Raw genomic sequence first — 465,755 nt, 5'->3', positions numbered from 1 at the left:
GAAAACTTAAACAGTGAGTAATACAAATAAATGATAATCAGGAAAAACTGAAAACAAAACAAGACAATCACTTAGTTTCTCAGTTTACATGAGCGAAGAGGAGCAGGAAGAAGTCTCAATTTATTTAATCCAACCCTGTTAATTATGACACTGTCTTTTGTTGTCTATTTTAAACATATACAGTGGATATACAATGTATCATTTATACAGAAAAATACACTCATAGCCATGTCTTCTTCACAGATGTATTTACCATACCCTGTAAAAATTTGTTACAACAACAAGCTAACACCTTGTGATATTTATCCACTAGCATACTTCTGGAGAATCATTTCTTTATGCCTCTTTTTAAACAAGCCTTTACTTGAAATTTGTTTTAGCTCTGCTCTCAGTCTGTACCACAGTTCAACTCCATGAACAGTGATACAGAAACTTTTTAATGTAGTACGCAGACTTTTCCCTTTTCACTTAAATTATCACCACCCTCTCTATCATGAAACATTTTCTGAATGTTTTTTGGCAGCAAATTCTTTCTCACTTTGGAGAGTAGTTAAGCTTTTTCATGCTCCACCAAGTCACAAAATTTTAGAGCTTTAGATTTAAAAAGAAGACATTTGAAAGTTGTCTGAAAATCAGCATTATGAATAAATCTGATTGCTCTTTTTGCAGAATGAAAATTGGTTGAAGGAAAGATTTACAGGTCTTCCCCCTTGCCTCCGAACAGTAATCTAAATATAAGGAAGAATTAGTGAACGCATGGGACCCATAATAGTTTATCTTCCACTTTATCCAGATCTTGTTTATTATTTGATTTTTTATGGCTGTCTTTAACTCACCATAATGTAGCTTTATTTAAGCTTTATGTTCATTTTTGAATAGTGGTTTATTTACATTATGTGCAACTGTTGCTCAGTCATAGTCTTCCTCTCTCAATCAGACAGTTGGTGGTCGGAAGTGTCCTTGAGCAAAACTGACCCTAAATCGCTCCTGCTGAGTTTGAAAAAGTAATATATTTAGTGTATTATTAAATATAATGTATAGAAGTAACACAATTGAAGCAAAGTAATTCACTAGTTTTTTTTTTTTTTAATCAATTAACTAATTAATTGGCATTAAGTTAAAAATATATATATATCAGACCAAATAAACCAGTTCAGAAATGCATTAAGAGTGAACAGGCCGTTTAAATGTATATATATATATATATATATATATATATATATATATATATATATATATATATATATATATATATATATATATATATATATATATATATATATATATATGTGTGTGTGTGTGTGTGTGTGTGTGTGTGTATTTAATATTGGTTTCTATGGTTACTATCAGTGGTGCACGGCGGTCCTCGAACTTCACTTTAACAAACTGACACCAGACACCTCAAACCCAAAGTCACGTGACTCTTTGAACTCTGTATAATAACGTCCGCACAGATAAGAGTTAATCCTGCAGATGGTTTGTTGTTCAGATTGAAGACACACCCTCAGAGGAAGGATTAAAGGTTGTTGCTGAACAGGTTTTTCTAAAAAGGGAAGTTATTTCCTCCGTGTTCAGTTTCTCAGGCACGACTTCCTCTTTAGCTGAAAAAAGGAGCCAACTTCCTGTATTGATTTCAGCAAACAGAGTGTGACTCTAATTAGAGCTCTAATACGTCAATATCTGAGCAGAGGAGCTTTTTGTATCAGTGAACTGTGTTTTAATAAACCTGTCAGGCAGATTTGAGGTGAAAAACAGTCTCAATGTGGCAAACTAATTACGGAGGAAGCCTGACTTCACTATGGCCACATGAGGGCGCTGTCTCCCCATGCTGCTTCTGACAGAGTCTCACATTAGGCTGCATTATATTTGTTTTTTCCAGCATCAAAATCTCAAATTTTATTCCTCTGGTATTTACGTAACACCGTGCTTGTCATCTGATTTGGCGAATAAGCTCCCGTTGATTTCTCTAAATCATAATTCAGAATGTTTAAAAACAAAACAAAACATAAGAAAAAAGCCTGTAAGAAAACTATTTCAATGGAGAAACGCACCCACAGATGGCAATGCAGTTCATGTAGTTATTAGAGTAAAGTTTTGTTTGTCACAAGTGAAACATTTAAATTAGCAATAAATAAGTATAAACTGTGTTTGTCCAAAAATGAGGAGCAGACATTTCCATTAATACTTCCTGACTCCTGGTGTTAGCTCAACATATCTGTCAGATTAAAGTAAAGAAAAAGAAAGAAAAAAAATGAACTTGGACAAAGAGAGCTTAAACAAGTATCCCTGCTTTTGGTTAAGACTTGTCTGACCCAGGCAAGAAAGGTTATAAATTTGGATTAATCCTCAACTAAAAGTAGTCCCCATTGAATGCTCACTTTCCTGTGGTTTTCATAGACATCTTAATCAAACCAATCATGACTGTTTTCTGTCATTCACTATGCACCGCACTGAAAGCTGGAAGCTAAAAATAAGCTTAAAGGTTGTTGTGAGCAGCTTTGTAGTTCTTCTCTTTCATCACAGCATGGTCAGATTGTGACTGTACCAGAACCCTGATGTATTTTCACATGTTTTAACAAATAAGAGGAAAAAAAACTCTTTATTTTCCCTAAATAACTGCTGATGGCCTTTCTCTAATAAAGGCTTAATTCATAGCCTGACGATAAGTGAGCCCAAAGATCAAAACAGTCTCCTTGTGTTTTATAGAGTCTCTCCTCGACCAAATATTTGATCAGGACTTTAATTTCCCTTTTGATGCCAGATGTTTGCATTAATCAATGATATTGTGTGTTTTAATGCGTGTGCGTACACAGCATCATGCTGCAGAAAACTGCTTCAGTGGTTCTCACACATTCACACCAGTTCACTTTTTTCAGACACAAAATGCAACACTCACCATGGAGACACACTGATACACTCACAGTGATGTCTTGGACTGAGTGTGACAGTGTAACTTCTCATTTACCCAGAGCTCAAAGCTCTGAGATGGTTCTCCTGTCTGTAATTTCTTTTCAGGCAGTAAAAAGGAGACAGAAAGAGAAAAAAACTCACAGAGTCTGAAGGTTAGAAACACACAAACAGGATCAGTCACACCTGAACCTGAACCTGCACCTGCACCAGGAGCCTCTTTATCCAATCTGTGGAGCTGTGCTGTGAGTAAATTAAAGTTTGGCCTCTGGGGGGCAGCAGAGAGGAACAAACTGTGACAAAAGTTATGTTATTTTACTTAAAGAGCACAAAGAACTTAACATTTGTTAGAAACAGGACCAGACTGCCTGAGCCAGATGGATGGAGACTGTACGATAGAGGCAGAGCAGACAGATAGAGGCGGAGAGAGACAACACAACACATAATATAGATTTCTGGAAGCTTTCCCAATCTAATAAGGAGGCTTTTAGTGTGAGCGGAGTTTGAATGAGAAACGTAAAATGTGCTCAAAGACGTGATGAGTCTGAGAGCGGGACAGGATACCCCTCCTTTCTCTGTATCAGTGGGGGTCAGGATCCCAAAGCCTTGCAAAATCAAGAAACTGTAAACAATTGCATATTGAAGAAATATTAACAAAATTGGGAGTTAAATTCATATAAAGTCATGCAAACAGAAAATGTTTGGATTTGAACAAACTTCTTAGCATCACCTGAGATATGATTCATATTACCATCAACAACCATGAGAGTGTGATGACCCCTCGTGACTCATACTTATGGCTAAAGGAGTTGGTGACAAACGTTTCCCTGGAAACAAGCAATCCACAACCATGATTCAAAGAAGCCTGTGAGGCATGAGAGAGCACAGGACAACGAAACACAAACAACACGCATGAACACTTTCCACTGTAGGCCTCCTGAGCTGGATCTGTTGGTTTGCAGGCTCAGACCAAACATTTGTCTCAGAGCGTTTCAGTATCTGTTTTATTCAGAGATCCTGAATCAGGATGAGGAGAAGTGTTTCAGGGGAAAGGTGAAGAGTGCTGATGAAGTAGGAAAACTTGTCTCTGTCTCTTTGGGTGTTTTATTATTCTTATTTTTCATGTCATTTGTCCTGACCTCTTTTATGCATTAGTGTCTATTAAAGTCATACCTGCTATAAAAAAAGGTGTGTGCTTACCTTTCCAAAGGCTGGTGCTAATTCTTTGACTTTTTTTGCTCATGCTGTAAGAGTTTAAGACTTTTTAAAAAAAGATGAAATGCCGTCCATCCTGCTAAATATATGTTTACTCCACGTTTTTGGTGCAGATAAATGTTAAAACTAATCAGAGGACCACCTGACCGTGGTGCCTTCAGGGCCCTGGTGGAGACTCAGCCTGAGGCATGGTTCTCTTCATCAATATCAAGTTTTCACTTAATTGAGACAATCAGGACTCAAAGTTCTTCCTGAACTTCTTCTCTCAGCCTGGATGAGGCTGAGGTCGTCCAGCTCGGCAGTATCATGTGGGTGTTACAACAGTTTTTAATACAAATGTGCTCTTTTTTTTTAAGGTTTGTATGAAACTGAGGAGGAAGGATCGTGAGACAAAGAGAGCATTTATGTAAGAAAAAAAAGGGAGGGTGACATAGACCCAAGAGGCCTCATATAAACTTGAGCTGAACTTTAAAAGAAGAAGACGGCGGTGGATTCAAGCTCTCACACATGAAGGGATGTCTTTTCAACCAATAACTGTGAGTATTTATTAAAGTGAGACTGATATTCTAATATGTAAATTGCTTTTATCTCTTCCCCATCAGACTGTGTGACTGTGTGTGAACATGTGTGTTTTTAACAGCTCAAATATTTTGAAAGGATTTGGCATGGGAACGACTATAAAAGCCATGTTGTCTATGAAGGTCACTGTGTTGGAAAATGATAATCTGCCAAATGGAATAAACGCTGAGGTTAAAGTTCGGACATATTTTTATCTGTGATAACCAGCTGTAAAACGTGGGAGCTATGAGCCTGGGAAACTTGGTTCATCCTCCTTTGGTCAGTAAATGTTTATTTATTTCTTGATTGTCTGATAAAGGACAGTGATAGTGAGTGTTTTGCATGTCGGGCGGATACCTTCCCTCCTCCTCCTCCTCAAAGCATGACTTGGCGTGAAAACACATGCTGCTCCACAGAGCCTGAGGCCAAAGATTATTTGCTGGAAAACGTGACTGTTTTTCAGTTGTGGGTTATAAAGATAAGCTGATGACCTGCGCTGGCTTACAGTAAACTATAAAAACCAGCCTCATAAGCCTGTAAATCAATACGGCTTGTGTTTACCTGCTTTGTTTTGAACCACACCTGTCAGACACAGATAGGGCAGCTATTGTCTACAGAGAGGTGACTGGACCAAAACCTGACACACAGTCTGATGTGTTTGAGCTAGGATTTATGCAGGTTGTGATTTATAACAGTCAGTGAGTTTAAAGTAGGTGAAGCTTTGAGCTTCAAAAGGGAAGATGGCGATAAATCTCTTTGACCCACTGTTATTTCTGACTACAAGCCGGGGGAATGTCTATTTGCTGAAAATAGTGAAACCATGGGCAGAGATTCTGTGACATCAGTGTTTTTTTCTGGAGATGCATTTTGAGGTCGAAGTATCCTGGTCTCCATATGCAAAACGCTGATTTATCCTAAAAGAACCAAGAACCAGGCTGAGGTGGATTAGGGTCAGGCTTTAGCCTCATTACATCGACTACATCTCAGCCATCCATCCGCAAAACAAATCATGCCCCAAAGTATGCAAATTTATGCAAACTCCTTGCTTTTAGATACTTTGACATAAAATATCACCCATGTAAAGCTGTTGAAAATATTTTTAAAAATTGCTGCAAAGACAAAAAATGTTTTTTGTTTTGTTTTTGCTTTTGTTTTGAGCTGCAAACAAATAGAATTTGACAGTGAAATGAGACGTGCTGCAGCTTTCTTTGCTTTTAGGGCTAGCCTTCAGTAGACACTTGACACTTTTACCACTCCTTACTGGCTTTATGTCCAACACCAGAGACTACAGCCTGAGGAGGAGTCCAGTTCTTCTTCTATCTGTCCTTTTGAGACAACATGTCCTCCTTGAATGTCAGCCATGGTTGCACATGTAGGGAGCTTAATTCCTCACAGACAGTCGGGAAACTCAGAGTCTTGTGAGAGCTGCTCATGAGGAAGCTTCATCTGTGGAGCCTAAAGAGCCAGTATACAGGTGTTTCTTTGACTCCACCTGTAGTACAACACTAAAAGGTGAATAAGAGAAGGAAAATGGCTCAAGGACTCAGAGTTTCTTGTTTCTGGTGTGTTTTGTTTTGATTTTGTCTCATGGTCAGGTCCTCCGCATCAGGAAACATGGTTCTAAATTTAGCTCTGGGAGATCAACAAACCCCTTGAAATGGCCCTGCATTTGGAACATACAAGGGGTCTAGGAACTTTGGGGGCGGGGCTTGAAAGCTGAAAGTTTATGATTGGCGGAGCACCCACAGTGTTTTTCTCCCCCCCTCCACGGTAAGATGACAGCCCACTGTGAGTGATTGGCTTGGTTTAATAACTCTTAAACAATGGTCTTCTTTGAGCCTGATGGACTGAATGTGTCTCTGTCAGCTCCTGGTGTTACAGTTTAAAGAGAGCCCTGTAAACTGGAGACCTTCAGCTGAACTTATCTATTTTTAACAACTGTTGAAAGACCAAAGAAGTCCTCGGGAAAAAGTATGGCTGGGCACCAAACTGGGTACTTTTATAGGTACTGACTGAATTCAGTCAAATGTACCATGTACCGCTTCACTTAAAATCGAAAGGTACCGTGTTTAGGTACTTGAATGCATCCTTGTTACTGTGAGGGAGAGGAAGAGTAGCTGATTTTCCATGCTGGACTTGAACACAGCATTGTTATATATTGAAGCATAGATATGTTAAATTGAAAAAAAAAATATTTTATTATTAGACAAATTTATATTTTTTGCCACATTAACACAGAAAGTACCAAAATGGATTGCCAGGTACTGTATCGCTTCAAAAGTGAAAGGTACCCATCCCTAGGAACAAACCTCAAAGTTTGGTTTTAGATACTAATATATGTGAAAAAATATGTATGGTAAAACTTTCTGAGAAAGATGCATCCCACCGAAAGCCATCCATCAGCTGACCTTTTTTGTTTTTTAAATAGCATTGCCATGTCTCTTACCTGTTTTTCTCTTTAAAAAAAAAAGCATCTAGGCCTCTAATAGGGACCTGCCTTAATTTTGTGAAAACATGAATCCACACCCTGCTGGTGAAAATATCTCAAAGGCCTTCATTCAGGACTATCCCATCTTAAATTAAATAACTAAAGATACTTTTTTTTTGCTTTCTTGTCTGTTTGGGTTTGTGTGAAGCCTTATAGATGACCTGTTGGTCAAAAAGCTCACCTTAAAACAGAAACATCCCCAGAGCTGGAGGCCTTTGCTGCATGTCACTCACCCCCTTCTCCTCGCAGATCTTTGTTCATTCAGTTTGTCAGAAAAGTTTGGCTTCTAAGGCTAAAAATCAAAGTTACTGCCGGAGAAAAAAAGTGGGACACCAGCTAAAATCTTAAGAGTGAGTTTCATGAACAGTCTTCTAAGGTTATCAGCTCATTATGTAGAAATAATTTACTTTTACCAGGCGAACGAAGAAGCTGGTACACTTTCTGAAAAGGACAGATCTCAGTCTGCGGGGAACATAGTGTTCTGATATTCTTATGTGCTCAGAAAAACTTTTTTTAAGTTATTTTTGGGAGCTGCAAGAGATATTTCATGTGCGATACTAGTTTGAAATTCTTCATCCAACTTTATGAAATTCATTTTTCACTTCCTGAGTAAACTGAGCACACCGTGAGCTACACACCCAGAGAATACACAGCAAAAAGTAAAATCTATTTCTCACCTGTTAGCATTTTCAGAACACAGTTAAGCATCAAAACTACATCTACAGCCATGTTTTTCTTTGTTTTTGTCCATGCAGAGAGAAATAAAGGTCACTTCACTGCAGACGTCTGATAACACAATGACACACATCTCATTTGCCTGAGAGGCTCAACTGATATCAACCATTTGAAAGAAATAACTGATAACGATCTCAGACACCAATCGGCACGTTTAGTAGACTCCGTGTTGACTTGTTTATTTAGGTCAGATATTTGTTTATCAGCAGCCGACTGACAATAAATCAATCAGGTCTCGTTTTTTTATTCCATGATCGTGACGCTTCAGATCACCTTAGAAAGAAATGGAGCACTGACCTTTCAGTGAAGTCTTGAGCTGATGATTGTCAAGAGTCCAGAGCAGCTACAAGAAGCTGAAGTGGTGCTAGCATAATGCTAACACACTCATAAGAAAGCATGGACTATAAAATGCTGAGCTTAAGTATAGCATATAGCATTTTGACATTCAGTGTTTGGTGACTATTTCACCTGTTTTGACAGAGAGAAAAAAGAAGATAAGTCTCCCAGGTTAACGTCACTCAGTTCCTTCCTCCACTCAGCAGTTTTCAGAGACAAAAATAAAACACAGAAACCCAACTTTACCATTCTGAGAAATGTTTATCTTTCCCTTTGTTTAAGAGATAAGATAAGAGAAGTTATACTTCACCTACATATATACATCCCAACAGGTCGTTTGCTCCGGACTCTGTCCTGAGAATCAGAGAGGAAAAGATTGAGACACTACATCAAGAAAACACACAATAACAGAAGACTCATTCATTCATCAGATCTATCTGACTTTAAGTCATTAATACTAAAGGGTAGTCAGCCGTGTGATATTATGAGTCAAACAATCTATTCATAAAGAACCAAATCTAAACAGTTAGCCTTGGAATAACATAAACAAGTCTAGACCTGTTTATGTTTTATTATTAACAGCAAAGCATGGAGACCAGATAAGGAGTCTGGCCTCATCTTAACCCACCATGGAACAGAGACCTGCAGCATTCAGTAAGTTACAGTGACAAGAACACACTTCCCTTAACAGACAGAAACCCACAACAGAAGCAGACTCATCTTATATCAGCTGAGACCGTGTCTGGGTTAGAGAGGAAGATGAAGAAAAAGACAGAGAGAGGAAAAAATGACAGAGTCTGTAGTTCAGCATTGCAGTGATGATGACTGTGAGACTGCCGCATCTGGAGTCCGGCAGGTCTGCAGCAAAAATCCAGAGGAAGCTACAAGACAAGAGAGCTCAGGGACTCCTATAAAGATCCTTGATCAGTAACAGTAACGAGGCTTCAAGATTTAAAGTTAGACAGACAGGCAGATAGAGGAGAGAGGGAGACAGGGGCTCAGTTTGTCAGTCTGAGCCTAAGGCCATGTCCATGCGTAGCTGGGTATGTTCAAAACGCAGCGGGCAAATCTGCTGGTGAGTGCAGCTTGAGGCATGCCAAACCCATATTTGTCAGTCTTTTCCAGACATAAAACCCATGCCAGCCAATCAGAGCCCTCATCATTCAGCTGTGACGTTTGAGAACCAAAAACTCTGTTTACCAGCGTCCACACAAAACCATGAAACCAGAGTTTTCCAAAATCTTCACCTTGGTCCGAGTTTTCAGAAAACATGGATTTATTGACATAAAGCTGCAGTTATGTGTGGACGACAGGCGTACACATATAAAAATATATGGGGTTTCCCAAATATACCACTACGAGTGGACATGGTCTAAAGCAGGGATCTCCAACTCCTACCCTGGAGGGCCGAGACGATGCAGGTTTTCTTTCCAACCAAAAACTCCATCAGCTGAGATCACTGATTAGTCCCTGCCCTCTGCTTAAAGGGGATGTAATCAGTGAAATCAGCTGTTGGAGTTTTTGCTTTGAAAGAAAACCTGCAGCCTCTTGGCCCTCCAGGGTAGGAGTTGGAGAATCCTGGTCTAAAGCAACATAGCCCCAAAGGGCTGGTCCATGCCTGAGCCAGGTCTAACTTTAAGCTTGAGACTGATTAGAGTTTCGGAAGCTTGTAAACTGGTCCAGGAGGCAGACAAAGAGCTTTGCTCAGCAATTGGAAAAAATATGATGGGGAAATTATGATTGATAATGAAAAAAGTTGATTTGATGGGAATATGAATGCTCATTAACCACTTACTGCCTGAATTAATTAACAAATTTAAAAATAGATTGTTTTTATGTGCTTTTGCATTCTAACAGATGTCAAATTAAGTGGAGATTTTAAATTTGATTATAGTACACACAATATTTATAACTATGTTATATTTAAGAAGTTCATCCCCTGACCAATGTATTGTGACATAGTGGATCTGATACCATCTTTGGTATTTGAAGAATATGAAGCAATAGGTAATAATTAGATACAAAGGTCATTTCAGCTGCATCAAGACCTGACAGGGTATGTCACAAATTTCCCACAACAGGCATCAAGGGGTTCAACTCATGAGGATGTGAAAAAATGAAAGGCCAAGAGCAATTAATATATTAAAATGGGAAATATTTACAGCGCCGGCATGGACCAGCAGTTCAGATCTTGCAACCAGTGAGGCTAGCCCTATGAGAGCAGTCTGAGGTCAAACTGGGCCTGTGGCTCCTCCCCAATGTCACCCTACTTCCTGTTTGTCCACTGCCCTGTCCTCCCTAAATGAAGACATTTAAAAAATGAAAAAAAATAAATAAATAAATAAAAAAAACTTCATTCAAAGAAATAAAAAAATTATGAATTGTGAAAAATTACACTCATAAAGAGTTAAGAAATGATTCTGAAGATGACATAAAATAAATCCAAAACATCAAACATCTCATCTGAGGAGGATTATATAAACCAAACTCTTCTGGATTTATGATATAGATATCTAAACAATAAACTGTTCTGCATGACTCTGAAAGTTTTAGTACGAATATAGACTGCTGTGCTCTGATCTTACCCTTCCTAGCTGACTGACTGGGTCCAGGGATTGAAAATCCTCCTCTCTTCTCTCTATTGTCGCAGTAAATGTGGGCCGAGTGCACAGACAGTAAACATTGTGTCATTATACAGCCTGCCTGCTCACACACAGACTCTCTGCTCACGTGTGTCCCTCTTCAGCCTCAGTAACAGCCTCACCCCAGCCTCCACCCTGCAGAATAACTTATCGTTGCTTTAACTTTCACCCTGCCACCCTCCAAACATCTGACATGTTTATCATGAAGCCGGGCTCATGGATTCCGGTTAGGGGAAAAAAAGCTTTTTGATCGTCAGCCTTCTCCTTCCTCAAAACACTCACAACTTGACGCCCAATAAATGACTCTGCTGATATGATACGGCAGTGTTTGTGTTTGGGTTACTGAGTAACTACCAGGCAGGCAGGCAGCTCCAAGTGCAGACACAGGCGGCTGATGGTCCCGTCATTACTGTGAAATAAAAGCAAATAAAGTCCCACACTTATCAATCAGATCATGTTAATGAGCAGAGCTAGTTTCCTGGAGCAAGTTTGTTATCTGAATATTTATATCCTGGATCAAATATTGATGGGATGTTTGTTAAGTCCTGAAAATGCAGAGTCAGAGGGAAAAGTTCTTTTCTCACCGGATACCAAAACATTAGGGAGTGGTGACCCACATGGAAACAATGACACCAAATTTTACTGCTGGTGGTTAGTGTAGTTCAAAGTTTTTTCCCCTCTCTTTTAGATTAACCAATTATATTAATGATTTTGCATTCGTACAAAAAAGGAAATAAATTTGTAATATTATAATAATAATAATATTTTAATAATAATACGTTTTTTCAAATGCAATCATTTTGGTGGTTCATGTGGCCACTTTATCCTAGGTCAAAGCTTTTAAGGAACTTTTGGCTTGTGTTGATTTTGGCGCCTCCTGTGGAGAGATCACACTTCACTATGCGTGTGTTTATATTCTCATGCTTATTTGAAATGTGTTTTGTGCCACTCCCATCCAAATGTGAGAACAATGTGAGACATCTAATTGAAGGCACCCTTACTCCTCATCATCGTTCTCACCTTATTCTGCTTCTTTCTCAACCTCTGAGGTTGGAGTTACTGAGCACCATGATGCCTCTGTACGTTACAGACTGCAGATGAGGAGTAAGAGAGTGTTAAGAGGTGTTGATATTCTGCCTTTGAATGTCAGGTTGTTAGAGTCATATGAAGTCTGCCCACCGCAGCAGCTTCAGACACCTTCAGTAACAGTCAAGAGTCAGTCTTGCTGCTGAGGACTTTGTTTGCTTTTGTCATGTACAGGAATTACTCTAACTGAAAAGGTTATTTTGTTCAGAACAGGAGTAAATTTTACCCCTTTTCTCAGGAATTAATTTCCTTTCATTTTTTGTCGTCACAGAGTTCACTGTTAGTCTCTTTTGGAGGTCACAATAAGAGGTTTGATAAATTCTTATAACATGCAAATTTTCAGATCTGAAAAAGAAAGAACATGTCATGTTGGTTAAATTTTCTTTAAACAGTATTCAGACATTTTTTTCTTTCAATTTCAAGAGATGACCTCTGAGCTGAAGAATTAATGCATCCTACAAAAGAAAAGTGTTAAAGGAAAAGGAAGGAAGTCGAGTAGCAGTTTGAAAAAAAAGATATTTAGTAACAGGATTTTTTATAAAAGCATCACTCCTTCTGTTATTTAACTTCCTTGACTGGATCATCTTTTGTTCCCTCTGCAGATCAAAGCCTGCATGTCATTACATAAACAGGACCATTGGTCATACACTGTATCGTTATGGTGCGGCCCATTTAGCTGTAGCATTAGCCACATACATGACTGTGAATAACTGCCCAATTAACTAATGACACCATGAAAGTGGGGCAGGTGCAGGGCCAGTGCTGCCAACTGAGCCACTTTGTCGCTATGTTGAGCAACTTTCAGACCTCTTAAGAGACTCTTTGTGAAATAAGGGGAAAGTTTGGAGACTTTGACGTAAAAGCGCCCGTTGATCTTACTCTTTTCAATGAGCAACAGATGCTGCCGTTGGCCCCTCCCCTTTCCAAACCACTCACAGGCAGACAAGTCCTCCTGTCCAGCTGTCTCTCCCAGCTGCAGCCAGAGCAGACGACTGCATGCAAATAAACTGCGTATGTGCATGTCTCTCTAAGGTTACTTTTGTCTGTCCCAAGCATGGATCAAGAAGGACGGTTGATATGTCGATATTAAAACAGATCAAGAATCAACAGAAGAAAGTTCATTTATAGATATAAACATACTAATGTTTTTTTGTTTTTGTTTTTTACACACTTTCTGTCTCTCCCATGAAGTTATTCCTCACTCCTGGAGCTTTAATGAAAATTACATGTTAATGGCTTATTATGCAAATTAATGGTAATTATGATGTCATTTAGCAACTTTTAGCAACTTTCTGGACAGCCAATAGCTATTTTCCTCACTGAGGAGTTGGGAACATGACCTGAGGACTTTCTGGAAAACCCCTATCCAACAAATCGTGTATGTTTACTCTTCATAAACAGGGATACAAATAAAAAATGTATCTACTTAGTCTAAATTTGCTGTTTTCTTCAGCATCATCATTCTTTTCCAAAAGATGTCTTCCATCCCTTTATATCCGTTCTCTTTCATATTTCATTTCAAACAATTATGCGTGAGCACAAAATCTGCCATCTTTAAAAAAACAGCCTCACAGGTGTGGTAAACCTGGGGTTAGTTTACGGGATGGTAGGGTCTACAGCCATTAAATTTAATCCTGTGTTTGGGTGTTAACCTGCGCTCATTCATACCACTAATCCAATTTCTTTCTTTTTACATCATTAGAACAAACGGCCTGTTTTCATCACCAATGGCTGGACATGGATACAGGCCCCGTTTACACGGAGACTCCCGCAACGATTCTTCCTTTGCGTTTTCAAAAGCCACCCGCGTTTACATGAGGACGGCGTGAAAACGATCCGCGTTCATACGACTCCAGGAGGAGAAGTCTCCTCTTCTGTTCTTTCTTTTTCTGACGTTTTGTTGTGTGAGACGGTCGGGAATCCAACCATAACGCGCATTACCGCCAACTACTGGCTCAACTGGAAATGTGGCTGAGCGCGGAGCCTTTACCTGAAACTGCGAGTGCGCATGCGGTGACGTCAGCGTTTCACCCTGAGACGCTCCGCTCTGTGTTTACACGAAGCTGGATGGAGGAGCGGATTCAGATCTTTCCACTCTGGGGAGCGTTTTCAAAAGTTTGCGTTTTCACTGAAAACGCAACGTGGTCTCGTCTAAACGGAAGGCCAAAACGCAACGAAATGTTTGCGGAATCGACCGTTTTCGGCGTCGTGTAAACGGGGCCACAGTCTCGGATCATTTTGTTAACACTAGAAGTCCCACAGCCCAGCCATTTGGCTTTTCTACCTTCCATGCCCAAGGGGCAGCCAAGTGGCTGGATTAGTCTGGAATCAACATCTCTACTTTAGGTGTGAACAGCCATCGGATCACCATTGTTTTGTAAATGAGGCAATTACTTTCTCCTGAACTACTGAAAAAGGAAAAGATGTTGCTATGCCTTTACCTGAATAAACCAATGTGTTGTAATGTTATGAGAGAGAGGTAGAGGTTTAGTATAAAATGTTAATGACTTCATTTTATGTTCAACAAGCTATAATTAGTCCACTTTTGTGATCACGACAGAAAGTTATTTTTCCCTCCCTTCTCAGTATGAGGTCAACACAGTTTATGAATTTTATTTCTTGCTGAGATTTATTGCTGATGCACAGGTTGAGTAAATAAACTATGATGGGCTGTGAGTGAGCTTTTTATCCACTTCAGGTCCCTAGTTTAGCCATCGGTCACAGCCACACCCACCCTTCCACCTTACATCCAGTTGGCCTGCTTTTACATTTTCCATCCATCTTTCTAACTATTTATTTTCTTATTCTATTGTTTTAACCAGGATTTTCTGTGTCTCTCAGGAGTAAATGTCAAATATGGGTAGATGAAGATAAAATTTATCCAGGCTACTCAAAGCACCCTTTGTCAACTTTGCATGCTTGAGACTCAGCACTCTATTATAGTGAAAAAAACACTGGATCTTTTTCTTTTAATATGCATGTCTTCAAAGTTAGATCTTTGGGTGGCACCAGTGGGTGTGTGTGTGTGTGTGTGTGTGTGTGTGTGTGTGTGTGTGTGTGTGTGTGTGTGTGTGTGTGTGTGTGTGTGTGTGTGTGTGTGTGTGTGTGTGTGTGTGTGTGCATTTGTGAAATGTGAACCAACAGTTATACAAGTAGATATATTGTCAAAAAAAAATAGCAGCCATTCAAACAGTGGACCTGACGGGAGCTTGTGACAGAGGCAGTCAGTTCAGTTTAGGTTTCTTTTATGTATCAGCTTACAATGTTCACAGTTGCACAAAAGACTGTACACATATAAACAAAGTTCTATCAAGAAGAATATAGAGATAGTATAGCTATAAAAAAAACTTAAAAATAAATATAGTAAACTTAAACTAAACAGTCAACAGCTGTTTTGGACAAGGGTACTCTAATACGGGTTATGGAAGAAATATTTTTTCTAATTATACCAGACATATTTACAGCTCCTCTTGCCTCACACTCTGGCAGCCCGATGCAAAAAGTTTCAGTAGATGTTGGAAGCTTCCAGGCTCTTTTCAGGCACACCCCTCCCCCCTGATCATGTATCACATCTGTGGCCTGCCAATCTGTCAGGTAAGGGCTGCATTTGCAAAACAATGGTGGCTAATTGAAGGCCGTTCAGTTGTACATTCTAACTGAGCAGCCTTTTGGCTGTCCTCTGGGCATTGCAGCAGGGGTAAGAAAACCCTGGGACTTCTAGTGTTAAAGAGCGCTTTGACTTTTTGTATATTTTTTTGTGTTGTGTTTAATCATTCACAGAACTGTGTTTCCTCCTTATGTATCTTTGCTTTAGTTCAGCTTTTTATGAGGTGATGTAATAACGTAGATTTACAAAGCATTTCTTCTTACTGTAACCTCTCCCTCACACACACTGCATGATGTCACTTATTCTTTTCACATTACAACACACACTTCTGGGTCAACAATGCTTTGTTCATACACTCATGCATCAAACATTAGCACCTTGTAATTCTCTGGAAACAGTCATAGCTTCAGTGTTAATGTGTCATGCTAACTAACAACACTGTGTAGCAGTGAGGAAGTGGATCAGCAGCTTTTTCTCACTGTGGGAACACACTTCAGTAGAACCACCTGTCAGTTTATCACTTCATGGAAATGATCCTCTGTGTCTGTGAGTATCTGTGTGTGTGAGTATCTGTGTGTGTGTGTTTGCTGTTTGTGCTTAATGTCCAGCACAGAGTATTACAGCACAGTGGTGACTCACTCTGTTAGTGTGTCTTCATTCTGGGTCAGAAAAAGGTTCAGCTCTGGGAGTTTTCTGAGAATTCTGACATAAGAAATTTATAAACAGGAGCAGTAACAGGGCTGTCTGCTGAAGGATTTATCACCGTCTGTATGTGTGTGTGTGTGTGTGTGTGTGTGTGTGTGTGTGTGTGTGTGTGTGTGTGTGTGTGTGTGTGTGTGTGTGTGTGTGTGTGTGTGTGTGTGTGTGTGTGTGTGTGTGTGTGTGTGTATTGGGCTGTGGCTGAGGAGAATTGTGGCTGCTTTTGTGCAAAAGAGCAGAGACAAGAAAAAGATATCAACATAGAAAGAGACAGGCAGGGTTGGTGAGAGGACAAGAATGTGTATTACTCACCTTGAAGTCTACCCCCCCTCCCCACTCTTCCTCCTCCTCCTCCTCCTCCCCCTCACCTCCAGACACCACCTCAAGGCCGAGACGCTCTCCAAACTTATTTGCATAAAGTGCTAAAAGGGGAGCTGGGAGAGCAGGACAGGTGATAACAGCCAACGGTCGCGCTGAGGAAGGAGGACCCAGAGCTGACACTGACAAAGCAAAGCCCTGCACACACCCACCTACAGACACACACCTGTGGCTGCGGCTCAGAGCAGCAGAGAGGAGGACTGCTGCTGGAGAGGAGGAGAGTTTAACTCAAGGTTCTGTCCTGCTGGGATCTCAGAAGAGTTTGACTCCAGAAAAATGTGTTTTTGAGAGCTGAAGGAGTGAACAGAGATAAAGAGAGGATCACCTGACATCTTCTGGTCAACAGGTACGTTTAATCTTTTATCTTAATGCTGCTTTGAGCTTTTGTGCTGTGTATGTATGCTTGTGCTGACACAGTTTCACTCTAAGTGATGCTTTCATGAAGGGTTCCCTTTTAAGGAGAGGATTCTCTCTGCTTCTTTTTCAAAGCTCCTGATAATCCTCAAACCAAGCACATAAAAGTTCATCACAAATAAGAATGCTGAAGTTTTGGCTACACCATGTTTTCTTTATTTCATTCAGTTAAAGCTAACTGTGAGTGGATACAGGGGGTTGAGGGAGCAGCTGCACAAGTCAGAAGTGGCTTTTCTCAACTGTCTGCAGACTGTTTCCTGCTCTGCCTGTTTGCACATCCACTATCTATCTGTACAAGCTCACGTTCGGTTAAACTGCCTCTCTCAGCCCCCCCTTCCCTCTTCAAACAGCAGGTAGATCCAGTTACATTTACTTTTCAGGCAGAGAACAGGTAGGGCAGCATCGGGGAGGACGGTTTTAACCCAACATACAGCTGAGGGCACACATGGCTTAGCACGAGACAAAGGACTTAAAAACAAAACGATGGTTGAAGGATGGCTTAATTTGACTAATAAACAAAGCAGCTCTCGTGAGCTCCATGGACTTATTTGTATATTAGTGGGTCAGTGGGACAAGTAAGAAAAACACAAGCTTTAGAGAAAGATAAGAGACCATAAAATGCTGCGGCTCAAAGTTAAAAAACCTGTAGACTGATAAATGAAGCGCCTCCTACATGTTTAGAGTCGGAGCTTTGAGTTCAGCAACGGCCCTGAGTTAATATTTGACTTTGCTGTACATTGTTCATTTATAACCCCTCAGGTTTGGCCTCCACGTGGACTCTGGGATGTATATTATTCTGTTTTTGAAGACAAGAGCTTTAACGTCCTGCTTTAGGCACACTGTGCAACTTTCAAGTACAAAGACAACTTGTTGAAGAAGTACAGAGAAGTGCAAAGCTCTATCACATGAGTAAACATGAGGCGCTGGATTAGACTGTAGAAGAAGACAGTGAGCTAACACAATGCAGGTGTTCTTTGATACTGCATTCTTCATAATAAACAACCTAAGAGGCAAGGAGAAACAAGCTTGCTTGAATCATTTTATCGTTTGAATCGCAGTTACATGTTTTTCCTGAGCTCCTTGTCTCAAAAGCGTTTCTCCAGTCTTCTCCGCTCCATCGTGACGCCCTTGAAACAATTATTTTAGATTGTTTGGTTTTAACTGGCAAAGAAGGATGGATGATAAAGCAGGGTATGCTTGGGTCCAGCCTTTTTTTCCTGAAGGCAGTGGCCGAACTTTGCAGCGCCTTAATCTTGGATGGCATGAGCCAATTAAAGTTGAGAAATTTGGGTGTGATTTTTAATTTATTAAATTGCTTTTTTTTTTTTTTTTTTTTTTTTTTTTTTGGGGGGGGGGGGGGGGGTCAGGGGTCATGCTAGCCCTGGTCAATCCAAAACAATAACCCACAAACCAATCAGTCGAGTTGCAAGGCGATGCTTTTGTTTTGATTTATACTGTTACATTTAATTTCCCTTTAATGAAGCTTTTATTTCAAAGGTAGAATTTTTACTAAACTTCTTGGAAACTTTTGGATGTCTTAGTGTCAAATCTTCAGACTTGAATAGCTTATTTTTGCTTGTATGACTGAGATGGATGGGAGTTATCTTAGGAATGTACTTGCACATTTCTCCCAACAAGCCAACTGATACAAACTGTGAGCCGCTCCATTCAGCATATGAGCCCAATCACAACAAGAGAGAAAGTAAGATTTAGACCTCCACATAAGAAGTGATCTGAAAGACAGAGCGGAGCAGGTACGGGGATTGTTTGACCTGAACCAACAAGTTCAAATTGAATTGATTTTATTAGCACAACAGAAAAAGGTCAAACACAGAGGTTGTAAAAGCTGCTCTGCTCAGTCTTACTGATGCTCTGATTAAAATGTAATATGACATGACGCCTCTTTGTGTCGTCTCTTTAAGGAATCATTGAGGGTGCAAAAAAGCAGAGCCTGAGGCTGAGGCCAAAACTGCTTTCAGCTGGTTGACTTCTAACAATGGGGGACTCTGTTGTTGTTCAGTTGCTATTTACTCAGCACTGGTTCTACAGGTAACACAGCCCAGGGCTTTGAAAACAGTTTCCCTCTTTTAAAGACATTGAGCTTGATCCCTCTGACCCATGAATGAAGGGAAGCAGATACTTTTTAACCTCATTTGAACCCCTGTAAGCTGTGAACAATTAGTTAAACTAAAACCACCGGCCTGCCAAAGGGCCCTGCCTTTCTAGAAAACCAAGACCAAACTTAAGCCGCCCCTTCAGCTGCCATGTGCTTCAGTTCTTCTTCTGTCAGGTCACTGAGAGGAGGAAACAGATTAAACCTGTATTGTAAGGTGACTTTAACTAACGGTGCAGGAAACTCCAGCAAATAGCCACACCTTATACCTGAATAACCACTGGAAATCAAGATCAGCGCTGAGGGAAGCTCAAACTGATAAGACAGGTGTAATTATACAGAAGAATCTGTCCTCATCCCACTAAAGCATGTAAGAATTCAGCAGAGACCCAGAGAGACCGAGAGTTGGCGGTGCAGGAATTTCAAGGGTAGATGGAGCGATTAGACGAAGAACAAGCGAGGACTTTGTGTAGATGGGAATTCTTGGACTGGGCCGATCCCGAGGGCACAGAGAGGAGAACACCTGTGCTCAGACAAGCCATCATCTCTGGAGCTCAGCTCCTCTCAATACCTCTTAAATACCTCACCCTTAACCCCGTCTGTCAGATATCTTGTCACGAGAGTTAACTTGAGAATTTGAGATGGTTCAACTTTTCCAAAAATGTCTGCTCATGAGCTAACCCTTTCCTTTGAATGAGTTCTTGTTGCAGCTGGGTGCTAAGAGGCTAAGCTAGCAGCAGCAGTGATGGTTGTTACCTTAAAAATCCAGCATGGTAGCTACACGCTACAAAAGGTTGCCTCATCACTTGCTAGATAACATACTTTATGAGTTTTAGAGGACAACACTGAGCTAAACATTAATAAGTACAGCGTATAAAACTCGACGATACACTGTGTCTGATATCATCAGATACGTTACGTACCCTGAGACTGCGAGGACATTAAGTTTGCTCTCTGTGCTCAGGTCATGAGCAAACAAAACATCAACTGTTAACTATGTTTCACATTTACAGTCTCCTGCTCAGTGGGAAACAGAGTTTCTTCTTGGCGTTTGTGATATCACACAGCTCAGGCAACACAAACCCAACACAGACTCTGATTTGGTCAGAAAGGGTTCAGCCTTAGCCGTTCAATTACAAATTAAGGGTTTTAAATACGGCTTATGTCGTCTTTCTCGTTTAATATGTTACATGAATGCCATAAATCTTTTGTTCACTGAGGAACAGATTGTCCTGGATAATAACACCTGTATGTACCTGAAATAAGCCACGTTCGCATTCCTCGCAGGAGAGGAGTGGAAAGGTGAACTCATTTAACTGACACATCGTGCTCCAGCGTCGGCTTTTTATAGAAGGAACCCCAGACCTGTTCGGCATCACGCCGGTGATTGTATTACTCATTGACGGACTAAAATCCTGTCAGCAGGGTAATATTATGTTTGCCCTGCTTGAGGGTAAAAATAGTTTAAAGTTGAACTTTGGTTAAAATGTGTCCAGATTGTAATCCCAAAACTCGCTGGGATTACAGGTGTTCTTGACAAAAATGCTTTGCTCTTGGTTTTCAGATAACGTCAGCAGAATGATTTTGGAAATGTGAAAACTAATCTCTACTTTTTATTCATTCTCTTTGAAGATAATCCAGAGGTCTTCCAGAGGTCAAAGGAGGGAGGGAAGGGTCACAGAGAGTCCAAAGAGGGCTCAGCACGGGAGAGGGAGGTCTCACATTTCTGAAGATGGAGTCTCCACAGATCTGGCACATGCCAGTGGACTCTGCTGGGGAGCTTCAAAAGAAGGTGTCAGTGGCGAGTCAGCCGGAGTGCTCCATCTGCTACAACACCTACGACAATGTCTTCAAAACCCCCAAGCTGCTGGAGTGCACCCACACCTTCTGCCTGGAGTGTCTCTCCCGCCTCATGGCGTTCTCTGCAGCCGAGCAGGACGACGCCAGCAGAGAGACTCGCCTCTCCTGTCCCTTCTGCCGTCACCCCACCACGCTGCCTGAGGAGGGGCCCCCCGCCCTGACCACCAGCCGAGAGGTCCTCTGCAGGCTGCCCACCCACCAGCAGCACGAGGAGCCCGTGTGGCTGGACGGGGAGAAGCTGTGCTATAAGAGCCCGATACACGACGCCCCCGACAGCCCCACAGCTTTCTGCGTCTGCATCGACATCGGGGCCAGCAAGCCCCCTGCTCCGGTCCAGTCCCCGCCCCGGACTTTGGGCGTGTTGGACCGGCTGGGAGACTGGAAGAGGATGATGCTCTTCGTCATCCTCATGGTGCTGTTGGTAGTTGTGGTGTTCTGGCCTCTGCAGTGTGTTGTCAGCACAGGGAGCATGCGCTGTGTACGGGATTCAGGTAATCCAAACCCAACTCCCGCTCAAACAACCACTACCTTCAGCCCGTTCATCCGCTCTAACCTGTCAGATTAAACTTCTGGACTTGCTGGACTTCACTTTATATGTAAATAATAATGTATTTGATACGATTTTTTGCTTATAATTGCACAAAAGTTGCTGCACACAACTGTCGAGACCTCTTTCTATTTTCTTTTTTACTTGTGATAAAACTGTAGATGTTGAAGCCTGGATGTTTTACATGTTGGACCAACGTAGATGGACACTGATGAACCGGAAAGGGTCCAACTATAAGAGGCCTAAACAAGAAGGGACTGCAATATTCATGCTGGATTAAGAGTTTGTGTTTCCTTTACCATCAGAATAACATGAAGTAGTTCAAATGAAAGATGCTAATCACACAAAAATCCACAAACAGCAGCTTTAACTCTAACACAGCACTACAGTACAAGAGGACACTGGCTGAAAAGACACAAAGAGAAGAACTCTGACACAAAGTTTCCTTAAATTAACTTCAGCGATGAAGACTTTTGCACTTAATCATCATCTGTAATCTGAAGTGAGAAATGACTCTGTAGTAGAAATGTTTGTTTTTGATATTCAGACTCTAGTTTCAGATCACTGGGAGCATGTGTGGGTTGATTGTTGACCATGACATAGATACCAAACACTGACGTTTAACATTCTGACTTCTGCTGATGGAGTCTGAACTCTGCTATGCAAACATGTTGGCTAAAGAACAAGACACAGTGAAGATTACAGGAACGAGAAACAGTTTTCTAGAAAAGAATGTAATCATGATGTGCCAACTGAGACTTTACATGTTGTACATTTGATTTGTGTTTTGATATGTCTTTGTTTACAGAACAATAATAAAAAGGAAGACATAAGCTGAGAGAATGAGTCTTGTGAATGAATGCCTTAAAATTTAAAGCTCCAGTGACTAACTTCCTGTTTTGGTAGATTTTGGCGCCCCCCACTGGACAAATTGATAAGCTTCATTTCATTCCATTTCCATAAAAGGGACAACTGAAACATCAGTAATTTTCTTTTCTCCAAAGACCCTGAGTGCAAAACCTGCAAAAAGTTCTCTTGAACAAAGAAATGTTGTCTTGAAAAATGACGCTTCAATTGCTTCAAAAATAAATTTTGCCTTGGAAAAAGTCACATTCTTAAGTCAGAGTGTTATAGACCTCATGGGAAATGAAGTCTTTATAATGGAAAAACACTACAGATTGTGTCCAAAGGTGTATCTGCAATTAATGCCAAAAAATTAGTCCTCACAGCACCCTCAAGTTAATTTTTTTTGAGTCTTTTTGCCTTTATTTGTTCAGACAGCTTGTTACGAAGAGAAAATGTGGAAACAGAAGAGCGAGTGACCTGCAACAAAACTATGATGGGATCGTGAAGTGAGCCCCATGCAGAGAGGACTGAGGCCTTTGCCCAGGAAGCGCCTGCCATCCCAGCTGCACAAAAGTCTCATTTTTCTTTTTTTTAAACACTCAGATCCATCACTCTCTGCAAGGTTCTCCAAAACAAAGTACATTTTCAGCTACCCAGTACATAGAAAATCCCTTTTCTCTTCATCTATTTTACTGGAGTCGTTATTTTTTTAAGCTGACTTTTTGCTTCCACTCTTTACATCTTTAGACAAATACCCGTACTTTCTACTCCCTATGTTTTAAAAATCACCTCATTACTCCCGTTTTATTTGGCTTGTTTTCATTCCAGCCTGTCATTTTAAAATAACAAAAATAAATAAATAAATAAATAAACACAAACACACACAAAATAAAAACCTATCCAGATAATTTGTGCCATTGGGATAGAGTGAATTGGATTGTGGTTGGATGAGAGGTATAAACATAACACTACCTAAGCATGAGCCAGAATAATAAGGCAGTGAAGCCAGGTGAACACACGGTGCCGAGCTCTGCTGGTACAAAACAGGAAACAGCACCTAATAAGTACGGTGGCTCTAATGGGAAAAGTGTAATAATAATTCAGAAAATTATCCACAGTAGCCTTAAAGATGCTATGAGGAGGATCTGTTTGAACTGGACTGCCTTGCCACCTTGTGGCCTGGAGTCTCATACGCACTGTTGTAAATTACTTTTAGTGAAAGTTATCTGTGTTTTTGAGTTAAATGGAGATTGGAACAACAAACTTTCTTTGTTCAAGACAACTTTTTACTGGCTACAACACGCCGAGGTAAGGTATTTATCAGCACAGTCACATAACAATACGGTTTAAAACGTGACAACAACAACGTTGAAGCAGCTGGCTATATGTTAGCCCAGTGCTCCGACTGGCTGTAGGCTAACGTGACAACAAGTAAACACTGTCAGTCTGTGAGTAGTTTAGTAGCCGTTTATATTTAACAGAGCTGGCAGCCCAGTGCTCTAAGACATGTCTGTAATGTGTAACGTTAGTGAATCTTGGTTATGTCCTGCCAGTCATCTACCAGTCAGAGCTAACATAACCTCACTCTTTATTTTATTGATAGACTCTCAAGTTTGAACAGACCACTGCAGAATAACTGCTGACCGTGGGTTGGAATGAACATCAGGACAAACAGTTTAGCCCCTGTGTTACAGAGTGATACAGCCTCTGTATCACTCTCCTGTTTAGCTTTCTTCTGCTCTTCTGTCCTTTTTCTGTCAGTTAGACTACAGTGTAACCTTGCAGAGCAGACAGACCTGCCTGATTCAGTTTCTGAACTCCTGCAGGTCCATCTTGCCAGGCTCCATTGACCAACGATTTCACTCGGCTAAATTCTGACCGGCCCAATCAGGGAAGAGAGGCGGGAGCTGTGGTAGCAGACGTGACGTCAGCAGACTTTCGTACTTGTCAGTGTTCCTTTGATTCTTAAGTTAAATTTATAAAAACGGAAGCTGTCGTTTAACGCTTTTTTCACAGCTGTTTCTCGTGATTCAGTAGTTGTTCATCTATTGTTACTTAGAAGCATCGGCTCACATAAGCTACGTCATACCGTGGCTTGATGTGGATTGGTCCGTGGCGAGTGTGTTAATCAGAACGGTCGTCCAATCACCTGCTGCGGATTTATTTTAAAGTCCCGCCTCCGAAAACAAATCGGAAGAGCTGCTACTCAGATGGATTTGTGAAATAATTCCGTGGCGGATAAATGAAACTGTCCGTCTGGCGTGTCAGATGAACTTCAGTGTGCACCATTAATACAAAATTATTCACAGAAATTGTTTTCAGCAGAGAAAAACACAGACCTCTCTTAAAACTTCTAAACTTCATCTGCAGGTGTGGTGTTGTCATAGAGACCTAGACGTGTCACACATCAATCTGGTCTTGCTCGACCTGATCGGGAAGCTAAGAAGTAGCAATTTAAAATTACCTGTAACCAGTAATATTAGCGCTGACAATATCATTTTAAAATGTGGAATATGATCAGGCATATATCTAGAAGGGAGACTTTTTCAAGATCACTATCAAACTCCTCACAGTCCCTTCAAATTACATATGCTTTAGTCCGGCACTAAGTGGGAAATAAAATAAATTTACTTACATGGGGGGGAAGCAATGCGGGTGTTGTGATAGTGTCTAAATAAAGTAGTCAAACATTAATTTGACTTTTATACTTTAAGTAGTTTTGAAAGCAGTACTTTTACACCTTCACTTAGTTAAATCAGTAGAGTTGGTATTTTAACTTCTACAAAAGTCTTTTTAAACCCTACTGTCCATACTTGTACTTGAGTAATGATGTTAATACTTTGGACACCTCTGGTCACCATTCACTGTCAATTAACTTGATGGTCTCTTGTTGCTTTCTGCCCTCTGGCCCTTAGTGCCTGACACCTGCAGGGCTGAGCAGGTGTCAGGCGCTGCAGGACATCAGAGAGTGATAGAGATAGAGGTCTGACAGCAAACATCCTTCCTATAGGTCTGGTGTTAAATATGAACCTTCCCACAGCAGCTGGTGGTTACTGTCTGTCTGCTGTGTCCTGGTTTTGGTTCACTGAGAAACCCCTCGTCATTTAAAAGTCTTGCTCACACCCTGTTCACCAGCTGTGACCAGGAAAGCGTGGGGGTAACTATAAATACTGAGCTGACAAATGATGATAAAGTTAGAGGTGTCCCAGTCCGATATTAATATCGGATATCGGTCCGATATCAGCAAAAAACAAATATCAGTATCGTATAGGAATGCATCTAAAACCTCCGATATAAGCAGTCCATTCCAGACTCCACTCCTGCTGTTTTTATTTGATTTATTTAGGTTATTTTCTGGGTCTTCTAATTTATTTTTTATTTTATTCAATTACTAGTATTTTTTATGTTTAATGTTAAAATTTCTGTTACCCATTGGTTAATAATAAATGGGTCAGTTTTTCCTCATACCTACTGTTGCTGACTACTGTTCTTTGTTTGAATAATATCACTTAAATCAAGCCTTTTCTAACATGACAGACATACTACAGAATAAGTAACAAAAGTATGTATGTTTAATGCTGATATCGTATCGGATTAATATCGGTATCGGCCAATACTCAATGCTGCAGTATCGGTATCGTATCAGAAGTGAAAATGTAAAATCAGGATATCCCTAGATAAAGTATTTTAAAATCTTCCTCCATTTTGCATCAATCAGTGGAAAACCTTGCTTTGTAAATTTTACAGTGTAAAATAACTTGGAATGGTTTAGAGAGCTTTATGAGATCCCAAAGAGGTGTGACTGTTGAGTCTGATGGAAGTCTATTTCTTAACAAGCTAAAAACTTCCTGGAGGAGCTGTTTTGGTATTGTTTGATTATGGTTTTAAGTGTTAATGCATAATCTCAACATTTCAGATACTAAACTTTCTCTAGCGTCAGCAATGAAATCAGCTGTTTACACAGCAGGAGCAGGAAACTCCACTTAAGCAACACATTTTGTTTCCTGCTTTCCCCTCAACCTTAAACTCATGACTGTAAATCCTCAGCCCTGCTTCGTCATGTCAGGAAGTGTCCTTTAATATTTATTCCCGGATCGGGTTGGTAACCTGATGAAAAGGTTTGGCTGTGGGATTTTCCGAGGAGCTCAATTCAGCCTGATAAGACGCTTACATGTATGTTAAAGTGTAACACTGTTTAGGAGCAGCAGCAATAAAAATCAGACTTCCTGGTGCAGCATGTTTAGCGCTGGAAAACATGGACAACCAAGTGACGTAGCTGGAAAAGGCTTCAAGAAGCTTATTTCCTGTTTCAGTAAAGATATAAGAGACAAAACCGGAGGGAGAAATAGTGTTTGTACTAGACAAACTATACTAAGACAATAGCTTCTTGTAACCTTATTCCTTTTTGCTCTGGAGCAGATGACTCCAGGTCTTCTTTGCTCTTCCTTCTCTCAAATGAAGCAGAATATAAAAATATGAGTCAAACTCAAAAATACACAGACACAAATATCTCTGGGTTCTAAGGTATTGTGTGTAGTGGCATCCTGGGCATTATAGGAAAAATACAAATCCCTCATACTCAATTAAAGAGAGGGTATTCTGCTTTTCCATATTTTAAACATGGATACCGTATAATGTGATGATGCTGGATGTCTCCAGTAGAAATGTGCAGAATTCAGACCTCTACACGATCATGAGTCGAAGAAATCCCTCTTCTAACTGGTTCATGTTGGAAAAGCAGGCCTCAAACACCAAGGTCTGCCCTGATAGGCCTCCGGGGGCTGGCCAATAAGAGGGAAAGGGGTCTGCGTAGTGGGAAGCCTTAAAGAGGCAGCAGAAAAAAGGTTTCCTAAAACACAAGCGTGATAAAAATTAGGAATTTGGACCGTAGGGACATTTTAAAGCCTGGTTTACCCCCCAGGTGATCTGGTTTAAATCAGCACATGTTGTAGAAGTCGGATTGATTAAACCTGATCCTGTTTGTGTTTCCATAGCCAACTGTGCCCTCTTGTGGTAGGGGCGTGTAAGCCAGATGCCGATAGCCACTTCGGTTATGTAATAGCGTGATGCCGTAGCAGCATGACATAGTGTGCCGTGCAAATAAATCCAACAAAGAAGAAAAACGCAACACAGTAAACAAAAAGCAACCAAAGCAGACATCCAGCAATTTGCCCTTTTTGTGATTGGCATGTGGCTCTTTGTTACAAAGCCCAATCAAGCTTTGTTTCAGTGAAGGCTATGTGCCACAAGGAAAGGTATAGCTGCTGTTGCATAGTAAGAGATGTTTCTTTCGACCAATCAACGGTCTGCACTGTTGTAGCTCCCCCTTCCGGGATCGGCCTGGCAGCCCAATACAAGGATCCAAAGTTGAACAGCTGTCTCAGGATTAGTCAGAAGAAACGCAACAAACGCATGCTGTACCAAGATGAACCAAACAATCGCTTGATAGAAATGGGGCGAATATAACAGACAACCATCTTTGGCTGCTTCAGATATGAAATAACTTTCCCTTAGTTTTAAAAGTAATGCTTTACTTTTTCAGCACTATCCAACTTGTTTTTATGGAACAGCTATTTCAGTAACTGTGCGACTCTTCCAGCAGAGACAAAATGGAGAGGAATAAATGAACGGACCCCAGTTTAAAAAAACTGTCCTTTGTTTGCTGCTGCTGCTTCTCCACGGTGAGGACCACACCTAGAGACATAGGAGCTTCTTTGTTACACTGATCTCTTTTGTCAGTTTTGGGCACAGTTTCCAAAAGTGTTCCAAAAATTGAGCGAAAAAAAAGTCTCTTTGTCCTTTCCCCAAAAAGAAAAACCTGCACAAAGTTTTGAAGCAATGAAAAGACAAATCCATGTGTAACTTTTCATTCTGCCATCATACATTTTTATTAAACTATATGATAACATAACCATTTTGCTGTCATTTCTTGCAGCTTATTACATCAGCGTTTGTAGCCTGTACAGCAAGAAGGCATCTGGGCAGAGCCAGAGCAAGAAGAGGAACAACACTCAGGATACCACGACACACTTCAGGCATACTGTGACCAACAAAGAGGAGGGATGAAAAATAACAAAAAGACATCAACATCATGTTCAAGTTCTTGCCAGAGGTACAGCAGAGAGAGAATATTGTGTTACTACTGCATTCCTCTGTGTACGCTGGTTCAACAGAGAGCCAGAATTAACTTAACCATGGTGAAATTACACCAATAATAATATTAAAATATTAATAATGATAATAATATTTCAGACATAGTATAAAATGCAAGAAAGAATGATTTTAAACACAATTTGAAACATTTCAGCAAAATAAAACAACATCAACAAAAAATAGAGAAAAGAATAAAACAACACTGATGGCTGAAAATCTAGTGCACTACCAAAAACACTTGCACAGTCAACGGACAACATCATCCACACACAGCCTGAGGCCAAAGATTCAGCAGTTTCACACTTTCAAGTATTGATGTTCCTCACCATTAAAAAAAACTCTGACCACTAGAGGCAAAGTACAACATAATAAAATTCAGGACCATCCCCAGCGCGGAGACGTGAAAAACACAGACAGGTGAAGAACAAAAGGAAACATCTTCATCGCTCTAATTCGACTTCATCAAATGGTGCAGCATATTTCTCACAAACAAAAGCCTTCAGGGACACAGGATGTCAAAACCACCTCGTTCATCAAATTCCTCAAAAATTAATCATAACTATACAGTGGAGACAAATTCATTTAACAAAGACTGTTCATACTCACAGTCCCAAAACTGACACTAAAATTACACCTGGAGACAGAGTAATAGAGCTAAACTGGGGTCCTGTTTACGCTCCTGTTGGAGCACGTTTTGGGTCTGGCAGCAGGATTTAAATTTACTGCAGCATGCAAAGGCTGTATTTGCTTAAAACTTCAGAGCTCCAACTTTTACAGCGGGTCTTGATGAACCTACTCTGCACTTTTCAGTCAGATCAAAGTGGTCAAACAGGATGATTTTGCTGCAGGTTGCACTCTGACTGTATTTCAATATCACCTGAAAGGTCGCTCGTATAGAATTACAGCAGAAAATCTCACTGCGGTGACTGAATGCTGATTTTTCAGAGGACTATGATTCACTGTGTGACAGAACTGCTGCTGCAGATCTCATCTGGCTGAAGACAACTCAGTGATAACAGCTTGTGATAGTCGCAGGCTTCTGTTGGTGGAGACTGAGGAATGGTTGGAGCACAAACACCACTGACAAGTGCAGGTCTTGTTTGTTTTATACCTCCTAGCAAAGGTCATATGGACATAAATACAGTGCCCTGCAGAACTGTTCACCTCTACTGAATATCAATCTTTTAAAGTCTTACAACCTGTACCTTGATTGAGAATAGAAACATATTTCTGGCTAAGATAACATCAAGTTGAGGAATTCTTCAACAAGAGACCACATTTCTTGTAACTTCATCATGAATTCAAATTCCAAAATTACTGTACTGGCTTGTCTGACAGTCAGAGAACACCCAGAAAAGAGCTTAACATCAAACATCAAAGCATCTATGAGTTAAATGATGCTGAACTGGTTTGCCAAGAGTGGCTAAAGCTAATAGAGCTATCTATTCCAGCCCTCGGTCCTCTTCCCAAGCTAGTGTCCACCTGCCTGGATAGGATAGGAGCCACAGCAGCAATTAAACCAGAACTGAGACCTGCTTTTTAGGTCTACAAAAATCAAATATCATCATTTAGAATAGATTAGAATAAAACAGAATGCCTTATGTCACAGTAAGCAAATGTTACAATGAAATTACAGATGCCACTCCATCAGTGGAAGAAAGAAACGCGCATCGTGGAGGGCAAAGTATGTGAGCACCAACATCTTGCCATGGCAGGATGACGATGATTGTGCATTCCTCGTTCATCAAATTTTATGGCAGATGATTCTGAAACGTTCCAAGACTCAGAACTTCTGGATCGTTTTTGGTCTATCCATCACAATCCCACCACTGTCTCTCCAGGCTGATCTGTGTAACAGAACATATAAATACTGAAGCAGGACACTGTATTATGTCATGAGACATCTTTTTCCTTTCCTTCATCTCACATTTTACACATTTGAGCTCAGAAATCATTTTACGTCCACTTGTATTAGAAAACCTATATTTTATCCTGGAGGTTAAAAATAGCACACAATCTGCCAGACAGCACAGAGGGCTCAGTGCTCCACGCCTCCACTGTCTTCCTTATCACGTCAATGACACCAGCTTACTCGCCCGCTACCATCAAGCCTGGATTACGGCCATCTTCTAAATTACTTTTTGGAGACAAATCTATTCTTCAATCTCAGGCAGATGGCCATCTGGCCCACGGTAATCGCTCCCACTCCCCTTGTCTCCTTATGACGATGTGGTTCGACAGATGTTGAACTGCTTCAGACCTGCTGATTACGAGGACAGTAAAACAACTTCCACTCCAACCATCTATTCAGGAATCCTCTCCTCCTGTTTCTTGTCAAACGTGGACTCAATGAATCATCACTAGTGGCTGGAGAAGCAGAGTTAGTGCCAGGCAAGCTGCTTGAACAATAGTGCTTTAACATGATGTCGATCACCAAAATGTTCATCAATAAATATATCTATAAATTTCAACAAAACATAGGTTACACAGCCATGATATCAAGAGTATCAACACAAACATCAAGAAACAGAATCAACCAATCTGATTTTAAAGAACAAAACACGTGAAAAGAATTAATTCCAACTTAAAGCAGGACTACTTTAAGCCACAAAATCAATATGTTCAAAGATTTAAAATGAAAACAAGACCTCGTTTGTGCTTCCTGTGCCCCAGTTACATAACTGCCTCTGCAATCAGTCAGCAACCATATTAATAACCACCACAGCTGGAGAGACGGAGTAGAAACAGTCTCAGGTTCAAGTTCAAATGACAGCCAGCCAAGACAGAGAGAGAAGATACAAAACAAAGATTTCTGTGGGCAAACAGCTTAGTCTTGACCTTCTTTGGGTCCCGTACAGGTCTGCTCAGTTCAGGCTGGGACACACTCCATGTTTAATCTCTGTCACTCAGAGTGAAAAGCTTCTCATGTCAACTTGGGTTTCCAGGAGATGGAAAGTAGCAGAGTTTGCAGCAGCAGGTTTTGGGAGGCTGTATTACAGACACATCCTGTGACAAGGCACTGGTGCTGGTTAAGAGAGAAGGGTGAGACAGACAGGGGACAGAAAGGGTCCTGAGTGAGAGCACGATGCTGTAGAGTCCTCCTCCCTATGGAGGGTAAGGCTTACTCCAGACAGAGAGGTCCAGCAAGACGGCAGCAGCAGGAGAGGGGTCAGCTCGCAGCCTTCAGTCCTGTTAGAGTCCTCAGATGGGGGGTACAGTCAGAGCAACACTCCCTCCTCCCCTGAAGGATTCTCAGGCGCTGACAAAGCGCCACTTCTGCTGAAACTGAAAAAAACAAGAGGAGTAAATAGCTGGTGTGACTTTGAATCATCCGCCCTATCTGATGTGATTCATCATACGAACTTAAAGCAGCATTACTTCAACAATCACTAAACACACAGCAGTGTGAAGAACTGAACGCCTAACAAAGGATTCTGTGGAGGATTTCTGATTTGAGAATCTGATTTTAAAAAATACCAATTTCATGGGAAATTTGTCATACCTCCTGGTTTTAAGTGAGGTCTCGGTTTGTCTTCCTTTCAAGGGCTGTGTAGCTCTTCCCCTGAATCTTACGGAGAACTGGGACACTCCTTCACTATGCGTGCATGCACAAAACCAAGGGCTAAGGAGTAGAATTGTGACTGGTCTGAAATCATCTAACCTGTTTTCAAAAACTCTTCGCTCTGGATATGCACAATACATTGGGTGTGTCATCTTTTTATTCTCGATGTATGAGAGAGAATTATTTCAGGCTATGTGTATTCATGCTTGGCCTCCAGTACGGAAAAGACTGTATTTAATTTGACTTTATACGATAGAAAGTTCTGATAGTAGAGGCCGGTCTGAGGTAACAGAGACAAATAGCAGAAAGAGTGAAAAACAACAGTTGGGTTTCTTGGTAATGGTCCAGCTGTAGCTGAGTTTGAGGAGCAAACATTGAAAAGTTTTTTCTTTGGGCCCGTTTGCTCATTTATTATGTCTTAAACTTTCAATAAAGCACCATAATTAACATGGTTGTGATGTTTTCCTGAAAATCAGTGCTCTGTACTTTTTCTTAATGTTACTTAAATATGTTTCTGCTGATCTCCTGACAATACTTACTGTTTTTTTCAGCAATAAAAAGTTATAAAAAAAATTGGACTGAAGTCTACAAAAATGAGTTCAAAGAGGATCAAATGAGTATTGCCTCTATGTCATTTAAGCGTGATGTAGCTCCTGGTCTTTGAGGGTCTACTGGATTTCTTAAGTAAAATAATTCAAGGATTTCCGGCTTCAGTCAGGCTCAAAAGAGATAAAATAGTCATTGATGTATTCAGGGGTTAGTCCTGTCCAGGCTTACATGTGATGATTTAAATATCAAAACAGACTCTTTAATGCACATACAGTCAGTGTAATTACACTCAAATTGGGGTTATGTTTACTCTTTTGTGTGAAATAACGAGGGGTCTGGTGGCTGCATTTGAATTAACCAAAGCACTGAAAAACAATATTTGTTTAAGGATGAGGAGAGTGACTTAGAATATAACTAATACGTCTGTTATATGCTACTCTTGTTAAGGATTATTTATGAAAGCTACTCAACATCAGAGATTGGGAAAGAGGTTCAAAACAGAAAATGCGCCAAGCTCAAGAAACATGTATGTGTCATGTCTGCAAATAATGCATAAAACAGATTTTCTAGAAGGCGAAGCACATTAAAATTTCTAAATAGAGCATACTGTTACTTTTTAAAACAAACACCTGAAGGATGGGAGTCACTGTGTGGGCACTGTGTGTGTCCAACCAAAAACTATAACAACACACCAACATTGTTTTTTACTCTTAATCAGTTAAAAAACATGGTAGAGCTGACCACGTCTACAGTGGTTGGTAGCTCAGCTTTTGTGTTTGTTTCTAAATCAGCCAGTTTAGGAATAAAGGGACCAAGCTGACCAGCACCTCTGGTTGTTAATACACTTTCTACCGACAAGAGCCTCTTTAAATCCCAATATTTCACAGGAAATCACTTTACATACACATACAAAAAAGGTGCACATGTGTAAAACACATTAGCTTAAATGCATTCATTTTTTTATACAAAATATCCCTGTGTTCTAAATGTTGACATCTTGTTTAACATCTTGTCCCTGGGTATAACGTTAAAAAAAGAGCCATACACCTTTCACTCAGGGGCCTTCACCCAGTTTTCCATACAGCAAAAGGCTGATTATTTCAAGATGCTATGAGGAGGATCTGTTTTAATTGGACTGCCTCGCCACCTTCTGGCCTGGAATCTCACGCACACTGTCGTAACGACATGACTTTTAACAACACGTGTGTTTGTTTTGGAAGAAGTTTTCTTTGTTCAAGACAACTTTTGACTAGATACAACGCAATGAGGTAAGGTATTTATCAGTACAGTTACGTAGCCCTGTTGTTTGAAACATGACATCAAGTAAACATCTGTTTGTACAGTAGTAAAGTAGCTGTCCACATGTAGCGCTGGCAGCCCAGTGCTGGGAGATGTGTGCGTAATGTGTAACATTAGTGAATCCTGGTTATGTCCTGCCAGTCATCTACCAAGCAGAGCTAATGTAACCTCATTCTTTTGATTTTATTGATAGACTCAAGTTTGAACAGACCACTGCAGAATAACTGCTGCATGTGGGTTGGAATGAACATTATCACAAACAGGTTAGCCCCTGTGTTAGCCTTTAGCTCAGGTTGTATCACTCTCCTGTTTATCTCTCTTCTGCTCTTCTGTCCTTTTTCTGTCTGACAGGCTCCAATGTGCAATATTTTCAGCAGAGAAAAAAACACATATCTATCCTCTCGCTACCAAGCTTCGTCAGCCAGTGTGGTGCTGTCATACAGACCTAGACCCGATTGGGAAGCTAAGAAATAACCTGTATTGGTGCTGATAATCTGATTTTTAAGTGTGGATTACGATCAGGCATATATCTAGAAGGGAGCCTTTTTCAAGATCACTGAGAAACTCCTCACAGCCCCTTTAAGAACCAACAAAAATAATAACTTGACCCAACCTACAACCACCTAACTGTTTCAAATGAAAGGCCCTGTTTTGCACCATGTACTTTTTACACTGCTGTAATTTAAACATTCAAAAAGGCTCAAAGAAGATATCCCAGGTCAGAGCCCCTCCTGAATTAGGCAGTGGTGGTTCAAATGAATAAATTAATAAGCAGAGATTTTACTTCAAAGTTCTCACATGAAAGGCATAAAGAGAAACTCTGATCTATATTTGTAAGAGCTATAATTTGATTTTCTCCCAAACCACAAAGAACGGCTCACAAAATGCCTTACTGCGTTCATTTACTGGGTTTTTATGTGAATTTCCTGGAGTCATGTGCTGGTGACCCCAAACCAAAGTTAAGTTTCGCTCTCTTTTACTCTGCAGGGTTCCCTGTCTGCTGTAATAATCACTGTGAAAGAGAAAAGACGGAGCCTGGGAGAATTGAGGTTGATTATAATTTGAACCTAAATTGAATCTTTTGTTGCTTTAAGGGGATCTCAGACGCTCCTGGTACCTCACAATTTAAGGTATAAAAAGAGAACAATACCCTTACAAAATTAATTTGACTCACTGGAAGACACTTCACTTATTTTTCAGTCCCTATAAAGTTTTAATAAGTTCTAAATTTAGAGGAAAAATGTGTCAGCTTAAGAGGGGTAAAACATGCCACCCAAGGTTTAGGATTCTTCTCTAGGAATACAAATCCTGTAACTTTAACTTCCCTGTTTTTCTAACAATCACTCACTCATAAGTAGCTGGTTCTCAGCTTTTATTAGCATGTTACATCTGTGTGTGTTTCAGCTACTTTCATCATATAACGGCAACAACAATGTACCTGTTTCTATCAGCCCACTGTTTTTCAAGCATGTTGGATGATGCTCTGAAGATTTCAGAACAAAACAAATATGTACTTACAGAGAGGCAGGCAGACAGATGTGGAGGTCTGCAGAGATGGTTTTACCTCCTGGTGTTGCTGCTAAAGGACGACTGTGGGCTTTTAAAGTTTATGTTCTCATAGACACTCGATGAATCATCATTTGTCACCCTGGATTAACACACAAATACACAAAGTTATCCACCACAATCCTCAATGTTTTTATCATCATAACTATGATGCTTTCCTTTCCTTGTTTAATATGAGATTACTTCTTCACAAGTATATGTTGAACCTACAGCTCAGTGTGTGTTTAAATGACGAAGGGAAATCTTTCTGCTTATCAAAGTGAATTTCCCTCAAAGAAGAAAATCTTGTCTTACTTTTGCTACTATAATCATTTTTATGTTTTAATCAATGTTACTTTCCTGTCATTTTCTGTTCCATACTTACATAGAAGAAGAGCGCGAGGACGTCATGTTGGATTTAGACCTAGAGTTGGTCATGTGGGGATATTTGATATTGGAATATTCTCTTTCCTTCAGCTTATTCCTCTGCAAAGTAACAACATGAAGAAAACTTGGCTTTATTGACATGGACCTCTTTAAAACCCTCAAAAACCTGTTTGTTAAACATAGACCTTAAATCAACTCAGAACATCCCAGGGCGACATCTATACTCAGTTTAAAGACAGCAGTTTGGATATTCATGGAGCAAACACATCAACAGCTGAGCTGCACTGTTATGGAGCCTGAAGTCAAGTCAAGACCGCTGTGCAAAAGATGCAAAGGCAAGAATTTCACTCTCATCTCAAAACACCAATTAGGAGACTTTTCACTCTTGTTTTCAAACACTTAATTTTCTTAGGCTCTATCAAGAAACTTTCTGTGAAGCTCTGCTGTGAAAGCCCTTCAGTTGAGGTTTTTCTGATTTCCTCAGGTTGCATCAGATACACCCAGACTCCATAAAAAACAAGCATTTTTAAGAGTCTTTTTTGTTTTTTCCCTTGGAACAAACACGACCATGTTCATACTCTTTCCTGAAAACTGTTTCAACCATTCATCGCAATTAAATCAAAGAAAATTAAGTTGATCTTGATTGATACAACTGCAGTTAGCAAGGATTTATCCAACGAGTGGCTGTAAAAAGACAGATATTTTCAGAATAGTATGGTTTTCATCTGAGAGGTCATTAACTACGTTGCCACACTGTTTGTCTCACTGCTCTTTCTTCAATAACACAAACAGCAAACTGCCTACAGGCTGTGAGTTTAAAGATTTCTTTTGTAAATATTTGAAACCCTCCACTTCTATGCCAACAGTGGTGTAACAGAGGTTTTTGTAATCCTCAGTAACTTTGACCTCGTGTTGAATCACGTACCTGCTCCTCCTCTAGTCTCTTCTGGGCCGTGTCTATGTACTGCTGCACAGCCATGTAGATGAATTTATACTGGGCCTCTGTCTGCACCATGCCTGACCTTTGCTGCCGCACTCTCTGGATGGTCTTAGGGATGTCAATGTCACAATCCAGACCTAGAAAACACATGCATGCATACAAATCCAGAAATAAGAGGGTATGCCAGGGTCAAGACTTAATTTTAGAGCAGGTTTGTTATTTTGGTGTCTCACCTTGGCGGTTAATTATGTCAATAAGGATGTCGATGACGATAATGGTGCCTGTCCTCCCAATGCCAGCACTGCAGACACAGCAGAGGGATGATGAAGTTGTGTCATTACAATTTAGTTTCTAATCAAGTACCATTACCAGTGAGGACATTTCAAGTTTTCTTAACACATGTGTGAGATGTAGTTGAGCTTAAGATGTTTACAGCTGACGTGCAAAGAGCAGTATAAGATCTAGAGATGTGGGATCTCGAATCCTGCAAAAACAGCTTTAATTCAACATTAACCAGCTGACCGATAACATGGATGAGTCAGATATTTGTGTCAACATGTCATCGTGTTGTTTGTAGAACATGAGTGGGTGGCTCTGCATGGTAAAACACACCACAGTACACTGAGTGACAATTTTACAACAGCACACCAACTTATTTTAAAAACACGATTAAGTCACAGGTTGATTATTCCAAGAATGGGCTGTAGTTGCTGTATGTCCCCTGTCTTATTCTAATGACATAACATTTTGTTTTTTTATCATATTTTGGTGATAAAATTTGGAAAATCAAAGTGTAGTTTGTGCCCTTTCATTGCTGGTCGTGTTGACTTCCTTTGTTATAGAAAATAAATAAATTTACAAAAAATGATCAGAGAAGGTGAAACTTGTTTAGTAAAGGGCCTTTGGCAAGCAGAACTATATATAACAGTAATAATTAATCAAGGCTGCAAGAGGCAGCACTGAATTACATGAGCATATGTGTTTGTACAACAACTGCAACAGTGAAAGAAACCACTGAGCCTGGGACACAGATTTTGTAGTAGTGCACCCTAGTGGCTTGTTTCATATCTAACTTTTTTTCTTGGTGTCTACAGGTGATGATCTGGAGAAGACCAAAAATCTTGAACAAAAATTAAACAGTTCATTGTTGCTGCTTTTAAAGTAAACCAAAGTTTAACAAGCTTTACTTATTTCTATTTTGCTCAGCCTTTCTGCAAATAACTAAAGAAACATCCAGAGCAGGTTTGAGTGGCAACAGTTGAGTTTCAAAACATCTCTCTATCTCTTTCTGTTTCTCTCTTGGCAAAATCCTGGACTGACCACCTCATTCCTCAGAACTCATTTCAAACTGCACAGGTTGTACAACAGCTGAAAATACCATTTAATTCAGAAGCAATCGGATACTTTTGACTGATTTCCTGTAGCTGCATCACTACTTTACGTGTGTTTTATTGTGAGTGAGATTACCCTTTCTTTCCAATAGCATCAGTTAATAGTGTGAGTAAACATGTTTCTGAATGTGAAACAAAAACATCAATCAAATTTCATCGAAGATCAAAGCACTGTAAGTGCATGCTGAAATTACCGTTTTCTTTTGTATTTACATCCTGCATCCTGCTTTCTCAATAGAGACTTAATTTCACCAAGGATTTAAACCAGAGCTCTTTAATATCTTTATGTTGCATACTACACTTTCCTCCCTCCTAAGAAACTTAATTTTGTGTAGACTTCATCTTGTTGAAAGATGTCTGTCTGTCAAAATGTTTTACCTGCAGTGGACAATAATGGGTCCAGTATCTGGAATGCTACTCTGAGTGCGGTTGACTTCCTCCAGAAACCACAAGACCCCGCCCGGTTCATTTGGCACACCGTGGTCTGGCCAGCTCAGGTACTGGTAATGCCAGATGTACCTCAGAGGCTCCCTCTGCAGGAAATAACGGCAAAATAAAGACAACAATCAAGTTTGGATTTTTTTAAAAAGAAATAATATTGGTGTCTCTTCTTTTGCATTCTAGCTCAAAATATGCTGACTACACACCAACCCCCTCCTCCAAAAAAACTGGGTCTAATTAATACGGTCATTTTTTGTCATAGCTTCATAAAAGTAAGGTTGAGTAATGTAAGCCTTATTTGTGTTGTTTTTTTGCATGACAGAAATAAATAGATCCAAAGTAACAACCAAACAACCGTCTACACAAATAAGATAAACAATTCCTAAACTCATCCTATAAAACACTTAAAACTGATTTCTGTCAGAGTTTAAAAAAAGCAAAATTAAAGTGGTCTGCAGTCAATGTGAAAACGTAAGCGAAAACATCAAAAGCAACAAAGATACAAAAGTTGTTCATTTGAACCTTATTTTCAGAACATTTGTTGAAAGAGCTCCTGATAAGTACTGTGTTCCTCTTTCTGTTTCTATTGCTCCTAAGAGCCACGAAGTCAATCCTCGAAAACACACACACACGCAGCTGGAATGTGTGTGTGCATATGTGTGAGGGGGGTTAGATAATCTGACCCCAGGTCAGTGGGTCAGCTCTGATTAAGAACACGGCTTTCCCTACCCGGTCCAGACGGGTCACCTCCAGCTTTCTCAGGATGTAGTCCTGAGCAGGCCGCTCATCCACGTTCCTCACCAGCACCATCCCAAACTCCCTGGTGCCGTGAAGGTCAGGCCAGTAACGGACACACTTGCTCTACATCAGAGGCAAAACAGAGACGGAGAGAGAGGGGGCGGGTGGTGCTTGGTATTAGACTACTGAAAGAACCAGCTCATCTCAAGCAGCTTTCCAATCAGCTTAACTGTCATACTATCCTCGTCAGCCGTCTCCCTCCCCAGCCCCCAACTTTACACACTCACACACCCACACACTCATCATCCCTATTACACACATTCTCGCCTCTCTCTTAGAAACAACTAATGCCTTCAGGAACTGTCTTTCAGCTTGAACTGTGGCATTAAAATGCTGACTCCCAGTCACAGCTTTGGGGATTTGTCATAAACCAGGACTTAACATTAAATATGGACATTTCCATGTCACATATTTACAGAGACTTTTCATTTCCTCTGATTTCTTCTTATCGGGGAGGAAAAGTTCATGAAAAAGCACATTTGATTGCAACTTCAAATGTGCCCAACGTACAAAGATAATTTAATTTAAACTAGGCTCGTCACAATACCTCATGTGATGGATGATGAGGTACCTGGGACAGTAAGTACACTTACACCCTGCAGGTTTTTAACTTTTTTTTTTTTAAGCTGTAGGGTGGTGTTATTATTCTTTTTGTTTTCAAATAACAGATTATTACTCCATTAATCAATCTCCGAAATTACTAGAAATTAAAAGCAGTCAACTCAAAGTAGTGTCACAACATGAGACACATGTTTAATGTGTGTCTTACTCGTCCTCGCTCCACCTCCTTTGTGGTCATGACAATCACGTGAGTGTTTTCCTGATAAACCATCTTCCAGAAGTCAACCACGGTGTTCTGTAGGCACCCTTGGGTGGCAATGAAGACTTTGCCCTCTTCAACGTGTCGTCCCTCTTCATGCATACTCTGTGCAGCAAAAAAATATACAAACTGAGACACGCAGACTTTGAAAATGTCATGATGTAAGGTGGCTGATGGGATTATTCAAGAAATTTATTTTAAATCTAGAAATGCAAAAACCTTTCAACCTCCTGTGATGTTTTTCATTTAATAAGAATTTATCTTCGTTATTAAAGAGAGAAGTGTAACTTGAAATAATCCTGACTGTGATTCTTATCCTGAAAGCTTTGCTCTATGCATTAAAGCCTGCCTCTGTGGAACCAAAAGCTTTACAATAATGCAGATTTTGCATGTGTGGAAAACACAGACATTACTGTGCATGGTATACTAGCTGTTTATAAGCCGTCCAAAGGAACAGCTCACAAAATTTTATCAGGTAACAGAATACTTATTAAATATAATAATATTATCAGAAATCCGTATTTATATAATCCACAATCCTTCTTCCTAAGGGTAATCAATCTTATGTGACAGCTGGCTGTTTTGTCTTCCTGTTTCATTTCTATTAAACAATTATTGTGGCATCTTATGACTCTGAACAGACTCACTCTGATGTAGTTTGCATTGATGTAGTCTGAACCAGGAACTTCTGGATCTGCTTCCCTGATTTCAACGCGAGTCGTGTCGACTGAAAGAAAAAAAAATAACAGTGATAAATTAAACAGTTTCCAGAGATCACGCACAATGCTTCTTTAATGTCAGCTGATAGACTGTGAGCTATCAGAGCAAAAATCTGCACGCTCTGCTGAGGCCGCTGCACTGTCTGCTGTCTATTTGTGTCATTCTTTCCACAGGAAGTTGGAGAGACAGGAAACAGCAGGTTGCTGCGAGACACTCACAGGGGAGGATATTCTTGTATCTGTTTTTACTCTTGTTTTCTGGCTTCTGGCCTTCTTTCCGGGGATACAGCAGTTTGCACTCCTGTTGCTGAAGTACCTGGTAGATGAGGACACAAGTAAATTAGAAAAAAATGAAATGTTAAAGTATGAAAGAGTTCCAGAAAGTTCAAACAAAGTAGTAGTAGCGTTACAGGGGATATTCTTATGAGAGGATTCGTTCACATCAGCAAGAATCCTAATCAGATCAAAATGTTTTTATTAAAGAAAATGAGAGTCAGCAGCATTATAGAGCTCTTCTCTGCTCTAAGTGCAACTATTACTGTCATTATTGTTGGACTGGTAGCTGTTAAACGTCATCTTATTCATTCAACTAGGGGCAGAAATTTAACCAAAATTGCTGAATTGCAAACACAAAGGTGGGAACATAGACTGTTCTGCTCACGACCTTAATATTCTCTGAACGGCCGAGTTAGAAAAAAATTCATCCACTGTTCAGTGTGTGCCGAAAGTAAAATTGACGACTCAGACAGGAGACGTTTTTTGAACCAGGCTGTAAATAGGTTAATTTCTGCTTGGAAAACGGCCTTTTTTAGCTAGGTGTGTATGTGACTTCCAGTACTTCCGGAGCCAGCCTCAAGCGGACACTCGAGAAACAGCAGATTTTAGCACTTCAGCATTGTCTCATTTTCTTAGACCTGAGGTTGCCGCTTGGGTGAGAAACATGTTAGATGCTGAAAAGCATGGGTGTCAATCAGTGGCGAACTGGGACTGAAAAACAGCCCGAGAGAACAACGGGACACGTCAGAAGACTGGCAGCACCCCCCCTCGGCAGCATCGGCCGTCCAGAATGTCAAGATGACCATTCCGCCCCTGACGTCATTAATTAAAATGACTGTAGGGTTTGAAATGTAAAGGATTGACATGTTAAGGTGTGCTTTTTAAAAGTTAAAGGAGTGAGTAAGCTTCTATCAATTTCAAGGACACATTCATTGTGCTGTGCTGAATAAAACTGGATGTAAATATCACAGTGCAATAGGCCTTTAATACAGCAGGGGTCACCCTGGGGTTCACTAACAGCAAAGCTGTATATTGCATATGCATTTCAGCATCAAGTATGCATAAAAAAAACATGGCTCAACTAGCTTTCTGTTTTTGTTGCAAAATGTATGAAGCAATGGGAACACTTATCTGCATTTTAATATCAGTATCAGATGGACCTGCTAATGACTTAAAAGCACAGTTTATCTGACTTTACTACCGAACAACTCACCATGTGTAACTCATCTGGACAGCATAAAGTACCTATTACATGAATTTTAAATAACTTGAAGACAGACCAACACAGAACTTGCATAAAGCAAGAACATTATGAAGACAAGCCCTGTGTAAATGCATGCTCAAACCAGCCAATCCAACATTTGTGCTTTACTGTGTTGTCCTGTGTTTACAGGATAAAACTTTAACAGCCTGATCTTGGGCGAATAAAAACACACTGGAGTTCAAGTGTAATATATATGGATATAGTAAAACTCATGTTGTTTATATGAACCTTTTAGCTGTATGAAAGTGACAGTAGCAAGGAATATTTGTAGATAAATGCCTACAAAGATCAGACACAAGGTTGAGGTCGACGTGTAATAAAAACAATTGAAGAACAAGATAACCAACATCTAAATGGAAACATGTAAGCTGAATATCAAAGGTTGTGGAACAAATGGCCAGCATTTCTTGTTACATTTTGTGTACCAGATGACTCCACTGGAAAATATTGTGGTCTCTTTGCTCAGTGGAAAATCAAGAAAGCCAACAAAGATAGAGGTCAAAGCTAGGTGTTTCAACATAAATCTAGTTTTCTAAAGGCCATGCTGTGCAAACGTGTTGAAACTTTGATCTCAACATTGTTTTCATAAAATAGAAAAGTAAAGAGTGAAAGTAAAAGTAAGTAAAAGAGAGGAGTGGAAAAAAGTAGTTGCAGGCCCTCCTGGCAGCTAGCAAAAAGTGCATCACTCGAAAATGGCTTAATCCTCTACCACCTACAGGGACAACTGTTTCAAAATAATCTTAGAAATCTTTAAAATAGAGAAGTTGACCTACAATCTAAGGATTCAAAAAGACAAATTTATCTCATCTGGAATAAGTGGATTAAATTTGTTACCCCGATAAGAGCAGACTTTGTCTGACTCCACTGTCCGTCACTCTTTAACCTCCTCAGAGACCCAATGTAAATTTAAACTCCCTTTGTTCATTTGTACATAGTTATTTAAAATATGAGTGATGTAAACATGTGTGAATGTTACAGAAAGATTTAAAATTTAAGCAGTAACAATGAATTTGGACAACGGTATATATTTAAAAAACAACAGAAATGGATGCACAAAATTTTAAATATGTGTAAATATAAAAACTGGAGAGGACTTTGTATAACAAATGTCTAATTGTCTATTAATGAAAATGTCTTTTCCAACAAAAATAAAGAATTATTTTTTAAAAATAAAGAAAGAAAAAAAAATGATCTCAAAAATACTTACATTAGCAGAATTTAAGCATTACTGGTGAAGATGGCAGTCATAAGGGCGTATCGAAAAAAGAACTTCTTTTTCTGATTGTTTCTTGTGCATGTGATGCAAGTCATCCAGTTCTTGGCTTGTGCTTTATTTCGATAATGACTAATAATGCAAAGACTAATAAGAACCCTATGAAAGCCCCCCCACCTTGTGTTTCAAACAAAATTAAGTTAGAATGAAAACATATCAGTATGCATACCTCAAACTCTTCCCAGAATCCTTGTTTAGGTTTCTCAGAGTTATCTGCCACTTTGTTTAGCTCTCGTACCCGGTTCTCTATGTTGGCTGCATTTATCCTGGTGGCATTGAAGGGCTGTAACAGTCATGTAAAGAAAGAGAAACAAAAAAGCTGAAGTTTAAAAATGTGTTTTTTAAGCTCGTATATATAAAACTTTAAAAGTAATGATTCACAGGACAGAATGCTTTTAATTAAGATTTCTTTGTTTATCATTATGCCATACCTGTTTCAGATGCACTACGATTCCACTTTTTTCTACCATGGGGTTTTTCTTGTAATGATCCACGAGGTCAGCCAGAGTGTCGAACCTCTCACCACCGCCCACATCGTATTTACCGTCCTGCTGGAGACAAACATAAACTGTTTAACTTGAGCAACATCTGGTGTAAGGAGTAATGCGGCAGAAAAGAATCGTAATCAAATAATTTGGCTTAAAGCTTAAGAGGTGTTCTTGAAATGAATTAAGGGAGATGAATAATCTGTTCCTGTTACACTTCATGAGCCCTGAGCTTGGGGAACTCACCTGGTATCGTATCATAACATGTGTGACTTTGGTCTTTCGATCCACGTTCTCGTGTTTCTCTTCATTTGTGAGGACAGAGAGCACAAAGTCACCTGGTTTACTTTGGCTCTCCCGTACCAGGAAGCTACCTGCTTTGCCTTTCTCTGTTAGCAGCTTCTCTGCATCTCGTCCTGACAGGTGCCCGTGGTACCACCTGAAAAAGAGAGAAAAATGTCACTAACACGTTGACTCAGACAAATGTTCAGGTCATTCAGGGTAGAATCTATTTACTGTGGGGCCCAGATTTAGACTAAAATAACATGAAACATGCTGCAGGTAAGACCTGTTCATATAAAGTGACATGAACACCTGTAAGAGCCCACACCCTAAGATTAAATCAATGTGTAGTAATTTTTCAGTCTGACAAATAATATTTCTTTCTGCCAGGAAATTCTAATATCAGAGAATTTCACTTTCCCTGAGCTTGCAACTTTTGGAGATAATCATTTGCTAGCCTTATTCTTCACCAGGTGCCGTTTAACTCCATTTAGCACACCATATTCAATGAATGATAAATCTAAACTTGAGCTCATCAAGTAAATTGCATTGCACTTATTTGATCCCCAGTATAAGACAATGTCAAAGCTTGTGTTGCATTGTTTTTTTATGGAACAAAAACTTTTTTGAAATTCAAAATAGTAGAATTGTAAACACTATTGAAATTCAGTGACTGATCAGGATAATAAAAATAAATCACCTTGACAGCCTGGTGTGTCACTGAGATTTTATTTCATGTTAACTTGAAAATAGGCACAACATAATTTAATGCTGTTGATCAACAATGACAGGAACAAAACTGCTTCAAATGGTCAGAATGTTTCGACTATATCATCTTCCACTTCTCTTCAAATTTGGAAAACTGATAAGGTCCAAAGCAAATTTAGAATTTTGCTAGAAAACCTTAAGCCACAGAAAAATCAACATTTTTCAGGAGACATAAAACACGAGAACAATTTTGTTACATCCTAAATCTTTTGAGGGTATGGTGTCATTTCAAGACCCCAGGGTGGTAAAGTGGAGCACATTTTGCTTCAACTTGATACATTTTTTCTTGAATCTTATTGTATCAAGACATTTTTTATTTTTCTACTAAATCTTACTGATCATTAGGCGTTTACATCAAACAGACATTTTTTTCCTTGGATAATATGCCAATCCTAAAATTTAAACACTACATGTTAATAAAACAGTATAAAATCTTGTTTTGTTACTCCAAAAATGTATGAGTTACACATCATGAACATAAATCCTTTCTTTTGGCAATGAAGCTGGCATTAGTTATTTGCAGCATTCTTTCCTCATACTTTGGAATAGATGATACTTTCTTTGTGAACTTAGGTTGAACATCAGTTAGGAGCTATCTGTGGGATCTTTTGCTCTAAGAGTGTTTTTGTCGTTAACTTTTTGTTTGACAGCCAATGAATCATTAGCATTAATGATATTAGCCTGTCTGAGTCAGCATTAATGATATTAGTCCGTCTGAGTCATTTTGTTTTTGATCTTTTATGAAGATGGAAAAGCTGAGACTCTTGCTCGATGCTGTTTCTTGGTAGATAAACTAATGAGATGAGTTACAAGAGTTGAGACAAAAACTTGACAAACTGAGGAGGAGGACTGTCGATATGCTTCATACCTCGAGGGAAAATGGCCCAGATTGTAAGTGTAGGGGTTTACATAATGTCTATCTATATGTACTGTACATTGTGAGCCAGGACTCCTACACGAGAAAGAAAAGTGTCTGCACTCAGTTGCTGATGTGAGGATAAAAAACCTGCATGTGTGTTTTTTTTTCCTGTGTGGTGAGGACGAGAGTGTGGGCGGCTTTAACAAGAGACGCATATGTAGAATGGAAAAACCACATGAGCTAAAACTAAAGATTACAAGTTTTACTTAGACCTAAACAAAAACAGAGATATACACACCAGGCGGAGAAGATGTGTAGCTTGAGAAGGTGTACATAACAAGCTCAGCACGACACGTTACAGACCGCAGCTGGAAAGAGGATATTTACGCACGTTTGAATAAATAAATGCATGTAGATTTCCTAAATGCCTCCCGTATATGTGTGAAAGCACACATGGGTTCCTGGCAGAGACTTTAGTCTCTGTTTCACTGAGGTGAGTAGGTGTAATAAAGCGTATGGCTGTTTAAACCTGTGTGTACTCCCTGGAGAGTGTTAGCCTGTAGATACTTTGTGCACATAAACAAGCAGCACCACCCACTTAGCTTGTTTGAAGTTGCATTTGGGATTATACTAATATTTATGCATGTGAATACAAAGTGAATCTGAATTTAATGGGAGAAAGACTTTTATGTTCAGCATGATGCTTTCTCCCTACAGTTAATATGAGTACACATGTACATTGTGAAATGTTTTTCCTAATGTCCTTTATTTGAAATACAGCATTTGCTGGTGTTGAAGAACTGGGCGGGGATTCAGTGTCTTTAACTATATTTTCACAAATTCTACTTAAGAGTAGGATCTGCAGGATTTTCCTAAAAACGTCAACTTTTACAGGAATAAACTTACTCAATCATTACTTCTGGGCCTCTATACATGTGCGTCAGTGTCTGTGTCTGCCTTGACCCCTCTCCTCTGCCTGAGTGTTGATGTTTTGGTTGTATCAGGACGTTTCTGGGCAGAGAGTAAGCGTGGTTACATCAGCCAATCACAGAGCGCCCGTGGGAGAGGCTATCCTGAGTGGCTACAATAGTGGACGTAGCACAGAGCAAGAAAAACACAACCAATGTGTAGAGGAAGCCTTTTCCTAAACGATGGAGAGGCTTTGCTCGACTTTCACTCACTTTCGGGCACTTAGAGAGCAACTCAGGATGTAGGACAACACAAGTTGGCTTTCTACTGAGCAGTTATGTAATAATAATAATAAATTTCATTTGTATTGCCCTTTACATCAAAAGATCTCAAAGGGCTACCAGTTAAAAAAGGGCAGTTAAAAAGATCTAAAACAGCGACAACCAAGAAGAACCAAAAGCCTTGTTAAAAAGGAAAGTCTTAAGGTTCCTTTTAAAACGGTATGTGGACTGTGGAGCCCTCAGGGTATCAGGGAGGGCTCCACAGACGGGGTGCAGCAACACTAAAGGCCCTGTCACCCATGGTCCTAAGTCTAGTCCTGGGTGTCTGGAGGAGGTGATTTGAGTCTGTGGAGCGGAGGGAGCGTGATGAGTGTTGTGGAGTGAGAAGCTCTTTGAGGTAGGGGGGGCATGTCCATGGATGCATTGGTGAGTGAGGAGGGAAACCTTGTATTTGATTCTGCTGGGGACCGGAAGCCAGTGTAGTGAACGGAGGATGGGGGTGATATGGTCATGTTTGTGCACTCTCATCAGGATCCTAGCTGCAGAGTTTTGGATGTATTGTAGCCTTTGCAGGCTCTTTCTAGGGATCCCGATGAGAAGTGCATTGCAGTAGTCCAGTCTGGAGGAGATGAAGGCATGGACCGGCTTTTCAGCATCTGGAAAGGAGAGAGTGGGGCGGAGTTTGGAGATGTTTCGTAGACGGTAGAAGAAAGTCTTGCAGAGATGGTTAATATGGGATTCGAAGGTGAGCTGGGGGTCCATTTTCACAACAAGATTTGTGACTGTAGATGAGAGGGGGATGTTTGTGCCAGAGAAAGTGATGCTGGTCATGGGTGATGATTTAGTTTGGTGAGGAGTGCCAACCAGGATGGCTTCAGTTTTGGAGCTGTTGAGTTGGAGGAAGTTGTGCTCCATCCATGCCTCTATCTCCTCCAGGCAGATGGTGAGTTGTGATGGGGATGATGATGAGGGAGGGATTGCAGCTTTGGCATTGCGTCAAATAACCCAATGATTAGCTTGTCCTAAAATGCCAAGTCAGGTGGCTTTCGAGTCAATCCAACGTAGAGACGTGATGCTGCAGGTGGTGAGGAGGCAGGTGGCTGTGGGTGTGCACTGCCGTTGGCACTGACCCAACGAGGAGGAGCACATCTTGAATCTGTGTTTACTAACAAGTAACAAAAATTCCTGCAGATCCTACCTTCCAAACTACCAGCGAATCATTTCCTTGTTGGGCTTTTTTTTAATCAACTTAGGTAAGCAAACCTGTCAATACTTTTATACTTTTAGATCTTGCTTTGGAAAAATATTTTAAAAATAAAAATGTATATAAAGTCTTCATGCTTATAAAATTGAACAGGCATACAAAAATTTCAACCTGAAAGAGCATGCTGTAAAGAAGACAGATACAGAGAGAAGCAACAAAATATTGTTAAATATTTTAAAATATTATCCTTTGCAAAAATAAATACTATTAATTCTAAAATACAAGTAGCATTGTTTTGGCGGGCTCCCAGAGGGATAAAGGTTTGTGTCCTTGCGCAGAGACATTACATTCAGCAATGTGCAGTTTCTGTGCGAATGTGCAGCTCTTTCAAAGATGATAAAGCCACAGTACAAACTACCCATACTGCAGCTGAAACTTCACTTGTAGTCTTGAAGAGGAGAGTCTTTTCAATCAAACAAACATTTTATGAGGTTTGTTACAACCTTTTCCTTAAACGCATGATTGCAACCTGAGGAGGTAAAATCCATAAAAGTTGGCAACCTGGTCAGCCTAACTGTGTATCTGGTAAGTTTTGTGCAATGAAGGAGTCCACCGCTTTTTCCAGCACCATCTTCTGAGTAGAAAATCCTAACACAATAGAATACCTCTCTCAGCTTTTTACACTGATGTAGTGGCTGCACCAGTGTATAAGATGCTGCTTACTTTTGAGATGATACAAAAGGTGCACTGAGTTTCACAGTAAGTATTTCCCACAGGAAGTATGATGCTCTTATACCGGTTCTTATCCATGCAGACTCACAGCACTGTTCCTTCAGTATAATATGCTGGAAAACCACTATGATGACACAAACCTCTAATGCTTATTGCCGAATACAATGTGATGCCTCAAAACACATTTCAGAAAGTACGAGGAGCCAACATTTTGCCCAGAATCCTGAAGGGTGAACTATGCTTCAGAAGCAGCATCTAGTCCACTACATGATACTGTAGCTGCAGAAAATCAGGATTAATAAAATTCTCAGGTGGTTTGGCTGCTTCTCACTGCAGGATGAGGCTTAACAGTCTGACAGCCCTGACGCTGGAAGAATAAAAATTACTGTCTGTGGTCAGAGAGGAACTTTTATGAATTCATAGATAATAAATAAATAAACTTTCAACCACATATGGAGCTAACCTTAGCTGAACCCCCTGCTTGGAGTTATCCATACAGGTTTTGACTGTTTGCTAATTTGACCTTATTTGTAGGTGTAGGTGTAGTGTATAACTTTGTCAGCACCTTTCAGAGGTGGGGTCCTTGCAGTTGAGTGGGTACTTGAGCTCAATGACATGGCCGTTCCTCTCGCGCAGGAGATCCTGTTGCTCGGTGTAATACTGCACCAGCTCGGCCAGTGTGGCAAACTTCTCGCCTCCATACAAGTCATAGTAGTCACCCGAGTTCTGGATCTTTATGTGGGTCACCTCATCGTACCGTCTGGGTGTGAAGAAACACAAAGAGGAGATAAGATCACCTGGTTATTAATCATGCATATAAGAAGATGTGATCAGAGCATTTCCCTTTTAGTATATTTCTCTAGAACACTCACACCCGGCAGATATTTAAGCTGTGAGCACAAACAGCCACCCACACACATGTTCATACACTATAAGCTCATACTTAATTTAAGACTGTACACACTTTGTCGCCCACACTCACTCACAAGGCACTGATGCATACAAACACTTTAAATTTCGAGCTTATCATGCCATCTGTTCTCATATTAAGATCTCTTATACACCCGTCGTTGTGGGGAAATTGTTTGTCTCTCTTCAGTGATTTTTCTACACAAGTGACACATTATTGCACATGGGTGTGAAATTAAAGAAAATTAGGAAAACTTTGACCTTTTCTTTTTGTCTGGGCTGAAAAAAAACAGTGAGCCACAATCATTAGAGCAAGAAGAAAATGGCAAGAGAAACTGAAAAGGTCCACAGTGATTTTATAACACTGAGGAATTCTGTCGAACAGTCCTTCTCACTCCAACATATGCAAACAAACAAACAACGAGGGATCATCCCTGCTTTAATACTCGGTAGTTTTCATATCTAATGTATTTGGGAGGAAGCTGCATTGTGATTGCAGAACGGTAGAACAGAGCGCACGCAGCTGCCCAGCTCAAAGACTGATAAGCCAGAAAACAATTGGTACCACTTTGCATATTCAAAGTCCTCTGACTGGTTTGTATATGGGCTCATGAGGATAAAAACACAGGCTTGTGCACAAGCATTAAAACACTGACAAACACACACTCCATAAACAAACAGTTCAAGAAGCTTAAGTGAAGGAGCAGCTGAATACTTAAGGTGCTCAATCTACTTGCTTTCCATTTTCCATCTCCATTCCATCTTTTTCCATCTGACATGTTTCGTGAGCAGAAATAAACAAAACATCCTGTAAATGTATTAAACATGATGCAAAAACATACAACTGAGTTTCAGGAACCACAGGGGAGTTTGCCAGGCAGGCAGGGGTCTGGTTTGCAGTTTGAGATTTTAAAAAAAAGTCACTCTTCTCTGTCTCTCCTAACCCCCTTCTCTCTCTGTCTCTCTGCAAACTGATCGTGAGCTAATGCTCATATCAAATGGCAACAAATCCTATTTCCTCCATCACTTTTCTTGCTGTGCTCACTAATTTCACATTCCTTTTTCTCCATTCTTCCCATCCTTGCACTCAACATACTGTAAATCCTCCCCTTCATTCTTGTCGGATAATCCATCTCTCCCTCTTTCTCCCCCCATCCCTCTCTCCTGTATATTCTGGTAATTGCTTTATGGGCCTATTAGAGGCTGTTGGCTGTTTGCCACAGGTCTTTGGCCCTGTTAAAGGGCCCTCCTCAGTTCTCGGGCCAAAGCCCCTTTTTCTCTCGGAGGTTAACGCCATTAGCTGTAGGGTGAGCCAAATGCACCCTCTTTGAAGCATTTGTTCAGACATGGCTGTCTTCTGAACAGAAAGAATACAAAGCGCCACCAGAAGAGAAATTATAGCTATATCCATGTCCTGAGGAGAAAGATCTTTTGAAAACCAGTTTTGTTTTGTTTTTTGTTTTTTTTTTAAACCCAGAGATAAAAATGTTTGAGCTTATCGATACCCCCATCAAGTCTCTTGCGGCCTGTAACATACCATTGTGCTTTAATAAACTAATGTCAATTATACCTAACTGGACACTATGATTTGTTCAATTAAGTTTTATTTGAAATAAATTTAAAAAGCTCATGCCACCAGGATGGCTGAACGAGCAAGAAGGTTGAGTGTTTGGCTGCATTTTACCAAATCAAAAGAAAGGAGGACGCAAAACGCATTTTGTATGGTTTAAATGGGGGGAAACACAACCTCAATGGCCAAACATATCAGTGTCAAATGTAACTGATAGAAAATGAAACTTTGATTTTGGATAACGAAAAAAATTAAATAAAAACAGTTGTTTGTATATTATTTTTTCTCAGAAATATGAAAAAGATTATTGTACATTACACCTTGTTAAACTTTCTAGCTCCAAGCTTCTTATCACATCTTTTCCAGGAGTTGTTTTAACCAAAACTAAAATTAAACAAGAAACAAATCAAACCATAGGCAACTTGACTAAAGGTGACAGATTGTTTATCAACACCTACGTGTGAAACTGAAGCACATAAAACACAAAAAACAACAGCAAAAAAAATACAAAGGATACTTTATTTCATAAAGAATATGTCATCTTTAGTTTGTATGCTTAAAAAACATTAAGAGGCGCCCAGTGATGTGTTAAATTACAGGCCAAGATGTAATATATACAAATGGATAATTTATATTATTTAATTTTACCATGATATAATATCAGAATATATATATATATATATATATATATATATATATATATATATATATATATATATATATATATATATATATATATATATATATAAAAGCAAAGCAAGTTGGAATCAATAAGAAGTATCAATAATCTTAGCACACCCAATTCTAGTCTTAGCTGAGAACGTTGACGTTGGTCACATTATGAGGGAAAAACAGGCATGTATTGCAAAAACATCTGCAAAGGGTTCAAAACGAAAGTTCAAAAACAAATATATTCCAGAAAAATTAAACATTCATACGTTGGCTTGTTATTCACTGTAATGGTTTTTCTTCAGTTTAAATAGCCTGGCTGCAGCAGAAACACATCTAAGTAAACCCAGGACTGCAAAGACCTTAAAAATCCATTGCTCTCAGTGGTAATTTGCCCTGCAAAATTCTCTCTAAAGATTACCCTTAAAACTCCTCCTCAGGGTCTTTAGAGTTTATAAAGAGCATGAAAAATGAGAACACTTGGCTGGACTGCTCTCCTTATGGGGCTGGACTATAAATTAGAATGAAACTTTTCTACTTCAAACTTCCTCTTTTTTCTTTATTGAGCTTTGTGAAACTCAGAGTTGATTACAGTTTTTCAAATCCTCAAAAAGCTCCCATTAGCAGCTCAGGCTTCAGAGCAGCTGATCAGTTCGACCGCTGCTTCTGCTGTTCACCTCATGGACCAGCGAGAGGAGAGGTGGTGGAGATAAGAGGAGGAGAGTCAGAGAGAGGAAGATAAGACAGAGGGAGAAGAGCAGCAGACTCCCTCAGCGTCCATTCCAATCTGAACATACCCTTTAACTTTCCTGCTGATAGAAGCCCGGGTAAGATGAAACCTGGCTAATGACTGGCTAATTAGCCTCTGCTCTGATAAGACACTTTGTGTGTGTGTGTGTGTGTGTGTGTGTGTGTGTGTGTGTGTGTGTGTGTGTGTGTGTGTGTGTGTGTAACCAGAAAAAAAGACTGTATTAGGTAGCATGATGTTAGCCAAGAATAGCCCCCGTAGATAAAGGATAATTAGTTACTTATCTCCACTGCTTTCAAACATTTTCTATATTTGACAGTTGTTACTGAGCTCTGTTTATCACAAAATGTGAGAAGCAATAGAAAAACTTCTGAGAAGTAACAACCTACACTTCTAAAGTGTTCTGATATTCTGTATTTGCCCTCATGGTGGTGAACTGGAGCTGTAAAAAGTGTGAGTTTATTTCAGTTGAAGTCACAAACAGGTACAGGATTTGGTTGACTCACTCTTTAAGGAAACAGGACATTGTTAAAGTGTTTACAGCTCAGCTGAGTCGCCCCCTTGTCTTGTTTGAATTTTCAGGTTGCTTTTTTGTTTTTTAGCCTTCATTGTAAAGTGGAACATACAGTTGGAGGTAACCAGAAGTACAAGCTAACATAAGTTTAATCATAGTTCCTTAATTTTCTTTGAATTCTAATATCAAGCATGTGTTATTTAAGTACAAGAGTGTGTGTTATAATATTTTTATCTCTTTGTTCAAAAGCTTCATAAAGTTTCTTAAAGAGGAGCTCTGTCCTCTCTTCCTGTCTCAATGCGACCTATGTTCTCTAGCAGGTGTTGAGCCCCTTCACACTGACCACTTGACCTGAGTGTGTGTGTGTGTGTGTGTGTGTGTGTGTGTGTGTGTGTGTGTGTGTGTGTGTGTGTGTGTGTGTGTGTGTGTGTGTGTGTGTGTATGTGTGTGTGTGTGTGTGTGTGTGTGTGTGTGTGTGTGTGTGTGTGTGTGTGTGTATGTGTGTGTGTGTGTGTGTGTGTGTGTGTGTGTGTGTTTAAATCTGTCAAGACCACAAACTGAGGCAACAACTCACCCCAACCAGTTTGTCTGTGACATGTGATTTATGACACTCAGTAACACGTGTGTACACATGTGTACACACACCCACCAAAGCAGGAGAAGGTCAAATCCTGAACAGATCTCTCACTCTTTAACTTCATTTAAAAGCTACTGCATGTCTGGCTTTACTGTTTCCTTTTCCTGCTCAGTTTTTTTCCTACAGTATCTCCCTCACACACACGGCCACTATCTCCCCATGCAAACATGCCAGCTTCAGCTGCAGTCACACAGTAACAAATGTGCTTAGGCCCTGTTCCAGGCGCTTGGCCGACTGATGTATCTCTTAAAAGCTTCCGTTGCCAAGGAAGAGCCACTCTCTAAACTCTCTCCTCTTCTCTCTCAGTTTGTTCTCTGCTCTCTGTGAGCAGCACAGCATGTCATGCTGAGTCCTACTTACTAGAAATATCATTAAAGAGATCAAGAGAACTTTGCTTTAGGGCATAACTGTTGTTTCTCAGGATGTTACAATCCACTGTGCTTATCTGACTCACCTCAGCTCTATCCACCCGCCCCAACTTGGGATTTTCAGGGCAGTTTGTGACATAATGTTATCTGATCCCACAAAATCCAAATGGGTTATCTAACGCTCTCCAAGAAACACTCACAACAAAACAACTTCTGTTTGAATGCCACTTATCCCAGAAAAGAGGAAAAGTACGTCACTAGTTTTTCATCTGAATATTCGTCACTTGTCTACCTTCGGGCTGAAGTTTGGACTCCCCTGACGGGTGAACTTTCCACTTAGTAAAATCAGCACAGTCACTGCTCATTCTCAGACTGAAGATGGACACCCTGGTCATCTAATAGTTTGCAGAGTGTTGACTGTGCCTGTGCAATGAAATTATCTTAAAAGGGTATTTCAGTGAAATTAAAGACAAAGTTTATGGATAAAATGTCTATTAGAAAACAGATCACATGTCAAAAAAGGCAAACAAAGAGTGAGGCTTCCCGCTGCAAGGCATTGTTCAGTGAATGTCAATGGAAAAGAGAAAAACGGAAAGTGACAGTAATATAGACTGTATGGCTCAACAACTTTTGTTATCAAAGCATGAGGAGTTTTTTTGTCCAGGTATTAACTTGTCTTGTGCTAATATCAGTTCATTGCAGATGCTGTAAAGCAGACTTCCCTAAGAGTGGGAACACAAGAGCCACAAGTCATGTGCGGAGTGAAAACTTTCCAGGTAGGACCACTTGTTCAGTCTCCCAAAGTGAAACAGCTACAGCTTTATTTGTTCTCAGAGCTGAACTTTGCGCCAGTGAAAATGAAGTTAAACAAAACGCTCATGGAGGAAATAAAACCAGCACAGAGTGAGAGTATAGGCAGGAACTCACCTCACAGAGAGGGTAAAATCCCCAGGGTTGCTCTTGCTGGGTCGAGCCAGAAAACTGCCGTGGACGCCCCGCGTCAACAGGAGCTGCTCTGCCTCGATGCCGGTGATGTTGGGGTGGAACCACCTGAAAACACAGGGAGACACAAGGATTTATCTTTAATTTAGAGTTTCCTCCTTACCCTTCAGGACGCTCGCTTCAGCTCTCTCCATGCATACGTGCGAGCAGCCCCATCACAAAAGATGCCAAAGATCACATTTTTGACAGAAGCTCACTCCGCTATAAATCTGCTAAATCTGCTATAGAACCTATGCACCCAGATGTTAGGAAAGATAGACGTAGTGAGCCATCTTCTCATTCAGCCTCTCTGGTCAAAAGAGAGGAGGAAAACAAACATGCATGCACGTGTCAGTTTATCGAGGCTGGCAAACTTACCGAGGACGTTTTTATTTATCGTTCGGTTAATCAATTTATTGATTATCGTGACAGGCCTAGGTCAAAAATTTCAAATGTCACTTATTCTGGACTGAAACGAGGAAGAATGCACAGGAAAAACAGAATCTGTGGAAATTAAAGCCTAAAATATAGAGTTGCCAATTCAGACAGGACTAATATTCTCAAGTTACCCCTCACCCCCGTGTCAGCAGGGCTTAAAAAGGTCTCAGCCTCCTGTGTAATCACAGCTGAGTCAGAGCAGCTCAGAGCTGCATGGACTTCATTAACAGGTCAAAGCTTAATATTTCAGACTCTGATCTGTTATTCACTGATTAATATGTGTTTGTCAGCTCTGCAAACTTTCAGTTTGTTATCAAAGCAGAGCTGACAGAAAGACAGACTCAGTTTAGTAATGAGAAGTCCTGCTCTGATAACAGTTCACTTGTTTCCTCTGATAAATTCATTCTGTCATGTTTTTCTTTCTCAGGGAGTGATGATAATGTCAAGCTCTGAGCCTCTTCCATTGTGCTATTCCATATTATGCTGCAGATTGAGGGCAAAATGAAGTAAGAGTTGAAGCCAAAGCGTATGGTCTATCCATGCTTTTATTCTTCAGGATTTATTCCCACAGACAGTCTGCAGCCACAGAGTTGATTTGTTTCTGGATTGATTAATAACACAAACAGAATGTCCTGTCCTCAGTTGAAAGGGAAGGACATATGGGTTTACAGTACTGAAAAGCCAAAGCTAATGATTACATGTTACTTCCTCTGTTGCAAAACACTGCAGGCAAATATTTATCCCATCAGCCTCTCAGGTAGGTTGACCAACTATTTGGGTCGAGCACTTTTACTTGAGTGTTTATCCCCGCCATTAATTCAAACCAAACCAGAATCATTATTCATAAACATTCACAAGACATAAACCCTGTACATCTGCAAGCTTGCACTAACATGCTGGAGGGAAAAGAAAACTCTTTAATACATGGAGGACTTTTTTAATCTCCAAGAAGCAGTGAGTAGGCTCTACAGCAGTGTTCAAGTGAATGGCTGAATGTCAGCCGTGTGGATTAAGAGCTCATGTTTAAGCAGGGATCATTGGGTTAAACCTCCCTGACTACTGTGTGCCACTGCTGGCTAATCCAACGCACCATTAGCTCCAGGGCCCCATTTATGTGTCAAGGAATGGGGGTTTGACTGAAGTGACATTATACAGTATTACAGTCAGGAGTGTGTAGTCAGTGACATGGAGTTGTGCATTTTGTTCAGGTGGGTTAAGATTCCCTTTTACACACAGGTTCTTCTAAATTTTCATGATCTGAACTCAATTTGTCTCTCACAGTGAAGCCTCATTAAAGAAGAAAATCAGGGCTGTCCACTAAAAGCACTTGAGCATTTTACTGGGCCAGATGTGCATTATTAACAAGGCCGGGCTGAAGCAACCCTGGAAACATCAGTTTATTAATATAAATTATGAACCAGACAAACATCAGTCAAATCAGTGAACTGCTTCATTAAAGGGAGTTCTGGGCTCTTTTCCTGACGTGCATCAGTGATTTGCAGTTAAATATACATCAGATTTTATCTCAGGGAGTTTTAAATTTCCAAAAGCTGAAATTATCCATCTATTTATTATTTTTCTCAGAAACTAAAAAAGAAAATAAGGGAAAAAAACACATGAGAAAAACAAGTTCCCTCACCCTAACCAAGTAAAAAAAAAATCAGTTTGAGCCCCTGATGAAAAGAATACTACTGCAACTTACATCTATTTTGGTAGTCCACTAATCATCCTGGAAACCAGGAATCAGCTACTGAAGAATGAATGATTTCATGATTCTATCTTATGTTTTCAAATTGACCACCTGTAAGTATGCAATTTAGAATCTAAATAATTGGAAAACAAATTCCTCAGGTTTACTGTGTTGTGTGGTTAGTAGAACGCAGTTTGCTCCACTGTTTAAAGGAAAAGTGTTGTAAGGTAAAGATTTTAAAAAAAGAACTGAAAATGAAAAATTTACAGGGCAGTACTGTTTCAAACTTATCACCAAATATCAAATCAGTCAGTGACTAATTTTACCTTCGACTTTTGTCGATGGCGTCGATGAATCACTCTATCCTAATGCTAAATGCCACAGATTCAACGAACACGAAAAAACAGGCTTTCTGATGTTGACATATGGACTGAGTGAGTCATGGAAATCTTACATTTCAGTTCTTAAATTGTAGCTTTTCAACGCCACCCTGGAATAGTACAAAGGCTTATTATTGATGAACATAACCCAGTGGAAAACAGGCAGGGGGTGACACAAGAGCGCCTTCATGAAGCTCATGCAGAGAAGATAATATCTGAAGGCTTCGACAGAGGCTGAGCATTTAGGCGTTTCTGTTTTTGAGCACCAATGACACAGACTCATGACAGTAAGATAAAAATAAGACTCATGTGTCAGCTCAGCAGATCTTGTGTCACCTCAGAGTGGTGAATACAAACTAGAATAGTGTTGTGGTCACTGCTGGTCTGGATCTCAATGTGTGGTTTGTGACATAGTCCTGCCAATTTCTTACTTCAGGAACTCATAAACCCCAAAAACAAATATAACCAAGCGTATCAATTCTTATTGTCTACTGTCAGAGTTACTGTTTCTGTTTATAGACATCAATGCATGTGTCAGCACACTAAATCTAGATCCTATTTTCAAAAGACAAATGAGTCAAAAAAAGGATCTCTTTTGAAATGGGGTTGTATGACTCACATGTCACTAGTAATTCTATGAACAGCATCAGCTGCAGGTCTGCTCGGCTCCTTCAATGAGAAACCGCAGAGAGAAACAGCGAGCTAGGATGTAGTTTTCTACAGACAGGCTGAGTGTGCCACGTGGGACGTGGTCATACTGACAATCTGTACCATGCTCAAGCACCTTCAACCCTAAGGTCTAGTTCACTTCATACATGAGCGGAACCATGACATGTTGGGATGTTGGAGGACTGTGTCAGACCAAAACAACTTGACATCAGCCAAAAAGTCTCTGAAGTTGTAGCAGTGCTCTCTGTGTCTCGTTGTGTTAACTCTGATTAGATCATGCTTTGTGTTAACAGATGCTTCATCATGACGTAGACAGGCCATGCTTGAGTATGACGAAGTTCAAATGGCCAGTGTGACCTTACGTCAGTTAATTTCTAGAGACTCTAGCCAAACACTCATCTAGGTTAATGTGTACTGCTTTTCAACATGCAGCACACCAATCAGCTCGTTGAGTCTGCAAGCTTCTAAGAAACAAGAATACAACCAAACTAAATGATTAATGATCCAGACAACATAAACACAGACTCCTTACTCAGCTGGATTTTTTAATAGAAGCGCCTGCTTTTACTGTGAAAAGCAGAGGAATGCTAATTACTTTATGCTAACTGGAGAGCAGGGGAGGAGATTCAAAGTTACCTGGTGGTGCAGGTGTGTAAAATAGCAGAGAATGCAAACCAACAGAGAAACTGACTGCTGTCACAAAGAGCACCTCAGATCTTTTAGAATCCAAATTTACCAGGAGGTCAAATGTAGCTGCAGTTTAGGGGTGGGTACCAGATTAGGTACTTTCATGGGTACCCACTGAATTTCATTTTCTAGTACTAAGTACTGATTGACATAAATCAAATGGTACCATGTTTAGGTACCTAATCATGTCCGTGTGACTGTGAGACAGTGGAGGAGTAGAGGATTTTCCATACTGGACATGAACACAGCATTGCAAATTTATTGAAGAATAAATAAGTTAAATTGAAAAACTTTTAGATTTTATTATTAAACAAACTTATATTTATTTCCACATAAACACACAAAAGGACCAAAAACTGGTACCGTTGAGTACCGATACCGATTGCCAGGTACTGGGCATTGGTACCATTTCAAATGTGAAAGATACCCATCCCTACTGAGCTTGTTGCTCAGACCATGATTGTACCAAATCTTTTAATCATTGCACCCCTAGACTGGATGGGATCCCACAAATAACAATCTTTATATGTGAGAGTACAAAATTTTTCAAAATGAAATTTTAGAGCCCGACCGATATAGGATTTTTGGGGCCGATGCCAATACCGATACTGGGGGCAAAAAAAAGCCGATATCCGATATGTCAACTGATATCCGATTTATCGGCTGATAAATTCATTGATACACACAGGATATATACTATATATAATCACAAATCATTATAATACCCACATGATTCAAGACAGAGACAGAACACTATTGAATTAAAACAAGAAACTTGAATTATGAAACTGTCAACATAAGAACTGTAGTCTAAACCAATGATAAATAAGAACAAGCTGTAAACACAATAATAAATAAATAAGTCAAACTTTAAAGATAACGGTGGACGGAGGGGGCAGGCACTCGGGCAGTGTGCAGCCCAACACACAGACACACAGGAACAGGAGCCACAGAATCTCTGTGGAGCAAAAATGTTTATAATCTGCTACATTTTGGCTGATGTCGATTAATCGGTGACAGGCATAATCGGTCGGGCTCTAGAAATTATATTTCTCTTCTCAAAGTCAACAGAGAGTTATTCTATCCACTACAACACAGGACCAACTGTTTCCTGAAATGATACGCAGTTTTGTGTGGTTTTTTATATATTACAATGGATCTAAACAAGAATGAAATACCTCAGCAACACAGTGATGTGGATAAAGTGAAAGAGCTGTAATAAACAGATCCTGTGTGTTCTGGGTGGTACATTTTCTCCGTTTATGGAGTGAAGAAACATGTAAAGCACAGTTGCCTCTGTATTAAAAAAGGATCCTATCATAACCACATGATCTATCTATGATGGATGTGAAGGAATGAGGAAACATCAGAACATACTATACTGTACCTTTAAGTCAACAAATAAGGCAGAAAAAATGACTTTAAGCTTGTGAAATGAGGAAGTGGAAATGGCCTTTAACTGTAAATCAAATGAACTTTGATGTTTCCTGACATTTACCTCAAACTGTGGTCAACAGAGTGGTACAGTTTGAAGGGGAGGACCTATATTGCAACAAGACTAGCACAGGGTACTCAAACACATGCTCCTGTCCTGTCCTGTCATGGATTGTTTTGTTGTTTCTGCTGTTGGAGCCAACCACAAGACTCATCCAGCATTAAATAAAATCCCCAAATCTGCTTGATCTTGATACATATATCAGTTCAGGTTGTTCGAACACAGAGTGTTGACTGATTAAAGTAACCCTGAAGCAGAGACCTGGACTAGAGCAGCTTGCTGTAGAGATATCACTACAGAACAGACCAGACATCTGACCCAGACTGCACCTGACCCTCTTATCCTCACTGAGGGGGAGGGGGCAAACCCGATCTGCTGCGCTTTCTCCCCTTCCATAGACTGAGGGAGCAGATTATAGGAGGAACTTTACAAATAACCGATTACAAGGGGATTAGTCATTAAAACATGTCAGAGACATCGCCCTCTCTGTGACATTAGAAACATATCTGAAAGTCTGGCACTGAGGTTTGTGGGTTGATCTTAGGACAGATTTGTAGACAGAGGAAATTACTTGAAGGATTGGAGGAAAGTTTTAAGTATTATCCCAAAATCTCACAGTATCTGTTCTCTAAAGCCTGCTTCACATAGCAGAATGGTCTTCACACAGGCTGTGTGTTGGCTGAAGATGGGGGCATGGGTGTCTGTTGTCTGACCTTCATTGCTTCATGAATTTCATCCAGCCAAGAGCTACATACTATCAGAATCAATTCAGGAAAGGGCAAACAGGACTGCGCTCAGCCTTCCATTGTGATAAATATGTGAACAAAACTACATGAAGCACTTTGTACTTAATGGATTGTTAGTCACCTACCTACAATGCACAAAACCAACCATACTCAGAGGGAGAGAAGAGGCAGATCAGGCAAGAAGAAATACTGTGTGTAATGATGTCACTGAATTATTAATGTAGCCCATCTACAGCCTTTGTGATTTATGAATACGTTTCTATCAGAAAGGGTTTACCAGGGACCCCATGAAAGAGCTTAAGGGCTTTGCAAGTGACTTCATTCACTAAATAGCTATCCTGGATCAAACTCAGATTAAAGCATTTTGTGAGAAGATGGGTAGACTCATCCCAGAAAGAGAGCATACTAAAGAGAGCATACCTTAACATGAACTACCAGGTAGTTCTGCCTCTGACAAGTCATAGAAATAAGCATTCGTACTGTTGATGAAAGGTCAACACAGTCTACTTTGGCTGAGAACTGTGAGTAAAAATAACCCTTCCGTCTTTTCTCTGAATATTTTCTTAATTTGGGGTCTTTGAAAATGCTCCAGACCCTTATGCTTTACAAGACCTGAGCAGTGGGTTTTGTCATTCAAAGCCATAATAATTCAATCATAAATTTAGTTGAAAAAGGAAAAGATATTAATCAAAAAACACATTTTATTTAAATACTTTTCTAAATCTGATTATCAACAATTTAATTTTCAGTTACGTGATATCTAATATGGTAAGAAAAAAAAGTCCAGGTTACCCAAAGTGGGAGAAATACTCTTTAACCTACATAAGTTAGAATTCTCAAGCCAACTATCTCTAATCTACTCGTTTAGAAAAAATGTTGTTGAATATTTTATAGATTTTGGATGACTTTAGATCACAACACAGCATGCTCTACACTTTGACTTGTACTGCTCTGCTAAACTGTCACATTACCCCTTAATTCTGTCCATTGTTTCTTCAAACTCCAGTAGGTGGTGTATGATGAGAGCTGGAGCATTCAAAGTGTCCCCAAAGAGCTGACATCAGCAGCCTGTTTGCACACTTTGCAGATGGAATACATGATGTCAAGCTCCTCTATACCCGAGAGGCTGAAGTGCATCCACACACAGGCCTTTTATGAAGACTGAGGACTAACTGAATTTTTCGTTGCTCCATAAATCTAAACTTGTGGCAACAAGAGCGAGCTCGCTAACGTTAGCAGCCAGCAGCTAGGCAAGCTGGGACTGAAACAGCCCTTGCTACAACTGGTTACTATGTAAACCAGCGGAGGCAAAACAATGCCAGTTACAGGTTTAATGTGCATAAGCAGGCTGCTGATGTCTTTTCTTTGGGTCCCTTAAAACTGCTGGGCACCGCTCTGTGGTATTTATTCTGGATCCAGTCTAACAGCATTTTGAGAACAATATCTCTGGAGATTACAATAAAAAATAAATGAATAAATAAATCGTTAAATAAATAAATAATAATTAAAAGGTGCAAATCTGCATTGATTTATTTACTTTTAAATTGTTACTAAGTTATTTTATTTACCCCAAGAAAAAATTTCAGCAACTAACCTTAAAGGATAAGTTCGGTTAATACAGCTTTTACATTGTTTATAGAATGAAGTAGAGCAAAAGACTCACCCAGAAGGCTTTCCTGATCCAAGCAGTGCTTCGGGAGATATTTAGATCCAAAATCGTGCTGCAGAGGTCCGTATAATGGGATCCATCGGGGCATAGACAGCGCCGCTCCTAAAACTGCATTAATTGTCCAAAAACTCGTGTTTTTCACCAATGTTCCATCATGGTCCGCTCCGGGTTAGTCCTCTGCTGCAGTCTGTGTCACTCCAGACAGCGCTGTGTGGCTGTAATGACCTCTGAACTGACGATGACTTTGTTTACGATTGCCCCTCCGCGCATGCGCAGTGCGGCTCATTGTTTCAGGGGAAGACGGCAGGCTACAAGACGACGCGCGGAGGGTCAATCGTAAACAAAGTCTTCGTCAGTTCAGAGGTCAGTACAGCCACACAGCTCTGTCTAGAGTGACACTACTGCAGCAGAGGACTAACCCGGAGCGGACCATGATGGAATATTGGTGAAAAACACGAGTTTTTGGACGATTAATGCAGTTTTAGGAGCGGCACTGCCTATGCCCCGATGGATCCCATTATACGGACGTCCGCTGCACGATTTTGGATCTAAATATCTCCCGAAGCACTGCTTGGATCAGGAAAGCCTTCTGGGTGAGTATTTTGTTCTATTTCATTCTATAAACAATGTAAAAGCTGTATAAACTGAACTGATCCTTTAATATTACTGGTATCATATTTGTGTGCAAATGAAGCTTAGTATCTCTGAGCTCTTAGATTTTCTGCCGCTGTCTCTTGGGTTAACTGCCTCATCACACAGAATAGAATAGAATAGAATAGAATAGAATAGAATAGAATAGAATAGAATAGAATAGAATAGAATAGAATGTACTTCATTAATCCCGGAAGGGAAATTCAGGATGATAATCAGATTCAGGAGTCACATGGTGCTGGGTCAACTCCCCCTACCCTTGTTTGACTCCCTTGGTCTAAAACTCCCCTGCTGCTCTACAGAGCCAACATTTTCAGTTTATAATTGAAGCATCTGTTGTCGTAGCCTACAAAAAAACTGATCCAGTAATGTAATCGTGGTCTAATTGTGTGTTTACCCAAACGCTGCAATACTGGTATCACTGACTACTGCTCCAGCTTTACAGACACCATCTGTACATTTTCTTTTTTTTCTGTTTTTTATTCATGACAGATTTTTTTCACCTGTCTTCAGAAATGAAGCCAAACTGACAGTGCATTAAGGTTACTGTACTGAGGAGCCAACCACAGGTCATGCGTGTCAGCTGCTGGACAGATTACTCATTGTACGGTCTTTTAATCCCATACAGATTCATACAGAAAAATAATAACAGTTGGGACAAAAAATGCCTTATGTCACTAATCCATGCTAATCCCTCATCACAGCACCGCTGCTACTCGAAATATTTCTAAACAATGGAAATGGGCTGGCAGGCGGAAATACTGGACAAACATCTCAATTACCAAAAACTTCTGCCAAACTGTTCACCTGTCGGCTTAACAGGCAGCTTCAGCCAGGCCGCCACCTTCTCCTGCACCTTCCCCTGAGCGCCTCGGCTCCACGCACGGTTTAAACCTTCTTAACAACTACAGCTCACTGCTAACCCTTCAGGAACCATACTTCTTTGAAAGCTCACTTTACCAGCCACACACACACACATCAATGCACTTGAGAGAACACACGTACACATCTTACATGCTCTCAGGTGTTCACTTGTTATCCTAACACTGCTCTGCACATTATATCCAGCAATAAAAGCAGAATTAAAGGGAATATTTACAGGAACAGGAGTTTTAAAAGTGTGAGGGTTGTGCAAAAGCAGAAAATAGACCAAAGTTGAACGTGAACATTTCTGCCCTACCTCACCATTCTGGTCGAAGCCTGCCACAGCCCCTTGCTTCAGCAGCCTCAGAGCTTAGTAATCCAGCACTGGGCACAGTTACACAAGAGGGCGGGAGGGAATGAGGGAGATATAGAGACGAAAGGGAGAGAGAAGGGGGGGATTGCTTGTAAAAGTGTTACTGGGTTAGACAGAGTGAGACAGAGACAGTGAGGGAACGACGGGGGGTGCTTTGTAAGAGTGTTAAAGAGAGAGAGAGCGCAGGAGGGAGAGCCAGTGAGCAAGCGAGGAGGCGGGGGCCTTTAATCTTGGATTTGGATGAGCGTGAGCAGGTCTGATACCAGCACCCGTCTGTGCTATCAGCCGCCCCCCTGCCTTTCCCACCTCAGATGAATGTGGCAGGCTCAGACAGAGCGGTCCAGCCGCCCTCTGCTCTCCTCCCTCAGCCTTACAGCTCTCTCTGCCTCCTCTCACCCTAAGAGGACAACGGCTGTCAGATGGCCCTGCTCCAACGCCCCCTCTGTGATCCCAGAGCTAACAGAGCTTTCTCTGGCTGTGACACAGACCAGGCCAGGGCCAGGGCCAGATAAGGGTGCCAGAATCTCCGAGAGCGACAAGGTCCCTGCTATCTGGTCAGAGGCTACATGCAACAGCTGTGTTGCTTGTGCCTGGAGATTACACCTAATCGTGCATGGCGTAGTTACACCGGATCATAGTTAGCCTTCGCAAGGCTAAACCCCTCGATCCAGCCAATTCAGCAGTATGCCATTAGAGCTATTAATTTTCCAGCCCAGGGTTAGGGAGCTTTGCAGATGAGCTGGAAAATAAATGCAGGGAACAAAAGCACGGCAGAATTAAACTGCAGAGAAACTTCTCATGGCCTGAAAATGACCTCTAAACTCTGCAGCTCTCTCAAAGCACAGGCACTGCTCGACCTGAGTCACTTTTCACATTAATCACGCAACACTGACAAACACTGGATATGATGTTTTATGACAGCTACTTAGTTTTAGTAACTACTCACCAAGAAAGAAAAATGACAAACCTCAGAGCTCTGTAACGATGCTGTCACACTCGGATGATGGTGCAGTAATCTAAATTCATTCTGAGAGGGACATGTCTGCTCATTTATAAGCTTTCTACAAATGTTAACACAGATGCATGATATCAAACTGGCTCTGCAGCTCCAGCAGTTCTCAGCTTCTGTCCTCATATTATAATATCCCACCACTCACCACTGAACATGTGGCATCTTGTTGCATGGTGCATTGTGCAAAGTGTCTTTTTGGTTTAGAAAATTATAAAGATGAAGTTGGTTGTATAAAGCCACCTGACCAGAGCTTTGCAAAACCAGCACAGGCAGATGTTCACAGTCAGAGAGCCAAAGGTGGTGAAGAGGTGCTAGCTCATCTTTTCCGTTGTTAGGCGCTGCCCAAGTTGCTGCCTGTTGCAGCAGCTCTCTCTTCTTTGTCCGTTTCTTGTAATTTTTTACGTCTCTTTTTCGTAATCTTTGTATTTGGAGTGGATCATTACTTTGTATGATTCATTGTTGGTCATGGACACCAAACTTTTTGTGGCTTCAGCGATATTTTTACTACTTTTCTCCTGTGTTTGTCTGGAGATCCTACATGTAACCATGGCTGCATTGTTTACATGTGAAAGTAGCTGTTAGCAGCCTTTAGCACATCAGTGCTAACTGGTGTAGGGCTTGATGATCTCCTTCAAGGTGAGAATAAGGTGAGGATGATGTGCTGGTTCTCGAGTGTGAGGAGGTGACGACGTGGACCTGTCCTTCCACCCATCGTTGTTGGGAACGTGGGATCTATCTCCGGTGGGATGGACAAGCTAGCCGTGCTAACCCAGCGGCAGAGGGGCTGCCGGAGGGCAGAGTGGCATCGTGCTGTTCACGGATGTGGCTGACGGAGCTGACATCAGACGCCAGTGCCACATTGGAGGAGCTTCACCTGCTGTGAGCAGACAGGATCCAGGAGACAGAGACTGAACAGACTGCTGAAGAAGCTCAGTCCTGGACCCTGTGGAGGTGGAGACTGGCTGGGCTGGAGAGTGATGAACGGGCTGTCGTAATCTATTTTCTTATGGACCTTTTTACACTTTCTATACACTTTCTTACTTTTGTTTTCTTGATTGCTGCTGTGAATCCTGAATTTCCCCTCGGGAATAAATAAAGTATTGTCTATTTCTATTTCTATTTCTATTGCATCTGATGTTAGTCAGATTCAAAGAACAAGTCTGACAACGTTCACATGCAGACTCTTGTCTCCTGCACCCATGCTTCACCCAAACTTTATTGAGTGTTTTCTTATCTTCAGACTAGTTCTTTTGATAAAACAAAAATTTCAGTCTACGCAGCAGTTTATAGTCACAAACAATAAACCTATCAGTTCTTTGGAACGCACTTATCAGTAAACAGATCAACTGACAAACACCTTTCCCCAAAGTGACACAAGTCACAGGGTTAAAAATAGAAAGCCCTTGTGATTTGAACATTAACTTTATTGTTGTTTAAACCTGCTAAATCAGTACGCCTCAACTGACAAACCAAGACCATGAACACCTCTCAGAACTCTGGTCAGAAAACAACATAGCCTTTGATGAATGTTGGAACGACAGCGTTTCATCCAGTTTTCTGTTTAACAGCTGAAGTAAGAAAATGTTTAACACTGGAAAATAAAAATAAAAAACTGCTGCAGGGCAGGCACCAGGAACAACAGATCACCGCTCACTCTTTGCCTTGTACTTCATTAAAATCAAAAAGGGAAGCTGAGAGATCAACAAATGAATGTCTTCACTTTGACAGATAACAGGCAGCAACTCTCCTGAAGCCAAATCAACCTACAACCAAACACCAGCATCTTAGCTTAAACCAGGAGCAAAAAACTATGACGAGCAACGTTTCCTGTGTTCTGCTGTTTTCAATAAAACTTAATCCCACTGTAAAGTTTTAGAATATTCCACGGCTGCAAAATCAAAAAAATCTGATTCAATCTTCGAAGTTCAAACTTTATGCCTTTAATAATATGTATTTGAAGAACTACTGACAATTATCTTAGTGCTTTTTACACACCTTGATAAAACACCTTTTCAGAGACAAGTGAAAACATTTCGATGCATGGACTGATTTTGTCTGTGATTTCAGCCCTGTCCTTTTGATAAAAGGCGGATCAAACAAGGCATTTTATTTTTAACTATTGGACTCGCTCTATGAAAATGTCACTTATGTAATCCTGCCCGCAGAAATCTTGGTAGGTTTTCTGGACAGCTTTTTTCAACAATTACTTTGTCATCTGGCTATCTGAGTCAAGGCTCAGTACAAACTGTATTTACCCTTTCTCTTTCACCGTTGTGCTGTGTGTAATGATTAACTCTAAGGCCGCCGCTCACAAAGGAAAGCTTGTGGAAACAGACCTGGTTATTGGGAACCAGTGAGATAAAAAGTAAAGTACTGCTTATTTGTTTGCCAATGTTCTGATGTTAAAGCAGTCGCTGAAAAACCTGCACTAATAATGAACAGTGAAATAAGTTGCAAAAGAAACATTTCTCCAAATCCAATTATCTTAAATATTTATCTTCGCATTTTGGGTAGTGCTAATCACCTGCTGTTCAAACACAAAATAATCTGCTGCAACATTGCAAAAGTACTCGACAAATCCATGTGACCCAAACTGTGGAGATTATTTTATTGCGACAATCCAATTTGGTGATCGGTGTCCCAAATATTACCGGCAGCCTGTGATTCGAAGTGGGGGTTAGCAAGAGTGGAGGGACTGGAAACTGTTTGAAAACACATGCAAACATGCAATGCTTTAAAAATGCTGCTTTTGAACAAGAGTTCGCGCACCAAAAACATGAACCCAGTCAGATAAAGCCCCAGTAAGCTGTCATCTATACTCTTTGGCTCAACACACTTTCCGTTAGTGACTCAGAGCATTTGATTCTTGGTTTCTGTCGCCCCACAGAAAAAATGATAAGTCCAGCAACAACCTGTGCAGCAGCCATTGTAGACTTCAGTGTGTATTAATTTGAGTCTTTGAAACAGACTGAACAGCATGGGCTTCATGTTCAACCCCGTCAGTGCACTCTCCCTCCCTCTCCTCCTCAGATCATGACTGCAGGAGCAGGAGTGACTCAGGGCTTTCCAAGAATAGGATTCCCTTTGACAACTAGCAGGCGCCCCGTTTTCTAGCATCTGGCCTTGGGCAGTGGGAGTGAAAGAGACGAGACAAAGAGAATAAGATTTCAAATAAGCAGGTTTTGTCTGAAGAGACGTTGACAGAGAAGAGATTTAACAGTGTGAAATGCAAGAAACAGGGGCAGCAGGGAGCTGCAGGTTAGGCCTTGAGCTGGTTGAGGGGAAACAGACCCGCTGTGCATCCAGCCACCACTCTATCCTCTTACATAATGTCTCAAGTTCAATACAGCCCTGGCTGGTTATTTAAAGCACGCCTGTCTAGGCCCTCTGACAAAAAGGTGATATTCTTAGTAGCCGTAGCGCAGCATGAAAGGCTCTGCTGGGGCTATATTGGTCACAGACAAGCCCGGGGTGTGGGTTTTGGTTATGTCGCGGCTATTTTTAGTCCTGCCAATGATCTGGGGTATTTACATGAGGTGCAAAACTGACACACCCCGTGTCGCTGGATGCTTCTCTTCTCTGTAGCATCAGCACAGCCAGCCTAGCAGAACTGGTCTCATGACTAACTACAGCTATCACTGACTGCATGCGTACACCTGCACTGCAAATAATAGTGATATGAGAAATGATTCAAAGCTTCTAAGGTAGCTAGACGGTCAATTAATCTTCCAGAAACAGCTAGTAGCACAGGATAACAATAGTTTGGTGAACTTGTACATGTAGGGGTAAACAGTGCTTGTCAGAAACATTACCAGTGGTTCTTAACATGACTAGTTAATAAATAACTATGGCAATGTTTCGGAGACAGATGTGACCTTTTTTAAAAGACAACGAGGAGTTAGGCGGGGCCATTTGTTGCAAGATAAAGGAAAACCCCTGTCTTCATTTTTTCCACTGCAAATATGAAAATGACAAACGTTAAACAAATGAAATAATAAATGATGCATCTAACGTTACAATGAAGCCAGATGAGATCTTTTCCATCAGACAACCCACTGAGCACACATAAAGGAAAAGATGTGCAGTAAAACAGAAAATTTGTTGTAGGAGCTTTATATTGAACATTTACTGTAAAGCAACATCAATAGGGTAATACTGGAGTCAGAGTTTGGTATTTAACGCTTCAAAAACAGGCCTATTCAAGTTTAAATGTAGTTCATCTCTAAGAACTACATGATGGACAGCATTATTAAAACAAACTTGCTCTGTCTTTATGACTTGACATTAAAAGAAAAGGTTTTGGATGTCGATTAAAAGTCACCAAGTTTAACTGTCATATCTTTAGATCAGCTCTTACCAAACATTCAGCTAGTTTTCTGTGACTGACAGACTTCAGGAGAAATGTCTGACTTAATGGCACTGTGAACCACTAAAGCTCATTAATCTTACGTACTTGGAGTGCTGCGAGAGTACAACCCCGTAGTGAGGAGAAATAGCATTCATTAATAGTGAAGTATGTGAAACAAACAAATTATGTTAATCTTTAAAAGACCTGATTTAACATATCTGCATGGAGCTGTTTATGTATCAGCTGGCAGGTCTTCATGTTGCTCCACTTCACCGTCCGGCTATTTTAAAGGTAGTGAGAGAATAGTACTTAACAGTTAAGTAAAATTGGCATGAGTTTTATTCAAAGGCAGACATCTGAAGAGCACCCACAGCTATGTATAACAGAATTCATCGCACCGCAGAAAGGTTAGGATTTAAAAAACAAAGCCATTACTGCAGATTTCAGTATTTTAACATCAAATATCTGACACACACCTGGAAAAGTGGGTCTCTTTTACTTTAATAAGCACTTGACCTTAAAGTAATTCACCTGAAAAACACTAATATTTTCAGATCCTTCATATGTGGAGTTTTTGTGCCCTCTTTGAGCACATTTTGTGGCTGAATAAAATGAAAGAATGCAAACCATTTATCTGGAAAAAAACAACAGTTGGTCGAGAGCACTCCTGGAAACGTTGGCAGTGCTATCTTATTCCTCCACATGGGCTGTTGTTTTCCTGTCGGCTTATCGACAAAACTGACTCACTGTTCTCAGCTGGTCCAATGAGCTCCACTGACAAATGAGATCTCCTCTTTAAACAAAAGGGAGGGGGTGAGGTGGTTTCCAATAGTGGAAAGTTTAGAACAGTACCCAGAATCAATTGGGGAAATAAAAAGAGGACATCAACAAATAGTGATCCCGTATCATTGCCAGCTACAGGTTCAAACAATGAGAGACTGAACGTTTGGTTCCTTTACGCCTGCTCTGTCACAAATCTGAACTGTTAGAACAATAAGGGTAAAACTTGTGGGAACTGCAGCTGCCTTCCCCAATAGTATTATCAAGTGAAATCCTTCCTGAAACAGAGAGGCTAAGTGATACCATCAACAGGAGGGCAGGTCTGTCACATCATGATGGCACGCATGCACTACAGTATTGCTCCCCTGAGGTATTTCAGATCAGGAAGTGCAGAACAAGCCGCAGCACAACAGTGGAGCCTGCTTCAGCCGACGACCCACCATGGAAACTGGCAGACATGAAAACAACTTTCAGCTCTATCTCTAAGCCTGCTGGTGGCTTCAGCCCCTGAGGACGTCGAATGTTTGGCACTCTGTCAACACAGAAATAACTCAGAGATGTTTAGTGTAAACCTCTGAGAAGAAGTCAAGAATATTTGTTGAGTCAGATAAACTTTCTAGAAATGGAATTCCAGCGATAAAGTCTGAAACTAAAAATTGAACAGTATCCTTCAGTCATGCACACAGCAAAACACTGAGTTTTGAATGTGTTCCCGACAGACAGAATCCAGGATCTTCCCATCCGACCAGCGTAATCAAACTCAATTGAAGATTAAAAACGTCCAGTGATCGACGGTCAGTGACTGTTCACCTCAAAGCCCCCAAGAGCCCAAACAAGGACCATCAACGAGACAACGATGTTTGTTGTGAAACTGTTTCAAACATTTTCGAATTGCCTGTTTCAACTGTGGATTCATTTAAGGCAGGAGTCTGCAACCTTTACCGTCATAGGAGCCATTTTTTTCTCAGCTCAACCAGATTAAAGTCATTCAGGAGCCACAATTCTACTCTATCTTCACAACATAGACAAAAAAGTGTATACATTTGAAACATATTAAAAATCAGTGAATAATTATCTAAACAAGAAGATATTGCGTGTATAAAATTGTACGTTATGTCTCAGGTTTTTCTTTTCAATAAATTTGCAAATATTAAAAAAATAGAAAACTATGTAATATCATAAACTTCATACATAAATAAATAATAAGATATTTCAGTAATTTTGTGGATTTTTTTTTCAAAAAAAACAAACAAAAAAAAATTCATAAATTTGCAAAAAAATAAAATAAAATTTAAAAAACTGCCTTTTTACAAATTTGCTCCGTTTTAAAGTAATTTAAAAATTGGGGGAAAAATGCAGAAATTAAAAAAAAAAATTGAAATCTAAAAATTTGCAAAATCTTAAAAAAAAAATTGAAATTTTTTATTTTTAAATTTGGAAAAAAAAAGTTTCCAAAAATGAATTTTAAAAAATTTGCAAAAAGTAAAAAAAATACAAGATAAATTAATAATAGGACATGTTTTAATTAATAATAAAATAATCAATTAAAAACCTTTATTTCATTTATATTTTTTCAAATCTACAGTGAGCCACTGAAAAGGAGTCAGAGAGCCGCATGAAGCTCCAGAGCCGCAGGTTGCAGACCCCTGTTTTAAGGTAATTCTAGCCTAAATTACTGAATATTTAGTATACAGTATATCACATTGTTGCTCCGGCATCACTCTGAACAACAGCTGACAAAATAAGAATTGGTTTGGGGTCTCTCAATGAATGAAGGGAACCGTGAACTTCAAGATGGGAAGCTGTAACAGTATTGATAGTTTCTTTACTATCATTTTAGATTACAAAGGATTCTTAGTTAGTTAAACAAATAATTTAGAGCTGGCTAGACACGCAAGTCACATATCCATAGCATAGCCACTCACTCAGTCAACTCCCAAAAATCAAGAATGTTTTAGGGTGTTGGTGGGCATTTATGGGTCCAATAATCTAAATCTTTCAAGCAGTGTGATTAATGGTGACTGCTGAAACACTACAATGCTCTACTACATGCTACTGGTTATTTAGCAGGGATGACAAGCCAACATACATATGTTTATGTATATATCTAAACTTGTTTATATGAGCTATTCATCAGCCATAGATGTTACCTGGGAGTTTATGCAAAGCAAAGCTGAGCTACAAACAGCATGGCTGTATATGAAACTTTGTATACTAAGTAGGTACATCCATACTGACGTCATACCAAGAAACAGCTCAGCATTACAATGGTGCATCAGAATGGAAATTTTAAACACTGCAAAAATTAATTTTCCTTAAAGGCAGTCAGCTCAGCAGCTTCACTCTTTCCAAACTGTCTTTGTGCAAAGGTCTTAGCCCCATGAGGCAAGTTCTTAGAGAAAAAACAATTTCCAAATAATGTCAGAAATGGATGTGTTGTGTAGGCAAACATATACATTTCTTCAGTGAAGTTTGATTACGTTCAAATCAGATGACTGGCCTGGTAACTTCAAAAGTCAGACAAAAGCAGACTGCTATATTTTCCACCCTTATACCTCCAGAATACTTGTTTTAACTGTAAACCCCCTGTTTGCCAGGCTTGCATTTTCTTATGTCCACAACATCCAAAATAGCCAAGAGACATGTTAATTGCAGGAGTCAACATTTCAGAGGTCACCTTGCAAAGATATCTACAACAGGACAAAAACTTTACACTCGTGCAGCCTACAAGTTATTATGAGGCTCAGAAAAATGCCAAACACCTAACTTCATCTTTTGTCTTTCTTGTACAGAAAACAGGTCGCTAACTGTGCACTGGAGAGGCCAAGCCAGTGAGTTCTGACTTAATATAAACCAATAACTCAGGACACATTCATGTTTGCAGCGTTGGGCACAGCCTCCTGTCGCTCTTAATTCCTCACACACTAAGCTGGTCAATGTTTCAGTGAGATTTACAAATGATTACTGGTCTACAGATGTGCATGGGGTTAATAATATGTGAGAGGAGGACACTGTTACTGGTGGAGGGAGCAGATAAGCTGTACACCAGTAACAACATTGAGCTAAGATGTGTTAAAACAGGAGGTCGCTCTGTCTGATTTTTGGGTGAATACCTCCACCTATATTTTTATTTTTATTGAGGACAGTCAGAGTATACAAGAACTGAATTTATATTTGTATTAAATATTTGAGTGATTTATTTTTTAAAGTATCTTATCACTTGCACACTCACTGTTTATTCTCATACTGAAGTTGTATACAGTTTATAGAGTGATTTCACTTTAACTTTGTGTCTATTTATAATTTGATGTAAATTTATAATGGTACTCTTTGTGTAAGTCAGGATTCACAGGTAGCTTTAAGAAGACTAAAAGAGGGGACAGACAGAAAAAGCTCATAGCTTCTGCAAGTAAATGATAAGATGTTGGGTTAGGTGTGGACATTATATTGATGACTTGACAGATGTCTCTATCTCAAAATTAAATTATTAACCAAAATTGGCACACACACTGCACATTACTGCCAAACATAAACGGAGAAACCTCACACAGACTTAAGTTGCATTTTTTTACTATTTAGCTGCAGCTCGGTCCATTTAAACGATTTTTTTTTTTACCAGCGCTTTTGGAAGTCTTCACTTCTGTCGCTACAAGAGGAGTCGAGCACTAACATAATTCAATTTGAAAAAAAAAAGACGTTTAAAAGTAGGTAATTTATTTTAATGTAGGTATAAAACGAGGCTGAAGAGTCTGTTAGAAGTAAAAGTTGAGAGCTCTCTCTTTCCCACTAGCAACCTCAGTTTCAATCTCGCCCGTTAACAAATCCTGAGCGCTCGTGCGCTGCAAAGAAACGGTTAATTTCCACGGTGGGGTTAATGGCAGTCTGGAAAAACTCAAAGAAAACAAACACAACAAGCTCAACTCTACCTGCGAGATGTCATAGCAGTCTCTGAAAGCTGTCAGGTATCCTCAAACCTTCACCTTTTACCTCCGATAAGTCGCTCCGAAGACTGAAGATCCGTTGAACCTGCGCGAGGAGCTACACATTTCTGTTGACACGGCTTCCGGTTGTGGTTTTCAAAACAAAGGCCGTATGTACGGGCGTGAGTCGAGAGCAGTACCACTATATTTCCAAACATTTGTTGAATAAATAACCTTGTAGCAAAACAAAATACCTTAACTAGACCTTTAATACAAATTTACGAAGAAAACAAACTGTTTGAAAGAAGTGCAATTCAACAAACAGCGTATGAGTTAAATAAATACATAAATGAGTTAATTATTTTGGCAACTAACCTTAGTACAAACCGAATATCACTAAACGCACCACCAAGTAAGAAAAACAGGCTATAATACCGGTTGTAAAAACAACCTGTTTAGTGTTTAATGTCATGTAGGCTAGAGACTGTCAAGTAAAAAGACTCTGCTTGTGACTGTTGTCATTGTAAAATTAATTCTCCTCAAAGGTATGCTTTTTCAGAACAAAAAACCTATCACAACAAAGTCCAGCTGCACTGTCCTCATTTGTGGCTATTATAGTTTATATTTACTGGTACAAATGCATCCTTTCCTGAGCTGTACTGACTAAATAGAGCCAACTTTATACATCTGTGAACCTGTCCCAGCTTTCCATCAAGGGGGGGTTAATATAAGAGGCTTTGAAACCTTTAAAGATCAAATGTGAATTAACGAATAATTTCCAAGCTCCTCTTATTTGACATAATGAAGATTCAGATTGCTTCTAAAGCACCTGTTACAGCAGCTGTGAGCTTAATGTAAAATATCTACTGTAAAGCTTATGAATACATTTACCATACTTGGCAGTGTCTAATGTTAAAATAAGGGGAAAATAGGGTACTTTGAGGCCTTCATATACTGATGGACAGTGTCACTGAACTGTAGCTGATAAATGTATTGATTGATCTTTTAAGAAAGCAGGGAATTCAAGCTAAATTTAAACATCTTAAACATTAGATAAAGTTCGGAAAAAACAGACACTGCATTGAAATGTACATGTAGTAAAATCAAAATTAGTTATAATAATAATAATAATAATAATAATAATAATAATAAATATTTTTCACTATTTTATATTTCTATTCAACTAAATACATTGTTTTTTTGTTTGTTTGTTTGTTTGTTTTTGCCAGTGATTAAATTAATAAGGACAATTTTTAAAGTCATGTTCTTAAAGTCTGTCATTGTCTTCTGAGAGATAGGTTTAGACTGTAATACCATCTTGATGGGACAGCCTCACACTTCAGAACATGGTGTTGGTGACTGAGAGGGAGGGGGCCAAAGGAGTAACAGAGGCAGAGCAGCATTGACGTCACCCGCCTGCGGTTATCAGTGGAGGTTAATCTACTGGGGGATGGATGGGCTTATGCAATTGTCTGTGAGCTCACAGGCTTCACACATATAGATCTGCTTTTCCACTGTTTGACCTACTGTTGTAGCTTACACACAAAGGCTGAGATGAGGTAGAGGGAGCCTCTTCTCTCTGAGGGATTTCTTGTTGAAGTAGTTTTTTTTCCCTCTGCCAAACACTCTGTGCTGCAGGCTGGATAGATGGGTTTGAACACAGGGTTTATTGTTGGGCCTGGCAGTTAAAATGATCCTGTCAACAAGGGGAGGACATCACTCTCTGATCGATACCCACTGGAAATAAATGAGGCGGGTGAGAAATGGCTGAATTGGAAGTGGATTGACACAAAGTGCACATTAAATGTTTCATACTGAATGTGATTTATACAATACTGAGGGACATGAAAAGGAAAGTCATAACAGTTTACTGGATGATTTTAGAGTTGATGGGACACTCTGGAATTCCTGTGCTCCACTTAGAGGCTTTTATTTTAGGAGATAACTGGGAGAGATTATTCTCCAAGTGAAGAAAGTAATTTGAAGGCAATTTGATTTGACTACACTGCATCTGAACAACAATCAAAAACTATTGACTGAGCACTGTAAAAAAGTGATATGCAAGACAGGAAAAAATAATTCAAACTCATAATCTATACATAAAAATAAGTAAACACAAAATATACTTATTTGGTCCATAATGAATGTAGTTCAATTATAAGTTGGTCCTTTGGAAAGCTTTGGCTATTTGTGCTACAAAGTGAATCCCATATTTTAAAGCTACAGGGGAAATTATGTCTGGCTTGTGCAAAAATAGTTAAAGTGCAAATTTAACCTGGAGAGACGTTGTTTTATCATATGAAGCCCTGTGCTGACAAATCCAAAAATGTTTCACACCAAAACAATCTAACATTCACATAAAAAGAAAAGAAATCTATGTTGATATTCATAAGTTTGATAAAGTATGAGAAATAGCTGAGCTGTAATAGATACTGGACTGAATCAAAGTGCACATTTTGTGCTAAGTACCCAATGTTATTGATACAAGAACTGAAAAACAAAGTCGTTAACATTTATTGGATGATCATAAGATCCTTGGAAGCCTCGGATGCCTGTGCACCTGAGGCACACAATTTAAGAGAGAACAGGGAGAAACTGAGTGGCGAAGCAATTTTGGTGGATAATAATTTGTAAGACTCCAAAACGAATACACTCGAATGTGCTATTTGCCTTCTTCTCATACAAACAAGTACAAAAAAGCATCTGAAAAACAATAAATGCATTTAAATACAATTGAGATGATGAAAAAAAAATTGGAATTTGAAAGAATAAGCTCAGTGCTTACAGATGTCACTCCCATATGACATCTTTTTCTGACCTACATAATATAATGTGGTCACCAACAAGAAAACTACTTAATTGAAATACTTGTATTATATCTTATTTAATGCCTCATGTAATGCATATAGAAAAAACAACCCCTCAGTATTTATGCCACACCAGTCATGTTAAGTTTAGTTAGCAAGCAGAGTCTTTTCAACCATTTCCTTTTACACAATGTTTTTTCTACTTGTTATTTGGAAATGTATTAGGACAAAGGAACACATGTCTTGACACCAGGGCTGTGACAGGTAACATCAATTGTACTTCTGTGCGCTAACTGTAACAAAACCAGAGTTTAGTAAACATAGTTTTAGGTCACAGTGATAAATCTGATGTGACTACAAACCACTGTTTAACCTCATCACTCTGCATCATGTACAGAGTTGTCTTGATCACAGAAAATAAATGGTGTTTAAAAAGAAGATCTGTATTCTTTTACTTGTACAACAAAAGCAAACTTGGGCTAGAGCGTATCTTTACCATAACTGGGTAATTGTGCTCATGGGAAATGTGGTTTTCATTCTGGAAAAACACAACTGATTTTGTTTCAGGGGATTGCCAGAATCAGCATATCATGAAAGTTCCCTACAGTGCCTTTAACACCAAAACTGACTTTTACAGGGTGACTTTGACCAGAAACCTTGGGGATTTTGTGCTGCACCTAAAAATGCATATATTAGAAGAAGAAGGAGGTGTATATTTTGAATAACGGAAAAAATCAATATAGTTGCATTTAAGAGGAAAAAATACTCAGTTTAAAATAATTATCAAACTGGAAAAAATGACTGTCTGCTTCATGTCAGCCCATTTGGAAAAGAAAAGAAATGAGAGTGAGGAAAGAGGAGATTGTGAAGTGTGTGAAACAAAACTAAGCCTGGTGTGTTACATGTTAAGAATGCAGGCTGGAGTCAGGGATGGAGAAGGTATGACGAGGCTGCAGCACTGAAACACTCACTCATACGACTCAGACTGCAGACTCATGTCCTGTTGAGTCTAGGAGGGACAAAAAGAGTCGTGAGCACAAAGCCCAGTTTCCCACCCAGGGGACTGCAAACCAGGATGTCCCATCTACCCTGAGGTGGCTGCTTCTATAGGCCTGTAACCTCTGACCCCTTTAGCCTCCAGACTTTTAAATCTGTCTGTCCAGAGACTGAAAAAAATCTGGAAAGGGAAACAAAGAAGACTTTTACTGCGAGATTCAGCTGGACAGCTGGGGCCTTGTCACAGAGAAAGAACTTTTTATGACCATGTGAACATAAAAAAAACTGTGAGAGAGGGACTTTATTCCACCAGAGGCATGTGCTGCAGCTTGGTTAGGGTGAGATCTTTTATTTTTAAGTGATGAAACTCACTGGTGTTTTTAGAAAACATTCCTAGAAATCACGCTGTGGTTTTCTAAGAACAGCTTCTTTCATAACAGATGATGTCTCAGACTGCTTTGGACCTTGGGGCTCATATTTGGCTCAGGTTTGAAGATCTGATGAAATTTCATCCAGAGGGTTTGTTGCATAATTCATAAATCCACTTTGACCTTTTCAACAAACCTCGGTCTCCAACATGTGATACAAAAACATGTCTTGAAATGTTCGAGGTGCCTCAGAGCTAGAGGTTTGGTTTCTTCAGACATGAATCAAGATAAGCCTTCTGTGTGAATGCTGTGTCCTCTTACAGGCATATTTCATCACAAACCATCTTTCTTTGGAGTCAGCCATGCACTGATCATCTGTTTCACACATTATTTGGTTCTTTACATTTTTTTTCTCATTCAAATTCCTGGAAAGCCCTTTAATCAAACTACTTACTCTTATTAACATGAAAATTATCCGGCCCCAGAAGGACTTCTCGCTGAGCAAAACTGTTTCATCAACACCATTTCATAGAGTTTTTAATTAACACAACACAACATGCAATGTCCTTCACTGTCATTAACAAGGAATAAATCCAACTCATTAAGCCTCAGACTTAATGAAGACCACTCAGCACTGATTCAGGAAGTGCTGAATGATGTATGAAGCTGTGCAAAGCTCCTGCCTCTTTTTTTTTTTTTTTGCTTGAATTCCAGGCTTTCAATTAGTGGAGAAGCAGCACAGACTGCTTTAGGTGATCTGAATCACAAGAAGTACATATCAATGAAGCTGTTTACTGATGTGTGCATAAGCGCTCTAACTTAATCTGCTTTTGATTTGTAAAAACACTCTTTATGTTGGACATTTCAATCAAAGAGGAGAGCAGGGACCACTCATTAAATACACAGCACAGACTGAAGCCTGAACTCCTTATTGCTCCTTATCTTGCAGGTGTCTGGAATCTCAGAATGATTGGAAGGCTCAAGCACCTATAACACATTAGATAATGCCGTTTCAGACATGCTTGCATTGTGTTGTACTTGTGTTGAAAACTGGTTGGTCTAACCAGTTTTCACGCTCTGCTTTCACCAGCTCTCTAGGCCCAAGAAAAGAGTTTAGGTTGCAGCTACTTGAGCAGATCAGACTAAAACTTGATTTGCAAAGGAGCAAAGGTTTCCTGTGTCTGAAATTGTCATTTGGTAGTCACATAGTTGTTTTTTTCAGTGTGTAATCTCTAGTTTGTGTTGTTCAAACCTTTAAGGACAGAGATGTATTGCTTTATTTGAGAGCACAAAACTTTAGCTCGGAGATTATTGGCAACAATTTAACTGCACATAACCACCCACTCATTATACATTGTTCCTAACATATCAGAATAAATAGGGTAATAAAAAGTTAAGTTTTTTTCTCCAAATAGAGCTGACCATTAGTCTCTATAACAGAATGCTCAGCTTTAGGGAAAAGTCACAATTTTTCAGTTTTGTGTAGATTTTGGCGCCCCCCCTTTGTGCATCATAATTTTACACTTTGTTAAATTAAGTTTGCAATGATCAAAATTTTCCAAGATTTACATTAGTGGGTATGGAATACCAGGTGTAAAAATGTGTCAGAAAATTTGCAATAACTCCAGACTTTGGGGATATGACTGTTACAGACACCTGATCGACAGTTTAAGACCAGTTGAAAAATTGCTAGAATTTACACTTTCTACTGTTGGATCTTAAGAAGGTTGTAAGTTAAGGTTCAAAATGCAATGGATAAATTAATAAATAAACAAATAAATAAACAAATGTAAGTAAGCCAAAAAAAAAAAGTTTTTGTTTTTTTTTTTACGACAAAACAATGGTTCAACTAAAATAGACTATCCATCAGCAGATCAAAAGTTTAGGTCCAATGCTTAAAAAAAAAAAAAACAGAATTAAAATTTTGGAAAAATGACTCAGTAATGAGGAGCTCCAATGTTCTTGTTGATTTCTTTAGCAGTTTCTGCATGCTTGAGGTGAGTGTTTCGAGGAAGTTAGTGGGAATGTTTGTCTGTGGTGAAGATGGCTTCATGGAGAGCATCCACTGTCTCTAACTAATGTCCATTTCTATAAACTTCCCCCTCCATCCAACCCCTAAAAATTCTCAGTGTGATTTAGATCAGGGGAACACATCTGAGCCCCCCTCCTACCAGGGGAACAGGTTACTCCCCTGTTAGAAGTCCTTTGTCAGGCAGACGTTGTGAACTGCAGTGTTTTCCCATTGAAAAACTCAGTCCAAGCAGACCAGGGCCCTCAATCATGGAGGAGGGCCCCCTGCAACATCTCCTCATAGCCAACCACCAAACCCTGCACAAACTGAACCTCTATTGTTCCATTGAAGGAGAAGGCGCCTCAGGTCACGATGGCAGCCCCTCCACTGAGCTGTGGAGAAAACATCTCCTGTGGGATCTCCTTGTCACACAAGTAATGCTGGAAGCCATTGGGACCATCAAGGTTCAATTTCTTCTTATTACAAATAAACTTTCCTCCATCTGTCAATGTCCCATGTTTGGTACGTACAATAAGTTCAGAACCTTATTAAGACCCAACAGTGCAAAATCTTCCTTTGTGCACTTTTTCAACTGGTCTCTAAATTTTGATTAGGTGTGCATATTTAATTTCTGTTCTTCTTATCGTGAACAAATTTCATCAGTTTGAAAGCAACAACTAATGAACCCACAGGCAGAGTTTTTTTCTGTGCCATAGAGCTCTCAATGTCTCAAACTACAGTCTGCAATAATGCATGGGGTGAACAGTTTAATAGTTTAAATGGACAATTTTTAAAAATCTTTTTGACTAAGGTCCACAAACTTTCTTCAAAACCACATGAAAAGGTCTGAAAAACACATCTATCCAAATCAAATGTATTGTCTCTGCAGCTGGTCAGAGGGTGTTGAAAAAGTCTAGCAAGTGGCCCTTGACAATAACTTTTCATTCTTTAGTTTTTAATGTCTGCACTTCACATCAAGCAGGTACCTCAAACCCTGTCCTTGAACTAGAAACCCTCCAATACCAACACAGCTGTTATTCAGGTGAGACTGTCTTCTGCTGAGGCACTGTTTATTCTGATTTGAGGTGTAGCTTTAAATTACCCAGCAGAGTATGTTTCAGACAGTGTTATAAGTCTGTGTGTGTGGAGACAGATTATTAACCCATAGTTTGATGGATCTGCTTCCAGAGTTTGTTGGCTGTCAGATCCTCAAAGAGTTGCTGAAACATAAATCAACACAGGACAAAAAAATCAAAGTCTGACAGGAACCTTCTCTGTTTGGTTGACATTTTTATTTCATGGTGGTAGGAACACAAGACAAAGATCATAAAGTTAGTAATGCTCAGGTCATGCCACTCTTACTTGGTGCACTGCCGCTTGAGGAGGTTTCCTGCAGTTAGACAGTAGTTTACAGAGGCCAGACATGGAGGGAAACCCACATGGAGACATAAATAAGGAACAGAAAATAGATTCAAAAACAGTAAATAGGTTTTTGTAAAAAGCCAGTGGAGACAGTTGCGGTGTCTCCCTGTGATTCTTTAATGTGTGTATGAGCATTATTACTAATATAATTGTCATTATTATTATGCAATACTCATTTACATCATGGGGATGAGGCTAATACACTGGCTAAAGTAAGGAGACAGTTACATGAATGACGTCGTTGTCACCTGCTTGGAGGCCAGGTAACCAGTTTTTAAGGCAATTCAAAGTTTCCACCCAAACCAAAGACTGCAACTGTCCTTATCGGTCATGAGTCCATACAAATACACAGAACTGTTCCTTTTAATGAGAGTTACCACTTGAGTGGATCAAATTCAAAGAGCAGAGTGATAAAATAAGATCAGTTTGAGGTTAACAGAGTAAGTAGTGGAATTTAAATGTGTACTGGGACACCAGGGAGGTGTTTCATGGTGTGGTGTGGACACTCAGAGCTTAAACCCACACAAATCCCTCCTCCACATACATGAGTATATCGCCGTGTGGGCAAACAGACACGTCAGACATGGTTCCAGTGTATATTACTAAAAACATAAACCTCCACAGATCACACATTTGCTAAATTTACACTTAAAAATTGCAGGGCTGTACAAAAACAGGTCGTTTGATGATTTAAGAAGGAAAACAAAATTAACAACTTAAGAAAAAAGGAAAAAGTACAAGACCGTTTGATACTCGATCACAAACAAGCATGATTTTGTCTTTAAGATATTGCCAAGGTTCTCATATCAAAACAAGAGTCTTTAGGTCAGTCGTCGCAGCTTATTGTGGTTCAGCAAAAACGACTCCACGTTGCATCTGTTCACTGAATGTTACAGAATTCGCACTAGTAATACAAACCCATGCGTTGCTATGTTAATTTGCAAGTACTGTAGGATTATGCATCTTTTTCCCATTTTTGCAGCTGTTATGGCTTCAGAAGGTCACAACAACATCGCAGTCTCTCTTTCTCTCAAAAACAGCCGAATACAGACTCCTCCAGGAATGCTCCGAGGTCAAATAGGAAAAGAAATTAAGTCTCAAGCAGAGTTTTTTTAAGCTTCTTTTGTGTTTGTGTTGATTGTTGTCTGACAGGACGTTCCCAAGAGCTGAGGCACTCCTCTTTGCATCCTTTCTGTCTGTCCTTTACTTCAGTCTTTGCCTTCAGCACCTCCTTAAGGTCAGATATGGTAACAACTCTTCCCCTGATGCACCATCAAAGTCCTGCAAAACTAACTGCTCCCAAAAAATAAAAACGGTCAAAAAAAATACAGGGAATGAACAAATATAAACATTATTCTGAGCTCTGTCGTTTCTGAAATCACATCAGTGGAAATAAGAGAAAATAGGAACACTTTAAAGTCATTGAGAAAACCAAACAAACCCCCAAACAGTGACATTTCCCGATAAGAAAGTGTTTGTGTGTGTGTGTTTTTTTTAACAAAAAGTGAATATAAAAACAAACAAACAAAAACCAGATTCAAACCAACACTGCAGAAGTGCATGCATTTATAGTGGTCATCATTAGTTCATCTGCTGATTGTAAAACAGAACGACAATAGTACATGAGAAGCACAATTCTCAAAAGAGAACCCATCTTACATATTCACAGTCTCAGGTATTATTTATATACTCTATATTTATAACATTTATTCATGTCTATGATTCATGTCTTGACTTATGACTAATGATATGCAAGTCATCGTGGAACGCAGCGCTCTCTCTGTCTCCATCATGTCAGCTTGGAGGGTTAGTGAGTCATATTTCAAAACTAAAGGCTCTGATGGGGTTCAAATCGACACGAGAGGTTTTTCTTTTTTGGGCGCTGTGAGATGGGGGTTGATTGAGTGGTAACGAGAGTGTACTTTTTCACTGTAGCAGCTTGACTGATATCAGAAAAGTCCCATTAGGAAAATACAGAGGGCTGAATACAGAGTTTGTTGACTGAAGCTGGCTGCAGCTTCAAAGAAGTGCTCACACCAGGCTGCGCTGCGTCCAGCTCTCTGAGGGGAATGTATGCCGGTATAATCATGGATATATAGGCCATGCTTGGGGAATGTGGACGATAGATATGGCACCAAGACAAGGCAGTTACCAGAGATCATCTGAGAGGTCCACCATTGTTCAAGTAATGAGCGAGAAAAACGGGAACAGGCTTTTTTTTTTTTGTTGGCGTTTGTTCTAAAACAACAAAACTGACAAGAATCAAATCTCTGATTTTCACAGAGATGCTTGCGTTTCGAAAAAGATGAAGGGCCAGAGCAGTACAGGTAAAGAAAAATGTGTTCTCTGAATGGAGGTGCAGAAGAAAAAAGAACAAAATATATCAAACAAAAATGACATATTAATTTTCTTTCCATATAAAAAGCGATGAAAAGTATACAAAAATAGAAAATAATTACAGCAGGAGACATGGGCGCTATGGAGGGAGCGGGTGGAGAGGTTTCTTTTTTTGTGATTTTCTTAATATCTTGTCTCTGCCAGGTTATTTGGCAGCAGAACATTGTAATATTTTGGGGCTGTTTAGGGCGTCCTCCACCAGGTGGAGCTCCACGCCGTCCACCACCACGTCCTTGATGCAGCCAACGAAGCCGGTGCTGTAGGCCTTGGGCAACCGGCGGGTCACCGCCAGCTCCTCCAGACCACCTGAGGGGAGACAGAGAGACACAAAGATGAGTCACATTATGAACACAAGTACGCTTACGTTAGGGAAACGGGTACAGAGGGACGACTTCTCTGAGGCAAGTTAAACCATTCTGCCTTCTGAGGAAACAAAAAATCGTGTGTTTACAGGTCTACACAAGTTGTCAGCAACTAAAAATTTACCTGTTAATTCTCATTTGATTCAGAAGAAGCAGTAGCTTTAATGGCTTCACGCAAAAAAGATTGAATTAAAAAAAGTCAAGATGAATAAACTTGCAGGGTAAAAAAAAGTTCATCTAAACACCATAAAGATTTAGAATTACTTTTGACTAGCACGAATGTTTTTCATCTGCAGCGAGGGATAATACTCTTCACTCCAGCAGGGGGCAGAAGTCTGTATTTGTCATGTGAAAAGGGAGACCAAAGAAGAATCTAAGTGGGGCCGAGTGAGATTTTTTTTTCTTCTTGCTTGAGTCTTATTTTTTCTTGTCTCTCCCTTCCGACATATAACACAACCCTCCCAAAAAATACTCAAGAACGGCAGCTGTCAATCATTGTTTAAATTAATGTAAAACCTCATTTTTAACGTCTTATAACCAATGAAAACAAAACTTCTCAGAGAAAAGAGGACCCGGATACAAGGCAGCCAAATAAATCTTCAAATCACCACCACTATCAGATGTGAGAAACATTTCTACGAGGTGTATTAATGTTTTAAAGTTTAACCACAGCTCATCTGGAATGATGGGGGAGATAGATTTTTTTTTTTTTTTACCTATACTGCAGCCAGCCACCAGGGGGAGCAGTTTTTGTGGTGATCTCACTTTGAGCCAAGCAAGATGACATTCATGTTTTTTTACAGTCTATAACTGGGACAAAAGGATATTTGCCATCTTATAAAACACCTATGGTGAGCTGAAGCACAGGATCCAACCAAACGGTCTCTTTTTAGACTTTTTAAGTCTTGATAACACAAACCATGAATGTGTTTATTCAGATATAGTGATGGCACTGCCAGTTTGCCAGTGGAAGAAGAATCTGAAGTTATTTTGTGGAAGACACAAATCTCTAACTGAGGTGGAAGACGCTGACACATAACCCAGTGGCCAACAGCTGACCTCACGTCAGGGCAACAGGACACTCATTTTGTCACACTGGCTTTCTGATAATATTTCCAAATCAAATCCGTGATATCCCTGATGACATCATCACCGGATATTTCCTCAGATCCCTCAAGATATTACAAGCCAGCAGCTTGTGCCCCTTCGCAGATCAAACACCAGGACAGAGCTTTGTATGTCATTACACATTACGACCCACTAATACCATCAAAAGGCTGTACGGGAAATATTTTGGGTTGAAATGTATTTCCGGCTCTAAATCGGATGCTGGTCTTTGTCAGGCTTCCTCTTTGATTTTTCGCCCGACGACACCAGCTGAGTGACATGACAGGTCGGCGCTCTGTTTGTCAAACGAGCACCATCAAAGGGATAAAGACAGAGAGGCTGCACGCCAGCCACAGTGAGTTATGATAGACGAAGAGAGGCGTCTTTAAATTTGACATGCTCTGACATAAAGGGCTCCAAAATGTGCTACAAATTATTGACAATGACAGAGTATTAAATCACGATTACCTAATATCCTCATTATCTTTAGATTTAAGCTCGTGGATGTGCTTTGAACTCCTAAAATATCATCTCTTCAGTAAAAAGTGTTTTTACTTCTCAGACTGCTCTGACAGCAGCCGCTCACTAATGAATGTTTTATTCTGAACTATCTACTACTTCTTTATTTATTTGTAAAAAATGAAGCATGTCCTTTGTGTCTGACAACACTCTGAGGAAGGGATGGGATGTCATTTCAATTCATTTTAATAAACATTAAGAGGAAATAAACCAATCTACAATCTACTTTTTTTGAAGCAGCAGTTAAAAACTGCATGTATTTAAACTATTAGAAGTCAAAACCTTTTGTTATTTCACAAAATGCCCATTAAAACACTGGTGCACTGCACAAAACTAAAGTCTTTTATCTATCACTCATAAAAACTTTAAAAACAGAAGTCTCTTTATGAAATTTTCATGGATTTCTACTTCAAAGTGAATGTTCCAGCCCCTTGTACTATCCATTTCGTTTTAACTTCGCTGCACTTTTTCTTCTATTTCAAATCCTCCAACCTTTTTTTCCTCAAACCAAGTCTCCTAATATCTTTTTGTGGAGACTTGATGACCTAATTGCTGGGTGTACTGCTGGCTCCTTTTCCTTTTGATGGTGTTTTGAGCGACTCTTTTGAGCCAGCACACCCAGCACTAGTCATTAGTGTCTTTCTCAATAAAATCAGTATGAAACGTCTTTATTCAGAGTTTCACGAGATGGTTTCTCACTGTGAGGGAGGCTGACCCTCCGTTTTTTTTATGTTTTACCTGCTTGCTCTCCCTGTTTTCTCACCCTCTCCTTTTCTTTTATCTGTCAGAATCTGTCTGCATCCAGGCTTTCTCTCTTTATGTGGCTGCAGCTCCTTTTTTTTCTCATCTTCTCTTCCCCGTTTCCTCTTCTGTAATCTGTTGGACTGAGGGTTCATATCCCCGTCGAGCTCTTTACATCCCCTGTCCCTGCCCCCTTTAATCGGATTGCGTGCCTCCGAATCAGGGATCGACAGGGCTAATTTCATGCGAGTTACAGATGAATTAATGATGAACAGTGAAAGGGGGATTTAAAAAGGAGAGGGGCTCTCAATGGGAGGGCTGTGTGAGGATTATGTATTCTTGCTGAAGGCCCTGCTCAGCACCTGTTCCAAAGCACTGCCTCCCTGTGTGCGTGTGTTTGTATACGTGTTCCCTGAGTACACCAAACGCACCTCTACATGCACCGCGTCTTGGAAATGTCACTCACTCTGTCTCTCCTCTCAGACCTTCCTCTTTGCTGCTCTGCACTCTGCATTTTTAAAAGCAAGTCCGACTTTATTCTGCTGCCACTCTTCGATGTTATTTCCCCAGAACGTTCGATCCTGTGTGTTCTTTAAAAAGCGATTCCTCAGAGCCGGGTTTCGGACCAAATTGAACTGGAGGTAGATAACGGGCAAACTTCAGTCATTTTCAATTCAGGTGAGCAGACAACTTTTGAATATGTCAGATAGCCTTTCATTTCTCAGCTCAATACCTGAATGGACTTGGACATTTTTTCCCCTGTAACTGCATTTTTTTTCTTTCTTGCTTATCCTCTGCAATGCCAACGAGTCCATTGCTCATTTTTTGGCAGCCTTCCTCCAGTGGATGAATGAAAAAGTACTACAGAATTACAAGTATTCCCCTGACATGATGTATGGCACTTATCACACTTTTCACACACTCTCAGGCTTGGCTCACAGACTGTGTGGATGGAGTGGACACAACTTCTGGTTTGAAAAGGGAAGCTGATGGAGAAGTGGCTTCAGCGTGTGTTCATTTTGATAGCCAGCAGGGGGCGAATTCACTGACCCAATGAGGAGTCCAGTTGTATAAAGGGGATGAGAAAATAACCCATCTTCCTGAAACCAATTTCTTTTCTCAATGAGCGAACGTTCCCTCTGACGAGCTTCAAGATTATTTTTATACAGTTTTCAAACAAGAAAAGTTTTACAGTTTAAACACATTCAGATAGTTTAAAGGGGCTGTGATTGACTGATGCTTGAGAGTTATTTCTGATGTCCGACCGCAGTAAAACTAACGTTTTGCTGCGGGTTGCCCAAGTGGCCTGTTGCACCAGCTCTCTCTTCTTTGTCCTTTTCTTGTAATTTTTTCATCTCTTTTTCATCATCTTTGTATTTGGAGTGGGTCATTACTTTGTATGGCTCATTTCATTGGTCGTGGACACCAAACTGGTTTTGTCTTCAGTGACATTTTTACTATTTGTACTCCTGTGTTTGTCTGGAGGTCCTACATGTAACCATGGCTGCATTGTTTACATGTGAACTCAGCTGTTAGCAGGCCTGTAGCATGTCAATGCTAACTGGTGCAAGGCCTGATGTTTCCCCACAAGGTGAGGAGAAGGAGGTGAGGACGACGTGCTGAGAGCTAAGAAGCAACAAAATCAACCTGTCCTTCCATCCATCGTTTTTGGGAACGTAAGATCTATCTCCAATAAGATGGACAAGCTAGTTGTGCTAACCCAGCAACAGAGGGAATACCAGAGGGCAGAGTAGCATCATGCTATTCACAGACAAACTGTCATCATCTATTTTCTTATGGAGCTTTTTGCACTTTCTATACACCTTCTTACTTTTTTATGTTACTGCTATGACACCTGAATTTCCCCTTTGGGATTAATAATGTATATTCTAATCTCTTCTATTTTCAACATTAAAGGATCTTGATGGGTGAAACATTTAAGTCGCAAAGTCTAAACATTTTTTTTTTGTTGCACATGTAATAAAATATAAGCAGAGTCAGAAGAAGTGCTGTTTTGTCCTTGGGGGGCCCCAAAACTGACACAAACTTGTCTCATCTGATTTTAAAAGTGGAGAAAAGGCCAAAAACTGGTGTTCGGTGGCACACCAGGCTTCATCCTCTCCTCTCATAAACTCTATAGTCTGAATGGTTTTCTTTTTGTGTGAATATGGAAGAACGTACCCAACCACAGCGCTCCGTCTGTGTCCAGCTGTGTTGCTGCCAAAGGTGATGACCCTGTTACTGCTGCCTCGTTGCCGACCTGTAGAGAGCCGTCTCTAAGTGCTCTGAGGAGGAGAGGAAGAAGAGAGAGATGCAGTCTGAGGTCAGTCTGATGCTTGTGAGTCATATGGAAACTAGAGACTGGGAATCAGCAGAGGGTTCATTACTTGATATTATCATGGTACTGCAGTCATAATACGGTGTAAACTACTCACACTACGCTCAATCAGACAGAAAAACAAACACTATTATAATGTAACACCCATCATTGTGTGACCATATTTAGCAGCTTGACTGAAGCCAAAGCATTATTACACATATTTAAAGCACTATAAGATGTATTCAAAAAAGTCAGTGGGACCAGGAGAAGAGCTGCAGCGTTTGTTTAACAAATTTTCAGTAAAATATCTTCAGACGGTTTTACTATATTTGCAAAATATCTTCAAAAATTATGGAGCGACAAGAAAATTCTTTTGTCTGTTTAATAATGCAGTGTTACAACATGGAATATCATTTCATGAATATTAACATTTTAATCTTAACCCAACCAGTTTTGGAAAGACATAGTTTCTACTTTAAATCTCTCTTTTCAAATAACTCCAGAGCCTTTGGTATGAATTTAATAGGATGTCTGTAACACACTGTAGGAGTTCAGGTAGGGACCACATAGCAACATGATCTGAGTCCAGCCTGTGGTTAATGAGACAAGGGCTAAATAATGCGTACATGTGGCGCCTGCTCCTGCATCTAGGCTTCCAAGAGCTCTCTCTTTAAGTTACTATTTTTATATTTCATATTCTTTATGTAAACATGGGACATCAAGAGAAAAGCAGAAATATGTTCGTGTTAGTGTTTGCATAAAAGTTCTGACAAAAAATTAAAAATGTCAAAAAGAAGAAAAAAATCTCCTTAACAGTAAGAAATCAATAAAGTGAAGTATGATGAATCTTAAAGACACAGAAATAAACCTAAAAACAAACTTTGCAGAGGAGTGGAGGTGTATAAGTGCAGACTCAGACTCAGTGTGCAGTGATGTGGGGATTCATCTCGAGCCAACATTTTCTAGTTGTTTCTGTACTTGCCACCGTAAATGTCTTCAGAAGCTATGCATCACTTTTACTGAGACCTTTGGGAATTTTTCCAGAGTACAAAAGGTTCGAAAAATTGAGTCTCACGTCCAGAATTTTTTGAGACTTTCTGTAAATAGCATCTCCCTTAATGTGAAGCATCACTCCTCTGCCAGCACACTAAGCATGCACATAACTGCCTTTGCCAAGCAGTGCTCTTAATGTGCCTGTCTATCAGCTAACAGATGCCTTCAGAGCCACATTCAATTTCACTGGTTCTGCTTTAGCACACACTTAAGAATTGTGACGACGGAGCTGATTCGAAGCGTCTACAGATGGTTTCCAACAGAGGGAGTGTCATTAGAGGGAACAGGAAACACAGATAGTTATGTAACCTCTGTGAGCTCGACTCCACATGCTGCATAAACCAGCAATGCATGCGGTCTCCCCCCTATAAGCCCCGGGATGAGATTTGGCCAAATCCCTGTTTGAAATGGATGCAGCAGCTTTTTCCCGGATCGATTATTCTTGCCTTACATGATGAAACAAATCTAATTATCCCCCCTTGCTTCCATTCGCAGCCATGATGAAAGCAATAAAGCAGAAACCACGTGGAAGGTGCTAAGTGGGTCATTTTCAAAGTTCAGGCAGTTAATTTGTTTCTAATGAAGGAATCCATTAAAGTGACATCACCGTGTGACAAAAAGGAATATAAGCCTTATTTTTTTCAGATTTCCAGGATGTATTATTTATGATTGAACTTAAACCTGTTTTTATGTGTTTATTTAACTGGTTATTTAAGTCTGAATATACTGAAGACAGATTCTTTATGTGTTCAAGTGCAGAGATGGACACTGAATTAAAAAGTGAGGAAAGCAAACATCCAGTTTGAAAGATATTTTCCATTGTGGTGGTGATTTTGGCCGTACAAAGTGATGAGATAATAGCCTAATTCTGTGCTTTATACTGCATATTTTTTATATTTATCTGTATTAAATAAAAAGTGTAAAAGACACAAGCAACAGAACACTGAAGCCCTCTAAAAACTGAGCTCTTTACTTTGTTTCTGATACTCTTGTGTTTTTTTTTTTTGCTTTCTGGGTTGCTTTTGAGACAATGTTCCTCATTTAAACCTATTTGATTTGGCTCAGTTTAAGGATTTTGCTTTATAATGAAGACACCTCGCCTGTACACACTTTACAGTTAGTGTGGAAACAGGTTAGCAGGTTAATCCGTGCATGTATGTTAATATATTTCCAGGATACATTCCAAACAGTGTGCCAAAATGCATTAAGATGTTGCAGCATGTTCTTCCTGTTGTAACATCTATCAATTTGTTTAAGCAATTTGTTGTGCTAGGCTTCACTCTCGTGCATCATGAGGCGTGAAAACAACCTTAATCTGGACTAAAGCAGAGTTATCCTGATGCAGGGGATCACCGTGTAGCAGAGGGTTCATGCGTGAGTTTCAGCAACACAAATACAGCATAGATTGAGTGTAATCCTGGCATGAAGTGTGAATGTTTTCAAGTGATCTCTTACCTGCTGGCCTTGATGCGTATCCAGCGGTTGGTGTCAACGCGCACCGAGGAGCGCAGCACCACGGGCTTTGAGCCCAGATCGTACGTCATCTGGACGTGTCCGTCCACGATGGCCAGGGCGATGTAGTCAGATCGCTCCACACCCTTCCCGCTCCAAAGAACCAGACCCTGCGTCGCCTCTGTGCGGATGCTCAGCTCGAACTTGTTCACCAGCAGAGCCTTCTCGCTACAAGGAGAGAAAAACATCAGTTACAGTTTGCTCCAATTCATCCAAACAGATCTATTCTTTAGCTCAAAACTAAAAGCTGAACAGTTGGTGTGTGTGTGTGTGTGACATTTGTACAAGGGAATATGAAGCAAGGGCCTCTGCTGATGTCTTTAGGGTACATTACCCATAATTCCAGAGTGACATATGGCTCTGTGTGCTAACGCATGTAGCCAGGAAGCATCAGAGTGGATTTTAAGGATGCAGACCGAGTTTAGGAATAGCAGGGGGCTGTTTTGCTATTAGCGTTTCAAATCCCTCTGAGCCTGAAATGCAATGTTACTAAGGGCTCCCTGTGTTTCTGTGTGTGTGTGTGTGTGTGTGTTAGTGTGTTGTTAAGGCAGCTGTTTGATCTTGAATCTCTTGGCTGCTACAGCTGCGGGGGTGATTTGGAAGCAGGGACTTGGCATCTTCCACCTTCCGTAAGAGGCCCTGTAAGTCACTGTCACACAGAGCTGCACATCTACTGTACTTACACACACACACACACACACACACACAGACACACACACACACATATGGACATACACACACAATCTCAATCTATTACTGCATACAAAAACACTCCTACAAATCTCCACTGTGGGTTGCATCCAGCAGAGATTCAGCAGACACCCAGAGACTCATCTCCCTGTGCATGTGTGTGTGTTTGTGTGACTGTGTGCACATCATCAGTCTGCTCCTGTGCGACTGTGTGCACACCTGCTACATGGATCTGTGTCTTCAGACGGTATTCCAACACAAAGACAAGGACAAGGTGAGGACACACACGACAGAGAACCAATGACAAGTGGTTTAAAGAAAAGGACTAAGAGCAGCACAGAGCTGGAGACAAAGATTAGACAAGACGAGACAACAAGACAAAGGACTCAGCACAGCAGGCAGAGAGGCTCATGGGAGTTTAAAAGGAGGACAGGAAATGGGAGGGGGTAAGAGAAACTGTGATAGAAACATCTCCTTACACTGTAAGAAGTATTTTCTCGTTTTCTCTGAGGGTTTTTTCTTATCAGTGAGTGAATAATAAGAGCTCCACATAAAGAAGCGATGGATGTGGTCGAACTTTGAAGTTCTTGAAATGTTTTTAAAGCTCAGCACAAGAATAGTCTGTTCACCTCAGCAGACAAGGGGGAAAACCGCATCACACTGAACTTATCCTTCAAAAACATGCTCAGGTTGGAAACTTTGACCCCCACATTGAGCTCGATCTGCTGAGGTCAACAGGGTGAAATATATTACTAAAGATCTTTTTCCTCCAGAGAGAGAAAGAGAGGGGAAAAAAAACACAAACACAGCTCAGTGAATCCTCTCCTGGCAAACCCTCTAAGAGCTTACAGGGCCCAATAAATCTCTAACCAAGAGGCTTGTCAGTGATAAGGTCAAGGTTATTAAAAGTACTGAATACATCATGAATAAAACAACACAAGCGTAGAGATGTCTGGGACTCATACACACCTCAGACTTCATAGATGTCTGAGGTGTCGCAGTTTTTTTGTGTGTGCAAATTTCAAGATTATATCTCCCCATCAGTGTTCAAATTCTCATAAGACTTCCCTAAGGTGCTGCTCTTCATTGAAACTCTAGGTGGCAGTAGTGGTTAGAATAAAAGAATCCATAAGGTAGGACTGCTGCTGCAAAGAGGCTGCAGCTGTGCTTGGTTTTGTAGCATCGTCAGAGCTCTGAAACTCAGGATTAATTAAAGCTTATGCAGAGAGGATGGTGTAGGTAATCTTAAACTGGGAACAATGTTGGATTGTTCATCCCTGTGAGAGGTCAGGGAAGGTTTGTCAGGAGAAAAAAAGGAGCATGGTGAGGTGAAAGGCGCCTGGATGGCACCAGAAAGTGTAAAAGCTTTTGAAGAGACTCACCTCTGGTCAGATGGGTTCTCCAGGGACTCAGGACTTAAGGGAGCAGGGGGGAGAGAGTCAACGGCATGCAGTGTAAGCGCAAGAGGCCAGAAGGAAAGAAGGAGGGGGGGAAAAGGGGGGAAAGGGAAGGAAGGAAGGAAGGGTGTTGTGAGCCCACTTGTGTGACTCAAAGAGGTCTAGTTCAGCTGGAGGTACAAAAAGCATAACTTGTCTCTGCTCTACTACGATATCGACCGCGTCAACGGTCGATAACAACTGTTGTGTGATCACAGGAAGAGTGCAGCTTGCTCTGATCACACCACAACCACAGACACGGGTTCTTGAGGCAGCTACATGGATGATTAATGCGCCAAAATGCCTTGTGATGAAGCATTTTGTAAGCATCAAGGTTAGGTCCATTCATGGTCAGTGTCCACACAAGGATAACAAACACTACTTTAAGTCAGCGTCCAATTATTGAACAACTCTTTCATATTTATGGTGCTGCACGCCACGACACAGCAGCAATTACCCCCTGTCCAGAGATGGAAGCGTTGAATGAGAAAAATTGGGTAATTGTCAAAAAATGGGGTCAAGCGACATATCAGCTGAGAGTCGGGGCCAGATGTGATTTGTCACTGAAATAATGGCGAATGAGCCAATCGACCCGTGCTCTCAGATACGTGTTAGGAGGTGAAGGAGGGGCCAACAGAGGGTGCTATAAATAGAAACAGAGCATTAAACCAAGGTGAGGGTTTGACTTTTTGGCCTCACGTAGCTCTAAATGTCCTCTTGAGGAATTTCTTTTGGAAATAAAATTATGCTGAATTGATCGGCACGCCTACGAAGAACTCTGGTTTGCTTAAATTCAGCCTCATGGAGGCTCTCAGTAAATGTGACATCCATTAAACTTCGACAGTCTGGCTCCAAGGACCACTGTCCCCCTCCTGCTAAGTGAGATTGATGCCCATGGCTGCACACAGCAGAGAGATCTCAATTGGAGGTCTAATCTACAAAGGGAGACAAATCTGTGATTAACATGTCGCTGCCTCTCTGTACCGCCGACTCTGTCATTATTCACAATTACAGTAAGAGATCTGGCAAAAAAAGGGAGATGACAGAAGCGCTGGCATGGATTGGAACTCTGGGCTGAATCCAGTCGGCTTAATTTGAGCTGAATTCTGCTCCGCCGCTTTGTGGGACTCTTTAGAAAGAGGTTACTTACCGAGTTAATGAGCAGGAGGAAAAAACCTTGATAACTAAGTCATGACCGAGGGCTTTCCCGAGCAGAAGGTCCACACGGGCACCAGAAACTAGGTTAAGGGGTGTTTAGTTCATCCTCCTCCTGTAGTTTCAACAGGGTCTTATTCATTTCCCACATGACAGATAATGCCATTCAGTGCAAAGTGCGTGGCAATTCATTTTGTTTATGAACGAGTTACAACCATGCATAAAATATTGCACATTCTTAGCACAGCAATTCATTTTCTCGTCTTCTGAGGGGTGAGCACAATGCTTATCATGCACACATTCATGCCTCTCTTTGCACGGGGGGGAAAAAAGGAGAACGGATTTAATGACGCTGCAAAATGTATTGAAAAGAGGAAAATCTGGCAAATTAAATAATGGAGATGGAGCTTAAATGTGAAATCACACGTAGAGTAAAGATGAATCCTGTGGGGTCTTTATGGATATGCTGTAATCTGTTCAGTCAGGTTAACTATTAAACAATGGCTTTCTTTGGTGTTAGTTTGGCTTGATTTGGAGCTGGGGAGAATTCCCAGCCGTACAGTCTACTTACTCTGGGATCTCATTGGTCAGTTGGCTTGGGTGAAAAGGAAAGACAGTCAAGGACATTGACATGAGACAAAGACATGTGGACAAAGACAACAAGGATGGTCAGACTGAAGGACAACACACAGTAAGCCAACGCCAAAATCATGGACAAAGCACGTAAACACATGAAACGCACACACACACTTATTGGACAGAGTTGGGCAGCCAGTTGTGTGTTAGTGAGTGTGAGTTCTGAGTCTCAATGGGAGTGTGATGAACTGGGACGCTTTTCACACCTCTGAGTGTTTGTGTGAAGAGCTGTGAGACGAAGATATAGAGCCGTATGCTTGATGTCTTCTCAGGTTCATCATATAAACATTTTAGTTTGTGCCAAGCCGGAAGGTGCGCTCTTCTCTTGCCAAGCCTCGCAGACAAATGGAAGAGCTAAAGAACGTCTGATCAGCTGCCTGAGAGGGGAAGATTTCTCTATTTCTTTCTCTTTTTTCTCAACCTGCTCCAGAGACCACTTTAAACCTGCGTCATCAGCTTATCTTTGGCCTTCACAGGCTGTTGAAAATTGCAGGTTGTGTCTCCTCTGACGCGGGTTTTACTGACAACGGTTGAACACTGAAAGTAGGGGAAAGTGAAATCATGCATGTGTGTGAACTGTCTGGTGCTTGCTGAGCAGAAGACCACAGAGCAAACGGAGCGCTCAGGGCAGCACAGGGATTGTTAACTGCCTCGCTAATTAGACAAATCCAGAGCGGGGCTGGATGTGTGACCAGTTCACCCAGAAGCCTTTGCACTGATGATTTCATCAACGCTGTTATCACAGCTAACCAAAGGACCAAAGGAGGAGATGGATGGACAGCAGGGTTATTTGGCTAAAAGCTATTATGGTGCTGATGGTGGATGAAGCTGGATAGATGAAGATGATCTCCTTGTCCTCTTGCTTACCTCTTTGTGACAGCGTTGTGGTACTCGATGAACGTCCGCCCGTCAAAGGCGATGGCTTCTGTGTCTCCCGCAGACTTCTCATAGATTGCTGTAAAGGGAGAGGGGAGGGAGCGAGGGATCGAAGAGAGGATTTTTCAGAGGATGACATCACACCAATCAATAAGACAGCAGGATCGGTTATCAGAGCCGACGGAGTGTGAGCAAATGGGCCAGTGTCGGTGCATTTGTAGTTTTTATTAAAGAGAAAGGGACAGCGTGCCACCGTACAAGGTTAATGGAGAAGGCAGTGGCTGAGTGTGTAAGACAGATAGGGCCTCAGTGAGTTTATCTCTGGCAGAGTGACATGATGATGATGAAAGGGATGTGCAACTCTTGAAAATAGCTTTTCATGAATATTCAATTGACAGCTTTCATCACTTTTATGACCGCCACTTCAGTTTGAACGAGTTATTTTGAAACCGATCCCAGCATCAGAAATGCCAATAATCCCCAAAACGCTGTATTACTTCGGTGAGTACACTAATCATAAACTTATCTGCTACCGCTATTTATTGGCTCCCTAAAAACTGACAGGTTGTTTTCTCCGCAAAACAAAAGGCCCGAAAGCAACAATAAAACCAAGGCTGTATGATGAGAGCAAAGGAAAGGGACCAGGGCTGCCAGAGAGTACATCAGTGTCAAAAGCTAAGAAAATATTATGAAACAGTGTGATCTATTCATTGATTTAAAAGCTGTGTTTGGTTTTAAAGATATCATAAAACTAATCAAAACAGGTTCCATCTTAAAAAATGTGATGTGTTAGAGGTCTCATTTTTAATGGGACTTTACACTGGACAAAATTCTCAAAAAAAATCTAATTTCTTCTCATTTTGCAAATCTGTAGGCAGAGCAATGTAAAACTCCAAAAAAGTAATTTGAAGGTAGAGCTTTGAGCTGAGCTGCTGCTGCAGTTAGCTTAGCTTTTCTTTGGTTGTTTAACCTATTTTGGGATTCCTCTTGTTTACAAAGTCAAACAAATCAACTGTTATCATGATTATCTAACAAAGCTGTACTTAACGGAGGCTATGAACTGAGCTGCTTCCTTATCTTGTTTCTAGGTTTTACAGTTCTACAGTTTCATTTAGCAGACACGTTTGTCAAAAGCAACATAAAACACAAGCAAGTATTTAAAGTAGTTAGTGACGAAGTGCTTCAAGTTTGTTTGGCCGCAGGTGCTGCCATCTAGAAGAAGTTTATAAATTCATTCATTCATTTATTTATTAATTTTATTTTACATCCGCCAAGGAGGTTATGTTTTTGGGGGAGTTTGTCTGTTTGTTTGTCTGTGAACAACATAACTCAAAAAGTAACAAACAGATCTTAATTAAATTTTCAGGAAATGTTCAAAATGGGATAAGGAAGAAGTGATTACATTTTTGAGGTGATCTGGATCACCGTCTGGATCCAGGATTTTTTCAAAGGATTCTTTATCATTGTGAGATAGGGCTGTTTTCACCATATGTGTATATAACTCCATGATAAATGGTCGGATTGCTTTGCAAAACAATACAAGACAAGGTCACCATAATTTCTGACAGATGTAAAAGTACGATCCAGATCCTGGCAATGTTCTGGATACTAAGATCCTGAATATGAAATATGAACTGAGTCATCATAATTTTCAACACTGTCAGGTAACAAATTATTGTACAAACCTGCAACTAACACCAAATTGTAGCAGACAGTCTGCTAAAGAGAGTATAACATTAAAGTAGGACTTAAGTGTTGCGTGGCAATCACAATATGCTTGGTGGGGGTCTGCGCTCTCTGAGTGCTTTTCTAGTTTATTGTTAATTTCATTACATCTAAAATAACGTAGCCACGACAAATAATTCAACACCAAAAACTGGTGATTAGAGCTGAGCCAGAGTTACTGATCTCAGCGTCAAGGAGAGAAAAAGTGCTATCTTGGTGACGCAAATGGAGATGGATTTGTGTCCTGGGAAAAACTGATCTGACCACAGATACTGAGAAAGATCCTTTTGAAATAACTGATGTTGGTGCTGATAATCTCATTTGAAATTGGGGTTATGAACAGGCATATATATCGAATCGAGTCTATTTCATATGTAAAGTTAACTTACAGAGTCCTCACAGGGCCTTTAAATGAGACAGTTGAAAACAAAGCACAAGTACTTTGACATACACAGTCACTGTCTCTACACAACACGACTCAAACTAAGCTCTTATGAGCTGAGGAAACAGTTTCCCTTCCAAGAACGAGCCATGTTACATAAAGACTAAATATGCTGCCATCATGTATCCAAAGTTTGATACCCAAAGGTAAAAAAAAGCAGCTCACACACCAAGTTGATTAATCTCAATTTCAGAAGTTAACTTTGTCAAGTAGATCTGTGTATCTGTGTGTGTGTGTGTGTGTGTGTGTGTGTGTGTGTGTGTGTGTGTGTGTGTGTGTGTGTGCGTGTGCTACGTTTCGCCTTTGGGTATTCAACGTTGGGATTTTATGACGCTGGTTTAGCAACACAAACAAAATTCTGGGAAGGCGGCATCCTTTCAAAGATCTAACTCCTGCTGCCATGTATCCCTCAAGAGTAGAACCAAATAATGTTGGATGAGGAAATGGAACAATCTGTACAGTCACAATGATTCATTGCAATTTCACGCAGCCATGATAAGGTGATCTGGAGCCAGCAAATACGCCCACACCAATCAAGCCCGTGCTTTTATATCAAGATGTAATGTGATGGATGATAACTTTGACTGTGGTCAGAGACACTCACTGTTCTGGCAGTTTACTCCTGAGAACCCACTCAGGCACACACACTCGTAGGTATCCAGCTGGGGGTTGCAGCGGCCGCCGTTGTGGCAGGGCTCCAGGGCACAGGGGTGCCCCTGGAACATGGCGATGTTATTGGAGCGCTGGGCGTTCTCCTCTCTGAGGATGGGGGTGCCCATCAGGATGATCTATGAGCAGGAAGCAGACGGTTAGAAAGACTTCACAATAGTTCCTCTGATAGTTTGGTTACACATGACAGGTCAGCTCATGAGCTCTTTATATCAGCCTGCCTTTTCAGTTGTTCTGTATCAGAGGAAATGATGTTTTCAAGGTGACTTCTTTCTCAGCTTTCAGTCACATTCACATCAGAGTGGTCCTGCTTTATATAACCGGGCAGAGCGTGGCGTTAGAAAGACTGGGGTGATCGCCTGACAGACAGGGACAAACATAAATGCTACAAAGGAATCTGTCTGCATGCAGATGATCCTGCATCTTGACTCTTAGCCTCTCTTGTCTTAATGGGCCCTTTGACTAAAAGCAATCCTTTTTCTAAAGATTATCTTTGGGTTGATTTTTCTTTTAAAGGTGATGTCAGTTAATGATAAAAGATGAAAGGCGAGGAGTGAGAGATGTGACGACCGTGGCAAAACGCCAGGGCTGAGATCAACATATGACAGCTGCAACACTAAAGCAACCTTGGATATTTACTAATGAATTAAATATTTATTGAATGAAGGATCAGGCCTGGATGAAAGAAAACGCTGGTTTTAATTAACAGGATGTGGAAACTTGAGCTGATCTGACTGAATGAGGAGTGTGTGGGGGCAGTTTGATCAGACCTGACTGACATCCACAGGTGTCTCCACACGGAGACTCAAACATGCTGGACTCTAATGGTTTATATTTGGAAACGTCTTACAGCCAAAGTTACATCGTGGAGTGATTTTTGATCATTTCAGATGTTAAATTGAAAAGTTTCAGGTCAAACTAAGTGCATTAAAAGTTCTCTACATACTCTGGGCTATCGTCTCTGGAGGCCTAATTTCAAAGCTGGGTTTTAAAATACAGGTATGATTATCAAACCTGCCCGCAAGCTTAGACATATAAATCAGCCTAATCTCATTTAATGCCTATTTAACCTTTTCACACAGACCTGTATTTATGTAAAAATGTAAATATTAATCATCCCTGACCTTCTTTGGGAGCTTTACCTTCTCAATTCTTGTTTTACGTTTAATCTCTTACCTCATTTTCAGCCCTTCTCTTGTCACATTTATCTGATTTAATTTTTCCCTCCTTAGCAAAACACTTGAAGATAATCATTTGTTAGTGCTCTTGGTTGTTGTCCAAGGGAAAGCGACGAGTTATGGTGCTTTGTGTTTTCTGCTGAATGATCATTAAAACCTCATTATCCCAACACACCCTGAGAGCTAAACAACTCTGTACAGTGATACTGTAGATTCATTTAGACCCCTTCTCCTCCTCCTCCTCCTCCTCCTCCTCCTCCTCCTCCTCCTCTGAGAATGAATTCCACTCTGTTCCCAAACAGGGAAATGTCTCCCAGATAAGGCGCTGTCACGATGCTCATGCAGAACAGGACATCAAACTGAGACAAACCGTCTTCCTCATAATTAACTACTCCCAAGGGGCCAAGTAAGACAAACACCACATTTAGCTTTTGATTTGCTCAGAAAACTGTCAGGGGAAGTTTGCAGAGGAGAACTAATGACAAGTTTGCACAAACAGTAACATCCTGCCTTTGTTCTACCAGGTTATTTTTGGCAGTCAGAGATGAGCTTTTTGCTGGAAAGTGGAGAAAAAAACTGGAAGGCTGTCAGAGAAAGATCTAAGAGGAGCGAAAGGGAGGGACTTCAAAATGGTTATTCTATTATTAGTGCGTGCTAATCCAAATGAGCGGAGTCACTGCCCATCAGAGTGGGCTTATAATGGAGAATAACTTACACCACGGTCTGTTGTATGACAGATAGATCGCAAGAAGCTCATCCTTAGATATGTGAAAGTATACATCTCAGGGTGCAGGAGTCATTAAAGTACAACATAAATCCATCAGCTGATGGGTCCATTATCCTGCAAGAGAAAGACGCTTGTGAACACTCACCTTCTGGATCGTTCCTCTGAATCCTTCTGTTAGCGCTGCGCTTCTTGCCAGTCGGCTGAAATCAGGAGCTCCACCAACAAACAGAGACTCTTTCAGGTTAAGATCTACGTGCAGGTTCTGATGAGACAGGACAAAGAGAGGTGTCAGTAATGGATGAGCTCAAGCTGAAGAATTTGCTCCTCACTCTTAAATGCCCCAGTTACAGTAGTCATCTGCACAAAGGAAATGTATTTTGGGTATTTTTTTGATAAGAGATATGTTTTCTACACTGGACTATATGACCCTAAGAAGGAAGAACAAAAAAACACAATGAAGCTTCATTAAAAGTTTGGTCCAAAAGGTTGAACTAAAGAGGTCTTTTCAGGTGAGATGCAAAATGTATTCAAGAACTTCAACAAAGTTCAGTTGCCATTTAGAGTGAGCTTTGCATTAAAACAACCTTTGCAAAAACCTTTACACACAGTATCAGGCTTACATGTAAAGAAAAGGTTACACCACATCATTAAAAACGTGACAATGCAAACCGGATGTGGTAAAAAGTTCCAAAAGAAGGGAATAGCTGCCATCATTTTTGACGTGTGAGATCCAAATTTGAATCACTTCTCTGGTAGTTTCAAGCCACTACTGTTTCAAAGACGTCACAGGAATGGGTAAATTAAGGCTTGAAAGTTGTTTCAACTGAGCTGACACAGCATTTCTTCTCATTTACTCTTTTTAATATTTACATCAAACACTGTCTATTCTTGAGCTATGGTCCAAAACATTTCAAACTTTAATGAGTTCATCTCTGAGTTCAGGTGGACTCTGTTGCCAAAACTGAGGCCATTTCCTCCAATTGATCCTCTGGTATAAGTTTCACCAGAGCTTGGTGCGTGACCTCCTGGGTGTTAGTGTAAAAGGAGGTTAAGAGAGCCTCACATATATCTTTTAAAGTGCCCAATTTAATCCTTTGTGTCTTCAACGACCTTCAGACTTCTTTTCCTCAGCATATAATGGTTTATAGCTTTTCTTTAGCGAGTTGTGTGTTTGTATTCAGGAAGCATGAAATAAGTTGTGTCGTCTTATTTTAGATCTATGATTGGAGTAAGATTAATAAAGCATATTTGCAGACATGTCACGGTCATAAAGATTGTCCCATTAAGAAAAGGAATTTTCCATATCGTAGCCGGCAGAGGTTTTAACTGCACTTGCTCGGCTCCTTTCTGCGTCAATACACTTGATACATTACAGCATAATTGATTTCTATGTCTCTCAGAGAGAGTGGTCAATTATCCTCTATCTGAGACATAAAAAGAGACTACAAAGAAAATCAGGAGTGGGCTGGACTAGAGGTACTGCAGCGTCTTCACAGACATCTCTAATGAATGGCTGATCATAAGAAGCGACCTTTCAAACAGTTGAGTGCGGAGACACATTAATTGCAATTTATTTGCACTGCGGCGGCTCTGAAATTCAATTCTTCCCACCAAACCTTTGGGCCGATTGCTTTGCATTAGCAAGGTGCCGCTTTTTATTTTTTTTGCACAGCAGAGCCGGCCCACTTCAGAGGGAAAGAATTAATGATCTTTATTTTATGTAGAGCAGTAATTGCCAGAGGGGTAAAGTGGAGTTAATTGCTGGAAAAATAATGGAAGGGGCCAAGTAAACAGGCTTTGTGCGAGGCGAGCTGGCACCGGCTCGGCTTTTATTTAGGATGGGATTTGGAGTGCAGGAGGCAGCGGTGCTTGGCTGAAGCCCGGAGGCTGTGTCACTGCACCTTGAGCCGCTTCCAGCAGCGCCAGGGTGAGGACCTCGGCCAAAGCTGCTGGACCAGCTGAGGCTGGAGCCCGGAGGCTGAGCTGAAAGTTGTCACAAACTGCAGGGCAGAGTCGTCCACCTCGGGCTCTTTATGTAGACCTGACTGCTCTGATACACTCACTTTCTCAGCAGATTAGGCCCACTGTTACACTGCGCATACAGGTACACACATTCACCAATGACCAGATGTTCTTCAGCATGCACATGAGAGGCACAGAGCTTATTTTGCAGATAAAAAGAAGCTAAATTCATGCTTTCTTATCTGTGTGACAACATTAGACAACAGAAATGCCATTAACTGAGAGTTTCCCTCAAAGCTGCTTGTGAAAGGTGGTAAGCAGGGAAGCTGCTGGCTGTGGAAACATGCATCATATTAAGACCACAAAACATCCCTATGCACTATAATTAAGCTAAAGTTAGGAGATCTTACTTGGATAACAGTCTTGTAGTTTGAAAACAGCTCCCAAACTTTCTCATTACAAACAAATATAAAATATGTTTTCAAGATTTAAAAAAAAGTTCAGAGCGAGAGGTAAAACAGCCCCTGGGCAATCACTGCCTGACAACAACAACAACCTTGTACCTGAAAAACTTTAATGCACTGCACTGGCCTCATGCAACTGTTGCTAAATTTCTCCAGGCTGCAGGAAAAACCTTGAGATGGTAGCAGCTAACTGATATACAGCCCATTAAAATGTATAATCCCTGATACTACAGGATTAGACAACAGTTTTCACTTTCATTCCCCTTTTTGGCTTTGTTTGCTGTTGTAGTGTCACAATATTCTATTTTGAAGTCCATTCATTTTTATCAGTAAGTCTTTATTAAAACTAGCTTTGTGCTAGTTAACAAACACCATCTTAGACTTGACGGTGCCTGTAACACAGTTAATGTTGTTTTATGTGACAAACATTCCAGTTTAAAAATGAACTTGTGAAAGACTTTTTGTCTCATGAATTATTTAAGACTGACTTAAAATCAATATTTACAGAAATGTTAGTTCTCTCTGCAGAACTCCAAAGCACCCCGAGGACTTTGCGTCCCCTGAACGTTGTGAACACAGCTGCAGAGAAAGAGTCATGAAGAATGAGGCTGCAGTGAGTGTTTTCTGGTGAGGAATAAAAAGTCAGAGCCCTGTTCATGTGTGCGCCCATAAGAAGCGAGATAGTAAGGAAAGAAGTTCCTGAACCTGTGATGCATGCTCAGCCTGTGCAGGACTAGTTTGGTATTTTTCACAGTTATAAATGTTTAGATCACAGAATCTCAGTTTTTATGACTGCATCATGAGACTTCATGCAATGGAGGATGTGTCACGTTCTGAACAGGTAACGATCTGAACCTGAGGAGCTGAGATAGCTCTTCTGAGGAGCCATCCTCACCCAGTGATGTTCAGTGAGTGCTGTTTGTGTTGTTATGGGAGAGTGAGTGGGTGACAGAGTGAGTGACTTTGTATTATAGAGAATTGTTCCTGTTTCCAAAAAAAAAGTGCGAGCAGATGACAAAAGAACAGCCCGGCTTGGCTTGGCACCTCACATCTCCTCCGGTAGATTTCCTTCTCCTTCACTCACCCCCTGTTCTTCGCTTTCTCTCTTCTTCGTCAGCCACGCGGCTCTGGCGTGATATCCCCACCTACGCCCGGCTAATGAAGACGTTTCTTTGTTGCTAAAAACAATGGCGGCCACAAAGATGACTGTGTCCTTTCCTTCTTCCCTCCCACCTTCCCACCCCCTCCCACCCTCACGGCAGATGGACCGAGGTGAAAGCCAAACCGCGTTCTTTAAGAGCATCTCCACTCCAATGTGTGTGTGTGTGTGTGTGTGTATGTGTGTGTGTGTGTGTGTGTGTGTGTGTGTGTGTGTGTGTGTACGTGTGTGTGTGTGTGTGTGTGTGTGCATGTGTGTGTGTGTGTGCGTGTGTGTGAGCTTATGAGATGGCAAAGTTTTTCTACAGAACTGGCACCTTTGAAGCCGCCCGCAGCTCTGCAGAAGTACCTTTATTTTAACTGTGCTGCTGTTGTATGAAGACATGGGGGTGAGAGGACGTAGTGAGCGACTTAAAATGAAATATGGGCGGAGGTGTGACGGGGACTCGTCTCATTACCTTGCGTGATTTCTTATTTCCAGACAGCACATCATAGAAAGAAAGAAAAATAGGGAGGAAGAGAGTTATTAGGGGAAGAGTTGTAAGTGTCTGTGCACAGAGAGACATGCAGAGCCAAGCAAGTGCAAAAGCTCCCAAAACACACATACACACACTCTTACACACACATCCACAGACTCTCATCTACACACACATATCCACAGGGGGGCGTCTGTAAGAGCATTAAACACAGCTGCAGGGAAGCACAGACAAGTAAGGTTTAAAATCAAATATGAGAAACGTGCACCTTGCATTCTAGACACTTTACACACACACACACACACACACACACACACACACATACACACACAAGCCAAAAGCAGAGCGAGTGTGTGTTTACACTTCCAAAGAGAGGGGATGCAAATGAGAGAGCAGGTCTAAGAGGCTCATGCATGAAGCAGATGGTGCCACTGAGAAAAGATATAAAGAGAAAACTTCATGGAGGAGAGGCAGTGAAAAGTGCCACTTAACACAACCTCATTTACAAACTGCTGCCATTCAATCAGAGGTGTGGAAGGTTTTTATTCCCTTTTATCTGAACCTGTGTGCCTTTTCACAGACTGCACTTCATCATGCTGGCAGCTCCAGCCATCTCTGCGATGAAGAACACTCCCAGCATGTGATGTGAACCCAAACGATGAAACTTTTCCGTGCCATGTGTCAATACGACCACCCTGAATGTTTATTTTTAAAAGTTTGAGATAAGAAACTCTGTGACTGATCTAAAAATGACACCCTGAACTGAAAGCTGCAGCAAGAAAACGACAGAAAGCAGCAGTTGTAGGGCAGTCCAGTGAACTACAGAGAAGTAGAATAGTCTTGGGATAGGCCATGATGCCTTCTGGTCACTCTGTTTACTTTTGTCTCCATCTACAGACTGTTAGATTGTAGCTAAGTAAGAAACTTTTGGTTTGCGCTGTTTTGGGCGCCTCCTGTGGATAAAGTGAACAGCCTCCTTCTCTGATATCCATCGATGAGTAGTTAAAAAAAACAAAAATCTCTGTTGTAAAAGTCAAATGTACCACTTAGTATAAATACTCATCTCATGGGAGCTCTGAGTATCAGACTAGACATTTTCAACATGCTGACTGGGGTTTACTGGCTGAACTTCTGCTTCAGTGTTCTGGCCAAAAAAAATTACTGTGACCCATTTACTGGAATCCAGTTTGCTAAATCTGTCACAAACTTGTTTTAACAACAAGGTGCCAATTGTTGTACACATTTTTCTTTGATCTCTAAATTTGTCAATATCACTTTTTTCTCTCTTTTTAACTTTCTTCTTAGTTTTTTTCTGCTCTACTTGAGAAAAAAAGATGACAGATACAGCAGAAAATCCAAAGTCAAAGATGTTTTTCCTTTATTAAGTTGAGTTTTAGGTTTTTATGCCTTTATTCTGATATCACGGGACAGAGGATAGAGAAGGTGACTGGAAGGAAAGAGCAAAGGCTGCTGGCTTCAATAATTGTGGCCCTGTTCATGGCAGTGCGTGATAAAACCACTAAACCAGACTGGCGCCTCTTTTGAAGCACTTTGTAAATTTGCAAGAGAAGATCTACATATTTTTACTTTGTAGTATGAGTTGAATTTAAGTTGAATTTTAGGTGACACTGACTCAAATGTGTTTTTTTACAGCAGCACTGTGTCATTAAACCATCTGCCGTCTGGCGACTTCTCCTTGTTAATGTATTAAAAAATGTATTGACTTGTGCTCAACTTTCAAATTGTGATATCATGGCAGCTCTAATCCATAACATGTTGTGTGTGTGATGCAGCGTCTCTCTCGGAGCAGTCAGCTCTCACTCCCTCCATGTTCTTAAAGCAGGAGTAGGAGAGAATTAGCTCTGAGCCGTCCCGGATTGGGTCTCTGCTTTGAGCTCTATAACTACTTCCAGCTCATCCCTCGAGGCACCCCCCTCCTCCATCTTTGCTTCCCCCCTTGCTCTCTTCTTTTAATATGATTTTCTGCCTCTGTTGCTGTAATAAAACACAATTATCATATGGGCAGCGGGGGAGGACCCAGCAGTAAGAGAGAGAAGAAATAAAAAGGAGTGTGTGTTGTGTCTTTGTGTAAGATCAGAGTGCATGTTCATAATTACACATTACACTTTGAATTTAATTAGACGACCTGCAGCTTATCAAGCTATGAGATCACCTTTCATTTGGATGTATGCACCTGTGTTATTGGTCTGGACGCAGAGCTGAAGGGTTTCATCACGCTCATCTCACTGCTGCTGCTGCTGCTATCTCCTTAATCTGCCTCCACCTCCTCCCCCGACGCCTCCTCTGAGGCCCCTTTTATAAAACCGACTCTATAGCAGCGTTATAAGCTGTTTTTGCTTTCTGTTTGCAGCACAAAGTTTTATCTCCAGCATGTCAGCAAGCTGAAAGGCTGAGTTTCAAAAAGAGAACAAGTGGAATCACAGGGTTTCCAAAATTAAGACAGCTTGTCAAACTGGCCCTCTACATCTGGAGCTCTCCCTCTCACCTTGATGGGTGTCAGGAGATAGCGGCAGATTTTCTACAAACCAGGCAGGCAGAACCGCATGTTGTGGGAAAAGTTTGCTGATACAGCCCTGTCTGAGGCGGTCGAACGAAACGCCCCTACGTGAGCCGAGAAAGTTCACTGAAGCTCGGGATTGTGGCGATGACATGGCAGGAGCACACAGATGATCAAACAGACACAGTAAATAATGCACAAGCAAGGCTAAGCACGGATCAGGTCCATCAGCTCGGCATGCTTAAAGCAAGGTAACTGTTCGCAGCGCGTTAGCTTGCTTCCTCTTACCGGTGCCTCTCCTCGAACAGGATCCTTTTTGTTCACCATGATCTCTCCTTTACGGTTGGAGCGCTCCAGGTTGATGGTGTTCCACACGTTCAGCTGAATCGGCTCTTTACTCCTGATCAAATGAATAAAACAGAATCTTATTAACACACGGCTGTCTTCATACAACCTGTTTTGCAGGCTTATCGTAGGACTTTTGCATCCTAGACACATTATTTTCCAGTTGACTCTACTGGATCATATTTTTACTAATTTTACTACATCTTAAGTAGTTGTCAGAGTTTCTTGTTGGATGTAGTTTTTTTTTCTAGCTGAGAGCTCAAACTGAAGACACCAAAGATGACAGATTCAGAGCTACGCTAATGACAACAGAAGGTATTAACTGTCTGTCTACTGAGAGGGCTTAGTCTTTTTATTTCCCTCCAAAAAGAGTAAAAACTAATGACAGAAATAATACTTATGAGTGAAAAGAGACTCCTTTTAATTCAACTTTAAATTCTGAAGTTCTGTTTCTCCGACTGGTAGACATTTGCAGCACTGGATTCCTTTTTGTTTTCAGATCCTTATGAAGTAAACTGGCTTCTAAAATTCATCCAATTATTACGGTCAAAATCATTTTCCTGCTGGCAGCGTAAAGACTGACAAGTTTCTGCTTGTTGTCTCAGGTCCCATCTTACACAGACACACAAAATGATTTTGTGGCTCCTATGGGGAGTTTGAACTCGTTATGTAACAGGTTGAATGTATCTGGTGTCTATCTGTGAGCTGCAAGAACAAACTAAGCTGTCTGCAGTAGGACTGATTATTTTTATGTAGTCATATTCGATGCCTGAAACCACAGCAGGGGGTGAGAATCAGTCAAAGTGATTGACTGCATGCTGCCGAAACAGCCGTCACTGACATTTTCCATGGCAAAGATTTAAAATGACACATAAATTGGAGACTTTAAAGAAGGATGATGAGATTGTCTGTTGTAACATATGATAAAGAGTTGCCATCAGGGTTATTATAGTTTGCATTTTTCTTGAGCTTTTGTTTTTATTTCAGTTTGACTTTTCAATTTCTTGTTATTTCAGTTCAGTTTTGATCAATTTTTAAAGTTTTTTTTTAAGTTTGGTTTAATTTTATTTTTTGCAAATGCCTTGTTTTTATTAGTTTTAGTCTTTTCGTAATACATGGTAGTTGTTAAGGGTAAAATTAAAAAATGTCAGGAAGAGCTTTGTCCAGTTAAAAACTCAAAATAAAGCCTGTTTTTATTTTTATTTCAGTTAACAGAAATGTTTTTTACCACCTGTTTTTCTGTTATTTCTTTAGCTCTCACTGACCATAATAACCTTGGTAACCACTTTGTCTGCAGGAGGCGCCAGAATCAAGACAAACTAAGAATTTCCCACAGGAGCTTTAAACCATCCTCTGACTCTTCAAACCTGTTCAGGTTATTCCCTGACAGTCTCTTTCATCTGGGCTGCTCCGACTGCTTTGTGTACCTTTCCTTCTTCTCTTCAACAGTCCCTGAGGTTTGGTGTGGTCATGGCAAAAAGAGTGATGTGAAGTGACAGGAAATCAGGTTTTCTTCTCTGCTTTGAAAAGCAGCTGAGTAACATGGTTTCTGCCTTTACCTAAGAGATATTTGGGGCTCACTATCAAACACTCACCCTGGGTTTCCAGAGACTGAGGCAGCTTTTCTTGAGTACACTGAGAAGAAACTCTTCAAACTGTAAACTGACTGTACTGTATTGAACTGTATGTGCTCTCAGTCTTATCACAGACTCTATTCCTGACCTTGAACGTATTTGTGGACTCTGTAATTGTTGTTTGGACTGACAGAAAACATGCTTCCTTTCTCTTTGTAGGTCGGCAGTTTCTGTGTATTATTCATTCTTGCGCTCTTTACCTGATGGTAGCTGGTCCCTTTCCAAGGTCGTAGCGGAACTCCAGGATCCGTTCATTGAGGGACAGAGAGATGAAGTCTCCTTTGCCGTCTGATTTTTGTCCGTTGTAGAAGACCAAACCGTTGGAGTCGTTGGCCATGAGGATCACGGTCATGCTGAGCTTTTGACTGAGAAAAAAAACAGAAAACAGACACGCATGAGTCAGAGAAACACTCCTGTACTCAGAAAGGATAAGACTTGTCTGTGGTTTTATTTGTAGGACTGAAAATAAGGGAGAAATATTCCACAAGTTAACCAAGATAAAGTGAAACCTGCAATGCTCATTGATATTCAGTTCAGGCTCCCAGACGGCAGATCTGCCTAAGGCCCAGAACAAGCTCAGCCAGTGAAAACTACATGATATCCTGTGTTTGGTAATACATGCATAAGTCTTGGCTGTTTGGGTTTCATGCAGAGACTTACCGCAGGTCATGCCCGTACAGATGGAGCCCCTTCAGCTCCAGGTAAGAGTCTCCATCGAATAACGGCATGTAAGCCCCTCTCCTCTCAGCCACTGTGGAAACAAAAGCTCTGTATTCATCCTCAGGTCTCGTTTTGTTGCTGACAGAATTATAATTCAGGGATAGTCAGTGCATCTGTGAGCGACCTGTCAGCAATATGGAAAGACGTGGATTTGTGTTTTTATAGCCTTTGGGATTAAGACTCTTTCTTGACAGACATTCAAACAAAAAAAATCAAAACCCCTTATGTCAGAGTGATTACACAGCCTGCCACAGAGTAACAAAGAACCTTTGGAGACACATGGAGTTTAACACCACGGCAGGGACCCATGAAATAATGCAGCCGCTCCACTTTGGCAGGCCGTTTTCACAAATTCCTGTCTCTGCGATGGGTCTACGTCTGGCGGTCTGGAGCGATTAGGACAGGCACCGTGCCATCCTCTAACAAGTGGTTTGACATTAAAAATCATTCAACTGTCACCCCAGGGTGCGTGTTTCTGGTGTTGTTTCCTCAAACTACCGTCATTCAGAGGCATTTGCGATGCTACACGTTCACGCACACACACACACAAACCTACGTAGCTGGCAAGAAAGCTTTTATTGGTAATTGGCTGGGATTAGCTGAGTTGAGTCAGGATGGGGAAAGGCAGACGGAGATGAGAAAGCTAATTAGCTATTGTGCAGGAGACTGCTAATGATGATGACACGCACCACGGAGGAGAGAGGAAAATAGTCTTCTGCACACAACAAGGATTGGTGCACTAATGTGAACTCTTAAGGAGCTGCTCCGAGTGGGGTTTCTTAGAAGTGTGCACTGAAGACTTTCCTCCATTCGCCCCATGTTCCAAATGAAAGCACTGTGATCAATACGCCTCCAGACGTCCAGACAGTGGGATGAGCTGAGTGACCGGGATAAACCTTCATGACGAGTCGAGCCTGACCAATGAGAAATGTTTTTTCAAGTTGAACTCTCAAAGTTATCCACGGCTAAAACTTCACAGACACAGACGGAGTGGTCCAAACTGAGGAGTCCTTCTATCCTTACCAGACCCCCATGTGACGAGCCCATCAGAAAAAGTCCTGTTCTTTTGATACAACTCCTATCTGATTGATAACAAGCATCATGATCAACTTCAGCCTGTTTCATCATGAGCTGTAAACTCTTTACAGAAGCATTGAGCTTAAAAAACCTAATGAGACACACTGCAAAAACCTGAAATCTTAGCAAGTGTTTTTGTCTTATTTAAAGTGAGGTTTTCTTGTTTTACTTGATATGGGCCACAGTCAACTGGTCAGTCTGGAAAAATGTCTTGTTTAAAGTTAATTAAAAACTAAAATGAGGTCTGAATTGCTTGTAACAAGTAAAAAAGAAAATCTGCCAATGGAAAAAGAAAAATTAGCTTAAAACTAGAATAATGCTTTAAAACAAGTAACTTTTCTCTTATTCCATTAGCAGATTTTTTTTTTTACTTTTACAAACAATTCAGACCTCATTTTTGTCTTTAAATAACCTGAAATGAGACATTTTTCTGGACTGATTTGGTGAATGTGGCTCATATTAAGTCCAAGAAGAAATTTTCTACTGAAAATTAGACAAAGACACTTGGTAAGATTTCAGTTTTTTGCAGTGCGATCACATTTTGATGTGAGATGTGAAGTTGCTGAATGCTAATCTTAGCTGATGGGCTTTTAAACACATTGCTTTAATCTAAAATATGTCCAGTCATCCCTCTTATATTCACTGTTCATGATCTCTTCAACTGAACAAGTGTAAAGTTACGAAACAAAAATAATTTGCCTCATAATCTGTGTCACTTTTCAAAGCTGAAAACAGTGACTTGGTGTTAAAATGGCATTTCTGCTTCCTATTGGATCCTGACATCAGAGGGAAAATAGCCGCTGTGTGGAAACGGTGAGTGATTCACACAGAAACTGTCTTCCTCTCCCACTCCCGCACATGTTGCTCAGGGACTGAATGTTGAACATTTTGAAGCTCCCCCTGCAGTTAGTTTTTCAAGGACTGTCTGAGTTCAAGAGATCCTGCTTTCATCACTAAATTGTAATGATTTACACGATCACAGAGCACAGAGGGAGACGGAGAGGTATGCCATTCAATACGACTGAAACACCCTTGAGGAAAGCCCTTGATGGCAGTAGTGAGCTGCATTGACAAACCTTGTTGTAGCTGAACTGAAACAGAGACCATACCTCAACCCAGTGCACACACACACAAAGGTTACACACTCTTAAAATTAGCACTAATTCGCCTTGGAGCCCTAATGAGTGAGGTACCTGTCTTTTTTAACCGTTCTCAGCGCAGCCCTCTGAGGGCGCGTCCGCCTGACTGCCGCCGTATCACCGAGCTCCTGTCTGGGGCTGACACTCGGGCTGACTGACGCTCCCATTAATCACAGCAGGCAGAGAGGACTGATGCGATTAGTCATCTCATTGATTCCTGAGAAAAAATAGCCTTTTGGAATGGGAGACGCTCTCGCTCACACGGCATTGATTTTGGTTCACCTCAATTTATTTCAGTCACCTGCTAACAGGGACTCAGGGCTCTGAAAGGAGGCTTTCCCCATCTGGGTTTTCTAAATTCCTCCGGATGTAAGGACGCTTGTTTCCTTTTGTTAGGAGTCTGCCTGATAGTATATGCTCTTTCATTCATGGTTCACAAGTTGACGTCAGTGAGCCAAACAATCTTGACAACATCCACAAAGCCAGGAAGGGAAAAACACGGGTAAACTTCACATTGTGACACCAGCAAAAGTGCTAATGATGAACTTCAAAAGCATGCGAGGCGTGCTCTGGTCTTTTCCCCAGCTGCAGCCCGGTTCTGCCATATCGAGCAACAACAATGTTTGAACACAACACCTGTGGGCGGACAGGCACAGAGGGAGGGGAGGAAGAGGAGGGGGGCTGCGGCTTCACTGCCGCTTACCCGCTAACAAGCGCAGCCGAGTCAATGTTGTGAATGGCCCGGCGGGGCCAATCATCTACCTCAGTTCAGAAACCCTCCCACCCTCTCCCACCCTGAAGGCTCAACCCCCCTCCCCGCCTCTGCCTCTGTTTGATCTCCTTTTCGATTCAGTCTGGGTGGAAACATCACCGTGTGGAGAGAACGAGGAGGAAAAGAGGCAAAAATTGAAAAGAACGCCACTTTACCGACTCCTGACCAGGCTGCTGCTCTTTGACATGAGCTGGAGGGGGTAACTGAGGCATGAGAGACGAGTTTAAACACAAAGGATAACAGAGGAAACACTCAGAGGGTGATGCAAGCTCTGCCTCACCTGTCTGCAGTAAAAGCTTCAACACTGCACATCATCATTATTATAAAAAGTTCATTTAAAAATTGATTTGGAAAGAATTTCATTGATTTAAAGAGATTTTATTTCCTCCCCTCAAAAAGCTGTCCTTGAGATGTTAGCTTGAACTGCTCCAGGAGTAACTGAGAGCCTGCTTACAATCAGTCTACTTATCTCTTCTTAGTCCCATTAAACCACACATATATCCACTGAGAGTCAAATGAGATGATGTGGAGGTGAATACAAGAATAAAGACCACTTTAAAGTTTCCACTTCAAAAATTCTGCAAAAGTTTGTTGACGCTTTCCTTTATAATGACCTCTTTCAAAGCTGCCACAGCTAAGATCCCTTTGGGTTTGATCTTTTATGCCTGCAAATATGCTGTTTGACTCTGTTTTGTTACAGGAATTAGACGTTGAATTCACTGGACTTCTTTCATCTCAGCTGCTTTGTTCAGAAAAGGAAACCTCACAGTGATCAGTTTCCTCCGAGTGTTGTAACTGACCTGTCAGAAGCCCCTTTTTAGCAGTTAGGTCATAAATAGTGTTATGTTACCTTTCTCGCAGTGCTTGCCTTCCCGTCCCATTGGACACTCGCATTTGTAGCCTCCTTCGGGCTGTGGCTGGCACTCAGAGGATGGATGGCACCTGTTGGGCTCGCATGGGTCGTGGACATCAGCACAGGTTGGACCTGAGCACAGACATAAATCCACCATCAGAAAACCATCTAACCACTTTTTCTTTGTCTATAATGGAGACAGTGAGGAGGGGGAGAGTGGAAAGAGGAGTCGGGATGAGGATTTCCTCTCTAATAGAGGTCATTTTCTAATAGGATTTGGAAATATTACACATTCAGATTAAACAGCGCAGAGCCTCCCCACCATGCGGACATGTTTCTGGGCCAGCGTTGACTGTGGGAAAGGCTCGGCAGCGCCGGCTGGATGATGGTTTTGCCCTCTGCCACAGCCCATCTGAATTCACCCGTCATTACTTCAGCAGTCAGAGCCTGTGGTGAGCCCAGCGCTTTAATGAACCTCGTCCCCGCTGAGCTCACAGGGCTGCCCCGTTTTTCCTCACTCGTGCTTTTTGGAAGCTCGCTTTTATCCCTCGCTCTGACTCCTTCCCTACCACAGCTCTTTTTATCACATGGCTCCCCTCTCCCGTCTCTTTGGCGTTAACACTCACTCTCTGCTCCCGTTCATCAGGCTGTCCTGACGTGTCTTCTCTCTGGCTACAAATCTCACCACCTATTTATCCTCTTCCCTTCTTTTTCCGTGACCCGTCCCTCCTATCGTGACCGGCAGTCTTGGCAACTTTTTATACTGACATGATGACAAAATTAACTCGAACGCAAGTCTGCAGGCAACGCTCCAATTCTCATTATCACCATTCATTTAGCGCCGTGTTGCCAACACGACTTTGATGGCAGCGATGTTTCCTTAGAGTAATGTTCTTTCTGCGTCTTCTCAGGCTGCTCAATAACAACAAACCATAAAAGCAACTCCTCTATAAAAGGCAATAATATTGTAATGCGATACTTTATTGATCCACATTTTGAATTCAAAGAAAAGAGCTTTTTAAAACTCAGCTCAAAGGTGTTTCCCTAACCGCTGAGCTGCCCTGATGTGAGAGTAAAACCCTTTACTATTCAAGCATAAAAGTTATCTCTGACAATTAATTTAGTTCTGGTGTGAAACTTTCTGCAGCAGCACAACCAGCGAGGGGCACGCTTGGCTGGGCCCTGATGGCGTCTGCTCTTAACTATATCTCTCCGACTTGCTTGTTAGTTGGTTTGAGCTGCAGGGAGAGAAACAGAGGAGGGAGGATGTGGAGGAAGGGATAGGCCGTTAACTGGAAGTTTTCATGTTTTCTTTGACGTGTCAACATTTAATCTCTCATTTCAGTGTCGGACACACAGATTTGATGCTGCTGGTGTTTACAGAATGACTTTCAGAGCTCCTGCTGGGGGCAGAAGTTACACAGTCAAATTAGGCTGTCAAGCTTACTTAGGATTTGTGAGAAAGTCATGACCGCAGAGAATCCCAAAAGAGAAGGCGAAGAAGAGATATAAACTTAGTTTTAATGGCTGCGCGTTAGGAAAGTCAGCAAAATTCAAATTTAAATATTTTCTCCTCACTGGAATAAACCTCTCTATGCAGGGATCCCAAAATGACAATTAGACACACTGCTGAGCTGCATCACTGAAGCATCTTACCCCAGAATCCTTTGCTGCACTTGCAGTGGAACATCTCAGCCTCCTTCACCTGGCACGCAGCGCCGTTCTTGCAAGGATTCGGCTGGCAGGGGTTGTTTCCGCATTCACCAACGCCGCTGCCGTACAGACTGTCGCCGCCGCTCTCCTGCAGGTTCAGCATCCGGTTGTTGACATCCAGCATGCGGATGCAGCCGACCAGGCCGGTGGACACCCCGGTTCTCTCCCGCACACTGAAGAAGGAAGTTAAAGAGAGGAGACGTTTGAGTTTGAAGCCTGTGATTTAATCTTCTAATGCTCATTTCTGCTTGAGATACTTTTCTTCAAGCGGAGGAAGTTTGGTGACCACGTCAGACTTCAGGTGGCTCCTTCATGCCACACATTAATTGGGTGAGTTAGTTTGTGCTGATTTGAACACCTGCACTTCTATTTTGGGACTCTGGCTTTTAAGCACAATATCAAATCCATGATGAGAGCCTGAAGGCGGATTTGGCTACCTGTCTTAAACACCTGTCTGCATGTTTGTTTCATCTGTTTGAAGAGCCTTGATTTTTTCCCAACAGAGTTCTGCCTAATCTGGCCCGATGTGCTGTTCAGTGACAGTACGTTGCCTCAAAGTTTGCCTTCTGGCAGAGATGCTCTGAAACTTTTTGACTGGTCTCTGCCTCTTTTTTTATGCTTGTTTTCAGGTCTCATTTTCCTAAAGCAAACTAATTCCTAATGATACCAAAACCAGAGACTGTTTCATCATCTGCTTCAACTTTCAACATGTACTATAAGTAAAAGAAAGGATTAAGTGTGAGGTCTGAATTTTGAGTCAAGTAATGTGGTTTCAGGTGAGCCACAAGCAGCCGTGTCCTCAGGTAGACGCTTTGGTTTTAACCATAGACTGTGTGAAACATGGACGTAGTCTGCCCAACGTCAACCCTCTGTTTGTGAAAGAGAAAATTAAGCACGCCAGCCATATTAGCAGTGGCAAGGGCTTTGTGTACAGCTATAGGGCACATGTTAGTCACATGACCTGAGCTGTGCCTCTGATTGGGCAAGCTCACAATCTTCACATCCTCTGAACTGCCAAGCTCGAAAAAATAGGTTAATTTCGGCTTTGAAAACATTTTTTTAGCTTGGTGTGGATGTGACTCCCGGTACTTCTGGAGCCAGCTTTAAGCTGACACGAGAGAAACAGCAGATTTTAGCGCTTCAGCATTGTCTCGTATTCTTACACCAGAAGTTTGCCGCTTGGTTTTAACCTTTTGGCTCTCCTGGTTTATCTCTCTCTTTTAAAATAACTACATCTGAAGTCAAATCTTTCATTTATAACTAGGGTGTGGAGGAAAGCGTTGTGTTGATATTTTGCTGGTTTCTTTAACACAGTTGACAAGCCAAGCATTCAGAGCGAATCAGACTTCAAAACAGACAAAAATGGGAAACTTGACACAAGTCCTGGATGTGAAGCAAGAAATAAAAGTATCATGAAGAGAATGTTACGCTGATTTTCTGTTTCTTACTCTGTCCTCATGTCTTCAAGCACTCCTCCAATGAACAGATTAGTGTCGAGGTTGAGGCCGTCTGTGCCGCGTGGACTCTCTCCCTCGATGTGCGGCTCGTTGTCCACGCTCAGCATGGCGTTGCGTCGGTTGCGCGTCACCACCAGCTGATGCCAGCGGCCCTGAGTGATCTCCACTTTGCTGACCACCGTGCCTGTTCCTGAACCTGTGTTGAACCTGAGAAGAGAAAATGTTGGATGTTACCAAACAGTCCTTCCACTGTATCTCACCTCTAATGAGTTTACACGACTCAGGGAGGTTATTTACTTCACATATTTAATTTAACACAGCCTAATGAGATAAAAAAACTGCTCACATTGCTCAACAAGACAGAGATGGATGAAAGAATGAAGGTACAGGACTTCCCATCTGGGACTCTGAACCACGTGCCTGGAACGAGGCAGTTCCTCCTTTAAAAAATGTCTTTCACACCCCCTTTTAATTAAAGCTTTTATCTAATGAGTTTTTGTTGCAAAAAGGCCACACCGTCACAGAAAGACGCTGCTGCGTATGTGCACCCACACATATGGTAGCATTAGCACAACCTGTGAGCAATTATCTGCCACAAATAATTAGTTCTTCTCCCCACGTCGAGGATTTGCAGAGCTGTGGGTGGTAATCTCACAGCTGTATTTCTGGAGCTGAGGCAGAGCCCCATTTGAAAGCCAAAGTGACTAATGATCTCCTTTAGTTTGCTATTGATTTCCCTCTGAATAGAGAAATATAACCTGGCCAGGTTTCTAGGAACTGAACAGGTTGCAAAAGGTTAGAGTAAAACGCAAGACTCTAGAGATTAGAATCGCCAGTGGTGCTTGAAATAATAGGTCCAAACCACAAAAAAGATGCTCTGCAGAATCTCTAATTAGTGTTTTCAAGTTTGTTCTGAAGATGCAGCCTTTCCCCAGATTATTTTTTATTCATACAATTCCACTGTGGGCGAGGAGATGAATACTAAGTGTTTCTTTAAGTTTCAGTCAGTAAAACAGTTAAAGTCCAACAGTTCTGATTCAACTTTTATTTACACTCACACATCCAAGTTAGAAAGTGGTATAAGCCTTAAAAACACTTTGTGTTTGAACTTGTCTCAGGGTCTGCAGACAAACCACACTAAATATATGCCCTAATAAACAAACTTTACTCTTTTCTCCTCTACGTACGTCACATCCTCCATCTGTTAATACCACATTTATACACATAAACCCAATTGTGTGACACTAGAACTGCTTCTGAAATGCTAAATTTGGACATGCTACACATATTTCCGTCCATATGTTCCCACCATCTGCAGACGTCATCGTGCTCACAGCCTCTTTACAAGTTTGAACACATTTCTGAGAGCTTCTCTTCATCGCTCCAACCTGCAAATCTGTCAGAAAGCTTCTGTGGTTTTATTTATTTCCTAGCCGTGGTGTTTGAAACATGTTTCCTTGCTGTAATTATTTGCCTCATTATCTTCACTGCTCCGTGTTTGTTTCATTCTTATCTACATCCTCTGCTGCAGTGACCGTGTTTCCCTGAAGGGCTCGTTTCAGTTTCTTCAAACGTAATCAGGCAAAAGCAGAAAATTCAGCAGCAGAAAAGGTCGCTGCGCTCCTTGAATCTGATCGCACTTACTTGAGCTCGACTTTGCCGTTGACCAGAGCCAGAGAGATGAAGTCCTTCTTGCCTTCTTGGCCGTTGTAGAGCAGGATGCCGGTCATCTCTGAGGCTCTGAACTCCATGGCGATGCGGACGGTGTGATAGGCGCTCATTGTTTGGAAGGCCAGGTATGACTGTCCGCCGAATGACGGGATGAAGTAATGTATCACTGTGGAGGAATTCAGACAACACCAACCCTGCCATTACGACATGACTTCCCTTTATTACAGCAGAATGGAGCTTTAATGTGCATGATTAAGTGTGAGCGGAGGTGGTGTGTCACTGGCTCCTGATGACAGAGAAATGAGCCTTTCTGTCAGTTTGTTTCAGGACTGATGTTTTTCTGATGAATTTATCAAAGGGAACAGACCCACCCTCATGTCACACACATTCATGCGCCCCTGCTCACAACACACACACACACACACACACACACACACACAGGAAAACCTTTGTTTTTCCGCCACAAGACAATTATGATTATTATCATCCATTTTCTCCCCCGGGCTCTCTTCCTCTCCGTCCATCTGTCTTTCCGTCCGTCTCTCGGAGGAGAATGGCAGCTGATGAGCTGCCTCTTGTCTAATGACTTGATTGATCTGGGGGAGGCTGGTGTGTAGCTTGTGTGTGTTTCATTTAGCCACTCTAACTGAAAGATACACACTGATTCTCAGCAGCTAATCCCCATCAAAGCAATTACTGTCAATTATCTTAAGATGCAGCTGCGTGAGGTTGCTCCTCATCCCCCCAAAATCCCAAAGTAGGGTAAGAGGGAGGAAACAAAGGCGTTGTACATTGCGAGAACTTCTCCCTGATTTTAGATTTTCTCCGTGGTGATAATTGGAGTTTTTGGTGAACTACTCAGCAGTTGCTTGCTTCTGAGGTGCTGAAACTGTCTGAGTCAGAGATGAGTTTGAAGATCAGTGGCAGAGGGTACATGCTGCGTCTGACTCAATCAACACCTCAGACTGATAGTTCTGAAGTTTAACACCCACTTCTGAAACCTGAACTCTCTTTGGAGCTGATGTAGTCTCAGTGAAGTCACCTGAGGAGTTCCTGAGCCCAAAGATGGTGCTCATGACTTTTCAAGCTGTGAATATTTGTTACTTCATCTAAAAAAATTGAATGTGTATTACAAACTGCATCTCACAAAAAATCACGATTTTTTTGTCAGGCTTCAGTCCTGTGTCACAGAAACACCGGCATACATGTGGAGGCAGACGCTCCTGCTGCTTGCTAGCCCAGCCAGTCACCAAATAGATGCTCGTGACTGTTGATTGCCTCATCCTAGTGGTGGCCATGTTAGAAAAAGCTGACTTCAAGTTACATTTGGCTAACTGAGGAACTATGCCACATGCTACAGCTACACACCCTCACTTACATCTATTTACGAGTAACTCTCTGTCTTTATTGATCTGTGGCCAAAATTGTTGGAATTGGATTGTTGTCTGAAAGTTTTGACCTTTTTGCCTCCAAGTCTTGATCATGAAACATGCAGATGGTTACTCTGAGCACGGCAAATATCAGATGAGGTGAGTCCTACTGTTTTTATCTGCTTGTACTTTTAATATTTGTTTTTTCTACCTTTTGCAGAAGTTACAGCAGTGTGTTTCTCTGGCATAGTGTCGATATATGTCTTTCCTTCTGCAAGTCAAACCAAAGGTTTTCTTCTTAATGTACAACAGATCTGTCCACTTTATTTCGCAACTCAACCAAATCTGCAAGGTCTCGACTTGAAGGGGCCAGCCCATCATTTTCAAAGTTCCTTTTTTATCAGAAAAATGATCTAATTCTCCATATGGTGGCTCTGTGTTATGGTAAATACAGTTCAATGATGATTTTATAATTTTATAAAGGTGAAGCTGCACCCCCCAATCTAAAGCTTATCTTTACTAGTTGCAGTGCTCTCTGTGTGTGGGTGTGTATCTTGCATGACTGTACGTGTCGAGCGCCATCATTGGCAGACGAGGAAACTGGAGTGGTGTACTAGCTCCACTGTAACAGCCAATCAGAAGAGGAGGTGCCGTGCAGAGCTTTTAAGGTTCCCTGTGAGCTGTTCACAACCGAGTCCACTGTGCATTACTTGTTGTCGGACTTTCACAAAAACTGCAAAACTAATTGTTCCTTTTTTTTTTTTACAGCACTCAGTAGCCCTCATAAGTGTTGTTCACAATCTTGCCTTTCTTTTGGAGTAAATTTATTTTAACTAGCTCATGTTGCCTCCTTTTTTCATGAGCTGGGTCTGAACAAAAATAATCAAACCGGGCTTCACAGAAAGTTGTCTCTAATATGCTGTAAACATACCTAACTGTGCTTTAAGAAATCATAATCTTTATGTGATCTCTGATGAGTATTCCTTTGTTTTTAGAGCCAGCCTTCAGAGGACACTGGAGGAGCAGCGGCTTATTGCACCTCCACACTGGCTTCGTTCTTTAACTGCAGAGGTTTCCGCTTGGTCCTCAGAGATCTGATCAAAATAGCATCCTGGTGTAAATCCGCCCCAGATGCTTTGAGAACACATTAAGATCCTATCTCTCAGGCCACCTTTAGAGGTGGTTTGTATGAGTCCTGGACCACACTGAGAGGCTGCATACTCACTCTGTATCTAGAGGAAAATCAGAATAGACGACTGCTCATGTCCCTTTTATTTTGGTCTGAATCTAGAAAAACTGCTGGCTTTATGATTATTCACCTCATGTGGATAATGTGTGAATCTTAAGGGGGGCCAAACTGTATCAAACTTCAGCTCTAAATGTTTTAGCTTATGGCGTCTATTTCAACAGTCTGCTACTTTATGAGTAACTCCGCAGCCTCTACAATTAGATGAAACCTCAGCTTAACGGCCTTTTAAGAAACATACATTGAATGCTTCATTTCTTTATTATATGGTGATTCTTTTTCTCTCTCTCATAAATATATTGGAGCACTTGAGGATGCAGTAAGCAGTGATTAAAGAGCACTTTAAAGCATGATTGACACAAAGAGTAGTAAAGTGCCTAAAGCCCTCTGAGATGCTGTAAAATCACTGTTAATTTCAGTCTGTGGTCGTTGCTTTGAAATTGCTAATTGTAATAATAACAATAATTACAGGGAAAGTCTGTTCTGGCTCATTTTCTGTTATGCGTTTTAAATAAGCTCTTATAATGAAACTTATAGAGTGATACAACAGGATACACAAAGAGGAGAGATTGATCCAGCTTACCCTTTTCACACACCGCCCCTCCTCGCCCTGCGGGACACTTGCAGCTGAAGTCGCCGCCATCGTCCTCACAGGTGCCCCCGTGGAGGCAGGGGTGGGAGCTGCATGGCTTCTGGCCCTTGTGGTGCAGCCTGCCCCTGATGTGGGAGGTGGTGGTGGCCGGAGGCGGCGGTGTTGTTTTCACGGCTTCAGGTTTTGCGGTGATAGGTCGGGGTGTAGTGGGCGGTGAGGCGGTGGTGGTTCGTCTGCCGTTGTAAGGCCGGCGGGTGAAGTAGGCGGTGGTTGGGGGAGGCCTGGTGGTGGTGGGAGCTTCTGTGGTGGGAGCTGCTGTGGTGACGGAGGCTGTGGTGGTCGTGGTTGTGGTGGTGAAGATGGGGTTTGAGGACAAGCCTGTCAAGAACAATGAGAATTAGAAGAAGAAAAGACATTTCCCATGAAGAGCTGTTAAACGTAGAAGCTCATGGTTGAATAAAACACAACCTCTTTCATCCCATTCCTCCTCCTCACTCCTGCTCCACCCACCCTATACTGTCTACATTGTATTACCATAATTGGTGAAGCGGATGTTCTCGTCCTCTGGCTTCTTCACGGCGATGCTGGTGTCTTTGGAGGCCTTCAGCTGTTTGAGCAGCGCTCCTTCCATGTCCTCCACTGTGTATTTTGTGTCTGCAATAAACAAGAGGTACGACCACTCAGAATGAGACCTCTAAAGAGCACTCGAGAGCAGAAACAGGATTCAAGCCTCTGTTTCAGCTCTGTGAATATATCAGAAAGGCCGGCGTGTGACATGTGGAGGGTCTCCATGGGGCACTTGTCCTCCAGCCGCTTGTCCGGCTTTTTTCCAGATGAACTGTTCTCATAACGCGTCGCGCAGATGTTCACCTTACTGGCCATGGAGGAGCAGCGCTTAACGGCATCCCTCGCCCCGTATGAAGAGTATAAAGGCGCTATACAATGCTCATAAAAACGTAAGAGGACAAAAGGAGTTTAAAGACCCAGTCGAGGTATGAGCTGCGTAATTCAGAGCTGTATTCCTACAATGAGACTTAACTAAGTGATGGAAAATGGATGAAAGTTATCATGATTGACAGAACAGACCTGTGAAAAGTACCGTTAGGGAACCGTAAATGGAGTTATGAAAAAAAGTTACCTCCTGTGGTGATTTATTTATTTTTTTACTGCAAACAATTAAAGCTGTCAGTCAACCTGAGAGCAGCAGCAGCAGCTTCATTACTTTATGTATTTCTTCTATTGTCACCAAACGTATAAATCGACGACCTCACCTCGACTCTCCTGTAGAAAACCTTTCCTGTCTCTTATGAATCACAGAAGCTCGTGCAAGTTGAGGTAAACAAAACTTTTTACGATGTTGTGTGTGTGTTTGTGCCAAACTGTTGCAGGCGAGTGATTAAACTGGCATTGAGAAGAAAATTAAAGACAACAAATAATGAGGAAAAACATTTAGTGCTTCCAAATATAATGGGCCAAACAGAAATAAATAGAAAGCACTCAAAGAGAACAAAGCTCTGCCAAGGCCGCACAGTTCTTCAGATTTAATTTATTATTCGAGATGTTTGGCAGTTTTTAACCTTAATCCGTCTCAGAACAGCAACAGGAACAATGATGGTCTTTGGCACGTGTGTGAAGCAGGTCACTTCTGGCTCAAGGAGAAGAATTAGTACTGAACCATGGCTATTCTGAAACAGCTCCAATACTCTACACGTTTGTAGGATCGCTCTGGATGGTTTCATTCTGGTATAATTAACGTATTGACCTGAATACAGGACAGATTTTCTTTCTGTAGAAATACAACTTAAAATCATTTAATGTTAACCTTTGTGAGAATGCACGGTTCCTCTTCTTGGTAAAATAAATGTTCCTCTCAAAGCTGAGTCCAGAGGTGACTCAGTGACAGATGGTTCCAGGAGGGTAGAAGATAAAGAACCTCTCGACCCTGGTACCTTACCCTGACCCCTGACATGGACAGAGGAGGACTTCCTGTCCTCACCCAGTAGGCATTATTCAAGGGGTCAACTATCCCAGATGTAAAGTTAGACCCTGGTTCCTTGCTGTTGAAATGAACAAAGTTCCTCAAAAAGATTCCTAGATCATGAGAAAGTTCCTGCAGTCAAAATACCACTGCTATTCACTGTAACTACCAGATCAAACCAAGAAAAAAATGTGTCTAAAAATTAAGAAAAGAAAAGTGAAAAAAAAGGGGATTAGGGTCACCAGGAAAAAACAAAACAAAAAAATGTCCAATTATTTTTTCTATTACTATTTTTTTCTGAGTAAAAAAAGTCACAATTCTAAGAAAAACAAGTCAGAAATCTAACTTTTTTAAAATGTATTTATCTATTTTTTATTTATTTATTTTTTTATGTGAGGAAAAAGATAGTTTAAAAAAGACATTAACATGTAAATGTAGTTGTCTTGAATCTCCTTTGGTTGTGTGGTATATTTTGATTTAAAATGTGTGGGTTAGCTCTGCCTGTCATCAGAAAAGCTTCCCTTCAGCACACCAATCTGAAAACTTCACAGGTATTCACTTTGCAGATCCAGGTATACACACATCTGACAAGTCAATAGCAGATATATCAGTCCCGGGGTCTTCTAACTTCACCAGTTTAAACTTTAATGTTGGGTGAGTTAAAAAAAGAAATCCATGCAGGCATCTACACGTACCTCGTTGATAAATAGCTTCACTCGTGCACAACCTACAGCAGGGGTTATGATAGGAACAGGTGGCAAAGTAGGACAAGGTGAACACCAACTGAGGTGAAATTATGATGCCTTTCAGAGTTTACCCAACAGACTGCAGGTGATTCTAAAACACTGATACATGCATGCTTCATTTACACCTGATCACATCTTATTTTATAGGAACTGTGTGCTGTTGCTATTGCTAATATCTGATCTGATGCACCAAACTGAGTGAAAGAAGCATAAATAATAAAGAGGGGAAAACTTGGGGAAACTTCACTGGAAGAGAGGGGGCTAGCAGTCAGACTTAAGAGAACCAATTTAGCTTCTTCTTCTTACATTCCAAGAGTTCTGATTTAAAATGTGAACAGCTTAAAAAATGCTGATATGAAAGCTTATTCTGCATGAAAACTAATTAGGTCTTCCCAATCCCAATTTCTTTTTAGTCTGGTAAGTCATTTTTGAGATTTCATTCTCGCCCAAAGACAAAGGAGAGCTAACCATGACCAATTCCCACCACATGTGCAGCATGTCTCTATTTCCAGTGATGCTTCATCCTCATCCACATCCGTTTTTTATTTCATCTTCTGCTCTCCTCAAAGATTTCTCACCTGGTTTGAAGTGGGCCTCCACAAAGGCGAGGATGGAATTGCTCGGTGCCAGGGTACGGACACGAACGCTCATAAAGTCTTTACGCACCTCCGACTTCCTGAACAACTCATTGAGCTGACAAAGAGAGAGTGGGAGGAGAGAACAGACAGAGAGAGATGATAAATGAGGCTGGTAATGAGCTCCAAGCTATCATAACAGAGAGTCCAGTTCCTGAAGACCATACTGTATCTGCAAGGAAGAAAGACTGCCTCTCAAATTGGGCTGCAGAGGAAGGAGACGTTTCTGGAGTGGGTGTACAAATTGACATTTAGCTGCAGCCGTGGCATTAATTATGGGGACAAGTTTTCGGGAGTAGCTCAGATAAATGCCGTGGTGTACCCTGACATGTGCTCCTGATCGCTGCGGACAAGTTGTAACTGCCAGAAGAGCTCCCTGAGGAAGTTGGACTTGAATATTTCTTAAGCTAACACAGAGAGAACAGCACTGAGACTTTTGTTGCCTTCAGCCAGATTTACCTCTAAATATTTTATCGTGAAACTCTGTGTTTCAGCTTGATTCTGTTCTTGTCAGCAAAGATTCATGCATTTTAAAGCCACAGGAAACACCGGGAAAATCCTTTGCTGCACTTCAACTGCTGTTTGAATTCACAGGAGCCACTGGGCCTGGTAACCCACTTCACTGAAGCATTGTCTGAGTGGCTTCTTAATGTTTCCACTCAGCGCTCCTCCACACGGACAGTCTGTATCCCACTAAAGCCAGTCATTGTACATGAAAATCCCACTTTTCAGATGTTAGTCACCAGAAACGCATGCTGTTTGTTGGACTCAAGCACAGCTTCCCATTTGGTCTTTGATACGGATGATTTTGTTTGCTCTGTTCGGCTGAAGGATGGAGATTTTCCCTTCAGGGAAAAGTCTCTAATTTAAGTGTTGAGGTGTAAAAGGTCACAAACAAAATCCTCCAAAGCTGTCTTATTGTAGTGGTTAAACACCCCTATGACCTTAACTCCTCCTGATGTTTCCTTCTCCTCTAACTCACTCATTGGGTGATTCTAACAGGTCGCTGCGTAGCAAAAGAAACGTCCTGTGTGTGTGTGAATCCTGAATATATCTGAAGCCTGCACACTGTGTGTTGGAAGATGAAGAGCAGGAGGTAGCTTCTGTCAAGAGGCACACCAGGCTTCAGAGACACACAGACTAAGAGTGTTAACGAGACACACACACACACACACACCGCAGCGAGGTAGCAGATTAGGTCCCAGTGGGGGCATGTGACACCGATTCAACAGCTGGTAGATGTGTACTGTGTATACAGACACACACAAACACACACGCGTCCCCATTTCATCAGAGGAGTGGGTCCCTGGCTTAACAACAGAGACGTCTGTTAAAAGGTCTGAGCTCCTCAGAGGAGAAATGTGACCTGAGCGAGTCCGCCAGGGGGGGTGGTGATTACTGCACGCGCTCAGTGCCTGCCTGGGCCTGCTCCTGTGAGCGTTCAAAAGAGCCGAGACTCATTCTTTAAATAGGGACTTGGTTTTACAAACATATGAAAAATCGTAATTAATGGCGCTGAGATGAAGCGTTTGGGTTCTGTGAGGAGCCGGGCAAACGAATCAAAAATGAGTTTCTGTTAAATTCTGCACAGAACTGTTAGACTTTGATGGTTTTTGTTCAATTTCACCAGCATCCATTATTGGGCATTAAAAAAGCAAAAATCTGAGTCATTCTCACAAAATAATGGAAAATGTGGAGGCTGTGAACATCTGATAATGGACAACCTGAATGACATTATCCTTTTTGAACCACTGACCAACAGTATACACAAAATAAGACATAATGACATTATCATGCATCCACAACTCTGAATCTCTGACCACACCTTAAGCTCAGGTAACCTCTGAAACTCTCATTTTTATTCCTCAAAAATGGGATGAAAACACTGTCCAGCACTCCAGTAAACATTGTTAATCGTAGTTTCAATTTGGGACTGCTGGTGCATTCATCCAGAGTAGTGGCTCCCAAAGTGGAGGTCTGGACATTCTGGGAGGGTTGCAAAAAATGCATAGGGGGGTTGTGAGATACCTTCCAAAATCCAAAAATGTTTAGAACTGCATGTTTCATCTATTGTCGTGAAAATAAGAACAAAAACACAGGTTAAATTTCATGTAACACCATGCAAAAAAAAAATGTTTTATCTGTTTTCACAATTTCTTTGTTGTCACAAGACCCCGGAGGCGACAAAACCAGGATACACTGCAAAAAGTTGAAACCTTTTCAAGTGTTTATCTCCCATGATCAGAAGAAAATGTCTTTTAAGACTTTATATGAGCCACATTCACCTGACCACTCCAGAAAAAAAGTTCTAAATTCAAGTTATTTAAAGACAGGAATTAGGTCGGAATCGATTGTAACAAGTACAAAAAAATCTGCCAATGGAACAAGAGAAAAGTTACTTGTATCAAGACATTATTCTAGTTTTCATATTTTTTTTAGAGAAGTTTTTCTTGTTCCATTGGCAGATTTCTTTGTTATTGCAAGCTATTTAGACCTCATTTTTGTCTTTAAATAACTTGAGTCAGAAAATCTTTGTAGACTGACCAGTTAAATGTGGCTCATATCAGGTGTAATAAGACACTTTTTTTGTATTTAAAATAAGACAAAAACACTTGATAAGATTTCAGTTTCTTTGCAGTGTAACAGCAGTATCAGTGGCATCAGATTAATTCAATTCAACTTTCTGTTTTTGGATTGGCCTGTCAGTGTTTTCCCACAGTAGGGGGTCAAAAGTTTTTCTAGTCTCAAACGAGCTGCTTGGTTCATGGTCAGGGAGTAATAAATATCCTATCAGTCAATCAGAACTGATTATTCAGCCATATAACCCATCCAGACATGTTTAGATTTCCTTTTCTTGATTTTGTTGAAAATAATCCTGACAGGAGCATGTCTGAATTTCCTCCCAGGATCAGAAACTTGACTCCCATCACTTCGCTCCCTCCTGAAGGTCTCCAATCAGATTTCTCCTCTGACCAAAATCCAACATCAGTTGTTTTATTCGGATGTTCTTTTCTGACAAGTGCATACATGTTTCAGCAATCTTATTTTCCATCAGACGTCGAAGCAGAAATATCACAGCAGTCCAGCGTGGAGGAATATTACTCAGCAGCTTCAGGGGGTGTTAAAGCCTGCAATGAAGCCTCGCTGAGCCCGCCTGAAGGAGCTGAAAGAATTAGATTAGTCTGGCTCTCGGTGAGAGTTTTAGTGTCTCAGGATGCTTTGAATCTTGTCTCAGAAGCTTTTCCACTCCTGACACGAAGATTCAAGTGGAAATGTAGAATTCAAAGTGAGAGCCTGTAACATTTGCAGAGTAGCAGTTGCTGCGTCCAAAGGTGGAGCCAGTCAGATGAGTCAGCTGCGTTTACGATGTATCATTAAAGCTTTGGGCCACTTCAGAAACCAGAATATGGCTTGTGATTACATGATAAACTAATTCAATCAGAATCATGAGACTGTAAAGTTACAAGAGCACATAAGAAAATCATCTGTGAGTAAAAAAAAAGGTTTAGCAGTAATGATTGTTGCTGAGACTCACAGCGCCCTCGATGCTGCGAGCCGTCTCTCCGAACAGCTCCGACTTGGGGTCCTCCATCTCAGGGGTGTAGAAAACCTCCTGTCCCTCCACCTGGTCCAGGTGCAGGTACCCGCTGAACTTCATGGTCGCTGTCAAGAGAGGAAAGAAGATGTTACAGTGGAAGGATGTGGCTCAAAAGTCTTCTTCTATCACTCACATCCCGCTGCCTTCACACAGTGCTCGATCGGGGCTGTGCCAGGTCTGTGTTAGTGATGGATCGTGTGTTTGTGTGTGTTGGATCAGGGGGAGGTTAGTGAGTTTTCTGCTGATTGTGTGTGGGTTTAAAAGGGCAGGAGTTTGGCCGTTAAGGAGGACGTGGTGGTGGAGGTGGTGGTGTGAAGGAGGTGGACTGTGAGGTATGACAGAAGGAGGAGAGGGACAAAGAGGGAGGGAAGGGAAGGTGGAAAAATGGGCCAATTTTACCAGACTCGTCCCAAAAGCTGGCCGAGGCATGGAGGGCTGGGTAGAAAGACAACAAGTTAGACACACACACAGAAAAAAGAAGAAACAACACACACATTTAAGAGGAAACATCCCACAGGCGCTCTTAAAAAGTGCCTCCTTCAGCAAAGAGAAAGCCTCCCTGTGCAACCTTGGGGGTTATGTTGTCCGACATTTATCAACTCTTGAATCGGTTTCTCCAGGAGAGGAGAGAGCTTGAAATAAAGCTGAGAGTGGTGTGTGTGTGTGTGTGTGTGAGTGTGTGTGTTTGTGTGAGGTGAAGAACAGAGGAGAATGTGAGGCGCTGATGCCAGACTTCCGTGCCGCTCGTAATCAGCAGAACAAATTGCCCAAATCAATCATGGCTGCCCCTGCCTGAGCAACGCCAGGGAGAATGGGAAGAGCACTTGTATGATTATCGTGAAAGATAGGCGTAATTGTCTCTTTAATGCCGCCGGACCGGTGACTGACACAGCCTGGTTAAAATTGCATGAAAAGGACAGCAGCCCCTGCCGTCACGCTCCCCGCCTCGCTCACGCTCTTCCTGTCTCCCCCTCTTTGTCTTTACAGTTCTTTCTCAGGGAAGCACACATCGATTCAGATGTGACGGCGGCCCATAAAACAGAAGCAAATGGGAGAGGTTTGGCCCGATAAGAGGAAAGGAGGAGATAAAGAAAGAGAGGGGACCGCGAGGGAGATCTGACTTTTCTTGAGATCATGTTGTGGATTGTGTGGCTGTGAACTCTGCTGGCTTATTAGAGGGCTTTGGGACCTTCAACATGGCAGAAATGCAACTCCGCACACTAATTTGTGGCCTCAGCTCTTTCATGTCATGACCTGGAGCTCCCACGGGAGCCGGAGAGAATCCCCCTTTCACAATCAGTCAGACTAACACCGCCGGGACAAAATAGAGAGCAGATTTCTACTGAGGGATGAAGGGAGAGGAGAGATAGGGAGGCAAAGGGGAGAAAGAAGCCCTTTATCTTTATGAACCAAGTCTGGCAGAAGGCACTGATTGGTACAATGCCGCTCGTCGGCCTCTGCTAGTCTCTCCACTCTCTTCCCCGTTCAACTCCAGAGAGAAATGAACTGATGCAAGACTGGATTGAGATTGACTGAGTTGAAGGAGAGAAAGGAGTGAAATATAGCTCCAGAGGGAGATACCAAACAGTGGCAGTGACTGATAACGAGAAAAATGAGTGTGCAAGGAGGGTAAATAAAGAGAGAAAAGAAAGATTAAATGAAGAAGAAAGTCAGGAACAAGAGGGGAGAACAGAGGTGTGGATGGTTGTTTACAAACTGACACACAGGGGTGCTAAATTTTGATGCTGACTGCTGCATCAAAGCAAACTTCATTTAAATTCTGGAGGAAAGAGAAACTTCACTTCAGATCAGGCAGGAAAGGACTTCTATCAGGGTCATTCTGTCCAGATGAGCAAATTTCATCGCCGTGGATTACCGAGGTCAGAGTTTAAGTTTGACTGTTTCTGATTTTTTATTTCCTGCCACCTGCCATTTTTATAATTTACATAAGAGGGTGGTGATTCATGCACGCACCGCTGTAGAAAAAAAAAATACCACCTGTTCATGTGGTTGTTTAAGACAGATGGCACAATATCACTATTCCCGGAGTAAACATTAAAGCGGAAAAAAGAGAGTGTTGGTTTTCAATGCATCAACAAATTATGGCAATAAATTGTGAACGGGGAAATCAGTGAGGAGAGAAAGAGGCATGCAATCTGCGCAGTGCCACCACATTCAAGACGTGTGTGCACTGATAAAATAATGATGGATTATTAACTGGTGATTCCAACTCTTCACTCTGACACATTATGAAACACAGTGAGGCTTCATAACACTGGAGGCTCTCACAGTCACGAGGAAAAAAGCTTTTTTTACCGCATTAATGCTTTTAAAATCACAAATAAATACAGATAACCTTCAGGAATAACTCAGCTAAGCAAAATAAAGTGTAGATCTAACTATGCTACACTTTTATAAGATGTTAAAGCTTTGACATGATTACTTGTGTTTAGCGTAAAGACGTGGAACAGAGGGAAAAAGCTGTAACAATAACTTCAGTAACTCAACAAGTTGTGTTTTTACTGTTTGTATCGTGTTAAAGGAAGAAAAGTTACGTGTTGATGAGTCTAACGAGGAACATACTGCAGGATAATCAAGCAAAGTTTGAGACTGTCACACAGAGTGGAACAATAATAGCCAACCAGGGAGCAAGCTAACTGATGCAGCCATGTCGACAGGAATAGACACGAAGCACTAAGCAAGATGGACGTCAGAAAGTGAAACTTGTGGAAAAATCTAATGAATATAATAAATACATCTTTCCATATATAGTTGAGTTTGAGTTACATGTTTTTCAGATCTACTCCAGAAAGAAAGAAAATAGGCATATTTTCTACATTGTTAAGACTTAGTTGTGAGTATCTGAGGCAAGTTTTCTCCTGCCATCAGAATTTTTTTAAATTTTCAAAATATATGAAGTTCAGTTTTGGCCATAAGCATCCTGCAGGCTAAGTGCTGTTGTGCATGCTAATGTACTATAGGCTAACTCAGATGCTAGATGTTGTCGGTGACCATATGTCCTCTTTTGCCCGGACGCGTCCTCCTTTTTGGCCGTCAATTTATGTCTGAGGGGGATTTTATAAACTTCCCTAAAATGTTCATCCTGTTCTACAGATTACAATTTATGATGGAGCGCTGCACTAGGACACTGGCATTATTGTGATGTACCTACCTGTCAAAATGCAAAAGACGCAGGCCACTCCTCCTCTCAGATCAAAACAGAAAACATGCTCTGACTACCAGCGCTTTGCTCTCAGATAAAAATTCTGAAGCGTAACAGCACGTTTACAGACAAACAGCAAAAGAGGCACGGTGCACTGTCTGAAAAGCTGGTACCTTTGTGTTAGCTGCAAATTAGGGTTCTGCCAGAAGCTTTATTTAAATGCCTCAAAATCTTATTTAAACTTTAACCAAGATTTTGAGGCATCATTTATATTTAAGTACACCAGAAATATATTGTTAAGCAATGGGCTACCTCTCTTTTTCTTTTTATTCCAGCATGCTGTGGAGCGTTCTTAATGTTAACTGTATAGAAAATTTATACTTCAAACAGAACAAGGAAAGTTTTGTGAAAATGTTTGGTCTATAAGCTACTTTGTCATCTTTGAGTATTTTTGGGTATTTTTGCAGTCTCTCATATGTCTCTCATATGTGGTGTCAGCTCACAGGAGGAAAAGTGGGAACAGGAGACTCTGAGGTGTTCACACGATGTGATATTGAGTTTATGAAGGGGTATTTAGACTTACAGGGACAGTTGGCGCCCTCTGGAGTGCTGGATGCTGTCTTCCCATCAGGGCAGCAGCCAAACTCCGAGTTGTCACATGATGACCGGTCTTCTGTGGGTACAGTGGTGCTTGCAACAGTGGGACCTAAGGGTGATACAGAGAGGCTTATATAATAATTCATTAAGCTTAAGAAAATCCATAAATTTAAGCCAGCTTATCTCACAGAACCAGAATGGAGCTGCTTTTTCAAGAAGCCTCTGAAGACGAGAGGTTCAGCAAAGAGCAGAATCTACAAAATGATGTTGTTTTTTCCCCCCATTCCGCCTCTGCAGCTGGTTGTGTGTTTCCAGCCTGCTGACCTGTGATTGGACGCTGATAGAGGCATCAGTCAGAAGTGATTATATGGCATTTTCATGGGAACTGATTCTACACCTGGAACTCATTTTTGCAGAGAACACATAATGGGCACTGTTGCCAGTCATGTCACACACAGAGCACTTTAAGTGATGAGGGAATGTGATAGCGGCTTAAATCTGATTGGCTGACAGCTACCTTTGAGCTTCCCAGAGAGGAGAAAGCATACAAAAGCGGGTGCATTACGGTCACTGTATATCTGGCCATCTTGGGACATAAAAGACATAAAAGTGGCCGGGCTTTCTCCGTCTGAAGAATGAGTGTGTTACAGCAGCGAGGCTCCGTCCCCTCTAATGATGGTGCAGGCAGAGGGGCGTCGTGGTCGAAGCAGGGCAGTTTATGGCCGCACAGAGATTAGAAATAATCGTGGAGGCAAACAGCTAGCGGCTAAACAAGTCGTAAAGACGTCAGAGGCGAGGGACGTCCTGCTCAAGGACTCTCGGTCAAAAGAGACGAGGGGAGGGAGGAGGTGGGAGGAGAGAAGGGGGAGGAAAAAGGGGAAGAGGCCTGGGTTTATGGGGCATCTGTTGGCGTGTGGTCTGCAGATTTACAGATGCTCGGCTGAAGAGGAAAGAGCTGGTGGGGGAAAGGGGGCAGAACACAACAGCATGGAGACGCTGTATGAGTCCAGTGGGAGCAATGAGGGCTGTCAAATAAATACACACACACACACACACACACACTCTTTCTCTCACACACACACACATTGATAAGAGTAATTTCAACAGAGTTTGGATACAAAAGCACACAAACACACACCTCTGACCTGCTAACATTTATACACTCAGACAGTGATATGTGCACTTGGAATTGGACAAACTCAGTGACATGAGCTGAGAGTGATACACACACACACAGAGACACACAACAAAGATAAGACTTCAACACACACATCTAAAGAGCACAAACACGCCTCATAGAGAAAGATTAGTGCAGATTTTAACAGCTCTGTTGAAATCCAAACTGCTCCATCTCTCACCTCCCTCACACACTGATACAAGCTGGTGTTCGCAGAGCACACACCATGTAAAAAACATCCAGGCACGCTTGGGTTCACATTAATTCACACACACACACACATACACACACATCAACATGCACAGACACTAGGCAGCAGGTCTCCTTGGCAGACATGCTCCTCGCGTCACCGAGCACTCTGGTCAGCCTCTGACAAGAGAATAAATCTGAGACTAGTGGAAAAAGAGCAAGAGGGGAAGGAGAGGAGGAGGAGGAGGAAGAGCTGAGGAAGAGCACATTGGGGGCTCGATGTTCCATCAATCCTGTCCTGTTACTGCAAGCTGTCAGGCGAGGTGAATGGATGGGGGGAAAGCAAAAACAGAAAAATAATTTTAAAAAAAGGTCTGACTGAACAGTCTCAGGCTTCCCTCGTTGTCCGAGCAGAGGCCCGGAAAGCGCAGCCGCCTGTTTCAGGGAGGAGGGCATGTCCACGAAGATCCAAGACCAGTCATGTGACCTCCAACATACGCTCAAACACATCAAACCTCCAAGTCACATCAGCCTGTCAAGTCAGGCTCCAGAGAGCCACAGATCCGAGCCAACAGTTTCATCCGGCCCGCAGAGTGTATTTTACGGGGCCTGGGTTTGTTTTGTGGGCTGCTGAGAGCGAGCGGGCCGGTGGAATGGGAGAAAAGAGCAATGGGTGATGTAGCAACAGTGAACTGTGCAGATACATCCCTTTCTGTCTGAAATTGAGATATACATCTTATGTAAGTGGAAATGACACTAACAGCATCTGTTTACAAAGATTTCTCTTCCCCGCCTGCCTGGCTCTGACATTTGTCTCCTCGGGAAACGATTTGCATACAAATACATAAACCTGGTGTTAGAGTAATTTTAAATTAACAGATGATGGCATGAATATGTTATGATGCCAGCCAAGAAAACAGAGCAACCCTGGCTCACAATTGGACCGTATAGAAGAAGGGGACGTGGCTCAGGTGAACTCAGCTGTGAAGAACTGTCTCAAGCCATCACTAGTTCACAGTTTGGAGCCAAAGGTGAAGCTCTTTCAATGTGTTTGACTTTAAGCTGTTCGTTCATAAAACAGAAATTAGTACTTTAACATAATCTTCTTCTGTAAAAGAGTAGACAAAAGTCATTTCTGTACTAGTTCGGAGTACCCTCTTGCTGGCTCTTGGAGAAAATGCAAGTTTAAGTCAGCACATCTTTCACTGTATTCACATTGAGGCCGTTTACTCTGACATCAGCTTGATCTTTGTGGTTTACAGGGCAGTCCAGTTACATATTCATGTGCCACAAGATACAAATCACAAAAAGTTGGGGATCTTTAAAAGGTTAACCTCCATTCCAGACCTTTCAGCTCCTTTGGAGTCCACTAGAGGCTCTATCAAAAACCTGAAGAAGTCCCTCTCTGCAAAGCAAATTTTCACATTTCAGATCCCATCATTTGAAAATTCCAGGATGGCTTTTAGAGCTGAATGCATATTGTTTCACCCATTTGTAATCCATTTTGATTCCATGAACAATTTAAGGAGTTATGCATAATAAGTTATTAATAAGGACACGGCTGATTTGACTGACAGGTTTGCATATCGTGGACAAGCTTTAGTATTAACTCCACCTCTGTTTAAATCAACCAGGGAAAGCTTGAGATAAGACTTTCAAGACTTTCAATCTGGTTATCACAACCATTCTGCTTCATGATACACCTCTCTGCATAAACCAAGAGGCAACGTCATTGTTTTACAAGCCATGTTTTCTGTGGTCTGTGGGGTCTTAACCCTTGAGCACTGACGTCAGCTGATTCTCACCCACGCAACTGTGGTCATGTAATTTTCATCGTCTTGCTGCTGCCTGGGTTGCGCGGGTTCTTGAGTAGCTTCAGGCTACGTCATCACACTAACGTCATCAGAGGTAAGGCGCATTTCACTGCTCCTGTCTCTGTTTTTTTTTTCCCCCAACAGGCAGGTAAGTGATTAAGGGGTGACATATTTTTTCATCATTATTTATCATTATTATAATTATTATAACAGCCTTCACTGGACGAGACTCAGATGTCCAAGAAATAGGTGGACTGAATCAAACATTCCCAGCTCAATTTTTTATATTTCCAAGGAATTTTTCATTGATGACTCCCTGATATTTTACTAATTGTAGAGCCTGACTGTAGGGTCTGCTCATGACACCTTTTTCTCATTTTATGAGATGTATAGAGAAAAGTAAAAGAAGAGTGCTTCACTTCACCATGTATTGTTGTACTTCAATATATTTGATGAGAAAAAGTTTTTTTGTTGTGTTTATTATATCTGATAAATTATACCCAACAGACGGTGTTACTGTTTGTTGCGTTAGTGTCCTATAGTTGAGGTCATTGGCTTGACACTGACTAAATCAGAAACTGAAAAGATGAAAAGATGATACAATACATTTAAAAGTGTACAGGAGCAACGCTTCCTGTAACAAAAGTAAGGTTCGTTTTTTTTTCTCCTCATTTTACACTATGATACTATTTAGTTTGTTTTAAGCTAGCTAGCAATTTTTATTTTCTTGTTTCTTTAACATTAAATAGGGTCACATATCTGCTAGGCTTTCCTCAACCAATGACTTGGGTTTTCCATGGCTGATCAAACTAGAAGAAGTGAACTGATGGTCAAACATCAGTGAAGTGTTTTGGGAGAGAAAAACGGCCTCAGTGTGAATAAAGTGAATTAGCTTCACCTTTGAGTTGAGAAAACCACGTTCTCTTCTTTCATCCAGCCGATTGTCAACCTTTGTACAAAACAACATACCCACCAAGTCAGCCCCCAAAGCATTATGGGTAATGAAGTGAAAGAGCAGGGATTTACCGACAGGCTCCTCTGCCCCACTGGCCTCTGTTGGGACACCGCTACCTGTTTCCTCTTCTGGCTCCTCCTCTTCCTCTGTCTGGTCGTCTCCGCTCGGCTCCCCGCTGCCCGAGCCCTCGAAGGAGGTTTCACCGGTGGTCGAGGGGGCGGGGCTGCTGCGATGAGGGGTGGTGGCGGCTGCGGTGGACTGCGGCGGCTTGGAATGGATGGGGTGTTGGTGGTTTGCTCGCGCACGGTTGTGGGTGATGGCTGAAAGTGGGGTGGTGGCTTGGGGTGGCTCTGTTGTCTCTGTCTCAGCCGTCCTCGGAGGCGGGATGGCCCACACCATGTTTGGGTGGAAGGGGGCGGGGGTGGTGATGGTGGCGGCAGCGGTGGTGGCGAGGGGGTTGGGGGTGGGTCTGTCGGCTGGCTCAGAGATGGTTTCTGGTGGAGGGAAGGGGAGGAAGCAAGGAATGGATGAATGACTGAGCAAAGATGAAAATGTTTGATTTTGCGTCACTTAAGTCCATTAAAACCTCAGAAATCTCACCAAGAAATAAAAAAATCATCATCCAACAGAGCACAAGAGAGCCCCTTAATGATTATTACAACATGCTGTTGACAATAACTTTTTACCTCCACATTTTCTGAGTCATTATGTCCTTTGTAATCCCCTAACTCTTCTCCCTGATGCTCCACTATGTCATTATAAAATTACATTAAAAAACACTCACAAAAGCAGCTCCCACTTGAGAAAAGAGACACCTCCGATTAAAAACTCTGCTCTAAGTGAGAAGTGAAAAATCAGAGGCGGAAAAAACCTTAAGTAATAAAATTTCACCCATATGCAGAGTGAATATGGAAAACACCAACCGTGTTCAGAGATACAGCAGTGCAGCGTGTTGTGCCTGCTGATGCAGCCCAGACAGGGTTAAACTCCAGTAGACGATGTTACCGCTCAGTGTGTGTTTGTGAGTGCATACACAATGCGCATGTTAGTGTGTTGCATGAATGCTGTACCAGTGCCTATAAATTATATATCCATATTCAAATGCTGCCCTCCAGTAGCAAAGCTTTAATCACCAACAGCCAGTGCCTGCGGTGATGAATGATTGATAGAAATGGGGCAAAAAAAGCCAGCTTTAACTCGGGCTTCAAAGGCGGCAGGCTGCTGCTCGCAGAGAGCGCAGGCATCCGTCAACGCCATCACAAACACACTGCTTTCACCACACAGACAGACTTACACACACTCCAAATGAGGAAGAGGAGAGAGAAGAGGCTCTCTGCAAAGAGGCCGTCATTACCAACGCGAATAAGCTCTGGTGCAAAAGGACAAACTGTCTGCGATAAAAAGAGCGATAAATAGGACACAAACTCCTGAGGGGGAGCAGCGAGCTGGCAGCGAGATGCTACGTAAGTGAGCACTTCAGATTAAGCTGAGGCAAGCGGGCGTGACAATACTGTCGTTCTTCCTTTACTTCTTTACGCCCCACGAGTATAGATGTAAGCGTGTGGGTGAAACGAGCAGAGGATAAAGAAAAAAACTTTACTGCAGATTTGCACCTCATTAGAATTTGCCTAACATTATGTGTAGGACTTAATTACACCACTATCATCACCTATTTGATTGGCAATTATTCACCCAGGTGTGAAATGTGATACCCAGTGAGACGGCGGTAACCCTGAGAGACACATGATGTCAGCTTAATGCTCAGCAGATATTTGTATAGAGGAGATTTGGAGTGCACAGAGCAGTGATGCTATCACTAAGAACGGCTGCCTGCGTCGACTTTCCTCTTGGCTACACCTGTCAGTCAGGTGCCAAGCTCAGCACCAGGCCGCTCGCTCCCTGGAAAGCGCCTAATGTGTGTCTGTGTGAGTGTATCTCCAGCTCCCTGACATGGGATAAAGAAAGAGAAGAGCACACGTCTGACAGAGGAAAGAGAGACTGGCAGCACATTCTGTGCAGCTGATGCCTCTCTTAATCAGCTTTAACACTCCGTTTGCCTGTTTTGTGCTTTTTTTTCCATCCTCAGTGGAGCAGTGGACGGTTATGTCACAGGATGGAGACAGAAAAAAAATCATTGTCATATCTGCTTGTCTCAGCCGTGTAGTTATTGTTGAAAGGTGGTTATTAAGATTGTTTGTGGTGTCGGCCGCGCTGGGTGAGGAGGAGGAGAAATCTGGATACAGGAGACTGGAGGGGAAAAACAACAGAAGCAAAGGGCTAAGAAGAATAAAAATTATATGGAACAAAAGTGTAAAGGAAAAGGATTAAATCAGGGGGATGGAGCTGGTTAACAAAGCTCGCAGTGGGAGAGTATGACAGGCTCACGCAGAATGAGGGTCTGAATAATGAGAGAGAATCAGAGGACAGGGAGGAGGGATGCTGACGAGAACAGAACCCTAACACTCAGGCGGAGGGCTGCTAGAGCCATATGCTGCCAATCCATGCCAATTTGCCCCAAACCTACAGGTGATAACACCATATGAGGGAGGCAGGTCGGTGCCAAGTTGGTGGCCATTTTCCCCTGGCGCCAGAATTTGCTTGACGGTCCAAACGCCCTCCCCCTGCTGCTCGGTTGAGCAGCTCTTGCATTTTTTAGTGAGGTTCCTCAGATGTCGCTTCATCTTCTGCTGAGACGCAGCAAAGAAGCGAGAGAATCTGCTCCCTGCGCTCTGTGGCTGCGCCGACGTTCAGCTCTGAGGCTTCAGAGGAAGCTGGAAAACATCAGAGTCAGCTGCAAGTTCCCTGTTTTATGCAGGAAGATTTTAAGGAGTTCTTCTGCAGGATTTCTTTCTTTGCCTGCCCATTAGCGGCACACTGCAGCAGCAGGCACACCCTGTGGTGTAATAAAAAGTTGCAGCGGATCAATGATGATAAAGAAGGATCAATATTCATTCATTTCTATAAGCCCTTGGCATTTCTCTGCTGTCACACCACAGAGCAGCTTGGTGAGCATTAGCATGCCACAGCGCCGAGGCTGGGTGTCTGGAAGCTCTGCATGTAAACAGCGAGAGGGAGGGCAGGCAGGACTGCGGCGTGGTGAGGGGCGGAGGCAGAGCAAATGCTAATTCGCACCCAGCCACACGTGAAATGAGCTCCAGATCTAACCCCCGAGCCGACAGCCACGGTGGAGCAGCTACCCGCGGTGCGACCGCATCCGGGAGAAGAAATTAAAAGATCCTCTGTGGCTGTCGGTGGGCCCGAGCGCTCGCCTGTCTCTTCCTCCCCTGAGGGCTCTGTAGAGAAAGCAAGAGTCCGCTGTGAGACGTGTTCCTGCCTTCTGTGTGCAGCAATGCTAGGTGAGGGATAACACACAACCCACATCTCTATTGCCAGGCAACAGAGCAATGTGAAACTAGAGTGGAATTTGGCTGCTTCTGCTGGTAACCCACGGCACTGAATTTGTAATCACCAGATGTTCGGGGACTTTTCAAAGCTTGTCAATCTCTCACTGAGCATATTTGGATTCTTATCCGTGTACCTGCAATTACAATTCAACCAGGACCATGTCAACAGCTCGGCGTCCTATGGATTCGGCCTAGTTAGGGTGTGATAAAGAGTCCTGGAGAGAAACGCGTGAGGAGGACTCTGCTTTTAATGAAACATTATTGGGTCACCTGCATCGTGCCCACTGAGCAAACAGGTCAATGAACATTTTTCCACCTTAAATTTGGTGACACCTGGCAGTGGCTCGTGGCCAGACCTGCACAGCTGGCACTCCTCCTCCCTACCGAGCTCGCTGACGCCGTCTCTTGAATCCCGCTGTGACGCAAGCTGGCGATCGGCGTGACAACTTCACCGTACATGAAAGCCGCGGCCTTGGCCTGTGTCCCGGCCTCCATTACAGCGATCTGAACAACGTCCATCAGCAGCTGGACCCTCAGCCGAGGGCTGCACCTTTAACTCGCTACACATGTACTCTGCAGACGCCGATCTGCATTATGTTTCTGGCAGAGCAATGCTGCAAAAGCATCGACGCATTTCCCACAGGAGGGTTTGAAGATGAAGCCAAATCCCAGCAGAGGAGCGAGGAAGCAGAAAGAAAGTGTGGTTGATATCTTGTGGGATGTCAAAGCTCAGACTCCAGTCAGACTGCAGAACCCCTGGTGTTAAAATCTCACTCTTTTATATCGTGTTTCTCATGATTTTACCACAAACTGGCAGCTCACAAGCAGGGTGAGGCCAGGAAATACTGAGCTGTACTGTAAATATTTGAAATCAAACACTTATCACCATGGAGCCTGGGAAGGGGCATTATTACAAGAAATTAAATGAAAAGGACGACTTGAATGCAGATAAAGCTGTACGTGGGACTTCCATCCAACGCATGAGTCATGGATTTGACTTTTAAAACAAGCGGTGCTTAATCTAGAGCAGGTACTTCTTACAGAAACAGTTTAGGATCCTTTAGGACACAGGCTGCTGCGACTTGACTTTCCCCGGCTGAGACAGAGAGACGGATGGGAGGAGAACAGCAGGAGGAAGATAATACGGGGCCCACCGCAGCGCTCATTACCTCCTGATTGGAGCTGTGGGGCGTGTGATGCATGGAGGCTTCGACAGGACTCACCTGTGCACTGTCCAAAGTGTTGCACCGTGATGTCCTTGTCCTGTCTACAGGCGATGGTCCTCAGCTGGCACTGGTCGGCGTAGGTCACCCCATCGGAGCCGCACACCTGCTCCACGGTGACAGAGACGGAGTGAGGGGAGATGGGAACACATGTTTACTCCCTGAGGGCTGCTGAAAATCATCTTACAGTTCCAACATGGATGCAAACTTCAGCATCGCACTTCTTATTTCTAACATTTGAGAGGACCCACCTTTGTTTTGTTTTTCTCGTCACAGTCCGGTGACGGACACTCGCAGTGAGCTTGGCCATTCACTTCGATGCAAGAGGCTCCGAAATTGCACTCCAACTCTTCACAGGACGTCGGGGCCTCAGGACCTGAGAGAAAAAGTGTTATATTACACTCTGTGCAGCTCCATAATCTCACAGCTTAAAGAAGGAGAGTCTACATGTTTTATGATTTCCACTTTGAATGCATTCTCAATCTTTTACAGCACTTTTGCTTCCATCGATTTCAGCCAGGCGAGAAAATTAATATTCCTAGCATTCTTGTTTTATTTGTTGAGTTTCTTTTCCAAAAGCATTGAAAAGTCAACTGCTCTGACACGCAGTTATAGGAAAGAAATACTGTATCCATCGCTCTCCCAAGGTATTTATAAACCCATTCACAATTTCCCTCGGGTTAAATAAGTGGAGTCATCCACTAGAAAGGCAGGGTAGTTTGACACGGTTGGTGATGACTCAATGCAGTACCATTTTTTTATTTATTTATTGCAAAACAGCTCCTGACACAGAATAATATGTGTAACTGCTGTTTGACTGATGTGAGAGGAAGATTTGGGGTTAATTACCACTTGATGGTAACAAAAACACATCAGTATAGTGACTTCTGAGAGGGTTAGATCATTCAAAGCCGGCTACATGTCGCTGATAAAAGCTTTCCTGCTGTTGTATTGAGACTGAACTTTTTGTATTTATCATAATTAAGATAATTTACCTCGTAAAAACACATCTCATGTTAAAAATCACTTCCAGTGTGTATATATTTATGCCTTTAGTCACAGTGGTGTCAGACAGAGCTCGAATCCCAGATCTACTCTCAGGAAGGGGAAATGTTAGGTAACACTTTACTTTAGAGGTTTGCCAATTTCATCACACTTAGGTAATAATTGGACAAAGTTTTTCTTATTTCTTTGAAATTAGCACATAACTTCCTTAAAATAATGTCCACATTTATTGTCCCAAGTCACTATTGGTAGGTTACTGGTTTTTTTTTCAGTTTCTTTGAAATTCACTCCAAATTGCACGGTAAGAAGGTGATGATTATCAAATAATTTATTTGAAATTAAATCACAACCCACCACAAAATGTTTTTAAAAGTATCCCAACGTTTCTGCTCCTTCCAGAGAAGCAGGTGATAAATAGCTGCTTAGTTCATGAAACAGAAGTTAGGTTCATTGTTTCCTCTGATAATTACCTTTGAAATGTTCAGTGAATAATTCAATTTCCCAATAAACAGTTGATAGTTAGCTATTTGTTATTTAATTTCACCAAGTTCTTTAGTACCCAGTTTGTTGATATGCATAATTGAGATCACATGTAAAATGATAAACCTTTATGATTAGGCCTATAATGTTTTACATGATACAACTGAAGGCTTTAGATGTGATATTCACCAAGAGTGGGGTTGTAAACTGGTTTTACCTGATTGTGATAGACACTGTGAGTACAGGCGCACTGCAAAACAGAATCTGGCCAGAAGCTATGTGCTAATTTTCACCAAATTCTCATGAAATGTTTGGGGGTAGTTTCAAAGAAATAAGAAAAAACTTTGTCTAATTATTACCTAAGTGCGATGAAATTTGTGGATCTCTAAAGTGAAGAGTTACCAAATGTTCTTAGTGAGAACGATCAATGCTATATCAGCGCACCAAGGGGTAGTGTTTGCACTAATGCGGGTTTACGAAGCCTCCTCTTACAGAGCTTCAAACCCAGACCCTTCCACCACCACCTTTGAAATCGACAGGCTAAAAGATGCTTTCTCCCTCCGAGTGATTGACCTGTTTTTAGCCTCTGTATCCGCAGTCCTTGAGTGGCAGTGTCATAAAATAGTGTAGTTACCTGTTCGTCACACAGTGTGAATTATTCATACTCCCATAGACCACAGCAGATCACCCCTGAAGCGCTCCAAAGGAGCCTTTGAAGCCTTGAAGCTTCCGCAGCAGGAGCTACAGCTGTGGAGCCCACCGAGCACCTGCCAGGCTGGGAGTGTGGGGGTCTTTGCATTGTCACTACATCATAGCGGCTCACAGTACCCCCCACCCTTTGGCTTGTGCTTTCATGTGCTTCCACCTTTTGGTACCTTGTCTCTCTATTCAGCGGGGTGTGTGGAGGAGCGCCTCCGCCACTGTGCTGGGACTGCTGGCTTCATTAAGTGTTTGACTTCCAGTCGATATCTGATGGTGCATCTTAATCAAGGAGCTGCAGGCCCCCACAGCAGGGACTAACCTTTCCTTCAACCCACTTTTTTTTTTTTATCTTGTGCTGTCTCAGTAACTGTTTCCTCTATTAATCGAAGTAATCAATCGTCCTTATGCAAATGTACAAACAAGCACTGAGCATATGATTTATAGAAAATTAAATATCAATGGGCGATGCGTCATGCAGATGTTATTCGTACACTCCACTATTTTCCTAATCGCTATCGATGAACTGCCTCAGAGCCACTTCCTTCCTGTGCCAATAAAGCAGATGGATGTGAAAAGCAGACAGAGAAAAAATTGGCTGCAAAGAGGCTGATCCGTGGATCAGACGAGTGACAGCAAAACACTTTAGAGTGATAGAGAGACGCCGAGACGGAAGAGAAAGATGCCTGTGTGTTTTTCAGTGCTGGATTAACACTCCACCAGTTGCTCTGCTGCTCTCTCTTATTACCTTTGTCGCAGCCATTCATGCCCATCTTGCTTCCATCTGGACACACGTTGCACTTCATGCCCTTCACTCCCGTCTTGCAGGAACACAGACCTGACATCTGCTCACAGTCGTCCCGGACTGAGCCTGTGGCGTCGCAGTTACACGCTGACATGGACAAGGAGAGGGACGGAGGAGGATTAATTAGATGGAGACGTATCAACAGGACACAACAACAAGAAAAGGACAATAGCTGGGTTCATGTAGAGAAGGAGAAGCTGTTTGGGGTCTCAGAACGCTGTTCAGGTACATCTTCCTATATCTTAGAGTTAGTAACAGTGCACACAGCCTCAGGAGCCACAGACGGAAGAGAAGTCACAGACACACCTCTCTAAAAAAAAAAAAAACAACCTCAGGGAAGGACATCAACCCCATCATGTTCCTGGAATCAATGATGTTATTTTTTCCTCCCCTCTCGTTGAACCTGGTGTTGGCGTGCAGCGCGCTGTCTGCGTGCTGAGGGTAAACCTTGTTAAGGTCAGGCCACAGGTGAGGCACCTGCAGACTTCCTGCTGTTGACTGAAAACGCTCTGTGGCTTTGGGAGCTTATGTCCTGTGATATGTTAGCGGCAGGAAACGAGCTGGTCGCCATATTGCATTACAGCCAGACAAACAAGGGGTCCTGACACTGTTGTTCCCTGAATACAAATGAAAGCAGCTCATTTCATACAGTCCTGACAGCACTGAAGGACGAGGGAGCGCATGTTTCCTCAAACGCTGTGGCTTATAGATTATCTTTACGTTAAACATTTGTTATTTCTGAGAGTCCACAAAGACTTTTACATCTTTCATTTATTCTATTTAATTTTTTATTTGATTAGTTTATTTGACAGGGACCATGCAAAACAAGAAAGCTTTCAAGCCAGAGTTAGCTACAGAGCTAATTTTCATCTGTGGTCCCTGGGCAGGAAGATGTAGAATACAAATAATAAAACAAGCATACTAACATTTAAACAATATATTCTCAACAACAGTCCATCACACATTTAAAATCATATTTTTGGAGTACATATTTTCCTTTGATGCAGTAGATGCTGAGGATTAAATCAGCGATCACATGATTGTTTTCCTTGAGTCATAATTTCAGTTTACATTTAAAAACTCTGAGGCTTGTACAGTCTCTAATGTAGGTAGGAACTCCATTCATTTTTCTGCTGCTCTGACTGAAAATGTAGTTTCTCTAAGTTTAACAGGGCAGTCTCCTCTTGCTGATGCCCTGGTCTCCCTTAGATTATTCTTGTAGAGTAAAACACGTTGTTGAAGTGGTGGTGGGGTCTGACCATGAAATAGTTTCTACATCAAACACATATCTGCATTAAAAAAACTGTCAAGGGTCATTAAATTATATTTTTAATGATGTTACAGTGGTGTTAGCTCCTTGGTTTGTCATCCAGAGTTTTCAGTGACTGTTTGTATAGCGTGTATGATGGTTTTAAAGTAGCTGCTCCAACCTGGGACCAGCTTGTGACACAGTAAGATAAATAAGAAAAAATCATTGAGTGCAGCCAAAGGTAACTGATGCCTGACATGTCTGAAGTTCATCAGGCTTCATCCCACAGTAACCCATGTTGTTGAGTTGATTAGAAATGTGATGTGATAATCTACATCTATATAAATGCATCTTGACATCTGTTTGGTAATTCATGCCCAAACTGGGGATCAAACTTACGACCAGTTTGAGGAGGACTGAAGCATCTGAACACAAAGCACTGGCTCTACTAACTGTGCATCACTAAGTGCTTGATTTTCTTTGAACTGTAAATGTTAAATCATTTTATTCTATTTTATTTTAACACTTCTCCTGTCTTTGCTACATACTGCATTAACCAACTCATACATTCGTTCACTGATAGCAGAGGCTGCTATGAGAAGTTCCCATCGGTATCAACTCATCCTATTTATACACAGCTTCGTGAACCACTTTGGAGCATTTCAGGTCTCGGTGTCTTGCCCTAGGACACTTTAGCATGTGGCCCGTGGGAGCGAGTATCAGACCTCCAGCCTCTGAGGTGAGTGTCTGACTCTACCGCTGAGCCACAGCCGCCTACTTCTAAATCCCTTTAAAACGCATGTTTGATTTCTGACTTTATTGGGCTGTTTGAAAAAAAAAAAAGGGAAGTGTTCTTGAGGTCAGAGCTGAAACCTCAGAAACAGATATCCAGAAACACAAATAAAAGCACAAATCTCTGTGTGGCTGTCCAGAGGATATCTTCTGATGTACTGCGAATGAGAAGGTGTAAAAAAGCTTCCAGCAATTTGTGGGAAATAATCAGAGGCAGGATGTTAACAGTTGCTAGCATCATCACTAATTGATGCTGGTATTGTTCATGTGATTATAAACCTCAGCACACTCAGGAGTGTTTCTCTACTTACGTGTGCAGCCGCTCATGTTCTCAGTCACGATGCCGCGGAAGTTCCAGAAACCAGGCTCACAGCGGTCACATTTCTGCCCCCCAACGCCGGGCTTACAGGAGCACTGACCGGTGGCTGGATCACATGAGCCTTTGTAGGAGCCGTAGGTGTTGCACTGACAGGTGCCTGAGCAGAAGAGAGTACGGTGGATGTCACTTCTACCTCTTTACATCACTGCTCCTTCTCAAAGCATTCCTCACAACAGCTGGACGCTGCTTACAATCCCTGTCACAGGTTGATGCTCGGCTCAAGAGTCAGCTAAGCTCTTTTCAAAACTTAAACGGTGGATAAAGCACGCTTAGGTGAATCTCTTTGACGAAATCTCTGTATATCCTGATTTCTTACTCTGCATTTTCTCCATTTACACTGTATCCTTTTGCTAACAGCTTAATGCAGCATTTTCTCCCCCATCGCTGTCATCAGATGGAGAGATTTTTCTGTTGATATGGTGCAACATTATCATAATTATTCCTGGATTAAGATGAAACGTTCTCCACTCTGCAACTTTGCAGCTGTAATTGCAGTCAAGGACAATAAGCCGTATAAGCTATATGCTGAAACAGCCTGATAGTATCTAAAACTACTTTTCGTGAGCACAAAACAAACTCACGACATATAGAAGGTTATCAGGGGTTAAAGCAGGACTAAGAGGAGGTCTTACTGGGACATCCGGCCAGACCGACTCCCAAGGCGGTCGTCACGTTGTCGAGGCAGCAGCCGTACACAGACAGACTGCAGTGCTGGGGTTCTGGCTCGGGGAATGATGTGGGTGAAATCGCTGATGAGGAGGAAAGAAAAAGGGAGGGGAGATTGGAGATGGCACAAGGAGAGAAAGGAGAACAGCAACATTTTGAATGATTATATTAGTGAGGGGAGAGAATTAGACAATGCAATCCCGAAGCAACATGTAACTTTTCCCGACAATGAGATTGGCTCGAGGGGCAGAGGTGGAGAGGCTGGCAGCGGGCTTCAAGATAACAATTCTATTTGCTCCTCCTTCCACAATGGCTCAAAATCAGGGGGAAAATGATGCTATTACCTCCAGTGAAAACAAACAATGGCGTTGCTTGTGAATGTGCAGAAGCTGACATTTACCACCTACTAGGAGGCATGTTCTCTTCATTTGTTCTTGTCTCATACTACTGGATTGCGCTGCTGCCCTACAACCTCCCCCTCCCAGAAAGAGAAAAGAAAGCCGGCTGCATAATGTGAAGGAATGTGCCAAGCAGTTTTTCTGCCTGTTGGAGAGCTCCTTTGTCTAAGGATGCTGCAGCCTTCAAACTAGTGTGACAGCTCGGAGAAAAGAAAAACATTCAGCAAAATGTGCTCCTAAAAGTTGGCGATTCTCCAGAAAATTGGAAAAGAACAACAATACATACAGCGAGTGGGAGAGGAGTTTCTTTTTTTTTTTTCTTGTAATGGCCGAGGCAGAAATATCATTGTTTAAATTCTCTCCAGGCTTTGCAGTGGAAAGTAAAGTTGTAGAGATAGAGAGCAGAATTCTCTCCCTCCCCTTTTTATTTCTCTCTGTCTCTCTCTATTCCCCTCTCGATCGCTTTCTCTTGTGTTGCTCATTTGGAGTTTGGAGGCTGGAGATACCGGGGCCATAAATCACACTGTTACTGGTGTGGATATGAGCCTCAGCCTAATGGTGATGACTCGGCTCGCTCTTTTTCCAGTGCTTTCCCACTCCAGAGATGGGCTTTGGACACAGTTCATTTAACTTGCCACTTTCCGGCGCTCCATACGGCTATCTGTACTGAGCCTATTAGGACAAGGAGAACTTTTAATTTCATATGTTCTTCCACCCTTCAAGGGTTTTTCCTCTTCAATGGGCATTGTCCGGTACAATGCAGCTCAGCTGTGACGTGCAGTATTACCCCTCACACAGACTCCAAGGTCTGCTGCTGTGCTTCCTCTCCTGTTGTGTTTGTAGCATGTCTTTATGATCCTGCAAGGGCACATCTGCACGTGGACGCTTCGGTTGTTAACCCACAAGTGTTTCATTCCATATTTACATCCCTGACCCAGAAGGGAGTTCAGAGGCAGAGATAAACGGTTAATTAAAATGCCACAAGGTAAACTTTATAATATGCATGCAGCAGATGACATTATCAACATGTCATGGATAAGATGGATTTTTTTCTTTTAATCCAAAACACAATCTGAACAGAGAAACCACTCTTGGTTTAGAAAGCATTTTAAAGCAATATGTTTTGCATTTTAACCAATGTTATCTTGTTATTTTGTTTTAGCCCTGTTTGGAGTCAGATGTCACCTTGTTTGGGATGAGGGTAAACACCAATTCTGTGTCATTTAGCTTTTAATATGGAATCATTTACTTTAAGTTCTGGGATGCATTTGTTTTTCATTCTTTTATCTTAAATTTTTTTTTAATTTTTATTCTATTATTTTACTGTATCTACCAGATTTTAACATATCGATTTCACTGCACTGATTTTATTTTCACTTTGAATTGTATATGCGTCTTCTCACCTGTTGCTGATTCTTGTTGTCGCTCTGTTCTTTGGTGAAGCACTAATTGGGCTGCATGCTAGAATGTATGAAAGGTGATTTTTTTTTTTGTGGAAATGGGGTTGCAAAAGGGTGGAAAAACTCCAAAAGATCTCAGAAAAGGTACCTAAAATTTTTCCTGGGTAAGTTCAGCCTTGGAATATTGGAAATTTTCAGGGTGTTGTCCTCTACTTAAATTATTTTTTCTAAAAATTGGATTACTGAAAAAAACATTTTTATCCATCCATGGTCCTGTGAAAGAAACCATTTTGTGACATTAAAGATGACGACCAGACATAACGGCCACTAAAGATGGTGAAGTCCAGATCCTTGATGAGTAAAGAGCACGGCCTCAAGAGAGGCTAAACTCAACGTTCTGACATTTTTTGACTGGAATGTTTCTGTGGCTCTAAGAGGACATACAGGATACTGAATATGTCTAGGCTATAGCAGATACCTGAATTTTATTCTATTTTTCACCATTCATGGTTTTTGTTGTTCTGTGACAGTAACTATTATAGTTGTATCGTTCTAAAAACTGAAAAGTGTCATTAATAAGTGTTGTATCAGGTATATCTGCATGTATGTTTGCTTGTGACATATATTTATGCCGATATTCATGAATAAGTTATGGAAACCCCAAAAAATCCCTGAAAATTCATTTATAATGTCATTAAAAACACTGCATTAAGCATGTGTTCATCCAGAGATTTCCTGACAAGTCTCATTCATTTCTGAAACTTCCAAGGAAAAGTTTCCAACTTTTCATGGTTCTGGAGTTACCAAATTAAAATTTGGAATCACTAATTCTTCAAACCAACACATTAAACTTCTGTAAAACTGCAAAAATTCAGCAAATTTGAACTCCCGTGAGGAGATTTTCCTGACTCCCAATTAGATAAAGTGGTTCCTGATTTTTTTTCCTCACATGCCAAAAACTTAAAAATCTCTTCCCACTCGTATTTGCTTTGAAGAAAGCAAAAAGACTGTATCCGGAGCGTTCTGTAACCCACTTAGTCTCACACCCACACCACTGTAAATCCAGGCATTGGAAATATCTCTGAAGAAACAGTTAACACTTGCGCTGAGAGCTTTGTTTGCTGCTGTAGCTCATAAAGAGGCAGTGATATTAATTAAAGCTTGTTTCATAACCAGCTAAACTCAAGCTAGATCTTTATAGAAAGTTTAAAAAGATGGAAACATGTTTTGGCTCCACTTCTCAGTTTTTATTTACTTTTAATCGGTTTATTTACTTCAAATGAGAGCAGCTTAAATACAAACTGTCTATCACACAGTTTGTCTTTATTTTCTGTTTTACAACAAATGAAGACAATGACGTTAGGTAACGTCGTGCAAAAGTTAAAACAAAAAATAAAGACCTTCTTTTTTAGAGACGTGCATAAATTGAACAACTTTTGCAGCCCTGGGATCTTGCCCCCTGCTGGGTGTTAATAAGAACACAGGTTTAAGGTGTTTCCCCATCCATCTGGCTGGAGGTACGACTTTTTCTCACATTCAGTCTTTGATCAAGACCTTCATTAATAAAAAGGTCCCTCTCTGTCTCTGTCTCTGCCGCACAGTGCAGACATGTGCCCATAAGTTTGTGGAGCTGAGGTCAAGTCAAGTTTCTCCTTTACATGTCTAATGTAGAGGGCAGTGAAATTCCCAAAGATCTGAGTTTTTCCATTTGCCAACAGGAGAAAGAGAGCCGGGAGCAGTGGCAGCCATAGAGGGCTTCTCAAAAAAAAAAGGATTGATTATCCACGGACGGTAGAGAAGCGTGACTGTCAGTGCCCAAGGAGGCCGGCTTAGGAAGGGAAGAAGAATCTGCAGGGATGTGTGAAAACACTGGCGGCTCCGTCTTTCACTCTCTTCCCTCCACTTCTTCCTTTCTCCCTTTTTTTATTTTTAACCCAGGGGGAATCAAACAGGCTGCAATTATCACACGAAATCCCTTAAGTGCCTTTTGCCCTGCTCCCCCTGGCCTGTTCTAGCATCAGAGCAAAAGCCCTTCACAGCCATGGAGAGGAAGAGGTCTAACCTTTGCTACTTAGCCGCTGATCCGACGTCTATTTGGGCTGATAAAGTGCCATTCATTTGCATGTGAAGAGAGAGGTTTTTTTATGTAAGTAAGAGGGGTAAAGTACTTTCCTGAGGGGTTAAGAAGCATGCTTGTGAGGACAAGTTTAATGGTTTGGGTTGTCAGGATGTCTGAGCAGGGAGGGTGAATCATTATTGCTGTCAGCTCAGTTCATGCATGAGCCAATGAGAGAGATTTTTAAACTCTGCACACCAGCTGGCCTCAGAGGACCGGTCAGTCTCACAATAAGAATGAGAGTATTTCTGAAAAGCTGCAAATGTGTCAAGTCAGTCAAACCATGCCTGAGCGAATTACACAAAGAGCAAATCATATTTAACCTTCATTTCATTCGCTCTTGGCTGCAGTCGTCACCGTGCAGAGAAACAACAGAATCATATTCCTACTACGGACTTTAAAACCCCATCAATGGATGAAATGAGAGGAGAAATGAGATGTCAATGACTATGAGTCTTGGTGAGGGTGCTTCTGCGTGCTTTAATGACAGTTTCTGTGAGTGGTGTAATGTACCGACCTGTACAGGGTCCCTGATTCTGAATCAACAAGTGCTCTTGTTTCTCACATCTGGCCTTCTTCAGCTCGCACTCGTTGCTGTAGGTTTTTCCATCTGAGCCGCAAACCTTTGAAAAAAATCACAGGAGATTAATATCACATAACCTTTGATTGGATCGTCTGCTCTTTTTCACTGTTTAACATTCCTTACCGTGCAGCTTCTGTCACTTAAAGTCAAAGCAAAGCAGACAGAGCTTATGCTAGATTTACAAAAAAAAAAAAATAGTTGTTTAAAAATGCCTCAACTTTAAGTCTGTTCACTCTGACCTTTCATCCACATCTCAAGGTCTTCCCCAACTTAGCTGCAGTTATGAATTATTCCAGCTTTTAACAAACGTTACAGCATAACTCAAGTTAACATGACGTCATTACAATGTTTTGTCAAAGATCCTCTGTCAGTTAAGAATAAGATACAACTAGAAAAGCACTCAGAGAACAATTGTCACGCAACACTTTAGTCCTGCTTTAATGGTATACTCCCTTTCAGCAGACTGTCTGCTACAATTTGGTGTTAGTTGCAGTTTTTTACGATAATTTGTTTCCTGACAGAGTTGAAAGTTATGATGACCCAGTTCATATTTCATATTCCAGATCTTAGTATCCAGAATATTGCCAGGATCTGGATCGTACTTTTACATCTGTCAAAAATTATGGTGACCTTGTCTTGTATTGTTTCACAAAGCAATCCAACCATTTATTGTGGAGTTATATACACATATGGTGAAAACGGTGCTATCTCACAATGATAAAGAATCCTTTAAAAAAATCCTGGATCCAAACGGTGATCTGGATCACCTCCAAATTTAATCGCTTACTCCTTATCTCATTTTGAACATTTTCTAAAAAATTCATCAAGATCTGTTTGTTACTTTTTGAGTTATGTTGTTCACAGACAAACAAACTGTCTCAAAACATAATCTCCTTGGTGGAGGTAAAAATCAGAAGCAGCATTGATTGTCATGAGGGTTGTAAAATACGTGTTCCACAACAGTGTTTATGAAAATGGAAAAAATGATGAACAAAAGTAATCTGGCCTCTCTTTGTCTGGTTGTCTTCAGGCTTTAAAAAATACAAGGTCTCCTTCTCAGATTTTAAATGAGATGCTGTTTTTAATAGGCCTGTTTTTATTTTATTGTGTTACAGTCTTAAACATGTTTTTATGTATTACAATCCATCTTAGCTCGATCCTGCGTGTTGATACACTCTGTCACTCTACCTGAGGTCATGGTTTGGTTTTAATTAATTTCAGTATTGTTGTATCTGTTTAGTTCCTACACATGTCCCTGACCTTTCGCTCCTGCTTCTTGTTTTCCACGCCCCACGTGTTGACCTCACCTCAACTCAAATCCACATGTGTCTCATTACCCACTGATTTTCTGTGTATATATTCCTCCTGAATCTCCCCTGTGGTTGCCTGTTAGTTGTGTTTTCCCTTGTTCCAGTCTTCTTCAGCTGGGCACATACAGTGTTATTCAATAAATGTCACAGTGAGAAGGGAACATTGCACTACCAAACTGTAAGGTCTGACTGTGAAGCTTGCCAGGGAGATGGTCAATAAAGTTTCCTTTGAACACTTCCACACATGGAAGTTAGGATCAAAGAATAACAAGTTTCACTTTTTTTTACATAAAAACAAAAGCTGAAGAAGCTTGGTAAAGAGGTGGTAGAGCCGTTGAGCTGGATTGCATTAGATTGCACAGGTGGTCATGATGTTATAGCTGATCATTGTGGGCTCTGGACCCCATGTGAAATGGCTTCCTGTTTAAGATTTTAAATTGCTGCTTTTTGTTTTTAGAGCTCTTAATGGCCTTGCTCCCCCTTATCTAGCTGAGTGTGTGTTAGACACTCTTTCCATTATAATTATATTGTATTTGGATTTTTGTGTTCTGATGTTGTTGATTTAAATGGAAAGCACTTGGGTCACCTTGTGTGTTGTAAATGGCTCTGTAAAATTCAAGTTGATTGATTGAAGTTGATGCTTTAAGATGCTGTCTTCCAGTGTTGCACAGACTTTTTGACAGGCAGGGGCGAAAAGAAAAAAAAAAAAAAAAAAAAGCTGCTGTCTTCCATTTGGTACAACCAGGAGAATAAAAGTTTGGGTAGCTGACGTATCAACTTCATAAGCTGTCTTTAAAATCAGCTTCAGTTTGTGAAGTGCATGCCTGGCCTTACTTGTTAGTTGTACGTGTGTTTTGACCAGTGCTTGTATTTGTGATTCTGTCTTTTTGTCTGCAACCTTTGGGCTGTTTGATCTACACCTGACCTGTGAACCCACTTTTTTTCAACATGAGACACTTTTTTACATACGTTTGTACTTGTGTGAGTTATGGTCCTACAATCAGTTCCCATTGATTGTCTCATTTATGCTAAGGGCGTTTTATGGAATTGAGAAACAAATTAAAAAATACAAAAAAACAAAAAAAAACCCCAGCTTGTTAGTCCAAGCATCCCCAAACAGCACATTTTAAAAGGGAATGATAATGGTAAAAAAAGAAGAATCTGTCTTTCACTTGTGTTCTGATTCTGGTTTGAGTTTTTGCCATCAGGAAGACATTTTTTGTTGATGCAAGGTTTGATCTTCAACCTTTGGTTCAGAAGTGTTTTATCTTATAAGAAACACTTTGACAAATTTACACCAGGAAAAGCTATTCTTGTTCATTTTGTCACTGTGGAAAAACACATGTGTATCACCTTGAATAACAAAAAGCCAGATGTGATGATTAAGAGGAGTGCTTTTTAATAAACTTCTAAACTGAATCATCCCTGAGCAATGTGAAGATAAACTCTGCTGCAAATAACAAATATCAACACAATTATGTTTAATGTTCATGTGCTTTGACTCCACGCAGAGAAAAGACATCAGCTGTGGCTGTTGTGTGTTTTCTGAGAGCAGCCGTACCGGGTTGTTGGGCACACTCTGGCAGGTGAAGTCACACACACATCGATCGTCCTCGGCATCCTCGTCCCACGAGCCTCCGAACGTACGACAGCGGTCCTGTTCGCAGCTCTCCACACCTGAGCCTGAGCCTCCTGAGCCACAGTCTGCATTTAAAACACAACACAAACACACAATATGATCAATAAAACACACAAACACACACAGGAGATGCCCCTTTACCTGTGACTCAGGTAAAAACAGTGTCCTACTTTCATTCCTCTTTGAAGCTGGGCTGGATTTATACATCAGGAGCGTCACAGAGTTAGCAGAATTTACATTCCCCTCATGCTGCTGAGAGGAAAAAGGGAGCTATAGGCGCTTCTGGTAGCAAGAGATAATGACCAACTGTAGTCAGGGCGAGAGATTGACTAAATAAATTAGAAGCAACATCTCTGAACAACCAGCGAGGCATCCTTTTCATTTCAATTAAATCAGAGACAAAAAAGGGAGGGAATTATTAACTCTGGCCTCCAAGTGTGCAGAGAGAATTGGTGGCAAGACATTGCTTTATGGGTGCCTGCCTCCCGATATGAGAATACGACTAATTGCAAAGTGTTCTGTAAAATCTAATTATCGCCTGAGACTTTAAACAAAGTTGTTCCAGCAACTCTGTGACCCTGGCAGACCTTTTGTTTGCACTTTAAGGGCTCTTCTCTGGAGCAAATGGTGACCACAAGTTCCTGGAAGAAAGAAAAGGCAAGGCAAAACTCAGCCTTACATCTCTGCGCACAGGAAAACTCTTTTCTATGAACTATGAACTATTCTACAGCTTCAGCCTATGAAGAACTCATGGAGGGTTATACTGTAACCCCTGCTTTAGCTTCTTGATGGTGGCTTCCAGTAAGAATAGATTTAAAGCATTTTACTGATTGCTTTTTGGATTGCATGACCTTCCTCCTCCTGCACCTCTGACTTCTTGGTTCTGTACCCACCAGTAAGTATTTTAAGATTCGGCGGCTAAGTTTTATTTTCCAGAGGAGAAGGAGCTTTTGCTTTCAGGGTCTCGAGGTGCTGAAACTATCTGTTGGCTGAGTATCAATCTTTTGTATTTGGTAATTCTGGTGTTGACTAGCAAGGATGGCATTGTTGATTAATTTAACAGACTTAACACACACATGTATCTCTGACTTAAATATGAAATGACAGTTGAAACAATGTGATAAATAAAATTAGGGTTTGAATGTCTCTAAGGTAAATACAGAAAAACAAACTTTAAAGAATAAAAAAAGACGATATAAGCAAAATATATGGAATATAAAGTGCTCTGTGAAGCTATTTTTAGAGAAATGAAAAAGCTGTTTTGATTTGTATACTCTATTTTCATTATTTTGTCATTGTTTAACTCCTGAGCAAACTTTAGTACAAAGACAGGTTTCTTAACTTTTAAAGCAGTAACCGAAGGGGACAAAAAAAACATTTTCAGCAGGGTGTTTTGCAGTTGCATTTATGAAAAACAAATAGGGGGCTGTTGCAGGGTGCAGGCACGGAAAGAGGGAGGATCCTGCTTTTGAAGTTGCAAATTTCACCTACAGTGGCAGTCCTGAGGGAGATTAGGTGAATGTTTGTGAAGGCAGGGAAGGAAAGCAGTCAGCATGTACGATGGAGAGAATGTCAGAGAGGGAAGGAGAGGGGGAGAGGCACCCCGGGGGCTGGCAGAAAGTTCATTTGAAACAAATTTGTTATTCAAAACTGGAATGCAGGCCAACTAAAAGCTCCCAGCACAGCCCAGAGACTCCAAAAACATCAGGTAATCAGGATGTTTCCTCCTCTCCCGTCTACTTTTAGGCCTCATTCAGCTCTCCGTATTGATGTTCCTTCCTCTAATGGTGAAATCAATGTCCTTGTGATGGAGGTGCCACTTAGCATAACCCATCTTCTAAAGTAGATTATGGAGCAGGTCACAGTGCAGGGGAGGGGCAGGGCAGATGGAGCCCTGGCTCTTCTTTGATATGGGTCATCAGCAATGGGCTGTGACAGCTTTGAGTGGTCGATACAGTGGAGCAGCCTTCACTTCATTAGCAGCGGAGCTGGAGCTTTGTGTAGAGTTTCAGAGGCCGCAACCCCTCCACCAAACATCAGCACTCGTTAGGCGTTTGCTCTGTCTTCATTTCACAAGAGCAGAACCTCAGAGCCTAATCCTTTTTTCCTGGATTAGCCAGTGCCGCTACGTATCGATCGCTAACCACAGTCCAAGTTAAACACAAGACTTAAGTGACGAGGGCCAATGCACAGGCAGATCACTTCCCGCTGAAACAACTGCAGGTATTTGGCTTCAGACATCACCTTAAATCTCAAGATTAAAGAATGCCAACACAGTTTTATCTTCTTTCTGATGCCACTTTGTTTTTCTTATTAAGTGACCACATCTGGCTGCACTGGTGAGTCTCTGTGATGGTCAACAGGATTGCAATGGAAGTGTCTTGTCGATCATAGGTTGCTTTAAAACCTTTCCTTTAGGGATGCACCAATCCAACTTTTCATGTCTGGATACTGATACTGATACTTGGGTTTTGGGTATCGACTGATACCGATACTGAATCGATACCAGTGTTAAATATTAACCTGCATGCTCTACTGTGGGAAAAGACTGGGCATGTTTTGAGTAAAAGAAAAAAAAAGTGTACATATGGAATTACTGAAGTTGATATTCATTTAAACTTTAAGTTTTTAATGATTAACAGCAGTTTGGTTAAAACAGTACTTCAGAACTTACAGTAATGACTGTTTAATTGTAAATTTTTATACCCTGTATCTCAAATCATAGTTTAGCCCTAATTTCAAGTTTGGACCGATCTTTTTCCACCGATACCTGCTCTAGCATGTAGGGGCTGTATCGGGGCAGATACCTGATACCAGGATCGGATCGGTGCATCTCTACTTTCCTTCTCATTGAATGGTACTTTAGTCTACAGAATGAACATAAATGCCACATTAAAAATTGCTGACACCAGCATTACAGATTGTAAACTCATTGTAAAATGTTCACAATGAGTCTTTTTTTCTTGCAAGCAGCTCACTCTATCACCTTTGGGCTGTTTTAAATAACACATACAGCGAGTTTAAAGCACCGTGGCACTGACTTCAACTTTTTAAACCAAGATGCTTCATCAACTTCTTCTTTACAGTCGAAGTCAGGAAAACAGATCACATCAGATCTCAAAGAGATTTAATAATCAGTGCTGCAGCGCTGGCTGTTGGCCACCTGTATCTGCGAACTGTACACCAGCTGAGAAAGACACATTAAACAGAATATGCAGAAGCAGCAAATTCATATTCAGCTCAGGGCCTATTATAGAGGGGAGATAAATAAATAAAAGAGGTAAGACATTAAGAATGGAATAAATAAAAGTGAAGGGTGGAGGGGGGTCCTAATTAGCTGTTGCTCTTTGATGCGCCCACCACATGCGCTGCCTATGAACCTTTCAATTAATACATCCCCAGCTAAGATGGCTGCATCAGCTATTCTCTCTGCGCTGCCCATCCGTTTGAGTTTTACTCAATCATGTCATAAGCTGGAGTCTATTTAGCCAAGGGAGCTCCATTAAGAAGACAGAATTCAGTGGCAGAGAGAAGAAAAGAGGGAATGAATAGCATGAGAAAAATGTCCAAGAAAGACAGAGAGGGAGGAAACATTTGACAGTGGAAATAATAACAGAAGTGATGGAGAGGATGCTGTTGTCAAAGCTGAAAGGAGGAAGAGAGGAGGAGGAGAGGGGGGCAGTGGATAAAAGGAGGAGCAGAAAGTGTGCCTGATGGACAGGGATGCAGATGTTTGGTCAAGCTGTCATGTCAACAGCAGCCAGAGAAGCTCCTGATCCTCACCTGCGTGGTTGTCAGCTTAGACAGCATCCTCTTTGATGTCACGTCAAGGATCGAGAATGAGGGTGGCCTTTGCCAAAGGTTGTGGTGAAGCATGATTTGCATTTGTTTTCACTCCATCTATCAGTGCAGTCTCATGACGTACGTGACAGCGTGTTAGTCCAAATAAAGTTGGGTTAGATAGAGAGGGATGGAGCGTCACGCCCGCTGGGGAGGAGGGATGAAGATGGAAGAAGGAGAAATGGAGTTTTGGTGCCTTAACAGAAGGTTACAGCACCGGTGATGGATGGAGCATGAAGGGAAAAAAATCTGCTGATCTCACTCGATGAGCTCTTTCCCTCACACAGCCTCTCTCTTTGCTCTTTTTGTTTGTCATGCCCTTTCATGTCTTTTGCAGCTTTTATGATCCGATCGATGTGAAGAGCAGGGTGTGGAGGGCACATCACGGTCTGATCCTGCGCTCATAATCTTGTTTATTAAATGTCTATTCAATTAAAAAAAGGGCCCGGGCACCCGTAGGTGATGCACTGCTCTCAGTCGCTACTTTGTCAGTGTCTGAAAAAGGAGCTGAGGCCAGGCCTACCCGAGTGTGAAATTAAACAGGTGATAAATTTCCTTGTATGGCCAACAGTGGGAACACTGTCATTTTTCATTACTGTTAAACAAAAGGCGGAAGAAAACAACTTCCATTTTTATGCTCTGCGCCCCCCTCCCCCCTGGAAGACTAATGAGGATGCTTTTCAAGTCAGGTCTACGTGAGCGAATAAATCACATGTTCACTTTCTTACCAGGCTTATCTGGATGTGACGTATGGAGAGGAGGGCTGATGTAGAGCTCTGCTGCTGTCTGACAAATACAGTCTTTGCTTCTTCTTTTCTGACAGAGCACGATGTGACACAATATATATAAACTCCTAATTTTACCAAAACCTACCATCCATACATCCAGGCCGCGGTACATACATCAACAACAGATGCTTCTTTCTATACGTCGCACAAGAGAAATACCCCGCAGTCAAACACGGATAGTCAAAAGAAAAAACAGCGACTTGGTTTTGATCGTTTTACAATCACCCCTGACTTCCTGTGGAGGGTCTGGGTCAGATTTGAAGGGCTTGAAAGGACCGAGGACAGAGCCTTCAGAAATAGACAGGACGAGTTGTCACCCCTAGGGTGAAATTTATCGATTGCAGACGATCCCATCTCCACCCCTATCTGCGAAAACATCGGTGCCCCTTTTGTCAAGAGGCACAATTTTGACAGAGAACAGTGCAAAATGGAGAGAGACGTGAGTGGGTGGGATGGCGAGCAGCGGCGGGGAGTGAAAAAAAAAAAGATTCTATTGTGTAAGCCTGATGGTTTCTCTGAATCGAAATGAGCAAGTGATGAAAAAAAAGGAGGATGTTCAGAGACAGTGTGAGGAGGAATAAAATAGAAAAACTAAGCCATCACACATCACAAGCAGAGCAGTGCCCTTGGGGGAGTAGAGGAGAGCATTTTCATCTATATCTACAGTATATACACACAGACAGGGGACGCAGCACGTCTGTCTGCTTCATGTGCATACAGTCGCACATTTCTTCATGCTCTACATACAAAAAAGGTCACCGTCTCAGTCAATGAAATGATGTTAAATCAAGCACAAGAAGCTTCGGTGGCACAATTCGCCCAGCAGGCTCCGGGCCAGTTCTGTAGACAATGGGGGGGAGAAACAGATAAGGAGAAAAAGGAAAAGAAAGGAAGACCGCTGGCTAGCAATCAAAATGGAAGAGGATTCCTCTCATATCTATCTGCCCTGTCCTCCATCTACCCCCTCTTTTCTTCTCTCCAGCCATCCCTCCTGCTGGCAGGTGTAATCTGCTCCCCTTCACACCTTGTCAGAGGATGACTACGTCCCCTGTGATGACCCAGCAGCCACAGGGGGGGAGAAAGGCATCACAGACATCTGGGTGCATGACAGCCAGGAGTCGGCATCTCGCTCCCTGAAGTCCTCCCCTAAGACGGGCCGAGTGAGGGACTATGATACTCTGACTCAGTCCGTCAGCGCTGATCAAGATATGATTTGCACGGTGAATTAGTTCTCATTTATTCATGATGTGGGAGAACCACAGAGCTACAGGCGTGGAAATCAGAGATACTCACATTAAGTGCCATCGGTCACACGCTTAAGAGAATAATTGGACAGAAAAGCTGGAAATGTTTACAGCTGGTTCTCAAATAAAACACAAAGAAGTGAACTCACGGAGCTCGTATACAGCATCAGATAAGAACACCAGGGTTTACTTATAAACCTCCTTTATGGTTCTGTTACTTAGTACTTTGTTTCTGTTATTACAGAAAATACATGTGGCTTCAGAGTCACATGTTGGCTATCAATTCAAAGCTTTGATTCTTAAGTCTATTTTTCATCTGAACTAAAATCTCTTCTGTCATGACTCTCCTGTTTTTACCATAATACACCTTTACCACAGTTTTCCAAATGAGATAACATCCTTACACATGAAACTGATCTTAAATAGATCAGTTGACAAAGGCTGGCTGTCAGAGGGTCTGTCAGCCAGCCTTTGTTACTTTTTGCTCTGAGACCTGAAACTCAGGACACTTAATTGGTTGTTTAAGTTAAAACATAAAGATTTTATTGTGTCACAGGTATTGTTCAATGATTTTTAATAAAACAAGATTTAAACACGGAAGGTATATGCAGTCAGTTGTAGAAAATGAAAAAATCTGTGTCAGCCAAAATCGGTATCAGCAGGTCGGGCTTTTTAAAGATCAGTGATCAGCCAGAAAATTGTGATTGGTGCGCCCCTAGTTTTGAGTTAAGCCATTGATATAATTGACTTTTGACTTCCTGGTAAAGGATTGAGTCAGATTTAAAGCTTTTATTTCTAAACTCTTGTTGAGCATATGGTGCATCTGGAAAGTATTCACAGCCCTGCACATGTGATATTTTGGTTTCATAGTTATGATACATTTGCAAAATTTCAAAAAAAAAAAAAAATATTATTGTCATTATGAGGTCTTGTGTGTAGAATTTTGTAACAAAGCTGTAACATGAATGTGGAAAAAATGAAGCACTGTGAAAACTTGCAAAATGAACTGGATAAACTGAGCTGTGGAATATCAACAAGCTTAAAACTGAAAGATTTCTGTGACTTTGATATAAAAGCGATCAGCCTGACCAAAGTTATTGACCCCCAGCGTCCTTCATATGAGGAGTTCAGGTGCTGCCATCAGGGAGAAGGTTCAGTCTTCCCAGGTGCAGCACAAACAGACACAGACTGTCTTTGATACCATCAGCTTTTGGTTTCCTGAATAATCTGTTACCACGGTGACCTGTGTGTGGACAATGCGTGGAACTTGGGGGTGTTGTGTCTGATGTATTTGTGTCTTAGTATTGTTTGTTAATGTGTTGACTACTGTCAGTAAGGTGAACTGCCTCTTGGGGAAAATAAAGTTATACTCTTCTTTACTCTATTCTATTTTTTTCTATTCTACTTTATTCTACTCTACTCTACTCTAGACGTATATAAAACCAAAAATGCAAAAGCATGACCTCTGAGTGCTATTTGGCTCATGTTCCTCACAACTGTTGATCTGAAATCTTGACTTTTAGAGGGTAGTTTTCACTGTTTCCGCAAGATAGACTCTAGAAGAGGGGACATTTTAAAGCCAACATGACTTTTTGTGTTTATTTGTTGAGATTGATAAAAACTGGGAGAAGTTTTGGAACTAAGATAACACTCACTGGTAAATTGGACAAAAAAAGCAAATCCAAAAACACAAAGGCTTTCAACTAAATTATGCTAAAACAAACCAAACTAGTGTAAATAAGTAAGAATTAAAGGGCATAGCTCTGAGTCCATTAAGAGTTGGGGTAAATAAAGAACCTGGAAAATGTGAGGAAATGGAGTGTAACAGGTGAACAAACAAGACAGCCAGAGCATGAACATTTTGCTTCTAAATGCTCCAGCTGACCTGAACTTAATGACCCAGAAGACATTTCTGTCCATGTGACGGGTCGTGTTGTATGACTTTGACTGCATGTCTTGCTACACTCCCCTGTTGGCATGCTGCTGGTGGCATATGCAACCATTCTGAAAGTCCACAGATGACTGAGTTTGGTAGCACAGGTCAGTTGATAAAGATAATTACACCATTTCAAAGGCCGATTGGTTAACATAATTACACCATTTCAAAGTCCATTTCCTACCTTCATCACAGCTGCCAGGCTTCGCCGCATCAATCCTCTTCTTCTGCATACAGGACGACAGACGGAGCTCGCATTCGTTGTTGTAGGTGGTGCCATCACTTCCGCACACCACAGAGAGAGCCTCGCCTATGCACTGCGGGCACTCACACTTATTCTGGACACACCGGGCTCCCCAGGCACAAACTGTGCTGCCGCATGTTTCTGAATTATACACACAGGACAGGGACTGGTCAGAGCAGGAGGGGTCAGTGCAGAAAATAAGACATTCATGGAGTTATTTTTCCTGAATCTATTCACACCAACCCTGAAAATGCATCTCTAGAATAATTTTCAAATAAAGTATCTCTGATCCTTTCCTAATTGTCATGCATGCCACTTCCCCTGTTAAATATCCCTCTCTAAAAACTGACACAGACTTGCTCCCTCAGTAATTCCACATCTGAGTATCTTGCAATTCAAAGAGTTTGTTTGAATATGAGCTGCCTGCCTGCAGCTGTGTGATGGTGAGCTCCACTTGTATTCTTTTTTATCCACATTTAATTTAAAGCCAGAGAAAGAGAACTTCACAGATCATGCATTTTCCTTTCTCCGTCTCTCTTTGATCACCGCGGGACTCATGCATATGCCAGGAATCATTTATATTCCGCGTTTGATGTTGGGAATATGACACGCTGTAGGTATAAGACAAATACTGTGGAAATGCATTACTGCAGAACTTACTGCACTCTCCCTGGCTGACCACCCGGATGTCCATCTGTTCGTTGCAGGAATGCACGTGCAGGTCACACTCGCTCGGGTAGGTAACACCATCGCTGCCACACACGGGCTGGTGGGAGTTCACACACTCGGATGGACACAGACACTGACCGCTCTGAGCATCACAGATTGCCCCGAAAGAGCAATTGGCACAAGCTTCATCTAGATGGAGATAGGAAGGAAGGCATATGAGTTAGAGAGTGTGTGTGTGTGCCATGCTATCCTGTATCTAAACACAATGTATCCTGTCCAACTTTGTATCGTGTCGTGCTGTGTCATATTGTGTCACATCCTATTGTGACCTGTCTAATCATATCTTTTCACTTCGTCTTACATTCTGTCCAGTGTGTGAAACACCCGGCTGCGATGGGGGGGATCAACCCTAACTAGTGCTCCAGTATGAGGCTGAATTCTTACATAGCATGCAGTATACAAGACCACAAGTAATTCATGTACGCACTTTAAACACACATCACCCAGGTTAGCATCATTATGAAGCTGCATGCAGCTACAGGACCACGGAACAACTCTGCCCGGCAACCAAACAGGACACTTGTGCTTCGGTATTGTGCTGGTGTGTGCTCCCACATACACAGGCATATGTGTTACGAGCTTTATCAGAGACAAGATTCTTCTGTGTTCTTAAATTAATTAATTCTTCACAATTTAAACAAACATGACATTAGCCAGTTAAAAAAATGATGTTACAAATGCTACTCAAGAGACATAATATTTTGCAGTTGAGGCTTCCAGAGGGCCTGAAACCGCCCTAGACCCTTGATCCTGTCCTATTTTATTACACTGTAGATTATCGTAAACTCCTTGAGTTTTGTGCCTCATCGAATCACACCATTATCATGTTCTCTCCTTTACTATCATATTGGACTGTACCCTATCCTGTCCTATCATTTCATTTCATATTGAACCGTACCATACTGTAACATGTTGTATCCTGCTGTGTTGTGTCTTGTTACGTCATCATATTTAACTGTATTGTGTATTGTATTGTTTCTGGAAAATATCCACGATTAAATTTATGACGCAAAGTGTTACGTTTTCCTTCCATCAGAAAATCAACATCTGCAACACTTCATCACAGCCTATAAAGAATAACATTGTATGCGTTTGTTAAATGGAAAAAAAAAGCTCACATCAGAGAGAAACTAAACTGCAATGTTAACCTTTAATTTAAAAATCAGTTTTTCTGCTTTTGCATTACAGTAAATGTGTTTTTTCTAACTTCAGTAACATTTTGCCTTTCACACTTCTGTGATAGTGGAGTATTGCATACTAAAACAGATTGAACTTGTGACATGCTAAATGTGTGTAAACACACTGCACTGTAAGTTTAAACTGACTCTCCCTATTTTTTTTCATCTTTCCTCTGATTTTTTTTAATCTTTGCATTAATTTAATTGATTTGTGATCAACATTTTAGTATCATCTTTAGATTTATTTATTCACTGTATACATAAATGGTACATAAGTCCATGGATGGATCTGAAATGTTTACACGATAACACTAAACAGATAGCAGTAAAATTCTCTGAATCAGTTTTTAGTTTTTCTTTCTTGCTGCTAAGTAACATTTTTGAAACAGATGTAAAAAGGGTAGTGATGCAGCTTTCTGTAGTGAGTTCAGAAGAGGCATGGGACAATATTTCAGAGTCCATCTGTTGCAGATTCAATCGATTTGAAACACTTCTGAAGCCACACACCTGTCTATTGAAATGGGTCACAGTCTACATTCATGATAGAGCTACAAACCAAGCCATGAAATTCAAAAAAACCTCTCCACTGATAGAACTCTTCTGAGGCAGATGTGAGGATGCAAAAAAAAAAACGGCCAAAGAGCTGAAAAAGTTCTGAGAGACCATTGGGCTCATCATGGCAGTCTGAACCAACCGAAACTCACTCTTTCTGAAGCAGAAACTAAATAAGTGAACACAAAGAGCCTCAGAAATTCTCTGCAGAGAAAGAAGAGTACCCCAGGAGGACAACCACCTCTGCAGAGGTCCATCAATAAATACTTACAAGAGTGGACAGAACTGAAGACACTTACTGTGAAAAAGACACATCACCAACAATGACCCTGGAAGCATAAAAGGAAGATTCTCTGCTCTGATGAGACGAGAACTAAACCCTTTGACTGGAACGCCAACTGCTTTATCTAGCAGAGGCCAGGTACTGCTCGTCACCAGCCCTGTGGGGAAGCCCCGGCACAAGTGTTTTATTTTTTGGGACTCGTCTCTGAGCAGTGACTTCAAAATAATTGGTGAGAAAAGTAACACCTTTGCAGCTGTAGTTATCACTTTAAGTAAGGTCGTTCATACCTGCTTATAAATATGCTTCTCTCCACCACACTTCAGGAGTGAAGGAGGCAGATGCTCTGTGTCATTTCTCTGAAAAAAAGACAGCTCAGAGATTCCCAAAAGGCTTAACAAGCTTTTAAGAATCCACCTTTTAGTTGGAGGATTCACTTGGATCTCCTCCAGAGAAATTGTCTGTTTCTAGAGGCAGAGTGTTTTCCCTGAAGACACGGTGCGGCAGGAGCAGACACGTTCAGAGTACTGATGTCATACATGTGCAGGAAACATTAAAAAGCTAAACAAAGGTCTTGTTTTAAGAACACTTGTCTGTTTACAAGGCTATCTGAAAATGAACCTGTTCCTCTGACACCACTTACACCTGGAGGATTACATTAGCACAGCTCGCTAACGTATTCAATTAGGGACAGGATAATAACTGCTGCTTATTTGGCACTAATTGAGAGAGGCAAGGCTAAAACCTTCCACATTATTAATCTGTTTATTACTCTTTCATTTCCTTCATCTCTCCATCTAATGATGACATCCACTCCCTGCGTGACTTAACGGCCTTGAAGGGCTCTGTAACGCGTAACGTGTAACATAAGGTAAACTGCATATAGGCGCAATCAACTGGATATTAATAGGTGGAAATGTCCTGTAATCGTGCATAAGGAATTACATGTGTGAAGCAGTTAGGAGAAATATTTCATCTGAATGTTCGATGTGTAATTCTGGCCTGGGGCTTAATTCTGATGATCTTTTGGACAAATTTATTCTTGTTCTTCCAGCATGAATTCTGCATTTCCAGGGAGCACAACATGTGCAGATGCAATGATGTGGCTTTTGGTACAATGTGCACTGGTGTGGAAGCAAATTAATAGTACACAGATCTTGATTTTTGTTTAAACCACCTTTACGCAGAATACAGAAAATAAAACAACAAAACTTTGCAAACTGAGTTATGTCTGATAGCTAGCTTACAAAAGATACTGATTAACTACCACAGTGCCATGATTCACGCCCCACTGTAAACTCTAGATTCCTTCTTTTCTCTGCCAATTCTGCTCCAGCATCAGCCATGAGGACAAAAAGTTATGAGCAAAGAAAACTATTGGAAGAAAATAAAAGGTCGTCCTGCTTGCTAACTCGCTTCTCAAACTTTACCAGCAGAGTTCTGAATTGAGACACTTCAGTGTGAGTGTTGGATATTGAAACAGTTTTATTTTCCTGGTAAAACTGAGCATAAAGATACAATCATACTCAAAACTGTAGGTCATAATGAGGCATCAGTAGCTGAGTTTCCATTACACCTTTTCGCAAAATAAAAGCGATATTTTAGAAGTTTAGATAAAGTACAATTGCAGCATACCGGTGTTTTCGTTACGACTAGAATTGAAACAACTTGAGTAAAATAATAACGCTGCACTGATAGGGATGATGCCGATTTGTCGGCTGTGATCACGCCAACTCAAAACAGGCAGAAACAAAAAACTGAATGTAAATCATCATCTCCAGCTCAATCAATATCAAAACTTCTGAAGAGCCACCTCATAAAGCGTCAAAACTTTTATCCAAATTTCAGAGGTTTTTCGTAATTTGGTGTTTCCATTACCCTTTTTTAATCGCAATGTTTATGTTTTGCACAATTCTAGGCGTAACAGCTAAAATACGCCGGATGTGTCTGCAGTGCGTCTCTGTTCCATTACGGCGAATGGATCAAACAGGTTTCATTCAAATCAATCTGTCAACTTACACAGGATCCATTCTGTTGCAGTACGTCTGTGTGACTGCTCCATTGTGTAGCAGGTAATTCGCAGCCATCCTATTTTTGATGGACGCAGAGCTGTGGCGCATAAATTCAGCACAGGGAAGATCAAGTGAGACAGGAAGTTGTGGCCAGAAACTAAGTAAAGACACCAAGTTACTTTCAAAATGAAATGGACCGTGTCAAATCAGTTTGTATTTAGCTTGACTATGACGATAAACTGACATAACGAGCGGAGCCAGACCAGGAGTCAACAGGTTTGAGGTTTTACAGCCCAACATGTATGAAGAGAGGCTTGTTAGCGGAGACTCCAGTCGTCTGGCTGTCATGCAGCTTGTCGGACTGAACACGCAGCCCTCGTGAGTTGACAAATGCGGTCAAAACGCAGCGCAAAGAAGTCGCACTGCAGACATATCTGGTGTATTTCAGGCGTAATGGAAACGCAGCTAGTATTAGTCAAAAACTCCTCACAGTGTCTTTAAAATATGGTTTACTAATTTAAAAGGCTCTTTATTCCTGTGCAAGGTTATTGGACAGAACTGAACCAAAAACCAGCAACCTTTGGAGAGACGCATTTTTTTGGGAGTTAAAGTTGTAGCTGTTGCAGCATGTCTGTGAAAGACTGCTGATTAAAATAGTGCTCTTACGCAGCACCAAAAAAGTTTTGTTTTGGATTTTTTATTAAGCCCTCAAAATTAGTTTGGAAAGTTTAAAAACTACCTGAAATCCACATTTGTGCTTCAGCATCCAAATTATATTAGACAATAATTTGTTTCCAGTTTTGCTGCAGCAGTGTCAGCTCAGCCGTTTCCTCTTTCAACGTGACAAAGCCACAGTGCAGACGGGCATGTCCATTAAAAGTGTTTTTCAGAGTTTGTCCTGGACAAACTGTTCCAATCCAAACAGAGCCATCCGACACTTTTGGGATTAATTGGAAACCAAATGTGAGCCAGGCCTCAGAACCAGAGTCAGACCTCAGAAAAGCTCCTGTTTGGAGGATGGAAGCAAATCCCTCCACCACGTTCCAAATCTTGTGGACTGAGTCCCAGAAGAGTAGAGGTTGCTTTGGCTACATATTAATGACCGTGGTTTTAGTGCGAGGTGTTGTTTATAGGAGTGTAAAACTGGAGAACTTTATAAACTTTTGGCTTTAAATTCTGATTGATGATTATAACTCAGGCTGAGTATTAATTTGCCGCCAGAGGTGAGACGTTTCATCCCAAAAAGACGCTGCCGGTTGCTTTGAAAGGTTTGGATGTACTGAGATAAACAGGAAGAGGAGGCCTTGTGGTTTTTTGAAGATAGATGAACAGAAAACACAAGTGTGTGTAAAATGAAGGCTGCTGTGGTTGAGCGGCATAACATCAGTTGACGGCAGTGGCGAGTGTTGCCCTTTATCAGGCCCTGTGTCCTGATAGCAGCCTCGCTTCTTTATCAGCACCTGCCCCTCGCACCTGGCTCTCCACAGTGCCTGATCCTCCAGACAACATGCATCACAAACAGACCGCAAAAGACAGTTCAAAGCCTGGAGGAGAGGCAGATTTGTCGCCATTACTGGTAATCTTAAGACGTCCACTTTCTGCCATCTGCAGCTCGGCCATTTGCAAGTCGTCAGCACTAATTTGAAGTTTTATAAGTATGAGAAGTTTAGACTTTGAGGTAAAAGTTCTGTCAGGCATTAACAAACATATTCAGGATGTTGAAATAGTTACATGTTGTTGGAAATATGGATCTTTCATCTTATTTATACACCTTTCATGTTCACCTGAAAAACCTTACTTAAGGAAAACACACCACAGCACACTGTCCATTAGCAAAAAGAGATGTTTTCTGATCTTTGTTTTGCCAGGACTCGTAAAATTTAGAGTTGATTTTATTTGGATAATTGGCCAGATCATTAGAATGAAATGTTTTAAATATTAAAGCAGGGTAACTGGTGTTAAAACCTGATTCAAGCAGACTGCAGCTCAAAGCTGGAACAAGATGTGACCTAATTTTGGCTCATTACTCTTTGCCAGGTTTGGATATGTATCATCCATGCACAAACCAACAGAGAATAAACTACACCAAGCAACACTTGGGCAAGTTTGAGCCAGCATTGGCACTATGATAAGTGGAGTTGGGATTTGTGCGCTATCTAACACAGATTTGGCACGATTTTGGTGACAAGATGTGCTAAATTTAGGCTTTTACTGGCAGAACCCTTTTGGCACCTGGGAAATTTGGAATTCTTAGCTATGAGAGACTCATGGTGCTCAAAAATATCATCCATGTGTAGATAACAGAGACATAAGGAGGTCTTAAATTTGCATTTCTCCTCTGACAATAATTCAGTCAAAGGTAGCAGAGCTAAGTGTTTCTGTGTAGCATTATTCTTTCACCTCAGTCACCTCAGTTGATAGATGGAGACTAAATTTAGGTTAAAGTCCCCTAAAAGTTCCCAAGACATAAATGTTGGTGAAGCTAGTGCTGGTTTATCACTGTGACGGCGCCCGTTACTGTGTTTCGTACCCTGGTTTGAGTTTTTAGAAGTGGGAGTGAGGAATGGGGCAGGATGGATGAAAAAGTGGCCTTGAAAGCATGAAGGATCGGGCCATTGAAGAGGAAAAATAAGAACACCCTCCAGTTTCACACTGTTGTGTTGATATCCTCAGCGGGGAGAAACCTGAATTGCTGAGGGGGTCTGGGCGGAGTATTACCTCAGGATTAAGCAGGAAGAAGGAGGTGGGTTTGTGTTTTGAAGGTTTGTGAACATGCCTGGGTGATAACAACTCCCCTGTCGATGCCTGCCTGCCTGGCACGCTATTAACTCTACTCCCAATTTCCTCTCCTCCTCCTCCTCCTCTTCATCTTTTTAACTCCATCTTCTTTCTTTTGCTGCATTTATTACTTTCCTCTTCCTCTGTCTGTCCACTATCATGATGCTGGTGTGACCTATATTTCTTACTCAAATGTGTGTATCATCTCAAACACCTGTGGGAACAAAAAAAAAGAGGAATTTGTTATTTTCTTTTCTGAAACGACTCGGGCTGCTCTGCTCTCATCTGTTTGGTTAAAGCCGAATGAATGGCCCCTTTTTCCAAGGCGGCTGATACCCAGCTGGGGGGTCTATTAACTGAGCGCACCTCTCCCTGCCTACCCTACAAGGTCGCCGCCACTCAAACGCAGGAGGTGGGAAACTCTCGGAATAATAACAAATGTCACTCACATTGCTATCAGGTTTGCACCTGAGCCGTATAGATAACCACCATTTTTCCAGCCTGCAGGGGAGGAAATGAAATTATAGCAGGGCCCATGAGATGCTGTAGTAATCCACACACACATACACACACACACACACACACACACACACACACACACACACACACACACACACACACACACACACACACACACACACACACACACACACACACACACACACACACACACACCACACACAGTTAAACACACACGTCGAGTTATTTTTTCTTATTGTGGCACCTCTCACCTTTTATGCTATTGCTGCCCTCACCTGCCTCCCTTAAGCTCCTTCTTTAGAGTCGGGAAGCAATAAATCTGACAGCTTACATATCATAGTGTATTTGGATGGAAATAACAAAACAGAACAAGGAAAGAAAACAACTACGGAAAACTCAAGCTCTACTAGGAGTCTCACATATTCTATCATATAAAAACTGCTTTAAATCGAATCCAGAGGGGAAAAAAAACAAGTAAGGAAAGCAATCTGGTTGTTAAATGCAAATCAGGAACAGAACAGTTAAAAAACATAAAACTACCTGACCTATAATCACCATCTTTTGGAGCATTGTTTCTATTTTTTGGTGACACTGAAGGTAATTTGCAAAACCTCCTGGAGGCTTTGTTCTAACAAAGATCCAGAGATTTCATAGTGTCTGTTTGACCTCAATCTGAATTCCAATTTGATTTCTTTGATTTGACTTTAATCATCTGTGTTATTAACCGCTGGTTGATTTGTTTAGACAAAGCCATCATTGGTTCACCGTTTCTGCTTTGCCTCTGTTTGGTTAACCCAAGCAATGCTGGATGATGGACGCCATGTGCGATTTACTCTGTAACACCAAAGCTCTGACAGCAGGGGCTGACCCATCATCTCTTAGAATACTCTGCAAAAGACACCAACGATTCAAACATGGCCTCAACAGAAAATCTAACTATTTCAATATAATAAGAAATTCTTCATTTAAAGCTTCTGTGACAATTTTTCTGTTGGTTGTGTAGTTTCTTGAAGACAAATAATCTCTTTACTAATCTTGGGTTAGATGCTGGTTTCACATTAAAAAAAAAAAAAAAAGGATTTTTAATGTCGTCTATTCTTTTCCCTTAAAAATAGTGCCAATGCTGCTCTTCTGATACTCTCTGTACTGGTGCATGGTGTTCTTCAGTAGTGTTACATTACAAAGTTATATCACCAACGACTGGCCTTGCATGCAAACTCGAACATTTTCAGTCCTGTGTGCATACAGCATTGTCACTTAAACACAGATTTTTAAAAAACACAAGAGAAAGACCCTTGTTTTTAATGCTGCTGTTTTTGTCTGAACAAGGCCTAAACCATATTTCAGTAAGAAACATTCTCATCATAGATTGAACCATTTGTTGCCAAATGGATACAGTTAGAGGTGGTGTCAGAGTTCTGCTTTTCAGAGTACTCCCTGGGTTAGCCGAGCAGCCTGATAGAGCTTTCCAGGGAGTGCATAACAAATCCCCACATACATACAGATTAAAAAGGATGCATAAAGATCAATAGGATACATACATGTAGCCCTGATAGGAGGAGGCTGGTGTGGAGGAGGAATTATCAAGACAGCAGTAGCTGGGTGGCAAAGAGGTAGCAGGGATAAGACAGAGTAATGATGGGGTTTAAATACGCCACCATGGCGTTCAACACAAGCTGTGATTGGTTGAGAGGGGCTAGTAAATGAACATAAGCCTGTCAGCTGATCACAGCTGGGCGTATGACTTCCTTGTCCTGCATGTACTAACACTAACTTCATTTTTTATCAAAAATATTAGGGACAACATCAGATTCAGAAAAATGAATTTTTGTTGTCCGTATACACCATACAGGGAAGGGGGAGGGTTTTTTTCTAACTCACCAGTTTAGAAGATATTAGGATCATATGATTGTCCAATCAGAGACACAGCTCAGCTCACATGACTGATGGGCACCCAATAGCTGTTAGAAAGGAAGATCAAAGCATGCGCCATATCCAATATGGCTGCATCCACGGATCGGCTTCACGGTTTCGGTAACAGGCGGCTGGCATCATCCATATTTTATACAGTGCAAAAAAATCTTTCTTTGTATTAACAGTGAGAAGGGTTTTTCGTCAAAGTGTTGTAGATCATCTTGTCCAACTCCCCACAGAGCAGTTTGTGTGTTTCCAAACCACTAATAAACTCCTCACAGGGTCTTTGACCACCACTTCCTTTCAACTTTTCCAATAGCACCTAAAGGCAGCATATGTTAATCTCCCCTCTTCTCTTCTGCACCATAAACATGTAATTCAATAGAATATTAGTGTTAGAACAGCCTGTGATAATGAGGTGAGATAATGGCTTAAGTCAGTCACTTGTTATGGTGCTGAATAAAGCCCAGTAAAGCTGTGCAAACAGCCCAGAAATAACCCACATTATCATGGCCATCATTCCTCAGCCGGCAAGCGCCTGGCAAGCAGTGCCTCAGCATTTTTATGGCACTGTAGCGCTGACGCAGGCCTGTTCCTCCGGGAGCCAAGAACCATCCATAGTGCTGGATTTCAGACAGGGCGCTCCACTCCGCCAGCGCGCTCTGCCTCTCGCTTTTTAAAATAAAGACTATTCATTACTGGTGAGGGACCTGGGACGGCAGACCTGCCTCTACCTGCGGTGCGGGGAACCAAATTGAGTCAGCCCGTCTGCCCACCAAACACTGCTCCTGCTCTATTTCCTGTTGGCGAACAACCTCCTGTATGTGTTGGGATTTCAATTTAGGAAAAAGCCGAGGAGGGACAGATGACTGATGATGTTCACCGAGAGAGAGGAGCGCTCCGACAACCTGCCTGGTCAACTAATGAAATTCAGGCCATTTTACGAAACAATAACACAAACAAACTGGGCCCATTAACTGATTGCATATCCTGGAAAAAAAAAAAAACACTGGAGTACAATTTCATAGAAGCAAAATGTGGCTAATTCAGTTGTATTGATCTTTCAGCTAAGTGCTCAGCTCATCCACTAATACAGCACTGCAGAGGCCAACTCATTTTCTTTGTTACGGTCTTTGAAATTTGCTGGAAAAAATCTATTGTTGTAAAAATTGGGGAATGAGGTTGTGCGGAGAGTCGGGCCAAAGGGGCTAATAACAGCTGTACTTGTGCCCAGTGTGCAAAGTGAAAGGCTTAATCATAGGAGAGGAGGAACACTCAATCATCAGTAAAAGTCCATGGAAAAATAAGCCTTCTTAGATGGCATCAAGCCAGGGAGAGTATTTACAAAGTGGGTTTTCCGAGCTTCAGAAATCAGACCGAGTGGCAGCGAGCCTACACCGTAGATCAGAAGATATTTTTACCACTTGGAGCTGCACAGTCTCTGGTGCACTAATGACTGCCTGATACTCCAACTCTGTGAGACAAAGCCAAGAAACTCATGGAGCCAATTAGATGTAAGTGCTTCACATTCTCTCTGATGCGGAGTAAAGAGCATCGTTACTTATAGGTCGATACTGGGATTCTGAAATCTTGGGGTTGATAAAAAGGAGCTGCTGAGGAGCACACCGGAAAAAGACGAGGAGGATGAGAAAAAACCTTCAGAGGCCTGAAAGTATACACACACCGCTTCCACTTTCTTTGGTTTGTAGAAAACCCCGGGGGGTCAACATGATTCTAACTCCATATGTGTTAATTGTTAACGGCTGTGGATAATAATCTTTCCTCGGGGTAAATGAAGCACAATTAATTAATTTTTAACTTAATTATATTCTACAGGGCGAGATCTTTCCCTACCTGTGAGCTGTGATTCACATCATGTCGTGCCTGCACTGTAAATGAGCGCTCAACACGGATGCATAATGAGAAGTGAATACATTAGTCTCACTGGTGATCCATGAATGAGGAGCGAGCTGTAGCATCCTCTGCTGCTCACAAATGTTTCTTTATATTTCAAAACATTTTATCTACGAGAGGCAATTTCTATGCAAGAGCACTGTTTGTTCATATGTAAAGGGAATGAGTGTGACGTGTTGGTGGGTGGAGTCACCGTGGTTACATTTATGGAGTGGTAGAAAACACACAGCACTGAGAGCAAAGAGTAGCAGCGTGCTAAACCAAAGGAAAAATGAAATAAGATACAGATCTGAGGATAAAATATCTTGAGAAAGAAGAGGATTTCCAAGCTTTTTTAAATGTATTATGTTGTCTTTTTCCTTTGTGTTTGTTCCCTACACTGCAAAAAACAGAAATCTTATCAAATGTCTTATTTTAAGTAAGAACGGTCTTTTTACACATGATATGAGACACATTCAACTTATTGACCAGCTTGTTTTAAGTTATTTAAAAACAAAAATGAGGTCTGAATAGTTTGTAACAATAAAAAAAAAATCTGCCAATGGTTCAAAAAAAATTTGCTTAAAACTAGAATAACGTCTGAATACAAGTAACTTTTCTCTCGTTCCTTTGGCAGATTTTTTTGACTTGTTACAAGCAATTCAGACTAGGCCTGGGATGAAAGTCACTAAATTAATCTATTGTACAATAATTGAAATGAACTCAATAATTTTTCTGGCCTCAATATATTGCCTTGTGCATGCTTGTTTGATTTCTTTGTGCCTCCCCTCCAAACAGGCTGGATATCAGGAAGGTTCACTCTGTGCATCACTCTCAGCCCCTGTAGCAGAATGAACAGAGTGAACCCTCTTGTCAGTTATCTGAAATCTTTGTCCTTTGGGGGAGGCGAGGCTGCTAGCATCAGGCTAGCGTAAATGCACACAGGGTATGCAAGTTAAAGTAGCAGAAATTAGAAGGAAAAAAAGATGGTTGTAAGTGAAATGCCACAGCCCCAGAGTAGACATATTTTAGCTTCAAACCAAATGAGCGAGGTGAGTCCATCAACATGGACGAGCCAGTGTGCAGCAACAAAAATAGGCAACACAACAAACTCCCATCTAAAACACAACTACCTGACTCAGTTTTCCCAGCTGGGGAAGAAACTGCACCAGCAGATGCAGAGCCTTCATCCCAACGGTCAACACTCATTAAGAAGTTTGAGCAACAAAGTAAATATAAACAGAGATGCGCGAAATGGTGTATGCCCAAAGAAAGTCTATTGTGAATGCTTAAAACTGAGACAACTGGACTGTTTAGAGTTTGGGATGAAGCTGATTAATTCATTGTCAAAAATAGCGTTGATCGTCAATTATTGTGGGACAATATTTAGTTCAGCAAAATTTATTATCAGCCCCGGCCGAATTCAGACCTCATTTTTGTCTTTAAATAGCTTGAAAGTAGACATTTTTCTGGACTAGTCGGGTGAATGTGGCTCATATTAAGACATTTACTACTGAAAATAAGAGAAAATCACTTCACAAGATTTCAGTTTTTTGCAGTGTATCAAATAGGTACTCACCACAGGGTCCTTTGTGCTGAATGTGAATGGCTCTCTGCAGGGCACAACCCATCGCCCTCATCTCACAGGGGCTGCCATAGCTGTGGCCGTCCGATCCGCACACCGGGTCAGACGTTTGCGGGCAGGCCTCAGGGCACTCGCACACCGGCTCATTGTTCTTGACCACGCACACCGCCCCGTGATCGCACTCCTTATCCAAACAGGGGCTCGGCTCGTCGAGATCTGAAGGCCACCAGCCCAAGAGACAGAGAGCAGAGTTAGAGACTGGATACTGAACAGAGCAGGCGTGAAGGAGGAATATAAAGTAGAGGTTGGAGAGAGGTCTGGGGCTGGACAGGGCACAGGAGACAGGGAGGAAGGTTAGAGGAGAGGGACATGGGGAACTGCTGGTTTAGTGTCAGAAAGGGTTCGGGAACAAAAAAAAAGACATGATGGAATATGCAATACATCCTTCTACTGTGACACCTCTGCTTCCTCAACTTCCTAAGCCATTTCCTGGCCTTTGTGTCCCTCCTGCATCTTTGAAGACTCCGCTGAATCCGGTGGCATGAGGACGGCGGATAAAAACATGGCCCTGTAGCACAATACAGATGAAACATTCCCCGAACAATGACTGCACAGCGCTTTTTTTCTTTTCAAGCCAGTAAACGCCTGGATTAATTGACGTTCCCAATGTGCCCCTTCAAAGGCTACCATTTGCATCTCAGCGAGAGCCACAGCTTTCGCCAGAGCCGGTTGAAGTGACACGGAGGAGTGAGAAAGGGAATGAGCAAGAGAAAGAAAGAATCAGCCGAATAGAAGAAAGAGCCTCTCTGCTTAATAATTCAGAAAAGGCAAGCTCCTGGGCAGAGGCAGATATGAAATGTGAACATCACAGAGAGGTGTCTGCCTCAGCCTCTCCTGCTCACGCAGCAGCTACAGCATGACTTCATTAAAACCAGGACGGGGTTTTGCAACCATGATTCCCGTCAGATGGGTGTAGGCTGGGATGATAAAACCTGACTTGATCGGCAGGAGGGAGAGGAAGCCTAAAAAACTGTATGAACAATCCTTTGATCACAGCCTCCCATGCTGACACAATCAATCTTTCTTATAGCTTTATATGTCAATGAAAATATAATATGGGACTGTGTACTCTGAGGCAGGGCACACTGAGTGTATTTTAGTGTTGAGCCTTGAGGAGAGAAGGCATTCACTCTCATATCGAGAGTAAACAAGAGCTGATAGTCCTGCTCTACTGTGATTTTTATTTGGAAAGCTTTTCACATGAGGAATAGATCATTCAGCTCGATGCTAAAAATGAAAACTGGAGGAAAACAGACTGAGGCATCAAATTATGCATGATCACAAAATTGAGCGAGGCTGCAAAGAGCTTTAGAGTGGACGTGGCCTCTTGGTTCTTTAAAAGCAAAGAGCTGGAGTCCTTACATTAGACTTTTACTGATACTGACATCACTTGAGGAGGAGAGATGGGTACAGGTAATCGAAGTAGTCCAATACTCAAATACTTACCATTAACCCCATATCTGAGTAACATTTTTTATTTGCCCAACTGTGTAAGTGCTGCTTTTGACGACATAACCTGAACTTATACAGCGTTACATGTGTGACCCAGCTTTTTGTCTTTGCCTAACTGAAGATACCAGGTGGGGAAAGTATTAATGGGATACAAACTTTTGACTTTTCCAGCCACGACTTCAGCTAAGGCTGAAACAATGTGATATTCTCGTGATTTGATTCTTTTACGATTTTTGGGGTGTGGATTTGATTTAAATCGGGATTCTTCAATAATTCAATTTTTGCGAGCTTTAGTTTGCTTTTTTAACAGCAGACAATCAGCAGATGATAATGTCTAGAGACTTTATCAGGAGCCATATTTTCCCATAAATGTACATCACGTGAGTCAGAAAGAAATATTTCACTCTCTGCTGGAGGAAAGTGGGAACTTTTTTTCCAATCCAGTTTATAAACAAAGACTGAAATGAAGGATTTGAAAAAAAATCAGCTTTTGACAAAAATCCCAATTTGATATTGTCAAACAAATAATCCCTATATCGATTTTTTTTTCTTCCACCCTTAGCTTCAGCACACTGAGCCAGATTTCAGCATAAACAACTGTTTTGCGGCAGCTATGGCAACTCTCTAGGAACATGTTATTAGACTGAAGGCAAAAGCAGAACAAATGCAGAACTGCTTCACTTGCGACATCAAGAAAAGTGATGTCTGGAAGTAGTTAAAGGGTTAAAGTTAAAGGGCAAGATGGCGTTAAAATTGCATGCCATACAATAACTAGTTTGATGCTTAACCACATGTGCTCAAAAACGGAGACAGACAGTCTCACATCACGTCAACTGCTAGCCCTGTTCGCACATATGGTTGTGACAAAACCAGAGCAGAGAAGATTAGCATGCTAATAAACAAAATGGGAACTAAAGATATGCTTCAATTAATTTTTGTGCAAGATGAAGGCTTCAGAGAGCTGATGGCGTTCGTCGAGCTGGAGTACAAGCCACTGGGATAGAGAAAAACATCTACTAGAGAGGAAAAGACGTATGAAAAGTCTTAAATTACAGTCTGGGGACTTTGTGTCCAACAGACCCTAGTTTCTTTTATGATCAAGATGGAAATAAAAATAATCTGCGAGTATCTAAGTATCTGATACTTAGAGTGTTTTCAAATACAGAGTTTACTGTGAATTCCCATCCCTACATAGGAGTGTATAAGGGGGGTGTAGGCAATGTCAAATCTGACTGGCTGACCTGAAATACTCATCTAGGACTGTCTGTTTGCCTTGTCAGTGCTGCTCTGTTACCATCGCACATCTACCTCCTTGTTCTAATTTTGGCCCCAAACCTGAAGAAACCATGATCACATCTTGAAGCTTGTAAATTTTGGTACACAAACAATCGCACGGCGTCACGGTTTCTTCATCCAACCCCTGCACACACTCAATGTTCTCTTCTCAACCTTTTCTTTTGGATTTTGTGGCAGGGGCGGCGGTGCTGTCATGGAAACTGTCCCTTGTAATGACACCACCCATGGCTCTGTCATTATTGTGACCATTATGGGATTAGATGGCATCACAGGGGGGCAACTTGGTGTGCTTGGAGAGCCATGATTCATTTATCAGCTCAGTAGCATTCAGCAGTGGCTCTAATCATAGCGCTAATGCTGGGGTAAATTATCAACTGCTGACACAGACGGAGGTAATTTGCTGATTTCTCTTGGATACAGGGCAATAAGAGAGGTATGAGGAGGACGGATCATGTCAATTAACCATCCTTGGACCAATCTTGTGGGCAGCTCATTATATAACAGGTACAAACTGAGGCTCAGGTTTTTAAAGTGTAAGCAGCGGATCGGGTTAAAGAGGTTTTTTACTCCTTCAACCGTTTCTCCTGATAAGTTGTGGCTTTAATAAAATGAATCTTAAGGATCTCTAGCCAGGACAGCGGCTGTCCTATTTAGAAAAGTGAATGTTTCAATTTAGGAAGAGGAACACAGCTATTGATTTCAGTGTGTTTTGATGCCAAAGTGCTGTTTCAAAGAGCTCGGAGGTGCCACATAAATATGTAAGCTGTTCACGGCTGCTTAATTTGCTACAGCTTCAAAAACAATTGATTCTGCTCGATTCCTTTTGTCAGCGCCTCTTGTGTGTGCCTGCGAGTCATTGTGTACACGTGTGTCAAAGTCGTAAGCTTGTGATCCGGGCTTAACTGCACAACCTTGGCCCCCATAAAAGTGCAGCAGCCCGTCTCCCAAGGACAGACTCCTGAAACACAACTGCAGCTTCTGATAACGCCTCAGTCTGCCGTTCTCTTTGTTTCACACGCACAAAAAAGATGAAAGAATTCTCCTCCAAAACTAATTTTTTATCATCCTCCACCTCTGGGGGCAAAATTTCTGCCTGATTTATTAACTAGGGAGGGTGTAAAAAAAAAAGAAGAAGAGAAGCTCTCAGGGTGTAGAAATGATGTGACACAGTTAAAAACTGAAGCTGTCTTCTTCTCCTCTCTTTTTCGATGCGTGGAAGATGCTTTGAAATGGCAGCCTGTCACTTCTACAGCTTGTGGGATGGTCTTCACAAGCTTGCTCCAGCTCTGTTTCTCTCCCTGGACTTAAATACATCTCCTTCATGCGTGTATCCGCGTGTCTGTCAGGCAGGTCCAGAATAAACCCGAGTCGCCGGGTCTTAACTGTACGTGAAAATTAGCTTGACAGTTGAATGGGAACATCTGTAGAGCCAAACACACACACGCGGTGGCTCAAGCAGGTGCAGAGAGTGGTCTGCTGTGGCAGCGTGGAAAGAAGAAACACACTCCCACACACACACACATAGAAAACATGAATAATTCTTTCTAATCAGGGATTCTGCTCTGGTAGTGTGCACTCAGCTCTGTTTCTGTAGCATGACGCTCGCTGAGAGGACTTTATATTCCTGGTGTTACCTCAGTGTGTTTCCTCGGTGTGTATCTTCGGTGTGTATCTACCTAGCTGCCAGCCGCTGTGTAACTTTTGGATTTTAATTAGTGTGGTATTTTAATGGCGCGGCCCCGCTTCAGGGCTTGGAGGGGATTACTTCAGGTGAAGCCACGTCGTGTCAGCTTGCCCCAGCCGAAGCGCTGGCCGGTCGCGTTCCTGTGATGTCCTGCTTTGAGCTCACCAGTCTGCATAAAGTATCATTACCGCCCTTTAGTGGCGCTATCTGACAAGCAAAGCGGCACCGGTGCCACAGAGCAAACTTCTTAAGCTTAACAACCCCTCGTTAGGTCGGTGCGATGGCACAGCGAGCTCTGGCAGGACTCCGTTGTGAATTTGCAGAGCCTGTTGTGAGCAGACCAACACAGTTAACCCCCCGTAACATGCCAGTGGAATGCTGGGAGATTATTTTGGCGGGAGCTTCCTCCCATCTCCGCTCAGCTCATACATATGTTAATTGGACTTTTCCCCCCTCGGGTGCCTGTGCATTTCCAAATGGTTGCTGCACTATGCAGGGTAGTGAATCAGTGTAATCCAGGTGATGTTTGCAGCCAACTGGCAAAAAGAATCACCTGCAACTGTAACCTCATTACAACACGGGGGTCCAACGAGGCTGATGCGCAGTAAACCCCGCCCTCTGCGTGTCTTCACCTGCAGGGCTTTGATGTAACTCCCTTTGCCTCGCTAGCAATAAAAACATTTGTGTATCATATTAGTTGAGCGAGAGGGAGGTGCAGAGAGAAGGCCAGATTAGCATACAGCAAAAGGCATACCCGCGGGCTGTGTCTGTCTACCACTGAATACTTATCACAGGCAGAAGGTGAATCCAAGCCGCTCTTTGTGCATTTACACCTGAAAACGTGCTGCTCTTCAAACTGGAGACAACTAAAAACAGCATGGGGGGAAGAAGAAAGGCATGCTGGGATCACTGATCCTCTGACATGTTTCTATCAGAGGTGAAAAGACATCAAGAGCTGTTTTTACTAATCCAAACAACAAGTTTTATCATCAGCGTGTGTGCATTATGGGGGGATTCAGTAACAATTTGGAGGATTCCTCACACTGATAGATGCAAAAGAGAACATAAATCAGTCAAAGCTCGGCATTTATTTCCTCTCTAATCGAGCCAGGAGCTCCGGCACGAGGAAGAGCTCAGGGGTAAGAGGATATGAAATGAAAAATGTAGAAATTAGAGGAGCTGCATGGTTGATCACAGCCCGGCGGTGTGCTGCACACATAACGCCTCCAGTCACTACTGACACCCTGTTGACCCACATTTTTCTGCAATTTCTGCACGATGACAGCCTGCGGGCCGCCGTAAGTGGACCAACGGTCCCTCGCTGCTGTCAATCTGACTCCCATGGCACTTCCTCTAATTAACTTGATTAGAAAAAAAACAGCACCAGTGATCTGCGGCTGACTTACACTCAGAGCTACACGAGTGTTTGTGAGTCCAATCACTGCAGCCAGAGGAGATCCTAATCAAATAAACATGCAAATGATAGAAATATTCGGCTCAGAGCGTTGACACCTGAGGTGACTGATTTCCCTTCCTGCTTTGCAGAGCTTTTTGTCAATGACAATGTGTCTGTCGCTGAGTGATTCTGTGTTAACCTCTGGAGGCGACAGGCAACACATTTCAAGCATCTCGCTCGCACTTGCAGGAGTTTTTCCTGCACTTGCAATCATGCACTCTCACCCACTCAGCTGTGTACCCACAAAATGACAAAAGAGCTGTGAATAAAGAAATTCTGTCCACAAAACCAGCTCCTCCATTTGTTCTCTGCCAGCGCCTTGCTCTCAGTCTGTTTTAGTCATTCTGAGGCATTGTCCTCCTCTACACTGCTCAAAGCCAGGCTGCTCGTGTTTCTGTTTTATGAACAGCTTAAGCCCCAATTTAGAAACTCGTCATTTTCTATCCTTCTAATGCCAGAAGTGAGGCCAGTACATCGGCAGCTCTTGGAAGGAGGGACAGATACCTCACTGCTGCTGCCTCTGATTCAAGGAACAAAGAATATTTACTAAAATCTTCCAAGGAAAAAAAATATACTGTGAGCCAAAACAAGAGAGGGCGCTGTAATTCAAGGTTTTTAAGGCTAACTAACACAAAATTAACTCTTTCTTAAAGTTTTTTCTATTAAGAAAGGAAACAGTGAGTAGAAACAGAAATACCCAACAAGTGGTCATATTTGGGATCGAAACACTCTTATGCTCAACCTTCCAGTGGGTAAGAGACGGTGGCCTACAAGGACAAGAAGCTTGTGACTGTGATAAGTTTGTTACTCAAGTTTGTTATTTTCAAACATCAAAAACTTTTAACAGCACATTTTCCTGTGTGCACAGCAACAACTCTCCCTCTCTGTCAGACAGATCCAAGGTCCAGGTCATTGGTTTGTTTTGTGCCACAGAAGAAACATACACAAGACATCCTCAGTGCATGGAGATATTTAAAATGTTTTTACTGCTTTAAACAATAATCATAAACCTGATGTTAAATAATTAGGGCCAAAGAAAATGGGAAAAAAAGGACAGGCCAAGAACTTTGAATGCCTCTTATTCACCCACAACTCAAATTTGTGTCAGGTGTTCAACTGGAACAACAGATAAAAAGCTATCAGACATACGTGATAAAATACTCCCTGCTTAAAGTTATTTTGAACTAACTTTAAATACTTCCCACTGCATCTTAAAACCTTTGCCTCACAGAAGAAGCGTCTACATTCTTCTTTTGTGTCATCATGACATTTAGTTGGATGTCTATCTCGATTAGAACAAAAAGCTCTTCTTCACACTTTGTTTCCTATTTTACCGTAAAGCTAACGGCAGCTTCATTTTCTTTGGAATAACACATTTTAGCGTGAACTTACTCATTCAGAGGGCAGAGACAACTCCAAACTGATACCGAATTACATCGTTTCAGCACTGCAAACCTCACTGCATAGCTTCAAATAACTGTCACAAAGAAGCAGCCACAGGATCAACAGCAATACATTTGTTTTGGGTTAAAACTTTGTCATTTCTGCATCTTTCCTGCAAAATTAAGATGAGAAGATCCTAGTTTTACTGCAGGAAAATAACAGAGTCCTCTTGGTTACTCATCATTTAAACATTGTGATAAAGGAACTGAATATTTTTAAGTATTCCTCTATAACAGACTTTCAGATATTTTCAAGGCTGGACTGGAGTGAGCAGTGAGAAGCCTGATGTTAACAGGACTCCTTTAACGTCAATATTTCATTGTCTTAAAAGCAAATTTGACTTCCTGGCCTAACCATGTGCAACACAGGTCACATTTTTTCTTCAATTTCATAAATTTTACAAACCATAAATCAGTGTGTCCTGAAAACTAGCAACACAAACTCCTGATGTTTCCCATTCCTTATCTATCTGTGGCCATGTTTACATGCAGTCAATTTCCGGGTTAAGGTCAATATTATAGTTTTTGAAACATTCAGAATAATCTGTTTACATGGTATCCCAATTGACACAGCGACGCATGGACAACATCACAGCGCAAGGAGAATGTCATGCGCACCATTCCTGCTTCTTCCTGTTTCCATAGCAATGGCAGCAATAACAACAACAGCAGCAGCACAGCCGACTTCCTGTACCCAAAAGACAAAGATTCCTTGCGGACAGAGCATGCGCAGAACACATATTACTGTCCCTTTTTGACGGGGATATCCCACTAGGGGTATACATGACCAAATATTCAGGTTAAAGAAGGTGTAACTCAGGGATGAAGTTTAGGGTTTTTAAAAATCAGGATATGAGCATATTCTGTTTTTTTTAAAGGGTTACTGGCGTGTGCAACCGGGTTATTACTTATATTCTGAATATGAAAGGATTAATGATTGCATGTTAACGTAGCCAGTGTCACAAGGTCTGACATGCTTACGTGTCTGCACTTTGGGACCAAAAGTTTTGACCTTTTCTGCTTTTTGCGTGAAACATTTTGTCTTCATGCATCAGCATATAAACTGCATCTGCTCCTCCATGTATATCAAAATCTTTATCAGCAGAAGAGGAGCAGAAATCTGTCAGCCCGGCCAAGAAAGTAAAGGAAGGAAGAGAGACAGAGACCCTTAATTACTGTATTCAGTGTTTTTATCAGTTTTAATTACCGAGTCCATTTGTTTTGAAGAGAAGGAGACCTCTGAGGATAATTAGGCTATCTGTGAAAACCTTGGGAATGACGAGCACTTAAGGAATCCTAATGCAAAACCTCTGCAAAGCTGTGAGTACAGTGGAGAAGCTAAGTGCAGAGATAAAACTCTAGTTGGGTCTTCCCGGCTGATAAATCAAACACTGACGGACTGTTAAGCACTTGCTCAATCGAAAACAATTACTTTAAAAACTGACCCGTTACTAGTTTCTGTCACTAAAGACAAACAGCCTCAGAAAGCATCAGGGTGCCAAACGCCCCTCCATTGTTTGTTCCTCCAAATATAGCTGAACAATTATCACAACATTTGTGCTACAAGTCCTCGCTGCGTGCTCACTTCCTAGTGTAGTTTCCTTTTATCTCACGCCTGCTGTGCGTCCTCATATGGGAGGAAGTCTGTCTAAATACACCTCCATCCAAAAATATCCTTAGGTGTTTCATGCTGTGAAATATTTAATCCGATCCATCTGTATGGATCTAAATATACCACAGTGATCATTCTTGCTTTTTTTTCCAGACTCTGGATGAAGATATGTTCTATTGCAGTGCGAGGGTGGACAACTGAGTGAAAAATACGTAGTGAGAGCTGTGTGGTAAGTTATTCTTCTCAAAAAATGATGAAAAAGTTTTGTGACAATGGATCTGCATCAGCCATGTCATCTCATCCGCTCCTCTCTTGATGACAAATATCTTTTTACCCGGCATCACCACTGAGATGTATTCCCCTCCATACTTCAAGAGCGCAGACCTATTCACCCTTTTCCCAGCAGCCTCCTCTGATTCACTTCCAGCTAATCCCTCGCAGACTCACGTGTTCTCAGACATCTTGAAGATTTGTGACTGTGCCTGGACCTTAAGTTAATCAGCTAAATGCCACGCGGTGTCTGCATCTTCTAAATTGAAGAGCTAAAGATATCAATCACACTGGTCTCCAGGGAGGACACCAGTCAGGACGTTATAGACATGTACGTTTTTTACATGTCCATTCTTTGTGAAAGGCGAGCACCGGCAGGGGTGGGGGTGACATTACAGGCGCTGTCACCCATATGAAAAGAGATTTATGACGGTGTCAGAAGTGACGAATTTCTGTGCGTTTGACAGCTGGCAGGACGATCGATCACTCCGCCCCGCGCACCACTCAGCCAATGAAACCAGCACAGAGATCATTATTTATCAAATAATGATAATTTAATACATCAGACTGGACTTTTTCAGACGCCTCAAACTTTATCCGAAGCTTACCCTCCGTTTGTGAGCGACTTTATTCAGCCTGCGCTGTGTGGCAGGATGACACAGTGGTCATTGTGCAGACGTCATCTGGTACTGCCAGTCACTGTCAGCGCACGAGCACAAGAGAGCACAGAGTGTGTGTGGAGTGTGTGTGAGTCTGAGTGTTCCTGCTGTGAGATCAGTGTGGTCCATTGATCCATCTCCTGCAAATCTAGACACACACACACTGCATCTACCCATGGGTGTCTGTCAGCGTAGTGAATATATCAGGTCTTCTGGGCCGAACGATTACTGAGAGGACTCTGCCTAATCTGAGCTGAGACGTACAACACACACAGAATCCTCAGAGGACAGACGAAGAGGAGGGGGAGGAGGAGGAAGGAGGAAGAAAAGAAAAGACTGTCGAAAGGTAGACATCAAATGAAACCCGGAAGGACAAGAGGAAAGATTGAAAGGTGGAAGATGGAATAAATAGGGGGCAAGGAAGAAACGATGAAGGAAGAATGGTAGGAAAAGAGAAAGCAAGGGCGAAAAAAGGAAATGAAGAAAGAGAGGGGGCAAGGGTGGAAAAAGGAAAGGAAGGAAGAGAGGAAGCAAATTTGGAAAAAGGAAAGGAAGGAAAAGAGGGAGTAGAAAAAAGAGGGTAGAAAAAGCAAGGAAAAGAAAAAGCAAGGAAAAAAGAAAGGAAGCTTAAGAGGAAACAAGGGTAGAAAAAAGGAAGATAGGAAGCAAGGGTGAAAAAATGAAGAAGGGAAGAAAGAGAAAACACTGATGGGGAAAAAAGAAAGGAAAAGAGGAAGAAAGGAAAGAAAGAAGAAACTAAGGAAAGGAAGGGGACGTTATATTAGAAAAAGGATAAAGTATGCCAAAGAGGAATGAAGGATGGACAGAAGAAAGGAAGGAAGCTGAAAAATAAGGAAGCTGAAGAGGAGGCTACAATAAAAAAAGAACACAATGGGAAGAAGAAAGAGATGGAGGAATAAAATGTTGGATGAACAAAGATAAAGGAGGACAAAAAAAGGAAAGACAAGAGCAAGAAAGGATGTAGGAAAGGTTGTAAAGAAGGGAAGGAGGAGAAGGAAGTAAGTGGAGGAGGTTTAAAAAAAAAAAGTAAGAAAGAAAAAGAAACTTCCAACATTTGCATGAACACACAAACACACAAGGACACACACATAGGCAATCATTGGACACACACATATGCACACACTCTCACACACACACTCCCTGCATGTGTATCATCTGTCTGACTAAACCGACTGTCTCTGTGGGCACCTACGCCTCTTTTGATGTTTAATTAAAACTGAATGGTGGGAGGGGGGCTGCGTTTGTGGCGCTCTGTTTTGAAAAATATGCAAATGTCAATAAAAATGCATTAAAGAAACATACTCGCAGTCGCTCACAGCTGCGATGAGCAGGGGAGGGAAGGTACGATGGAGGAGAAAACAGTAAAAACAAATAAGGGAGGGCTGTAGGACTGAGACACCGTTTGCCAGAAATAATGAAACACATGAAAGCTCGTACTGCCATTTTCACGTCTTAATTTATGCGCGACCGACTATTGCTAATGAGCGCCGCTGAGCCTCCTGATGCTGACAACTGGAGATAACTTTGGTTTCCTGCCTCAACCGAATGCTCGGAGGAGGGATGGATCTCTGTGCTTCTAACAACAATGACAGTGTGGACACAAACGCTGGACCAATTTACACTAAACATGAGCAAAGATGGAAAACAGGAGAAGCTCTGAAGGAGAATCACCAAAACCTACAATTTGAATCACTTTTAGGAAAAAACTTGGAGATATTTGGCTGAAATGAGTAAACAACATGAGTTGTAAGAAGTATGACTTGGAATGAGCCAGATTACAGTTTTCTTCATGTGTAAATGGGTTTGGAGGATCATCCATTAAAACTTGTATTGTTGACAGGGAAATAAATCAGATTTGAGTGTTATTTCTCAACATGAAACGTGTTGATAAAACACTATCAGCTGCAAAGTGAGAAAACACATTTTTCTTTTATTTTGATAATCTGCCTTTTAATTTTGGGGCCTTGATTAGATCATAGAGCATCATTTCCACAAAGATGGAGGAGGAATTTACAGTTACACGTGAAAGCTGCCTGTGTTTTTATTCTTTTGGTGAAACTGACACCCCTGTAACCCTATTTACTGCTCTTGAACTACCATAAAAGTTGCCTCTGGGCACTGTCACAGTTTAGTTTCAGTATAAAGATGTGTTTTACATGTAAAACATGTTCCAAAATCCATCATATGACTGAGGATTGAAGTGGAAATTGTAAATGGACTGTACTTGAACAGCACTTTTCTCCTCTTTTGAAGACACACAGCGCTTTGGCCCTACATGTTTCACCCTCCTTCACTCACATTCATGCACTGATGGCAGAGGTTGCAACATGGAGCGCCCAGCAGCCCATTACTATCAACCACTGACTGTATATACATGGAATGAACATCGTCACTTCATTTCCACCCATTGTGAGCTTTGAAGCCAAAAGACCACCTCCATCTCCGGATTTATGGCAGTCATGGTGTTGGAGCCAAAGCATGAGCAAAAGCAATGTGGGTGGATGCATCGTGAGACTGACGTCACACCTTCAAGGCTCACAAAACACTAAAGATCCTTCAGGTGGGTCATGTTAGAGGTTTTTATTTCCTTCTCTACTCTGCTAATAAAGTACAGAACGATGTACATGGTCAAACATGAAGTCATGTCTGCTATTTTTAAAATCAAATTAATAATAAAAAAAAAACTAGGAAAATGAGTCCCTGTAGCATAGATTAGCTTGACAAGAAGTAACCATAAACAAAAACTTAGAGTCTTTGAGTCTTTTGTTTGTATTTTAATTCTCTCTCTGGGATAATGGCGGAGGCAGATTTTACAACGAGCCAATCAGGGGAACTGTAAGATCTTTTGGCTTGAACCAAGGCCAAACTGACGTCAATTGTAGCATACAGTCTAACGGCCCAAATACACCAGATGTGTCTAGGTTTCCATTCAAGTCAATGTGTTAACTCACACTGGAGTGCTCCGTTAGGGTCCCGCTGTGTCCCTGCTCTGGCAGGTTGCAGCAGATACACAACAACCCAATTTTTGCCAAATGTTGTGACATAATTTAACCATAGGGTAGATCGAGCAGGACAGGAAGTTGGGCACAGGAATCAACTACATAGAGCCTGGACTTTCAAAATAAAACAAACTGTGTCAAGACCAGATTGTATTTAGCTTGACTACAACAACAACATGGCATAATGAGTGCCGTCAGACCAGGAGTAAGCAGGTTTAAGGTTTTATAGCCCAACATGAACAAAGAGAGGCTTATCAATGGCGTGGGAAGCACAGGAACTCTTCATTCTTGCGACTCCAGCTGTCTGGCAGTCCCACAGCGTGCTGGACTGAACAAGCAGGGGGTTACGAGTTGATGTTCACAACGCAACAGGGCGGAGCTAGACCAGAGACACATCCGGTGTACTTATGGGTGGTAAGCAGGGCTCCAGAACTTTTCACCTCACCACCCCCTGATGGAGGCAATGCTGGAGACCTGCACCTACACTAACAGACCAATCCAAAAACCCACAAAAATGAGCAACACTCCCCTGAAAACACTTAATTTAGCCTCTGGTTCAGTAATGATCCTGACCTCAGACCATGAGGGTCAAGGCACAACAAAAATGTGGAAAACAGACTATATAAAAGTTAACTGCATTTTGTGACCTTCGTATCACTAACCCACTGGTCTAAGGCGTCCACTTATTCTGTTTATATACAGCCATACACCTCTCACCTTGCCATGAGCAGCACCAGGGTTTAGCGTCTGTCCAATTACAAGTGTTTGAATAGAGCAGCTGTGTGACTTATTACTTATTTCAAACTGTGCATCAAATATCCGACAGAAAAAGTTGTGAAAACGTTTCTTTAAGTAAGCAGCCATTGCTTAGATTCCACTACACTGTGGTACATTTTTATCAGTTCTTATTTCTCACTCTTCCTTTATTTTGAAGTTGAAGCTACATGTTCTGAACACTTTTATGGCTACCTTCAAACTCTGTAGACCTTCTAACTAACCAGCCAACGAAACAGGTTTAAGATCTCAGCAGACTCTCAGAGTTATTTTTATATACGTCTGTTTTTCCAATATCTGAAAGGTAGGTCTAACAGGACTGGATATAAACGGTTCAACAAAATGCAGTCGAACTCTGACCTCAGTGCAGCTCTTATGCTCATAAGTGGTCAGAGCTGAGCTGTATGGATTCATCTGGCAGTTTGAAGCTTTTATGGGAGAGTCCTGATGATGGACAGAGGGATTGTTTGGTAAGCAGTGAGGTTAGGAGCTGACATGCTCTCCTGCATGCACAGAGACAGTAAGCAGTGGTTAGACAGGAGGGAACAGAAGCTTCTTTTAGTTGGACGGGAAATCAAACAGAGAGCAGGGAGAAAAGGTAGACTTCTCCAACCTCACGGTTCAAAACTTCACAGAAGGGTAAACAGACGGTTAATGGCACAAAGACACACACACACACACACACACACACACACACACACACACACACACACACACACACACACACACACACAACACACACACACACACACACACACACACACACACACACACACACACACACACACACACACACACACAGGAGGGGTGAGAGGAGAAAAGACAGCAGTACAAGACCCCTCCTGTTAGGCCCTTTCGGAGCAGGGGGAAAGGCTTCACCCCTCAGAGTCCGCCTGATGAGGTCGCCCACAGGGTGACCCCACTTTCCACCTGCAGCCAGACAGCCGGGGAGATGGCCACATGGACAAAGACAGACTGACAAACTGACTGACGCACTGAAACAAGAAAGAAAGAGCTTTTTATACAAGAAGAGGCAACAGACCAGACAGAGAGACAAAGACAGGAGGAGACAAATAAAGACAGAAGCCGTCAGAGTGGGAGACAGGGAGCAGATGAGCGACACATGGAGGATGTGTTTCATTTCAGGGTGCTGGAGGTGGAGCGATGCAGCATGATGGAGATGAGGAGATGGATGGAAGGTGAATAAGTGGATAGGTGAAGGCACATTTTTTAAGGGGAGTCACTAAGTCGTGTGAGTGTGAAGTGACACAGCGTCCCCTTTCAAAAAGCATCACTGAACTTTGACAGTTTTCTGTAAAGACACACAGTTAGCCTTGAAGACAGGGAAGGACAAAAACATGTTAAAATATCATTAAATAAGAAGAGACAGACATAGAGGAGGAAAAAAAGGAAACCTTATTTTCACATGGTGGACATTTTTCAATGAAAGGTCAGAAAACTAACCTGCTTTCATTGAAATATTATTTTGTTGGAGGAACTCAGAGGACATAAAGTCAGAGGGAAACGGCTGCGGTGTGTGTATACTTCACACTCTACTCACCACAGGGCCCTTGGTGCTTGATGGGGATGAGCGTCCTGCTCACACACTCCGCCTTACGCCTCATACAGTCGTTGGTGTAGGTGTGGCCGTCTTTGCCACACAGAGGCTTGTAGGTACCATCACACTCGATTGGATCGCAGGAGCAGCGGGCGCTCAGCTCTACCACACACACTGCGTTAAAGAGACACTCCTCTTTACAGGCATCTAGAGGAAAGAGAAAAGAAATCAATCAAGATTCAGAAGTACATATATGAAGCCATGGTCTCTGTTCAAAAGAATCTATTTCACCAATCATTTCTTCACCCCTCTGTACAGACACTGATAAGGTTTCTTCACACCCACAGTCATGTTTGTAGCACGGTGTCAGACTGATCACGACAGAGGGTAGGACAACAGAAGTACCCAGCGAGCGTAAAAAAAAAAACATTTCAAGCTAGCAAAGTGTCGAAGTGATTGTTCTTCCAGCATGTGACACTGCTGGGAAATAAATCAGTTTTCATCCAAGCAGTAATGACTTGTTAGGGTGGACTGGTCTCACTGCTGGTGCGTGTAAAAGCTTTTTTTTCTCTCAGCAGTGGTTGAGCTTTTTTACAATGACACGCAAAAAGAGGAATAAAAATGTGTCAGTTTACTGATTATTAAAACATTAGGCAGCCATTAACAATAACAAAACAAGAGCCTCTTAAACAGAAGTAATTAAATTACAGCTTATTTCCATTACAATTCATTAGAAGGAGATCAGGGAGCACATGTGATTAACAGATGGTGGGTGGTCAGGTACACAGAGTACTTGTACCTTTGGAGCAATTGTCACATGAAGCAGATTTCAATTTCTACGTGAATTTTCTTATTGTATTGTGTTATTATTCTTTTCAAATAATGGGTGACTGTTACTGACAAGTGGAGCACAGCATCATTTATCACAAACTGGAACATGAAAAATGTTCTTATGACTAGCATTTAGAGTAAAAGTGGATTTAGCATAATTTTAATATCCCTGACAGCTCAGAACAATGTTTTTCCTACACTTGCTTAACTTGCAGCAATTTGAATTAGTGTATTTATGAAAAAGAGACCTAGCAATATAATCCATTAGGGGGAATTGTAATAAATGTTCTCAGGTGGAAATCAGGTTTGTAAGAAAGAGAATTTGAGATGAAGCACAAAAAGCGAAGAGTTTTTACGAACAAGGTCACAAGTTTCCTGTGTTGATGCCATGAATCATAAAGAAAAAAAGAAAGTGTTGAGTTTGTCTAAATGACAAGCAAAAAAAGAACATCCTCCTCTCATTTCTTCCCTTTAATCACTCTGTCTCCTCGTTTTCTTCAGATTTCACATGCCTAAATGACTCAAACTTTGATCATAAAGTTACTCAATTATGAACAAAAGTTCGACTCAAAGGAAGAATTTAACATCAGAATAAAGTTAAAGTCTTAACGATCATATTCATTACATTTTGACTCAATAAGCAGAAATGTACTCTGGAAATTAAGAAAAAGAACGAAATGAAGCTAATGTGAAATGGCAAATTTGCCAGTGAAGTGAGAAAAATCTAATTTGCAGCAGGCCTCACTTCTGAAGGCGCTCACTGGGCTCCAGATCTATTTCATTCCTGATCACTGGATCAAATTTGTACAGCGATTCAATTCCTCCTTCTCTTTCTTTAAAAGCCTGTCATGCTACACTTAATTACATCGTCGCTATGTCTGAGTGAGAGGACTTGGTGGATGTGCAATGTCATGGCTACAAGTCGAAATGGCCATTTTCATTAGATACCAATTTGTAAATTGCTTTGGGATACGATTTCATGGATCTCTGTTTCAAATTGAATCATTGCTCTTTTGGAAAACGCAAAGAAGAAAGGAAATCCTCCTCAGCTCGCACACATGACGACACACACTGGACTGATATAAAAAAGGAGCCGACAGCAGAGCAGGATTGTGTCAAAGTAGTCCCTCATTGTTTGCTGTATCAAAGGGCATCCTGCAGCCATCTATTCCTGTCCCTGGTGTTGTCAGAGGTCTTAGTAAATGGGCCAGGGTCTCAGAACATCACTCCTGTAAACTAACACATCTGTGGTTGTGGCTGCGAGACCCCGCTGACAACACAGCGAGAAAATTGGATTTCCTGCGATAGCTATCAGACGTACAGTAAAGGCTGACAGCTCTTTGTTGACTTAGGCTTAAACCCCTGTTCTAATAGCACTGATAACAGCCCCACAGGCTCTTATCAGGCTGGTGGAGGCCACTACCAACATGGATACAGTGCAGACTCTCAGACTTCAGAGTCATTTATCCCCCGGCTTTGTCGTAGAACACAGACAGATCGTTTTTGACGCAAGATCACGTACTCCTCTGTAAGATTTGAAATGAAATCTGTATGATTTGATGATTTTAGCAGCATTTTTCTTCAGTTTTGAAGTTCCCAGCCCTTACCGAGCCTTCTGCATCTTCCTGCGTGGATCTTCTTAAGTTTGATGCCTTTCTGCAGACCAGTGGACTTCATGGCGCACTCGTTGGGGTAGGTCTGCCCGTCGCTGGCACACAGCGGGTCATTATCCGAGGGGCACGATTCTGGTGCGCTGAAGATTTGGGTGTGGCGGGTGATGGCCTCCACCCGGCACATGCTGTTCACGCTGTTCTCATTGTCCTTGCATGGGTCTGTGGGTATAAAAAAAATGGAAGACATTTGTCAAAATGAACAGTTTGTAACACAGTTTGTTGTGAATTAACATATAAAAATGTTAATTAGACCCAGGGGGATTGAAGATGAACGCTTTCATCAGAAACATCTCAGCCAGTCTCAGATCCTCAGTGGAAAAATGATCAAAACATGGAACAAATGGAGACTTAAAAAGGTGAATGTGATGTGGTGGCTGCATGGCTGGGGATTAAAAAAATAAATCACATAAATTGAAAGTTCAATAAGTTAAATTTTATTTGTTTTTTATTATTGTTTCAGTTGGAGAAGGAAAGTAGGAAACTAAGAAAGTTAAAGGGGAAAGAGAAGACATGATCCTCCATCGCCTCCCCTCCGCAGATACTATCAGAGGCTCAAAGTGGGACCTTGGATGTGAAGCAGAGACAAGGAAATGGATGAAGAGTCAGTCCGTTTGATTTGCTCCCTGGCACCTCCCTGCTTCTCGGGGAGCGTCGGTCTGGCACACTCGGCGGTATCAGTCCGTGATCATAATGAAATTGGTTTGTGGATGTGTGGGAAGAGGGGAGGGGAGGTGTTACTCCTTGAAACAGGAGCCTGGGCTTTATCCTGCTCGCCACGCTTTCAGCATGAAGGAAGACAAAGGATTTATGTTGCAGCGTGACATATCAAATCACTGCCAGGCTGCCGGCGAGTCATTCAGAACACACCAAGGATGAAACACACTATCATAAGGAAAAGGAAGAGGAAGGTGATGAAAAGAGGGAATACGAAAAGGTGGTTTCCAAAGACCTCTGGCGGATGCACAAAGAGCAACAATGCAGGGGCATAAAAAAGGTGCAGAGTGCTTTGGCTGCAGAGGGTTTGGAGGCAGAGTGACGGGGCCGGCTCTGGCCGGGCCTCAGGTTGTTCTCTATCAGCACAATGCAAAGGCCTTCAGATACCAGCAACCAAGCAAACAAACAAACAAACAAACAGGGGTTTTATCGTAATGCACGCTGCGCTTCACCCGCCAGCCAGCCATTATCTGAAAGAAAGACCATTACCTCCTATTAACTGAGAAGAACAGCTTCCAGGATCCATGCTCTCCTCCAGCTGAGCAAGTGGGGTAATTACAAAAAGAATGGCCTGTTTGCTGCAAAAACTAGCAGTGCGGATAAATCACTTGCATTTGTCTGGCTTGGGTTAGCGACTTGAAATAGCCAAGGCTCTAGATGAAATGGCTGCAGGAAGATTTAGAGGACCATCAGAGCCGACTGGTCCCCTGAGCATCGGCCCCTCCCCAAGGAGGAACTCGGGTCACTTTGGCCGGCTCAGGGCTGGATTTATACGCCCAACCTTCCGCCGGCGGACCTGCACATCCATCTCTCAGTGCTCACACCCCACTCCGTCTCCTGGAGGCTCCTGCTGCTTAGAGACAGAGTTTTTTGTGTCTGCTAGTCTTTCCCTCCATCTGGCTCAAAACACAAAAATAAAAACTGAGCCTTAAAGTTGAGCGCCTTGGGAGTAAACAACCATCGCCTTACGATAACAAGGATGAGCGAAAAAGAGGGGAGTGACGAGAAAAACGACAGCTCTGAAGACCTACTTTGGAGAAAACAACAATTCGCACCACAGGAGGAGCTGCGTGAAGCAAAGCAACCTGAATGAAAAATGGGAATTAGCAGAGGCGTGACGTACGTGAGGGCGGGAACACGAAGGAGAAACAACAAGAGCCAGAGGTAGCAATTAGAGCAAGACAGAGAACGCTTGGAGGAAACCAAGGACAACAAAAAGAAAATAGATTTCAAATGCTAACTCCAGTCCTTTATCAAGAAAATGCTACGTTTTTTTCTGATCTCAGCGCCTCAGACTGTTGAGATGTCCACAAAAGGCTGACAGACATGACAGCAGACAACAAAAGAGACCTTTGAGAGGAAAAACAAACATCATGGTCACTTTGCTTCTTGCTTACTCTCGCCTCTTTTGGTTTATTTAAACCAACACAAAAGTTTACTTTATAATAAAAGATACATTGGAGGTTAAAATGGATTGAACCTTGAAGCCAGGAGAGCAGGGCCAGAGGAGAGGAAAGCAGAGCTCTCTGCGCCCAAACACAAACCTGACCTCACACTTTTTCCCCTTTAGATATTAGAAGTTTCTTTTCTGTTTCTACTATAATATTTTTTTCTTTTGTTCTTGTTTGACTTTGTACAACGCAATCTTTTAGCATGCTTTGTTTGAAGCAGCATTCCTCACAGAGATCCATCTCTTACACTTTTGGTCAGTATTTCTTTAAATTTGGTACACTTAAAGGGGCTGTGATGAGTTTCTAAGTGATCTTGCAAAAATATATATTAATGCCTGATTTTAATCCACACTTTAAATGAGATTATCAGCACCAATATTGAAGGCTACAGGTTATTATGATATGCTACTTCTTAGCTTCCCAATCAGGTCCGCACATCTAGGTCTTTATGACAACACCACGCTGGCTGACAAAGTTTAGCAGTTAGAAGATAGATCTGTGTTTTTCTCTGCTGAAAACGATTTCTGTGATTAATTTTATAGTGATGGTGGACACTGGAGCCTAACTGTCCGACAGAAAAAGGACAGAGGAGCAGAAGAAAACTAAACAGTTGAGTGATACAGCCCGAGCTAAAGGCTAACACAGGGGCTAAACTGTTAGTAATAATGTTCATTCCAACCCACAGTCAGCAGTTATTCTGCAGTGGTCTGTTCAAACTTGAGAGTCTATCAATAAAATGAAGAGTGAGGTTACGTTAGCTCTGCTTGGTAGATGACTGGTAGGACATAACCAGGATTTACTAATGTTACACATTACTGACATGTCTCAGAGCACCAGGCTGCCAGTTGCGCTAAAGTTAGACGGCTACTAAAGAACTGTATGAACTGACAGTGTTTGATTGTTGTTACGTTAGCCTACAGATACAGAGCACCGGGCTGCCGATAGCACTACATGTAGCCAGCTACTACAACGTTTACAGGATGCCATGTTTCAAACTGTATCTCTACGTAACTGTACTGATAAATACCTTACCTCTGTGCACTGTATCCTGTGTGAAACACTGTAAAAAGATCTCAACTCGCTTCATGTCATTACAACAACATGTGTGAGACTCCGGGCTCGAATGTGGCGAGGCAGTCAAAATACAACTGATCCTCCTCACAGCATCTTTAATGATGCTATCAAATTATATCAGTCAAAATTGGGGAAAAAGGATTGAAAGGATTAACACTAACTTTTTTAGTACTACTAAAACATTTAAAAAAGTTGGATCCTCAGTTGTTGTTTAAAATCATTTTCTTTTAATCTTTTTTGTTCATTTCTCATATTGATCTGATCCTTTTAACTTTAACAGAGGTTTTAGTTAATTTAATCTTATTCAAGTTAATTTTAAACCATCTTTGTTGATTTGTGAAACACGTTGGGCTGAATGCTAATCTGTATGTTGAAACTCTAAGCCAATGCATAAGTGCCAAAAACTGCAGTTCTCCCAATGTCCACTTGAGGCTGCGTCCAACAGCAAAGAAATCCTCATCAGGTCATGTGTCAGACGTTAAATTTAACACATTACAGCCTGGTTTATAAAACAAAAACAAAAGGCTGGGGGTTAAATTTCTTAAGCTCATCTATTAGATTAAGATAAACAACAAGATTTTCAAAATTATTATCATGACAAGCAACATTCGGCTTCAAAAATCGCTATAATCGATAGTGCATCCATGTTCTGAAATGACTTTCAATGAGGAAGATGGATATATCAGTGAGCAAATAAATTTGATAGAACAGTGCCACAGTGTGAGTAAATCAGTATTTCTGGCACCAAATGAACTCAAACATTATGTTAAAGGGGGAAACGTGAAAGGAGGAACTCACCACAGAAGCCCTGGTATTGTACTCGAATGTTCCTCTGGCTCTTGCAGGCGTGTTGGTGGAGCTCACACTCGTTGCGGTAGTCCTTCCCGTCACTGCCACACACGGTCTGCTCAGGTTTGCCCTCACAGCCCAGGGGACACATGCATTTAGCCGAGAGGCCGTCTGAGGACTGGACGCAGGTGCTGCCATAGCTGCAGACCACGTCGCTGCAGGGGTCTTTGAGAGCTGCAGGAAGGAACACATGAAAACAGGAGTCAGTCAAAAGGTTTTGGAGTTCCTCCACAGCAAAAGTACACCTGTCAGCCGGCTGCACTCCAGGACATCCAGTGCTACTGTACACTGGAGTGCATCATGCATGACAGGCCACCATATTTAAGTGGCTGCTCGGGCACTTTGGGAAGTTCAGCGCAGTTATTTTGGGTTTGAAGAACTACTTGACACCTCTGGGAAAGGCCGCACAGCCGCAGCTGTCTACTCCAACAGGCGAGTTGCGTTTCATTTGGCGGTTCGGCACAAATTGATTTTCAAACTTTGCATTCACGACACATTCTCTTTGCTGTGCTCAAGCATGCTTTAATCGCCACGGCTGCAGAGAGACCCTCTGAATATTTACCTTTCCACAAATGAGAGTGAGCGGAGGGGACGCGAGGGGCACTTCTCACCCTAATTAAACAGCACGCCACTTGTTGCTGAGTGACATACTCCACCGACAGGAGAGGATGCAACTTTTAATTCAAGCTGAGTTCGCCCGTGGTGCGGGCTTTTCTTTGCTCTCGTGTGCTCTACAAAAGGCGTCCATTAGATTACAATCGCTGTCATCTCGCTGCATGATGCATATTTATGACTGTCGTGGACAAACATTCCCTCCCTCGAGAGCCGAGCCGAGCATCAGCAGCCCTCTCATTTCCTAAGCCTTCCACTTTTAGAAAAAATATCTGATATTATCCCCTCTTTGTCGCATCCAACATGAATAAATTTGATTTAAAGATGGCGTGTATATATTACATTTCAAATTCTTGCAGTGCATTTGTTTTTTCTCTCCTTCATCTGAAGCAAAGGCAACACTGGGGTGCTTGAGGTTCCTCTTCACTGAAAATTTGATACCCTCCACCAGGATGCCGTGTTGATGAGAGACCAGGATGTGAGCAGATATATATATTATGGATGTGTAAGGAGACATGAGGGCTGTGAGGAGTGCTCTTGATCAAAGGATATCCCCGCACTTCACTTTCCTCTTCTTCATGACACATTTCTTTCTCCCCTCTTTCTCTCTCCGCGCTCTCCTGTCAAGTTCTTTTGAGGTTCTGTGCTTTAGACTCGTTAACGAACACTTTTTTCTTATTCTATATTTGTGCTGTATTGCAGCAGCAACTTTGAAACTGACACCAGACCCAATTTACAACAAAGACAACTCAGAAGGAACTTCAAAATAAAGCACTGAGTTACAGCTCTGACTCTGAACGATGGGAATCAGAAATCGTTGTTGGCTGCGATGCGAGCTAACTCAGACTGGGTGACAACTGTGACACTTGGCCCATAATTTCCGTTTAATCATATGAACAATGAGCCGCTGATGACCCGTGGGAAACGGCTCTGCAGTAATGACCTCGTTGTATCTGCCAGAGCAGGTAAAAGGTCGTGTTAAATCACAGCAGATGCAATTACACAGCAGCTCAGCTCGCTCCACTAATGAAATAGTTTGGTCTCGCTCTTGTTCTGCAGCGTACAGCACCACCGAGCAGAAATAACCTTCAAACCGCTCTGCTTTTGATGCACCTTCTGTTGTTTCCTGACAAGAAGAAGCAGCCTGTCAGAGCGCGTGTTGTTTCTGTAAAATGGTGGTTGTTTAGGCGAAGGCGGCAGACACAGCCAAAGAGGAAGAGGAGGAAGATGAAGATAAGCCCAGTGCTTTCTCCTCACCTGCAGAGCGGGCGCCTCTGTTTGCTCTGTGACAGTAAACACACCCTTGCACTTCTTGATCTCATTAAATAATAGCCCCAGCTTTCTCCCTCTCCTTTTCTCTCTTTCGCTCCGAGCAGAGCTGGCGTGTTGACAGGCGGAGAGGGGTGGGGGTGACAGAAAGGGGCACGTGTGCTAGGTAGAATGGTGAGGAGGAAGGTGGGGGCTCTTGATTTGAATGCTAACACAGGCCCATTTGGATACCAAGCGCAGCCTGGATGGGGCGTTAGTGCAGATAAGCCTCTCCTCTCAGACTCAGACAAGCAGGCAAATTGCCTGGGTGAATGTGATCGGTGTAACAAGCCCACGTGAAAAAAAAAAGGGAAAAAAGGAAGAGGAAAAAAAACATACAACACGCTCAGCACAGAAAACTTGAGGGGGTTCTCGCTTATATTTCCTCATTATTATCTTTTGAAAGGTGGCAGAATAAGCAGAAAAAAATCAGCCTGCTCCACTAAATTACAACACTCCTCATTGCCAATTAGATCCATCTCCCCCCCTGTTGGAGTAAAGCTCAGGGAGGTTTAGTGGGTAAGGATAATGAGGAAAAAACAGAGATAAGGATACAGATAGACTGAGAGATAAAGACACAAAGTGACACTGAAGCAACAGCATTCAGCACAAACAGAAACAGATTACATCTCGAGTCTGCGGCGAAGAGAAAGAGGACGCCACACAGAACAGCTGGCAGTCTGAGGCTCATTTAAAGAAACATTTCTTTACAGAGTTACATGTTTGTGCAAAACAGTTTTTAAAAAGCGTTGATTCCTCATCTTTGTCTCTACAGCTGAACTCGTCCTGCTCGGTCTCGGCTTGGTTCGACCTTTTGGCTGAACAATCACTCCTGTTCCTGTAATCACAGGCGTTGCAGGAGTTTGAATGGACACACCTCCATGAAAATCTACACTCAGCAGGTTTGCTTCATTTGAATCAGAGAGCTGCCGTTGTCTGCCAGTCAGGGATGCATTGTGGAAGGACTACCTGTGTGCCTAATTGAGCATTCATGAGCTGTGGCGACTTCTGATTCACACTGCCACCCTGGGAGGAACACAGGGACTTTAAACACGTTTGACTTTGCCGTCAGAGGAATAATAAGAACCATATTAATGACTCTGTTTATAATCCACCTTTAAAACCTGTTACAAAATTCTGCACAGGCTGAAAAAAAGCATGAAAAAAGCAAGCGGTGTTCATTTGACTTATAATTTGTGTTTCGACCATAGGCTAAACTATGCAGACAAAAGAAAAAAGAGATATGTGAAAATTTGTTCTTGGTTGAAACTTTTCATCTGAAGTTCAAGAAAGTGAGAAAATGAAACAAGCGTTTTGAAAAACAATGAATTCAACTGTTGTTTCCAGAGATTTTCCATTTTAGTAAAAGGCTTTTCTGTCTCAAAAATTCAGGGAAGGTACAGTCCAAGAGCTTCCTCGACTCAGAATGACACAATTTTTCATAATTAAATTTTAAAGAGGGGGTATTTTTACTTCTTTTTTTCTTTATACTGTCCTTCTAGGACTATGTGGTAGCTTTCACCATTTAACACTGAAAAAATCCCAATTTTTCTCACACTGGTGTTTGAGAAAACTCTTCTTTTAGCCTCTGCCTGAAAAGCCTTATTTAAGCTGCTGTCTCTTTAAGGCTCCTCTCTCCACAAACCCTCTCCCCTATGATTGGCCAGCACTCTGGAGGCCTGTGGGGGGCGGAGCAGACCTTGGTGTTTGAGGCCTGCCCCTACAGTGCATCTTCAACCAGTCAGAAGATGATGAAATGACCTCATCGTTTAAGCAAGAATTAGTGAGAATGTGGAGGAAATCTTGTGAAATTTTTGTGGAAATCTTGAGATGATCTTGTGCAAGTATTTCTACAACATATAAATACATAGCAGTTTAAGAATCTGCTCACTTTCAATATGAACATCCAGCTTTGTTACTTTATAATGTTTAGATATTTGAAAGCAGAACACACCGACTTTAAGATAACATAACTTAATTTGGTTTTTCTCTGACCCTAAATTTTTAATCTAATCCTCGCTGATCCTGTATTTAAGGCAAAGATTTCCACGTATTAGTGCATTAGGATATTCCATAAATCTCTTGAAGAATAACTTATTTCCTCCATGCTGACGTGAAGCTGCTGCAGTGTTGGCTGTTGTGCTGTGCGGTTGTTAAATTATGCACAGTCCTATTTGTCAAGTATTAGTTTGACACCAGGCTTGTGAAAACTAAAAAGTAAAGAACCTTCAGCACAATACTGAAGAGCTAGTGATTTGGGGAGGATGATGAGTCCCTGAAAAGTGGGGCAGAGGGGTTTTGGAAGATGAGGGATTACAGTGATCCTCTCTCCCCTCTCATCTCTCCCCCCCTGGCAGCCAGCAGACAGCCGAGCCAGGCAGGTGGGAGCTCTGCTGCTCTCTGATCCACTGTTTTGTGCTGCAGTTTATTAATGCTTCATTAGGGACAGGGAGCTGTCAGCACCACGCTGGCTTTACCTGATGCCCTGCCGCCACCGAGCAGCGCGGCAGGAGCAGCCCAGATGTGTGTGTGTGAGTGAGTGTGTGGATTGTGTGTGCTCATATATGCTGGTGCACGTTGAGAGGCATCCATGGAGTTCAGATAAGTATGAAAGTGAGTTTTGTGATATGCATGCGAGTGTATCTGTGCATGTGTGTGTGTGTGTGTGTGTGTGTGTGTGTGTGTGTGTGTGTGTGTGTGTGTGTTTCCTGTTGTGCCGGTAGTGATAAGGGAGGGAACAGGGGGTTGGAGCTAATCAAATGCAATGATGCGATGTGGGGGGACTTGGCAGTGTGTGTTCTAATCAAGACACCCTCCACCCCTTATCACCAGCAGGAGAAGAAGAAGAGGAAGAAGAAGAAGAGGAGGAGGAAGAAGAAGAAGTAGAAATAGAAGAAAGGGAATGTGACCGAGGGAGAGGAAAAAGGAACCAGGGGATTGAGTTAAGACTTTGCTGAGAGAATTTTGCGAGAGCGAAGCAGAGCAGAGCTGCAGAGACGGAGAAGAGACTGATAAGTGGAGTAAACTCAAATTTTAACACGAGGCCTGAGCCCTGTGAGCCACTCCCTCCGTCTTAATGCTGAACTAACCTTACAAAGACTCCAGCTCCACACCTAAAGCTGCACTAATAAGCTGTTTTTATTAACAAAGGCTTGCATTACCATGTGTAATGTACAAGGAGTCGCTCTCAATTATCCACAAACTCTGCAGTTCCTCCGAGCTCCGCGGAGACTTTTAGCATCTCTCGTTTCATTTTTTGGTTTAAAGCTTTTGGTAAAATCAGCATTAATTCTCTGAACCTGACTCTGGTGTGTTGTATAATTGCAAACTCTGAAACAAAATCTTACTAACAAGCCCTGTGCAGGACTGTATCACTGTTTTATTTTAATTAAAAGCTCATGTGAAAAACTTTTTGATTGTGTTGATACTAGCATCTCCCTCCAAGCAGTTAACACTTACCCTGCCAGTGGTTTTAGACCTAAAGAAAGCTACACGGACACAGACGCTCTTCTTCTTGATGCTCATGTTTACTTTTGTAGGTCATGAAGAGGCATTAACATTTATTACCTTCGCCAAAAGGTTATGTTTTATAATGATATAATAATATTTATATTAATCTGATTCTAATCTTTTTTTTCTTTTTATTTTTTCTATCATGTTTACATTTTCAGACAGTTTTCTCTTATGTATGAACCAGCCTTGATTTTTAACTCTGCTGGGTTCACTCTCACAGCTCTCTTTAACTTGAACAGCTGCTGTTTCAGTGACAGCCGGCTCTAATAAACACAATAAACTGTAAAAACAAACTCAAACATTTGGAGACCAGCTATGAATCAGGTAAAGTTAGAGATTTCATAACTTCATTGCTAATGTTTAAGAGTTAGAGGCTCAAACTGACTTGAAGGGGCTGTGAAGACTATCTAGAAAAGCAAGTGTTTTTGTGAGACTCCCATTCGTTTCCCATGAACACTTGCTCCCACTTCCAAGAGGACGTGACTCTTATCAAGTCGTGCGTTTTTAACACTGTGTATCTTTGTTCAAGACAACTTTTTCCTGGATCTAAAGCAACTAGGTAATGTTTATTCATAGTTGGCTAGCCCTATTGTTTGAAAAGTGACTACAAGCTAACTTCATAAACTCATTTTATAGCATAGTTTTGTAGCCGTACATTAAGCGCAACTCGCAGCCTGGTGCTCTGAGACATGTCTGTAATGTGTAACGTTAGTGGTGGTTAGTCCTGGTTATGTCCAACTTCAACCTCACCAATCAGAGCTAACGTAACCTCACTCTTCATTTTATTGATAGACTCTCAAGTTTGAACAGACCACTGCAGAATAACTGCTGACTGTGGGTTGGAGTGAACATTAGCACAAACAGAACAAGCTTGTGTTTTAGCTCGGGCTGTATCACCCTCCTGTTAATCTTTCTTCTGCTCTTCTGTCCTTTTTCTGTCTGACAGTTCAGCTCCAGTGTCCCCCATCACTACAAAATTAATCAAATGCATCATTTTAGCAGAGAAAAACACTGATCTCTCTTTTTGTCTAAACTTTGTCAGCCGGCGTGGTGTTGTCATAGGAACTAGTGCTGTAAATCAATCTGGTCCTGTCTGACCTGACCGGGAAGCTCAGACATAGCATTTAGAAATGACCTACTTTGGCGCTGATAACCTGATTTTAAAATGTGGATTATGAACAGGTGTATAACTAGAAGTGAGAATTCTTCAAGACCACTCAGAAAGTCCTCACAACCCCTTTAAACTGAAAACTTTCATCAAAACAGTCTTTAATCGTTCCTGTTGTTTATCAATAACTTACTCGAGCAACACTCTCTGTTTCAACAGGAGGAGGTGAAATCTTGAAGTAAACTAACGTGTTTGACTGGTGGTGGATCTTAATGTGATGCCTGTGATCAGGCTGTTCATTGAGAATTAAAAACCACAGTTTTAAGTAGTACAGTAATTTAGTGCCTTTCTCACAGTAACAGAACAAAACCAGCATTTTACTCTGTCACGTATGAGAGAGCAAACCATGTGTCTGGCAGGTCTTTTCTGGGAAAAATCTACTCAAATGATGCATTTTGAAGGAAAAAAAGAGTAAACAAGATTTGATTGACACGTGAAACTGGGCAGAGGAAAAGCAGGGAAACCACAACAATGGGCACTTGAAAAAAAAATCAAAAAATAACTAAATGCGTGGGCGGTTCAGACAAAAGAGGCGACAAGCAAGTGAGGAAAGGCTTATAGTAAAGAGGCAGTGACGACACGGTGTGAGCAGAAGTGTGCAAACGTGAGATAAGGAAAAAAGGTCAGAATGGGAGCTGGGAAAAGCGGTATGGAATGGCTGGAAAATAAACAAGATGGACAGACAAGATCAATCAAAACCCACATCCAAGAACTAAATATGGATGAGATGTGAATCCAGACCTCAGAACCAAGTGATGAGGGGCAAGAGGAAGGCCAGTCCTACACACCTCTCCAACATGCTGTCAGAACACAAGCACGTGTGCACACAGAAAACACACACACACACACTATCGCTTCACTCGCTTTACTGGGAGGCCAGTGGCTGGAAGATGATTCTGTGTGTTTGATGTAGGTCTTCAAAGAGCTCCACTGAACTGCAGCTGTTGCTCTCTTTTACAGGCTTTGCTGTTTTACCCTTGAGAATGGAAAATGAAGCACAAAAAGCCCCTCATCATCCTCCAGTTTGCAGCAAAGTGCTGGAGTGTACAGAGTGTTGGTAAGCGTTTATCCAGACCAGAACCAAACGCATATTTGGAGAGTGAGGTTAAAATAAAGTGAACAAAGTCACAGAATTCAATCACTGCCTCTGGTGTTGGAAACACAACCAGCTGAAACCACAAACGTTCAAGAAAAAGCATAAATGACGGGAGACAAAATACTAAAACATCTCAATTCTGTGAGGTCTTCTGGTCTCAGGGTAGTCGATTTCGTGCTGCCGCTGTCAGTTTCAAGTGTCAGATGTGTCATGCCTGAAAGATGCAGTAAAGCACAGGTGGGGTCTGAGCGGCTACACAGGGCCCATTTACTCTGCTGAGTGACAGAAAGAAGCCGGGATGGGATTAAATCGTCTGGATGTGGCATTTATGACGAACACAGACAGAGATGTTTGGGTCCTTTGAAGGACAGCGAACAATTTCACAAAAACACTTAAAAACTTCTCTTGAATGAGTATGGCACATTTCAAGACATTTCTTCTGAAGGAACAACATCAAGCTTTAAGCAGTTTAATGAAAATATTTCTAACTTGGCGTTCCTGCAAAAAAAAAGGAAAAAAAATAGAAAAAAAAAGAGAATCATTAATGGTACTTTTCTGGCGGCGCAGGATTTGAAGTAGCTTTCCAACTGAGCAAGCTGCTGTGATTCCACTGATCTTCAAAGTGGCCTTCAAAGGATGAAACCTCTGAATTATGACACAGTTAGGCTGACACCTTGGTCCAAAGCAGTTACTGCACAAGCAGTTTGCACAATGCTAACATTTTTTCACCTTATATAAGTGTTAATTTTGACATTTGAGGCAAATAACTCCACCACTGTCTACGGGAGTTATTCATTGACTTTGTGAGTGTGTTTTTCTGCGCTGGGCAGGTGGCGTACAGTGCGTTAATCAGAGCTTGTTTCTGGCTAATAAGCTGCCTGCTGCTGCTGGAAATGAGCTTGATTAAAGGAGTGAGCGTGAATCATAGAGTAAAGTTGTAGGTCATAAAAAACAAGAGTTAGCTTAGACATTGTGTGGATCAATTTATTTCCAGGGTTTGGAGAGAAACAACAGTCCACCCTGTTAGAAAACTTGAGTTAATCCTGGATCAGGACAGCTGTATGAGTGTCCTCGGTGTCTCACAAAGAACAGGATGGTATTACATCAAGTGTAACGACTCACTTTATTTCAGTCCTGTAATCCATATGAGCTGAAAGAGATAGAGGATAAGACGAAAACCCGAGCTGATGGACAGTCTCTTTAACCTCGGGGCCTCCTTGACACCTTAATGGCCAAAGGGAAAAAAGTAAGCATTACCTATTGGAGAGATGTCAGAGCTTGTTCACAGAGAAGTGTCTCCAGGATTAAGTCTGAGGTCTTTTGAAGAAGTCTGTGAAAAAATGAATCTGGAGGGCAGTCAGAGGAGCTATTAACGGCTCGTTTGCGTACCTCTTTTAAGCTTGGATCACATTTAATCAATAATGCATTCATGTTGTTTTAAATTGTTGAGCTGCGTGCTCAGCATCATTGGATCAAATGCAGCGAGATGGAACTCGTTAGACCCAGTCAGGAGCTCTGACATTACAGTGAGCGCTCACACCGCAGCTACGGTTCACTGGTGATGTGTTTTTATCACTCAAACCTCGCTGAGAGCAACAGACGGGAGAATTACTTTAGTGTACATAATCGTTTAAAAGCTGGATAAATCCAATATACAAACCACCTTTATGCCCACAAACTGAATGAGCACAGAGTTAAACCATAAAGATGCTGGGTTTCAAAATCAATGCACCGCCATCAGGGAGGGAAGCATTCAGAGTCTCATCCCGGCTCTGGAAAGAGATTCAAGGATTCGTGTTGGCGAAGAAGCACATATGCCACAAGTTTCCTTTCATTAGCTCCTGATTAACAGGAGCCGGTGGGGGTGGAGAGCCAAAATCAGCACTGATGTGCTGCGGCGCATTGGCTAATCATGCCTGGCCTTTGGCATCAACGCTCGCTAATGAGCGATGGCCGCCGGGTACAATATGCTGTGCAGGGCTGCGAAAAGTCAGGTTCTCCTTCCACACACAAACTAAAGCTCATCTTAAGGAAGTCATAGGATTCACCTTGGATCAAGGTAAGCAGAGAAAAAGCATATGGGTATCCATTAAGAGTTATATCTGCCCTCTTCATTTCTGTTGATACATGTTAGCTACTACACGCTAACTGCTGTAGTGAGACTCCTGTCAGTGATTCTCATTCGAGGGGACAGGAGTACTAAACGTTTCTAATGGAGAAATAATTATTTTTTTTGTTGTTGTAGTTATGAAACAGAGGATATTCCTACCTGATTAATAAAAACTGCTAATTTATGCAGCATGAGAAGGAAGCACTATCTGATTAATCTGTAATCATCATCTAAGGACAAGAGGAAACATATGTCTCCTGGCATGAACGCTGATTTTCAGTGATTCCAGTGTAGCCAGCAGTTAGGAAAACAACCTCCAGCTAAGACTTCCTTTTCCATGCTGCTTTTATGTCTGCAACATAAATGCTGTCATTTCCTGCTCTATTACATCCCCCTGGGTGACACCTATTCATCTGTTTCAAGTAGCTGTAGGTCTCAGTTCAGCAGCTGACGCACACACACTCTAACTCTTTCTTTGGTGTCATGAACCTGAAAAATAAACTTGTACTTCTTGTGATTTACTCACGGCTCATTGGTCTAAAGTTTTTAAAATCAACACCATTACAATGCAGGTTAATAAAAAATAAAGGTGCAAATTTTATCTGGCCTGCCCTCCAGTGGTTAAGATAAAAAAAACTTTAATATTTTTGCTAAGGGAAGGTTTGATTGATCATGTCTGATGCCTTGTAAGTAGTCGGGAAATCTAATTGCTGACGGGATTTTGTCGCACAGTGTGGTGCAGTTGAAACTCTTGATCAAGAATGGTTCGTCAGCTGGCCTTTTTCGACGTCTTTTAATAGCTATTAATAACTTAGGGTCAGAATACTGCAGCAGTATGTGTCCTGCCTGCTTTTGCTCTCCACAGACTGGTCTTGTCATAGACCAAGCCTGCCGAAATGACGTCAGTCAGTATTACTTGGAAATGAAGAAATGTTATAAAAGGAAACAAGAAAAACATCCAGTAGATCTAAAAAGAGCAGCTAACCACTTGGTTGCAGACTTATCTGTGCTATGTACCCTCTGGTTAAAAGTGTCTAGACTAAACCTCTAATCTCCAACCCAGACACCAACTACCCCAAATGGTAATAAATTTTTCCATGGATGTCACTTCTCTGAAAAACTACTGGCAACAAAGACTGATTAATTGCTGTTAAATGATAGCTGTTGTTTAGAGTTTGCTAATTGGTTGCACAACCAGCAGGTAAAACAATAGCTCATAGTTTGGCTTCAAACTGTCAGAAAACAAAATGTTTAGAAACCATTGTGCTAATTCACCACTTTCCAATTATGTTCTTGGAAAAACTGAAACAGCTAGAGCAATAAAAACCTCATCAACAGGAAAAACAAGAATTATCTCTCGTTAGCAAAAGCAGAATTGCAATGTGCCTGCCACCAAAGATTGAAACTTAATTTAAAAACTAACAAAGATCCAGTGGATTATACCTCAAAACTTTTGTACAAAGACCAGTGGGACATTTATCAACTTCTAATTTTCTCTCTCACTCAGCACACACACACACACATTTCAATCAGATAAACTCCTCAAATCAGCCTTGCAATATAGGACCCTGTTTAACATGACAACAATTTAATTTAAGCTGTTTTGATAAGCCTCTCTGGGAGAGACAGAGTGAGGCTGCAGGAGAGGCACAGAGCACTGACATTTATTCAGAGCAAACAGATGAAAATAACTCAGATTGATTCTCTTCTTTTTCTGGAAAGCAATATAACTGCAGCCAGGCTGTAATACATTTATATTTAGATATATGTGTGTGTGTGTGTTTGGGTCTTTTTCTTCAGATATATGAAAATTACATCTTAGGTGCACAAAAACAAACAGGCAGTAAATGTGGGTTTATGGGCCTGTCGTTGTTAAAATGAGGTCAGAGTGATTTGAGGAAACGGTAAACAAGGTCACACGCTGATGCCAGAGAGAATACGTCATATTGTTAGCATCGCCAGCCAAGTGGTGCTGATTATCTAGTAAAATGGACCCATTCAATCCAGGGACAAACGGCGCTCTAATAACACCCTGCGAGTGTAGTTTCACTGTGAACACGATACTGTTTTGGAGCACAGCACGCAGGGGAAGCGTTTAGAAAAGGTCAGCATGCTGCGCCGTGAAGACGACTGCTGTGGCTCAGAGCAAACGTACTGTCACAGCAGTCGTTTTCTGCTGACATCATTCTCATCAGAAGCTGTCGCATGTATTCAGTGTGTGAATGTTTTCAAAGTTGGTTAACTCCTCATGGAGTTAATTTATAAATAATTTTCAGTGTGTCTGTGTTAAAGGTGTCCAAATCCTGATTTCTAGTATTGGATACGGGCCGATTTTGGCATTTTTTCATCATAGTGGTGATCAGGAACTTTAGCTGGTCATGATCTCTTGACTTTTTCCTTCTGTTTTCCTTTCTAATTTGTAGTTGTTATCCCCTTTGTTTCTAGTTTAGTTTTACTCACTGCCTTTATGTTTCCCTCCTTTTTTATCACTCATTTTTACTTGTATGTTGTTCCTGTTACCCTGTGTGCAAAGCCCCCAAATAGGTGGCCTGGGTTCAAATCCAGCCTGTGGCAACCTTCCCGCATTTCACTCTGTATTTGTCAAGTTAGAATACTATTTCTGAACTTCCTGTTTCATTTTGTTCACCCTTTTCTCTTGACTTTCTCAGTTCCTGTTAAGCTTCCTCCCTCACTGCTGATCACCAGGCCCCTTTCTGATGTGTTGCGCCCATAGACTGTAAAAAAGAAAAAAAAGAAAGATGACCTGTTGCTCAGCTCGCAATGAGGTTGTAGCAAAAACTGCTCCCCCTGGTGACTGGCAGCAGTATAGGTCAAAAAATCAATCTCCCCAGCCATTCTAGATGGGCTGCAGTCAAACTTCATAAAATTAATACACCTGGTAGAAATGTTTCTCATGTCCAATCTTAAGATATCATTTGGCTGCATTGTGTTCAGAGGTCCTCTTTTTCCTGAAAAGTTTCATTTTCATTAGTTATACAAGGTTAAAAACAAGGCTTTGCATCATGTTTAATGATGATTGATAGCTGCTGTTCTTATGTATTTTTTTCGGGGATTGTAAAATATGTCAGGAAGGAGAGCCAAGAAGAGATTAGACTCTTTAGAGAAAAAATAATGATATTTGTCACCAGGCTCCTGTCAGATTCTCTCCGAGTCCTTCATAGCCTCTACTGCGCAGACTGTGGCTGCACAACTGCTGCCAATGGCTGCGCCTGACGGGGGTATTTTGGCTTCAAAACTGTACGATGGTAAATAGCAGAGCCACACCATCCACTCCATAAACAGTTTATGGTTGTGCCTGTGTCTTGTGTGACCCACCCCCCTTTCCTTCTCATACCCTCACTGCTCTGCCAGATTATCACAGGTTAACAGTTGATACATCTAGCCTTTGTTACAGTTAGCTTCTCGTGTTTAGACCCTTTTCTGACCACACTCGTTCCCTGATCTTTGCCTGTCAGACTTGTACCTTTGCCTTCTCTGATTGACTTTGTGAACCGCTCCTGTTTCTGGATCACAGATTTTTTTGAAAACGCCCAGCCTGTCTCTGCATCTTATTCTTTTCCCTGTGCCTGATACACTCCCCACTCTTACCCCATTTCCTACTCTATCCATGGTCCTATCCTCTCTGATTAAAGGCATAAAAGCCTGGAAAGAAAAAACCTAAAAAAAAGTGTTTGGTTTTTTTTTGTCAGGGCTCTGACTTTAGGTCTTTGTTTGTATAATGTGTTTAATTGTTCTTCATATCCACATTCAAACCAGAACATAATGTCAAAGTGCACATTCAGTTAGTGTTTGTCTCTTATTTGTGAACCTTAGAGCAAATGAAAGCTGTATGATCCATATATGCCCATTAGAGCTCATAATGTACTCCTACACATCAAAAGCATTCAATCAGCACCAACAGGGAAGCTTTATAATATGGCAGCCAATAATTATGTAGCATGCTCTTAGAACGACCCACTGCACATGAAAAATACTGTGACAGAGTCTTAGCTTTTGTCAGAGGGAACAAACTGCAGTTAGCACAACAAAGCACAGTCAGTTTTTATTTTTCAGGACCAGCAGGTAACATGCTGCAGGCCTCCTTCGCTGTGTCACTGTCAATTAAGCAAACTGAGTTATAGAAGTCATTACAAAGGTAAAGTACTGTGCCTTTTTTCTATAATTGTACATTGTGGTTGCAGTTCAGTAGAAATTTGCAGTTCAAGCTCATTAAAAGTTTCCCTCTGCAGAAATCCTTGTATATACCACCTGGGGTAAAATAGAGTTAAAGCATGAATTACCCAGAGCTAAAATGGGCCCTAAGCCTTTTCCTTTATGTATGTAATGTACGGAGCTGAGTGAATAATAGTGATTTATTTTACATGGTTAGCAGTCGACTGTGACGTTAGTGCGAAACATAAGTAGGCTCTACGCATCACTTCTGCATTTCTCCTCCTTTCTACACAGATGACTAACCTGAGCTTCTCTCCACTTCCTCAGCAGTAACCTGGATGTACAAATTGGTGTCCAATAAAACCCCTAACTGTAAAACCATCAGGACCCTGAGTCTAGAAAACCCCGATCAATAACCACTGCAAGGTTTCCTTTCTTGCTTTAAGACAAGACAGCGTGAGTATTCTCTGACAGTCTGTCTGTCATCTCCTTGTGTCTGACTCTGTTAGTGCTGCAAATATCTTTTTGTTTGGCATGTGGACACCAGCTTGTCTCTTCAAGCCAAAAAAAAAAAAGTCCCTGACTGCAGCAGATTTCAGAGCGAGACAGTTTTAACATGAGGACATGCCTGCATCGTGTGACAGCTCCACACGTATACGAACCAAAGAAGCAACAGCGAACAGGTATTCCTCAGAAATCCAGCACCTGTCGCCATTCCAGTTCCACACAAATAAAATAAAACACCCACTATTGTCTGCTGAGCTTGTACTTCTTCTCATATTTTCAACAGCGCTCATACTTTTTTATTTTCTCCACTTTCCATCCCTCCAAATGTGTACGCAGAGAAAATGGCAAATAAACTATGCATTATTCAGGAGAAGGAAAAATGCATAAATACATTAAAAAGTGTCAAAACACAAGTCCTTGTCTGGCATTAAAACAGGTGTGTGTATGTGTGTCGATAGGGATGTGTGTGTGTGAGTGTGTGTGTGTTTAGATAATCGCTGCAGGTTTTTGAGAGGGTGAGCACTGGAGGGATGAAGAAGACGGGATTTGTCTAACAAGTATCAGTGGTCGCAGACGAGTAGAACAGCAAGTAAAGATGGATAGAGGATTCCAGCAAAGCCCATTATCATCTCTTTAGAAGTGTGTGTGTGTGTGTGTGTGTGTGTGTGTGTGTGTGTGTGTGTGTGTGTGTGTGTGTGTGTGTGTCTGTATTTGGTGCATGGTTAAGGGTGATAACAAGAATGTATATTCTCCCATCTGTCTGTTTGCAAAATGCCCAGGGTGTCTGCATATTTCACTTAGTATGTCTGCGTATGTGTGAACATGCATTGGGAACATAAATACAGTACAAGTACACACACAAACACACCAACAGAAAAAACACACACACACACACACACACAAACACACACACACACACACACACACACACACACACACACACACACACACACACACACACACACACACACACACACACACACACACACACAGTCAGTCTGTCAGGTTCTGCATGTTATGGTTATGAATACTAAGCAAGAGTCGCTGCCCGAGGGAAATGAAAGCACGAAAACCAAGTTATTTACAATGACCTCTCGCCCTCTGCGCAAGTGTGTGAGTGTGTCTCCCTGTGTGTGCGTGTGTGTGTGTGTGTGTGTGTGTGTGTGTGTGTGTGTGTGTGTGTGTGTGTGTGTGTGTGTGTGTGTGTGCTTGTGTGTGTGCTGCAATCAGCCTAGAGAAATTAGAATACTGTCTACGTTTGTGTCTGTCTCTGTGCATGATACTACCACTGAGAGTTGCAGAAAGAAGTGGGGTTTAGTTTTTAAAGAAGGGAATGAAAGAGTGAACGTGAAAAAATAAAAGGAAAGAAAGGCAGAGGGCTTATGACTGTTGCTTTTTGTCTGGTCTTACAGTGAGTACATGAGAAGGAGGTGAACTGAGGGAGTCATGGAGACATAAGGACATAAGGACAGGCATGGAAAGACGACTTAAAGTTTGGTCTGTTTGTTGGAAGGAAGTTGTGTGTCTAAAGTAAGTAGATTACAGAGACACAGAAGTTTGTCTATCACCTGCTGCAGAGAGGGTCAGCTCTAACTCATAAGTCAGCTTATTTCATGAAACTCCACAGAAAAAAAAAACTATTTAGTGGAAGCGTATCCAAAAAATGCACTTTACGCCAGTCAGAAGACTTTTTGCATGATTCACAGTCAAAACAAACATGTTCCTCCACCCACAGTGCACCTATCAGCTCCAGGCTTGAAAGACTAAAATATCACCAAGCTGAAAAGAGACTACAGGACACTCAATGGACTAAAGAAGAGAAGAGACAGAGCTCTGTTACCTGATGGCGCAGGTGTGTGAGACTGTAAGAAGTGCCATCAGTAAGACTTGGCAACAACAACAGTACTCTTTGAATAAGAGGATAACAGCATCTCACTTATCTCCACAACTATTACTGTGTCTGCAGGATAATGCCCAGCATTTGCTTCTTCAAATGACGTCAGACTAAGATGTGTATTTATTAAAATAAATCATAGTGTTTCAGAGCACTGGGAGAAAGTACATCATGGGCCCAGTTCTGTGTACGGCAGGTGGAAGAACATGTGTGTGTCTCTTTAAAGTATAACCTCCTGAGACCCAGAAAAAAGGGTTACAATTTTTGATTTTTCTACATTACATAGTTTTCTTATTTGAAAGTGTCATGCTAAAATAAAAAATAGATAAATAAACTGAATGTCCTTTGCAGGGGACAGCAAGACTTCCTTATACTGAATAATGTTCTTTCTTCTGTCTTCTTTTAAACAGTTTTACAAGGGGAACCAGGAATTTCATGTAATAAAACAAAACAAAAATCATTTACTATCTAAAAGTTAGCTTGTAAAAGTTGTAGCTTGTTTGACTTCCCTATCCAGGTATATAAATGTCATCAAATCTGGAAAAAAACATTGAAAACTTAACTTTGATTGGGCTATGCATGTGTGTATGTATGTATGTGTATTCATGTTTGTGTGTATTGTTGGGTTCTTGAAGGTCAATTTGTCAATCCTCTGTCACCTAGTGTACCTTGCATTTCACATTAAAAAAATAGATGTAGCAAGTCCCCATGTCCAATGTGGAGGACACTGGGAAAAATAGTTAATCTAAATAAAAAAAAAAAGTATGGCAACAAAACTTTTCAAAACACATCTTAAACAAGTTTGTTTTAAGAAACATCCAACACTCATCTCTAAAAGCACAGATTTTGTGTAAATCTGATATCTTTCTTTTCTTGCGCTAATAAAACAGGGGTTGGTTGAGTGGCCATTTGGGAAGGACAGATCACTGAAAAGCCCAGGATGTCCTCTTAAGAGCACAACAGGCTTTATACTTACAGACCATTTTGTTTTTTTAATAAAGTTTTGAAAGTGATGTCCTCTACATAGGGACATCACTTGGGTCTCAGGCTTCCTGTTGGTAAAGTAAAGAGCTGATATTGTTCTAAACAGAACGGAGAACTCATACCGTCTGAGTCTGGGATGGAGTTTTTAAAAAAGACTTTAATGACTTCGTCTCAAGGGTCTGTTCCAGTTCTCCAGATGGCCTCTCCAAAAACCAGCCAATGACCGGGCTCTCTGTCAAATAATACACTCACTCTCAACAAGTACGTCATACAAGGGCATTTAATGAAAATGAACAATGAAGAAAAATGAAGGCCGCAGAGGGAAAAAGGAAGAAAATAGCTGAAAGAGGGTGATTTAATTCATCTTGCGGTTTAAAAATGTTGTACCAAAACTCAAAGACTCTTGAAATGATGTCAAAAATCAACAAAGAAAAGAAAGACAGACTTCAAATTTAAAAATATAATTTATAGGAGTTCAAAGTTTTTGCTTCAATATGACTTTTGTTGCTTTTCTTAATCAAAATAGCTGCTGATAAGTTTTCTTTAGTGGAGCGTTTCAGTAGTTGTAACTTTTGTGCAGTTTCAAAGGAGACCAACAGAGCAGAAAAAGAGTGAAAGGAAAGATGGTACGATGGAAAATCTGAGAATAAAAGAAGAAGCCGAGTAAAAGGAGGAGAGAGGTGCTGAGGTGGATAAATAATCACCAGTAAGTCTGTGCAGAACACCGTTATCTGCTCCAGCCAAGCCAAAAGTCATCTCCAGCATCTCCAGCTATTACCACCAATCCTCGGTCACCAGGGGCAACCGGGCGTGTCACCGAGGTAACAAAGGAGGCCCTGAGAGCAGGAGAGAGTGTGGGAGGAGGAAGAGGAAGCCTGAGGAGCAGGCTGTATGTGGAGGGGAAAATAAAGCAGTTTGGCTGTGATTCCTGACTCTCCAACTCGCCTCCAGAATGAGGCTTTTGCTCAGAGGAGATTTCCTGAAAGCTTCCCGCTCAGCCAGCATTGGACGCCCTGCGAGGGGATAAATCAGGGCTTTACCCGGCCCGGCCCAGACACCTTAACTACCACAGACCAGCAGCAGACAAAAGACAGAAAATACAGCTCAGGCCAGGGACGGGTTTAGCTTCCCATGGGGAAAAAAAACCCTTTCTCTCAACAATAGTTCAGGGAAGAAAAGCCTTTGATAAACAACAGGTGAACAGGATCAAGTGTTATATTTGATAGGAATACATCTTCCCAAAAGGGTATTAGTAACAGAGTGAACTGAAGGACAAGGCGGACATGATGTTTCCACACTCATCTAAACAGTTCAGAGAGTAACCTGTATGTGAGCATCTCTTTTCACAATTCATCCATTTAAGTTCTCCTTTAATTTCTCACTAATGCAAACCTCTTTCACTCTGCAGACATGCAAATAAAGACTAATGTGCTCTGGCAAATACATTCAGTCAAAAGGAGGATTGCTGCCAGGATACATCTACTTTGACCCAGGAGACCATAGTGTGTGTCGGCCGTTTTGAATACTGAATGAATAAACTCCCACTAAAAAGTCAATTACCATTTTTAGCCCTGGCACCACCAGCAGCTTGGTGAGCGTCTGCGAGTCGGAGTGAACCTCTGTGTGAACATGGCAGGAAGTTTACCTCGCCTGTCGCACCAGAATTACAAGTCAATGGAATAAATTCACCACTTTTGTTGTTGACTGAAATACTGGTTTTGTGTTTTGTCTAAGCCATGGCACATCTATCAGCCTTAAATTGGGACAGTAACTCCAATAATCCTCTACAACCTGGATATAAACAAACACAGATAGCTTCTCATAGCGCAGCACAGCCTGGCAGGTTTAACCTGTTTGGAGGACCGAATGCTGGTAGTGCTGGTTCTGCGAATCTAAACCACACTCTGCAAATTGATCTGACATTCTGTTGGTGGATCCTGTGACTTTTTGTTTGGCTTTGTAAGATAAATTGTGTGAGTTTGTTTTGAGTGTTGTTTTTCTTGCCTTTAGACTCGTCCGTTATTCAGAATTTAAAATTGTGTTGAAACAATTAGAAAAGGAGTCGCTTCAGGGCATCCTTCATTTAACAACAGAGACACAAAACTGTCCATTCATCTCTTTTACTTTCACTTTTTATAAATTTCTCCCTTTTTCCAACATTTTACTCAGTCAAACGTTACATATTTTTTCTTTATGAACCATCAATAGATTGCTGTGATTGTATGCTTTTTCTCAAGCTGCTGTAAACCAGCTGCCTCCAGGGGTACAGACAAAGCTGAATGATGGGTTGATTAGAAACTATTAGCCTCTATCTGAGCCATAAATTTAGAGATAGAGGTAGATGATGAGGTTTGAATACTATATAATACATATATTATTGGGTTATTTCAGTGGTGTCATCATTATCAGCTAAAAAAATATGCATGCTAGAATATAAGCATAACATTTCCAAGAGAGAAAAGCCAGGGAGACATGTTGGAGCTTAAGTTTCCTAAGTGAGGGGACTTTCTCAAACTCCAACAAAACTTTTATAGCGGAACATTTTTCATTTCATATTCTCAGTTTCTTCCCAGTTTCAATCAGTCAGGGTTCACCCTGGGAAGCAGTAAACTTTCTGATTAGTCATCACACAAAAATACCAAAGATGTTTTTTTTCACTCCAGTATGTATTTTTGAAAATACTTCTAATGAACCACACGCCACTGCCAAGAGCGAAATCTTTTCAAACATTAACCGAGTGTTTTAGGTTTCCAAAAAAATAAATAAATGAAAATAAAATGCAAATCACGCTGGAGATGCCGGGAGGAGAAATAAATCCAAATACAAACATTTCACTGGAGGGAAAATATTAGAGGGCTCAAAAAGATCCAGATACACTGAACAGTTTGCAGATGGGCTCATTATACTCCCTACATAATCTAAACATGATATATATTAACTTGGATGGCTATTGTTACCAGGTAAGTGAAAATACATTGAGCAAAGTTTACAGAAAAAGGAACTAGTGTGTCAACTCTGAAGTGTTGAATATGGATTATAAGTTCAGAGTCCCAGGCGTGTTGTGTGTAAGATGGAGAGGTTTACATCCCCCTTGTATTTGGCCTGACTGCCTGCAGTATGTTAGAGCAGACAGAGCAGCAGGTGTGGAGTACTGATGCCTTTCTCCTTTCACAGTGAGGACACAGGAGTGTGTCGGTGCTGGAGAGATAAAAACCCTCTCTAAAGCACACAGAGGGAAAGAAAGAGAGAGGAGAGTGGGCTGATAGAGTAGCCGACAGTGCGGTCGTGCTTAAGGCCAGCTCTCAAGTACACACACGTTCCCATGCAGACAGACGCACAAAATCAATGGCAGCATTGATCACCCTCTCGAACTCCAGTAACACACAGATCCCCACACACTCCACCTCTTTTTGCATTACTTGTTGCAGTCCTTCAAGAAGAAAAAGTAAAGAATGAAAAGTTCATGTTCCACAAGAGTGACCACACGAGATGAGCTCTGCAGCACTCTCTGGGAGGGGGAGTGTATTTACCACTCTGCACCAAGTTCAATATTAGGAGAGCCAACATGGTGCACGTTCCCTAGCTGATTGTAGTGTGTGCACGCCGCACACACACTTTGCACACACACACACACAATGCCCAAATGTCTCTTGTCTCGCTGAACCAGAAAGTGCTGCTGCTGGCTGTTTCTCTCTCACTGCCTCTGATTTCCGACTTTTCTTAACTGACCACTTTCCTCCCTCTCTCCTTGTGTTGTTATCACACTCTCCTGCTGGGCCAATTTAAACGCAGCGTCTTCTTTTAATTTCAATAATATCAGAGGCCATTATCTGCCCGCCGCCAGCCCGCTCAACTGTCAGAAATATGACCCACCCGTTCTGAATTATCCATCGAGAACAAAAAGGGGAGATAATGAAGGAGCTGGTCGAGTTGGTGTGAACCATTAAGGATAAGGTTATGTTGATATTAGAGAGGAGCACTGGGAGCAACTAAGTGCCCACGCCTCAGCGACATGAGGGTCATTCTGTTTGGCCCTCAGGAGGAGAGACTGTTACCTCTGCGCTTAGCTGCTGTAATGGTCTGTCTTTCTTCTCTCTTTCAAACACATTAAGCTAACCTGGGCTATGATGGAAACCTGTGACTGTGACTACAGACTCTGTTAGAGTAGGGCCGCCATTCTGAAATCAAATGATTCACTAACTGATCCCTGTCAAAGTCAAATACCTGCACTCCTCTCAGCTGTCATATACTCTGTATCTCTGAAATTGTCTGATGAATGCACAGTATGTTAGACAATTCTGCAATAAGATCATCTGTGGTTTTTCTACTCTCCCTTTCAGTTTCCATAATTCAGGACATTTTTATCAGGAGATGAATTATTCGGAGACTTTGCTTCCCACAACAAACAGGCCCACTCATACAAACTAATTAAAACACTGAATAACGCATTTTTATGTTAAAAAGAAATTGCTTTTCAGTTTGTCTTTGCCAGCAAAAAGTCTGTCTGACCACCAAAGCCTCCCAGTTTTCAAAATAAAACAATAAACATGAGTATATCATAAGTAGATGTCACAAAGTAAGCTGCTTAATCATAGTAAAGACTGATTACTGTGTCAAATCATAACACTTACGCTTAGTGATTTGTAGTAGGTGAAAAATGAGAAAAAAGGTGCAACAAACTGTGATTGAGTCATTCAGCACCCCAGCTCAGGTCATGGGAAACTGAAATGTCTCATTAGGAGATTCAGGTGAATGCATCAGCTGTTGAATTTCCACACAACCACCATAAAAATGTGCCACATAACAGACAAAGAAAAATGACAGTACACAACAACAGAGAAGCTAATTACTGAAAAAGAGATTTCAACAACTCAGTGTGACTCTTGAAAAGGGAACTGTCACCCCTTTGGCTCTTCCTGAATATACATACCCTAAATTAGCCAAAGGGTCTCACCACTGTTATCCAAAAGTGCTGCTAGCAAAACATCATCCAACAAAGCTGATCAAGTCTTTTTTTTCCTTTCTTTTATTTCATTTTGTCTCTTTGTCAAGCTCTTCAACTTGTGCCTAGATCAGGTCTGGTCATTTTGCACATATGCTCTGTTGCTGACCTCCGATGTTGTTTTAGATAGGAATGGGTGACGAATCAGGTACTTTTATGGCTACCAGTCAAATTCCATCTATAGTACCAAGTATCAATGCAAGTAAACTCAAAAGGGACCATGTTTAGGTACCTAGACGTATCCTTGTGACTTTGAGGGAGCGGAAGAGTAGGCAAATTCCAATGCTGGACATGAACACAGCATTGGTAGGTTATACATTAAAGAATAAATATGTTAAATTGGAAAACTTTGAGATTTGATTATTACCTCCACCAAGGAGGTTATGTTTTTGGGAGAGTTTGTCTGTGTTCAACAAAACTCAAAAGTAATGAACAGATCTTGATGAAATTTTCAGGAAATGTTCAAAATGGGATAAAGAAGAAGCGATTAATTTTTGGAGGTGATCTGGATCACCGTCCGGATCCAGGACTTTTTTAAAGGATTCTTTATTATTGGGAGATAGGGCCATTTTCACCATATGTGTCTATAACTCCACAATACATGGTCAGATTACTTTTCAAAACAATACAAGACAAGGTCACCATAATTTCTGACAGATGTTAAAGTACAATCCAGATCCTGGCAATATTCTGGACACTAAGATCAGGAATATGAAATATGTACTGGGTCATCATAATTTTCAACACTGTCAGGTAACAAATTATTGTACAAACCTGCAACTAACACCAAATTGTAGCAGACAGTCTGCTGAAAGGGAGTATAACATTAAAGTAGGACTAAAGTGTTGGTGACAATCACAATATGCTTGGGCAGGAAGCACTGAAAAATGGTACTGTTGCATCTGTAGCACAGGAGAGGAGAGGCCATTAAGTTTTCAAGCATGTTGATCATTTCAAACACTTAAAGCTCCCATGAGGACATTTCTTTTCATGTTGATGACAAAAAGTCATGTGCCTTTTATACTTTAACAGTCTACCATGTTACCCACTGAATTCTTGCTGTAGAGACAATAAATAAAAAAATCTGTCAGTTGATTTGGCTGTCAGCAGAGTAAATGGGTAATAAATAATTACAAGAAAGGAATGGTCAGTCTTGTTGTTTATGGGATCATGTGCTTTTGTAGCTAAAACAGAAACATTACTGTTGATTTCAGCCTGTTTCATAACCAGCCCAAACGTCTCGCAGGAGCTTTAAATGCCTCGATTAGGAGGAGAGAAATGGTGCTATTAAAATTCAACCTCTCCGTTTGTAAGAGTCAGATTATTTATTTTCTTCTTCATCACTTACAACCTGAGCTCTGAAAATGTTCACATCCTGATATGTCAGAGACGCCTCCTCACCTGGTGATCATAAAAACACACCTTGAACCTCAGGTTTGTATATTGTGTCGACAGCATCCCCCAGAGAGCACCAGTCCCTGTAAAGAGGTGTAATCTGAGAGAAAAATCTGTTTTGTGTGGCTGCACTCCTCACAGTCAGATAAAACTCTAAGTTGATCTGTATTGGACATGAAGGCTCCTCAGAACGGTGGCCAATTCACTTACTCCAATGAAAACCACCATTCAAATCGAATGAGTCAAACGAGGCTCTGCACAAAAGCGCCGATTCAAACGCCCACACTATTCTTAAGTTAAAAGCTCTCCCATTCGCCGGGCTTTTCTCTCCTTTTTCACCGTCTTCTGCACTTCCTCTTTCCCGCCTTTGCCTCTCTCTACCTCCATTAGCCACGACAGCTCCATATTCTAAGCCACAGCGACCTGTCCAGACCCTCTGTACCACCTGGATTTATTGGAGGCACAGAGCGAATGAGAACCTGTCAGTTGGATTGCCCTGACCTCCTAACACTCCTCCTCACACGCACACACACACACACACACAGCAGAGAGCTGAGGCACCTATAGCATCCTGAACCTTGGCACCTGTACGTTAACCCACAGCACTCTTATTCAAGAAACAACTGCAGATGCTCCTCTATTCAGCCATAACACAAACACAAAAACAGCTTTGTACTATCTCAAACCCCAGCTTACAACTTGGCTGAACCTTTCATCCCCCTACTCTCTTTGATTCTTTGGTTGGCTGCCTCTCTTTCTGAATACTGTCTATTAACAAAAGTCATTTTGCTGTGTGTGTCTGCCATGTGTGGGAGCCGTCAACAAGGCTGCTGACATGAATGAGGGTAAATAAACCTACAAATGACAGAAGTCGCACTCGAATGTGACTGCCTGCACTGATTTCTTCAAAAAGCCGAAAAAGAAAATCAAAACAAACCGCACACTGGTCGAGAAATGATGAGCAGAGCAGAGACAGATTTAGGTTTCTTGGTCTGAGAATGCTCATTCGTCACCTTAAGGCAAAAACTAATGTCTGACTTCCATTTAAAAGCACTCATGACTTCAGTTTATGATATGAAGTTAGGATTAAGTGTTGGAGCTCTTAGCAGATCACAAAAGCTGCCATCAAGAGTGTCTGTAACCTTTGTGAGTGCAGCTCCAGAGCCAGCTAAAGGTGCTCCGCCACAGCCTGACAGTGAATACAAATTTTCACTCTTTAAAAGCAGTTTGAGCCCAAAGCTAATAGAATAAAATACTTTGAGCCTTGCCAGGAAAAAAAGTGCCCACATCACAATCAACCATGATATTACTCACTGGATTATGACCTGCTGTTTAAAGCCTCCAGTTAGGTTAAGCTGGTGCAAAAAGCTGTTTTTATGGTTCAACACATCAAAACAAGAGGCAGGTGAGCACTGCTGCATCCCCACCGTGATTCAGAGGCTGTTCGTTTTCAGGTATGCTGTGGACATGAGTGAAACGAGAGCTTTGCAGTTTTCCTTTAGACTTAGTGGTCGACAGATATACGACTAACACATTTTTGGCAAACAGTGAAGTCAACCCCTTATGGCTATCTAAAAACATGCATGTTTTAATCACTTGCACATCAGTTTCTTTTTAAAAATCAAGAAAATCCTCTAACTACTAATGAACATCTACAATCATGGTAGGTGGTTAACTCCTGTGAGGAAAAGTGAAGCCAATATGGAGGAAATAAGCACTTAATTTTTTCAGGATTCTAAAAGGCCATGTACACGACAACAGTTTTAGGATGAAACACAAGAGCACTGTTGCGTTTTGGTCGCTCGTTTGCACGGAAACTGTGTTTTAGCAGACTGAAAACACCAACTTTTGAAAATGGCCTCCTGAGTGGATTTTTTCTGAACACTGCTGCCACTGTTGGCGTGTTACAGTAAGCTGGAGTTTTCAGTGGAAACGCTGGGGTCATGCTCTGCTTTGTGCGAGCGCATACAACAGTAAAAGCGTAATGTTGTAGACGATCGCTGTGGACTTGTGCTGCTGAATCAGTTATAGCGCCAACTACAGGCCTGGCATGCTTGGCATGTTTTCAGTCCCTCAGTGTTTCTGTGTAAATGAAGAAGTTTTCACTTTGTTTTAGCATTTTTGTCGTGTAAATGAGGCTCAACGCCATGGAGACCCCCGTATGTTCCTGTCTTCACTGGTAGCAGCTAAAAATCCATGTTTCTAACTGTTCCAGCCATTTTATTGTCTCACTACGTTTTCATTAGAGTTAGAAGCAATGCTGAAGTTGTGTTCTTGCTCATATAAAAAAACTCTAGCTGTGAGGGTTTTGGTGTGATGACAGAAACTCACACCAGAATTCAAAACTAATGAGAGATTTTAATTGTATTGTCTGTGCAAGATATAAAAACTCTGGATATTTTGTTGAATTCCTGCTTGGGCACAAAAAAAAATAAAAGGTAAAAACTTTATGTTCATGGACATTGCATTCTCAAATGAATTTCTGATTTGTTTTAATGTTTGTCTCTCAAATTAGTACACAAAAAATCAGTAGAGCAATGGTGCATGTGCTCATGAGACCAAAATAACTGTAAGTGTCTTGGCTGTGTGAATATTATCAGCAGAATTCAACATGTTTACATCTTGGTACTAATAATAATTAAAAAAAAAAAACGCTTTGGACTCAATATTCTGATTTGTTATGTATGAAAACTGTTAAAGTGGGGATTTCTTTTCCTCATGTCATCTGTATTTATCACAGAAAGCAAAGAGCCATGCATAATGAGCATAATCAGGAGTGTAGCTGATTTGACCGTCAGGTGGATGACTTGTAGTTGTTTTGGCTACAACCTCATCTCTGCCTCTTACACTCTGTATCTGGAGGAGTGAGACATTTGATTTCCTGTCTCTCTCCGGCTGTCAAATAAAGGCAAAAATGCCCCAAAAATGCCCAGCAGTGGATGAAAGCAGTTAAATCTGAACTCAAATGGCGACTGGTGAACAGACTCTGATGAAGCCTTTTTAACTGCACCAACAGGAGGACCCAGCCTTGTATTCAATCTGTCATGCTAATCAGTGAAGCATCATTTTATCAGCCATATTGGCTTCGACTTTAACATTGTTCATTCTCTTATAATTTTTGCTTTTCATTTTGAACATCTGAGCACAGACTGTATTGGTGACAATACAAGAAAAGTCCATGAGATGCTACTTTGTCAAATTCAGCTTGAATGAGTTCAGCCTTTATTCAACTATGGATCAAAATGCTTCTCCACTGCGTTCTTTTAAAAGTTCACAAGATATCCAAACTGCTGCAACGAACACCAAACGCTTCCAGCAACGTTAATATTTCAACATAACTTCTTAAAGATACTGAGGCATTAGTGCATGAGCTCTGTGCTCTTTGTAAAGCAGTCCCATTCAGGGGTTGTGTGAAAAAAGCTGACAACTAAAAAACACATTAGAATTAGCCTCAATTAAAGCGGCTTATTTCAATCTGAGAGTCAGAGAAACAGAAGGCATCAGAGGTAACATGATAAGAGCGAAGTCTCTTTTCTGGTGTGGAACAAGTGGCTATTATCAGCAATACTATCATTAGCTTCATCATCATAATTATCATTTCTTACTTATTTTTAGGCGGTTGCCGTGGTAATTACGGTGCTTTCGATGGTCATCATTACTGCTCTTTGGATACTTCCTCTCCCTGTGCTAAGTCTGCTCCAGTTTTCTGTTCACCCGTTCGCTCACTCCATCACTCCCTCTGTCTCCTCCTCTTGCATCCCCCTCGTTCCTTAAATGTTTCACAGCTCATTCCTCTTTGAACGTTAATCCCTCCTTCCCTCTCCAGATGCTCCTCGGCTGTACTCTCTGTTCCTCCTGTCCTCTCTCTGTCCTTTATATCTCTTTCCTCTCTGCCAGTGGAGAGCAGTCACCAAGCTTGCTATTAGTGCCAGGTCCAAGCAGGCGCAGTAATCAGAGCCCTGGAATTAGCAGCGGGCCCACACTGGCAGGCGGGCACGGCGCTGACAAAAACACTATAGTTATTATTGAGGCTGCTGCAATGTTGCAGCTTTGGCCGGGATCCTGGGCTCGCCTTAGAGCCTGGGATCTTGACGGGCTTTTGCTTTGGGGAGAGGAGGTGAGGTGAAGCAGGAGCATGGGCACCCACCAGGGGCAGGGGGGTTAAACACACACTGGATGTCCACCAATGGGGGCAGAAAGTGGCACGTATTTTTTTTTGTTTGTGATGGTGCAGGTGGTGCTTAAGCGCTGGGAGTGAAGCCACATTGGACAGACAATAGTTTGAACAAAATGGGGACATGTTTTAGCATTTGGGGGATAAAGATAGGAAGGCAAAGCCTGTTGTATTAGAACTGGGTGTAATGGAAATCCATTTACCAACAATAACGAGCAATTTGGCGACACTCTGAGACGTGCAGCTCTGTGTGTATAATGTGCCCGTTTTTTGTCCCCAAGATCAAGCACGTCCCAAGTTAAAACCCTCCACATTCAGTGAGGTTTCCATCTGTTTATACAGCCCACACCTCAGTGTTTTAAAATTGAGATTTCACAGCGGTTTAATGGGAGGTGTCAGTCTTGGGTCAGACAGTTTCTGAGGTGCTGAAGCCTCTGTAGACTTTCTGGGATTGATCTTTCCAGGATCAAAGGCAGCAATTTGATCCCTTAAATGATAAAAAAAACTGTATCTACTAATGGTAATACTTCAAAAACACTTGCAGACATAAGAAATTCTGGTCATTTCAGGAGTCTCTGAAGATGGATGCTAGTTTGTGTGTTTGGAGTGAGGTGATCTTATAAATACACACAAACAGAAGAATTCTCATCTGCTCTTTTAAAAGTGGGACAACTTTTATTATATCCAGTCAGCATGAGTAAACTAAAATAACTTAAAAGCTAAACTTTTACTCCCTTCTCCTTGATCTATGAATATTGAACACATCCATCCATCTGTTATCTGTATCCCTGGAGCAAATCCCAACTGTCACTGGGTAAGAGGCAGGATACACCCTGGAGGTCACCGGCCAATCACCGGGCAAAATATCAACAACCACACTCTCACCTCAGGAACATGTCGGATAAGTTTCCCTTGACTTTGAGATGTTTTTAACTATTACTTCACAACGCCATACGAAGCTATTCTTCCTCACTGATTACTTTGCAGCTACACTAATGAGTGTCTAAGAAGGGAAGCTTTGTTTTTCAGTATCTCTTATTACTCTTGGTGTGAACTTTAATCTCTATTTCGAGGTACAAACTCATTCCTGTTTCGTATTTACAGTTTACCGATGGCCTGCAGCCATACTGCAGCTATTTTAAATTACTCCTAATGCAAATCTAACCCCCTGCTGCTGCAGCGTCACATTAAAAACTTTCCAGTGGCTAACCAGGAGGGTGCTTCTGAGGTGAAAGAGTTCTTAGAAATGTGTGTTTTTAACTATATGAGGAGAGAGCTGTGGTTGAGGTTCAGGAAATCAGGTCAAATAAGGCTGATATGGAGATTTCTGCACCATTTGATCTGCACATTAGATGGAGGTAAAGCCTTAGATAGAAGAATAGATAGATATATGCAGTCACATGAATCTAAAAGAGGCTGGCTGTCTTTGCCTTGAGAAAGCAGACAAGCCTCATTAGCTACTTTGCACTAAATGCACTTGGCATCAGCTCAGCTGTGTTTAAAAATAGACTCAAATGAGAGAGCATAAGTGTGTTTATGTGCAGCAGTATAGTTTGTTGATCAGTCGGTAGAGTTTTAATGTTACTTACAGCAGGGTCCCTTGCGCAGCACCTTGATGCGTCGCTGTGTGTGGCACTGAGCTTTCTCCAGCTCACACTCGTTGGTGTAGGTGGACGAATCCGAGCCGCAGACCGGAGCAACCAGGGAAGGACATTCCACTCTTTTGCAAACACACTCCCCCTTGGTGGGGTCTGTGGGGTCCCGCTCACACACAGCGCCAAAGCCACACAGCATCCCTCTGCAGCCTGCAGGACAAAGAGAGGAAAGGAGGAAAGGTTAGGATCCCTGTGGAAACATTTCAAAGGAGGCCGCTCAAACTGCTGCACGAGTTTGAATCAGCGATACCACACACAAACTTTTTATTCCTCAGGAGAAGTTTCCAAAGAATGAGTGCGAGGAAAATGTATATTTAAACACCTGACAGGCATGTCTGAACAGATTCGTCTCAATATGTGCCAGTCATCGGGGTCTTGGTGCAGAACTCCACACAGTTCAGAAACACAAATGCACCAGGGATTAAGTGTGATCCTGGCGTAAAGCAAACAGATGCTCTCCATTCATTCAGAGAGAATCTGTCTAGCCATGCAGAGCCTGCACAGTTTGTTGCTGAGCGCACTGAGCCTTTTGCAGAAAACCTTCAATGTTAAAATCCTTAAAAGCAGCAGCAACATTAAAATTAATGTACAGGCAGCAGGCAGCAGCTATGTGGACAAGTTTGTTTTCATGCTCTGAGGAGCCCGCAGTCTTTGAAACATCAATGATCCAACGTCTAAGAAGAAAAAACAGAAGCCATGGCTGCACGGACACAAACCAAGGTTAGCCAAACACTTCAAGGCTGCACAAGTGGAGCAACAACAACTTTTAAGACTTTGATCCTGAACTTCCCACCGAGTCCTCGGCTTTGATCAGGTGTGAAACAGCAAACTGTAAACTTTGCGAGAGGCTGCTGAATGCGCGCGGCCAACAAGGAGCGCCTGTGTGCGTATGTGCTCGTGTTGTGTGTACACAGCATCGACTTAGAGAGTAATTGACCCGTGTTGTGGCAGCTACAGCTGCTGTGGCTCTGCGCCCACTTTGAGGGCTGTTTGGCAGCCAGCTGGCGTGACGTCCTTGCCTCAGCACCAGGCGGCACGAGGGAGAGGGGGCGGGTTAAAAAGAGATGCCAGGCTCCCACAGGTAGCCAACCTGATCCTAAATCAATGCACGAAAGCACATTAAAGCCCACTATAAAGAAGTCCTCTTAGCTGAAGGTGCGAGCAAGAAGTGTCAGCGCTGAGGACATGAATATCACACACTCACATTTACACACACACACACACACACACACACACACACACACACACACACACACACACACACACACACACACACACACACACACACACACACACACACACACACACACACACACACACACACACCACAACACTGCTATTTCTTATCGCTTGCTTCCAGGCCAGGACTAAATGCAAGGCAGCATGACCACCATGACTCGCTGGCTTTTTTCTGTAGTGGATGGACGGACAGACACGACACACACACACACACACACACAGAGTCATTGTGTCCAGCTTAGACGACTGGTCCAGAATCTGCCCGAGGCATCTCATCCTGTCGCTCTCTTCACACTGATGCGCAGTGTGATTCTGAGAAAGAGAAAAAGAGTGTGAGTGTGTATGCGTATGTGTGTGTATGTGTATGTGTATGCGTGTGTGTAAGGGGGGGAGTGACAGGCGAGAAGGCTGTTTTTGACTTGCCCACTGTTCCCTGTGGGAGAGCGCCTGACAGCTACCTGAGCTCACTCTCCTTTGTACCAGGGGGAAAAGAAGTGTGTGTGCGTGTGTGTGTGCTGGTGTGTGTGTGTGTGTGTGTGTGTGTGTGTGTCCTATCCATGAATGCATCTGTATTCCTGACAGCCTGTGTGTGTGTGTCTGGGAGGTGTAGGCATTAGGTGTCTCTCACACACTCACACACATGCAGCCAGATGCGAGCGTGGAGGCCTTGTCATGACCGGCCCGCTGCTCTGCTATCACTTCACACCGCGTGCCTCGTCTGTACTGGTGTTCGTATGCGTGTGTATGCGTTCACATGTGAGTGTGTGTTTGTGTTTGTCAGTGGCTCAGATGCGCAGCGATACGAGAAGAGTGACAAGAGGTGAAATTCAATCGAACTGTGTCAGATGTGCAGAAGGGAGAGGAGGGTGTCTGATGGTGTGACAGGAGCAAAAACAACACAATGATCCTTTAATGTATCAGCCGTGGTTCAGAGAAGCATATGTATAACCTCTGCTTTATCCTGTAAGGGAAATAAGGAAATAAAAAGACTTTAAGTTTAAAAATATCTCATATGAATGGAACTGAAACCCAAAACATATAACCTCACTACTGGCAGGCTTTGTTTCCTCTTTATGCTTTTTCGTCGTCATGAGTAGATCAGAAAAAACTCTGCGCTCTGTTCTTATGACTGTGGCTACAATCACAAAAGTGTGGGATGACAGAAATCTGTAAGAAAGGTAAAAGTAAGCAGATTTATTGCTGGTAGCAGTGTAAATTTTGTGGAGGACATAAATAGACGCATACGTGTAAATGCGTGAGAAGAGTGTGGGGACTGTTGATGTCTGTATTCTCCTGAACATGAGGGTGTGAAACTTTTCCAAGGAGGGACTGATTGAAGCAGGTGGCAACCTCCGGTCTGAGAGTATGAGACAAAGCGGAAGTGCTAAAACCTGCTGTTTCCTGAGCGTCCACTTCAGTCTGGCTCAGGAAGTACCCACCAAGCCACAATAGCCGTTGTTAAAGCACAGCCTGGTTCAAAGAACGTCACTTGTCAAAATCGCCAATTTCTCAGCTGCTGATAATATTATTATATCCACTGGAAATTAGGGCTGCACGATTATCGCAATCGCAATCGCAATCGCAATGTCAGCACATGCAATTACGTAATCGCAAAAGAGGATATCGCAATCGCAATCGCAATGTCAGCACATGCAATTCAGATTCTTCTCCATGATAACCAAGCAAATCTGTAGACTCATCATGACACAACCTTTTTTATTAAATCGCAAGCACAATTGCAATCGCAATATTTTCCACCTAATCGCAAATCGCACCTTTTCCCCAAATCGTGCAGCTCTACTGGAAATGTGCATGACCCTGTCGGTGAAAACTTGTTTCTGTGTGAGATAATCTGACTGTGAAGTACATATCCCTCAATAAGTGCAATATTCTCTATATCCTCTTTCTACTCTGTTTACAGTGTTGTTTTTGTACTTAAGTGTTTTTTATTTTTGTATATTCTTTATTTAAACTGTTTCATGTTCTTTATTTAAAGTTTTTATATTCTCTATTTTAAAACTTTCTATATTCCCTATTTCGATCTTTTGTATGTATCTCTATATCCTTTATGTCTGTTATCTTTTGTCTTTTCCAATGTGTCTGGATTGTCTGTCCATTCACAAATGGCAAATAACAAACCTTGAGTCCTCTATCAGCACACACTGTACTGGGGTGATTTTTTCTAACTCTGCAGTTTAGAGGATATTAAGATTGCAAGTTCGCCCAATCAGAGGCACAGCTCAGCTCACATGACTGGCAGGCGCTTTATTGCTGTACTTAGAGCCCTGTAATTTCCAATATGGCCGCTAGAGCTGATTTGCTGCAAAAATCTGTTTCTGAAACAGACGGGTGACGTCAGGGAGACTACGTCTATCAATTATACAAAAGTTAGTTAGTTTTTAGTCAAAAGTATAATGTTTGTAAAGAGGTGTTTGACACAAGAGCTTACCAACAGTGATGCCAAAAATAAAAAGAACGCATCCAATGAGTAAGGGCTCAAACCTTGCAAAGTGCAATGCTGTCTGTGAGTCAAAGATAAATTTCCATCAATGGCATGAAAAGTTGTAAATCAACATATATATATATTTTTTGTTCCATTTAGCTCTAGTTTGTTATTTAATGCTAAAGAAGGGATTCAACTCTTCTTTGCCCACTGGATTAGTAGTGCAATGAGAGCAGAGCTCTACCAGCCGATTCAAGATTTTATCTCCAAAAACCTAACCTTATCATTACACCAGCACCTGTTGCACAAGGGTGTTTTGGCTTCACTTTTGCAGGAATGCATTGCGATAAAGATGTGTTGACTATCTTTAAGTACAGTCACACATTATGATAAATCAGGGGGATGCTTCGGGAGTGCACCCCATGTTCAGAGGCTTTAGTTCTTGCTGGTCCGGCCCCCAGCTTTGACCATTTGATCATGTTCCCCTCTATTCTCCCCTCACATTACCTCTCCTTCTTTCTAATAAAAGGCAAAAAAGCCCCAAGTAGCAGCTTTTAATGACTTCTTTCTGTGCACATCCACAAACATTTATATGAGACCAGAAGTAAATATGAAGTAAAAATATCTAAAGCTTTTTTACACCCTGTGTTATTGTGTTTTCTCACAGAAACAACATAATAAATACAGGTTGTAAACGCTGACAGTGAACACACCGCCTAGAGAGAACAGACATCATGAATGCCAGCCGTTGTTTGTAACCACATCTCTTCTGCGATGTTTCCCTATAAGAAAATCTCACTCTAGCCTGGAGGTTAGCTGACTGACAAAAGACTGACACCAGAGCTGAGCGCTCTGTCAAAGTGAAGGTATCAAGTGGAGGCTCTGGACCGAATGTACAAACTGCATACCCAATGTACTGGGAATTCTTTGCAGCGAGAAATCCGACCGATACTTGAGAAAAGATACAATTTGACACTCCAGATTTCTGAGGAGCAGAACGAAACCCTCGGTGGTTCATATAACAGCCTCGTGTGGTGAGGCTGGAAAGAAAGGTACACCACCCTGACAGATTTAGATTAAAGACACAACAAAACTTTGTTAACAATAAATTTCAGGCCCTGACCCACTTTGATTGAAAGGTAATCTCTGAGAGAGCAGACCTCAGGATGAAAACAACAAGGATCTGATAGACGTGTCCTGAAGACAGAGAGGATTACTTTACAAAGAAAACAAATGAGAGGAAATGTTACTTTCAGGAAGGTGATGTTAAACTTTCCCCACAGGTAGAGCCCACAAGAGCAGTGGAGTTTGTGTTTCTGATTTACTGTTTAGGGTTTTAAAATATTTACAGACGAGCTGGAGGCTACCTGGTGGAGCTATAGCAAGAGAATCCCTGACTTAATTACAAGCACAATAACAAATATCACTGTAATCAGCTGGGATTGCTAACATCTAAACTACATGAAGAAAAACAAAAATGAATAAAAAAACAGCACTTTTTTCCCTTCTGTTTCAATATAATTGTTTACCATGGCTGCAAACCATGATAAGACAAGCTAGGGAATGGTTAGCATATGGACAGTTCTATTCTGATAACTTTGCACTCGAGTATTAAGATGGTGAGAAAAAAGGGTGAAGTAAAATAAGATTTTGAGACGTCTTACCTGCCGACAAATTTGGAAAAATGCACACTAGAGCTTACTGTGAAGGACTTGGCCAGCAAGAGATAGATACTTTAAAGAATTACACCTAATAAGAGGGAGAGACCCATAAAAGGGGGTTAGCATCTTCATATTCTATCCAAAAGTTTAAAAACTCAGATGTTGCTGCTATATTTCTCATGGGAGAGGGGGTCCACAGAATAAATGATGTCCTTTTAGAAGAGGCTCACTTTCCAGCACTTTAAAAAGCCATATAAAACACACTGAGTTTTACTTAGATACTATTTAATGGCATTGGTGCCCTCTACCAAATAGATTATGTTTCTGGAAGAGTTTGTCTGTGAACAAAAAAAAACAACTAACGAACAGGTCTTGATGACATTTTCAGAAAATGTTTGAAGTGGAATGAGGAAGAAGTGATTCAATTTTGGAGATGATCCTGGATCATAGCTGGATCCAGGATGTTTTTAAAGGATTCTTTATCATTGTGGGATAGGGCTGTTTTCACCGTATGTGTTATCTCCAGGATAAATGGTCGGATTGCTTTACAAAACAATACAAGACAAGGTCACCATAATTTCTGACAGATGTAAAAGTATGATCCAGATCCTGCCAATATTCTGGATACTAAGATCCAGAACATGAAATATGTACTGGGTCATCATAATTTTCAACACTGTCAGGTTACAAATTATCATACAAACCTGCAGGTAACACCAAATTGTAGCAGACAGTCTGCTGAAAGGGTGATTTTAAGATGCTACAGACAGAGAATATGACCAAACTGTCAAGAAATGCTGTGAACAGAATTGAATGTTGTGCAGATTATTCCCTTGAAATCCTGAGCTTAGCTAGCCACAATCAATTCCATTATGCTGTGAGAGTGCCTCCAACATGGTTGATCTCGAGTTGATGACGTCACATAAAAGTGCTCTATATTATATGGGTGGTTTACTTGGTACAGACCACACTTCTCTGACTTTCTCCAGCAGTTTTCCAGCAGAAAGTGAGAAGGGTGGCTCTAAAATTCAGAGCATTTATTTCATCTGAGGCTTCTTTGTGCTGTTATTGTTATGACAGGTGTCTACATTTTGAAAGATTTCCTAAAGCACACCGAGTGTAAGCACTGTATATTAGTTATGTCTACCGCTCCAAATCAATACATTTCTTTGTCTAAAGTTTTTCTGAACCTAAAGCAAAAGAAGTATAAAGTTTCAGCAAAGCTTCTCCCTCATTTATTACCAGAGATACAAAAATCTTTACAGACATTCCCAGACAACAGATGTGCTCCTAATGAGAACAAGTGGGACTAAAGAGAATGACCTTTGGAGATTTTATCCTCTCATTTGACCAGTGGAGGTGTTGCAGCTATGGAAATTGTGTATCCTGTGTGGGCTAAGCAGTCTGCTCTGCTGGTGTGTCCCAGCAGGAAAGCAGCCTCTGGCCTGTCCTCATACCACACTCTTTATTGACACTGCAGTGCAATATCTCAGAGGATGAATTTTAAATTTAATACTTCTATTTCATTTTACTGTTTGGTTCCAGAAATGCAACAGAAAAAAGGAAGTCATAAAAGCAGCGCATTATCCATCATTCAGACCGGTTAGAAACACCTTTACAGGCACTTTGGAACCTTTCAGAAAAACAGATCTTAAGTGCAGGTAAAGGTGTGTGATTTTGTATCCTTACATCCAGCGAGCACACTGAAACTTCAGCCATTTCCAGGAAGAATATAAGCTTTGCAATTCTTTCTTTCTGAGTGCCATGAGCGTGTGTGTGTACAGGTGATGGTGTATGCTTGCCCGTACATGTTAGAGTGTAAGGTAATCTTTATCCCTGCAGCATTAAAAGCTTCACTGCCAAGCTATTTCTCCCTTTTTTTGGAGCAGAGGGAGAGAAAGAAAATCCCATTGGGGAGAAGAGACAGCATGTCCAGTTTGCGCTTGTCGAGGCGAACGTCTTGTCCAGGTAACACTTCATCCTGCGTTCCGACGGCTCATCCATTAAATAAGACACGGAGTGGGGGCCTTAAGACTGCTCTCAATGCGTCAGTGGGTTATGAAAGGAGAGGGATCACACTGTGTGATTAAAGCCACTGAGAGGAAATGTCATGGTTTAAGAGTTGAAAGAAAGTCTGGCATAGTTCTCTAAGCAATTCACCACGTTTCTATTGCCAGTTGTGATGCTTTAAAATTCAGTGTGAGACTAAGATGATTCAGTTCATTTCTTTGGAGGATCAAAGCACATGTTCCTCCCAGAGAAAAGATTCCTTTCTGACCATGTGGACTCAACACAGTTAGCATGGAGGATCCCTCTGCTCCCAAATCCAATCCCAGCTTTTAAATAGTGAATGATTCCCTCTACGGTGGAGGAAGAGGTACATGTTTAATGTTAATGTGGCAGAACTGGAAACCTTAGCCTGCATTCCCACACGTAGCACAGACTTCACTGTTTGATGGTTTTCTGTGATACAAGTGAGAGAACAATCATTCCTCCATAACACAGGTGCTCACTCTTGTAAGCTTCTTACTACGTTTCTTGAAAATAAATATCTCAAGTTTTGCCATTTTCAACTTTTATCTCATGAATTTATAAGTTTATTCAGGTTAATTTGCAATTATTTTTCTTAGGAATGTCCAACTTTCACTTTTATCTCACTCATCTAGAAAAACTACAACTTTTTACTCTTACATTAACACCACATTTTTCTCCTGGGACTGGATTAATGAGAAATCATGACTTTACTCTTGTGCTTTTTTAAGGCTTAATACTGTTCCTCGTGTATCTTCAAAAATTCCTATTTTCCTCTTATTGCTGTTTTAGAGAACTTGTATTTCTTTTAGACTCTCCTCTCCATAAATCTCTCCTCTCATTGGCCTTCACTCTGAAAACCTGTTGGGGGCAGAAACCTTGGTGTTTGAGGCCCATGCTTGCAATTTGTCATGAACCAGTCAGGGATCATCATGTGATGGCCTCAATGTTTCAGCAAGTCTCGTAGATCTCAAGAAAATCTCACATCATTTTATTTTTAAAACACAACATTTTGATCGGTTTACGGAGAGATTCAGGAATTTCTATATGAGTATGTAGGAGTCTGTAAATCTGCACGTTTCGTCTGAACATCCAGTTATGTTACTCTATATCCAAGTTCAAAACATGGTCGAGCAGAATACCCCCTCTTTAATGTGGCACTAATACACCGGCATACAGCGGTGCAAAAATGTCCTGTTGTCTTTTTTGTTGCTGATAAATAAAAATGAATGAAAAGAAAAAAAATTGTTTCCTTTTCCACCATTTTCAAACAGAGCCTGTCGTCAGAAGAAAACTGCCTTTGAGCACATCCACTGGATAAATCCTGATTTCTGGACCAACAAAGATTTACTACATATGTCCCAAAACAGTAGTTCCTATTAGTGTGAGAATGTTTCTTCTCCTGCAGAGAAAATGTCCCCATGAGCCTGTTTGTGTTGAAATGCTCTATCAGTTTCATTGTTTGGCCGCCTTGTTGCATTTACTTCAAACAAAGTGAAAAGGGGAGAAATGGACTGTTGTGGCAAGCATGAACGCGTCCAGACCCAATAAGGCTTGACAGAATCGCCTGGACAAACTCAAAATGGCCACTTCAGGAAAAGAACAGTGTTCTCCTCTCCTCTCTATACCTGTCAGCTTCGTAAACTGGTTCACAGCAGTTTGCTTTAGCTGCAGAGGAAAGGAGACAAGAGGAGGAAGGAAGAGAAGGAATGGTGTGCATGAATAATTAACAAACCTGAACTTTACACGGGTGACAAATACAGCGTCTGAATTATCCGGGACAGCCGGTGCAGTGAAGCACAAATGGCAAATGTGTTGAATAACGCGTTCAGGTGGAGCCAATTGTCCAACGATCAGATTAGATCGGCAAACCGTGGCTTCCACATTGATTAATGACCTACTGACTGTCAGGGAATCAGGAAGCGGAAGTTGATGGAGGGAGATACGGCGCGGTGGCATCGCAGCGACATCGCATTAATGTTGAATGAGTCTAAATTCATTACGCTGGAGCACTCCTTGGGGAGATCTTCCACTTACTCCCTAATAAAGGGAGCCTTTCTTTGCAGCTGACGCTAAGTAATACAGATGTGCTTCTTTAAACAGCCCTCTCCTCTCACCGTCTAGTTCCCTCTCCTCCTCTGTGTAAGAGGGCTTTAGCCTCTCTACCACTGTAGCTGAGCCAGAGGACCTTCGTAGTGAGGGGACCGGTTTCTATGGCAACAGCCATTGATGCAATCGGCTCAGAGAAGCTGAACTCATCGGGCTGAGAGCGGAAAGTTTGTGTCATGCACTCAGGTGGTTTATATATCTTTATATAAACACTCATATTTGGGTTTTATTTGCTGAGCTTGTTCCTGTGTTTTGATATTGTAAAAAACAGGAACTTAATGTTAAATATAAACACATTTTTAATATCTAATTAAAAGTAGTGCAAAAGATACATACCAAATATTACAAGTGATAATGTGCATAGTTGTATGTGACAAAACAGCTTGGACAGGAGTGTATCTATCACTGTGTCACACAAAAACTCTTCTTCTGCAGAAGTTTTGTGGGGAGCATCTCAGCTGCTCCAAAGTTCAGGGTCCTCTCTGCTGCATTTTTAATGCTTCACCAAATGTTCCCAAGCCAGGGCTGCAGACAGGCCAGCTCAGTTGTTGTACATACAGATGTGCTTCGGCATTGTCTTCCTAGAATATACAAGGCCATCGTCTGGACAGCAGCATATGTTGCTCCCAAACCTGTATATGCTGCTCAGAGTCGTGTCTGTTTTTAATGCAGAGCTGTCTGAGAGCCTACTGATCACATTTATCAAAGATTTCTCATGGCTTCATAATATCATCCCAAGCTTGATCAGATAAGGGCAAATGGAGAGGAAATAGAGTTCTTGAAGACGTTCAATCTCTCCTCTCTTCTCTGAAAGGCTTCATCAGTTCTTACAGACCAGTGGACAGAGCTAGAAGATAAACGCCTCTAAAGGTCATCAGTCTATCACTGAGTCACATGCGGACATCAGCAGAGAGGTGTTCCTGAAGATTTTATTGGGGTCACATGATCCTTGGTGAGTGTCTTGCTTTACCTGTACTGTGATGTAAATAAGAGATATGAAGTGTCTAGGGACCATCAGTTCTGTTCAAGTTAAGGTTGAACATAGATAGCTTCCTTTTCTTCTCTTAAAAAAACAGCTCAGTCCAAAATCTGAACCTGAGTGTCCTTTGTCCTGAAAACGTAGATGTAAAATAGCTATACTAAATCCAGCCCCTGATCAATCTTTGATTAACTATTACTTGGATGATTGGAAACCTTTAAAAACGTCATATTGACCTCCGCTAAGGAGGTTATGTTTTTGGGAGAGATTGAGTTATGTCTGTCTGTGAAAAACATGACTCAAAAAGTAACAGACAGATCTTGATGAAATTTTCAGGAAATGTTCAAAATGGGATAAGAAAGAAGTGATTAAATTTTGGAAGTGATCTGGATCACCGTCTGGATCCAGGACTTTTTTTTGAAGGATTCTTTAACATTGTGAGATAGGGCCGTTTTCACCTTATATGTATATAACTCCATGATAAATGGGCGGATTGCTTTGCAAAACAACTCAATAAAAGGTCACCATAATTTCTGACAGATGTAAAAAAATGATACAGATCCTGCCAATTTTCTAGATACTAAGATCCAGAATATGAAATATGTACTGGGTCACCATGATTTTCGACACTGTCAGGAAACAAATTATCGTACAAACCTGCAACTAAACCTGCAAATTGTAGCAGACAGTCTGCTGAAAGGGAGTACAACATTAAAGTAGGACTTAAGTGTTATATGATTGGTGGAGGTCTGCGGTCTTTGAGTGCTTTTTTAGTTTTTAGTTTGATCATGAAATGTTGAAATCGAGAGAGTCGTTGCCATTTTACTCTGCAGAATACTCAGAGCAGTCTCTCACAGAGCAATACATCTTCTTCACTCTTCACTTCTGAGAGACTCAGTCTATCTGGATTGTCCTTCTTACACCCAGTCATGATACATACTTGTCACTTTTTGACCTGGTAGGCGCTTTTAATGTTATGCAACTTTATGTTTTTGTCTCTGTCACAATGTTGCTTCCATCATATATGAAAGTTCTAATAGATTGGTCTTTGTTATCTTGAGTTAACTATATAGTTTAAATGTGGTTGTAAATGTGACGTGTAAATGTAAAGAACAGTGACTGATTGGAGCGGCATTGATCAGCAGTTGCAGGGAACTTCCTCTTTCACCCGTCGATGTGATTATTTACTCCATGAGTCCACAGTCCAGCAGTGATTTATACCAGCAAGCACAGCAACGGAGGGCAACAGTTATACCTGGTAAAATACGTGAAGGGAGAAAGCAACCCTACAAGGCTTTCATCGATCTCTGGTTAGTTGTCCTCGGGGGACCAATGCAGTCAATTATTGATCTCACTGCAATCATAGAAGGCCCAGCGTGAAATAAAGCAAACACCTGCTCACAAAGCAACGCCCCACCTTACCAGCTCGATATGAGAAAATCACTTCTTTAAAGCGGTTATATAAAAGAAAAAGAGGGTGGAGGAGGGGAAGAATGGGAACTCTTTCAAAAGGATTTTCAGCAGAAAACTACTTCGTTCTGCTTTTTTTCTTTTTGTTCTTATCAGGCCGACAGCAGAATGAACAAATTGACAAAAACAAACTGCAAAGAGCCATTAGTGTATTTTCTCTGTGGTTCTCTGCTTGAGGACGGAGGGTTTGGAGTGTGTGAGTATGTCTTTGTGTGTAGGCTGGTTCTGTATTTTCTCATTCCCTCGCATAAAGGGGGCAATCAATTCCTCTCTCTCCGTTCGTCGGCTGAATGTAAGCGTGCACGCTCTCGCAGCCGAGCGCCTGGGCCCTGACCTGGCTAACATGCTGGATGAACTTATTTACCAGACGGCAGCATCTCCTCGCTGCACACACTCCAGGGCCGCACAAGCCTGTGCTTTTTCAGAGAGATAAAGTTGGAAACAGAGAGAGGAGGGAGGGGAAGGAAACAAATGCAGGGAGAGTTTTCATTACAAGAAATACTGTCAGAGAGAGGGGGAGAAAGAAGAAAAGAAGGCGGTGCGAAATATGAGAGGTTGGAGAAAGTGCCTAGAATTCAATAGAGTAGGTATTAGAAATCCTCAATGCCTGCAAACAGTCTGACGGCAGTGGCATAATTGAGGCAGAATCAATTTCCTTCTCAGTACTGAAAGCAACAAATGTGAACCAATTTTGTGTTTCAAAAGCAGCATTGTTAGTGTGATCAGTGTCCTTATCGGGCTCTCTGAATTAAAATCAGCAGGTCATAGTTGAAATACATGACGTCACAGCTTATTAGCGAAGATCTGCTGTTGGTCCACACAGCTTTGTAATCCCCAGCTCTTACTGTTGCTTCTGAGACTGTGTCATTGCTATTTCCAGCCTCCTCCCTTGTCTATGGCTTCTTTTTTAATTTTAATGAAGTCCCTCTGGCTTTAGGTGTGAAAAAAAACACACAGGAACTACAGAGAGTACAAAGAAATATTTGTTGTCTGCAAGTTTATTTTTCAGCTTTGTTGTAAGTATGCCGGTGGTTTCACACCCACAGAAAATAAGTGAGGTGAAAGAGTTAAAGCTGTTACTCTGTGGTTAGAGACAGTCCTCCCAAGGAGAACAACTGCATCAGTTTTTTCAGCGAGTGGCCCAAAAGAACACTTTCTGTAAACACACACAGAAGTTGTTTTGGCAAGATTTCTTCTGGGCTATTTTTCTTTTACGACATTAAACATAAAAGCTTCAGCGTGAAGGATTCACTGTTTCTGTTTCAGTAGCACCTTTGGGATACTGTGACAGGAGGTGTGTTGTGAGATCCAAATAGTATCTTAGGAGAGAGTCTGACTGTTAGTATTGTCTTGGACTTCAAAATTAATTCACTTTTACACATTTGGACAATATTTCTAGATATTACTCTGCGTTACTGTTTTTGTATTGCTTAAGTTGTGCATTTTAAAGCGCCTGTAAGGACTGCTGTTTGTGTTGATTTTGGTGCACTCTAATGAATTTCTTGATCTTGTTCCTATTGTGTAGTCTTAAAATATATCATCCTTTGTTCTTTTAATAACCAGTTTTACCATTCATAATAAACACCTTCTCACACAGCATTTTCTTCTTTTTTTTCTTGCTACACTTCATGTTGTCAGGTGTAGCCCTCAACAAGACTCCAAATATAAAAACTGCAGTATGGATATTGTCAGTCTTGTTTGCCTGTTTTAGGTCTTGAAAAAACATTGTTTTTCAATTTCAATCTGTTTCACGAACTGCTAAAAAATAACTCCTCAAAGGATATCTAACCTTCTGTTAGTGAAGCTTTGTTTTCCAGTGTACCAATCTTTACTCATACACAGCAGCCTAGAGAAGTTTCTTTCTTCTCTTTCTCCAAGCCCAACCACGATTGGATGCCACTAAATTTCCTGAAACAGCAATTTTGTAGTACCAAAAGCAAGCTTAAAGATAATTACTTTTTATTTTTCTTCTCAAACTGTTTTTACAGCAATCACAGCAATAAAAGTCTACTTACGTGATCATTTCAACTTAAACCATGATTATTTTATATATCCAAAAACTGAAACTGAGCAAACACACTATCTTTTTTATTTGTCTTGAGAGGCAAAGGAAAGTGAAACTCTCCTTACAAGGCCTGTATCCAAAAAAGCTTTTATGTGTGCTCATTTCAAGGTTTACTTTGATAGCTTGTTGGCTTTAATGAAAATAAACTTGAGTTTCTTGGAAAAGTAAAAAAATAAAATAAAATAAAAACTAAAAACATCAACTGTTCTTGAATCCAGGCTCTTCAACAAAAAGTGCCTTCAGAAATTTGGTGATGCCGACAGTTTGGAGTAATCTGACTTAAGTTTGTTCGATCAGGTAAACTATCCTTAGCAAAGAAATGTCTTTGGATCTCTTTTTCTAATCTCTCACTAGATCCGTCTCTCATCTTTGCTTGATAACTATCACCTCTGTTTAATTATCTCTCTTGGCATTCAACAGAAAAACAAACATTTTTAGTTCATTATTTTATGTTTCACAGCTATGTGGGCATGAGAAGTTATTCCAAACCCTGGAGCAGTTTTCCCCCTTTTGTTCACTTTGTTTGGCCGTATGAGAACACAGTGATTGCCAAAGCAATTACACCGAGACCCTGTTGAGAGAGGTTTCAAAATATGTTTCAATACCAGGCCCAGAGCTGTGTATGGTGAGAAAGCGTGATCAGCCTGCAATCCAACCCTAATGCAGAGCGTACCATTACGGCTCAGCACTTTGTGATTTGTAATTTGCTGACCCTTGTTAATTTGGCCAGGAAGACAGTGTTCTCTGCGCCGGGTATTGGATCGATAAAGGTTACGGTTCACTTAAATTCTGCAGTGCAATGACCCAACACTTATTGCTTATCTCCTCAGTTAGTCAACAGCAAATACAACCTGAGTATTAAAATACCATGACATTCAGCACAACAGGAAGACAAAACTTCCTGATGATCTTCTTATATTCATGCTATCTTCAGATAAAAACAGGTGCTGTGTCTTCATAAATCAGACCTGAAGTATGACAGCTCATGACAGCTGGGAACATCTGCCTAATCACGCTTGTTATGGGAGAAAAAACATGACAGGTATACGAGGTAAAACTGTTGGTTATCATCTCAAGGAGGCAGAGATGAGAGCAGGGAGGGAACACAGTGAGGGAGAACATTGTTGGAAGGAAGATGTTAAGTGACATGAACACACAGGGCCTGACCTACTAAAGGTCTGCGTGTACAAAAACATGAGCAAACTTGATAACCCGTGCAAAGCTGGTGTACGAACCGAGTGCACCGAGGATTACGTCTTTGAAATGAGCTAAGTAGCATGCTCAATCCATTTAGCTTATCTGCTTTAATGACAAAGCAGAGTAACCACTGCAATTTATCAAACCTGAAACTGATTGTGGTCTGCATTTTTGCATCTATATGCAAGTTTGAAAGGCAGATGCAAACTGGCACAGTGTTGAGCACAAATGGCTGCAAGAGGGAGCATAGGTGCAATGACAGACAACAGAGAAAGAGGATCCTTCATATGCCCGTCAACACATCTGGACTGTCAAAAAAAATATTTGATAACATATCATCCTCTTTTTATTTCATCAGCAAATCTTCTGGTTTTTCTCACAGCATTCACCTTTTCACAGAGGGACTACCAAACCCAGTTCTTCCACTGGAGTTCACCAGTGTATTTTTTTTTGCCTCTTCCATCAAGACCTCCAACTCCATGGCTTCAAACTTCATTTTTTTGTACTCTGCCACATCCAAACTCTCCATGGTGACAGCTGGTAGCAAACACAAAATCCCACAAAGGGCGGTCTGCCCCACTTGTGCAACCGTTATCATTTGCACACGCAATCATAGGAGATCACCTGCAACATGCCCACTAAAGTGTTTCCCCTACCATTGTATGTGGCACCTGCCAGTAGGGATGTGTACCTTTCACATTTGAAATGATATGGTACTGATTCCCGGTACTTGGCAATCGGTACCGGTACTCAACGGTACCAATTTTCTGTACTTGTGTGTGTTTATGCAGTAAAAAATATAAATTTGTTTAAAAATAAAATGTGTTTTTTTTTTCAATTTAACATATTTATTCTTCAGTATATAACCTTGCAATGCTGTGTTCATGTCCGGCATGGAAGATCACCTACACTTCCACTCTCTCACAGTCATAAGGATACATTCAGGTACCTAAACATGGTACCTTTTGATTTTACATGAATCGGTACCCGGTACTTTTGACAGAATTCGGTCGGTACCTATAAAAGTACCTAATTCTGTTCCCATCCCTACTTGGAAGTCAAGTTATTTTTATTTTCCATATAGCGCCAGATCACAGCAGAAATGATTTAGTTGCCTCCCTCATAAATCAGGTCTATACCTTGTTTTTTTTTATTTAAAAAACAATAAAGTCTTATGGTCTTCACCTGATTTGCATGACGGGGTGTCATTTGTATATTGTCATGTTCACATTTCTCCTAGCGCTGTTTCCTGCACGGTGAAGTTTAGCCCCAACACATTCACAGACACACAGACACATGCGCGCATTTACACAGACAGACAAGCTCATTCCATATAGTGGAGAGAGAGCTGAGAAAACCACCACAAGAAACATCTCCCAACGCCTTCTCTGTGAAGATGCAACACTCCCCCCACTGCCAACAACGTCACCGCCCCCCAAGGCTGTAAACCTAAGGGAAACACTGCACTAACTGCATGTGCAGTTTTTTAGTTTGCAGATATCAAGCCCTCACTGATTAAAACCTGTGCTTGGTCCACACCACTGATGCAACACGTCGTAGATGGCAGAGTATAAAATCCAACACATCAAACTTTCTGTCAGGAGGTCGTGAGACAACCTAGAGAGGAAACAATGGAGGGGAAACCCTACATCTGCAGTACCAGGCTTTAGCTAGTTTATAACCTTAACTGATGGAGCTTCCCTGAGCCTCCTTTAGTCTCTGTTCCTTCTTTCCTAATGAGTGTCTAGACAAAAGGTGCAAACCATGTGTTTACCATCAGCAAACTTTTCAGCTGCACTGTGTTCCTCTTCTCTCTCCCTTCCCAAGCTTACCTCCACCCAATCTTATCAATAATGGAGGAATCGGTGACAGAGCCCTATTCTGTCACCTCACATCTCCTCCTCACACTCAGCCACAGACAGCCAGAGATGCTCCTCCAGAACAGATTACTGCTGGTCTGCAATATACATAAAGCCAGGCAGCATGGCTGCCAGTCTGCTCCTGGATTCAATTATTCAGCTGAGCCAGTATTATGAGGAGAGGAGTCCTCTTTTGTTCACCATGTCTGGTTCGTCGTCACCTGCCAGAGACCTGAGACAGACTTGTTATGCAAAGGCTGGTTTTTCATAATACATATGCACGCACGTACACACATACACACAAACACACTCACAGTGGGGTATTTTTGTGCCTGCTAATTGCAAGTAGGCACTGCGTAGGAGTGTGAGGGACGATTCACTTTCTTCCAAAGACGCGAGCATGCTGACGCAAACAACCATCCACACAAACACACACCGACATCTTAGCAAAGAGCCAAAAGCTAACGTCATCTCAGCTTCTCCACGCCTGTCTTCTTCTCTCTTGTTCACACACTCCTTTCCCTCTCACTCCACTCTTCATCATCAAGTGTTTCATCAGCGTTGCATTTCCTCCAACTTCATACATTATAAAAGAATGCTGTGAGTGTGTGTTTGTGTGTGTGTTTGTGCGTGAGGAGGGGGAGGACGAAGAGGAGGACGAGGGTGAAACTTTCTCTGTCACTGTTACCACAGCATGGGGTTTCAGACACATTCGCTCTGCTTCATTTCCACTACAAACCACTCCAGTGTGCAAACAAACTGAGCACACAAACAAACTTTGTTAAGAAAAGTTTGTCCGCTCATATCCATAAAAACACACTTTGAAGCCTGGTCCTGGCCTCGCGGCCGATGTCATCAGTATTTATTTTTACTGTTCATAAGATCAGCAAAAGTTTTTTTCTCCTCTGCGTCTCCTAAAAGATGTCAAAACTCTTTTTTAAACTTCACCAACTAAATGCTGTAAAAAGCCTCATAAGTGCTCGGCCTGGCTGTTTAAAGTGAAGCTGCCTCCAACAAACTCTGAGACCTCGACCTCACAGAGAGCACTTCATAAGAGGTCAGACAGAGCTGTAGGTGTTGGGTTTATTTAATATGTGTGTGTTTGTGTGTGTCTATCAAAAGAAGACCATTTCTAACTCTATATACATGCATCCCCAAGCTCTCATCAACTTTAACTTTTAGAGTAGATGTAAACGAACACATTTGGAAAGCTGCAAGCTGTAAGTCTACGGTCCAAGAATGACCTCCATGTTTTAATCAATACCATCGTATCTAAAATAGCACCAGGACATTTGATTTCAAATACAAATCAGTACTGCACTGCAGAGTACTGACAAGGATATTTACTCACCTAGGACAGATTAATTATCTGTTCCAGCACCTTTTTCAAATGGTAAGCTGAAAAAGTTAGGATGTTAATTTATATTTTTCTTAACTTCTCCCAAACACCCTGACAACATAATTTCTATTAAGACTGAAACCATTTTTCTATGTGGATTGAAAAGGTCTTTATTTTTCTGTCCGCAGGCCTGGATGAGCCGTCTGTACAGAGAGCAAAAGCAGGCAGACCACACACTGCTGTGATGCAATGTGTGCTATCATTGGTGGTAATCTGCAGGTGTTCATTTGTGTCTACAAACAGATAACTCTTCACATGAGCAGCAAACAAACATGAGAAACACTTCTGTTCGATGATGTATTGTAAAGGTCTGACTGCAGCTCGATTTCCCCGCTACCCAAGATGCATTAGAAGTAATAATCACAAAAGGTTTTAAGTTGTTTTTTTCCATCTTAAGTCTGTACTTTTAATGAATCTTTTTATGAAAATCTATCTCAGGGTTTTTGTTGGAACACTTGAGAACAATAAATCTCAAATAAATCATTAGTAAATTGTTTTGAGTGACGCCTCCATGCAGCTCTGTTGTTGAACCAAAGCCTATTTGGAAGAGATGAGCAGACACACCTCTGAGGGATTTAATTGATAAAAGTTGCTGCCTACGGTTGGAATAACTAAAAAGTTGGCATCCATAGACATGTTTTGGATAGCAACAGACAATGTTTTCAGATTGTTTTCAAAGTTGCTTAAAAGGTTCAAACACTAGGAATCAGTACTTATGCATGTACAGATTAGCTTAAGCAAAAACAGTCTCAAATTTTCATTTTGTTCACAGTGGTGTCAACACCTCAAAGAGGAACACTTCTTATCCCACAGAGGAACTATAATTATTCATCTCCTGAGTGTTGAGAGGAATGATGGTTTCAAAAGTGAAAATAAACAAATAATATAATATAATAATTACATTTATGTTCGCTTCAGCAGGCAAAGCAACCTGCAGGCCTGCAAATTTAATCTGCGGATAGTTATGAATCGAAAATTATAAATTTCAATTCTGATAACATTTCAAAAGCAAGCTGTCTTGTAGTCATGTTGTCAAAATGTGCAAACAGACTCAAAAGGAAAATAATTTCTTCTATTCTAGACTTTAAATTGTTCTTTTCACACTCATTTATGAGCTTCGTTTACTCAGTGAAAGTGGAGTGTTTGTCAACTGATGGTGTGTGCATGTGACCACTTCAAGTCACTTCTTTGAATCATCAAATCGTCTCTGCAAGCTATTCCCACAATGTCACTGGTTGCTCTTGCCACCAGCAGTTTCCTTTACAGCAAAGGGCTGGAGAGGAAACTGGGCCTCCATGCTGGCTCTCACTATGAAGAGAAGAGGGTGCTCTATTTTTTTTCTTTCTTTCCCGAGGATTTCTGGAGGAAGCCCAAGTCAGTGGCAGATGGCTGCGGGATGAGACTCAGAGACAACCTGGGGAGAGCTTGGAAGGCGAGCCAGGAAGCGGCAGTTCTCAAGTGCTGAGCTGGTCCACACTGGATAAAAGGGAGACGGCCTCCTCCATATGCTCCCCATCGCTGTGCCTAATCACGACGAGGTGCCCAAAGACTCATTGCCACTGTCACCAGAGGGAATTCAGGATAGTTTGAGAATAATTTAGCGGATTTGCCCGCCAAGGCAATGAAAAATGAGAGTAAAAGAAGGAGAAGGAGCCAAATGTGTGAATGCCAGTTGCTGTAAGTGCGGCCATATGGAAAAAATGAAAACAGGATGAGGGGACCCTTCTTGATGTCTCCATTTAGAGGTGAATTTGAGATCCAGGAGGTAAAACGCATTATCCCCCCTCCCCCCAAAAGCTTATAGATTAATATTGATGTGCCTGGCTGAAAAGCTCCTTCAGGAAATATTGAGCATACAGCTTCTTCTCATCAAGTAAAGTTGATGAAAGCAGCTCCTCCAGGGACATCAGGGCTGGCTGAGCTGTGGGTGCCCTAGTTTTGCACCCCATGGGGCTCCTCCTAGCTGCTCAGGAGGAGTGAGTGAGCACCCTTTATTTGCTCCACGGCCCAGACAGAGCACAACCCCCCCACCCCTCACCCCTTCTCCATTTCTTCCCCCTTTCTCCTCCTCCTCTCTGATCAATAACCCTGACCTCACGATCAATACAGCCACATATCACTTCATTTTCTGTTTCTCCCTCTTCACTCTTTCACCGGCTCTGCAAACCAACCAGCGGTGAAATAAAGAGCCGTGCTGTTGCAAAAAGTTACCTCCTCACCTCCTCTTCTAAGCAAACAACAGGCCAAGGAAAGATTTAAGATCTAAACAGAGCCGACTGGAAGACGTGTGTGCATAGATGAGCAGGGTTTAACTGTATTATACATTTCACTGCTCACCACAGTCGCCCCAGTTGTTATTTTAATGAGTGTTTGTATTACAGAAACTTCTATACTTGTAGCAGTAAAAATAACCCTAAAACCATCTCCACCACAGAAAGCAGTGACTCCTCCTGTGCTCAGTATCCAGCACTCAACACTATCCATCACCTTCTGTGAGGTACTGCTGTCTGTATATAAAGACAGATGACCCATCTTTACCTCCCCTTATCGTTCCAAAACAAGCGCTCCAAACCTTTTCTGCAGCATCCTATCAGGACACATAGACATGCATCTGAATAAGCTAAAAAACACACTCTAAAATGAATTTTGAATAAAACCCATTTGAATAAAAATGAATAAATTTTAAAACATATATCTTTGTATTTCATGTATCAAATCTTTAAATTCATTAGGATCATTGTCTCTGTTGATGGAAGCCAAATCATGGGTGAGGTATGACATCATTTCTCACTGCGCAAGAATGAGACCAGAACACCCCTTTAACATGTGCTGATAGCTTGTGCTGGTGGCATTTTTTAAAGCTACAAACTTCATGGTAGGAATATTTGCATTAAGTTGACTTAACAAATGTTCAACCCATTAAAGTTCATGCTAATCAGTTATAGGTTTATAATTGATGACGTGACCTGGTCATAGCTGTAGCGCAGTCACAAGCCAATATCTAGGACTGTTTACTGTAATTGCCTCACTGTGCTACTGCTTTACTACCTGGATGAAAACAAGCACAAGCAAGATGATGAATATATTTTTTAAGCTCCTTGTAGTTTGGAATTATTTTAACCAAAAAACATGGGATTGAGATTAATTAAGACTGTGTCTGTGTCTGAGCTTTTCAACATTCAAAACACTGCTGAATTGTTCACATAGGGAATCCATTTCAACTCCATGTCAAACTGGGAAGAGGACTGCAGGCTGTGGTAGCGCTGTTAACATTAGCCACACTTAGCAAACCAGTTTGGCATTGCGCACTCACTGATGTGGTGCTCCCACTGTTAGCTGAATTAATAAACCATGCTGTATTTTGACTGTTTTCTCAGTGGTTCTTTAGATGTGGACTGGTTGGGTGATTAGAACTGAGGTTTCAGCTAAACCACAAGAAGAAACTGGCTTTGTAACAACCCTCTTATTGATGTCCTGCTCTACTCTCCAGGAAGCACTTTTAATGTAGAGATATACTGCAGAGGAAGAGAACTGAGAGTCATACACTGCAACCAGTCAGTGGGGGTTTGTTCCGTGTGTTTAGGTTTTATTCACAGGGAGCTGTCATGTCGTCCATCTTTTTATACAGTCTCTAAGGTGTATGTGTTAAAGGCAGGTCCAGGAAGCTTTAGGACCTGAATGTCATGAAATTGTCTTGAAAATGTCAGAAGTTTATGAGTGAGGAACCTTCACACACACAGTCACACACACACACGCACACAACCTTTGTCATTTTTATTACAGCCTCTCTTTGCTAATAGTCCTAAAAGGTGAATGTAGCATATGATTGTGTTATTTTCAGAAAATCAAAGTGCCTATCCATCAGCCTGAACTTTCTCTCAGGTGTCTCACAGGCCATAAGCTCAAACACTGTTGGACTTACAGGCTGGGAGTGGATGAGTAAATGATATGGCGGGAAAAGTGCCTGACAAAGATTTAAACTCATAGGCAGCGTCCATGCACTGCAGGTTTTAGCGTTAGTATTATAGCACCACGGGCCTCCCGCCAGCTGCCGCTGTGGAATTAATTGCCAGTGACGCGAAAGTAGCACAAAAAGAGCCACGCTTTTGCGCTTTTCATTACCGTGTCGGGAGGCTTTCTGTGTGGCTTTGTAATATTTCTCAGAGAGAGGGAGGGAAAGGATAAAGGAGGAGGAGGAGGAGGAGGGGTGTGTGTGTGGAGGATAAGTAATACGGAGCTGACTGGAGGAGTGTTTAGCTCCTCTCTGTTCATTTGTCTTCATTTCCTCTCTTTGGAACGCTTAGCCCGTCCTGACCCACACCGCTGAGGCTCCACCACGTAACAGCTGTGAGTGCTAACACACATGGAGCTGCACCTGCACATACACACACTGACACAACACTTACAGTATGCAGTAATCACACATTTGCATGAACACTAACAATCAGTGTGTCTGGCTGTAACATCATACTGTGTGAATCACTGTGTGCATGCTATGCATACTATGTATGCCAGTGAGGAAAACACAAACACAGACAAACTAAGACAGGCACCAGAGACCAGCAGGAAATTCATTAAAAGGGTTGGCAGGGGAGCAGGCGGGCTATTGGTTCCCAAATTTGACGGAATGATCTCCATATTTTTTAAATTTGTTTATAACAGAATGATAACGGTTTCATGTAATTAAGCCCCATAAGAAATTAATGGCAAATCACCCCTGTGCGTGTGTGTGCTTGTGTGTGTTTCACACAACACTACTTTCAAGATACAAAAGTGTCAGTTGTACCAAACCCAGAAAGGGATGAAACACTGTAAGCCTCCTATATTTAGATGAAACACTTGAAATGTTTTATACTGAGAAACACAATCTGCTCAGTCCTAGTCCCTCACTTGTTTCACATAAGAGCAAATTCTTTAATATGCAGATGAAGCCAAGTTTAGAATAGGTCTCATTCAGACAACCTGAACAGGCTTTATTAGAAGCATAATTTACAACATGGTGAAACTAAACTTTGGTGGTTTCTGCAGCAAAAGTAATCAGGTTTTTATTCCTGCTTTAAAACGACTTAAACAAGCTACACAATACTCGGCTATCTGTGTCCTCATGAGATTGTGTGCATTTATTGAACTAAATGATTAATTGTCATCACCGGCACACATCAGCACCAGAACTACAGAAATACTTTAACCATACTCTGTGTGTGTGTGTGTGTGTGTGTGTGTGTGTGTGTGTGTGTGTGTGTGTGTGTGTGTGTGTGTGTGTGTGTGTGTGTGTGTGTGTGTGTGTGTGTGTGTGTGTGTGTGTGTGTTTTTGTGTGTTTCATTACTGTGTGCCTGAAATGCTGCTCTTATGCTATATGTAAGCTCTAAGTCTGATTTATAGCTACTGAAACCACATTTTGCCATATGCCACGATACTCAGCTACAGGGGTGTAAAATCTCACAGGTGACAGATGGCATCTCGAAGCAAGACTTGATTTGTTGGTGTTTTGATCTAAGAAATGGTGACACACTTGAACGTTTGTGTAGAATCTAGAAATAGTGTCAGATTTAGACCAGTCTTTGGGTGTTTTCTTACTATTATGTAAGTTACTGAATCGGGACTTACATTTCTCTTTTAACGATTAGAGAATTAGTTACTTTTGAACATACAGAGTCCTTATTTAATCTAAAAAGAGGGTTATCACGCTTCCCATGCTTTAAAGTTTTGTTAAAAAGACAAAAAAGTTGAAATTTTAACAGTGATTGAAGAAGAGAAGCTGTGGGGCATCTGTAGATGCTCTTTCTTCATCACCACAGCCTGAAGTAGACACAGTGAGGGTGAACCCTGTCAGCGCCTTTCCTGTTGTTCATGATCTGATCATTAGACTAAATTAAAGCAAAATACACCATGATCTTGGCTTTTGGAGATTACCCTAAAGACAGTTCTTAAATCTGGTTAAAGAGGACCTGGACTCTACTTCTTTTTGTTCCCCTCCTCTTTCTCCCTCAAAGTGGATCCAAAAGAGATATTTGTTTATCCGACAACAGGTTGGAAACATGACTCGCTTTCCCAGAAAAAACTGCTCTGAGGCATCAGACAAAGTTAAACCTGTAAATTTAGAGTCCTTTGGGTGCAACTATTGAACTACATCCTTCTGAAGCTTACTGGTAACTCCTGTTGTTTATTAACTATATTTTTTATTCACTCCACAAGAAGATTTCTACATTTCCGTGTTACATAGAAAATTGGTAATAAACAGAGCCAAACAGGCCAAACAGCGCAATTAGGTTGCCAGGGGCAACAGAGCAACTGTAACCGTGGAGCTCCTGCTCACATTGGTATCGTTCCTCTCCTGAGCTCCCTCACGTCTTTGAATGTGGCTCTGCATGCCTGTGGATGCGCTTATCAAATTACACCACATTCCACTCCCAATATGCTGCATATTTCCTCCATAATAAGACATGTGTTTACACCCCCCACCCCTACCTGAACACACACCCACTAACACAGAAACACACACACACACACACACACACACACCCACACACACACACACACACACACAGGCTCACAGACTGTGGACAACAAGGGAGGGTTGGATGCTGAAATAAATTGAGGCTGCTTCAAGAAGGTGTGTTTGTTTCTCTGGAGGAGATGGGGGTGTTTTTGCTATCACTGCCAATATGTGGCTTTAAATGATGTTTTAGAGTTAAAGTGGGGTTGGGACATCAATGTCGAAGAGGAAAAACAACAAAGATAAATATTTAAAAGCAAAGGTGAAGAAGAGTTTTGAATTTGAGTGTTGAAAACGGCCTCTGTGACATTAAATCTCCTGGTGTATCATCTCCCCAGGAGTTTAAAGAGGGGGTACTTACTGTGCTTTTCTTAAGGGTTATATAGTCCCTCTGGAGCCACTGTAGTAGCTTTACATAATTTACAGCTAAAAAAGTCCCTTTATTTCTCACACTGGTGTTTCAGAAAACACCTTGTTTCAGACTTTGTCTAAAACGCTTCATTTTAGCTGCTGTGTCTTTAAGGCCCCCCACTCCACAACCCCCTTTGATCTGATTGGCCAGCCCTCGAGAGTCCTGCCCGGGGCAACTATGGGCAGACTTGGTGTTTGAAGCTTGCTCCTCCAATGTGTCATGAACCAATTAGTAGATCCCTGTGAAGATCCTGTGCTATTTTTAACGGACCACTTTGAGCAGTTTAAAGACGGATTCAGGGACTCCAATGACTTACCATGCTGAATTTGTAGCTGTTTGGAAAACCTGAACACATTTAGTATGAACATCCACCATTGTTACTTTACATCCTTGTTTAAAAAATGACAAAGCAGAATACCCCCTCTTTAATTTTTTTTTGCTTCATGGTCTAGTAAAGGCTTCATTTCTTCACAAACGTATAAACAAGCAGAGCAAAACACATTATCATAAATAAAAATCCATTTCTGGACGCTTCATTATCTGCTCTCACATTTCTACTCACATAATGTTGAACAAGCGGGCAGAGAGAGCAGACACTGCTCTTGAATGAAGCTCTCTCTGAGGTGTCATAACATTGGGGAGTGGAGGAGATTTTGCTTAATGATATCATTAAAAAAATACTGCCACTGGACGAGCGTGCGCCTGTGTGCGCCTGTGTGTGTGCTTGCAGGCTGTCTCGTTGTAATGCAATAAGATCCAGTGTGTGGTCTTTAACAGCCTAGTGAGGTTCTGTATTGATTGATGCCTCTGGTCGTACCCAGCTCCTCCTCTGGGACGTCAGAGGGCGAGCTGGGTGAGTGGACAGCAGCCCTGCAGCCGGGAGAGATTCAGTGTCGACTCAAGGACGTTTTGGTGGAGCAGATGTTTGCTGAGACACGGGGACGGCTCGGGGTGCTCTGAGGGAGCCTCTTCCAGCCTCATAAAGCATTAGCACTTATACTTGTACAAACAGTCTTTAATGTAAGTGGATCTAACATGATCTGGGTGATAAATCTAAAAGGTCTGAGAGCTGACCTGCAGCTGTGCTATTAAATCTGCTCTGAACAAGGTTATATCTGAATCACAGACTCAGTAATGTGATAACTGCACTCATGGAGGCTTCAGCAGGGCAAAGTCACTGCACAGAGCAGCTCCCTCATATAGAAAAGACCTCTTAATTCCTGACACCCCACCACCATCACTCAGGTCCTAGCAGTCTCCTCTGGTTGTCCCTCAGGCTCAGGGTGGTGCCTGTGCTTCTTCAATTAAAGGCTGGTAATGAAAGAATTCAGGCACTTAAAGCAGAGCAGAGCACATCCTTCTTTTTGGGTTTAAAAGACCGATTTTGCATCTAATATCAGCTCTTATTAGCACTAATCTGCTTGTTTTGCCAATTTCAAGCACTTTGGTTGTCTCATAGTGTTTTAGATTCGCTAAAGAAATTCACTATGACTTTGTATGCAACCCTATGCATGTCTTAATATTTTGGCCAGTTCCTTGTGAAATCCATATGCTTTGGCACAGCCTCTACTTCAAGGTCTCAGCTTCGCTGTTAACCTTCTGTTTCATGGTATCTACAGATTATTGGAAACTTTTATGACATGTGACTTCCAGAAAATGGTCAGTTAGTGTATGACCACAAAGGAAGTGCTTGGCTACTTTTTTTTTTTAATCTGGCCAATCATAAACAAGCATTAACTTTTTCCCACTTTGTTCCAACCACAGCTTCATACAGCTGTACTTCTCCTTTTAAGGCTTGTGTTTGTTTACCTGAATAGTTCAGACAAGCATTCATCTTTATTTTTGTACATTTTGAATGTAATTGTAATCTGCGTTGCACTGCATATGAAACCCTTTTTTTCCCCCTGCATTGAATACTTAAAGCTGATTGTTGCCAATCCGTCTTTGGTCTTACAGCATGTGTTCTGTGTAGCCTGAGGGCAGCTTTGCAATCACTAACACCAGTAATTGGTGGTGTTCTGGGAAAATGAACAACTGTAAAAATGCTGATGTGTTGATGGATTGACTGGTACAATGCATTTACAGTAAGTGGTGTGGGTGGAATATGATTAGATCTGGAGAAGAATTGATGCACAGACATACTGTATGTATACATCAGTCTGCAAAGATCTACAGGTATCTGATTCTACTTTTCTATCTGGCTCAATCCTTATTGTTTTGTTCTCTCACACTCTTCCATTTCTCTCCTCTGTCTATTGTATTGAGGTGGCTGTCTGAGTGTGTTAATGTGGGAAGCCTCTTCATTATGCAGTAAACAGATGGAAACTGGCTGTCTGACTGACCAATAGCTGTTTGATTTGTGGGTAGTGTGTGTGTGTGTGTGTGTGTGTGTGTGTGTGTGTGTGTGTGTGTGTGTGTGTGTGTGTGTGTGTGTGTGTGTGTGTGAGAGAGAATTTAACAAAAGCCCATAGCAGGTAAATACAGGAGAGCACATGCGTGTACACACAAACATACACACCTGGCAGTTAGCAACCAACATAATTAATAGCTGCTACTGTTTCCACATTTCTAGAGACAGAGACAGAAACAGAGACATGCTGTGGCTTTCTGGTGCTGAACTAACGTTTTGGACCCCAGACATTAAGTCTGACGCAGGGTGAGTGTGTGCGTGAGTGTGTGTGTGTGTGTGTTTTCAGTCCAGTCAGTAATGCCTCTGCCGTCACACTGACCCTATTTCAGGCCGTATAGACTAACCAAACAGCAGCCATGCATTAAAGTACCATTTAATCAATTCAAGTGACCGCAGAAACCAAAGTACACAGCTTGATTTACATTTAACACATCCTTAGCGCTGCTACAGAGACTTTGATCCATTATCCAGGCAGTCAGCTGAGCATGACTTTCAGGCCAAATATGGATTAAATTATAACCCTGATACTTTCTGATATACTGTTTATTTCCCAGTATAGTGGCATTGGCTCATGATGGACTGATGTTGTTCAGTCTGCTTATTACTGCGCTATGATGATCCACTCTCCTAAACTCAGACCGGCTGGACTCATTCTTGGACACTTCGTTTGATGGAGGTACGACCGTCATTACCAACAGAAAACTTGTTCAGGCACATAATCTGTCAGATATATGAAACAAACATGATTACTTATGTCATTTAAGATTTGCAATACAATGTGGCACAAATGTTATCATAGGCTACAAGATACAACACCCCAAAGCAGGAAGAACTTGTTTAATGACATTGGGACCTTTTTCTCTGTTGCACACAAAGTTTTTTCTTCACCACTCAGCCTCCTGAGGAGAAATCTTTCCTTTGCTTTTTTTAAAAATGTATGTTTATATGACAGTGCTGTAATATTAGGCCTGCAAACTGATCCTCAAAAACGACTGAAAACAGCTAAATGCACATCAGAGGATATACATCTTGATCATTAAACACTGCAGAAGAACATAACCCCTGCTCATACAGCTGCTCTCTGATGGAGCAGTGAGAACTATGTTTCATCTTTTTGCAGCAGGGGTTGTCTACGGCTCAATTAAGAGTCTACTTCACTGAATTACCTCCCAGCTGGACAATCATCATAAGAATTAAAGTTTACTTTAAAAAAATTTAAGTTAAAAGTCACAACTGGCTCCAAGAAATGAGGATCCTCAGCTTTTCAATTTGTTATTCCTATAATTTAAGATTACTGCTTCAGCCTTTGTGTGATGTGTGATGGCCTTACCCTCAAAATTTATAAATGAGACAACTAATTGCTCAGTTATGCCCATCATAAGTTTAATCAACGCTGAAAGAATCATTAGTAGCCAGCCACTGAGTCCTTGCAGACTTCTCATTCACAGGTTGTCAAATCCCTTTGCTTAATCACACCTCCTGTGGTCTCACACTGACGTTTATAGAGTCACTCAGAGACTCAGGAGAGTGTGTGAAGGGAAGAGTTGGTCAGAGTTGTAGCGAGGGTCAAATAAGACAAAGTTTCAATAACCACTGTAGTATGTTAAAACATAACCCACAAACCTTAAACCTGGTGGCTCTGTGACTGAACCAAACTAAACTTTTACCGTCAAACAATTTAATGAACTACAACTATCAGGAAAAGCTTCTGGCAGCTTCTGGGCTGAACACACAATGGAGTGTGCTTTGAGAGTTTGAATAAGATGCCAAGACAAAGTGTTGGTATTCAACCATCTGGTATTGGCAACAGGTTGGTCCTTGAAACCACCACCAACAAACACGCTGTTCCTGAGATTTTCATCGGCTAAATGACTAAAACCAGGAATGCATGATGTACAATGAGTGCACAGGTTGTTGGCACAATAGACACTGAGATGTACTATTTAAAAGACTATCATCAATTTTACTGTGAATTATTCTGTTAATACAAGTTATCCAATAAAAACAAAGACAAATTTGCTTCAATTTACTTATTGACAAGTGCAGACATGCCTGTAGAGAGGGTGACAGAAGTGGATCTGTCAACTTAGAAAAATAAGAAGCACAACTGCATTAAGCCTATATGTCAAAACTTTAGTCAGCAGTGTTCACATGTTTCACAGTTTCAAAGGAGGAGTACATGATAGCAAGATGCAAAGTGTGATCAACAAGCCAAACAAAATCCCCAGAAGTCACCATCCTGACAAAAATGCTCTGAGGAAACACAAAACAGCAGCTAGAGCTGTAGCTAGCATTAGCATCAAGTGTCAGTTCAACAACTACAGATAGTTCACCAGAGAAGACCCAAAGCCAGTGTTATAAATGACAAAAACACTGGATTTACAGAACTTGACAACAAAAGAAACTCAGCAAAAAACACCATTAAGACGTACTTAAACCAAACTTTCTGTTTGAGTAATACTTGAGTTATTACTCTGAGATGTGAAATAATTACTAAAACTGACGACTCTGAAAACGTTTCCACAAGTATTCCCTTTATTATAACACCAGAATTGTTGAAATAGACCTCATAAATGCAGAGATTTACCCTTTTTCAATTTGGGAACATTTTTCCAGCAGGGTCAAAACAGTATCCCAAGTCACTGCTACACTGTATTGGTCAAGGCAGTACACTCTGCTAGATGAAGACTTAAGAATTAAAAACACAATTTTTGCATCCTGCTCATCTATGAAGTAGAAAATTAAAAGGAAGAACAGTTGAAGAGTCAGTTTTCATTACAGGCTAAAACAACAGGCTAACCGCAGCTAAAGTTAGCATCCTGAAGTTAACACAGAGACGGGGGGACACTGAGGAAAAGCTCTTACATCCGCTCCACAGCACACAGCATTTAAAATACTCACATTTCCAGGGTTCGAGGTTTGTTGGTGGATGGTTGGTAATGCGCCTGGATTCAGGACCAGTCTATTTGCTAGCCCTCTGTTGTACTGTCCAAAGCTGGAAAAGCAGTCGGCCGTGAAGTGACTGGCACACACATGCATGGTTTTACTGAGTGTAGCTGGCACATTTCCCTCATAAATGAACTCTAGCTACTTAGTCTTGTCTTCTTCCAAGATGGGAAGCTTGTGCATGGAACTATGTGGCTGTTTACAGCCAAAAACAGAGCAGTGATGGCTCTTCAGCTTTGGCATTCTTCTCCGCTGCTGGAAAGATTTCTCTCCAGTAGCGGGGAGGGGGTTTGGGAGTATCTGCTCCAGTGGACCAATCAGGTCAGACCTGCTCCTGATTGGTCAAAAAAGGGAATCGCTGACATCGTCAAATCCCCAAATTTCAAACAGCTCGTTTTAGGTCAGGATTTTATATTCACAAGCACTACTACATCCAGGTTTTGTCATTAAATATCACATTTTGTGGGCCAAAGACCCACAAATTTCACTTAAGACTTTATTTATTTTGATGTCTGTTTGTTAGGTTTTAAGTGGTAATGTTGTAAAATCTTTCATAAAGTGTTGAAATAAAAAAAAAAGAATCTACAGCATGCATATGAAACCAAACACACAAAGACTCAAAGTGCTTGTACAAAAAAACTGGTTAAAGTCTCTGCTGAGTATACAGCAATCACTGCTATTTCTAACTCATCTTAATTGGAGATGGATGAAAGGAGAACATGAGGCATGAATGGTTTGAAGCATCATATGTCTGTGCTGTCTGAGCAGTATGGAGAGGTAATTAAAGACGAAAGAAAAGTTTCATATTAAACATTAAACAGAACCATCAGAGGGGAGAAAAGCACATTGAAATCCTCGGTTATCAGCTGTTTCTTTAACAGTTGATCAACAGAGCGTCTTCGAGTCACATCGCTGACAATCTGTACGTTCATCTGTTGTAGCAGGAGGGTCGCCTCACTCCTCGGCTCAGCCTGTTTCTTCCTCGGCGTGGACACAAAAACTGCAGGCTGCTTGGAACTCACTCATTTATAGGAGTGATTTAAGAGAGCAATCTGACACTTCAGGAGAGGCAACTTTACTGCTTTTGCTGTAAAGTTTGATTTAGGCTAAAAGCAGAGCTGGACTAAATTAAGTCGGCAACAGTGGAGCGACTTTTACGGCCACTTTTTCATCCAGCCTCATGTACAATCCAATGAGCTGCTCCAACAGAACAGAGAGGCAGCGGAGTGGATCCAGACTGCGAGTGAACACAGAGCGCGCAGGCTAAACAAAGTGCTGGATTGAGTTTGCAATAGAGCTTTAGATGTCAGGTAAATTGAGGTCGCTCCAACTGGCGAGCTCACACTTTGCTGGAGATTTTGAGAGTCATTCAGGAACGCTTACCCTCTGGAATTAGCTGTCAGGGCCGACTGTAAGCTCCAGGCATTAAAAGGAAAAGTTGCTTGAATGAAACTGTGGGCAGAGATGGAAATCATTTTACCTGTTCTGACTTTTCTGCTTCGATTTATGCATTAAAGGTATTTTTCAAAATAAAAGCACAATCAGCAGAAAAAGGTTAACACTGGACTCATTTCTGAGCACTGGAGGTCTTCAAAGCAGCTCATGAAACACACACACACACTTATCGAATGCCAAGCGGACTTGTGTAACACCCTGCTGTTTTGCCCTGTGGCAAGATGGAAAGCAGGAAAGCGATGTTTGCCTCCGTGTCCAGTGGAGGTTTGTCTGCTGCGTGTGTTCCTCAGTGTGTGTGTCTGAGACAATGCATTACAAGGCCTGAGTGTGTATGTGTGTGTGTGTTTATGTGTGTGTTAATGGTCTGGGCAGTGAATGGAACGGAGTGAAAACCTACCACTGATCCATCCTCTCCAGGATACCCAAACACGTGTGTGTGTGCAACAACAAGTGAGCGCCTGCAGGTGCATGCTCCCTGTTCTCTGGGCAAGCTCAATGATGTGTATATTTCATCTGAGACCACTGAGTGTGTGCGTGTGTGAGTGTGTGTGTGAGAGTGTGAGAGCCATGATTCCAACAGACAGGCGTAACAAAGCAGATGGGATGAGCTATAAAAGGAGCAAAACAGCCGAAATAACCTCTTTTGTAAAACAGCTTTTAATTTTACTCCGCTGCTGTGTGACACGTCTTCCTTTTTATCAACAAGTGCGCAAAATATAAATGTAAATGTGTGAAAACAAACGCAACAATATGACAACAAAACATGGCATTCACAGACACCAGTCCCTCTCCCTCTCCCATTCTGTCTCTTTTCACTCTGGAGCTTATCTATCACGCAGTACACCAACCAATTTATATGGAAAACACTTTTAATGTGCGCCGACAAACACACTGCCTGCAAATGAGACAGGCTTTTAATACATATGGCACGCATGTTTGGTATATTAAAGGCTTTTTGGCCCAGTGATTCAGCATCTCCAAATGTTAACCACATATGGAAAAGCAGATAAATACTCGTCTTTGTCTCCGCAGACTCAGGCTCGTTCTTCAGACGATTTCTCTTTCTACCTTTTGGGGACAGAGTGGGAAGTGAGGAAGTGTGGATGGTATTCATTTCTGAATCATCATCGACTCCACTGCATGATTTGTTTCCCCCCGGAGGGCACGCTAATGATCCCGAGCTCGAGTGACATATGTCTGAGGCCGATTAGCCCGCCGCATCCCGACGTCGTATCAACAGGGATCATGTCAGGCAGAATTAGTTCAGCTCCAGTTCTGTGGGCCGTAGTCGGGTTTGGAGAGTGAGACACGTGGAATTAGGCGACACAGCTAGCATGACTCCAAGTGTGATGAAATTTAAAATGAAACCTGTAACAAACACAGTTTCTTGCTGCTGTTTGTTTCATTTCACAACTTTAAACCGTGCAGCTGGTGGGCTGCAGATGAATCTCGCTGAGCAATATCTCCTCTGAAAACCTTCATTTTGGGTTCGACGGGAGCCGTCCTTGGCTTAGGAAAACACTGCAGCATGTGTTCCTCCTTCCCTGCCAGCCTTTTGTTTTCCTTTCATATGGAGTGCTTCTCAGAAATCATTTGACTGCTGGTGCCTCACACTGCCTCCCAGCTCTCTTCATAAGCTCCTTTTTCCAAGTTCACACACTAGAAATATGACTTGTCACACGTTCAAGTTCTTTTGGATAAAGCAGCCAAACGGACACTGTGGCCGTGACTTAGTGGATGCTGTTTTATTTTGGGAAGCAGGCTGGATAAAGCTGTAGCAGGAAAAAAAGAAGTAATGTTCTCTTCATTAATTTTCCCCAGGTTTAGATGCCATGGGAGACTTATCGCAGCCTGTTCTTATTTTAAACTCAGAGATATGGCTGCTTGTACAGTGGCCCTATGCTTCAGATATGACTCAGTGCAGGTATCCCTCTGTGAAATTACTGCCCACAGTGAAGGCTGCTCTGAAGTCACTCAGGTGACTGGGTTTAAGGGCTGCAGGAGTCTGCTTGGGTTACACACAGACCAGTTTCCCTGATGCATATTTGGACACTTATACAGGGTGAATCATACTTCACTTTTGTATTAATGCTGACATAGACTCCTAGTTTGAAAGTTTAATGGAATAATGCTTACTGATTAAGCTAACTCGACTTAAAGAAGGGGTCTCAAACTCAAATTCACAAAGGGAGGCCACTCTACGTGTTCCATAAAAAAAAAAAAAAAATTAAAAATAACTGTACTTCTTAACATGAACTATTTTATTTTGGCTTTGCTGATTGCTTGCTATCAAACACCTGAGAGCACTCCTTCTTAGACAGCTGCTCTGAGGGAAGTAGCATTTTAAACCCTCAGTATGGCCTGAAGTTGGACATCACTAACTGCATGTGTTTTTTTATTTGCTTTCAGGAATAAAATTTGTTGCATTGACAGCTCTTTCTTTAGCTGTGCAGCTTCTTTTTGTCCAATCATTTCTGGTACTTAGCAAACTGCTCCATATGTTAAGTTGAATAATGACTCATGAGGTTAAATTCCTTGGGAAGGACTTTCTCTTTGCATATGAGACAGAGGTAACTCCCCCCAGACTCCACTTCCCCTAAAACACTCTGTGTCTGATATCAATCTTCCTTTTGGTCTTTGAAAGAGAAACCTTGATAAATTGTTTTGAGGACACGGCAGCGTGCCAAGAGTTTGTATTTTTCCACTTCAGCTCATGTGGTGATTATGTTGCACTCAGGGTCAACTTGGGCATTTCTTCCTGGCAGTGGATGTGACATGAACATGGCCGGCTGGATTTCACTGTGAATTGATAACAAGTGGCAGAGCCTTGGTTTTAAGACCTCTGACTCAAAGATAGTTTTGTTTGTGGTTTTATTTTTGTATAAATGAGGTTGTATGAGAGACTTGTCAACAGTAAGTGTATCAGCCACAAGGGGCGCTAGGAGGATATGCTGTTCTCATGATTCAATTCTTTTACGAATTTTGTGGTGCCAATTCAATTCAAATTGTGATTCTTTGATGTTTACGATTTTTGTGATTTTCTGTTTGCTTTTTAAACACCTGACCATGTGAAAAAGCTAAATGATGATGATAATGTCTACAGACGACATGTGGAGCCATATTTTCCCATTAAATGCACATCACTTGAGTCAAAGAGAAACAATTCTCCCTCTACTGGAGAAAAGTGGTATTTTTTTGACAAAGAATCACGATTTTAATATTTGCAAACAAAAAAAAATCCTGATATATCAATTTTTCGATTTTTCTCTCCCACCCCTACTGGTCAGCTTTGCCCCTTTGTGGAGAAACTGGTCAGTGAGCAAACACCAAAGCTGTGCTATGAACCAATGGAGACCCAGCCAATGCCACCACACAGTTTTAAGAAACTCCAAACTTCATAATGAAGTTGGTATAGGTGTACATTTCATTGTGGCTTTTTCCATGTGCTGTGGACACAAAGGGATAAATCCTCTTTTGGGCCTTGAATTCTAACAGCAGATCCAACTCAGATCCTATCGTTCTTTATCTGATAAAGATGAAGGTATCCTCTGTAAGTGACTGTTGATAAAGCCAGTTTTTGATGTGATAGTGCGCAATAACTTCCTGTCTGACTGATTTTTCATGTCTTCCCCATTGTTAGACTCTACAACAAACTGAGACACTTAAACCAAAAACAAAAGAGGTACCTCAACCATCATGTTTCAACTACACAGACAAAATCCAAGCTTCTGTAGAGGAAGTATTTGAGCTGTAAGTGAAAATGTGTTGCTTACAACTTGAACAGACCTGTGAAACTGCACTGTTTATACATCCAAAAAAAAGAGAATATTATAAAATGCATCTCTTTCACCTTGCTCTCATTCGTCATCAGTGAGCTCACACCTCAGCAACGGAAAGAGAGGAAACTCCGCTCTCATGACTCATCTGTCTGCTTGTAAATTGGTGCTAAATGTGTGATTATGATATCTCCAAAAGCACTCCAAGGCTGAACAAGGTGACATCAGTACGTGGGTTTGCTGCTGCTAAACTAAGCACATGTGTGGACGGTTTGTCACCGAAGAGGAAGTAGGAACATTTTCTGCGGGCAACCTTGAAATTTAGATTGCATCAGATTCTCTTTCCATTTAATAGAGTGCCAGACTGCATTAACTTGAATCACTTACACCAAATGTAGTGCTATTCATATGGTAAGTGGTGCTGGGTATGTGTTTTTCCACTGTGAATTTATGGAAATCTGTGTAGTAAAGATATGAAAAGTAACAACTGCTTTGGTTAGGTGAAATACCGTGGGAACAGACGGAGTGAGGGAGAGACCCGGGGGCCTTGTTGCACATTATGCATGCAGCGTTTCCATTTTTCATACACTGCAGCAGGAGATACAATGAAGTCAGCTGGAGTGTTGGTACGTGTTACCCCTGGTGTGAACATCTAACACACTGAAGGTTACAGCAGATTCTTAGTTTTACTGAACAATTACCAAGAAATGATCAAATTGTTAAGTGCATTACAGCATGACCACTTTTGGAGTATTTAATTCTCTGCACGTCTGCTGGCAATTGCTGTTGTAATAATATCCATGTTATTTCATGAAAAGAATTTCCCCAAAGATCAGAGCTTAAGCTGCAACACATGAATCATAGTTTCTAATAACCAGCACCAAAAGCAGATTCATGTTAATGCCTTTAATTCCTAAATATCCTCCTGGGCTTAAATGTGCTAATACAAATGATTTATTCCTGATAACAATAAGTTTGATTATGTAGCAAAACATTAGAAACAAGCCAAAGAAAAGTCAGGATGTGTCCAGATTTATGAGACAGCGTTTCAATTTGTCTGTTTCTTGTTTGTTCTCATCTCCTTTAAACCAGTTTTAACACTTCACAACAGAGATGTAATCAAAACTTGCTGTCATCCATCATCAGGCACTGTATTCAACTTAAGCCTGACCCAGCACATCAATACCTTAGTGTTCACTGCAAAAAAAAAAAACTGTTTCACTGTTTATTTCAGTGAAAAATGTCTTTTTAGACTTAACATGAGCCACATTCACTTGACCAGTCAAGATTAGAATAATGTGTTGTGTGAATAATAATTTTTCTTACCCTACTGACAGATTTTTTGTACTTGTTACAAGCACTTTAGACCTCTTTTTTTTTTTTTTAAATAACTTGAAATAAGACAGTTTCCTGGACTGGTCAAGTGAATGTTGCTCATATTAAGTCTAAAAAGCTTTTTTTTTTTTTTTTACTAAAAATATGACAAAACACTTGGTAAGATTTAATTGTTTTTGCAGTGTTTCATTTGCTTCCAAGTAGCGCTTCTAATCTGCCCTCTCTTGCAATTTGAGACACTTCTATGTTCCTTTGTAGTGAAAGCTCTGACCTAAACTGCTCTGTTTGCTCTGTATTTGCTCTAATCTGAGGGCATTTTAAAAAGGAAATGTAAACCTGTGTGTTAGAAATCCTGATGTAGAATTATCAGCAGATAAATTCTTAGAAATTTTGCTTCCAAACCACTTGGACAGCTGGCTCTTTCTTGACTTTGGTCAGTGATGGAGAAGCGGCACTGGAGAAACATTTCTAACTCAGAGCGCAGCAACTAGAGAAAAGCTGAAGCTCAGGGCGTTTTTGCCATTTGGACTAACACATTGACCTGCATTGATTTTTTTTCAAGAAACTAGATCCATTCCTCCTCCAAAGGGGCTCCTCTTACACTGAAAGTTACATACCAGCTAAATCTAAGGATCAGCTGCATTTGCATTTCAAATTAGGTTTTCTGTCATTAAACTCCTTGGATGACAAATGTTGAATGAGTGTTGCATGTGGCTGGCTTCAGGATACTAAAACTACAAAGTATCTTTAATAAAATCAAACATCCCTCATACAAGAAATGTCGCATTGAGACAAAAAAGAAAGTAACATCTCTGCAGTGTTCATGTTTCATTCTCAGTGAGTTCGGCTTAGTACCAACCCTTTATATCACCCAGACTAAACTCTCTCTCTATGTAAAGTATCACTTACTTTAGATTCACTTTAGTTTTTTTTCTTTCGCAGCCTTTATAGCGTATAAGGCCAAGTAATTTAAAGCTTTGTTGATCTCACGTAAGAGAATGATTCACTCCTGGGTTTGTAAATGACTCCTTCTGAAAGGAATTCTCATTACACTGGTGGTAGATAGCAGGGCTCCCTAATTCACGGCACAGTCATCTCATTGTCTCCCCCACTGAGATCAATAAACATGCGGTGGCCTGTGAGGCTGAAGGCATCATGGAGGTTAACAATGCATAGTGGGAAATAACAATGACCTGTGTACCTCCAGCACAGAGGTCTACTCACACAATAATCAAGTGTTGCTTTTCATTTTAATGAACTGAGTGTCGCTGTCATTATCTTCAATTACATATATCATATTTCTCCTCTACGCCACTGAATCACTGCCATCGAGTTGTTAGTTCATCTTTATACGTGTTAACAATCTCAACCTTTATGTGTTGACCTGTGCTCAGCAGTTTAATGCTCCTGGTGTTTATCTTTCCTGTGCAGAGCTTGTTGACCTGGTCTATGCTGATGTATTTATGTGTCACTACACTGAAAACAATAAAAACAACATTGAATTGATGAAACATGATTGTTTAGTCGCAGTGTCGTTTTGTGAAACAGTGTCATGAAGCCCAAAAGAGGGTGGCAGCCATATTGGAAATGCAGAGACCAACTAACTTATTCAAGTATGGCAAAGAGGAGGAGCTGTAACGATAGCCTGGACTCCTGGTACACAGCTTTATCAGGCCTACCTGTCAATCAGCCAGCCACGCTCCTCACTGAGCTGTGATCAATTTTTTTTTTTGATCATGAAAAGTGTTAATCCTGTAGTGCGTTTGGGCTGTAATGTGGGCTCTAACCAGATCTGAGTCCATTCCGTCTCAGCTCTGTTGTGTTTTGACTCTCATCCTCGAACTCACACCTGCTGTGTGTTCAGTCCAGCACGCAGCACGACCTCCAGACAGCTGGAGCTATGAGACTGAGGACTTCTTGCTCTTCCTACCCCAACATTGAGCCTCTCCTCATTCATGTTCGTCAGTCAGTTTGTTGTTGTAGTAAAGTAACCTAAGATCTGCCTTGGACACAGAATATTTTATTTTTGAAGTCTAAGGGATGTTTTGATGCTTTAGAGCCTGACTCCCTGTCCCGCAGAATCTTCACTGTTCATACTGATGTGTTGTTGCTCTGTGATCCAGAACATATGGTAGTCCTAAGTATCAGATCTGCAGAGGCCTATATCACGAAGCAGGATTAGTGTCATAGCGAGATAACTTCAGGGTTAACTCTTGATTACCGATAGCACGAAGCCAGTTCCTTTTTATCAGAGTAGATCACCATGGTGACCTACTCTGAACGGCTATCCTGCTCTGGAGCAGGATAAGTTGGAGGTTGAATCTGATCCTTTGAAAAGCCCCTCCCACTGGCCAATCGGCTTCTCAGAAACAATGGCCTGCCCTTTTCTCCCAAACCCTGTGGACAGAGGCACACAAGTTGTAAGAAGAGCTTTACGAAGAGAAACAGTGTTTAAAGATCGATCAGATCCACTCGATCAAAGCGACGATTCCCTGTATGAGAGTTATAGGTTCTCACGGCCCGGACTACTCTACCTCTGTGAAATATTATTCAGGAATATATATTGCGATTCTTTGCCATGGGCAGCAACATGTACTCTGTCGGGGATGTGGAGCGGCTGAGCAAGTTTACGGCATCCCGCGTTGGCTGCTGCCCTCACGCAACTTAGGGATGAATTCATAGCGTTCCCAGGATGAATAAGAAGGAGGTGGAGCCAGTTACCTGTGATAGGTAGCTGATTCTGAACAAAAGAAGAAGGAATTCTAGCTCATATATAGTCAATGAAATGTACACACAGCAGAACATGTCACCACTTTTTTGGGAACATTTTAGGGGGAGCTGAGCTTCCCTTGTAGTCTTAGAGCAATCACCACTGCTTGAAACAGACTTATCAGAAGTGATGATGTTCTTGTATTTGTTTTTTATCTGCTCCCATGTTCTTCTGACTCCAGAAGGATTACATCTGGGAGAATGACACGATAATTGGAATACATGCAAGCCATCTGCACAGTAGCATTTATTATTTTATGAGATTTAGAAGTGTGATTACTATCATACTGAGCCACTGATGAGTAACTTAGGCTTTCACACAGTCAGCTATGTGTTGCCATGCATTTTGCCTGCAGTTGGCCACTGCTGCCGTGTTCCCCCTTACCAAGTTATTGCTTCTCTCCTCCTCGTATTGCTGCATTATCAGCCGCTGCTCTTCAGCGGTGTCGTACAGAGCTTTCTTAGTCGCTCATGATTGTGATTGGTCAGCTGCCTCTGAGCCCTCCTCTTTTACGTGCGCGTTCACGGCTCTTGATGAGACAATCCTGGGTTGAGTTATCGTGTTGATAACTTGCGTCATGCTATCAATTATCCTGATTGCCATTGTTACGGTTACTCAATCCTGGATAGATGTGAGTTACCACGGATAAGTTGACCGCGCTCCGTGTTATAGGCCTCAGGTCACTGACTTGTCGGATGAGACACAGCTGGAACACGGGGCCAAGCCAAATGTCAGTGGACACTCACTTCAACTGAAACCCATCCGATCCAGGGCCGGGACAGAGCAGATATGGACTCATTGAGATTTTACAATAAGGGAACCTCCTTGGATTGGAAAAGCCCCAAGTGGATACTTAAAGAACTGGAGTTTTTCTTCCTTTTTTTCCTTCATTTTCTTGCACAATGGGTTTACAATCATACGTTCCCAGAGCCTAAAAACGCTGCTGATGCTTTGTTCAAGGGCACCTCTGCATTATAATAACTACTGAAATCAGTGTAAAGACATTCATGCTGACAGAGGATGTTGTTGTAATGGACCATCACGATGAACTTATCTCATACAAACCCTTTTACACACTGCTGACTACGTCACAGGGGGCAGTTTGGGACACTTTCCCATGTGACTGACTGGGATCAAATTCCCAGCCTTCCGAGTGAGAGGCAATGAATCCTATTATTGAGCCAGTTGCCCCGGTAGTTGCTAAAGTAACAGAAATCTATGCATTCATTTCTGCTTGTTTCATCCAGGGTCACAGGAGAAGGAAACAAAGTGCTCTTTAATCGGTTTTGTTCAAACCAGAAACACTCATTTGTTTTCACTTCATAGCTTAGTTTTCTGTTATGTTATCCCACATGCATACACCCACTGAAGCTTGTGCTAACACGTTGACAACGATCACATGAAATGCACCTGCTCAAGCTAAGCAGAGGTCATAGGTCACACCGTACCGTGATGGGTGAGGTGTTTGCATGTGTGTCTGGGTGATTGGGAGCATTGGAGAAGGAGAAAACGGAGGTTAATAGGTCATCATGAATAGTACATGAGGGTGAGTGGGTGGGATCAGGTTGTTCAATGTCCATCACCTCCCTGCAGATAATCTCCAGCTGTTTCAGGAGGGGGTTTAAGTCCAGCCAGACGCTGCCGAGTGTGTGAGTGTGCATGCTTAAGTGTGTGTAAATGGTAACAGGAGCTCTTCCATATTCATGAGCTCATCTTACCCATGTGCATTCAGCTCTACATGGGAACATTTACATCTCAGGAAATTGAGCAGGAAACAACGGGAGGTGATGTGGGGGTGGGAGTCTAACCTCTGACCTCTGCTTCGTACACGGAGGTGTTCAAATACAGACACTTGATTGGTGCAAATAATGTGAATTGACGCCACGGTTGCAAAAACATTTACAGAAACACAACCGAGATGGCTTCAATAAAGAAAGTAATTCTGGTTGCTGCCCTGTCGATCTCGTTCCAATCCAACCTCATAAGTCTAATACACAGACGGCATCTCTCTGAATAGAGAGACAGACATTTCTCACACGCTCTAGCCGCTCTGGGATATTTCTTAATATCCATCTTTCCTGGCCTGAATAGTATTTAATAACTGTCAAGGCGGTCAGGTACAAATCTCCAACCATCCACTCCTTCACTAAAATGAGTCCAATCATTCTCAGGCCAGGGCTGAGACCTGTGTCCGCACTGACAAACATGTTCAGGAAATTACATCAAAGAGTGAAATATGACTGAGTCACACACTAGTTTGAGTTTCTTTAAATATGTTTTCATCCGTATGCAGAGCACGAGCACTTTCCAGTGAGGTAAATCATTTTCTCTTATTGTTTTATGTTCTCCGTAATCACATGATAACCACAGAACAGCTGGCAAACTCCGGCACATTGCTCATATGGGTAAACACTAATTAGAAGTAAATGAAGGGAATGAAAATTTCATGTTTACTGTGTTTTGTTTTTTTGTTTTTAATTTAGTATGTGAGTTGTAACTTGCTTGCTCGGTCATGCTGGCTTCTAATATGGATAAGAAACACTGAAGCACTGCTGCTGCCACCTTTAAAGTCCTCAAACTGACAAATGCTAGAATTTCATCACGATGTGGATGAAATTTGTGGCCTTTAAGATCCACACCGACCTGGCAGGTTAATTGGTTTATTATAGGGAGCACCACAGCAATCAGTTTATGACAAGTGCTGTCTGTATATTCCTCTACATGTCTGGAGAGGTTTTGTCAAGTCCAGGAACACTGACGTGCACATTTATCAGGCAGGAACCAATTAAAGACTCTAATGATTTGCATTAGGGGAAGTGTAGCATCCAGTGTTTGAGTTTCTGCTTTATCGATCATGACTAACTTCTTTAAAGGCAGCTCTAGTTCTACAACTTTTGTTAAAATGCAACGGGAAGTCCTAAAGTTATCTGAAAACTAGCATGACTGTATAAGAAGATGGACCATGAGACAGCTCAAGGAAGTGTAGCATTAACATTTAGAGCTCAACCTGCTGGGTGGCAGAAGCTACATGTTAGAAATAGGGGTGTCCCGAACCAATATTGATGTTGGTTATCAATTCAATATCAGCATCTTAGACCTCAGGTATAAGGAATCTAATACAACTTGTTCATTTCAGACTCCTCTAAACAGAGTTTTTGGCTCTCAAGCATCACAGTTGAACGACGGAGGCTTATTCTGATTGGCTGGCACTAGTTTTACATCTGAAAAACACTGTCAATTATGGGTTTGGCATGCCTCGAGCCGTACTTATCAGCAGATTTGCCAGCTGTGTGTGGACGAAAGTATCTTTAAAAATAAACAAGAGGGGATATTTGTTTTAGAAGATGCCCGGCTACATGTGTACATGGCCTAACTTTGAGTGAAAACACTTGATCAAGCCTTTTCCAACATTCCATACTACAAAATAAGTAATGAAAGTATGTACACTTTGCATTAATATTGTATCGGCCAATAAAGAAGGCTGGGATACCAGAAGTAAAAATGTTGTATTGGAACACCCCTAGTTAGAAAGGTTTTACTTTATGCTGATGATACACTTCTTTGGAGTTACAACTTATTCCCATTGATTTATTTCATTCCTGAGACAAAATAAACTATTTATCAACAATTCATACTAAAATATGATACAAAGACTTTAGGCAGTACTTAAATTTGATAACATCAGTAGGTAAAGGTGAGAAGATGTATGTTACAAACATCCAGATCAGACCAGAGTAAGAGTTTGTTCAAAATGTAAAAGATGAAAATAATCAGTTTCATTCTACTGTACATCTAATTGAACAATAACCAATGACACAGAACTGCAAAATGACCATGATGGTGATACAATGGTGAAAATGATGTTCTCATTTAGAATTATTACACACAAGTAACAAAGAGATAAATCTGAAACATTTTGGAACGATCACAACTTTAACTCGAAATATCTCAAAACAGATTTCAGGGAAATCTGATTGACCTGATCAAAAGACCCCGTTTCTACAGTTTATTGAAGTCAAAATGAGTGCACAGGAAGGAAAAACAATAAAGAGAGAGAATACTGTTCTGTAGCCTGGCATGTTGGCGCTGTGAGAAAATAACTTTCCATCCTGAGCTTCATGGAAGAACTACATACATCCTGTGCAAGCTTCAGGCTTACAGAGGCACAAGAGAGGCTGCTGCTTTGAATCCTTTTGTGTGAACAGGCTGTAATTCACTTCCCTCTGCATCCAGGGAATCTGTCCACCCCTCTGTACATCATTTCTGCATAGTCCAACATTCTCCTTGTGCACATATCTGTGTATAAAGAATCTGTATACAGCAGTGGCATTTTTACAGCTGCACCAACAGCCACTCTGATGAAAAACACGGTGAGGAATTCAAGACCTCTCCAGAGTGTTGGGAACATCTTAGCACACTGTCTGAGAAAATGAACAGAAGAAAAAAAGAAAATGAACTCAGTTCAACACTCCAACTTAAAATACGGAGATAATGGCTTGGAGAGTATCACTGATCTGAAACCAAACAGACTCAAAGTGTTCATCCTCGAGAGGGCTTTGCTAATATTCCAGCCCAGTGAAGTGTCGGTGCAGGGAAACGTGTCAGGAAATGTGTTGGACTGAGTTATTATCACCCCAGGTACAAGAACAGGCAGTTCCAGCCCCCCGCCTGCTCCCCCTACTCACACATACTCCGCCAGGTGGAGTCCATCTGAATATCCTCATCCTGTCTCTCTGTCTCTTTTCCCTCTCTTCCTCTGACGCTTCAGTCCTTCATTATTAATATTTACACCAAATCTCTCTATCCCTCTACACACACACACACACACACACACACACACAGAGGCCTCAATAATTGATAGATTTCCCAGCACTCCGTCTAAAAATAACTGATCAGCACCGCCTTTTCACACTGCATTTTTTCCCACAAGTACTGGATCCAGAGTCAACTGCAGATTGAGGATTTCTGGCACAGTGAATAAGAAGAGAGACTCAAAGTGGACACACAAACACACACATTAATCCTCGACTCCATGGCGGTGAGAGGGATAAAAAAAGGAGGGCGTGAGGCGTACAATGTTGCACCTGAGGTATTAATAACTTCCTGCTCAGCGCTGATCCCCTGATGGGTCCAGGAGCAGCAGCATATGGCCACACTAACACCAAAAACACAAAAAGCCATGAGACAACATAATCCTTGAACACATCCGAGAGTCCTGATCCCCGTGTGGACGATCTGCAGGTTCAAAAATAAACAAAAAGCTCCACTGTGCCTTCCTGAGAAGAGACAAATCACCAAGAATCAGACGCCAAAATATCCGTCAGTCAGGTCCATCCGTGGTGTTGAAGGATTAACCCTCTGAACAAGACCTCTCATCAGCAGCTGTGGCTCATCCTGTTTGTCTAACATGTGAAAGCACGTCTGTATCCCAGCATCAAGAAAAAAGAAAAGAAAAAGAAAGAAACAATATGCAGAGAGTATGAATAATATGTGAAGCCACTTGGAAACATATCTTCTGTAAAAGATTCAAAGACCGAGCCAAAAGACTTTAAAGGAAGCGTTTACAGCCTCACATAAAGGATTCAGAAGGTTGGTAAACACACTTGAGCCAAAGTATAAATTCCCATCACGACTATGCTTTAGTCAAACACTATTACCAGCTCTCTTCAAAGAGACAAAGGCTAAAGTTACACTGAGCCTTGAGCAGGCTGAGTGCATCTCACCCACCATGGACGGGTGGACCTGAAAAGATACTCTGAGTTATTTAAACAGCTTTTCCTGAAACAAGTCTCTGGTTTTTAAAATTTCAAACAACACTAAAGAACCTACTGTGGTGTAGACTTGATACTTTAATATTCTAGCCAATATCTTGATTACCTCCACCAAGGTGGTGTTGTTTTTGGGACATTTTGTCCGTCTGTTTGTCTGTGAAACGAACGGATCTTGATGGAATTTTCAGGAAATGTTCAAAATGGGATAAGGAAGAAGTGATTAAATGTTGGGGGTGATCCGGATCACCATCTGGATCCAGGATTTTTTCAAAGGATTCTTTATCATTGTGAGATAGGGTTGTTGTCACCAAATGTGTATATAACTGCAGGATAAATGTTTGGATTGCTTTGCAAAACAATACAAGACAAGGTCACCATAAGTTCTGACAGATGTTAAAGTACGATCCAGATCCTGGCAATATTCTGGATACTAAGATCTGGAATATGAAATATGTACTGGATCATCATAATTTTCAACACTGTCAGGAAACAAATTATTATACAAACCTGCAACTAACACCAAATTATTGCAGACAGTCTGCTGAAAGGGAGTATAACATTAAAGTAGGTCTAAAGTGTTGGTGACAATCACAATATGCTTGGTGGAGGTCTGCGCTCTCTGAGTGCTTGTGACTTGTGGGCATTTCAGTCTGGGTTGTTGGGATTCTGTAGAAATGACTCATTCATAAATGCTCTAATAACAAAAACAACATACACTTCCAAAGGTTTAACAAACACTAGAAGGCATGAGGCAAAGGAGAAATGATTACAAGTGCGAGAGAAAGTTTTTAAAGCGCATGCTCAGATTGTAATCTCTGACACAGTTGGCTCTGTTTACTCCAGCTTTAAGTCTCCAGGTTCAGTTCAAAGTGAAGACAACAATCTGTTTTATAGCTGTTTATGCTGCATGCTTGTTTATGTTATGTGTTGCAGCAGGTTAAAGTTCCACCCAGGTGTTTAAGTTTCTCCATCTTGAGCCAAATACATTGAATATTAACAGTACCAGACATCCAGAGGTGTTAATGAGATGGTAAACAGCACCAGCAGAATTAATATTTTATCACAAAGACTGAAGGTGTAATTATGTTACAGTGAGCTCCAATTAAAGCTTTATCTTCCCCCAAAGGTTCAAAGTTCTGCTGAATGCAGTTCGAGGAGTTTCTCCTTCGATGGATTTCTGTGTCTCTGCAGCTTCGAGCTCATGTAAGACACTCAGGCTGTGAATGCTAATGGTGTGCAGACCTCTGTTTGTGTGCATGTTTATTACTCCAGGCAGGGAGCAGAGAAATCCTGATCCTCACTTTTGATTCTGCTCACTGATAAAGCCTCTGGATCTGCTATTCCTGCACAGTTCATGCAGTATGTATGCACCTTGGTACTGTAATACTGTATATCTCTATAATGTACTGCGGCTTCCTGAGAGTGAGGTGCATGTGGTCCCGCTGTTCAGGGAGATGACACAACCTGAGTTATGGCTTCACCTCCCACCTGGGCCTGCATATGTCTACTGTAAGAAAGGCTGGATAAAAGCCTCATTATGCCGCTCCCAACATAAATATAGACACACTGAGTGATACGATGGAAACAGGTATCTTTGAAGCTAAATTAGGATGCAAACACTCTTGAGAAATTTCCTTTGGAATAAACATCACTGAGAGCACAATGACTCATCTGAATACAGGGATACGTGTTCCATATGTTTCCTCCATCTGTGGTTTTTAACAACCTGATTCATTAAAGAGGCCTTTGCTCGGGTATTTCATTTATCTACTTTCATTAGACTGATTGTTATAAAACTAAAAACCCTATTTAAACTTTATTTATGCAACAAAGTTTTACCAAAGTCGTGTGGACAAAACAAAAAAGAAAGATGCTGACTAAACAAAGACTAAAAGACAGAGATCAGATCCAGAGAAAAAAATTAAAGCTCCTGTGAGAGGTTTTCAACAAATTATGAAACAGAATGAGTTTCAGTGATAGCTCAGGGAAGAAAAACCTTTGTAAACATGCAAAACAAATAGAAAACAAGGAGGATATATTACAAAGAAAGCAAGATGAGATCCCTATTTCTTGAAAATCCAAGTGACACATCTCCAGGAAAAGGAAAAGCAAAGAACTGTAAAGTGTAACAATGGAGTATGGGATGCACCGATCCGCATCCAGGTATAGGGTATTGGTCCGATCTAGTCCCTCAGAGTTGGATCATGTATTGGTGGGAAGGGGCCCATCCATGGTGCTGATCCAGGCAATTCGCTTTGTTTTTAACAAACTGCTGGTATAAATTTACTTTTTTTGTACTTTAAATAACTATTAACTTCACTAATTCCATGTATTCTTTTTGCCTTTTACCCAAAACATTGCCAGTCTTATCCCACAGCAGGGCGTGCAGGTTATTATCTAACACTGGTATTGGATTGGTATCAGTCAATACCCAAAGCTCAGGTATCGGTATCGGCAAAGCTGGATCAGTGCATCCTTAGTATATAAAAGGCTTTATGATAATCTGCATTGAGGAATTAGAAAGAAAATCGTTTATGCTGTAAAAGTAAAATTCAAGAAAGGGCATACAGCATGTAGAGTAACTTCACTAAGAAGGACTAAACGTATGTTTGTAGCTTCTGTAAGAAACTTCTGGTGTTTAAAGGGAACCCTGGCTACCAGAACGTCATTTTCCTAAATGATCAGTTTTTTTCAACCAGCTTCATAAGAACGATAATAAAATCTCTCAAAATATCTTAGTTTGTATAAAATTTGAAAAAATATTTCCACCCGTAGGTCGCCGTTGTTGTTTACGCCGCAATGATGTCTGGGTAGTGACGTCATGCACCGGTCTCATGCTCATATATAATTTAACCTCACAACCCAAAGTCATGTCGTCTGTTCAACCATTTCAGTTTGAACCTAGTGAAAATGATAATACTGAAAACAGACAATCAAAAGGACTTAAAAATGAAGACGAACGAGGACGCGAAGAGGCGAGAGCCGGCCAAAGTTGCTGGTGTGCTTGCGGAGAGGGAGAGCGTCTGCTGTAAGGAGGTTCACTTTCTGTCATCAGCCGTTCAAGGTAACAATATCTAACTGTCCTTTGATTAAATTAATGCTATCAAAATTAATTTCAGTCACTAGAATCCTTCGCTGTTGTGTTTTTTACATGAGGATGACCGACGACTTGATGTTGTCCAATGGAAGTTGTTTATGCCCACAAGCAATTTCCCACAACTTCCTTTTTTTCTTGTCTTTTGGGAAGCTGTGCAGACTAACATCAATCTCCTTGTTTCCTTTAGACTGAAAAGTACACCCAGCGCAATGTGGCATTATAATCGTTTTTTTCACTCCTGAAACCTAGTGACTTACGGCGACTAGTAGTGAGTAAACGGCGAAATCCAGACGTTTGGCACCAAGCAACCAATCTACGTCATCAACCAAGAATGAAACAATGGCTGCGCCCGTAGGATAGAAACAGTGTTTTAAACTGTTTTTTTTTTAAGAAAAAACAATTCTTTATGTCTTTTAACAACAAATTCTTGTTTGAGACAAGCATTTAAGCATTTTTATGCCTATTAGTCCTTACAGTAGGGGTTCCTTTAAATGAACTGGCGCCCCCAGTGGACAAACTGTTATTTCTTTTCTAAGGTGATTCTCTCCTGTGTTATTCCAAGTTGTGCTTTCCTTTAAAGAGCTGGGGTTTTAGAAACACTGATACAGTCACACCTGTACCAAAAGCAGCAGTCTTTAAACGAAAACATCAATCCATTATTTATAGTCACAAAACTTGTGAAAATTCTCTGAGCTGAAAAAGCTTTGGGCTACTTTGGGAATCAAGTCCCGGCCTGAGTTAGATGTGAACTGACATTTAAAAGGTTTGGGCTACTCTGATCATCATCTATCCTCACGTATTTCCCAAAGTAAAGTGATCACACGCTAAAGCCTCAAACTGTGCATCAAATAACACAGAGAGCTGGGTGTATTATGACATTCTCATGTGCTAATCTTTCAGAATCACTTTTAATCTTCAACAGTCTGTATTTGCTTTGGTTTTATCAGCGTCGCCTTTTTCTCTGCTGCAGCAGTGACCCAAATTCACCCGATCTGATCTCAAAGCTTTTTGATGCATTGTGATGCCCCCCCGTCCAAACCTGTCCCTGTCTATCATGTGTGTGTGTATGTGTGTGTCATTCAGGAGGAAATCAGAATCCACAAATATATAAAACCACCACAGACACCTTAGCCAAGGCCTGTAGATACAAACATCTGAAGCATACATCTGTTTAATGGAGTTAAACTGAGATGCTACATCTTCCAGGAGTCTAAAGAGAAGCACTTTATTTTAGTGATATAAGAGCAAACTTTGGAAGAGCTTCACATTCTCCTCCTTTATTTTCCAGAAGGCAGAAAGCATTACTGTGATAATCCTCCTTTTCATTATGTGCAATATTAGGCAGGGTTTAATCTAGATAGAAAGGCTCCTCTTAAATAGAAAGAGAGCTGCTGTAAATTCAAACACACTGTCAGACCCGGTGTACCTGCGTGCAGCTTGAAGCTCAGAGAATGTGTGCCGGGGGAAAGTGAAGTGTGCGATGTCTCTGCCGATTTCTCTCCTGGCTCATTAAAACTTGATGAACCTGAACACTCCCTCTAAAAGCAGCAGCGGCTCTTTGACAGAGCAGGCCTTGACTCTGCCCATTAGCATAATGTGTTGGGTGATAGAAATGGCCAGGAACATGAAGAAGAGGATTTTGAAGGATGTCAGGTTTCTAATAATTCCTTGGCCAAGAAAGTTTCAAAACACTCAAATGTTAGAAATTTCCCTCCATTTCTGTTCCTTTATTCCCTACGTGTTTAGACCACAAAAGCAGCACAAATCAGTAGTTTTGTAGGAACACTGTGCAAAATCATTCAGTGCAAATCAACAAAAATAACCTGCAATTCCTAAAGGTAACGCACGCAAAGTGTGACAAGAGGCTGTAAATGAAATAGGAGAAACCAACCATCGTCTTGGAATGCAATGTTGCTGATTGAATCTGCATCTACAGTTTATTACAGTTGGCTGTATGCAAAATGCCTCTTTTCATCTTCAAACTCCAAATCTCACACTGAGCAGGCCTGCACTGGAACAGAACTCAACATGCTCTACAGTTTGCTCAATATATGGTATTGTGCACATCAAAAAGCCACATCTGAGCCGCTCTGAATCTGCTGAGAACATATATTTGGTGAGAAAGCAGCATGGGCAGACCACATGTCATCTCCGTCTTAACTTGGCTTTATGGCATGTCCTCCGACAAACACCAGTCCCTGTTTGTTTACCTGCTTTGGACGGCGGGGTGTGCGTGTGCATAATAATGAAAGTGGAAGCGTGTGTGTGCATGTATGTGCTCATTTGTGGTCATGTGTGTAGTCAGTGCCTGAGGGTAGCTGCCTCTTATCTCTAACAACACAATCTAATGTTTTTGCAAAAGGACGACTGTGACCAATGGAGCTCTGATTCCCCAGGAGCAGAACATGTGTTTAAATTAGAGGGGGGGTTACAAGAAGCCTGGCTCTTTGATATCAACACACTGTGCTTTCCTTTTGTGCGTGCATCATAGATGATGAAAAAAAGAGCTGATATGACAGCCCCATGAAAGAGAAAAGTTGGTCATAAGACGTGGGGAATAGGTAAAAAAGACTGCTCTAAAACAAACATTCCACAAAACCTGGCAGCGGCAATACAGGGAGGAATACCCAAAGGTTTGGACAGAAGAGCAGACAAATACCTCTGTTTACTACAGCCTTAGAGTGTATAACCATCAAATGGTTGATACTAGAACTTCCCTTGTACAAAACATGGATTCAAATGTGTAGGATGTTTATCAAATGAAGCAAATTACATTCTCACTAAGGCTTCAGAAAGCCACTTTTATTAAAAAATGGGAACCTATGCTACCGTTATTAGTGCAATAATAATACTTATTAGTAGGGCTGCAGCTATCTTATATTTTAGTATTCAAGTATTCTACTGAATATCCCATCAATTAATCGAGTAATCGGGTAAAATACATTTTTGTTCAGTTAAAGAGCAGTTATTTTTCAAATGAATTTTTTGTCTTTAAGAAATAGAATTTTCTGATACAGCATGTCAATAACAGCACTTGCTTTGGTGGCTCCAAAATTTGTAAACACACTTTGACACATTTTTTGTGCCTTGTACATCTCATCAAATGTTGCGGACCCAAATGGCACCCGTTTCGTAGACTGACCCATTAGTCTCCAAACTCCAGAAAAGAAGCTAGATTTGTTGCTAGTTGCTATTTTGTATAAGAGGTAGCTTGAGGGGTCTGAAAACTCTCTTCATATGGCCTCAGCTCTATTTAAAAATTAAACGATTTCTCTAGGCAGAGAAAATTACTTGATTTTTTATTTGTAATCGAGTACCTCGAATCATTCGAGGAATCATTTCAGCTTATTAGCGATGAAAATTCCTCTGGTTTTATATCAAATTGCTGTCAGCTTGTTTCTGACTTGGATTTGTGCCTGAAACTTATCTTCTGGGGTGGCTATTATCTTAGCATCCACTGTCTGTTATTGTTTTCTTTAATTGTTGTCCTATATCACTTATGGACGTTTGCAAAAAATATACATCTGAAACGTATACATTATATTTTACGGTAAGAAGACATTTTAATAAAAACTAAGTTAAAAAACAAAACATTTTATATATATATATATATATATATATATGTCAATTTTTGCCTTTTTTGCCTTTTTTCAAAGACAGGACAGTGGAAAGAGCAGGAAACAGGGGTGGACGTGCAGAAACTGTTCCAAGGGTTGGATTCAAACATGGGCTGCCCACCCAGGGGCTTGCCTCGTGGGCGCACAACCTCAACCGCCAGGCTATACAGCTGCCCCCTGTTGTCCCTCTGTGTATATGCTGCCAACTGCCCCCTCAGCAGTGCCTGACCTGAGTGGATGTCCGGCAGCAGTACTAAACCATCTCAAACAACTCCAGTTCAGAGCCACTCCAGACAGGATGGACGTCTACTCACAGAAAAACACCAAAAATCCTCTCTTATCTGATTGAAAGACAGAAGTAAGAAGCTTCACATCATCACCCAAACCAATCCCTGTTCCTCTTAGCTATAATAGAAGTGGTGCAGGGGGTGTGGGGAGGGGGTGTGATTGAATCCTAGCTTGGCATCAGATGAACCCAGCATGGCGCTGAGGTAATTGCACATTCTTTTTTTCCTGTGGTGCCCCTCGTACTCGCACATAAAAGTCTCATTTGGAACAAGAGGGGATGTATTGCCTCTCAGGGGATTGATGAGTGTAACATGGCTTTGAGTCGGAGAATTGAACCCCCCCCCCAAAACTCCTTGAGGGTGTAAGTGAATAGACCACATGCTGCGTCCAATTCACACCTTACGACCCATATTCACTCGTTAATAAGGATTTCATCTCTGTGTAATTTTATTGGCTTGATTGAACTGATTTTGATCTTTTATTAAGAGCCGTGCATTGATGTTGGTCTTTAATATGACAGACAGAGAGACAGCTGAGCTGCTGGTGGAGCAATGCATTCTGGGACCACTCTAAAGTGTGCTGTGTGTGAGTGTGCACAGAGCGGTTTACGGAGGCTTGAATTGAAGCAACCTGTTTTAATTAAATTTCTGCTTCTGACAAATACACACATGCTCACTCTCACACACACACACACACGCTAAAGGTGGTAAGTCCTCCCCCAGGCTGACAAGCCCTCAGCGCCAGGGAAAGTGGAGGGGATTTCTGCAAGAGGGAAGAGGGGAGGAAAAAAAGGAAAAGGAGAATGAGATAAATCGACGGCCAATTTCAGCTCAGGTCAATTTCTGAACGATGATAGCTTCATATTCTGCGTTTGCAGGATGATGGAAGCGACTGTTTGAGTTGTTGCCCTCATCCTCCCAGTCTAATTTCTATTTTCTGCCTCCCCAAAGCTTCCTGATCTTTATTTCTTCCTGCAGGTTAAGACCTATTTTTCTTCATTTTCAACTCACTCCTTTCATTGATTTCTGACGTCTTGATAACTTTTGTTTTGCAGTTTTTTTTCTTCTGTTTCCTTTCAGAGGATCAAGCCATTATTTACTCCCACAGTAGGAGATATGAAATAGAGATGCACAAATTGAAACATTAAACATTATCATCCTTACTCGTCATCTCAAGAGCTAATGGACTGGATGTTTTTATTCCTGTAGGCTCGGGGATGCTGGTCATTTGTCCCTAGTGCAGCTAACTACCTCTTTTTATGGCTGTAGCTTGGATTCATAGCTACTAACCAGCGAGTATAATGTATATGCTATTGACTGAATGCTCTACTACCCTGATGTAAACAAGCACAGGTGACAGGTGGCATTTTGTAGCGTTGTGTGGTTTGTCAGAACTTTCATCTTTCAGAAAATAGAGATAAAGTTGTATGTATACTTGTTGCTGATTTCTGAGTTTTCATACTTTGAGACAAGAAGTACTCAGACTGTAGATTCCCAATTAAAAAACTTAGATATTTTCCGCTTTAGAACAGTCTTATTGGCAACAATCAGTTTGAGCAACTGCTCACTGTCAATCCAGCCCCTGAGACGCCCTCCCCCTCCTTGACATACTTCCAGAGAGCTTGTAAACGAGAGGTACAGTAACTCTGCCCCATTTCTGTCCTCAAACTACCATGAACGCCCTACATCCAAGACTAATGGGCTGAATTAGACACACACGCTCACAATGACAGCAACACACACACACACACACACACACACACAGACAAACACACATAAACACACTCATTATTTAATGGAACATTTCCTGCAGACATAAACACACCTGGTAGGATGTAGCCACATTTGGGGATTTGTGTGTGTGTGTGTGTGTGTGTGTATCACTGAGATTGTAGTTAAGTCTGTGTCTCTGTTTGTGTGAATGTGTCTGTGTGTAAGGTTTAGGGGGAGCGGAGTAAAGAGAAGATACAGAGAGCCAAAGATTAGGAAGAGGAATGTGCACCGAAAAAAAGAGGAGAAGGGGGAGGAAGTCTGTAAAACCATCCCCCCTCAAACCATTCCCCATTAATCTTGCCATTATCGCAACTGATTAAACACTGATCCAAGTTATCAGGCAATATCTTAAAAGAAAGAATCTCAAGTGCCGGTTATAATCTCAGCCCTGAACCAATCAAAAACATCCTGATGGAGTGGGGAGAGAGCAGCATGACATCGCTCTTATTCAAATGAGAAAATTTGTTGAAATAAGAGAGAAAGGTTATTAAAATTACAGGAAAACATGTCAACCTGCTGATTAATTTGTGAAATTTGAGTTTTGCGAGCCTGAGTCATCAGAAACCTGTTAGTGTCAGATGGAGTTTTTGAAGTGTACTGACAGGAGACAGCTGTGGGAGACGAGAGCTGTCCGACACCAGTGGGAAATGTCCAAGCTCATACACATCATTTTTGGAGGGGCTCACACTGCATGCCTTGTTTCCTACAAGATGTGTGTAATTGTGCTTGTGTGTTTGTGTGTGTGTGGGAGAGACATGAGCTCACTGGCAGTGAAATTCCACATGTGTGCAGCACATGTTGAGGACATGTGTTTGGGTCCACAATGGGAACTTGAGTGCTTTGGAGTAATTTGATACACGAACCATTTAATAAGAAGCCAGACAGAGTGCATAACATAATTCACTCTGGGCTGAGCAAGTGTGTTTGCATTTATATGTGTGTGTGTGTGTGCTTGAAAGAGGACTGATTGTGAAGAAAGTCTAGAGACACACTTGACTGCATTATTACTGAAAGCCTCTCAAGAGTTATGGCTCCTGGTATGGCTTAAAATATACATTAATGCAGTGATTTATGGGAGCAGCTTCCTCCAGCTGAGCAAGACAAAACAGATGGTTTAACTAAAAAATCAGTCAAAAACTAAAGCAGGAGTCTGTGAGGAGTGATGGAGATTGTAAAACTTTATTGATACTGATCGCATCACTTAACTTCCATCATGATCAAAGTCTTTATCACTTCCACTACTGATACTTTTCTATTATTTAGCGGAAAACAAAAGGTACAAAAACACATCTTTGAAGAACTCCTTTACCTGAACCTACAGTTATTTTTTAAAAAAGAAATAAAAAATGCGTAACCGTTCATCTTAAGTTAGCTATCATGATTTTGCTCAGTGCACACGGACCAACGTTTTTATATCCTAAAATACAGGGTTTGTGCGTTTTCATCTTGGCTACTTGAAGCTAAAAGTGACCATCGTTTGTTTTCAGTTACAGGTAACCAAGCCTCTCATCAGTGTCTTTGCTGTTTGTTTCTGTTTTCATTGGAACATAATGAATACAACTAACAGTAACATGAGATCAAAATTGAAACTCAGTACAGCAGGAAACATTAAAAATAAACTTTCTTCTTCTCTCACATCCTGCTTTCGTAAAAAGATGAGCACCCCCTGGAGGTCATCAGGTAAATTGCAAATTGTTGGCAAACTCAAATTGACATCAGTTTTGAAACACCGTAATTTCACCTTATCTTGTTATGATAAAATTTAGGGCTGTCATTTTAACGCGTTAATTAGATTAATTAATTACACCTCAAATTAACGCATTATAAAAATTAACGCAGATTAATCTGGATCCCAAACCCATGGGGGGTTCAAAGACGCACTCCTTTTCAAATATCTGGCATTTACAAACCATTTGTCCTATTCAAAAGCTGTAAAAAAAAAAGTGGTGTTGTTGTCAGATTCTCAAATTTCTGACAGTCCCTAAATGTATCACACATGACGTCAGCCACATGCTTTAAACCGCAGGGGAAACAAGAGTGATTTTTGTGAGACTGCTGTCCACATCTCGTTTATTCACGTCATTTTTGAAAATCGGCAGAAAACCAACCGTTTGCTCAATTCTGTAACAAACAGATAATTCTACACTCTTTACTGCATTAGACAAGCTCTGAATGATCGATATTTGTCCTGTATTTAAATCTTAAGAATTCTTTGAAAATTTCCTTCCATGTTACTTGTGTCATGTTTCAGCTTGGGGCTGCTCTGCACCAATGAGCAACAGCATGTGTGTTCAGAACATGTAAAACTGAAAATACTTCACTTTTCTTTGAGCTAAGACTTGAATAAAGTGTTTTGTACATAGTTCCTCACAGTTTTTAGCCTTTAGCCTTTTGGTTCTCCTGACCTCATAGAAGTATAGAAGTTCATATTGCAGTAAAAAATTGAGTCCACATTGAATAAAAATGTGACAGAAGCAAAAACCGTCCCAAAAATTAAATCAGCTTATCTTAGGTGCAGTAATGTGTAGATTTTGTAAAGATAGAACCATAGCACTTTTTTCATGTGTTCCTTATGCATCAGGGTACCTAAAAATGTGTTGTATATATTCCCACCTTATTTTTAAATGTTTTTTTTATGTCTTTTAATGTAATTTTAATGTCCTGGAATCCAAATTCTTTATTTTGGGACCTTAAGCAGATATGAGATTAAATTGCGATTAATTCGATTAATTAATTACAAATCCTGTGATTAATTAGATTATTTTCATAATCGCCTGACAGCACTACTAAAAACTTTTCAACAGTAATCTGACTTATCTTGTATTACCATAAGCTACATATTCTTAAATATTATGTCTGAGCAGCCAGGTTTTTTTGAAAAACTGTTGTTACTTCTCATATATCTCAGTCATTTTGCTGTAATGGGGAAAAGTTTTAAGACTTATCTGACTTGTTTCTCTTTACTTGTGGCGTCACCCTTAACCTTAACCCTAAGTACGGGTGAGTCATACCATCTCTTTACAGCATATTCAGCAGTTTCCTCAAATTACCAGAGTTCACATAAACACACACACAGCAGCACACACACACACACACACACACACACACACACACACACACACACACACACACACACACACACACACACACACACACACACACACACACACACACACACACACACACAGTGTTTGCCATTTCTGACACTAACCCCTCATTATGGAGTAACAGAGTGTGCCTGGGTGCCTGAGACTCCAGTGGAAAAACAAGCAAGAAACACACATACATACATACACACACACACACACACACACACACACACACACACACACACACACACACACACACACACACACACACACACACACACACACACACAGGTCTGTATGTCTACTGTGGAGAAACGTGACAATTTTCATGGGACCTACTGTTTTTATTCTCGTCACACTGTGAGAAAGTGAAAACTTACTATTCACACTTCATAAAACCTGCTCCAACAGCCAAATTACAGCGCTACACACACACACACACACACACACACACACACACACACACACACACACACACACACACACACATTCACTGTTTACACTCAAGAAATACAAACCTTTCTTTCTCTCTAAAAGTAAACATCTAAATTGTTTAAATTGTCGTCACTTTTTCATTCTGTTTCCGTGCCTCCTCTCCTCTTTCTTTCCCTCATTATGGAAATGAGCGGGCGGGCAGATGTGCGAGGTTGCTGGAATACTAAACGGTCTCTGTTTGTTCTCTCTCGTGCACACACTTCGAGGTGTATGGCTCAAAATACTGTGGGCGATGTAATGTAATGATGAGTTAAATGCATGCAAAGTGAACAAAACAATGCGAGCACAAAGCCAGCCTTGGGGAAAATGAATTCCCCTCATTGCACCCAGAGTGCACCACACGTCTTCATTGTTTCTCCCAAACAATTTCAGAAGGCAAACAGACAGATGCAGCCGACGGGCAGATACAGATAGATGGATCATAATCCTTCCCAATTTAGACGCTCACGACGGTTTCAGCACAGCTGGAGCAGTGTTTGACCTGAGCATAAAAGAAAAACAAGGAAGACTGTTCTCAACCTGAAGACCTCAGTTTTAGATGAAACAGCTGGTTATCTCTGCAGCTTGAGTACTGACCACTCAAGCCTAAATTATATTTTTCTATATCCCCACAGAAGGTTCTGCAACAAAAAACAAGCCTCTATCATTTCAGCTACTGCTCATTTGACACATTGCAGAGACAACCTTTGAATGTAATATGTGGAGAATCACACATGTGTTCTCTGTCGTTGTTAAGCATATGAGGCAAACCTTCCCTTGCTTTAATAACTCCCATGGGAGCATCATATAGCCCTCCCATTAAATTGTCTCATTAGCTTCATTCTTTATAAGGAGCTCATTCTGCCACACCAAGCGTGGAGACCTGGCTTTTTTAAATGCAAATGCATCGTCTGAAGGATTTCATTTCATTTTAAGACACCATGGTATCTCAAATGTGTGCAACCAGATTTTTCCTGCTCATGCTCTACATGTGAATAAATTAGCACTGACAGTATTAACGTGTGGATCTCACATTAACATGTTTATGTGTGTGTGTGTGTGCATGAGTTGTTTTGTCATTTTTCGTGCACTGTAGTTACGCTGCAGTAGTGTCTTCCTGATAATGACGCAATTAAGCTTTTGATTTGCACTTTGCGTCATGTAGCTGACACCTACCAGTGAAGCTGATAAGATTGATGTAAGTGAACTTCAGTGCTTGCTTTGCTGACTGCACGTCAGTGGACTGGGTGGAAGACTTGCATTGGTTCGATTTTCAAATCAAGACACTGGTAAAAATTGTTTATCTATTGTGATATCAGGTTTGGTCTGATACCGACTCTAACGCAAGCTCAGAAATTGGTGACATGGGTTGGATACATAGGACAGATCCATGTAGCCGAGTTCTGTGCTGGTCTCCATTCATGTGCGTTTACTCTGGTCTGTGTATTTGTGCTAAGCTGAGCTAAAACATCATGGAGGAAGATAACCAAAGCAGTTCAGGAGTTTAGAGGTATTCCACGCTTGTTTCGCCAACAACTCTGACAGTAACAACACCAAAACTGATCAGTTTTGGTTTTTACAAATACCAACGTAACACCAGGTATCAATATTTGTATGAGAAGTGGAGATTGGTGTATTCCAAATTCAAAGCAACTTAAATGTACGGTTAAAAATGCCATGGAAACCAAACCACTGACCTTTAGGGATCGGTGCAGATGTATGGATTGTGAAACACGCTAGCCAACATAGGTACCACTACTGATCTTTGCCTTTTTAAATCTAGGCTAAACATTTACTTTTTTTGGAATAGTTTTTTTTAACTCTGGCAAGGGCTACCATGTTTATGCACGCACTTTGTTTTATTCTGTTTTATCTTTTCTGAAAGGTTTTTTAACACCTGTAGCTGTGCAGCACCTTACTCTGTATTTTTATTTATGGTTTGCTTGTTTTCATACTGTTACTCCTGACACCACTGTTAAAGCACTTTAGGAACCTTTTTGTTTATGGTATAGAGTCAGAAAAATAAGTATGACTGAACAATTGATTGATTGATTAATTGATTATTGTAAAACACAAGCTAAGTTTCAAACTAAGGATGGGCAATGATTTCGAATTGTTTGAACAGTCATTACCATAAAAAAAAATTGAATAGTTCATGTGACGATCGTTTTGTCCTGTCTGCAGTAGATTGTAGTTGTATTCTACATAAAGCAGACCAAGTGGGACAGGAAGTGATGCACAGAAACCATCAAAAATGTCTGATAACTTTCAAAATAAAACAAACCGTGTCCAAACCAGATCATATTTAACTTGACCACGGCAGCAAAGTGACACAATGAACGGAGCCAGACCAGAAGTTAATAGGTTGGAGGATTGGAGGAGACGCTCAAAAATGGGTTGGGAAGTGTGGGAACTCCTTCCAAAAAGAATGTCACGTAACTCTTTTTGGTAGAAATGCCCATCCCTATTTCAAAGTCATCATTTTGATCTACACTTTGCATTTTTCTGCATAAAATGTTATCTTAAAAACTTCTTTATCAATGCATGTTGAAAAACATTTACACAACACAGGATAAAAGCAAAAGTAGTGACAAAATAGCATGTAGTTATCAGGTCTATAAATTCCTATACTGCTAATGATTGAGGTGGGGAAACATTTAAGTCATGTATGTAAGGAGGCGGTTTGTGGTGAACTTGATGTGAATTTTTGTGATAAAATGAATCGAATTAAAAATTGAGGCAGCCATTAAAAATGAAACACAGAGCAAAGTGTGTTTATGCAAAGTGTTTAATCTGTGTGTACCTGCTTCATGTCAAATAAAAATCAATGCCACTTGAGTCCTTTTCTCTGTCTCATTCCCCAGATCTCATTTTCTCATTTGTGCCTCACACCAGAGACGACTCTGCTCTGTGGCTGCTGTGTTTCTCACATGATTAAACTCCAGGTCCAAACCAGCCACCAAAACTCACCATGTCCCATCTTACACTCACAAACACACTCGTTTAATCTACATAAGCACCTGGGGCCTTTGAGTAAACACTATTTTAGCCTTTGACAGGTGGGTAAACAGTTTAATGTGTCTTTATCCTTCACTATGCCCCCGGCTGGCTCTGTGTCACACTGTAGCATTTAATAAACTCTGTCCCTTCACTCCCCCAGCTACAATATATACACACTGTGTATTATCTGTGTTTTATTACACTGAGGGGAAAAGCAGAAGCGAAGCATTCAAATAATGGTGGTGATTTGCAGTCTTTTTCTATTTGTTTCTCTCTTTGTCTCAATATCTTCTGCCCTCTGTCTGGCTCTCTGCAGTCATAAATCTTATTAAAGCTCAGAGAGAGGGCAGTGATCAGCCACGTCTATGTGTGTGTGTGTGTTTTTTATCACAGGCTTTAATGTAAAAGAAGCGAGCTGGGTGTGAATGGTGTCACTGGTGTGCTGCTGGGCCGTGTGTCACTGTGTTTGGACATAATGTGCGCTGTATATTCAGCACGACACACTCACAGATACTGGTTGACTTCAAGGCCTCCGGGTCCAGAAATCATATGACGACAACACATGTGGGAAAGTGCTACTCGAGTGTGTTTGTGTGAGACTCTGTGTGTGTGTGTGTGTGTGTTAACGGGGTGAGACTTCCTTCCCTCCACAGATGGAGCAACCATATTAGCAGTGAACTCACTCCCAGAATGGAGGCTCTACACTAAGCCTCCCTGTCTTAGGGTTTTCCAGGCTTAAATTTGAGAAAGGAGACGGTTTCATATTTTCTGTGAGTATCAGTGTGTGTCGGGGTGAGGCTGCAGGTAGGAGGTTCAGCTCAGATAGTTTCACCCTGAGTATGAGCCTCTGAGGAACCCACACACACGCTCAACAGGAACACATACTGTACACAAGAACAACAAACAAACACACACCATCATCCCCCTCAGCAGACACACATGCAGTGGAAGATAAAAGTAGATACAAAGTGTAACATCGGATGTTCGGGGTTCTGTAATGTGTGGGGAGAACCAGAGCGTGTGTGTGTTTGTGTGTTTGTGCGCACATACTGAAGTTCAACTGCAATCTGTAAACAATGTTTCTGGCTGAGTGAAGAAAAACAAAAAGCAAGGGGTGAAATGTTCAAGTCAGGGAGAGAGCGTGTGTGTGTGTGTGCCTGCATGTGTGTGTGTTTGACAGAGCAATAGAGAGCAAGAGAGCACTGAACTGTAGATGCCTGACTTTCCAGCAGCCTCTGCTTGTAGAGAACGCTCAGATATACAGTACATCTGTGCGTGAACAGTGTGGATGTTGTCAGCTCAGAGTAAAACGCTCCAATAACTTTCCTTAATAAGGGAAACGCTGACTGTGACTGTGATGCAGGACTCGGATAATGGCAGGATATCACAGCGTAATAATGTTCAGCAACACACTGACACGGCAAGCCACTTATTTTCCTCTAATTAACAACCTGACAATGGAATTTGTCGCACTGGTTACGCTTCCCAGTGTGGTTATTTTCCTGACATCGCCACCCAACAATTAAATTAGCGCCTGCCCATCACAACTCAAACTGGAGCGACAACAGAGCCCCAATTTAAAATAACTCACTGCTGTGTTAATAGGACACAGCTCCTCGCCGGTGCCCGATGGCTTCTGTCAACATTCAAAGAACACAAAGATCTTATTTAAAGCGATATCCCACATGCTAATTGGTTTCGATATTCTACAAAACGCAGAGAACGGTTGAGCTTTCAGCCCCCATCTGCATCGCCTGCTCCGCAGTTCGTTCTTTGATAGGCAGAGAGAAACTGTTAATTAGCCTGCACCGATTCATACTGTCAATGGGGTTTTGTTTATCCTGCTAACGCTTTTCTTTCCATTTCCTTTCAGAGACTTCACACGCTAGAAATTTGTTCTGATTTCTTTTTATTTCTAAATCTCTTATTCTGCCGCCATGAAAAGGAAATCACTCGTTCAGTCTGGATGAATCCGATGAGCAATTAACCGGGCAAGATAATAGCGAGCATTAAAGTAAACTTTCATCCGTGTGAAGGTATTTTCAGGAGAAAACATCGACAAAAGTCTTTTTCTGAAATGAAGAAAATAGATTTGCATGAAATGGAGCCTTTGCTTAATCCTTCCCCCCAACAGTGATTCTCCAATCACAGCTTTAGTCAGTTTAAAGTGATACTCCTTCACGCAGAGAAGCGGGGACTCCAGCAGAGACACTTTGCTTCCAAAGATTTTCTGTCATGGCTTTTACTGAAAAGTATTTATTAAGAAACACACGAGTAAATGGGAATGATCCTCAAACATGAGCTTTACACAAAGGTTACACAGAGAAGAGTAAAGGTAATTGTACTTCTAAAGTAGCCTTCTTATCCAATGAGTTTTTTTTTTAACCTTCTTTCTGATGGGCAAACTCGAAACGTTTTGTGTCAAGATGAAGCAAATGGCTGTAGTTAAACTGTAGTAATGGTTGAAACTTGGCTGATAAAGGGTTGTTCTTGTTCACAATTAAGGATGTCCTGATCTAATACACTGATCAGTATCAGTGCCCGATATGACTATTTTTGGAGAATCGAATAGTATCGGATTTCGTTACATCATCGGGACTGATCCACTTTTCATGTGATTTCAGCACTGTCACGCTTTATGGCTGCTGTGCATCAAACCACGGTGCAAACATGTACGCCGTGTGGGACCAATTCTCACCGGAAAGCAATGAAGTAAAACAGGGGTGTCAAACTCATGCCATGGAGGGCCGAGAGGCTGCAGGTTTTCCTTCCAACCCAAAACTCCACCAGCTGATTTCACTGATTACCTCACCTTCAAGCAGAGAGCAGGGGCTAATCAGTGAATTCAGCTGGTGGAGTTTTTGGTTGGAAAGAAAACCTGTAGCCTCTTGGCCCTCCATGGCACGAGTTTGACACCTGTGAAGTAAAACATCAACTTGCAACATTTGTAAAGTGTTCCTTGAGGAGGTATCAACTTTGATACAGCAAATGTGATTCGTCATTTACAACAGAGTCAACCAACAGAGTATGGGATTTATCAGAGAACCGTTTCGGTATCAGATCGGTATTGGATTGGTATCGGCAAAACATATGAAAAGTCGGATTGGATCAGAAGTCAAAAAATCTGCATCAGGGACATCCCTATTCACGATTCACACCAGATAGCTTCACAGGAAGGTTGAGTAAAGGAGCGTTGGATGTAAAAGAATATTCTTTTTTTATTTACATACTGTAGTTACAACTAATAATAAACTGTTAATTTCCATCAAATCATGTGACACCTGTTGGCAAAATTGACATTTGCTTTAGGGAATTAAGTTCTGCTCTAAAGCATCTCTGTAAGAGATAAGGTCCATTTCTTCCGCCTCAGAGAACAATCACACATTAAGTTTACCTGCTGAGCTCATCATAACATGTAAAAAGAAATGTAAGAGGAGAAAAAAAAGCTTTGTAAATGAAGCAGTGGGGCATGTTCACAAAGCAGAACCTTTCCTCGTGCTCTGGGTGGTAGAATCAAATGATTTTTGGTTAAAATGTTGGACCAACATCGTTTTTCATGACTAACTGAAAAGAAAACTAATTGTGAAACTCTGCAGGGCAACAGGTCATTTTTCAAAGGACACAGCATGTTTGATAACCCTCTGGCTACTGTTAGACAACAGCTGAAGCCAGCTCCCTTAGCTTTCATCAGGCATGAGCTGGTATCAGCATTTAACCACTCACTTGGTAATCTTACTGAGGAGCTTGTGCTAGATCTGCCTTTTGGTACAGTTCAGAAGAAATTCAACAGCTTCTAAGTGGGGTTGCAAAATTTCAGGACTTTTCAGATTTAGAAACTTCCATGGGAATTTATGGGGATAAACAGGAATTTATGCGAGTAAAGAGGGACTTTAATATAGCTCGGGTACCTTTGTGGTTGCATACTTTTGGCTAAAACAACCAGTTTTATGCAAGTTCACTTGAATATCTAATAGGGATGCACTATATATCAGTATCAATATCGGTATTGGCCGATGTTGGTCATTTTTTAAACATATTGGTATCGGCCAATGTGCAAAAGAAGGCAAATATTTACTCATTAGCTGCCGGCCATTTTCAGAGCATCTTGAACAATCTTTCTCCAGACCCAAAAAGTATTGTTTTCTATGACCATGTAAAAACAAAAACTACCTGTAAAGAGTGGACTCTCTTTTGTGTCTCTTTTTCTGTTTTTTTATCCATAAAACTGAGCCAAAACATACTTTTTTGATCACGTTCATCTTGAGCGCTCCATTCTTTGATCCTCTCCATTGTCGTCTTTTATTATGATGATGCCAATCTTTCTCTCTGAACTACCTCGACACGGTTTTCATTCATTCATTCCTTTTCTGAACTGCTTATCCTGTTCAGGGTCGCGGGAGGATTTTTTTTTTTTTTTTTTTCAACCAATATTGATATTGGGAAAATACAGGTTATCAGCCATAACAGCAATATTAATTTTGGATTTTTGGTATTATTTATTTATTTTTTGGGATATTGGTATTGGCCAAAATTTGGTGCATCCCTAATATCTCTGCCAATATCTCTACTTGACACAAAGCAGCACTTTGCTGACTGCAGGGCTGTTGAGGCCACACTCCCTTCATGCACTGTGTAAGATTTCCTCAGCACAAGATTATTAAAGGCATTCTAGAAATTTACGGGGAATTTTCTGCCCCTTTGCAACCCTACTTCAGAAGAAAACCACTTTTTAGGGTTTCTTTATTGCTGCTTTAGTTGAAATATGAGTAGAAACTTCTCAGAATTCTTGAATAATTTTCTTTTCAGTCGCTGAACGAATGATTCGCAGTGAAATTATAACTTTTAGGAGTTCCTGCAGTAAGTCTACGAGGCAGAACCTGGAACACAAAACAGCGAAATTGTGGCAGAATTAGATGTGATGCCAAAGAAAAATGTCTGAATACTGAGATTATCAAAAAAATGAGAAAAAGACTTAGTTTGGGATCCTTTTGTTGTTGGTTTTTGACATTCATTGGGCAGAAAAAGGCTGTTTAAACGTCAAACTGGGGCACTAGATTGGCTCTGTTGATAGAGTCTGTAGTTCTCCTCTCGCTGGTCTTGGGATCAAGTTTGATGCATGTCATCCCTCTCCCTCCCTGCATTTCTTGTCTCTCTTCAAGCTGTTCGTTAAATTAAGGCAAAAAAATCGTTAAAAAGTTGAACAGAGGCGATCAAACAGGGTTATTTCAGATCAGGGATCACTGCTCCTTAAGTCTCCTATAAAACTGAGGCGCCTAATACCAACGAATCAGACATGACTATCTGACTAGCCCGACTGACAGCTCCCAGATCACAGGCAGAGATAGCTCAGTGTGCTGTCCGTCCACATCAAAGACCTGCTGATCCTTACAAGGTCCCAGGTCCTGGAATAACCCGCAGCAACAATCGGCAGGGGTTGCACCACCACTGAGGGGAGATATCAAAGCAAACCCGCATTGCAAACTGTGTTAATAATTACTCCATGTCATTGAAAATAAAAAGCAAAAACTATGTAGCGCTTAGCCCTGGGGCAGACTCTGCTCTCACCTTCCGTATTGGTATTTGTGTTTTCTGGCTCTGGACTGCAGCTTCGAACCTGTCTTGTTGAATCAATACTGGATAAGCCGAGGTGAGGGGAGTCTGAGAAGGAACGCTGTCAAAGATGAACGCTTTGACGTGAGGGCTGATGGGAGTGCGTTGATTCTTTCTGCTTATGAAAAGACGCTACTTACCGCGCTTGTCAGACGCTCACCTACACAAGTGCTGAGTCCACAGACACAAAAGGAGCAGGTGACCCTGACTGAGGTGAGGATCCAGAGTTCATTTTAAACTCTGTGTACTTTCAAAGGGCAACAAACTTTTCTGTTGATAAAGTCAAGGCTGCTACTGTTTACACTCCTTCGCTCCCCCCCACCATCCTCCACAATACCCGGCTAACAAGCTGCTCTCTGTTAAAAGCCGGACATGACAACTCTGCTGTGAAATCGTAATCCTGGAGAGGCAATTTTACAGTGTACCTTTGATATCTTGATGCGAGGCTTTCTCAGCCGGCGCCCCTCGCCCCGGCTAAGAGATGAGGTAGATATTTTGCCTCTGTTGTGCAAAATCTATGATGTGAAATGATTTAATTAAGATAGGCCGAGGAGTCATAATTAATTCTGCCTCTCTCTGAGCCGAGCTTACAGTCAAGAACACAGGGAAAGGCAGCATTGGAATAAATTACAGGACAGTTTGTGTTTATATATATATATATATATATGTTGGAGTGTGAGTGTGTGTGAGTGTGTGTCCTCTATCTGAGGTTGTAATTGTTGTGGAGCCGTTAGTAACAGTATTCTCCCCGAGCTGACAGAGAGTTATGTCAGTTCTTTAGGAAGAGGAAGTGTTGTTGGAGTATAAGTGAGCCCGTCGGCACTTTTTTCAGGCGTCCCAGATCAAATCACATTTCAGCCCAGGAGTTTATTTTGTGTGTCGGTTAGGAGCATCCTCTGGGGAATGCTGTCAGTGACAAACACGAAATTGAAGGATTCACAGCGAATGAGCTCCTGCCAGGCAGGTTTTTGCCAGCAACAGTCGCAGAGGACCTCTGAACTCAGTGACGCTCTTTCTCCATTTCATCGCCGTTTCTCTTGGGTCTCTAGAGCCTGTTTGGGGCCTTTTGTGGCCAGTGTTTAGTCACCTCAGGTTGTAAAAGGAAGAAATGAAGACTTCCTCCTGGGAGCTTTTTACACCTGACTTTTCTTTTACACCTGAGGACCTTGAGACAGGATTCAAGCAATAAAATCTTTCATTTTTTTCCTTCACTTAACATGGTTTGACATTAATCATATGACACAAATTCCCCCTAAAGCAATAAATCTCTGATGAAAATGGCATGCGTCACATACAGATGAGATGTAATCTACGTTGCCACCGCGTCCTTCCTGTGTCCTTGAACAGAGGACAAACATGCCTCATTCTCTGGATGTGGATGCTCTGGGTGGACACAACTGGGGTCCAAGAGCCTCATCCATCAAGCATTTCTCAGAGTCAACCAAAGTCCAATCCTAATCCCTCAAGCTGCGAATTCTCTGAGCCTGCTAGCTTTAGCCAATGCGCAACAACTGTCTTATTATCAGGAGACGACAGGCAATAATGAGCGTGGCCTGAGCCAAACAACTGCTGCTTTGAGCTTTCTAAGAAAGAGGCTAATTAAAGGCTGCTTTGTGACTTTTGTCACTGTTTTTGACTGGTGATTATAGGCCGTTCATTGGGGAGCAGTCGTCAGCTATTTGCGGGTGGTGCTCACCATAAATATCATCTAAGAGCTTTGCTTGTGTTGTGCACAACCTGCATTTCCTCTCATCATGTCCCATGATTCCCCTGCTCTCATTTGCAGAACAAATTCCTTTACTTTCTGCAGATTCTCCTCACGCTAATAAGGATGTCTCATCAGCTGCAGCTCAGACACAAATTAGGCAGTTTAAATATGCAGACTCCTTGGTATCTTGTCTGTGATTTCCTGTAATGAAGTACCGCTGAGCAGATTGTCCTTGACAACTGAGGACAAGTTCAACAGAAGAAGCCCCCTTTGCTCTTTTCAGCAGATTTGACAAATGGCAGAGCTATATTAGCCCTCTGCTGGGTTAGAGAATCTTCTAAATCACCCCTCCACGACTAATACAACCATGTGTCTTAAAAAAAAGCAGCCTACTGTCTAATTTGGGCCAAGCCTAATTGTCCCACTAATCTCCCCAGCATTAAATGACCCGCAGAAACTGCGTCCCACAGGGCAGGCTTACCCCACTGATTGGGGCACTGCGCCTTTTGTTTTGTCGGGCACATTAAAACAGCAAAGACTGCTGATGGAAAGCCTACAGAACTATTGGAAATGTAATTAAAGGCTAGCAGCAGCTTTTAAACGGTTGACTAGTGCAGAAACAAACTGTGCCCTCAGACAGCAAAAACTTTAATACATGGGAAATGAGTGGCTCCATCGATAAGCAGGGCGTTATTTCTTTTGTAAGGGGAAATTCAATGGGAGACAGGAATGGTCTGCTTCACTGCCCGCATACTGTTTCTTATTTTCCCAGCAGAGAGCCACATTTTATGGCAATATTTGCTTCAAAAACAGACAAATAGAGACCTCTCTGTGAGATATAATCATTTGTCAAGCAATTCCATCTTTCATTAAAACTAAAATAAATATCTGTTGCAAGCTGTGCCGGCTGCAATTGAATCTCTTGTGTTGTGTGGATATGAGAAACGAAGGAGGAAAAATCAGAGCTGGAATATGCTCCTCAGGTGTTAGGGTGAGGGGAAGTTGAGAAATGCTCCAATCAAGCTCAATTATTTGTTGGAGCCATTTCACATTGACAGCGAACGGCCTATTGTAGTGTCTCTGCCTGACAATCGCATTCATCATAAACCACCTCTAATTTGATACATTTTTTAAGCTGACATCTTTCGCAAACCGCTTTTCCAAACAAGCCGGCCTATGGGGCGAGTGATTGAGCAATTATCAGAAACAGATTCGGCAAGCCCCCACGGCGGCCTTTTGTCCCTGGCATCAGCTGGCCGGCTGGGATCATTAGAAACATTTTCTCTGTGTGTCTCATCCTCCAAACCTCGGGCTTTGTAGCCTGCACACAAGCAGGAACATACAACACCTCCAGATCCAGTAGGAGTCCATCCCTGGCTGCCTGTCTGTGCAGTAAAAAGACACAACACCAAAGTCTATCAAACACCGTCGCACTGTGCTGCCTTCGATAAATATTCATGATAGCAGCTTGAAAAGCAGCTGTTTTCCTCCAATTAAAGCTCGCAGAGATGCACCGTTTTGGAAATAAATTGTTGCTTTTTTTAATTAACGGCTCATGCTACTGGGCTCAACAAACAGCTGAAACAACACCGCAGCCATAGCACGAGATTTATATGTGTGTAGGACAGGATGACAACATGTGAATAATAAGGCGAGGTACATCTCAGGTCCACACACTGCAGGGTTTCTGTCAGTGTACTGCAAACACTACTGCCTGCAGGGCAGAAGTTTACCCACCATCAGTCTGGAGCATCTGGGATATAAATAAATGTATTTTGAAAAGTTGAAGATGGAGTGAGGCAACATGTTTGGAAACATAGATATAAGATGGGGAAACTCACTGGCAACAACTTTGGACTAGAAATGAATGCTAACAAAAAAAGGAGTCAGTACTTTTACCTCATGTGCTGGACACTGGCACATATCCCACCTTCAAAGCTAACAGTGCCCATGTAACAGTGACTAGTTAGTATAGGTGAGTATTTGCATGTAGGGGGCTGCAGCTATTGAATATTTTAGTATTCGAGTATTCTCTCAAAAAATCCCATCGATTAATCGGATAAAATACATTTTTGTTCAGTTAAAGAGCAGTTATTTTTCAAATGATTTTTTTTCTCTTTAAGAAATTGAATTTTCTGATACAGCATGTCAATAAGAGCACTTGCTTTGGTAGCTCCAAAATTTGTTAACACACTTTGACACATTTTTTGTGCCTTGTACATCTCATCAAATGTTGTGGACCCAAATGGCACCCGTTTCATAGAATGACCCATTAGTCTCTAAACTCCAGAAAAGAAGCTAGATTTGTTGCTAGTTGCTACTTTGTATAAGAGGTAGCTTGTGGGGTCTGAAAACTCTCTTAATATGGCCTCAGCTGTATTTGAAATACAACTCTTTGATATTTTTTAAAATTAAACGATTCCTCGAGGCGGAGAAAATTACTCGAGTAATTGCTGTAATCGAGTACCTTGAATCATTCGAGGACTCGTTTCAGCTCTGTTTGCATGTATTACAATATTGTGATATATTGCAATATTCTTCATAGTAAACTATTTGATTGAAAACAACTTTTTTTTAGATTGTATTGTGTTTGAAATGAAGAGAGCCCGTTGCAGTGTTTCATACAAATACTTAACCTGAAAACATAAAGTGTGTCAAGTTTGTCACTTAAACTACTGTGCCATTAAACTCATGTTACAAAAAAAATATTGTTTGAAAGACAGAAAGACATGGTCAGTTGGTGAAACTGATAAACGTTGCATAGTGTAACCAACGTTTCTCATAAAAAATCTCATATTGCAGAAAACAAGACTTTCATAATTATTTTATCAGTCTACTTCACTGTAAAAATTCAAATTTAAATAATTTGAAACTAACTGACTCAAGAATAGAGAGAAAACATTTATGTTTACAGCATCAAAAGCCATATCATTAAGTTCAGGAATCAAATATTTTGTATATACTTTGACATTTTATTTATTTTTTCAGTTTATGGGCAACATACAGCAGAGTAGCTCTTTGGCGCCATCTACTTCAGTGGGGGTGTGGAAGATGTATTGTACTTCCAACTCACCTAAAATATGAATTTTTATCTTAACCAAAATATTTTTATTAAGAGTTGAAATATTGATATTTTAAGTATGAATATTTTTTCACACCTGTAGTAGTTAGGTGTGTATCTCCACAGATTTCAGGATCATGCTTTGAGCTAAAAGTGGAGGCAACAACACTCTAAGACTGAACATTAGCAGCTACTTCTGGGTTGACAGCTGGTGGTGTGTTCCACGCTGTATCAGTGCCAGGGAAGGCAGTGTGGTAAATGTCTGAGTTTATGCTATGTTTTCTGATCTATGTAATCCTTTTATCTTTAAGGAGGTTTCTTTGTCAGCTCCCGCCTCACCTCCTAGCATTTCCCTTTTCTGTATGTGTGAGATCATCTTCTGACATTCATCAGCAGCAAAGGATTTCAAAGACATGCCAATAACACAACTCAAGTTTTGAAACATTTTACTCTGTAACCACAATAGGTGATCTTATTGTGGGTGTGGCTTGTTATCCTTCCATAAAAATCACAACATTCACAACAAGCTAGAGGAGCTCTGAACATCTGCAGTGATCAGTTGCACATAACTCACAACAGCAGTATGAGAGGGCTCATATTCAACATGAGACGCTGCTCTACAATCAATGCGTCAGCAGGAGGGATACACTGAATGACCTCTCCCGCGCGCGCTTCTGCTCTCTCAGACCCCCTGCGGATCGTGTGTCAGGCGCTGCAGGGGATCACCAGGGGCACAGAGTAGTGAAAGATCGCACAGATCATTGATCCTGGATGGATCTCGAACAGATACAAAAGAGAAAAATGTAAAAATGATCGGTCAGAAATAAACTTGGGTGGCCCAATCAGGCACCAGCTTTGACTAGTGGAGTTAACCACACAGATTATTTACCTCATGAGAAATCATTAGGGATGTTCGATACCACTTCATGTCACACCAATACCAGTGCAAGCACTGCCTCTTGAGTACTCATTGATACCGAGTACTGATACTACTAGTATTTTTGATACATAAAATTTCAGGGAACAGTGACATCATTTTGAACAAAGACAGCACAACTCTCTCTGATTAATTCATATTGTCTGAACAGGACCTGAGGAGGACTTTCTCGATAAAAGACTGTTTTGCCTTGGGTATACGCTGCTACTATAGGCAGCCTCTGACAGTACTGAAACCTTGAAAAAAGACTCGGCCCGATATCTGATATCAGATATCAGCACTCACCCATCCCTACAAATCACTAACCCTGTTGGTTTCTGTCAAAATAGCCGAAGTGTAATATCTATACAGTTGTACACAGTGCTCTGACCTATCTGTAGGGATGGGTACTTTTCATATTTGAAACAATGCAATACTGGCGCCTGGTACCTAAAAATCAGTATAGGTACCAATTTTTGGTACTTTTGTGTGTGTTAATGTGGTAAAACAAATATTAATTTGTTTAATAATACAATCTCTACATTTTTTAATTTAACACATCTATTCTTTTCTTATTTGGGGAACCCAAACATGGAACCTTTTGATTTATATGAATATGTACTCTGTACTACAGATGGAATTCGGTTAAAGTACCTATTTCTGTTTCCATCCCTACCTTTCTGTGGTTTAATGCTTTGCTCACGTCTTTGTGGATCAAACTCTAACACTGTCTTACCACCGGTCAGAATAACTTTTCAATTCACATCAAACAGACAAGTTAACAGCATTACTTTTGTACACACACACACATAAAAAAATGATTTCACACAACACTAAAGTTAATTAAAAGTAAGACTTGTGCTGCCTGCCTCGATGTCTGAGAGTGAGTTTACTGAGTTTACTCTCTTTCTGCAAGCATCTGTTCCTCACAAACATTTCTCAGAGTTACCTGCAGTCTTGTAAACAACAATGCTGGACTAATGAAACCATTTTCAGCTCCTCTGTGTACATAACTTGTGCAGTAACTGTAAACTAACCTGCTGTCTTTGTTGCTGTCAGTCTGTCACCTCGTTTTGAGACGAGACTCTCAGGTAATGTAGCATACCCAGGAAAGGCAGGGTTATTATCCTATTAGACCCTATCAGACGGACGTGAATGCTGCTGTGGTTACAGATATTGAACATCAGCCCAACTAGCTATGTGGAGCAGATCAAATCAAGTCATCAAAAGATCCTTCTCACATCAAAGCCCTGAGCAGACCTGGGCCACGTGCCTGCAATACCAACAGCGTGGAAACAAAAAGCAGAGCAGCCAAACGTGGCCCGGCACACACAGACGGCTGCCCACTTCAAAGGCAGGAATCTGCTGTCCAAGGTCATTAAAAGCAGGTACATCCCCAGAACACCAGCGGTCAGCGAAGGCTAGCAGAGAGGAAACCACAGAGGACTTACCATCAAGAGGCTGCGCCGGTGTGAAGTGAGGAGGTTTGTCTGAAAGAGATAAAAGAGAGAGAAATAGGTTTTTAGTTTTGGGGGGATTCAGACCTCCCAGGGGTAAAAGGCCAAGTAATTGAGTTGCTGCAGAAAAAGGAGCGACATTCTGTCCACAGGCATTGCTTTTCAATCTAACACCTTTTGATGCAAAGACCGGGCCCTGCAGGAACCCCGCTGAGCTAATCGACATGAGAACATGTTAGCAAGGGCTGTAACATCATTGTTTCCTGGTCTCCTCATCCCAAACCACATCGCACGACTTCTAATACATGAGAATAGAAAACAGGGAGAAGACTCATTTTGTTTGGGGGCTAAAAGTGCAAGATAAGATTTAAAGTTTACTGTTAGTGCACTCCAGTGAGAGATCCACCCGATCCCTCCCCCCAACCTCCAGCAGCCACATGCAGAAGACATCAGTTCTTTTCCTCCTCATAATATATCAGATGACATCATGCTAGTCCCCAGGTCAACACCCAGCAGACCGTGATATAATGCCTGTTGGCCTGTGGGAACCATAAAACAAGACCTGTAGTGTCAGATGACTGAGTATGGATTAATACTCAGGGGGAAACTCTCATGCAACCTGAGTTCTCCACAGACCTGACACCTTGACGCTTGGAAATTAGGTCATTCTTCACAAAGCAATGTAAACAGATCAGTTGAGCTGGTGTAATGGAAGTGGATGAAGAACATGTTTATTAGGAAACAGGGATTATTGGAGAAATAAAGGATGGGGAGAGAGAAAAAAACGAAATCACAGCGCTGACAAACATTCATTTCCACTTTTGATTAATGGGATGATTGTTTTGAGGCCTACAAGTTGCCAAAAAATACTGAAAAAGCAATTTCACAGAGCCTTGGGGGATGTCTTAAGATTGCCTGCATTGTCCAACAAACAGTTGGAAACAAAAATATTTAATTTAAACTAGGCAGGAAGCAAAAGCAAACTCACAATTGACAAGCTGGAGCTGGAATATGTTGTTATTTATTTGCTTCTGCTGATCCCCTATTCATATTCCTCCAGATTAAGGTTCTGTTGGTTGACTGATTAATTAAACAACTAATCATTTCAGCACTCAACAGAAACATGGAGTGGGATATCTGCCTGTTGGTTAGCTTGGCAATTATGCAAATACCAGGCAGACACAATAGTGGTGGCACACAATGATGCAAAGCTTTAAACAAAGAGAGAAGATGGGCTTTTGCAAAGACAGTACCCACCCCAAATCTTGCAGAATTGTAATTACAGTGACAAAAGTAGTTAAGAAACAGTGCAGGGTCAACCTGCCCTTTATGCTTATGACTTTTTCTTCTGATTTATTACCTAGTTTCAAAATTATATTACAGATTTAGCGTTTGATTAAAGGTGGGATTCTGTTAGTCTATTCCGTTCAGTAGAAACATACTTTTATTTTGAAGGGGGTGGCTTGGCAATGAAGTTCACTTCTTAAAATGTAGATAAACCTTTGTTCACTGATGTAAAGGTGTGTTTGTAAGAGGAAAGTGATTGGCTTTAACATGCTCACTGGTTGTAAAGTGGTAAAACCTCCAGACAATGGTTGTATTAGAACTGGGAGGATATGCTATTCTCAAGATTCAATTCTTTTACAATTTTTGGGTTGCTGATAGATATTTACAATTTGAGTGATTTTTAGCTTGCTTTTTTAACACAAGACCATGTGGAAAAGTTAAATGATAATGTCTACAGACTATATCAGGAGCCATAGTTTCCCATGAAATACATTTCACCCTCTAGTGGAGAAAAGTTTTCTCCAATCCAGCTTATAAACAAAGGCTCAAATGAAGAATCTGAATTTGAATAAAAAAACAAAAACAATTTTTTTGTCAAAGAATCCCGATTTTGATATTGTCAAACAAAGAAATCCCAATATTTCGTACTTCAATTTTTTCTCCCACCCCTAGGTTGTATGACATCTGATACTTGGTTTTGTTTTTTTTCTATTAAATAACAAATAACTGACATAAAAACATAATAAGATTTGATATAGCATAAGAAAGCGTGTGTGTGCCAGATATCGGTAAAATAGGCACAATGAGCTTCCGTGCAAACTAAATCATATCCATACATACATCACATCCAGAGAGCATAACTACAACTTTGCACGTCTTTAAAGGTTGTTTTCTGCTCTTGTCTGCTATTCTAATACTTAGCCTAATGTTAGCTTTGACTTTCGAGTCAGGATTGTGCTTTAAATACACGTTCCTAACAAGATATTGGTCATATTGAGGTAGGACACATCCACCAAAAGGACAGTTACTACAGCAAACTTCACTTAAACAAGCTTTATTTTCTAAACTTGGTTATCTTTTTGAGGAAAAAAAAACACCTTTGGATGTTTGTTGATTTTTAGATTTTCATAATAAAAGCACTGGAACAGAATAGAAACTATGGAGAGAGCGTGGGGGATGGCGTGCAGTGAAGCGCTGCGTGTCAGGTCTGAAGTGACGGCACACAAAGCGTGCAATCTAAACACTGAGCTATACTGGCACCTCTGTTTTGACATCTCATGACTACAGGCTCCCACACCAAAAGGTTGGATATCTACACCAGTTAGATCTACATGGCTTTCAAGTTACAACTTGAATGCAACATGCTGTGGTAAAGCAGGGAGGTGCTCTTCCTCTGACATGCCTTCTGAGGTTGTAAAAGAGGGAAAATAAGGGGTCGATGGTGGCAATGTGATGGCTGAGTAGTAGAAAACTAAGTGTGTGTGTGTGTGTTTGCGTACAGTCCCTCTTGTGCTTCTGCATCTCCGTAACACAATGTGAAATCACACAGCAGAACTTTGTTGCAGCAGCTGCTGGTGGTTTGGGAAACAAAGTAATGAACAAGTCGAAGAGACAGAGTCAGACACACGACACTTGGCAAACCTGTGTCTTTAGAGATGAATGAAAACTTCACCATGAATCAAAAAACTGATCTGGAGAGATGATCTTAAAGTAGTCAAAGGATTCACTGCACCCTTTCACCAAATGGACATCTCCTCACACACGTGGCAGCTCTCCCAAACACCATGACGTTATCCTGGCCACGGAGCACCGGGGCACTGGAGGACCAAGCACGACCCAACCAAACCACCATCTGCGCTTTTGCAGTCAACTTGGCTGTCTGACTCACTAAGCAGAGCCCCAGTGAGTTGTCAGAGCTGCCTGTACTGAACAAACACACCAACACACACACACACTCAGAGCCGATGTGCAGCAGACCAGCCGTCTCTCCGATGTCTCTGAGCTGGGAGGGATAATGAGGAAGATAAAATACATCACATCAATTACCAAGCTAACTCTTTTTTTTTTTTTCCGAGGCCGCCGTCAACCACAGTGCTAAAGCCTTCCTCAGGACTCCTGCGATACCCGTCAGCGTCCCGAGACACAGCTGAGTTTTAAATTTAGGCTCACTTAAAATTGCTTGTCAACAGCCGGGGCTTCGGGGGAGAAGGAGAGAGGGAGAGGGAGTGTGAGAGAAAGAAAAATGAGGAGAGGGGAGAGGAGAGGCGAGGCTGGTGCTAGAGGTGAATAATGAAGTGTCTGGTGAAGCTGTTTCCCAGTCAGTCACAACGGTAACTGATTTCCATCTGAGGGGGGCTTCAAAGAGAAAAGCGTAAAAAAAGAGAGGAGCCAAAATTGGCATGGGGGGAATATCAGAGTTCTGTTGGCTGATTCCCCGTCCTCCATTCATAAGCATGTCTGAGCAAACACAAACACAGATACAGTCTGTTATCAAATCAAGGCGAGTCTGAGAGCGCCTGACAGAGTGGTGCCGCACAGAGTGAGCCGAGACGCCGGGAGGAGCTAAATGATTTCTTCACATTTCCATAACGATGGGACACGATAAGGTCTCTCCATAAACATATCAGCTCTTCCCATCTCGCTTTGCACCTGGCCAAAACCTGCACGGCTTCACACCACTGTGTGAATGTCACAACATGGCCATCGTTCACGCTGTATCTTCAGCAAATCAATACGCGTCTGACTGTGACATTTAGCCATGTGCAGAAAGAGCCTGAGAGTGTGTGTGTGTGTGTGTGTGCCACCTTCCCCTCTACGCTGTGGTTAATGCATCCTCGTGCTGAATGATAAAGCAAAGTGTGTGTGTGTCTGTGTGTGTGTGTCTGTGTGGGCTCTGCTGGCAGGCAGTGGGGGTTACAAACTGTGTGTATGCATGCATGTGTGTGTGGGCATGCTTCATCCCATATGGTGACAATAGAAATTGCGAATCCGAGGTTGCACAACTCCTCTTACACCCATCCTCCCACTGTGCAGAAGTACACACAAAGACACACACAAGCGCGTCACCACGAGCAGCACTATCACTATCCCATCCAGCTGTCCTTGTGGCCACACGGCGAGGGCTCTTGGCAGCATAATAGAGCCTCCTTCTCACATCATCAATTTCTCCAGCGCTCTTCTTTTCACTCGGCCATCTGAGAGGTGAAGATTGGCCCGTTTTAACCGAGTTTGTATTAAATCTAATAGAATCTGTCTGCCTGGAATTGATTGGGTAACAAGGTGAGGTTACAAATGAAGCGTCCTCCTTCGCCTAGTCGCCTACATCTCCCAATTAGCATGACAAGGAGTGACTGACAAATATGAGGGGGAGACGCAAACCTTGAGAAGAAGCAGAGACCTTTACTGACAGATGCAAAAAGGTTTGTCTTCTCCGTGTCAGAAATGTCAACAGCCTGATAACAACCACGAAGCCAACACACGACAAATGGAAAAAAAAACATGTCAGAGTCTTTCAAAGCCTCTGCTCAAATTCCATTTCCACCCCAATTTGGCAGCATAAAAATGACTGTTAGGACTGTTTATTCACTTAATTTCCCACTTATTACAACACCTCCCTGAGAGATTATGTGGCACAAATCTTGCAAAGCCCACTTAGCAGAATTAAGAGGAATGTCACCTTTAACACAGACTAAACTGGCAAGGCACTCAGAAATAGACTTTCCGGAGTCTCTGAGCGTGTGAGGAGAATAAATAAGTCAGCGCTGAAACAGACAGGCACATTCTAGAGGGCAACACCTGAAGGTGAGCTGCTGGTGATGTGGAAACAGGATGAAAATTGTCACGGTGACAGGTTTCATTCATGTTGTGGAAGCAAATAATTGTCCCCTTAGGGCCAAATGTGTCACGAACAGGGCTGAACATCACATCTCAATAAGTACCAGATGAAATTAAACTGTTTGGCACTGAAATGAACACGTTCAACAAAAAACCTTTCTCCCAATCAAAGGCTTTGATGGGAAACAAACCTCTCCTGTCACAACTACACTGAGGAAACGCTTTGTCTGAGGTTATGCTGTGATGCCCACCAGCAGAACTGTCATCAGTAACAAAAAGCTCACAAACATTTTGTTCTGCCTTCTAATGAACCACGTTCAATATAAAGTGGCACAAAAATAACGCTGTGGGAGCGGAGGACGGGAGGGGCTGGGGCTTTCAAGGCCAAAAGGCAAATTTTCATCCTCCAAAGACATTTAATCCCCATTTAATACTTCATCCCACAGTTCAAAGTAAATGCCAAGTCTCTGGATACGAGATATGATGCAATTTTGCAAAACTGCAGACACAGAGTCAAGGAAAGGGGGCTGGTGCTTCACTTGTTCTGATGTCCCTGCTTAAAGTGCAGACAGGCTGCCATGACAGGAGGGTTTGATAAGTTTGGAGACATTTTTTTCACAAGGTTATACCATGCAGCAAAGTTTGAGCCAGTTCTTCTAAAGGTTAAAGGTAAGATTTCTGGTTGGTTACTGATACATCAGAAAACATCAGAAAACATCAGAAACAGGTTTCATGAACTTGCACTGGAGTAAAGTTGTGTGACGTACAGTTGTTTAGGAACAGGAGCACTGCGAAACCCAGCGTGGACGTCGCCAGCAGGATCAGACAGATGTTGCAGGGGATCATGAAGTAGCGCACCACCAGAGACACCTTATGCTGGTACCTGCGGTCCTGCTCCGGCGGCGTCGGTGAGGGATAGTGGCACCCGCTCATGCTCCACTCCAGCGACCCCCTCCCCTCCACGGTGGAGGAGATGATGGGCCGCGGAGGGCGGCGAGCGCTGCCTAAAGACCCGTTGGAAAAAATGGTGGCGGTGGGGTGAGGACAGAGGATGAAGATGAAGATAAAACAAAAAGCGAAAAAGGATGCGTGATGAGACGCTGTTTCAGCTGCGGTTCCAGTCGTGAACCACGCCGGGAACCCGGTGACTTTTTCTTTCAGAAAATCGCAGCAGGACGCTTTCAACGGTTTCCAAGCAACACATTTTTTGAGATAATAACATCCATTTGGTGGAGGAGGACAGCCAGGGGGACAGGGATGTTGGACTCCTACAGCCCCCCACCTGTCCACACAACCTCCATTCTGCCGTGGCCGCCGGGGAAAAGACAAACTAATGGGCTTTCAATGTACAAGTATGTGTGTGCTGTGGAGCGGTTTATACTTACAGGGCCAGTATGTGTGTGGATTTAAGTGGGTGGTGCTAATGTGTTTGTTAATGGGTGCTGCTGCACTCTTTGCATGTATCTGTGTAAAATGTGCTTAAGCTAGAAATGAGTGCATTAGGACGTGGGTGTTTGGGACAGTCAGATATCCACACGGAAACTTCCAGGCAGAGTGACAGTAAATCCACAAGAAGAGTGATCTCCTTTGCTGCGAGTGACCCTGGCTGGTAATTAGATGGATGTGGAGGGGGTCCGAGATAGACCCCCCTCCTCTCCTTGTCAAAAGCCTCTATAAACCAAGCCGAGGTCTGGTGCTCACCAACAACACGTGTTACAAGTATTTCCCAAGAGGGTCGAGCCGTGCATCTTTTTTAGCCTCCCCGTGGCTTTTGCCTTTAAGTCAGCAGGGATTAGCCGCCTTCCTGAGCAATGATTTACCCGACGTACCACTAACTCAACACAACTGCTTCTTTGTATCCTCTGGACTGGCTCTTTTGGTTTATGGTTTGGGAGCTGCTGTCACAGCAAAGAGATATACGACCACAGCACGCAAGATCCCTCCAAACCTGACACCGTCACTGGAGCAACTTGTATCTGCTGTGGCGTGATTAGCCTGATGGCTGGGAGGCAGCTGGCTGTCCCTCGCTGAAGCATATGCTCCGGGGTACGGAGAGAAGGTTTGATTTTCCTCCCCTTCTCCCCTGCGTGCCTGCCACTCCTCCTCCTCGGTTCAATAACCTTTATTCCAAACCAGTGTCGTGGAGTGGGTTAGCATCTGCCCCCCACCCTGCTGCCGCGCCGGGGCTGAAAGCAGGTCAGGAGAAGTGTCTGAGAGGGGAAAAGTTGGAGACAGCAACGCTCGTGATCCCTGTCAGCTCACAAGCGTCTTCCCTTCCTGAGCAGCCTCAGATGAGCAGGAACACAGAGACAAAAAGAGGAAAGGAGAAAAGCCTGTGGGTGATCACAAATCAACTGAGAAGCTCCAGGCAGAGATTTGTTGGGCTTTCATCCCTCGTGTCAGCACCCTCACAGAGAACCCCAACCACGTAATGAGAGGAAGAGCTTCTCATCGCGTCCTGATCCTTCAGGTCGATTCAAACTCGTCTGTTTTTCTCTTTCAGGAAGAAACTTGTCCAGTTTTTTCTCCTTTTCCCTGAATTGTCTTCTTCACGCTTCTTCAAGCATCCAGTCCCTTCTCCTCCACGTTGCTATAGCCCAGGAGTGCTCCCGCTTTCCTGGTTTCAAGGATTAATGCACCAGCTCTTCCTCTGTGGGGATCCAATATTCACTGGCGGCCAAAACAACAAATTAGACTCCAAGTATTCATAGCGTGCTCAATCCCCAGGCAGTAGGTAGTGGTCCCAGTGTCAGCGCACTCAGTCAGCCAGCTGTAGCTGGAGCGTCAGTGAGAGAAGTCACCGGACAGACGGACGGGGTGTACAGAGAGACAGGGAGGGAGGGAGACAGCGGGGAAGTCAGTAGGAATGAGGACCAGTGCCGGCTGAAGGAAAAGCTGCTCCTGACACTTCGTTTTTGGTGAGAAAACAACAGCAGCGTGTCGCTGGTTTCCCAAACACTCTCCTCCTGAGCGCTCCTCTCTCAGCCCTCAGCCAGCGGAACGGATGAGCGCATAATGAGAGCGCGAGCGAGGAGAGGGAGAGCAGGGGGGAGTGGTTGAGGGGCCGTCTTTAACAAAGACAGAGGGGAGGAGGGGGCTGGAGTTGGGTGAGGGAGCAGAAAAAAGAAAACGAGCAGGAATAAAGGCTTTGGGGAATAGTACTCGAGTCCTGTCATAGCAGGGGGGGGGGGCAGCAACAGAGCAGCAACAAGACAAAAGAGGGCCACAGTCTTGGGAGATGTCAACCAACTCCTCCATTTGTTTATAGCCTAATCAAAAGAAAGTCTCCTCCAAAAGAGCTGGAGAATTTCCACAAAGATTTAATGAGGCAAACTGAGCGAGAACTGGCCCTGGGAGGGTGGGAGGAAGAAAAACTTAAATACATAAAAGTCAATCACGTATCGAGTCTCTCCAAACAGCCTAACCCACTTGTTTTGACCGATATGTGCAGTCAGAGCAGAAATAAGCCCTAGAAACTCTGCATTCGTTCCACACTAACAAGCCAATATGCAATTAATTAACAATCCCATTCGGATGATTTTTTCTCAGACTCACTTTCATGGCAACTACAACTAGGTTTCTCTCCCCCCTGTGTTAAATAACACAGCAAAATGGGATAACCAGCACATCTGGCTGAGGATCAGAGGCGGAAACGTTTGCGTCGACTCCATAACACGTCATTTGTTTCAAAGCGGTGTTATTACTCCTCTAATGTGATAACGAGGTCACAATCGAGGGGTGTGCCGCCGTGTTTTAGCAAGATCCTGCATCAATACCTACTCTGAACAAACTCAATGGCACCAGGCAGCAGATGCAAGGCAGTATCAATCATCAATTATTTATGTTTTCTTCACTCGCTCTATCTGTGTCTCCATCTCAGCCGTTCATCCCCCCACTTTGCTCTTCACACAAGAGTGTGCACGAGTGTACACACACTCAGTCGCTTAATGCATCCACAGAGGAGCTGCATGGATGCACACACAAACGCCTCTTCTCGAAACTAGCACATGCACACGGCAAAATGGCTTTCTTTCTTTGATTCTGTCTGTCTATTATTCAGCCTTCAGTCATACACAACTTGGATGTCTGCACACACACACACACATGTGCACCCAATCCCAGACAGACACACACAGGTAGGTGATCTTGCTGGCCTCAGAGTCATTTATTTCTTTGGACAGAGTGTTCATTCCCAGGCCTAAGCTGAGCTCCATGTGGGGGAAACTGGACTTCAAGGGGAGCCGGGTTTTCAGTCTGCCGGCTGAGGGTCAAGAGTTCACCCCACATCATCAGCAACTCAACCCACAGAGGTGTTACCCCTCCTTCTCCTGCTCTTTGGAGACACATTACCCCAGACATCAGCTCTCACATTGCATAACAAAACCCTGATTAATGGTCTGAGTGAAAAGAAAAAGGAAACAGCTGCTGTCTTATTCGCTGCCTCTCTTCAGCTTTTCTTTTTCAGGTTTAAACCATAACTGAGTCTTTCTCTGCACACTGATCGTCTCAACATGCGGAGAATTTGGGTGCAGCCAGAGGTTAAAGCAATCACAGGACAGAAGAGCATGACACAGTGACATCACATCTTGTGACCGTGGGTAAAATACTCCTCTCCTCCAGCAGAGGGAGGTAGGGAGTCAATCCAGCAGTTTGCTCCGCCACCATGCACAGCCCAAATAAGATCTTCCATCGGCATCAAAGCTGAGCAGCTTTGATCCATTTTTAATAGCACAAGTATCGCACAAGGTTAACATCTCTCTCTGAAGACTTTGAAATGGCAATTTCCATTAGGGAGCCAAAGGGTCTGCTCTCCTGTTTAATGGTCTGGGAGAGTGAAAGTTGATCTGTATGTGTGTGAGCGGTTCCTATGCAGAGGGGTGAGAAGTTTGCCTCATTCGATAACTGATTGACAGTGATGCTTCAATCAGACCGTATGTGTCTGTATATGTGTGTGTTTGTGTGTGCAACTCAGCGCACATCCCGGTCTTCTGCCTGGCTGGAAACAATCTCATTAAGCCGAGAAAAAACAAGTTGTATCTGCTGCTGAAGGACAATGGTGAGACCTCATCCATAAGTCTGAAGGACGTGACAGAGTGGGTGGCTTTTTGTCACTTCCAAAAAAAAAAAAAAAACAACATCGTCATGAAGGAGAGAAATGATGCCACTTTTCATCAGCCTTTTTATTTTTTTTTACATTTTTATCATCTCCACACATTTCAGATAAAAGCTTCGTTCCTGCAGCACCGCCAGAGGTTCAAGGGTCAGACCATTCAAGGCAATATATTTGCAAATTTGGAGTTACAGAAAGTGCACGATCAGCATTGTGTCATATCTACAGGATGAAGAGAGCAGAAAATTTTAGGTGTAAATTTAAAACTTAATCTGGTATTTTTAAACAGGGGCTCTATTGTTACACATTGTGGAGTCCTGATGACCGTCAAGTAAGGAGACAAAGTTTTGGAAATGTTGCCAAACAGGCTGCAACAGGTGCAGTGTTGTGTCAAAGAGTGAGATAACAAGTCGTCTTGCTTTTACTACTTTTAATCACAACTTTTATTGTAGTTTAACATCATTTTGATGCGAAGTTGCTGCCGTTTATCCTTAAAGTCTCACTTAAACTTCCAATATAAAATGCATACTGCTCCCCTAAGCAGTCCTTAATACACTGATCAGCCATGCTATTAAGACAACTGGCAGGCAGATGAATAACGCTGGTTATGTCATTTCAAAAGCACCTGTGAGACGATAAGGTATGCCGGGCAGAAAGTGTGCACTCTGTAGGGATGGGTACCGAATTAGGTACTTTTATAGGTACCGACCAAATTCAGTCAAAAGTACCAGGTACCGATTCACAGAAAACCAAAAGGTACCATGTTTAGGTACCTAAATGCATCTTTGTGACTGTGAGGTAGTGAAAGAGTAGGCGATTTTCCATGCTGGACATGAACACAGCATTGCAAGGTTATGTATTAAAGAATAAAAATGTTATATTGAAAAAATGTTATATTTTATTATTGAAAGAATCAATATTTTTTACCACATAAACACAAAAAAGTACCAAAAAGTGGTACTGTTGAGTACCGGTACTGATTGACAGGTATCGGGCATCGGTACCGTATTGTTTCAAATGTGAAAGGTAGCCATCCCTAGCACTCTGTCCTTAAAGTTCATAAGTAAGGAGCAGGAAAAATTGGCAAGATGCAGATATGAGTGACTCTGACAGGGATCAAACTGAGACAACTGGATGACCGGCTCAGAGCATCACTGAAACTACAAAAAAAATCTTTGAGCTGCCTTCAGTCTGCAGGGGTCAGCACCAAACAAAAGTAGTCCAAAGGACAAAAACTGAACTGGACATGGTGGCCAAAGCTCATCAAGGCACATGGAAAGATAAGGCTGTATGGTCATCGTTTGAATACAGGGATGCTTGGCCGCAAACTGCTCTGGGTGCCTGTGCTGACACTTGTCCACCACCAAAATCAGCAAGTAGGCATCACAACTTGATCCCAGAGAAAAGGAAATCTGAGGGATCTGAACGGACATGGCAAATTCATGTTGACTCCAGATCACCCAGATTTCAGTCCCATGGAGAATCTGTTGAATTTCTGGACCACCAAGTCTGATCCGTGGAGTTGACACCTTTTAATCTCTGATGCTGCTCACACACACTCAGGGGTCTGGTGGCGTCCTGTGATCTAAGAGGTGAACTTTTTTTCGAGATATAAAACAAGTTTCTTGCTTCATCTGCAGCAATCCTTTCTGTTATGTTGTCCGACACTTTTGAATCAATCCCGGTCCGTCAGTCATAAAAACATCAAAGAGTGATAACTTTGATCAGGTCTGTTCGCCCTAATAAATGATGCTGTTGCCGTCACTGCTGCAGACTGAACGGTCTACAGGAGGAATTTTGATGGCCAAAACTTATTTTGCCCATTTTAATCACTGAGTGATTAAATCATAAAAACAGTGTCCAGGTTTCTATTTATCAAATGCCTCTTTTCATTTTCCAAACCAAACAGTTCTTTTAGCACCTCTGGATGTCTCTCTGGCTTATTTTGTTTTTATTGAATACTAAAATTTGATGCACTTTTAATCCGTTCCAACCCACTTTTTGCATGTTTTGTCCTCATTTGACCATAATGATGAAGAATTTAATGATTTTGTGCAGTTAAAGTAAATAAACCCTGTGGAGTGCTGCTGGATAGAAAACAACTACCCAGTTTAAGATAACAAGTGGGCAGCACAACTGTTGATAAGTTGGTTGTTAGCAATCCTCCTCCCACTGTCAGCTACTGAAGGCTCTCAGCAGAGAAGGTTTTTACAAAGAGCTGAACATCTGCAACAGAAACGACACAGATGAGCACAAAGAAAACTGCTGAAGATCACGAAGACTGCTCTGAGACATCACAACAACAGGCTGCGTATGTACCAGGATAATATACAGGATATTATGGAAAACAGTCTGACAGAAACTGGTTGGAAAGGTCACATTTGTTTACTGTTGAAAAATCTATAACTGTGACATAAAGGAGTTGGTTCTGCTCTATCACTTGTTTTTCTTTGCGCACATCTTTGAACAAGGACAGAATTTTGAAAAGATGAACAGTTTTAACATTTTCAGCATGTGTCTCTTTCACTTAACTGAACCAGTAAAACTTGGTGTTTTCTTTCTGATATGGTATATTTTTCACAAGGATTAACCCCTGAGTAGCTTACAGATGACTTTTACATTGTGCATGTTTATAACTTCTTTTCCTGCAGAAAAAGACGGCGCTCTGGCGCATCACCACTCTAAATTCATTTTGTATTTTCTGATATTCTGGATGGAAAAGCATAATCCCACTATATTAAGAGATAAGCAAAACCCATTAAAATCCTGCAGAACTTTTCCCTTTGAGCAAAACACACAAGTAAATATCAACTTTGCTTAAAAACATTTTAAGTGTGATGCTGATTCACCAACATGGCAAAGGTGACAAAGCACCCAAGGGACGCCTCTCTTAAAACTCCTTTTTTTCTGTTCCAGAGCTGATCAAGTGAATAAATAAGTGAGTCATTAAACCTGTTTTTATTACATAACATGCTGGTTTTAATGGCTCTTTGTCTGTCTTTTGGGCATAATGCACTTTCAAGTTCACCTACACAGAACAATCGTTCATCATGAAAGAAGTCCTTTAGCTGAATCTTTCATCAAATCATCTGTTTTTGGATAAACCGTGTGTGTGTTAAGATCTGAGGCTAACTGGAACAACAGCAGCTTTTTACATTAGAGTGTATAAAAAAAAAACAAGCAGCAGATGAATACACCAACATCCCATTAGAGTGGGATTCTGTCCATTTTTCAAAAGCAGGAGCTATCAAAAGCGAAGCTGTTGCCTTCACTAATGGTGTTGGAGATCATCCTTTCCTGCTGTCCATTCTAAATGAGGGTTTTAATGATGTTGATGGAAAAAAAGTCTGTCAGAAAATTTAGAATGGATTTGGTAATTGCCTGCACTAAAGCATGTCTGCTGGCCCACTCCACAATTCATATGCACTTCTTTCCAACTTAATTCACAGAGTTATTTGTCATGCTGACTTTTATTCTGTTAGTGCGTGCATATAGTTAGATATTAAAGCTGCTGTTACTTCAGCTGATGACATCTCAACGCACAGCCAGGTGCTGTTTACAGTAATTTGCTGCTATGTACTTATTTGGCCCTGCTGCCCTGTGTTGCATTAGTGGAGTGACATGTCTTTACAGGTATCTAATTCCACAGTGAACTATGTACTCAAGGCCACAGATTGCCCTTTCAGACTCGTTAGGTGGACATCTGAAGGCCATGTTGAATTCTTCATGTGCATCGAGCCGTGCTGCCGGACCGGGGGAGGGAAGCCCAGACTCCTCACCTCACCCAGCAGGCTACAACAGCAGGAAACTAGCAGGTGGGCCAATTGTCTTGCTACGGTATTAACTCCAATCATCATAAGTCAGACTCCACTCCGGCGTCCAATAGATTCCCAGACCTCCTTGTCATCAGGTCTCCTCACAGAGCTGCGCTTTATCTCACAAAGACGAGACCAGGGCCTTGTGCAGCTGTGCGTTTCTAACAACATTAAGCAGCAGAGCAGCAGATACAAGGACAAATGATCAGGAGAGACATAAACAAGATGCTCCTCCAACTTGAGTTATCATGACAACCAAGCATCAATAATACAACAAGACTAACAAAAAAAAAGATTCAATGCTTGTTCAAAACTGGTTTCACTCTGTGCAAAATGCAGCTGCAGGCCAGAGCTACCAATAAGCCACAAATGAAAAGGAAAAGAGTCATCAAAAGCTTTAGGGGGCCAACACCAGCTATCCTGAGCTGAAATTGTGCTTGTCATAAACCCTTTGAGATTCTGCTGGGCCAACATCACAAAGCTCTGGCATGAAAACCTCTTTGTAGTTTAAAGTGAACCACACAATGGTGAAATATCACTGTCCAAATGTGTGATTTCACTGCGTTTTAGAAGCACAAGAGGCACAGAGTACAATCATATGCACACACAGACTAAGACATGCACTGAAACAGTGGCCCTGACGTCAGTGACGCTGTTTCACTTCTGTAACACAGGGATGACTTTGACCCACTTCAGATTAAAAATACAATCTGCACAGATAAAAAACCGACAGGGTTAAATATCTTCAGATGTTTGTCACATAAAAGATGATAGTTCATAAAAGCATCTGCAAGAAATTGTGTAAGCTAGCAGACATCGTGTCACATGTTTTGTTTGTTCATGGATGGAGAGTGAAGGTGTGCCTGTGTACAGAACTTAATGTACATCTCTGTTCACTGCACCAAAGGGAAAACAATATAGACTAGACTATAGTGGCTTATAAAGTCATAATGTTGCTGTGAGAATATTACTTCAGAGACTGAGATGATGTAACATTAATGAAATGTTTGTGACTGTACATTCATACTCTCCACGCTCTGTTCAGCGTTTATTTACAGACTCAAAGCCTCTGAAAAAATAATATCTTAGTTCTATCAAACATCAGACACAGTACATCAGGTTATCAGGATCAGTTATGGACACACTGGTAATGTGTCTTTTTTAGATTTCTACTGTTTGTACTTATTTACTTCAATATACTGGGAACTCTTGTTGAGTTTTGTATCAATCTGTACATTTTGTTTGCAACAGATCTGATTTATGTTGAAATAAATCGCAATCTCTCAGCAGATTTAAAGATGCTATGAGGAGGATCTGTTTTAACTGGACTGCCTCGCCACCTTGTGGCCAGGATCCTCCACACACTGTCTTAAATTACTTGTAGTGAAAGGTGTGTTTGTTTTGGAGTTAAATGGAGATTAGATCAAAACAAACTTTCTTTGTTCAAGACAACTTTTTACTGGATACAACGCACTGAGGTAAGGTATTTATCAGCACAGTTATGTAGGGATACAGTTTGAAACGTGACATCAAGCAAACATTGTAGTAGCCGGCTATATGTAGCGACATTGACGGCCGGTGTTCCGACGCATCTGTAGGCTAACGTGAGTAAACACTGTCAGTTCGTAAGTTGTTTAGTAGCCGTTTATCTTAAGCACAGCTGGCAGCCCAGTGCTCTAAGACATGTCTGTAATGTGTAAATTTTGGTAATGTCCTGCCAGTCATCTACCAAGCAGAGCTAATGTAACCTCACTCTTCATTTTATTGATACTCTCAAGTTTGAACAGACACACATTATTACAAACAGTTTAGCCCCTGTGTTAGCCTTTAGCTCAGGCTGTATCACTCTCCTGTTTATCTTTCTTCTGCTCTTCTGTCCTTTTTCTGTCTGACAGTTAAGCTCCTGTGTTCACCATCACTACAAAATTAATCACAGAAATCATTTTCAGCAGAGAAAAACACAGATCTCTCTTCTCACTTCTAAACTTCATCAACAGACGTGGTGTTGTCATAGAGACCTGGACGTGCCGTAAATCAATCTGGTCCTGTTCAACCAAATCAGAAAGCTAAGAAGTAGCAATTTAAAATAACCTGTAATCAGTAATACTGGCACTGATAATCTCATTTTGAAGTGTGGATTATGATCAGGGAAATATGTAGAAAGGAGACTTTTTCAACATCATTTTCCAACTCCTTACAGCCCCTTTAAACAAAACTGAGACCAAGAACGTGCAAAACAATTAACACAGGCAACACAAGTCTGGGTGTAAAAAAAATAGCTGGGTGAGCCTTTAACTGTCTGTTTGAATATCTGTCCACAGATGTATGAAAGCTGAGCTTAGCCTCAAGATCTGACAAGTTTACAGTTACAGTCTGTGGCTTGGTATCTCAGATTGAAAAAAAATCAGGGTGGGCAGATCTGGAATAACACCAACACGTTGGTCTAATTCAGGCCATCATTTGGTACCAGCCCAGGGGAAGAATTCTTGAGGTTGTTAAATGAACGATCATAAGAGGCTCCATTGTGTTCAGACCTTCAAAAACCCTGAGATCAAATGCCCTCAAATGCAGTTTCCAAGACAATGCAGGAGAGTTATTCAACCCTGGAAAGTTTAGAACAACAGAACTTCAGATAAACAGCAGACTTTCATTACTATCCCAGGATTGTGCACTTGTTCATCTTTGGCTCTCAAAGTCTCTTGTTACGTGACATTGGGCACAATTTCATGAAACAAATGAGGCTGTCAGTCTAATACTTCCAAACACATCATGTACTAGATATCTCTCCTAAGCACCCCGTAGGGTAAAGATCTGGTGACTGTAAAGTCCAAAAAATATTTTCAACCTCATCAAACAACTCAGAGAGCCCTGAGGATCCTGCATGAGCATCTGCTTGTATAATTTTCTCCATCTATTTCTTGCACTTTTCATTTTTAATTTGCTAGAAGTGTGTAAATGTAGATCATTGAAATGATAGACTTAAACACTTCTGGGTACAAAATTATTAAGTCAAAAAAACACTCAACTAAAATCTACCGCAACAGCAGTTATTTATGGTGAAAGATACAATCCTCTTTTAGTCTATACCACGTGTAGTATGGATTCCTTATTGTTTTCTCCCCTCATGTTTTAGCAGGTGTGGTGTTATTTTCCACTGTTAATATTCTTTTCATGACAACACCATTTGTGACTCAGTGGATGATGCTATGACAACAAAGTGTTGATGTAAGTGTGAAGAGAGAGTTCCCACTCTGGGTGGGCTCCACACATTCTGACTCACAAAGTGACACATTGGCTGGTATCTGATGTCAACCCAGGCACTCGATGACGCTGATGACAGAAGCTATCAGCAGAACATGAAGAGGCAGGACGGTATCCGGGTCCGGCTGAAATCTGGTGTTTTACAGAATAAGTGTGAGACTCATCTCCTCTTGTTGTTCTGCTGCTTCTTAATGAGCAAGCGAATGTTAGTGAAGGCGGTCTGTCAGGTTTGTTATGGGAAGTTGCCTCACATTGAAAAGATGCTGTTTTCACGGTGAACTACACGCTATGCCTGATTTTTTAAAGATAAAGTCATCACCAGGAAGTGGACAAATAAACATAACTTCAGATCCAGCTGTTGTGAAAGAGCAAGGTATTGTATCCCAAGCACTAAGTAAACATTTATATCCATTTTATGTTTTAACAATACCTCTAGATAATAAATCTTACGCTGTCAGACAGCCTGTATTACACGAAGCCAAATCTGTAAGAATAGGCAGCAGAGTTGAGTATGAAGGTTGCATCCACCAAAAATTTGCCAAATTGTCTCTGCCAATGCCAAACAGCTCATTCAGCCATCGACTCGTGATTGGTGATATATGATCTATTGCCAAGATGAATCATTACAACAAAAATATAATCAAACAAACACAAACTGTCTAACTTTTTGTGTCATGTTTAGTTAACCGGTAAGCTAGTTAGCTGCTACCATCCATGTGAGACCAACAAGTGCTGCCTAAATTAGCGAAATTTTACCAATTACTCTTATAAGGATCCAATTTAATAGGTGACTCAGCTTTGTGAATATCCTCTACTGACTTTCAATGAATTTGATTTAATGCTAATGAGGCATAACTTTAAAACTTCTTACAAGTATTTCCCATCAGTTTTTTCAACGGTTAGCCTGTAAACTTGTTAGCAGCTACAAACCAGGCTAAGCGCTGGAAGCAGAGTTCCCCCAGTTGCTGTTAAACTGGTTCAGTGTGATGTTTTCCACATCAAATATATGTTTAATATTTGTTTTTCCAGCTCATTTAAGAAAAAAACAAAACAAAAACCCAATAATGCTGGCGCTCAGAGGTTAATCCCTTTAGCTTGTTAGCTTTGTGTGAACATTTGAATGCATAATTTAAAGAGTTTTAATAAAGATTTCTTTCAGCCCTGGGGTTAAAAAATTCTGTTAGCCTCCAAATTATTTTCACAGAATGAGTTAAAGATGCATATTTAAGACATAAAACAACCTGTGGACTAATGTCTGAAGCTAAAAGCTAATGGTTGTTTGGAAAATCCTAAAATCAGAGGCAGTTTAGCATGCTGGCTCTGTAAAGCACACTGGCTTGCCCTCTAGCTGCATTTCAGAGGATCCTCCAGCCAATACGATCCACCTGTCCACACTCACTACTTCTGGCCACATTAGCCTCTTCCTCCCACTCCCTCCCACGCTGCCATGACCTGCTTTTTCCAGCCCACACAGAGCCAGCTTTTAGCTCGGAGACTCATCCAGGACTTGTCCACTCCTGGACCTTCAGTCTGCTTTCACATGGAGAGTCCGGGGTTCCTTGCCTCTGGGCTCATCTGGTGCCAGAAGACACAGATCTTAGCCTGAGGGCTGATGTTCTCGGGGCCTGCTGCCCACTAACCTTCCACTTTCCTCTTTCTACAGGTCCTCTAACCAAGATGAACTCATTCAGGAAGGAGTAACATGTTATTAGCCAGCTCTGAGTTTTCTTGCCAGCCCCTCCTGCACACCAACGCCCACAGCAATAATGACAACAGGATGTCATATCCTCCTCGGTCCACTGCTCTGCCCTGTTTATTCAGGTCTTACCTGATATGACCATGTAGGAAATTATTGGAGAAATGATGTCGGAGGGAGATTGAAATGGCAAAAAAAGGCGACAGAGATAGAAAAGGTTGGAGGGGGAGAGAGGCAGAGCAACCTGGGAGCTTGGCCGCTGTATGCTGGGTTTGTGGAGGGTGACACTTCTCCATGTGGCTGGCATATGGAGCCAATTGTGGCAGCAGAGCAGGAAGGCTGGGAGCAGGGACTCAGAGGAGGAGAGGCTGGCTCTGACACCCTTTATACAGGAAGGGCAAGGCTGATGGAGCTGAAGGATGATACAGATGTCAGTCTCTGGCCAAGTCAGCCATCTGTCACGGAGAACTGGCCAAGTTACAATGGCCCTGACATACTGAGAGAGAGCAGCAGGAGGCTTGTGATGACCAGTCATAGCTGGGAGCTGTCTTTTTAGCATGGCCAACAGCAGCTCACCTTGCACTGGTGTGGACAGAGGACAAGCAGATGCAGAATCCAGACAAAGTTTCAGAAACTATTAGCGCCTGATGAGAAATGCCCAGAATAACAAAGATATCAAACATAGAGAGATAAAATTGACCCATAGCTGTTCCACAAGTTCTTAGACTCTATCTGCATCAATAATACGACTGCATAGACTGCCAGCAGCTACATCCACATTTACTTTATACCTGTGCTGAGAAAGCTGAGGAGCAAAAAATGTATCAAAAACCCCAACAAACCCTGAAACTAAAATTAATTCTATGCAACTCTTAAGTTAACATCATGAAATGCTTGAAGTTATGAGTTTTTTCTGATAGCTTTGTTGCCTACACTTAGCCACAGTCATTGTTTCATAATAATAACAGGTTCCAGGTCTTTGTAAGATACAAATTGAACATTTCCACCTCTGATTTGCGGAACATCTTTGATAAAATGTCATCCAAACATCAGTTTGAGTCTAAAAACAATTTTCTGTCATATTTTCTTTAATAGCCTGGAATTTTCTTTGTTTTATTCGTGTTTTGTTTGTCTGCTGCCACCCCTCCTTCTCTGTGTCTGCTCTATTGTTGTTTGTACCACACCATCATAAATGAGGGCTCTCCACAATGTGTTTTTCTGAGGATTTAAATGAATAAATCATGATGATAATGATGAATAAATGATGCTGGATTTCGGCCACTGGAGTTATTCTGCAGTCTGTGTTTTTTAAACAAAAAAAAAAAAAATCCTGTGTAGAGGGTTATAAGGTAGCTCCGCTCAGCATGTGTCAGTGTTTGTGTGACAGTTCAGACTCTGGCTGACCTGTTACTGCTTTCATTTCCTCTTTAATGTGTTGAATCATTATGAGAGGCTCCCAGAATGCCTTTAAATATGCAAATCAAGCTCAAAACATTCCCAGTTATACCTATTAGGTCCAACTTATGACTTCTTGAGCAACTTCCTATAAAATGTTAAGTTGAAGTCAGCCTGAAAACACTGAACTACGCAGAGAAAACATTTTCTTTGGCATCAAGATATCAATTTAACAACTCAGCTGGCGCAGATTTAAGGAAATCAAGAGAAAGTGGTGGAGGAGAACTCTGTGGTATCATCATTCAGGTCTTTAACACTAATTTTTAAAAGTCAAAAATACAAGCAGGTTGTGATAAATCATGCTGAGACGTAAAGTGAAATATTTCTGTTACATCATAGTCTTTAAATGGTTTCTGCTATTTAAAGATCAGAACATCTGAAGCATCTATTTCAGGTTCTTCTTCCACTGATGTCCTGCTTTCTACTGTACAGCAAATCCCCTGTGTTATACATCAAAAATGCTGCTCCCCACAAACACATAATTACTGCTGCTTTTACCTTTGTCTAAGTACAGCGTGACGGATCAACATATATTGCTGTGACATATACACAGTGTACACAAGGAGATTTACTTGATGGGCTCTGTGACATCAAAGCTGACAGTGACAGGTCATTATACATCGAGGCCCTTTCATTTGCATTTACAGTAATGAAGTCGGTCTCCTCCTTTCCACTTCCTCTCTATCTTTTGTTCCTTTTCTCTCGGCTTGTCACCGGCTGGTGGCTGCACATCGAGCTGCATCTTCTCAGATAGAGGGCAGAGAGGGAATATTAATTGGCGAGCAATAGCCTCTTTTCTGAGACGCAGCCCATAAATGCAGCATCTATAAATTATTTATGTGCCTAATCAGACGGCATGTGCTCAAGTTATTCTCTCAAACATGACAGCCTCAGTGCTTTTCTTCTTTCCCCCTTCTCGTAAATAATTCTAGTTCCTTTTGGTAGGAGTGCAGTCGGATAAGTCTGTGTGCTGGGAGTGAAGGCCTAATCAAAATATGGTGACGAAATAGCTGTTTTCGGGCTGCAATCACAGTCAGGAAAAATGAATGATCTGCTAAGCACCGGGTATTAAAATGCAACACATGTGATGATGGTTTCACTCTGATAGACTAAAATGGATCAGGTTCAGGTGTAAACGCACACAAGGTGCACTGACTATCAGCAGCCAGGTGTGAATGAAATGAGACTGATCCAAGAAGAAAGCACGCAGGATTATATAACTGGCAGCAAAAACATTTGCAAATGGATTCAGTCAGAAGCTGCTGGTAAATCAAGCTTTAAACAGACTTAAAGAGACTGTCTTCATGCATTATACTCAATCATTAAGGTGATCTGTGAACCACTGGTGCATCACAAGTGTAAGTGTTCTAGCTGTGCTTGGGGTTGTGGCCAAAGGCCGTCAGTGCTCTGAAATTTACCCAATGTTTTTACATTATTGTAATGTCTGACCTTAGGCCTGTCACGATAATCAATCAATCAATTAACCTATAAATAAACGATAAATAAAAATGTCTTCAGTAAGTTTGCCAGCCTCAATAAACTGACACATACATGCGTGTTTGTTTTTCTCCTCTCTTTCCACCAAAGAGGCAAAGAGGCTATCTTTCCTAACATCGGGGTGCATAGGTTCTATAGCGGATTTAGCAGATTTATAGCGGAGTGAGCATCTGTCAAAAATGCGATCTTTGGGGTGAAGACAGGGCTGCTCAAGCGTACGGAGAGAGCTGAAGCGAGCGTCCTGAAAGGTAAGGAGGAAACACACGCTAATATGAGTGATGGAATGAAAGATACGGTTCTTAAGCTGCCTGCCACAGTCCCAGTGTGGGAATATTTTGTTTTTTTATCAGAATGAACAAAGTGTGAGCTCATGAACACCAACAAGCTGATATGTCGCATTTGTTTGAAAATAGTGGTGACGAAGAAGAAGAAGGGGAGGTGCAGCAGAGCCTTGTTCTTTGACAATCCGCTCTTACTGAGCCTTTGGGCGGCAAAGTAAATAGAAATACAAGCGCCAAATGGTGGGCGCTCAAAGACAGCTATATTGCCAAAGAAATGCAGCCTTTCAATACGGTTGAAAGCCAGAAATGTTCAAAATGTTTGACAGACAGTACAGATTGACTGGGAAAAAGGACATGTTACAAACAATTCAGGAACTGTATAAACTCCCTTTTATTTAGGCTATAGTTTTTAATTGGTTTTTTTTTTTGTTTTTTTTTTTGTTTCGTTTTTTCTTTAGAGACAGGGTCTATGTTTTCTTGTTTTTGATTAGTATAAATTATTTTCATTGACATGTATTTTTTTCTAAAAGAGTCCATTTCATTTTCATTGTATTTTTTTCTCTTTCTTGTTTGTTAAAGTTATCATATTTTTTGTTTAATTTATTTTATTTAAAAGACCCTACCTTTTAATTACAGTTAAATACTCTTAAGAAATTAAAGTTTCTTGCTTTTGATATGGTGTACTCACTTTATTTTCCCATTTATCATAATTACATCAATGAAAAAATGAAAAATGGAATGGAAAAAATTATAATATTGACAATAATATCGTTTATCGGCAATAATTTTTTTGAAAATTATTGTCTAGCAAAATTTGTTATCGTGACAGGCCTATCTGACCTACCTGTCCTACGCAACATTCTCATGCTGAACTGATGTACAGTGCTCCAGCTTTTCAGAAAGAAGAAGTGTTGTGTATCATCTGCCGAGGTTGATTTAACAGGAAAGAGATGCAGCAGATATGCAACAAAGCAGAGCCAAAAGAAGCTCAAACATTGACTGAAGAGGAACTTTTCAGCTGCGCTGCTGTGACCCAGTGGTAAAGAGGAACAAAACATGGAGAAAAAGTCCATCAAATAACTTTTAAGATTCACATTTTGGAAAATAATGTTACCATTTTTAAAGAAGAAAAAATTCAACTCAAGTCAGTCAGTATTCTTTTTTATGAATCAGATTCAAAAGTTAAGATACCGCCTTCAAAATCGACCAAACAATACCAGACCCACAGATAAACTGAACACACAACAAGAGTCAAAGTCCAAACACGACACAATCTGAACACAAGCTAGAAACCAGCCATTATAACCATCACCAGCAGCACCATTATCAGCATTCTGCTTGAAAACAGGTAAACTGGACCTTCCCGCTCTGTCTGGTTCTCAGGGGTTAGCAGGGTCAGCGCTGCCAAAGGTGGTTTGCAGTTAGAAGCAAACCAAAGCCTGGAAAGAGGACTATTATCATCTGAGGAGAGTACCTGGTAAAGAACCATCATCAGCCGCCTCAGGCTGCAGACAGACAACAATATACCCTCCAACAACCCTGAGACTGGCTGTCTGTCACCACAAGGCTGCTTTTCCAGTCACACAATGCTGTGGGACTTTAAAATACACACACACACATTTGTACAAGATAAGCAGAATGACTTGGCATTCTTACACATGGCTGAGGAAAATAAAGAGACAGACATACGCTGCTCTTCTTCCTCTTCAAATGCCATGAGGTGCTGCGGGGTTAAAATAAATGGTCTGCTAAAAAACTCTTAAAAAGAAGGACAAGAGAGAGGAAATGGGATGCTTCAATGCTTCTTTATAAATTCCTCCTTCAAACAGAGTTTATGACCAGAAAAAGGCCTCAGAAAGACGCAGAAAACGGAGCGAGAGACACTTTAAAGAACCACTGATGTTTCATGACCTCCTCTTTTACTGCTCACAGCCACAAAGTCATTTAACTCACTGGCCAAGAATGTGATTAGGCAGAAAACCCAGCTTCAAACTTGACAAACACGCTGCCTGCTCAAGTGTCCTTGAGCAAAATTTTTTATCGCATGGAGCTTGTGAGTGCTGTCCTGTCGCCCGACCTCTGACATCCATCTTTAAGGAGACAGGAGAGAAGAGATTTTCTACTCAGGGATCAATAAAGTCTCATTCTGGCTGATGTCAGGTCACAGCAGAAAAACCTCAATCTTCCCAGGTGATTGGCCTCAATTCAGGCTCTTTTACCGGTGCCGACAAAAGTAGAGTTTAAAGTGCATCCTCGAAAAGCAAAGCAGGTTTTTAAAAACATCCAATGAATTCAAGGAATGAGGAAAATGTGACTTCTGCTGGTTTACATCTCTTGAGTTTCAATCTTAGAGAGAGGAGCAGAGAGTGGTGGGTGTTTGTTGGGAATGTAACAGTCAAAGATTCTCTTTATGTCTTAACATCTTGGATCTTTAAATCTTTCTCTAGGGAGTTCTTTCTGATTTTTTTCCCTTAGTTTCCTACATGATACTGAAATAGCCAGAGGGGAAAACAGACATGAGAACAAGTTTGTTGGTGAATTAACCAGGATTTTGAAGCTCTCTGAAGTTTGCATTAAGTTTCAAATGATCAGTGTGTTCTAGGATTTTGCTTCTTTAACTCCTTTAACTTCTCCTTCTTAAATAATTAAACCTGCACAACTGTTTCACCTGCCTGAAAATTTACTATGATTTTCTTTCAACTAGCATTTCCATTTATTATTGGATAATCCTTGTGGTTTAAATCTGAATGTTGTTGAAGCAACCACCGCTCTGGATATTCTGATAGGATTTCAAAGGGCTCTGGAGAAACTACATACAGTATTAAAAGATGGTTATGGTTATACCCAAGTGTCCTGATATTTTCTCCTCAGCTCACTCTGAGCTCTGCTCTGCTGGAAACTCAGAGATGCCCTCAGGTATGAAATGTGTTTGAGAGGCCAGCCTTTCGCCCAGAGCAGCCTGGAACGGTTTGAAGTTAGCATGTACCCTGGAGAAGGAAAGAATGAGCACATACATGAAATATGGAAAGAGGGGGATAAACACATGGATTGATGGATGGATGGATGGATGGGTGTTCAATTTTCTGACTGTTAAAAAATATTACCTATACAATCCTGTCTTTTCTTTTCAAGTAAACTCCTATCGCAAGAATCCACTCCATGTCATAAAATCTTAAGTCTTACTTTGCGTACCCACAGAAAGCGTTGAGAGCGAATGCATTTGTGCGTCAAGGGAAATCGCGCTGCGCTAGACGCTCGAGTTTTGATGCTGGTACAAATATGCAAAAAACGCTCGCCGCTCGCCGCTCGCCGCGGCTTCGTTGCACGAAAAGTCCGCCATCATCATTTCATCGTCGAACATGGCTCCCATCACCACCATCACTGCTCTGTACCTGCTGTCGAGAAGTCAGCTGCGGGCTAGGCGCCGACGTGAGCTCGGTGAGTTCATCGTCTCTTGCAGGAGCTGCGTCTGGACGGCCGGTTCCAGCGGTACTTCAGGCTGACTGTTGCCCTGTTTGAAGACCTGCTATCCAGGGTTGGTGCCAGGATCTCCCGCCTGGATACCAACTACAGGCGCTCCATTCCAGCTGCGGAGCGCCTGTCCATTGGTGAAGATCTCCACGCTGATAGGCTGTCCTGGCGCGTCAAGACGCTCGCTAGCTCGAAAAGTTCAATTATTTCAACTCGAGCGTCGAGCTTCGAGCGTCGAGCGTCAAGCGTTGAGCAGCGAGCGTTTTTCGCTGGAAACGCTCGCCGCTCACCGCTTGACGCCACTCTATGCTCGCCCCGACGCAGCATCAATTCGCGGTTTTGAATTGACTTTGTATGTAATATCAACGTGCGAAAAATTTGCGACGCTTTCGGTGGGTACACTCTGTTAGACTTTCCTTTTATTGCACCTCTATAAACTTTATATGGATGGATGGATGCATGAGTGAATAGATGGATGACGAAACATTTGGAAGGAATAATTGCATATTGATTGAGGATGGATGCATGGGTTGGCAAGTGTTTGAAAGAATGCATGGATAGATGGATGGATGAATGAATGAATTAATGGATGAATGGATGGATGGATGGATGGATGGATGGATGGATGGATGGATGGATGGATGGATGGATGGATGGATAGATTGATGGATGGATGGATGGATGAACAGTTGGAAGGATGAACGGTTGGAAGGATGAACTGACCGTTTGATGGATGAGGTTATAGGTGCACAGGCCAAAGGATAGAAAGATTCATTGATGGATCTGTGGTGGATTGATGAATGAAAAGATGAATACATGGATGGATGGAAGAATGGTTTGATGGGTGGATGAACTGATGGATGGATCGTTCAGAATAAAGCATGGTTTGACTCGTGGATGAAGTGATATGAATCTATTCATACAAAAAAAGGGGTTTGAAACTAAAATCAATCTGCAGGAATCAATCAAAGGGAGCAACAATACACTTCTGTGGACCCCTGATGACACTGTGTGTGTGTGTGTGTGTGTGTGTGTGTGTGTGTGTGTGTGTGTGTGTGTGTGTGTGTGTGTGTGTGTGTGTGTGTGTGTGTATGGATTTCCACATGTCCTTCTCTCCTGTCCATCTGTCTTCATCATTATTATCTTTTGCACAACAGCCAAGACTCAATCAGGGTGCGAGCAGTGCGTGCCGACGTGTCAACTCATCTGTCATCTGGAAGAGGCAGGGGTGGAGTCTGAGTGGAGGGGTGGCGGTGGTGGAGGGTGGATAGTGGACCTGGTTTTCATGAGAAAACGCATGACAGTGATGAGCTTGGCATGTCGCCGAGGCAACAAGCGGCCTCATCCATTATTCATCTGGGTAACAAACTGATAAACGAGGTAAATGAAGAGGAACAACGGCAGGGAAATTCATGCCGACGGACTGAAAGAGACACTTAGAAGCCAGCGGCTCCAGCAGCATCCCGAGGTGCATATAAATTTGTAGGGGAAGCAGTCATGTCCGCACTCAGGGTCAAAGTGGTGCAGCTTTGAGGGGAGTCAAGTGGAAAAACTTTGTCTGGATTTTTCCTCCACAACACGGTTTGCTTGATCAGACTTTCAGAGAAACAAAGGTGTTAAAGGAAGAAATAACACCTAACATGCATATCACGGCTTCCTTTTCACATCATCAGTCACCTGACGTCCCTGTGCACCCACCAGCCTCCACATGTGACCCCCTCACCTTCTTCCAGCAGCAGCACACAACCCACAGACCTCTGCTGCCCAACTTAAAGTCCCAAACAGCTGCATGAGTCAGCCAGGTACAGAGAGCGGGAAGAAAAAAGCCAGCGTTCACGTCATGCCAAATTCATGCAACACGATCCACACGAGACAGCAGGAGGATGAATTATTGCCCTGTTGCTACGGTAACACCTCGGTTGTGGAAAAACACACCATGCCGTGGATTGAAAAAAAAAAATAGTAATTTGCGAGATTTTATTTCAAAAACCATTTCAGCTCAGAGGAGGGAAGGAGGGAGGGATGAAAGAGAGAGAAAGATTGACAGTGAAAGAGGGGAGAAAGCAAAGAGGCTGAGATACAGTGAAGAGAAAAGCGCGAGGAAGACGGAGAGAGGCGAGGCGAGGCTTCACTTGCAGCAATTTGGAGCAGTGCTTTAGACAATTTGGGTCACTTCTGTCACTGTATTTCTATACGGCGTGCAGAAACACCTCATCTGCCATTCATTTCATTTCCATTCCAACACCTGCAAGCCATTTGCATTCTGTCAGTTTTACCTCTCCCTTTCATTTCTCGCCATGCCACTACATTTCCTGAATGATAACATACCGGCAATTTCTACACTGGGGCCAGGACACAACACTGCCTGCATCCAAAGCAGGGGGAAAAATGCTGCCTTTTTCATCCAATCTTTACTTTATTTCTCTTTCTTCCACTCTGAGTCCCACTCCTCCACTCAAGTTTCCATCCACAACCTTTCCAACCTCTTGATCAAATCCAGATCCCTGACCCTCATGAGCTCTTGCAGGGGCCTGGTGACTCCCCAGGGACTTGGAGCCAGATCATATGTCTCGGCTCTCCGCAGCAACAAATGAAACAAGCTCTCAACGGCTCATCTGATTGGTTGTCATGAGATCTATGCCATGGCTCCTAATAGCAGGGCTCCACGCAGCCGCAGCGCCGTCTTCTACCACATTACTGACACATTATTGAAAAGCAAGATCCAGGCAAGTTTCATCAAGTTACATTTCACTTTTTTTTTCTTCCAGTTAGAATGAAATATTGGCCCAATTTTGCCACAAGCAGTGAATGTGAAAATGAAAAGCACTGTAGTCTGAAGGAGAGCAGCTCTGCCTGTCTGGACGGGTCCCTCATGAGAGCAGAACTCTGGAAGAAAAACAGAGTAAAAAAGGCCAAAGAACTTTAAATGTATTGAAATATTCAGGAACCATCCATATTGATGAGATATTTTAAGCAGAACTATGCAATTATTTCTCACTGCTATTCCCAAAATGTCAAAGATAAAACTGTTTCTAAACTTTGAGGGATTAAGAACCTGCATGCGGCGCTGCATGTTTACCCATCAGGCCGGTCTGTGAAGCTCCACACCAAAGGGAACCAAAGGGATAAGAGAGAAAACAAGGATCTAACACTGGCAAGTCCTGCTTTCTTAAGATCGGAGCACAAGCCCACTGCTGTTTCTGAGACAGGATTTCACTCCAGTGGTAATCCCTGAATTTCTTTTTTCTTTCTCTTATCTCTCCATTGTGAAGATAGCAGGTTTTTTTAAAAAGTGACAGCAGTAACACTCTTTCCATCCTGTGTGAGTGACGCATTCTCTGTCTCTTCAGCCATCCTGGATGTTACTATTCATGCTAACACATTTTCCCCAGTTCTCACCACACAGACCAGGAACATCAATCAGAGTCCCGTGTGTGTGTGACTCTTCTTCTGAAAGATTTAACACATTTAAATGTTTGAAAATGGAGGAGCCCTCAGGTAGAATCATTAGCAAGTCAAAACAGCAGGAAAACTTTCAATTATGTGACGGGAAACGTTTGTTTTCTATTGTTGTTGATGAGGATTTCACAGTCCCGCTTTTTTTTTCCACAATAAAATTAACTGAGGATTATTTCCCTCTGATCATTCAGTTGATTAGTTTGTCTTTGAAACGCCACTAAATATTGAAGCTCTACCATCACAGTTTGTGGAAGCCTCGGGCGAAGTCTTAAACTGGTTGTTAAACCACAATGGGAACCAGGAAGTCCACCAATCACCACACAGCAATGAAACATTGAGGGGATGATCTTTCTCCACTTGAGAGAGTTGGTGAGTGTTTTTTGACAATAACTTAATGTTGCTACTGTACCTATGAAGGTGTAGTGTTGTTGCCAGGCAACAGAGACTATCAGAGACTATAGGAATTCACTGCACCTAAGGATGAGTCCAAAACCTCAAGGTTCTTCATTGCTCCCTTCTCCACCTAGTGAGTTACATATTAGGTATGAGTGAAAAAAAAGAGGTAACAAAACACATTTGGGCAAAATTTGCCTTTGAGGGTGCATTCAAACAGCCACCCCAGTTTCAGATCCAACCTGCAGCCTCTGTCCTGCATGTCACTCTCAACTCCACCCCACACTTGTCTCATACTCAAGCAACTGTCCAGTCATCTTAAAATGAAGGCATAAATCCCTAAAAATATAGCATGTCATCTAGCAGACATTGAAAATGATTTAATTGCTGTCACACAGTTTAAACTGGACTGGGATGATTAGGGATGGGTATTGAAAACTGTCCTGTCCAGAATTCATAAGAAATGTTTTAACCCATCGATACGGTTAATCTCTATGCTTAACAATTCCCTTATTGGTTCTCCACACTGTGCCAAAGCTGCTAGACCATACAGGGACTAGTCTGCCACAGCAATCTTACCTTAGAAGATAGATCCCAGTTTCCAAAGGAAACTCTGATTCAGGATCTTCAGAAGGGATGTCCCGATTTTACATTTTCACTTCCAATACGATACCAATACTGCAGCATTGAGTATTGGCCGATACTGATATTAATCAGATACGATATCAGCATTAAACATGCATACTTTTATTACTTATTTTGTAGTATGTCTGTCATGTTAGAAAAGGCTTGATTAAGTGATATTATTCAAACAAAGAACAGTAGTCAGCAACAGTAGGTATTAGGAAAAACTGACCCATTTATTATTAAGCAATGGGTAAACAGAAACTGCTTACATCAGAGATTTTAGATGCATTCCGATACGATACCGATACATGTTTTTTTGCTGATATTGGACCGATATTAAATATCAATGTTGGACTGGGACACCTCAAATTTTCAGCTTGAAGTTTTACTGAAGAACTGAACACACCAAGAAAGGTACATGACTTTCACAAGAGACTACTATTCCACAGATTTAACATGGTATAAACCTTCTTATTTACCAAAAATATTATGAACAAAATTGCATTAGCTTGATGCTAACGTAAATGGGAAATTGCATTGATATGCAAGCGGTTTGCATACATTGGTATAACTTCAGCTTCAGAATAGAATTTCAACTTTCAACACAGAAACATGTCGCAGTTACTCTTGGTAAAAAATAATGTGAACTCAAAATTTCAAAATACCCACAGTCAAATGAAGTAAAAGTTACATGCAGGCTCATGGCATCATAACTACAGCAAAGTTCCAAACACCTTACACTATTGCCATAACCACTTCAAGACATTAGATGGCCCACTTCAGTCAATAACATATAACAAAACTGTGCATCAGAATCACATGATGTGCGATATTAACTTATTTCTATACATTTATGCATGTATTTACAGAGATATCCAGATGCAGTGACCAATTTTATATTTATTTACTCATGAACCAAATTAAATGTTATTGACCCAGAAAACCTGTAAAGCTACTTTTTACTCAGAGAAAATTCACAGGAGGAATTCAGAAAGGGCATCAATAAAGAATCTGGTTGATAACCAGAATTAATAAGGACATTGGGATAAATAAAATTTTATCAATACTCACCCCTAGGGATGAGTAAGAACACCCCAGAATAATGCAATAAAATACATCGATATAAGTAATAAAATAATATAACTATATTTTCACACCACAACTGTGTTTTGTGTATGTGTCTAACCCTTTACTCCTTTAAAAACAGTTTTATTTTGGTATAGACACCAAAAAATAATCTTGCTGGTTGTTTCTCACATGAAATGTATGCCTCCTTATCAAAGTGTATTATGGGATACTGCTAATGCACTGATTTGGGTGCAACAATTGTCATATCAGAATATGGGCAGCTCCACAAGCTGGAAAATGCTCTTCAAATTGTGCACCAAAAGAGAATAAGTGGGTGATTCTGGATTATTACATAGATAAAAAAGTGGCCTGGGTTAACCTGCAACTTTTTCCTTCTGCTAATCACAAAGTAAAAGATATATACAGGTCAGCTGGTACACGTCAGGGAGGCCAGTGGGTGGTTTTTTTAACCATTATTTTGTGGCACTCATTATTCGGAGTAAATCAACTGATGGCTGTAATTTTACAACAAAACCAGTGAGTGCATGGCTGTGTTATTTGGCTGAGGGCTTTTCAGCAGTCTGACAAAGTAATAATAACTTAGCGTCCATGTGACACGAGCTTTCAGCAGCCACTCTCAGTTTGTAGCAGCTGATGAGCTCATTTCATAATATGTCAACTTGCACAACTGGAAATACTAGTCAGCTGACCTTCACCACAATTTTCTTTAACTTTAACTTCTAAAATTGACAATATATAATTTGAGAAATAATCACCAGAATATCAGGAGTATATAACAAGACGTTAACATCTTTTTCTCATAAGGCTAGGTGCATCTCAAACAACTGTGTGACAGTTAAAGTAAAATGCAAAGAGAGAAAGGCCTGCTTAATCATGTAAAAAAAACATGTGGTAACAGGAAGCTACACAGCTGCACAGAAAGTGCACATTGCTGAAGTTTGCACATATGGACAGAACTTTATCAAAGCAAACTTCTCATTAACATCATTTCCCCCCCTACAGCTATCCTGAATGCTTTCTGCTGATTAGACGTATATTTCTGAGTTAAGTTTATGCCTTGAGCAGCTGTTGGATGTTTTTGACTTGAGAACACACACCGTGGCATTCCCGTGTGTGTGCTTTGGGGCTCCAGTCGTCCTGTGATTGAGAATCTGGGGCAAACCCCTTAAGTGGAGAGATGGGGAGCGGGAGAGAGATCATCAGAGCCATTACTGCGTGATAAATGATTTGCTGGCTGGTGAGTTGCCCTAGGGGAGACGGTGGGGTATAGTATATTTGTATGTGCATGTGTGTGTGTGTGCGTGGGTGGGTGGGTAGGGGCGGTTAAACCTGTGGCTGACTTTTATAAAGATCCCCTGACACCCACATCCCGCTAATGCAATCTGCTTCATTACAAGGAGAAAGAGGGGGGCTGAAGGTGCTCTAACTGTTGAATCAACTACGTGCACTTTCTATCACAGGCAGCCACACAAACTCAAACACGCTGCACACACTAGCAGCCTCACACATACACACACACACACACACACACACACTCTGCAGGCAATCACATCTCACGGGAAAAGGAGCTGGAGCTTGGGCCGAGCACAGAGGAGGAGGAGGCAAATTAGTGCAGAGTTGAAAGAGCAGAGTGGTAGACGGAGAGATGGGGGAGATTGGGGAGGGGTTAGAGAAGGCCAGGCTGATGGGGGAAGACTGACTGCTCTAACAGAGGGGAGTAGAAGTGTGAGTTATGAAGGGGGGAGAAGTGTAAAAAAGAAAAATACAGAGAGAGACTGGAATGCTTAAAAGATTCAGGTGCAACAGCAGAAAAGAGGGTGGATTTGTTATTAAGCTCCTGGAAAGGGTCAATGAACACAGAGAGAGGGAGGAAAACACGGGGGAGTTGGGATGACAGCATGGAGCTGAAAGGGTGAGAATAAGGGGGAGACAGCGAGAGGGTAATGGCTGGTGGGAGAGGTGCAAGCAGCTCCTGCCAAGATAGAGGGAGAACCTGAGAGGTAGGAGAGGGAAGAGAAATTGAGCAGCGTAACCCTCAAGACCCTGCTGTCTGCAGGAGGAGAGTGGTGTGTGCTGGATGTGCAGGAGTGTGTCGACATCGTCGTATGTTGCAGGGAACGCTGGCAGGTCTGAGAGGTGGTGTCGGGTCTTCAGCTACTCTGTTGTTGAAATTTGGAGGGAAGGATTCCTGCCATGATAGCCCCCAAGGGAGGATCTTCTTGCTGGGGTAAGACAGCCTGCCTGCCTGCCTGCCTGCCTGCCTGCCCTGCTGGCTCCAGACCTCAGGAAGAAGCCCGAGAAAGAGACACACATCTGGATGGGCTCTGGCTCAGAGTCCAAGTATCACCTCAGTGGCCAGCTTCCATCCTGAGGTGATGTGCTAACACAGGTGGAAAATGAAGAAAGCAAACACAAAGCAGTTCCTGTTTTCCCTGTAGTGTTCTCTGCAGCACTCTGGGCTCTTTCTCATTCTTACAGCATTTTTCACTATTTTCTGACATTTTGCGGTCAAATGATTAACAGATTAATCACCACTTCAAATGACAGATTAAATGTTGCTGAAAATGTTCATTAGCTGGAGCCCTTTGTGTTTAATGGAGGTCATGTCCTGGAGGTTGCATGCAAATGATCATTGATATTTAATACTAATTATTTTCTTCTGATGAACAATTACCTTACAACATAAAACAAACTTCAAACCTAAACTCTGGATACAAAAGCATTCCCCTCCATCCAGTCATGAGCTTTGTTTCCTGTTATTGTGCTGACTTTTTCCAGCATTACTTCAAACAACAATCTGTGGCTTTATTTGTCAAAGAAGCTCAAAGACCATGAACACAGGTTGCTTGTCAACAGAGGTTCCTGTGGTGGTTGTGAAAAGACCACTTCAAACTGAAAGTAGTATTAACTGATCAAATACTTCTGATTTCAACAAGATTTTTCACCCAGAAGCCAACATACAAATCAAACAGGGATCGAGGTACGAGCTGTATGGTTGTCAGTGCTGGTCTAATGTAAAGTGTAATAAGCTCAGTTACTCTCAATGTCGTTCTTATGAGAAATACCAATAGCCGCGCACCAGAAACACAGAAAAGCAGCTTCTTTGTGTTGACTATTTCCTTACATCCTAATGTCAACTTAGTATTTTTGAATGTCTTATAAATACAAGTTCTGTTGTATGAGTCAGCCATGAATCCATATTTAGAGACACAAATCATTTTGTACAAGAACAGCGCAGTAAAAGAGTCTCAAAACAATTTGCACATACAGTGTTTAAAAAGCATTAGCCCACCACCCATGCAGTAAGGTGATTTGCCACCCCTCACATGAATTTACAGTAAATAGTTGACTACCAAAAAACTTTTGTTTCTGAAATGGTTTATCCACCAAGATGTACAAGCTTTTTAATCACTATTATATCTTTAATGCTAAAATATGATTGCTGTTTGGTTTTACCAAAAAAAGAAAAAAAAGTAAAACACTTTATTTTCGATTGAGGAATTAGTTATTTACTTGTGTTCCTGAACAGAAAATGTGTTTTATTTTATTTTTTTCATTATTTTGATAAATTTCTGACCACTCAGAAAATTCTAGCTTCCTGACTCAAATTTGGTATAAAAATGTAAAATCTGTTTGAAATTAATTAGTCCTGTTCAAAATGGTGAAGAGAAGGAAAGTTTCTGAAAAACAAAGTCACAGTTCTAGCACTTTATGAGGCTGGGTAGTTTTTTTTTTTTTATGACAAGTGGTCAAATTAATTTTCACTGTTTATTTCCATTTAAAAATGCTAAGGTGCCATTAAAATGTGATTTATGTGTTGTAAATCAGAGGCACAGATTAAAATTATTTCTTATACAAGGCTAAACTTAACAAATACAAGTTTGTCATTAGCTATTGCAAAGTTGCTATCTTTTGTGTCTAGATTGCTGTGAAGGTTGGCTAAATGTAAGTCAGACAAAGACAGCTGAGTTTCTAGTTGGAGGGTGATAAGTGCCATGCTAGTCTAAAGCTAATTTACTGTAATGAACTGAAGTAAGCTATAACTTACAGTTTATCACTGAAAATACTGTTAACAGAAATGTAGCTGGCAGAGGTACAGGAACTTAGTCAGCAGTTTGCTGCATTAAAGTAATTTATATTTAACTCTGTAAGGCCTGGCCCATCAAAAAGTAGCCAGAGAATTGTAAGATTTTGGAACCAAGATATTCATTAACCTTTAAAGAAAAAAAAAATGTTGCTTTATCATTTTTTGATAATATATGTTTTTTTTTTTTTATCATATCAAAACATTTGCCAATTTTTGGAAACTTTGTTAGTTAGGTTTTTGGTAAATATGCATATGTATTCAAAAAAAGACTATTGTATTCTTATCGCAACTTCTCTGAAAACTGGAAATAATTTTACTGACAAAGAAGTGTGTGGATGATTTCATGAGAGCAGGCAATTTGAAAAGGGCCAACCTTTAGCTGCCTGTAGGGAAACTATTCATTATAATGATGAGTGATAGTGGTCCCTGAAACTCGTGTTTTCAATAAGATACATTCAGCAATACGAGATTAAGTAAGATATGGTATGAGGCACTTACACTTGAGATTCATATTAGTTTACCTTTTGTTTTGACATCAAACATACAGTTGACAATAGCTCCTTCTGTTGCTTCTTACCTCTATTAGTTTTCCCAAAGAGATGTCAAACCTGAGTGTCTCACCCTGCAGTACAGATGTTGAAGGCTGTAGCTTATGTATTGGTCAATGCTTCCACTTCATTGTCATACAAGTCACTTCAAGGACCAATCTGCAAAATGTGTTGTCCTGCTAATCCTTTGCAGTTCAATGTCATTCTGTAGCAGAAAGCTCAGCTATGCTTCACCTTCAGCAAAGAAAAATGACACTTGAATGGCTGCCAATGCATTATGTAACACAATAGCTGAGATGAAGCTACTTTACAAAAGAGCGACACTACAGCTTTGTTTTATAAGACATGATGTCAGACTTGACATGTTATGGACATGTAATTTAGTGTCAATAAAGACATAAAACACAGTCATGGTGTCAAAGCATTATATATTAAAAAAGTCTATGTATCATGTCTTTATTCTTGAATTATACACTGGAATTTGCTGGACTATGTTATTCCAATAAAACATGGCCAGAAAAGCCCAGATGTCTGACCTTGGCTCAAAGCAGGATTTGGCTCCAGGGCCAAAAAAGCTGATGATGCAAGACATAACTTAGAGGAAGCTTGATCATCCCTTTAGCTGAGTTTATCTTTGCTTAGAACCATATCCCACAGTCAATAATGTTGACTCATCGACCACACTTTCCCCTTTTGTCGATAAAGTACATCGAAGCCTTTTAGCTTCTGCTTTAAACAAACAGGACGACCTCCAAAGACTGATGGGAGAACAGAAAACAGGCCCTTAGTCTGATGTTTAAGTCTCATATACAGAGCTCAAGATATGGCCTATTTCCTTTAGGCTATTTTCCTTTGAAAACACAAAATTGTGTTGGCATTTACCCGGAGAGATAAGATTGGAAGGAGGATTAACAAGGCAGTGATTTGTAGGTGGACGAACCACTGACTGCTGGTGGGATAAAGAAAGAAATGATTCGGGGCTCTTGCCCTTTAAAGTTGTTCTTTTTCTCTGGTGATTCTAGGTTTGCTCTTTCCTAACATCGCTCTCCATCTTATCGATCAGCAAATCAGCCGCCTAATAGACAGGTAGTGCACAGCGCAGAGCGGGAAGGCTCAGGGTGAATGAGTCACAGGGACGGTCCAGCATATTGAAATGAACAATTAAAGTCGTCATTCTTGGAAGAAGAGCCAGCAAAGGGCAGCCTGAGAGTCACACAGGCCTCTCTGGGAGGAGGAAGAGGGGAGAGATCACTGTCTCTCCCTGAGTCGAACGGGCACACAAAATAATTCACCAGGAAATCAATTTCCATCACGTCTATTACAGACCACCGATGGACCGAGAAAGAAAGAGAACGGGAGAGACAGACCAAGAGAGACTCTCATTTCCCCTTTTTATCCCTGTTGTATTTTCTTCCCTCTTTCACTGCCCAAACCATTTCCACAGCAGAGCGCTCCGGCCACGAGGAGACATCTGCAGTCGATCATGATAAACAGTCTGCATCTCTCCCATTTGTTTCCCTAAGAACCACAGGTCTGCATGAGTAAGAGCTACAGCTGCTGCATCTTCACGGAGAGCTCTGTGCGCAAAGTCACGATGCAAAGACTTGTGGAGGTCAACATTAAAGGGGACATACCATGCTGATCCCTGATTTAATACTTACATATAATATAATAAATTTGAAAACAAGACCTTTCACCCCCGGAATTTTCAAAAAATGAGATATTGTATTTTTTCTGATATCCTTGAACGAGATTTGATGCCTCTGAAAATAGGTCATTGCCATTCGGCTTTGAGATTTCGACCTTCGTGACGACACGAGGATCCTCTCTTTTTATTGGAGTAATCTAATAAAGCAGCTCCTCCTCTGTGATGTCAGTTAGTCACACAACCACCACCGAGGGATACACCCACCAAGAGCCGAGTATAAACGTATAAACTATACATGTTACAGTACCGGTTTGACTCACCACACTGAAGCATCCTGAGATGATCTGCCATTTTATTAGTGCTATCAATGCCTTACGGTGAAGTTTTGGCAAACAGCAAACTCGCTCGGTCTGCTCCATTCAATGTGGCGATTTTGTAAATACTGCCATGCTGCAAAAACTGCCCCCTGGCTCTACCCCCTCCGCCCCTCTGATAGGACTGACCAATCAGAGCACAAAGGGCTGTGACGTTGCGAGGTTACTGGAGGTCATTCTCCAAACGGAGCGTTTCAACGAGATCTTCAGAATGGCCTAAAATGAGGATATTGAGAACGCTATTGTGGGGCAATGAAGGAACTAAATGACTTGTACTGAGGGCAGAAATGCTTTACAGGCATCCGAGTCTGGCATAGTGAAAAGGAGAAACAAGCATGATATGTCCCCTTTAACAGAGACAACTTTAGAGTTTAACAGCTGATGTGTTCATTCCAGTTTCATCAGAGGCAAACTGAGGTTATATTTAAAAATGCATCCCTTTCTGCTGCTGTGTCAGTGTCTATTTTTTAAAGAAGGGAATCCCCTCTTTATAATAACTTTGATTTTTCATAATGATCATTCTTGTGTGGAGGCAAAAACCTTGAATGGATAATAAAACAACCTTCATCCAACAATAAAATAAAAACTGCCCGAAACCCAAACTAATGAGACGACTTTTCAAAACTGCAGCTTTTGGAAAAAATGACACAGATTATATAACTTTAAAAAGATGGTGCTTTTTTTCTTTTTTTTAAAGTACACGCAGGTTATAAAAGCTACACCTTTTGTTTAAGAGAGACTGTAAAAGAATGAGGTCTACCACTTGTCTCAAAAACTAAAGAGATCTGTCTCTCATTTTCCGTCCAAATCTCCAGTTTCTCTCGTTTTCCCCTGCCGACTCCTCATTATCAGCCAAGGAAAACAGAGCTGATGTGCCCGGGTGTGAGTATGTGTGGCGAAAGGAACTGCTCAAATCTAGCACAGGATATGAAGAAGAGGGAGGAGCAGTGATGGCAGCGACTGTCAGCTTTTGTAGGTCAGTGTAAATGTTTAATGCTTTATGCTGATGAGCTGATGTTCTATCCGTCACACTTTGGGATAGATGCACTCTGAGCTCTGTCCATCCCAGCCGCTGCTTATACAAACAGCATTCCCACACATTTGCAGTCATAAGCCATCCGCTGCTGAGCCCCTGCTTATGCCCTCACCGACCCCTCGGCACGCCAATTAAGCAGGTATGTGACAAGACGGCCAAAAGTGCCAATTAGGCCAATCTACCTCTGCTGTATGCCCCCTTATGCCCAGCTCCCCGTGGTTTCCCCAACAGCAGCTTCCACCGCCATCTCCCCACTGGCCCCTAATGGATTTCCATGCCACTATCTCTCCTCCAGCAATCCCATTTAGCCCAGTCATATCATGAAAGTGAGTCCAAATAATGTAACTTTAATAGACCCACTTTAACATTCAGTCCGAAAGCTAGCGTTCCGGCTTTGAGCGCACGTAATTATTTAGCCTGGAGTACACATCATAATTGAAAGAGTCTGATAACTGTTTTGCCTTGTTATGTGCACTACATTAAAAAGCAGGCAGATGGATTAGTGTAACATGACAGGGAGGGGAAAAACTCCATTCAGTTTGCAAGGTTTACCAAAAATGGCCCCGTAAGGCCTGTTTATCTTATCAATTAGGGAACCATAATCTATTTTGAAGTGAGAAATGTGGCTAGCTGCAAGGCACAATCACCTCATAAATAAGGTACCTTCAAATCCCAAAACCAATTTATTCAATTAGCCATACAATGGATTATAGCTTAATTTGGGTGATAATGGGAGTAGACACCTGAGGAAATGAAGACGGAGAACTTGGAATTTCTTGAGTTGTTTCCAAATTACCCCAAAGGATGGTGGAGGATCAGGTGGAGGGATTTTTCCACACAACACACAGCTGTCTCTCAGAGAAATGTTGTTTGGAGTCTGTAAAACAGAGTGAAAGCCAAAGGCTACGCTTGCTTCTCTTTTTTTTTGTCTCCATTTGATCAACAATCATTTCAAACACTGGCGCAGTTCTGGACGCATTATTTCCAACACGTAGTCATTAAGGATTCAGTGGAAGCCTGGTTGTTAATGGCTTTTAGATGCTGCCTCCCACACCCTACTCGATGGGGCATGCTTTCCATTAAAGAGAAAGTATTTTGGATGCTTACAGTTTGATCATAAAGCCCCATATGTTGCGTTTGTTATTCCCCGGCTCTGTCGCAAACAAGCTTCCTTGCTGCTTCAGCATGGGGTGACGACTCGGCATGAAAGCCGACGTGTCAAAATCAAAATTCATCACTGTCACTGCTGCTAATTGGTGGTGAAGAGGGGAGGAGAAGCGAGTTTCGTGCTACTTGGATGATTAAAAACATCTCACACGCAGGCAGTCTGTTACTGGGGGGCAGCTTCTTTCATGCTCAGGTTTTTAAATGGAGCCATATCTTATTGTTCAGATGTCACAGAAGATCCATTACAGCGCCTGTTTACTCAGAACAGAGAGCGTGTTTTGCTGCTGAATGGTGTTTGTGGAGGTTTATCGGTTAGGGGAGGCCTCCGGCACTGCTTGGTGTAACAAACAACACAAAACTGGGTCCTCTAGACTGGGTGTGGCCTGGATTCACACAAAGCCCCCAGTGGGTCAGCGCCAAAGGAAGAGTCTGACTCTGTTTATGGATGGATGACTGGCTGGATGAATGGTGTATCAGGGACAGGAGAGTGTATTCAGGGTGAGACGAGGTCAGCAGGGGAGCTGAAGGAGTGACAGAGGTAAAGCAGATGGGTATATGTGTGTGAGTGTGTGTGTGTGTGTGTGTGTCTCGGGGGGAGGGAGCACTTACAGTAGATATGAAGGATATGGGTGAGTGATTTATGATGTATGTCAGAATCATTTTCAGATACTTCAGAAGCTAACAGAGAAAAAAAAAATATGTGAAACCCCCACCGTCACGAACATCTCAGTTAGACTTTTATTCCCTCAAGTTAAATAAATCCGCCTTCAAAATCCAGCACAGCCCCCCCTCTCCCCACAACACCCTCTCCAGTCAAAAATCCAAATGTACAGTGCATCAAAAGATTAAGACAGAAAGCTATTACCGCGTCGAAACAAATTTGACCCCATGTGGTCTGAGAGTAACCCAGTAACACTTTGAGCCCCCGCGTGGTCCAAATCCACAGCTGACGCTGTCGCTTTTAACGCCCATTTTTCTCCAGAACACGTCCATGAATGCAACACAACTGCCCCACGCATCAGGGGCTAATGGAGGCCTCACCCCGTGTGGTTCCCATGAGGCCGTCTGTCCAGAGGAGGAAATAGGGGTGACGGGGGGGTCGTTCAAGAAGGGTGTGGTGATGGGACCGGACGGGAATGGGTGGGGATTCTGGGTCAGGGGCTCAGCGCTGGCCTCTTAATCTTTAGATGGACAGGGTGGGGTATTTGGAAGGCACACACACACAGCAGCAGATGGGATACCCCCCATCCACATTTACCTACTTAGCAGGCCCCAGGGCACGTGCACACACACGCACACACACACATAAACGCACACACACCCTTATCCTTTGACTGCAGCTCTCTGCATATACAGTAGGTGCAATCATGAGTGAAAGAGATTATATTACCATAACCTAGATATTCTCGCCCCCCATGACCCACTGGGTTATGATGGAGGCACTGCCCTTGGCAACACAATAACCCCGGCAGCGCACCACGTCGCTGAGCAGACCCTGCGCTGGCTACTCAAGACAAGAGCTGATGCAACAGTGGCTCAAATGACAAATTAAATATGAATGTGCATGAACCACCGCCCTCCTTTCATAGCTCCCCTCCTCGTTTTCTTCCTTTTTAATGATCGGGGTGTACATGATGTGCTCGTAATATTTCTGCTTCTAATCCATCTCCCAGCCTCCCCCCTCTCATTCCTCATTCCTGTCACTCTCAGCTCTGTTTTTCTTTTTCTAAAGAGCAGATGCACCATAAAAAACATCATTAAACTAAAATACATCTGTGACAGCACAGTTTGTCTGAGTTACAGTCGTGTTTATTGTAAAAGTGTGTACTTGAATGATAATGGCTTCAGTCTGCTGTGATCCCCTGATGTGACGCCCTGATGAGTGTGTGGAGGAGGAGGAGGAGGAGGAGGGCTAAGCTCAGGTTTGGACTCTCCAGAACCATGGACTGAGGAGGAGGGGGAGGAGGAGGAGGAGGCGATCAGCTGGAGGAGCCTTCATACTCAGTGTTGGAGCAGTTGCTCCCCCTAGTGAACTTCCATGTCCTAGCAGCTTCAAACCTCAAGTGTTCAGACCCTGAAAGTATGCAAGTCCCTCTCCTTATCACAGATCTGTGGAAATATTTGAGAAGCTTAGAATAAAACACAAAAACATTGTTGTGTGATGTAAGTGTCAGCATGACTAGAGATCAGTCACACTGGAGGAAGGAAACATGGCCTGAAGTGATGATATCGCAAAACAGCAGCTGTTTGCAGATTTAAATGAGCAGGAAATGGAACAAGATGTGGGAATCAGAGAGGTGCTGCAGATGTGATGGACACACACAGATACTTCAGGGGCTGAAGGACAAAGAGCCTTCAGGGTTAACGTCAAAGAGAGGACAGAAAAGACCAGAACATGATCAGACGAAAGGCAGAAAGCTTCTTGACAGTCTGGTAGCGTGCTCAAAAATCTTCTCCAAGAGTTGTTTGTTTCTGTTGTCCTTGCTCTTCAGCATGCTGTGTTTTGTTTTATTTGCCGACAAACTGAAAACTGAAACAGACGTGTTCTGAATGTTAAAGACTCCAAACAAAAGATCAGTAATGACTCAAATACAAAGAGAGGAACGTGCGACTGAAAGCCTTACACATCAATCTCTGCACTGAAAGAATGAAGTGAAGACAATTTTACACCATCAGGGTCTGCACAGCTGTTCTGACCTCCAGCAAAGAGCAGGAAGGAGATTCTAAGTATCCTAAATGCACCAACATGCAGACACAGCAACATGAGATGTACAAGTGTGATGCATTTGTTTTCTTCATGCTTTCATTTCAGCTTCACACTCCTCATGTTACAGCCACAGTTTGCACTGGTAACTTGAAGGAGCAGAGATTTTCCTTGCACTGTGCAGCGTGCAGCCATGAGATGGCAGCAGATGCAAACACTCAGCCCCCTGTTTTGTTCATTCAAAGTGTGAGTGCCAGAAGGAACTATCAGGTGGAGTAAACCAACAAGGAAGTGATTCTGTGCCACTTTATAGACCTTCAATCCATCTCCTACGTCACCATGACCAATAAAGTTATAAATAGAAAGGTGGGGAGTAAAGGAAGTTCACTGAGTGCTTCAAGAAATGTAAACTTTCAGGTATTTTAACTACATGGACTGAAATTACAAGGCAAGAGTTTTGATATTGGAAAAATCATTTGATGGTGAAAAATTAAATAGTTCATGTAAATCTTTTCTCATTTAAAAAATGAGATTCAGCCCCTGATTATAATGTGATTTAACCAACAGACAGTGAATTTAGGGAATCTGATAGATATTTTCTGTAAGTCAATAAATATAATTCCATCATAACACAGAAACATCCTTTATCATATGAGAAAGCATCAGCCCCATGTGCCAGTAAAACAGTTCCGTTTTACGAGATTCAGAAGTGGAGGTAAACACGGAGACTCCTGCAGCACCAAAGAGCTCTGGGAGGAACTTTTATGAACAATAATCAAAAAAGTGAATTAAGTGCAAAGTTTGCAAGTATACTAGAATATATAGATCTCCTTATGTTACCACTCTTTAAACCACTTTTACTTCTCTATCTTCTGTTCTATCCTCCCAATAAAGGAATCAAAGCTACTTCATAAATCATAAAATCACATATCTCGAGATTAAGCATGTACCAGTACAGCAGAGGGCACATTATCAAGCTGGAAATCAAAGTGAAACCCTTAGAAAAGCAGTGGGGTGTTACACCATCTCAAGCCCATATGTTCTTGTTTCAGAAAGAACGGAGAATCTTTGTTGGCAGGGGGCCCTGAAGTCTGAAACACACCGTCTCATTTGCCTTTGAGCAGTTTAAAAACTAAGACTTGTGTGTATTGTACTCTATGGTGTGTTTACAGCCAGCTGAAACAGAAACCACACACAAGAGATAAAACACAATGCAGGAGTATTCCAAACTAATGAGCTTAGCTATGACACAAAGTTCACAGGTGCCTCGTAGATAAGATAACACGTTTATATCTGGGTCAGAAGAACTCGTGTCCGAGGAGAGAGGACAGAAAACACAGCTGAGGTGCCGCTGCATCCTGGTTTCACAGGAGGGGAGGCTGCAGTGGAGCAGAGGAGAGTGTTAAGGCCTGCAGGGGGTTAGAGCGGCTGGGATCACTGCACGGACCCTTGGTCATGTTCCAGCCGAGTCAATTAAGTCACAGCTCTGTGTGTGTGTGAGTGTGTGTGAGTGTGTGTGAGACAGAGAGAAAGGGAGAGAACTATTCCTTCCCAATAAGGAAGCAAAAAGCAAAACCCTGACAAGAGTTAACAGCCTAGCAGACTCCAGGGTTCTTGTTTTCAAGCTGCCAAAAAGGAAGAATTGTAACTCAATAAACATACCTCTGGGCAACAATAATCTTCAAGTCATAACAAATCACCGCTGCTAATCCAGAGACGCACTCTTCATATCCTCAAGTTCAAGACACACTTAAAAGTTCAGCAGTATTTACCTCTGAAGTGAGGATAAAACTAACAAAACTGATAGATACTCAGAGTTCTTCAGCTCATAAACATCACACTTTTCATCTGTTAGGCTACTGTCTGCTTCGCAAACAGTAACTACTGTGAGGTTTTATGAGGAGTATAATTATTTGGATTGATCACACAATAAAGACAAGATCCTCTAGATATTAAAATCTTAAAATACAGCAGACATTACATGCAGGCATCATTACATCTCATTAAAGTGTAACTGATGCAGCGCACAAAGGAACAGTCACAGCTGATTCACAGACCCTGACCCCCTGAGCAGTGTTACAGAAGACACAGGACAAACAATGTCAGTTATTTGTTTGCCCCATTAAATCTCTGCTTGGTGGATATTTAAAGCTGCTATAAAGGATTTTCTGCTTCTTACAGAACAGTTAGACATTAAAGGTACAGTGTGTAAAAATGGGACAATCCAGCGATATCTCGCACTGATCAAAACCAAGCAGCAACCTTCAACTGTTAGAGGTGAAGCGCTGAAAACTGCAACTGCAGCCAAAAATACCAGTTTTTACAGCATCAACAACCAGATTCAAAGTTGGTTGAAATATGACTCGGGTCTGACGACCTAATTTTTCTATGGGCCCAGGATAGGCAGGAGAGATTCCTTACTTAACTTGTCATTTTTTATGTTATTAAACTTACAGCTTGCCCACAAAAGGGCATGGCTGACTTGACTGACAGATGAACACCCAGTAGCCCACCTCTTTACCTCATCAAAACACAAACAAAGCTAGACTGGGTCCAGCATTTCCAATATGGTCGCTGTCAATGATAGGCTTCAAAACTCTGTATCACAAACAAATGGGTGACATCATCAAGACTACATCCATGTTTTACACAGTCTATGATTGAAACAAGGGATGGTGGTCCTAAAGGACAAGAAGTTCCTGTTATGTACTCGGTAAAATCACAGCAGATCAAGATAGAGGCCTCTATGGCAGGAACCCAGCTCCTGGGTAGCTAAAATATGCTCTTTTTTAGTTAAGAAAAAACAAAATATTTTTCATAATCAGCTGATTTTACATTCATTTAAACATATTTGCCAACTTTAGATTCAATTTCTATATTAAGTCTTTTTTTCACCTTTAACACAGTGACCTCTTTAAGTCATACAACTAGAGCTGAAACGATTCCTCGAATGATTCGAGGTACTCGATTACAAAAATACTCGAGTAATTTTCCCCGCCTCGAGGAATCGTTTAATTTTTAAAAATATCAAAGAGTGGTATTTCAATTAGAGCTGAGGCCATATCAAGAGAGTTTTCAGACCCCTCAAACTACCTCTTATACAAAATAGCAACTAGCAACAAATCTAGCTTCTTTTCTGGAGTTTGGAGACTAATGGGTCATTCTACGAAACGGGTGCCATTTGGGTCCACAACATTTGTTAAGATGTACAAGGCACAAAAAATGTGTCAAAGTGTGTTTACAAAGTTTGGAGCTACCAAAACAAGTTCTCTTACTGACATGCTGTGTCAGAAAATTATATTTCTTAAAGATAAAAAATTTCATTTGAAAAATAACTGCTCTTTAACAAAACAAAAATGTATTTTATCCGATTACTCGATTAATCGATCGGATTTTCAGTAGAATACTCGAATACTAAAATATTTGATAGCTGCAGCCCTACATACAACAGTAAAGAAAAACATCAGATAAAAAAAATCATTATTTCTACAAAACTATTTGGGTTGTCTAAATTCCCTGACAGGGTTATGTATAAAAAAAATCCCCTAGCACGTTCTTTAAAAAATCTCATTCCTATCAGTGAAGGCCCTTTGGATAACTTTCCTTTTGCTTTGCTGTTACAGCCACACAACGTAATGTAACTGTGAGGACTGTTTGACCTCATATAAAGTTAAATCTATCATTTATGTCCTGCAGTGTCAAAGTTTTGTTATGAAATACATTTTCAAACTTTACTGGCACACGAGAACCTTTTGGAGGATATCACCATGCTGTTTCTCGCTGTTAAAGTGCTGTGGGAATAGGAGCTGTCACTCCTGCCTTCTTTCACAGCACTAAGCACATGTTGCTGAGAGCAGTCGCTCTACAAACACAGCTTACTTTCTTCTTCACTCACACACACACACACATTTTGGAAATAAACACTCTTGTAAGCACGTTGGCCTTAAGAAATAAACAGTCACACGCTCTTTGGAAATAAATGCCTGCACATACCAGGATGCAAGAACTGACACGTAAACCTCAGAGGCCCGGACACCTTGAGATGAACACAAGACGTGTACAAGATGAAGTTGATATTAACTGACAGGGATGAATCCCAAAGCACAGGGAAGAAAACAGAAGCAAAGGCAAAGGAAAAGATGTTTTGCCCTGCAGATGCAGATTCATGTCTACAGCATCAGATAACCTCACAACCACGCATAACCTTGTGTTAAATAAATAGAAATCATACTATTTCAAAGACTTTTGGGGCTTTTTTGTCAGGCTGTGCTGCTTTTAGACTGCCTGTATCACAGCTTTCACATACTGTACTGTATGTTTGCTGTTTGTTGACTCGGTTTGATTTCTAGACTCTGTACTTCAAGAATGCAGGGCGTTTGTCAGCCAAATCAAAAATCTCGGATGTCTCTCCTTCGGTGTCTCGTAATGCGCCGCCAACGAAGAAGTTTCATAACAGTCACTACATGTCCAACAACAACATGCATCTGAGAAAAGTAAACCAGGCTCCAAGCACAGTGCTTGATCACCTCTCATAAGCAAGCCTCTGCAAGTACATTTCTGATACATGCTGACAAGAAAAAAATCCAACAGCTGCCTGAAACCTTTCCAACACTTTAAAGGGATAGTTCACTTTTTTGAAGTGGGGTTGTATGAGCTCTATGTGACCACTAAGGACATTAGATACAGTAGAAAGGTGTCTCCTCTCCCTCAGTAAGACACAAACTGTAATCGATGGTGACGAGGAAATAGACACTAACAGGGACAGATGGTACCAAATTCAAAGGCTATTTTCTCTGCCTACAAGAACTAAAATCAAAAAGTAATACCACAGTTTAAGAGTACGCTACATAAAATATTTTTTAAGTGCATTAAGTCTTCGGAAATAAAAAACATTTATCCGGATCTAACTAACTGGTCATGTGTCCTTCCGTGCAACGCTAGTGCGCTCCGTCCCCCCTCCTCCTTTCAGCTGTAGGGAATGTAAACAAGCTATGCTTTGGGCGACGGTTGTAGCCTCGTGTAAGTTTGATCAAGTATCATAATTCTTTTGTTTGTACTCTAAGGATTGTGCGGCAGCTTAGGAAATTCAAAATGAGTGACTATGACAGCGACGATGAAGTTCCATTCACTTTGGAACCAAAAGGATACCTGTATGAACCGGAGCACACAGAAGAGGAGCTGCTACAGATGGCGACTGAAAGGAATACAGAGGAAACATCCACGGACACTATCCCTTTCACATGCTGAGAGAGGAACAGTCTGCAATAAGGAGCCAGTCTGGTGCTTGAAACTTTGGCTCATTAGACTCTTATCTGAGCAGGACTGATGCAGAAGGTCAGCATGGCCCTGAGTGCAGGGAGTGATAGACGAGGACATCTCCCGTCCAAGGCTGGGCTCCTGTAGGGGGGCTGGGGCCTTGCTGTGACCTCAGGGAGAGACATGGGGAGGAAGCCAAACAGGAGAGGGAGTGAGACAGACATGACAAGAGGGGTGCCGGTGATGAATGGTCGACGATAATGTGGGGCTTCTGCTCTCTGGGCTCCAAATGGAGTGCTTCAAGTTGGGGATAAATATTAGTCTTAAAAAGTACAGGAGAACTTTAAGGGAAAACAGTCGATGAACTGTGCTTTCCAAATCGTCAACATAAATTTTTTTTTCTAATAGAAGTAAAAAAAAAAACAACACTTAGAGGAGTTTATGATGTGTTTCAAGGGACACAAACATTTACACAGCAAGCATCTTAAGCCCACAGCTGGGAGTTTAAGAAACTCAGTCTCTTAAACTCTTTCTGTCACTTGGTCATTTACTTTCAACCCCACAAGTCGATGCCTTTGAATTAAACAACAGCTTTAAAGGAGCCGAAGGGCAGGCGAGCTGACAGGGCTCGATTTACAGAGGACGAAGAAGAAAGCCTCTACCTCCCTCTACCTGTCTTTGACTTTGTGCTGCGAGGAGAGTTCCTCTACACACAGGCCCGTGGGAAAATATGTGCGAGGCGAAAGGTTTTATTTCTAATGGCCACAGATCCAGCACCAAGCCGGATAATACCGAGTGCACAGCTTCTCATTTAATATGAATGACACCTGCCCTCTCGGGAACAGAAAGCTAAGGAGCCAGGAGCCGCAGGTTGTAACCCTCCAATCCTGATTACTCCACAGAATGACCTCCCAAACCAGACAGCAGATAATTGCATCCTCCCTCATTTGAAAGTCACATTAAAGGGCTGATAATGGAGTTCTGGCTCACAGAGAAAAGGGATCACTGGAGCGGACAAGAGGAACAACGGATCCGTCTTTGGCCAAGGGAAGGAAATTGGTATCTGCTTGATTCATGGCTGCGCCTACAAAAGATGTCCTCTCCACTGGCGTGCATTGTTAATGGTGTGATGCATCTGAAAAGGGCCAAACTACCTGTTTCTTATTGAATGGAGTTTCTTGAAGAAATCGCCAGTGTGCGGACAATAGGGTCTTTTGATGATGAGAAAGACACAGCTCAAAGGAGAATGTGTTATTCATGAGATAAAAATGTCCTGTCTAAAAAAGCAGAAGTGACAAAGGTCCAGTAACGTGTGCATTCATGTGGATTTATGCAGACCTGTTATCATTTTAGTGGACTGGAGCAAGATCAAAAAACAGATGCAGCTGATGGAGAATTTCAGCAGTTCTAACAGCAAAGTTTAAACAAACCCACAACCCTTTATAACAGAGTTTACATTTAAAGGAACAGTGACACTGGAACAAAGAGTGAAGGATAATATGAGGATAGGAATCCCATGGGACAAACAGTTTTCTAATGTGTGCTGTGCAGTAGGAATCAGAGCAAGACAGGAACTCTAAAATCTCAGGAGTGGAGTTGTTTACATGTTACGCCCATTCGTCCAATTCCCATCTGTTTAAATAAAGCAGGTGTTTCAATATGGTACAGGGACCAGTATTAAACCCCAGTGAAAAGGTCACTTAGCTTCCAAACACCTCGAGCTAACTGAAGGTGATCTTTGAGACCGACCCCCATCAGTGTCTGACAGTGGGTTACTGCCTCTCTTTACCGTTTGTGCCCCAATGGTAGCAACACTTCTGCTTTGCAATTCATCCCCGTCTGTCTGGTTGGTGCTTGTTTTCCTTGCAATAAGAGTAAGCCTGTATTAGTTAATGAGATCCCCGAGGACACTAGAAGTGAGCGGGTCACAGACTGCTGCCAACACCAGAGCCTTCAAAACCCCAACATGCACGACCTCTGACCTCACCTCCACCCTGATCCTTGCCACATAATCTTATGTCTAAAGATTAAGTCGAAAGCCTCATTTGAGAGCTGATACCACACACAGTCAGCCACAGTGGTATGCATTTAAACCCCCAACCCACACACATATACACAAAAAACGCGTATAATTGGCCCATGGGGACTAATAAAGTTTTTTGAATTGTATCCACACATTAATGAAAAGTAAGGGAAGTAAAGAGAAACATACATGAGCTGAATCTTTCATTTTCTCTTTGAACAAATTGCATTGTTAAATGTAATACTGCTTTGAATGTGACTGTAAAGTATCATATCATGGTGGATTATATTAGATATATATTGCATCATTTCATATTGTATCATATCATTCCCTTTGTGTCGTGTTGTGTTTTATTGTGTTGTGTCATACCGTATTGTACTATAGCATATTAAATTGTGTTGTACCATATTGTATCATGACCAGTGTGTCATGTTGTATCCAAGGTTATAATAGTTACCTAAAAAGAAACTAAAAACGAAAACTAAAATTTAAAATACATTGCAGTTAACTCAAACTAATAAATACAAGAAAAGAAAACAAAAACGATAAGTAAACTAAACCTGTATCTCGTGTTCACTAAACTAACTGAAACTAACCAAAATTAAAGACAAAATGTCCTTAGTTATAGTTCTTGACAATATGAATAGCCTTTAGGATTTTAATTAATCCAACACATTTTCCCAACCAATTATACGTCAGTTTTCAGCAGTTGTCAGCGCCGTATGGCACCATCACAGTGATGTACTGGGACGTGCTTGTTTCCTGCACTGACTGTGTAGTAGAGGAGCAATGAATCAGAGCATCTGTAATAGTTTAATTTCATGCAAGTCTAACTTTATTGTTACAGAGTCCAAGTTTCTAATTATTAAAGCTCATATCATATTGTTTTATATAATTAATTAATGTTTTTATTATTTTAATTTAATTCATGTTAACATTATTTTATATAATTTATGTTTATATTTTTATATTAAGTTTATATTATTTTCTTGTGTTTAAGGCAGCAGCCAACAGTTCAGTATCAGCATTGACTGAGCAGCGAGCACTATGTTGGACTTGAAAATAAACAGTATGACAAAATATTTACTCTGACCTTTTTGAATCCTGCACCTGGTTAACAAGGTTTGAAAAAACTAAAACTAAACTAAAACTAAGCCTTGTTGCAAAAATTAAAACTAAATAAAAACTAGAATGCCCGCTCTAAAACTAATTAAAACTAATCTGTAATGGAAAATAAAATGTCAAAACTAACTAAAACTAAACTATAATAACAAATCCAAAACTAATTTAACCTCAGTTGTATCACAACATGACACACTGGTCATTTGGTATAGTACTGTATAATGCTGTATTGAACCATGTTGTTTTGTTTGATGTTTTACATATGTTGTTTTGCATTATGTGGCATCAAGTCATACCACACATATACCTTATTGTATCGTACAGTGTTGTGTAATTTCATATTGTGAACTTTCCCATATTATCATTTCTTTGTTGCTTAACCCCACTCAAGTGGCCGCTTATGTCTCACCTTTTGGCCATGGCCACTGAACTCATCTGCAGAAGTGTTTTTACATTTTTTTTTTGCCATCTGTATCTGGGGATCCAGCGTGTAACCATGGTTGCATTGTTAACACACAAGACAAGCTGTTAATAGCATTTTGCATGCTAACCTATGCTAGGCCCAATGTTCCCCATGAGCTGAGGAGAAGGAGGTAAGGACGATATTCTGGAGCTGCGGTGTGAGATACGAAGAGAAAATATCAACCTGTCTTCCTGTCTAGCGTCATGGGGAATGTAAGCTCTACCTCCAATAAGATGGACGAGCAACAGTGCGAACCCAGCACCAGAGGTAATACCAGAAAAAGCAATAAAACCAATACAAAAAAGAAAAAAAAGAAAAAACGTTTTTAGCAGTCATAGATTCCATACATAAAAAGTATGGTAAAACTTAAGTATTAGTAAGGTAACCAATTTTGAACTGCAAAACATATTCTCTTTAATGATATTATCACAGAGGCAGTGTTAATTATGCCACAGCCAATTACATGCCTGCAGTTTGTTCAACATGAAACTACACTTATTAATTATCTTAGCAAGTGTGAGTATTGAGTGTATTAGAAAGCAAAACAGCTCAGATCCAGCATTTAAAGGATAACAACAAGCATGCAACAGGTGAACACAGTCACAGCTTCCTGTGTCCTGAAGGATGTTTCCTCAAACAGCTTACACACTTAAACCCCTCCTATGCATTGTTAAATCACACACACTCACACACACACGCACACATGCACTGACCCAGACACACTCAGACACTTTTTTGTTTAGAAGCATGACCTCCTGGGGATGAGCTTCAATGGTCCGTCTGTGTGTGTATGTGTGTGTGTGTGTGTGTGTGTGTGTGTGTGTCTCTACTAATATGAGTCTGTGTGTTAAAGAATAGGAGAACGCTTCAGACATTAAGTCTTATTAATTTAATGGTCAAACCAACCGTTCAGCAGCAGAATTCAATTTCAAACTTTATGTTTACTCCTTCTGTCTGCATGGCCGACCAGGAAACAGCATTAGCAGACTCACAAAGCCATGAAGGACAGTTATGGCCACTTACCTGCGATTATATATTTGTGGGCTTCGGTAAGCAGAAAGAGAAGGGAAAAAAGAAAACAAACAGTTAGGAAAAATACAGCTCAAAGAAGCACACAAGGCACAAGAGACAACTGACAGGAATGAGATAAAGGAAGATGATGAGGGTTAATGTGAGTGAGGACCATGAAAAGAGAATTTTTCTTTTTTTTCCTTTTTTTTTCCAAAACAACCCATACAAGAGCTACAATAATCAATTTTATAAGAGACAAGAAGTTAGACACTCACACAAAGCATTTTAGTTTGAATTGAATGGCCTTTAGCCCTTTGCAAAAAAAGTATGACAGCCATGAGAAAGGTTTACCTGAACAAAACCCTCAACAGCAGACAACAAAACAATAAAGTCAGCCCTCCTCTCTCCAGCACACACAAACACAAACAGCCCAGTCAATCTGCTGTTTGCCCAGCTGATGCAGATTGATGGTGAGTGCTGTTGACAAGGCATATGAGAGGCTCATCCATAAAAGATGGGCTGGGCCCGACAGAAACTGGGAGCAGTTTATGGGGAATAACACAGAAACCACACTGCTCTCTGGATTGCTTATTAACCAAGAACACGTGGAGACATGTTGTGTTTGGAGCAGCACCAGATCATCTTTTACATAAGTACACAACAATACTATCAAGTTCAGTGATTTGTTAAATAAATGTCAGACTGTCACACACATAACACCTGAACTAGAACAATAGCAGAGTATCATTACTCTATCATCTCCTAAAAAACAGTGAATACTGTCATAGAAGACATCGCTGTTTTAGGGACTTTTCAATGATAGCCGAAAGATTATTTGAAGCCCAAAATGGCTGGAGTTTTTACAGAATAGCAAGTTGTTAAAACTACCTAGATACACAGGATGTTGGAGTCTCCAATCTGGAAGTAGGTAAAAAGTTCAAGCCTGTACAAGTAAAACAAACAGCTTTTCCCAGCAGCCATTGGGAGAAACTGATGTCAAGTAACAGCAAAGTTTTTTTTTTTTTAACTGACAATTGGTACATTTCTATCTTGTTTTTTTTTCATCTTGTTTCTACTGACAGTCCCTTAAAGTCGTTTTTATTAACTGGGTATTTAATGATGGCCTTTTTGTCTGACCTATTTGAAGGTTACCCTCTTAGCATTGGGCGCAGTCATCACTTTGTCATGTGTTGTTTTGTGCTTTTAACTGTGTATAAATTAAAGGAGAGTGTAAAATAAATATACTCATGGGTTCCAAAAAGTTTCCCAAACCAACTCAAGAGTTATGCCAATGACTATTTCATGGGCTGCCCAAATTGATATATAATAGCTAAGCTAACAAGCCAGGAGCTGTGAGAATAGGCACTGAATCTGGCTACTTGCTTTTGTTTTGATATAAGTATTTTAAACTATTATGGTTTTTTCTGAAAGAGCAACACTATAACTATAGAAACAAAATCGCTGCAGCGTGGTTTAAAGTAATATTGGCAAGCATGGCCGACTAGCACTGAGTAACTCAAGGAGACAAAAGCTAGAAGATGTACGAAGACACTTGTACAAAACTAACCTAATGACTATATTTGCTGTGCTGTTGTTGGCCCTGCCTTCCAGTCAAGCTAAATCAAAGCTAGTTAGCAAGTTAAGCTAGCTATCTTATGGTAAAGCTAACTAGGAGCTAACCAGTTAGTTGAGCCAATCTTGGATTTGAGCAAAAAGTGATCGTTGCATAAGTTTGTGCAGCAGTTCCACCTATCAAAACTTTGAGTGCTAACTTGAACAGCTTAGGTTGTTTTGTCCTTTATTAGTGAAAAGTTTGCCACTACAGAGCTAGCGTGCCTTAGATAGCATAAGATGGTAATGCTTATAGGGCCAAAACAAATCTAACAGCACATTTCTTTTCATAACCTATAAGTGCTTTTCATTCATGAAAAAATGCCCCCCATGTGTGTTAAGTATTGTGTCTCAGGAGGAAGTTTCACTTCATTATCTTAACAAAACTAATCTACTGTGAAAAACCCTTTCGCTTTTAGCTGATCAAAACGGCCACCATCAATGAAAGTTATTCAGCCACCAGCCAATAGCAGTCAGCTATAAAAACGCCTATTTGTTCTGTACAATAACCTCACACCCCGACAAAACAGCTGTTTTGACGGGTTTTGTCCCGAGGCGGGTATTAGCTGAGTGTCAGCTCTCCTCCTCTCTTAGACCCTTTAGCATTTTTCCCGTCCTGTTTTCTCTGTCCCAGTCTTGATCCTCATTATTCCACAGTGGAGTCTTTGGGAGAGCAAATGGTCTATTATCCAAAGATGGAGCTTAACACATCTTAGAGCTCCGGAGGAGTGGCTATTTATTTGGGATGAAAGACGGAGAGAGAAGGAGGGAGAGTGTGTCTGGTCTGCCGTTCCCATATCACTTAGGCTAATGTGATTAAGGCTGAGCAAGTGGGGGAGTTAATTTAGCTCAGGGTATGTTGGTTCTTAGTGATTCATGTCAGAGAGAGTTGAGGGAGGGTTTGGGCCGGTCACAGGACTTCCTAAAACACCCGCACTTGTATTCATGATCAAAAAAGAATGAATGTGTGAAAATCTAAGTTCATTTTTTTTGTGCCTGGTACTAGAATTAGTACAAATGAGTGCACACACACAAATGCTCACTGGTACCAACCGAGGTTAGAAAACTGATCCCTTTATCAGGCTCCATCTCACTCACATTTTTCTTCATTTAGCTGTCAAATGTTCACGCTTTGATGCTGCTCCAGCCTTCTAAACCCGGTTTGAGGTTTGGGGGGAGCTTATGACTGAGAAAGGCTTTGTTGTGTTGGTTCAGTGAGAAAAACGACCACATCTGAAAGTTTTCAAGATTTTAAAACAGAAGAGAAGATGAGAATGCGTAACTTTAACTCAGATTGTTATGTTCCTGCTTTATGATAACATGACGATAAAGGAGAAATAACCTTCATGCAACTATCTTTCAATCTACAGATCAGACTCTTTCTTCTACTTCAGAACTTTTTCTTGTGTATTCCTGAGCAAAAGCGTGTTAATCTAGTGCTGTAAGTTTCCCCCCAAAAATCATCTTGTTAGCAAAAATTAAAGAGTAGCTTATGATACATGTTGCACACCCCAGCTATGAATATGATATGAAACAGAATCATAGTTGTGTAAAAAGGCAAGTTACAACATAACAATGGCATTGTTGGCTGAGAATACACACTTCCAGCACTTTCAAACACCTCCAGAGGGGCTGAGAGCCGAGCTGCTACTAATGTGCTCAGCCCATGCCTCAGTGCTGAGCTTTTAGGATTTCACCCTCCCCAAAGCATGTGGTATTATTCTTACTCATAGATCCACTGAATGAAGCAGTTTAAGGTTGGTTTATAAAACTTAACTAGGATGCATTACTGAGGACTTCTTTCATGTTTCAACAGCTGGTCTTAACTGGCTGAACTACCCCCAGCTGAACTACACGTTCAGCTGGGGGTCTTCAGTTTATGGGGTCACTCTGTAAACTGTAACACCAGGAACTGACAGAGACACATTCACACTATCAGGCTCCAGTGATGCCGATAACACCTACTTAGCTACTATAATATGACCACTTTTTTTGTACAGAGTAATCTAACGCATTACTGTTTCCAAACCAGTGATCAGATTAAAGTTACTTATCCTGTGTACTACTATTTTTTCCATTTAAAAAGTTTGCTTTCTTCTTGCATTTTGGGATAAGAGTCACATTTGCCACAAGTCGCATTTTCAGCATAGGGACAACTCACAGGCTCAAAGAAGACCATTGTTGAGGGTAGAGCTGAAACGATTTCTCGAATGATTCGAGGTACTCGATTACAAAAAAAACTCGGGTAATTTTCTCCGCCTCGAGGAATCGTTTAATTTTAAAAAAGATCAAAGAGTGGTATTTCAAATAGAGCTGAGGCCATATTAAGAGAGTTTTCAGACCCCTCAAGCTACCTCTTATACAAAATAGCAACTAGCAACAAATCTAGCTTCTTTTCTGGAGTTTGGAGACTAATGGGTCATTCTACGAAACGGGTGCCATTTGGGTCCTTATTGTGAACGGAGGGCCAAATAAATACTGTGGATGCTCCATCAATCAGAAACTCCCTGCTTTCCACCATTTCTTCTCTTCTTCTCGACATCTGGGACGTACTTACCCCAGGCAAGACCATTTTAAGAGGTTAATTTATTAACTCAGAACTAAATGTAGATCCTACTTGTCCTGGTCCTGTGGTTCAACAAACTTAACTTCAGAATGAAAAGCCTGAGAATAGTCTTTAAAGAGAAACTAGAACTTAGAGAGTTTGGTCTCACATGACTTCAATTATTAGTACTTCAAGCTTTCTGTCGCCAACTATTCAAGGCAGCGTCCTTATTTTCTGGAAGTCTCATCTGGCAGAGTCTTAGGCTTGGTTTAGTGTGACTCTGACATTCGGGTGCAGTTTCAAAGGTTAAAGACATTGTGAATGAACTGGACCTCAGGTAATAGATGGAGCTCTTTGACGCTGAGCAGCTTTCATCCTTTTTTTTCGCTTTCCACCCACACGTTAGGACATTATAAGAACACACCAAGCATGAAAAAATCACTTGGACATGGTTAAAGCATAATCTCTGACGTTAGTTGAGTTTTTAATATTTGAATTAATAATATGAATAAAATAGCAAACAAAAGGCTGACCTCACTCTGTATTACATGTCACACTTGCTGATTTTACACTTAGTGCTGTTAACTGTAAAGATGAACAAGCATGAAGACCCCTGTTGAGGTTTAGAGTGTGTTTAATAGCAGAGGGGGGTCTTTGTTTGAGCTTCATCTGCAGTCTAAGAGCAGAAAGAGACCCCCTCCCTTTTTAAGAATACTGTCCTGTCTCAAAAGAAGCCCCCCTCTCTAAAAAACAGGATTTTGCAGACAGGATAGAAATTGTGTCATCCCTCCCTCCCCTTCTCTGCCACCATTGTACACTTATAAATACCTCCCTGTGTTTGAACGCTGGTCAAGAATTCAAGAAACTGTCTGAACAGGCTGCAATGAATAACCAGAGTATGATGTTCATACCTGAGTCAAACCTTCTCTCCAAGATACAGTCTTTACAAATTTGATCAGGTTACTCTCAGACTTCTACGATTCTCCACTACTGCTGGACATCATCAGAAGTTGTATAAGCAGCCTTTCAGATCCCAGATTCAATGGGATGTATGGAAGTCTTAAAGAACATGACTGAGTCTGCACTGAAGAGTCTTAGGGTCATCCACAGACGGGGCCAAGAACTGGGGAAGGGGTGAGAATTCTAACTGACTTGGACCAACACTGGCGTTTTCTCACAGGCAGGACGCTGTGGGTTGTAAAAAGTCCTATCAGTTTCCAGCTGTGAGGTGTATACAACCCTTTCACCATCCCCTCCTTTCTCCACCGCTTGAATAAATAGTAGCTGAGAAATGGGCCGGAGGGTGAGACAAGAAAAGGGAGGGAAGGATCCCTTTGGTACTTGTTTACCTCACGCAGCACATCCCTCATGTCGCCCCAATTTACTCGGCCTTGGCGGACTGTGCCAAACAACTTCTTGCTGGAGGAAAAAGCCCAGCTTGGATTGCTTATCTTCATTGTGCTGGGTTTGCCTCAGCTGAGGAGAAATGAGGCTTGAGTTGCTGAGGCCACGTGGAGTGAGTTTCAACACCTCGGCTTGTCCTCACACTGGCACCATTTGGCGTTTTTGTTTTTCTATTTTTCAGATCAAACAGTGGAGGTGAGTTGGATCAGCGTGTCAAGCACATAAGCGTGTTTCACTGCTAGAGACACAGATTAGTGTGCCTGTAAAGAATCTTAATCTCTGAGCACAGCGGCCACTTAAATTTTGTAATGAGTCATTTGCATATGCATCTCAATAGTACTATCACATATTGTAGAAGACAGAAATGCAAAGGAGTCTTCTTTTTACTCAGGCAGGATCTTTTCACAGTAGTGTAATTTCACGCCATGCAGATCTGCAGCTTCTCCATGGGCCTGAGTCCGTCTTGGTTAATTCAGTGAGGGACCCTCACACAGACACAGAAGGAGACAGAAGGCCACAGAGATGTCCAATTTAAATCATCGCTGCCATCTGAGGATTATCCTGCCGAAGTAGGTCTGGCACATTACAGATAAAAAATCTCCAGACATCTCAAAGGTTAGGTCTGAGTGAGAGTGACTCTTATTCTGACACGGTGGCTGTGAAAGCTTCCTCCCACTCCCTGCCGGACAGTCTGTCTCTGTCTCCACACAGACCCTGGAACAGTCTGACCCTGTTGAAAAGTCAAAGGTGGGAGCTGCTGTGATACGAGGTGTTGGCGCTCCTCCTCTGTGGTCCATTTACACCAAAGTCTGAAACTGATGACATTACGGGAGGCGTGAGGCTGACGGCCCCCACGTTTCTGACATTCCAAGTAACTGCAGCAAGAGACGACTGTTTCTGCTCAGACACCCACACTGGACGGCATCAAGGTGTGTGTGGAGCTCCAGGTCAAAATGTGACACCGAATCTAAGATCTCAAACGAAAAATCTACAAACCAATCTTTGAAATGCTGAATCAGATCAACTGATAGCTTATCAATATGGGAGTAAAATAAGAATTATGATTAGGTTGCCAGTTTTGCCCCAAAGAGTGTGAAACCACTGAATTATTGGCTGTCATAGTGTTGAAGATAGTGATACTTTTATTTTTCCTCAGAGCCCTGTAAGAGCCCGAAATGTAACAATGACCAAAAATGTAATAAAAACAAAAAAAAAATAAAGCCTGAAATGTAATAGCTAGTCCAAAATATAACAAAAGTGCTGAGCCCTAAATGTAATAAAAAATTTTAACAAAACCCAAAATGTAATATTTTGCCAAAAATGTAATAACTTGTTACTTTTCAGGCTCTACCAAGCCCTAAATAAAATGTGTTGCATTATGAGCAAACGAGACTGTTTTTTAAAAGTACTATCACTTTTTTTTCTGATGGCTCTTTGCTTTGTTTTGGTCAATGGTGACACAGACTTTAGGAAAACTAAAAAATCTTGTTGGTCAAAAAGCATTTCTATTTTGTGTCTAATCTTCATGAGTATAAAGGCTCACTAAGGATAAAAAAACCTCAGCAGTCGAGTTGTATAGAAATAACCCAGATGACACGAGCAGGAGCAACCAGTCAAAGCAGTGGCCCAGTTATGACACTAACCACTATTGCACTGTCCATCTGTGAACAATGACTTAATTAATGTTACACAACTTGACCTAATGTAGAATCAGCAAAGTGTAACATAAAGTAGATAAATGTAAATTAGCATAGTGCAAGGTGGCATAGGATAATGTTAAATATGGTACAGAAAAACAATGTAGCATTAAGAAGCATGATGTCAAGCAGCATGAAATAAAGAATTGTTATGTAAGGGTGCATGGCGTAAAGCAGTACAATATCAAGTAGCTTTACACCAAGTGGCCTAGCATAAAGTGCTGTAGGGTAAGTAAGTGTTTGTAGAGTAGCATGATGTAAAGAGTTGTGACGTAAAGAAGCAGGACTTACACCACCATGATATTAAGAAGCAGAATGTAAAGAAGTGTGATATAAAGTTGGATCATTTAAAGTAGATGACGTAACATAAAGTAGTGTAGTGTCATGTAGCATGACAAAAAAAAAGTGATCTAAAGAAGTCAGAGGAGAAGAACATGATAAAAGGTAGCATAACACAAAGTAGTGTTAGGTATAGTAGTGTTTCACAAAGTATTGACACAAAAAGTAGCGTTTCATAAAGTAGAGTAATACAAAGGAGCATTATGTACATAAGGTTGCGTTGCATTAAGTTGCGTTACGTTAAGTTGCGTTAAGTAAAGTTGCGTTAAGTAAAGTTGCATGAAGTAAAGTAGCATAATGCAAAGTAGCATAACTTAAAGTAGCATGATTAGAGGTAAAAGGACACAAACATGCGTGATATAAAGTAGCATATTGTTACGTTAAATAAAGTTTACATAACTTAACCGTTTCATAAAGTAGAGTAATACCAGGGAGCATTATGTACAGCTCTGTTAAGTAAATTTACGTTACGTAAATTTACATTGCGTAAATTTACGTTACGTAAATTTACATTACGTAAAGTTGCGTTACGTAAAGTTGCGTTACGTAAAGTTGCGTTACGTAAAGTTGCGTTACGTAAAGTTGCGTTACGTAAAGTTGCGTTACGTAAAGTTGCGTTACGTAAAGTTGCATTACGTAAAGTTGCGTTACGTAAAGTTGCGTTACGTAAAGTTGCGTTACGTATAGTTGCGTTAAGTAAAGTAGCGTAACGTAAAGTAGCATGATGAAAGGTAAAAGGACACAAAGTTGCGTGATATAAAGTAGCATTTTGTTACCTAAAATAAATTTCACGTAAATTTACCTAGCATGTCTTCACAACAACTAGCTGAGTGCAAGGTAACAAGAAGTACTGATGTTGATGTGTCTTGTCTGATCAACAGGGTGGCTTACACATGTTGCTAGTTATCCTTAAGAGAAAAAGAGACTTTGGCACATCCCTCCTGTTGATGACTTGATTAAGACGATACATATTAGAGATAGTTTAAATAAAATATAAACAAAACTTGTATTTTCATATATTCAACAGATTGCTAACTCCATCACAGGTACAGGTACAGCATTATTCTGTGCACACTGCCACATTGATTCCAATAAGGTTCTGACTATTAAAATCTATGTTAATGTTAAAAACCTCAAAATCTGACTGTGAGAACAAATCAGTTAAGGAATTGAGATTATGCAAACTTTTGTTTCTATTCCAAGAGGACAAAAATAAAACTATTTTAGGCTCGTAAATTCTCATTTGGTGTCAAAAACTTTGCAGAGCAGACAATTTTTAGGGGACTTGAAAAGAAAAAGTGGAACCAAACTTTCAAAGGACACTAGATCACTCTAAAAAGTGCTGTCTCACATTAAACTTGCCAAGTATCCCCAGTGGCAGCTCAGCAATGGAGCCTTTCTCTCAGACGCATTCATCAAACGGATCAGGATCATGAGTCCACTGCTAAATGCCAACTTGGCATGGCTGAGCTTTTCAATGGGTTCGCTGAGTAATTCAAGCCAGCAATTACTGTCTGCATGGTCAAAGTCAAAAAGACACAAGGAAATGAAAGTACAGGAGCCTTCTATAAAGCCAAGAGTCCAGTCATGCGTCCTGATGACATCACTGAATCCTATATCTGACCCTCATCCTTTAGTATACGGCGTCTCATCCTTCACTGCCTCTCCCTCTTAGATAACATCGCCCCGATCAGGAACACAGCCGTACTCCTTTTAGTGTAATTGCCCGATGCATTTATGGCTCCTAAAGCTCTCGCTATTAGAGGAAATGGCTTTTAATTTAACCAATTAACAAGCTCGTAAATTCATCAGCGGAGCGGGAGACCTGCAGAATCAGCCAGTGAGGGAGAGGAAAATGAGGGGAAGAAGGAGACCATCAGCTACGATACACTACAGGGGGGCAATTATCAAAAACACACACAAATAGAGGATCAGAGCAGTCAGTGTAAATCAAGCAGCCAAATGTAAGAGATGAGAAGCATGAATGATGATGAAGCAGATTGGCCGGCAGGCAGAGGACGTGCAGAGGACAGTAATTGAGAAGTCCTTGACTGCTGACGGTACAGGCACTCTACAGATGAGGGATATTATAATGTATTGATTCATGTGCGCCCACTAGCACAGAAAGCTGAGAGATCAGTGCTCGAGTTGATGAAGGTGCTGCCTGGTGGATTGAGAATTGAATATCTACTGACAGTTCAGTCAGGTTTTTCTTTTTTTAACAGCAGGAAAAGCAGTCACACCTGAAACTAACTGGATGTGTTGCTGAAAGGAAAATGAAGATTGGATGATGATAAAAGCATGCAGTTCTCTTCACATACCTAAACTTTATTTTATACTCTGAGAAAGCAATATTTTGTCTAAAAAGCATACTTTCTTAAAAACACAGAGCTATTCATTAAATAAAGAAATCCTGCCAGGGTGAGGGGATAATATGCCGAGAGTTATCTGCATTTTTCCTTCCACTATTTAATTTGTTCAGGTTTTTACAATTTGTCAGTCAATGTGACAATACTGGTTTGCTGTGAAGTGGGGGAGGAAAGACTTCTACTGATGTCGGTGGAACCAAAGGATCAGCAAGTTTATCAGAAGAACTAAGGGAGTTCTTGTCTCAAACCAGATAAGAATGTCTTTAAAAAAATAAGAAAAATCTTACAGCTAGAGATGTTCTTTACTACCTGATTAAAGCGGTACTTGTAATTTCAGGAAAGCTTCATTTTGTGACTGAATAAATTTTGTGGTTGAGGCAAGATATTTATTTTAATATATCACACTGTCACATAATCTATATTTAAATAACAAATAAATAATAAATCAAAGTCATTATTCAATATATTGGGCTGTCACTTAGTCTCTCATTACGTATATGACCTAACCTGTCTTAATCTGACAAAGTGTAACATGTCGTGAGGTAACGTAACATAGTGTAATGTTATATAAGGTAACGTTGTAGTGTAACATAACATGGGTCACATGACATAAGGTAACGTATCATAGTGTAACATAATACAAGGTAACATAACAAAGGGTTACATATCGTAAGGTAAAGTGACGTAGCGTAATGTTATGTGTCATGAAAAGTGGTATAAAGTAATGTAACGAAATCTAAGGTCACCTAAATTAAACTGATGACATAAAGTAACATGACATAATGTAACATAAAGTAACATAATGTGAATTAAGATAACATAATTTAAAATAATATAATAGGACAACCCATAGTTGGATGTAAAGTAAAGGTAACAACATCTGAGCTAAAGTGAAACTCCACATACTATGACACTAATGACACTTGCTCACACTTCTTATAATGTAAACTTAAAATGACACAACTGAACATAGCATGGCAAGACTAATTACTTTTTTACTGAAAAACCTGTGAAATTTAAAGTCTTGAGATTAAGTTTTAGGGCTCCAATTTCGTGCGGCGCACCATCGTGCGCTGCCAATTTGACAATTTGGTAGATCGTCTGCGCAGAGATGGGTGTGACTGCCCGCCAGGGGGAGTTGACGGCACACCAGGGGGAGGTGTCAATTTCCAACCTGGTCTATACTCAGCGCAAAGCGGAGCACACCCGGCTGTGTAACTGTCTCTTAATTTTGTACTCCTACTAATGACAAAGAAACAGATTACATCTGTCCTGGGAGCTGTTCCTCCAATGCGCCCCGATGTCCATTCTCCTACTGCAGGGACAGCGGCTCTGACCGCCTCCACAATCGAGTCTTTCCAGCACACTGTTTCCACGGTGCTGGGGATCAGTCAGACCAATCAGACGCTGCGCCTCGGTCGCAGGGCATTTAAAGGCGAGGAGAGGCGCTTATTTGATTGGTGAAAACAGCACTTGGCTGTGTTAAACCCACTCACGGCTTTTCTCCTCCCTCTCTGCCATTTGTGCAGAGGGAGGCGTGGACGCGCAGCTCTGCGCTCCACTGCACCTTGACTGTGCCTCTCTTGGCACTGCAGGAAACTTGCAAAGTGCACCAGTCATGCCCTGTCCGCATGGCGCAGGGCAGGTGCGCCTGCGCTTGTGCCTGGTCTACGAAATTAGAGCCCTTAATGTTAATAAACTGACAGCAGTGGTACTAAACATGGTACTGCAGAGTCAAGAGGTTATTCTTATTTTGTGTATTTCTGTAATGTTTTGTTGCCTAAAATGAGCTGAAGCGTAAGTTACAACCTACGTTATCTCTAACCAAAGAGGGGGACCCTGTATGTGAACTGTATGTGATCAAGGAAAACTTGTCCCATCGTGCTCAGGGTAAATAACAGGTGTTGTTTCTACTTTGAATGCTTGCCCCACAGCTCCATCTAAAACCTGACTGACGTGTCATTAATATCTATAAATGTCAGGCTCTGCAGTCATTAGACATTGTGTCTCTATTCTCCAATGGAAAAACAGAAAGGGACGTGAACAAAGCTGCTGTTTTTGTCTTGTGTGGGCCGAGATAAAGCAGCCAGTGGAAAGGTTGCCATCCATCTTCATCGGGCTGGCATGTGCTTTAGTTACTTCCGCCCTCAATGTAGCCTGTGTCTTTCCCTGCTCTCTTTCTGCATGTGTGTGTGTGTGTGTGTGTGTGTGTGTGTGTGTGTGTGTGTGTGTGTGTGTGTGTGTGTGTGTGTGTGTGTGTGTGTGTGTGTGTGAGTGTATTGTAAGTGGCATTAAGGTTAATGAAGTGCATCCACCTCCTTTCCTGCCCAAAATGAAACAGACTTCATTAAGCAGTCCCTGTCAGACTGTTTGGGTAATACATGCATGAACACAGAACACACAAGGACACCTGAGGGTGGCTTTCAAAGCTGAATACACCGGACTATGATAGAGATGTCTGCAGTAAAAAAAAGGTAGTGATGTTGGATGCTGGGCATTTCTATTTCTAAAACTTCCAGGACTTCTCCTGTCTGGATTTGATGACCATTCAGGTTCACTGCCTGCTCTTTAGAGATGATGTCATGTCTAACGTTGGATGTACTGAGAACTAGAGACCGTGAAATAAAAAATATCATTATCATGTCCTCTCGTCCCATGTCTTTCTTCCTCCTCTGTCCTTTTCCTCTCCCTCCACACCCCTACCTTTCTCCCTCATCATCCTTTCATCTCAACCTCCCACACATCCAGGTCACAGGGGAAGCAATCGTCTTAAGTGTTCTGGCTGACAAAGGGAGCTGATGAGAAACCTTCCTGCCAGAGTTGGCTGGTTAAAGTATGCTCCTGAGCCAGCCTGCACAGCATACAAATGCAGAAAGCTCATCTTTTTTTCTCTTTGGCATTTTTTTTTTCAAAAGTGTACCTAATTATAAAGCTCAGCACAAGACAAACTTACTTCATCACAATAAAACCCTGCTGCATTTGCAGTTTGAACTAAAAAGGGGGAATATGTCCATTCAAAATGAGAATGCAGATATTTAAAGTGGGGAAACAGCACAAACCCATCCTGGAGAACCCTGAATATTAAGTTTGTTCCCAGTTTAATCAAGAAAGGGCACAAAGATGAAGGTGAGCGTCTATGTCAACACAGGGAACAAACCTCCGTCTAATATCTCTCTCGTTCCTCTTTGAAGAGCAGCTTTATAGAAAGTATCAGCCCCAAAGGCAAGACATCGCTGACTCAGCACACCTTTCCCCATAATCCCCTGAGCCATTTCATCATATAAAGGGCAACAGAGGTTGCTGCAATGAGAAGAGTCAACCAAACCTAATCTGAGAAAGAGAAGAGGAGCTTTCCATCGGAGGCCGTGGAGCAGTTTGGCTCTCTGATGATTGATTTGTTTGATTTTACATCAACAGTCTTCATTCATCCGTTCAAACCAGCTGTCTGAATTCCAGACTACCACAAATCTGTAGCCTCCAAACACCTCTGAGCATGACTTCACTCAAAGACAAGTCCCTGCACGGCCCAGAGCCTCCACAACGAAGAAACCTGCAACCTGGGGCATGAATAATAACCATGCTGCACAGAGGAAGTGACACGCTTCCAACAGATGACACGTATGACAGATTGACGATACCTGATGACGGTAACTCGATGAACCTATAGATAGTTAATGCTGGAGGAGAGCATTAATCTGAGCGCAGCTTCCTCTGGCTCTGACATGTGTCATCAAACAAACATGAAGTACCAGCAGACACACTGATGACAGATGTGACTTATGAATGTGTCCATAAAATATGAGCGATAACAAACACAGACCTCTTTTTTATGCTATGAGACAGCCTTCCCCATGATTGAATGTCAGTATTTGTATTTGAATATTGTTTCTGTCTCATTCACGTGTTCACCACTATCTTCATCTCTGTTCTCACTCCTCATTATAATTATTTTTTAGCAGAGGAAACTCTGAACTAAGAGAAAATAAAACCATCTCCCCTTTTGGTTATAGACCAAAAACTCAAAGCACTTCATCAGCAAACAAGCCGGCCCCTCATGTTACGGACCAGGAGAGAAAAGAGGGGGTTTAATTATTCTAATGGGCACTGGGTGGATTTAATAACTTCACACAACAGTCATGTCACGAACCACTAATTAAATACCGTAATCAACACGCTGCCTCACACACCAACCCTCTGATGCTGTGTTCAACAGGCACGCCTGAGGGTTAGGAAGTGAAGGCTGTGTGTATGTGTGTGTGTGAGTACTCAAAGCCCAGTGAGTGCCTGAATCAGTGTGTGTAAGTGTCTGTGTGTGTGAGAGAGAACATCCCCTGACTCTGTTATCAAGGGCTGGAGCAGGTGTGAAGGCAGGCACGATCTGATCTTGCCGCAGAGAGAGGCTGGAAGCTCGAAGACGTTCATTTGTGAGAGGATGTGTCTGTCAGGTGTGTGTGTGTGTGTGTGTGTGTGTGTGTGTGTTAATAGCTATGATTAATGAGCTCCTGGTCATCTTACATTTATTGTGAGAGAACACTCAGGGATGCAACAATAACCATTTTCACTGCAGGCTAATTAATCCATTTTGTGTCTTCATTCAAGAATTAATTAAATTAAGAGAAAAAAAAGTCAGGTGCCAAGGGTCGAAAAAATAAATGACTGCTTTTGAGTTTTCTGTCAAATAAACAGACTTCATTCATTCTTCATTCAACACTCAATCAGTGCTTAAATTACATAACCTAGTGCCACACTTCTTCTTTTAACGTCTTCCTCACTATCCTCTTCACTAACAAGGTGCTGTAACAAAAAGGCTTGAGGAAAAACACCAATTCACATTATGAAACCATTTGACATCACTTCCCAGAATGCATTGCATTCTGGGAATTTCACAGGAATTTTCAGAAATTAACAGGAGACTTATATAAGCTGCATTTACTTTTCATAAACAGGAATAAATATTTTGGGTTTTTTTCTTATGAGCAGACATGCATGCAAACATGAATAATGCATTTTTTAATGACATTCATGAATTTTCAAGGAATTTTCTTGAACTGAGTCTGTCATAAAGAAGGTATAAATATTTTTCATTAGCAAAAAACATTTGGTGAAAAAAGGAGGAGATTAAGGTATTTACAATAGCCTAGATAAAATTCTGATTTCTTCACAGCACCTCTCAAAAAAGTCCCAGTCAAAATATTTACTTTATCTTCTCTTCAGAAAAATGTCCAACAACACCAAGCTAAAATTTCCCAAGAAATTTTCAGGAAACTTTTCTGTAATATACAAAAAATGTCCACCCCTTTGCAACTCTAATAATTGCAGCCCACAAGTGAATCTATTATTTAATTCATAGAGTTTAAATCTAGAGTTTGCTCTCACACCATACATTCAGAAGACACCATCTGTATTTTGATGAGATCAGCGTTCTCCTTTAAAGCCAGTGGTAAGAGGGAAAAGATGAGGAACCCTCAGCTGATCTTTGGCCAGAGTTTTTCACAGGCCTGCAGACAGACCACAGACTTATTTAACATCCATTAGCTTGACAGCACAGCAGCCGGCAACAGATGGTCCAGGAGAGGCAGCAGAAATTCTCTTTTCTCTGTTGGCCTCACTTCAAAAAGTTTAGAAAGTAAGAGAGGCAGAGAGAGAGGGAAAGTTGTGTCCCCTCTGAGAATGCTTCAATTCAATTTTCAATCTGACTCTGCTCTTCAGGTCATTTCTCCAACAGCAGACCTCGAAGAGAGAGTTCAGATTAAATGTGGTTATGACTGATGGAACAGTCCAAGGTGATGTGAGTTTATCAGATGACACCTGGAGCCTCTAAAATAACATCTACACTGTAATAAAGTACAGCTGAGTTCATTATAATAACATGAGAAGATTTGCTAAGCATCATTGTATCATGCTAAGGACAAGTTTGTGTCATTATCCAATTTCCAACCAGAGAAAACTGTGAGATGTGTGTGTGTTTGTGGGGGGGGTATCTGGTTTTTTTTAATTATTATTATTTATTTTTTTATCTATTTATTTATTTATTATTATTTATTTATTGGTCTTTTTAAAAAAGACTTATAACCAAAAAATAAGGGATGATGTATAGTGAGCAGGTTGTTATGGAAACAAAAGCTCAGAATCAAACAGAAAGCAAAGCAGAAGGGTCCAGCTTATCATGGAGCCTTCAGAGCTTCAGTTGATGCATCTTTGAACTTAACCATTGTTATTTTCCCCAGAAACTGTTTTTGTCAGTACTCAGAGGTAGGGATGGGTACCGATTAACGTAAAATCAAAAGGTACCATATTTAGGTACCCAAATGCATCCATGTGACTGTGAGGCAGAAGAAGAGTGGGTGATTTTCCATGCAGTGCATGAACACAGCAATGCAAGGTTATATAATGAAGAATAAATATGTTACATTGAAAAATGTACACTTTATTATAAAAGCAGAATGATATTGTTTACCACATAGACACAAAACAGTACCAAATATTGGTACCGTTGAGTACTGGTACAGATTGCCAGGTACCAGGCATTGGTACCGTATTGTCTGAAATGTGAAAGGTACCCACCTGTACTCAGAGGTGAAATATGATGCACCACTTTGGACAGATTGATATGTGTGACTGGGTCCTCTTCAAATGCTGTTTCAACTACATTTCCCATAATTCTCTGCCTAAATTGAGCCACTGGTCCAACTGGGACATAGGAATGAGGTCTTGGCTGCAGATCCTGCACAAGAATGATAATTTGATTCATAATGACAGGAGTTACAGGAAGTATGTGCAAAGATGGTGGCGCTGTTTGTGTGGGTGCACGTACTGGCTGAGGGCAGTAACCTCGAACAACTCCAAACACAAACAGGCCAGTGAGCTCTGTTGCCCCAGTATTTTTGGGCTTCCTTCCAGTTTCACTCCTAACAGCAAGCCCCCATATGCAGGGCGCTCTGAGCACCCAACAAAGGCACCTATGTTCCCACAGGGACAAGAAGGGGGATGCCACTGGCTCCCCGCACTTGCACAAATAACAGCATTGGCTGACATGACAAGATCCACATGGAAACCGTCTGCTTACATGTGTTTGTGCATGCACACAAGAAGTCCCCAGCCCTCAGTAAACTTCCCCCATCTGAAGTTACGAGAAAATGAAGCAGTGGATGAGGAAAACAGAGCAGGGTTACAGAAACACACACAGGCTAACACCTCCCTCCACCTCCCCTCTTTCACGAGGTGAGACCTGTTTTATTGACTAACCACAGACAACAACAGCATTGTAACCACCGCTGGTGGTTTGTGTGGAGTTGTGGCGAGCAGGCCGCTCAGGTTCTCCATGACGCTCACATCTCTGGACATAAAGCAAAGTGAAAGCAGAACTGTCAGAGTCTGAGAAGGAGGAGAGGAGGAATTCATGGCAGGATAGCTGCTGCAGCCATCTGGTTTAACCATTCTGTGAGTTAGGGGGTTAGGTTACATACTTAGTGTCCGCAGGGGGGACAATGGAGAAATTACAATCCATCTCTCCACTAAAACAAAAAGAGACAGGCTGACGTGAAGAGCAGAGCATGTTAGAGGACTAGGACCCGCCTTAGACATGTTTAACAGTACATAGACGAGGGATTTCATTCAGGAGCTGTCACATATCATCAAGAGGACACGTCTTCTTCAAGGACACCACAGCAGCTTCAAAGCTTGACGACAGGAAGATTTAAAGCTTGGACATCCGCCTAAAAGCTTTCGTCTCTGTCCAAGATGTCACGCCATTACAGCCACTAAGTGCTTAAGCACAACTGAGGAGTTTTCAACAACCTTGACTGGGCTGTATGCCGGCAGTGACGACAGGCACTGGGAGAGAATTGAGATGTAATGTACAGAAAGTTTGAGATATAAAACTTTTATGAACAGCCCTCCATAGCGTGACAGTCCACGTTTAACTGCTGCGCTTTCAAGCATCGACCTACTTTAGAAAATTGTGGGCACCAGTCAAGCCAACATAAATGACTAAGGTTTTACATTCAAGCTGGGACTCATTTGTAGTCTCCTTGCTTTACTGCAAATGTGAGGAAAGAGAGGTCTAAAGTAATTCAGTAATCAGAGTAGTTTCTAATAAAAGCGTGTTTTATATCCTGAGAGCTCTGCAGCCGACTTTCACATTAGAGGAGAGGAGGGTCAAGTCAACTGCTGGTAACAAGGGAAGTGATAAAACAGTATAGTAAGGAAAAGCTTGGGTTCAAACTTCTTAAAAATGATCTGAGGTAGAAACAGATGTGCTACATGACTCTGCCTTTTTGTAGTATGTGGCAAATGAAATCAGTTTTGCAAGGTGTTTGATACATCAGTGCAGGCTGTGAAACGGACACGATTTCACAGTTTGAAAGTTACTGCGCCAAGGCAAACTTTAGTGTCAGACATCTTCAGTGGGAAGAAAAGTGCATTAATCTAATTTAAACCAAAGTGTTACTTTTGATAATGAAGAGAAGTTTACTCTAACACTATGAACTGGATCTAAACTGACTGAACAGAAAGTCTACAGCTGGAGGAAAGTTTTAGCTAATCCACATCTGATGCATTTAATTTTACTGGTTTTGAAGGCTCAACCTGCCTTCAACCAAACAGACAAAATGAGTAATAAAAAAAACCTATGATACTTGATTAAGCAGATGGGTACAAAGTTAGACCACCTCTGAGCACATTTTGCTTTGTTTCCGAAATACATCTGCTGTCACTTACCTAGTTAGGTCACCTTGGGGGTCTTGTAGCTCCAAAGAACATTTTCTGTTCACGTAGTTTTAGATCAAATTTAATGTCAGCTTTGTTTAAATTTTACTATGAAGGATGAAATATGCAGTTGCACATAGTTTTTGGAGTTTGAAAGGAATTTCCTAACACCCTTTCAGTCTTTGGCGAGTCCATAGGCTGTAAAAAAAATGGAGGTCATCTTGCCAGGCTAGAAGTGAGGTCACCACAAAAACTGCTCCCCCTGGTGGCTGGCTGCAGTATAGGTCAAAAAATCCATCTCCCCAGTCATTCCAGATGGGCTGTGGTCATACTTAAAAAAATTAATACACCTTGTAGAAATGTTTCCCACATCCTGTTGTTGTGGTGATTTGAAGATATTGTTTGGCTGCCTTTTATTCAAGTCTTTTTTTATGAAAAGTTTCATTTTCATTAGATTTAAGAGGTTAAAAGCTAGGCTTTACGTCATGTTTAACAATGATTGACAACTGCCGTTCTTGTTGGGGCTTTTTAGGGATAGTAAAATATGTCGGAAGGGAAAGCCAAGAATAGGTTAGACTCTGGAAAGAAAAAAAATATTATTTATGTCACCCAGCTCCATCCAGATTCTCTCTGAGTCCTTCATAGCCTCTACAGCGCAGACTCTGGCTGCACAACTGCTACAATGGCTGGGCCTGTGACGGGGGTGTTTTGGCTTCAAAACCGTACAATGATAAATGGCAGAACCACGCTGTCCACTTTATATCCAGTCTATGGGCGAGCCGCATTTTGGGAACCACTGGTCTATAGCTATACTAGCAGCTCTGATAGCTATTAGCGTGCACTGGTTTAAATTAAAGCCGGTTTGCTAACTCTGTGGACTATCTTGTCTGTTAACACAGATGCCAGAAAAAAAGTAGCACAGAGTCACGGCTGCTTCATTACCTGTATAATCGTGTTGCGTTGGACCGATGCGTAGTGGTAGTTTACAAACACGTGCAATGGGTGATACAGAAATGCACAGTAAGCCCTGAATCTGTCGTAAAGATAACTGTTCCCCATTACCAATAATGACTCCTCCTCTCAAAGTGCTGATTACAGCTGCTGCTCTTATTGTCACATCCCCGTTTGTAAGAAGCAGAGGATGAAAAAAAGATGGGGAAGCGGCTCAAAGACTGAAATCTGCGTCCATGTCCAAGTGATTAGCCGCGAAGCTTCGCTCATTAGGCAAATGATGATTATTGGCTGCTCATTATCGGGTGATTACAGCGTCATTAAAATGACATTATGAGCTGATTTTGTGCCTAATGCGGTAACACAAAAACATCAGTGCCTCATGTGAGTAAAGTCTGTGCACCCTGGGTCCAAAGGAACAGGGTTTACACACACATGCCGAGAGAAACACACACATGCAGAGAGAAAGAGACAGAGGAATGCAGATGCAAGCTGACACAGGACCACTTCCTGACATGTACCAACTTGTCTCATCTCAAAGGTCTCTACCTCCAAGCACCATTCCAACCTGACATCTCCGCTCTTTGCTTAGGTGTGTCTTTCATTCCCTATTCTTTCCTGACACACACTGGCACACACACTTTGAAGCTTTGAAGTCTCTGCAGTACATCGTTTTCTCATTTGGCCCTGAACCGAGGAAGGGGCTCTGGGAAAACGCCAGAAAAGTCCCACGTCGGAAGTCACCCATACTGGGAGTGTGTGTGAGTGTGTGTGAGTGTTTGTGAGTGTGTCTCAGCAGGGTCAGTCACTATGAGCGAATGGGCAGGATGGGACTCGAGCTGTCACGTGGAGGGGCTCAGGTTCCTCACACACACACACACACACACAGAGTGCCCCACACACCGTGAGGTGGGTGTGTGGGTGTCCCGGTGCCTGTCACTGTGTGGGATCCCAAGCACTACGCTGGTACGGAGGCATGCAGCAATTTACACACATGCATGCACACAAACACACAGGCAGTCATGTCGATGGCATGATTGCATGCAGGGATTAACGCTAGAACACACACACACACACACACACACACACACACACACACACACACACACACACACACACACACACACACACACACACACACACACACTCTTCTCTCAGACTGCAGTACAATAAGAGTAATAACTTTGTAATGAATTCATGTGTTAGAAACTATCAGTTACACATAAAAGGGGATTCAGTGGGCTGTAGTTTAGTAGGCCAGAATAAGTTTAGTCATTTTGCCTAGGAAGACATTCTACTTCCTGGATTAAACTCAGAATTTCATGGAAAAGATAGAAGCTTGGGAGTAAACCAAGACATGAAGCAGTATGATGGGAATTAACAACTGAACCCCATCGTCTATTCATGGTTTTCTTTGGAAAAGTGCTTCCTTACTTAAGTAGAAAAAGTTTTTCACATTTCAAGTAGTCTGCATGGAGAAGATGCATTCATAAAATGAGAATTTCTAGGAATTTTATAAAGTATTGTTTGTAGAAGGAATTTTTTGTGACCAGTATGAAATGTCCATTTACAAAAATCATTCTTGCAGGAATTTATGACAGTCGGGAAAGTACTGTTCAGTTAGGACTACTTTACTGTACTATTTCTCTTTTTTTTGGTCCATTAGCATGAGTTTCATAAAATGCAATAGAACAAATATTTCTGGCCCATGACATAGAAGCATTAAAAAAAGAAACCCTGGGAAATTAGGTAAAGAAAAATAAGAAAAAAAAATGAAGAAAAAAAACATGTAAGTATAGCAACGTTTGTTGGGTTGGAGCAAAAATTTGATATGTTCTTGGAAAAGATACTCTGGGTAAACCTCTTAAAGGGACAGTTCAGTTTTTTTGAAGTGGGGTTGTATGAGCTCTATGTGACCACTAAGGACATTGGATACAGTAGAAAGTTGTCTCCTCTCCCTCAGTAAGACACAGACTGTATTCGCTGGTGACAAGGAAATAGGCGCTAACAGGGACAGACGGTACCAAATTCAAAGGCTATTTTCTCTGCCTACAAGAACTAAAATCATAAAAGTAATACCACAGTTTAAGAGTACGCTTCATAAAATATTTTTAAGTGCATTGAGTCTTCGAAAATATAAACATTTATCCGGACCTAACTAATAGGTCATGAATCCTTACACGCAGCGCTAGTGCGCTCCGTCCCCCCTCCTCCTTCCAGCTGTAGGGAATGTAAACAAGCTATGCTACGGGCACCGGTTGTAGCTTCGTGTAAGTTTGACCAAGTATCATAATTCTTTTGTTTGTACTCTAAGGATTGTGAGGCAGCGTAGGAAATTCAAAATGATTGACTATGACAGCGACGATGAAGTTTCATTCACTTTGGAACCAAAAGGATACCTGTATGAACCGGAGCACACAGAAGAGGAGCTGCTACCGATGGCAACTGAAAGGAATACAGAGGAAACATCCACGGAAACTGGACATCAAGACAGAGTCGGAAATACTCAGTAGTGTAAATGTCTGAGCTGTGACTCAATGCCCACGGATGCTGAGTGTTACTGCTGTCACAAGTGGAACTTGGTTACAGACACTCTTCAGGATTTGTCTGAGTTAGAGGACACTGCTGGCTCTCAAGCCGTCTGTATAACTCATCACACAGATTTCCCTACTCTTCTGAATTCTGGAGTGTCCTGTAACAGCAACAACAATAACAACAGTCGTGGCAGCAGTAACACTCATCATCTTGATGTCCAGTGTCCGTGGATGTTTCCTCTGTATTGCTTTCAGTCGCCATCTGTAGCAGCTCTTCTTCTGTGTACTCCGGTTCATACAGGTATCCTTTTGGTTCCAAAGTGAATGGAACTTCATCATAAAAATAATAGGGAACCCATAACACAAATAGCTAAACTTTTCGTAGAAAGACAAAGTTTAATTATTAAACTTATTAGGCCTTACTCATCCCAAACAGCAAGGAGAAATAAAAAAAATGCACACCAAACAAAAGCTCTGGTCTCATGAGGTTAAAGTTTTGGTTTAACAGATTGTTTTGTGAGTTAGAGCAAAAGCAGCAGTTTTATGGTGGAAGAATTTTCTAGCAGTTAGCCAAAAAGACTAACAAGAAAGGTTAGTGTTCCCATCATGCCATGTGGTAGTCCTGGTTTACAAAAATAGGCTTCATTGCTGCAGGAACAAACAAAGACTTGAAGTACATCACTTTAAAATGCACATCTCTTCAGATAAACTTGCACACTTCAGATTCCCAGGAAACTGCTGATATAAAATTGCTCCTCCAAATTAGTCTCTTTCTCAGAAATCATTAGAAGCCCGTGGAGAAATCAAATTGAAGATAGTGCTGCAAATTCATCTATATAATTTCACGGATGAGAAAGCAAAGCGATGATTCTGGATTGATTGAAAAGCAGCTAAACGAAGAGGACAGAACAAAGAAGCAGCAAAGATGCAAATCTGCCCGGCTCCAGCTCTCTGTGTCGGCAGAGCGGCAGAGGTCTGAAGCTGGAAGAGGAATATTTGGAATTCCTCCCTCAGATGGCACGTTCTTAATCTCATTATCTGTGAGGATATCAAATCTGCATTCCTCTACATGCACACGCACACACACACTCACATCAGAGAGTTCAAAGTGCCCTTTTCATGTCAGAGGAACCCTGCTGAGTGTGACAGAGACCGTCCTCCTCTGTGGTGGTGTTATGGCTTTACGCTAATGTCCACACCCTGACACAAAAACAGAGATCTAACCATCTATCTCACCTCAGAGAACAGTAACAAGAAGAAAAAGTAAACTTGATGCAGGGGGACTTGTGTGGACAGATGAAGAGGCCCTTGAGAGAGCTTCCTCTTTCAAAAACATGGTGTTAAAGGAAGGATAGGGGCTCTGCACTGAATGACAAGAAGACCTCCCACTTCAACAGGCACCGTGATGAGGCGTGACCACTCCTGACAGGTGTTTTGTCTCACTCAGAGCGGCGTGATGTGGCCATTGTGGCAGCCACTTCCCCTGAAAGGCCCAAAGAATCCCGCAGCAAACAGGGGAAGAGCCTGGCATGCTGCGGCAAACACGGACGGTTCTGAGAGGAGCTTACGTAAAACTGGACATCAATCAATACGGCAGAGCCACAATAAGGCAGTATGAACATCACTGATAGGAGGCCACGTCAGACATTCAAAGACACTTATTCTGCTGCTGCTCGGTTTAGGCATGTGTCTGTTCTTCTTACAGCTGCAGGTGTTTTTGGTCTTAAAACGTCTCAAAAGCTGAGTTAATTCACAGGACTGGTGTGGAATTTAATCATCAGATAATCTTCTCTGAGTCACAAAGAGAAAGAATTCAAAACCTGTTACGATGCACAAAGCCTGCACTGTTTTTCAGTAATGTGACAGAGGACTGTGCTAACTAGAAAATCTCCGCAACCAAAGGCTGAAAGCTTTGAAGTAAAATGCAGTGGAGAAGAAACATGCTCTCAGGAACTTCTGGAAGATCTGAAGTGAAGGATGAGGAAAGTGGAGGCAGGTCAGAGGGGAAGGTTAAACAATGTTAGCTTTAAATCAGTGTGGGAGAAGGTGTGTGGGTCGGAAAAAGGGGAAAGGTTGAAGAACTGAGGAACACGACTTTGCATGTTCACATCTGTTTAAAACAAAAACTTTTCCTGTTTCTTGTCAAAAGAGATGGATTGGGTCAACCCAGGCACCCAAAGTTAGGCCCAGGGGGGTACTGTGACCTGAAGTCCATTTTCATCAGCTCCTAAATTAACACACAAACAAAAGTGTAACCAGCAACATCTCACTAAACTTAGTTTGGACTGTGCATAGGCTCCTTGTTTAGGGCAAAACATTAAATAAAAATATCAGTTAATCAATGAGTCGCAGTATTTCCCTACCCAATTCAATATCGATTCAGAAAATCTTCTGAATCATCATATATCTGCTCTTACAGCTGACATCTTCAAATGAATGTATTTATCATGGTGTAAAAATGTGTTTCATCCACATCCAGAATTCAAAAAAACATATTACAGGACACAAGATGAAGTCATGAAGTCAAAGTTATGACATGGAGCAGAAAGGGCAGTCAAAAAAGCCAGCTCCTTCAGCTTTACAGTCTGACGTTTTGAAATCTAATCAAATAGTGAGGGTCTTAGCAATACCCTCACTATAAAAACAATCCAGGGGAAATCCAGATCCTGATCCTAACATAAGAACACAGGGACCCCTAAAATATTTTCACCTTATCACCCCATAAGGGAGAACATTATAGTTCAGATACGTTTGGGTTCACTCCTTGGGAGCAGTTAATCTGCATCACTCTTTTCAGATGCTGCCATTTTCTAGGTACCATCATAAAGAGGGAGCTCTATTTACTTTATATGGTCTGTAATTTTACTTCCTGAAAAAAATCTCTAAGTCTCTAGAGCAGCTTCAAAATAAAACAGTTGAGCGTGTAAGTAAACTCATGGCTGGGTCTGGATCTCTGACTCTTTAGTTCAGACACTTTAATGCTAACTTAAAGGTGAACATTTACTACATCCTGGCCGTACGCTTGCTTCAGTTGCTTCAAAAGCATAATGAGCTCATCAGTCCAGGCACCTCAGTTTTGTGAGCTACACTGGAGGAGTTGCTGGATCCAGAGGGAGAGCGGTGGGACTGAGATTGCGTTAACAGGAAGGGAAGGGCCCTGAGTAGGGAGCACATGAAAGGATGACTCCGTCATCTGGGAGCTGTAATGACAGACTGAGCAGCCTTGTTTTGACTGAACAGCTCTTTTAATATCCATGACAAAAGGAGTCCTTCCGAGACCTTCCCTGGCAACAACACCAAATCCCCTGACAAACTTCTGTTGTTTCGGCTGCTGCTCTCCACGGTGTCATCATCATCATCATCATCAGTGCTGGTTGAGGCTCCATGAAAGCATAAAGCTTCAGCAAAACCTTCCCTTTGGACGGCCGATCCGTGTGCTTGAGAAGAGCGCTCTTCTTACACAATGATTACAAAACAAGAGGGCAGACAGTTCAGCTGTTTGGCCCACTAAAGCAGAGCACTGGGCTTTTGCTCACTATTGACTACTCCACTCGAGCTGTATAGAGCTTTTCACTCCTCCTTCTCTGTCCTTGTCTGTTCTCTTAAACGACCCAAGAGTTCCTGACTAGACCCGTTTAGCTCAAAGTATCTGTGAGCGCTGATGTGGATTTTATCACACACACAAAAAACAGTCAGAACAAGGACAGTGCACTCTCAACGGCAACGTCTTAAAAAGCCAGAACACATCTGTCAAAACACAAACCAGCTTTGCCATAAATGATTTAACAAATTCCCACTCTGTGAACTAAAAAAACAGAAATGGACTTTCTGCAGGACCAAGTCAAATTCACAGAAGCTGATGACAATACAGAAGGTGCCTTGATTGTAGAAGGTATAGAAATGGAGCCAATCATGCTTGAGTCCAGCTACAATGTCCAGTTTGTGCGCCCCTTGTGAGTGCAAGTTATTTGAGAATTATCATCTGGTCAGAGTCTTTCAATGAGGGCATCATTTTCTTTTTACCCCCTCTGTTCATTTTCAGGTTACCACTGTGCAATGAGTGCATTAAGAATGAGCTTAATAATTCAACATTTTAGCTTTAAATATTTAGATTAAAAAATATTAAGATGAAAAAAAGAGCAACTCTGGGTGGGTTTGAACTTTGGGCTTTTTGTTGCCACTATCGTATCCTGGTGTTACCAAACCCTCCAGCCTGATATCAAAGTGTTCAACAAAACTGTGGCTTTAATGTGGTTTAAACAAACTGCAAACATGGTTCTGCAAAAATAAAGCAGGGGTGCAAAATAAATGCATTTCCCTAAGTGTCCACATGGGGCTGGCTCCAAAAGCCGAAGAATCCCCATCAGGCTCCATGTTCAAATCTGAAGCTCGGCTGAAAATGATTTTGGCATGGCACGAAAATGATTTTTGACTCAGTTTTATGTTTTCTACAATATTATTATGGGCCATTAGGGATGGGTACCTTTCACATTTGAAACGATACGGTACCGATGCCCAGTACCTGGCAATCGGTACCGGTACTCAACGGTACCAAGTTTCAGTACTTTGTTGTGTTTATGTGGTAAAAAATATCAATTTGTTTAATAATGAAATATAAAAAAATTCAATTTAACAAATTTAGTCTTCAATATATAACCTTGCAACGCTGTGTTCATGTCCAGCATGGAAAATCACCTACTCTTCCACTCCCTCACAGTCACAAGGATGCATTTAGGTACCTAAACATGGTACCTTTTGGTTTTACATGAATCGATACCCGGTACTTTTGACAGAATTCGGTCGGTACCTATAAAAGTATCTAATTCGGTACCCATCCCTCTGGGTCATATGTTTAAAAGTCACATTTTCTGATGATACTATGGTTAAGAGTTTTACATTAACTTGCGCAAACGTCGGCATGGTGGGCTGAAATCAAATGAGTGTCTGGCAACTGTTTGCCAGGAGACTTCCCCTATTTGTTCCTGGGTTGATCAAAATTTAGGTTGATTTCCTAACAGAGCAACTGCCATCATAGTGTTTTAAAACTCAACAGCTGATGTGACTTAGACTATTTAAAGCCTTGATATGGAAGTGTACTGTAAAATGTGTTTGCTTTATGTACCACTAAATAAAAATGTTTCAGGAACACTTTCACTTACGGCCACTGAAAAAACTTCATCACCATTCACATCAACTAATTCATCAAATGTTCAACCAATACTTCTGAGCTACGCTGTATAACCACAGATGAGGTGGTCCTTTGAGGTATGGTGGGGCTGTTGGGGGGGTTGGCAGATGTGGTATGGGAAAAGAGACCATGGCCATTATGACAGGAGATTAAAGTAAAGGGAGTGGTCTTACCTGTTGGGCGTTGGCGGAACAAAAGAGGAGACGGCACATGAAAGAGAGAGAAAAGGAAAGATTAGACACTGTTTACCGAGCTTTAAGCCGTATATCAGCACATTCATATACAATCACGCTGTGATAAAGTGCTGTCTAGACAGAGGTACCTATGGGTTTATGGGGGCACAAAACCAAACTAGTGCTATAATGGACAGTTTGTCTGAAAGCAGATGGTCTGCCTTGGCACAGCTTCTGCGAAGCACTTTGAGTACAGACACATAATGGCAGAAATCATCCATCATCCTCATATTTCAAGGTAAAGATTTCTTATGCATTCAGACCGGTAGGCGAGTGTCTGTCTTTCTGCAGCGCTACAAAATAACATCAGGCTGTCTGACTCAGGCCCTGTAACAGAGTAAGTATTGATTGGTTTTAGCAATAGGAAGTTGATTTTAGCTGATGTCGAACTTAAGTTATCAATTGCAAAATCAGAACAGGACAGAAAAGACAATTAACTCTGATTATGAAGTATTTTTTATATAACAAAGAGGTCTTTAAAATGCTTTACACAGAGAAAACACATTCAAATTACACTCTTTCCCTTTCTTTTCCCTGTTCAAGTGTGGCTATGATGAGCAGTGGAGGCTTGGTTGGCTCTGTTTTGACCAATCCCATTCACACACATTAACACACCACAGACTATGTCACCAGGGGCAGTTTGGGGTTTTGTGTCTTGCCCAAAGACTCTTTGGTATGTGACTGTGGGAGCTGGGATTGTGTCCCCAACCTTCCAACTGAGAGACGATCAACTCCACCACTGAGCCACAACCACGCTGTGAGTCGTGGACTCTAACCATCGTCATCTGTCTTCAAACCACTTCCAGGACTCCACAATAACCAGACCACAGATAAAAAGTGTTAATAAGTGTTAATATTTCTCTGACAGTAGGTTACAGACAAAGTGTCCTCTTTTGTTGCTGCCAGACGGGAAAAGTATGAACTCATGTACTTTCCTCTGTCTCAGTCCTTTCTACTCTTTTCTAGTGGCCATCCTTCAGCTCTGTGACAGGCGCTGAAATATTTACAGCCTGGGGATCATTGGACCAACAGCCCCTTGGCAAAGCACAGGAGATACAGTGGTCACCCTCTTTTGTCATCCATATTTCAGTAAAGGTACAGAGGGCACTGCAGAGGGAGCGTGCTGACCCAGAATATGAATGAGCCAAGAAAAGTCCTTTACAGCAAAGTCATCTGATAAGACTTCAAAAGTAGGTGAGGGTAAAGAATGTAGCTGGAGAGCCATGTTTGGAGAAATCATTGTCTTCTCAATGTTTGGTCTAAATCCACTCATCACCTTTACCTTATTTAGAGATACAGTATCAAAGTAAAGTTTGTCATGTAAGCTGAGCTTAACCTGGGACCCTGAGGTAACCAAGCATGATCTATCAGAGCTGATTAACAGTGAGTGTCAACTCTTTGTAGACAAGTTGTGAGTCCTGATCCAGAAGCTTGATGGCAACTCTCCAGGAGCTGTGAGGAAGATTTCCTCTGTCCCCTGTGGGAATACTTTCAGGAGTGAGTGAAGTCATGAGGGAAGATGGAGAATCGAGAGAAGCTCTTAGTTTATCACCACGCTCGGTGCCTTGATGAAGAGATACCCCGCAGAGGAGAAAGAGCTCCAGACAAAACAAGCCTGCTCTCCTTTCTGTGTTGCCACTTGCTCTTCTCGCAGGGAGTGATATCCATTCCTGTCCATCTAGTCTGGATCACGAGAGCAGCGGCTGAATGGAGAAAGTCTCTAAAGCTTCACTAGGACAAGTATCGTACTTAAGTTTTACTCACTGCTTGAGGAAGCACCAAAGAACAGAGCCACCATCACAGGTTTAGAGCGACTCATCGTTTTTTAAGGGTTTCCAGAAGTGAAGTCAATCATTTCTCTTTCCAGTGTCAGACAGTTTTTAAGCTCTGTGACAGACCACGGCATCAATAAATACACTAAGAACAACTCCATCTGCATTAAGTGCTTCAAGCTTTAACTTGTCTTTTTTATAAGGCTGAAAGATCAATAAAGACTACAGACCATGGTGTCTTTCCAAAGTTAATCAATATAGTTATGACTTTGTTTTTTTAACAACCTGAGTAAGCAGATTTTGAGCTTGGATCTAACTACTTTTCCTGTTCTTACCATCTTAGAAAGATTAGCCAAAGAGTGCAAATAATACCATATGCTTAAGTATGCTCAACCATGACAAAGCACTGATTTTAACACATGTAAAGCTGACAGATATGTTTCCACTGCAGGTACTTTCCCCACAGATTAAGGACTTCTGGAAAAACTCACTGCCTTTTCAAACTAAAGAGTCTGATTACAGTCCCAGGGTTTTATCTTTTTTGTACCACCCAAAGGTTCACCATCTAGGAGCAGTACTTTCCAAGAGTGCTAGGACTACTTTGTGGGCTTTGATCATTTCTGATGAGAGGTGTAAAGATGTAGATTTAGAGGCTGTTTACACGACAACGGTTTTAGGCTGAAACGCAAAAGTTTTGTTGCGTTTCAGCCTCGCGTTTATACAAAAACAGCATTTCAGCCAACCCAAAATGTAGAGGTGTCCCAGTCCGATATTAATATCGGATATTGGTCCGATATCAGCAAAAAAACAAATATCGGTATCGTATCGGAATGCATCTAAAATCTCCGATATAAGCAGACCATTCCAGACCCCGCTCCTGCTGTTTTTATTTGATTTATTTAGGTTATTTTCTGGGTCTTCTTATTTATTCTTTATTTTATTCAATTACTAGTATTTTTTATGTTTAATGTTAAAATTTCTGTTACCCATTGGTTAATAATAAATGGGTCAGTTTTTCCTCATACCTACGGTTCTTTGTTTGAATAATATCACTTAATCAAGCCTTTTCTAACATGACTGACATACTACAAAATAAGTAATAAAAGTATGCATGTTTAATGCTGATATTGTATCGGATTAATATCGGTATCTGCCAATACTCAATGCTGCAGTATCAGTATCGTATCGGAAGTGAAAATGTAATATCGGGACATCCCTACTAAAATGCAAACTTTTGAAAACGGCCTCCAGAGTGGGATTTTTCTGAAACGCTCCCAACACCGTTGCCATAAACAGTAAGCTGACGTTTTCAGTGGAAACTTCACACTCCGTCTCGCATGCGTGCATACAACAGTAACATTGTTACAATCGTCGCAAACTACCGAGTTGTGCTTGTGCTGCTCAATCTGCTCTATCTGCTGACTGTCTTTCAACAAAAAGTGCATCTGTTGTTCCACTTTTTAACTTAGTATTCCCCAATACGCCAGATGACCGGCTCAACTCTACTTCGGTGGAGATCTCCCAAAAGCAGCTTCTGGACAAGACAGTTATAGCATCACCTACAGGCCTGGCATGCTTACTACAGCATTTTCAGTCCCTCAGCGTTTCCATGTCAACGCAGAATTTTTTCACAGCGTTTTAGAGTTTTCAGATGAAACGTTGTCGTGTGAACGGGGCCTTACATACAATTCTTCCTCCTCAAGGCTTTTGTATCAACACCCAAGGAAAATGGACTGAATTGGGCCAAAAAGCCTGAAAAATCTGCTTGAGATTCATTTTATTTTGTTGAGTTGTGATCAGGCAAGCCTATTTTTTTAAACCTACAGAGGTGGACAACCATGCCAATAGTTGGACTTTAACCTGACCTGATGGAGCAGTTTTCTGAGAAGCAGACATTCTAAGAGATAGAACAATTCTTGTAAGCAGTGCCCGACAAGCTGCTAGTTGCAAACTGATACAGAGCTGAACAAGAAATACTTAAATCAGTCACAGTGACTCGTTCAAGGAGTCGGCCTCACATGGTGAAGACTCTACAGTTTAGTGCAATCAATCAATCCCCCCCACCACCCCCCCCACCACCACCACCCCCACCTTTCTGTTGCCAGGATGCAGTTTGACTCAGCGCAGACAGGCTGACATTATACAGCATCTCAGTTTGAACTGCATTCCCATATATCTAAAAAAAAAAGCTAAGTAATGACTGGTACAGTGCAGGGAAAATTGCCAAGAACATCCCTTTAAGTTCGATGGCACGGAGAGTAATCAAGTTCCCGGGCAATCTTCATTACAGGGGGAGCACTCAGCTTTATTGAGAATCAGGCAGAGGGAGGGTGCTGGTGTACAAAAAGGATTTATTGATTGCACTTAATGCAATAAGCATGCAGGATCCAACGCAGCAATTTCATTACATTTTTTCTTCACAGCCTATCTGTGGGCGCTCAGCTGATGGGGTAACCAGGCAACTTTTACAGGACAATATCTGAGTAAAGACGATAGGACAGGATCGACACACCTCCTTCTTAAAGGGCTACTGCATCAGTGTTATAGAAAGGTTTCACACTCTGCCTGTGAGGACACTTCTATGATGTATTCACAATGAAAAGAGCTGCACAACACAGTGACAGATGCACAGGACAGACATATAGGTCCCTGCACCCTGAACTGATCAAAGCTGTGAAACTTCCCCCAAAATATGCTCTCCAACATTTCACCAAACTGGGATAACACACATCTGGAAAAACAATCATCAGTGAAAATTCAAAAGATGCAGAGGCAGTGACAAAGTTGCACAAAGCAGAACTGAGTTTGTGCTTGGAGGATCTGGAACAGACCAAAAGTCAATGCAAAGAAGGATCATCATCCTTCATTAAAAACAGATGCATGTTTTTGTCCTTAGCGACCCACCAGATGAAGAGAAGACCCTGAGGCCTGTTCAGTTCAACACTGTGTTTTCACCAACTAAATAGCACGTAGACACACACTCTTTATCTCATCATACAAAGCTCTAGGCTTGACTTGCATTTGTCTTCTTTTTCTTATTCCAATCATCTCCATTCTCTTCAAGTCCAGCTCGCTCTCCACCCTCTGCAGACCCACAGAAAGAGGCAGAGGAGGAGCAGGACCAGGTCTTTGGACTGCTGACAGTCAACCATGTGCTTCAGCTGTTCTATCATCCTTCACAACCCCCCAAACGTGAACCACTTGCCAGACGACCCCCACTGACACTTCTGTCAACTCTTCTTCCAACCCTCCCAACTCAATCTACAACCCCCCTCCACCCGCCCAGCTAGCCTCCTCGCTGACCCTTTACTTATTGGGTCAGGGCAATAAATACTGTGTGCTGCTCTCCAGAGGCGTGTTGACTTCAATTCACCCCCTGACACCTGTGCAAAGACAGGGGAGGAGCCCCGTGCTGCTGTTGAAACAGTGGTTACTCAAATGAACAATGAAGTCACCGTGCCTGACAGAGAGGTACAGTACAGTGAATCACTCTGACTCATTTCTGAAAGGATTTCCTGAGCCCTTCTTGTCAGTGATTTCATGTTGGAGGGTCTAATTCTGTGTTGAGTCATGTCGGGTCTAGAGAAGTTAAGAGTGAGTGGTGTGATGTTTTCATGATGATTTTTTTTAAAGTGGGTTTAAGGTCCTGACTATGATATAAAAGATAAGGGAGGGTGGATGTCAAGTGTTACGACCTTAAGAGTCAGGAAGTAAAAACCCCAAACGATTGTTGGGGCTCAAACATGTTTCAAGCCTGGTTCAAAAACCTTCATTGGGACATTCTGCGTGAGGGTGGAAACTTTCAATAAGAAGTGAAGGTCATTTGGTCAGAGAGAGGTTTTTCCTCCATATACCAACGGGTGATGTCACAGAGTCCACCCAAAAGCATTCCTTGTTTTGTGTCTGCATTACTGTAAATGAAACCATGATAAACATCATGAACAACCTGCTGTGGAAGTGAAGACCCAAAACTAAAAAGTAGGACGATCAAACCAGAAAATGTTTACTAGTAGTAAAGTGCACACATGCAACTGGTGATGTTGCATCAAATGGCCATATAAAAGATCTCTAATATCAGATTTAATTTGGAGAACAAGAGGCTCTCACCCCTTATTGTCAGTCCATGGTCTAGTCTTGAACACTGGAACTCAACATAACAGCTGGGGGAAAACTGGGGGCTGGTTTGGGTCAGGTGGTGGTGGTGCAGAGGCTACAGTCCCTGTTGTTCATGAGATTTAACCCTTGTCCTGACTGTATTTGATGCTTTCATCTCCCACTTTCTCCCAAGCAGCAACCTACAATGTGAAAATATGAAATATGAGTGCATTAAGTCTTCGGAAATATACTTACACGAGACTACAACCGGCGCCCAAAGCATAGCTTGTTTACATTCCCTACAGCTGAAAGGAGGAGGGGGACGGAGCGCACTAGCGCTGCGCAGAAGGACACATGACCAGTTAGTTAGGTCTGGATAAATGTTTATATTTCCGAAGACTCAATGTACTTAAAAAATATTTTATGTAGCATACTCTTAAACTGTGGTATTACTTTTTGATTTTAGTTCTTGTAGGCAGAGAAAATAGCCTTTGAATCTGGTATGGTATTTCCCTGTTAGTGTCTATTTCCTCGTCACCATCGATTACAGTCTGTGTCTTACTGAGGGAGAGGAGACACCTTTCTACTGTATCTAATGTACTTAGTGGTCACATAGAGCTCATACAACCCCACTTCAAAAAAACTGAACTGTCCCTTTAAGAACGTGAGCTCGCCCAATCGGAGGCACAGCTCAGCTCACGTGACTGACGTTGTACTTGAAGCCCCTGTCACTTCCAATATGGCGACAAAAGCCAATTTGCTTCAAAAGTCTGTTTGAGAAACAGACGGGTGACATCGAGAAGACTTTGTCCATTATTTATACAGTCTATGGTTTCTCCCCATGTTTCCTGCCTCTGTAAAGCTGTCTCAGGAAAGTAAAGAAGCCAAACAAATGATCTCAAAAACTACCAGTAAAATACTCATTTAAACAGCCTGTGCGGATCACTCACAAAGGTTATAGTGAAGAAGCCAAACATAGCTGGTCTTCATCTACAGGTACATCTTACAGGCTTTAGATCAGCATTCTTTTGTGTTAAACACAAATATTACACATGTTAAAAGTCTTTTTCGTAGAGTTGATTTTAACAGTTTTAATGCAGAAGAAGGCCGTGTCACCTTCATCCTTGCTCTTATCATCTACACTGTTCTGCTGTGGTTTCACCATAGGAGCTCTGCACTTAGCTGTTCTAATATTCATCAGCCTTGATTGGGCTGCCAGGAGCGTATTGACCTGTACTTGACACCCACTCAAGATGTATGTGCTGAGTGAAATGAATGGCCGCATGTTGGGTGCGTATAACCGGGACTGATGGACTCGATTCATCTGGACACTGAGCGCACACAGTGAGAGCCTGTTCTCTCCTTCTCTCCCTCTGGCTGTGTTGTTGAAGTTAAAGTGGGGTTATGAACGATGCAACCAGCCCCTCATGTTGTCACAGTAGGCTGGTTTTATCCCGCAGCAGGTGGGGGCCTTTTAATATTTTTAGGGTCAGAGCTCTGATACGTTATCGTTTGAAAATCTCAGCAGTGTTTGTGTTGCAGAGCAGACGCCCTGGTTAAGGATCTCAATCAGGGTTTACAAGGTTTAAATGTTTGATCTGTGAGGAGAGATTGTGGTTTCTGTTCTAAGAAACTGTTTGTGTCTCTGATCAGACTGATAACTGGATTATAAATAAATTAAGAAACCTTCCAAGAACAGGGAACGAGGAACGCTCAGCTGAAAGTTTGCCTGCAGGAGCTGCACCCTGAGCAACTCTGACAAAAGAGGAATTAAACATAAAAATACAAACAGATGCCAAGATGCATGAAAGAAAAAAGGATACCCAGCCCTTCCTCTTTTTCCACAGTGCATCCTATTCAACCCATAACAATAAACCAAAGCACAGCTTAGCCTACATCACAGACGAGACAGAGTCCCAGAAACAGAGAGGATAGAACAATGCTCTTCATCTCCCATCTTCAGTCTGAGAGGAGAGAAAAAACACTGCAGCACTTTGTATCACAATTCAATCCAATTTAGCAATTTACTTTTAGAAAGCAGCTTAGCTTCCTTTATGTGTGAATTACTTCAGACTCTGGTGTTTGACACAAATGCTGGGCTTTAAACATAATCGCTCATTACGCCAGAAAGAGAGCGGTGATTAATAAGAAGAGCTTTATTCATTAAGCTATTTGGCTGTTCTTTGGAGGCTCTAATCCGTTTAAATACTCCAAAGAAGTCAATAGCAGCAGATTATAACTTGTTGAAACTGAATATGTACCATTTTTAGAATAAGTTGTTTGCAGAAGTCGAGTATCATTTCCTCCGCAGTGCTCAGGAAAGTGTATCAAACTTGCCGTAAACTTTATGTACTGTTCCTTCTGTCAAAGTCCAAACAGGTATCAGAGCATATTGAAAAGTAATCTTGTGTTTTCACTGTCTTGCGTTGTGAAGATGACAAGCTTTAACGAATGACTTTCTCCTCTTTCGCTCCGACGTCAAACGATGGGGAATAAAACAAATGTGAGGGAAAACTGCTGCCACATGTTGTTTGCATCTATGATACATTTTTATGTGCAGGATCTAAATCATTTCATTCTGCTGAGTGTGTGTGTGTGTGCGTGTGTGTGTGTGTGTGTGTGTGTGTGTGTGTGTGTGTGTGTGTGTGTGTGTGTGTGTGTGTGTGTGTGTGTGTGTGTGAGTTTCAGTGTGCATGTCCATAAATAGAGCTGACAGAAAGACCTGACAGAAATGGCAGGTCATAGAGCTTTGCAAAGCTGCAGTCTGACAGCTTTATGAGCGTCAGGAGTTTGACTGAATTAATTCTAAAAGTGTGGAAATGTCAGAATCTCACAGGTGACATTTCAGCTGAATTCACCTTTTCCATTTCATGCTTCTTTCTCTGGAGAAGTGTGACAGCTATGACTCAGAGAAACTCTGCTTGACACAGGTTGACCTGAGAGGTTTCTGTGCACCTGGAGAATAAAAACCGACAGGTTCAGGATCAGACCTCATATACACGGCAGAAAATACAAGTGGTCAGCTTTCTTAACTCATAAAATATGACAGGAGAAAAACTTAAAGCTCCTGTAAAGATTTCTACTGACTGGAAAATATTAAGAGTGATACCTACAAGAGTAAAAATGACAGTTTTTCTTGCTTGTGAACGCAGCAGGGGAGTAGTTGTTAGGTTAAGGAAGCTCCAGCAGAAGCAGCTTTGGTTTCAGATTCACAGTGAGTCAAGTGTTGGACTCTTAAAGTGACAGGATGAGATATCTAACCAGAAAAAATTTACACTGGCAGAACAAGACCAGAAAGAAAAAAGAGGGACCATTTTGTCCAGTAGGGGGACGCCAAAGTCAACATAAAGCTAAAGTTTCCCATAGCTTTAAACTGAATTAAACCCCTTTCTGCTTGCTGCATGTCATTCCTTAACTTCCTCTCCCAGTCTTCTACTCCTTGCTGTCTTCTTTATAAAGATATAAAAAAGCCCCTATGCTTCCCCATGTTTGGCTAACGCTAAGAACAAGCTAGTCCTAAGTTTTAACCAATAAAACCTAGGGGTTTATAAAGAAATTGAAAATCCCTATATCGTGATTTTTTATTAGGCAGCATCAAAACCGTGATTCTTCAAAAAAAATTTTTTTTTTTTCAAATTCAAATTCTTCATTTCAGTCTTTGTTTATAAACTGGATTTAAAAAAGTTACCACTTTTCTCCAGCAGAGGGTGAAATGTTTCTCTCTGACTCATGTGATATGCATGTTATGGGAAAACATGGCTGAAGATATAGTCTGTAGACATTATCACCATCATTAAACTTATTCTCATAATCTGGTGTTAAATAAGCAAACTAAAACTCGCACAAATTATCAATATCAAAGAACCACAATTTAAATCGAATAGGCACCTACAGAATAGTAATAGAATCAAATCGTGAGAATAGCATATTGTCCGTACCCTACTAAAACATACAGTTTGGTCCAGAACAGGCATTTATTTGCACAATCTCCCACTATATTGAGCCAGTTTGTGGACCACGACTTTGTAGCTTTGAGTTTCAGAGTTTAGTCATCACCTTTTTGTTGTATCAGAGCCAGAAGCATCTTGATTTGCAAGGGGAGGTAGAGTTGAATGGAGGGCGCAGTTAGCTACCACTGGCCCTACGCTGGTTAACAGATACATCCGTTATTAAGGTAAACTGTAATATCAAACACCAATTGGAACAAAAATCCATCAAAATGCATGATGTAGATAAAAAAAAGCTAACTGCATACTCCAAGTCGCCCTCTTCTGGCCACTGGAAAAACATGTTACAAGCAATTTAACATTAGCTCAGAATTTCAGATACTAGGGCTACATCTACCTCTTAGACACAGCAAATGAAGAAAAGCAGAAACTAGACAACATGCAACTGATGTTAATTAAGGCTACTTTTATTGGAATAGCGCCACCAGACCAAGAAACTGTACGAGGTTTAAACTTCTGAGGCTTAAAAGCATTACAGAAACATTTAAATGATAATAATTAACTCCAAGCCACGGGTCACGTCACACTGTTTCACATTTGTGAGAAAATCAATGAATGTTTTCTCTCCAACTTCTGCTTCCTGTGTTTGTAGCTGCAGCTCTACTCTGACAATAACTACTTATTAGCGCGTGTGTACATGTGTGTGCTTGTTGTGTGTCAGACCTGTGGTTCCCACAGACTCTCCGTCTCAGAGAGTACCTGACCCCAGGCCCCCACTCTCCCAACCCTCCCCGCCACTTCAAGGCTGTGACCTTTGACCCCCTGCAGTGAGAACTTGCACAGCTCTGTGATCTTGCTTCCCTATACCTTCCTCTCTTTGCACATACTTTCTCTGCCGCCCCTAAAGCACACAAAAGTGTGTACGGGACAAACATCTTTAAACCCTCAGACAAAGGTCCCAAATTGCTCAGACAGATTTATATCTGGACATGGTTTGTTGTGAACTTCAACCATCTCCAGTGGTCAAAGCTGCTTCTCTTCGAAACAGCTTTCTGTGAAACATTAATTCAGTCAACACACACAAGTCGCTGTAGTATATGAAGTAGGTTGACTCTGAAGTCACATGACCAACTAAAATTGGGTCAAGTTAGGATGGCAGAAACCTCCTTCACAGATCCCCCTCCCAAACACACACACACACACACACACACACACACACACACACACACACACACACCCTATGCATTATTCAGAATACATCTCCCTCCCCTATACACGGCACAGTGTCTCATCAGAGCAGCACCGAGCCTCTTGAAAACTCAATGAGATAGGAGAGTTCATCAAACAAAGACTCTCCCAGTCAAACAGAGCAGTAATTGAAAATGGGTTTGGATTCGGAGGCTTATGTGAAGTTAGGCTCTCACCTCAAACTTCACCTTCCAACTCACTAAAAGTTCATTTTTCCAAAGGAGATGAGCAGACGTTTGCTTTCATTCGAAGCTTCTCGGCTGCCACCACCATCCCTTATACATATTTATCATCCAAAAGCAGAATACCTAATGAGTCGACTTACATGTTGTATGAGCAGGATGGGTAATAACTAATTAGATTTAGTCGTGTTGCTGTGATTTATCAGCTGCTACTTCTATGAGGTTATTTCTAAATGAGAGACTTTACTCTTACTCAAGTATTTCCTGTGGGAAACACTGTGAAAAGGGTACAAGGGTACTTCTATCCAAACACGATAGGCTAGACAGAGCCACAACCTGATTTTCATCATTCTGCGATGAGGGATTCTGCAAGTAGGACAATTCAAAGTGAGCTTTCTGCTTTGAAGAGACCCAAATCAAGGTGGTTGTCTAAAAGGTACACTAAAAAAAAAAAAAAAAAAAAAAAACAGAGGCATCAAAAGTATTCATTAACCCTTTAAAAATTAAACAGACCTCATATCCCTTGCATCTAAAAAGTGCAGGTCAAGGGTCAAAAGCAGTCGAAGTTAAAGGGTTTACACCACCAGGACATAATTCTTTTACCTTCTGTAGAGCAATTTTTCAACTATTTTAATTTGCTTTGCATGAATATGACACTTCTAACCCAAGTTTCGATAATAAATGTATTGACTTATGTCTGATTTATTATAATAAATTACTCAAAAGTGCAATAAACTTAAGGAAAAAAAGAGAAAATCACCTCTGTTTTTTTTGTTCACATATATGTGAATAATACAGAGACTGCATTGCGGTATCCCTTCTAAGGGTAAAAAAGGTAAAACAGTTGTACAATATTCTTAGAAAGCACAGGAAATGTATTGGAGTAAATAACTTGTTTTTTGAGATCTAGTCCATTTTCAATAATCCAATAATAAAACAAAAAAAAGTGCAATAAAATTTCAAAGTGTGCCAGATACTTATGAACACACATATCTACTGTACAAAACCACGGTCATTCATAAAAAAAAGTATTCAAAATAAAATAATCGTTTTTTCTGAGTTTAAACTACAGAGTAAAAAAACACAGATGACTTTAAATTTCATATTTAGCACAACAGAGGAAGTGCTGCAATACCTGTGTTCTCGTTTATAAAGATTTGTCATGTGTGCTTTATTGTGAAAATTTTCACTGCACTGAAAAGCGCTCTGAGACATGCTGAATGTGTGAAATGTTGGTGTAACTCCCTAGATTTTATACCTGAAAAGAATGATCGATCCATGGATTTTATGTCTACCAATGATCAAAAATGAATGTGGGCCCTTCAACTTTAAACTCCGCCTGGAGAGGTGGAGCTTGTAAATAATCATTGGTTATAATACAACAGTAACCTGGAAAAAATATTCTTGTGCGTCATTTTGGTGTCATATCTCACTTTTCAAAGCTTGAAGTAAATAGAGCTTTACATCAAGTTCAAATACAGTACTTAACGTTTTTACTTAAGTAGCTTTAAAAACGGCTAGTTGTACTTGTGCTGAAGTAAAACTACTTCAAAAGTGTCATTTTTTTACCACACACTGTATATTTGGGCTGCTACTCAGGATTTTTGTCTAACCTACTGTTTTGCAAATCCTTATCTGAATTTTATGGTAAACAGAGTAACTGTTGATTTTCTATAATACCAGAGACATGCTCATCACAGTTACTGTTCAGAGGTTCAATCCCATGATTTGTGATTTGTTTGACACAAATCAGCAAATCGCTCCATGTAGAAAGGCCCAAACTTGTTTGACATTTGTTGACCTGAAAAACACCTGAAAGAGTCGTAGATTTAAGATATTCAGGGTTAACTTTGACTCAGCGTATTAATTGTTGCAGTTAAACTGAACTTTCTCTTCAGAATCACACAGCTGATGTGTTTCCTTGTTATTCCCCCCGATTTCAACACTGACCATTTTAACTTTCCCACACGAGCAGCACAATCTCACTTTAGAGTTATCAAAAATTAATCTACAGCTCTGTCACTCATGAGAAAACATGTTTGTCTTTACAGTGCAGCCGTGTGGAGAACAAGTCTGCATTAGTGTCTACTTACGAGCTTTAGCCTGCGGGAAAGAGATTCAGACTGTGAAAACACTCGGAGTTTATACAGAAACAACAAAAGACCAAAACAGAGGAAACGTGAGTGAACTCGCAGCGGCAGCGTTAAGCCTCACAGTCGACCTGCTGGAATATCTCATTGATGAATCAGGCTGATTTCAAGCGTCTTTGCATGTGTCAGAGCTGATTATGTGCATGTTTGTGGGTATGAAGCAGCGCCAGTGAGCGACCCAGTTCCCAGTCAGCATGAATCACTCACAGAGCTAAATATCAACATAACTCACATCTGAGCTGTAATTTCAAGGTAGCATTTCTTAATATGACATCTCATGAACTAATGGTGGCATTGGTTCTGCATTTGCACTTCAGAAGATGACACTGACCTTCGCCTGCAGTAATGAATCACGGCACAGCCGAGAGCTCTTACTGAATGTGTGGAGGACAGAAAAGGCTGCCCGCGGGCCCTCGGTGGGAAACAGGGTGAAGGAGGGCGGAGTGCAATGAGAAAGGCTCTCATTGTTTTGAAGGAACTCGGAGCCCAGCAGCACCCTGACACAGGTATTCTGCTAAAGAAGGCAAGCATTGTACAGAGAAAGCATGAACGCTGCAGAAAAATGACCAAGGGGGGTCAGACACCTGCTTGAGTTCTGACCTTGAGGAGGTTTTCAAATGACTTTTCATGTTTAACAATACTGGAGCATACTGTACATGCCCAAGTCATAGCTGGATGGTAAGGACAATGACTGAGGAGCCAAATAAGACTTTTAAAACTCTCATTCATCAAGCAATTACATTTTTATCATTCTGTCCCAAACCAAGAGCAACATATTAACCCATCTGCCAATACACTCCTGAAAAACATTTTTTAAGACCAAGGGAAAATCACAGGGATTCACATTTTGCACTGGTGGATTGTAAACTGGCTGTAAGCTGAGCTTCAAAAGACAGAAACCAGACAAAGAGACAAAAAATAGAGAGGATACAATTTATTGAAAATTGCATTTATACTGAAACAGGCTGTTCATCAAAAGTTTAAGACCAGAGCCTCTCAAAAAATACAAAACAGAAGTTACATCTCTTCTCACCAGAGAATAAAACTTTCTTTCACCTTTCAGTGTCTGCTACAAAGTCCAAATTTTTCTAGCGCAGAAGGAGGTTTTGCTTTCAAAGACATTTTTTTGTTTCTTGGTCTCGTCTTTTAGTTTCAGGGCTGCAGTCAGCAGCAGTTACAGATTTGGGATGGAGGATTGGCCTGTATCTTTTAGGACCAAGACCAATTATTGGCTGGGTCGATTATCAGCACCGATATTTAACATTTTGAAGAATATTGGCCAATAAGGAATTCAATTTAAGACTGTTATTTTTGGCTCCAATACAGTCGCACCTCTCTGTCTGCAGTCGCACCTCTGTCTCTAGACTTGTCCCACCCACAGTACCATCTGGTTGGTTACATACAAAGCCATATTTTGGAAAACTTTTTGTAGAAAACTTTCAGGAGCTATTTGGATTTTTTTTGTTTTGATTTAACTTTCTAAGACAGCTGCTGAGCCTTAGAGCTGTTGAAAAAACATGTGCCTAAAGGCATTTAAACAAAGTTCAGTAGAGTTCATGCTATTTCAAATTTTGATGCCAATATTTTCGCTTTTACTGTAAATGAATATCAGCCCCTAACATTGGTTATCAGCTTCTTTGAATACTAATAACGAGTATCGTTAGTGGCACTCACAAAAAACATAGTGGTCTATTTTTTACTGCCTGTACAGACAGCCCATCAGATCTTCCAGCTCAGGGAAGGTGAACTTTGTTTTTGGGTCTACCACTTCACTTTTCTTGTCCCATAACCCTCAGGATCTTTTAAAAAATTTAAAACAACTGTCTTACTTCTTCTAACCCCGGCGGTGTCAGAGGCCTTGCTTATGCAGCTCAACAATCCACCTCATTCTGCTTTTTTACTTACTCTCTATTTTTTGTCTCTTGCTCTTGTTTGTTTTTTATAAATTTAGGAACTCTACTCACAACCTTCTTTTAATCCACCAGTGAAAAATGCAAGTTCTTGTAAATTTTCTAATGATTTTGTCCAGGAGTGATCAGTTTTTTATCATCTGGCAGCACATGAAATATGTCCTTCCAGGAACAGATGCTAACCAGAGCCAGCAGTGAGCATCAAATGACTATCAGTCATGATCCCTCACTGAGTGGCTTTATGTAGCAGACGTTACGAATGACTTACAAAAAGACTTGTCACTCCTTTTTCTAACAGAGAAACAGCTCTCACTCTAGGCTGGCAGACAACATTTTGCATTTGGAGGCTTGAAAATAGGAGAAATGGTTGGTTGAAGAATGGAAAACAACAAAAATATGGACGGAGAGGTTAGAAAAAGAGCTCATACCTACAACAATCCCAACATGTTGCTGCTTTTTCATTCCTAGCCACATCTTAAAACTTTCTTTAGTGACACTGAGGCACATGTGGGTTAAACCCCTCTAAGATGACCACACTGGGTAGTGGGAGGTCTCTGGGTGAATTTTCCCACTCTCCCCAGGGGTCCTGCAGCACACTGAGCCTGCTTCCTGCATTTCCATGTCTATAAAGAAATTAAACAAAGTTAACATTTTCATTGCCTCCTTTACGACTTCAACAGGCACACAAGAAGTTCTGAAAAGACACGCTGACAGCAAAGGACTCCTAAAGGAAAAGTCTGAGGCTGCTCCCTGCCTCCACTGCCCAGGTCGTGACAGCATTTCCATTAAAGCATTCCTTTCTCCTGGTTGTCCCCCCACAGCCGGGCTCATGGAGATACAGTGGCATTGATTCATTTATTGTGGACCCAATTCTCTTTTCTCTGGCTCCACAGCAAGCGGTGGCTGTGATCTAATTACCACAGGAGAGATGAAGTCGTCTCCCCGAGCATGGCTGACGGGACTATTCTTCTTCTGAATAGAAAAGAGGTCTGATGCTCACATCAAGTCAGCTCCTCATCACTGAAGAGCTGAAACCAATGCTGGAGCACATTAGTTACAGAAAACCCAGGAACCATCGACTGAGAGGCTGAAACGATTGATTTCCATCAGAGAGAGTGTCCACATAAGAAGTCTTTTCTTGTCTAGAGATAAAAGTCACTCTCATGCAGTTGAAGGAAAACAAAGAGCCTTTATTGAAAGACCTTCCCATCAATTGAATCTGCCCAGAAAACTAACACTATTGAATTTTCACAAGATTGACTATTGACACCTTCCAGCTGAGTGAAGAGGAAAAGTCTCTGGTCAAGCCAGAGCCAAAGGTCAAACATGCCTCACACGTCAATGAGACAGTAACGAGGCTTACTAAACACAAACCTCAGCCAAGTCGATGTCACACTAAACACTTCACAGCCACTGCAGCTGCATTCCTCCGGCTTGTCCCTCAACAAACAAGTGCATTCACCTTAAGAAACGTCTTGACCTGCTGAAGCCAGAGTCTGGGCTCACTAAGTGCTTTGTCTTCCCTCTTTGACTGCAGGGACAGGACCACACACACGCTGCGGCCATGACCAGCACTGCTATTGTTCGAATGGTTGCCAAGGTGCTTTTGAAACAGTGGTAGGATGGACAGAGGATGACCACAGTGGCTTCAAGCTAAGCTAATGAATAGCCTCTGTTTAGCTTAGCCATGACTGAAGATAATGGCATCACACTGGCTGGGTGTTTACAGGGGACATAAGGATGTTTGAAGGTAAAGACAAAGTTAAGAGGAGACGATTCTGCTCTCAAACAAACCCCAACGCTCAGTCAGTATGAGTTATGGTGAACATTACTGTCTTAAAGTACAACAGCAGCTCGAACAGCCTACAACAGACATCATGCGTGAGAGCCGTTCCCATTAGCTATTCAAATGATGGGGATTATATTCCAAAGTGTCTGAAACAAGTCAAGCATGTGAAATGCTTCTAATCCTTTTGTCAGACATAACGCAACACTTTTGTCTTAACAATACGACTCCAAACCAATCTGTCAGCCTGTGTTATGACTGCTGAGTGAGGAATCACTCCTGTGAAGATCATTTTAACGAACTAAATGGCTGCATGAAGCTGTTGCCTGCATAAATCTGAGTCAGATTTGGATGAGAATGATTGTGCTTGAGTGATCATCCAAGTTGGAAAACATCAGCGACGATGTCTCTGAGTGCTTCTTTGGAGAACATGACTGTTGACTCAACTCAGCACTGCTACTAAAGACAAAGAACGGCATTTCTTAAATTTACACCCAAATAGCTTAATCTGTTTTTAGTTGGTCAACCTCGTGAGACCTTCTAGTTAAAGGGACGGTTCAGTTTTTTTTAAGTGGGGTTGTATGAGCTCTATGTGACCACTAAGGACATTAGATACAGTAGAAAGGTGTCTCCTCTCCCTCAGTAAGACACAGACTGTAATCGATGGTGACGAGGAAATAGACGCTAACAGGGACAGACGGTACCAAATTCAAAGGCTATTTTCTCTGCCTACAAGAACAAGACAGAGTCGGAAATACTCAGTGGTGTAAATGTCTGAGCTGTGACTCAATGCCCACGGATGCTGAGTGAGAGTATACAATTCTAAAATTTAACAATACTGTATAGCAGACGGTTTTGTCCAAAGCATTGTACAACACAAGCAAAAACTTAGACTCGCGGGAAAAACCTTGAGTGCAACAAAGAGCTTTAAGTTGGATTGATGGCCGCAGGTGCTGCCATCTAGTGCCAGAAGAAGTCTTGTTTTTGTTGTTTGTTTTTTTGTATGACTCATGTTATCTCATGGCACACTCAGTTGGGAAGTATCTTTATCTATTAAATGGAAATAAGCTTGTATGCAGCTTGTGCCTGATTGTAATGAGTAACAAGTGCAGGCATGTTAGTGTCAAACTGCAAGGTGGGACAAAAGCTGATAGCACTAGCTCTGCTAGAGTTAGCCACATAGCGCACACCAGTTTCACACTGTTCATCAGTAGATTCAGTGAACCCTTTAAACATTTCACCATGTTAAGTAGATAGTGTTAAATTTGACTGAATTTAAAGAGTTAAGCATCATCCATTCTTCAGGTTTGATTTCCCTTTACGTTATTAGCAATGAGTTGCTTTGGAAAATCTGCAATCATAGCCCCTGCACATGGGGCAAACACTTTCACAGCTCAGGTAAACTTTTCCCCCATCAGTTAAGTAGATCAAGTTGTTTAGTACCTGTCCTACAAGGACAATCTCCAGCTGTACGCCAAAAAGCAACCTCAAAAAACACCTGGATCTGGTTCTTCTAGGGGAGTCTCAAGTCCTTTTTCTTTTCTTGTCTGTATTTGTCAGGACAGCTGAAGGGAGAAAGGAAATTAGGAAAGAGAAAATGGAAGATGACACGCATCAAATAGTGACAGGATCGGGAGTGGAACTGAGAACCAGTGTGAGCACTGGCTGTCTGTCCAATAGGTGCATGCCCTACCAACTGAACTGAAGCCGCTTCCTTCAAGCTCGCCTCTGAAAACAGCTTTAGAATCTCAAGTTCTTCACATTTGACAACTAACAGGGCATTTTGTTCCTTTTGTGGGGGGATTTTTACACTGTTGCTTTCACAGCAGCTCATAGGAAGTCAGAGTCAAGGCCGTCTCCTTCAGAGCTGTGCTACCCTCCCTGCTACAATATGACCTGTGCTTAAGCAAAAATCTTTGCCTGGTAGGAGTCTAACCCAACTGAGAAATATATTTTTGTATTTGTACTTCTCTTTTTCCAAAAGACCTGCAGAGAAAAACTGAAGCAATGAGAGGGATAGAGAAATAAAAAGCAAACACAGCAGGGTAAGAACGTGTTCAGCAGGCTTCAGGCTAATCTCCTTCATTTACAGTCTGAAACAAAGCCTCCCTGATGCCTGAATTACTGCTAATTTCCAATATCATTACCATCATGTCTGCCAGTGTCATGTTAATGAGGACTTAACATGACAATGAAGTTTTCTAAATGAGCAGCTGAGGGAAAGCAGCGCTGAAATAATTATCACTACTTCACTGTGTTCTCCAGCAGTACGCCTGTCATGGATTTGTTTCCAGAGAGGGAAGGTGTTTTTAGGCTCCAAAAGATTTTCTACCAAGCAGAACAGGCGCAACATTTTGTTCTTTGCTGTATTTCTAATTAACAAACTGTTCCAGATGAGTCTAATTAGATTAGCATAAGAAAAGCGCAACAAGGGATATTAATAATGCAAATCAGGAGAATTGCACTGGTGTAAATGTTGGAATCACAGATACAAACACTATTCTATTCAGGCACACTTAAACCCCCGAGCAAGGAGAGTATTGCCAAAACAAAAACAGGCAGGGTTCACTGATAGGGTTGAATGTACACATTGACAGAGCACAGAGCGCTTTAGAGTTTATAAAAGACAGAGGAAACATTTGACCTACGAGGATGAGCTGCACAGATACCAGCTTCAGCAGCACCATGGTCACTGTCTCCTCTTATCTGCCTTTTTAACCTCAGAGCTGTCTGAGGGTTCAGCCCCGGCAAACAGGAGACGCCAAAAGCAGATAACAGATACAAACACGAGTCACATCCTGGCACTAACAGTCACGTCTAAAAAGTCTTACAACACACTTCAACACCATATATGGCGATTCAATCATAATACAAGTTTCCTCAAAACATCACGACAAAACCTGTGAGTCAGCAAAATCCTGTTATCTCATCAGAAATGCATCAAACAGTAAAATCTGTGAATGTTTCAGGTAAGCAAAACTTCAGATGCAAACAAAAGAAGAAAATCTGGCTTCTTCACCATGAGAAGAAATTTAACTCTCGGAAACATTAAAATATTCCTGAAATGAGGATGTTTTGGGTCTTTCTTCACCTTTTAGCTCACTGTTTCCCGAAAAACTACCAAAGTCAATCAAACCTAAGCTCAAAGAACAGGATTACATAGCCTCAGCTCATTCTTTGAATATGTATGCCATATTGAGTTTTTTTGTAACATATTGTTCAAATAAAAAGTTACCATGAAAGTAACTTTTGAGTACAGCGTGAAAGTGTCACATATTATTTTGCACCTCCAATGTTGAAAAGCAAAGGAAATGGCAAACACTGCAGTTCCTTCGGTGTCCACTTGAGGATGGCTGAAAGAGCTGGAAATCCTCATTAGGTCTAAGGCTAAAAGAAGAAGTGTCTTAGACTGTATGAAATATGGACGTAGTTAGTGCTGCACGATTATTGCAATCACAATCGCAATGTCAGCACATGCAATTACGTAATCGCAAAAGATTGTGCAATTATTTTAAAAAAGTGTAAAAAAATTGAATACAAACAAAACAGTACTGTTGTGCTGTACATTGTTGTTTGTATACAGTAAGTTTGGACATTTTGAGAATTATTACACAATTAAAATCCTCAGTAATCCATCTCTGCTTTTTTCTTAATTTTTCTCCATGATAACCAAGCAAGTCTGTAGACTCATGACACAACTTTTTTTATTAAATCGCAAGCACAATCGCAATATTGTCCACCTAATCGCCAATCGCACCTTTTCCCCAAATCGAGCAGCACTAGACGTAGTTTCCTCACCCGTCTGTTCCTGATACAATAAAATGAAGCCAATTCCCAAGCGCCAGCTTCGAGCTTCCTTTCTGACAGCTACAGGGCGCACATCAGTCATGTGAGATGAGCTGTGTCTCTGATTGGACAATCAGACAATCCGAACATCTTCTAAACCACAGAGTTAGAAAAAAAAACTCACTCCCTGTACAGTGTGTGCGGAAAGCAAAATTAGCATTTCATACCCAAGCTGTTGTTTGAACCAGGCTGTAAATCGGCTTTTTAATACCATTAAGACCTGGGGGTTTTTGCTGTTTCCAGTCTTTCTGCAGCCAGCCTCGATGATCAGCTACTTTTAGCACCTCCTTATACGCTTCATTTTGTAAACTGAATGTTGCCCCTTGGGAGGTATTTTATAACTTGTGTGTTTGAGATATTGGATCTTAGTTATGTATTGATCTGCATACATAGTGGTGTCACCAAGTTAACTTTCAGGTGGGTACAATGCAGCTGTTTTCCAGGAGGCTAGAAGCCCCCCTCAGCTTCATCTCTCAGTCTGTTTAAAGATTGTCTTAAAGTTGGGTTGAGTTAACATTTCCAAAGTAGTGACCGCTATCGTTGGCCTCTAAACTCGATTGTAGATAGCTGTGGCTCCCTCAATGTTTTCTAGTCTTTAAAAGCAACAGATGCAAAATGTTCACGGTGCTGCTGTCAAATCCACACTTTTGTCACAGCCTGTAAACAAACCACATCTAGCAGTTTGAGATGTGAGAAATGGGGATATTGATTGTGCTAATATTTCTAATCCATAAAAAGAGCTGACAGGTGGTGAGCAAGAAAGCTAAAGGAAAACATAAATGTTTCTCTAGATGTTCTTTCAACTTTCTCCCTCTGGTTTTTTGGAGTGAAATGAGGATGTTTTATACCAGTAGCTCCTTATATTAATTTGATGAATGAACTACTCTTTGTCTGTGCTAATGTGAGCAACAGGAAAGAATTAAAAGAACAGGGGGTAGGGATCAGCTAAGACTCATTAAACCAAAATCCAAACATCTTATCTATCTTCATTTGTTTGTTACACTTAATGTCAAACTTCAGTGTTTTAACAGGTGCTAACCAACATCATCAGGCCTGGTTCTGGCTGGCAGCCCTCTGCCTGAGAGCTTAGAGTGTTAAATGGTTTTGTTCATGTACATTGGCCTACCTCATGATGAGAAACACATGGCTTTAGGAAAAGCTATAGGGAGAGCAAATAGATTGAAACACAATCTAAACATCTGCCTGTTTCCACAGCGGCTCTACCTAATGTAATAAAAGCAGTTCAAATGAAAAACTAACAAAGTGACAGGTGCTTAGACCACTTTTATAAGCTCAAAATACAACATTTCCTCTCTGAGCTCTTGGGATTTCATCAAGTGGGAGCATATGTTGTAAGAATCTGCTTCTGATTAGGAATAATGACTGCCAGCCTATACTTGGCTCTGGTTTGAAAAGCTTCCAGCAGACTGAGGGAAGGGGCGGTGGAGACCTAAGGCTGTTTGAGTTGACTCAAGCTGAGGTAGTTACGCTTTTATTGACTGATGCTGGGTTTCTCTCCTCATTCACGTCAACTTTTTGGTTATCTTTCATTCTTGACTGAGCAGGTCACCAGTGAAGCTCTGCAGCGATGAGCGGAGGAGCTGGGTTGAAATTGGCTGGGAAGTCTGCTGGAGGAGAGCCAAGGTTCTCCAAACCTGCAGGCCACCTCCACAGGGACACGGGAGAACTTCCTGGGTCAATGGAGGGGTTGTGGTGGGAAGGAGCTGCTACGCGCCAGCTGTCAAAAACTGGATTCTGAGAGGCCAGGGGTTAATAAGGCTTGGCAGGGGTGTCCCCATGGTAATCACCGTGGTAACCAAGGCATTAGGCAAGAGACGGCTGCTGGGGAGGCAGGGAGCTGAATCATGGGAGATCAGTGAGTCAGGGCGACTTTGATAGACTCAGCAATGTCATAAACTTTACAGGCTCTTAATACCTGAGCCAGTGTGGAGAGCTTCAGCCGTCTTTATGATCTGAGACCCGCTGCTACTGGGCCATGGCGGCTGATTCTCATCCACAAAATAAAGTTTGTTTTTATGAGGAGCCACACTGATGGAGAACTGTAGTTAAATAAGTGAGAGCTGTATAAAGAGCTGCTTTTAGGAGAGGGCAGTTAATAAAGAGGCTGTGATATTTTACAGCTGCCTTTGAAGGGAAGCAATTCACTCAAATTCACTTAATGTGGATGTTGAACATAAAGCTGATGTGACTTTATGAAAGTTTAGAGCAAAAGAAAACTTAACAGATGCCAGCTCCTCTCCTCAGGAGACATGGAGTCAGTGACGTCGATGCACTGAAGAAACTGACCCAGACTAACTTACTGGAGCATGAAGGAAGGCCATAGAACTTTCTACCTTAAAGGGACGGTTCAGTTTTTTTAAAGTGGGGTTGTATGAGCTCTATGTGACCACTAAGGATATTAGATACAGTAGAAAGTTGTCTCCTCTCTCTCAGAAAGACACAGACTGTAATCGATGGTGACGAGGAAATAGGCGCTAACAGGGAAATACCGTACCAGATTCAAAGGCTATTTTCTCTGCCTACAAGAACTAAAATCAAAAAGTAATACCACAATTTAGAGTACGCTACATAGAATAATTTTTAAGTGCAGTAAGTCTTCGGGAATATGAACATTTATGTCTGTAACCGGCGCCCAAAGCATAGCTTGTTTACATTCCCTACAGCTGAAAGGAGGAGGGGGGACGGAGCGCACTAGCGCTGTGCGTAAGGACACATGAGTTAGTTAGGTCCAGATAAATGTTTATATTTCCGAAGACTAAATGCACTTAAAAAACATTATATGTAGCGTACTCTTAAACTGTGGTATTACTTTTTGATTTTAGTTCTCGTAGGCAGAGAAAATAGCCTTTGAATTTGACACCGTCTCTCCCTGTTAGCGCCTATTTCCTCGTCACCACTGATTACAGTCTGTATCTTACTGAGGGAGAGGAAACAACTTTCTACTGTATCTAATATCCTTAGTGGTCACACAGAGCTCATACAACCCCACTTCAAAAAAACTGAAGTGTCTCTTTAACACAGACATCCTTTTTGTTCCTCTTCATCATCTTCAGCATCTGTGTTCAAACCAAAAGTTTGACCGTTTTAACCAGTTTTCAAATCTGGTTGCGTCACACACCTAAAGCAAAACATCATGTGTTCTCTGCTCTAATCTCAGGATTAGGAGATAATAGCTCATCAGACACACCACGGGATGTAATTATGAAATCATCATTTGTGCCAAAGCAGCAATTCTGCACCTGACCTGATCTCATGTAATCTTTTCAGATAAAAACAAAAACCAAACTGTCGTGTTTGCACAACTAACTGTAGTTACGCTCTGCAATCAGAAAGGCTCCTGATCAGTAAAACTTGAAGCTAAACCAACATCTGTGGTGAGTTTTTGAAAGTGTTTGGTGTGGACAGGTGAATCTGGGATAAAAAAAAAACTCTCTGATAGTCTGCATCCTGCCTTCAGCTATTTATCTTCATTGAAACTTAAAAAGCTGCTGCCCCTGATTTAGTAACTAGAATTAATCTCTCCACAGCTGAATGCAGCAAATTCGAGCTGACTCTCCAGAGGATGCTGGAAGCAGTTTTTGTAAATGTGAGGAACACTTCATCACACCTGCACTTTTGGGATGCACTCATCATAAACTCATATCTAATACCGTCTGAGTTATGATATTTCCTGTGCGCTTTCATGAACCTCTGCAGTCTTTAGAAACAGGAAAGAAAAATCTCTCTTAAACTATGATTTTAATCCAAGAAGCCCTCAGAGGACACAGTTTGAGTTAGAAACTGATGTGTGCGTGCATTTCCTGACTTTCTTATGAAATAAGTTTTTCATAAAATGTGTCAGAAAAGAATTCTTCCTGGTTGCAAAAATGACCAGAGATAGATGGACTTTGGTCCACTGAAGAAATGATGAGGTATGATGTATATCTGGGATGGCTAATCCAACAGGAGATGAGATGCAGTCCTTTCACACAGAGATTAAACCCCGAGGAGGCTGAAAAGGCTTTCTAAGGTTTCATTTTGCGGCTTTGGTCTGTTGTTCTTCTGAACAGTTTGTGTTTGTAGCCCCCGGGCTCACTGGACAGCACTCAGCTCTACTGTCTGGGCTTTGGTCCAGGCTGGCGGTGGAGGAGGAGGATGCGTCGGCTTTGGGCTTTAACCTCTGCGGCTGAACCTGAGCCCTGCAGCTGCTCATTACTGTACGGTGGAAGTGCTTTGGATTGCTTTACGAGCCCTGGGAAACTCAGGAGGGATTCTCTGCCCACTACACGCTGAGCAGTCTGGTTACATCAACAGGGAGTCCAGAGACACATGGCTGGCCCAAACTAATCCCAATATCCAATTTATAAAAGTTGTGCAATGATAACCAGATGTTGAAAAGCTTATATTTCTGCCTCTGGAGGCCTGAAGGCTGCAACTTAAAGGAGGTTACGGAGGACATTAGACCTGAGAGGATCCCTCCAGATGAGATCTTACTCAGATAACCTGCGGGGAAGGACTCGCCTTAAGCTCTGAGAGAGTCATTCCAAAACCCATTTACCAATACACACACACTAACACACACACAGGGACAGGTATTTGAGACGATAATTGCTTTTTACTCTTAGAGACATCTTTATATGTTTACAAAGTGAATTAGTTTTTGTAACTCTGTTTTGTTATCACGCTACTGCTAAAGACCAGATTTCTAAAACTCCTTTGGTGCCTTTTTTAAATCCTCCCAATAACCAGCAGGAACTTGTTTCTTTGTAAAAGTTACATGATCATTCATAACCAGCCTTTAGTTTCTGTGGTTATAGTCTTTACAGTAATCTGCGTCTTCTGACATGTTTAAAGAAGCCTGAGCCACACCCTGAGTCTTCTAATCCAGCCTTTTCTTAAAGCATCTCTGAGGAGTTTTTAGGTTGTTATGAAACAGGATGAAATTAGTACAGATGTCTCTCTGTGGCCTACAAAAGCAAACCAGACATTGAGTGATAAGATTTTTAAAAGCGCTGCATGCTTTAATCGCAAATACACACGGCAAGAAGTGACAGTGAGAGGGAAGCTGGATGCAATTTTGGTTTTGTCTGGAAACTTATTGAAGCATATGACAAGGTGAGCAGAGACTGTACAGACCACTTTATCAGCAGGGGGCACCAAAATTATCAGAAACCAAAAGTCCCCCAAAGGAGCTTTAAGAGAACCGTTCACATATGAACTCCTGGAAATCTTAAGACAGCCAATGTGAAATGATGAAAAGTTTTTAACATACACCCCTCACATCTTGGAGGTCTCCCTGTTGGACGGGGGGGGGTCTTAGAGACCACACGTGACATGAAAAAAGATACTGTAGAAGTCACAGTGTAATGTCCACAAAACACCAAAATGATGATGGAGATGCAGAGTCCAACGCTTGTATAAAATGTATATCATGGTCCGCTCCAGGGTTAGTCCTCTGTTGCGGTCTGTGTCACTCTAGCCAGAGCTGTGTGGCTGTAATGACCTCTGAACTGACGAAGACTTTGTTTACGTTTGCCCCTCCGCGCATGCACAGTACTCTCTGGAGAGCTGACTCCACTTCCTCCTTTCTTTGAGGGGCAAACTTAAACAAAGTCTTTGTCAGTTCAGAGGCCACAGCCACACAGCGCTGTCTGGAGTGACACAGACTGCAGCAGAGGACTAACCCCGGAGCGGACCATGATGGAATATTGGTGAAAAACATGAGTTTTTGGACGATAAATGCAGTTTTGGGTGCCGTCTATGCCCCGATGGATCCCATTATACGGGCGTCCGCTGCACGATTTTGGATCTAAATATCTCCCAAGGCACTGCTTGCATCAGGAAAGCCTTCTGGGTGAGTATTTTGTTCTACTTCATTCTATAAACAATGTAAAAGCTGTATAAACCGAACTTATCCTTTAAGAAAACATAAATAAATACTGCAAAGGTTTCTTATTACGCCTTGTCTGAATTACTTGATTTAAACAGTAAATTCTAGTTTGGAAAAACTTTACTCGTGACTTTTATCTTCTCTACATGTTCCTCTGTGATGCTCTGAGCTTGCTGTGTAAGAAATGTGCTGCATGCTCGTATGTGATGTGGTAGACGAATAAATAAACCCACTTGAGCTGACTTATCAGAGTAATCCAGTGTGCATATGTTGATCGAGCGTGTCATGAATGTTGGGGTGTGTCTGATCAAGCTGCTCCCTGTGCTCAACATGTGTTATGGATACATTCTGATCTATTTCTGTTACTAATCTGATATTTCTCTGGAGTAGAACTGGCAACTAGGCTGGGCTCACGCTTTGTGGCTGTCACACACAGTGAGAAGCTTGGTGTTGCTTTTGGCACCCCCTGTTGGCAAAGCAGTACTTGTTATGTTTCAGCGTAATTTGGCCTGAACATGTCTGAGTCATATTTTCTGGGTGAATGTCGTCCTGCCTTTTTTTTTTTGTAAAGGAGGATGCAAAACAAACTTTAAATCTTTGCTCAAAGAAAGTTTTTAAAAAGTTTTTTCTAACAAGCTTTTGTTTTTTCACATCCAAACTGATACCAATTCATCTGAAGGTGACAGCCTGCAGTCAAAGGTTTGAAGACCATTTACTGTAATTAATTTAAACTTTTGAGATGTGTTTACTTCACTTTCTCATATAACCACAATATAATTACAGTTTACTGTGCGGTTCTTATCCGTTAAGACGCTGGTTGTAGCCAATGAAGTAGTGTCTGCTGTGTCTTTGCAGCAAATTAGACTCAAACTATCTTAAAACAGTCTCTTTAACTATGACTCATGTTTTCATACAGAAATTTAAAATGTCTCATTGTTTTTCAGCCTTCATTCGTCAGAGCTGAACGGCCTTAAGGAGCTTCTTTTAAGAAGCTGTTTCAGAAAACCTTCAGTGTTCTTCAGAGATCGACAGACGCGCAGATTTATGGCATATTTAAATAATCACAGCAGCTGATGTCTGCTCTCACATGGCATGTGTCACTGTCAGCTTTTCTAAATTAAAAGACTTTCCCAACTGACAGCAAGTCTGGAAAACTTTCTAGCTTGTGTTTAATATAAATTCAGTTAAAGAATGTTTTTTTAAATAATATAAAACTTCCTGTTTTAAACTCAGACGAAGCAGCTAAGAAAATATTTGATCGTGGCCCTAACACACTCAAACAGAAAAACAGCTGAGGCTTGATGGTGCCTGACACCGTCTACCTATGACTGTAAAACTTCTAAGAGTTTAACCTCGTCTCTTTGAGCATTTCCAAACCTGGCACGAAGAAGGCTGTGATTCACCCTCAGCTCCTCCTCTCAGCACTCTAACCGATGAGTGCGTTTGTCAGACTCTGTAGATTATTAGCAAGCTGCTCTAATGAACACATCCTTTACCCTCCTCGCTCTTCAGACCTCCGTCCTTCTTATCATCAATTGACAAAACCAAACGAGCAAACAGTGAGTCACTGCACCTGCGTTTCCGACCTTCTATCACAGCACCTTATCGCTACAGCTTCAGTTCAAACACAGCCTCCCGCTGCAGAGAGCTGGCAGGAGGAAACCCAGAGAGGACGGAGTCGAACTGAGAGCTCCTGATGGCACAGGCTAGTGTTTACCTTACAGTGACCACCTGAAACCAGCTGTTTGACTCGATGAAATCTGCTTCACACAGTGAGACCAGTTTAGATTTAGGATCAGAGCTGGCCTTTGACGAATTTACAGAAGTTCTGTCCCAAAATGTCCTTACTTCAAAAAAAAAAACATTTACCCAAAGGTTTTGAGTAAAAATCCACATTTACATATTAACATTTCAGCAGCACCACAAAGTGCTTCATATAAGACATCAATCCTCTGGTGCATTGTGGTTACTGCAGCCGACAGCTATTTCCAACTCATTTTCTCCTTTATGCAATGGTTCCTACAGAGGAACCGGAACTCAGTCTGTGGCAAGATTTCTTCTTTAAGTATTCTTTTAAGGGAACTAAAAAATGTTTCCTTTTATTCAAATATTTTTTTGTTTTTTTAAGAAACTCAGACATACATCAGAGGTTTAAAAGTCTACCAACTGTACAATATCAATTTTAAAAGGTCTAGAAAATATTTTAAAATGTTTTGCAAAGCAAAAGAAATATTTATTGATGGAACTACAAAATAATAAGAATAATTTTTTTATCCATTAAGTACTCACTGTGAAATGTTGAATTTCCAGGCTCATGGAGTCTATTGGAGTGAACATGGCTTTAACTTTCAGAAAAATCAAATGTCTAAAACAAATATTAAAACATTTATTCTCCTGTCCTAAGATGAATAATGGCACTCAAAGAAAAAGTCTTCACACAGGTTTTCAAATTTCATCTATCAGAGGGTTACAAGAATCATGACTAAGAGTACAAATAATTTAAAGAAGACAGGAGCGTTGACACGTGCAGCCTGTGCTGAAGAGTTCAGGACATTTTTCACGGGTTGTATGCATGTGTGACTAAGGGGCCGTTTACATGACAACGGTTTTAGAGTGAAACGCAAAAGTTTTGTTGCTCTCGCATTTGCAAAAAAACGCTCCCCATTTTGCGTGAGTGCATGCAACAGGACAACGGTACAATTGTTACCATCGTTGTGGTCTACCATGTCATGCATGCGCAGCCCAATCTGCTTAATCTGCTGACTGTCTTTCAACAAAATGTGCATCTGTTGCTCCACTTCTGCGCTTAGTATTCCCCAATACACCAGATGATCGGCTCAACTCTGCTTTGATGGAGATCTCCCAAAAGCTGCTTCTGGACAAGACAGTCATAGCGCCAACTTCAGGCCTGGCATGCTTACTACAGCATTTTCAGTCCCTCAGCATTTCCTTTTTTCACTGCGTTCAAGTGTTTTCAGATGAAACGTTGCTGTGTAAACGCCGGGCCTAAAGCTTTAGAAGCATGAAACATCAGTCTATTCTCACCTGAAATATTTAAAGTTTGGAGCTTAAAACACACATCGGCACAAATGGAGCAACCAGAAAGTTCCGGTGAACAAAAGAAGCAGCTATCAATCACATTTTAGTGTTGCACAGCTGTAGGTTAAGAATAACGGGAAAAACTTAAAGAAGAATTAAAGCAAAAACTGATCAATTAGTCGAAGAGTGATGAGACTGAACGCAACTCCCCCAAAACAAATGGCTCTTCTACACGGAATTAACAAATTTGGAATTTTATTTTTTGGGAAACCAAGGGTGACAGCGTGACAACACATGTTTTGTATCTGAGGGCGGTATCCACTGTATTGTTGTAAGTTACACCAGAATGGACCAGTGGTGCACCGACACGTATCCACACAGACACAAAACGTGAATGGAGGAAGGAATCTGAGATATGTCCAAAAGCCAACAGAGGCACAGATACCTGACAGGATCTCCCCCTCAGGTTTCATAGCTAACCTGAGCTGTTACTTATTGTAGGAACGCAATCAAAGATCGCAGGCATGACTGCTGTCCAGGCACCAGGTTGAGGTGAGGACAATGCTGGCAGAATCTGAGGACCAGGGTCAGTGGTGAGGGCAAAGGTCAGAGACTGAAATAAATGGAGGCAAAGTGGTGAGGAAGCTCTGAAGGTAATGAGCATGTGCTGCTTTTCTACATGAGGATGAGAAAGAGGGTGTGGCTGTCAAACCAGTGAAGAGCACAAGGTGTAGAAATAAAGTGTTAGAAAACCTCTATCATGTCCCTCCTCGTATTCTTCAGAGTGCAAACGAGTGGGAGAAAAACTTTTTCGGTCACTCATCCTCAGGCGATGGATGTGTGCCAGCAGAGCAGCAGAAGCCTCTCCACTTTTTCTCCTCCAGCTCTCTGCTAAGCGCTCACTGTTCACTTGGGCTCATAACCATCTCTCTGTGTCTCTGTCTCCTTCTCTTGTTCCCATTCCCCTCTCACTTGGCCCCACTCTCCAGTCTCAGCACAATCAAGTGCCCCCGTCAGCGATGGGCATTTCATTACCTAAGTGCCAATTCCTTAGCAACAGAGCAGGTACCAGAGCACTTAACTGCAAGCTAGCAACTGAATGCTAATGAGGATGCTCATGTCTGTAGTGCTTTAACCTTCACTCTGTGCATTTATCTGAACATTATGATTGAATTACTCTGAATTTGTAACAGTGGTGGTTTCATTGATGTGTTAATGTTGATTATTCCTCTATCAGTCTTTCTATTAATTCCAGTTTTCATGATGCATTCCAGTTCTGCTCAACAACCCAGGCACACATTAGCTCTTTCTCTAGTTGTGGCTCATCTTTGACAAATAATCTGAGGTGTCATCTGCAGGAATGTCGGTACCAATCCTAGCTGGTCTTATGTAGAAATACCTTGGCCAGGCTGTCAGTCTGACCTTGTAAGAGTCTGCAGAGAATTAAACCACTCTAAGAGGTCGGACTGAAAACATGCCGCAGTAATCTGAAAGACACATAAGTGATTCTGCTCCCATAATTACGTTACGTTGACTCCAATTCTGGCTTATGTAACCAGGCATTTACTGAAGAGTTCAAAGTTTGGTTAAAACCTCATTAAAATGTCTTCGTCCTCTTTCTACTCTTCTGACATCTCTCTGCTGGGTCAATGTCCACTCAGCAAGCTGAGTAACTTCAAAAAGGATCTGGAGCTATTTTAAGTGGATCGATATCTTGAAGTAGCGGGTTTTAATAGATTCAGTGTCTCTCTGGGCGGCTGCCAGGACTTTGAAAGCTCAATGTTTCTCCGCCCGTCCAATTGCTTTTCATAAATGTCCAGTAATTTGGTTTAACATGACAGAGAAGGGCACTCTAAGAGTCCCTGGCATAAGAAATTCCTTAAATGCATCAGTTAGACTGAAAAGAGCAAAACTTCAAAGTTTGACAAACAATTTCCCATCCTGTTAGACTTTAGAGCTCATAGAGTTATTAGTACTCCTGATCTGAAGGACCCACAAGCAGATGCGTCTCTGGGTATTCGGCAACACAGGCAACTCTTCTAAACTCTCCCACTGTAGCTAATAGTCCATAATGTTGATCTTGTGTCCAGCCTTATTGTCCAACACTGGAGGACTTCAACTGTGAGGAACATGTGTGAGAAAGCGACTTCAGGAAAATTCAGGTGCAGACCACCTGAAAACCTCCAGAGTTGTTTTCAAGCGCTTGTGTGAAAGAGGCTGAAACTGCTCTGCAGCACATAAACACTGACCTATGACCTCGGTATGAGGGAGGGGGCTGTGTGAAAAGAAAAGCCTTCAAAGGGATCAATAAAGTGTCACATTATCAAATTATCAGAGACAGGGGATGAGTTTTCTTTCACTGTGTTGTCTCAAAGCACTGATTCACCTAAAAGTAGTTGAAAATGTGTTTAACGCTTCCTTCTGAACGGCTGCATGGTTCCTCAGTGGAGAGGAACTGCTCCAACATCTCCCTCCCCCCCAGGCCAGTGTTTGGGGAAATGGTTGTCGTCAGGTAAAATGACCCCTAATGCCTCCTGAATGGAGCGGCTAACTTTACGCGGTCAGGTCATTAGGGAGACAAAAGGACAGGCCAAACAGCAGCAGAGAGCCCCCAGCTCCAGCTAACTCACACCCTCCCCCCAAAAAAGTCAGAGGACTCCAAATGTAGCCCCACTCTTCCCCTCACACTCTCACCTCCCCATGATTCCTCTCACGCCTCAGTCCTCTGCGAGCTACAGGGCAGAACAGGACTCTCCCAAGTTGGAAAGGAATGAAGCAAGTGGATAAATCTGGAGTGGAAAAATTAACCTGGATGTTTGCCTTTGGCCACAGTTCAGATGAAGTAATCTGAATTCTGAACGTGTACTGAAAACTAATGACGGTCCTGCACAAACATCATCCGCTGCCTTCTGGGGAAGGCTGACAGCCATCGCATCACAAAACAATGTTTGCAGATGACTTGGAGGCCAGGAGGGGACCTGAAGGACGACTGAGGACGTGAAGGACGACTGAGGACGTGAAGGAGAATGAAAGAGGACACGAGCAAACACAGTTCTGCACACAAAAGCTAAGACATAAAAATACAATACAGCCAAATGATGAATAAACCCAGAGTCTAGACTTCAAAGTAGTGTTTGTGCATGCAGCCGTTTACAGCACTACTCTGACCACACAAGTGCTTCCACAGGCCACTCACAGGCCCACAGGCAGGCAAACAGCCAGGCCTGGAAGAGCAAACACACAGAGCAGAGCAGCAGCAGCATCCAATCTCCTCCTGTGGGGACTCTCCGAAGAATCTGGAGAGTGGGTGCTAAGCTGTGCAAACTGGGAGATGTCGACCGCTGAGTTTCTGCTGTCGCACTTTCAACAAACCTCTGTGGGTCATTTAAGATAAATGAGCCCAATAAGAGGTCATGAATTTCATGACTTATCTTGATCACTTCCTCATGTATGCATTCTCCCAGATTTATAGAAGAGCACAGAATTTAACCTGCAAAGTTCATCCACAAAACTTTGAATTATCCATGAAGATGTTGGTTGTGTTTAAATTTGACTACAACCTGACAATTTCAGAAACAAAGCTGCGAGCCATCTGGGTTGTTTGGTTCAACTGCCCTGCTCTGAGTTAGCTCCAAATTACATAAAGAGGGTCCATGAGAAGAAAAGGAAGTTGAATGGAAGCCATGTTTTGGTTTGTTTCAGTCACACAGATAGCTTTCACCTATGATGTCACCAGGGTCAGCACATGGGTTTTTATTTAAAATTGAAAACAGATTTCGTTTTTAAGTCAAGATACTGTTTTTCATATCTATGCAGAATGACTGTGGGATTCACATCTGGCAGCAGCAGAGCATCATTTTATCTGTCTTTGCCTGTAGACTGCTGACTGTGACGTATCTTAACTTACTGTGGTGTTCAGACAGACTGTCACTTTGAAACTTTCTCTGAATGCTTCATTTTGCTGTCATATAGATTTCTGATTTACAGAAAGAAACTTCTGGAAAACAATCCAGTGAATTTGACCCGTCATGCAAAATGTATCAGACACACCAAGAGGCTACATATGAAACCAGCGCAGGAAAAGAAGTAAATAAATATCCAGGAGAAAAGATGTAAATTTGTGCTTCAAAACTCAGTTTTTCAAGTCCAAACTTTCCTCACTGGAAACACAGAATCCTCGCCCTGAAAGATCTCTATAACTAACTTTTTGCTGGCTTTTTGTTAAACAGAAAGAGCTTAGAGCATGGATATTGTTACACCTATAAATAGCTTTTAGGTCATACACCTGTGAGTTCAAATTCTGATATGGGCTGAGCCGCGCTCTGCTTTCTGTAGATTTTCCCGCTTTTTTGCCCTTTGCCAATCACACCCCTGATTTCTGACTGTTTTATAACTTGAGATTGACAGTCGACTCACTTCATCTCTAAAAACTTTAAGTTGTTTTCAAAATAAGAAAGTTTTGAAAGAAAGTGATTTGGTATTAATGTGAATATGGAGCATCCATGTGGAAGCTGCAGAGTAATAAGAGAGCTTTCCCCAGAAACTAGGTCTCTGATGAAGTTACGCAACCGAACACACACCTTCCCTTATTGAGCATTCCTTGAAACCAAAAGTCAGAGCTAAAAATGCCTTTTTCTTTGAGGTGAAAGCCTGTCAGGTCCGGGGTCATGTTACCCTGCGATACAGGCCAACAAAGGCAGGCGGAACAAAAAGGAGCAGCTCCAGCCCTGGCAGTGACTCCTGAAAGACCCGCTTCAGAGAGAGCAATAATTTCACCTCATTTAGAACGAAATCCCCGTGAATAATCTGCCGACATGAGAACCTGTCTCCCTCACCCGGAATGGGCAGGATGAAGTGTGCTTGGGTGAGTGCGTGTGGGTGGGTCTTTCTGACTCCCCCAGCACAAATCTGCCGGGACTAAGCTGTTTTAAGGATATGGGTGGTAGCGTGAGCAGAACTGCATGGCTGAAAAAAGGAGAAAATGTGACAAAATTAAAAATTAAAAAAGAAAAGTGGAGCTGAAATGACTGTTAAAGGAAACAGGACAGTTGTATATTCACGGTGATGTAGTCAAAGGGTTTCTCTTCTGCCTCAGTCAATGAACGACCCTTATGATTATGAAGTGTAAAGTTAAAACTGTTTTCCTGCGGATATAAAAACTTAAAAAAGAGGTATGTAAACCAAGACTGGAGATTAGAGCCATGTGTTTGTAGTTTAAACTGAAAGACTCATTGAGTGGGTTGATATGTGTACGATGTGCTTTCTAATACCTGCCTTCCCTCTGCTTTCTCAGATCTCTCTACGCTTTGATGTGAGCATGCCACAACAACGCCGCCATCCTTTAGAACCGCCATCTTTCCTAATCCTTTCTCCTCCCATCGGTTCCTGCTACCATGAACTTGGAGTTGCTGCTTCAATCAAAAGTGAGACTGGAAGCCAAACTTTTTAAAAACTGTTTTAACACTCAGAAGAGAAAAACGTATGTTGCAGATTCATCGTCAAAAGCCAGTTGGTGCACGCTCAGCTTGAGTTTGGAGCTTTGATAATCAGCCATGATGGAGGACAGGTGGTGAGGAGGGGAGGGTTCAAAAAGACAAGAAGTCAACAACAAAGGCTGCCCCCCCTCCCCTTTCACAGGCCTCCCCACCCCATCAGAGGGCGGCCTCTAGGCCTTTGTCATCGCTGATCTAAAGAGAGAAGCTTTGGCGGTGGCCTCAGGGTGATAATTTACAATCTGCTCCAATGTTGAGCTCATGCTCACTAGAATCAGTCCGTCCACCCACGAGTTGAACTACGTCCTCCCGTCATGCTGAGGATATAAGTGAGTTTGTGCAGTGGGGTCTCAAAGTTTGCAGTCAATGAAATTAAGTGTGATCAGAGGTGAAGGGTAGAGGAATTAGAAAAGCTGTTGGCTTTTAAACCAACACCCCCCAAAGCAGACTTTGATACAACAAACTGACTCACCAAAATTACAGAAATACCAATGAATTAAGATGGTTCAACCACAGCTGCAACTCTGCAGCATTTGAAAGGAGCTGAAAGGAAAGAGGAACACTCAGACAAACCTAACCACGGGGGAGTGATAAAGTGATGAAATAAGTCTGATTCATTTTAAACCAACCATGTGATCAGCATCATGTATCACAAGAGTTGATGGTCGTCCTAAAGTAAGCGAATCCAAAATACAGCATCCATGAGTGGCTGCTGTTAATCCACCAACTGTAAGCCTTGACTCAAACACCCTTCAGATGCTGAAGAGGTGGCCAGGCCTCTTTTTCCTATGATTTTTACCAGGGGATAATAAGTTTGAAACTTCAGGCATCAGGAAAACTGGATCCTTCTTTGCACTGACTTAGCTCTTCCAGATCAAGATTGTGGACATGCATGAGAAGATGTAATCACTTGTCAAAATAAGCAGGTTTTACCGTTTCATTTAGGTTTTGGAAACAGCTACAGTCAAAGTGAGATGACTTCACTCTTTGGCAGTTTCTGCATTTCTCAATTTAGGTACAATCAGCAAGACCCAAGAGCGAGAACTGATGATGGTTTTGTCAAAGAACAAGAAAACTCAAGATTTTCTGAGCAGCTGCAGAAAGTTTCCTGTAATGTCATAACTCACTTTACAGCCTGAAGAAAGACTAATCCAAACACTGCAGCCAAGGCTTGAAGAAAAATCATCTGCTATTACCCTGGTTCCTTCTTTTCTGCCGTCCTTCTTTTGTTTTGGACTTAGTTTAAACAAGCTCTCTGACTCCCGAGCATTATGGTAGTTTCAACATCAGCAGCTGGGTTACAGACCTCCACAAAGCCTTCAGCAAAGTGTAATCAAACACTCATTGGGTAATACTCCTTCAAAAAGTTGTCATGCAATAACTGAAACCAGATTAGTTTTAAGTCCTGATTCTGTTTTTTTTATGCCATGCTTTGTTTTTGAGCCCCCTTTACCACTTTAGCAAAAGTTCAGTCCTGGTTGTAAATGTGGTTCCTGGATTTTAAGCTTAAAGGATCAGTTCAGTTTATACAGCTTTTACATTGTTTATAGAATGAAGTAGAACAAAATACTCACCCAGAAGGTTTTCCTCATCCAAGCAGTGCTTCGGGAGATATTTAGATCCAAAATCGTGCAGCAGACATCCGATGTGACGTCTGTGTCACTCCAGACAGTGCTGTGTGGCTGCACTGACCTCTGAACTGATGAAGACTTTGTTCACGATTGCCCCTTCGCGCGTCATCATGTAGCCTGCCGGCCTCCCCTGAAACAATGAGCCGCACTGCGCATGCGCAGAGGGGCAATCGTAAACAAAGCCTTTGTCAGTTCAGAGGTCAGTACAGCCACACAGCCCTGTCTGGAGTGACACAGACTGCAGCAGAGGACTAACCCGGGGCGGACCATGATGGAATATTGGTGAAAAACATGATTTTTTGGACTATTAATGCGGTTTTAGGAGTGGCGCTGTCTATGCCCCGATGGATCCCATTACGGACGTCCGCTGCACGATTTTGGATCTAAATATCTCCCAAAGCACTGCTAGGATCAGAAAAACCTTCTGGGTGAGTATTTTGTTCTACTTCATTCTATAAACAATGTAAAAGCTGTATAAACTGAACTTATCCTTAAACATCATCTAGCTAGCCAGCTAGCCAACAATCAATCTTACAATTAAAAAAAGACTTCACCATCCTGTAGCAGAGTCCGGCTGACATCAAACTGCATCTAATTCCACTCCCAAAATAAAATGTCTGGGACCAACCTTCTTTACCACAGCTACAGTCACTACTCTAACCTGCTGTTGCAGGGCCCCTTTACATTTTAGTTTGAGGTTTGTAAGTTACTTTTAGTTTTCATCAGTCACTTGAAATAACAGCTGACACATAAGACTATGATATGGAGGTCTGTAGTCATTCTTTCTACCTCTGTTCTCAAAAGTTCATAAACTACTCAGAAAATTAGCATCCCATCTCTTTTCAAACACAGAAAAACATTATTCAAATACTCCTTTTTTAAATTTATTTGTTGGGGTTTTATGTACAAAGGAGAGGGATGTGAAATGCAGGGAGTAAAGCGTGTTGGTTAGCATGAAGCCAACGGTCCTGACGAGGATTCAAAACCAGTGATTTCTGCGACATACATGGGGCACAAGCCTGAGCCACTAAAGGCTGAACTGGTAAAACCTTTTTTCTACTGCATGATATTTACTTCTCCTTTAATGTCTTATCAACAATATGAACGTCTTGAGGTCTCTTGCCACTGCGCTTGCAACAGAGACGTTAACAGAAGCATGCAGAGACGGTAAAGGGGATCTGTGTGTGAGTGTGTGCAGCTCCAGCTGTGTACTCACCCCTCTTGCTCCTGCAACATCATAACAAAATGTGAAATCATCCAACACTGGGACAGCAATGTTACCTGTAGTGGCATCATTCTAAATCCACAACAGTGTGATGGAAGAAGAGCTTTGTTACAGCACTGCTGCAGACTTATGACAGAACAGGGTTAGTGTTCAAGTTGGAGAGCACTATGGAGCAACTGCGTTATATATTTCAATACCTTAAACATGCTTCTATGTGTAATGTTTGGTGCCTTTATACAACTTACTAAACTTTTCATCGGAAATTTTTCATGACATGTCGTTGAGAGCAGATTTCTTACAGTACATGTGCATCAGCGTGCCCCTCCACCTACCTGTCCTCCGGCATATAATCACCCCAACAGTAATTATAACGCCGAGACAGTTCTTTGTTTGCAGCACTTAGTCAAATTGCCGATGCTTTGTGCTTTACACAGAGCAGTCTGTTATTTGTGAGAGTGTGTTCTGTCTGGTCTCAAGGCTTTAGATTTAGTTGCCATCTGTATATGTAGTGAAGTGTGTGGAGTTCATTATCAGGAGAGCTCGGAAGCTCAGATTAAGTCCAGCAGCATTCAGTCCAGTCAACTGTAGATGAGGCTCCCACTCCGATCCTTTATTCCCCTGACTCTTAAGACACCCATCTCCCCAAAAACACAATGAAGGAGGAGGAGTGGGGGCTGCTGGCATGGACTCTGAGGCAGAAGGGATGACAAGAAAGAGGAATCAGGGGGTTCAAGGAGGGGAAATGAGGAAAAAGAGGAGAGAAATCGCCTCTCAACTCCGGCCATTGTCTCCATGTAAATAGGAGCTGATCAAGATTCCAGCAGCATCGTATCCAGCAAGTTCAATCTGTACGGACTGAACAGAGAGAGAGGAGAGCCATACTGAGGAGCAGAGCAAGAGACATAGATGAAGAACGGCAGCGTGTTTAAGAGTGACTCACATACAGACGGACATGAACAGACACACTGAGACAAAGGAAGAGATTTGGCTTGAGTGGGAGAAACAAATGAACCACTTAAGGACCAATAAAGCAGAGATGGAAAGGAAAGGGGGTGATCTTACTAAATGAAACACACACACACATATTCCCACACACCATGATTTGAATACGGTAAGCATGTCAAGCTTGGACATCCTTTGGAAAGGGATCAGCTGTTGGTGCAGAAAAGTTTGAAGTTTTGGAGTAAGTCAACAAACTTGGTGCTTTTAAATAACATCTTTTCTCACTCTATGTATAACTGAGTCTATACGTAAAGAATGTTGATTGGGATTTTTGCCTGTTTTAGAACCTGGGAATGTGTCACAGGTTTCATGTGGAGGTGTGAACACGCCTGACCCCCTTTTCACCCCAAGCCTCTAACCCATTCACACTCCCTTTGGCCTCAGGTAAAGGGTAACAGGAGGTTGACTTGTGCCCTTTCACTTTTCCCTTGTCTGGCTGAAACGAGATGTCTGCAGACTGGATAGTCTTGCACCAGCCTGAACTCCACTGGGGCCAGAGAGAGGCCCTGGAAGTCAATGGGAGAAAAAGCACCGGGGGGGAATTCCACTGGGAATTTAGCTTCCGAGGCCAGATTGAGATCAACAGAGTGTGAAAGACAGACAACGATATGTGTTATCTGTGTTTGCTAACACCCTTAAACCTGCACATTGATTTAAAGAGATGAATGATGAAGCTCATTACTAATGTTTGATTTGGACAGAATCAGGACACTTCCAAAGAAGTACGTCCACAAAAAAAACAAACGTGGTCTCAAATAACTTGAAACACGAGATGGAATGCATCATCTTTCTTTTGCTAAAATTTGTTTATATTCGTGCGCCGGTGTATCCAAGTTGGTCTGTCATTACACCAACAAGTTGCTAGTTAGAGAGCAGGGTCACGTATTGTTTTTTTCTTACTTACATCTGCTCTCTGTGATTGTTTACATACTGGTAGTAGAGCATTCTAATATTACAGTATTAGCCATTAACTGAAGATACAGTGGATAGTGTCTGGCAGCTTAGTCATGGAATTTACGAGACCAGCATTTTGGGCTTAAGGTGATAGAAAAGTAACTAGTTTGGCTTACCAGGTACACTGGTACCAGTTAGCAAGAATGCTAAAGTTTGATCATTTAGTTGACATAAGGCACATATCCTTTGAGGTCAAGTGTCCACTTATCAAGACGTAACATTTTTCAGGAAGTGAACGTTTGGCTGTTGTAAGGACTGTGTCAAACAGTCTGTCATGGTGGTGTCCCCACAGCAAACTCATCAAGTAGATTTTAAAACCAGAGTACAAATTTCAGGATGATTCTTTGAACTAAACTTCTGTCTTTCACATTCATCAGATCCTTTAGTTTGACTTCATAGCTTTGAAAGACTGTTGATAAGCCATTTAGCATAAACCTTGCAGAGCACATAGGAAAATGTAGAAGTTTGTCCTCCTCCTAAAAAGGAAGGCCTGTGTTATTTCTGACAGTCATTCTGACGATCTGTCTAAGCAGGCCACAGCCATCTGAAAAACTGAAACAGCCCCAATCCAAACACTCAACACTCACTCCATCTCAGCGCTCATATATTTCTGTGAGAGTCTTCTCAAACACATCTGATTCAAGTGCTCCTCCTGAACAGGCCTCTACCCACTCAGTGCCGAGGGGAAATCATCCCTGGAAGAGGTGGATGGAGAAACTTTCTGATGTTACCTGTACTCCCAGTGTTCACAGGAGGACTGGGGTATTTCTGAATGGCTGACAGTGCTGTATGGTAATAGGACCACAGTGTCTGAGCTAAGCTGCACAGAGGGCTTCAGAGTGACAATAAGGAGGAAATGTGAGGCTGATCTGGGCATACCTCTGGCAGCATCTCACAGTCTGTGATAGGACTTGTTCCCTCAGGCCGAGCCTCTCTGAGGCATCATGCTCCTGCTGGAAAACGCCATGAGCTGCCTCATGGCACATGCTACAGTCAGCTTTCCCTTTTAGACTTTAATGGTTACCTTATAGCACAAGAATGGAAGAGACAATGCTGATTATCAAAGCATTTTGTAGTTACTGTTGGATGGTGTAGGCGTCACACAGGTACGAGTGGGACCTTTTTAAAGGGATACTTTACAGAACTACAGTTTAACACAACTTTCTCTTTCCCAAACATGTCGGAAAAGTGCTTTCTCCTTTTAAAAGCTGCAGTGTCGAGATGTCTGTCACACTCCTCTGTCTCTAAAAAGCATATCTCATGTTTTCAGCTGAATTCCTATTTTCCTCTTCCTCTGCTTACACTTTTTCCCCCTCCATCCTTCCTTCTCCTTTCTGCTCAACCCTATTCCTTCTTCAAATAAAAAGACACATATTTGGAAGTTAAATACCTTCAAGGCACTGTGAAGAGTTTTTAAGTGACTTTGAAATAGTCTCACTCTCATACTGATGCCTCTGTGGTTTTTACGGTAAAATGAGACAATCTGCAACTAACTCATTGTCACAGTGAGGTGGGAAGTTGTTATGTAAAGCTGAACAAAACCACAAAACCACTCATGGATTTATCGTTTCCACTTTCTTTAGAGACGATTCATTATGTTTGCAAATAACAATGCAATGGTTTGTCAGATACAGCAACACACACTTTTTGTTTATGTGTCATTGTGATGGGAGATAGGAGCCTGTGTGTCTGTGCCCACGTCTGGGTTGTGTGTGTGTGTGTGTGTGTGTGTGTGTGTGTGTGTGTGTGTGTGTGTGCGTGCGTGCGTGTGTGTGTGTGTGCGTGCGTGCGTGTGTGCGTGCGTGCGTGCGTGCGTGCGTGCGTGCGTGCGTGCGTGTGTGTGTGTGTGTGTACTCAAACACACGCTCAAGTTAGTGAGACATCCTCTGTTAGATATCTGTGTTTGTCTCTGAAAGCCATCACGTCCTTGCTATTGTTGGCTAAAACAACAGGGGCAGGCTGAGAGCCTCCCTTCAGCCAGACAGATCCGTCAGCCTGGAGGGCCGGCTGAGAGAGGCAGAGGGAGTGGGGGAAAAATTCCTCCGAGGCTTCATCTCTCAGGAGAGTTGTCATCTTCGGGGTTTGTCAGAACACACATGCACCAGAAATTCCATAACTCCAACGACACAAAGGAAACTCAAACATGTTGGATGGCATTAAATTACTGAGCTCTCTTCTTTGGTTTTTCCCCGCAGGCGGGAGAAACTCATAAATGTTCGCTAAGCACCCAAATCTCCTGTCAAAATGTCTGGTGTCAACACAACCAAGACCCAATTTCTCACATAACCATTTTTTTTATCTGGAACATTCCTGTTAGGTTACAAATATCCTTTTTAGAATAGAGTCCTGAACAAGATGGCTTCCTAGAGAAAGAATAACAGTACTGTACGAACTAGTGCTGTCAGGCGATTTAAAAAATTAATCTAATTAATTACAGGATTTGTAATTGTAAGTATTTTCAGTTTAACATGCTCTGAACACACAAACTGTTAGTCATTGGTGCAGAGCAGCCCCAAGCTGAAACATGACACCAGGAAGATGGAAGCAAATTTTCAAAGAATTCTTTAGATTTAAATACAGGATATATATCGATCATTCAGGGCTTGTTTGATGCAGTAAAGAGTGTAGAATTATCTAATTTTTACAGAATTGAGCTAGAGCAAACGGTTGATTTTCTGCAGAATTTCAAAAAAACAAGTGTCAATTAACGGGATGTGGACGGCAGTCTCACAAAAATCATTCTCTTCCCCGGTTTAAAGCATGTTGCTGACGTCCCGTGTGATACATTCAGGGACCGTCTGGAATTTGAGAATCTGACGAGAACACCACTTTTTTACAGCTTTTGAATAGGACAAACAGTTTGTAAATTGCATTTAAAAGTAGGTGCGTTTTTGACCCCCCCCCCCCCCCCGGATTTGGGATCCAGATTAATCTGCGTTAATTTTGATAACGCGTTAATTTGCGGTGTAATAAATTAATCTAATTAACGCGTTAAAATGACAGCCCTAGTACAAACATAAACTCCAAAAATAAGGGATTCTTATTTCCAAGATGAAGGGCCAGAGTTATATGTCTTTTTTAAGGCATATATTAACTTTTGTTGGAAAATTCTGCAGCATTACAATGCAGCTCATTGGGAGATTCATAAAGTTACTAATGTAGCCTCAAACTGATCGCCTTAAGATGAAGAGCTTAATTTATTCCTATTACATGCCTTAACATCCATTTTAATTTCATGCTTTAAGGCAACGTCCACACAGCTACATTTTCAATTTAGCTCTAACTTCTGTGCAGATAACAGGCTTTCGTTGCATTCTCCCTCAAACCAACACAGCGTGCACCAACATTACCATAAATACAACTTGTAACACAGAACAACGACTCAAAGGATGGTCAAGTGAAGGCTGATAATTTAGCTGGACGTGTGAAGTCCTTTAATAAAACTGCAGGTATAGGCAGAATAAGGAAGAGGAGAAGCTCAGCGGCTCAAAGAAACAACACAGTCAGCAAATTTGTGAGACTGGAGCTTAAAAGGTTAATGTGAACGCCCCAACAGAGGCTATAGTCTTCCTCACAATGGTTACTTAACAGCCAACCATAACCTTTACCTGCCTGCTATACCCCTCGCTAACCACCACAGTTGTCTCTCTTTAGTGGTTCGTACTAACAACAGCAAACATGCCCCGAGTAACTTCATGAATATTTAATCAGTACAAGTCAAAGCTGATTTCTTTCAGTAAAGGATCACATGATCAGGGTGTTTCAAACAACAGCCAAAAATCTGTCATCAGTGTTTGAAAAGGTCTGTGTTAAGAGATGGGATGCAAGGGCAGAGATGTTATTTTCCGTACCCACAGTGCCTTGAGTGAAGGGATGAGAATCAAAAACTGGTTCCAGATGTGAACAGGCTCTAACTAGCCTGAGCCATCAACTTCATTTGCCTTTATGCAAAACTGTTCCTTTATGGATACTTTCCACTTTGTTTTGCAATCAATGATGAGATGAGCAATGTATCACGGCGGACAAAAGCGGTTGCTGCTAACAGTGTGATGTCTGGAGCTGCGTGATTTCAAGCAAGGTTGGAAAAATCAGCAACATGGTAAAACACTTGTTGAAGAAGAATAAAAGATCAGGAGCACAACTGTTTGACACTCTACACTTTTATGTTTGAGCAGAGCAGTGAAGGTATGCATGGGCTGGACAGGAAACCTGATGCCCCCACAAAAGCGAAACAGGAAATTAATCACAGAAAAAGAGCTAGATTGATAAAATCCGTCAAAAATAGCTTGGTGTGAGTAAAAAGTTAGCAGACGTATTGTCCAAGATATAAAAAAATGTGAAGGTCTGATTCACCTTCATCATCCTCTAAGTTTCTAAAGTAGCCTCTGTTAGTTTTTAAGAAGCTGAGTCTGAAAAACAGAGAGGTATTGGATTTAGGTCAGAAGCTGGTGTCAGGGCTGCTCACAGTGCACCTGGTTGTTAGGACTCTGACAGCTTTACTGGACACAAGATTCCTGAATAATTACAGGCAGAGCCGCGGTGAGAAGAGAACTTTGGGAAGAAAGATGACAAAGTGTGAGAAAAGAGAGGACGAGGGCCATGAGCAGGGAGACGGGTGGGGTTACAAAAGACTGGAGAAAAATGTAAGAGTGAAGACTTAAACCTCAAAAAGTGATGTGAAATCAAACTCTCACATATCATCCTTTCACGTCAGAAAAGTACTTGGGTGAAACATTTGAGAAATCCAACCCATAACGTAGACACACGTGATGACAGACATATGTGCAGCTCATCATCGCAACTTGAGAACATGATTGAAGATGACACCTGAGGGTTGGAAGAAAAATGGGCAGATAATGGAAAACACAGAAGGAAACATGGGGAAGAAGTCGCAGGGGAGAGAAGGCTGTTCATCCTGAGCTCACCATGACAACCCAACGACAGAGAGATGAGGGGGAGGAGAGGAAGTCATGGAGACTGGGCTGTTGTTGGAGGGGCAAAATAGCACGGGAAAAGCCTGAACATCCTTTGATTTGTTTGTGAATATCAGACCCCCAACAGTCAAGGCTCCCTTACTTCCTGTATGCATTAAAATTAAGATGGTGATAAATCAGGGAGTGCATGGGATGAGAGCCTATAGAGGGCCCAACACAAGAAACATGTAATGTATATGATTTGGCACAACAACATTTTGCAGTTTTGTGCATCAGATAGCATGAATCCAAAGCCTTCAAACTGACCCAAATCCTGCATAAAACCCCAAACTCAGCCCCAAAAAGCAGATCAGGAAACACGTCAAAATCAATCATGAATCCGGTTTAGTTGATTTAGCACTTGAGTGAGCTGATTATGTGTTAGCTTAGAAATAAAAACAAGCACCAGCAGCATTACAAATGTGATCACTACTATCAGGACCAGCCTGAGACTGTTTCTGCCACAGTGTCAACAAGCAGAAGTGAAATGTAACCAACTCCTTACATGGATTGATTTGATGCATGTTCAGGTTGCTTTTGGTGTGAACTGGATCATGTTTTTAACAGGGGAATCCACCAATTCTTCATCCAAATCAGAGTAAACACCAACTCAGATGTTGCACAGTGTGAGCAGAAATGAAACCTGCAACGTCCAAACTCATGAGGAAAGTCCCTCCAAAGAAGCCACAGTTTTATTTTAGCTCTATGTTAAAAATGCTTTGAAGAGAATCTGTTTTAACTGGACTGCCTGCCACCTTCTGGCCCCGAGTCTCCGCACACTGTCGTAAATTACCTCTTGCGCCTCTAGCGAGGTGTGTGTTTGTTTTGGAATTAAATGGAGATCAGATCAAAACAAATTTCCTTTGTTCAAGACAACTGGCTACAACACGCTGAGGTGAGGTATTTATCAGTACAGTTACATAGTGCTACGGTTTGAAACGTGACATCAAGCAAACGTTGTAGCAGCCTGCTATATGTGGCGCTACCATCAGCCCTGTATCTGTAGCTAACGTGACAATGAGCAAACTTTGTCAGTTTGTATGTAGTTTTGTAGCCGTTTATATTCAGCACAGCTGGCAGCCCGGTGCTGTGAGATGTATCGGTAATGTATAACGTTAGTAAATCCTTTGTTAGCTATGTCCTGCCAGTCATCTACCAAGCAGAGCTAACGTAACCTCACTCTTCATTTTATTGATAGACTCTCAAGTTTGAACAGACCACTGCAGAATAACTGCTGACTGTGGGTTGGAATGAACATTATCACAAACAGTTTAGCTCCTGTGTTAGCCTTTAGCTCGGCTGTATCACTCTCCTGTTTATCTTTCTTCTGCTCTTCTGTCCTTTTTCTGTCTGACAGTTAGGCTCCAGTGTCCACCATCACTATAAAATTAATCACAGAAATTATTTTCAGCAGAGAAAAACACAGATCTCTCTCCTCTCTGCTAAACTTCATCAGCCAGCGTGGTGTTGTCACAGCGACCCAGACGTGCCGCAAATCAATTCAGTCCAGATCAACCCTATCAAGAAGCTAAGAAGTAGCAATTTAAAATAACATGTAACCTGTCATATTGGCGCTAATAATCTCATTTTAAAGTGTGGATTACAATCAGGCATATAAAGGGAGACTTTTCCAACATCCCTTTCAAACTTCTTACAGCTCCTTTAATGTTAAGAGATGTGGTGATTCAGTAATACTGCTGGTTAATTTAACTTGACCTGACAGAAAAGGGTCCCCATTGGAACTTTTGTTAAACAAGTGACATTAATATCCAGCTTGAAGAGCTTGGAAACAATAGTAGCAGAATTACATAATGAACCTCATGGTCCTCATGCACATGGAGGGTTTTGTGTATCAGCAGACAACAGGAAACATGATCGGTCTTAATTTATCAGCTCTGGGTCAGTGCACCTCCAGCCCACATTTAGAAGGTGACAGAATGTGATTAACCTCTGAACCTGAGCTTTCCTGGTTTTATCCAACAACAGGTTCAAGTCCAAAGGATATCAACTGTCAGATTGTTTAAAGTCACAAACACTGCTGCTGACGTACTGCAAATCTAGAGAGATAGCTCACAGATGATGGGTTGTTTGCACGTCTAACATGCTTTAAATCATTTGAATTCTGTCAAAAAAGCAGAAAATTCAGTGTCCACCAAGCAAGTCAACTTACAGCCGCAGTTTGTTGAAGTATTTCTAAAGAAACTTTATCAAAGAAGTCCCTTATGAATTCAGCAAAGAGAGGTTACAGGGCAAAAGAAAACTTTTGTCATCAACTCTTTCTTTTGTTTCTCTTGATCTGAGCTGTCTGAAGTGACAGCTAGCTGACCCAAATACAAATCACATCAGAGCCTCTGCGATCCCCCCAGTCCTCCACCAAAACCCCTTTCTTTAAACCTGATGTTTTTGGCGTGTTGACAGTAAGTAGCCACACTCGCCACAGCAGCTGCCCCGCTTCAGAAATGCAGTCTCAGAGCAAGAATTTTGTCACGGATCCAGCTCCCCAGAGGGAGCCCAGAGCCCATGCAGACTGCAGCTCTGAGCTCTTTATGTCTGGGAGAGAGGAGGGACGTTTCCGGGTCACTGTACATCTAAGTCCCTGCTCGTAGCCTCCCAGGTCAGTCCCACTTTCCTTTTCCAAAACTAAAGAAGAGCTTAACTGGGACTTTGCTTCGAGCTAACTTAGCAGCTCTAAAACAACTGCGAGTCAAAGCCATCTGTTCTGTGATTCACTCAAACAACCTTTGAAGTATCATGTTATCAGGTATAAATTTTGACTGAGACATCCTTTGACAGCAGAGAAGGGGTGCCATGTTGGAGACCTTGGGCGAGTCAGTTTTCAGAAGTACTGCGGTTATGTTCGGCACAGTTCTTTTGTGAACTTACACAAAAGGGGCTTTGAAATTTAGTTTTCCCCTTAGGGTGGTAAGAGGAGGAGAACGTGATTCTGTTCTGCACAGGAGACATTACAATTCATTAAATCATATTATTTCATATCGCAGAGAGCAGGTTAGAGCTGATAAATCACTCAGGTGGTTCCCTTGAATAATTACAGTTTGATTCATCGAGTTGTGTTTTTAAAGTCAGTCTGTGAATTTTTGAATGAAATTGTAGACAGAGCTTTGCAACAAAATCATTTTTCTCAATATTTTTGCAATTCACAAGGTTTTAAGGCAAATTATCCCCAGAGATCTCATTTCCAAACAAACTGGCCTGATAACACAACACTAAGTCAGTAAAAAAACACTAAAAAATGTTTTGGGTTTTTTTTGAGGTTCAAAAAATAACACTGTCTAAACAGCTGCAGGCGCTAGTGGTGCTAGTGTTTTTATTTCTGTGGAGGCTTAGCTGAAATTGTATATTTGATAACTTCAATGCTCATCTTCACACCTTAATAAATTGATTCTTACGATCCACATTTCTTCTTCCTATAATGAACAGATTTCATCAGCTGAGGAACATTAAATATTATATTTTTTTATGGCAGGTGTACGGATGCTGAAAGCTAAGCTAATACCAAATTGAGCTAACAAGCTGCCATATCTGATTAAAAAATGTACCTAAAACTAGGGATGCACTGATCCAACTTTTCCGGTCCCGATACCAATATCTGGGCTTTGGGTATCAGCTGATACCACTACCAATCCAATACCGGTGTTAAATAATAGCCTGCATGCCCTAAGGAGAGTTATTCCACAGAAGAGTTACTATTTATTTCAACTATAAATTATTTAAATGTTTACCAGCAGTTTGGTAAAATCAAAGATTCAGTTAAGAAATTACTTTTTAATGTAAAATGTTTGTACCCTTTAGACTGGTAATGCAGCACTAAAACAAAAAAGTGCATCAAAGTTGAATTTCAAATCAAATAGCCAAGAGCAACTGTAAAATAAAATCATAGCGCTAGCTGCCTGGATCTGCCCCTTCCCACCAAAACCCAATCCAGCTTTGAGAGACAGCTTTGGACCAATACCTGATACCAGGATAGGGATCAGCGCATCCCTACCTAAAATAATTGTGACTGACTTGTCTCGTGAGAAGTCATCTCAAGTCGACCTTTCAGCAGCGATTCTGTCTCACGATAAGTTGAATCAAATAGTTTTATGTTAGACGAATAAGTGTGGATGGAAACGAAAAGCACAAGCTCGAGAATGATCAATGAAAAGAAAGAATGAATTTAGACAGCTTCATGCTACAGATATGTCTGTGTGTATGCTCACTGTCTGCATGTTAACATCTTGTGGAAATGACGGGCATGTTTCTCTATGTGGGTGTCTCTCTGTGCTATCAATATCATCTGATTCTTATCAGCATGGGAGTGATACACTCCTGGTTAGAGCTGGGACACAGGCCAAGGTGAGCAGACTGCAGCTAAGTGGTCTGTTCCTCCTTTGCTCTCTTCCATCTTTCAAGGCTTTTTCATTTCAGAGTCCTTTATCGCTTTGCCAAGCAGCTTCTCCACTCCCACATTTTTAATTAAAATCTAAAACGTGCAATAACTGGAGACTCTGGGCTCGCTGGCAAACAGGTCCACTGGTCTGATTCTCGCTTCAAGCCTTTTGTTTCTTTTTTCATCAAAGCCTTCCATCAAACCTTGAGACTGATTCTGTTCACCTCACTGCTCAGTGCTTTGACTGGAGCCACACAGTGCGCTCTGATTTACTAAAGGTACACCTTTGTGCAAAAGTTAAAACACTCTCACTCCTACACCGAAGACTAATCCATTCAAGGAGCCTGAGAAAAATCCAATCCTTGAAGTCAGTTTTCTTGACTTCCCATGACTCCCTGAAGACAAAAGGCTTCTTGTGCAGACATAGACTGGATAAAGACCCCAGTGCTTAAGTTCAGTCACTTGGGCGCGGCAGTGTAGTGTTCACACATACTTTCCAGAGTTACAATAAAATAAACTCCATCTGCCCTTTGGAATTACCCTCAGGCCATATGTTTTCATACCTGGGAAAGTCAAATATACAGCCGGTTGTCATGTTTCACGATGCAGCAGTGATGTTCTAATCTGTCTTTAGAAAGCAGGTGGCAGAGCAGCCTGATATTTAAATTATAGGGCAGAAAACCTGCTGCATGATTTCCCAAAGTGTTTTTTATAGTGGAGGCGGAGCAGCTCGTCTGTAATAAAGACTGCCTCCACAAAACTCAGAGGAAGTTATGACACTTACATGAAATGAAATTAAGCCTCCGGGGAAACAAGGAGAGGTGCTGCATCAGATTGGAAAAGCCATAGAGTCATACCGTATATTTAAAAGCGAGGCGTCTGTTCAGACTGTCATATAGAAGAATGAGGCAGCACGGATTTCTGGTTAGATTTGCAGAAACTACAGTTATTCCTATGACCTTCTCCACCATGATCCAAGAAAAGAATGGGCTCATAAAAAGCATGGATTCAGAAGCAGAGAGACAAAGAAGAACATTAATACAGTTTATTTACTTTAACAGTTTACTGCCTTTGCTATAAAGATCTGATGTGGTACTATAAGTTTTATGTTACCTAGCTTAGCAAGCTACACAGAGAGCATCCAGACTGAAAGGGGGTAAAATCTTAATATAAGTTTTTAACTATATTCACTTTTTAGAAAAAGGATCTTCAGCATTTTGCTAACATTTTGACTAGCAGAACACTAGGCTAGCTGTTTGCTTTTGTTACATGACTAAAAGCTGAACATCAGTCTATCTCTGCAGGAAATCTTTAAGCTTACACCCATGTTTGAATGTGCACAGTTCATTCTGAATAAATCCGAGGGAGTAAGCTTGATAAATATCAACAACCTCTAAACTGGGAATATGTGTGTTTGGTTGACTAACTGATCAATCATTGGCACCTACTGTGTGAAGCTGGTCCAAGCTAAGTCACCTGTCCAAAACATGAGCTGTAGCTCTGGCTAACTGCCACAGTGTTACAATACTCTACTACCCGGATGTAGATAAGAACAGACGACTTGCCACAGTGTTACAATACTCTACTACCAGGATGTAAATAAGAACAGACGACTCGCCACAATGTTACAATACTCTACTACCTGGATGTAAGTAAGAACAGACGACTTGCCACAGTGTTACAATACTCTACTACCTGGATGTAAGTAAGAACAGACGACTTGCCACAGTGTTACAATACTCTACTACCAGGATGTAAATAAGAACAGACGACTCACCACAATGTTACAATACTCTACTACCTGGATGTAAGTAAGAACAGACGACTTGCCACAGTGTTACAATACTCTACTACCCGGATGTAAATAAGAACAGATGGCTCTAGATATCTTGTGGTTTTGGAGCAGTTTGGTGATACTATGATTCCAAATTTGGAGATTAAGTTCAAGTAGGTTATGTCTGATTGAAGTGGTGTGAAACCACTCAGCCACTGCTATTCGGAAACAGCAACAGGTTTATGGATGCTATCTAAAAAAGAGAAACAAAGGTTGGTGATGCTAGCTCTGCTAACGCTAAATAAATTGTGCTTCAGAGTTACTGTCCTTTGATTGTTTTTTGTCTCTAATCTAGTCAGCAGGTCAGATCCTGAATTTATAAAATTGAGACTGCATCTGACATGTTGAACAAGTTGATTTTCAGGAGACAGTGCATTGTGGTTATAGACTGATATATAGCCAGGGATACTCTGAGTAAGCCTGGACTGATTTATTAACAAACTTCAACCTCAGCTGACTATCTTCATTCTTTGAGTCACTGATTAACTACGTTTGGTTGTAAAGAGACAGCTGCATGCTTTAGTTTAACTCTAATTGTTCTTTAAACAAGGAAGCACACTGCCCTGTGAATGATTAGCATCTATGTAATGAAAAATTAGAAATTTATGGTTAAAAAATGAAGCCTTTACTTCATACTGCTCTTATCACTCCATCTGTATCTCCTCACATATCAAGGAGGTGAGGAGGCAGGAGGCCGCCAGGTAGTAGCCTGTACAGGTAAGGAATTCCAGTCAACTCCAGGCCGCCTCCTTGCACAAACAGTGAGAGAAAAAAAGCTCAAAGTTTTCTGTGAAGCCAAGACTCATTCACTAAAGAAGCACTGAGGGAGGAGTAAGAGGAGGAGAGGGGGGCTGAAACAGTCAACCCACATCCCACCCACCCCGAGGAGCATTCCACAGGACTGTCTACGCTCCCATCATTAAGCAAGACCACCTGCCGGCAAATCAGGACCCCCATCATGTTCTCAGCAAGCCTGGCTAACCCCATTACCACTGAGCCTCTGCACTGCTGTACACACATATCATAAAGAGCCTGAGCCAGTGGTATGCTGAGCAGTAAAATGCTGCTCATTAACATCCCACAAGGACTTTTGATTGTCCGGCCAGTGAAGCACAACACTAGCTGCACTCAGTATGAAGCAGATGCAGCACAAAGGCACAAAGACGTGATCTTTGATGCAGCTGTTGCATGACTGTGCACTGACTTCTGACTGGCTCATCTCTCCTCGTCCGAAAAAGAGACAGATTTTAAAAAAAGGGAAAGAGAGGAAGAGATCAAGACAGAAGGGAATAAACAGCCCTTTGTTGCTGCTCCTCGTCAAGGCCTTGAGGGAAAGACTCTGGCATCAAGTCATCAGGAGCTGAAACAAAAGCAGCTGATAAATACAGCAGACAGATAAGATCTCCCTGTACACTCAACACTTCTCCATCAGGAGGGCTTCCTCTCCTCCAAACCCCAAACACCTCCGCCTTCTTTCTCCATGCTGTCACTGAAGCAGCATTGAAAAATGGAAATGATAACAAACACAGCACATACCCCCTGTCTCCTTACCTCTGTATAAAAAATTAGGAGGACAGAGCATTCTCTTGTGCTTCAGATTGGAGCGTTAATTTGCTCTTACAAAAGCAAGGCCACACATTTTCTTTCAAAAGACACTGAAAATGTTTTCTGTGAGAGTTTTCTGTGCAAACAACTGGTGAAATTCACTCCACAGTAGCTGAAGGACATTAAGAATAAAGATAAAAGAATAAAGAATTCTGGGCTTTTCAGCCCTCATGAGGTGCAAATTCAAAATGCAAATGTAGGATTAGTGGGTTACAAATTTTCAACAGAAGAAGAGGATAAAATTAATATAATACTGTGATAATGAAATTAATGTGAGTCTGGACTAGTGTTGCTTTAGTCAACGAAAATTATGACTAAATATCAATGTCAACGAACCTTTATCAAGTGACGGAAACGGGGGGAGACGGGACGTGAATGACGGTCATGTGACTAAAACTATGATTATATATATAATGTAATATTGTTGACTAAATGGACTAAATGTGGTTTACAAGATGAAAACTCTGCTAATATACGTCTTCATTTTCGTTAACCAAAACGAGATGGGACATAATGTCATTGCGTTATTTAGTATCACTTTTATCTCGCATTATTTCTATTTCCTGGGTCGCAGTTCAGCGGCTGCATCAGGTCGTACTGCGCAGACGCAGGCAACATCACTTTCTCTATCCCCCCAATTGCGTAGCATTATGTGGAAGACGGAGCTACGGATAGTCAAGTATAACGACAACTGAAGAAACAAAGTTAAGTCTGACACAACGAAAGGCGGGGTTCGTTTTTGGGAGAAGATATCCATGTTTGACTTGTGAAATGGATGACTTAGAGAAAATTTTGATTACATCTACTCCATACTGAGTAAATGTACTAAATTAAGTGGGTTAAGTAGAATTGCACTGTTCAGAAGAGATGAGATTAAAGTACAATCTTCATTGACTAAAACTATACAAAAATCATCATGGATAATTCTGACTACAATAAGACTAAAATGCTCAGACTTTTAGTCAACCGAAACTTGACTTGACTGAAAGGAGTATAAATGTGACTAAAACTAATAAAAACTAAAATAATAGTTTGACACAAAGACTAAAGACTAAAACTAAAATTAAAACAGGTCACCAAAAACAACAGTAGTCTGGACTTGAAATGGAACAACTGAACACCTAAGTTAACATGCAGTTTTTCACATGCACACTAAACATCTTAGCATTTTCAGCTAGTTCCAGTCTTACTGTGTAACTATGTCACTTTTTGGATCCTTACTAGGTTTTCACTGGGGAATTTTTTTGTCTTTACTGGATAGGACAGTCAGATACGGACATGAAGGGCGGGAGCTAAATGGCGACCATTGTGACGTAGACTATCAGTGCATTGGGACACACGCTTCAACGGCTAGGCCTAAAGTATAAAAACACAAATTCAAACTGGGCTTCTCCTGGGCACTGCACACACACAGCTTCCGACCATTACTACGTGAACACATTTACTAGCCAAACCACCTGCAGCATCGCGTTTCTATATGAAAGAGACTCCGTGCAGACTTAGCACGATAGCACAAGCTAATCGCGGGTAATTGACACATACCTGGTTAGCAGAACGCTAGCTGGCGTCACGCTCTCCGCCTCGTGCTGCTCTCCAGTTCCTGAACGCGGGGGAAAGTCGAGCCAAGCGTCACCCTCGTTTATCAAAAAGCTTTGCCAGTTTGGCGTTTCGTTGGACTTTGGTTGAGTTTTTCTTCCTCCGTGCTACTTCCATGGTCGTAGCCGCTCAGGACAGCTTCTTCCCCTCGATATTCAACAAGCAAAGTCACTCGAGCACCGGGCGTGCTGTGATTGGCTGATGTAAACAGGACGCGGTCCCTGGTTATCCAAACCGTGCCGTACTGAAGCACGACTGCCCCCCGCAGCACCGTTACCCAGCTGGAGAGTATTACAGCAGGATAACACTTCTCTAATATGACCCAGCGCAACGAGACACAGAGCACTGCCACAACTTCAGAGACTTCTTGACTTATGTTAAGTTGTTTCGGTGCGGTGGCAGCGATCATACGTCGCTGTCCGCGTGCGTGAGCTCGTGCAGGCTGAAGTCCTCCTCTCCGCGCGCGCCAAAGCAGAGAAGTGAATGTGCGTAAGAACAGTATACCTGTAGTTACACAGGCCAAATGAACTGGGCTTAAGGATTGAAGCATGCTTAAATAGGTACAGTTTGCCAGTGTGTCCGTGTCCCTAATGTCCAACAGGAAATACTCTTCAGATTAGTTAGATCAAGCTGTAATACAGTGCACTCCCTAATGAGGAGTGATATTCACCTTCATCATTTCTCTCTGTGACATAAATAACAGCTCACAAGGGGTTATTACGTTAAGTTCAAGGATGAACCGGCTTTCTCAAATGTATTGCTTACACTATTGAAAGAGCACTACAACTGTTTACTGAGATGTAGTAAACACTCCTCCAGAGAGGATAGCTCTGTGGCAGATGAAAGCCTGAAGTTAAGTGATAGCACACATGGACTGAGTGGCCCTGAAGTGCCACATCCCTGTGGGAAGATCCTAGAGTACAAATAGTGTGAAACATGATGTCTGAAGGCATCTATCTTCACATGGCCCTGATCCAAATTAACAAATATGCAGCAAACACAACATCCCTCATGTCTCGAGTCCTCACACGTACAACAAAATCCCTTTTTTTCCCGTCATTCTTCATCACTCATCTTATTTTCCTTCATATCTGCGTCCCTCTCGAAGTCTAGGTGGTAAGGAGCTCACACAAAGCCTTTTTTCTTCCACCTCAGACAATGTGCCTCCCCACCTCGCTCACTGCCAGGCATTCCTGAGTCTATCCTAGCTATCGAAAATGTCAAGAATGAGGAGAAAGCAGGGGAGGGTACGGGAGCACTGCGGCAGGTAGAGTCTTGTCCTGCTGCACTGACATCCCACAGTCTCAGGAGGTAGTGGTTGCACAGAGCGGATGGGATCTGACTTGACTCTCTTAATTAAATCTCTGCACTGGAACAGGCCTCAAAGCTCGCTCTCAACCGGATGGAGGCTTGCCAGCTAATTATCGGGGCCAATTTCACTACCCGAAAAACAAACGGATTACATGGTGGGGCTGAAACTGACAACGGTCCCAGGATATTATCTGATATATAACTATCAGCACGTGAGAAGTTCCAGAGCACTTTCTTGGATGGGGTTGTGTTCTTTATGGTGCCTTATGTAAGGCTGCAACAACAGGTTTTTTGACCATTTAGACCTAAAAAATGTCCAACGCAAGCCCATCAAAATACTTTATTTTTCATAAAAATAGTTGAAATACACAACTACTTATTTAAAATCTGTCAAAAAAACAAAACTTCTTATATTCAAGGAGCTAGATTCAGCAAATTTTTGACATTGCTGCTCAAAAAAACCCTAAAATGAATCCATTCATATTTTCTGCAAGTCTTTTCTGCACATCTTCTATGCAGCCTCTACCTGCTGACTTCTTAAACATTTTCCATCTGTATTCCTTCAAACTGTAAGATGATATGAGAAAATCAGGTTGTGTGAAGTAAACCCTCTTCAAATACAAAGCCAGGCTAACAAAAAGGGCACATTCTAGACAGTTTGTCAGAGCCAAGAAACTCCCCTCTCCACAAGAGGAGTCCTAAAGGGAGAAAAGGCAGCTGAATAAAAAGGTTAGCAGTGCAGTGTTTCGTGCCTGGACAGACAAACAGAAGAAGTTTTATGTGTGTGCCAAATGCAACTTAACACTGCAAACAAGCTCCATCCAATGGAACATCCTGCCACCCAGAACTGTTCAGGGGAAAGTACCCAGAATATAGACTCCGCGACTCTGAAACAGCAAGGTGATTCGTGCTCTGATTCATTCCCCGCGGCCGCTCTAAGTGTTAGATTGAAACTTTGAACAGCTGCCAACAACATAGTCAAGCACCAGTTAGAGTTAAACAGCAGCAAGCTCACTGTTCAGTGTTCATGGGGGCACAGGTTGCTACACTCTCACAGTCACGGTGGATGTGGAGATTTATTAGTCATGGCTGTATGGTTCGTCTCATAAGAGCCTGACAGATGACTTCGCAGCCAAAAAAGGACTCCGGGGAATAAAAGCATTTCATGGACGCTTTTCATGCTCAAGTTCTGGTATGCTAACCAAAAGAGTAAACAATAAGCAAAAAAGTTTTATTTTACTTCAAAACTTCCCTGAAAACTGCCTGCTGAAGCTTTTTGATCTTTCCTGTGACTGCCTGCAGTCACAGGTTTGTGAGGATAAATACTTATTTTGAGCATCTTGAGTGTGGGAACCTGCGTTGTTCTTTAAAGCTCTCAGGTTATGTTACGTGTGTGAGCGCTGAGCAGTCTCACCTCTGACTTAATAAAAACACATGGCTACAAGGTGCAAAGGTCGGGAATCATCCCTGAACCACTCAACCTGCCTCTTTACAGTGTTATTGGAAACACCCACTTCCACCTCCAGGCTATGTAGACTTGGAAAGACCTGAGGTTCACCATGGCAACAAAGCTCCTGAAATGACTCAGGTGTCCCTGTGTCATGTAGTTCTGGGAAACTTTGACACAGTGAGCCTGAGGCTGTGTAATTTTAAATTCCAGCAGCCAGCAGTGAATGAAATCCTCACTGCTTTAAGTGATTTACAAATACTAGGTCTTTAAACCACAGCATGATTCCTACAGCGACTTTTTCAGAAGTCACAGGGCATTCACTCACTGACAAGCATCTGTCCAGCTTTATCTCCCACTGCACACAGTATTTGCTTGATGTTCCCTTCACAGCAGCCTGGGTTTCTTACCTTCAACGCAGTGCTCCACGTCCTCCAGGTTGCGCAGGGTAATCCTCATCAGACTGGAGTTGAGCATGAGTTCGTTCTTGTGTTCTGGTCCCATAGACTTCGGTGCAGTGTTGAGAAAGAAAATGCGAGTGTCTCCTGTGGCCACCTGGTTGTCGCAGATTCCAGGGTTACCAAAGCCGCCAATCATCACCTTGTTCCCGCCGTCCAGGAGGATCTCTCGGTTGACACTGGTCTTTCCTTTCAGGTAGCGCCACACTCTGACCTTTAGAGAGGAACAGAATGATGAATGACAGCATGTTAGGGATTTTTGTGACAATATAAGAGATAATTTACTTTTTACCCCTTTTTGTTAGTTTAAACAGGGGTGCTGCATGAGGTCTGGGGTTGCTGTCCTACTTTGGGCTCTCTAAATCAATACCTCAGTCTGGGATCTTTCTTTCTTTCTTTCTTTGCAGAAGTGCAATTATACAGCTAAGTCACTTGTCAGGGCTGCTGGGCAGGCATTAATATAGTTGGGGGCAGACTTAAAAAATGTAGAAATCTTTTGTATTTCCATGTGCACTTTCAGGAGCAGGGACATAAAACAGCTTATCCGTCTACAAATAGAAATCCATGAATCTAATCTACACTCTGTGAAATGAAGTGATCATAAAAATAGAGTACACATTCAAGCCACATGAACCCTCTCTTTTTGTGTTACTCTTCAGCATCCCAGTATTTTGATGATTTCATGTCAAACATGCAGAAAAACTAAATCTAAGCCAGGTGAGCTTGTGTTTCTCTAACTTAATGAGCAACCTAAAGCTTATCTGAGATAAATCATTATCCTTAAGAGACAATGTGTGCTGAAACAAATGACATCAATATGATCCAAATTCAGTATAACACAGGTGATTCAGCCAGACTCTTGCATCTTATCCGAACCAATTCATGCACCCATGGAAAGTGCTCCACAGGAAGTCCCGTGAAGTCTAGTTTATGCACAGTCATGGTAAAGTTTCCCCACTACATGTCTGTCCTCCTCCTGTTTCATGTCAATACTCAGTGAAGTTTTCAGAATGAGAGCCGTGTGCCTCTAATCTACTCCTCTCATTCACCCTGGGCAGACGGGAAGCAAGTGGGCGCTGACGAAACGAGCAGCGAGAGAGCTGACCAAACACAACTTGTTTATTTTGACAGATTATAGAGCGGTGAACCACAAGTCCAGGATGGCGCAAAAGTTTGTTTCACAATGAATGGGCCTGGGATAAGGATGGAGGAGGGACGCTTCCTGAATGAAAATTTGCTTATTTGTGGGACCTAAATGTTGCTTTGACACAGTATGATATATCAGTCAGAGACACATACTCCACTGACATAAGGAAAGTGGAAACTTTCGAGTATTTATTATAAACTTTAGCAAATAACTACACACTTCTTTTGCTTAAAAAAGGCCTTTCAGCACTTTTTAATAACCTCATCCAAGAAAAAATGTTTCCTGACAGTCTAAAAACAAGGGCCATCAAATCCTTATACTATTTTGGGTGCTTTAACTGCTTCCGTGGTAAGTCACATTTATCTCATCACATGCTCAGCACTTTTTCTTATCCAAAGGGACATCATTGTTACAGCCACAAGCCATACTTCTCCAGTTAAGGATACATGTGGTGGCATTTGTCAGCAACACCACAGAATAAATCATGACTCAGAGTATCATCTTTGCAGCCACAGGCAAATTAGGCTGCATGTTTGCAACATTTATGACTTGGGATGAGTGAGAGCTGCAGCCAGGGGCCGGTGAGGGGCCAGGCTCCTAGTTGCAGCATGTTTGGGATGATTACATGGTCGATGAGGCCTCCCTTGTAGCTATGTAATTGGTAAGTGGAAATAAAAAGCACCATCTATTTCCTCCTGAAGGCAAAGCAGATTCTCAGTCAGTGTCCGTGTAAGTGCTGCCAAATGCTTCTGGATGAATGAGTTTGTAAAATGTTTTGCAGGCAAGCTGTTGGAAAACAAACTCAGTGATAATGGCCTCCATCTGCTACACGAGGGTAAAGGTTTTCAACGATGTGACTTCTTGTAGTCTAATGTAGTGTTCGTGCAAGAAGCAGGTGTCTCTTCCCTTAAACTAATGCATGCTCGTTTCAGAAACCACATGAGGACACTTACCTTGCAGGAGTAGGTATTATGCACCGGGTCCATGTTAATGATTTCGTCCACAGTACCGGTCAAAACTATGTTGGCCTCCTCTTCCCTGTCTTCCAAGTCTTTCTCCGGACAACTTGCTCCGGAGCGCTGCCACAGAACCACAAGCAGCCCCGCCAGAAGCAGCGCTGTCCGGCCGGCCGGGAGTGTGCGCACGGAGCCCATGGCCACCACACGGATGAAGCAATCCCAGAAAGTAAACTTTCCTAAAAATAAAATGAGAGAGACCGAGGGAAAAACTCCAAACTCCTACGAACGCGTTTCAAATATGCGCCGAGCCTCCTTTCCAAAACTTCCCTACGGGCTACCAGTGTCTGTTTCACTCTGCAGCCCTGCTCCCTGCATCTGCAGCCCGGGTTAAAAAATCCCTCTCTGCCGCCGCCGGCTGGGAGAGCAGGATGGAAGAGAGGGAGGAAGGAGGAGGAAGGGGCAGGGATCTCTCTCTCCAGGAATGCAACTGCACTTCTCTGTCCCCCTCTCTTTTCCTCTCTCTCTCACACACACGCACGCACACACACACTGTCACGGTGACGCTCCAGTATTTGCATGCGATCTGAATTGCTGATCCCACAAGTGAGGGTGATGTGGGTGGCTGGGGTGAGGGGGCTGGGAATCTGGATGAGAGTAGATAGTGGCTGTCCAACGCCGCCCCCAGTCGGACAGAAAGCGTCTCTACCTCCATCAGCGAAAAGCCCCCAGACCCCGATCCATGTGCTGTGGACGGTCGCTGAAACTGCGATCCCTCAGCCCCCATGATGTAGCACATCATGCCTCTTTAAGACCTTTTATTCAAAACACAAAGAGAGGTCTACTCAGAGGTTTCTTAACAAACATTACTGTGAAACACATAAAAACAATAAATTCACTGTTTGGTAATTTGACACTCATTCATCATTATTAGTTAGGGGAGACCAGGCATGATTGTAACACTTTTTGCAGCACCTGTAGCTCATTGAATTTTTTTTTTTTGCTGAAGTCCTCAAATTTGCCAAAAAAAAAGCGCCCACATTTGTTTACTTTAACCTCTTAAGACCCACTGGTGTGCAATTTTTAATTCACCTTGCTATTTGGAATAAGTAAGACCTAATAAGTATAATAACCAAACCTGGTCACTGGATGGGAAGTTTGATTATTTGTGTTATGAGTTCTCTATTAGCTGATTGTTAGAAGTTTTATTGTACTTCAGTATGTTGGTTTTTCACTAAAATGGATGTAATGTGATTTCACCAAAAGATGATGTGCCCCAAATGTGTCTAATTGGTCGAAGTTTTAAAAATGAAGTATCATGTGTCTGAGAAGTAGAAATGTAATGCCCACATAGGTGGACACTGGGTCTTAAGGGGATAAACAGAAATCTCTGCTACAGTTTTGCAAACCTCCTGGTGTGATGTCAAATACATGGTGCACCTTAACATCCAACCCCACTTCCAGTTACCCCAGGTGTAACTGTCAATCACAACAATAAAATCCTAACCTGCATTTTAACTATTTTTGAAAAGTGTGTGCCATGGTTGTGTTGTTACATCTATATTTTTGAAGGCTGCACAGACAGCTCACCCTTTACCCATTGCACAAAGATGCTAATCAATACAAATCAGCGAGGAATGAGTAATGACTGCTACAATAATTTTTGCTTGGTGGAATCAATAACTGGATGCAGCTCGGCATACTATCAGCCTGAAAATAAAGTTGCAGCTGAATAATCTCCTAAAATGCTGTTTTCTCCCCAGACAAGCCCTCTGGAAACTTGAGAATGGGTAAAAAGACAAACAAAGTAGCAAACTACAGTATTAATGAGCCAAGCTAGTGCAGAGGTGCAAAAGACTGCAGTGCCTAAAGTGTCCACTTGAGGCTGTCTTAAGAATCCCCAAACCTGGCATCTGTGTCATTCATTTCCTTTTTCCTGGCTGCAGCATCAGCAGCTGTCTCGATATACAGACCTACAACCAATCAGAGAAAGCATTTTGCTATAGAGCTACACAGAGGAATTTTTGTTGTTTAAGTTCCAGTGACCAATTTCTAAGTCATCTTTGAAAAGTCTCACTTTTTACATACGCCCAATCAATCTACAACTTAAAATGAGATTATTTCTGCCAAAGTACGACATTTCTACATGCTATTTCTCCGCTTCCTGGTCAGGTAGGACAGGATTAGTTTATGGCACAAGTTCCTGACAAAATCACGCCTGTTATCAACATTTGGTAGAAAAGAGAGATCTGCGGTTTTCAGCTAACAACAATATCCTGGATTAATAATGTTGTAATCGTGGACCTTGGTGCCGGACTGTCAGACAGAAAAAAGAAAGTCAGAGCAGAAGAAAGCTAAACTGAAGAGGGATAGAGCACAGGCTAAAACACGGGTTAAGCTGTTTGTGATAATGTTGATTCCAACCCACAGTCAGCAGTTATTCTGCAGTGGTCTGTTCAAACTTCAGAGTCTATCCATAAAATGAAAAGTGAGGTTATGTTAGCTCTGCTTGGTGAGGTTGGAGTTGGTAGATGAGCACTAGCAGAACATAACCAGGATTCACTAACATTACAAGTTACAAATGAGTCTCATAGCGCTGACCTGTGAGTAGCGCTAAATGTAGCTGGCTACTACACAACGCTAAAAACTGAGTTTACATAACTGAAAATAAAAACATTACCTAGTCACTTTGTATCCAGTAGAAAGATGTCTTGAACAAAAAAAGCTGTGTTGATCTAAAGAAGATTGGATCGCCACTTGTTTGCTTCAAAACAAACACACAGTTTAGTACGAGTCACATCTTCACGACAGTGGGTGCTAGTGGTCATGGGAAACAGAGTCTTTATCCTGAAACACTAGCTTTTCCAGATAGTTTTCAAAGCTGCTTTAATAATTGTTTGGATGTAAATACAACATAAACCTGATGGACCTCCCATCAGCAGAAGCTGTTACCTTGAATGTTTAAAAAAAGGGTGAAGCAGCACCCATTTGTGGTCAACTCAACCTGTCCCATTTCTAAACTAAGGACTATAAATGGGGCGTTTTTTTTTAATGACGGTGGCTCTAAACGCTACCGATCAGGAATATGAGCTTTCTGAGGGGTCCAGCTGGAAATCCCTTACACCCAGAATTTTCTTATTTTTTTTCTGGTGGCTATTACATGATTCAAAAAGCTTTGCCAATATCCCTTTTATGATGAGTTATGATTTGTTTCACATTTGACAACACTGACACTGTGTTGGACACAAATCAGTTAATTCAGCACTCAGCCCAGCTCTTCAACATCCACTGTCCTACCTCTTAGAAACTGTGCTTTAGCTCCAAAAGTGATTCAAATTAGATATTAAAACCCTAAACTCTTTTGAACCACCAAAAGCCTTTTCTATCGACATCTTTTACCGGATGTTGCACTACTTGTATTGACGAGCAAGCTCTAGTCTTAGGATCTTTCAGCTTACAGGGTGGATACTAAGCTCATGCTATGTCACATGTCATTAAAGATTTCCCTTATATCGTAAAAAGTCCCATGTTCAAGCCTGTAAATGCTACCATATGGCTATTTTGTTTGAGCTCCTATTTAAGATCAGACAGTGCGTAAATTTCCACTCCTCAAAAGCTGTAATTTTAACTAGCCTTCTATTCCTGGGAAAATGACAGGCTTGGTCATGCACGGCTGCTACAGAGAGGATATTTGCAGAAATTTGTTCAAATAGGCCTGAGCCCTGACAGCTGAGCAAACCTAAACAGAGGATCAGAATAAGAATGAATGAGTGTTAATAATGAGTATCAGTGCATCATGTGTTCAGTATGCATATGAGCTGAGGATGAAACATATTAACTATGCAGTTATTGAAGAAAATCACAACCAGTGACATGCTTTGCACTTTCATCAGGCCTGGAGCAGCAGCAGATTATTATTTTTCAGGGCTTGTAAATAATTTGGACAGGAGTATATCTAGACATTTAAACATTTGCACTGCCTGTACATTACATTGTCAAGTGATCTTGATTCAACTGCATGTATACTTGTCAGTCTTGCACAAAATCTTCTTGAGCACAAATTTTGAGTAAGTGATGAGAGTCAATCAAAACTACACAGGTATGAACAGGGGGAATCTGTTGAACTCTTGTTTAACCTGTTTTCAGACCTGTAACCTGTTTGGTTCTTACACCCCTGATATTAGAAAATTCTTATAAACCCACCTTTCCCTCAGGCTGCTGTTAGCTTAGCTAAAGCCCTAAACCCTCTGTGCACACCTGCACAGCAACAAACAGGTAGATAAAGTGACCTGATAGTCAGCTGACAGCAGTCAGCAGCTGAAGAAACACAAAACTCCCTCAGAGGGTGGAGACTAAAACAGGGCACAGGACAAAGTAAATACTGGACTTACATTCTGCAGATAACCAGCAAAATTACAAAAAAATAATTTTATTGTTGTTTTATGTCCATGTCAGGTAGACATGCATCGATCCGATCCTGGTATCAGGTATAGGCGCCAATCCTCCTCAAAGCTGGATCGGGTATTGGTAGGAAAGGATCAGTCTAAACTTAGGGTAAAGACACTAAGGCTAAACCATGATTTAGTCTACAAGGTATACAATTTTACAATCAAATAGTCGTTTCTTTAAATTGTGAAGCATTTTTAACAAAACTGCTGTTAAACATTTATACACTTATAGTTTGAATAAACATTAACTTCAGTAATTCCATATCCACATTACCAGTCTTATCCCACCATAGAGCATGCAGGTTATTATTCAACAGTGGTATTAGATCAGGATCGCTATCAGTCGATATCCAAAGCCCAGGTATCGGTATCCGGACCGGAGAAGCTGGATCATTACATCCCCAATATCTGCTGCTGCTGTTAGCCAGCACTTCTTTTTCTTTTCCAGATCTATGGCGGTTTGCAACCAACATACAGGCATATATCACCACCTACTGTACAGGAGTGTGTAACTACCGGGTGACGGATACTTCAGGTCACATTCTGAAGAGTCTGAATGAATATGATGAAAATAATGCGTCAGTTATATTCTTTCTAATAAACCTGTGTCCAGCTAGGACTGTAACCACACTTCCTATATTATGAGTCAGTCCTGAGCTTCAAGCTTTTGCTACTGCCCCCTGTGGCTAAAATAGGCTAAAGCTACAGTTAGAAACTAATAAAGTGAATGAGGAGAGACCACTTTAAGGGAAAAAAATTAAAGCATATTTTACTTAATATGCAAAATGTAATTAGAAATTAAATTCCCTTTTATCACAAACTCCTGCAATAAGCACCAGACAAGGTTTCCTTCAGTCTTTCACAGCGGGGCAGTTACCCCCCCATGGCCCAAAAGTGCCCACTTGGAAGCCAAAATGTGCGCTAATGTGCCCTCTCATGGCCAAACACACAATCAAGGCCATGTCCACACATAGCTGTGTATCTGGGAAACTGCATATATTTCTGTATGTTAACGTCTGTCGTCCACACGAATATCGTTTTACGTCACTTAAAACAATGTTTTCTGAAAACTATGGCCAAAGTGAAAATTTTGGAAAACTCTGGTTTCATGGTTTTGTGTAGACGGCAGGAGACAGGCTGTTTTCCAAACCACCTGCTACATACTACATGTCAGTGTAGTAGTAGGCACTACATACTACCTCCTGCTTTAGCTTGTTGTAGGTAGTATGACTGATCTGTTGGGTCTGTTTTGAAGCATACTACTCTGGTTTCCAGTTTCAGAAGTGGAGCTACAGTCAATGTTTTTTTGTCGTTATTATAAATGTAAAAAACAATCTATGGGCAGATCTCGGCCTTTTAGTTATTTTGTAAATCATATCAAACAGAATCATCATACTTGATTTCTAATATTACACCAAAAGTTATATCATTTACTGAAAATAAATCTGAATGAGGAGTGTGTTCGTGATTCAATAAAAGTATTTTAAAGGGGCTGTAAGGGCCATCTGGAAAAGCTAGAGTTTTTCTATAATGAGGACTCTGTTACCCATGAGCACTTGCACCCACTGTTGCGAGGACATGACTCTTACCAAGTGGTTCCTTATTAACACTACTTTTTTTGTTCAAGGCAACTTTTTTCCAGGTACAAAGCAGCAAGGTAATGAAATTACTGGCTTAACTCAGTTTTTAGAATAGTTTAGTTGCAAAGCAAACGTAACCTCACTCTGCATTTTTTTTATAGACTCTCAAGTTTGAACAGACCACTGCAGAATAACTGCTGACTGTGGGTTGAAATGAACTTTATCACAAACACCTCAGCCTGTGTTTTAGCCTAGTCTTTGACAGTACAGCACCAGTGTCCACCATTTGTATACAATTAATCCAAGAAGTCGTTCTCAGCAGAGAAAAATTGCGTTACGTGTATATCATCAAACAAGTTGGCAATAGGAAACTTTTCTTTCCTCAAGAGGACAAAAAAATAAGATGCTATAAGCATGAAAAGAGCTGGTGAAGGGGGCAGTTCTGGGTGGAAATCAACTACATGCCTAACCTAAAACAGGTTACAGAGCTAATTGTGTTTTCATCTGGTTCTGGCTTAACTCAGAGTTAGTGTTAGAACGTGCACCCCATGTATAGCCGTAGTCCTCAAGACAATGCTCCTGAAATAACCTTTACGATACACATGTAAATATACTCTGATGGTGCAACACAATGTATCATTTGATAAACATCCTTATGATAAAACCTTTGTTTTCACTACTTACTCAATAACTCCTGCTCTGTGTTTTAAATTGTAAGGCCACACTCAGAGGTTAGTGTTGCTTTATTTCTACTCATAAATATGTTTTGCAGCAAGACGATGGCATCCACTTAAACACTGAATTACAAAATATTAACGTAAAACCACAAAAAAGGACTAAATTGACAAACTGTTAAAAAACCCTTAAACCTGATTTAAAAAGAATTTGACGAAAAGAAATAAAACAGCAGAATAAAAACAGCTCCGATAAATAACACCAAAAATACAAGAATAGAACCAAGATTAAAGCAAAATAAGCCTGAATGGACGACATGCTGGATTTGTAAAGTTTTTTTTTTAATCAAAAGTTGAATAAAAGATTGAGAGATGATGTTAAAGATAATGATTTTACTTTCAACAAGTTTTCAGAGTTTCTTGTTTACTGTACAAAACTGGAATTGAGTGAATGACTCCCAGTTGTTTTCTGATTCAGTAAAGAAGTCACCAAGCCTTGCAACAGAGTCTTTATTTTTAGACAAAGAAGATCCCTAGTAACATGAAGCTTAGCAGAACACATGTATGATCACATTCTTTCCAGTTCCAGTTATCCCCTGACAGCACACTCTCTTCCTCCAAATATTTGAAAACAAAAGCCCCAGAAAGTAAACAAGCTTTGACATGAAATGACTGACAGAAGACATCTCTATGGGTCTTTTGTGCATTAGTGCAAGCAGATGGAATTACAGCAAGAGACAAGAGCCAGACTTCAACCAACATTCCCGCTGACATACAGAGGGTGGGCTGAGGACATCGTCATTATTGCTTTGGCCAGACTTAAAACAAGGGAAAATATCAGTTGATTAAAGCTGTACAAAAAGTTTTTGCCAAAAATGAAATGGACTCAGATCCATGTTGATGACTAAAATTGACACAAACCAACAGTTCTTCCCAGGCGCTTCCAGAAATTCTTGGTAACTCTAATTTTAGAAATAGTTCATTTGTCAAGATAAGGATTTTAGATTTGGCAATACCAAATATCTGCATCCAAAACTCTCTGCGGTGTCACTCCACTCCTGGCCTGAAAAACCCACAGTGGTCAATCTGTGCTCTTCACAGTTATGATAGTGATGAATCCAGACGGACTCTTTTATTATAATCTATTTTGATAAGTTATACTTATGTTGAGCACAGAGGGACGCATGACAGCTGGAAAATGTTGACTCTGTTTCCAGTCGTGTGTCACTGGAAAGAAAGAGGAGTAACCTGAGACGTTGTATTAGCAGCCAAATTGTATGCAAAGCCCAGAGGCCGCGTTGCACAGAGAAGCAGCTGCAGTGCTGCACCCCTGTGTGCTGTATCACTGCATCATGAGCAGCCAGAGAATCAGTGTGCAGTGCAATATCGAAAACCGATCCCACCTTTGGGCTTGAGCCCAGAGTCATGTAAGTGATATCTAACACTGTGTGCCACATAAATAATGCACCACTCCCACTGAAGTTATTCAGCATCATGGCACTCAGGTTTGTACTCTGTTACAACATCCTTTATCCTGACAGTGTCAGTTTGTTTCCACTGCTTGGTGTTTCATTTTTTACAGTCCTCCTATAGATAATGTGCAGGCTCACTCCCACTTTGCATCGCAGCACAGACACATGAAGAACACACACACTAACACTAAAGACATTCCAGCATTATCAAAAGCTGCTGCTGTAGCTCCTTTGTTTTTCCAGAGGACAGGCCCGGCTCCTTTATCAGGTATCAGCATGAGAACAGAGGAGGGAGCCTCGCCTGCCTGGCATCTATCTGCCGTAGACCACAGACACGGTGTCTGGTTTCTTACTGTACAGCCTGCCTCGTCTCTGCTGTTGCTCTGTGGCAGAGCAGCCTGCAGAAGAACTCATCTGCTAATGTGTAGCTCTAGTAATGCAAGTCATTATGCTTTCTCCATTGTTTTTTGTCTGTGTGCGTGCATAAATTATTATATAAATCTTAATGAGTATCATCACATACATGATGCAAGAGATAAATCACTTAACTGAAAAACACTCTGTTTTAGTCTAAATGAGTCCAGGTTACAGAGAAACGAGTCACCGTTATTTTACTCTTATAGATTTTGAGAGTTTGCCTTGTCACCCCCCCAAAAAAATTGTTTACAACATTTTTAAAGTATAAAATGAATGCACATTTTAAAGGTGGACGGTTGATTTATTTTAGAATTGCTTCAGTCTTTATTGAACATACCTTTACATTTCCTGCCCCTGACAGGTAATCTTTCCTGTGTGAATCGTTGTCAAGATCAAAACGAGCTGTCAATACTACACCAAAACACTGTCTGAAGCATATTTACAGGAGAGACCACTTTAAGGGAAAAAAATGTATTTTATTTAATATGTAAACTGTAATTAGAAATTAAATTCACTTTTATCACAAACTCCTGCAATAAGCACCAGACAAGGTGTCCTTCAGTCTTTCACAGCAGGGCAGTTACCCCCCATGGCCCAAGAGTGCCCGCGTGGGAACCAAAATATGCGTTAACATGCCGTCTTGGAGCCAAAACACACAATTAAGGTCATGTCCATGCATAGCTGTGTATCTGGGAAACTGCATACATTTCTATATGTTTACATCTGACATCCACATAGAAGTGCAGTTTTACATCACTAAAACGTTGTTTTCTGAAAACTTCAGCCAAAGTGAAGATTTTAGAAAAGTCCGTTTTTTTGGTTTTGTGTAGACGCCAGGAAACAGAAGCTGTTTTTCAAACCACCTGCTACATAGTATACATGTGAATGTAGTACGTAGTAGGCACTACATATTACCTACTGCTTTTGCTTGTAGTATGAAGTATAACTGATCTGCTGGGTCTGTTTTGTAGTACACTACTCTGGTTTCCAGTTTTAGAAGCGGAGCTACAGATGATGATTTTTTAGCCTTTAATATCAATATGCAAAACCATCTATGGGCAGATCTCGGCCTTTTAGTTATTTTGTTAGACATATCACACAGAATCATCATACTTGATTTCGAACCAAAACACCAAAAGTTATATCATTTACTTGAAAAAGATGTAAAAGGGATTTTTATTTTTTACAGCTGATGAATAAACACTTCTTTATAATACACTTATGGTTTAAAAAGTGAACTAGTGGTTTATATGGGCTATTGAATTTGTAAAAGTTAACACCTCTTGACGACTGGAAGTGACAAGATTTTCGGGTGTTTCTTCACATTATTTCACTTCTATCTCACAGACCGTCTAACTTTACTGTTGTGTTGTAGTTAAAATGCCGACTCATTCCAGTAGATGTCGGTAATACACCAAAACCTGTTACCCTCATAGACAAACAGCGTTAGCGCCATGCATTGTGTGAAACACTATGCCAAAATTCAGGTTGGCTGGCAGAGGTTTTACGTCTGGAAAGCACTGCCATGAATGAGGTCTGAAATGCCTCAAGCTGACCTTGTTGGTGGATTTGCCCTCTGCATATAGATGAAAATATTTTTAAAAATGAGGGGAAATGCCTGGCTATGTGTGTACAAGGCCTAAGTGCCCCTAAAAACACGTGGAACCCCCCTTCTGTGGCAAGAATGCGTCCTTATTTTTCTTTTCAGCTCTGCTGCTCAAAAAGTCTGCGCATGCTACCGGTCTTTTACCTATCTACATGTTCATGACTGAATCTAGGAAAGCATGTTGACTTTTGATTCAAAGGAGTCAACACGTTTCATGACCTGGCTTTACAGCTTGTACCCGGCACCTTGGTGTAGATAAGCGAACCACACCGGGTGGCGACCGTGGACCAGTGGTAGAGTCAGTTGTTTCTCATCTGTCAGCTTTTTAGTTCATGCATTTTACATCTGGAGGTGTCATTGGGCAGGAAGTCACTGAACCTGGAATTTCTCCACAGTGGCACAGAAAACCATGCACACTTTTCTTTTGTGATGGGCAGGAAATGACATTTTCTTATTTTTCGTAGAATCTGTAGAAACACTATCTGCTGGTGTTCAACAGCAAATATTCAGCCTGATGCATTAAAAAATGTATTTTTTTCCCTATAAATCTGCATAATTCAAATCTAATTTGGAGCAATTAGACCATCTGCTGGAAAGTTCATTCAAAGTTAATTGGTTTCCCAGATTTGTATGTGCTGTGATTCACAACATTAGCTGTTTGGGGAATTGGATATTGTTTGTTTGTCTTATTCATCATTACAGATGTGATTAATTCTGCTCTGGGTGCAGCTCACACCAAGCAAGTTTTGTTGATGTCTCCTTGGGGAAATGAACAATCTAGAACATTTTATTTCATATACTGTATTTATATATTTTTTTCCATACTTTATATTTTATTTCTAGATGAACAGCTTATAGGAGGGGTTTTCCCAGCTGCAATAAAACAACAAACAAACTGTTTAGCTGCATCACAGTTTACCAGATGTGCCTGTGCTTTGTAGCTTCATGTCCAAACAGGAGAGTGGGTAAACACCTGGTTTCATTATCTCTGTGCATTTGGCTGGAATGTCAGATTGTTTGATGCTCTGCAGAGCCTCTCACATTTCTGCTTCTCCTTCCTTTAGAATTGAAGTCTCCAGGTTGAGCCTCTAATAGGAGACAAACTGTTTCTGATTCGCGCCAGTGTTGTTAGCATGGAGGTGATATGCAGCATCTCAGTCTTGATCTCACACCTAAATACTCAAAACCTTTTAAGTGTGTTTTGTCTCAGTTACATCACAATTTGCATCATGTTTGCCAGTTTCTGAGACCTCTGTGTCTTCATGGTAAAAGTTCATTCCACTGCAGGTGGAGCTGAACTTGTATTTTGTCTTTTCTTGAAAGGCTGCTCTCATGAAATCATCCACATTTGTTTTTATTTCTTATTTCTAATTTGACAGTCAAATTTTGAGGATGGCATGGTATGAACAACGTTTAAATGAATACTCATTTTTTAAATGAAGTGTTTTTTTTACATCAAAAGAATGCTTATTTACCAGATTATTCATTGTGTATATTTCAGTTAAATTGCACTGAAAAGTCTGTATCAAATTTGATACTCCAGGTATATAACAAGTTCTTTACTGGATTGTCATGTGATTTTTTTTCAAGTTAATCAATCAAAAAAATTGTGGCGACTGCTGCGTGTTGTGGATATTTTTTGACACCAGATGATGTTTCATGTGTGGAGTTTCCCTCTCTCCCCCTCAGAGATTGGGCAGCTAACTTCTGCACCAGCTCCACCCGCACCTTCACACCTGTTCCTCATCATGGCAACCACCACCAGCACCCGAGCTCTGCTTAGAGACTGTTACAGTAAGAGTATTCCAGCTTCTCTTTAGGGGTACCCTCATGTCTGCAAGTATTAGTGTCATGTCTGCCACGACCTCACTGGCCTATTACCAGCCTCTCACCAGCCTCCACCTTAGGCCTCATGTCAAACACTGTAGTACCCCCCTCCACCCCCCTCCCCCTTTAACAATAAACTCACAATAACTGTTTTCCTGTCTCTGGATTCTGATATTGGGGCCTTGCTTGAACAACTGGTTACAAACCTTAAGAAAAACAGCATTTTCAAATGTATTTTAAGGGTTTTAACAATAACAACTCAGCTAAACTCATACTCGCTATACTATATTGAGCAAAAAGACTAGAGGAAGAAGAGAGACAAATGAAGTACATTTAAAATATCATGGATGGTAACACAAGAGACATTAATTTTCATCTGTTGAATCTATTGCATGTGTTGATGAAGACACAGAGGATGGGTGTGATGGACACCATACAGTTCGTCATTGATTAAATGCTACAGGAAACTACAGAACAAACAAACCTGTGCAGTTTACAAAAAGAGGGGGAGTCAGTAAACAGGTGCCCAAGAGGCAGAGCAGGTTCTTAGCATGAACATGTGTATGGGATTAGTTCAGATGTTCAGTGTGAGCGCCGCATGGGAGTCGGAGACAAGGCTCCCTGCAGTTTGTCTCTTGATATGAGAAGGAAAGCACTGACCATTCTCCTTCCCTACAGAGATGCAAGCGCTGCACCCTCAATCACTATTCTCATATCTACTGTGGGAAGAGCTCAGTGCATCCTTGCATGAACAAGGACAGGAAGTGTTATGGCGTCTACCAGGAAGTGAAATCAAAAGGCTGTAAAAAAGTGTTATGTTATAAAAACAAAAATAAAACCAAAGAGAAAAACTTTATGACACATTTTACGTTTTTCAAATGCCATGGACAAAACTAATTTTTGATTCTAAAATCAACATTGTTGTGAGAAAAAAGTTGCCAGAACTTCCCAATGTATTAAAAGTAATACAAAAAAAATATCATTAGCAAAATTACATACCAATTTATTTGTGGATTTTGTTTACAAGCTCTATAAACATCTGAGTTAAACAAAAAAACAATTTTGAGGCTTTTCTTCTGCTGATTCGGGCTTCACAGGGTTTAAGTCTTTGCCCTGTGGTCTTGTAGTTTTTCCACCATCATTAGTATCTGTTATATCTCAGCAGATTGCCACAGATAAGTGTGAGTTGAGATAAGATAAAGGAGTGTCAGTGAGGATTAACATATAGACGTGCCAGCCTCATTACAGATAGGGAGCTAGATAAAGTCCCCTCACCTCCTCCTCATGTAACAGATGGTGACAGTATCGCTCTTCAGACTTCGTAATGATTCCCTAAACTTCAAGATTCCTTAGGTTTTCAGGAACTATGACATCACTAAAATCATTCAAAATCAAGGTTTTCAAACACAGAAGTCAAATGTGAGTGAGTCTCCTCTAAAAATAGTCATGTATTGAATCAGCTGTGAACTGTGAGTCAGCCATATCGGCATCAGGGCCGCTGTGAGTGATGGGGAGCCAGCCTTCATTACTATTAGTTTGTTCAAGACCTCTCCATCCATCTGCTCCTGCACCCGCCCCAGCTCCTCCTCGTTTATGCGGAGTGGCCACAATTTACAGACGGCCATTTTATCTAATGGATACCATTCATCCATCCTCAGCCTGCTCTTTGGCAGCCGCTCGCAGAGCCCATTAGGAAATGAGTTCAGTGCAGACGCCCACAACAACGCTTCCACTGCAGATGAATAGCAAGATCAAAACCCGCCTGACTGCACATTATTTAGACTAAAACGTTAGGCTGACTTTGTATTCTGTACCTTTTGCTCCTTCAGTTGCTGGAGATGTAATGAGATATATACGGGTTTGAAATTGACTTTTCCAATTTATGTTGATACACTCTGCTATCTCCTCTCATTATTTGGCTTATGCAGTAACTCTAACAGTAACAACATGATTATCTAAAGGAAGAAGTGGGCTCAAGAAGAACAATTAGTAATCCCTTCATGGTAACACAAACACTATTTAAAACCAGAGGCTCCACTGATCACTGTTATGCTTTCTGATTAAGGACTTTTTGATGTACAGGAAGTCTGCGTCATGGGGGATCTATGCCTCCAGGGTGCTATGTTCCCAGCACTAACACCATCATACATTGACACATAGAGGGGATTTTTTAAAAGGCTGTATCTTGTCAGCATTTGATGAAATGTTCAGTGATCCCTTTTGTCAATATGCTGTAATAACTTGTATCTACAGCTCTGAGCCTCCTGATTTTATTCTTCTTGAAACGACACCTTTGAAGCTGCAGGTGAGACCATGCATCTTGTTCTCTCTCTTTTCATTATCATCTCATTTTCCAAACAGGTGAAGAATCTATGGTCAGATTGCTTACACTTGCTGTGTATGTGAGTGTCTGCATTACCTCTCCTGAGTCAGACAGCCAACTGCTATGCAAAAAGACAAACTAAGCACAGGGACCAGAAAGTGCAGCATCATCATGGCTTCCTCTCCTGCTGACTTGGTCTCAGCCCAAAATGGCTGTCCAGTTGCATTAGCTAATTGCGTACTCTGTTGTCCGTGTAATGACTTTGTGCTTTTCCATCTGACCAGCTGTGTAGTTTGAGTTCAGCAGGTTGATAGTCCTTTGTTTCTACTGCAGTGTCCAGCTACATCCATGGCAAAGACGTCTCGATCATTTATAAAGCTATTTTGACACAGAGGATCAGTAGATTATTGACACTGTCCTCTCAAACAACCAAGTGAAATTGTCTAAAATTAACTCATTGACAAAATGAGACTTTTTTTTACTGCAAACCAGGACTTCTAACTATCTGCTTGTACCATTGACTGTCCTCTCCATATTACGGTAGCTATGTTATGTGACACTCACGTTTATTCATGACCTTCACTTTTCTGTAGTTGGTTAATAAAGCAGAGTTAGATGATGAAACAGCTCTGAATTAATCTACTGTACATATTTTTTTTTTATTTCATCTCTGAATTTATCACAAAAATCATAGCTAGTTCCTTTTCTGTTGCTTTTCCTTCTCTTACAGTTACTGTCCTCTTTCATCTGTGTCTTTGTCTGTGTCTGCAGTGTAATGGCATTTCAGTCAACTTGTTTCATTCCTCTCCCATGGAGTGTCCAGTAAAGGAGAGTTGACCTTTTTTGCTCCAAAGCCACCTCTCACTTTATTTTACCTGGTGCAACATTGCACTGGAGTATGATGATGTAGAGGCTTTGAGTCTTCGTGACAAACTAAAGCAACACTGATTAGTAAGAATATGTTTTGAAATTTAACATATTGTCTTCTTGTTCCTTTAGCAACTCCACCATGACTATTCTTACTTGGGAGCTATTGTGCATTATAATCGACTCAGCAGTGTAAGTCCATAAGCTCATGTAAACATATGACATCTAGTAAATAAGATGTCTGCAAAACAACAGTGCAGCTTCTTGTTTTGATGAGCTGCAGACTTGATAATAAGCAAGCACGCTCTAGGTGGAAGCAAACAGGAAGCTGAATAAATAATTCTGTGAGCTTATTTTTTATTACCTCAAGTAGGCACGTTCTTCCTCCCCCCCATCCAGACAGATTTACAACAGGTGATTTGATCTGTTGCCTGACAGAGAGGCACTATTCAGGCACTTTTGTAATCAACCAATGAGGCCGCCTGTGAAGTGGAATGTTCTGAAACTTGTTGCGATGTTGGCGTTGAAAGAAAACATCAGGAAAAGTAACTGAAAGTGCCAAGTACCAAATCATGTCATGTCAGCCTGTAAATTGTATGAAGTGGAAGTCTGGAGTGAGGAACTCCACTGCAACAATCTGAACACTTACCTTATGTGATTGTTTTATTTCTAGCCAGAGTATTTCATTAGACTTATTAACCCTTTAGCCTGAGATGAGATTCCATTAGGGGTGATGAGAACATTTTGGCTGATACCAATATGAATAATGCTGTTATGGCTAATAGCCAAAATATACCAATATTAGTATTGTTAAAGAAAAACAAAAGCAATCTTGACACAGATGATGTGTCGAGGAAGTTCAGAGAGAAAGAGCAGCGCAATTGTGAGAAAAGATGACAGAGATCATGGAGAGGATCAAAGGATAGAGCTCCCAGGATGAAGACAGTCAAAACAGTACGTTTTTTTGTCTGTTTTTTGGATTAAAAAATGAAGAGAGACATTAAGGAAGAGAGTCCTTTCTTCTTAGCTAGTTTTTGTGTTTACGTGGTTATAGAAAATAAGATTTTTTGCTGATGCTCTAAAAATGGCTGGCAGCTAGTCAGTAAATATCAGCCCACTTTTACATATCCTCTTATCCCGATATTGATACTGAAATATCATGCATCCTTAGTTTCCATATAAGTATGTATATGGAAACTAGGGATATATAAATATATATAGACACACACACACACACACACACACACACACACACACACACACACACACACACACACACACACACACACACACACACACACACACACACACACGTTTCCCAGGAAATCTCCTTGAGAATTTTAGCTCAGGATTGTTACAAATTTTCAGTGTTTTGTTTCCATCAACTTGAATGAATTAAAAAAAAAAAAAAAAAAATCCCAGCAAACTGAAAATTTTGGATTTTTTTCTAGTTATCAACTTCAATCAATGTTTATTTTATATATGTATTTATTTATTTTCCGGTTGAATGCAAATTCAACTGTGTGCCATGAATCACATGAGCAAACTATTACAAGCACGTTTGATCATCATCAGGCACTGCGTCACTAGCCTACAGCATTTCCATTGAGTCAGCATTTCTGAGTTTGAAGTCTGGAAGTTAAACTATAAATGCTCATCAAAATGTATATAATTGTTTTCGCAGCTTGCTACTTGTTACAGTTAGACTCAGTTTGGAAAAATCCCTGACAATTTATTAATAATGCCATTTAAAATATTGCATCAGACATGTTTGCTTGCATGACTGCCTTTGACAAACCAATATGTTTAATATTCATACATGTATATGACCAGGTAGATGTAGTTCATACAAGTTCTCAAAATTCCTAATAATTTTCAAAAAATCTCATGAAAAGTTTCCAACTTTGAAAATTCACAGAATTTTGCAACCCTGCTTACAATAGCATTTAAGTCCATTTTGTCTTTGTTGTATCTTAAAATAAACGTCTATCTTGGCCTTTTGTTTTCTGCCTCTACATGTCTCTGCACCAGTCTTTACTCTCCTCCCTCAGACAATTTCCCGGCAGCCAATCAGTGCAGCAGGTCATCATCATCATACTGTCCCTGCCCACTGACATTAGAAACAGAGGGACTGCAGACCCTCATCGTCAACTAGAACATGCTGTAAACAACTAAAAATACCATGATGGATTTTTTAAAGTGGCTTCATTTTTAACACTTGAGGTTTCTGCCTGTACTGTACTAATGCTAAGCTACTGAAGTATTTATGGAGGGTATCATAGTTTTCTGTTTTGGCTATGCTTTCTTTAATTTTATTTTCCACAGTAGAGTGCAAACTAACCAGACTATCTTTAAATAATTAAGCTGAGCTCATCTTTCTCAGACTAAATTTAGTTGCCCTTTAAGCTCAGATAAACAATGAATGACTTCCAGCAAGGCTATGGAGGATGGCCAAGTCATAATAGCAGACCGACCAGCTGCACTTATTGCCTGCAAAGTAGGCTTATTTGAAGTGACATATTTAACATCTACAGGCGTTTTGCCTGTGCAGGTGGGTGTCTTTACTCAGGCCAGGATTCAGTGCTGGGCTGCGGCCAGGTAAGGGATGAGGGCCGCCCCCAGCACCAAGAAGCAGATGTTACCTATAATGAATCCTTGCCTAGGAATCTGTGACTCATACCAAATTCTTCCTCCTACTTCACAAAAAATCCCTGAGAGCTTGTGGAGGAATGAAACGCAAAAAGGGATAAAATGAGGTGATGGAGGATAAATCATGAAGTACGTGACAGAGGGAGGGAAGGATGGAGGTAAGAAGCAATAACGGATGGACAGCAGATTATTATGGTGGGTGGAGGAGTTAGTGCAGGAGTAAACTCACTTTTTTTTTTTTTACCTCCCCACCCTCTGCAGCCTCCGTCTGGATGGAGTGACAGGCTCCATCACAGGGGGAAATATTTCAAAAGCATGGCTGAGTGAAGAGGCGAAGCGGAAAATAAACAGGAGCGACTGCAGAGGAATCAAAGCCTCGGACTGATGAAAGTGCTCCCAACATCCTGTCTGTCACTTAACAGAGGAGGCCCGCTGCCTGTTAGGACAAGAGCCTTTTGAGGTTGTGAGCAGCATATATTAGAGTTTTCAAGTAACTGCATGTGTGTTTCATCTTTCTAAAGCGCTCCCCATCCATCTGTCTGTTTTAACTCAATTCATTTAAATGTAAATCATTTTAATTCACTTTCAAAGTACTCTACTCAGTTTGAATAGATGAATTTGGAGTAGCCAGGACTTCTAGTCCCAGAAGCTTCTCTTTGAAGGGTATAAAGGTCCTTAATTCTATTGTTGTGTGTATTTCTTCAATGTCTTAAGACTTGTGCAAAAAACGGTACTTAAGTCTGCTTTCATTAACTTGACCAGAGCTGTACAACTCTGCAAGGCTCATCCCAAAGTCAGCACAATTATAGAATATCTGCCCAGGAGGAGCAACTCTTTTAGGACATTATCCATAAATTGTAGTCACACTTCATTTCTCCAATAATAAGTTGTTCCTTTGGAAAGTCGCTGCAACTGTGTCTGAATTTTCTAAAAGATGCACAAAAAAGGACATAAGTCTTATTAAAATTTTCATATGATCAGTATTATATCAAAAAAAGTTTGTTTGATGTTTGGACTTTTGGGCTTTTACTAAGTATAGATATTTCTACCTGCCCAAACACACACCTTTGTGCACGTACATCCCCTGGTGAAAGCACATGTCAGAAGAAAGGTGAGTATCTGTGGTGACTGAGTTCATGTCTCATCAGTAAAATATGTTTGGCTCAAACACGCCTGAGTGCCAGAAAGGGGCCCTGAGGTGTAAAAGTGAGGACCTGCTCCCCCTCACACTGTTGTAACATTTCATTTCTCTCCCCCTCACCCTTTAATTTTCTGCATGTAAAGTGCTGTAAGGCTGCTGGGCTGCCGTTTTGTTTCTCCTCCCCCTGAAAAACCACTTCACTCACCGACACCCAGTATAACACCCCCCACCCACCCATCCACCCACATGCATACTGCTACATAATTAATAAACGTCACCTTGATTCATGTTTGCAATCAGCTTTATGACACATTGCATTTAATTAACTTAATCACAAATCAATTTTATAAAATGATGTAATGTTCGTTCTTCTTTGAACAACCTTGATGGCTGAATTAATTGTGATTAGTTTGAATCAAATGGCATTAAATCTCAGTACCACCAGGTGTTGGGACATTTATGGTATAGCTGCCTTTTATTCACTGACCTATTGAGCAGCTGGTCCATTCATCCTGCTCAGATCAGGTTCAGGTTCTTCTTCTTCATCTGGGGAAATTTAGTGGAGTCCAAGTCAGTCTCTGGCTTTCATTTGGTAACTTGGTTGCTTCACTTGATCCATTTGAAAGGTTACATCTTCCTTGTCCCCTTTCCATAAACATGGAATTTAAAGTTTTAATGTAAAAGATTGACACACGGATTAAGGTTTGAAAACCTGGAAGTAAATCTACAATAGTTTTTAGTTTGGCGCAGAACAACACAAAGTACGGCCCCCACATAAAACTTAAGTGATTTGTTGATATGCAGCATGCTTTGGGGACCTGGGACTCTGGTGGCTCATGTTTGAGCAGCTAAATGGACAGAAATGGCCTTGTCTCTATGGAGCGATGGAGAGAACCTTTAAACTTTTTGTGGATCTAGTTATCATTTGTCTGGTCAAAGTGAAACATCAGCATTTCCCTTCTGAAGCCCTGTCCCTCCAGAACCTTTGAACCACAGGGTGTTAAATAAAGGGAGCAGATTGTTTGTCTCACAGAAGAAACATTTATCATACCATTACCTGTAATTTATGATGATGTAAATGTTAAAAAATGGTAATTATGTTCTTTTTCAATGATGAAAATGCTTTTGACATTTAGGGTTCAATTTCCTGCAAATGAAAATAAGAGGGTAAGAACGTAATTGGTATGTTGCACTGTGGTAAATGTCACTGTTCAAGCATAGAGCTACATGTGGTCAGATCTGCTCCCCTCAACAAAAAGTAGATCGTTTAACTGGACAATGTCTCCCCCTAGAGGCTGAAAAATACCACTGGAAAATATATCCAGTCCTGCTGCATGTATTAATTGCAGCTGTTTTTTTTTTAAAATCATTTTTATTGTTATTTCCTTTAATCCTGTGCTACATAAAATAGAAACTCATAAAAAGATTATATTTCACTCTCCTGTTTTCAACATGAATTCACAGCAAAGCTTTTAAAGCTGATTTGATGATCTGTTCATTTCTAACACTGTGCCTTTGGGTTACTGCCCCTAAAGTCTATACTGTGCTCTATATATCATATTGTATTTTGTATTATATATTATTATCAATTATTATTATTATCGACTATATTATATTGGGTGTCACATGGTCCTGTGTTTTTTCATGGTTTCTCAAGATTTCTGTGTTATTAAGTGAAAAGAAATGGTGAATACATACATGTAAGAATAAAGCAGGATTAAGGACTTTAAACTAAAACTCATTTCAAAACAGAAGGCCTTTAAGATGATGCCACAAGATAAGAAGAATTTATCAGTCTGATTGATGCATTTCAAAAGTTGCATTTCTAATTTATGTCTGATTAGCCATAAATTGCTGCTTTCGGTAAGTCTTGACTTTCTAGTCCTCTGGAGCATGTATTGTGTGAATTTCAGGCAGAAATAAGGAAAAGGCCTTTTGGGTACTCTGCACCCTCAGGCTGGAATCAGTTGCAGAAAGACTTAAACCTCAAAAAGCTGGTGTCCCTGTAATGTTCTTGAATCTGAAATGAAAGACACAGAAGCAAATTCTACAGGATGCCACTGCTTGGCTGTTTGCCCAATTGATCCCAAGATATAGTCTATGGATATGACCCATGGGCCTGAAACTACAGTTTGAATTTTCACTGTCTTTTATTTAACAGCGTCACAAGTAATGCAGCACTGATTAAATGATTGTGGCACTTAGTGCTTTGAAACTTGGTAAAAGATTGTCTTTCCCTCCTTCACCTTGAATGGGGATGTCAGTGTGGTTGAAAGGTAGATGTACTCAGCAATTTTGCGATTTAGCCACAGCTGTCAAGGTGTCATATAGAATTGAACTTTGTTGAAGTTTTAGACTGTTTGTATCTACAAATCTGGATGAAACAATCTAGCAGAGTCAGGTTCTGCTGTTTGGTGGGACTAGATGTGATCTTTTCATAGGTCAGAGTCTATCCCCGGGTTTTTTCTTTAAGTTCTCGACTTTGTTACTCATCCCTCCTTGCCCAATGACACCCTAAAGCAGACTAGTGAGAGATTTCTTCTTTTTTTTTTTCAAACAAAATAAGGAAATAAGGTAAAAGATTACTCTATCAGAAATTTTGTCTCACATCAATCCAGCTACTTGTAGCCTTGGTCTCATCCTTACTAAATTTCTAAGAGACAGTTTTAGACATAGTTGGACCCAGTATTTAAGTTATTATCATCAGTTCATGTTTAACCAGTTTAGACAGAGTTATTATCATGATTATTGTTATTACTACTACTACTACTACTACTACTACTACTACTACTACTACTACTACTAATAATAATAATAGTAATATGAATAATAATAAAAATAATAATAATGTAATGATATGAAATTGAGAGTTAATGATTGTGTTGACAAGTTTGTATTTCTATGCATTTTGTACAGAAAATGCTCTAGTAGATGATGTCAGTC

The 465,755-nt window shown here is 41.5% G+C and overlaps 3 protein-coding genes across 14 annotated transcripts; 1 reads left to right on the top strand and 2 right to left on the bottom strand.

Annotated features, from left to right (window-relative positions):
- The first annotated feature begins 16,756 nt into the window (after positions 1-16,756).
- rnf223 (ring finger protein 223) lies at positions 16,757-22,197 on the top strand. Its single transcript, XM_074682094.1, has 2 exons — positions 16,757-16,997; positions 20,811-22,197. The coding sequence occupies exon 2, from the start codon at positions 20,911-20,913 to the stop codon at positions 21,601-21,603; it is 693 nt and encodes a 230-aa protein (XP_074538195.1). The 5' UTR covers positions 16,757-16,997; positions 20,811-20,910; the 3' UTR covers positions 21,604-22,197.
- A 6,170-nt stretch (positions 22,198-28,367) lies between these two features.
- ptpn11b (protein tyrosine phosphatase non-receptor type 11b) lies at positions 28,368-75,617 on the bottom strand. Of its 2 annotated transcripts, none has more exons than XM_074682071.1 (16): positions 75,493-75,617; positions 55,711-55,833; positions 49,934-50,128; positions 44,580-44,772; positions 44,280-44,399; positions 44,018-44,131; positions 41,255-41,351; positions 40,964-41,043; positions 40,266-40,421; positions 39,428-39,559; positions 38,636-38,790; positions 37,100-37,167; positions 36,852-37,003; positions 35,925-36,025; positions 35,513-35,642; positions 28,368-31,869 (listed from the first exon to the last, which is right to left on the bottom strand). In XM_074682071.1, the coding sequence occupies exons 1-15, from the start codon at positions 75,504-75,506 to the stop codon at positions 35,555-35,557; spliced, it is 1,788 nt and encodes a 595-aa protein (XP_074538172.1). In that variant the 5' UTR covers positions 75,507-75,617; the 3' UTR covers positions 28,368-31,869; positions 35,513-35,554. The 2 variants fall into 2 exon arrangements, with proteins under 2 accessions (XP_074538172.1, XP_074538173.1); XM_074682072.1 differs by having other exon boundaries at positions 44,280-44,396.
- Positions 75,618-82,938: 7,321 nt separating this feature from the next.
- agrn (agrin) lies at positions 82,939-444,278 on the bottom strand. Of its 11 annotated transcripts, none has more exons than XM_074681162.1 (40): positions 443,806-444,278; positions 441,658-441,919; positions 356,361-356,381; positions 303,629-303,667; positions 229,656-229,871; positions 200,080-200,304; positions 195,977-196,201; positions 193,542-193,745; positions 178,250-178,471; positions 165,515-165,712; positions 164,795-164,995; positions 156,725-156,867; positions 153,788-153,893; positions 149,323-149,439; positions 148,623-148,787; positions 146,214-146,357; positions 143,533-143,657; positions 143,282-143,387; positions 138,726-139,148; positions 134,506-134,628; positions 130,697-130,824; positions 127,105-127,219; positions 124,337-124,456; positions 123,794-124,180; positions 120,568-120,760; positions 118,915-119,130; positions 117,410-117,639; positions 115,751-115,885; positions 111,853-111,943; positions 111,393-111,557; positions 109,502-109,613; positions 106,678-106,689; positions 102,781-102,897; positions 100,666-100,849; positions 97,886-97,973; positions 96,954-96,977; positions 95,174-95,206; positions 93,045-93,269; positions 90,398-90,501; positions 82,939-85,793 (listed from the first exon to the last, which is right to left on the bottom strand). In XM_074681162.1, the coding sequence occupies exons 1-40, from the start codon at positions 444,004-444,006 to the stop codon at positions 85,633-85,635; spliced, it is 6,306 nt and encodes a 2,101-aa protein (XP_074537263.1). In that variant the 5' UTR covers positions 444,007-444,278; the 3' UTR covers positions 82,939-85,632. The 11 variants fall into 11 exon arrangements, with proteins under 11 accessions (XP_074537263.1, XP_074537267.1, XP_074537266.1 ...); XM_074681166.1 differs by having other exon boundaries at positions 138,771-139,148; XM_074681165.1 differs by lacking the exon at positions 96,954-96,977 and having other exon boundaries at positions 443,806-444,277.
- Positions 444,279-465,755: the final 21,477 nt, after the last annotated feature.

The sequence above is a fragment of the Halichoeres trimaculatus genome, unplaced genomic scaffold, assembly GCF_033239565.1.
Source record: "Halichoeres trimaculatus isolate MK-OKI-2021-1 unplaced genomic scaffold, fHalTri1.1 fHalTri1_scaffold_11, whole genome shotgun sequence".
Lineage (NCBI taxonomy): Eukaryota > Metazoa > Chordata > Actinopteri > Labriformes > Labridae > Halichoeres > Halichoeres trimaculatus.
Note: the sequence above shows the minus strand (reverse complement) of the source record. Positions and strands in the feature narration are given on the sequence as shown.

Coding starts and splice junctions, on each gene's coding strand:
- rnf223 (XM_074682094.1), top strand. CDS start 20,911: ATGGAGTCTCCACAGATCTGGCACATGCCAGTGGACTCTGCTGGGGAG.
- ptpn11b (XM_074682071.1), bottom strand. Junction 44,400..44,579: donor ATGTTATGATACGATACCAG/GTGAGTTCCCCA, acceptor GTTTGTCTCCAG/CAGGACGGTAAATACGATGT. Junction 37,168..38,635: donor CCCATTATTGTCCACTGCAG/GTAAAACATTTT, acceptor CTGTGTCTGCAG/TGCTGGCATTGGGAGGACAG.
- agrn (XM_074681162.1), bottom strand. CDS start 444,006: ATGGGCTCCGTGCGCACACTCCCGGCCGGCCGGACAGCGCTGCTTCTG. Junction 164,996..165,514: donor GGTCAGCCAGGGAGAGTGCA/GTAAGTTCTGCA, acceptor TGTATAATTCAG/AAACATGCGGCAGCACAGTT. Junction 149,440..153,787: donor GAATCAGGGACCCTGTACAG/GTCGGTACATTA, acceptor CCTCCTCATCAG/CGATTTCACCCACATCATTC.